The sequence below is a fragment of the Diachasmimorpha longicaudata genome, chromosome 3, assembly GCF_034640455.1.
Source record: "Diachasmimorpha longicaudata isolate KC_UGA_2023 chromosome 3, iyDiaLong2, whole genome shotgun sequence".
Classification (NCBI taxonomy): domain Eukaryota; kingdom Metazoa; phylum Arthropoda; class Insecta; order Hymenoptera; family Braconidae; genus Diachasmimorpha; species Diachasmimorpha longicaudata.
Window position 1 is genome coordinate 3984285 of NC_087227.1, and position 428148 is coordinate 4412432.

Below are 428148 nucleotides of genomic sequence, written 5' to 3' on the forward strand. Positions count from 1 at the left end.
TACTGCTGCTAACGACGAGTGACCCGAAAACAATGAGATAGGAAGGTTTTAGTGAAAGGGATTCTAATTATTAGCCACAATCCACTAAAAACACACTATGAAGTTCACAAAAACTAGTGATAACAAAATTTAGGTAAATTAATTCGCAGGTAATACACAAAATAATGTTTACTATGATAACTGTTGCACTTTGTATTTTTGTAAGAATTCAGATATTTCTATAATTTAAGATTAGAACAGAGGGTTGTATCTCGAGGGTTTCTCGTTGGAATCTTCTTTCGTACTACTGACTAAAAATATTCACTAAAATCTCTTCATGTATAAAATTGAAGAATGGGTGCACGAAAGTTGTTCCCTTGTACAAAGAGAGGGAAAGGAAAATTTTCCTGATTGGAGGAAAAATTATTGCAGGGCGTGAAAATTATTGAGGGATCTGCCGCGTTGCAGATGACTAAGGTGGGCCATCATTGTGACTCGGAGTAGCAAAAAAACGGAGTCCACATAAATTCTCGGGAAGACGACGCCCGTGGAAATTTTATTGCTGTCATCTGTGACAAGAATTTGGGCAATATTTAAGAGACAAATAATTTTTTTTCTATGAACGAGTTGCCAAGATTTTTTCGAGAAACAAATTTTATGTTTTTGACGACTTGTACGTGCCGCGACTCGACTGATAAGGGATTGAAGCTGCTCATTATTTATGACGTGGGGACAATTGCAATTATTCTGGAAAATTTTAGAGAAACTTTGGAAACCAAAAGTTTTCTTCAATAACATTTTACATATACGACCGAACACCCATATTTATCAGCAAAATAGAAATTTCCCTTCGACCTATCGAAATTGAATGGAATTTTCCAAAGAAATCGCTAGATTTTTCAATTATGGTTCTTCATGCGAGATATGAACTTATGTGGCTCTAGCATAAATACGAACAAGTGATGTCAGTTGAAGGAAAAAAATTCAGAAGTTGAATTATCTTTAGATGATCTTGCAAGAATCTGAGAAGACAAATGAGACGTCCAATTTTTATTTTCATCCTCCCAATTGGTTTAATCTTCCCAATTGGTTAGACCAGAAGAAATATACATCTCGTTGAGTAGATCACCGTAGATAAAAATAGATAAACGTTGCTATTTTTCAGAAGTCATTTTCTCTTTTTTAAGAAAATGCCTTTCATCTGGAGCATGTCTTCTGACTCATGGTAATGTCATTCTTACTGCAGTTTTTCATTCCTCCCCTGACGTGGATAATTGATGAGACCAACGGCACATTTCTCCCCACTGACGCCTGCAGTCTCATTTTCCACCGGCAAAAGAAAATGACCGACCGTATAAAAAATACGATGCAGTTTTGTTAGTTGCGGGAATGAGGAAAATTTTCCTTTTTTTCGGTCCAGTCACTGATATTTCAAGTTAACTAAATGCAACTGCCATTCCTCTCAGCTAAATATGAAGCGTAATGTAGAAAAAAATGACTTTTTTCTCTCAAATCTTGCTTCCGAGCGCGAGTTTTGTAGTCGTCCGATTTTCGTATTCTCTCATTTGGCTTGGAAATGATGTAGAATGGTCTGAAATATAAAAATACACAATTTAAGGGCCATGTGAGTATGTATATATCATTAACTTGTTCCACTCTTTTCGAAAATTGAAGGAATAAACCGCTAAAATTATTCATCAAAATTTAGCTCGAATGGTCCAGCCATTTTTCAAAAATTTCCATTTTGTTTTGAACCGGTTATTAGAAATTTCTCGAAAACTACTCAACCGATTTCCATTTTTCCCCTGACAAATATTCGTGTCGATATACTCTATCTCAAGCAATCAAAATATATATAGCCCTTCTAACTAAGTTTTCTTGATATTCCAATTTTTCTATTTTGTCAAAAAGAAGTTTCCTAGCACCAGACCGTTCCAAAAATTCATTCACCAATTTGAAATTGGGCACAAAATTTCCTCCGAGCAATAAAATGTTTGGCAGCTAGGCTGAATCAGATCATTAGTTCATGAGATGATCCACTTCATATAAAAATCGAATTCCTTAAATAACTCGAAAACTAGCCAACTGTTGTGCCTTTTGGTGACACAACAAATTTTTCTTGTCAGTGAATAATTACGAGGTTTGTTAGGGTTCGGTGTTTAATGAATGGATAACCTGATGTTTTATTTGAAACTTTTATTTTATTTGAAAACACATATTTTTTGAATGAATTTTTGCACCATATGAATTTTAATGATTTGCGCGGAAATTAGTTCAAGGTTGATCTTGACTGGTTTAAATTTGGTAGAAGACTAGCCCTTTAGTCGAATTTTTAGACGTCCAAAGTGGAAAAATTGGGAAATTGGTGGGAGATTGTGTCGGAGGGGAGGGTCCGTTTTCGGACTCGACTGCTAGAGCAGGAGGGTAAGGCTGAGTGTAGTAAGAATGTCTCACGGAGGAAATTGATTTATTTTTGGGATTAGGCTGGAAGAGATGGTCATTTTAAATGTGTCCCGCTAGGAAATGAGTTTGCACAGATGTGGAGAAAATTGTAAACTACAAGAGGAGATCACGATGAAACGATAATAAAGTTTACTGCTAAAAAAATTCAACTGCTTGCCGAAGTAAAAAAAAAACCGTAATAAAAGACTTAGCTGATGAATTTTTCCAAGTAGATTTCGATGGGAAGAATCAAGAAATTCAACAAAAATTTAAAACTTGTTTTCCCCGTTGAGCACAAAAAATGTATCGATTCGGAATACCAACCTTTTTTAATGTTTCACCTCTCAAAATTTTTGTCTCGATGTACTCCACCTCTATTCATCAAAATGTATACCTGTATACCAATTATCCTGTTCCCCTTCCTACCTCATCCAAAATCCTATCCAACGATTTCCTTTGACGTCACAAGAAATGTGGAACGCTATATAAACTTCCCGTCTTGTTGATAAAAATATGACCTATTCATGTCATATTTTTGAGATATTCCAATTGTTTTGTATTCTCCAAAAAAAGTTTGACACACCACAGTACCGTTTGGAAAAATTCATTCATCAACTTGCGTAATTGAATCCTTTAAAATTGACGGGGTAAAGTGGATAATTTCTCACAACAAAACATTACTTTAAATGAATGTTTTATATTACACTTAAATTCTTGTAATCGATGTGGTTTGGTTCAACACATCTCAATGAAGGGGATACCCAGGTGAAATTAAGAAGTTTTTCCTCGCGTCAGATGGGAGCTGGATAACTTTTGCTATGGACGGAGGTTCCCTAAAAGGTTGAAAAAATGGTCGGACAAGTGTCAAAATTTCTACGATATTTTTATCTCAGTGTATAATTACACAAAAATTGTCTTTTACGCTGGGAATAAAGAAAGTCGTGTTAAAAAATATTGAACCTTCAGATGAGTATTCTTGCAGTAAATTAAATTGAAACTACTGAATGCGAGACTTGACTAGGTCTATACAATGATTTGATTTGAAACGCAAGATGAATCCGTGAACTGTTCTCAATGGACTGACGTTTTTGATTTCCACTAGACGTTACATGGCCCAAGTAATCGAAGGTTGGAAGGAGTTTCTGAAAGGGTATTAGTGAGAAAAGCCTTTGAAATGTTTCTTGACTGCAATTGGTCGAGTAAAGGGATAAGAAAGGACATGTGAAAGAAAGGAAAGCGAACGGAAGTACGATGAGGTATCGATGCACGTTGAGGGCACGTTGAGGGCTGCCCGAAAATGAAGGAACTGGCTACATACTAAACAACCAGAAGGCTGGAGTGATTTAGCAGAGGGCATTTTACTGTTTTTTCCCTTTTTATCCCAGCAACTTCATTGTCAAAAGAGAACTTCACAGACAAGAATATACCTGAATTAAGTACATTTTAACTCCCAAAGAAACTAAAACGAAAATTGATTTCATTAAAAAAATCAGTTAAAGCCATCTTTCCATGTGTTGTTATTTTTTTTTAAATTGTGTATAAAATTGAGATGATGTTCTTTCAATTATTATTTAACCTGGTTCGGAAGCTAGTAATTGAGTGGGGTTAATAAATGATGACCCCATTTAAGACCTACGGCAATGCCCCGATATATTTTACAAACTTCTACTTACACTATTTGATAATGTTGAGTTCGCAGTAATTTAATAGTAGACTGTAGGAAATTCTATCTCGAAACTCTGCAAACTCATGAGGGAGTGGGAAAAAGCAGTGAGAAAGAGGTGGGAGGGGAGGGTGGATAGGCTTCAGAAGACATTGATGGAATGTAGATATACGGGGATGATTTAGGCTTCGTGACCTAGGGCGCTATCTAAGAGTACCCTCTTGTCAAACGATTACAAAACGCAGGATGGGACGTATATGGGACGCGCCCTCATCAGCCCCAGGTGGGAGTCAATGCCCGGCTAGTGAATCTTAGTAGAGGGCTGACAACCGGGTCTGATCCTATCCTAATATTGCACTGGAGTGTGACGTGGAGCCAAGTTCCAGCTTCAGACATAGAATCAAGCCTTGGCATCTCAGGGTGTACCAGACTTTATTTTAGAAAAATCCAGGCTTCCTCCAAACTTATATTATCATCAGGTTAAATGTTTACAAAAAATGCCATTTAAAAATGTGCTTCAATTATTATTAAATTTTCACTTGTGCATGATATTAATTATCATAAAGATTGATATTCAAAATGATAATGAAAACAAATAAACTGCACTGGTTTGAACCTGTGACGATCGGATCTAACAATTAATAATAAAAATTACCGAATTTCATGTCATTAATTATTTTGAATCTGATGGTTGCACACTAATTTACAGAGATGACTTGCTCGGTGCGTTTGCCTCGAGCAAGATCACTGGTTCACCTTTTGTTTCCTGGATAATGGATAAATACCTATACGTAGAAGATGCATTTAGACCACTGCACTGGCTCAATTACCCAATCCTTTTTATAAATTGATTTACGTTATAAGCCACTTATTCAATAGCCCGTGATATTTAAGTATGAGACTTTGTGATGATCTTATCAATTCTCCCTTCAATTTTCTTCATTTTATTTAGGTAATTTATAGGTTAGGCTACCCACGTTGGATGCAGCTGTATCCAGGCCTAGTGATATCGAGCCTTGGACACCAGTCCTTCGCCTTCACTGACCTGACTCTGGCATTCAGACACTTGGATATCAGTCTTGGAAATACGCTGGTTAAGGTACTTGTATCAAAATAGATGCAGTTATCACACAATTCTATATTGTCAAGCTTTAGCTTCACTTGATAGTAAAATCAGGGCAGAGCCTGATTGAAGAGCAGTAAACCAAGGCTTATGCAGCCAGTCTCGCACCAGGCTTGTTACAATCTTAGGATCCGGGCTTGATACCATGGAAGGATCCAAACCTGGCTGACAGTAGGACAACCAGAGTCGAGTAAACCAAGACTTACCCAAGCTTGATCCATTCGTCAGGCCTGGTAATTCCTACCTGGAGCACTAAACACTTATATCTAGCCGTTAGTCAACTTTCTTCTGTTTAAATTAAGCTTAAACATTTCTGTTTGTTTTGTTCTCTTCATTAGTTCTATGCGATACTGGAGAAACGCGTGCCAATGTCAAATTAACATTAAGAGTAATCTGTAAGAACACCATATTACTTGTGCAAACAACTGCAATTGTATGTCACGATATGTACTAGTAGTGGCTAGAGGTGAGGAGAACTAAAATGTAAATACCCGAGAGGGTATACATATGGTCAGTAAATAAAATAAAAATAGTGGACTGTATGTTTGTCGATATGGTAAACCGTAGATATAATAGTTAACCCTCGATGCTTTCCTGATTCCGTACCTGATATATACCTCTGATCACTTGATAACAACCGCCTGATATTGCCCTTGAGAATGACCGTTGATCCACTGTGATTGTAACCGAATGTATGATAGACTGTTCCTGGCTGGGATTGCAAATATACTGGCTGGAAGCCGCGCTAACCATCTCGCAAGACCCCCTAATTTGGACGATGTGTACCGATGCCTCCCAATCGCGTTTCTGACTGTATTCCGATGTTGAACTAATTGAAGCCATTGGTATTATGCTTGGAAATGAAAAAAGGAAACAAATAAAGAGGCACGCCAGGCTTATTATTAATTTATATCAGTGGAGAAGGCTGGTGGTAGTGGTATTCCATAAGTTTCGTTAGGCTCCTGTCTGTGAATCTCTGCACTGAGTGTTACAGTATACAGAAAAAATGAAAAATAGTCAACTGTAACAAAAATCTCCACAAATGTGATCAGGATCAAGGCACATGGCGTGATTGTTTTTTCCATTGTCCTTATGCGTTTGAATATCAGAGATTTTCGTTTTACGTTAGACTTGATCCTTAAAACTTAGGCTGAACGGTTTATCGACATTTCCATCTGAGCTGTGGACTTAGAAACATTCGGATATCGAATTTTGGAGATTAATTTTGAGGAAATTGTTTAAAAATCCACTAAAATTTGTGGCAAAAAATCTGGATTTTTAATTCATTTTTTATAATTTATTATACTGTACATAGCTATGTATATAAACCTCTAGACTCCGACAAGCTTAAATAATAAAAAAAGCTTGACTTATACGTCACATTTACTTCGCATTTCAGAATCGAAAACCCGAGCAGCTTCAAATAACGATAATCCATTGATCGTCGCTCAACAGTAATTGAAAAACTTGAAGCCCAAAGCCGAGTGAATGTTCGTATAAACCCAGAGGAAGTAACAACCCTCTCAGCGCACTCGACTCCTCTAATTGAGGATAAATACCTTGCGAGTATGAGGTTGTGGGTAAACATCAGTGCGTCTGGAGTGTGCACTGACCTAGATACGAAATTCTTAGATGGGATAGGATGGCTCTAATCGCCGCTTGTCGGCAACTATTGCCCTCGGGGCTTTCGCTGGTCTGAACGTTCATGAGTTCATTGAAATATGTGTAATATGGGAGAGGTGTTTCCCGATGTGAAGTACCATCTTTAGTCAGGTCAGGTTTTAATATTTGAAGAGTGCGAATTGCCATCAGGGGATAAAGCAGGACGCTTAAGAAAAATTATCAGCTGACATTGTCGAAAATCTGTAATATCATCATAGGAGAGTTGAGATAAAGTCGCACCCCAGATAGCATAGTGTACAACGAAGAGGATTGACTGAAGTAGAGACTCAGTTCTGAGCGTTTGAGTGATGCCAGCGGCATCGTAGTACCTCGCCCCAGAAGAAGCAGGGCGCCATACGCAATGCTGGGGTGTTTGCCCATTTTTAATTGCAAATAATTCTTAATCCCTATGTTACTACACAAAATTCTCATTTTCAGTTTCTTTGAAACCGCGAATCAAGAAATCATTCGATTGTTTTGTCAAAAAGTTGGAAAAAAATAGTATAACTGAACCCGGTAGGTAGGGTTTGGAATGACGCCTTCCTAATCTCCTTAATTTTATAGGAAGCATTCTCATCTCCTCTTTTCTACTCGCCCTAATGCTATCCAATTTCAATGAAAAGAAAAGCATTTCGGTGACGCAGAGGACCAAACGTCCATTTTTAAATAGTCCTTGTGACAACTGGTGTTATGTCCTATCGAGTCACTAGGAGGACGATGGCGCTATTCACGAATATTTGCGCCAAGTTTTAAAAACGTGGAATTCGTTAGCCGCTAAACCTCTAATGATGACTGTTGGATTTTGGAGTATTCTCCATTGTAAAATTCACCCTGCTATAAAGCCATTCGCACTTATAAAAATATTCATTAGTATATGTTTATGAAGCCCTCCTCCTACAATAATTTAAGGGGAATCCCATGAGGATTATCCAGTATAGTTTTCCCCATTTACGTCTGGTGACCAGTATGGGTGCAATGGGAGGGAGCTCTATTGCCCTCTGAGTCTGAACTCCGGGCCTTACGAGGGTCAGTCGGCTAGTTCAGTTCATAGTGAACATTCGTAGTATGTACTGCCTCTTGAGTATATAAAATCAATAGTAATATTCTAAAATAATAACTTGATTTAAACAAAACTCGAACAGTGTTGATTCTTTTCTACCCCATAAACCAACAGGTTATGGGCCCAGTGCTACTTTGAGTTTTTAGATTAAAAATGAAAAAATTAAAAAAAAAACTAAACAAAAATTTGAAATTTTTTTTTATCAAAATAAAATAAAAATAATAAATAAAATTTAAAATAAAAAAAAGAGGTGAAAAAGTGATAAAGTGTTAGTAATTAAATAGTGCCGAGTTCTAATAGACGAAAATGGATAAAGCCAACCGGAACATAAAACCGTTCGATGGAGAACGCTACAACACGTGGAGAACAAGGATCGAATATTTGCTAGGGGAATTGGGAATAATGAGAGTCCTTGAAATGGAACCTCCAAAGACCGGGAAGGATGAATGGCAAAAAGCTGATAATATAGCCAAAAGTGTAATAGTCGCAAATCTTGCAGACTCCTTTTTACATTTTGCTAAAAAGGAAGATACTGCTAAGGAAATGATGGAGAGACTTGACGCTGTATACGCCCGGAAGAGTCTGGCATCTGAGATGGCAATAAGGAAGAAATTGTTCTCATTTAAATTGAAAGGAGACACCAATTTGAAGAATCATTTTTCTGAACTGGATGAGCTGTTCGACGATTTCCTGGCTGCTGGTGGTACTTTAACCGAGAAGGATAAAGTAGCTCATATGCTATTAACTCTACCTCGTTCATACGATAACATAGTGACTGCTATTGAACAATTGTCACCAGACATCATGACCCTCGCGCATATGAAATCCAAACTGTTGGATTTCGAAACACAAAGATGTCAAGAGCTTCACGATATGAGTGCCAAAATGTTGAATGTGGAAGCGCATAACAGCAGATCATATAATTCTAGACTGTTCCATAATACCAAAAATAAAATAAAAAATAACTAATGTAAATAATAATCGGTTTTTAATCACCCCAGCGCCCCCCACCCCCCGAAAGGATTGTCTTGAAATATCTTTCCCCCTCTCTCTCTCACTCTCACTCACTAGCGGAATGGAACGTCCGCCCGAGGAGAAGGGGAAGCACGCACACTGCTTACCCGCGGCACACGGACGGATAGCCGCGCAATGCTCGCGCCCCATTGGCCGTTCTTTTCACCCCCATATCTCTGCAGGGGTGCGTCCGAGCGAAAAGTGGGAAAGGACTTTGCTGCTCAGAATCACCCCCAAAACATGCCTGTTCACCATCCGCCTTCATCTGTAGGGCACCTTGTATATCTCACGGATACCATCACAGCTGTGGCCCCACGTCTTTTGTATGGTTCGCTATACTTTAATTACACCCCCTGAATAAATATAACCGTTGCAGATACATGTGTGTCCAACATCTTTGTGTGCGACTTGATATCTCCATAACCTTGTGCGGTTAGCGCCCTCTCCAGAGCTCCATCTCTTCAGAATCCCCTTCTCCGCTTGGTTGTTATTGTTATAAATTTATATTGTTGGGTGTACCCCCTTCAAGTGGCCATATAAATTACCATCAGAGTTTAATTTTCAATCCGATTACTTTGCAGGGTCATATGATTATTTTAGAAAGCACGAAGAGCTTTACAGCTCTATGCAAGGCCATTATTGACGGCATAGGAATTCGTTTTTCAAAAAATAAACAGTAGACCCTAGAAAATAATGGGATTGAAAATTGTATTCTGATAGTAATCATCTGGTTACTTGACCACGTCCTTCAATTATCGATCGGAAGAAATCAATAAACCGCCTTAATGACGACAGCCTTCTGAATGAACATGGCATTGTCTCTTTCTTCGAATCTCTCGAGCCAGACTCTTGATAGGTGTATTGGAATTAAGAAACCACCTCCACTGTGAATACCTGTGTGTCGAGTTATCTTTCTCTGTATATAACATTGTTATATATCTATATTTCTTATATGATATAGTACCAAATATAAAATAATATAACAGAGTTTCATAAAAAATAATATACCAATAAGATATATTACTATATCATTATATTATTATATTTACGTATCGCCGATTTTTATCATTTTTTAAGCTTTTAAAAGCGTAACTCCCGTAAATATTAATATAAACAAAATTCTACATCAGTAATTTTTTATCCTGTGAGCATCTTATTGCTGCGACTTTATAGCTGAGATTTTGGAAATGCAAAATCAACCCGCTTGGCAAAGTTATCCGGATTTTGAACATCATAATAGTTTTAAAACCAGGCAAAACAAAATCAATTTTGATAACCCACAAAATAAAAATTATTTACAATTTATTGTATCCAACTTACCTCTAATGTACTTTGCTAACATACACTGGAACAGCCTATGTATATGGTTTCCAAGGGGAGATGAAGGGAATTCAGTTAGTTTTGCAATAATCAATATAAAAATAACTAATAGACTTCAAAGTCGAGAACTTAGAAAATGCCTCAGGCTCTTTGGTTCTGTATTTGATATAAACAATCTGATTAATAGAATATACAGCTGATTTACTCAAGTTTACATTTAAGAACACATTACTCCTCAACAGCATTCAACGGAGAAAAATATATACTAAGAAATTACCTATTTACATAATCTTTTCTAATCTTACTTTCTTATTAAATTACAATATCATTTTTTGTACATAAATTTCAAAAATATTGTCGATTTGGTCTTTTATAATACAGAACGGTTACCAACGATAATCAATCAATCATTGATTGGTTGATCGTCTATTCAGAGGATAATAAATGAAATTATCAGTAAATTTTCTCTGCCAGTGAAATACGGAAAATGTAATTTTTTTGCTGCACCTAAAATTTAACTAAAGCTGCGAGAATTATTGCAAATTTCTGAATCTTTAAATTGAGATTTTTTTGAAAATTCACTATTTTACACGGAACTAGCACACATGTTTTACTACTATTAGTGCCACTACGACCGCGTCGTTAATGTCCTTTTGCGTTGACTTTTTCTTTATAAAAATGACCAATTGTCCAAACACCAATTATCAAATTATCGACTATTAAATAATCGATTAACCAATAGCCAATGGAATAATTGATGCTTGAATGATCGATTATGGCTATGAGGTAACCGATTATCTCCATAAATCCGCCATGTGCGATGAACATCCGTATAAGATAGGAATCCGTAAATTTTCAAAGATGCATTGGCTATGATGACTTCACTGTTTATCGTGCATTGTCAGACAATCGTGTCGGACGCGGACAACTGATAGCTAGAGGAAAATTCGTGTGCGCCGTGGTGACGCAACAAATGTCATTAACAACAGAAGAAAGTTATTGTAAAAACAGAAAATCAAGTATAAAATTTTAAGTACAATTACAATGACGTCATATCTCTGTCATGGCAAGATCTCCGACTTGAATCCGTGACTGGCTTCTCATCCCTCTCATCCTTCCAACCCCAAAGGAGATGTCAGTATCGTGATGAATTAATGCCTTGATAAACTTATTTTTTCAAATGCGATACAGAAATAAATATTGAAGCAACCTTCTTCTTTTTCTTTGCTTGTATAAAAAATTATCATTCAGTAAAAATTACACATCAGGTACGTAGAGTCTTCTCTCATCATAAGTCATAACCCAGATGCCAACTTTTTCCAAAATTCGTCACGTTTATCCGCCAGAAACGTAAAATTTCCGGCCTTCCTAACAGTCTTTATTGCATTTAGTTTCCCCCTCAGTGTCATTTCGAAACGTGATTTTCACGTATTTTTCCTGTTAATTTTTCTTTAATATTTCTCTCTCTCTCCGGTAAAAAATAGTTGGTACTATGAGGAATCTCCTCGGTTGGTCAGAAAGTCTCGAAAGCAACACAATATCATACAAATAGAGACAATTTCCTCCGCGAACTTAGCGTAGCCACCGCTCAAATCCTTCTTCAATATCATAAACTGATTCATAGAATTAATGAGTCGTTCAAAGCTACCAGGCGTCCATTTTTTACCGCCTTTATCCTGGGAGTCTCTTGTACATGACCGATGTTGGTCTTCCACTTGTGGCATCTCCAGGTGCACACCGAGACGCGCCAGAATCTCCTGAGCATTAGAACCACCAGAGGATGTACTAGCACTTGGCTCATCAGTCCCCGTCGAAGTCCCAGCTACTTCCACGTTATCACGAGTCCTTTCAACATACGATGCTTCAGCTGGAGGATCACGATTCTTGAAACAATCTGGCATGAAATAGGCGACAAGTTGGCGGCTCGGCCAACAATCCAGGCGCTGCCATTGACAAGCGATGAATGGAATCCACGCGTGAAGAATATTGCTGACAGCAGGTTTACTTATCTGGAAATAAAAAGACAATTCCAAGTCAGTTGAATTGCGTCGCAACTTCCACAGAGTTATGAAGAGCTGATCCTCGACCGAGACACCCTGGGGTTTCCAGTCTTTGTATTTGAGGTAATGTGCCCCTGGACCAAGTGATGCCAAGACAATTTTAAATTGTTGGTAGTTCTCTAGGCTCGTGAAGTACGTAATTATTGTCCTGTTCTTTCGCCAGCTATGGATACTGTAAGCGAAGGAAATTTTTGTTTGAGTTGCATAATGCCGAACCCTACAATCTGTCTGGGTAGATTTGTCTATACTAGTTGGGTCAGTTTGGGTCGCTTGACTTCGTGAGCCTGAGAGAATAACTTCGGAAGCGAAAAACATTTCTGGAAGTATTTCTTCAATTTCGGGCGGTGATGCATGTTCATGGCAAACCGTACCGCCTGACACGACCTCTTCAGTTGAATGATATGTATGGTCTTGCCTTGCAGTTGAACAATCATACTCTTCTTTTTTTTGATCGATATCGGAATTTGCAGAGGTACTACCAAGGTCTTGGAGCGAAACACGAAAATAAGTTTTTTTGATTCTTTCAATGTCTTCTGCATTCGATGAGTTCGATCGGGCGCGTTTTTCCGCACTCGTGGCAACGGGTTGTGGATCTGTAAACGGAAAAGATTTTAAGGAATTGATAAAATGAAACAGGTGCAATATTGGCAGGAAATGTAGTATGTGTATTGGTGAACGAAAGAAGATACACTGAGTTCCTGAAGAAATAGCTCATAAAAAAACTACCCAACAACAAATAGGGCACAGAAAAAATAGCAAATTTCAGAAAAAATAGAGAACGGAATAAAAATGAATGTAAATGTCTCAAGTTGTATGGGTTTTTACACGTTTTAGAATTTGTAATCGTCGGATTTTTGAATTATCTAATTCTGCTTGGAAATGATATAGAATAGTCTGAAACGTGAAACTACAAAATTTGAGCACCAGGTGTGTATGGTGCTCACTCTTTTAGACAATTAAATGGAATAAACGGCTGAAGTTAAAGTGAACGGCTAAGTCTGTGCCGAAATTCAGCTCAAGTGGTCCACCCGCTTTGGACGAATTTTCATATCGTTCCGAATAAGTTTTCGCAAATATCTAGAAAACTATAGAACCGATTTCAATTTTTCATGCCTCAACACATTCGTCTCTATGCACTCTATCTCTATCAATAAAAATATGTGTATCCGTCCTCACTAAATTTTCGAGATATTTCAATTTTTCTGTTTTGTCCAAAAAAAAAGTTGTTAGCAAGATAACTTGGCGAAAAATTCATTCATCAATTTGAAATGTGGCATCACATTTTCTTTTGGAAATGAAATGTTTGGTATTGAAGAATGACAATTGATAATCCATTTTATATCAAAATCGATATCCTTGAATATCTCGAAAACTATCCAACGTTTTCCAATGTTTTACGTCTCAAACTTTTCGTCTCAATGTACTCCATCTCAATTGATAATAATATATAGACCCATTGATATTAAGTTTTCGAGATATTCTAATTTTTTTCACCTGCCATGATCGGAAGAATGTGAAAGGCCTATTGACTATTCTTGCCATCTGCTGTTTTTTCTATGAACTATCTTTTCCATGAGCTATTTTTGTTAGATCTATTATTATTCCTTAGCTACTTTTTATGAGCTATTTCTTCTGACTCGCAAAGATCTTACGACCAGGTTAGTATTGTAGTATCGGGAAAAATTATGGACAAATCCCCGGTGTAAAAATGATAATCTGTCGAATATGATAGACAGATGTTCACCGTATTTTATTAAGATAGTACTAAGGCTATAAGAGTATATTCTAGTCGTAGCGTAGATGCCACTTGTGGAGAAACCCCGCGAATAGACATGGATTGGTACAGGGATGCAAAGCTGTACGATAAAAGTACCTACAGGGTCATATTTTGTGGGTTTATGAGGCACACAGATGCGATAGGCGGAAATCGTTGCAGCCAGCGAGGTCCAAGGCTGCTAGGACCACGTGACGCCATTAGGGCCCAGTTCGGAGTTGACAAGAGAGACAGGGTCAGAGTTGGTTTTGAGCAACGATAGACGATTACGACTAAGACGTTTTGTTTTGTATGCTTAAGAGTGTCTGAAGAGTGGATTAAGTGTGTATTAACTAGTAAAGACATAGTGTACAGTGTTAATATCAATGGTACAATTTTTCCTAGAAGATAAACTGTCCTTATCTTTTTAACAAGTAACCCTGCAGTATGCGTCTGAGGGACGATTCCCCGAAAGAGGTGAAGAGGAACCATTTATTTAGGTATGACATTGAGCCGGTGGATAATTAGACGCTTATCGGGAAGACAGGATTTTAAAAAATTGTGAAGCCTTTTTATGATTTTTTGCCTACTTATGAACACTGAACAAGCACTTCTATCAATTCTGAATTGAAAAATTGACTAACGACAAGCTATCACTGTTCTGCGAAATCAAGGCATGTGACACCTAATCAGCAATTTATTTTTCAGTTTTCTATCTTGCAAAAAATGTTCACTTAATTTGCATAAAATTGGAAGCGAAAAATTCAATTTTTTTCCCCCATAAGAGGTGAGAAAGTAAGTACTTTTCTCCCTCGGCCGTCACTTTCGGCCCTTGGGACTTACTTTTCTTGCTTGAGAAGAACAGTTGTAAGATTTTACTTCTCGATTTTTTACGGATTTCTCACATGTTTGTGAAGAAAACGTACTATTTATTGTCGTTTTGGCGTTTACATCGAGGTGTTGAGTTGCCTTAGATGTAGTAGATATGGCATAATAATTACCGAACAGTTCTACAGTTAAGTTCGGCGAAACCTAAAAACTTGATGTAAACACTCACTGATGGCTAGTATGACTGCGTCACTGCATACCAGTCAGCATTTTACAACATTTATTGTTTCTACACTATTGCCTGTTTCCTCATCGAATACTGCAATTTTCATTTCATTTCAGAAATATTGTCTTGTCGATCAAAAAAAAATGATCTCATTCGCAGTGAAAGTTGATCAGTCTTTTTTTCACCAAAAAGATATGTGAAATTTTTCCTTTGTAGTAATATTTCAAAATTTTCGATTTTATCAGTTTTGTCGTTATACGCGTGAAAAATTTTCTCAAATAACTTTACCAAAAGAATTTAATCAAAAATACATTAAATTTTTGTTCTAATTACTGTCCAATTTTTTTTTCAACGGGGAGGGGGGGGATCTTTGACACGATTTCAATAATTTAGTCATGTAAATGAGGAGAAAATCGGAAAGTGTGGCTAATCGTTAGCGGAAATTTTCCTTTTCCATTTTGATTCAAGTTTTGGAAAAATTCTTTTGTTTCATATTCGACTTTTGTTCATTTTTTTCATGTCCAAATCTCCAAGTCCAAGTCTAAAGAAGGTTAGAGGAGGTAACACATGGCTAATTACAAAAATCATCGAATGATCAGCTGTAATTATCATACTGGGTGCATCTTGAAATGACTAATTGTTACGCCATTGGTTTAGTAAATTATTGATTATATTCGCGTGTTCTTTTTGTTATGTATAAAGAAAATTTTTAAAAAATGGTTGTTATAGGGGAGTCCCCGCCCATCGGGACGCCAACTTTTCGTAACAGGTGGCCGAAAAAATTTTATGTAGACCGCGGCGAAGTTGGACATTCTGGACCGTGCAATAGGAACTGCCTGAAGTGGGCTGAAGCCCCCGACCCCCTTTGACCATTGAGGGCAGCACCTATCGAACTCACCTGGAGAGTGCAACTTTCCGCTCTTGGTCCACAATATACCATTTCATTTCCAAGATCTTTGGGGTTCTATCTGATGTTTATTCATGCCGGCAAATAGCGGGTAATTGTTAGGGTAATTATACAGGGTGTCCCAGAATTGAACGTCCAGACTTTAAACTTAATTTGGGGGTGAAATTCTAGATCGAAAAGTCCTGAGCGACTTTTTGATCAGACGCACCCTCTTCAACTTATTCAGGATTGAAGTTGGACGAATCAGGGGCGTGGAATACCCGGTCGCACGACGGTGAGGAAAACGTTCGAGTGTGGTGGTATCCCCACCATACCGTACTACTCCCCTGCGGCGGCAGAAAGAGATCACTGGTGGCGGCGGGTAAGAGGAAGGGGAGGGAAATGAAAAAAATGAACACCCGCCCGCTACATAAAAATTATTTACTCCTCCCCTAATTAATGCCAAGGGATGAAACCAAGGGCATTCGATAGAAGAATAAATTCCCCATCGATTGAGGCCCATTACATCTCTTAATCTAATCGAAAAGGAGAAAAAAACAGCGTTGAAAATTACAGCGCTGGAAAAAAAACCCGGCGATTTAATTTTTTAAAGCCCCATTGGCCCTGTATGAGATTTTCATTTTTTCTTTCAGCGAAGGAGAAAAAAAATGATCAATAGCTGATGATTTTTTTTTTGGGGTGTTCATTTTTTTCATTTCCGTCCCCTTCCTCTTACCCACCCAAAGAGGATAGACCAAAGTAGAGGCTCAGTTCTGGGGGTTTGACTGACGCCAGTTTCTCCACGTTACCGACACGATTTCACCCCCGAGGAGACGGGGCGCCACGAGTCCTACTGGGGTATCTGCATATCGGCCAAGCGGGGGGGCTCCGTTCGTACTTGTTCAACTGTACAAATGATCAACTGTAGACAAAATTTTCAGACGGTGAGAGTACCACCGTGAAGGGATTCAACTGTCGAGAGAAAAAGCTAGGCTGTACATGTGGACCCAGCGCCACATGTACAGCCTAGCTTTTTAGAATTTTAGAATTTTCAAACGGTGCTCTCACCGTTTGAAAATTCTGTGTACAGTTGATCATTTGTACAGTTGAACAAGTACGAACGGAGCCCCCCCGCTTGGCCGATATGCAGATACCCCAGTAGGACTCGTGGCGCCCCGTCTCCTCGGGGGTGAAATCGTGTCGGTAACGTGGAGAAACTGGCGTCAGTCAAACCCCCAGAACTGAGCCTCTACTTTGGTCTATCCTCTTTGTACCCACCGCCGCCAGTCATCTCTTTCTGCCGCCGCAGGGGAGTAGTAGCGTATGGTGGGGACACTACCACACTCGAACGTTTTCCTCACCGTCGTGTGACCGGGTATTCCACGCCCCTGATTCGTCCAACTTCAATCCTGAATAAGTTGAAGAGGGTGCGTCTGATCAAAAAGTCGCTCAGGAGTTTTCGATCCAGAATTTCACCCCCAACTTAAGTTTAAAGTCTAAACGTTCAATTCTGGGACACCCTGTATATGTTCATATCTCCTATAGTAAAACCATTTCCTCATATTAAAAAAAATTCTCATTCAAAATGTTAAATTTTTTACTTCCAAATGGAAACTGTTGAATTTTCGGGGATTTCCTCAAATACAAAATTCACTCTTTCTCCTCTGGAAATATGTTCTAGAGCTTTATTGCGGTAGCACGCCGAATATATAAAAAGGAGGAAAAGTTTTATTACCCGCTTTGTTGAACAACATTTGGCGACCAGCAGTGGCCATGGGGTTATAAATAAAAACCTTTTTGGGGATGGAAATGTTCCGGTCTATGAAATCCGAAATACTATCTTTGAGTTTAGTCTGTCGGCAGAATCTGTAGAGGAACATACCTCCTGACATAAGTAGAATCAAGTATAACGAATAAATTATAAAGTGAATAAAATAAAACGGAAGTGTTGTTTATTTCAATCCCATAATCGAACAGAAGCATTTAATCGGTCAACTTTCAGATTCCTTAATCCCATGTCTGCATGTCCCCCCCCCCCTTCAGAAAATCAAACAATAAATTGACTAAAACATTCGAAAAAATCGCAAATTTTCGCTGAGACAGACCTTAATGAGAAGTAATTCTCAGCATAAGAGCAGCTCGATCGGTAGAATGTTTCCCGAGAAAAAGCGATTTATCTTTCAATCCTTCACTCTAATTATTGCGTGATGACATGCTCGGCAGATGTTCCGTGGCGGAATATTTTTTCACGAAAATTTGTTCTTTATTCTTATTTTTTGCCCAGTATTATACAAATACTGTAATAAAATTCACATGTAACGATGATAAACCATATTATCGCTAATTCTGAAAGTTTCAGTTTATTGGCCGTAAATGGGGGAATCCCCCAAATTTATGAAACATTTTGAATATGTTATTTGCTCAAATTCCCGCCATTTACTTGGGTCATTTATGTATTTAGGAGGGTCGCTCATGTATCGCAGACCTTACGGCCCAAATAAGGCCCGACTATCCACCCTCATTTTATTATGGCCATGCTTCTCCTACTCCATTCATCATTTTAGGTGCAAATGCACATTTTATTTTTAGTTCAATTTTAGTCTTCAACGTTGTAACAACGCGGAACGAATCGGTGTCTATTTCAGCCTTAATCGAAGCGCTGCAAATAGTCCCGTTATTGAATTCAATATTCAAATTCCTCGGATTTAATTTAACCATTATTATAAATTTATAAAAATTGTGGAAGTGTTTTTTTTATGTTTTCTAAATAAAACATCACGTAACAAAATACGACCTAGTGCTTATTTATTAACAGCGTGATCCAACCGTTTGATTCTTCATCCAAGAACAAACAGTAGATATTCTTTATATTATAATTAATAAGTGTAGGAAATATCCATCCCTTTATCTCACACACGTTTCGACGCGCCATTCCTTCCTCTCAATTTCCTATTCATTTATTGCTTGGCATTTCTCGGGCCAAAACTATACAATAATTTCTTCAAAACCAGTTATAAAACTTCAATTAAGAGAAATTCCCCGAACTTTCCGAAATACTCAAAAATTTTGTTTTCTGTCATAAAAATTGCCTTAATCCCTTCCAGATGTGTCCCTCTCAGTCCTTCAACTGACCCTAAAAAAGGCCTGGGTTTTTCCACTCCCAAAGACCAACTAAAATCTTAGAACCCTCAGTCTTAATCTCAACTTAAAGGTGTAAACAGCAAAATCCAAATGCCTCCGAACTTTGAATAAATTGTAACTTATTAAATATTAATTCCTGTGTATCAATAATTATTCACAATTTTGGTAGTGATCGATGCTTCCTCGTTTCGTTAATCTCCCCGTCCAGTATCGTTAACCCATAAGTGACACAAAGGACCCATTCGCCGTATCACATTTCCCCTAAAATAATTTTGAATCACCAAACTAGCCAAATTTACAACTTGGCTAGAATCACATTAAGATTATTATTTTGTGGCGAAACACTAACTGGCCAATTGTTTTTTCAAAAAGTGCGTTTAAATGCCTGCTATGTAAATCAATCGAAACCTATGTACCCGTTTCGGCATAGTTTCCGGGGATATTTCCGGGATTGTTTTTGCGAAGAAAAAATTGTACGCTCTCCCGCATTTTTCTGTTTTCTTTTAATTTTCACAACTTTATACTCAATAATTCGGTGAAAAATTGGGATAGCAGGTTGAAATTTAGTATGATCATCGCTTTTATGATATGAAAGCATCAGATGTCGGATGGGCACAATAAGTCGGATGGCTGATGTAAAATTTACTGCTTTGTCGAAGTTTATGTTACTAATATATCTCTTTACACCACAACCAACTCAACTGACGAATATCTGCCTTTTTATTTTGTAAATGAATTCGGTGCGGATCCATTGCGACGCCTACTACCAATCGAATTGGTAGAAATGTATGACCTATAATAATAATACGTAAAGTATCAGTCACACCACTCGTGTCAAATAATACCGCTCGCCTGCTTGTTTTTGCCTTGAAGAACTACACTGTTCATCTACAATAATTTCGCATTCAATTACCGTTTGATCAGTAATTTAACGGTATAAGCTCTGTATGATGGCACCTGAAATGAAAAAAGTCAATGAATAATATCGTCTAAAATAACAAACCTGCCACCGGGTTCGTCACATTAACAACACCGATTGTTGGAACAGCTCTATACTTCAGCCTGGTTCTGCTCAAATTCGACCCTGAATAGAAACAATAAATTAATTTTCACCTGTTGTATCGAAAACGTATTCTAATAAGCACTGCAGCACATATTTTACCTGTTTCTGCACGTTCCCTGAGAAATTGATCTGGAGTAAAATGATCTTCGCACAGACCTCTCGTCGAGAATGGTTCTACGAATTTAATTCCGGCGAAGTCCAGCCACTTCTGGCGAACTGCCGCACCTTTAGTCGCTGGGGGAAACTGGAACCTTGCTTCCTTGGGGCAACCAGGAAAAGAACAATGGAACACCATTTTTTAATATTGTTGTTTTCTCCAATCTTCTAATAAACCTAGATCCGACGACTCACAGAGGTACAGCTGCTTGATAGAGGTTATGTTGCCCCAATGCGCGGGAATACAAGCAACCGATGGTACATCTCAATGCGGCAAGTTACCACCGAATCATCAACCTCTTGAAAAAAAAGAGCCAAAACTCGGGGAATCCCAAATTTAAAATACTACAATTGGTTCTTTCAATTCATCAGATATTTTTTATTTTGACTTAGTAAATTTTCGACCTTTTTTGTCCATTTTAATTTGTTTAACGAGTCATTGACAATATATTCTCATTGTTCATATTTTTACCTAAATTCTAAAGATATGAAAAATATACCGTTTTTACGTTTTTTCATTATTTAACGACTCACCAAGTGTCATATTCGTGCGTTTATTTTCCATTTATTTCCCTTGATGTTACAAATGTTTTTCTTTGTTTTATATCGGCTCTTGGCAGCGTTTAGTTTCCTATATTTTTTTGGTAAAGTGTTGTGAATTTTGCAAAAATTTACTGCAATATAATATGCGTGGAAGGTGTGAAACTTTTTAGTAATATTTTTTAGAGAGAAATATAGCGGAAGGGGAAGGATAAAAATATGATGAAGTGACGACCGCATTGTAAATTCACATTTTATAAATTTATTATTATGCAACCTCCAAATTAATTATTCTGGCTAGGCTTTGACGGATTAATATCTGTAATATTTACATTGGATTGTGACAACTAAAATATGAGTTTATTTTGTCTACATTTATCGCGAACACCGTGAATACCGCATAGTAAAACGACTATGCTTTACTCTCATTCTTTCTTTCTCTCTCCCGCTCTTCTACTATCGAATGGCGTTAAACGTTTAACGCAACCTTGTCCGAAGCCACCTGAGGAGCTTCACTTTAAAAAATTCTTCTAAGGTGATGAAACTTCGTGGGTCAGTGGTTAAGAAGGAGCTCTTCCCTTTTAGTGAATGCAGAAATTATCAAAAACTACAAAAAATTTTTAAAAAACAGCATCACATTTGCAATTTTATTTTTTCTCTCAATTCACTTATCGGTTTTGTTCTTCAAAGAAAAGTGTGAACATCAAGTCACTGTCTTATGGGCGAACCAACATATCCATTGTGGTCATAGAATAAAATGTGACTTTTTGATCATTAAACATCGAAAAAACTGAGGAATTTTTCAACACTTCATGAAAAATAAGCCATCGTTTGGGAAACAAGTTCTATTATTTGTTTATAAAAAGGAAATGTTAACGAAAATATTAATACTTTCTGAACTCTAATTTAGATATTATTGAATATGCAATTAGTTGGAAAATTCGCCAACTGAAAATAGTCAAAACTAGTATATGCGATCGGCAAAATGTCGACAGAGTAAAATCGGTCGGTAAAATATTGACGCGGATAGAGCTCCTTTAATGTATTTTTTTCACACCAATTTTAACAATCGTTTCTCAGAAATTTGTGACAACTGGAAAAATGAGCAAATATCGACAATAGCTCCTTAAGAATTTCGAACTTTTACCGAATGAAATATCAATGACCGCATGACTAAAATCCAATAAGATGTGATATTTATGATCCTAAATTTATTTTCAAAATTAATATATGATTAGTTGAAAGTAAATTGTTTTTTAGAAGCTGAAACATTTTTTTAATTCTTTACTAATGAGTCCCGGCCAACTGCTCAAGTTTCTAAAAAAAAAAAATATGTGTATAACATTTATGCACGACAGAAGTGAAACTTCTTAGCCGTAGATTGTTAAAAAATTTTGTCTGAATTTTTTGTGATTATTTTTTTCATCCCAATTTCAACCAATCAAATGGTCGCATTTCCCGTCACGTGGTACAAGTAAGAGAGTTTTACTTCGGATATTTTTCGGATATTTCCCTGTTTGTTGCTAAGCAATGAAAATATCCGATAAACAATTTGTACGCGTTTCAAACCCTGAAACTATCATTAGAAAAAATCAAGTTCAAAGACTTTACCTCGACATGAGCAGATTTGGAGGAGAATCGTTGGACATTGTTGATCAACACCTTGAAAAAATGTTTCTAATAATACGGTGAAGAGGAAAACCGCAATTAGGAAAGAATTCTCTGCATTTTGTGCAGACAGAAAATATACGCTGGAAGCCACAACTACCAGTGAAAAACCATACCACATTACGTGAAATGCCATACATTTAATTGCTTGAAATTGGAATGAAAATAATAATCCAGCCAAGTACCCCTCGACCTTCAAAATTAATCGAAATATTTCCCTCCAGTTTCCCTGCGTAGCATCGATTGGGATATGTTTCGCAGAAAAACCCTCGTGCTCGGGATTTTTAACCTGCAAAACTTATCCCTCTCGTTGCTACGCATCGAAATTCTCGGGAAATATCCGATAATTTTGAAGATCTTGGGGTATGACTACTGATAATTTTCGGAAATTTTTATTGAGCCACACAGGAAGAATTCAGAACATTTTGTCATTGAAAATTCAAAATCTCGTGGAGAAACCAAATAGAATAGTCAATTTTTGTTCCATATTTCCCTGAAAATGAACAGAAAACAAGGAAATTGCTGTTAATGCACTTTTTTTAATTCGGGGAACAGTGACACCGAAGCCCATTTAGGACAAAAAATCAGGAAATTTACAATTTCATTAAAACATCAAGTAAATTGATCTCCAATATTCATATTAGAGTATATATTTAAATTAATTACGAAATTCTCATTTTCGTACCGCTTACAATTTGGGAATTTTACTGAAGGATAAATTAGACCGGAGATTTCATGATTTTCGAAAGTGTAAAAAGCCTTTGATGCCACTGGATTGGTAATTCCCAGTGAACTATCCCGATCTTAATAAAAAGGTTTTATTAGTATTGTCCATCATATTAACAAAATGAGCCATGTTCCTAATCCGAATCTATTGCATTTTTCTTTCTCTCTCATGTCTCCTTCAGTTCGACTGCCCCACCACGCGCGCTATCCCCTCCCTTTTCCTGTCGCTTTTTCGTTACATACGATATTCGATTTACACCCCAACGAGCGCAAAGAAGTTTCACTTCAAAAACATATCTCTGGGGTACATTGTTCTAAAAATCTGAAACAAAACCCGTACATGATTACAAATATTTGTATCATTGGATTTATTCTCGTGGCATCGTACCCTCAAGTCTCGTTCTTGTCCTAAAATTTGATTTTCTTCTCGAATCCCCACGTGGGTGAAGAGTACGAGATTCAGACGACACCTCACGGTTTCCCGGAAGCAGTGTTCAAGGTGTCCTCCAACCCATCGATAGTTAAACCAGAACTCTAGATCACCATTAGCTCATTCCGATACAACTAGTTTAGTTCGTTCGTAAATCAAAATGTGCTCCAGGCTGTCTATGCAGCTGCACAAGCGATAGTCGAGGCTCCTAATAACATCTTGTGCTCACTCACATTTTCGCAGGGAAGTCTAGCCTGGTGGTCCCTCGGCGCTGCCCCTGCATTTGCTGAAATCCTCGGAACTGGTCGCCCTCCAGGTCCGTTTATCGCAGACGTTATCTCCAGTTGTCTATGCCAATCCGGTTAGCGGACGCAGGACCTTTTATTTCTATGCTATAACAGAGATGTGGAACTCAAGCGGCAAGAAAATAACCTCTTGGCTACCACCATATGCACTTGACGAAAAAACAACAAAAAATTGTAAAAAAAAACAAGTAACGATTGTGATACATTGGCTTCGAAAGCAAAAAGTATTTCTTCAGCGGATACTGTTTCATCTCCATCGGCTATTCACCTTTTTTTTCTCTCAACCCTAAAATCGCGCGAAGAACAAGAACCTCCGAACCCGTCATTTGTGGTGGAGAACTCCCGAATTTTTACTAGCACCCATATGCTGAACACACTTCTAGAAGAATCTGGCCAGAGATTTATGACTTCAAAGTGTGAAATTTCTGCCGTTTTTCAAGTCACACCCTCTCTACCCCCACCATCAATAGACCCCACCAATGATTTCGAAGGTCCTTGGCCCACCAATCAGGGAAACAAAAAATAATTGTTGTATTGCAATTTCCCTACTCTGGCTTCGGACTTTCGCACGAGCAAAACTGGAGGAGAGTTCAGTTCGTTTTTGGGAGTTAAGTTAGAGTGAAGTCATAAGTTTTTTTGTATACATTGTACGCATCGCCGTAACCAATCAAAAATAGCAAATAGTGTTTGAAGCACTCAGTATCAGTGTCATGTGATTAGTAGTTTCCCTCAACAATTAACTTTCTTCTCCCCAGTTCTAACACCTGGAGGGTCTTCGGAGAAAACATAACATCTCGAGTGATATTGATTTGGTAGCTCGAGTGTATCAACCCTGGGTTGATACAGATACGCAATGGGGAACTTGCATGATTTTTAAAAATTTTTTTTTACATAGTTAATGGTCCTAATAATAGATTTTTCATGAAAAAACATTTAAAAAATCGTTTAACAATTAATTATCGATTGTTCAAAAAGTGAAAGTTTCAAATGCTCCAAAAGTTGTCATGACGTCATCAGGCGGATCCTATACTTCCGCATGTGGCGCCATCTACCGGATCATAGATTCCTACCGTCGGTATATCAAATTTACCTAACCCTAACTGATTAAACCTATTTAAACTGATTTAACCTTAACTGATTAAGACACTCACAAATACTCCAAAATGTCAAATGACAGTAAAAAAGTTAAAAAACAACCATACAAATATTGTTTTGTACCATCGTGTGCGAACCCAACTGTGTCAACACTGAATAAAGTGTTTATAACAGTTCCTGCGTGCAAAAATATTCGAAAATTGTGGTGTGAAGCAGCAGGTTATTCTCGCCCATTACTGGGCAGAAGTGACATTTAACAATATAACCTCTACTGTTTGTTGACACCGGCTGACATTTAGAAAAATATCAGTGCGGTCATCTAGCGGCTGCAATAAGAACCCGGAGTCACCGCCTGATGATGTCACGAGCGTTAAAACATGGTTCAAAGTGATGCAATTTTCGATTGATTGTTAAAAAAAAACTGCAATGAGTTAGAATGCATTTGTCATTGGAGAGTATTTCATAGGCGTCAGACTATTTATTGGTACATTTATTTCTCAAATCTGGGCCGCATGCAAGTTCCCCATTAGATACATAACGTTATTTTTCTAATAAATCCACTTGTCTGTTAAGTACTTTACGATCTAACGTAGCTAAAATCTTTCAGACTTATTCATTAAGAGAAGTCGCCGCAATCTCAATTACAACTGACACATTCCTATTTATTAAAGGAGAAGCACATAAATTAAGTTAGCTACGTAAGACATTGGCTAACTTCATGCGTAAGACTTTTTCCTTATTGGTCGTTCGGGTTCATAGTGGACGAGATCGCCAGCGCGCCGAATTTGAATTTATTCCGAAGTAGAACATGTAATATTTTCGATGGTGACTTAAACAATCAATTAGTAGAATTTATGGAATTGTTCATGTTGCCCGAAAATGAGGTAGTTTCGTTTCATCGTTATGATAAGTCACCATCGAAAATATTACATGTTCTACTTCGGAATAAATTCAAATTCGGCGCGCGAAGCGCGCTGGCGGTCTCGTATTACTTATACGAGACTGATCACCGTATTTGAATTTCCCGCGTCGAACATGGCCATATTCTGATTACATATTGACCAATGAGGGGAAAGTTTGACGCATGAAGTTAGCCCATGGCTTATGTGGCTAACTTAACTTATATTCTTGAGGTTTCTTGGGTATACTAAAGTCAGCATAAGTTTTAACATCGGGTATAACCCGAAGTCTACCCCCTCCCTTCTTCGCGCATGCGCAATTTCAGGATATTACCGCGTTACCCTCATGAAGGGAGAAGGGAGGGGAGACTTCGGGTTATACCCGATGTTAAAACTTATGCTGACTTTAGAATAGAATTATTATAACTATTATGCCAGCCCGGTGATTATTCAAGTTATTCTCCAGGTGACATATATCGCTACTCATGGGCCACTCAACCATTACCTTTACATCTTCGATTGCCAGCAACAGAAAAATAACTGACACAGATTGGTCAAGAACTCGTCACGCGCTAAATTAATCAATATTCCGTGTTTTTTTTGGATTTGAGGAATTGATAATCAGTACGAGTGTCATGGAGGACGTTCTGGATGAGATTGTCTCTTCGGAGGACCTTAAAGTGAGTCCCTCAGTAGCGAATAATCCATAAAATCATCAATAATTAATTAGATATTTTTCAATGGCTATAGGAGTTCGAGGTTATCTCGAGAATTTTTTGGTGATTTCGACAAATTCTTAATAGGGGAGAGTTTTTTTTGGTTAGTTCAGTTGCGTCACCTTTTACAAGTCATTTTCATTGCTTCATGGAGTAATAAAAGATGAGTCAAGGTGTTTTTGCGTTGGAGATCATTCTCAAGTTATTGGTATTGGAATTTCGAGATGGTCAGGAACATGTATTTGGAGACATTTTGCGTGTGGACAGGGTGGAGAGTTGATCATTGTCTTGACAGGTAGCTGGACAATTTTTGGACTAGGTTTTTCATACAGATGTATCCATTCTGCCATGGCTATACTAAAATAGTAGTTGGAGAAACATTTTCAAGACAAAAAAAAGTTTTGTTCCATATCGAAGTTGATAACAGGCTACAGATGGGTTGATAACAGTGGTTACCATTTTTTAATAAGTTCCTGGAATTTTTGGTAATTAATTATTGGATTATGGATAGGGACTTTCTCAATGATATAAAACCGATTTAACTATTAACTTTCATTCTTTATTATCACACGCAGAAGGTATATCCTTCTCGTATGATGTCGCCAGATCAGCTGACTTCGTGACCAAAGATTTGACACTTTAGACCCATTTGACAAAAGACCCTGGTTTATTCATTCCTTGCTTTTTCTTCTCTGATTCTCTTCATTAAAACCATTCTAAATATTTCGGTACTGTTGGCAGAAAAACTAAAAAAAATTATAACATACTGAGATGGACTGAAAACAGCTGTAGACAGATGATTCATTTTTGTTCACACATATAAAACACTCTCAATATTAATCGATCGGAAATTTCTTCTCGATAAACACAGAGAAATATTTATCAAAAATGCTCGAAATTGCATTTCATTGATCGATTACGGAATAAACCACAGAATTGCACGTGACAGGGTTCAGCGAAAAATGAGCAGTTTGGTTTGCAATCGGGTGTTCCAATCGATGTGTACAGCTTGGCAAAAAAATTTCACTCACGTATTATATTATTATATTATTGGTTTCCGGATGAATATCAAGTTCTATCTCAGCATTCTAGCGAAGTTTCGCATACATTGCAGTCTCCATCTTCAGAGTTATGAGCCCCAAGTCTGAGGGTAGTCCTTATATACCCTCAGAGGTGACGGTGAAGGGGGGGGGGTTACTTAGCCAATCGGGTTTTTTGATTCATCAATTGATTAATTGAAAAACCGTCAGGACCGTGTCCCAGATAGGGTTCACTTGATATCTTCTATTCCTGTTGAAGTTGTTAAAATTTTGATGGAGCTCGAGGCCCCTCGATATTTTCTTTCAAAATATCCTTTAGATTCGGTCAAGGTCCTCGCCTGATCATACTGAATGGTATGTCCAATCTCCATCCGGTGTTCAACAAGAGCAGACTATTCAAAGTGAGCATATTTGAGCGCCGTTGGTGTTTTTTGATCTTTCTTTTGGGTTCTTCAATGTACACTTTTCCGTATGAGCAGAGGATCTCGTCCGCCCTTGATGTCCTTAGAGGTGGTCTCGGATTCAATATTGCCCCTTCTTTACGTGGAGAAGTGTTTCTAAGATGTGGGGAATATTTATTGAATATTTTGGGGTTTATTGAATACAGATGATGGAATTCAATAACCATAACTGGCATTTTCCTAATGATTTCTCTGACTTTTTGGAACCGAAGAAATTTTTTAGTCGATAAGTAACACATTTTTAATTTTTTGGCAATCGAAAAAAAAATTGAATTACTAATTTTTTATTTATTTAATAAAATTTCTGAATGAAAGCTAGTCAGAATCTTTGGAGGAAAGCTCAATTATTAGTGAGGAATTTAATACAAATTACTGAGTACTCAGTAAATTTCTTACTGATAGCAATTTTTCATTTCATTTTCACACATCTTAGGCGGAGAATGGGAAAGTTTCTAAATTCCAATGGTATGCAATCAAGTTATTAAGTATTACCTAAAATATCATGAAAATCTGAGGTTGCCACATAATTTACACTGATCATTGAGAGTTTTCAGTTGTAAAAAATCGGTTGTCGGTTTAACACTAGTGGTTGAAATGACTTTTCAAGTGAATATGAGAAGCTCACATCAGGTGTTGAGTCGCTTCTCAAACTTTTCTTTGACATTATTTTTAAGGAAAAGAAATGTGAAACTTACCAGACTATGTCGTTTTTCAGACACAAATTTGGGAAGAACTTTCGACTAAAGATTTCGATTGTCTAATGACTTTCTATAGTTTCTGGAAGTGACAAAAATCATTGTGATTTAGAAATTCGAGAGGACCTACAGCGAGCACTTGAGGTCATCTTCAGTGACCCAAAAGGTTCAATTTGAGTATGCCTGGTGTTTAGTGAGGAGCAGATATCCAGGAGACATCAGAAAAGGAATCGTACTGCTCGAGGATTTATTCAGCAATTACGGAGACAGTGAAAAGAGGGATTGCCTGTATTATTTAGCCATTGGGAACGCCCGAATCAGAGTAAGAATCTGTCTGTTTATTAAATATAACACAGATCGAGAAATTTTTAATTTTGCTTTCTCTAAAAGTGTAACAAATCGCGTTATACATATTCTGATCAGCAGTGCTATCCCTCTGAATTTAAAGTAGCTCTACCATTTTAATAAATTCAAAGATTATCGAAAAGTACTCAAACTTTATTAGTGAACTCATAACAGTTAATAGGACTTCATTCGTTCTCGTTGATGATGCGTCATTAACTATCTCATTATTTCAGGAATACAGTAAAGCCTTGCACTATGTCAGGGCATTCCTTCAGGTAGAACCTGGGAATCAACAGGTCCAACATTTGGAGGGTTTGATTAAAAAAAAAATGGAAAAAGGTATGTGCTCTCATGTAAATATCATTCAACATTTTCTTTACTAAGTCACTGACGCGAGGAACATTTCCGTGGGGAACGGAAATCATTTACTATTATAGCCCTCCCCTCTTGCCTCTCGACCAAATCAGGCATTATCAGCTTTTCGTTTATTGCAATTATTTCAACATATAAATTGAAAAGTCCAGGTTCCACATTTTTACTTTTTACTTTTTTTCAGCATATTTTTATTATTTTTGGGCACCTCCTGCAGATAAAATAGCAAAACAGAAACTGTCTATTCATAATAGTTGATTAAAAATTAACCAATCGATTTTTAGGGAAAACACGTCCTAAACAGTTTCGTCCTCTTACAATGACTCTCCTGGATGGAATTAAAGACGAGATAAATTGAAAACGTCAATTTAATTTTATTATATAGTATATTTTCTGAGATGGAACATTCAGAGAGAGTTCAGAGACTTTGAGTTTATCCAAACTGTATCAAATCCTTTCCAGTTTTACGTTTCAATAAATTAAATTTCAATAAATTATGAGACAAAACAAAAAATCAATAAAGAAGAGAATTGAAGTAACACCGAATTAAGTTCTTGCGGTCTGCTTAAGTTATCAATTCTTAATAATACAATATAATTATAAATCTTGCCTGTTTTCTATGTTTTCAGAAGGACTAGTAGGTATGGCAGTAGCTGGTGGAGTAATTGTGGGTCTTGCAGGCCTCTTGGGCCTAGGGATTGCAATGGCCAAAAGCTCCAAATCTTAGCCAATGAATTCTTCGCAGTTCTGAATGACGATGCTTGTACCTGTACCAAAAACTACTGTAAAGAAAATTCGAATACCATCGAAGGTCCTCAAGAATCATCTCCGGAGATGTTGAAGTAATCACACAATTGAAGAAATCATTAGTGAAGTTTTAAGCTGCAGAAGATGGACTAGATTTTATCTATCTTACTTTGGTAATATCTCCAAAGCTTTCAAACGAATGCCAAAAGATTTTTTTTTAGACAATTAAGTCCCTGAAAACTATCTTGTGACATTTCTTTCTAAATCGAATCATTATCGACATAATTACGTGATTAACAAATGTGGTGTTGAGTCGATGAGTGGCAGGACCGTTTTGTTAACTAGGTAATTATTTTCCTCATAAGTGATTTAAGAACAAAATTTATGAGAACTTTTTTTGTGAACAACTGATTTGTTAGCAAAAAACTTCTGCGGTATTTCCTCTTGAAAATCTTCCCTTAGAAGCTATGCAAAAAATACTTAGGATACTCTCATCTGAAGCTCATCACTTGACTATAACATCAGAAAATTCATTGAAAAAATTGGGTTTTAAGTATTGGAGACATTCCAAACGCCACGAAAAATGAAAAAATTCTCTCGTCTTCTTATTTTTCCGTTTTGTACAGCTTTCTTAAGTTATTTGAACGATTATTTAAAAAAATCAAAAAAGAAATATAAAATGGATTAACTAACATATAATAAGAAGAGGGGGATTAACTATGTGCTTGATTGATATACCGCAGCATTGATGTACTTGAAATTTTTCTATAAACACCAAAATGAAATGCCAATTCTCTTCATGAATAATTTTTCAGTTGATTGAAATGAATGAAAAATTTAATATTCCGGTGAAAGATTGCAAAGATTTCCAGAACCATTGTACTAAACATGAATTGGTAGTTTTTTCGCGATTGGAAATGTTAATCATATGATTTTTTATTTGTTCCAATGATTTTTGTAACTTGACGAAAATAAAATGTTTCAAGTTTCAATACATTCACTATATAAGAACTTCCTATTGGTGTTATTGTTAGTAATTTTGGATTCGAAAAATGAACGATTGAAAATTCTGTTCAAATTGGAAGAATCAAGCATAGAAATAAAACTACATGTCACGGCCATGAATACTTCTAGTCAAAGGTTATTAATATCGTTGTTCCTTTGATTTTTATGATTTGGTCATCAGAACGTACTGAGGCACATCGACGGAATGTACGAAGCATAGTTGTATCACCATACACGGGAGTGTATCGGCTAAGTGACCATTTTGAACAGCGATCATTGTCTCACTTTCTTATAATTTCAACTTTACATTTTTTTGACACATCAATCTTGTTATTTTAAAGTGTCTTTACTCTGTAATGTTATACTTTTAGATTGACTCTTTAACATAATTATACATTTGTTCGATATAGTTGTAGTCTTTAGTGTTCGTGAATTTTGTTGTGGTGTAAAGAGAAGAACAGTTCTTGGTTCTCAGTTTTTTATTCAATTTTCTTCTCTGTTCATGATACTTCGGGCAGTTCCATAAAATACGATCAAAATCCTGTGATTGTGCACTGGAGAGACATTTGGGACAAATGATGCTTATTCTATACAAGGAGGCTCCAAGATTATTATTATTAATTTTTGAAGTGAAACTACTTTGCGCTCGTTGGGCTGTAAATCCAACACAAAAAAACTTTTGTGAAAAAATTTCGCCAAGTTGACGTTTTATTGGCTGATCCTATTTTCCAAAAAAAAAATGGTTACTTTTGTTTACAAAAAAAACTTGAAATAAAAAATACGCCAAGCACATCGTTCACAATGGGGAACTTGCATGATTTTTTTTTATTTTTTTTTTACATAGTTAATGGTCCTAATAATAGATTTTTCATGAAAAAACATTTAAAAAATCGTTTAACAATTAATTATCGATTGTTCAAAAAGTGAAATTTTCAAATGCTCCAAAAGTTGTCATGACGTCATCAGGCGGGTCCTATACTTCCGCATGTGACGCCATCTACCGGATCATAGATTCCTACCGTCGGTATGTCAAATTTACCTAACCCTAACTGATTAAACCTATTTAAACTGATTTAACGTTAACTGATTAAAACACTCACAAATACTCCAAAATGTCAAATGACAGTAAAAAAGTTAAAAAACAACCATACAAATATTGTTTTGTACCATCGTGTGCGAACTCAACTGTGTCAACACCGAATTAAGTGTTTATAACAATTCCTACGTGCAAAAATATTCGAAAATTGTGGTGTGAAGCCGCAGGTTATTCTCGCTCATTACTGGGCAGAAGTGACATTTAACAATATAACCTCTACTGTTTGTTGACACCGGCTGACGTTTAGAAAAATATTAGTGCTGTCATCTAGCGGCTGCAATAAGAACCCGGAGTCACCGCCTGATGACGTCACGAGCGTTAAAAAGTGGTTCAAAATTATGCAATTTTCGATTGATTGTTAAAAAAAAACTGCAATGAGTTAGAATGCATTTTTTATTGGAGAGTATTCCATAGGCGTTAAACTATTTATTAATACATTTATTTCTCAAATCTGGGCCGCATGCAAGTTCCCCATTTTGAAAAAAAATTATTAAAACTATTTACAGGAGAAAAATTATTGAAATTACCCTTCACTTCATTCATAGGATTCACTACATTCAATCGGTTAATTATGACTTACATTTTGGATAATAAAATGAATCTGTTGTTTCGGAGTAGTTTTTCGCCATGCTCCAAAATGCAAACTGTCAGCTGTTGGATACAATATGGCGACCTCCCTACTCCGCCGCCGCTGAGCTCAGTAACCTCAAAATGATTTTTTATCAATAATTCATAATTAGTATTCTGTAGGGGATTGATGATCATCTATCAATCACTTGCAAACGATTCTCGATCGTTTGAGCGGTCATTCAACATTCTAGGGCTAAATTAAAAAAAAAATGATAACTTCCGTAGAAATAATTCATTTTTTTGAAAAATTCATTTTAAAAAAACGATGATCGATCAAACAATAATTCTTATCTATCATAGACCTGCAAAGGACCTTCAAACGATTGGGCATGAGCAGGATAATTGATTAGAATAATAAGTTGATAACTTCTCGGAGCTGTCGGTCGCTGGGTGCGCGATGTGAATCGGCCTTTTTCCCGATTTAACGTCGATTGTGATTGGTCCCGTCATTTTTCCCCTAGAATGAGCCCAGCGACAGAATTTATCATCGGAACATGTACTGTGCCAACCTGGTTATCTAGTAACCTTGGGGAGGAAGAGGAAATTGCGGGATGGGTCTAAAATAGGTACAGCCCAGCCCACTGAAACTCGGATGGGTCTAAAATAGGTACAGCCGCAAAGAATGGTACAGGAAGTGGCGGCCATTTTCCCCAGAAGTTTCGGGGGTAGGGCCATCTAGAATCACTGTAGGGAACTGAGAAAGAGAATTTCTTTACCTGTTGTGAAAATTACCGATCGGAGAAAAGAATGCGAATGTCCTCTATCATAATTTTATTGTAACACATAATTTTTATGTTTTATAGATGGCGATAGTAATCCAATAATCATCTTTCAACGTTCTGTCAAGGGATGCTCAACCTAAAATACTAACGAGAATGTGCATGGAAGCTATATGCCCCGTTTTTTTCAAATAATTAATTAATTGTTTATGAATTAATTTATTGTATCGATGATGGTTATTCACTCTTTGAACTTAATCAGATATTTTTTTCGCAGTGCTCTATAATATTTCTTATTGTTACGGTTAGTTATATATAATTGGACCAACCTAAATTACCGGTGATGGAATTTAAAATTTAACAAAATAATAAATAAATAGTTGTTCATTCGATTATATATAATTAACCGTAACAATAAGAAATAGTATAGAGCCCTGCGAAAAAAATATCTGATTAAGTTCAAAGAGTGAATAACCATCATCGATACAATAAATTAATTCATTAACAATTAATTAATTATTTGAAAAAAACGGGGCATGTAGTTTCCATGCACATTCTCGTTAATATTTTAGGTTGAGCATCCCTTGACAGAACGTTGAAAGATGATTATTGGATTACTATCGCCATCTATAAAACATAAAAATTTTGTGTTACAACAAAATTATGATAGAGGACATTCGCATTCATTTCTCCGATCGGTAATTTTCACAACAGGTAAAGAAATTCTCTTTCTCAGTTCCCTACAGTGATTCTAGATGGCCCTACCCCCGAAACTTCTGGGGAAAATGGCCGCCACTTCCTGTACCATTCTTTGCGGCTGTACCTATTTTAGACCCATCCGGAAATTGCATACATTATAATTGTTGCCAACTTTGACGTACAAGTCTAACGCTGAGAAAATAAAATCGCGAAAATATTACATTATGATGGTTGCTATGGGCGGATATTTTTATTTATTATTGTTTATCAAGAAATAAAAATATCATTAGAAAGCTCATAGTCAACTTATATAATGTAACTAAGGACGGATTTCGCCAGAAATTTTCATATAACGAGAAAAAAAATGAAAACCATTCGGGGAGTAGTTGTGTCGTGTATATTATACGCGACAGCATCGGCCTATGAGGTCACACGGATCTAAAACGTCAACTTGGCGTTGGCCGATACGCTCTCGCGTATCTTGATCAAAGGAACAACCAAAGAGGATAGACCAAAGTAGAGGCTCAGTTCTGGGGGTTTGACTGACGCCAGTTTCTCCACGTTACCGACACGATTTCACCCCCGAGGAGACGGGGCGCCACGAGTCCTACTGGGGTATCTGCATATCGGCCAAGCGGGGGGGGGCTCCGTTCGTACTTGTTCAACTGTACAAATGATCAACTGTACACAGAATTTTCAGACGGTGAGAGCACCACTGTGAAGGGATTCAACTGTCGAGAGAAAAAGCTAGGCTGTACATGTGGACCCAGCGCCACATGTACAGCCTAGCTTTTTAGAATTTTAGAATTTTCAAATGGTGCTCTCACCGTTTGAAAATTCTGTGTACAGTTAATCATTTGTACAGTTGAACAAGTACGAACGGAGCCCCCCCGCTTGACCGATATGCAGATACCCCAGTAGGACTCGTGGCGCCCCGTCTCCTCGGGGGTGAAATCGTGTCGGTAACGTGGAGAAACTGGCGTCAGTCAAACCCCCAGAACTGAGCCGCTACTTTGGTCTATCCTCTTTGGGAACAACGATATTAATAACCTTTGACTAGAAGTATTCATGACCGTGACATGTAGTTTTATTTCTATGCTTGATTCTTCCAATTTGAACAGAATTTTCAATCGTTCATTATTCGAATCCAAAATTACTAACAATAACACCAATAGGAAGTTCTTATATAGTGAATGTATTGAAACTTGAAACATTTTATTTTCGTCAAGTTACAAAAATCATTAGAACAAATAAAAAATCGTATGATTAACATTTCCAATCTCGAAAAAACAACAAATTCATGTTTAGTACAATGGTTCTGGAAATCTTTGCAATGTTTCAACGGAATATTAAATTTTTCATTCATTTCAATCAACGGAAAAATTATTAATGAAGAGAATTGGGATTTCATTTTGGTGTTTATAGAAAAATTTCAAGTACATCAATGCTGCGGTATATCAATCAAGCACATAGTTAATCCCCCTCTTTTTATTATATGTTAGTTAATCCATTTTATATTTCTTTTTTGATTTTTTAAAATAATCGTTCAAATAACTTAAGAAAGCTGTACAAAACGGAAAAATAAGAAGACGAGAGAATTTTTTCATTTTTCGTGGCGTTTGGAATGTCTCCAATACTTAAAACCCCATTTTTTCAATGAATTTTCTGATGTTATAGTCAAGTGATAAGCTTCAGATGAGAGTATCCTAAGTATTTTTGGGATAGCTTCTAAGGGAAGATTTTCAAGAGGAAACACCGCAGAAGTTTTTTGCTAACAAATCAGTTGTTCACAAAAAAAGTTCTCATAAATTTTGTTCTTAAATCACTTATGAGGAAAATAATTACCTAGTTAACAAAACGGTCCTGCCACTCATCGACTCAACACCACATTTGTTAATCACGTAATTATGTCGATAATGATTCGATTTAGAAAGAAATGTCACAAGATAGTTTTCCGGGACTTAATTGTCTAAAAAAAAATCTTTTGGCATTCGTTTGAAAGCTTTGGAGATATTACCAAAGTAAGATAGATAAAATCTAGTCCCTCTTCTGCAGCTTAAAACTTCACTAATGATTTCTTCAATTGTGTGATTACTTCAACATCTCCGGAGATGATTCTTGAGGACCTTCGATGGTATTCGAATTTTCTTTATAGTAGTTTTTGGTACAGGTACAAGCATCGTCATTCAGAATTGCGAAGAATTCATTGGCTAAGATCTGGAGCTTTTGTCCACTATAATCCATAGGCCGAAGAAGCTTGCAATAACCACAATTACTAGAGCTACCGTACCTACTAGTCCTTCTGAAAACATAGAAAACAGGCAAGATTTATAATTATATTGTATTATTAAGAATTGATAACTTAAGGGGTTACATGGGTTTCCTCGGGCAAAAAACGGCCTTTTTTCAATCATTTTTTTTGCATATAAAAAATGAAATATTTAGATGAAACTTTTTATTATTTAAAAGATACATATTTAATGAACATTTTGTGAAATTTTCAAAAAAAAATATCAAGATGGCGGCCATTACGACGCCATTTCCGGCAGTCCCTCGGAAAAAAGGTGCCTCCGCGTTGTCAGCAGAACTTCTTTCAGGATTATCTGAAATGAAAGGAAAAAATTCGTGTTTTAGTAAAGACAACAAACTAGGTATTGGACGAAGGAAAAAAAAAAATGAAAATTCGATTTTTGGCAGACATTTTTATAAAAAAATGCAAATTTTGATGAAAATTTCTCGAAATTTTTTTATTTTTAAATAGTTGTAATTAAAAAAAAAAATCCTTCGTTCAAGACCTTGTAAATGATATCTCGAAGACTTGTGTAAAATTTCATTAAGATCGGTTGAGTAGTTCGCGAGAAATCTTAACAACCGACTTTGAAAATATAGTTTTGAGAAAAACGCGTTTAAAGTTTTGGAGACAATAAAAGTGGGAAAAAAAATCCTTTTTTCAACTTACATTGAATCGTCGATTCCTGGGCCATAAATTAGAGAACCTGCTGGAGCTGCAATGTCCAGGGCATCCTTTTGCTCCTGTCGATGACGAACCCTGGCTTATCTGGGCTCTAGACACTTTAAACGGCTCTAGACACTTTGAATTACCTGACCTCGGGCGTCCGTCTTTTCAGGGCTGTATCTCCGAAACTATTACTCGGATCAACTTGAAAATTTAGGACAATATTCTAGAGATGTTATAGAATTTAATAAGACAAAAAAAAATCGATTTTTTGAAACCGTGAAACCCATGTAACCCCTTAAGCAGACCGCAAGAACTTAATTCGGTGTTACTTCAATTGTCTTCTTTATTGATTTTTTGTTTTGTCTCATAATTTATTGAAATCAAACGTAAAACTGGAAGGGATTTGATACAGTTTGGATAAACTCAAAGTCTCTGAACTCTCTCTGAATGTTCCATCTCAGAAAATATACTACATAATAAAATTAAATTGACGTTTTCAATTTATCTCGTCTTTAATTCCACCCAGGAGAGTGATTGTAAGAGGACGAAACTGTTTAGGACGTGTTTTCCCTAAAAATCGATTGGTTAATTTTTAATCAACTATTATGAATAGACAGTTTTTGTTTTGCTATTTTATCTGCAGGAGGTGCCCAAAAATAATAAAAATATGCTGCAAAAAAGTAAAAAGTAAAAATGTGGAACCTGGACTTTTCAATTTATATGTTGAAATAATTGCAATAAACGAAAAGCTGATAATGCCTGATTTGGTCGAGAGGCAAGAGGGGAGGGCTATAAAAGTAAATGATTTCCGTTCCCCACGGAAATGTTCCTCGCGTCAGTGACTTAGTAAAGAAAATGTTGAATGATATTTACATGAGAGCACATACCTTTTTCCATTTTTTTTTTAATCAAATCCTCCAAATGTTGTACATGTTGATTCCCAGGTTCTACCTGAAGGAATGCCCTGACATAGTCCAAGGCTTTACTGTATTCCTGAAATAATGAGATAGTTAATAACGCATCATCAACGAGAACGAATGAAGTCCTATTAACTGTTATGAGTTCACTAATAAAGTTTGAGTACTTTTCGATAATCTTTGAATTTATTAAAATGGTAGAGCTACTTTAAATTCAGAGGGATAGCACTGCTGATCAGAATATGTATAACGCGATTTGTTTCACTTTTAGAGAAAGCAAAATTAAAATTTTGTCGATCTGTGTTATATTTAATAAACAGACAGGTTCTTACTCCGATTCGAGCGTTCCCAGTGGCTAAATAATACAGGCAATCCTTCTTTTCACTGTCTCTGTAATTGCTGAATAAATCCTCGAGCAGTACGATTCCTTTTCTGATGTCTCCTGGATATCTGCTCCTCACTAAACACCAGGCATACTCAAATTGAACCTTTTGGGTCACTGAAGATGACCTCAAGTGCTCGCTGTAGGTCCTCTCGAATTTCTAAATCACAATGATTTTTGTCACTTCAAGAAACTATAGAAATTCATTAGACAATCGAAATATTTAGTCGAAAGTTCTTCCCAAATTTGTGTCTGAAAAACGACATAGTCTGGTAAGTTTCACATTTCTTTTCCGTAAAAATAATGTCAAAGAAAAGTTTGAGAAGCGACTCAACACCTGATGTGATGCTTCTCATATTCACTTGAAAGGTCATTTCAACCACTAGTGTTAAACCGACAGCCGATTTTTTACAACTGAAAACTCTCAATGATCAGTGTAAATTATGTGGCAACCTCAGATTTTCATGATATTTTAGGTAATACTTAATAACTTGATTGCATACCATTGGAATTTAGAAACTTTCCCATTCTCCGCCTAAGATGTGTGAAAATGAAATGAAAAATTGCTATCAGTAAGAAATTTACTGAGTACTCAGTAATTTGTATTAAATTCCTCACTAATAATTGAGCTTTCCTCCAAAGATTCTGACTAGCTTTCATTCAGAAATTTTATTAAATAAATAAAAAAATAGTAATTCAATTTTTTTTTCGATTGCCAAAAAATTAAAAATGTGTTACTTATCGACTAAAAAATATCTTCGGTTCCAAAAAGTCAGAGAAATCATTAGGAAAATGCCAGTTATGGTTATTGAATTCCATCATCTGTATTCAATAAACCCCAAAATATTCAATAAATATTCCCCACATCGTAGAAACACTTCTCCACGTAAAGAAGGGGCAATATTGAATCCGAGACCACCTCTAAGGACATCAAGAGCGTACGAGATCCTCTGCTCATACGGGAAAGTGTACATTGAAGAAACCAAAACAAAGATCAAAAGACACCAACGGCGCTCAAATATGCTCACTTTGAATCGTCTGCTCTTGTTGAACACCGGATGGAGATTGGACATACCATTCAGTATGATCAGGCGAGGACCTTGACCGAATCTAAAGGATATTTTGAAAGAAAATATCGAGGGGCCTCGAGCTCCATCAAAATTTTAACAACTTCAACAGGAATAGAAGATATCAAGTGAACCCTATCTGGGACACGGTCCTGACGGTTTTTCAATTAATCAATTGATGAATCAAAAAACCCGATTGGCTAAGTAACCCCCCCCCCCCCCCCCTTCACCGTCACCTCTGAGGGTATATAAGGACTACCCTCAGACTTGGGGCTCATAACTCTGAAGATGGAAACTGCAATGTATGCGAAACTTCGCTAGAATGCTAAAATAGAACTTGATATTCATCCGGAAACCAATAATATAATAATATAATACGTGAGTGAAATTTTTTTGCCAAGCTGTACACATCGATTGGAACACCCGATTGCAAACCAAACTGCTCATTTTTCGCTGAACCCTGTCACGTGCAATTCTGTGGTTTATTCCGTAATCGATCAATGAAATGCAATTTCGAGCATTTTTGATAAATATTTCTCTGTGTTTATCGAGAAGAAATTTCCGATCGATTAATATTGAGAGTGTTTTATATGTGTGAACAAAAATGAATCATCTGTCTACAGCTGTTTTCAGTCCATCTCAGTATGTTATAATTTTTTTTAGTTTTTCTGCCAACAGTACCGAAATGTTTAGAATGGTTTTAATGAAGAGAATCAGAGAAGAAAAAGCAAGGAATGAATAAACCAGGGTCTTTTGTCAAATGGGTCTAAAGTGTCAAATCTTTGGTCACGAAGTCAGCTGATCTGGCGACATCATACGAGAAGGATATACCTTCTGCGTGTGATAATAAAGAATGAAAGTTAATAGTTAAATCGGTTTTATATCATTGAGAAAGTCCCTATCCATAATCCAATAATTAATTACCAAAAATTCCAGGAACTTATTAAAAAATGGTAACCACTGTTATCAACCCATCTGTAGCCTGTTATCAATTCGATATGGAACAAAACTTTTTTTTGTCTTGAAAATGTTTCTCCAACTACTATTTTAGTATAGCCATGGCAGAATGGATACATCTGTATGAAAAACCTAGTCCAAAAATTGTCCAGCTACCTGTCAAGACAATGATCAACTCTCCACCCTGTCCACACCCAAAATGTCTCCAAATACATGTTCCTGACCATCTCAAAATTCCAATACCAATAACTTGAGAATGATCTCCAACGCAAAAACACCTTGACTCATCTTTTATTACTCCATGAAGCAATGAAAATGACTTGTAAAAGGAGGCAAATGAACTAACCAAAAAAAACTCTCCCCTATTAAGAATTTGTCGAAATCACCAAGAAGCCAGCTATAGCCATTGAAAAATATCTAATTAATTATTGATGATTTTATGGATTATTCGCTAATGAGGGACTCACTTTGAGGTCCTCCGAAGAGACAATCTCATCCAGAACGTTCTCCATGACACTCGTACTGATTATCAATTCCTCAAATCCAAAAAAAACACGGAATATTGATTAATTCAGCGCGTGACGAGTTCCTGACCAATCTGTGTCAGTTATTTTTCTGTTGCTGGCAATCGAAGATGTAAAGGTAATGGTTGAGTGGCCCATGAGTAGCGATATATGTCACCTGGAGAATAACTTGAATAATCACCGGGCTGCAGTGATGCCAGATGCGGGACCCACACGTCTCCCACTGCCCCACTCCGCGTACCACTGCGCTCTAGCTAGGGCGCAGGTTGCTTGGCGCCACGTTTAAACACTTGAATTCTATCAAGTAATGTTTGATGGGTTATGAGGGTAAGGGGGGATGGATGAAATGTTAGGAGGGAATTTTATGGAAAAGTCAAGGAATGCGAGGATCACTTGGGTATGGGTCAAGCGTCCCGAGGGTCACAAGGGGGTGGGTCACGGGCCAAGAGCGTCAATTTTGGGAATATATAATTTTTTTTCGTCACAAACGAAAAATAGAATTAATATTACGCAATCATTTTAAAAAAAGATCAGGATATTATTAACAAAACTTTATTGAGTTTTCCACGTTTATCATTTGGGGGCCCTAAAAAGGGCCGTTTGGTTCTGAAAAAATAGATTAATTGAATGGTTTTTCATGTTGTATAGAATCCTCGAGAGAACCTGAGTTTAATGAGCAGATGATGATTATAATAGTTTGAAAGAGTTGACTTTTTAATAGGCGAAAATACTTGAAATTATCCTTTCTACTAAACTAAAAATACTTTTCTCACTTTAGGAATATTGTTTGGGATACAAATTATTTGAATTATGTAAATCGAGATGATCCTGATGTACTTGAAAAGTAGTGCAATCGACTTTGTGACACTGATTAGAGGACCGTATCTGACAAATCGACTTGAGGCAATCAGTACCAAGCTTATTGCGTTTCCTGGGTTTGACATCTGTCACAATCGAGAAATGAAAAGAGCATCGAAAAGCGGAAGAATGCAAGTACATATATATATGTGTGTATATATATCTATGTTGCCCTGGTAAGCCTCAAAAAAAGACAAATATCAAATAAAGAAAGTACTGTATTTGTTTTTGTTAAAATCAATTAATGTAGTACCTAGATTCTACATGATGTAGATTAGATTCTTATTGTATTATACTTATAGAAATTATTAGAAATAGCGAATAGAAATGATTAAATCCGCCACCTTTGATTTGAGCCTGTGGTCGCGCGCATGCCCAGTAGCAGTAGTTGCGCGAGGGAGCTGCGCATGAAAGTCCCACGCATGGGATTTGGCATACCCCGTAGCGGTAGGTGCGCGAGGGAGTTGCGCATGAAACTCCCACGCGTGGGATTTTTGCCCCCATCTGGCATCACTGCCGGGCTGGCATAATAGTTATAATAATTCTACCCAAGAAACCTCAAGAATATAAGTTAAGTTAGCCACATAAGCCATGGGCTAACTTCATGTGTCAAACTTTCCCCTCATTGGTCAATATGTAATCGGAATATGGCCATGTTCGACGCGGGAAATTCAAATACGGTGATCAGTCTCGTAAAAATAATAATGTGTCAGTTGCAATTGAGATTGCGGCGACTTCTCATAATGAATAAGTCTGAAAGATTTTAGCTACGTTAGATCGTAAAGTACTTAATAGACAAGTGGATTTATTAGACAAATAACGTTATGTATCTAATTGGAGATCGTTAGTACATGATTGTACAGCTAACGATTTCGTTTGTACACTCCCTAATTCGGAAAAGATTTTTATTTACTTGATTGGATACATTTACTTATTAAGACCCGGTTGGAGAGGATCACGTGATACTAAATCCTGAACATGAATAAACTGTTGAAATAATGGTTTTGTTATAATCAAACATAATTACCAGCCGACGGATACAATCAACGAAGTGCGGTAATTGGGTTGGGTCATTACCAAATAATTATTTTTGTTGTAATCTGTAATGGCAGTTTGAGGTTATATATCGATTAAAATAATTTCAAGTCGATGGCCAATCGACTAACCATCGAGTAGCCATCAAGTCACCCGTCAGCGTTGTCGACCGGCATCACGTTGAAAATTTACAACCAAGTCCCCGCTAATTAGTTCATGTACAAACATTATAGTTGACTGTACAATTGGATACTAACGATGTACAATCGAGTACATAGATTAACTTTTCTAATTAGGGTTCTTGTTGACTAAGTAATTTGGGTTGCTTCTCCATAAACGTTGGCAATGTTCCCATAAACTCTTATTTGGGTCAAATAACCGCCTTTTGTTGTCGTGAAATTTTTTTTTTATTTTTGGAAATTACGTATCGTTGATTGAGGTATTCAACTGTCTTTCCATGTATTTTTCAATATTTTTTCCTGATTTTTAAGCATTTGTAAAGGTCTTTCTAAACGTTTCGAGGTTATCAGTCACTTTGTGGCGATGAAAACAAAGACGACAGATTTAGTAAATATTACATTTGATTATTAATTGCCGAATTGTTGATTGCTTTTTTTAAGACTTTATGATTTTCACTACGCTTTTCTAGGAATTATGTAGTTTTCAATTCAATTAATTCTGAACAATAATAAAATATACAATTTAATACACTATTAATTAACATTATGAAAGTTCGTTGATGTTTTTCATTTTTTAACAAATTCTGAGGCAATCACGGGAATTCTTTAGTTTAAAACTGATTTTTTGGGATTTTCGTGGATTTTGGTACGATAAATTTATTGATCAAAAGAATGTAATAAATTTTGCAGTATTTAATCCGGGATGTTGGAGCCAACGGTGCAGGCGTTGACCACTAGAGTGGTTTTAGCAAGCGGATCACCGAGACGGCATGAGATAATTAAAAATTTGGTGAGTTAAACAGGTGGTATTGCATCAAAATCTCGGAAATTACAGGAAAATTAAACTATCAGTATTTGAATTGACAGAACAGAAAAATGTGATGATCGAAAAGTATTTAAACTTGATAAGGAATACACTGAACAATTAAAAAAAGTAATTATCTCTCACAACTGTTATCGCTGAGCGAAAAAAATGAGCATATTTATGGTTACAATTTTGTGTTGTAATCGGTTTGTAGAACTTGGAAAAAACTTTTCACGCTTTTTCGAGTTTCCACAATGGAAATCAAAATTCAATGAAAAGTTTCAATTTTCATCTACATTTTTTGCTTTTTATTTTTGAGAAATTTAGAAAATACTGCGACACGTCAACTGAAATTTCAATCAAACTGGTGAATTCTTCATAAAGTTATGGCACTTTTGATTGATTTTTTATCAGTTTTCCAGATAAATTCACGCTCATAAGAGTTGTTGATAGCAACATAAGGACAATGTTTGGAATTAAATTTGAATGAATAGCCTTTATCATAACAATGAGTTATTAAAAACTTCGTTTGAAAAGTGTGAATCATTGGCGGTGTTGACTTTATTCGACTGATCGTGACTGTGTAAATTCAATAAAATTGTCTTTAAAAACACCATCCGATGTAATAATGGTAATTATTCTTTAGGGAATTAACGCTGAGTGCATTCCTTCAACTTACGATGAAAATCTGGATCGAGCGAGGTATAAAACTCACGGAGAATACGTCCAGGACCTGGCTTATTACAAAGTCCAAGAGGTGTTCCAACGGCTGAAAAATGATCAGAAGTCGCCAGAGTTAATCATCGGGGCGGACACGATCGTCACAATGGGTGAGACGATCTACGGAAAACCAAAGGATAAAGCTGATGCATTTAGGATACTGAATAATTTAAAAAACAAAGAGCACGAAGTATTTTCAGGGGTTTGTTTGAAAACCAGAAATAAAGAAGTTAAATTCTTCGAGAGCACGAAAGTCACCTTCGGAGACGTCTCCGAGGAGCAGATCAGGGCCTACATAGCGACCGGTGAACCAATGTAAGTGAAAGAACAAAATATCTTTCAATTTTAATCACATATCTCTTTTTTTTCATATTTTCCAGTGGTTAGAGACGGAAACTTTTCAACCACTAATCGTCATTCCATTTTATCAAGTATGCAAGATATTGAATCCTTTTTCTTAATAATTGAGACAAGGATTGATTAATTGTATACGTTTTTATTATTAATAGAACAAGGGGTTTGGCATGTTTCGATTTTCCTTTCCCTGATTTTCCGTTAAACATAACTAAAGTCACGATAAAGCCCGCGTTTACTAACAATTAGCGCTCAACGCTGTAAATCAATCTTCTTATGGAATGAAAATATCACAGAAAAACGGAATTATAATATTATCCTTGTTAGGCGATCGTAATTGGTAATGAGGGGAAGAAGAATGCACTTGAGTTGCAATGGAGGCTTTGAATTCACATCGGTGTATTTAATTGACTTACCTGAAGCTACTAAATGTAAGAGCAGTCAAACATTTTTCAAGAGATTGCATTTTCTCATCATTTCAAATTCATTATTAGAATTTAATACTGTATTATATAAAGGACTCATCCTTTTGAAATCAGAGCAGAGTTGTTCTCTCCTTGTATGGATCGATTTCCAGTTTCTCGCTTAAATTAGGAATAGCTTTTAATAAGTTATTGGAATTGAATTCTAATTTAAGTAGAGATATGTTTTTGCGAAGATTTTCTTTCCCAAGAAAGTAGATGATTCTGGAACGAATCCTTCTTTCGTATAGGGGAAAAACGACTGTCTTCATATAAATTAGAATTCAATTCCCATAATTAATTGAGAGAGTCTTCTAAGTAAATCGAAACCGTGAAGCCTCATTTACATAATAACATAATCTCTGATTGCGAAAAGAGGAGTAGGTGATCCATTATATAATGATCACCATCATCAGCAGGTGATCATCTTGAACAAATCGGGATCTCTTACCCACTAAAATGTTAATTTTTGAAGTTTCTATTTCTCCGTTATTTCATACAATATGTTAATCTTTGATAACCAGCATGTATAATACCATAATTCCGTTTTTCGGTGATACTTTCAAACAGTATTGAGAAGAGTTTATACAATATTTTTATGTGATATTTCGTCTTATCAAGATTGACCTGCAGCGTATTTTCCAGACGAAACCGTGAGGAGTCTCGGTTTCGCGTGCAGTCCAACACTTCCCGGTTATTAAAATACTCACGAATATGTAAACGACAGTTTTTTCCTCATTTTTTCGTTACAAAAACCAACTGATTTTTTTTTCAATTTTTTAGGGACAAAGCAGGTGGCTATGGGATTCAGGGAATAGGAGGCTGTCTGATAAAGAAAATCAACGGCGATTATTACACAGTAATGGGACTGCCACTTTATTCCTTCATAAAACACCTGAATCAACTGTATTCCGATAATTGACGAAATAGACATTTTTGATTTAGAAAAAAATCGATTATCTCAAAATCGTTGATAATTACCTTGAAAGAATGGAATCATTCGCAAGCTAAAAAATTTTTCGATTCAGTTCATTGGTTACAAGTTTTTCGTTTTCTATGGATAATCTCCAAAAAGATCAATATTAAAATTTGTTATTCTGAAATAGTTTTTAGACACGTTATGTTTTCGTCGGGGCAAAGTGGGTTTATGGGCAGTGAACTCTATCCGAAATGTTTATGGCTATCCAGCAAGACTACGTTCAACTCTCGACATCGTCCGACGATCGAGTATTCACAAAAGCGTACATTCTCGATGGCGAAAAGCATCACTCAAATTTGTTGATGGGCGATCCCTTGGGGCTCTGAACACTTAAAAAAACCTCATCATTGATCTACCAACACGCTTTATTCCATTACAATCCATTCACAATCACAACAACTCGCAAAAAAGCGAAAGAAATTGATAAAAAATAACAGAATATTGAAATTTGCTACAGTAAAATCAGCGAAGTGGTAAAAGAATAATTCAGGGTGATTTTTATTTTTCGTTTTATCTATCCTATTAACCCTTCTACTGCCGGGCGAAACAGTGGTGCCTATTTCGCAAGTACAGCTGGAGCCGATATAACGGCTCCAGGCACTAAAAGGGTTAAGGAGTGGTTAAAAAAAATCAAGAAATTTATCGTTTCTTGTTATTACCTTCCTTCACCAAGAAAAAACTAATCGTAAAATACGAGATTTTTCAACACGTAAATTGCGATTTTGAAAACGTGAATTACTATTTGTACGAACGTAAATTACGAGGATGACCTCGTGGTTTACGCTGCTTCTTCCGTAATTTACGAGATCTCACAATCAACCAGCTGATCGATCAAAGATTCAGAGAGAAATTTTTGAAAAAATGTCTTGAAAAGGTGAGTCCAGATGATTCAGAATCATTTGAAACGTAACGAGTTCGTACCGCCAGAAATTTTTTTTTTCGATTACATTTACAATCTTATCAAACAAGGATGTTACGTGATTGAGATCTCGTAAATTACGGAAAAAGAACCGTAAATCACGAGATTGGACTTCGTAATTAACGTTTTTCCAAATCGTGATTTACGTATTCAAAATCGTACTTTACAAGTTTAAAATCATAATTTTCGTGTTTACTGATATGGTATTTTATGATTACTTTTGTCTGTGTGGTAAAGTTTCTAAGGACGTACGGAATCTCCGACAGCCTAGGAAAATTATAACGTAAATAATTTCTGAAATTATCATTTAGACATAAGCTTAAATGAAATGGCGATAGTTCCTGACTTTTTTGTATTGCCGATAAATCGACATTTTGGAGGAAACATTAGGATTATCAATATCCGATTCAACCTTATGCATAAGCGAGCACTTTAAAAATTACCTCAACTACTATGGTTCTCCTAGGCTTTCTGATATTTATTCCACGATTTTTTGATACACTAAACAACCTATTTTGCAAAAAATAATCAATATTTTGACTTTTTCAAAAAATGACGCCTTTGTTTTTTTTTTCATTTACAAAGTCACCCAATTTTCAATTGATTTTCGGGACTAGGGGGTTCCCAAAAACCTCAGAGATATATATTTTAACTAGAAAAAATAGGGAATATTTCCAAAGAGCCTTTTTAATAAATATTGAGGAATAAGTGAATAGAGTCAGAAATTGCAGAGGAAAAAAATTCTTTTCGACAACTATCCATTTACTTAAGAGAACTATTCATTGTTCACAAATTATATTTCTTAGAGGCAGTCATTCTCAGAGGATTAATTAGAGTTCAATGATGACAATCCTATTGCTCTTGAGTATGGCTAGGCTGCCCAGAACTATAATGAAATCCGTTAATGATTTTTCACTTCTGTAAATTTCCAATTTTGTGGAGGGAAGAATTTCGAGGAATTGTTTAATGCTCATGATTATTGAAATAGTTCACTCAAGGTTATTCCTAATATGATTATGTTCTAGAAAAATCTAATTAACCTGATTAAAACCTAATGAGTACCGCTATTGTAACGGATTCACTGAAGAAGAATGTTATTAAAAAATAAATCGTTGTCTGAAGTAAATGAATATTTATCTAAAAAAAATTTTTATTCTCAGTGTGGACATAAGAAATTACCAACCCCAACATGGGGGGAGGGAGGCAAATTTTTCAATACTCACACATAATTATTGGTAATAAAAAAAGACTTTTTAACTTTTTTCTCAATTCGGAATTCTTCAAGCCCATTTTTATAATGGAACGATGAGCACTCGTGACAGGAAACTTAGTTTAGAAATATTGTCATTTCCTGTTTAAACATACTGTTCCTTCCAGCGGTTCTTCTGAGGAACAGTTGAGAACACGGATCGCTTGAAGTAACAGCTGAACGACAATTTAATTTTCCATTAATTTTTTTTTTTTAATCAATGTTTACTGCTCCCTGCTAAAACTGGGCTTGAAAAATTCAAAAAAGATTTTCAGAATGTTTTTTAATATCCATTCTTTATGAATGACCTATGTGTGGAATATCGGAACATTTGGAATATCTCCTCTTTTCATTCATGTTAACGTTGCATGGAGTTGGAATATTTCAACCCATCCACCATTTAATTTTTTCATTTGACAAAGTTTACTTTATACTGAAAATATCGAGAAAACATTTAATGTTTTTTCTCATAAGTAAGTAAACCTAATGAAAAGTGTTAAGAGAACATAGAGTATGAGATAAGCCAATGGAAAAGAGAGAAACAAAAATAAAGGGTCTTTTGTTATGTGGATTCAGTGTGAAGACTCTACAATTTTATGTTAGTCTTGTGGAGATTTATTTGGGCTGAGGAAGGTATTATTGGGATTACTTAACATGTGTGCGCAAAAATTCACAACATGCCCATAGCTGTTTTCAGTTCATGTCAGTATTTTAAAACCATGAAATACTGAAAAACTGCAACGAGAAACTGCAAAGAACTTTTTTCAGAACACTATGAAAATGTTTAGAATAATGTAAGTAAATCGAAACAGACAAGAAACAGAGAGAAATGAAAGAACAAGGGCCTTTTGTCAAATGGGTCCAGAGTGTGAAAACTTTGGTTACTATGAGCCAGTTGATGCGGATTCTGCATACGAATAAATAAAAGTTAAAGTTCATTCTTGAATCATTTTGGTATTATTTTACAATTTCGGACCATAATCCATTAGATATACTTGTGCATACGTACATATTAAAAATGAATTTAAAGAAACATATATGTTGCTGGTTTTATTTGAGTATTTTCTCACTTAAGTCACCAAATGGCCTTCATTTGTCCTGGTAGCTACCCATTTCTAATTTCTCCCTCTATTTATTTATTTATGAATAATTATTAACAAGACTCTTTGTAAAAGCTTTCAATTTTTTCTAGGTTTTAAAAAATAGGTATTTATAATTTTTGCGAATATCGGAATGGCCAAAAATCAGTTTTGAATGACACGATTTTATACATTAAATGATCGATTGAAAGATAATCTAGATAACTTTCGAAAAGAGAGAAAAAATGTCAGAATACTTTTAGTCAGATAATTAAATTTCGGACCAAAAATGTTTCCTGACATTTTTAAAAGTAGAAGAGTGTAGAAAAAAAGAGAAAAAACATTTGTTATTTTTAGTAATGAAGATGTTTCCTGGTAATGAGTGATCCTAAGAATAAATATTTCCAACCATTGTTTTCCAAACAATATTTCGCGATTTGAAATTCAGAAAATTTTAATCTCAATAGTAATTATTAGATAATAATTAATCCAATTTTACTTTGAAATAATCGCGTTAACAATAGATTTGAGAACGAACAGCAAACGATTGACGAATGTCTAAAAAAAGAAAATCGCCGGTCACCCCGTAAATCCACTCGCTCCCAAATCTTTCCATTTTTTACCAAAGTAATTCGAAAAAAATTATAGAATTGAAAAATCGATCAAATACAAAGCTTCCATTCGGAAGCAAGAAGAAACTACTTCTTCTATTCCACTTCATTTAACGTGGAAAAAAAATCAAGGAAGAAAATTCATAATTTTTAATAATGGAGTGATCTCGCAAATGAGTGGCCCTGAAGACAAATAGTTCTCATTAATTCCTTGAAAAGAAGCAAGTTTTCACGATTTAAATGTTGATAATTTCAAAATCAGCATTTATTGAGATAAAAATAAGTAATTAATCAAAACTAGCGTTGTTAATTTGTCAAGTTTCTCTAATTTGCGAATATTTCATAAACGATTCATTTATGTCCAAAATTTATGACAAAAAACTTTTCCTATCATTCTCTCTAAAGCCACTCATCCCCAAGACAATTCCATTCTTTACCAAAATAATAAAAAATAATAATTATTTCGACCTCCTTTAACCGAACATAGAAATATTAGGACAGAAGATTCATAATGTTAACTGATAATGATGAAATTACCTCGGTAATGAATGGTTCTAAGAGAAAATATTTTTCAACATTGTCTTCCAAAGAATGGATTTTTCGAGATTTAAATTGGAATCATTTTACAAATCAATAACAATTAGATAACAAATTCATAAAAATGGTCAGAATTAACCAATAACAATTAACTTGTTCAATTTATCAATCGCTATTAAAACAAAATTTACCTTATTCATGATCGATTTGAATTAAAAACAGTAAAAGAATTGATTGTCTACCATAAAAATCCCCTGCCATTCCCCCTAGACCCACTCACCCCCCCAGATCTTAACATCTTCATAAAAAAATCATTAGAAAACAAACTATCTCATTTGTTCTACCACTTCCCCATCGAAACTATTTCCACCCAACAGCATAATAAAAAAAAATATATTACTATATTATGCAATATTAATTGACATCGAATATTATGCCGAGGAAAGCACTGTAAATCATCTCCAAAAATTACAAGAAAAACTGAGAAGAAAAATGAAGAGAATACGAATAAAACATTCGCTTAATCCCATTAAATTACCTAATAACCAATGAATAAATTAATTCAATTTCTTCTCTTGATGTTGAGTAGTCTCATCACTCTTTTTCATCGAGTTTTTGTCTTGGGAGAGCTCCTCCTTGACCAGTGAGTTCTTTCTTTTATCATTCTTGAAATTAAAAACATCTGGTAATTGACTCCTGAATCTGTCCTGCCATTTCTGGGGTACAACGAGTATTGTTGTGATGGCGTTGCCGAGGAAGAGAATGAAGAACATCACTGCGAGCACTGGCACGTGCCAGGTTGCTTCGGGATGAGACATCAGGCGGTATAACGTGTAGGCATTGTACAATTGAAAGAAATAACCTATGAAGAGGAATGGGAGGAGAAATGATAGGCCTCGCCACATCCACGAGTGAAACCCTTCGATGGTTATGTCCATGTTGTGACGCTCACCCAGGGCTTTCAAACGGTAGAGAACTCCACTTTGATAGCGGAATTGGAGATATTGAACGAAACCTGAAAGGAAGTTGATGATTAATATTCGACTTTGTTGTCAGTTGAGTGGAGCAGGACTTTTTGGCATCTAAAAATATCTCTGAATCTGAGAGAGATAAGGGAATTATCTGTATCATTAAGAACAAATAACTAAAGTAGTCATAATAAAATTTTTGAAAAAAGCACAGGAATTTCTTTAAAGTTAGACAGACAAAATAATTTTGAAGATGAAGGAATTCGAGTACTTACTGATATAAACGTTGAACCACATAAATTGCCCTCGAAATGCGTACCAGGGGTCAGTATCAGGCCACACGAGTAAAACACCAGATACAACTGTCGACAAAAAATGGTGAAAACGCCACCAGCCCTTTATTCGGGAACCGTTCACCTTCAGGATGCTCTCGCGTATCGTTAATGTACAGTAGTACCATACTAGGAGAAACATGAAGCTCAATTCAAGGGTTCTAAATGAGAAAAAAATACAAATTTAGCAATTAAAGAATTAGTTGGAGATTAAAATTTTTTTTTAATTGTTTCATATTGACAAAATATTTTATTGTCAAAATAGAACGACCAAAAATAGGACGATTACAGAACTTCTATTCGGAAGCAAAAAATAAATTTACAAAGACTTACCTGACATTGGTAAATAAATTAATGACGCTCAAGATAAACCCAATAACAGAGAGTACCAACTTAAACTTCTCGTACTCGTCTTTGTACTTGAACCTGCAAGAACAACAATTATATTCTGAATCATCAACAGTTCTCAAACACCAATGATTGCGATGTTATTGTCATTGTGATAGGTGTTTTTTTAAACGATTAATAACATGTTGGGAAATACTTACTTCTCATCTTTGTTCAATATTGATACATTGACTGAGCCGAGAATAATTGATAAATACGTGCCATTGGCCTTTGGTAATGTTTGTTCCATTTCATGCAATTGCTCCTCTCTTCTCTCCATGTCTTTTCTCAATTTGTGACGTTCTTCACTCACTTGCATTCTTCAACGAAACAAAAACAGAATCATCAGTGCGATGGAAATATTCTATTTAATTTTTTTTAATATATCACTGTAAAAATATCCACAAAGAATTATTATTAATCAATTGTCATTTTAGTTTCGATTTTCATCGTTCCATGGACTGAATTCAACCCTTTAGAATTTCAAAAGAATCATGGTAAGGGCAATGTTTTGTAATAAACACAAAAGAGAAGTATTCAATTTATTATTTACATATCTATTAACTGTGTGAGTATTTTAGTAACGACTATTTTGATGGAAAAATGTTAATCGCTATTTTTACAGAGCAATAAATTCCCCTAAAGAATGAATTTTCATATTTTCTTCTAAAATGACTCAGGAACAAGATATAAAGTGTACAATTCATAGAGAAGAACGGCTAAATGAAATAATAACTACACATTTCGGGTGCTCAATATTTACTCTAATTTTCAACAAAATATCGATAAAGATATTTCCACCAGAATTAGAATGGCAAATTGACACTTACTGCTTGAGAGACTTGGAGATGACTCCCATGCGATACCTCTGATGGGAAATTCCATTGATGCACTTCCCCTGAAGCTCGGCCAGTTCTTCCAATTTGGCCACGTATTCCCTGTTGAGAGCCTGCCAGGAAGCAATACCAAAATCATAAAAAATGGAAAGTGAACCCGATAGATTTCTACCTTTTAAAACATTTTCGTGCAAGAGAATAGACAAACAAAAAATATAAGTTAGTAGAAGAGTGGAGCGAAATGAAACCTCTTTATCAATCACACGAATAAATCGAATGATCATTTTGTCATTTCAATGGTTGAAAACAGTCTCAAAATAAAAAAAACATTAAATTTCACTCTAGCCGAGCTATTAATGATTGAAAAAGTTCCAGTTCGCTTCATTTTCTCCTACAAATTTTAAGAGGTGAATCTTTTAACTCTGAACAAAACTAGCGTACGTGGAAAACTATGTAAATGATCAATAATGTATTTTGGATTTTGCAAATTCATGCTTCTTCACTACTTCTAATCCTAAAAGTCTTTGACGTTTGTTGCACCTGTGGAACTATTTTATCCTGAAAAATACACCAACTTTACAACAATTATACGAAATATTCAGTGATCAAAAAACTTTAAAGCTTGATTTTTAATTAAGTGCATTTCATAAGATTACCATTCTCTTGTTAATAATTGATGTCAGGGCAAAGATGTCAAGTGACCAAAGGCCAAGTTCGGCAGATGTTCCCTCCCAAACCCTTTTTTCTAGTAGTTTTTTAAAAAAGCCCAAACAGCATTTTGACAATATGAAAACAAAAGTGTGGGAATTAAATGGTAAGTACTGCTATAAAAAAATACCAATATTTATGTAATTTATTTTCTCAGGGGCTGTAGGAGAGGCACATGGTGTCTCAAGGCATAAATTTGACCGAAAAAATATCTAAAAATATGAAAGAATGGCCGCCAATAATTTTAAGAAATGTAAAATCTCACCTCCAGCTCCTTGAAATCCGTTGCAAGATCATTCCAATCCTTTAAACACGATTCGACATCAGTATCCATGATTCAGTAAAAAATAATCGTGGATCAAAATTCCGAATACACTGACACGTCCTAACGCCTTGGACCCACCCTCTATCATCTATTCTACCCTCAGCACAATAATTCCAGTGGAAAAATAATAATTGAGTTATTCAGTTGTCGTTTTTATCTGATCATTGAGTATTCGACAGTAATTTAAGGGCTTTGGGGGCCACTTGCCCGGCGATTTCACCGTCTCGAAGCCTCAAACAGTAAGAGAAATTAACCTCAAAGTGCGACACTTCGCTTTGGGGAGATGACAACTGCTTCACTGATTTCAATGGATTGTCTCAAAGAACGGAGTGTGCGTTTTTTTATCAAGCGATTACAAAGTTCCTTGGGGTTTTGCCGATTTTGTCTAGGGTACAGGGGTAATTGACGTTATGTATGTGCTCGTGAGGATCAAGACTGGGCAGTTTGATGCGGTGTTGGACACTTGAACGATGGGCCGATGGGGCGCTGCCAGCTGGCGCCTGGAGAAAAGAGAGGGAACTCCTCTGAAAATTATGATTCGACATTTTCATTCGATTCTATCAGACGTCTATTTTGGAAAATAAATAGGAGTTAGATTATTCGAATTAAAGTAACGGCGATTTCTACCGGTGATAGTTCAACCTAAATGTATGAAAATATTAAAGTCAGGGTCATATATTTTTTTATTCATAATTAATTAGTTTCAAAATTTGAAGGAGAATGGATGCTTCACCATTTGAGATAACGTCGAATTACATTAGATTAAAAAGATAACAACGGAATGGGTCTTAAATTTTTCTTTTCATTCCTGACATTTCTACCATTTTTTTATCAGAGTCAACCATAATTAATGTGCAAGTAACGATAAGCATAACTGAAAGAACCAAAATGAGGGAGGGGGTAAATATTGCGATTCAGGCAAAAGTAGTTGTTTTAAACATTTTTTGAAAAGGTGTCCTACTTTCCTTCCGCCAAAATCCACATTTTTTTCTTCATTTTTCTGGCTATTTTACGATAGGATTGTAGTGAACAAATCTGTTGAGTGGTTCATGAGATATTCAAAGAAATACGTTCACGCAAAAAGTATAGTATTTCTGGAAGCGCCTGGACAATTGGATCCATCCAAAATAGCAGCCTTTTATGTTATGAGAGTTACAAGTGTTTAAAATTTCAACTCGCTCTCTATTTTTTGTTAATTTATGATCCTCACTTTTATGATGTTGAAACCTAAAATCGGCGACATCTCGAAATTTTACCCCCGAAAAATGAGGATATGGCGATCTATATAGAAAGGACCCACTCCGACGAGTATTTTGAAAAAAATTGAACCGCAATCGTTGCAGTAATTTTTGATATTGAGGAAAAACGAAATTTACGAAAAAACGAAATACTGGACTGACCTAGCAGAAGTGACGCTTCAAAGTAAAAGTTAATGATTAGCTATCATAAGTTGGAAATTTAGAAGTTTCTCTACAAACTTTATCATATTTGTTTACACTTTTCTCAAAATTAATTTTCAGAATTGCGAGTTTTCCAGTACATACACACAGACATGACATTAAAAATATCATTCTTTCGTGTTTCATAACATTCTAGATGATTTGATATTGAAATTAGATTATCGAAAAATCGGTATAATACAGGGCTCCCATTCAGAAAAATCCAGATCCATATGAATTTTCTATTGTTAATTAAAAATTTGAGGTGAGATTTGAACTAAATCAACCATCCAAAAGAAACAGTTTGTTTAGTTAAAATTAATTCTTACTCTTTATTTGTCCGTATCAATTTCACTACACTTTCTCTTCTTTCTTTTCTTCCTCAGACTATTAGACTTATTTTGGCTTTGAAAGTATTCTCTGATGCCTAATTTATTAATTAAAAATTGTCTGAAGGTTTCCAAAGCGTTTTTTCCACCGGTCCCTCCCTGCAGAATCATCGAGATTTTCATTTTTGGAGGCTCATGAGGTTTCGACAACTCTTCAAGAATTTCTGAGTCCTCCAAAGGCTCAGCGACTTCGCCGACTGCCAAAGTGGCTTCTAGAAATAATTCAGTGGAGCTCGCGGGATCCCGAAGGTCTGATGAATCCTGTCGAGCTGTTGGCAGGGGACTTCGCGATGAGGGGTCTAGACGAGCTTTCTTAGGATCTTGATCCGATCTTAACGCCAAACGGCGTTTTCTCCTCGCGTGAGACCAGGAATCCTCAGTCGCATGCAATTGACAGGTCCAGACAGCCAAATCGTCATCCTCCACCTTTAATTCGTCAATTTCAATCTGAAAACAAGAATTTTATAATTGAATAGAAATATTTTCGTTTCATAATATATTTATTAACATATTTCATATTCATATTCATATTTTTGTTTCATAACATTCCAGATAACTTGCAATTGAAGTTAGAGACTCGAAAAATCGGTCAAATACAGGGTTTCCGGTCTAAAGCAAGAACGAAATAAAAAAACTTGTTTTACCTGCAATTCCTTCATCCACTCCCTGATCCTGTCCACTACACTCGAAATTCCATCTGAATACTGCCCCACCCTTGGAACCAGTACCTCAACATCAAAGGCTTCCCCTCCGCCTTTCCTCACTTCGGTTCTCGTCCTGATGAACGGTGCGCTCTTTAAATCAATGGTCTCTCTATCAAAAAAACTCCATGCTATTCCCCATCGTTTCGTGTATCCCTGACAAAACTCAGTCCAAGTGAAATTTCCAATTTCTTTGTCCTTAAATACCCTCTTCAAGAACCCAAGACTCGATTTGTGCCCAACCATAGTTGTATAAATCCTGATTTTCTCAGTGATTTCTAAACTCTCATCAATCATTTTCAAAATAAAACTTTTCTCCCCGCCCTCGATCGCCAGCTCACCGTCACTTCCGGTCGTAGCGTTTCTCGGCACCATTTTCTTGACTCTTCTGTCGTCCATATTGTCAGCATCAAAAAATGGCGGATTACACATGGAAAAGTCATAAGAGTTCCCGCCGTCAATCGTTGCCTTGAAAATAGTGGCATCTTCAGCGGAAACAATTTGAATCAAATTATCTAAATTATTTTGTTTCACTGTGGCGACCGCTGAGGTGAGGCTGGATGGATCAATTTCCGTTCCTGTCATCCTCCAGCCAAGGATTTTGGCGCAGAGAAGAGGGTAAATGGCGACTGCCCCGGTGCCTATATCTAGACCGTGAACGTCTGACATTTTCAAATGATTTAATAGATCCTCGATCCATAGAATGTAGTTCAGGCGTAAGGGTAGGGCCGGCACTAGCTTCGAAGAGGGGATGTCTGCTACCAGCTCAAAATCGTGCTTGAGAAGGACTTTGGCAAGAACTCGAAGACTGTCTGGGTCCTTGAAGTTGAATTTAAGCTTTCCTGCAAGATCCTGAAAAGTTTCACAAGTCTCGTTACAATTCTTTCCTTCAATTACTTCTTATCCCCTCCCCCTAACTATTAGATTTATCATTATTGTCTGATATTCTAATTATTATTTTTTATTTATCAGACCTGGCTAGGCCGCTATAGGCCAATTTGCTTAATGGCATATTCATCTTTCCTCTAACGCTACTGAATGAATATGAACACAATAATGCAAATAATTTAAATGCTTCGACTTATTCACATAATTGGTACCACAACAATAACGCGCAATTCCAATTAATTAGCTCTGTATGACGGTGATCATTATATAATGTTTTTTTCTCTATATTAAAGGACTCTTTCCAGAATTATTTACTGTCTTGACCTCAGTTTAATTATGAAGGAATGAAAATCTTCCAGAAATCTATTTCTACCTAAATGAGAATTAAAGTCCAGTAAACAATTAAAAGTTACGCCTAATTTAATCGAAAAACTGGAAATCGATTGGTACAAGGAGAGGACAACAGCTCTGGTTACAAAAAGATGAGTCTTTTATACAAGTCAGAATTAAATTCTAATAGTGGATTTGAATAAACAATCCTTTAAAATAGCCTCTTAATCATTCAAAGGGAAATGTGTGACTGTCCTCACATTTAGTATTTTCAGATAAGTCAACTAAATACACTGATGTGAATTCAAAGCCTCCATTTGAGTTGAGCTTACTCAAAATCAGTGGTGCGCCATCAGGTGCAACTCAAGCGCATTCTTCTTCCCCTCATTACCAATTACGATCACATAACAAGGATAATATCACAACTCCTTTTTTCTATGATATTTGTACTCCATAACAAAATTGATTTTCAGCATTGCAGCGCTAATTGTTCGATAACGCGAGCGCTAGTGTGGCTCTACTTATGTTTGTTGGAAAAATGAAAATGAAAATCAAAACAAATACCAAACCCCTTGTTCTTTCAAAAATGATAAATATACTCTCTGACAAATACAAGTAAACAATGAAGGGATTTTCGACAACTGAAAAAATGTCTCGATTTTTACACCACGAGACTCAAATTTTTATTCATGCAGAACTCATTCATAATTCAGGATATTTCAAAAGACAATACAATATTCGTGCCTAATAGTTTTTATTTGAGTGTCATATCCAAAACTACAAAATCCTGATTGAAACTTCCAATTTACAGGCAGAGATAACTACATTTTTACTGATTTTATGAGCGAAATCACTGCTATAAATTGTTGAAACACAATTTAATAAAAAAATTCTCTTATACTAGTTTAGCAATTTATCACAGATTTACTTTCATATGCAAATTTAACAGCTAATAAATTACGGTGTCATTATCATGACGTTTTTGCAACGTAATGATTATAAAAAATTCCTTAAAAAAAGGAATAACGAATCCGACAACGAAAAGGGTCGAAAAGAGCGAACGGGCTTTAGTGATAACCGAGAAAAAGTCTAATAAAAAAAATCACTAGCGTGTGAAGTCCCTGGGCGCAGTAAAGTTAAAACTTCTTAATGGCAAATTGAAAATCAAAGAGAATATAATAGATTTTTTGCCAATCAATCCTGAAAATCACATACTTCTTGCTTAATTGAAACATCATTTTCACGGTCGGAAATATTAACAAGTGGATTGTGATAACTAAAATAACATACAAAATGTTCCAGTTCGATTTTATCAATATTTTTTACAAAAACTGCATCAATGGTAGTTCCTCTTTCGGTCGTCGGATCATTTCGGCCATTTATCATTTCCAATGAAAATTTTTCTTTGAGGAATGTCAATAACGGTTCAGATTCTGCCAATGAAAAGTTCACATTGAAATCTCCCGCAAGAATGACAGGCCATTGGCAATAATCAGCCTCTTCTTCAATGATATCTGCAAGTGCTTGTGAACCTATACCGCACAGTGGCAATAGAGATTTACCGATAAATGATGTTATATCCCTAATGACTGCATCTGGGGATATGTAAATAGCAATTAACATCAACTTTCTCGGATCATTCGCAGTAGAAATGAATCTGCATTCTACTCCACATAAATCACCAATTTCGGTTGATGTTGATATCGTTGGACCAGAGTTACTAGACTGAGGAGTTTTTATTTCTAAATGCGGAGTAGTAATATAACATCCATCATCTCGATGATGATCAACAGTTACACCTGAATTCCTGGTATCATTACGTTTAAATTTTACAATAAAATCGAACTTGGGCATCGATACAGGACATTCATCATTGCTCCCAACTGTTTCAGATAACATCAATATATTCGAATTATGAAAAACTCTATCTGTAACGCCGTTGGCATGTACATGAAGACTGTGACAATTGAATGACACTATTGACAAGTTTCTTCTCGAATTGATAAATTCATACAATTGTTCATCCAACGTAAAAAATGGATTTTCTCGCAGCTGAATCACCTCATTCCGCAAATCCACGGGTGAAGGGACCTTACTACCCTTCTCATGACGAAATTTCTCCTGTTTGTTAAGTGGAATAATAAAGAGATCTTCGAGGGAGACAATTCTCGAGGTGGCGACGTAAACTAACTGTTGATCTTGAATTTTTTCCTGATAATAAATCACTTCATCGAACGTTCCCCCTTGCGACTTAAAAATCGTTAATCCGCAGACTGGTGTTACTGAAAAAGCATTTCTGTTAGCAGAAACACTTTTATCTCCATTAAGTTGCATATTTTCCGTTGAACTGTCATTAGTGATCGCAGATAGAGCAGCCCTTATAGATTCGCGTTCAGCATTTTTCCTCGCTCGATATTCTCGTTGATATTCTGCTGCCGATTTTCTACGGATTGAATTTGTAGAACAGACAAGATTGCTCGTAGAAGATCCAGCAGTCGTTGACGGATTACTTCTGGTCAATGAATCACTAGCAGTACATTCCTCTGGAGAAGGTGATGAAGTAGTGGATATATTGTATTTCTTAGCTTTTTTACGGGCTCGGTACTCTCTCTGGTATTCTGCCGGTGATTTTCTCTTCTTCAATGTACCATCAGTAACTGCTAGTGGATCGCCCATCAAACTCATCGTCTCTATTTTCCACTCTGCTCGCTTTCGTGCTCTATAATCACGATAATATTTCGCAGATTTTCTTCGTGGGCCTTTGATAGTTGTGGAAGTATTTGGGGTGGTCCCATCGTCTCGCCCTGAAAAAAACATTTATGTGAATGATGTGGGTGAATCCAATATTGTTCAAAGAGACAGAAATTTGGCATTTGTGTCATTTCCATTTCAATGATTTTCGTTAAACGTAAATAGAGCCGCAATCAAGCTCGTGTTAGCGAACAATTAGCGCTGTAACGTTGAAAATCAATCTTGTTGTGGAGAACAAATATCATAGAAAAAAAGAAGTTGTTATATTATCCTTGTTATGTGATCGTAATTGGTAATGAGGGGAAGAAGAATGCACTTGAGTTGCACCTGATGGCGCACCACTGATTTTGAGTAAGCTCAACTCAAATGGAGGCTTTGAATTCACATCAGTGTATTTAGTTGACTTATCTGAAAATACTAAATGTGAGGACAGTCACACATTTCCCTTTGAATGATTAAGAGGCTATTTTAAAGGATTGTTTATTCAAATCTACTATTAGAATTTAATGCTGACTTGTATAAAAGACTCATCTTTTTGTAACCAGAGCTGTTGTCCTCTCCTTGTACCAATCGATTTCCAGTTTTTCGATTAAATTAGGCGGAACTTTTAATTGTTTACTGGACTTTAATTCTCATTTAGGTAGAAATAGATTTATGTGAATATTTTCATTTCTTCGTAATTAAAATGAGGCCAAGGAAGTAAATAATTCTGGAAAGACCCCTCCTTTAATATAGGGAAAGAACGAAGGTCTTCATATAAATTAGGATTAAATTCCCATAAGTAATTGAATGATTCTTCTGAGTTAATGGAAACAGTGAAACGTTATTCATGTAATAAAAACATCAATGATTAATGATCAATGATCATCATCATGATGGAATGATCAGTGAGCGTCGTGGACGAATCGGTTCTTTTTACCCACTAAAATGTTGCTCGTTGAAATTTCTATTTGCCCATCAGTCCATGCAAAATGTCAATACTTTATAACAAACCGGGATAAGATAATAATTTCGTTTTTTCGTGAGACTTCCAAACTAATAAAAATATCGTTCCTCTGATACTTTTATTCCATAACAAGATTGATTTCCAGCGCTCTAGCACTAATTAATCATAAACGCCCCTTATTGTTCCAGTTATTGTTAATGCAATTTGCAATGAAAGCACCCTCCGTACAGTTGACATTCAAAACAAACATACCTTCACATAACCTCGAATCCGTTGTGATGTTGTTCACGGAATTGTTATCACTCATTTTTTCAGTTTCTATTCACTGCCGTACAAAAATATTACGCAATGAAACATCGTGTATATGTTACGGGATTAATATAAATAAATAAAAATCCTTAATCTTGTACTTAAATTACAAATAAAGACGAAGTATTTTTGACATTTTTTTGACACTTTACGGTGCGTTAAGTGTGCAGCACGTGTAGTATAGTGTATAGCATAGCACATACATATACCGGGGTTCAGACGACCTCAAGACAGTGTTTCTCCGCACCCTAACCGGGGGCACACACCGCCGTAGATCAGGCGGTCGGGAGAGCTCAAAGTGAATGAGGACCCAAATGAATGAGCATAATTAGAATATATAATTAATTTTTCATCTGGTAAATATAAAGTGACTCGCCAAGTCAGCAGTGAGCATACATTGTTACGGGTCCTTCTTGGAATCATTAAAATTACTATTAAAACTATTCCCTCTGAACGATAACAAGAAACTTTATTATTATCCAAAGATATCTTTGGGAGTAGAGATCAGTCTGATGGATTGCGTCTGATAATTATTATCAATAAACCGCCCCAAACCTTTCATTAATTGTGTTGTGTGTCTCTCCCTGGATATAACAATATAATAGAATGTCGGATATAACAAACAACACTCCTATTGTTAATATTTTACGATACAAAAATGCGACAAGTGACGTAGCGTTGCCACATTTCATTAAAAAATGATGTTAATGATAGTTATAAATTTTTCAAAGTAATTCCGTCGATTGTCTAATTGTTACATTGATGAATTGAACGTTGATGTATCAATGTCTACGTTCCAAAGTATTAATTTAACTTTTTAAATTTATGTTGACCTTTAGGTTTGTTATTTTTAACAGGAACATTGCCATTTATATGATATCTTAGCATATTAGATCCATATTTGTCATATTTGGGGCGCTTGTAAAATTGACTGGACATCAATTACCTTCAAAACATCAACATAACCTCAAAAAGTAATCAATATTTCGATCGTCAAACTCACAGTCGCAAGATGTTTTTTAAACTCTGGATAAATTTCCGCTAGTTCCTTGAAATTGGGTTCTATTTTGTATTTATTCCGAGGATGCATGAACTTCCGCAGTGACATCATATGATTTCCCCACTGTCACTTTTGTTTTTAAATTCCAAAACCAAATACAAGTCTGACCAGGCACCGGTTTGTTGGAGGTCAATTTTACGATGTGAGGGGCCGATTGGGTGGTACCATCTGTGACGTCGGCCCTGAGATTCTCGACGCATGCGCACTCGCTCTTCAGAAAGTGGGAGCCGTTGAAATCATCTACTTGGATTCCAAAACACGCAGAAAGAGCTAAGACATCTGATATTTCGGGTTTGCTAATTGTTGTGACATTCGATGAAGAAAAAATGAACGAACATCTGCCGTTTCTGGTGGACTATGCCAAATCTGGGCGATCCAAATGCAAAGGATGTAAAAACTCAGTGGAAAAGGGCTCGTTGAGAATCGCGAAAATCGTTCAGGTAATTGCAAATAATTCACTTTCATCTGATGGTGTTATAAATTTAAATTGTTTTATCATTTGTGAAATTTAATGTATATTACTTTGCCATTTAGGTTCAATAGAATATGCATGCAATGGCGTTGTTCTTGCGCTGCTAAAGCTTTCTTCTTGGAATAACAACAAATGCAAAATTTCTGACTGAACATTGTTTGGATGACGATTATTCACACCTTCCGGCAGTGAAAAAAGTGTTAATATTATTTCTATAGAGTCTCTAATGGGTTAATAATGCTATAATAAAAGGGCAGTTACTGCGTAGTTGTGTCGCAGTCTTTTTTAGGGTTAAAAATGATACGTAAAAGTAATGCGAAAGTAGATAGACAAATTATGTGTTTGTATATTTAAACACTCCATTTATCCATCAAGCTTTATGCAAAAACATATATATTTGAACGCATAATTAATTCATCAACTTTTTCGTGGTCTTCAAGCGTTATTTACACATTTTCACCCTCAAAAATTCTGCTTGACGACTATGCGCCAACTGCCTCTCTATCAAAGTAGTTCTTCCAACTAATTCCATGAATAAACTCTAAGAAAATTTATACGTAGTATGAACTGAATTAAATTTAGTAAAATAGTGGTATTTTTTCACGCATTTACTTTTTATAAACAAGTAATAAAACTTATTTCCCAACGGTGACTTATCGTTTGCAAAGTGGTGAAAAATTCCTGGACTTTTACGCCGAATGATCGAAAATTCAGATGTTAATCCTTGATGAAAACGATGAAGAAATTTAGGGAAAAATTACGGTTCAAAATGGGAATGCATTTTCTAAAAATTTCTAAAAACAATAATTATAGTCGTGATCAGTGACCCCGAAAACATGAAGTTCAATAGTAAAACCAAAGAGGATTAACCTAATCTTCTTAAATAAAACTTAGAGATCTCAGATAGAGTACAGATCTCACAACGTGTGGAACAAATTATTTTTTTATTATATGTCATTAAAATTTGTTCGATTGACTTCCATATATAATTTTAATGCGGGTTATATCCATTATTGGTGTAATTTTTTACTTTTACGTCAACTCCTAAATATTGATTTCATGTTTGAAGGCTACACGGTATTCGGCATGCTATTTCGATCTGTTACATGAGTAATACCGCTAACACGTTAATTATCAGTTTCCAGGGTGGGGGTTAGCGATAAAAAATAATAATGACTCAGTCACCAAAATGATACCTGATATTCTTGATATATTTTCAAAAAAACTCATTTTTTAATAAGAGAATAAATATTTACGTATTTTTTTATTATTTTATACTGACAACACGAGAACAAATTTTTGTGAAAAATGCCCCAAGAATAAGTTTTGTGCAGTGGTTTTTCCTGAAAATTAAAAACAAATAAATAGAAATAAATAGAGCGATGAACAAAAGTTGTCTATGATTAAAAAAAAAAAAGGTGAAGGAAGAACAAGATTCACGTCCTCCTCTGTTTATAGTCAAAGATGTGGTTTTTATTATATGAATTAGGTTTCACTGTTTGGATTAACTTGGAAGAACCTTTTAATTGCATATGAGAATTCAATTCTAATTTATATAAAGACATTCTTTTTTTCCCTATATTATAGAAGGATTCTTCTCAAAATCATTTACTTCCCTACCGGTCTCACTTTAATTACGAAGCTATGAAAACTTTTACATAAATCTATGTCTACCTAATTTAGAATTACATTTTAATTAGCAATTAAAAGCTATTCCTAATTTAATCGGAAAAGTGGAGACCGGTTCATACAACAGTTCTGATTTCAAAAACATGACTCCTTTATACAAGTCAACATTTAATTTTAATAATAGATTTGAAATGATGAGAAGGCACAATGATAAACAATTCTTTAAAATAGGCTCTTAATCAAAAAGTGGATAAAGTCGTTAGTTATCAAACTCTATTGAAAATAACACGCGCTGAATATTTTTTTCTCTATTGCGTAAAGGCTGCTTATAGTATTTCGAAGATTTCTCTGTGTATTTTCTGATTCTATATGACAAAACTAACGTTGAAATTGAAAGATTTACATTTTCCTGGACAAATAGAAAAAACTACTATTTTTGCCCATCGGTTTCAGGATGTTCGATATTTAAAACTGAATAATCCTAAAAGTGAAAATATTATTTCAGAACCCATACCACGATGGAGTGATGTCCACTTGGTTCCACAGGGAATGTTTCTTCGCAAAAAACCGTCCAACATCAATAACTGATTTGGAGAACTTTGATAACATCCGCTGGGAGGATCAAAACTCCCTTAAATCACGAATTGAATCGCCAACTACTTCCTCGTCTTCTAAAGATTGTAAAAACAACAATTTGAAACGATCATTAAGAGCCATTCAACCGGAATTTTCGATCGAGTTGGCTGTCTCAAACCGTTCGAAATGTGTCGGCCGCGACACACCAATTCTCAAAAATTTGGCCAGAATTGGGAAGCTGGACACCGAAAGTGAACTGGGAGCCAGGTACGAAGGCATTGTCCGGTGGTATCATCCTGAGTGTTTCTTGGAGCTTCGAGAATCGTTGAATTTTTTTGCGTCGGGGGATACAATATCTGGTAATTTTCAGCAAATATTGAATACTCATTATGAAATTTTCAAGCTGAACTTCTTCGCATTTCTTATATTTCTACAATTTCATATCTATCCTCCTTATTTACAATTCCTTTCACTACGCTCATTTCCTATTATCACTTCTCTATTTAGTCTTGTTTACTCCCAAGGGTCATAATTTCGATTGTAATCCTGTACATCCATTATTATAATATTTTAATTCGACTGTCATCTGCAAGACTAAAAAAATTCTCATGCAAAATTCCATTTGTTAATTTCGCAAAGCATATTCTTGCATGTTATTGTCCAAGAGAAGTGATCTCGTTCCTCGCCTTTGTTTCCCGTTTTTACGCATCTAATTATGGACAAGAATTGTTAAATGATATAAAAATGATTCAAGTATGAACTTTCTCCTGTGGCTTCTCCAAATCAACTAAAACTCATAGTAACTAACATTTCTATGCTCTGGACCCATTGGACGAAAGGCCCGGGTTCATTCATTTCTCTCTATTTCTGCTTACTTAAATTATTATAAACATTCCGATACTGTTGTAGGAAAAACTATAATATTCTGACAGGGACTGAACACAGCTATGAACAGACGATTAATTTTTGTACCCACATACTAAGTACTCCCTATATTACGTATGCAAACCCGAGGGACTAGACTGAAACTGAAATTAATATAAAACCTGGAAAAAGTGGATATTGCATTGATATAAAAAAGTTTTTTAAGGAGGAAATTTGCAATACAAGGCGATGTCTTGCACTGACAGAAGGACTCTTTAGTCCAGGAATTTAGTGCATGTCGGAAAGGTGAGGAATTTTTGGAGAAGCACGTTTCTACTCGCAACAAGAAAATCATATCTTACTTCAAGAAAAGAAAAACTTTGATTATCAAATTATGCGCTTGTTCCAATGACAACGATAATTTATTTATAATGAAAGTATGACTCCTTAAATCAAGTTTAGCTGAGTCATTTTGTTACAATTTTTATTTTCTCAAGTCCAACCAATTTCAATGTAAAAATTACTGGAATTGGTTCGAGAGGTCGCCTTCTTATTTTGCATTAATTGTGCATCATGTTTCGGAGAACTACAGAACGACTTGACTAATTTCCAGTCCACATCCAGTCTTTTATCTCCTGTACCTGTCCGTTTCCTACCATTCTTTGATTTTCCATAAACATAATTTTCAGCTTCTAATCCACCATAACCATCTAAATTTCAAGGTTTCCAAGCTCTCCCAGAGGACACTAAACTCGCCATAATCAACCAACTTCCAGCAATTGATGCCCCCAATGAGCCCCCACCCACAAAAAAAGCAAAACCAGATCCTTTAGATGAAAAAAAAGAACAAAAAATTAAGGAGCAAAATGAGAAGCTCTTCGATCTTCACGACCAACTCGCGACTCTAAAAAAAGGTGATCTAAAAATCCTGTTACTGTACAACAATCAACACCAACCAAAGGGCGAATCAGAAATGCTCACTGCGCTCTCGGACGCTCTTCTCTTCGGAGCGTTAAAACCTTGCAAGAAGTGCTCTGGAGGCTTTCAACTTGTCTCTGGAGTCGGGTACAAGTGTCAAGGCGCCTTCAGCGAATGGACAAAGTGTGATGAAGTTACTCAACTCCCCGAGAGAATGGCATTCGAAATACCGCAGGAATTCAGAGACAAGATCCCATTCTTGGCCGACTACGAGCCAACGGTGGGGCATCGTATACTACGAACGGTAGCGTCCTCTGACGTAAGCGTCCTGCCACCTCAGGTGGAGCCCTCAGGGTCACTGGTGGACCCCCGTCCAATGCCGCTCAAAGGAATGCAGTTCTTCATCGCGGGTAAGAAACCCAGAGACAAAGATAATCTCAGGCGGGATATAATGCGTCTCGGGGGACAGGTGGTAATGAAGGTCCAGAGAAACCTGGCAGCTGTGATTACCGAGCCAGGAATCTGCATGGTATACCACAAATGCTTCGAGGAGGCTGAGAAATACGACATTCAAGTTGTGACTGAAAATTTTGTTGCTGAAGCTAAGGATTGCAAGGTCCCGCCGATCTCTCTCATATATAGAAGGAATATAGCGGATTGGGGCGGTGATATCGCCACGAGAATTGGCATTGATTCCGAGTCCTCATCTACGGGGAAGAGCTCCTCCAGAAAAATCGAATTGGAAGCTAGAGGCGGGGGGATTGTCGATCCTGACAGTGGCCTTCAAAAGGTGACGCACGTCTATGAAGAGGGCGAGAATAAATACTCGGTCACCCTCGTTAATACCGATATACAATCAGAGAAGAGTAGTTTTTACAAAATCCAGGTCCTCAGACATAATTCTCAGCGGAAATTTTATCTCTTCAGGAGTTGGCGGAAGATGGGTATGGAGACTAAGGAGAAGATGGTTGATAATATATCTCGGCAAAACTCTATATTTGTTTTCAAGAAATTGTACGAAGAGAAAACTGGAAACTCGTACGATTCTCGGGATTCTGTAAAGAAGAAACCGGGGAAAATGTATCCAATGGACATCACAGGTGGTCAGGATGGAGATGAGCATTCAGGATAACTGCCATTACCACCCGGCTAAGCTGAAGGAATTCGTGCCAAATCTCATGAAATTTATCTTCGATGTGGGCCTGAGGAAGAACGTCATGAAGGAGTACGAACTCCTTCCACTAAAGATGGAGACAAGGTACCCTGTGGGAGAAAAATAAAATGGAAATACTATCGTGAAAGAGGTGGTTCCACGATGAGTTTATTATTTATGGTGTGAATTTTGTGTATTGAATGAATGATTAAGAATAATTAGGATTAGGATGCCATTTATATTTTTACAGAAAAATTTATAGCTGATTAAAAATGATTCATTTTTGTATTATTCTGTCTCTTGCTCCATTCCATCTTCGGTGGATTTTTGTGGTCTACCTTTGTCCCTTTAGTAGCTCAACTGCTGAAATGAAACAGAAAGTTGGAGACATCACTATTTTCTTGAATATTGTAGTTCAAAAATTCTAGACACGTTGACATTAACAGTGCAAAAATAGTATATTTCGATGCAAATGGGACGGGGTGGTAACGAGTGTGAAGTTGACGGCTCGAGGTGAAGTCGAGAAGAATTTCGTTTACTAGTAAACGAAAGGTCTTTTCATTTACAAGTAAACGAACAGGCACTTTTCGACACGGGCGGAACGTAGCAGCAGTGACAAAAATAGATATATTTATAAATAAATAATTTTTCATTAAAATTTTGAGAGCAAAGAAAATGATAAATATATTTTTTTAACTGGAATAGCATAGAGAACATTTTCAAAGAGTTTTAGAGAATAAATATCGAACAATGAGTGAATCGACGGAGGAATTGCAAATGGGTAATTATCAACGTCAATCTAGGGGCGGAGATGAACTGCTAAAACTGTGAATACTCAGCACATAATACATCATGAATCAAAAGAGGTTCTTGGAAAAACCATTAAAAATTTTCGAATTTTTTAAACCCCGTTTTATGATGGAACAATAAGCACTCGTGAGAAGGAAATACTTGAAAATAATATTGTCAATTAGTTATCAAGTAATTTATAGAAGAACCGTTGGAAACAGGGTCCGCTTGGAGTTATGGTTGTTGAGCCGAATGGGAACATAATTTTCAATTAACTTTTTACCGTGAGTAACATCACTTCATCACAATATCGAGCTTAAAATTTTCGATTTTTTGTTATGTTGAAAGAGCATTTTTGTTATCATCAGCTGAGTGCTTTCTTCGCGAACGTACTGAACTAATGGAGAGGATAGCTGTGCATAATCATCTGGAAGAGGCATGACTTCCAGGCCACGCTGGCATCTTCGGTACTGAAAAGGCCGACGAGCTAGCCAAGAAAGGATGTCTGAGTGCAACACCAGCAGTGTGAAACCACGAGAAGGATTGTGGAGAGATGGCGACCTGAAAAGAGTTCCAGACACACAAGGTCCCTACTACGCAATCCTACGAAAGAGCTAGTCAGCAAACTGGTCGGGCGGAACAGGACGAAGCTCTGCTCCTTGGTGGGGCTCATCCCTGGGTCCGCTACCCCTTGCTGGTTAGCTAGCAAAAATAGCTAGCTGAGGGAAGCGACCTTCGATGCCCAACATGCGGGCTGACGGAAGAAGAGCCTCACCACCGAAGCGCAAGATGCAGCGGCCTGGAGGAGATCCGTTGGGATGTCTTCAGGACCACATGAGTCAGGTAAATCTACGTTGATAGGGATTCAACCGATGGGCTCGGTGAATTTGCGTACAGGGAGCTGATACTGACACCTATCAGCCAGGAGGCCTCCTAGAGCAGCGTGCAAAATGGCCGAGAGGTTCATTGCACATTCCGAGAAGGATCGTCTAAAACTATCTAAAAGTCTAAAGTCTACCTTTCTTCGGGTATTAGAAGAGGTGGAAAATGTCTAGAATAGCTTCCCAAGAAATTATAACACTGAAATTGCACCAATTCCATATTTAGATGAAGGATAAGATAAAAACCGGTGTCCCTGACAATACAAAGAGACGATAACATTATTGGAGTTTACATTTAAAATGTTTGTCAAAAATTAATTTTCAGATGGGATGAATATGTCTTTGTACGATGAGTATTTCTTTTATTTTGGTGTTTCCACTTGAGAGTAGAAAACATTTTTATGAGAGAAAATTCTGGGAAGTTTGGGGGTGATGTGTATGCTCTGTTTTCTTGAATGTATATGGAGGTGCATGAGTAGGACCATTGTTGATGATGAGAGACATCAGGTCCAGGGTGTTGTATCCCTTTAGTCTTGTATTTAGTTCCTTTAAGGACATGAAGCAGAGCGGTTGTGCCTATCTAGCGTATAAAATAAAAGAGTTAAAATGAAATTTACACGTCTGATCATTGAACCATTATCCCATTTCCAATAAACATGTATACAACTCAGTAGTAATAGGAATGCGGATTGAAAAACATGAAACTCGTGGGAATCTATGGAATTAGTGAAAAATTACAAAGTATTTCCTAAAATTCTTACGTGATCCCAAGGTCTCATTTAGTGTGAGGCGCTCAATCAAATTTGTGCATCCCGTGCCTGACACTTCCACCCCCAACAATATTGAGAGATCATAGAAAAACTTCAAAGGACAATTTCATTTTCATGTATCAAATGATGTTCAAGATCAGTGCTCCATCCCTTGATAGAATGACAGTGTCCTGAAACATCCCTAGACACTAGACCGTAACACAAAAAAATGAGTCTGCACATTCTCTTCACTAGGAGACATTAGATCTGCCGTCGTAGAGGGTCAACATAGTTGTCATAAAAGACTTGATATTCTTAACTTCATAAAATTGCTGCAGAAAGAGGCAGCGCCGGTGTTTACATCGATATCATCCATCTACCTTCACGAACAAAAGGCCATTGATTACCATTGGGTGAGTGCTGTCGCTTTTGTGTGAGTGAAAACCAACGATAATACCTCTTTGTGTTGTCCCTGGCCTTTAAACGTACCAACATGTGTCGTCGTTGGGGCCGATAACCGCTACGTCCCTGTCGTGCTCCCGGGTTATGCAAAGAGCGGTGTATAAATTACAACGTATCAAGGGAACTAATTGTTTCAGCAAAAAAGCGGTTGCCAATTCGTAATCAGAGATGTAAAAATCAGTGTATATTTCCGGGGGGGGGGGGAAGTACTGGAGATTTACCGAAAATGGGGCACCTCATCCTCCTCTCTATGGCGACATCGGAGGGTTATTGTTGATTTTTGGGGTTTTCCCCGAAGACAAAATTCACTTGTTCTAGAGTTTTTATACTTAGCATTAAAGAAAATGTTTTACAACTTAATTGTCGTCGGGGCTTTTCCCTTGAGACTTTTATTACTGAGCTTTTCCAAAGGGGTTTTTCCTAAAACCCATGTAGTGACCAGGCATGGTCAAGATAGAATTTCTCAGTAAAGTTTCAGGGGGTGCGGACTTTATTACCCTCTCTAAATAGAGGTGGATCAGGGCCACACTAGCAATTCGGTTTTCAGTCTTTCGTCAGATTTCATAGTGTGTACAGTGTCCTCTTAACTAGTAGAGTCCAAATAATATATTAAATTTGAGTGTTGTAATTATTAACAGTGTGTTATCAATTAGTTTGTTCCTCATATCACAACAGTTTATGGGCCGAGAATAACGTGTAATATTCCTGCGTGTAAAATTATTAATATTTTTCTGAACAATTAATTCTTGAGTGATTAATTATTAATATCGTGATTCAGTGGTTTTATTGAATAGATAATGGAGAAGTTGAATAAAAACATTGAACAGTTCAATGGGGAACGCTATAGAATTTGGAGAAGGCAAATAGAAGATTTGTTGGCCGAATTAGGAGTAATAAAAGTACTCAACACGCAGCCTCCAACAATCGTAACCGACGAGTGGCAGAAAGCAGAGAATACTGCAAAAGGTGTTATCGTGGCGAATTTAGCGGACTCGTTGTTGCATTTTGCGAAACTGGAGGAATCAGCCAAAGAAATGATGAGCAGACTTGATGCTATTTACGCACGAAAAAGTTTTGTATTGCAAATGGTTATCCGAAAAAAAATCTTCACGTCTAAATTAAAAGGTGATACTACCTTACAAGAGCATTTTTCGGAGCTAGACGAATTATTTGAAGACTTTGTGGCTGCTGGTGGCACTTTGAATGAGAAGGATAAGGTGGTCTATCTGTTACTGACTTTGCCTAACTCTTACGACAACATTGTGACCGTAATTGGACAGTTATCACCGGATCTGGTAGTTCTTGCGGATATTAAATCAAAATTACTGCATTTCGAAACAAAAATGCGTCAAGAACTTCAGGATACAAGTGCTAAAGTGTTAAATGTTGATGTGCAAAAGGAAAAAATGTATAATTCAAGACCGCAGAATTATCATCAAAATAAAATGAAAAATCTCAGAAAATTCGTGACGTGTTACAATTGTGGGAAACGAGGACACGTGATGGCAAATTGTTTCTTTAAGAAGAACAATAAGCCGAAACCAACTGGCCCGAAAGGATCAACCGCTCACACAGCAGCTTTTGGAAAATGATAGAAAGAGCACGACAGGTTAGGTATTTAAATTATTTGAAAACTCTAGAATTTGTTGGAATACAATGAGACAGTTATCAATAGCAGCTATTTAAGGCAGTTAGAGAAGCTCTATGGTTAAAATCATACTGATCTATGAGGACAATAATGCTTGCATCAGTATAGCTTGTTAGCTATACTGATTAGCTTATTAGCTATACTGATGCAATCGTTATTGTCCTGGATTATTATCCACTCCTGGATGTATTATTATCCAACCAATCATAACAGAACCAATCATATAGATATTAAATATCATTTCTCAAGTGAACGAATTTATAATAATCAAATTAAATTCGAACACATTTTTACAGGACGACAGTTAGCGGATGTTTTTACAAAGCCACTGCCCGGACCAAAATTTGAGGAATCGAGAAGTCAATTGAATATTAAGTAAATTTGTATATATGTATACATATGTATTACGAAACGGTCTGATTGTGTTTCTCTGAGTTTCCCAATCCATTGCAGCGAATGCTGGACCATGTGTATTTGCTCCCAGAGATTAGTTAAGAGGCACTTAGATTATTTGAATTTGATGTAGTTGAATTACATTTAGATTCTTTTGATAATACTTAGATTTCGGAATGATTAAATTTTGAGGGGGTGTGTTGAATTTTAGGTCTTTCTCCGAAGACAAAATTCACTCGTTCCAGAGTTTTTATATTTAGGATTAAAGAAAATGTTTTATGATTTGATTGTCGTCGGGGCCTTTCCCTTGGGACTTTTATTACTGAGCTTTTCAAAAGGGGTTTTCTTCAAAACCCATCTGGTGACCACACATGGTCAAGATAGAATTTCTATGTAAAGTTTCAGGGGGTGCGAAATTTATTGCCCTTCCTGAATGGAGGTGAACCAGCGCCTCATTAGCGATTTTGGTTTTCAGTCTCTAGTACGATTTTATAGTGTACAGTGTCCTCTTAACTAGTAGAGTCCAAATGATATATTAAAATTTAGTATTGAAATTATTCACAGTGTGTTCTCATTTATTTTGTTCCTCATATCCCAATAGACCAAGTGCTTAAGGGGTTATTCTCATGTGAACGCCTATATTTTACCACTTTTTCGGAATTTTTTTTTATGTGACAACCAACGTCAATCATGTTGATTTTTCAATATATTTTTATTTGTATTTTGAAATTTACGAAAAAAAATTTCTTTTTCGTTTTTTACATTTTTAACATATATTTTTTTTAAGTCAAAGTAGTCGCCAACAAAAAAAGGTAGTTCACTGGTCAAGGTGATAGCGGCTGTTCATGTTGTCTGAGATAAAAAAATCGAATGGATTATTATTCAGTAGATCTGTGGCTATCGTCCCTACCAAATATAATCAATTTCATTAAAAACAAAAAAAAATATCGAACTTCAAAAAAAAATCACCAAAATCTCGTTCTTTTTCGTTACAAATCGTTTAAAAAAAATATGAAGATATTGTCGAAAAGAAACAATTGTGGTAGGGATGATAACTATAAATGAGTAGAAGAACGTATGTAAATTTTAAAGCAATCGGTTGAATACTTTTTCTTGTAGAACCTTGACCGTTTCAGAAAACGATGATTCGAGAAAAACGCGTTTAAAGTTGAAAGCCTGGTAGACAATCGCTTACGACACGTCGGCGACTATGAGCTGTAACTTATCAAATACTATGAATTTCGGTCTCAATTTTTCACAGCATGCTTTCAATAAGTTTTACTGTCAAAATATAAAAAAAAAAATCGATTTTTTGAAGTGCTCACATGAGAATAACCCCTTAAGTCGATGCCTAATCCGCGAACCATCGAGTAGCTATGGAGCGATCTCCCATAGATGCCTTATCGGTTACACCGCTGTTAAGTATTTACGAATATTGCATTATATTTAAATAACTAGCATTAATTTAAATACTTGCAGCATGTGTTTGCGAAACTTCAAGACTAATTCTAAGAGGTCCCAGACGGAAGTTTCGGACGCGGCGCCGGATGCACTAGAAGTAGCCGACGCGCAACCGGTTATGATCACCACTGCGAGAACAATTCTCTTTGTCAAATTCATCGTCAAAATTCAAAATTGTGAATTTTCGTAGTATTGCGATGGTTGAAAGGCGACAGAAAAAAGATAAATTTATGTCTCGACGTTTGTTTTTTGCACAAGATGCAGTAGCTGATTCCGTGGAATGCGCGACAGTCTTATACACCCGCGCATGACTCATTCTGCGGGGAAAATGGACACATAGTGCAGTGGAAAAATTGATGGAGGACATTTGGCGATTGGAAAAATTAATGGATTTCAGTTGGCTAATATAGAATAGTAATTGTCATGACATTATTGGAATTTTTTCGTTTTTTTTTTCATCGGTAATGAAGAAGAGCAGTAGAACTGTCTCAGTTTTCAGGATCAAGTTTTTCGAATTCCGGAAAAAATATCCTCAAGATAAATTCTAATTTTTCATTTTTTAATCTATTTCAAACATATTTCAAATGAAAATTTCCAAAAAAACGGATTTATTTTTATTGAATTATTCACCACATTCACAGTTTTTTTAAAATATAAATTAATAATTATTGTTTCATTTTGGGGGGCCCAACCCCCCGACCCCGCCAGAGGCACCGCGCCCCCAGGACCCCAGTATTGGTCTGTCACAGAATCCCTCTGTGTTTGTACATAAAAAACGGGGGAGGGCGGTTTGGCAGAGCCGAAGAGAAAAGGGCACAGGGATGATATCTGTGACCTGGAGGGTATGTATTTCCGGGGTTATTTTTTCCGCCACCCGATTTTGAAACTCTTTGCGTACAGATTTCAGCCAATCGGAACGCAGTATTTGGTAAGAAATGGAAGACTAAGCGCTGTGACATTTCGGATATTTTACACTTATTATATGTATATCTTTTATTTTATTTCCATATGTACAGTATGTTTGGAGACCTTATGGTGGTCAAACTATTCAAAATGGCACCCGACCCAACAAAACAAAATTTATTACAAGAAAGCACAAGTACATAAGTTAAATTAGTCATATGATGATCGAATGACAATTGGATCCAGCCTAGATTCTCAAGGTCGAACCATGTTTGATGAGGTTTGAAAACTCACCAAGTGTTCAAGCTGGAATTTCCAGCCTCCATCAAGGATTGACCGATCCTCGATCAGTCCTTCGAATTGTCTCATAATTTCTCAATAATTAATTATCATTGATAATTCCTTGAAGTATTTTAGTGGAATATAATCGGGTTTATTGAGGTATGTTATTTATGAACCTAATAATTATATCAGCTGAATTGAATATTTATGTCTGATTTTGAATGAGTCTTGGAGTCTTGAACAATGAAAAGCTTCATTCTATCCTGGAACCTTCAGCCGTGAAGAATATGACCCTTTCAAGATTGGATTGTGGTTCGAAGAGGCATATAGGGCTCAAGTTGGGTCATTATAGGATTGAACGATGGAATCAAGATTGCTGCCACGCTGGGTGTCTCAAGCTCCATCTCCAATCCTGGATCTACCTTGTTTCCGTCGTCAGGATGGGTATTTCTCAGTTGGGCAGCTTGCTGGCAGACCTGGATATTTCCAAGACCGAAGAGACCCAGTAGGGGTTTCGTGGATTTGTCTGGAAACCATGACCCACGACGTTGTTTCATATACACATCGCCCATCAAAACAGGTTCTCAGTTAAGTAATCTTCAATGGTTCACATAAATTTAAGTCAAAACCTTCTGCCTGAGAGCATAATTTCCCATGAAATTAGTTCTAGTTTATTTTCCATGTGTACCCTTGCAGATTTTTACATTTCGTTCCCATCCCTCATTCCTATTCTCATTAAATTATTAGATGATTTATTCTATAAATCATGCATTTCATCCTCAATGTTTCAGAAATTTGGACTGAAATTTTTCCTGATCCTAATTTATTCCTGATACAAATCGACATTCTTCAGATCCATCACTGACCCCCGAGAAGTATTTGGGATTACCATATGGAACAGGAAACCATCTTCCCATCTCTTTTAGTTATTCACGTTCGTTTTACTTTTCCTTCTCCATCTCGTGGTTTCTCATTTCTTTTGGGGGCTGACAGCTCGTATTTTTTATCCGTGGACCAGTCAAGGAACACCTAAGAAAGTTCTAAAAGACTAAGAACGCAAATAAATTAACTTGTTCCCATGATAGTTCAGGCGTCATAGAATAAAATTTAGGGAATAATTCAAGAACAACACTAGAAATTTGGAGAAATGTTAAGATCATTCGAAGAAGTTGAAGAGAATTTTTGCAGCATTCGAGAGAACTCACGAAAATGGGAGCAATTTTAAGGGAATATGATTATTTAGAGGAATTCCTAGAAAACTGTTGTAAATTTCGAACCACTAGACAAGTCTATGGAAGGTTCGAGAAATTTAAAAATTTAAACAATATTTTAAAAAGTTACAAGGCGAGTTCGAAATCGCAATTTCGCTTTTAAATATGTTAAATTACGTTTTAGAACTCGTTGTTTACGTTTTCAAACTCGTAATTTCCGTTTTTTAATGCGTAATGTACATTTCCGAAATCGTAATTAACATGTTTGTAAACCTCGTAAATTACGTTCTAAATCTCGTATATTAGAATTAGTTTTTTCTGTGTGTAATGTTTCAAAATTTCGAGAGCATAAGAAAATCTTTCTAATGCAATTATTCGGTCGGTTCAATTCCTCTGAATTTAGGATCGCAAAAAATAATGGAATAAAAATTTCTTTATCTGCTCCCGAATTCGAAATATTCATTGAAAACTGGTCAATCTTCAGCGACTCAAATTGTTCTACCCCTCCACTTCGAAATTCCTTCCTTTACCTTTTCAATTAAGTTAGTAATCACAGAATTAATTTTAATCCATTCGTTCTCCATGTGTACACTATATTATAAGATAAGAGATGTGTCTGCTCTCTTCAAATGGGGAAAAACTGGCATATTTTTATTTCTTGTTGTCTCAAGCATCTAAATTTATTCATGATAGGTATCAGTGATATTCCCCAGACTGACTCCAGAAAGCCACGAGAAATTAACATATGCAGCAGAAAGCCCGACGTTAGCAATACTCCTTTCTCTCCTCTCTCTCTTCTTCTTCTTCTTTTATTATTCCACTTCCTTTTATTTTTCTCGTCTTTTCTCACCTCGTCGTTTCTAATTCCAACTGGAGGCTATCAGCTTCAGTTGCTGCTCGTCTTGAGACCGGTAAAGACCTCTGCAATCTCCCGAAAGTTGATAAAATCACTAAACTAACAGTCAACTTACAAAAAACACTCAATTTTCTCGATTAATTACCTTTCATGTGTTTTATCGATGGTAAAAATGTCCACATTCGTCAATAAATGTTTTGTGCTCGGTGGAAAAGTGCAACGAGTGTATATGTCAAAAATTTTCCGCGAGAAATTTGAATTTTCAAACAATGGACAACTACTTTCGACGAATTTGCGGACTGCTGAGAAATTAGAGATTCCAAATTGTCCGAAACCCACGTTCATAGAAAATCTGAAGGGTCTGGTGTGTTGGGACAAAGCTCAGCGACTCCACGAATTTGTCGATGAACAGCATCGGATCATGGGACCAATATTTCGAATGCACATCGGAGCGGTGACTGCAATATTTGTTAATTCACCGGAGGCCTACCAGAGAATTTTTAAATTTGAGGGACCAACACCCCAAAATTTTGTACCCGAGGCCTGGACACTCTACAACGAAATGAGAAAGTGTCCCAGGGGATTACTGTTCATGTAAGGGTGAAAGATAATTATTCAAATTCTTTTTAAAAGTGGAGCTAATGCTTTTTCTGTTGTTGATATCTTTGAAGAGATTGACGTTATTTCCTCTACAAAATGTGCATGTTTTTGTTTGATTTAATTATATACATTGTTCAACTAAAAAGTACATTATGTTACAAGTCCACGAAGTTCTATTCTTTTCGAGACAACTTTTCCGATCGAGTTTGGTTGATTAAATTATTCTCGTCAGTCACCTCAAATAGAATATCGCGTCACTTGTGTATAAAATTTCACTTTTCGGCGCGTATCCATCAAAAATTACTTCTTTGTCACCAGTACTACGTCCCTGATAAGACCTGAGGGGTGGCCAGCAGTGGGCCGACACTCGGCCGATTGTTGATCAATATTGGCCGACCCTCGGCTGACTGTCGGGGACGCCTCGCTTCAAATCAGTGGTTCAGCCCGTATCGATATAACATATTTCGATACCAGTGCGACGGGGTGGTAACGAGTGAAGTTGATGACCCGAGGCGAACCCGAGGGCTGTCAGTCAGGAGTTAAAACGACCCCACCGCACGTGTGTCCGAATTATATTTTTTGTTAGTGATTTTACACTAGCGGGTGGCGAACAGCTGCATTTTTTGTTTACTAGGAAACGAAAAAGCGCTTTTTGACACGGGCTGAACGTAGCAGCAGTGACAAAAAGTAGTTTTTCGTTTGCTTGTATAACACTATGGTCGTTATTCTATCGAAAAGAACTTTTTTTTATAAATAAAAAAACAAGAATAGAACTTTTCTGACTGTAAATGCATAAGAAACGTTTTTTTTTACCCTCGTGAAAAAATGTGTTTTCTCATTTGATAAACAAATTATTTTCTTATATTTCTTACCTGCCAGGAGTGGAGAAGAATGGCTGAATAACCGCCGAATACTCAACAAACTTTTCCTGAAACCCTGGACCGCCAAGGATTTGATGATCGATTGCTGTGAAAAAGCAGCGATGAGTTTATGCAATGAATGGAAACAGTTTGCTGACGCGGGGAATACAGTTCCGGATCTCGAGCAGAGGCTCTACTTGTGGTCAATAAAAGGTAGGGAAGCGTAGACAAGTGTGATAAACCATTGAGTATATTTCAATTAGTACCTTTCGTCATTAGATGGCAAGAAACTATTGCTTCTATTGGAGGCCAAGTTAATAAATAAATGACAACGATTTAACTAGATTTCATTAAGCTGTTTACTCACTTCAAGAGCACTCGTCGAACTGTACAAGAGACGTCAAAGTCATCAAGAATATGGCAGCAAACAAAATTACGACCGACAAAAAGCCGATAATGTAGAAATGTCTGCTACATAATTTTTGGAAAAAATTTGGACTCATATAAAAAAGCAATTTCAGGGGTTCAATTCTCCAAGTGACAAATGTCCATCGTGAAGATGGAAATAAGGTCAATCCAGGATTGGAGATCGAGCCTGGGAGACGTGGAAACAATCGATTTCATCGTTGAATCCTTGAGCCTATAGGCTCCTTCGAATCTCGATCCAATCCTGAAAGAGTCTTGCTATTCCAGGCTGGAGGATCCAGGATAGAATGAAGCTTGACTTCCTGGTCAATTACAAGACTCGTTCATTCTCAGATGTAAATGTTCCCTTCAGCCCATATAATTATTAGGTTCATAACCAACGTACCTCAATGCATTCAATTATGTTCCACCCAAATGCTTGAAGGAGTTATCAATGATAATTAATTATTAGGGAATTATCGGGCAATTCGAAGGGTTGATCGAGGATTATCGGTCAAACCTTGATCGAGGCTTGGGACTCCGTGACTTTTCGAACTTTATTCAAGTCGGATTCAACCTGGGGAATCTGGGCTCGATCAACCTTGATCAATTTTTAATCAAGTTCGATCCAATCTTCATTCCATCGTCCATTCGCCCCTGGGTCGCCATTAACAGATTATCAGAAAAGATCCAATTGTGTTAAGAAATACCGAATGATTACATTTCAATCATTTTTAAAATTTTTCCTTTAAAGAAAAACCTTAAAATATAACGCTCAGGAATAATTATAGCGAACACACATCTGTAAAAGACGTAAATACTTGAACGAATAGTAAATTCCCTTTTTAATAGGATGATTTATCAACTTTTCTCCCATCATTTTTTAATTCTATTTAAACATAATTTATCACCGACTCATTAATATTCCCCTTCATTAGTTATAGTGTCAACGTTAATGGGAACCACCTGGGACCGTCATGAAGATGAACTGACCAGTGATTTGAATATTCTAGCTGAAAATCTGCACGAGGTTTTCATTCAGAGTGCAAAGCTCTCGGTCCTACCCACTAAATTAGCTGTCAAATTTCAACTCCCGGTTTGGAGGAAATTCACCAGGGTCATGGACACATCCACAAACGTCGCCAGAAAGTTAGTTCTCCGGATAGGAAAGGTTTCCAATAATGGCCTCTTGGATTTAATGAGAGATTCGGCGATTCAAGATGAATATCTCGTCAGAATCATCACTGATTTGATTATCGCCGCTGGAGATACAGTAAATAATATTTACTTTTATTTCTCTTCTTTCATTTCGCTAAAACCACAATTTTTTACAATCGAAAATAATTTTTCATCACTCTGCGTCGCTTGGCATGACTAAAAAGTAGTTTTCCAACACATTGGCAAAAGTTTTGTTTATAACTCATGACAAAAGTGGTTTTATACTATTTACAGCCCGACTTCGTGGGAGGGAAATGCTCTTTTGCGCCTACGCTGAGCTAGAGAATTAAGTTTTAACAACAGGAAGTGAAATGAAGTCCGACGGTTCGCGTGAACATTGCACTTGCGTCTGATGATCCTTTATTTCACTTTCCTAGGCATGAATATGCCATTGCGTCCGGATTTTCACGTTTCCTCCTCCTGGGGTTCGAACTGAGCCTTCCTGGAACCCGAAAATCACTGCAAAAATATCGTTCATGACGAGTGCCCTATGGTTTTTTCGTCACGTGGCGTTGTCAAATATACCAGTTTGTCACTGCTACTGCATTCAATTCGTATCGAAAAGTGCCTTTTCGATTGTTAGTAAATGAAAAGTTGAAACTTCTAATCGAATAATCCATTTCTGTACAATTGCAGGAATTTTTTTTCGGTTCGTAGGTTTATAGGATCTTCCGATCGTGCGTAAAATGTCACTTTACACACCGTAGGGCGAAAAAAAATTTTGTCCACTAGTAAATGAAAAGTGAGACAATTCGTGCTGGAAATGGGTTACTGGAAATAATAATTCTGGAAATAATTGAAACTATTTCTCTACTTTATTACGTAACTCAAATAAATGTGCTTGGAAGACACATCCGCTCTGTACCGATTCCTTAGAGGAACCAACTAGATTTACAAAGGGAAACAACACCCTGGACCTTTTAGTCACGTGCTCCCAAAGAGTCCTCTTCATTCCACTTTGTCTACATACTTAGAATCAAACCTGAACACCATACCTCACACTTATCAGAATTCCAGTCTATAAAAATGTTTTTTCAACTTAAAGTATAAACACTCAGAAGATAATGAGATTAATTTTTGCTTTCTACTTATTTATTTCATGAAAAATCCAACAATTCTTTATTCGCTAAACGTACCATCACTAACTAAATTTTTTGTTCGGGGATACAGGATATCACTCCGACTTAATCACAACGCAGCTCCTCCTCCAGAGATCCCGTGCCCTGGTCTGCGGTTTATCTAGCCTCTGGCTGATTTGGCCCCTCGAGGGGCGAAGACCCTTGTCGGGCGCGTATTCAACCGATACCTCTTGGACACTCCTCGGTATCCCTCCGGTACTTCCCTTCCCGTCGCTGCTCATAAATTCCTGGTGACTATTCCATCTCGCAGCACTCACTCCTCATCCTCACACCTACCGTGACAGCCTTTTTTACAATTCATAATTACTCTTATTATTCTATCCTTATTATTATTCTAATTTCCACTAGTACAGGTGATGAATTTGGAGTTCATCGAAGGGTGATGGGGTGACTTCTTCGCTACCATCCTTTGTTTTTATCTCGAAATATTTTGTACATGTTTAATTTTTTTTTTATTAAAAAAGTGTCTTTTCAATTGAAGTTTTTGTATGAATTTTTTTGATCGATATTTTTCAGACGGCGTATTCGACCCAATGGGCTCTTTATCTCCTCGCAACCCATGCCGAGGTTCAAGAGAGGATATTCAATATTTCTATGTCGAATACCTCTCAGGATATAATTGACCATTCGTATATGAAGGGAGTTTTCAGAGAATCATTAAGGCTTTATCCGACAGCACCCTTTCTGATGAGAAGTTTGCCCCTGGATAGCATCATCGAGGGCTACTCCATCGCTAAAGGGGTAAATCATTAAATCTTACCTCAAGGTCTAAAGTGGTACAATCGTGAAAATTTAGCCAAGTGGTTTAGGCAGAAAAAAATGTATTTTTGCCACATGTCGATCTATTTCAGAGATATATTGATTTTTTATTTCGAATGTAAACCTTATCGTCGTGTCAATTTCAGTTTTCGATTTTTTGGGTTGTTTCAATTTATTAGGCTCCTCATAATGGGAATATGCAGGGAATCCATGAGATCGAATCTTTTTTTCTTCAAATATAGATATTGGTGAGCCCTATCCACTATCGTTAATTAATATTTCATTGATTTTTACAATTTTTTAAACATAAGTTTCGGCGATAATTAAAAACACATGTTTCGGATTCATCAAATAATGACTTAAAGAAAAAAAAATCCTCTATTGATTGTTCCAACATCAGGAATGTTTTCCATGATCAGGTGAATGAGAGGAGTTGAAATGATAAATTCAATGAAATATAATACGAAATGTGAAGGCAGGAGCGAAAATATATGATGATAAGAAATGATAGACACGAAAAAATCAGATGGAAAAAGACCATTCGAAAATCTATTGATAATCTATTGCAAAAAAACGATTCTATATATAATATAGGGGTAATTTCCAACTTTTCTAAGTATCGGAGAGGCGTGACATGTCTTAGGAACTGAGATAAAATTCTAGTGATTAATAAGAAGCCGATCGGACAGGTTGGTTGACAGGAACTGAAATGGAAAATACGTAACAATATAATTAATGTATTAAACAATTAAATTTTCTCACTTCAGGAACTGATGATTATGTCTCTGTATTCAAGTGGAAGAGATAACGACAACTTCCCCCAGGCGAATGAATTCTCTCCTCAACGGTGGACAAGGGACTCCAAAAATAAATACGAAAATGTAATAAATCCACTGGGAACTTTACCGTTCGCCGCTGGAGCGCGAAGCTGCATCGGTAGAAAATTGGCTGAGGCTCAGATGACCTTGGCGATATCTCAGGTAATTTAATGCAAACCAAAGTATTGCAGATTAAATTGGACGATTTTTTTTGGACACAATAACTTATGTCTATTTCAAGTAAAAAAAATCAGTTATAAAATTCGAAGAGAGTGGAGATGAAATAGAGTTAATGTGCAATTAACCAATCATTATTTCAGCTTATAAAGACCTTCAGGATCACCTGTGATAATGCAGAAAATATAAAAATGATACTTCATCTGATATCGGTACCATCAGAGCCAGTGAAGCTGCGATTGATGACACGAAATTAGAAAAAATACTTCACAAAATTTTAACCAAATAATTATTATAATTTGCTCAATGAATGTACATCAAATAGAAAAAAATATACACTTTGTGGTTGAATGATAGCGTCGATGATGGTTCGATAAAAAATTCAATCTAGACCAAAAGAAAATATTCACTTAATTGTCTGAATAAAATAACTGTACAGTCCAAATATTGAAGGAATTATGCCCCTAATTTTCTCTGATTTATTCCCCTAATTTATTAAGGAAATTCTCCTGATTTATTAAGGAATTATTCCCCTTATTGTTTCTCTGAAAGAGTTCTAAATATCAACTTGAATCCGAATTAATTAAGAAGTTGGAAATTTTTCATATGTCAATCACGGATCATGAAATCGTTTGGCCGCGACAGTTTTTTTGTATTTCTCTCATTTATTTTGGTCGAAATTTCATCAATAACTGGAGCAAAATGGGTTTAGCATCAGTGAATAGAATCGGTACAGTTCCTGCCTCTTCTAGAATATAAAAAAATCGTGAATATTTTTTCAAGGTCCCGAGATAACGTTATTTCATCGGGACTGAATGGAGAAATTTATAAAAAAATGTAGAATTTGAAAATCATTGATGATGTTGATTATTTTTTATCGAATTGATAGTTTATTTTCAATGTTCAATGTTATCGAATTGATAGCTTCTTCATGATGATACCACGAATATCCTCTAAAAATTCCCTAAAATATCTTCCTGACGAAAAATCTTTGAAGGAGTGCAGTCTGTCCTCTCTGGATGCTTGAGACGTTAAAAAATATTTGACACAACAAATTCTAAATTCACTGCATCCGTTAGTCTTTGCCCAAGTCCAAGCACGACTAAGATTACGATGAGATAGCTCGGAGACTGATGTCTCGGTTAGGCTCTCCGACTCATCGAACATGAGGAATTTGTCAGCGAGAAGAACAGCGTCAAGGAGTGCCTCGATTTCCAGTTTTTCTCGGGGTTTTTTCGAGGTCAGGGACAATTTCCCACTGGCTAAGGCACAGAGAACTGCGAGGCCTTCGGTTGACACGTGATGAAGGCGAACTCTTGTCTGACCTTGAAGATAAAAAAAAGGGGGGAGCGATTACTTGAGGATTAACACGTCTTAAAGGGGCTTAGATACACATATTTCTTCATTTCTAAAGAATGTGGTGTCAATTGTTCGGAGGGATAAACTCATTAGCGAAATGATGAACTGATATAAGTCAATTTTTACTATTGATCAGCATCAATGAATTATTGTCGTTATCTCATTTCTCATGTTTGTGCAAATTTCAGGGAAAACACTGATCAGATGGACGTGAAAAAATGTACCGTCGTGAATGTAATTCTCTAAACTTTTGATAGTTTTGTCAATTTTGAGAAAACTTCACGGAGAAACTACGAAAATGGTTCCATGAAACTTCGTGGGCCATTGAATAATAATAATACTTTAAAACGGTAAACTTTTCACGTCACTTTTATCAACTCTTTCATAGACATTTGGGAAAGGAAATTAAAAAATGAGAAGATATCGGCAATAACTCCTTGATGGAGTGGATAATGTAATTCTCAATCGACACATACAGAACTACAGAATTCGATGGAGTTTTCCAAAGAATTAAAGTAGGTTTTTGCGAATGGGAAACTATATTTCTTTCATAAAATTCCGTCTAGATATGCCAACAATACTGATAACAAATTTCTGTGGAAATTTCAAATTTAATATCAGCCTGAATTATCTTTTTAAATACACAAATTGTCATTGTACTGTCATTGTCATTGAATTGTCGTTGAACTGATTTACCGTTTTAAAAGTGTATGTGACGTTTTAGAGTTAGATCATCTACTGCGGTTGATGCTGGATGTTCTAACGAAGTTGTGAACAGTTCCAGATTATTGAGAAAATATGAAGAAATACTTTCGTTTTGGCGGCTTTTACTCGATACATGTTCCTTTGGAATATCGGCCCGTCGTATCAAGTCAACTGTCATGATGAGCTCACGAGGGGTTCGGTCAATCGCAGGAACGTCGGGGAAAGGATAGAAAAGGCTTATGTTTATGACCACTTGGGTATTGGTTAAAATATATAATCGTAACTTTTGGTGTTGATACACCTTGTGAGAGTCCGGGTCACTATACGCGTTGCTAATTATAGGTAATCATTGGGACTGTAACGTCGCGAATCGGCTACCCAGGGGTCGGCTCTGGTCTGCTCCCGATCGAACTCTAACTGTCTGACAGACCACGAAACTCGTCAAATTCTAATTCCTAGAGCTAAGCAGTCTCACGATTTGCATGACTAATTATTATCTTGTATCATCATTGATACGAGACTTACACAGTCAAACTGTCAATTGTCCTGGGCTGGACGTGTTGAAAATGCATAAAACTGATTAAAATCATATTTAAGAGACACCATGAGAGTGCTGACAATGGTCCAAAATTTCGTTTAATTGTCCGACTGGCATCACGGGCATCCTGACCAATGCCTAATTCGGGAGCTGCCTACCACGATGTCCGTAAGACACCATGGGACTGCTGACCAATGTCTGGATGACAGGAAAGAGATATCAGATTCATTGAACCTATCACCCACCACTATTCCCATCAATGTCCCGACATTGATCAAAACATTGTGGTTGATTCCAATACGTCACAGTGTACTAAATACCAAAGTTGCTGAAAACACCCTAAACCCTGATTCCTTGCACTTAACTGCATTATAAACGAACTGCCCGAATAATTTTGATGGACTGTTCACAACGTTCATCCTCCTACACCTGCGGTTTAAATGATTTTTTCAACACATTAGTATTCTTACCAGCTTCAAAGAATCTCCCCTCGAGCATAGCACTAAATGCCTCGCTCTTGCCACATAGCACCCTCCTGCCCACCTCGACAGTCCCCCCATCATCCAGTTCGAACACGACGAGATTCTCCTTCCCTCCATTTTTCCTCCTCTTCTTCTGGTTCCCACTCTCATTCTCTTCCACCTCCTCCAGTTCCTCCCCGATTCTCAGAGCATCATCAGAGTCATCAACAGGTCTAGTCGGCCTCATCCCAAGAGCTTCAGCAAGCTGGCATATTGAAAAAATTGCTTTCCCATTCATCTCGTGGCCTTCGTCACTCAGAAGCTGGAAAATGAGGTCTAATCCCCCGTATTCAGTAAGCAAAGTTCTCAGTTTATCCCTTGAGCTGAGAAGAAAGGGCACAGAGAGGGCCACCATGAACTTCTGGGAATCTCGGCCCCTTCTGAGAATTGAGGAAACGTCTCCAAAGGCACCGCCGGACTCCGCACTCTGGGAGAAGGCTTTTAGATATTCATCGGAGTTTCTGAGGCCCTGGACGTCGAAGACGAAGCCCTGGAGTAGCAGGGGCATGAAATACACGTGATTGCTGTGTGAAAAATAAGTTTTTATATCAGTAATTGATTGACGCAGTCAATTTTTTAATAAAGAAACCAATTTCGAATTTCATGCCAACCATAATGATGTTGAAATAATTATAATATCAACGGGAATCTCTCAATAATTATGAGCATGACCAAGAGAATTCATCGGATTTTTGAACTCTCTAGAAACTTCGAAACTTATAAAAAATTAATAATTATTAAAGGAAATCCGTTCAAGGTCATATGTAGTATTGTCACCATTAAGCATAATAAGATTGTCTTCATTAAAATCTAATGGGGTTGTCCTGGAAATTAAACAATCGGAGCACTAGAACTTGGGAAAAATAAATACTTCTCAAATAAAGAACTGTTTGGCAGTAAAAGTTCTTTGGTAAGATGTTAATGGAAAATTAAAGTTTAATCATTTCCTTTTTACTCACTCGATAATTCGATTGAGAATGGAGATAGCATCAGCATTTTTGGAGGCCTCTATGTATGCAGTCAGTGCTTGAATTATCACGGGATTAGCTAATCCTTCCACTGGATGCTCCCAAAATGTCAGTCTTGCTAGAAGCTGCAGAGTCCAGGTATGAAATACACTCATTCCTGTACTCATCACTGGACACTCCTCCTCTCTCTCCACATGTTGACTCTCGTCTTTACCAATACTTGAACACACAAAACTATTCAACGAATCCATTTCATCTCTTGTTGCTGTACTTTTCGCGTCTTCATTCTCCGGACAGTCTTCAGCCTCGGAGCACACGGGGCTGTAGTTCTCCTCGTCGTTGTCGTTGGAATCGTATGAGGGGAGAGGGGGTGAACCTGATGGTGATGATGTGGAGCTGTTGGTACTGCGGGGACTCCATCTACTCGAATAAAAGTCTAAGCTGAACCTAGATGTGGTAAATTAAGAATGAAAAGAATTAGAAATCATGAGAGCCAACCAACTCGAAAAATTATTAGAAAAATCAAATTTAAAAAATCATACTGATGATAAAGCTTTCTGAAAAGTCTTTACAATTAGTAAAATTATGAAGCTGATGAGGACCGAAGGAATGAGTCCAATGAACGGACTGGTGTAGAATCCGATAAACCATAAGCGATACCATACGATCGATCATGAGCACAATTTAGAAAAACTAAGAAAATCGTAAAAAATTATTAAAACTATAATAATCATAGTAGCTTTAGAACTTGTGATGAGTTAAGAAAATTTAAATTTTTTATGTATGAAAGCTATAATTTAAAATTATATAAAAGTTATCTAGATCTTATATAAATGCCATACTTTTTAACTATTTTTAGACATTTTTAAATGATAAGCGGACAATATTTAAGTAAATCACGAAAATTATTAAGATAATAATAGATTATAAAATCGTCAGTGGACTTGATAAATCAGGTGAATCTCTATAAGCCGCAAGAATTTGTGAAAATTTCCACTGCGGATAGCTCTACAAAAAATGATCATGATGAAAAATTATCAAATCTTATAAATCCTTAAAGTCATGGTGTGACCAAGCGTCGAGATTATTGAAAAAAGGAACATTAAAATGTCTTCTTTCTCAACAAAAAAAAATCAGAACTATTGAAATTCGTGAAAACTGGGCATAATCACGATATTTAATTCCATAAATCATGATAAATTAATTTAAAATAATGAAATCACTAAATTTTTCAAACTCATTAAATTATCAAAATCATAAACGCTAAAAAATCCTAAAAAAGTTGTGACTCAAGACAAATCATGATAAATCAATGAAAAATCCCGACTAGCCATCGAATCCCCAAAAAATACAAAAAAACTTAAAACCCATCAAAACGAAGAAGACTTCAACTCATCAAAATCTAAAAAATAGTCCAAAACACTCTGTCACCTTCCATAGCTTGTCCTATTGACTTTGTTTCCCGTACTGCCCTCCAATGACATGACATCACAGCTCCTCTTCCTCCCCTTTTCTTCCAGCCTGACATCCAGGACCATCTTATTCAACATCCTGAGGATGACCCCAACGACACCACTCTTTATCATCAGCCTGACGCTATTCTCGTCCCCCACGAACTGCGTCAGTGCACACAGCAACAAATGATGATGTTTTTCTTTCTCCTCATTCTCGAGAAGTCCTAGCATGACCTCCAGCCCTCCGCAATCCCTGATCTTGGCCCTGTTGACAGCCTCCCTCGAGAAAAGACATAGACTCGTAATGACCTCGTAAGTGACTGAGCTCAGCGATGACTGTGAGTCAACGGTCTTCAGGAAAGTTATTAAAAAATCAATGGCTCCACAAGTGCCGAGCTCAGGCCGATTCTCCGCAGTTCTCGTGAGTTTATGGAGCAGTTGAATACCACTTCGTTGATTCGATGCACACAGATCGACTATGAAATTAAAATTCTTGGCAGAGTTAATCTGCTTGGAGATCCTGAGATCCTGTGGGTCTAACAGGGCTCTGAGGGCCTTGATACAGGTCTCAGAAAGATCCTTGAATTTTGTTTCCGTTGGGTCACTGGTGTGATTGCTGCTGGAGATTATCAGGAGAGCCATGACTTCTTTTATGAGTTCCGAGTCGATGATCTCGGTTTGGGAGGACTTGTTACTATCCCAGATATTGCGCACTGCTCGGACTGCCATGGAGTGGGTCTGGGGGGTGGAGGGAGACTTTAGAACTGTGAGAAGAGCCGGGAGGACTCCGATGGCACACAGGGACTCACTGTGACGCTTCGAGAGGCACATGTTACCAATTAAACGACAAGTGCGACAGTGCAGAGTCGGCCCCGCGGGGAGGTTCTGGAGGATCCAAAGCAGGTTCTCCGGGAGCTTTTTTTCTTTTATCTGGAAAATATTATCGAGATTTTAATTGGTCTGCAGGACGTGAATGGAAAACGAGTTTTTTTCGGTGATTGGTTGATCTCGGTTTTCGTAATGATTGGCATTTTTTTGAGTTTGAGTGATTGTAATTTTCTCGAAAACAACTAGATTTCTTTTGTTAAGGATTAAAAGGCTTGTTTCCGAGGTTTTTTTCGCTCAATAATATTCGCTAACCTGACTTCCATGGTTTTAATTCAAGGTCTCAAGTTATTATGAATGATCTAATTTATGAAGTTTTGCAACTAATTTTTCTGAAGAAAAAAAAATTGATTCAACAGGGAATAAGTGCAAGAAAATAATTGTTCTGCGATGAAAATATTAGTAGTAATGGTCTCAATTTTATAAATAAAGGCTTGAAAACTGCATAAATTACGTTTAGTTGAGCTCATTTTAGTGTTGTTTTTATCCCTTGTAAATGTGTAAAAACGAAAAGTCGATTCCGAATGTTTAAATCAATCGTTTCATTTTATTCTGGAACAGAAAAAAATTTAAGTGAAATAGGGAAAGCTTTGGAAAACTTATAACTCACTGGGAAAAAAATCTAATCGCTCTAAAAATTTAATGAGAACTTGATATTATGTAATTCTCCTTAAAACAACATCGCGAAGGAAATCGTAAACATGAGATTTTTCTCATTTTGCATTGGAAATTGAATTGAACTTGGAATTGCCCTCCAATGAGTAACAGTGTCGTCAGGGGAGTCTTCTAGACAGTTTCATGACCAAATTGACTTTTCTAATGACAGACAGAATAATTTTTTATGTCGATCAAAGCCAATCCCAATTCCGACAGCCAGTGGTGTTGGCCATAAGTCGGAAATTGGTTTTCATCAAAATCGAAGAAAGATCTTAGCTGTAATGGGAGGGGGCCCATTAATGAGATTGATATGACAAAATGAAAAATGGAGCGATAAACGCCTCAAATTGGAGGACATTCAGTAATAACGAACAATTTTTTAAACGGAATTATTCCATTGAAGAACAAAAGGAGAAAAAATCGTAATCATTATTGCACGAGATAATATACGATGGGGGGTAGGTTGGTTCAGCAAAATGTTTCTATTGATTACTCAGGGGAAGCAAATCATAAACAACTAAGAATGACATTAGATGAGCAAGGACGTTTTTAAGCAATGAAATGAAAAAACTGAAAAAAACAAATTTTTCCTGCAAAATGAAAAAATATCGAAACTCCAATTTTTAAAAATGTTTTCTGAAAATACCTTGTGCAAAATATTTTTCCCTAAAATCACTCCATTCTTCTCACCCCCTCCCCTTAAGACAACGAAAAGAAGAAATAGTTAATATCTCACCTCTTCTCGCACCCAGCTTTTGAGATAAGCATTTGCTAGAATACTCAATGCATAATCCAGTATTCTGGTGTTCTGGACCCTAAGCACCTGAACAAGTACCTTGAGCCCTCCATTCTTGATGAATCCTTCGAAGACCCTCGACTCCTCTTTTATTCGTTTCAAAATCGCAAGGATTCCTGCCTTATCCCGCGAAGAAATATACCTATCGAGTTCCTTGACAATGCCCCCCTCCCCATTACCCTTGCACCTTTCGCCCGGCCCCCCCATGACTCAGTGAACGCTCTGAGGCCCCAAAAAAGCACTTCATGAACCGAAAATCTCTTCAAAAAGTTTCGAAAACTTCACGAAAAAAAAATTTTAAAAATAAATTAAGGAGACATGTGTCAATACCCTTTGTTCTCACCCCAGTGCCATCAAATTTGCTACAGTATGTGCCACTCGTTATTCCAACTGTTTTTGAGATAACAGACCCCGGGGGCCTCTCGCGCCACTGTGAACACGATTCTCTGGAGGAAGAGAGAATTCAAAAGTAAAATTTGTATACAATAACAATAAAAAAATGTGTTGATTATGTGTGGATGGTAAAATGACAAAAACCATTACGTACCAGAAATCCTGCATAAACAGACTATACTTAGCACAGCTGATCGATGGGCACCCTAGAGAATTCCCTAGGTCTTTATGCGTGGAGAAATGGCGGAAATTCCCTAGAATTTTGCTGGGGTGGGTAAAAACGATTCCGTGATTGTCAGAACGTTGTCTGAAGGTTAAATAAGGTGGGTTATCGGGCTCAGGGTGTTATTGGGGGGTGATTAAGGTCTCAGATAATGAGATTGATCGATTCGAGAGCAATAATAGTGGAGATGAGCAGTTAGGGTTGAAAGGACTTCGTAAACATGGACGGCAAGTGGAAACATTTTCGACATCTGGCGGTGTTATACACAACGAGTAATGAAGTTTGCGTTGTTATCGGCGATCCTTCGTAAGGTATGATTTAGGGAGGTATTGTCAAACTTTGAGGTCGTCGCAGAGATCATAGGGGAGACAGGAAGGGAATAAATACTCTCAATCACATAAATTGCTGTTCACAAATAATTAGAAAATCTTTAATTATTAGATTAGATTATTTATTCCCTTCACATAAACAAGAAGTTTGCCGCACTAAGGTGTATACCTGCGACTTACAACAGTAGGGAAGGATCAAACTGGAAGACTCTATTTTTTCTTTGAGTTGATTATCACGGTAACTACCCTGCACACAATTAGAGGGAGAGAAATGAATTATTGAACCGTGAGGGGTTATTGGATATTCTCGCTTGACGCCGCCGAGAACTGATATGCGTCAAGCTGTATTTTTGAAAATTAATTCCGTCCTCCTAATTCGGATTAAGAAACGAAACCACCGTCATTAATGAACAATTTAATGAGCAATCCAATGAGGTTAGTTTCATCACTTGATCTCAATTAGAGCGGGCAATATCAATTTTTTAATGGAGGGCGAATCTGCCGTAATCCGTGCTTGAAGGCAAAAGCTACCCTCAACGCCGTTCGGATATTCAGAACGCCTGCTCAGCCGTTTAATTTCCCCTACTTACTTGTATTCCCCCACCCCATGCTATCTGCGTTACCGACTTTTCCCTCTGCTCCGATTTCGCAGCCGTAACGTTCGGTACCGTACCGACAAGTCTGGCTGCAAAATTAGTTCCGGCCCTACCGCTAAGATTGATCTCCCCGGGATTGGCTCTCCTAATCTCCCGGGGGGGGGCTTCGTTTGTACTTTCTCAACTGTACTAATGATCAACTGTACAGAGGATTTTCAAACGGTGAGAGCACCACTGTTCAGGGATTCAACTGTCGAGACAAAAATGTGGCTGTACATGTGGACCCAGCGCTACATGTACAACTTGTCTTTTTGTCTCGACAGTTGAATCCCTGAACACAGTGGTGCTCTCACCGTTTGAAAATTCTCTGTACAGTTGTTCATTGGTACAGTTGAGAAAGTACAAATGGAGCCCCCCCAATCTCCCCTATGATCTCTGGTCGCCGACACGAAAACAGAGGACAAGTACCTCCGGAAGCCGTGCGCGGCGCTGTACGCTGTCTTCCCCTCATGCGCGGTTCGTCCCCACCACTCGACAATTTTTGCGGTGGAACGTTCAAATCTCGGCGAAGGCGCTTAATTTTTTTTTAGCGATTTCTCCCAAAAAATGGTTGGCATGCAAATCGGAAAATTATAAAGAAAAACATGGATAGAGAAAGAATAAATGATGATTTAAAAAAAAGTCTATTCATCACTCCATATATTCTCGCTCAAGATTTTCAATTTTCACACGAATAAAGTATTTACAGGGAGACTCTTTCCACGTCGCCCAAGAGGTAGAGTCGTCGACGCGTTTTATTTAAAGTGGGCGATCGCGAATCGTAAACAAATCTCCCTCCACTCCAACGTCCCTTCCGGAAAAAATTTTGATTTGTAGGTGAATCAATGAATTTACTTACATTATTTTGCATATTATTAGTATCCCATTATTCGTAATCAATAGAAAAATAGATTATTCTATATTTCATTATCAAATAGTTCACTAATTCGCGGGAATGAGTGGGAAAATCACGGGAAAAGGGATAGTCAATTAAACAAGAAAGAACAATGACTCTTATTATTTTTCCATTTTCCCTTTATTTTCTTCTTTGTAAAAAATTTTTTTACATTTTTCTGTACTTTTTAAAATCATTTTGGATTAAAAAAAATAATCTCAGTAGCACCGAACACTTTAGAAGAGTGGGGATGACCAGGAGTTGAGGGGAAGATGAAAATGACCGCCGCGCGCCCTCGTGACGCTTGCGAGACCTTGTGCCCTGTTTTTCACTCGACAATACCTCCCTAAACCATACCTTAATTCTTCGTGGATATCAGAGACAATATACCACTGGAAAGTTGCTGGAAATCGGCAAACCTCCCGCAGAACCGCCCTTTATCCTCAACTCTCTGGAATTTTTGTAAAAAACAGTTCCTAATTAAACTTATATTACGATGAAGGTGTGGAAAAGATTAGCAAAAAAATCCGAGACCCCTGCGATGCTTCTCGGGGTGGTTTGGGGTGCAGTGAAGTGCCTATGTCGGTTATGAGCGGATTTCCGCAAGTGGACTCGTTGATATTTGTGAGGACTAAGTGAAGTTTCAATTTTAATCATCAATTTTATCAGATGAATTATTGCAAACATTGGGGCTTCTTCTATTAGTGGACTGTCGGATGAAGCGTTGTTGATGAGAGGGGGGAATTAGTGAGTGACTCAACTACTTGAAGAGCCTATCATTATCATCACGAGAACATCGATAGACACCCAGAGATTAATATTGCAGATTGATATGTGGTTTACTCAGGGGTTGAGAGATTATTTTGAGGTAGAATGAGTGTTTTTGGAGATTTTCAGAGGGTTTGGGTGGAGAGATTTCCAGACTCTGCACTTCCTGCCGCGTGGGAAGAGGATGTGAGGGCGAATTTGATAAAACACAAGCAAAAGGTAATGATGAAGAATGATTAGAGATCATGAGTGTTTGGTTCCTCGAGAGTATGAATTATGCACTTCGTTTGCAAGGCTTCGGATTATTTGTGAATTTCCTGGCCCTCGACGGGAAATTTTTGAGAGTCAGGGGTCATTTTACAGGGCTGGAGATGAGCTTCACAGTCAGAGGTTTTGGATTTGATTTGGTGTTGACGGGATTGACGTGTTTAGTTTTCTAGTTTTTAGAGTTGATGTTAATTCTGGGGAAATAGTTATGAATCTCAATTTTAGACGAGAGTACTCTTGATCTACCCTTTGATTTTATTCAGAACAGAAAGAGCGTAGACCTGTCTCGAAACTAGAATAACGATATCCATAACTTGGAATAACTAAATTACATTTTAAAATAGTAAATTTATCAGCGATGGAGTAAAATGAGATAAGTCATTATTGACTATTGATCAGTCTTTGATAAATATCTCGAAATCTAGGAAAGATAGCAAATCTCTTCGTATGACCTTTTTGCTGGGGCCAATTGAGTCGTGCAACAAATGTTATTACGAAAATATCGCTATCTCACTTAGATTCGGCGATATTACTCAAAATCACGACGCAGAGGTAATGCAATTGGTTTGACTCTCAAATTTCGAATTATTGTAATAACCGTGAGGAAGATGAACATGAGATGAATTGAGAAATGTTGTATCTTCTAAACCAACTTCAAAAGGCTTCTGGCCATTGCCAAGCCAAAGGCCTGAGCAGGAATGTAATCTCTACGACAATCTCAACTTGATCACGATCTCGTCTTGGCCTCATCTCTAATTAATTGCTAGTCCCGGCGCCAAATGCGGAAAACTGCTATATTGATCGAGTAAATCCCATAAAATGGTTTATCGTTTCTCTCGCTAGTTGTAGTAATTACAATTGTGGTTCCAGTGTTTTTCCTGGATATCTCCGGAAATATCATTCGCAGCAAAGAAATAAATCAATGCAAAATTATTCCTTATAAAATTCTGCAAGGAAAAGGTTTTTACATTTTTTTTCATTTTGACCATAGTTTGGAAAATACAAGCCCGTAAACGCTCCCACTCAACTCTATTTTTCTACCTGTGGTTCCCTTGTTCATCTTTTTGGATGGCAGGGGAGGGAGGCGGGTTTACCCGTAATAATAATAAAAATTACAACAATAATGACAGCAGTAATACATCGAAATACCTTTTTGGTAGAAATTGCTGTGAAGGTCCTACTTTTCGAATAACGGTACATAATAATAATAATAAGTTTTGCATCTAAATTTATTTGCCGTAAGAAGTATGGTGGGACGAAAACAATTAAATGAAGCATGCTAGGTATCTAGTATAGACTTTTACAAATAATTTTTGTACCATCCCATCTGATTTCACGTCTGAACTTATTGGAATATTATTTACAGATGATTTTTGGATGGTGGAGTGCCAAACGAATGAGCAATTGGCCTATACTGGCCAACACACCAGTTGGGAAATTGGGTTTGCGGCTTCACACTAGTATTTTCGATTCGATTTTTATAATAAAAAAAATGTTCAGACATTTTTTGTTCGTCATTTTATAAGGAATAATTTTGTATTCATATTTTTTTTCTCTATTGTCCATATTTATCAAGAGATGGAATAAAAACTATAACATCGCGAATTCCAGTTGTATAAGCAATACTTCCGGGGTGAATTTGGGGGGTGGGGGGCTGTCTTTCTCTTCCTTAACATTAATATAAGCGATAGAAACAAAAATGCCTTTTATAGGAATTTTTCGGCTCAGAAAACTCCTAATATTTGGACTACACACATACTGAGAGCAATATGAGAATGGTCCTCATATGTGCCCTCAAGGGCACGACACCCTCTCATAGTCCCCCGGTGATAGCCCTGTCTCTGCCTCGTCTCCAATTTTCGAGACGAAATCAGACGAGACCAAAATCAGTCTCAATTTCGTCCGTAGCCCTAAAAGCTTGAATTCCAAGGTTTTCCTCATGAGATGGAGCAATGACATCAAATAGCATCGTAGCCATGACCAACAAAATGATTTTGACTCGGGCGCTTTATTATTTTTGAATTCAGCTCTGAAAATAGTCCTCCCCTCTTCCCCCCTCCTCCGCCAAATCGCTCATTCCTTGCTTTTGCTTTTTTTACAAATATCCTGATATCTAAATTAAAAGGCACGGACTCTATATTTTGATTTCTTGTTTACTTTATTTAAGTATAGATTCATCACTTTTGGGTATCTCTGCTTGATACAGCATTGTATCAAAGTTTCGGATACAAAATAAAAAACAAACACTAGTTATTACAAATAAATTATTCTATCCAATCGGGCTTTAACATTATAGACAAAATACTCATTCGAACGATAAGCTCAATTTGTAAATTTATAAATTCAATTTCAATTCACTTTGAATTATACTCATGTTATTTCATATAATGTGTTGAATCATAAGAAACATTGTAATTTTTGGAAAAAATTAATTAATGCTGGGAGACAGCAAACTATTAAATAGAAAGGAATCAGCTACTCCTAGTATTGAGAGAAATAAAGGGAAATGCGATTTTAAATAACTTTTATTTCTTTCAAATCAAATATATTTCAAGAAGAGATACCTGACATTCAGACCAATAATCTTTGGTTTAAATAACACCCTTTTTTCAGATGATTTTGATCCCGAATGATAATTTGAAAACTATCAGTTTGAAGGATCAGTTTGTGATATTTAGCAGAATAATTTGTCTACTCAGACCCTTTATGATAAATATTTTCCTGCAATTTCAGGTTGCAAGCTTGAGGGAAGAACTAGAGAAGGAAAAATTCTACGTGGAGTACCTGGAAAGACTCCTTGCAGATGTTGAACAGCACAAAAAGCTCGCGGAGAAGTCTGTGGGCTCTCTACTCGCTCCAAAACCCCCGGAATCACCATCCCATCAGCGACAATCAGAGAGACATCCCCTGGAGCCATCGAAACCTGAGGAATCTCCCACAGATTCGACGATCCCACCTCTACCAGTCCGTCAGGACATCAGCAAACTACAGGATAAATGTGTGTCCGAATTGAGTTCCTCGTTATACTCTTCACGACGTCCAAAATCTGAAATTCCGAAGAGCCCGGCGAAAATACTCGCTAATCCTAGGCGAAATAGTGATCCGGATATTCCTAGTAATTATGTAACTGTTATCGAGGTTACGGGCAATTCAAAACGAGAGAAACTTGAGAATGATGTTAAGGAGGAGCCGGAGAAGGATGGACATGAGAAGGTACTGACTTTAATTTGTTGTTTAAATTTTTTGCTTCCGGATGGAAGCTTTGTAATCGTACGATTTTCGAATTGTCCATTTTTTCTTGGAAATTATGTAAAATGCTTTGCAACGTAGAAATAGAAAATTTGAAAAAGGTAGAAATGTGGGGCTAAAGTTATTCTGAGAAAGGTTGAATTCACAAAATAAAATTCAACTCGATTGGTCCAGCCGTTTTTTGTAAATTTCCATTTCTTTCTGAACCGGTATTCACAAATGTCTTGAAAACTATCGAAACGATTTCAATTTTTCACCTCAAAATACTCGTCTTACTGTGCTCTATCTCAACAAATCAAAATATGTATACCCGTTCCCATCAAGTTTTTGGGAAATTCCAATTTTTCTGTTTTATCCAAATAAAGTTTGTCAACATGAACATGTTGCGAAAAATGCATTCATCAATTTAGAAATCGGCATAAAATTTCCTCTTGGCAACGAAATATTTGGTATTGAAGAACGGCTCGATCGGATCACTAGTTCATGAGATAATCCCCTTTCTATCAAAATCGATTTTCTTGAATATGTCGCAAACAATCCAATATATTCAATCTTTCGCTCCTCCAAATTTTCGTCTCGCACTCCATATTGTTTCAATTTTTAGCCCAGAGAAATAATTTCGTTCATCAGATAATGCAATTCTTGTTAATTACACGCCTTCGTCGATGACAGGACAATCCATCAGGACTATTGATCACAGGACCATTGATCACGAGAAAATAATGATGGAATAAGTTGATTATCAAGAAATCATCACATCACATTACAGAATATAAAATTATTAGTAATTCAGTGTATTTCGTGTATATTGGGTATTTCATGCTAAGTTAACCAGGTTCTGACTCCGATTCCTTCTAATCTTGGTGGCGATTTTTTGTTTGCTTAAGTGGATTGCAAAACGTTCCCTTAGATGGTTTTACATTTTTCAGTAGTGTTACTCTTAAGAAATGATTTTAAAAAATTATTTTTTTTGTTTGCGAATCATTCCGGTTCTATACATCGTATCATAACGCGTGGAAAATGCAAATTTTCATCTTTTCACGTACTTCAAGGTTCCAAAGGCTTCAAGGTTGGGTTATTGGAATATGGGGAACAATTAATTACGCCACTGATTTATTTTCATACCCTAACTGACTTAATTAATCGGAAGGGACCTTTTTACTTAACTCTTACGATTTTTTTCATTTTGATGATTTTCACTCAGACATAAATAGCGCCACAATAACGCTTGTCTTTACGAATAAGTAGTGCTGCAGTTATGAACTTAATTACTTCACTACTTTCTAACACCGCTGTTATTCTCTTATTGTCACGTGCTCAAAATAGTTTCCGATTGAAGGACTTATGGTAATTTATTGAAGTGATGAAATAGTTTGTTCTCATTTGCCCATGTAATGAAATTTGTGATCACTTGTCTCGTAATCAATTGTAACGTGATAACATTATCTCAATCATGACTCATCGTCATAATCTAAAATTTTTCCCAGTTAAAATTTGATGTTTCATTACTCAGGAGTCTCGAGAAATTATCATTGTGCAACCAAAAGCGTAGAAATTGCCCATTTTTAAACAGCATTTTTTATGAAGATTGCGACATAAGTTTGAAAATAGTGAACAGATAATGCATCACAGTAAGTTACGATCTGAAAGATACTGGCTTCTGTTACAAGAACCATTTAATCGCCACTGAATAGCTTCAATCATTGATTTGAAATTCTCTCCTTATAGGTTTGTTTGTCTACGATTATTGAAACGACTTTTTAAATATATTCCCTTTTGTATCTACGTTTTTTTTTTATTGTACAATCATATTTTTGGAGAGCTCAGATTATTTAATAAAATAAAATTCATCATCAATCACTGCGTTAAAAAATGTCATGAAATAATATTGTTTTTCTTAACTTTTCAGCAGTAGATAATTGCAGTAGTGTAAACTTCTGATGAACCTATTTTATAAAAAAATTGTGTGAAATTCATAAAAATCAGTGATTCATTGTAAAATGCACGTAATTTTCAAAAATTCCAATGTTTTATTTTTTCAAAATTTTCTAATGTTTTCCACCAGTTTAATATCGAGTCTTAAATTCATTCACATTATGTTGTAACAATAAAATCCTCGTAAAATGCAAAAAACTTCATTTGTTATTTGACCCTTATCGGACCCGGAGTTCGATGAAGGTTAAAATCAATTAACCAAATCAATTAAAAATACATTTCGCACTATCCGACGCATAAACATATGAGGTCGCAGTCTCCAGTTTAAAAAAAACAGAAGAAACTGACATCCCCTTTTTGTTTTCCCCATAAAGTCCACTGAGGAAGCTGAAGACGGTGATGGTGAAGCCTCCGAAGAAGAGCCTTATTACGACTCAGTGGCCCTCGACCAAACCGGCGAGTACGTCTACATTGACGCGCGAAGTCCTCCCCTCAACCCCGACAAACAACCCCGTCGACCCCCCTCCCTCCCCGATTCACCAGGAAACCGGTCTAACTACGTGAATATCGATTACTTCATTCAACATCGCGCTCAAATTGACTCTGAAGACGATGAAGCCTCGAACTCAGCACCAGCGATTCTCCTCCGCGCGCTGTCAACAGACAACGAGACCGGTAGTTCCGACGCCGAGCCCTTGAGTCTCTCCGAGGGATCCCTTGAATCGCCGACACCGACAACCCCGCGAAAACCATCGAAAGACCCGGACAATCGCGACACCGACCGCCAATCAATGGTGAAATGCATTGTCAACTCTGTCGTCGATTCCGAAACGATTTACGTCGAATGCCTCAACGTAATGCTTCAGTATATGAAGGCTATTCGAGCGACCTTGACGACCTCACAACCCGTCATCTCCGAGGAAGAGTTCCAAACGATGTTCTACAAAATTCCGGAACTCCACGCCCTCCACCACAAATTTCTCGACGAGCTCCGCTCCAAATTGGAGAAATGGGACTCGAAGACCTCCATTGGAGAGCAGTTCAAGGTCATGGCTTCTAACATAAACCTCTACGGGGCATTTTTGCATAACTATGCACGAGCAACGGACACGGTGCGCCGGTGCTCCACCAACAGCTCACAATTCGGCGATATCACTCGGGACATTCGGCTCAAGAGTTCTCCGAAGAGTCCGGGACTGTCCCTAGAGGATCTTCTGCACAAACCCGTCGCTCGGGTTCAAAAAAATGCCCTAGTGCTTCATGACTTGCTGAAACATACGCCCGTAAGTCACTCGGATCACGCACCGTTGAGCGAGGCTCTCGCCATGACACGTAACTTCCTGGACGAGTTCAACATCATCCAGACAAAATCCATGTTCCCTAGTCACGACCGCGCTCAGAGACGTCTAGTGAAGAACTCGTTCATCGTGGAGCTTGCAGACGGCCACCGAAAACTCCGTCATCTCTTCCTCTTCAACGACGTCATAGCTTGCGCCAAGTACAAGGCATCGGGACGGGATAAATTCACGTTTGAGCTGAAGTGGTACGTACCTGTGAGCGAAGCCCTCGTAACGGAAGATGGTATTGAGCCGCGGGAGAATTCTCCAGCGAATGTTGTCTCGTTGCGATCACAAGCGTGCACCGTTAGAGATCAGATACTCTGGGAGGAGAGAAACGATGAGAAGAAAAATCGCTCCCAGAGATTCTCGGAGAAAAACAGGAAGAAACTTGCGGAACTTGAGGCTCAGCTAGTGCTCGCCAGTCCAAATTTGGTGATGAGAGTGTCGCAGAGGCAAGCGAGAACACAGAATTGTTACACGTTCTTTTTGTCGAGTGAGTTTGAACGGGGCCAGTGGATCGAGGCGGTGGAGGCATTGCAGCAGGGGGGAATGCCCCCAGGAAGTCTTCCATTGTCCATGTATGAGCTACAAGCGTGGGTAACCGCGTGCAGAACTTATCTGCAAACGGATATGGGCTCTTACTTGATGCGATCCGGACGAGATGAGAGTCTTCTCCTCGGCGATCTTCATCTCACGCTTCTAGGACTGATACCCCCGGGTGTGGAGCGGGTGGGGGATCTGTTCGTTGTGGTGGAAGTTGATAGCTATGGGCACTACTTCAAGAGGGCTAAGAGCAAAATTGCTAGAGGACAGGCACCAACTTGGGGGGAGACTTTCGTGGTGGAGCTCGAGGGGAGCCAGAACCTCAGGGTTTTGTTGTATGAGGAGTGCGGAGGGAAGAGCGTGCTGAGGGGTAAGTGCACTCAGAGGCTGAGCAGGAGCTGGCTTCAAGGGGATGGTGTGGAGAGGGGACTCAATCTTGGCCCTGCGAGTCTCGATGTCGGATTGAAATTCGTTCCGAGTGAGGTCACCTTGAGGAGGGTACCTAGTGCAAAGCCGCAGGGGCTGTTTGGCGCGAAAATTCAACAGGTTTGCAAGTAAGTTCTTCTGTTCAATCATACGCAACCGTTACCCTCTTTGCATGTCCTTTTTCAAATTATTTATGTGCATTACCCCTCTTTTTCCTTTCCATTCACTCCCTCTTTTATTTTCTGCCTTCTTGAGGGTCATCTCCACTCTCTCCAGTCAGTTGCAGATTTTCTTTTTCGGTGGGGCCCTTAGCAAGTGGTTTGAGTAATCTTTCGGTGTTCTAGGAGGGAAAAACGAGACGTTCCTTTCATCATCACAGCTTGTGTGAGGGAAGTCGAGCGACGCGGGATGAGTGAAGTTGGCCTTTATCGGGTTTCGGGATCGGCTTCGGATGTCATGAAACTGAGGAAATCCTTTGAGAGCAATTCTTACGAGGCTGAACAACTATTGAAAGAGGTAAAAGCACATTCTCTCAACATATGTTTGGTTTTTGTCGATAGATGAATTATGAAAACTATTTCAACGGAAAAGCCAATTGGCGATCCCATTGGCTCTTAAAATCAATTCTTCTTCAATACTCGGAATCAGCTGAAAGAAGTGAATATGAATCACCAGAGTCGAAGCTTCTTCTTCTAATTTATCATCGTATGTTTCTGATGTATATTGTCTCTTCTCAATTTAAGTCCGTTTTACAAAGGAAGGAATATTGACTCAACGAACATGAGCTTGTTACAGAACTTCGACGTTCTACCAGCACAATAAATCCAATACAGGGATGATCTATGACTTCACTGAACGATTAACAAACAATTATGAAATTAATATGCGAACTCATGCCAAATTGCTAAACACTCAAGCCCCGAAAAATATCTAGATGGTCTACCGGTGCTACTAATTGTACTGTAGCATTCATATGTCAGGGGTTTTTCAAATAATTCGAAGAGAATTAGAAGTAGAATTAAAGAGTAAAAATTTTCGGTTTAACGCAGCCGGGAATCAAACCCGGTTCTTCCAGTATCGTGCCGGGAACTGTTACCGACTGAGCTACCGGATACCACAGAAATTCACTCTCAAATTCGACAGAAACACCATCTCACCTCCTTTAAGCACCAAATTACATATTCATATATTTTTTTTTAATATAAATCTTCTCAGGTCGATGTGCACTCGGTAACTGGAGTTCTCAAGCTCTACCTCCGCGAAATGCCAGAGGCCCTTTTCACAGACGCTCTCTACCCTGCGTACCTTGAGGCCTTCCAAACTGATGAGCTCAACAGAGGCCTGGCTCTTCGCAGGGTCCACGATAATCTTCCAGGGGTTAATAAAGCAGTCATCGAATTTCTACTCGCACATCTAAGGAGAGTTAACAAACACGAAGGACAGAATAAAATGTCCCTGCACAATCTTGCCACTGTCTTTGGACCCACTTTACTTAGACCTGGTACCAATAATTCAAGGTCAGATCCAAAGAGCCGTGATCCACTTGCAGCTGGAACTGTTGATGTTATGGCACAAGCCGGTATTCTCTACTGCTTTCTGCAGATGAACCGAGAGAATCATCAATCACTTTAATCTAGTCCAAATAATGATTTTTAAAGGTAGTTTTTAGGTTAGAGTGACTTGGAGCAGCAAAATCAGTTATTTTTTAAATGAATGGCATGTTTAATAATTTCTTGGGATTTCCAGGAAACCGGCTGTTGATGGGGAGTCGACGATGACTCCAGGGGCTAGCTGAGAAAATTTTCGATTCCAAACCCTGGTTGTGAGGCCATTTTGCCCCACAATTTCTTTGGATACAAACGAAATGCCTTTTTCACGTTAGAACTGGAGTTTGAAATTTTTTATGGTCATTATCGCAGAATATGAAGCTAAAACTAGATCTTGGAATCGGAAATTTTATTGCCTGGACAGTGGATTCGTTTTCGATTCCATAGCTATTCCAAATGGAGAAATACCCTAAATAAAGCGAAAAACAAAATTTTCGCACTCAACAGTTCAGGTGAAATTGAAGATTTGATAATCTTCACATTGAACCTGAAATATTTCTGTACTTCAAGGCAACAATTTTAATCATTTTATGATAATACACTGCTGAGACTGATGAGCCAGTACGATGGGACAAACCTATGGGACAAAAAAGAGAGAAAATACGAAGAGAATGGAAAATACTGAACATTTTTAATGAATTTTCTATCAATTTTTTCATCCTTCGAGGGTTTTATAAAATATATAGATGAATATATGTTTCGTATTTTTACACGAAATGAGCTGAGTGCTTTGTATTTTCAGAAATTAGAACGTAGGTGCCAAAAAAACCGAAAGCATATATAATCTTTTAATGAAATTGCATTTTTGAAGAAACTTTACTGCATTTGTATTATCACGGATTTATAATGAACCAAAATATTACGATTATTACCTGATGTGGCAGCGGAATCCCAAAATGTTGGAATGCAAATTCTGGTACAATTTTTGTGATGAATTTTCGATAAGAGAAGAAAACTTTGATAATTAGCTACTCGACCTCAAGAGAGAAGGAAATCATTCAACAAAATTCAACTCAATTTGCAGCTGTTATATCTGATGTTCCTTAGAAAGCGAATTTATAAGTGGGAAAAGTCATGTTTTGATAAATGCGAGGATGGAATGGCGTTTCATAAGATCTTAAGAAGTCTTAAGACAAACTTATCCCAGATGAGATTGGATTCGAATCTGTATTTCCTGAGGTCATCGAGATATTTTCGAAGAATCATAAACTGAACTGTTTCACGCATCTCAAAAATGTTGACAAATCAATGAAAAAATTGTTTACCCCTTGTCTACCGCAAAAAAAGCTTGGCTTGCCGTCCACAGAGCTGCGGACGTGTGTATTATATCCTATACATAATATTCTCACCATAAACCACCATTAAGCAATGAAGAAATATAAACAAACATACTTATTAAAATATACACAATTTTGTGAGGACGAGTGGTGGAAGAAAAGGAAGAAAAATTTTCTGTAAATTTTTTTATATCGAGTGCGAAAAAGATTTTATGACAATCGCGTAAGATTGATCTTTTTCATACGATTGTGCTACCATTATTATTAATAAAAAAATATTGACAGAATGTCTTTGTTATTTGTTGTGGGTTATTTTTTACGTCCCATAAAATAGAGCAAATCGTTGCTCTTAGGACAATTTGATTGTGCATAACTCGTCTATCGATGATTAGCCAATTAACGCTTGATGATAATTATTGGGAGATTGGTAATTGATCATTGGTGGATCGTTATTTAATGAATAATCGAGCTATTAAACCACCATCGATTAACACTTGACTGTGCTCAGCTCCACTCGCATATCGAGTAATCGATTAGGTCAGAATTTGAAGCGTATTTTTCAATGAGACCTTCGGGAATTCGATTGTCCAAGAAAAATAGGATTGACAAAAATATATTTTTATCACAGTGTATATTATATGATTGAGGGTATGAATAACAAGTGAAAAGATTGGTCCATTGCCATGGAACGATTTTTTGTTTATTTATACATTAAATCACAAAAGCACAAACAGGCTGCCAGCATTCTTCGTCTATCGAAAAAAATCAAGGGTCGATTATATGAGATACAATCGAAATGAGATATTAGATCTTGAATTCAAATTAAGGTCGTAAAATAGGGCCCAGTTGAGTCGTTGAGTGCACAAGAAAATAATTAATTCAGCGTCGAATCGATGAAATCGTCGAACTCTAAGGGAGACAGAGTTTATGTAATCGAACCTTCTTTGTTCCCATCAATTTGCTGCATAACAAAGTTTGTTTAGGACTTTGTTCTTTTTTTTGTTCCTTGATTGACTAACTTTGAAGGGTTCTACTGCTTAAAACTCATTGTCAAATGCAACAAAATGATTCATTAGGATGGAAGCTCTAGGATGATGGTCAGTTGCAGTCTTCCAGAAACTTGCAACGAATTTCATTAAAAAATGACCGATTCACCATTACGAACTTGCATCGAATTCCGGTAAAGATAAACAATTCATTATGAATAATTTTCTATCAGTAAATTCATACTTCAATATTTTCAAAGAACAGTCATTCATTTGATTCAAGTGTTTAAGTCAGTCGCAAGCTGATAGATTGGAAAATATTTTTCAATAACATAAATTATCGTTAAGTAATTATTACAATAGATTGACGCATACGATGATTTTCATATTGTAGTTTTCTCCTGGACCGAAAAATATTTACTTTCTATGCACTTATTGGTATATTTGAACTTCTAAACTTGTTATCATCAATGACAGTAGGATGTGGACTACCAATTGAGTGCGAGGTCGACCGCAATGGATTTATTCATATTAACATTTATGAGAACACTATCGCGTGCGTTACGATTAATTAGCGTTTCAAGTCAATCTTGTTATGGATAAAAATATCACAGAAAAATGATGGACAAATTCCCACACAGAGAAATTCTCATTTGTTCATGATGATCATATGATCATCATATAATAATGGTGATCATTATATATATATAATGGACCATGTATTCCTCTTTTCACAGTCAAAGATGATGTTTTTAGTAAATGAATTACATTTTACTGTTCTGATTAAGTTAAAAAAAACATTTTAATTGTTCACGGAAATTGAATTCTACTTTATATGTATGATGACCTTCGTTTTTCCGTATATTATAGAAGAGATCTTTTCAGAATCATTTACTTTCTTAGGGCTTTCATTTTAATGACGAAGGAATGAAAACCTTCCTAAATCTATCTCTACCTAAATGAGAATTACATTTCAATGAGCAATTAAAAGCTACTCCTAATTTAATGAAAAAAGTGGAAACTGTTTCATACAGGAAGAACAATACCTGATTTGAAAAAAATGATTCTTTCTACAAGTCAGCATTAAATTCTAATAACGGATTTAAAATTATGAGAAGGTGTGATGATCAACAATCCTTTAAAATAGTCTCTCAATCATTCAAAGAAAAATGTTTGACTGCTCTTACATTTAGGATCTTCAGGTAAGGCAATAAAATATACTGATTTGAATTTAAAGTCTTCATTTGATAGAAGGACGCTGAGTGAATTAAGTTTTTTTCAAAATCAATGGTTTGCCATCATGTGCAACTCAAGTGCATTCTTCTTCCACACACTACAAATTACGATCACATCACAAGGATAATATTCTACCTCTGTTTTACTATAATATTTTTATTCCATAACAGGATTGATTTTCAGTGCTGCAGCGCTAATTGTTGGTAACCACGAGCGTTATTCTGGCTCTATTTATGTTTAAGGGAAAACCATCAAAATAAAAATCGAAACAAATTCCAAACCCCTTGCTCTTTCAATAAAAATCAATTGTAGATTTCATCCCAACGTTCATCTTCAAAATTGGGGTTATATTCGTAGTACCTCGGTCAACTTTTCGAGCCATTGAATTTCCAAAGATTAAATAGAGCATTAATTGTTACAATAGAGAATCTTCTCGATGATTCCTATGGACCAATAAACAACATATTGAAAAATATATTTGTAGAATATTTGTTTTCCTCAGTGAAAGTCGTTTAGATGAGAAGAAAGTTGTGGACAGTCCCTAGGGGATGGTGCCAACGGCAATTTCACCTGCGTCGCTGCTATATTATCCCAAAGTCCTGGCAAACGAGAACCATCTGATCCATTGCACTGCATGCCTAAAAACAAAAATTACCCAACAGTTCTGGATGACTAACTAAATAAGAACCTCCAGAGAGTTAGGGTCATGAGATTCAGACGGGGTCCCAAAGGTCTAAAAACTCCAAAAGTGATATTGCTATTTTTCTAATGTCGGTCAGATTTTGTTTCGTTACCAAGAGGTGCTGCCTGATACAAATCATGAAGTGCAGAAACTCGAATTTTCGTCCATTCGATATTTCCATAACTTCGGGAAATGGCATCGTCAAAGTCAGTTCGTTGGTTCTCCCATTCTCTCATGTATCTGAAGTACGTGCGAAGGGCGTCATCACTTATCGCACTTTTGCAGACCTAAAATCCAAACGGAAGTATGTTCGTCATGTACAATATGCCAAAATAATTGCACCTGACTCCCAATGGAAATTTTATAAGGAATAATTACTTATTAATTTGTTTTTTCGCTGCGAACTATATTTACGGAGATATTTAGGATAAATGCTAAAACCGTAAAACGCTAAAGCTGTAATTTATATAAACAAATTTGAGGGGGAATTTCTCACATTTCTGTTAGCACTGAACCCAGCGATAAAAACAACGAAACCTTTTATAGGAATTAGCCGATCAATATTGAAGTTTTCTGCCTCTGACGTCTAGACTACAATATTGGATGTAATGAATCATTAAGTACGATTTAAAATACAGTAGCGTTGGCTGCCAATATTGGTGCAATATTTAACTCAATAAATTATGAAATTCTATAGAAAATACATTGGTACCATCTATTAATCCCCGGGTAATTTATTACCAAAAATATATTGATTTATATTGTATGGCTAATGTCAAATTATATGTCTAGTAGAATAGTTTATAAAGAAAAACGTTAAAAATAGAGTAATAATAATATTGTGTGAATATTATAAATTTGGAAGGGAAGGATTTGGATTTGGAAGGGATTATCTTGTTAATTCACCTCTAGTCGAGCGTTGGGGTAATAATGGATATAATTAACACACATCTCATCAGATATGGCGAAACCTCCCAGGGTCACATTTTCACGGTCCATGGTGTTATACGTGCAGGTGGTAATCAGAGAATCTCCCTGGAAGAAGAATAAAAAATTTAAAAACCACGAAAATTACACGGAGAAAAAATTAGCGAATCGTCGTAACGTGATTTCGATGAGAATTACTGTTCTCCTTTAAAATTTCTGTATCAGCCTCGCAAAAATTCAAAGCCCAATGGGCGACGAGGAAATGGACGCTAAATGGCTGATGCAATAGGTCCCATGACGTCGGCAATAATGGGATATATTCGGCGCTCATCGTTGCGCGATTAGAACGAGATAACGCAAAATTGCTGTACGGTACAATAAAAAATGAAGGAAAGCACAATAAAATAAACTGATCTAGATAGCAATTTTTAGAGAATTTCTATCAATTTTTCATTTAAACTCAAATAAAAACTCATAAACCTTTAAATTTTATAGTGCTGCTTCGTAAAATTCACTGAGCTACCTATCATTAATTATAAATTGCATAACAAAATTTATGGTATTGATATAAATTGTGGCGTGAATAAAGCACATTCCAGTATTCTAGCATTTCGCACCTGGATGCTAGTGCTCGGGGCAGTAATTTTTCTGCGATTTTTGGCTCCGTGTAGACAAGTTATTAAAAAAACTCTCAGTACTTCCATTGCAATGTTTCATCCCTCATAACTATCACCAATTCTTACATAATGTTTGTAATTACATTCTAGGGCAATTCACATGTTAATTACCGGCAGAACATGAACTGGTTCCGGCAGCAGTCTAATCTCCTGGAAATGTGTTGAATAATGATCGTCATAGTTGAGCGGTGATAATTCTTGGCCGTCCCTGATGTGTCGGGTTCTGACACGTGTGCCAGTCAAGTGAGTATGGAGTTGAGATCCGAATATGTGAATTCCATTTTGTGGAAGTCCAACGCCGGTACACTCTGTTACGCAGTGGCCGGACAGCTCAAATTCCTCCTATTTGCGTAATATAAAAATTTAGTATTTTTGAACTTTTCAAGATGAAAACGCTTCCTGGCTTAAGGCCGGTAGGAATTTTTTTGAAAATCGATACATAACCTCACATTGTCGTTACAGGATCCAATCAAAATAATTAGCTGGCAGCTACCAAGCCCAATTATCGCTTTTTCTTTACTGTGTCCAACGACTGGTAGTTATTGTTGGTGATAATAAAGCCATTGTTACAAGAGTTTATTCATGTTTGCGGGAATTAAGGGACTTCCGCAGTGAGTCAATGGGAATAGAAAGAAATGCACGAAAGCGTGGAAATTTTTAGTATACATCTGGATCGGGACTAAAAATATGTAGCCGAAGTCCGAAAACAATGGGCTACATATTTTGTTTTTAATTAATTATTTAAGACATGCCATTTGTACAGGCTCTTATGGCACGCAATTTTCAAAAATCAATTAAAAATAATCGACAATCGCCAAAAAATCGAAAAACCTGCCGAATGACTCCGTAAACTAATCAAGAAGAAATAAAACTGATTTTTTTCATATATTACTAAGTGGATTTCGAGTTTTGATTAAAAAATCTATCTTCGGTCAGGAAATTTCATCGAAATGACCATCAAACGTGGCAACGTTGAGAGGAGGTTGGATCGCTCCGCGGCGTGGTGGACGGGGTGGTACGGTAGCGGGACATTCAAATATTCGGGGCTTCCATCAGAATTCACTGGATAGGACAATATAAATTTCATGTTTCTTTAATTATTTTTCCTTTATATCTCAATCTTGATAAACTATCACGTTTCTCCATTATGTATCACAGTGATTTTTTTTTTAATTTAAAACTCAACAAATATAAGCTCTGCAACAAAACAATACCACTCCCGCCGCTGTGATATAGGCTATCTTGACTGACAAGCGTACCAACTCCATCGGCCGAAAATACGTTGTTGTCAAATGTATTCAGAAAATTTTAATAGATGAATAAATTCATGTAAATAATTTAGAATGTCTAAAAACGTTTTGCATTAATTTATTCATCACCAATAACTGAAAGGAAAGAAATCAGACTGATTTCTATGCATACATTTACTCTTTTATATTTGATGTATGTTTTTTCGCAAGTTGTCGCGAGCTGTCGGAACCTTTGATCTTTACCCCCACCTATACTGCGGAAGTCCCTTAAACAGAAACGATTTATCGAATCTGCCAGCTGTATGTGCCATCACTCGAATGGAGACTTGGATCATGTTCACTGGGATTGTCTACATATAAAAAAGCTACAAGTCCTATGATCCATTGTTTCCTGCCATTAGGATACAGTTCAGACGAAAGTCGAGTATTGACAGAAAATTTGAGGAAAGAGTGGATTGTAACAATAGATAACTTCTTTAAGAGATGAGAACTGAAAAAAAATTAAATCAAACAGTTCAGACCGATTGCTACTTTCCGGGAGGGCTCAAGGAAATTGGTTTGGAATTCCAAAGGTTTGGAAATTTTTTGAAACAAATCAAACGTGTTAAATTTGGAAAAAGCCAGTTTTTTCCTCATTTTTTTAGATTTTCGATGGTTCTGATATCAGGAAGTAGATGAAAAAATATTGAAAAAATATATCCCAATGGGCCATGAACTGACGAAGATTTTGGTATTTTACTTATTGAAATTGATTGAATCGTAGAGTAGTTATGGGAGATAAAGTAAGAAAACTTAAAAACATCTCATCTCTGTAATGGATCACTTAAAAAATCTGATAAAATTGTGGAGATAGATTTTCTTGTAGCTTTATTGGTAGAAAAAAACGTTGTTAATGCATACCTCGTATGCATATATATTTATTGCTTTATAAATCCACAGGTAAAAGCAAACTTTAAATGAAACAATAGGGAATTTTATACCAAATTTCAAATTGATGAATGAATTTTCCGCAACGTTACCGTGCTAACAAGCTTTTTTTGAACAAAACAGAAAAATTGGAAGATCTCGAAAACTTAGTGAGAACGGCTATGTATATTTTGATTGATTGATTGAGATAGAGTATATCGAGACGAATATTTTGGGGAGTGAAACATTGAAATCAGTTCAATAGTTTTCCAGATATTTGCAATAACCGTTTCAGAACAAAATCGAAATTTATGAAAAATAGCTGGACCAACCGAGCTGATTTTTGCCACAGACTTAGTCCTTAGAAATACCTATAATTTGACGAAGGTCAACCTTCTTCGGAATAACTTTAGCCATTTATTCCTTTAATTTTCTAAAAGAGTGGGCCAAGTTGACCATGCGCACATACACAAAGGCACGGAGAGAAAAATTTTTGAAAAAATTACGTGTCTGTTCCATAAACTGCCAGTCAAAATTACAGAACAAGTTCCCATTTTTTCACTGAACTTTCTCTACTTTTTTCCAAAAAGTCACTGAAAAAGTGCGTAACTGTTTCGTAATATTTACCGGTACATAATTTTTCAAGATTTTTTCCTTCAGTGTGTGTTCCAATTCTATATTTTTACGTTCCACACGACTCTACACAATTTCCAAGCAAAATAAGAACATCCGAAAATCGAACGCTGTAAAGCTTCCATGAAGAAGCAACAAAGAAACATTTACTATATTTTTTTTATAATGATATACAGCAAGCATTGAGGCAACCCGAATTCACGGAATTAGAAAACCAGAATCTCCGTAGCTATGGGCCCATTATAGGTCTCAATTGAATAAATCGAGTTCCTCGATCATCCATTCATGATTTTGATGGTCAGCGTGGGAATTGAAAAAAAGTGATGACTCACTTGTTGAGGCGGGATGGCCATTTTATCAGTATATTCGAGGCCAAGTTCAATGACTCCAGCATCATATTTCCTGAGTATTTCCGTCAGGTAGAACTCAATGCCAGAGGAATCAATCTTTCCCTTTTGAAACTCTGGATTATTGTAATGAACCTCCAACATGATGTGGGGATTGAATGACTCTCCTCCGATGGATAGACCGGCTTCTTCGGGATAGACAAAAGCGTCAGCGCCCATGGCCCACGCAGCCAACACTTTTTTGCAGATCTAAGTAAAAAATTCAGCTATTTTCATCCTTTTTATCAGAGTTTACATTTCAAACTATTTATCAAAAATTAATTTACAGTCGAACTGAATAGGTCTTTGTACGATTTGTATTTCTTTTATTCTCGTGATTCTACTTGAGATTGAGAAACATTTTTATGGGTGAAAATTCTACGAAGTTTGGGGTGTGATGTGTATGCTTTGTTTTCTTGGGTCTAGACAGAGGTACATGAGTGGGACCATTGTTAATGTGGACTTTTGTGGCCCTTTGGTCTTTTTAGTTAGTTCCTTTAAGGGGTTATTCTCATGTGAGCACTTCAAAAAATCGATTTTTTTTTTTTTTATATTTTGACAGTAAAACCTATTGAAAACATGCTGTGAAAAATTCAGACCGAAATTCATAGTATTTGATAAGTTACAGCTCATAGTCGCCGACGTGTCGTAAGCGATTGTCTACCAGGCTTTCAACTTTAAACGCGTTTTTCTCGAAACATCATTTTCTGAAACGGTCAAGGTCCTACAAGAAAAATTATTCAACCGATTGCTTTAAAATTTACATATGTTCTTCTACTCATTTATAGTTATCGTCCCTACCACAATTGTTTATTTTCGACAATATCTTCATATTTTTTTTAAACGATTTGTAACGAAAAAGAAGGAGATTTTCGTGATTTTTTTTTTGAAGTTCGATATTTTTTTTTGTTTTTAATGAAATTGATTTTATTTGGTAGGGACGATAGCCACAGATCTACTGAATAATAATCCATTCTATTTTTTTATGTCAGACAACATGAACAGCCGCTATCACCTTGACCAGTGAACTACCTTTTTTTGTTGGGGACTACTTTGACTTTAAAAAAATATATGTTAAAAATGTAAAAAATTAAAAAAAAAAATTTTTTCGTATATTTCAAAATACAAATAAAAATATATTGAAAAATCAACATGATTGAAGTTTGTTGTCGCATAAAAAAAAAATTCCGAAAAAGTGGTAAAATATAGGCGTTCACATGAGAATAACCCCTTAAGGAAACGAACCAGAGCGGTTGTGCCTTTCGAGCGTATAAAATAAAATAAAATAAATAACGTTCACATGTTTAGAATCATCATAACTATCCCATTTCTAATACTTATCCCTGTGGTTAATTCACCCAATGAACCCCGTAAGGGTGACACCTTTAAATATTGAGGAAAAAAATATTACGCGTCAAAATATTACAAAAAAATATTATGAGCAAAAATATCATGCGTCAAAAATATTACAAATCGAAAATATCACCCGTTAGAATATTGCACATTTGGATTTTATAGATCGGTTATTGCAAAAAATTAATATATTGATTTTTGACTGCCCGAAGACTGATTACGACCATTAGTCGAGGTGCTGAGGGCGAATCCTGACTTCCTTCCTATCTCATCCAAGATCCTAGCTACGAATTTCCTGTGACGTCACAAGACGTCGAGGGCAATTTAAATTTCGCGTCGGGTGCAAATGTGTGTCGGGTGTGCAGTTTGGACGGGTGACATTTGCTCGTCTGATATTTTCCCGTACGATATTTTGTCATGCGATATTTTGTTGTGGAATTTTCTGTCTTATGATATTTAGACATGCAAGCACCTGTAAGGTCCATTTTTTTCTCCAGTTCCTTCGATATCTTGAGATAACCGCGAAAGGTAAACGGCAAAATCCAGTTTCAACCGAAAGCCACAGTAATTTTCCATCGAAACTCGTTGTTATGAACCCATTTGCCTCCTCCAGGAAGGGAACATTGGTGAACGTTTATAATATGATTCTGTTAAAAATTACTATGCAAACAATTTCGGTGCAAGCTGCAGGTATGAGAACAATTACTGTGGCACCCAGGAAAATTTCTTTATCGGCTGCGGAAAAGTGCTATATCACTGTCCTAAAAATTCAAGTCTAATGGGCGACAAAGAGATGGACGATAAATGGCTGATGCAGGAGGTCTCATAACGGAGACCAACTTCGGCAATAATCGGATGTATTCGGCGCTCACTGCAGTCATTATAGATAAAAAAATGTCAATATAGGGGATAAAGTTTCAGAGGATGAAAATTATACCAATCTGTTGCGTCGCAACATATTTGTAGAAATGCGCATGCAATCTTTTAATCATTTCGTCGTGATCCAAACCTTTGGCTAGGTACAGATGAGATAGTCACGTTCGGGGAAATTTCGACAAAAATCTTTTTTTTTCTAAAAGCGAAATTCTTGACTGGAGAAATTCCTCATTTTTTTTACTCTTTTCTCCGAATGCATCGTTTCCACCCGAACGAGCGGTCAACACGTGTGCATCACTCGCCCTTCACGCGCACCTAGGTGATTTCGCCTTTTTTATTCATAGGCCCTTACCCTCCGTATCTTGCCTAGCAGATGCTAATTGGGGAATTCCCTTTCCCTCCTCTCCTCTCCTATTTTTCTGAGAGAAAAAGAGAAGTTGCCTTCTCCCAAAAATCTTAGGGTTCAGTTCACACCCACGAGTCGTAACATTCACATCACGAAACATTAGCAAGTCCTAGCCAAGGTGTCAAGTCAATCAAATATACATATTGAAGACTAAGGATATTTTGTAAGACTATAAAAAAAAAAGTTGCCTCTCAAGCATCACTAAATGAAGCTTTCGACTATGCAGTACCTTGCAATTGCATACCTGTATTTCTTTTGTCTCATTCATCGGCTTGCTCTTTTTGCTCTTTTAGGTTTCTCCACATAGATACTATCAATAGTTTGGCTGTGGTGGTTATTTATCCTCGTATCCTCATGTGAGAACACGAGTGGACCTACATTTTTTTAAGTGAGCTCCGAAACACTGATTTTGTAAGACTAGTGTATATTAGAATAAGTGCTTGTGTTATTAGACAGTGGTTAAAGTGGCTCAACACATTATTCATTCAAAGGAAACCCTGCATTCACCTTTATCACCAAAACCCCCAGCTTAGCCAAGTGAAAATACGGTAGCTTGGCAGTTCTGGTGTTTTTGTAGTGAGACTAATTAAAGTCATATCGGGCCTTACAAACTCGATAAGTTCCAGCATAACTGCGCTACAGAATGGGACACAATCGATAGAGTGGAGTTTCATTATGGAGATATTCTAACCTATATGTTATTTGAATATGATGGTCATAATGGAATTCCAATCCATCGATTGATATACTTGTCATCCCCTGAAACCGTACTTCCTATAGAAAACCGAAAATGACTGGAGTAGCTTATCAATAACCAATCATGATGAGTTCACGAAAAATTACTGTGCGGCACAGTAAAAAATGAAGGAAGGGACAATGCAGAAACTTATCTAGATAAGAATGTTTAAAGGATTTCTATCAATTTTCCATTTCAATTCAAATAAAAAGTGATAGACCTTCAAATTTTATGGTATTGTTTTGTAAATTTCATTAAGCTGCTTATCATGAATTACAAAATGTATTACAAATTTTATGCGATTGATAGAACTTTTTATATGGAAATAAAACACATTTCAGAATTCTAGTATTTTGCACTTTCATTCGAAGGCCCGGTACAGTAACTTTTCTGCAATTTTTCTGTCCTTGCACGGACAGAAATGTTCAATAAAACTCATGGCATTTAAGCTCGTATACCGATTACAAAAATGTCTAAGAAAATTTACGTGACGAAATCGCAATTTTTCACAGAAAATATGGATAAAAATTCCGAAAGGCTCCGAAAAAAAACCGTAAAATTTTCCTACCCCAGACGTCATATCAAAATTCGGAAAAAACATGTAATTTTTATTGATTATTTTTCCCACCCAAATTTCAGCCAATAGAATTGCACCATTTGTTGATATTTTGTATAGCCTACCTCGAATATCAGCGATTATTTTTCCCATCCAAATCTTGGCCAATAGGATTGCACCATTCGACGTTATTTTGTATAGTCAACACGGTATTTCAGCGGATATTCTTGGAAATTTCACTGGAAATTTTGCATGTTGATATATATAAAAAAAAACAAATGTTGAAGTAACCCTCAATTGTATCTGACAGATTAAATGGCAATTCGTTGAAAATTATGTCTCATGGTGCAATTCTATCGGCCAACATTTGGATGGAAAAAATAATCCCCCGAATACCACTCGAACTTCGAAATTATCTGATATTTCCCTCAAGGTTCCCTACAAACAAATCCCCAACAACAACAACCCCCAAATCCAAACTCGCGCTTCGCGCTCGTGATTTTTAAACTGGAAAACTTGACACGTTCATTTGTTTGCAACGAACCTATCGGGAAATATCCGATAATTTCGGAGCTCTTGTGGTATTATATGCGATAATTTTTTGATAATTTTGATAAACAAACGACACCTAACCAAATAAACCTCTTTTCATGTCATGGCACAAGTCTCTTGGCCGAAATTTGGATAGGAAAAATAATCCCCTGAATACCACTCGAGCTTCAAAATTATAGAATATTTCCCTCTAGGTTCCCTGCATACAAATGAAGTCGTCAAGTTTTTCAGGAAAAATCACTCGTGCTTCGCACTCGTGATTTTTTAGCCTGAAAAACTTGACTCCTTCATTTGTTTGCAACGAATCTATCGGGAAATATTCGATAATTTTGAACCACTTGTGGTATTATATGTGAATATTTCTCTCCATGCAGAGGACTTCATCGGCAAGGGAAAGGATCTCCGAGAGCCCAAAACTAGTCACTAGTCACTACCGGTCGTCTACTCATCTCATCTCATCTCATGGTCGGTTTACTCATCTCGAGATATCGAAGCAAAGGATTAATATCGAGGTATTAAATGGCAAAAAACTGTTGATATTTAGCTCTAACATAATTATTTTTCCATTTCCCAACTGATCGCCATTAAATAAAACCAGTTATAAATAATCAATGAGGAAGTGATTATCCTTGATTACTTGAGTGCCTTCAGGGCGATCCGAGGCGTCACAAGGACCGCTATAAGCCGGTACTGCAGCGTCTGCGGGCCCCGCGCAGTGAAAGACCTCCATGTGATGCACCAAATGCTCGTTTCCCTTCTGAATTGCCGGGCCAAATTGCAATATGTGGTGTCTACATTTTTAAGGAAAAAATTGCAAGTTCAATAATCCATTAAGCCTTGAATTATTTTTATATTAAAAACTACCCATAAAATTTTTTTCCAGGACCTTTTTTCTTCAAAGAGAAATGCGATAATATTTTTGAAGTGAAATTTTTTAGGTGACTTCGGCGAAGGTTGCGGTAAACATTTAATGTTTCAGGACGGGGGAGGGAGGGGGGGGGGAGTACATATCCGGCGAATGCAAATGCAACGGAACTATTCGAAAACATACTATCTGAAAAAATTAAAAAATTTAATGACGAAACAAGCGAATGCATCAATTTCGAAAAGTTTTGGCATTAACAATTTTTCTTAGAAAAGAAAACAAAAATTGAAAAAGTCCACAAAGATTAATTGTCCTGTGATCAATAGTTGTAATGGGTTACCCTATCATCGATACAGGTGTGCAATTAAAGAAAAACGCTGTGTCTGACGATCGAAATTATTTCTTTGACTGAAAAATTGAAAATAAGTTAATGGACGAATTTTTCGCAATGTTATCGTGCTAAGAACTTTTTTGGACAAAACAGAAAAATTTGAATATCTCGATAACTTGATATAAATGGGTATACATATTTTGATGAGGGGAGATGGAGCACAATGAGATGCAAATTTTGAGAGGTGACACATTGAAAAATGTTAGATAGTTTTCGAGATATGCAAGGAACTCGATTTTGATGTAACGTGGATTATTTCATGAATTAATGATCCGAGTCAGCCGTTCTTCAATACCAGACATTTCATTGCCAAGAGGAAATTTGATGACGCATTTCAAATCGATGAATAAATTTTTCGCAACGTTGCCGTGCAAAACAGACTTTTTTGGGTAAAACAGAAAAATTAGAATATCTTGAAAAGTTAGTGAGAACAGGTGTACATATTTTGATGGATGGATGATATACTTTAGGGAAATATGGATTTTTTCAGTCCTTCATTTCTGAAATCGAATAATTCCCTGACGATTTTGATTAGGTGTAAATTGCGTCAATTATATAGTTCTAGAACACGATCATGCTAATTATGACTTTGAGTGAACCCCTGCAGTAATTATGAACATAAAGTAACTCATCGAAATTCGTCCCTCAAAAAAATAAAAAATTTAGAAAAACTAAATAATTATTGATTGAGTTCATTCAGGGTCACGTAGAAACTAATTTAAACCTAACTCTGCCTTCTTTGGCAGCGATTAGACCAGATAAATAAAATTTTCAAAAAATAAATATTTCTACGAAGTCAATGAATATTTGGCAAAAATACTTTCTCTTTGTGTACATCGAGACGTATATTTTGAGATATAACAAATTGAAATGAGTTCGATACATTTCAAGATATTTGCGAAAACCGGTTCAGAACGAACTAGAAATTTATGAAAAACAGCTGGACCAATCGAGCTGAATTTTGGCACAGATTTAGTCCTTAGTAATATCCATGATTTGACGAAATTTGAGTTTTCTCAGAATAACTTTAGCCGTTTATACCTATAATTGTCTTTAACGATTGGGTCTAGTTTATCATACGCACATACACATATGGTGTTGACATTTTGTATTTTTACATTTCAGACCATTCTACATCATTTCCAAGCAAAATTAGAAAATCCAAAAATCAGATGATTACAAAGCTTCCATTCGAAAGCAAAAAATTATAGAATTTTCCCCGAATATGAAAAAATAAGACGCACTGAAAATACTTTAAAATCTTTCCAAAATATGTGAAGAATTGTCATTAAATTTGATTACTTGTGTCTCAAAGCATCTGGAAGTCGTTGTACTCTGCACCAATAGGTGGTTTCAACATCCGGAACCCTGACTTGATCTGCGAGAAGTTTAAATTTCCACGTGTCAATTGGGAAATTCACTTTTTGATGATGCCCCAGTCTGAGCAATTCAGTCCTGGACATCCCCGATGTCGTGGAGTCGGAGACAACATTTAATCCATCGAGAGAAGAAAGGGGACCCCGTCCCTTCGCCCAGACGACGTGGGTGGTGCCCCTCTGAAATACCGCAGACCGATCAAATTGCATCTTAGATAAGCTTATCAAGTAATGTTGATACTATGATGATTCAAGAGAAATGTAAACATTGGGGACACTGTAAATGTATTTTTAGACGATTATAGACGATGTCGGATTGGATTTCAAATTCATTTATCACGTTTTTTGATTCAATAATTAGTCTAGATTTAAAATGACAAGTATCAAATCATTTTAGTCATTATAAAGAGCATTCAACGATTTTTGTCACATTAGTAATTAATGCTGATAAATATTTCTTCATTTTTCCAATTTAAACAAAAATAAAATTGAAAAAATAGTCTAAAAATTATAATATAATATGGAAGTTTTCCTTCTGAAGAATTTGGTAATAAATATTATTTAATAGTATTATATACACAATATATATGTATAGATATATAATAGTTTTTACTATAAAAAATCATTAAGAATAAATGAATCAAAAACTCGAAATTATATCCACAAAGTTGATTTTTTTTTGTTGCAGAAATTAAAAAAATCATATGAAAGAAATAATTTTTCATTTCTTTTTAATGCAGGTTATTAATGAGATTGAACTTAAACCGATTAAAGATTGTTCGTCACTTTGTGGCGAGAAATAAAAACTGATGATTCGAGTATCAAAATACCTCGATAATGTAATCACCCTCGTCACAGGTGTCAAATTTGCGGCTAAAGGTGAACTTGGTGACGTTCGTTTTGTCTGGCTTCTTCCAAGCGAAGTTGGTGCAATCTTGGCTCGCATCGGTCTCGATTTTTCCATCGCCGTCTGCCCAGGCATCCTTCAACAATTCGCAAACGTAATGAAGACCGAATGATAATAACATAAAGAGGATTTATTTAAAGTGCTTGGTATGTGTGGGCAAAAATTAATTGTCTGTCCATAAATGGGTTTAGTCCATGTCAGTATTTTATAGTTTTTTTTCTCCGAAGAGTACCAAATAGTTTAGTCTTAATAAACAGAACCAGAGGAGGACCACAAAGACGTGAATAAACAAGAGTCTTTTGTCAAATGGGTCCAGAGGGTGAAAACGTTGATCATTAAGAGTCAGTGGCTCTGGAGACATCATAGGAGTAAGATATATCTTCTGCGTGCGATAAATAAAAAATTTAAGTTTATAGTCACATGGTTTTGATATTGTTTAGATAATCCCTGTCCATCAGCCAATAGGATCCATTTCATTATAACTTGAATTTGTTTATCAAATAGTCATTTATTTTTTCAAAATGGCACGTCTTCAATTTAATCATTCCCCGAAGAGGGGGGGGGGTAATTAGGTTTTCATATGATGATCACATTAATCAGGTTCATAATTATTATTCTACATTGATTCATTTTTTCTAAATTTGTTAGTTTGGAACGAAAAATTTCAATGAATTTTTGAATTTTCATAATTATTGACTCAGTTCAGTTAAAGTTACAGCTACTATTGATCATGTTTTAGTACCACATAATTGTCAGGGTTCAAACGTACCAACAATTCCGTGCCAATAGCTCGTCGAAGGTATATGGGATTTACAAAGAAATACCACTTGAAGTAAATAGATACATCGACCACATATCAGTCACGAAGTAGTAGAACGAGAGAACTTAATTTATTTCTCAGCCGAGTTTTCGTACAATATCTCCGAATCTATGAGAGATAGCGGAATTGTTGTTATAATATTTGTTGTAGTATTTAGTTCGTTCTACAAAAAAAGTTTCTATGAAAATTTTTCCATCTGCCGTAGATGACGAGATATTCATAAAAAACTGGTCAATAGTCAAAAGTGATTTATCTGGTTTCACCATTTCGTTAGTGATATGTATGACAATATTCCGAATTCAACAAATCTGATATATGTAGGAGGTTTGCAGGACTTGAAGACTAGTCGCTTAAAAATAGTTTAAGAGTGAAGTACCTGTAGTTCTTGCATATTATAATAAACTAGTTTTATCCGTCAGTAGTTTTCTCTTTTTTACTTAATATTCCAACATATATATGAACCAAAAAGATATAGAATGTCCGATTTACTATTAATAAATCCTATATATGGGTTTCCACTGCTCAATTAAACAAAAGTAAATGGATATTTAACATGAAGTTTTTTTTCTCGGTGTACAAATCAGGTATCGCCCCCGAATCTAACAGAAATGTTATAGTAATGGACATAACAGTATGAAAAATATTCTGAACACATAATATTATAGCCATAATTAATATCGGCAACAATATCATTATCAGAAATATCATTTGTTGATGAAGTCATAATATAAAATTTTTTGCCGACATCATATGAGTCACCAAAAATGATTGAGCATCGGGTGCATAACCGGAAGGACCGAATTCGAATCCTGGGCAGGACTATCCATTTTGTTGAGTAAAAATTTTCTTGTCAAATTACACCAGGAATAATCCTAGTTCCCTTCCTAGCAAATCCAAAAATCCTGTCCAAGAATTTTCTCTAACCTCCCAACATGTGGATGTTAGATAAATTTCGATTCTTTGGGGACAGTTGGCATCTGGTTGCTCTGTCTCTACCAGAAAACGGAAAATATATTTGAATTATCGGAAGAATTGGACGTAGGAAGAACTTGCATTTAATTTGCTTTAAAAATATACAGTACTTTGATATTGAAAGTAAAAAATATATTTTAATTTGCAATATTTTTATGTGATGAGAATATATATTATGCAACATTTTGTCCAGTGATATTTTGTCAAGTCCCATTTTGCGCAGTAATATATTGTCTAATAATATTTTGACCAGTAATATTTTCGCATGTTATCCACTAATATTTTCAGGTGTAATCCGAGGGATTATTCATTTGCGAAATGAATGCGCCACTTAACACTGAAATTACTAAAAATCTTGTGAAATCCTGGGATTTTATTTATTTCCGGCGATTTAGATTGCTATCACTTGCATCGATAACATCGTATGAAATCGTGTACTCGGAAAGTAACAAATCCTATTCCTATGTTATAGCATAAAGGAAGTTATTTTATTCCTCTAAGAATTGAAAAGTGTCATCTGATCCAGCGAAGTGACGTTTAAATCGCACTTTTCGGTCGTTAAAAGACTAAAATATCGTGTGCCACACGGGAATAAAGTATTTTCTAACTTATGTGATTATCACTCACATAAGTCAGAAAATACTTTTTCCCTAAATGCACAATATACTATTTTCACCTCACTTGTGGTATGTCATGGACTAATAACTCCAATAGATCTCTTAATTGATTAAAGGATGGAAAAACTTCCACTGTGGGATACCGGTTGAAATAAAACTCCAAGTCGGGTATCTTCTTCTATTTATTAAAATTGTACTGTCGATGGGTATTTTCTTGTGCTCTTTGTGTGATATAATTAAATCTATGGTTTTTTTTGTTTATGGTCGGTAAAAGATATAAACTGTCTATTTTTAGATGCTGATTAAAAATACATATATGTATATGTATTAAAATATCCTTTTTCAAATCGGGATTGTACTGGAACGACGATGTCGGTTACGGGTCTGCGGTGTTGGTAGCATTGGCCCGGTGTCTTCAGCTTCAGAATCAGTAACACGTGTAAGTTTGATGCTGGATCTTGACGGTAGCTCTAGATGTTGCAGAAGTTCTGAAGTGTGAACCTCGGAGTCGAATGTGCAACATACGAAATTCTTAATGGCTGGATGCAGCTGTCCTTGATTAACTTGTGGTTTCCAGCCAATACACTTACGAAGCCATGGGATATAGCCATAGCGGCAGCAGTTGATGATGATGATAATGATCATGATGAGTCTGATAGTCGTGATGATAATTGAGATCCAGTTGAATTGATTGGTTACATGAGGTGGGTTGGTCTTTTGGTTAAACATTTCTTCTGTTGCGTTGACTTTTTTACTGGAACACCAGAGGTCAGATGGATCTCCATCCATCTCGTGTATGATGCTGAATTGGGGTGTCCTTATTGTTATCGGTTGAAGTACTGTAATGCAACGGTCGTCCACAAGACCAGTGGAGATCGAAATGTAGGAGTCGATGTTTTTCTCTTTTTTAGTCGAGGATTCGAGAACATAGAAATTGGTGTATCCTCCGCAGTTGTCTTCCAAGATGATAATTCCAGTGTTTTGCAGCGTTATGTCTTCCATATGAGACTGCTTTTGGGGATAAATGATGGTAAGAGTCGTTGGTTATTGTACGACATAAATTCATCGATTGTCAGATATATATTTCTAGACTTCTGGTTCAATGGATGCGATTTTCATGTGACAATCAGCAGGAATCGTGGATGATGTAGGCGTTCGTAGCTGAACTTCACGGGCTGGTTTGTCTGTGCTCTCCGTGACGTGGATGTTGCAGCATAAGTACTGCTCAGTGGCATACTCTAAACAGTCTGACAATTCATCGAGGTAGGAGTAAGAGGTATCGGTTTTTAGGAGATCAGGTTTTTGAGGTGATATGTAAGTGAGGAGAGAAGAATTTTCATTTGAAATTGGGTATGATATCAATTCATATATGGTATAGATCTCTTTCTTTATCAATGGGAGTCTTAATTTAAAAATAACCTCGGTTTACTCAATGATCATTTCTCATTTAATTAATTTATAAAAATCTCGAAAATTACGATTTTCAATTGTGGTTAATTTTTAAAAATCGTCTTTAATTAGTCTTGTTATCTCAGGAGCGATGATAAGTGGAGGGACTATATTATTTTTCATGAGATTAATTGCATCGATATTTTGGATAATATGTTGTTTTATTTTATCGGTGTATGTACGAAGCATAGAAATTTGCTGGAGGACTAAATTTTCTAGGTACAGATGTGATAAATGAGTATTTATTTGTTTTAACAGTGTATTCCAATATTTACGATTTTCATTCATTGCCTTCTCTTAATTTTGAAAAGCTAAGTTGGAATTAATGAGATGTTTTGTGGTTTTACTAATTATTTGATTTTAAGTTTTCAATATGTTTTTCAGTTTGGTGATTATCATCAAGCAGTAAATTTAAATTTTGAGTATAAAATTGTGTGTCATTGGCATCTGGCGTACCAAATAACCATTTCAGCGGACAGGAGAGTAGATTCAATAATCCACGCTTTTTGCATGATAGTCATCAAACGAAAAATTGCTCCAAGATATCTTTTTGCTTCTCGATTACTTTTATTTCATTTTCGATTATTTTCAGGCCTTGCTCGCAATGAAGTTGAGCATAATCAAACGCTCCAGAATTTTAAATTAGTATCTGACAAATATTCTGTGTTTCTAGAATTTTTGATCTGAATATTTCCTTTACGTGATTCAAAGGGGTGATATTTAAATGGATTGAAAGAATGGTACCTGTGTTCGAAATTTTTTGTGGTTCCCTTTATATTGTAGAAAAATCCAGTCAAATGTATTAACGGTTGAATCGAATAAAATTCGCTGATAATCGAAGAGAGGCTCAGAAGAAGGATTAGATTTGTCAGTTTCCTATGCAAGATAGTGTTTTAAGTTATTAGAAAGGTGAATAAATTTCTTTTTACCGACTTGCAGTTCTACTGACTGGTGAGGAAATACTTAGATGATTTTATCCGGTCGTTTTGCATTTGGAGATAATTTCAAACTAAATCGTTGGTCTTGAATTCTTTAGAATTGACTCGTTGATCGTAATTTTCTTTACTCATGATTTTAGATTTTTCGATTGAATGGCTCCGCCATTGTCGATTAGCAATTTTAAGGTTTTGTGAAAACACTCGGAAGAGGGACAATGGAGGACAATGTAATCGAGATCATTGTCATCTGAATCGAAAAAGATACGTGACCGCATATAATCATTCATTCTTTCATATGTTTTTATTGTTGGGTCGTTTCGCTCTGCAGATTGATTGCAGAATTGGGATGTAGACTTGCGTTGTGAAAATTTGAGGTTTGAAAGTTGATATTGCTTGATCAATAGGAATTTTGAGTCGATTTTTGCGTTTAATTTGGGAATTTGCGTTGATTAGCGCGTTCCCGTTTAATACAGACTGAGATATCATGTCCCATTTCTTTACAATATCTGCATTGGATATTAGAAATCTGATTAGGAGGAGCGCAGTTGAAATTCAAGTGGGATTGACCCGATTGATTCGTGTTTGGATTGGAATTGTGACAGAATTGACCTCGAGGGTTGAATGATTTTCGTTGCGTAAAATTCATTTGACACGCGTTTTTCAAATTTAAATTATTTTTATTTTTGTTAAAGAAGCCATTGCTACTAGAGTGATTTGATTTTTTACAGATCGCGCACTTTTGTGTCGTGTACATTGTGTGTCCCTGAAGTGACATGCATTCTGAGGGCTTTTTCCTCACTAATAGCAGCAGTGAGAGCTTCATTTATGGTGGAGAATTTTCTATATTTTAAAAGTTGAGAAATTTGAGGGTGTGTGTGATAGACAAAACGATTGAGTGTCAGCAGATTAATCATTGCAATACGACCGGGAAGAGATTTGTCATCAGGAGAAGGGTCGGCATGAAGTGCAGCGAGAACTTTAGAGGAAACTTCTTCTAATCTTCGAACATAATCGCCAACGCTCTCATTACGAGTTTGCTCAGTAGAACTGAGTTCTTCGAGCAATTGACCCAATGATTTTTTGTCTTGGAAAAGGTTTGTAAGCATGTCTGCAATGTCAGACCACTCAATTAAGTTGGAATGAATGTCAATGTGATTTTTGACTTTGCCTGAGATATGACGTTTGAGAAATCGAGTTAAAATCCGTTTTTGATGTTCTGTAGCGAGCTCCATTGCAGCATTGACTCCTTTAATGAAATTACGGACTTCGAGTTCATTACCATCAAATTTTTTTGGTATAAGTTGAACTAAGAATTCCATTGGTAAGATTGGATTTCTAATTGGCGAGAAATTGAGATCTAATAGATTGTTGTTAGGTATTTGCGTTATATTGCTTAAGTCTAGATGATTTGTAGGGAACATTGTGGATTTTTTGTGGAGGGGAAAAATGGAATTGTCAGAACAAAAGAGTATCCAAAGGTTCAGTACTCACGGTCACTCGTAATTGATGTCTAAGTTGGTGTCGGGTTTGCTAGGTCTGGAGTATCTACCCACGAAGAGTTGCTTGATGTGGTGATGCGGTCAAATTTCGTCTCGTTCGTTCTCCAAAATTGACAAAATGAAAATTTGTCACTCACGTCACAGGATGAATTTAATTTCACGATTGCACTGCTGAATGAATGTTGGAGAATGCTATTCTCGTCGCCAAATTGTTGTTTGATACCGGTTGAAATAAACCTCCAAGTCGGGTATCTTCTTGTATTTATTAAAATTGAACTGTCGATGGATATTTTCGTGTGTTGATTCTAAGACGGTTCGAATAAATCTCAAATGTCTAGGTTTCGAAAAAGAGTCGTTCGGGTGCTAAAGGTTTGTAAATGGGGGTGGTAAGGACGTGGAGGGAGAAGGGCCCAAAGTAGGTGATTGGGTGTGCATGACCTCTGGGGGTTGGGCTTATCAGTATACAGAGGAAATTGTCTAGGAGTTGGAGTGGGAGTATTGGGGAGTCCCAAATTAGGGAGTCGAGGGAAAAAAGGGATAATGCCGGTTTAGTGCCATGAGGTTCTGAAAGTGTGCTGAGGGGTGTTTTTATTAGGGTGGGTATGTAATAAAATGATTTGAAGGAATTTCGGAAATAGTTAAGGAGAAATGGGAATGAGAATTTTGGATTAACTGGGAATATTCAAACAGATGTTGGGGAACTTATTTTATGTGTACTTAACTAAATATTGTACATATTGTAAATAGTAAATATTGTAAAACTCTATAAAATCGGCAGTCGCTGCGCTGGGAAAAAAAATTATTTTCACCAAATATCCATTTTCTTCAGAAAATTATTTGTTTTTTTCAATCCTTCATTTCTGAAATCGAGTAATTCCCTGACAATTCTAATGAGGTTTTAAATACCTCTGTTATATTATTCTACAACATAATTATGTTAATTACAACGTTGAGTGAATTCCTACAATAATTATGAGCATTAAATAATTCATCAAACTTTTCCCCTTAAGGAAATCAGAAATTTCGAAACACTAAGTAATTATTAATGTGTTCGTTCAAGGACACGTACAAAAGACTCATCCTCTAGAGTAATGTGATTATCATAATTTAAACCGGAGCCGATACTCATCAGGAGTAATTGGAACGAAGAAATACAATTTTGAAAAACTGAATACTGCTCTGAAGTAGATGGATAGTCGGTAAAAAACATTTTTTTTGTGTGTCACCAGATTTTCAAACGAATGTCCCCTTGGTGTAATCCTTTAGGGAAGTGATGAAACGAGACAAGTTATCACTCAGTCCAATTTTTGAGAAATTTCTCCAAATCTGAGAGATAGATAAATTAATAATTTCGATCACATTTTGGCCCCGCTCAACTAGAAGGAAACGTAATTTTTATTGAAAATTTCTATGTCTGTGCCCAGCACTGCTTCCGCGAGAGTTAAACAGAAAAAAATTGTTTCCACTAAGTAGAGACTGTCAATATTGATTCCCATTGTTAATTGATTGTTTAATAATTCTCATTACGTGAAAATTGACTCCTCCGTGCCAATCGATCCAAAATATGCAGTAGTCCGACGGGCTCGCTTCTCCTCGATTGGAAAATCCAACTGCAAACCAGGAAAACTTCTCGCCTGAGTAGTGAATCTCAACTGCCACTTTTTCTTCAATTGAATTCACGCTGAAAAAGTATTTCCACTTGAAGAACGAGTTTGTCCAAACAATTAAAATATGTCTTATAACTGTCGTTATTTGTTCAATTAAAAAAAAACTACTAGAAAAAAACAAAAAATATAGTTTGCATTTTTTGTAATCTACTTGTATTACAAGTAATTATTATCATATTATTTTTATGTAATGCGAGTCATTATCCAATGAAAAAATAACATCTCTGAAACGTACACATAAAAAAACAAAATCCTTTTCCACTGAAAATAACTATTTCCGTCTTTTGATTTTTCAATTAAACATATGGGATGGAAAATTAACTTTAAAAATTTTTCTTTACCGCCAATGAAAAGTAGCTTCAGACCCGAGAGGTACCGTATGCACTGTCTGACTAGAAATACCGGAGACAATACGTAAAAAAATGAAAATTGAAATCAGAAAATTCATCATTTGCCTGTAGTTAATGGCCTAAAATTCGGAAACTTATTCTTTTCAAGCACGTGAATCCGGCAATTTTTTCCTCCTGAATATTCAAAGGGTCCCGATCATATACCGGATTAATACTGACGAATTTGGCGCTTGGTGGATCAAACTCGAGGATATTCAGAGCCAGCATGGGGCGCAGACTCTAGACCTGCGGACAAGCGCCTCAGACTCTGCCTATAAATTTTCAATTTCAATTCAATTTTATTTATTTTTTAGTGAAAGTGTATTAAATTGTGCTATGTAAACGTAGATTTGATGCAGATATTTAAAAACGAGATCTTGGATTGCACATTAACTTTAATTCTAATGAAAAATGAATATGTTATTTTAATTATATGACTATTTATTGTGTTGAGGACGACTCACATTGCATGGAGAAAGCACGTGCTCACCTATAACTTTCTTTATTAATTAATCACGTTAAATAAATAATGTAAGCAAATGACTGAGCCTAGAATGACAAAAACTATACACTCAAAGAAAAATATAATTTTGCTTATTATATTTGTTTTGGCCAAACAAATGCCCGAAATTTCCATTAGAAAATCAGAAGGTTTTCCGTCATTGAGTGATTGCAATTGATATCAAATTTGTGATTGCACTTATTCCATGAAAGGGAATGAATTAATTAAGAGATCTCTTGGAATTATTATTTCATGACATACCACAAATGAGTTGAACATAGTATATTGTGCTTTTAGGGAAAAAGTATTTTCTGACTCATGTGAGTGATAATCACATAAGTTAGAAAATACTTTACTCCCATGTGGCACACAATATTTTAGTCTTTTAACGACTGAAAATTGCGATTCAAACGTCGTTTCGCTAGATTAGATCGCACATTTCAGTCCTCAGAGAAATAAAATAATTTCCTTTTTGGTATAATATTCGAATACGATTGGTTAGTTTCCCAGTATACGATTTCATGCGATGTCATCGATGCAAATGATAACACTCGAAAGCGGCCATAATCGACAAAATCCCACGATTTCACTAGATTTCTAGCGATTTCAGTCTTAACGGATGTAGTGATTTCACAAACGAATGACCCCTCGCTTTGACGGTTCTTTTCCATCGGTTGACGAGTACTCTCCAAGTGCGAATACATCTTAATAAAATATAGTTCATTTGCTCTTATACGAAAGTGTCATTTATGTATTAACCTGGCTTCCCATAAAATTATTGGAAATGGGGTTTAAGGCGGTATTCTGGTCTAGAAGCCTAAATTTTAAGCATTTTTCAAACTAAGATTTTAAAAAAATGAAAAACATTTTTCGTATCCATTTTTTTATATGTTATTTATTGGTATTTCAACAATATAAAAAAAAATTATAAATAAAAAATCCAAAATTCGCCAAATTACAGGCCAGTGAAGTGGGGGCCTCAAAAAAAACGGTGCACCCTGGTTGACATGATTCCACCCCTTTGAGTGATCTGAAACGAAGAATTTTGAGAAATTGTCAATCAGTAATGATGTCGCTACCGAGTAGACCTTAGACAAAAAACAAAAAATCACAAAATGGCGCTGACTTGAAAAAAAAAAAATTTTTACCCTCTGTGACGTATTGGTCTCTGCCAATGCGTCGTTTTTTTGAGAATTGATGCCCAGACATTAGTCAGCAGTCCCACGGCGTCTTGGAGACGCTGTGGTCAGCTGCCCCAGTGTTTGGAGGATCAATTTACTCCCTGCAACGCCATTTGGACAAAGGACTGAACAATCCAACGGATGTTTAGACCATTGTCAGCACCCAAGTGACGTCGCAGCAGGGATCGAATAAAGCAGTTTCAGGGTTTTTGGCACGTCCAGTATACTGTTTGACTGTATGAGTCTTGCGTCAATGATGACACAAGACAATATTGGTGCAAAAAGCCATGGAACTGCTTAGAACAGCGATTTGGACTTGGAGGAGATTTAGATCGTCGCAGAGAGTCAGATACCTTCCAGCAGCTGACCTAACAGGGTCTTCCACTGCTCGCAACCGCGCTCCAAGTCCAACTCAGGACCATCTAATAACGCGTTACCGACCCACTCACGCAAGGAGTGTATACTATTAAAAGTAAATATATACATATTTAACACATTCCGCGAGTGAGGTTATTTGTGTTGTTCCCAATCCGTCACCAAGACACCCCTCCTAGAAGAGTGAACCCGAAGGGCTCACCGACATCTAGCCGGACTGGGCACGACGGCCCAGCAGAAGGGGACAAGACACAGGAGTGTCCCATCACCACCAGTCCCAAGAGGGGATATATACGCCAAGGTACTAGCAACCGCTAGTAGCACCCAGAGAAATATATATATATCCCCTTGGTGAAAATTTTGGGAATATTCCCTACCTGGCGGTGGATAGCCAGAACCAAACGTCACATTGGCGCCCAACTAGTTTTGGCACTCATCAGGAGATAGTGCAGAGGAATTATGTGACACAAAAAGTGGGAACACACTGAATTACGCGTACGGGGCCGACGGTCGACGAAGGAAGGAGATTGAAAATAAAAAGACAGAACCCCAACCAACACCAGAGAAAAATCGAACCGACAACGCAGACCGATAGCTGAGACGGAAAACCACCCGACAGACGGGAAGTATAGCCTTGACAACGCTTCAACACCAACACCAGGAACAACCCAACGCCAAGCCAGGAGGAGCAGGAGAAATTTTGGACAGGACAACTCGTCAACAGCGGCACCGGAGACAACTCAGCGCCAAACCTGAAAAATAAAATCATCATTAGCAGAGACAACGAACGAGATTCGGGACCACAGGATGAATATTGGATTACTGACAATTGTCATGGGACTCGCGTAAGTACTGAACAAGCTTAAAAATTCCTCCTATCCGCACACCGCGATCTTTGGCCAGTCGGACCCAACGACGCGACCGACGGAACCGAGACTCGCGACCATACTTAACACACACAGAATTGAATACAATAGACATGGACGGCGCGTCAAACGAAACCACCACGGGAGGACCGACGGAACCGGTCAACCGCGAGACGATAACAAGTAACCCGACGACAATATCATGCGTCGTTCTGCAATTAAAAGCACAAAGTTGACTTGACACGGATCCGACGGCAGATTACGGGATCACGATCCACGGTATCAAATTAAATATGAGGGAAGCCTTTCTCGCCGGACTCAGAAGAGACATCAAGAGCATGATGTTTCCCCTGACTCCGGCATCTTTTGACGAGGCCGTCGGACTCGCGGTCACGATCGAGTCGAAAATAAAAGAAACCGAGGATTTCGAACAGCTACGGAGGCTACATGCAAGACCAAAACAGCCTCAAGGGCAGGGGAAGATTCGAAGAATCGAATCAATCGATGATGATCGTGGCGGGTTCGCGTCTTGTGCATTTTACTCGTATTTCGTCTTCCGTGACGACGGAAAAAACCCATGTGTTGGAATTTACTATTCAGGCCCAGTATGTTCGGTCCATTGATTTTACCCGTACATCGCATATCTCGGAGCTCGAAAAACGGGGATTGGAGATCATTTGTACCTCACAATCCTTGTTCCCATTGACCTCGTATAAGGGTCGTGCAGTCTTGCATATAAGGCCGATCATTCCCGTTTTACAGTGGTTGATGTCTTCACTGTCAAGCTTGAGATACGTGTTGGCTTCCTCCGAAATAGCGGTGTAGGGATAACTTGGCGTTATAAAGGACACTAGAGACGTTGAGGTATTGTTAATTTTTGTCGGCAACGTCAAGTGTCTATACACGGTATATATTGTTAGTTCAAGTATTGGTATCGTGATGACGAATACGACCTTTTCCTTATGAAAATAGGCCGTCAGGTCTGCGAGTTTGAATAGTTCAGTGATATATGGGATTTCTAGGGGGACCGGGAACTCCGCCCCCCCATTATGTCGAATTACGTCGTTAGCAGCGTCCAGGATATTTTCTGGCGACATAATTGACGGGTGCAATTGTCCTCTTTTCGCGAATAGGATGGCGTTAATCAGCATTTGGGTGTCGAGTTCATATTCGCTCAGTTCCGCGTCGAAAGCTGATATAAGGCTCGCCATTTTCCCATTAATCCCTATAGTATCGATTCGCTCGAGGATGTTTTCGATGGCGACGTAGACCGTCGCGTTCAAGGTCTTAATTTCTCTAGTCAGACCTTGAAGAGTTTGGTGAATTGATTCGAATTCGGATCGAATGATGTGTGTTTGGTTCGCCAGAAGGGCTAGGGTTTCCCTAGTTGTGTTCTGTAGGGATTCTATGTATTGGTCGTAGTAGTCCGCGTCATCTTCGTCCATTGTCCCGAAAAGAATCTTACTTATTTTCCCGATAAATCCGAGGACCGCTCGTTTCGATCTCTCCGGTGTTTCTGCTAACAATTCTCTCATGTGTCGATGAGTACCGTCTAGTATGTCGAGGCGATTAATTACCTGGTCTAATTGGTCTTCGAAATTACAATCGCCTGGTAGTTGAGTACAGATCCCTTTCATTCCCAACCAGTGTCGTGTAAGGATTTGTTTTTTTTCTAGGAATTTTGTTACATCGATATGTGTAATCATATTCCACACCGTGTGATAGATTCGCAGATTCGCATATTTAGTTGTTAGGATTCCGTTTCCTCCCTCTAATCGTGTGATTTCCACGCCTGGAGTTTCCGGGCTCCCTGCGAGCCTGAAACATCCAAGTATACACACGGCTATTTTTTGTTGTTTTACGTTTCGTCCTTCACTCCCCTTCTTATTCCTGGCTGATTGTACTCTACAGTTCATCAGTCAGAAATAAGAATATTTTTCGGGCGAAATGTAATATGAGTAATTCAGTGGTCCGGTATTTCTAAGTCGTAAAATTCCCTCGTTTTCTCTAAGGAGAGAACATTCTACTCAGAATATATCGATTATACCCCGATTGTTGTTATTTATCAACCTATTTGACTGCTCAAGTCGAAACGACTAATATCTCTCTCTTTTACCAAACGCCTACCCTCTTCTCAATTATCTTTAATTTATTGAGCTATCCTGTTATTTACGCTCAAGCCGCAAAAATTGATTAAATCTCGGTAGTTCATTAAGTTATGCTCTTATTCGTGTTTTTGTTGTTTTTTTTTGTGTGCAATTCTAGGTTAACAAGTGAAGGCACAGTCTAATAGGAAACTCTGAAAATTTGAGCAGACGGTTGAAAATGTGAAGACATTAAAATATATCCCTGACAGGGGTAGTGAACATGCGGGATCCTCTATTCAATTTCCCAAATTCCTCTGGTGGAAATTTAATAAAACGAATGATCTATTATTTCCCCAAAAGTTGGGGTTTTCGTGAAAAAAAGTTTTATGAAGCTGTGTTAACATTCAAACAAAAGGGTCTTTTCCCTCGTCACGGAAGACGAAATACGAGTAAAATGCACAAAACGCGAACCCGCCACGATCATCATTGCGGGAACCGGAACAGTCACTCTAGCGCCGGACTGCGAGATCCGATTGCGGTCCGTCACCCTCACCCCATTCTCAGAACTGACGTCGAACTTCGACCTAAAATTCGTGAACAGAGCCGTCTTCGCCATCCCGACCCTACTAAATAAGACAATACGCGGACTCGGACCGAAGAATTTAACGGAAATCTTAGGCGATATAGGCCTACTACAAACGGTACAGGTTGGACAGAACGACGAGGACAGCGTCACAAGGGACAGTCTCGGGCTGCAAGTCATTATCGATAAAGCCCGAGCGCTGTCCAAACAAGGGGACACAAACAGAAGACTGAGGAGGGTTGAACACGGGTTAGGATACGCGGGGATTTCGCTAGGAATTCTTGGGGTGATTACCGTGGCATGTTGGAAATTCTACCTATGGTCGAAGGTCGCGACGCTATGTGGGGGAGTTGGGGTTTGTTCAGGCACTCGAAGCAGGGACAACGAGCTCCACCGACCGAGAATCAGGACCTCATCGCCGCAGGCGCTGCCACGACGACCACGCGCGATAAAACCGAACCAAGAAGTACACCTCCCGATGAGGACGCTCGCTCGGGGCCTACAGCCACCATCACAGAGATTGTGGAGCTGGACGAACACTTGGAGCCCGTCGAACGAGGTCGCCCACTCGAGACAGCCGCCCCCCTCACCCCCCAGCGTGCGCTGATCCCCCAAAATCGAGTCACACACACCCAACAATATCAGGCCCTTCCGATGATCAGCGGCCCGCCGGAACGAACAGGAGCCCAGGGTTGGCAGATCGTCAGCCCATACTGGAACGGGGAGATGTCTTACTCCAGACCACCCCTCCAACACGACCTGGGAGGATGGTAACCAGCAGAACCAACCCCGAAAGCACCTATCAACGACCTCGCTAACTTGCTCTTACGCTAATCCGAAAAGAGATAAATACTGTTCTTGATAGGGACTTTAGCAATAAGAAAAACTGTAAGGGTCGATAGGGACAGCTTTAAATTCGCTCATAAAGCATAAAAGGAAATAACATGTTTACCTAATTTGCCCATAAAGCATTATACATTTAGCTCATATAGCAGGGATTTTGGCCCTTATGGCAGGGAAGTTGATAGCCCTTTTGGCATAAGCCGAGGCCCATAAGGCACAGACTATATTAAAATTCCTTTCTCTTAGTTTAGTACTATTGCCACCTGATTGTGAACCAGGGTAGCAATAGTTTTATCAGGGGAGTGTGACGTATTGGCCTCTGCCAATGCGTCGTTTTTTTTTAGAATCGATGCCCAGACATTGGTCAGCAGTCCCACGACGTCTTGGAGACGCTGTGGTCAGCTGCCCCAGTGTTTGGAAGATCAATTTACTCCCTGCAACGTCATTTGGACAAAGGACTGAACAATCCAACGGATGTTTAGACCATTGTCAGCACCCAAGTGACGTCGCAGCAGGGATCGAATAAACCAGTTTCAGGGTTTTTGGCACGTCCAGTATACTGTTTGACTGTATGAGTCTTGCGTCAATGAGAACACAAGACAATATTGGTGCAAAAAGCCGTGGAACTGCTTAGAACAGCGATTTGGACTTGGAGGAGATTTAGAGACTCGCAGACAGTCAGATACCTTCCAGCAGCAGACCTAACAGGGTCTTCCACTGCTTGCAACCGCGCTCCAAGTCCAACTCAGGACTATCTAATAACGCGTTACCGACCCACTCGCGCAAGGAGTGTATACTATTAAAAGTAAATATATACATATTTAACACATTCCGCGAGTGAGGTTATTTGTGTTGTTCCCAATCCGTCACCAAGACACTCCTCCTAGAAGAGTGAACCCGAAGGGCTCACCGACATCTATCCGGACGGGGCACGACGGCCCAGCAGAAGGGGACAAGACACAGGAGTGTCCCATCACCACCAGTCCCAAGAGGGGATATATACGCCAAGGTACTAGCAACCGCTAGTAGCACCCAGAGAAATACATATATATATCCCCTTGGTGAAAATTTTAGGAATATTCTCTACCACTTGGCTATCCAAAGGATCATCGCGGTGGATAGCCAGAACCAAACGTCACACCTCTTTTTTTTTGACCTTTTCGATTTTTTTAAAAATACTCAAAATTGAAATTTTTCAAAATTCAGGGTTCACTCGATAGAGAGGTATATAAAGAAGATTTACACCAAATTACAAACAAATCGGTCGGGTAGAACTTGAGATATCATGACAACCACTTCGAAAAAAGTAGTTTCGAGAAAAACGCGTTTGAAGTTCGAGAAACAATTCAGCCGGCTTAGATGACGCGTCACAAAATCTTCTGTATCTCCGAAAATGATTCGAATTTTGAGAAATCCTTTTAAGGGCATATTCTTAAAGGTCACGACGATTTTTTCGAATTTCTAGACCAAAATACCGCCTTAACAAACTATAAAATAGCCTCCATTTATGGGAGTCGACCCCAAGTCCCTGGAGGTCCTGAAGGGGTTGGGGATGGCCCACGTCTATTGCCTCGGCCGGGCTCGTTTCTACGAGACCCAGCGGAGAGCGGGAGGGGAAGCACCTCGGGCCCAACAAGACCCCGGGAACGCGGGCGCTGACCAAGTGGGTCAGGGGCCGCAGGGGAAAAGGGCAGGCGGAAGGGAGCGCCAACCGGACCAGACAGTCCGGAGAAGGTAGGGCGCGGGAGGGCTCCCTCTTACAGAGGGGCTCCCATGCCGTCGCACGGCCTCCGTGCCTCCGTGCCCCCTCCCGGTTCCTGTCGAGCCCTCCATGAGGGGGGCTCGACAGGAACCGGGAGGGGGTCTCAAGGAACCCTCAACTGGGCCCTGCCAGGCTCGTCCCGCCAGGGGCAGGTAGGTGGGCCCAACAGGAGACACAAGTACCATCAACTAGACGGCTGCCTCGGGCAGGGCATAAAATGGCCGAAAGGCTGGTTACGCTTCTGGACTAATGAGGACCGTCTAGCAGCAACAAAAGTCAAAAGTCACCCTCCATTCACTATACAATTTCTTTATTTTATGATTGGCACGAGGACAAAACGTCTGCACCCCACGGATGTCTCTAGGCGACTAAAGACTCGTCACAAAGACCAAAAGACACAAAACAGAAGCCATCGTAACTGCGAATCGGCCAATCATTACCACCTTGCAACTTCCCTGGAAAGAGTTGGGATAGTTGATGATTCCAGTTGGTCATGTGGAGCTGAAGTTGAAGACGTAGACCACATTCTATGGTACTGTCCAAAATACAGTCAAAATCGGCCAGACCTCTGCCAGACGCATATGTTCATAGAACCTTTTTTAAAATTTTTATTAGGCATTTGGAACTCATTGACAAAGTTTATCAGCTATAAAGTGAAAATATATAGAATTAATGTCTGGACCGTATTGCTTCTTTACATTTTGAGCTCAAAATCCTTGAGAAATTTATCAATGGTGTCGATAATAGAGGGTCTAAGATCATGTACAATGTCTAGCATTCTACAGGGTAGTGTACCATATTTGTTCATAGAGCCATTGGTTCATAGAGTAAGTTTGCTGCAAATCTAGCAAATTATGGATTGTAGGGAAAATTAATATATACAGAAAATTGATGTCATAGAATGACAGTGTAAATAACCACAATTATAGATTCCATCGCTTTAAATAAATAAATAAATAAAACGACCTAATGAAAGGACTCTCTGTTCTTGCGTCCTATGGAATTATTGTCTATATTAATGCTAATTGAGTGAACACTCTCTGGAGCTTTCGAAGCCGATTCGTTTTAGTGAGAGTTATTCTTTTTGAAAATAATTCTACGAATATAGCTAGATACTCTGATAAAAACAAATAAATATGAATATTATTAACGATGTTTCGTTCAATTCTGCCAGAGTAATTTCGTATCCAAATTTATCCATAAAAAAAATATAAATTATTAACGACAAATTTTTGAAACTCCGAAAAAATATCTTCCGCATTCACTTAGTCAATACATAATTCCACTACTAAACAATAAAAATTAATAAAAATAAATGGGTCACATCACGGATGAAAGATGCAGAATACGTGAGCGTCACCCTGGTATATCGAATTCCTCGACGGGCATTCATGACAAAAAGGGCGTTGGAAGGATCGCTTGGAATGTCCGTTCCGGACGCCAAAATGAAGACACTCAGGGGGAAAATACGAGGTCTCATTGCTCCTCCAATTCGTCCGCCGGATATAAAAGAGCAATCGAGAAATTCCTCGTGATAATGGAGACATCAGGACATTCCTCATAATTTTTTCATCGATCGGGACAATTAGAATTGAAATTAAAATAAATTGAAAGTTCAAATTTTTAGCTACAAATTTTACCGAATTTAAGTGGAATTTTCTCAGATTTAATCTTTAAAATTTTCGTTTTTCCAACACATACACACAGATGTGACCTAAAAACATTTTTTTTTTGCATTTTCTAATATTTTACATTAAGCGAAAAATGTAATTCTGCAAACCAAATATTCTTCTAACGAGAATTTTAAGTGTAATTTTGAGTGGAAATTTTGGGCAGTTACTTGTTTAAGACGAATATTATTAGCAAACTTATATTTTTTTCTGAGCGTAAAGAATCAAAAAATCCGTCAAATACAAAGCTTCCATTCGGAAGCAAAAAAGAAAATTAAAAAAAACGGATAAGAACTGGATAAATTATCAGACTAGATGAAATTCTTTTGTTAATAATCAATGAGTTTTTCCACAAATGTTCCTTAAAAATATGAAACTAACCAATGACTGTTAACTCAGATTCGATGTTGTGATGTGAACAACTCACATGTACGTACACTGCCAATGAAAGATGAAATATGTATGCAAATTGAATTATATTTACCCAAAAATACTTAAATATAAAATAAAATGAAAAAAAAACTCGACAAATTGGGGTAAAAATTATCATTAATTTCCGTAGAAAAACTTGTCAGGAATGGATTCGATAGAAATTAACGCTTGCGTTATAATTTTAAAATTTCATTTGTAATAAAAAAAGCATTGCCCAAAATATAATGACCGTACTCACAAAGCATCGTTCTATCCACATAATCATCCAAACGAGCCCCGATTAATTCCAATTGAATCTGTACTTTGTCCGTATTATTAAAGCCATCGTCCCCGTATCTCTAAAAATACTGAAAGATGAAACAAAAAAAAATTGAAGGAAAAAGCCACGAGGGAGAGATCTACTTCACAGAAAAAAGATTAAACAAACTACTTACACTCTACGATGTGAATTACTAAAATAAACTTTCACACGATAATAAACCCATTAAAATCATTTAAAATTAATGGAAACGAAAGAATTTCACATTTCTTGATGCAATATTTTCATCTCTAGTGTTTTTATTACACCAAATGACTCGAATTTTTCTATAGAAAAACCGTATAAATTCAATTAAAAATAAGTCACAAAATTAAATAACAAAAAAAAGGAAATTCCGAGAAAATATTAACTGAGTCTTTTAAACAAATGCTTGAATTAATTAATTAATGACTTTATCTTTTTCGGGAAGAACTTATGGAAAATTATTTACAGTAGATGTCCCTTGGTCCGTTTTGCCCCGTCCTCCCCTATAGATAAAATAGACGTAAGACATTTTACATCGTAATTTAGTTATCATAATTCAATTGTAAATATTATAGATAATGATAACTAATTTGGACTTTGCATAATAATAATTTTATAAAGTGGGAATTAAAAAAGAGTTGGTCACTCCACCATATTCTTATCCTTTCTCTCTTATTATTTTTCACTCATACGAAATGATACGCATTTCTTGGAATATCATGAAGAAGTTTCTCACTTGTGGAATTAGAAAACTCGCCTGCGGGGAATTTTCCAATCTTCACATTCGCCAGAAAATCTTTACCCCACTACCGCACTTTACCGAGCTAAAAACTACTTTTTTTTCACACGCATTGAGTGATTTTTTTATTAGAATATATGAAGAGAAGACGTCATACGAAAAATTACTTCTTCACACGCCATAATGAAATGGTGTTTTTCGATACAAGTGCGATAATGTGATAACGAGTGTGCAGTTGGCGATCCAAACTATAGTATTCGTTAGTGATGGTAAGTTCAGTGGATCAGTGTGTCACTGTTGATTGAAATGACGTGAAATCATTTTTTTTAATATTTTTTTATTTATGCATTCAAACCAATTGGTTAATTCTGCTACAACTGACTTTGACTTTTATTGTCGCTCGACGGACCTGATTTGTCCAGAAGTGTAATCAGCCTTTCGGCCGTTTTACACTCTGCCTCGAGTATCTGTGCCCTGCGCGCAAATTTGTAGAGTCCCTTGATACCGTCCTTGTCGACATGTATATCTATGCAAGCGGACCCGAAAACCTCATTCTGCTATAAAAAAAATGTTTTTTCAACAAAATTATACATAAATTGCCTTCTTACTTCTCCAACATTCAGTAGTCTTCAATATCCTTAAATATCTAATTTACATGAAGTGAGAAGCGACTTAATGAACAAAATAATTTTTATCTTTCAAGTGTTCAGAAAATAGCGAATTTCATCGGGTGGAAAATAGCCTTCACTTTGTAGTCCATTGATAAGTTACGTGAAATTATTGGAAATCGTATGAGATCAGTGAAATCATGCGATTTTATTGATCTCAAGTGATTTAAAATTAAACTTGAATTTAATAGATTATGATTCTTCAATTCATACAAAACTCACTTTGATGTTTTAACGAAGTATTATCAGAGATTGACTTTCTTTTGAACTTCACATCAACACTTTAGACCCGGCGACCATTTTATAAACTCATGAGTTATTTATTCATTCGTTGAAGAATGAATCTTATGCAAATTTATGCGAGATGTTCATACAATATCTAATTTCGTCATCCGCTGTAATTTTACTGAGTTGTCCTCAAGCAGTTGAACTGATTAATGAAATCGAAAAATTGAAATCATTTGAAATCAGCTAAAAGTCATATAAAATCACGTGGAATCAGGTAGAGCTCGACATCACTGGAAATCGCCTTGAAGTCGCTCTGAAATTCCCTTAAATCGGAAATAATTGTGTCATGATATTTGGCCGTGAATGACCTTTTGTGATGAAGTATTTCATTACAAGTTTCAACTTTAGATCTACTAGTAACCGAAAGGCCCTTTTAGACACGCGTTGAACGTAGCAGCAGTGACAAGAACAGTATATTTCAGGACGAGCGCCATAGGGATTTTTACTCTTGTGGCATTATCACCTGAGCGGAAGGCAAGGAGTAAAAAATCCCTAGGGCACTGATCACGACCGATATTTTTCTATAGTGATTTTTACTTTCTGGAATTAGCGGAAGAGCCATTGCCAATCCTCGGAAGAGAAAAAGTGAATATCGGTGAAGAAAATAACACACTTCAGGACAAGTGTCCTGGGGATTTTCACTCGCGTGAGATTCTATAGTGATTTTCGTTTTTTTGTGTTCGAGGAAGGGCCAATGCCAATCCCTGAACGATAAAAAATGAAGATTAGTGCTGAAAACATCATACTTCAGCACGAGTGTCATAGGGATTTTTATTCGGGCAGGTTTGTCGTCCGAGTAAAAAGTCCCTAGGGCACTAGTCGTAAACCATATTTTCCATGGTGATTTTTACTTTCTTGAGATCGAGATAGGGTCGACGTCAATCCTCGCACGGTAGCAAGGGAAGCTTATTGCGAAAATAACATCTTTCAGGACGAGTACCATAGGGATTTTTCTTCGCGTAGGATTGTCGTCCGACTGAAAAATCCCTAGGGCACTAGTCATGAACGATATTTTTCTATAGTGATTTTCGCTTTTTCAAGTTCGAAGAAAGGCCAGTGCCAAGGCCAGAACGAGGAAAAGTGAAAATCACTATGGAAAAATACTATTTCGTAGAGTAGTTTCCAAGTTATATGTATAAGAATATGTATGTTACCGGTTTCACAGTGTGTGCAGACATCTCCCGCTGATCTCTTTCTCTTTCCCCCCACCCCATCAAATTTATCAGACAGTATCTTCGTCTGTATGACCAGGGTACGATGTCCGCCGAAGCTGAGGCACGAAGTAGTTGCTAGTTGTGCGTGGAACGCCACCGAAGCCATAACTCAAAGTTAAAAGTGAATGAAAAGCGCTTTGGACTTCAGTGTCGGAGCAACTGGTCCATTGCGATTAATAAATTGTTTATCCTTTTGTTGTTCGCTTGATGCAATAATCTCTATGAGTTTAAATACGAATTTCTGGTGGCGATTCAACGAACGGGATTTTTTCATCAATTGTAAGTACCAGTTTTCGGATTATTTTAGAACATTTGTGGGAATTTTTTTGTCGGCTGCTCCGCGCTCCATATTATGTAGGTGGGATGTGGGCTTTGAGGGAAACATCCGAGTTGGGCTTTACCATTTTGTTTTGGTAATTTTTTAAAAAGTTTTTCTCGTCGGATACTTCGCAAAGTTTTCGATTTTTGAAGTGGGATTCCGGGACTACTACTCATGATTGTCACGTGGTTGAACGTCATTCGCACCTTATGTTGGAATAGAGGGGAGGATTTAACCTCCGTTCTGAAAATTTTATTCATATTTTTACAGCTTTGTCTGTCACTTTGATTTACCTTAGAAAATAAAAAGAATGGATGAAAATATTGTACTATTATCCTATAATATTAAATGATTTTTGGATTGTTTATTCGCAGCGAATTATCACGAACTACTTGTTCCTTTAAATTGGATTTTTATTCTTCTTAAAATTCAAAAGTGAAACCCTGCACTCGTTCTCTCTTTTAAATAGAACATTGACCATTTTTCATAGTCTTTAAATGAAGAAAAATCAATGAATTTATCAATAACAATAAAAAATTTTCATGGTAATAATTTAAAACATCGAGAACTTTAGAGTGAGGATTATTTGTATAATTGAATTATTTAAAACTATTCATTTCTTATTTATTAATTCATTTTCCCTTTTTCTTAAAATATTTCTAATACCTCAACATAATCTTTTGTAATAATTTGAGTTTTTCTGGTGGGAACAGAGCTAGAGATATTTTTACATTCTTTCATTACGGATTAAGATGTTGGATTCTCAATAAATAAAATTTTAACCGCATGAAGCACGTACATTTTTTAAATAATTAAAAGAACAAGCTATCCAAGTGCTGAAGAAATTTCTTAACCAAAGTAACATTAAAGTCTAAATCTGTATAAAAAAAAATTGTTATTCGTATATAACCAATCTCCACTCTGATAAATCACCATGTTCAACTATTTTCCATTTTCTTATTGCATTATATTCTTTACAACTTTTCATATTGTATATAGCTGTATAAACCTATCAGCTGAGGTAAAAATTAAAAAAATATAAATAATTCTGAACAAAGGTTAGTTCTTAAAATAAAACTGATATTTTATTTGTGAAACAGTAGTTTTTCAACAACCGATTTGTGAGGTGATTCTCTAGCTCAAATGACTATCTTGCTGAAGTGCCAAATTAATATAAACTTGGCAGTTAAAGGAATTCTCAGGGGGGGGGGATTGGGGACTTGTGTCGTTGGGTCTAGGATGTTTGTAAATTTCCGGGAAAAAGGCGGATTAGTCTTCATTGGAGGTAATTTCAATTAAGTGGCCATCTGACTTACCATCAGAGTAAAATTTTCAGTCCCATTATTTTTTAGAGCGAAATGGGTATTTTTCGAAAAAGGAATTCTCATGCTTATGTAGAGCCTCACAATTTATGGTTTTCAAAATAATCATTTCACTTTACTAAATAACCGGATTGAAATTTTTACTTTGATGGTAAGTGACATAGCCACTTAAGGAATTTACATTGAGGGTAATTGAATTGGAAGAACGTTGAGAAGAATTGGGATAATGTAAGAACGCGAATGAAAATATTATTTTATACAACAATGATTTTTCACTCCTTTTTTTAATTTTATTTCCGGAAGCACACCGTGCAAGAATGAATAATACGATAAACAAGTGGCACGAGGCAAGATGATGCATCGGCATTGATTAGCGAGATTTGATAACGATAACAATCGTCGGGACGAAAGATCTAGATCGTGTACATGATTGTTTTTTTCATCGACTTAGTCATTTGACGTCGGGGAATACCACCGCAAGTATGCGATGAAAAAACATTCCTAATTTAGTTCTACATGTTTTTGAAATTTAATGAAATTTGTTACTGATTACCCGTCTCATTTTCAGAAAAATAGTTTTGAATCGAATACTTTTGAATCAATAAACAAATTTGCTCACGGAATCATTTTTTTTTCTTAATGAGAATCAAAAGGTGAAAAAATACGGAAAGTTTTAAGAGGACATTGCACTATTTTTCATTTTAAAGTATTTTATAATGTTGAAATGTTTTTATCTTCATGAATTTCGTTCCCCCGGTTTTTTCTGCTTCTGAAAAATGTTCGATAATAACAGGAGAAACGGCAAAAAATATTTTTAGCTACCAATGATTACAGTATCCGTTGCTCAATCAATGACATTTATTTTTACATGAAAAAATGTTTGTCATTTTCAGCTGATACACGTGTTATTCTGGGGATTTCCGCTAATTTTAAGTTAAAAATGTTTTCAAAGGAGGCAGACTATCAACAAAATGGTGACAATGTCGTGAAGTGTAATTTAATCATTTTTATTTCATATTTTTGATGATACGAGAAGCTATTCAACTAAATAATATTATTTTTTTTTGTTAAACAGGTATTTTGACCCTTCACATTGAAAGCGATAGATTTATGAATTGTGAAAGAAACAATTTTTAAAATCTGACTTCCAAAATTTTGAACATTTTGAAAGTTTTATCGACAACTTATTGACTGCTTTAAATTAGTTGTGTGCTCATATCTATCAGTTTGTTACATTTTCTTATTCTTTGAAAAGTATACTGTTATTTTCTTGCTCTATTGTTCTGTTGTTTTTTGGCTTTGTAAGCAAACCCTCGTATAATGGTAGAGTATACCAAAACATCAAAATATATCAATATATATGGCACATTTTACGTGAATTTAATGTGAAGAAACCCATTTTTCAATTTTTTTCTATGATTGTATATAACATGAGATGTCTTTTCAAATTTATTTAATCATCATGTGAGCCATCATGTTTTCTTTTGGATTTTATCTTTAAATACGATGTAACTCTGCACTGTCTTTTTTATAATTTAATTGACGACTGCAAAGATGCAAAATTAGCGAATTTTTAGTGTATTCTATCCATAACTATAAAAGATACTGCAATATGTCCTATTATAAAAAGGAGACCCGTGTACAGATCGATATCGATATTTCTCGAAGAAATATCTCGAAAATGCGTAAGCGTAAGACAGAAACCGAAGCGACATCTGTCGATTATATTAGTCGCACATTGGGCTGGAACAAATGAACCGGTAAAAACCATCACATTTGGCAACGTGTTTGAGTGTTTTTATCCTATTATAAAAAGGAGATAATTTATAATCGTGAAACATCATGACATCTCCACCTATTAAATATACGACCAACAGAGCCATTGATCATTTCAATGTTGCAGCTACACTCATGTAAGTATTCCTATTATTATTTTTAAAAAATGAACATATTTCAAAAATTTATTATGCATTCAATCATCATAACCTATCATTGACACGTGTTCGGAGAGTAATTTCATTTTTTTTTTCTTAGGAAAATCATCGGCTACGTCGACTGCATTGAAGGCCTGAGAGAGTTGCCAAAGTCTCCATCTAAGTGGATTTACAAGTGCATTTTAAATAACAATGATGGCAGAAGGGTTCGCATACTTTGCTCGGGGGATGATGCTCTCAAATACAAGGATGAGATCAAGATGTATCAGGTACAGGTGATTTCCATTAAAAAAGAAAAAAAGTGAAATTGTCACATATAATACCACAAGAGTGGTAGGGTACCTAGAGGGAAATACTCGATAATGTTGAAGCTCGAGTGGTATTCAGGAGATTATTTTTCCTATCCAAATTTCGGCAAAGAGAATTGTGCCATGAAATGAAGAGAGGTTTATTTGGTTAAGTTATCGTTTGTTTTTTTTATATATAGCCTACCCGCAGAATTATGAAAAAATTATCGCATATAATACCACAAGAGCTCCGAAATTATCGAATATTTCCCGATAGGTTCGTTGCAAATAAATGAACGTAAGAACGTACGTTATTTATTTGTAGGGAACCTTGAGGGAAAAAAAATATCAACGAATAAATAACATAAATGCCCAGTTCAGTTTTCTAGGTCAGTTTTCTGTTTTGGAAACAAAATGAATATCTATATGAATATCTATGCGAATATCTGTATGAATATCTATGAGAATATATGAAAAATTTGAAATTTTACTTTTTAGATAATAAAAATCACTGGAGGGATTATTAAAGCGGCCAATCCACAGTATCGGCGATCAACGGACACTGTGAGCGACAAAGAATTTCAATTTGCACGTAGGAGCACTTTCGACATCTTTGGCACATTTAACATTACGAATGGAGCTGACAATGGAAGGTCGAAGGTCATCTCATATAAAAAATTGAGATGGAGAACGTTTGTGCTGCTCGCGGGCCAGTCCAGATCACTGGATGGCTCAAAGAGCCATTCAGAAGCATTACCACGGTAAGTGGTTCGAGTTATGGATCTGGCATGTTTTGTACAAGGGTTCATCGCATGACCATTCATGTGGTAACATACATCCCGAGAGAAGATTTGATCGAGGGAATCAAAATGACCATTAAAGGTCGAGTTGATTGTCGTGGGGATGGTTTTGTTCTGAATATTAACAGCATGGATGACATTGCAGTCCTGACTGAGGATGTAGCCCTCAATGAAGATGAGTTGGATGATGCTGTCGAAGCACCTCCTCTCATTCTCAAACGAGGGGCAGCTGAATCTGCATCTGGAGAGGCGATGGACGTCGCGAATAAGGTACTTTTTTTTATTAATGGTTATGGTTATCCAAATTTAATTACTTTTAATTTTTCACTATTCTCCCTTCAATGCAAGAGAATATTGCAATATTTTCATCTAATGTTGGCTTAGTTTCAAGCAGAATTCAGTATAATATTTTCATTAGAACATTAATAAAAAAAATTTTCTATGGAAATATAAATGAAAATGCATTGAATCATTCATTAAACAGTTATTAAGAACAGATAATCTTTTTTGTTTCAGAAACTGAAAGCTGAATAGCTTTAATGACGGGCTATTTACTCTGGAAGTTCAATTGCAAAATTGAAAATTTTTTCTATAACAAGTTCTAAACTGTTATTTTTTCACACAAAAATTGAGTTCTATAACAAGTTTAACACTGTTATTTTTTTACGCAAAAATTGAATTCTATAACAAGTTTAATACTGTTATTTTTTTACACAAAAATGAAACATTGACAAGCTTGAGCTCTTTAAGAATCTGATTTTTTACTTTTAAAGACTGCCAACTTCATAGCAGTAACGTTAATACTCATTTAGCTTTAACAACCAAAACAGATGGAATTATAATAATCTATTCATGAACATTAGTATTTATTCAGAATTTATTTCAATATATGGCCCTGTTTTTGAAGAAAAAGTATTACTAAACATTTGTATTTTTTATATATAACAGAGAAAACTGAAGACTAATTAATTTTATGATTAAAGTAGATAAAGCTCTCCGGAATCACAGATAAGTGATACAAAGGATGTATTCATGTTAATGTTTGTTCATAGTTCTTAACATATGTTGTAATGTCAATTATAATTGTTGGAACATTATTTTTGTTTTCATTTCAAAATCCGTCCCACTCCTGTAAATGTTTATTGAACGCAAGTGGCATAGGTTTGGAGTTAATGGTTTCATTAATAAAAATTTAAAACGCGATTTTTTTGCAGACATTCAGTTTGAACCTTCCCTACGGTTGTAAGTCGCAGGTATACACCTTAGTGCGGCAACAATGTCTCCTGCACTACTACTCACGAAAAAAAATTCGCAAGCAGCGATGTTCTTGGTTATGTGAAGGGAATAAATAATCTCAATCGCATAATTTGATGTTCACAAATAATTAGAAAATCTTTAATTATTAGATTAGATTATTATGAGACTAAGAACGCCCTCTTCCTGACTTGACTGATTGCTGTCGCTATTATAGCTAAATCTCGAATTTGCGGAAATGTTCTCGATTCTGTATACCGTATGCTGCCTCGCACTGTATAGTATATGCAATCTTAGAGCAATCGAAATATATTAAGATTTTCCCAATTGTCTTTTTCCATGAGTTTTAATTTTAACTTCGAAGATAGAATAAGAGCATTCATTTTCTAGAGTTTTCAATTCTTATGATTTGGAAAAGATGGCGCGTGCGTAGCACGCGCGGACGATCTCGTTTCATTAAATTGTTGGCATCTTTTTCTTTTCAGAATTATAAAAATAATGGAGTTGATAATTTCTTATAATAATTTCTATTATCTAAACGTGAAATAACATTTCTCGAATTGTTTCTTCACGTTTTAAAATTTTTATTTCACCGTTTTCCGAAAAAGAAAATATAAGAATTCATCTATTCCTGAAATAATATCCGCCATACGTCACAAGTATTGCACACGAAATGCAATCGGAGCTAAACCGAATTTTATTTGGAATAAGAACTAAAGACGATTAGACCCTCCCATCTAAGAGGAATGACGCATCAATCCGTTACACATGTCGTCCCGCCTAACTGAATCAATAATAACTCATAATGTCTAGTCCACCATGAATTATCGATAGAGAAAAACTTAAAAACTGAGTCATCGATAAATTATACTCGCAGTTACTCAACACGTATAGCGGGAAACATGACCAATTGGTCCCTGTAAATTTCATTTAAACAATTTTCAAGTATTTTTGAAAACGATAAAAGTTGAATTTTCAATGGAAATTAAATGGGTTAAAAATTCCTGGGAAGTTTATCAATGAATTTTGTACACGAATTTTTAATCGACCAAGTTCTTAATCGCTATCACAATGACTACATCCATTTTATATTGTACCTTAATTTTTTATATGAGATGGAGTAAGTTTATTCTTTTTAGGAGTTTAAAAACTTCTAAATGATAATTTTATTCACATTCTTGTCGTCATTTAATATTTCTTACCAGACCTTTAATTGAACTATTGCTCTTCATAAATTAATAGGTCCCACTCAAATTTCACCCCAGGGGATGGGGGAGGGGGTGTATATACTTCTTAGTGACTGGTACGAGGATGTAACTGGCGGGGAAGTTGTCCATTATCTAAAAATATGATAGGGATAAAACCGGTATGAATGCTTATCAGGGAGGGAGGGCAGGGAAGGGGGGGGGGGTAGGCAGCAGGACTCTGCAATACTAGTTGAAACTAAAAATAAAAATATTTAAAGATAAAAATCTTTTGGTGTTGTAGAAAACCGGGGACGAGTGCCTGCTAGTGCTAACTACCGCAGGTGCCAAGGAGACAAAAAAAAATCTGTAATCGATGGGTTGAGAACGCCGAACGTCGTTGTACCACTGATTCAATTCATGTAAAAATAATATTTTTGACCACGAGTGTTTATGCCACAGAGAAGTAAGATTTATCAATCACGTAGCTCACAGATGAGCCAAAATGCTGAAGGTAGTAGGAGCCTCCTGGCTGCAGACCCGTATCTCCACGTACATTTTGGTTGCCGTTGCCCTCATGGGAATCGGCGCCATTGTGTTTGGTGAATTCGGAAGGTAAACCATCAATATTTGTCACTTCGCGGAGACAAACAAAATGGCTTGCACCAGAATTCCGTTTAAGTTTATAAAAGACGACCTTTTGGCTCCAAATGGAAGATTTGTAATCCTCTGATTTTCGGATTTTCTAATTTTGCTTGGAAATGATGTAGAATGGTCTGAAATGTAAAAATATTCAATGTAAGGGCCATGTGTGTATGTGCGTATTGTTAACTTGGTCCACTCTTTTAGAAAATCAAAGGAATAAGTGGCTAAAGTTATTCTGAGAAAGGTTGAATGTCGTCAAATCAGAGGTATTACTAAGGACTAAATCTGTCCAAAAATTCAGCTCGATTGGTCCAGCCGTTTTTCATAAATTTCCGTTTCGTTTTGAACCGGTTATAACAAAGTTCTGGAAAACTACCGAACTGATTTCCATTTTTCACCTCCTAAGATATAGGTATGTATACCCATTCTTACTAAGGTTTCGAGATATTCCAATTTTTCTGTTTTATCCAACAAAAAGTTTGTTAGCACGGTAACACTGCCAAAAATGTATTCATCGACTTGAAATTCGGCATGAAATTTCCGCTTCGCAATGAAATGCTTTGTATTGAACAACGGCTGGATCGGGTCATTAGTTTATAAGATAATCCACTTTATATCAAAATCGATTTTCTTGAATATCTCCAAACCAAACCGATCTTTTTCAATGTTTCACCTGTCAAAAATTTTTGTTTCGATGTACGTCATCTCAATTGATTAAAATATATGTACCCATTCGAGATATCTCAGTTTTTTTCTTTTTTCCAAAAAATATTTATTAGCAGGCCACACGGGGAGAAAAATTCTTGAAAAATTACAAGCCTGCTCCGTAATCTGTCAGTCATAACAGTATTCAGTCAAAATTGCTGAACAGTGAAGCATTTTTTTACTGAACATTCCTTATTTTTTCTGGAACGTTTTGGACTTTTTCTGGAAAATTCACTGAAAAAGTGCGTAACTGTTCCGTAATTTTTACGGAATATTTTTCAGGAAGGATGGGATTTCAGGGATGAAATCCCATCCTTCTCTTCAAACTGTAATCCTCCAGTTTTACCTATGAAATCGAAATTCCCAATGCGACCGTCACCCTAGTTCTCCGGCCTTCAAAGGCCATGACATCATCCCTTACAGAATATTAAAAAAATTGAAAATTTCAGGGTTGAAAACGATGGAACATACGCTGCGGTGGTAACCTGGAACCCCAAAACGGGGTATAAGATCGATTTCTGGGGCCAAGGTAATGATCTTGAGACACTACCAAGACGAGCAGCAAGGGCGTACTACAGGACAAGGATTCAGGAGACAGGTTGGTCATTCGTCGAGATTGAAACATCACCAAATTACTCAGATACAGTCCAAGCATACGCTGCTGGCCTCCTGGAGGGCAGTCTGACCTGGCAACTCATACATCACCATTGGCATAATACCATTGAGGCACCGTGTGTTGGGAGGGAGGAGGTCTGTGATAAGATCAGGAAAGGGCTGAAGGAAAATGCTGAAGCAACCAGACTCACGGCTAATACACTGGCTGCTGAGGATCCCTTCTGGCATATGGTAAGGGTTCCCTTTACACTCTTATGTCAGACGGAAAACTTATATAACGGTCATGCGGTTCGGGTGCTAGACTAGTGTGATCATATACTGTCTCAGTGGTTTTTCCTCAAAACAACCCCCTTTGTCCACACAAAACACGTTTCTAAACAAAATACTCATTAGACCTGATAATTATAGATCAATTCATCCGCTCATATATTTATTTTCATCTACTGCTCTGCAGTATCGACCATCTCGAGCTGTCTATTAGATTATGGACAGTGATTATCTGAATAATATCAAAACGATTTGACTATGAACTATAATCCTTTATTTATCGTACGCAGAAGGTAGATTTTTCTCCTATGGTGTCTCCAGAGCAACTGACTCTTAATGATCAACGTTTTCACACTCTGGACCGATTTGATAAAAGGCCCTTGTTTATTCACTCCTTTGTGTTCCTTCTCTGGTTCTGTTTTTTGAAACTATTCTAAACATTTCGCTACTGTTCGCGAGTGGAAAAACTATGAAATGATGACATGAACTGAACACAGGAATCTCGGAAAACATATCCCCAAGATAAATCTTAATTTTTCATTCTTTAATTTATTTCAAACATATTTTGATTTCAAATGAAAAATTCCGAAAAAAAAGGATTTATTTGTACTAAATTATTCACCACATTCACAGTTTTTAAAATATAAATTGATAATTTTTGTTTTATTGGGGTCGACAACTCCCCTACCGGGGCTCCATCCTGAACCCCGCCACGAGGCGATGCGCCCCCTCGACTCCCGCTGGTGGTCTGTCACAGAACCCCTCTGCGTTAGTACATAAAAAAAGGGAGGGGGGCTTAGCAGGCCCGAAGAGAGAAGGGAAAGGGGGATGATATTCGTGACCGGGGGGGATATTTTGTCCGGGCTTTTGTTCCGGGATATTTTTTCCGCCACCCGAACAGCTATGGGCAGATGATTAATTTTCATCCCGACATACCAAGTTCCCTCAATACTGTCCATTACTGGAGTCACATTTTTCCTGAATCATGTTCAAAATCTGGTGATCATTTGATCAAAATGTCCTCCTGGGTCTACCCTAGAATGGCTCATAGGTGAAGGAAATCGAATTTCACTCTGCCTATTCGTGGTACACATAGCTAAAAATATCAGGATCATATGTGAATTTTTTCGGATTTTTAAAAACATTTTTAGAAGTTGCGCCAACTGGTTTCATTTCTTATGGACTTTTACACGTGACGGACAGACCAAATGCAATAATAATTTTTTTTAAATACAATGACTCGACCTTTCGTTATGAACTCTCGTACACTTTCCGGCAGAAAGGCTAAGAGTAAGATAAGATTTTTCTCCCAACAAAAAAACGATTTGTTATGAAAATAAAAATCGTAATTTCTGTTCAATTTAGGGATTTTCGGTGGTGTCTACGACGCTTCGGGAGTTTTCGATATTCTTCTCGATTCGGTTAGATGATCATTGAACTATCTGACTATCATTTAGAGGGAAGAAATTTTTTTTTTGTAAATGCAATGTGGTGAAAAACAGGAAAGAAAATTGTCAAATTTTCGTGTAGAGACAGGTGTCCGACTCATCCGGTGCTTTTATGACGGTCGTATACAGTGAAATGGAACCCAGGCAAAAAAATTTGGCCTGCCGGACTGACCTTTCCTGAAAAGGAACTGAACCCTTAGTACGTTAACCTGGTTATGGCATATAATTTCATTTCGAATATGAAGATCTCTCAATTATTTATATTTTTATTACAAAATAGACATTGTTAAGTAAATCAATTTACAGAAATTTCAACAAAATTTGGATCGTAAAAATAGCTTAATTCTAAGTATAATTCATTACATAATACTGACAATTCTCGAATGTCACTGAAGCCCCTTAGGTACTACCTGGACGACACCCGAAGCACCACCCGCGGTCATTCCTACTACCTGACACGGGACCGTCATTGAGGGTATTTAACTTCTACCCAATTTTTATAACCTTTAACTGCCAGTAGCTCAGACATTTTACTTGAACTTAAACCGCTTCGCGCAACCACTACAATTTGTTTAAATTTTTTTTGGAAAATTTTCTTGGGTAGTCTATTAATGGAAGAATCATTTTCCGGGATAGGCTCTTAAACATTAGGGGATCCGAAAAAATAGGCCCTCCTAGTCCACCCATCACCTTTGACCACAATGAGACGTCACAAAGAGTGTCGCGCTTGTTATGGTGGTCAGTACCCCATCGAAACTCATCTGGTTTGATCACCGGAAAAATCATCTATTGGGAATTCATTGTCCGGAACCTCAACGTATCTCATGGGGAGTTTTCACAACTAAATCAAAACATATCACGTTGAAGATACACTCCACTAATCATCATCTAATTTATCAAAATTTATCATGTTTGTAAAACATCATCTAAGTGTACAAAATAAACGGAATTAACCAACTCACTTCCTGTCCCATCCATCCATTCCACCTAATCTCTGCTCAAATTTTATACATAACATTTTTAAGAAGTTTATCATGTACCTGTCACACCAAATACACAGAAATACTTATGAATAAACTCTACAAAAAAAAGAAGTGCCAGACTGCTATGCTACCAGTACTCTACCATTGATTCATTGACCATCACGTAGTCATTGATTAACGATGAACCAGCCATTCACCAAATGCCCAAGTCGATCCCCTACCGTCTAACAAAAGTTTGTTTAAGTAAGTTTAAGAAGAGTCCAAATCATTAGGATTATAAAAATAAAAATCATTCATTTTAGTTTCTAGGCTTTCGCAGCCGGAAATATTTATATTATTTGATTTATATTATTTATATTCCTAATCTCCAAATGAATATCACCTTTTGTTTCAGCCTTCTGTCGACGGTTCGTAAACATTGTAGACTGCATCTTCAGGACTATGAGCTCGGATTTCTGTGCCTAGCCCTTATATACCCTCACCAGTGATGATGAGGGAACACCTGATTGGCTCAATACCCCCCCCCCCTTCCACTGTCACCAGTGAGGGTATATAAGGTCTACCCACAGACATGGAAGCTCATAATCCTGAAGATGTAGATTAATGTTCGCGAAATTTCGACAAAACGCCGAAAGAAAACGTGGTATGCACCCAACAATCGATAATGTAATAATCATATGTATGGAAGGGGTGATTAAACGATTCAGGAATGATAGAACTGTCCATTGACATGTTATACCTACTTTAAGGTGCGATTATTCTACACTCAATTGGCCGGTTTGGAGCAGGGCTGGAGGCAGGCGGCGAAGCGTAGCAAGAATTCCGCTGTGCTTACTCAAGAAGATTTTTTGTGGCTTACCATGGCCTCAGACATCCCCAACTTCGGCTCTGAATATCAACCAACGTCGGAGAGGAATTTAAATCTCGAGGCGGGAGGAATTCTCGTAAAGTCTGTGCTGACAGAGGAGGACGATCCGCGGAGTTTGATTGGAATCATTCATAGCACTGCTGCACCGTAAGTTCTATTAACATGTCGTGTATTCAGTTTAATCAATTTGTTTTCAGAATACCCGTGTCGGTGAATTTTACATGTATGACTGAAAAATTTTCAATTATTTTATAATTTAGTAGCAAAGTAGTAAAACATGATAAGTTATCTCTGAGTCTAATTTAGAGGAATAACACCGGATCTATGAGAGATAGCGGAATTTGTGTGATAACATTTATTTTAGTACTTAATTTGCTCCACAAAAAACTTAGTATGAATATTTTCCTATCTTCCCTAGATTTGGAGATATTTAGCGAAAAGTAACCAATAGTCAAAAGTCACTTATCTTGTTTTACCACTTCGCTATTCAATTATTTGTCTAGTTAAAAATACTTTTTAAGATTATAGAAATGATTTTTTTTTACCCCAAATCGTATTATTTTTCGTTTCTAGTTTAGCAACATAACTTCGAATGTGTAATGAATTTTTTTGCAAATGAAATTAACTATTTTTCTTAATTCATGAAAAATGTGTTTTATCATTGCAAATCGCTCGGGGAGAAAATTGAAGGGTAAATTGACTGTTAAAAATTCGGATAAATTTGTAGATGAGTGATAACAGAAATAGTTGATCTGAAAATAATTTTTTCAGCTACCAAAAAATGTTGAGACTGATAAAAAAGTATACATTCGGTTACCACATGAATTCAGCGAAAAATTCCGCTCGTGTGCCAACTCGGGCTATCATAGCATCGTCATATCCAGGAGCATTATCATCACAAGACGAATACTATCTTCTTCAGGGAGAGAAAAGCGAGGACACCATGATCATCGCAGGAACACCACTGACACCGTTTGAACCCAATAGTGAGGATACCGAGGGGGAAATCATAGTCGCCGAAAAAGAAGAATCTGTAAGTCGTTGTTTAAAATAGTTCTCAAAGTTCAGAAAGAATTCTACCTTTGTCAAGGACCAGAAGTACTTAACAAACAGTTAATTCTCCACTAACATTCTTGTTCTATTTAACAAATGGACTTGAGTGATTTAGAATTCCATAGCCATGATTTTTGCAAATCCAAAAAATTATGAACGACAATTTTTTATAGGAAAAGTAATAACTTCTGGTGCATATTTTCACCGTCAAAGTCAAAATTGGGCAATTCATTTTTAATAATACTTTAAACGTAAATAAATTTTTTACTATGTGCACAAATCACTCTGGGGATAATTTTGTTTACAAATTAATCATAGAAAATGTTGACAATTTTCAAAAAATACAACACCTCATCAATTCTCAAAAGTAAACTTTTCATTTTTTTTAGTCTGAAGAATGTTCTGTCATGATTTATCATTCAGATTGCAATTTTAACTTGGAAAGTTTAAATAATAGTGTGACCATCGAGATCTACATCATTCACTGCATTAATCGTTTTTTTATCTTAAATTTTCAGTCTTGATCTCCTCTATCATTATCACTTGAATAAAATAGGGAACAATAGTCGAAATGAATGAATAAACATTGTTTAATCAAATAATTAAATGTTTTTGTTCACTTTCCCATTTAGATCGATAGGCATTCTCAACAGATATAAGTCAATAGGAAAAATATTTTAAAAATCATTCGGAGGCTCGGTATTAATTTATTGATTTCAATAATTTATCTACTGTCGCATAACTGCTATCGCCTCTTTGTTTGCAGCATACAGTGATGTCAGCGGCCAGAATAATGTCTTCAAACTGGCTCTCCTCCTCGGCTCTCTCCTGGGGCCGCTACCTGGCACGTCGTCGTGCCCCCGAGACCCTCTCCAAACCCGTCCAGTGGATTATCATCACCCCCCAAGACACCTCCATCTGGATAATCGAGCAACATCCAGCCGAAACTCACGCGATCGATTATACGAAAATTTTCACCACCACCAAGTCATTGTTTTGCAACGGAAAATCCGTTTTTGAACATAAACAGTCCATTCCGGTTTCTTCTGCCATCACTCCAAGTCCTCCAGAGCATTCCACACCCCCAGAAGTGTCTAAACATCTCGAAAATAGCGATGGGACTGACAAAAAAGAGAAAAATTCGGTTGAAAGCAATGAAATTGGAAAAATTAAACAAAATGGCTCAATCTCTGACAAAATAAATTCCACTCTGAATTCGAAACTAATCGAAGAAACACCTGGAGCAGAATGGGTGATGGGTTATAGGGGTGACCTTGAGAAGGTGGCAGTTCCGTTTGGAAATATTGATACAAAATTGATACTCATTGGATCTGAGGGGATTGACACTTTCGAAGCCACTTCCGGTCCATTTCCCGGACGATTCGGGGAGGCTTTCGAGTGGAAGAGGGACTTCCCGGGGGTTACGCACGTCGGACAGCCTGAGAAGTTCAATTTTAAACCCGTGACGCCATCCTGGGCTTGGGCTTAGGTGTATTTTATTGATTTTGGGTGTCTTATTGATTGTGTTTTAAATGTAATTTGTGGAAGGCAGATCGTGAGGAGCTCTGAGATTTTTTAAATTGTGTCATGTCGATATTTTGTAAAAGTTTGATTTGTTTTTTTATGGGAGTGATGATGAGGTGTCAGTGAGCTACGTGTAGATTTTTTGTGCTCTCCATGGCAGTAAATAAAGAGGTCAAAAATAATTGCTGTTTTATTTTTAAGTGAGGAAAATAGTGTTTAAATACTCCGACTGATAACAAGTTATGATTAATGACTTGACGGGAGATTAAACAACTAGTCTCTGGGTGAAAATGTCTGGTGCATCTCCAGAGGTGAAAGCGATGACAGTTTCGTCTTTGATTAGAGGCTGGGAGAATTTCTCTAGGTATTCCATGCGATTATCTCTGTGTACCTCTGCAGCTTCTCAATCGGTAGCACGACAAATCATTACAGAGACGTAATATTATCTGACAAAATATGACTGGAAAATATTGTAAGTCGAAAATTTTATTTGAAAAATTATTATTCGTCATAATATTACGTGTTTTAATTTTTTGTTGACTATATTTTATTATTCAATGAATTTCCGAAGATTCAATGGAGGAAACTAGGAAAGAACGTACAGTATGATTTTAAAATCAATATTTTTTTTCCATCTGTGATATTTCTCTTAATAATATTTTGTCGTGTGATATGTTTGATTAATAATCTTTTGTCGTAAAATTTCGTCGTGTAATCTTCTCAACCAATCACCAAATGATGAAAAATCATTGACCAATTTTACCTGCTTGTTCCATTGTTTATTCCAATACTTAATCCCTTCCTGAAAAACGCTGCGAAAAATCATAAACTCACCCTTTTACCTCGAAATTCAACTACATCATGGTCATCAACGATCAGATGATTTAAGACTACCAGCTTGAACGACTTACATTTATCCACGGTAAGTGTTCATTCGGGGGTAGGTAAGTGGTCGAGGTTGAAGATCTCCAGCCCTTGGTGATCATTTCTCTTCCCAACTTAATCATTTCTAGGTCAGTGTGACGTTAATTGTTCGTAAACGCGAGAAACCTTCCTTGCTTTAGTTATGTTTGAGAAACAATCATCGAAATGAAAAATAGAAACAATAACTACTAAAGCCCTTGCGCTTTTAAGAACAATGGGCGCTGAAGACTCATCAACACATAAACAAGAGAATATCGATATGAAATATCGAATATCGTACAAAGAAATATCGATACCATGGAGGCGATGGAGTATCGCCACACGTTGTAGGCATTAACCTCACAAAAATGGCAGATGTAAACAACATATTCAGTAACAAAAAAAAATCGTTTTTTAAACATTCGCAAGAAATCGAAAGAGAATTGAAGAATGATCTCAGGAGAATTTGTAGCAATAATGGGCAAAATATTGATGAAGACATAGTTCAGGTATTTTTCATATAACAATTGAATTACATCAAAGTAGCCAAAGAGCTATTAAAAAAGAAAATTACGTGTTTTTCCATTTTTTTCTAAATTCTGTCAATTATGTTACAGGAAAAATATGAGGAATTAATGAATTGGCTTGAGACAAGCCCCCGAAGTACAGTTTTGAGGGCCAATACTTCATTTAATAGTTCTCATGAACTAATCAAAATTATCCAAAAATCCTGTGAAGACGTAAAATTTAAGCAAATGTAACAATTATCACTTGTTCATCATAATAATATTTTAATAATTTTTTATCCTGTTTTTATTCCAGAAAGATGAAGACTTAAGTTTTTCCACTTTTCCTAAAATGCCAGAATTGATAATTGTTCGTAAAAAAGATGAGCCTGGAATTGTTAAACCAACAGAGATTATTTGTCAACCCAAAGAGGCCATTGTGGACGCTATATGCGGATCTGCGGTTCTCCGGGGTGCTCATGTATTCGCACCTGGAGTAATGGGCCTTAGCTCAGGTAATGAAAAGATCAAGAACATTTTCTCCAGAATTATTGCTATCAAATCAAAGCTTTCCAATTTTTCGGTTTTAGTTTTTTCATTATTATTTAAAGTGTTGATTTCTGTAGATAAGATTTGTTTGGAATACTAAATTCTCAACTTATATTCGTTTATATGTTGACAAATAATTTCTATATACTTAAAGTCTGTTCCATTTTCAAAGTTATTGGTTATATAAAGAGGAGTGCAGCCAGATCTCCTTAATCTGGGTACCAATTTGTTTCTTTGGATTTGGAAATTTGGGTAGCACCACAGAATGTGGTCAAAATCTTGAGATGCTGCTTCATATGAGCAGCCTGGGTTATTTATAATTCCTACTCGGTGTAGTGATGCTCCTAGATAGTAGTGGTTTGTTCTAATACGATTAATACTGACAAGATTCTCTGGGTAATTTCTAATATTTGTAACTAGGGTTGTGGAGATTGTCTGAAGCATAATTCAAAGTATTTGACGTCTTTTTTTTTAAGGTTCGCGACTTGTGATAGAATCATGTTTGTTGTGCTAGATCATTCCTCTGTTTTAAAATGATTTCGGTAATCTGTGTAGGAAATCGAGAATTTCTTCAATGAATCATTTGCCGGGCTCCCTTTTTCCTGTGTGGATTCTTCAAGTGAAATATATCAATCTTTCCATTAAAAAATTCACATTTTGCGTATCAGGATTTGGCAGACCATTGGTTTTTTCATTCGATCATTCAATTTTTTTCATTGAAAAGTACATTATTTTTGATGCAACAATTTTAGAAACTTATAAAATCAATGAAAACCTAAATTAATAGTTTGTACTGAATTTTTAGAAAAATTAAAAAATGTACATCAAAGTATCTGATCTCTAGGTTCAAAAATTGGAGAGCTAGTCAGTGTCTTCGCAGACGTGTCCGGTGCCTGCAGAAAGGGCCTCTCCAAGCCGTTCTCTGAAGAGAAAAAATTCTTGGGGAATGGAATTCTGCTCCAAAACCGGGACTCAATCTTTCTAGGCGGAGGGAGCGGGACTGGAATCGCGATAAGAATGACCCAGACCATCTCTAGAGTACCGCAACTTGTCGAGGAAGACATTCCGAGGGGTTTCGGTCTTCTCCAGAACCTCCCGTCAATCATCTGTTCCAGAATTCTGGACCCGCGTCCTGGGGAAACAGTTCTGGATGTTTGCGCAGCTCCGGGAAACAAAACCACGCATTTATCCTGTCTCATGAAGAACACCGGGACTTTGATTGCACTGGAGAAGATTAAATCAAAGATCAAAAGATTGGAAAATCATTGTGCAGATTTTAATTGCAAAAATGTTCGAGTTTTCTGCTTTGACTCCACGAAATCAGTCAACAATTTGCTGGAAACGATTCAGAAAATCGAGGACGGACCACCATTTTGCCAGGGTAGTTTTGATAAGATCCTTTTGGATGGTCCCTGCAGTGTCCTTGGAAAACGACCCCAGATTTTGAATAAAATAAATCATAAAGAATTGAGATCCTTCGTGCCTCTCCAGAGGCGACTGTTTTCTGCTGTGAGTAAAAGTAACGTTATCAATTTCAATTATTCACAAATGGGAAAGGATACAACAAATATTAGCTCTGTTGGAAAGTTTGGGAAATTTCTGATTCCTCATCTTGCTCCGGAACTCGTTTTTATCCATTTTATGAGTACACAGAGTACTCCAAATTGAAAGTATCTGTCACCAGCTCATTTTATTAATTATGAGTGCTAGATTTTTGTCTGTTTTATCACCAATTGGGCATTAACTTAATCCACTTCTCTGTTAAAAAAAAAAGGAATTTAGATATTTTGTTTACTCCCAAATTTGGAGATTATGAAACAGAAAGTTTGTCGTGAAATTTTCAACTTGGGATTTTTCTCATCTGGAGAGAAAATGTTAACACGCGTACGATTTAATTGAGAGAGCGATTTTGAGAGAACCCATGCGTTTAGATTTTGTATAATTTTACCGGAAAGTTGAGAAAATATTTCAAATCAAATTTGAATGAGCATTGTTTATCAATATGAGTGGCGAGGAAAGCGAACGCTTTCTATTCTTGGGTAGAATAAACTTTTTTTCCTGCTTTTTTTTTATTGTTTACACCTAACATGGTCTCTTTTGTATTTTTTGAACTCGACCATTTTTCTAACTCTACAATGAGTGTTTTAACCCTGACAACTCCAGGTGTTTATCAAAAATTGAAGAATTTGAGAAAATTTAAAGAACGTGATTTGACTGCAACAATAGTTTAAAATGATTTCAATTGATGTTTTTTTCAGGCTGTGCAGTTGCTGACGGTTGGAGGGATCCTGGTGTATTCCACATGTACCATAACCATTTCTGAGAACGAGGGAATAGTCGCCTGGGCGTTGAAGACATTTCCCAACCTAGAATTAATGTCTGCTAGGCAGAAATATGAGTCGTTGGAGTTGGGAGAGTTTACGGTATCACCTGGGTACGTGGTCGATGGTCTCGCTCCTGATGATGCTGATAAAGTCCTGCGATTTGGGCCTGAAAGTGATTCTGTAGGATTTTTCATAGCATCTTTTCGAAAGAGATGACTTACGGAACGATGAAAACTTGAAACTATGAAGGTAAATTCAGTGGATGATTTTTTATGGTGGATTGAGAACCTGAGGAGATACACAGGTGGAGATAGGCAAATGCTCCTAGTCATTGGAGAAGTCAGCCAACCATTTGTTCAACAAGAAGTGATATTTCATCATAGAATATAACAAAATCCCGAAAATTGATTATTGGCATAATTATTTTCAATAACATAATAACAAATAATAACTTGTCACCTTAAACCCGTTGAGGCAGAGTTACCCAGTTCCCCCAATTGAAAAACCAATCTGAATCAATTCGAAGTCATTTTATTTAACGTCCAATCACAGAAAAAATGTTCAAAATTCATTAATGAAATCTTTCTAAATTATTGACTAATCATTTCTTCTTAAGTTCCCTCTTGGCATCCTCGATTCCTTCCCTGATGTTGCCTGCATATTTTCTCGCGATATCCTTCAGTTGTGTAGCTAATTCCCTGGGGTTAGTCGATAGATTATGATTCCCATGAATCGACTTCGTTCTCAGCCAGATGTAAACAACAAACTGGGCTGCTCGTCTCATTGGTTTGCTTTCAGCCAGTTTCGAGACTAGGCGTTCATTATTCGCCAGATATCTCATTAAAAATCTCAACATTTTGGATCAATTGATTATCTCTATTTTTACCAATCAATTTTAAGTGATTGATAGATGAGTCAATTTTGCTTAAATAGTTTCTTGAGATCTTCTTTCCTACTTCGTGCTGGAATTGTAGGTTTTTTATGATAAAAGTAGTCTTTCAATGATTTTGGCAGATTAAGACACCTTTGGCACTTCGAAGGTGCACATGTTACGATATTTCAGCAGAAGCTCTCGTTTTAGTCTCAATTGTTTTCGGAGGGTCTCAAGTTTCTGTAGCTGTTCTTCCTTGCTGTATTCTATGCCTGGGAGACGTTTTATCTGTAAAAAAAAATTATTTTTTTGTTATTTCAAAATGCTGAACTGATACTGAATTCATTTGAATTGTAGTCTCTGATCATTCTCTCCAGTTTTTAATTTACTTCTCTAAAATTGGTAGAAACAGAAAAAAATGTTGGAAAAAGTGAAATTTTTACTGAAAAAGTATTTTACATGAAAAATTATTTCAGGTTGTTTGTTCAATCGGGGAGGGCCATAGAGTATTTGATAATGAAAATGGGGGGTCCTTTCCTATTGGAAAGTGTTTATATTGCGGAAAGAGAAAAACATTCTTTATTAAATGTTGGTGAGTACTTACTTGAGCCCTGGCAGAATCCAATTTCTTCTGCAGTTCAAGGATTTTATGACTAGTGTCCTGTGACTCTTTGGCCTTTTGAGTGTTGTCGTACGGATCCTTCTCCACACTGAAACCCGAAAAAACTAAGTAAGTATTTATTCGCAGATAGCAAAGCCTGAAAAGACCAAAAAGGATCAAACACTCCATTACTTTTCATATTGTGGCGATTATTTGCCTAAATTTGCGATTCATAATCTGCTTAGAAGTCCCTTCTGCTCCACTTTTGCCATTAACATTTAGGAAAAGGATTTCCTCCCTTTCAAATAAATTTCCCCCCTACAAATCGCAGTTTGAAGGTTATATGGGTTCATAAGCAGGGTTAAAAGACAAAATTTCTTTCTTGACAGATGAAAAATCACATTCAATATTTAAACACAATTCGAATTTCGAGATATTGACGATAACAGGTAAATGGAAATTGCCCAAATCTATGAAATGAAACACTGCGGAACGAACCTCCGAATGATTTCGTAAATCAGAGGTAAGATTTCGATATCCATATCATCGACAGTGAACTGAGTCCTTGCTGCAGACTCCTCAGGTACTTCAACGACTTCCATTCTTCAGAATTTATGGTCAATCAGAAATTCGTAGAATTTATTCTGGTAAAAACACAACAAAAAGTACTTGAAAGACACTCGTACCTTTCTGGCACTGGATGAGAATCCAAAATGATTTTCCAACGCTCCTCGAGGGTCTCCTAACCTCCAACACCAAATAAATGCGACGGAGAGACGACGAGCATTTATTAGGGTCCCGTCAGATGTCGCGATATGTTGTTAACAATTTTTCTACGTTATCGATCGTCCGAATTTTCCCGTTCCCAGTCGGCAAATTAGAATTTGGTGTCATTGCAAAGTCTGGGATCTGTTTTTGAAGGGAATGAATATTAATACGAATTATGTATTTACTGAGCAGTGATGACTACAATGCCGAATTTCTTACAATACACAGTATTTTAACTATCAGTTATCAGCTATTGGTAAAGAAGATCAAATAACGGTTTTTCAAACGTTGACGAGAAATTGCCACACGATGAAATTCTTTAAAATCACGATCTTTATCAATTAGTGAATATTTGCTTCAAACAAATGTATTCATCATGATTAATAAACATTGGCAGTTCAACTTGAAATAAATTTTAACCGGATTTAATCGAACTTTTTTTTATCCGCTTCTGATTCCCACAACTGGGCTTAATGGTTCAGAAAATGCAGCATTTTTTGTACTTCTGTCAATTCAAATCAATTTAAATCAACGTGAATCATTTTTTAATTCTGCCGTTGAATTCTATCCAAAAATTCTCCAACAGATGTCACGGACACATAGTTAGAAGGTAATTAACGAATTTTGAGATGAATCTAATCTCAATCATTTGGGAATAGTTTAGGAAAGTTTAGGAATACATTCGCATAGTTTAGGAACTAATAGTTTATTTATAATTAATGACTCTTTTATTGGCGTATAGTTAGCAGGTGGAGCAGATGATAAGTTCGAATCTTAATCGGATTTGCATAGATCGATGTAACATAATTTAGGAAGTCTAAAAAACATTAATTCAGAGTTTAGGAATTAACTGTTATTATTTAATTAATGGTTTTCTAATTGTGACTGGGGGGCAGGCTGCGCATGCGCATACGCCCTTGTGGCCGAGGGTATACAGGGTCCAATTTAGCCTCCTGCTGGTGGTGCACCGGCATGTTTTGGGGGTAATTTTGAACCGAAAAGTCCTTTTCCACTTTTCGCTCGGACGCACCCCTATCGAGACATTGGGGTGAAAAGCACGGCCAATGGGGCGCGAGAGAGAGGGGGAAAGATATTTCTCTCTCACTCATTGGCAATTTCAAGAGAATCCTTGGGGGGGGGGTCTAATCATCACCCCCCCCCCCCCGAAACCCAGAAAACGACTATCTTATGTAAAAATCGCGAAAATGTATAAGTTTATTAATAAATTGAGGATTTTGGTTAAAATTTTAAATCCAATTATTAAATAAACTAATGGATTTACGGGATGCCACCAGAAGACATTTGTTGTAGAAAATTTGATTCTCTGCAAAAAATGTCTTGTGACAAAAGGCCGTAAATCCATTTGTTTACTTGATAATCAAGAAAACACGTTTATTGCTCCGGATTCCGCGAAAATCGCGAGCCATCCCCTGGGAATTTCGACATCTATTTCGACAATTTTAAACATTAATTATCTAATCTAATCACCTCCCCCCCCTCCAAAGGATTGTTTTAAAATTGCCAATGAGTGAGAGAGAAATATCTTTCCCCCTCTCTCTCGCGCCCCATTGGCCGTGTTTTTCACCCCAATATCTCGATAGGGGTGCGTCCGAGCGAAAAGTGGAAAAGGACTTTTCGGTTCAAAATTACCCCCAAAACATGCCGGTGCACCACCAGCAGGAGGCTAAAGGGGACCCTGTATACCCTCGGCCACAAGGGCGTATGCGCATGCGCAGCCTGCCCCCCAGTCACAATTAGAAAACCATTAATTAAATAATAACAGTTAATTCCTAAACTCTGAATTAATGTTTTTTAGACTTCCCAAATTATGTTACATCGATCTATGCAAATCCGATTAAGATTCGAACTTATCATCTGCTCCACCTGCTAACTATACGCCAATAAAAGAGTCATTAATTATAAATAAACTATTAGTTCCTAAACTATGCGAATGTATTCCTAAACTTTCCTAAACTATTCCCAAATGATTGAGATTAGATTCATCTCAAAATTCGTTAATTACCTTCTAACTATGTGTCCGTACAGATGTCCCAACCATCATCTTCGCTGTGGCAGTTCAACCGTCGGTAACTCAAACTCCTGTCGCAACTATGATACCCAAGCGTCAACGGCGGGCCTTTACATAGTTTATTACCTTTTGTACTATCAAAACATTGTTTATACAAAAAATATACAGTTCGCATATCGACTCAAAGCATTATTATTATATAGTAGAACTCTCGAAACTACTATATCACCTTCTGCAGGTACGACTCCCTACCTTATCGACCATCGATCCACCCCTATCCCTCCCCTCAACCCTTCCACGCCCCTATCAACGGGGTAAACACAACGGTAGTGCATTTGGCGGGAACAAAGCCTCAGTCCTCCGTAAATTCGAAATCAGTCGTCGCGTAGCACTCAGTCGTGATCGCATCGCACCTGCAGTCCCTGTGCGCCACCCCCAATCACCCTCCCAACTCTAACTCGCAACTAGTTCCGGCCGCCCCAATCGCCTCCAACATAATCCCAAAAATTCAAATGAAAAAAATTTTAAAAATAGCCATTTTTGAAATTTTCATTTTCCTTTTAATCCTCAAAAATTCTCATCAAAATCCTCCCTGCGAGCATTCTCAAGCCCTTCCCCTGCCCCAGGAGGACTCAATCCATTTCTTGAATGGTTCGGTCCTCCACGGGGGTCACTTGTACCCCCCGGAGTTGCATTGGAAAGAGGCAGACGTGACATACGGTTGTTTCTGCCAAATTAATGAGAGTAGCCCGTGTCTAGTGAAATGTTGCGATGAAAATCAAGTTCTAAGTGATTCAGTTGTATCTAAGTGTGTGCCGAGGGCCAATGGGACGTTAGGCCTCAGGCTGAGGCCTGAGAACCTCCACGAGGATGTGAGGCATGTCGAGAACGTCAGCGATCACTTCAGGATCTTCACCAAGGAGATATGTCCAGGGGTGAGAAGTCGTTTGGAACCGGAAAATATTCCTGAAGACAACTTCACGCTGTACGGTAATGGAAGCCTTTACGCGTTGGACCAGCTGATGTATCAGGGTGGATTCTGCGTTGACTGGGACGAAGAGAATATCCTACGAGTTCTTGTCTGTCTCACTGCTGATCCGGAGCCAGTCACTGTCGAGGAATCCATTTACAGACTCGGGATCATTGTTTCGATTCCATTTCTTGTGGCCACCTTCATGGTATATGCTGTCATTCCGGAACTGAGGAGTTTATATGGAATGACGCTGATGTGTTACGTTGGGTGTCTTATCGCTGCTTATGTGCTGCTGGTGATTAATCAGACCTTTGTTTATTATGGAAGCATTCTCTGCACCATCATCGGTAAGTTTTTAGAGGATTTGGAGAGAGAATAGTACATAGAGTATCTGAAGACGAGTGATATGGGGGTTTATGGGGGTGATGGGGGGTTATGGTCGCCCGGCGTTGTCGGTCGAGCCGGAGCCCAGGGGTAACATAACACACAAGAAAAAATCCCTAGGCGACTAGCCATGCACGATTTTTTTCCGTAGTGATTTTCACTTTTTCAAGTTCGAAAAAGACAAGGCCGAGTTCATTTTCCGAAAACCATAACCTCGCAAGATTGTTTTCATAGTAATGCATTGAGTGCCAATCTCCAAACGGGGAAAAGTACGGGAAGATAATTTTATTTATGCCGTTGCGGCCGATAAAATGCGCTTCAAACCTCGCTTCGAGTGGCTTCCTTTTACTTCAAAGGCAGACAATAATATCGTCATCGCGGTCAAAAAGTGACTCTGATTTATGAACCATTTCAGAATCCCTTTTTCCGGTCTAGGGGTGAATAATTCTATCATATAGTCTGCAAACGGATTTTGATGCTCAACTTACCTGTACGTAGAAATAACTTTACAAGCATTTAAATAAATAATAAAGAAATAATAATGAATATCAATAGATAATAATAGGTTCCTTGAATAGTGCCGAGAAGGGCGTGCAAAACGATTTCTTTCGTGTGTGAAATTCGTTGCGAAATTTACGAGTTTCATTTTCTATGTAATCTTAAGCAGAATTTCATGAGCCTTTTTGTCTTTCATTTTTGTTCATCGAAACTTCTTATATTCGATTATGGCCTGGAGCAGATGGTACTCGCGCAACGCAATGCACCCCACCGCTGAATTCCCTCTATCAGATTTCGCGAAAATTCTTGATTTTTCTAGAAAGTTCGAGGATGCTATCTGATTTTGGAAAAATTTGGACAATATAGGAGTACACATTTTGCTATTTATTGCAATTATGTCGTAATTAGGCACTGTAATTTCCATGACGTTCTATTGCAAATGGGATAATTTTAAATAATTCACATTTATAATTAATTGCTTTTAGTTATACGCTCGGTGTTGGGTCTTAAACAAAGAATCATCTCTTGAATCAACCGTTGAAAGCAGTAAATTCTTCAACCTTTATAGAATAGGTGGATTATCAAATTCCAATGTGAATGTTTTTTGTCGCGCAGAGTCATAAGGGCAGAAACAGATATTATATGTCAAAGAAGTCCTTATGTCAGAAAAGAAAAAATTGGTCACAGTCCTTCATAAATCAAAATTCAGCAATAAGCAGACCACTTTAAGCTTTTTTCATATATATATATCTTCACGACGACCTCAGGATTCCAAATCTGCTACACATATTTCGCACCCCCCTCAATAGTTTCTTTTTTTCGGACACATGTTCATCCTCACTCTTTAAGGTGAAAAATGTAAGGATCAACATCACTAGCTTTAAGCTATTCTCATTGAGACATAGAAGAGAACATCTCGAGACAGCTTCAAGTCCTGATCTCAAGTGTTTACCACATATCCATATTTTTTTGTATTACCTCGCGTGAAACTCAGGTTGTTTCCTAAAGTTTTAAAACACTTAAACTTCTTTTTCATTGTGTAACCTTGAATTAGTGTAAATTGTGTTCATTTCATCCTTTTGCCTAATTCCGTTCCATCACTATCTTCGGGTCCCTTTTCGCCGGTAGCTGTATTGGAGATAGTGTTGGAGATAGTGTGAATTTGAGAACTTCAATTTTAGGTTGACTACCATGTCAACGACCCGGTACACTCAGGAAGGCCTATCCGCTCCGATTCGTTTTCCTAGAGGAACTAACTAAAATGACAAAAAGAAATATAGCACCCTGGATCTGATGACTCACGTTAACTATTGGAAATGGGTTATAAGAAATAAGAACAATTCAATAAGTAATTTAAACTATTTTATTCTTTATGATTCAAGTCAAATAATTATGCTCGGAAGACACGTCCACTCTATACCGCTTTCTCAGACGAACTGACCAGGTCTACAAAGGGAAACAACACCCTGGACCTTCCAACCACATGTTCTCAAAGAGTCCTATTCATTCCACTTTGTCTTCATACTTAAAAACAAGCCTAAATGTCATACCTCACACTTCTCGGAATTCGAACCCATAAACATGTCTTTCAGCACTCAGAAGAGAAAGAGATTGACTTTTGTTCTTTATTTATTTGATGAAAAATCCAACATTAACTCATGCAACTGTGTTTAGACCAAAGGAAACAGAGCCTACATACCGTACCCCAAACGGTTCAGAATGTCCACCCACAAAAATATTTTTCCATCTGAAATGGAAACAGAAGAATCAAATAAATATAAACCGTAGAAAGCCGTATTCAAATTAACTGAAGATTAATTTTTGATAAACAGTTTCGAAATGTAAACACCAAAATCATACGTCTCGATTCTCCTTCGATGGCTCCCAAGTCCCTAAACATTTTATTTTTGTTCAGGCGAGGGCAAAACTTAATTCCTAATTTAGTTTATTAGTCAGATTTAGGAAAAACATTATCTTATTATTCAATTATTGTTATCATGAGTATTATGATTACGGGAATAGACGTATTATCTGGCAATTGTGACGTTCCAGATAGAGCCGATGGCAAGGATTATAATCAGATGAGTCAGATTATACTTCGATCACCCGATAACATAACTATTAGTATTATATATGGAAGTAGGTCAGATAAATCGCTATTATAAAATCGCTTCGTTCGGCTAGGTCACGGTTTCCGGGTTCGTGATACAAAGCAATCTGAATCATGCAACGAATACTAATAATTCTCGGCACTAAGTGTGAACAATATATTTTATTATAATTAGTTGGAGGATACCTCCCCTGCTCCTACTATGCATCAATTCCCATCTGACCTGCAATGATCCTTATTTTGATCCAATAAATGACATCAGTGAAATGGAGGGAAGTGAAATTCTGGCGCTGAGTGTAATCGTAACGATTAATCAACACGGAATGACTAATCGCTGATTAATTTCACTCTCGTCAGTGGACCGGAAGTGACGCCTTATCGTGAGTTCGAAGTACATCACTCTCTTCAGGGAGTTACTCAATAATTTCAATGAGATGTGATTAGGAAAAAAATCGAAGAGAATGAGAATCAGAGAGAAAAAAAATCCGCTTTTAACCCAGCGGAGATTCGAACCCGCGTCTCCAAGCGGAGAATGCGTCGGTGTTTACACATTTAATTGTTTGAAATTGGAATGAAAAAAATTATCCAGCCAAATAGCCCTCGACCTTCAAAATTAATCGGATATTTCCCTCCAGTTTCCCTGCGTAGCACCGATCGGGATAAGATTCGCAGAAAAACCCTCGCGCTTCGCGCTCCGGTTTTTTAACCTGCGAAACTTATCCCTCTCGTTGCTACGCACCGAAACTCTCGCGAAATATCCGATAGTTTTGAAGGTCTTGGAGTATTACTACTGAGACGTTCACAAATGAATGTGATTATTAAAAGATAACAATCAGCGAATATCGTCTGAAACATCTGTTGTGACTCGCTAGTATATGATATATGATATCTCCTACTGTATCCCGTGCGGGAAACAAATCCATGTGGAAATATATTTTGCATATGGCTAAATCATATGACATATAAAACGGCCAAAAATGCGATATCCGAGTAATATGTGGAGTATATGTGATAAAATATAAATCAGGCAGATATATTTGGCACGCTTGTCAGTCATAAAATTACATACTTGAGATATATATCAGATCTATGTTTTGAAATATATGTAAATCGAGCAAAAAAATTGGATCCTCCATATATGCTACATATTAGAGTTTCCATTTCGAATGTTTGTCAAAAATTAATTTTCAGATGGAAGGAACAGGTCTTTGCACGATTAGTATTTCTTTTATTCTGGTGCTTCCACTTGAGAGTAGAAAACATTTTTATGAGAGAAAATTCTGGGAAGTTTGGGGGTGATGTGGATGCTCTGTTTTCTTGAATGTATACAGAGGTGCATGAGTGGGACCATTGTTGATGGGAGACATCAGGTCCAAGGTGTTGTATCCCTTCAGTCTTTTAGTTAATTCCTTTAAGGAAATGAAGCGAATCGGATTCACACGTCTGATCATTTAACCATTATCCCATTTCCAATACTACATACATATATGTAATATATGTAACGTATTTGTCACATATTTTTTAGTCATATGGATATATATAATTGTGGCATACACCGAGCAAAAAAGAATTTTTGCCAAATATCCTTTTACTTTAAAAAAATATTTATTTCTAAAATCGAGCAACTCCCTAATAATTCTGATTAGGTTTGAATTGCATCAATTATATTGTTCTATAATATGATCGTATTATCTATAACTTTAAGTGAACTGCAATAATCATGAGCATTAAATAATTCATCGAAATTCTTTCCTCAAAAAAATCAGAAATTTAGAAAAACTAAATAATTATTAATAGAGTTCATTCAGGGTCACGTAGAAAATACTCATCTTCTGAGTAATATGATCATCGTAATTTGAACTTAACTCGGTCCCCCTCGGCAGTGACTACACCGGAGACATACAATTTTGAAACAATAAATATTTCTCTGAACTAAATGAACATTTGGTAAAAATTATTTTTTTCTTCGTGTAAATACTGTTCCTTGCAGATTGATATCATGTTAATATCTGTAATATTATAATTTCTGTTAGTGTTAGAGTAACATTTAACTCGTCGAACCATAACTGTCGGTAACTTCTTCGATTAAAAAATACATGAGATGCTGCTTTTAGAGAAATAGTCTCGAGAAATACCCTCTTTTTTCTCCATTCCTGTCTGTCGCTCCCCCATGTATTTACGCTGATATTTATTTTATTACACACGAGCTGCAAATGTCCCGGAGCACTATCAATATCGAAACGATAAGCCATATATCGCGTAAGATAAATAAATAACGATAAAACGAACGATTCATCTGAAATTGCCGATTCGATTCAGTATATTGTCGAGTGTTCCTATAAAATACGAAGAAGATCGGTATGAAACTCTTATCGGGGCTTTTAGTAACACGTGACTTTGAGCGATTCAATTAATTAAGGGCTCGGTTTGATAAATGACTGGTGATAACCTCTCTGAAAGGAGTGTTTCAGTTGGCCACGCACTTTTCTCGGAAATTCGTGCCACTAATTTATTGGTAACATTATAGTGTGGAAACACGCGACAAAACACTACGATCATTGCAATTGATATTTTTATTTATTCAATGAAAATTTAATTCGGGGAACATGAACGTGATAGCGCGAAAAATGGGGCGTTGTATAGACAAGGGAATTGTTCATTAAATTTCAAGAAAGCCGAGCAATTTTCCGCAACTCATTCAAAGAAAAAAAAGTAATTATCGAAAATGGTTTTGATACTTCGTGTCAGTGAAATGTTTAAAGATATCGTCACGAAAAATAATACGTTCTTCTAAATTGTCATTGCATTACTGTTTTGTATTAATTGATCCGAAATTAGTACGTTATGCAACAAGTGCCGTAAAGAGTTTTCGACGAGTGAGGGTTGAGTAATAATTCTAGAACTAATTTTCGCATGCGTTATTCACCTTTTACGCACGTTGTCCTGTAAAACTTTGTAAAAAAGTGCTGCGTGGAAAACTTTTTTTAGTTTAGATGTCAGAGGGGAAAAACTTGAATATTTAACGAATAATGTTTCTAACAAGTTTCACTGTTTTTATTGCTAATTTTAGTGGTAATTGATAGAAAGGTAAAAAATTCTCCATAAATTTGCTGCGGATATAGTGTTTAAATAAATGACAGTTGCGGCTTTAGCGTTTTTACTGGATATCTCCGTAAATATCATTCACACCAAAAAAATGAATTCTTACAAAATTATTCCTTATAAAATTCCACACAAAAAAGGTTTTAACATTTTTTTTCGTTCTGATGATAGTCTTGAAAATGCAAGTGCATAAAGCTCGCGTCAGCTTTATGTTTTGCTACAATGACCAACACACAAGTTGGGGAGAGCGACGTGTGTCTTCACGCGCCAGTATCTCCGATTCAATTGTTATAATAAAAAAAATGTTTAGACCTTTTTTATTCAAAATTTTATGAGGAATAATTTTGCATTTAGGTTTTTTTCCCTATTGTAAATATTTATCGCAATATGGGAAGAAAACAATAAAATCGCAGAATCAAATTATGTGAACAATATTAAGGGGGTGAATTTCAGTGGGAATTTTTTTGTCTTTCTCTTCCTTAATATTAATATAAGCTCCCTGGGCTATTTATATCATTAGGCGCGATAAACCACGATTCTAATCTCCAGCGTTCGGTGAATTGGCGGTTTTTGGCCCTAATAGCATAAAATAGCACGTCATCCGATGATAATATTATGTTTCAGGTCAAGTGTCATAGTAATTTTTCCTCACGTAGTATTGTCGTCCGAGACGAATGCGAGGGCCGACAGGTCACGCGAGTAAAAATCCCTAGGGGATTAATCATGAAGGATATTTTTCCCTAGGGATTTTCACTTTTTCGAGTTCCAGGAAGGGCCAATGCCAATTCCCCGGTGAGGAAAAGGAAAAATCATTACGTTAAAAGTATTATCTTACGAATGTGATCGGAATCTTCACCTTCGGCTCGGATTATTACGCCATATTCGTAAATTTCATGAAGTTTGAAATTGAAGAACGAAATTGATGCTCTTGAAGGATTTTGTACTGTTTCCTTATAATGTCTACAACCGCTGTTTCAAAGTAGTTTGTGGAAATTAAATGCTGAGTATTAAATTTACCGAATTTATTTGAGATTTTTTGTGCTTTGAATTTTCCCAAAGTTTAAGACGAAGTGGACTAAACTGGTCACCTGTACAAATACACGCTGTTCTCAAATTTTATATCTTAAGATATATTTAGATTTATATTTGTCTAAAGACGGTTAGACAGAGCGGTATTATTAATTATATGGGAGTAAGGATTTGCTCAAAAGCAGAGCTACTGTAAGGATGTGTCTTCACCCATGACGACGTTGCAATGAATTTTTTTTTGAATTGTATATCTGCAGATATGAAATTAAAAAAAAATGTTATAACTGCAGATATGAAATTTGAGAGCATTTGAGAACATTTAATTGTACAGAATTCATATCTCAGATCATGAATACCTGAATACATGAATTCATATCTCAGGCGATTCTACATAATTTTCTAGTAAAACTGTACAATTGAAAAACTGGACGATATCAATGTTGTCACTCAAAATCAAAAACATGAAATTATAATGGTACATGAAAAATACTTGTGCACGTAATTATTGTTTTGTTTAAACACATGCACTTTTCGAGCTATTGAAATTAACGTCACTCGAAAGAATATTAAGACTAAGTTAGGATTTTTTAAATTTTTGATTGTTCATTCTCTTACAAGGAGAAATAAGACAACATAGAAATTTCATATTCACAGTTTTTTATATTTTACGATGTGGAATCAATAGATTTTTACAAGGGTTTGATTTATTTTTAAACTCCACACATTTATGGTAATTTGAGGTTTTTTTGGTGTAAGATAACAAACAATGAAAGTGAGGATATAAAGGCAAGGTACTCAGATCACCAAACGCGGAATGGAAAAACCCGGATATGCGTGAACGGAATCGGTGTTTATATTTCGATAACGTATTTTTGACTGATCTCAAAACTCTTTCATTATTCCCTTCTCGTCTCCTGAAGGTGTGTCCCCTTTTGTGAGGATCTTAAAGGGAGTAGAAAAAGCTGATTTTTAATTGGCGAAAATTTAATTTCAGGGGAGGTACTTCTGAGGATCAATGGAGACCACTTTCCATTCGCATAACCTTTTTTTGAGAATTTAGACCGCTGAGTGACTGGCGGGAGGAGAGAGGTATTCTGAAACAGCTGCAAAGGATTAAGTTGTAAACAACTGCGATATTTGAGAGATCCGTGTGGGAATTTGACGTGAAAAATCCACGTTATGAAGAGACGTTATACAAAAAAAGAGACTCGGACCTTAAACGTTTTTTTGCATTTGGTTTTGGGAAGATTCTAGAGACAAATAGAACGGGGATTTCCCATGCCCGGGGAGAAACATTTTAGTTATAATTTTTCCGTAATCACGGCATACCCGAGACTTCCTAAGATTGATAGATAGCTCCCTTTTCGTCTCAAATTTGGAGATGAAACAATACTATTCCCGACAATCCATGCGCTGTCGATATTCTTGGAAACCCCAAATGTGATTGTAGGAAATTTTACTGAACTTTTCCAAAATTTTTCCGGCAGATTCCGTCATTTTTACCTCAATCGTCATTGAAAAATGTCGATACTGTCACCTAAAATTTCCCAGTTCATTATGTAATTGGTGGGTGAACCCAGAGTTTCCTAATTTTTATTGAACAGTTCTCTGTGTCCAATCGTCGCTGATCTTTCTTATCGTTGGTTAATTTTCTTAGCTAGACAAGGGGTCGTTATGATAACCTCATACACTATCCCTTTCTCGAAAGTGACTTCTATCAGAATTATGACTCGGCGCCCATTGACGTAGATCAGTGGAATAAATATTTCTGTGAAATGGTAGACAAACACTCGAAGTAATTGATAATGACCTCAAATCCATTGTCATCGTGATTTCACATTATCTGATCAGCGAAACAAATTTTTGAAAATGATTTCAATTGACGATGAGCGACATGAGCATTTAAAAATTCAGAAATTGGAATCTTCTCGCCTCAAAATTTCAACCTGGACACTTAATGACTTTTCGACCTTCATCGAACCTTGGTCGAACCTTGAGATTCTCGTTTCGATCTACCTTCGTCAATAATTAATTAAGCTTGATCCGATTGCACCCTTGTTTCAAAGCGTATAGGCATATGACACGAAACCTTCAGACATTCGTTGAAATCGTCGATATGATGCGCACCTGGAATTAGACGCGCTTTGATATAATAAAGGGAATGTTGCACTTGGGAGATATAAAGTTTATTGTACCAAGTTCGTATTGTGGACAATAGATTAGAAGAGACTACTTCTTCCTTCGAATGTTCGAATGTAACTAACTCAAAACTAATTTTACAAACCGCCATTGAGAGTCTCGCCTACTTCTTCTGGTAAGAAGGCCCCATATTAAGGTTTAAATTTTCTTATTATTTGGTTGTATAAACCAATCCAAATTAAAGTAGTTAATGGTGAGGTTATGGTATTACCTGACCGTTGGTTTCAAAGTGGACTTTATGGCATGACCTAAGTGAAGGACGCATGCAGCCAACATTTCTTTTACAATATGTCTCGGGAGATGAGCTTTGAAATTTTATACAATTTAATAACTATTGCTTCAAATGTCACGATACTGAATATATAAAATAATCGCGTGCACACATACAGGGTCCCAACAACCCGCAAGGAGAGAAAAATCTGTGAATTTTCATGGCGTCATTCCGATAAAAGTTATTATGCTGCCCTACAAGTTCAGTACAAGCTGTAGACCTGAGAAAAATTATTATAGCGTCTAGAAAAATTTCCTTATCTGTTTGCGAAAACTATATCGGCCTCGTCAAAATGCAACGTCTGCACGGAAAGAAATTTCAGGTTAAAATTTGACCGATAGGGGGCGATTCGAGGGATGAAGGTTAATTTTATCACATAAATTAGCCTCCCAAGTCGAATTTTTCTAACAGAACTTCACATAAAAAGTGGTTGATGGCCATTTTGTTCCACTTTTCGCCTTCTACGGGGATAATTTTTATCCAAAATGTCTTTCTGTGACGGGTGACGAGAAGATGGACGATAAATGGCTGAAGCAATGGGTCCCCGGACGGAGTCCAAAATCGGCAACAATTGGATATATTTGGCCCTCATCTTCAACCAGTCACAATGGGTTAACGAAAAATTGCGATGGGGCACAGTAAAAAATGTAGGAAGACACAAAAAAATTAACTGATCTAGATAAAAATTATTTAAAGGATTTTTATCAATTTTTGACTCAAATTCAAATAAAAAATGATAGTCCTTCAAATTTTATAGCGCTGTTTCATCAATTTTATGTATTTTATGAATTTCTATCAATTTGTCATTTAAACGCAAATAAAAAATGATAGGCCCTTACATTTTATGGTGGTGTTTCGTATATTTTACGAAGCGGCATATACTTAATTACACAATGTTTAGCAAAATTGACAGTATCGATAGAAATTTTTATGTGTGAATAAAACACATTTCAGGGTTCTAGCATTTTGCACCTCGATTCTACTGACCAGCAGAGTAATTGCGAATAACCTTTCGGCGTTACACCAAACGTTGAATATCAATCTCTAAACAACAGAAATAATAGCGAAAAATTATTCAATAATTCCTGAAGGGTATTGAGTGCATTGCGTGGTCTCCGTGATTGGCAAGCGAAATTAGCAACGCGAGGGGAGGGGTACAGCCTCCGTTCTTGAATAAAAATCTTGAACTTCAAATTAAGCAATTATTTCCCGTTTCCATACCCTTTGGGGCTTTTGCGATTTATGCACATCCCATCCTCCAACCCCCTGTACCGCATTCGCCGAAGGATGAGGGAAAACCTCATCCTGAGGGAAAAAGCTACCCAGTTACAGTCGTTTCTTTGATGAAACTATCATTCGGCAGTGAAACTGTGAGATTAGAACGCTACAAATTTTTTTTTTTAAGTTAAACTTCTTGGCCGACTTCGGAAAAGGTTGCGTTAAACGAATAACGCTGCAGTGGAGGGAGAATAGTGTTGAACGTTCAACGCTACTCGAAAGGAGAATAGCAAGAGAGAGAGAGAGAGAGAGAGAGAGAGAAGGGGAGTGCAGCGTAAGCGCCTGACTATGCGGTATTCGCAAAAAAAGGGGATAAAATAGATGTAAGACACTTTGCATATATTTTAGTTATTACACTCCAATTCTAACTATTATGGATATTAATCTGTCAAAGTGCAGCGATGATAATTAATTTGGACTTGCCATAATCTAATATATAAAATTCTCGTGTCACGGTTTTTGTTGCCATACTCCTCCGAAACGGCTTGACCGATTTTGATGAAATTTTTGGTGCTTATCCGGTATCTATGAGAATCGGCCAACATCTATTTTTCATCCCCCTAAATGTTAGGGGTAGTCCACCCCTAAATTTATTTTTTTTATTTTTTAGACAAAATTTTTATTTTCTATCTTTTTATGATACAACATACAAAAATACATACAATCCTCAATTTTCACCCTTCTACGATTAACCCTTATTTTTTAATAGCCATTTTAGTAATTTAATCATTTTTCCTCTCCGGTCGAAACCTGATCAATCGTCATTTAATTAGTTATCCCCGCCAGATGTCTACAGGTATCACTTCTGATCCAGTAAACAGCACGGAGTAGGGATGAGAACGAAATTACTAGGAAATTATTCATATGGCAAAACAACGTTTGCCATATAAATGAATCGCTTCTCTCAGTGAATATTTACAACACTTCTAATAAACAGGACCACAGAAGAAAAAGAAAGAAATGAATGAACAAGGGCCTTTTTGTTGAATGGGTTCAAAGTGTGAAAATTTTAATTACTAAGGGTTAGTCGCTTTGGAGACATCATAGGAGAAAGATATACCTTCTGCATACGATGATAAAGAATTAAAGTTTATAACCAAATCGTTTGATATTATTCAGTAAATCGCCGTCCATAATCCAATAAATAATTATAATAAAATTCGAATATTATCTTATGTAAGACTGGGGCAAGTTTTTCTTGCTTACAACAACTAAAATTATGTTTTCTTGGCGCTAAAAAAAAGTTTCATGTTCGATACATGTAAAAAAAGCACATCCATATTTGCGAGAACTAATTAACAGTCGCACGTGAAAATTGAGAACATCATTCTTTGAATTAGTTCAGGTTAGTAGATATCACAGCTGAATCATTGAGATGGTAATACAGATTGCAGATATAGAGAGGCGTCTCTATATCAGACGGGATTTTCCTCGTCGTGTCCTTGATTGCCCCCCAGAACTCCTTCCGCAAGACGTTGGAAGTTGTCCAGCGTGTTTGTCCTCCCGAGGATCGATAAAACGCATCTACACAGTGAAAACAAATTGTTAGAATGTGGACCCTCTCGTTTGCGCCAGTCCCCCACTCCTGAAGCTTCACAGTTTATTGAGGAAATTCCTTCTGAAGAACGCGCGGTGATACTAAACCCGTTCAGTGATAATCGAAAAGCATCACTGAATGCACCATTGTGTGGTATAATCTATGTTTATTGAGATTAGTTTGATTTTTATAAGTTATAACGGTGATCTGGCGATTTTGTAAGCCATCATTTGAGTTTTTGCATGAGGGACGAGCATATGGAATACCTCACCTGTTAATGGTGATATTATTTTGAAAAAATTGTAATTCCATTATTTTTATTATTAGGAAAGAAAAAGGGGTCTCATAAATTTTGATTTCTAGTCTGTTGATGATATTTGACTGGACCTGTTTTCTGTATTTTCTAAATAAAAAAATTAGCGAAGTGGTACAACGAGATTACTCACTTTTGACTGCTGATTAATTTTTGATGAATATCTTGAAATCTAAGGAAGATAGTGAAATTTTTGTCACAACATTTTTTGTGGAGAATTTTGAGTACTACAATAAATGTTATGACAATAATTCCGCTATCTCTCTTAGGTTAGGAGATATTCCTTAGAAACTGCACTCAGAAATAAGCTAACGCCTCTCGTTTTATCAATTCGCTAGGGAAATCGTTATAAGAGTTACGAGACTTTAAAAATTGAATTTTGAATTTGACTTCTTTAGAAGAGAAGTTTCGAAAAGTATGAAAATTTGCATTCCTATTATTTGAGTATTTCAAAATTGGCTAAGATTTTTCATTTGAGAAAGAAGAATAAATATATGAAAAATAATTATAATTTTTTCAAATTGCAAAGAACAACTTAACCTCGTCATGTACCCTTCTAAAACCCACACATTCATGTCAATTAAAAACATCTTAATTTCTCATAAAAAGTGGTCTTTGTGTTGGAATTAGCTATAATTAATGAAATTATGTTCGTCTGGAAGAATCGACCCACAATGACCAGCGTAAGCGCTTAACGGATTAAATTGCAGCGATGCGTTCCCCTCGGTCGTGTTCGTTAGGTCAGTAATAAAATTATGGGAATAACCCAAACGTTCACAGCGTGAGAACATGTGTTTAACTCGATTATATGATTGACTTCCACCGCGTTAATAATGCTCGGTTGTGCTCAGCATCTTCGGGACCCAGTGGTGTGACGTTCATCATACCAAAAGCATCTGCAGTGCTTCGCACAAATTCAGTGGCTATTAATGTTTTTGTGACTAACACTCGCTCCATTTTGCCATCTAAATATTTAAAATATTGTTGAAAGTTTTGTGAATTATCTAATATTATTTAGAAAGTGATATCTACGGTAATTAATTAATTTACTCATTTACAACAGTCTATCTTATTTTGTTTGTCGGTGAAAATTGAAAAAATTAGAAAGAATGAATTTGTTTTTACTAAAAAATTCTTTTTCAATTTTAACGAATTGCGGAAGCCGTATATAATTGTTATCAAAGTAATTAGCAATCAAATTATATTATGGCCTGGTTGAATGAGTTTTGATAAATATTTTATGAATATCAACGAACGATTTAACGAATATCAAAAGTAATTTACTAGAAATACATTAAAAAATGGTGTTAGTCAATACTAAAATAAATTGTTAATCTGTTAAACTGTTTTTTTGTGCCTAAAATTTTCAAAAACTTGTGGCTAATAGTTTCCTCCATTTTTCATTGAGAAAAAGTTTGTAAAGCAGTTTAGTGTTGTGTTGTGTAAATATTTCTTGTTGTTGAAATAATTTTGATATGACTCCAAAACTTTTCAGTGCATTGAAATTCCAATACGTCTGGAAAAAGTGAGAAAATCCCTTTTTCATGAAATTTATAAACTAAAAATCACTAAACGATTTTCGTTATTAATGAATCATGTTTATGTATGATTAGTGAGTATTTCCTCGTGTCGTAACATAATAACTAGGAAGGTTTCTCGATTATCCGGGATTACCACAATAATGGTTATAAAAAAAGAATCGATCAAAAGGCATTTTTTTCCTCCTGAAAGCATGGAAAATTGCGAGTTTTCCACTGGTCACGAGTTGAATGAACGCTTCAATAATCCGTGAAAATTTTTTTCTCCGGTATTCCCCATCGGGATTGAATCAACGAAGCATTCGTTATTTTTTTTTCCTACCACTCAATCAAACGGAGGAAATAACTATTCGCATTCATTCTATAAATTATTTCTCTTTTTTCTTGACGCAAGCGGAATAATTAGAATTGTAAACATGTTGCAATGTTTTTTAACGATCCTTCTTATCTCTTCAAGCATAACTTGAAGTATTAGACAAAATAGAAAATAGCATTAACACTTGGGATTTCATGTTTGTATATTTTTTCCCTAATTTTTGAAAACGAGAAGCAATTTGAAAACAAAAAAATTGAATTATTTTCTTAAATTTAAAAAAAAAAAAGGTAAATTTTGTTGTATGCAAATCATGTTTGAAAAATAAATTTCAAATTATCTGTAAATAAAATTGAAGGCAAAACTTCACATCTGAGCAAGAAGTTTTCTTCTTTCATTCTATAGTTCTTACATTTATTATGATTATTACTAAATAATATTTTACTTTTTATTATTATCGACAATTAGTGCTTGATTTGTGAGTTAAAATTTCAATTCGAAATTTTCAAGGGAAATTTTATGTTATCGATAAACAATCAGAATCAAATATGTCCTACCCCATTGAAATATGTAGCATGGAGTTTTATATTGAAACAAAAAAACTATTTTCTATAGCTTTTTGAGGAGAAAAAATTGTCTAAACATTCGAAAAATGCGTTTAACCATCTCAAAGGTCCTCTTCCACCCTTTCTCTTTGTCATTATAATAACTCTGGTCACCGAAGGGAAGACCATTTAAAGGGAATAGAATAATCTCCTTGAAACTTCAAGACAAAGGAAAAAAATAAAAAAACAAAAAAAAATAAAAAAAAAATATAGAAAGAGTTATTCTCAGTCACTGAGAGGTACCAAAGCGATAAATCCCCCGACGAGAAGTATCTCCCGGTTCACTACAATATCCCCGTTGACCTTTACCCTATTCTCCACCCCCCCCCCCTCCCCCACAGTGTCCTTCGCCGACTGCGGCAACTGACGTAAAAGACTCTAGAAAGGGTCGTGAACATAATTCTTTGATAGCCCACAGTAACACCACTTTTTTCTTGCCTGGAGATGATGGGTTCACTCACTCAGAAAATAGTCGTACACCAAAGACTTAAGTTGTTATTTCCTAACTATTAGGATATATGGGTGGCGAGGATTGGAATCTTGCCAGTACACCTGTAGGTGACTTCAAACCTATTCCCTATTTTATGGAGGAAACTCTTGGGATTTGCGGGTGAGAATCACGTGCTGGGTGGTAGAGTTGTAAAGAAATTACAAGGTCGATATAAATGTGCGAATTTCACTGGGAAAAAAATATAATTTTTCCAATGATATTTGGTTCGGACAAACAAATGCCCGAAATTTCAATTGTATAATTTACTTTAAATTCTTGTCAGAAGAATATTTAATTGGCAAAATTATATTTTACTTTTAACGTGTTCAAGCCGATAGACCGATACTTTTCAATTAGTGGAAATGGTTTTGGGTATTATTTTATTATAGTCGTTGTTGGTAATAAATCAACAATTTGCGTCTCAGTGGATGCACTTTTGCCACGGGTTTACCGTTTTCTCTTTTTTGTTAATTTTAATTTTTAAGAAATTGGTGGAATGATAAAGGGCCACCTTTCAATTTAATTGGAAATACTTTCGTCAGATTGCCGTAAAACTATTACGATTTCCAACATAAAAATCATAGTTTCTCTCAACACACTTATCTCTCTCTAAATCATCCACGTGTTGATATTGTTCGCGTTTGGATGCGGATAATCTTCGTTTAGAAAATTCACGATAAACTATTTTTAATTTTCATTTTTCCCGACCCACCATCGCTCAAGTAGTTCATTTATTTTCATTTTTTTTGCACGTACACTCTTTCGGGCGTTTACATTTTCTTCCCATTCCTTGGGGAGCTATGGGACCGACTTTTTCCCCAACTGTACCGTATTTGCATGGGGGTTCAGAGAAACGAGGGAAGCCCCCAACTGTACAGTCGACCGATCATGCAGGGCCCTAGTGTACCCGTTTATCACACTGACTAGAAGGATCCACTGCGTCCCTCACCCTCGTGCTGCCCGCTCAGCTATTTTTTGAGCGAGTGGTGTTCCATAAGTGGTTTAATCGGTTAAGCGATCACCCATCCAAGTACTAACCCAACGGAACGTTGCGCAGCTTCGATATCAGTTAGAGTAACACTTTACTCGTTCACTTCAATTTTGACACTTTCGTTTTTACTCGAAATATTTTATTGCGTGTTGAGAACATTTTGGAAGGGTCATTTTGGCGGGGGATGTGTAGGGTTACTTTTAAAAAAGATAAGGACAGTTTATTTTCTGCGAAAAAGGGTCCAATGGATGTTAACACTATACACTATGTCTTCACTATTTAATATACACTTAACCCACTCTTCAGCACACAAAACAAAACCTCTAAGTCCTAATCGTCTAACCACACGTCTATCGTCTATCGTGGCTCAAAACCAACTCTGACCCTGTCCCTCTTCTCAACCCCGGACTTGGTCCTAATGGCGTTACGTGGTCCTAGTATTCTTGGACCTCGCTGGCTGCAACGATTTCCGTCTGTCACATCTGTGGGTCTCATAAACTCACAAAATATGATCCTCTAAGTGCTTCCATCATACAGAGTGGCATCCCTGTACCAATCCATGTCTATTTGCGGGGTTTCCTCACAAATAGCACCTACGCTACGACTACAATATAATCTTACAGCCCTAGTACTATCTTAATAAAATACGGAGGATATCTGTCTATCATATTCGACAGATTATCATTTTTACACTGGGGATTTCCTCATATTTTTTTCCGATACTACAGGATGTTTAGTATTTTTTTCTTTCCACTATTTGGTGGCTAATTTGGAGAAGTCGATTTTTAGTCTGACATTGATATTACTAATTGCTTCTTTGAGTAAATTACTTTCGTTTGAGAACCAGAGTTACTTGTCTTCTTTATAGCTTTTATTTATTTCTGTGATGAGGAAGCTTTTGTTTTTTTTGCAATTTGATAATTTTTTTATTGTGGTATTCTTACCTTCCTCGCTCAACCATTACTATCAGTGATTGGCGCAATAATTAGGTGGTACTCTACCATCCGGGTGATCCGGGTTCGATTCCCGCCTCAACTGGGAAGAGTTGTCTCGAGCTTCGTTACGTCGTTGCAGGACCAAAGGTGGGATTCTGGATGCAGAGTTCCAGGTCGTGTTCGTCTTTCGAGGTTGCTCGTAGGGTAGCTGACTGCACCGGCCCGATTTGCTTGGTTCCCTTCAGGCCTCTAGGGCTTCGAATCGCCCGATAATTCCCCAATAATTGAATAGCATTGATTATTTTTCCCATCCAAATCTTGGCCAATAGGATTGCACCATTCGACGTTATTTTATATAGTCAACACGGTATTTCAGCGGAAATTCTTGGAAATTTCACTGGAAATTTTGCATGTTGATATATATAAAAAAAAACAAATGTTGAAGTAACCCTCAATTGTATCTGACAGATTAAATGGCAATTCGTTGAAAATTATGTCTCATGGTGCAATTCTATCGGCCAAGATTTGGATGCAAAAAATAATCCCCCGAATACCACTCGAACTTCGAAATTATCTGATATTTCCCTCAAGGTTCCCTGCAAACAAATAAGCTTGTTAAGTTTTCCAGAAAAATCACTCGCGCTTCGCGCTCGTGGTTTTTAAACTGGAAAACTTGACACGTTCATTTGTTTGCAACGAACCTATCGGGAAATATCCGATAATTTCGGAGCTCTTGTGGTATTATATGCGATAATTTTTTGATAATTTTGGTAAACAAACGACACCTAACCAAATAAACCTCTTTTCATGTCATGGCACAATTCTCTTGGCCGAAATTTGGATAGGAAAAATAATCCCCTGAATACCACTCGAGCTTCAAAATTATAGAATATTTCCCTCTAGGTTCCCTGCATACAAATGAATTTGTTTGCAACGAATCTATCGGGAAATATTCGATAATTTTGAACCACTTGTGGTATTATATGTGAAAATTATGGTGCCACCACGGGAAATAAGGCTGGTCAGGAAAATATTCCAGTGGTGACAGAAGAAATTTTATTAGTTTAAACGTCAAGCTTTCCGGAACATCCGTAAAAATTCGTTAAAAATCGCCAGAAATTTTACCGTAACAATATCCGATTTGTTCACATTCGAGGAATTGTCATATTTTCCAGGTCCCGTGCTGAAATTTTTATGGGAAATTTCTCTATATATATTCTATGTAACTGACGAACTACTCAAATTACGATGAAAAAAAATCTAGTCATATTTACAACTCTACTGAGCACTTCTCCTCAGTCGTTAAAAAAAAATCACAATAAACATTTCAGTAGTGAAGTAATAAAACGAGACAAGTCACTTTTGACTATTTACCAGTTTTTATTGAATTTCTCGGAATCTAGGGGAGTTGGCAAAAAATTTGTGATAACCTTTTTCGTTAAGCAAATTGAGTACTGCAACAAAGGTTATTGCAAAAATCGCGCCATCTCCCTTAAATTTGGAGATATTAGTGATTATTTTTCCCACCCAAATTTCAGCCAATAGAATTGCACCATTTGTTGATATTTTGTATAGCCTACCTCGAATATCAGCGATTATTTTTCCCATCCAAATCTTGGCCAATAGGATTGCACCATTCGACGTTATTTTGTATAGCCAACACGGTATTTCAGCGGAAATTCTTGAAAATTTCACTGGAAATTTTGCATGTTGATATATATAAAAAAAAACAAATGTTGAAGTAACCCTCAATTGTATCTGACAGATTAAATGGCAATTCGTTGAAAATTATGTCTCATGGTGCAATTCTATCGGCCAACATTTGGATGGAAAAAATAATCCCCCGAATACCACTCGAACTTCGAAATTATCTGATATTTCTCTCAAGGTTCCCTACAAACAAATAAGCTTGTCAAGTTTTCCAGAAAAATCACTCGCGCTTCGCGCTCGTGATTTTTAAACTGGAAAACTTGACACGTTCATTTGTTTGCAACGAACCTATCGGGAAATATCCGATAATTTCGGAGCTCTTGTGGTATTATATGCGATAATTTTTTGATAATTTTGATAAACAAACGACACCTAACCAAATAAACCTCTTTTCATGTCATGGCACAATTCTCTTGGCCGAAATTTGGATAGGAGAAATAATCCCGTGAATACCACTCGAGCTTCAAAATTATAGAATATTTCCCTCTAGGTTCCCTGCATACAAATGAAGTCGTCAAGTTTTTCAGGAAAAACCACTCGTGCTTCGCACTCGTGATTTTTTAGCCTGAAAAACTTGACTCCTTCATTTGTTTGCAACGAATCCATCGGGAAATATTCGATAATTTTGAAGCACTTGTGGTATTATATGTGAAAATCTCACATCAGATATGAGTCCACTTATCTCGTTTTAGCACTTGCTAGTGATTTTTACATGTAACATCATCACGTCTTTCAATAAATTCCGCGAATGGAAATTCCAAAAGTTTCTCTTTTACCTAATAGTTTATTTAATGTTTCTGGTGTTCGTCAGTAATATTATCACGTTCTCCTCATCAAATCCACCCATCAACTGTTGCCAGACATGCGATATTGAGGTGAATAATTGCATTCAGCTGCAGTTAAAGCAGGAGCAGAGTCATTTGTTGAAGAGACACTGACGATTCTGCTGAAGAATATTTGACACAAAATTTTTTGTTTCAACACTTCTGGACATTAGTGCACCCTGAGGGCAGCTGACAGTCACTCTCCCCTCCATCAAATTCCTGACGACTTTTCCCCCTTGATATCAAGTACGAATAGAAACGATTAGTCAGTTTCTCGTTGAATGTTGAAGGAGACACTTCAACATGGGGATTGGGAGGATTATTGTGGTGATTGTTTGTGTCAAGTGCTTCTGTGGAGATGCCGTAAAGTGCAACGATATTGGCATAATCTCCAAGGATGGCTCTGATTACTGGAACGTGAGGAACTTTACAGTGAAGAGATTTTTTATTATATCGGGGGGCTTTCAGTTTTTAATGGAATTGTTATTTCTGAGGAAATTGCGGAACACAAAGAAATTTCCGATGGGAAACACTGCACCCTATGATGTAAAGACGAGGTGATAAGAAATCTAGTGCGACGGATGAATTCATGGTTTTATTGTGGAATCGTGGCTTCATAACGCCAAAAAAATCCCAAAATAATCCGATTTTCCAAAAAATTTTCTGAAAATTTTTCCCGAATTTTCCTAAGATCGATGAATTAATGGTTTTAACACAGAATTGTGATTTTATAATGCAGTAATATATGGAAAAACTGTAAAAAATTCGCGTAAAATTTGCAAATTTTCGAATTTTCAAAAAAAAACTCCGAACTTTTTTCTAATTTTTGAGAAAATTTGGAAAAATCTTATCGTTTTTCACGAAACTCTCCGGTGTTTCACGAAAATCTATGAAATTTTGTAACAATCTTAATAATTTCCTGATGTTTGAACACCACTTCCACTTTTCCACAAAATTTAAAGGTTTTTGCAAATTTTTTTAGTGAATCCCGAGAGAATATTGGTTGGAATAACTGGTAAAATGAGTTTTAATAGTCATAAATGGCGAGGATTTGGAATTACCTCAATGCATGTTTTCCGCTTATCCAGTCGATTACAATTAAAGAAGAATGACGTGATGTAGCGTTTCCTTCATGATCACCAATCTATAGTTAACTCACTAGCGGAGTTGTAAATCAATACTAGTCGATGTAGCCTTTGGCTGTTTTCGAGTAATATCTGCGAATCTGAGGCAGATAACGAAATTTTTGTCATAGTCTTTCAGAGCCGATGAAAAAACTACACGAAAGGTCACGATAAGGACTTTGCTATCTCCTTTAGATATTGAGATATTCATTGAATACGGGCGAATGGCAGAAATCACGTTGAAGATTTTCCAAATTTTCGGTGCTAATTAACAGGTGAAGAGTCCCCACATGCGGAAGAAGTGCCTATCACTTCGTGTGAGAGAAAAATAGCGAGAGGGAAGGGACAAGAATATGGTGAAGTGACCAAAACTTTTTTAAATTCACTTTTATAAATTTATTATTATGCAAAGTCTGAGTTAATTATCATCGCTGGACTCTGACGGATTAATATCTATAATATTTACAATCGATTTGGGATAAGCAAGATACGATGTAAAATATCGTACGTCTATTTTATTTATGTTTCTCGCAAATACTGCAAATACCGCATGGTCAAGCGCCTATATGCTTTACTCTTTCCTTCTCGCGCACCGAGGGGTCATTCATTTGTAAAATCACTGGGTCACTTAAGCCTGAAATTACTAGAAATGTTGTGAAATCACAATGATTAATTAATTTCAGGCAGTTTAGATTGTTATCATTTGCAATCGATGACATCTTGAATATTATACCAAAAAGGAAGTTATTTTATTTCTCTAGAGACTGAAAAGTGCGATCTAAAAGACGAAAATATCGTATGACATACGGGAGTATAGTATATTTCGATACAAGTGCGACGGGGTGGTAAAGAGTATGAAGCCAATCACACAAGTTGAAAGATCCCGTTGCACGTGTATCCGAACTACAGTTTTTGTTAGTGATGTTACGTTCAGGGAGTGACGAACTCTGCCATTTTTCGTTTACTAGTCAAAGAAAAGTCTTTTCGTTTACAATACTTTTCTGACTTATGTGATTATCACTCACATGAATCAGAAAATACTTTTTTCTATTTTAACGGGGGGTTTTGCTACCCCTTCTCACTTCAAGCGAAATATACTATTTCATCAGCAAAATATACTATTTTTGTCACAGTTGCTACGTTCAGCCCGAGTCGAAAAGTGCCTTTTCGTTTACTTGTAAACAAAACATTGAAACTTGTTAACGAAAGGACTTTTCGTTGATTAGTAAAGAAAAAATGGCACAGTTTGTCACCCCCTAAACATAACATCACTAACAAAAACTATAGTTCAGATACACATGCGATGGGCTGTTTTAATTCGTGTCTTGACGTCAGCCCTCGGGTTCGCCTCCGGCCGCCGACTTCATACTCGTTACCACCGCGCCGCATTTGTATCGAAATATACTATTTCAACTCATTTATGGTGTGTCATGAAATAATCATTCCAAGATATCTCTTAATTAATCCCTCTCCTTTCATAGAATAGCTGGAAGAACAAATTTGAAATTAATTGAAATCGCAAAATCATTGAAAAGTTCCACGAAATCGTATGAAATTGACAATCACTGTTTTATCAAATTTTCAAATGAGTGGCTCCTTGTCTCACGCTCTATCTTTCTCTCTTGCTATTCTCCTTATGAGTTGCATTAAACCTTCAACCTTTCTCCCTCTCCACTGAACTGTTTAAACGCTTAACGCAACCTTGTCCGAACTCACCTGAGAATTTTCACTTCAAAAAACTTAAACTGTGATTTTAAAATCAATATTTAATTATAAATCCAGGGAGATAAATTGAAGTCTTAAGTAAAATGGTCGAACTTCCCGAAGATCCAATTGAAGAAATTACAAAAACATTTCAACTATGAGTTTAAAATCATAGGGATCAAACAGGTGTTAATTTCCAAGGAAAATTATCGGAACGGAAAATTCGGAATTTTGATGAATTTTGGCATTAGTCACCTGTGTCGCCTGTGTTTCCGATCGGAAATTCCTCCCGTACGTCGAACAATCGAGAAAAAAAGTCTATCATTTCAGCAGAGGTCATCAAGAGTTCCAAGATCACTGGGACAATCAGAAAAGTCAAAGCTCTCGATCTGCTGTCGACCCGGAACTTTCATGAACTCATCGAAGAACATCGACTGCCTGACGAACACCTCGAATCGCATTAACGATCCCATCGTACCGCAGATCTTTCGAGAGGACCTGAAACCATCAGACAAAGGACCACAGGATTTCCAGAGAATCTATCGAATCCCCTGCAAACATGGCTTTTACGAATTATCCAGTGACCCACCAATTTTCGATGTGTTTTATCTGCTGGAAAATGGACGAATCTTTCTTAACAATTCACAACATAAACTGCCAGACGCATTTCTGGAGATCGATGACTTCTGCTTGAGCAGCTGGATGGGAGAGACTGAAACGTTCACGAGGATCATCGCCTGCTACCCACCACCGAGAAGGGAAATTCCTGTGGCTTACACTATAAGTCTCGTTATGTCAATGCCATTCCTCGCTGCAACTTTTCTTGTTTACGCTCTTTTGCCAGAATTGAGGAACATTCATGGGATGACACTGATGCTGTATGTTGCATCGCTCTTCTCGGGCTACATGGGACTTATTGTTGTACAGTTTGGGGCCGCTTCACCCTGGCATCACAAAGGATTTTGCACTTTTTCAGGTAATTCATTTTTCCGGCTTTCGATTATCGCTGGGGTATTGGATACACGAAGATGAAAATTAGTGAATTTTTGTAGTGAGTACGGTAAAAATTTTGTACTGCCTTTGAGACACAAATATTTTCCAATTGAATTTCCATTGGATTCCGTTGGATTTTCCACTGGAAATTTCAGGAATTTGGTTGTTCAAAACAAATATGATAGTGTTGGATACCCGAGTACAATTAGTCCTTTTCAACTTTTACACAAATAAAAAAAAAGAACTTTATTGACTTGTTTTGGAGTACAAAGTTGTTGGGACATCCAATCGTGTCCAATTCTCATTTGTAAGTTAGTAAGTAAGTGAGGGGTAGTTTTGCATATATTTCTGAGAGATATAGAGGCATGTTCAGGTGATTGTTACTGGATCGGGATAGGGGTAGAGAGAGAACATTCGGATCGGAGGATCAGGAAGGGCCTTGAGGCCCTTACCATGATGGGGACTGTTCACAAGGTTTTATCGACGGAAAAATATTCTGTCGTTTAAAATGTTATTATTGGGTTTAACAGGAATTGGATTTGAAGAAGAGAAAATGTGTTTCTTTTTGTAGTTGGAATTTTGGGGTGTATGACAATTATCAAAATTCCTGTAGGTGTCAGAAACAATTACTAGGCCGTCTAGTAAAATTTCTTCAGCCGGGTAGGAAAAGTTCTATAAGGGGCCTCGTAAAAATGTTAAGTCTAACGAGAGACGAGAAGATGGACGCTAAAGGGCTGATGCAACGGGACCCCTGACGGAGCCCAACGTCGGCGATAATCGGATATATTCGGCGCTCATCAGTAACCAATCACAATGAGTTAACGATAACTTGCTGTGCACAGCAGTAAAATATTTCAAAATAAGCTGTTAGGGAAGAGCAACAAATAATAACACATACTCTTGTGATAAAAATAACTTGAAAACAGTTTAATTAAACACCGACTCATATTGATACATTTTGGAGCAGAAAAACTATCAAACACCCATGTGGTCCCCAAATACAACAACCTCCGAACCTACGACCATGTGACCTGACGTCACACTTGACACCTGCGCAATAGACAACTTTGCTCTATTAACTCTCTAACAGGGACAATAAAATAAACTGATCTAGACAGGAATTTTTAAAGGATATCTATGCATTTTGCATTTAAACTAAAATGAAAAATATTTTGTAAATTTTACGAAGTTATACATTATTAATTACACAATGTAATACAAAATTTATGATATTGATAGGCGTTATCATGTGGGAATAAGGTATGTTCCAGCATTCTAGTATTTTCCATCTCGATTTGAGTGCTCAGCGGAGTAATTTTTCTGCGACTTTTCTCTCCATATGGGGCAAAAACTTCTGATGTTCCGTAGGATATTCCGAAGTTTCACTTATGAAAGTAATGAAGGGCTATCAGGGAAAATTTCAGGATTATCGGTCATTTCCTCTGAGGACGATAGTGACGTCACTGGGAAAACCGTTGGGAGAAGATAATCATCCAATCAGGAAAATCCTGTTTCTATTCTGGCGAAAATATTTGCGCTATCACATTTTTAAGACGGACATGACTTGTTTATAATCTGGTAAAACCAGAATTATGGAAGATCTTTGCGACCCGTGATATGACGGTCACATGATAGCCGGACATTACGATTTTTATGATATAATTGGATAGTTTTTTCCACGGAATATTCAATATCTTTTTATTAATAAATTACGTACTTTACATAAAGATATGTGTTCAATATATCTTTACAAAAAAACTCAAAAACTGGGGTCAAATAGTACTTTTCATGAATTACAAAGATTTATTACTCCCACAATAATTACTTGACAATATATAAAAATTGTGATAATTATTATGATGGGCATTAATACTCCCCAGTCTCCACCTTTACATGTATATTATAATGTTATGATCAATTGAATCAATATTGCCTCAATATTGATAGTCAATATTAGCTCAGCGTTGACAGTTTCCCAAGATCAAAACATTTTGTTATTTCCTGTAAAATCGGTATTGAAAGCTTGATAATTTATCTGATCTGATCAATGAGATACCATATACACTGAGACAAAAATGTAGTAAAACGGACGGATGATTTTCGTTATTTAAACACTCAGTGTTTTTCAATAGTATCAACGGAATAACTCCTTGATGATACCAAATATCTGAGGCCTTTTAATAGAATTGAGTGATTATACTGTAATTCAATCGTTGATTCTGAGGGCTCCCAACAGAAGTCTCATGATTCGATCTCATGGGGTTCAAATCTATCGTATATTCACATATAATACCACAAGTGGTTCAAAATTATCGAATATTTCCCGATAGATTCGTTGCAAACAAATGAAGGAGTCAAGTTTTTCAGGCTAAAAAATCACGAGTGCGAAGCACGAGTGATTTTTCCTGAAAAACTTTACGACTTCATTTGTATGCAGGGAACCTAGAGGGAAATATTCTATAATTTTGAAGCTCGAGTGGTATTCAGGGGATTATTTTTCCTATCCAAATTTCGGCCAAGAGAATTGTGCCATGACATGAAAAGAGGTTTATTTGGTTAAGTGTCGTTTGTTTACCAAAATATTCAAAAAATTATCGCTGATATTCGAGGTAGGCTATACAAAATATCAACAAATGGTGCAATTCTATTGGCTGAAATTTGGGTGGGAAAAATAATCACATATAATACCACAAGTGCTTCAAAATTATCGAATATTTCCCGATAGATTCGTTGCAAACAAATGAAGGAGTCAAGTTTTTCAGGCTAAAAAATCACGAGTGCGAAGCGCGAGTGATTTTTCTGGAAAACTTGACGAGCTTATTTGTATGCAGGGAACCTTGAGGGAAATATCAGATAATTTCGAAGTTCGAGTGGTATTCGGGGGATTATTTTTTCCATCCAAATGTTGGCCGATAGAATTGCACCATGAGACATAATTTTCAACGAATTGCCATTTAATCTGTCAGATACAATTGAGGGTTACTTCAACATTTGTTTTTTTTAATATATATCAACATGCAAAATTTCCAGTGAAATTTCCAAGAATTTCCGCTGAAATATCGTGTTGGCTATACAAAATAACGTCGAATGGTGCAATCCTATTGGCCAAGATTTGGATGGGAAAAATAATCGCTGATATTCGAGGTAGGCTATACAAAATATCAACAAATGGTGCAATTCTATTGGCTGAAATTTGGGTGGGAAAAATAATCATTTGGATTCACTGAATATTTCATCACATTTAATTAGTTACTTGAATGTGTTGCATCCCGTCGATCTGAAAACTTGTTGTAACCATTGTTGTTGTTGCCATCAACAGAATCACATGCAATAAGATGTTTTCAATAGAATAATGACTTATTCTCCAACATTACTGTCGCTATTTACACTCCTCCAGTCAAAATTTCACCGAGTCTTTCAATTTGGTTGTAACGCCTACGGGCCAGTTTGCGACGTTGAAGCCAAGTTGGCAATTCTAAATGCTCACTTCATGAATTAATTTACTTTCAACGTGGAGATCATCACTTATTTCCATTCATTCCAGATGTTACGTTGAATGTAAGTTTTTTCAATTTAGGGTGCAGGGGCAGGGGATAGTTTCCCCTTTTCCATCCTCATCGCCACTCCCTTCAGATAGTTCTTCGTAGCTAAGTAATTAAAAGAATATGGCATTTGTCAAGTTAATGAATCATTGGTAAATTTTAATTGTTCCACTAGAATAATATGTACCTTAATTATCATTAATGGGAATTTTAATTCAATCCTAATCTATGGAACCGCATGGAATAAGATATTTTCAATGGAATATGATTCATTTTCAAGCGAATATGTCATTATTTACGCTCTATAGAGAAGCCACTGGGAGAATGAAAATTTTAAATGTTAAAATAATGGAATTCTTTTTTTATATGAAATAATTTGCGTTCAACAATAGTATATTTCGATACACGGAGAGAAAAATACTTTGAAAATTATGTGTCTGTTCCGTAATCTGCCAGTCAGCACAGTATTTCGTAAAAATTACGGAACAGTAACGCATTTTTTCACTGAACGTTTCATACATTTTCGGGTTCGTTTTGAACTTTTTCCTGGAACTTTACTGAAAAAGTGCGTGATTGTGCGGTAATTTTAACCGAATATTCTTTTGACAGACAGATTACGAAACTGGCACGTAATTTTTATGGAATTTTTCTTTCCGTGTAGCACTCGTGACAAAAATGGATTTTCTGACTTATGTGATTATTACTCAAATGAGTCAGAAAATACTGTTTTGTTTCAACGGGGTGTTTTGCTACCCCCTCCCGCTTATAGCAAAACATACTATTTCAACAGCAAAATATACTATTATAGATATTATAAATATATTCGTTTAGCCCGTATCGAAAAACGCCTTTTCGTTTACTAGTAAAGTCTTTTCGTTTCCAAGTTTTTACTTTTCGACACGGGCTGAACTTAGCAGCAGTGACAAAAAATATATTTAGTCACTGCTGCCACATTCAGCTCGTGTCAAAAAGTGTCTTTCGTTTACCAGTAAACGAAATATGGTACAGCTCGCCACTCGCTGAACGTAACACCACTAACAAAAACTATAGTTCGGATACACGTGCAATGGGGTGTTTTAACTCGCGCGATTGGTAGTCCTCGGCTTTGCCTCGGGCCGCCAGCTTCACACTGATTGCTATCCCCTCGCGCTTGTATGGAAATATATTATTTCGTAGAATCAACGATATTTTTCTCTCGTAGGTCTACAATACTGTGCCTTCATTCGGAACTAAAACATGGCATTATTTCAATGCGATAGGATAGTCGTATTGCCAATTCTAGATAAACTAGATCGATGTGATTATTTAATCCCCCTACTTCCTAGTGCTCTCCATAATGCAGTACACAACAAGAAAAGTCGCAGAAAATTACTGTGTCAGACACTAGAATTGAGGTGCAGAATGCTAGAATACAGGAAAATGTTTTATTCACACACAAAAATTTCTATCAATACCACAAATTTTATGATACATTTTGTCATTAATGATATGTGGCTTCGTAAAATATACGAAACACCACTATCAAATTTGAAGGTCTATTACTTTTTATTTGCGTATAGGAAATTAATAACTTTCACTATTTAATTAAATGTCACAATCTTTATTCCCATTTAGTCATATGCAATTTTTAGGAAAAGTCTCGTTTAAAGACTATTGCCTTGAAATCCCGTGTGCTTTCCTCGAGAGACCGTTTCAGAGTGTCCCCGCCTGCGGTTCATCCTGGGTGAGAGGTTCGATCCAAAGACAAGGTCCTTTTGTCCTTTGGTTGTCCACGTGTTGGGCCATTTCGGTCATAAACGGCCCAAGTGTTTCCGTACTTCCCAGAGACGTTTACAAGGAGCCGCTCGATTGGATTTCAATGTTAAAAATATTCCCCACATGCGTTTAAATGAAAAATTAATAGAAATCCTTTCAAAATTTCCATTTAAATCAGTTTATTTTATTAGACCTTCTTTGATTTGCTACTGTGCTGCACAACAATATTACGTCGACCCATTGCGATTAGTTAATAGTAAAAATGGGATATTTCAAATAATGAAACTGTTCATTAATTTACTTTATAAACTTTATTCGTTAATCCCTCGGAAGACACATCCGCTTGTCACGTATTTCTTGGAGGAACTGTCATGTGTTAAAGTTATCGATTTATCTCCTATGATCAATGCGGAGAAGAGGACAACGGTTAGATGGAGGTCAATAAATATTGAACACGTTATCACTATTAATTAATGTCCCCTTTATTTTTATGTGAGTAGCACTCGTAGACCGAGTGGGTCAACGCGTATGATACAAAAAACTAGAAAAACTTAGCACGACTTTTCTACGCCAGACTGACCTGAGGAAAAAGTTCTCGAAAGCCGAGAGCCAATCAGAGACGGAGAAAGAAAATAAATTAGTCCCTTTGAGAATGTTCTATGGTCATCCCTATTCCGATTGATAAACAGACCAAAGACAGATCCGCGACTAACCACTTCAATATCATAAGTAACAAACAGGTACCGGGACCTCAAATAACGTAGCTATCATAGATCTAATCCATTTGAGTCTGTTCCGGCCCAAAAAGAATACATAAATATCATAGCCCATATTTTGCAGAATTCTCAACGGTAAAAATATTAATTAATATTGAGTGTATGCAAAGAACGAAAAATATAACATTGAATTTATCCTTCGTATTATTTCAATCTGAAACTCAACACTTAACGATGAGCTCCGAATATACCCGATCATCGCCGACGTTGGAGTCCGTCGCGAGACCTGTTGCATCTGCCATTTAGCGTCCGTCCCCTCGTCACCCATTAGACGTCAATTTTTACAGGACCGATATAGAACTCTTTTTAACTCGATAAAGAAATTTTACTAGACGACATAGTAATTTATCTCAGCTCTGCATTTTATCCCAAGATAGTAAGATCCCAGGGTAATTTTTATCGCAATCCTACTGCAAAAAACCCCAGAATGTTTCTCCGTGTATGACGTTTCCTCGAAATCATCTCCTAAAACCGTCTCAACAACCAAAAATGGTAATTTCCTCTCAACAAATATTTACCTCCGCATTCCGAAAATTCCAAAAATATAATAACCTTGATGTTGTATTTTTCGTATCTATGTTGCTTGAGCTAAATGCACCTTTCACTGCATCAATTAACGCTTGACCGCTGTGCTGCTATAGTACAGCCACTTGCCATGCCGGGCGCGCTGTCAAACTCGTCTGTTACGTATTCTCTCTCAACCCACGAAAATTTAGCAATGCAAATTGTTGTCTGCGCATAGATCACTCGAGAAGGTCAAACCGATGCTGATCCGCTTACACTGACATCCCGGGAGTTCATTTAGAACATTCGCAAATTGTTTCGCACTGGGATTTTCTTATTGGAGCACAGTCGAATCGTTTTACTGTGTGAAGACTTAGCTGTCGTTATTGTTATAACGATAATTACTATTTTGAGACAGAAGAATTTCCAGAAAATGTCATGACCCAATGGGAGTTGGAGATGAGGGTCTTCGGGTAAGCACCTGACCATCTTCTCCAGGTAACCCTGTACTATAGTCGGTGGTATAAATGAGAATTAGCTTCAAAACACTCCCTGCAGAGGAGGCACTGGGGTTGACATTGCCGTGTTCCCTGACAGTGAATTCCGAAAACAATAATTTTAAATGATTTTTTATTGTTAGTTAGTCTTGTTAAATTAGCGGCACGCTTCCACATAATTATTTTTATATCATGTACTGAGAAGTTCTATATCACTTCGGATTGATGTAACATGAAAAATCAAGATCTTTAATGTGAGTGATTATAAAGCTTTTATTTGGGAACAAAAATGGAAGAAGTCAGACGAGACATTTTTTGCGAATTTATTTTAATTGGTTCTATCAGAATCCAGGTTAATAAATAATTGAGACCATGCTGACTAGAAAAATGAACACAGGTCACATCAGGTCCAGATAAGATTGGCTGATTTCAAAGTCAGGTCCTCGTGCGGTTATCTAGAACTTGGCATATCAGGACCTTATCTCGATGTAGCTTGTAATGCACTGTGAAGCCCGGTCCTCATCAGGCTGATGGACTGCCTACCTGGTAGGGCGACCTTCTAAGGTGCGATTCCAGCAAATATAGATTTGCCTTACGCAATAAATTAATAATAACTTGAATAATTTTTCAATTATTGATTTATAACGATGTGTATACCATTACCAACTCTTCACAAACGTGAATTAACAAGAAAAGAAAGTTCCCTCAGGTTTCGAATTTCGGTCTTGTCGCACTTAGGCACACATCTAGTTGCTATACGAGTTTGATGTTCTCTAGCTTCGACACTCGGAAGTATCCTGGATGTTCTGGTCTGCTACACTGCAATTATTGAGTACTCGTAATCGTCGGGGCAATATAAGCCAATGGGTGCTTATTCTCATATTTGGAAATAGGAGATTATAGCATGAGGACAATAGGTGGAGGATTATGAGGAGTGTGAAGTTTGAAGCGCGTGGCATTGCAAACTGCTAGTTTCAAAACTAGTTATATTGTCTGTGAGAGTGAGCCCAAAAATGGTCATTAAAAAGGCTCTTACATACTCTTACCAACTGAGCTACTGGATACCACAGGAATTCACTGTCAAACTCAACAGAAACGTCGCCTAACTTCCCTTTAAAAACAATATCTACCACTTTGATAAAATTGAAAAGTCTCTTTGGAATAACGGCCCATAGACATTTTCAGTCAGTACCATTAACAATTGACGCCATGAAAAATTCTGGAATTTCATCCAGACAATTCAGGTCCAATTGTTGAACATTGCGTTGAAAAAATGTATCTTACTCGAAAATCGATGTTTCCCATCATGAAATATCGACTGCTGTAAAATGCGCAGCCAATCAGCTGTCCTCTAGAGTCACTATCAATCCCCAATAATAAAAGTCAAAATAAATCTCCATGACAGTTTAATGAAAATGCCTCCGAATAGTTAATCACCTCCAACTGATGCATTAAGCCATACCCATACCCATTTGTGCATGCCCCATTTAAATCCACTTTCCCCTCGCTGTTTGTGTTTTCATTCCCACTCGGCTAAAAAAAAATCTCGAGAATTCAATTTGCTCTCACCTCGAGCGCGCTTTGTTTCCCAGGATTTATGTCCCGGAAGTTCCAGATAAGACTCCTCCTCTTTGCATTCACACATGAAATCTAGGGTCACAAGTGATCCCAGGGGATAGCCAGGATAATTTCCGTTGAAAAACTTCGACGTTGCATTTTGCTGCCTGAGTGTAGCACCAATTGGATAAATAAATTTTTACATTTTGGATCAAAATCTCCGTGAATTGTATAATTAATGATCCATTTTACAATATAAATGAAATTTCTGTTTGAAAATTCATCATAAAATGTGAAGCTGATAATAACTAACCAATGACTAGCGCAAAAAAGTTCTGTTAAAGTTCTGAAAATTTAAAAAATTGGAAAAAAAATTAATGACGACATTTCAAATCAATAATCATCACTTTCGACCACTAGCTTGGCCCTGAACCCCGGGTTCAGTCGACGCAGTTGAAACAAGAGAGGCCGGTATTTGCGCCCCTTGATCGCTTCTTTGACTGATATATTACTCTCGGCTGACGCCGAAAACTCTTCCTCTTCTTCTAATTTTTTGTTGGCACTGACTACAAGGCTTGGGGCCGTTGCGCCGAGAACCCAATGACATAGATGATTTTGTCTTGAAAGTCAAAGAGGAGAATATGAGGTTTCGTTGTAATGACGAAGCTGATTGCCACAAATGAGAAGTTACAGTAAAAATATCAGTTGTTTGGGTGATTATCAGTATTATTATTGGTAAAAGCGAAATACGTAGAATTTGAATAATAGTACATTATGGCATGAGGACGATAGATGGAGGATTGTGAGGAGTGTGAAGTTTGCAGCACGAGATGTAGACTTGTCACGCCGAGCGATGCAAACTTCACACTCCTCACAATCCTCCACCTATCGTTCTCATGTCATAATCTACTATTATTCTTTGGAAAAATACATAACAATATAAACTAAAGAAAACGAATCTTAATCGAAATACTAAAAGATTAATAATGCTTTAATATTATAAAATGTTTTTTGGTGAATCAGTTTTGCAATCGTATGATTTCTTCTTTGGATGACCACAACCATGGACAATAGAACCTAAGCAAAACGTTTTTATGGACGATTTTCTTTGTCAGGGATAGTAGATATGCTGAGATTTGAGCAGCCTGAAAAATGGAGATTTGTAGTTGATATCTTTGTATTGCTATCGCCCAACTGTCATGCCACTCCGAAGTTACGACGGTCTCCGTTAGAGGCGTTTAGCGGAGGGTAGGTAAGCACCTATACTCCTGGGAGATATAGTAGTGCGATAGTCGATCATTAGCGCATCGGATTAGTCCTTGTAAAGTCTTCGGTTCGATCCTCAGCATCGGTCAACACCGTTCGGTTTTTTAGCATTAATTATGGTAGCCATTCATTAACCGAGGTAATATATAAAATTACAAAAATGATTCATTTTTTATTTTGAATTGATTATCAATAAATAAAGGTTTTCGATTCTAGTTATCAGGTACTAATCCATTTTTCTTGATCGAAATACGATTTTTGTATGCGAAATTGATAATTTTTAGCTAAATAGTAGTACAATTTATTCGAAGAAAAATAATTTTCGTACAACTGTCATGATCATTTTGTACAATGAACAAGTCATGGGACTTTCGGGGATGATCGAGACATTTGTTTGGATTTTTCCAATATTTCTGACACCGGTTGTCTCACCAGCCCCATCATGGGCCGCACACGATTAAAATTCGTCCTTTAATTTTTTTTCGGGGTCACTTTTATTCATTTTTTTCCTCTCTGACTATTCACGAAACTGCTGTGCCCTCGAAGTTAAAAAAATCGTAAAAACTGGTTATCACATCCGGAATGACTCGGCATGTAACCGGAAGACCCGGGTTCGCATCCCGGTTGACTAATTCCCATTTTTTTCCTTAAATTTTCCATTTAAATATTTTTTCAATGACCCACTTCATTTACTCACCAACTTGTCGCTTTACAACACTAGTTATGAACTCATTTCATTTATTTTCGAACTCTCCAACAGGTAAACAAAAATCGGGGCAGAATGGGCCAGTAAATTCAAAACCTCAAATAGCCGAGACAAGCGACCAATTGGTTTATCGTCCCGGTCCCGCGTAGAAAGCCTGTTAGTACAAAAGTCCTGTTATCAGTGAAATTAATATCTCCCCGCGATAATTGAATTTCTCATGGGACCACTTCCCCTCAATCATCTGATATCCACCTCCTCTCAGCTTAATTAACCACCCGTCAACGCCCATTATCCGCACGCCATGAGCAGTCGCACAATATCCCCAAGATGTTAAAGCATTACCAAGAATAATAATAAAAAACATAATTAAGATATTCATAAAAAAATCAATAATCACGAGCTGCAAGTTGTGATAATAATTCAGTTTCATCCGGCTCTTGATGTACGTTGGATTGACCGCAGGGGGGCCTTCAGGGGGACCAGAAGCCGGTCAGCAAGAACTTTAGTCTGACGGTAACATCGAGAGGAGAAACATCGCGATGATCGAGACATTTTTTTGGACTTTCACAATATTTCTGACACCGATTGCCTCACCATCACCATCATGGGCCGCACTTCTGCCGGGTGAAAAGAACTGTCCAGAAGCGGCACTCATATACCCGGACGACCTTATCATCAACAAAATTGTTGAGATCGACGACCTTGGGCTGACAAGGGCCGAAAATTCAACCGGTGAAATTTCAATCGATGGAAGTGTGATGCCCTCAGAGGTGACCTACGAGACTGCCAGGTCTAACGGCACATGCCCTTGTCCCTCAAGGTCATGCATCGCCATGTGTTGCCCTGAAGGGCAGGTGTTGAGGGCGAACGACTGTGTGATGGTGGACAAGGTCGAAAAGGTCAGTTTCCCGCGGATATTTAATTCTTTGACCTTGAATCCTTCGGAATTGGATTTGAACAGTGAGGGGAAGGACCTCAATGGATCATTTCATATTTTCGTTTGGGACCCTTGTCATAATGCATCAAAATGGCGGCTAAATCCCAAGGTGAAAGCTGATGAGTTTAAATTGCTGGATAATGGATCGATTTACACTGTTCATGATCAAAATATCATCGGATTTGAAAACTACTGTTTGGCTTTTGTTGACGGTGACATCTTCAGTGTGGTGCAGTGCTTTGATATGGATTATGAGGCACCGGAGGAGAGTAATAGTTCGGGGCTGAAGATGGCAGCTTTCATGCCCATTGGTCTTGTTCTATCTGTGCCTTGTTTGATTGCCACATTTGTTGTGTATTCGGTACTCCCGGAGCTGGATAATATGCATGGCATGATATTAAGGGCTTACGTAGGACAGTTGGGGCTGGCGTACACGCTCTTGGCGACGCTGAAGATCGTACCAGTGGTTTCGCACAATCAGGATACCTGTGTTACTTTCGGTAATTGCATAATTTTGGGTATTTGGGGGTAGGGATTGTGAATAAGGGAATTATAACGTTGTGAGATTTTTTTTTATTATACAATGATGTCATTTTTTAGTTTGACAGGGATCATATAAAAATTTTGAGGGTATTATGGGGGTCATTAGCGTCGTGATAATTTGGGACTAATGGAAAAATAAAGGTCTTATGGGGAAGTATATTATCAATTAGCTTATCCCTCAAAATTACGTAATTCAGAATACTGTCTCAAAAGTCACAACAGAAAATAGTTGAGGTGGACAAAACTATTTTTTCAAATTATTACAGGAAAAAATATATTACGGGTTAAAATGTTTTGGGAGAAGAAAACATCACGTTGAAATATTCCAAAAGTAAATAGTATAAAATATTACAAAATATTGTGAACAAAGAAATGTAAGGAATGTTTATCCTTGAACTCTTAAAATAATGAACAATGCCTCGAAGATGCTGCACAATAGCAGAACCCATTAAATAACCATCAACTAAAACTTGAAATTTCCCATCGTAATCGCAGTAAACGAAGCACAGGACACCTCCACTGAGAGTCCAGGTGTCAGGGGTTTTTTGAGTCGAAAAATTCCTGTAAAAGGTTCTTCTCTTGAGTCACTTATTTTAATTAAGGAAGAGAAAAGACGAAAAATTGCCCCTCCAATGCACTCGGAAAGTATCGTTTAAATAATTGGAATCCGCGACTTTATCGGTTTTATTCCATAACTCGATAAATATTGACAGTATGAGAAAAAAATATGAATGCAAAATTAGTCCTTATAAAATGGCTAACAAAAAAATTCTGAACCGTTTTTTTATTATAACAATCCCATCGGAGATACTAGCCAGTGAAGGCGCGCGCCGCACTCCCCAACTTGTGTATTGACCAGTATCGGCGAGCCGCTCAATCACTTGCTACTCCACCATCCAAAAATCATCTGTAAATTACATCAAATCATTTCACACAGAAATTAGGGGAAATGATGAAAAAATTATTTGTAAAAACTATTATTTTAACTGTTATTATAAATTTAAATGCAAAAACTATTATTTTTATGTACTGTTATTGATTACAATTGTCATGGCAATACATTACTATTGTCATTATTATTATTATCAAGGTTAACAGGTTTCTCCTTCCCTCTACTGCCATCCAAAAAAGTATACAAAAGGACTGCAAGTAGAAAAACAGAGTTGATCTCTTTGCACGCTTCTATTTTCAAAACTATCATCAAAATGAAAAAAGAAATTAGGAAACATTTTTATGTAGAATTTTATAAGGAATAATTTTGTATTAATTTATTTTTCTTTGCTGCGAACGGTATTTGCGACTATTCAGAATAAACGCTAGAACCTCAACTGTAACTTGTTAGACAATATTTTCGAAGTAAATTTGAGGGGACGTTTTTCACATTTTTGTTAATTAGCATTAAAGCTAGTAATGAAAAGAGTAAAACCTTCTCTAGGAATTATTCGATGAATATTGAAGGTTTTTGCCTCTGATGCCTGGACTATAACGCTTGCTTTTTTTGCAAACCAGAAAAAAATATGTGCATGATTTTATTTTGGATGAAGTAGAAATTTTAAACACATTCTAACTTGACAAATGATAGACTGAATGAAGAATTGAATTTAACAAAATCATTAGTATGAAAAATATACCGACTTTATTACGTGCACAAAAGTAATCCACAACTCGCTTGAGTAAATCACGACAATTAACAGCAGTTGGTGATATTGCTTTAACAATTATTAAGCGCTAAAATATTTATTTGTACAAAACTTTTACTTTTATTTTTAATAATTCTGCGAAATAGTATATTTACATTATAATATTTTTAAGCGTCATATTTTTATTAAATAAAATTTAGAGGGATAACATAAGAGACACCATAACTGACGTAACTGAAAGCAATTACCATAATTGTTTCCCAATGGCACCTCAATTGTTCAATTGTTGTTAATTTATTATAAATTTTCCGGATAAAAGTGAGCAGATGTATTTTGATATGTTCCTAATCGCACTCCAATCAACCGATTGATATAATTTTTATTTCCTGAACCCCTACTTCCCATAGAAACTTGAAAATAACTGGACTATTTGAACTGTTGTAAATTTTCAATTGAGAACTTGGTGCGGTGGAGGTAGAGCAACAGTTTTCCCTGTCAGTAACTTCCGCACTTGGGGAGTTACGGAACAATTTTTTTTCTTTTTAATTTCAGAGACAATCTTCCTGTCTCGCCAGTGAGGCAAAGTTGAATCCTCCACCGCGTCAGGTTCTCAAGCGGATAGTACTAAAAGTTGATAATAAAGACAATCCATCTTTGTTTCAGCCTTCATTATTCACTTCTCGTTCCTCTCGTCCTTCTTCTGGCTGAATGTCATGTGCTTCGATATATGGTGGACCTTCGGGTAAGTTGGGATTATACGATTATTTTCCTTTACATACCTAATATTTATTTATTCTATGTATATCCTTCTCGAGTTTTAACATTGTATTTTGCGGTATCATGGGCCGGCTCCCTCTCCAAGGGTGTCGCATTTACTCCAGGATCTGTACGCCACGTACAGACTCTTCTGGTGACCATGGAAATCCATGGAAAACCTTGGCCGGCACGGTGTCCATCACCCAAGCTTCATCGGCAACTGATATTTCTTGATGATTCGCAGTGTCTCGGACAAAGAGGAGTAACTGAAGTAGAGGCTCAGTTCTAGGGGTTTCAGTAACGCCAGTGGCATCGTATTACCTCACCCCAGAAGAGGCAGGGCGCCACTTGCAATGTTGGGGTGTCGGCCCATTTTTAATTGCAAATAATTCTTAATCCCAATCTTACTACACAGCATTCTCATGTTCAGAGTTTCTTTGAAACCGCGAATTAAGAAACCATTCGATTGTTCTGTCAAAAAGTTAAAACAAAATCGTAGAATGGAACACGGTAGTAGGGTTTGGAATGACCCCTTCCCAATCTCCTTAATTTTAAATGAAGCATGCTCATATCCTCCATTCTGCTCATCCTAGTGTTACCTAATCTCAATGGGAAAAAAGCGTTCCGGTGATGGAGAGGAGTACACCTCCATTTTTAACTAGTTCCTCTGACAGTAGGACTGTTACTGAGTAACTGAGGAATTGTTGAGTCGTCTGACGGGTAGACACCCCCGCATTGCGTGTGGCGCCCTGCCTCTTCTGGGGTGAGGTACTACGAAGCCGCTGGCGTCACTCAAACTCACAGATTTGAGCCCCTACTTCAGTCAACCCTCTTGAGTCTAGGCTTCCGAAAAATTAAAATTCTAATGCCCTAAGCCGGACTCGAACCCGCACCTCACGGGTACCGTCGTCCGCGGGAGCAATTTTCCCATTCGACCAACGTCGTCGGTTCCACTGTTCAAGTATTATAAGTATGTTTATTTATCGAACTGAAATCCGAGGCTTCTAGTCGGCCTTCATCGGCTGACTGTTTGCCCCTAACGACGCCCGCTTCAACTATATATCCTTGAACCTTTTTGAAGTATCTTTAAGGGCAATTTGAGTATTGCATTGAACCGTTTGGATCGTTAAATATTAGAAATGGGATAGTTATAATGATTCTAAATGTGTGAACGTCATTTATTCTATTTTATTTTATACGCTCAGAAGGCACAACCGCTCTGGTTCGTTTCCTTAAAGGAACTAACTAAAAAGACCAAAGGGCCACAAAAGTCCACATTAACAATGGTCCCACTCATATAGAAATACAAATCGTACAGAACTTATTCAGTCCGACTGTAAATTAATTTTTGATAAATAGTTTGAAATGTAAACTCTAATATAGAATGTTTCCCACCAGAAACTCCTTCATTCTTTTTTAGATTCGAGACTTTCGCGACCATGAATTATATTCGTTTTGGCTTCTGGATGGATGCTGCCTTTCAACTCAGGGTTGTGCCGTCGTTCTGCCAACATTGCAGTTTGCATCTTCAGGGCTATGAGCTCCGGTATCAGGAAGCTACGGAGCCCTTATACACCTACTCTTGTGACCGCGGGGAAAGGGAGATGTTCAGCCAATCACATGTTTTTCATTGATCAGCTGACCAATTAAAAACATGTAATTAGCTAAATACACCCCCCTTCCCTTCTGCGCCTCTTCCCCCACCACTACGAGCGCAAGTGTATAAGGACTACCTTCAGATACTGGAGCCCAGAATCGGAGCTCATAGTCCTGAACATGTAAACTGCAATGTTGGCAGAACGTCGGCGCATCCACGAGCTAAAATGAATAACTATAGTTGCACCTATAACGTCATTGAGTCGATTATTGCCACCGAAAACTAAATTCTGTCATCGAAAAGGAAGTCTTCCAATGATCTACAGCGTTTCTGTAATGTACGATTTATGTCCCTAGGATCGATAAATTCTCGCTTCGTTCGACTTTCGTCGAAACATCCGTTCGACGGTTTCCGAAAAATTGAAAAGTCCAATGTCGGACAGGAAAATTCAACCAATTGGGATACCGTCGTTGGTTATATTTGTTTCAGTTAATGCTTCCGACTTTTTGGTATTTTTTTGAATGAGCGAGAGAGAGAGTGGATACATTTTAGTGACCTGAAAAACTCTTATATCATTAATTATCGATGAATCGTAGCAATTATTTAGCGACGAAAGTTTGATAATAAAAAATGGGAAAGTATTTTTATCGTATAACGTGTTTTTATTACTTTCTGAAGAAATAGTAACTTATGTCATAAGAGATATATTATAGATATTACTTTCTCTCACGAATACCCATCATTGGGAGAGGTGGAAAGGGGAAGATGCCGATATTGTTGAATATTCCCGTGCAGCTGCTCCCAGTATTGAGCCGTGATTTTGATTGTGATAGGAGCAATGAAGTCTATTTTTATTTACAAATACTGAATTATCAATACGAAACATATCAGTAATTATAATAGTGCTATTTTTAATTAGTGATACCGGAGAAAAAATAGAAAATAAATTGTTACTTAGTTTGTCATAATTACAAAGCTTCCTTTCGGAAGCAAAAATTATCACGGGATATAACCTAGCGATTTAACTTACTCATTCATCAACCGCAAGTTATTTCCTAAGAGCAGAACAATGGAAATGGCCTGTGGCTACGATAAACCCGTGAGTTATTCCTGGAAGTTATATCGAGTGACCTACATTGTTTTTTTTTTTTTGTGAATAAATAACGTAAAAACGATCGATGGAGATTCTCGCCATATGCAAAAACGAAGGATTAAGTTTTTATTCTATGTTTTTACTCGTCTGATAACTTCAATTAAATTGCCATCCACAGGGCAATGTAAAACCGATAAAACAGCCATTATATTTTTTTGCCAAAGAACAGATTTATCAAATATATGAAATATTATAAAGCTATTTGGCAATAGTTATTATTAATTTCCGCCATAAATTCTATTCAATTGGCATCTAGCAGAATGCACGAAAAATGATTCAATTTGTTTATATTTTCTGTAAATAAAATAATGCAGAGAAGATCTGCAATTAAGCCAAAATTTTTAATGAGAATAATGGAAAATATCTTGATATATAAAATTGAGGGATTAATTTAATTTAACATGCATTTGTCTCCTGATCTAATTCAATTCAGATTTGTAAATCAGTCCTTCAAACATTTACAAATAAATGTACCACATTTTTTTTATCAGTGGCATCTGCAAATTTTTCAGTCGTGAAAGGTCGCGAACACTCCATAGGAGATGAGCAATCGCCAATCGTGAGCCAATTGGGCAATACTCAATGGACCAGTATTGCCCAATGTTGGCCTACTCTCGGCCGACTGTTGGTATTCCTCGCTATGGATCAGGGAGTCGGGTAGGAGGCCAGGGATCGCCGACAGTCCGCCGAGAATAGGCCAGTATTAGCCGACGGTGGGCCAACGCTCGGCCGACCATTCGCCATTTCCAATCTCCTGGTGGAGCAATTCAATTGACCCATATTGCCAACGACTTCATGTCTTCTGGATTTGTTCTATTTAGTCTAACATACCTGGAAAAACGGTTTCCCGTTGCAGAAACAATCTTGGGATTGTGTTCACATACGATCACGATTGAGACAACTCCAATAATTTATTCATGTCGAATAACTTATTTATAAGCTTTCTATTCACGAACTCGCGTAGAAGAAATGCTTGTCACATGTTAACCCTCTATGAGAGCTTGCGTTTTATTAATTCATATTCAATTAATTCAAACTTAATCCGGTGGATAAGATAATGCCCACAACATACGGCTGAAAGTGATAATGACGGGCATTATGTGACACGCATTGGATGACTAATTTCTATCGTATGGTTTTTCCTTGCTTACAGTTCAAATGAATATCAAACAGTTGTTGCATCACCGATTGAAATAATTTATACAAAATGCGATGTCATTCTCCTGCAATCGAAAATTACCCCACGAAAATATAAGTCAGAAATTCATCACGCCCCCATTACTTCGTTCGTTGTAGATAAAAAAAAGGTTTTGACTCAAATTTTCATCTCTTTTGTAGTTTGGACAGTGGTGGGGCAAAATGGGTTTATGATCAGTGTTTGGAAACTGGGAGTTTTCGGTTTGAATAATGATGGTATTTTCGACTCCAGATTTTGAAGGCAAATCTGGCAAATTTAATGCTCTTGTTTTTATGTTTTTTTTTTTGAGTTTGAAAAAGTAAAAATTATTTTGTGCCGTTTAAGGAGCTTCAGTTGGAGTCCTTTGTGGTACTCGACAGAAACTAAGTTGACCTTAGTTCTCAGAAATCAATACACAACCGCTGTATGATTATTACTAGCTCTGCAGTACTCCCACTCCTCTTACTCGCGGAAACAGCTAATTCTCACTTACTTCTGTGTATTAATTGAGTTATGAAACGATTTGCGGAAATCCCAGGAGTCTGAATGTCGTTGGAAGGAGTTGAGAACTCGGAACGGGGAGTAATTATCTGATTGGAAAATGATTTTCAACTTCTCCAACTCGTGTTCTAGAAAAATCAAACTCAAGCTCACGTGAATAACACAACGAAAAATATTCTCAGATTTTCAGTCAACAGAACTCTTGCTGAAGAAAATTGTTTTTTTAAATAATCATTTTTATTGATTAGTTTTAATATTGGAATTCGTATAAATGCTTTGATGAGCTAAGAAGCATTCCACAATTTCCGAAATAATGTGAAGTTGAGAGTATAAAATATTTTTCAATTTTCATTCGTAAAATCCTCAATTTTTATCACATAAGTTTGAATGGAATCATTGAACAAATAGAAATTATTTTACACATGTTATAAAAATCTAGTTACTCTAGGAATATGTCTGTTGATACTGAACGAAAATATTTTTATTGCAAATATTATTCATTATATTGACACTGAAAAATAATTTAATGAATCCAAGTTCTGTTGTCTATTTCAATTTTTTCATTTGTTTAGAGCGATGCAATACATATGTAGCCACTGATTTCATTATCACATCTACTACGTGCATGACGAGGAAAATATAATTTTGCCAATTAAATATTCTTCTGACAAAAATTTAAAGCGAATTTTCCAATGAAAATTTCGGTCATTAGTTTGTTCAAAACAAATATAATTGACAAAATTCTATTTTTCTCTGTTTCATATTTCATTCTTCGGTTCATGTTAATCAATTTATAATTGAAACCACCGGTCTCTTAAGTATTTACACGATTTTTAAAATATTTATGATCATTCGCCCCCAGATGTTCCTATCAATTAGTTTAACTATTTCGATTCTGCTCAAAGCGACTGGTGGGAGATAATGATTCATTGTAACTTCGTTTACATCACTCGGTGCAGTAAACGACTCATTACGCACGCTGACGCGCGCACTATTCGATGTTTATGTGATGATGGAAAATTTTGAAGGAAACATACGGTTCAGATAGTCTCACTTGGTCGTCGCTTTTTTTCTAACGCTCACACTCGTTAGAACATCTTCATAGCACTTGTTGCATAATATTCTATTACAGAGACTCCATTAGTCCTCCGGGGCTCGCAGTTTTAATACGAGGTACCAACAAAGCATGCGATGAACAATAAAATGTTTTGCGCCTTTTGTTATTTCTCGTGTGTATTATTTTTTCAATAATTAAATTAACATCCAACATGAGCGTACGCACCAGCGTGCATAATTAATCGTTTACTGCACAGAGTCATGTAAACCAAGTTACAATTAATCATTATCGTCCTCCAGTCTCCTTGAACAGGATCGAAATAATTAGAACAATTCAATTAGAATAATTAATAAAAATATCAGAAGCGGATGACCATAAACTAAATGTTAATGTACTAATAGAACTAATCGATGAATTAATAAATTATTTATTTAAATGATTCTAAAGCAGATGAAACTGCAGGAAATTTTTTGGTAATTCAACTTAAAATATGAACTGAGAGATATCTGAAGTAATATACAAAAAGTTTTCTAAAATTAAAATATATTTTCAGCAGTAAAAAATCGATTTCTTGAACTCTTAAATATTCTATAACCTTTACCGAGCAATGAACTTGAATAAATTTATGCACCGCTAACAAAATGTTTGAAAAATATAATGAAAATGTGGGGATCTCGTGAACATGTTTGTTACCATTTATATATTACAACTGAAAATTTTTTAGGTTGAAAAACGTCAATTAGTCAAATGGATCATTGTAGAAACCAAGCAAAAACGTACAAATGGTTTTTTCGTTTTGTGAAATTAATTATGGCCAGCGGCGTACGGTTGGCAATGACGACAGTAATATTATATACATTCAATACCGCGTGTCCTTGTCATCGCCCGTTGGAATTCTATTCTCATGTGTGGTCTTGGTAAACGTTCCCGTCGCGCCCAAGTTGACACTGGATGGTTATTTTGTCACGTCTCTCTAGCTCTCCTTTATCCCTCGGCCCCTGATCTTGAAAGGTTTGCACGCCTTCACACAGAATACGAAGACGATAAATATTGTACAGTAAAAATGATGATTGGATAAACAAATGCATAATCACGGGTTCCAAAAGCAAGACTTGAGTAGTTCTTATATTATGCACTGATAGACCGCATTATTCATTACAACAGAATGAATTTTGATTGTAAGATAGCGTCCACTTGACTCCACTAAACGTTCATTTGTTAATAGTTTTTTTATGTTCGAGCCCTTTCTACCTTTCTTTGATTTTTTTAAAGGCATTTACTCTCGTGAATATGCAATAGAGAATATTTTTTATTTTTCACATTTCTCTAATAAACATATTGAAGTGGTTCGTCGCGGGTCTGCCGTCAATCTAGTCGCCAATCGCAGGCGAGACACTCATGGAACGCTCTAGAAGCCAATTTGATTTTCTCCTCTCCCTCTTCGGGTAGCTCTCGATTCTCGAGAGGGTTGTTCCTCGGGCTAGTCTGGTGTAGAACGCCGTGGTATAGAGTCAAGCTAAGTTTTTTCAATTTTGGCAATACCCGTTAACCCACCAAATATACGAGTCACTTTATTAATAATAAATGTCACATTAGAAGCATTAATAACGTGTTCACTGATTATTGACCTTCGTCTCACAGAGCTTTCCTTCTCCTCACTGGTCAAACTGGATCGAAAATCCACGAGATCAATTGAATACATTAACAAAACACAGCATGTGTTGCTATGGTCCCTATCTCTACCTGATATTAGTATTATTATTCAATTTTTTGTGTTGGATTACGAGAGGGTACATAGTTGCTATCATGTGTGTCGAGTGGAAAGGCTTGAAAACTACTCGTTTGCCCTTTGTGTCCTATTCTCGGCTAATTAGCTGTAACATACCCTACGCATACGACTGTGGATTCTACACTGCACCGCATTCCCACTCTCATATAACATAGACACGTTGGTATGAGAAACCACAGGAAAAATCTATACCGGCACAGGCGACTGTCCTACCGACACTCAACCGCTCATCGGAGTGTTGTATACCCCTATATTTCACTTTATATTTTACATTAATATTTCTGTTTCCCATTCACCCTTCCTAGGAGATTCCCAATTATTGCTCAGGGTTTCGCCCAACTACGTCTGGCCCAACTCTTAATCCCAACATAAACCCTGGCGCCACTACGAATTTTCCACATTTCCCATTTACTAAAGGCTAGCATCTGTGTACTCAAAAAATAGTCATGCTTCCCTCCAGCCCCTCCATTTTCTCCTTGTGTCCTCAGGTAAGGAACTGAGTACTTTGACATTATTCTTGTTAATCAGTTAGATCCCGAATTTCACCGAGAGCACTGAGTCCACGCTAAGATCCGAAATCTCTTCGAAGACATAAATCTGTTGTCACAATATTCACACGTTGAGTGAATTTCCTAATAAATATCAGTTTTTATTTAAACATAACTTCTGTGTTTTTAATTTATTACGGGAATCCAGGGGAGGCTCAGCTTCTGAAAAATTAGCATCCGCTGGGATTTGAACTCACAACCTTGCGCACACTAAGCTAGCGGTTAGACACTTCGACCACCGAGGGTGGTTCCTTGATAGTTAACGAATGCAAATACGATAAACCTTGTTTAACTTAAAATTCGCCATTCAAGTGTCATCCGGTAACTATCAACGAATATTCATTTGTTCATATTTAATTCTATCATCGGTTAATAGTTAACGAATTTCGTTTGGAATAAATCAATTGTTCTGTTTGTGGAGCGTATGATGAAGGATCTAGATGGTCCTGAAACCTTATATTGGATTATGGACAGGGATTATCTAAATAATATGAAAACTTTATTTATCATACGCCGAAGGTGTATCATTCCCCTATAATGTCTCCAGAGCAACTGACTCTTAGTGACCAAAAACCCTCGTTTATTTATTCTTTTCTGTACCTTCTCTGGTGCTGTTTATTAAAACTATTCTAAACATGTCAAATAAAAAAAAAAATAAAATACTGACATGGACTGAACACAGCTATCGACAGAGGATTAATCGTCGTCCACACATACCAAGTAGACTCGATATCTGTTGGATTTTTCATGAAATAAATAAATAGAAAGCAAAAATCAATCTCATTTTCTTCTGAGTGTTTACGGTTTGAAATGAAAAACATTTTTATGGACTGGAATTCTGAGAAGTGTGAGGTATGATGTTTAGGTTTGATTCTAAGTATGTAGACAAAGCGGAATGAATAGGAGTCTTTGAGATCATGTGACTAGACGGTCCAGGGTGTTGTTTCCCTCTGTGAATCTAGTTAGTTCCTCTAAGGAATTGGTACAAAGCGAATGTGTCTTCCAAGTACAATTATTTGAGTTACATAATTAAGTAGAGAAATAGTTTCAATTATTTCCAGAATTATTATTTCAAATAACCTATTTCCAATAATATCTTATAAAACAAATTCAATCATATTTCTCATGCAGTTACCAAGTCTGCCACACAGTTGGATTCATAGAATATTATGTGAATGACTGTAAGCTTTAAATTCTGTCAAAAGGGGTGTAGTTAAAGTCGGGCTATCATGTTAAATTTAGCGTTTTAAATTGGTTTGAAAATATCAAGTGATAATATTCCGATGGCGGAATTAAATTGATGATGTAAATTGATAATGTAATCAACAAATCAATCGAACTATCTGGTGCCCTAATTATCAAGCGTTTATCATAGCGTCCGCCCGTACTTTCAGAGAATTCCAGAAATTTGGGTGGGTTTTGAGGAAAAACTGGACTATAATGATCTTAATTTTCGTCAGTACATACAGCAATTAACAGGGAAATTATAAAACAAGTCATTTACTGCAAAATGAAAAATTAATAGCTAATACGGCGGAATTTTTTCTTTCTAATTATAATTTTCTTCGATTTTTTTATGTTATACCCAATATTTATAAGTCTTTCTCCTATCAAACTGCTCATGAAAAATATATTTTAAAACCGGAATATTGAATCTAATACGATAAACGGAATATCAACACGTGTCGACCGCAAACGACCGGGATGACGCTGATATTAATTAAAATTTCCCTTGTTGAAGGCGGAAAGGAATTGCATCTTTGTTCCCCGCGCGACAAAAATTAAATTCTCCTACAGTTCTTTAACGCCTTTTAAATTTCCCTTCTACATCACCTTCGATGTGCCCCCTAGCGGACACAGTATCTTTATTTCTATTCTTCAATAGATGTATAGAACCCAAAGGGCAAGAAAACGAAGTAGGTGTTGAGAACTTCCAATTGGAACAACTGAGCTCCTTCTGGCTGTCACAAATGCATTTTACAATATGATTGTGCTTCGTGTATTTCGTCCGTATGCCCAGAATTTCATGGCGGCCACGCATTCAATATGGCGCTTTACCCCACGAGTCTCAATCTTCGGAAAAGATCTTGAAAATATGTCGAATTTTGGGTGTTTCATTAAGGAGGATTGGGATGTCAATATAATATATTTGAAGGTCATTATGGAAACCAAACTGTTCCAAATAATAGTTCGCTGAGTCCTCAATTCTATCACATGTTCTTGCACTAATAACAACATATCTCTTGTGGATTTGGGAGTTTGACCATTGAGGGGCAGTTTCATAGCTGTGTTGCTGTGCTCAAGCTGTTCTTGATAAGAGGCTCTTTTACAGGACTTTGTCAAGAGACCTTTCTTGTTGTAAATTTAATTTAAACAATTAAACAATTAGCTGCGGAATGCCAAGGGGGATGCCCATGATTTTCGGGATTTTTCCACCAAAAAAGACGTTTTGACAATAATCTAATCACCCCCCCCCCCCCCGAAAGGATTGTCTTAAAATTGGCACGGAATGGAACGTCCGTCCGTGGAGAAGGGGAAGCACGCACACGGACGTAGAGCCGTGCAATGCTCGCGCCCCATTGGCCGTTCTTTTCACCCCCATATCTCGATAGGGGTGCGTCTGAGCGAAAAGTGGAAAAGGACTTTTCAGTTCCAAATCACCCCCAAAACATGCCGGTGCAGTCCCAGCAGGATCATATAAATGACCCTGTATAGCTTCCCTTGAGGTGCTGGTGAAAGGGGAGGAGGGTTGTTCAGCCAATCACATGTTTTTAATTGATTAGCTGGTCTTCTGGCTTCCTGGCAGGTCTAGGCTTTTCTAAGACCCAGAAGATCCTGCAACGGTTCCGCAAACTTTTCGAAAACCATAACCAAAAAGATTGTTTTTATAATCCGACAATGAATGACCTTCGACCTGTTGCACTTTATGAATAAAGTCGAGGATTCTGATTTTTCCAAATTCTCGTATCGTAGTAGTATTTTATCAGGAAATGGTTCCAGATATTTCTATGGTGATGAGGATTCGTATTTTATGTTCATTTATTGAAAAAAGCGACCTCGGGACTGCGACTAATTCTAAACGACTCGATAAATTTTAATGATCCAACCGAATAAAATTGAATGGAGCCGTAAGGGTTAAATCGTGGGGTCAATAAAAGGTCAAATAAATTTGTGAGAGCGTCGCCGGTGACCTCATCTAAAATTCATGTTTATCGCGTACACCCAACTCGTAACCCTAAATTCTCCATTTCCACTGAACTTTAACAGGGATTGGCAATGATCCCGACTTTAGCAATTTGCAGAAGATTTACCTGAGAGAAGTTGACGTTCATTAATCCTCATTGGAATTTACATATGATAGGACTGTTCTCATTTCTTTGAACGATAAATTCAATCTTCTTCTTCTGAATTAAAGAGTCGAGGAATTTGGCGAAGCCGAATCAATCTCGAAGACTCCACTCTATTTATCTGACACACGAAAGGTTCAATGTGCAATGAATTGAGAGGGGAAGTAACACGTGACTTTGTAGTAATGAATTTTCTAGGGAAATTTCATCCATTCTATCGATTTTTTCAGTAAAATTGTAATGTTATGTTGTAATGATATGTGTAAACACATAACATTCAACTAATAAATTTCCAAAGGAAATTCAGTAGTAGAATGTATACTAATAAATTTGACTAGTTAATCTACTAATGTTTTACTAAGTAATTTTACTAATGCTCTACTAATACATGCCAGATGGAATTTTCGAGGAAAATTTATTAGTAGAATGTCTGCCATTAAATTCTACTAATAACTGTACTAATGTACTAACGTTCTGCTGATAAATTTCCGAGGGAAATTCTTATTTGTTTGTTTGAGGGAAATCGATCAGCAAAATGTCATATATTTGCAAAATTCTCGCAACTAATACCACGAAAGCTCCAAATGAGATAATTCACGTAAGTTGGAATGGACGACTCAAGTTTTTCAGGTTAAGAACTGTTTCCTGAAAAATTTGACGATTTCGTTTGTATTCCATGAACTTATCGTGAATTACTTGATTAATTTTGTTTGTTTTGGATGAAGAATCAAACGGTTGGATCACGCTGTGAATAAAATAAGCACTAGGTTGTATTTTGTCACACGTGATGTTTTTATTTGGAAAACACATAACACTTTCACAATTTTTTATAACTTTACAAAAAGGATTAAAATTAAATCGGAGGAACTTGAATTATTGAACTTAATAATGGGACTATTTGCAGCGCTTCGATTAAGGCTGAAATAGACACCGATTCGTTCCGCGTTGTTACAACGTTGGAGACTAAACTTGAACTAAAAATCAAATGTGCATTTGCACCTAAAATGATGAATGGAGTGGGGGAAACATGGCCATAATAAATGAGGGTGGATAGTCGGGCCTTATTCGGGCCGTAGGGTGTGCGATCCATGAGCGACCCTACTAAACACGTAAATGACCCAAATAAACGGCGGGATTTTGGGTAACTAATATATTAAAAGTGTTTAATAAACTTGGGAAATTCCCACTAATAACAGCCAATAAACAGTAAATTTCAGAATTAGCGTTAATATGGTTTATTATCGCTACATCTGAATCTTATTCCAATATTTGTGTAATACTGGGAAAAAAATAATATTATTGAAAAAATTCTCGTGAAAAAATATCCCGCGACGGAATAACTTTTGAAGTTCGATTTGTAATCGTGGGGTTATTTTTCCCATTCAAATTACAGCCAAAAGAATTGTATCATGAGACAGAGTACACAAAAAAATACATCGAAAAATTTCCACATCTAATTATTCCACCTCAAAACTTCATATTGCATGGAATTTTTTAGATTCCACGGCGATTGATTGGTTCAGGGCAACCAATTCATTACGTATCTACTACCAGGGGAATATCCGAAAAATACCCGAAATAATACCCATCCACTTCCCTCCAATTAGATCAAATGTGTCGTCTCCATTAATCGAAATTCCAACAGGGGAAATATTCCGTGTTATTTTTTTTAGTTGTCTAAACTGCGAGAAGCGCATAGATGCATTATTTATAGTATTCTCATTTCCATATGACGTAAATACTTTTAGTTTAAAATATTCAGTATTTAAAATTTTTTTAATTACAAGCTTTTAAATATTTACATATCTCTTCGATGTACCTGTGATCAGCGACATCAGCAAATTTTCTCGTAGTCCACAGTTTCGAGCACTTGATTTTCATTAAATTAGTTATTAATTTTGAACGCTCCCGATGGTATCTTGAACCATGCCACAGCACGTCATCGAAATAATGTGACCTATTTTCGAGTGATCTGTGTAATTTTGTCACATATTATTATATATAATACATCGTATAATTTCTTCCTATATTTTGATATACATCGTACTGTTCCAAAGCCAATTGGGTTCCCAAGCCCGATGAAACTTTAACATTTCTCTGACGTATCCTTCAAATAATATTTTCAAAATAGTCCTGATTTGGTACGAAACGAAATAATTTGATTTTCCCATTTATCCTTCTGCCCCCGCCCCTCCCGTAATAATTATACCGAAATCGAAATTTAGCTTTTCCTCAATGTTTTGATCTCAAGGCCGCCGAGTCTTTCATGTCACCTCACAATTGGCCTGCAACAGCCGGGAGACCGTCCCGGGGATTCCCCGGGTAACTCGATCCTCACGCCCACAAAACTCATCTCCAATTACCCCCCAGCGGACAATTTAATTTATATCTGACCTCTCATCATTCACCAATATTGCACGAGAAATCGGGCGAATTAATACTGCAATTGTATCCAATTATTCATCGCAAGAATTTTCCAGTGAAATTCCGTAAATTTGATGGAACAACAGGGCAAACCTGCAAGTTTAAAATAACTTTTGAAATATTCGGTTGACCAAGGGCTGAGATTGCGCGAGTCTAAATTAATCCCGAGTAATAGATGAGAAACCTTACAATGCAATTAAAAAAATAACATTTTGCTCAGTAGTTTCTGATAAACCTGAAATAAAATTACGGGATAGAAGAAGAGAAATTTTTCTGCGTTTCCTCAACAACTAACGGGGCAACACGATTTGTTTTCTTTTCCAATGGAAATTTTCCACTTCATTCCATGACAACATTCCCCCCCCCCGACCCCCTCTCCCAAACTCATTATTCTATTTTTAAACTAAAATGAATATTTCGTTTGGTTTCCTCAACTTAAATCATTCTGTACTAGTATTTAGTTTCAGAATTTGCATATGACCATTCATGAAAATTTGATAACTCGCACATTCAACGGTGAAAATTATTCCAGGGAAATTTGAAAAGTCGATGGAATGCGCTTGACGCACTGGTGTTTGACGGATAAACAATGAGTTATTTATGAGTGACTGGAATGGTTTGTTTTGGTGGAATAATGGTATGAGGGAATCGACGAAATAGCACACAACTCGTCTACGTGACTTGGAAATGATTTTCTAGGTATTATTGTCCCCGGGTGATGTTGGAATTGTATTACCTGTGGTCGTACGTGTTAGTAATGAGTATTGAATTTCCATTAGTAATGTGCATCGTAAATGTGGTAATTCAAATGGTTTCTGTTGATTATTTTTTGATTTTAAGTTTTTATTTCTACATGTAGACCCTTTCGGGGCTTTACATTGCCATGACCGAATTTTTACCCAAATGCACCGCATCTGTATGGAGACTAAGAGAAATCATGGTAGACCCCGATCCAACAATCGACCAATCGTGCAGGATCCTAGTGTACCCTTTTGTTATACTGACTAGTAGGCTACACTGGGTGTCTCAAAGAAAATTGACTGCTGTAGAGGCTCAGTTCTGGGGGTCTTCCCGTTTTTAATTGCAAATAATTCTTAATCCCTATCTTACTACACAGAATTCTCATTTCCAGTTTCTTTAAAACCGCAAATCAAGAAACCTTTCGATTGTTTGTCAAAAAGTTAAAAAAAAAATGGTAGACCGGAAGCCGGTAGTGGGGTTTGGAATGATGCTATTGGAAATGGGTTATTAGAAATAATAATTCTGTAAGTAATTTAAATTATTTTCTTTTTTTATTATGTAACTTAAATAATTAGGTTCGGAAGACACATCCACTCTGTACCGATTCCTTAGAGGAACTAACTAGATCTACAACGAGAAAGGACACCCTGAACCTCCTAGTCACATGCTCTCAAAGAGTCCTATTCATTCCACTTTGTCTACATACTTAAAATCAAACCTAAACATCATACATCAGAAGAGAATAAGATTGATTTTTGTTCTCTATTTATTTCATGAAAAATCCAACAGATGCTTTCCCAATCTCCTTAATTTTAAATGAAACATCCTCATATCTTCTTTTCTGCTCGTCCTAATGTTACCTAATTTCAACGAAAAAAAAAACATTTCGAGGATGCAGAGGACTACACTTCCATTTTTAAATAGTTTCTCTGACAGTGGAACTGTTACTGAGTAACTGAGAAATTGTTGAGTCGGCTGACGGACAGACACCCCAGCATTGCGTGTGGCGCCCTGCCTCTTCTGGGGTGAGGTACTACGATACCGCTGGCGTCACTCAAACTCCCGGAACTGAGCCTCTACTTCAGTCAATCCGCTTTGCATCCAAGTGCTAACCCAACGAAACGTTGCTTAACGTGGATGTCCGCCGGAGCAAAACCTCACTCGCCCAACCATTACTGCCGCTGGTTTCTGTCTATTATTTTTAAAATTCAAATCTTTGTTCGCCTAGCTGAATTTGTGCTCGAGTGACCAACAAATAGGGTTATGAGGGTAGAAAAACCTCCCAAAAATCAGTGTATCGCTTGAGTCAGGTAGTATTTACAATGGCTTCGTTCAAGGTTACCCAACGTTGGCGGATCGTAGGGGAAGACAGACTTCCGTGTTCGGCCCTTGGCTGACGGAGCTAGGGAATGGTAACGTTGAGACCTTGGCCGGTCAAGCGGGCTGGGCCTGACTTTTTCGCCGATCGCTAGCCGGACCAATATTTATTGATTCAAAGGTTTAAGAAGACTCTAAAATAATTTTCATTCAAGAGTTTGTACCATTGCTTATCCTCTACTTACTCAAACGGGACGCGCCTCAAAATCCTTAATTTCTCAATTTTTACGGCGTTTTCAGCTAATTGGTCCTATCAATCTCTATTATGCATAGGACGGTGGATTCTACACTGAACCGCATTCATTTTGTACTGGTTAAGACGTTGATAAATGCAAACTCCCACTGGAAACAGCTGTAATGATCCTGAATGACAATCTCTGGGGACTTGGGTTGAATATTAACTCACCAAAGATACAATTTTGACATTTCAATAATAAGAAAATTGAATCTGGCCAAACAAGTATAAGGATCAATAGCTTCCTGATTGAATCGGTCGAATTTTGTGGGTTTCTAGGGTTAATATTTGACTGTAAAATGAGATCCAAATATCATATAAAATATATCGAAAGAAAGGCTCACAAATCTACGAATATAATGAAACTTTTTAGAGAAAATCTATTTGCAAAGCAAGAGACCGAATGCGCGCGTTTTTTTTAATTTCCCGCTTTGAACGCACTGACCAATGAGGAAAAAGTCTTACGCATTACCTTACGTAGCAATTACCTTACGTAGTTAAGTTAATTTATGTGTGCGTGTTTTGTTGAATAGCAATTAGTATACAGATAAAAATTAAAATAACATTTGTCAAGAGTTCAAAAAATGAAAAACTATTTCCATACCATTTACCGACTGATAAAATCAGTCTCTTGTATTGAAAAAATTACTCATCAAGAACTCATTTGATTTGAGTCCCTGACGATAAAAACCATTTTTCGTTATATTTTAATTAATCGGAAAATTGAAAAGAAAATACATAAGTTTAACATTTCATGAGACTCGAAAGAATGATGAAAAAAATTTTGTTTACAAGCCGAAAATCCGGACACGTGGTTGAGCTAAACGGGTGAGTGGGTGGGTAATTAGGTATTCAAATTAATGCATCCAAAGCTAGTCACCTGCATCCCCACCCCAACCCCTAGTGTGAAAGCTCTATCTTTAGCTCTATTATTATTTTATCACTGTCAGTTGTTTGTTATTCCCAGAGACCACTTTTCCGTGAATATAATTCCAGAACCATTTGTTACAGGGGCTTTCGTGCACTTCAGGGGAGTGTGAAGCAACGGGAGAGAAAAAAATTCATCATCTACTCGTTGTATGCCTGGGGATCTGCATCACTCATCACTGGGGTGTGTCTTATCATGGATTTTGTTCCAAGTATTCCTGATAGCTTCATTAAGCCGAGATTTGGGGAGACAAGATGTTGGTTTCCAGGTAAAAAATAAATGAATAAATAAAGGTGTGAACAAAAACGTCAAGAAAATTCAGGAAATAATTGAAATTTTTTTTTTACTATTATTTAAAGTGTTGAAATCTGTAGACAAGATTTATTGACACTGTCTATCGAGTACATGGAACGCAAATTGAAGAAAAAACTGCTATATTAGCCTTGTAGAGGTGGACCACGCTGGAATTTAATAACGACCTAAAATTGTTTCCTCTTTATTTTATTGTGTAATTTTTTCATGTGTTTTTTTTGCCATAGTAAATTTTAACTTTGTCTGTCCTTTTAAAATTTTCAAAATTTTTCAAGAATAACCCAAATAAGTTCCAGAATATTAATGAGGTTTTGAAATAGTCGATTGGCTTTTCTACTTATTACCATAGCAAAATTAGGTTCTTCATCTTGTGCAAAATACTATTTCTTTAATTTTGCATAGCTGATTTTCGAAAATCGCTTTGTTCGAAAATAAATTTGCACTTATTCAAAGATGATTTTGTTGTGTTACATGGTAGCATTGTTGAAAGTATTTGTATTTATCGATTTTTAAGTGGTTTCTGTCTCTGTTTGCACTACGAGCGAAAATGAAAAATACGATATTGAATCGTAACAACAACAATCGCATTTTCCCAAATTTAAACAGTAGCACTTTTAAAATTTACCACGTTAGATATGAAATTTTTAAATTAATGATTTACGGTTTTGTAGTGCGACGTTCCATATCAATTTTTATTGTGTAGTATTTTATGAACTACTAAAAATTTATTTCCATGTACTAAATTCTTAACTTACATTCCTTTAAATAGTGATAAATTATTTCTATATACGTAAATTCTATTCCATTTGCAAATTATAAAATCTTGGGTTTCTGCTCCACATGAGCAGCCCGAGTCATTTATAATTCCAACTCGATGTAGTGATGCTCCTGGATGGTAGTAGTTTGCTCTAATTCGATTGACACTGACAATAGACTCTCTGAGTAATTTACATTGCTTGTGATTAGGGGTCGGAAGATTATCAAAAGTATAATTCAAAGAATTTGGTGCCGTTTTTCTTATGTTTCGTTACTTGTGTTTAAATCATATTTGCTGAACTCCACACCGAGAAATTTTTTATAAAAATTCTAGTACGGGTCCTGGAAAATATTGTAATTCCTCGGGTGTGAACAAATTTAATGTTCTCAAGGTACAATTTCTGGTGGTAATTTCTGGTGATTTCTGGCTAATTTTTACAGACGTTCGGGAAACATTTACGTTTAAGATAATAAAATTTCCTGTACCAGCACTGGATTTTTTCTTTGATCAGCACTTTACGCCTCATTTCCGGTGCTAATACCTTAATTTTTCTTAGAAATTTCCTTTCGTGTAGAACGTTTCTTTGTTGTACAATAATTTCAGTCATCTATGTAGGGAATGGGAAATTTCCTTCGATTAATGGTCTGCCGGATTCGCCGAATAGAATTGAAAACTTATTCGTCATTTTTACTTAAAAATTGATAATATTCTTTCAACTCATTATTTAGCGCGTTTATATATATTTAATTTTTTATTTTATACTGTTAACGCCTTTATCTAATTAAACATTTTCTCACGGTCTACGCTGAACATGCGATTCTGCTTCCCCCCATCTCACCTCTCGGAAAAAAGTCAATGCAATAGTCAGGTGGAAGGATTCAATTCCATGAAAATCATCGGTAAATAATTGAATTGAATTTTGGCGCTAATACTGTTGTTATTATCGTTTTTTGGTACCGCTGAATACCTTTTTTATTGTTCAACACTTTTAAACAATTTTGTCTGATTTTTCTGCGTCGATTATCGAGAAACTTTATCATATGTAATAAGGAAGGAAATTTTAGAGATTTTCATCATTGAACCCATAAATAATTTCTTGATTTAATGTTTTACTGATCTGAAAATTAATAAAATACTTGAATTACCAATAGAGATTTATTCCCTTTATCATTTTGTTTCTTGACTGATATTCTTGTCCTACGACGCAGCATTCGCTTCAAAAGACTTTATTTCTTATTATATTTCGGTGTTTATATTTTCATTCAACAGACTCCCAGTTGTTGAAATAGAACTTTTATTGGCTCCGCATTTCACAGGTTTGTCGTCTACAGAAGTCATGTTTACGTCGTTGTTGCCAACGATTATTAATATATAATGAAAATTTCAAGATTTCCAACATTCAGTGTAAAAATTTACCGTAGTAGATATAGTTCTCATGATTGTTATTTAAATGCATTAGGTTCTAGCATAACTAATATTTTCCACGGCTATTAGATTTATTTGACGCATATTTTACGCTATCTAAATCCCATCAAAATCCGATTCTCGAAAAGTTAAAAAATTTCACATGTTTGATCAATTAAATGACAATTATCGTTCGAAGATACTAAAACCAGCCACCATTCAATGAATTTGGATAATTTATGAAAGTTATCGTGGGGCAATGATTTTCTGAAAAAAATATAATGAACAATAATTATTAGATCAATTAAATGTCAAGAAATGTGGATTAATGGATTTCAATATTATTTGCCTTTCAGCCAGAGAAATAATTTAATTTCATGGATTGTTCAGTCAATAGTTAATGTATCGACCAATTAGCGAGAGAATCAATCGATGAAAGACTGAAAAAAATAACAAGATAGTATAAAAAGAATAAATAAATAATAAAATACTAGAGAACGATCAATTTTTCCTCCTCCCTCTAGTTTTTTCATAATGTGGTTGTTCGAAACAAAATTTGAGCGGAAAAATTATATCGTTCATTCAATCTACGAAATCGATTAACAAATAGTGGATTATATGACTTATTATTGAGAATAGATTTAATAAACATTATTGGTAAAAAACGAATCAACATGGGGAGAGGCAAAGAGTTAATATAGACATAAACAATGACTTCGTAGGAAGAAGGCACTGAGAGTTCTTGAGACAAATAGATGACGATATTTTGTTAGTTTCAGTGACTGGTTTTTAGATTGCTTCAGCAGCACATACCGTACAAACGTCACGTCCTCCATTGCCATATTAATAATAAAAGAAAGTAAAGTTCAATTCACTGGATTTCATATAATTATTTTTTAATCCATTTCCTTTAACAAATTTAGGTGATTTTATTAGATAACAATATAGACAATATAACAGATAACAATATTCGCGGACGACTCCAGCAACATTCTGCCATTTTCGATGAGAATGACCTATCAGTTCCGCAAATTTTCCTTTAACTCAATTTCGCAACTTCATTACGAAAAAGGTATGTCATTTTTATTGAATGTTCCCCTCCGCGTTCAAAAACCATTGTCCTTCAATATATCTTATAGGTGTAATTCATGGGGCAGAATGGATCGTGAGGAGTCATTTGACTTTTAATGGTGTCAGAATCGATTTCAAATTTTCCTATAAACGTAATTCCAGGAAGAATGAATCCTTGAGATTGCTGAAGTTACTGAGTTTTATGTGTCTTTACAGATGAAATTTCAAAGGCGGTGTATTTTTACGGCCCCATGGGCGTCACCGTCGTCTGCAATATCGTGCTGTTCATCTCGACGGCGTTGAAAATTCTGCAGCATAAAAGGGACACGGAAACGCAGCTCAAGGGGATTGACAGTCGTCGGCACGATGATAACAAGCAATGGTTCGTTAAATTTATTTTTCTCTCAATTTGTCCCGAAGAAATGTCGAAGTCGGAAGAAGTTTCATTGCTTGTGAGAAGTCAAATTGCTACTGCGCTGGCGAAGTATTTGATTGACCTTAAGGTTGTGTCGTGAGAGCGTCAGTGTCAAAAGTTTTTACGTCGCGCGCTCGTCACCCACTGAACGCGTGCTTGGGTGGGACCAAAAACTTTGGGCCGAATCTGTACGAATCGCCTCGCGCATACGTTCCCGTACGTTCGCCGAACCATAATGTGCATGAGGTAACACAACATCATTTTTTTTATTAATTAGGTGACAAATTATTTAGTAAATTATTGAAATTAGCAGCTATGCACTGTTCATTAAGAAATATTGAGGGGTTCATTACAAGCAACTTTGAAATTTCCTTTACCGATATGTAAAAGATTATTTTTCCCACCCAAATTTCAGCCAATAGAATTGCACCATTTGTTGATATTTTGTATAGCCTACCTCGAATATCAGCGATTATTTTTCCCATCCAAATCTTGGCCAATAGGATTGCACCATTCGACGTTATTTTGTATAGTCAACACGGTATTTCAGCGGATATTCTTGGAAATTTCACTGGAAATTTTGCATGTTGATATATATAAAAAAAAACAAATGTTGAAGTAACCCTCAATTGTATCTGACAGATTAATGGCAATTCGTTGAAAATTATGTCTCATGGTGCAATTCTATCGGCCAAGATTTGGATGCAAAAAATAATCCCCCGAATACCACTCGAACTTCGAAATTATCTGATATTTCCCTCAAGGTTCCCTACAAACAAATAAGCTCGTCAAGTTTTCCAGAAAAATCACTCGCGCTTCGCGCTCGTGATTTTTAAACTGGAAAACTTGACACGTTCATTTGTTTGCAACGAACCTATCGGGAAATATCCGATAATTTCGGAGCTCTTGTGGTATTATATGCGATAATTTTTTGAATATTTTGGTAAACAAACGACACTTAACCAAATAAACCTCTTTTCATGTCATGGCACAATTCTCTTGGCCGAAATTTGGATAGGAAAAATAATCCCCTGAATACCACTCGAGCTTCAAAATTATAGAATATTTCCCTCTAGGTTCCCTGCATACAAATGAAGTCGTCAAGTTTTTCAGGAAAAATCACTCGTGCTTCGCACTCGTGATTTTTTAGCCTGAAAAACTTGACTCCTTCATTTGTTTGCAACGAATCTATCGGGAAATATTCGATAATTTTGAACCACTTGTGGTATTATACGTGATAATCACCAGGGATATTTATAAAAAAAATAATCATACACGCGGATGGGAAATTGTTACTATAGAGTTAAGCTTAATCGACGATAATATGACTAGTTTAACAGTCTGACCCTACGGCCATTACTGTTGTTAGCAATATTTGTATATTTCTTATATTTGTTTCTTCATTTATCGTCAGTGCCAAACCGCAATGATTAATAAATAAAAGCAAAACCTAATTACCGGCAAGACTGGAGGAATTCAACAATGAAAAATTTCATCAGATATAAATCATTAAGGGTTGCAATAAAAGAAATGTTTAAAATGCAATGGGCAGGAATTTAATGCACATTTTGGAGTTTTGCTAACAAAATAATTCCTGGAACATGACGAGGATGCCTCAATCGTTGTACATTCCCCCATTTCTCATTTATTACCATTAATAATTATTTTGAGAACCTCGTTGTTTCGTGGAGAGCTCTCGAGACACTTCCCATACGGCTAGTTTGCTTTTCTGTTATGTCTACATATACGTATTTCCCTTCCATTCCACGTTTCGTGTCATAAACACCTCCAGTTCGGTGTGTGTTCCACAGATTTTACAACCTCACATAATTTTCCTCGATTTTCGGTGCCGAGTAAAAGCAATACATAAAATATTTTTTCATTGCGAAAACGAAAAAACTAAAACATTAAAAATATGTGAAAATATCGTGTTTTTGCAACCCCTCTTATGAATTTTATTATAAAAGATCACGTTTTCCCCAATTTTTTTCGCAATGGCCCATTTTTGTCTCATCAGTGGTTTCCATAAAATATTCCCTTAGTGACTTTTGTATACATTGATTTATTATTCCTCTTGAATATTATTTTATTTTTTTAAAGTAATGATATTAATTTCAATTTCATGAGAGAAGTGGCACGAAATGGAATGTGAAAATATTCTATTTTTAAAACATCTCTTTTTTTTGTACGTGGTAATCATTAGCTGTAATGAGTTTTATTATAAAAGATACTTTTTCTCCTATTTTCATTGCAATGGCTCATTTTTGCCTCAGTATGTTCCATGAAATATCCCCTCAGTGGCTTTTGTACATTTATTTATTTATTTCTCCTGAATATTATTATATTTTTTAAAGTAATAATATTAATTTCAGTTTCATGAAAGAAGTGTCACGAAAGGGAACAATTTATTGTCTCTTAATAAAAATAAAAAAGGGAAGACTCTTGTCTTTTAATTTTCTATATTGTTCACGTGTAATGAACCGCTTTCCCTTGTTCCAATATTCTTCAAAACAATTATCTCAAAATTTTCAATTTCCAAAATCCAGACAATATGATCGACCTGACCTCATTTGTCCATTTGTTAATACTATAATATTTTCAATCGAGTCACTCAATATCTAATCAATTTATCATCATACTCATCGTAAAAAGCGATACAAAGTTGTTAAATTTTCAGATTGCACTAAGTAATTTATTGATGTTCCATCAGTTATTGTTATCGAATAAAATATTTATCATAATTCCAATTAAATTACTTCAGAAACATCCTCGACAATCAATATGAATGTCGAAGTTTCGCAGACCTTCTAAATTAGAATTTATCGGAATTTCAAAGAACAGGTGTTTGAATACTTAATTGGGAAAATTCCGACATTTGTTTTGGCTGTGTTTATTGTGTGAATTTCTGTAGTGGAAAGTTTGTTGATACTCTGGAAGAAGTGTGCGCCCACATTGTTATCAATTTTTAGTTAGTTTACACAATAATTCCTTCAATCTGTCGCTCTTTTCCTCAATATTATTGTACCTTTAAAATTTTGTCCTCTGGTGTTTTGAATACCAGATTAAGAATCAAAGTCGAATTTCAACGTTTTGAATTTTTATCTATCCTTTGGCTGTTTACAAACATTTCATTTGAATACTAATACCACATGTTCAAAGTGAAAGAACCAATAGTCATTTTCAATACATTGCATTCAGATTTTTTCGTGATTAAAGTATAAAATGAAAAAGCATTTTGAAATTCTGTAGAATTTTAAGATTTATTAGGCTTAAAAATCTTATAAGATATTGTCAAATTTCTTGGCGGACACCTCAGTAAATTGAATATTGAGGAAGAATGATTTTACTTGCATCTGATCTTAATTATTGAGATAATGATGATGCGTTTGTTCTCGCACCGTAAAATGGAATTCAATTGTTTTTTTTAAAGGACTTTACGAGTATCCGACACGAGATTCTATTCTCAAACTGAGAAAAAAATGTAGTAAAAGTAACGGATTATTTATTTGTTGATGGGCCACTTTGTGTTTTTTGATAGTAACAACGGAATAAGCCCTTGACGATGTGAAATAGTTGGGCACTTTTAATGAATTACGTCATTAAATTGTATGATCCAATCGTTGATTCTGAGGGCTCCAATCAGAAATTTCATGATTTGATCACACGAGGGTTAAAATCTTTCGTATATTTCGTACAAGTGTAGAAAGCTTTGTTATATTCCGAAGAAATATAATTGTTTTTTATAATTCGAGAAAGTGAAGACGCGGAATATTGTTCACAGAATAATTTATTCTTCAAGCAAGACACTTAATTTTTTAGAGGTGGTTAAGGATAGGAGGGTGATTTTGAATTGAGGCTAAAGGAGAGTTCCTCTACGAAACATGAGTTCAAAAAAATGGCGGAAAAGAGGAAAATTGAGGAGTGGGAGTTTAGGATGCACTAAATATCCTGAGGTGCTTATTTTTTGAGGATGGGAAATACGTTAGAGGATTAAGAATGGGGAATACGTTAGAGGATTAATAGGATTAAAAAGAAAATTTGGAAATGAGGAAATTAAGAGGGTATACAACAGCTTTGACACTGTCGCTCTTACACTAACCTTAAAAGGACTCTATAAGAGAAATAGAGGATTATAAAAACAAAAATTTTCTCACGTACGTGGATATTTATTTTTTAAAAATCCAAGACTACTTTAGAAACAGTTTTACTTAGTCTATTCACTCCAGATATCATGTTCTACTTATAATTTTCTGTTCAAAATATCACCCGTATTTTTCCAAACAAACGTTCATTTCTTGAACATTTCATGATTTCGTGATTAGGAACAAATAAAAAAATATTTCTATAGTTCTATAATTGAAACAATTTTTTTTTAAGTTTAAAGGGTTATTTACACTCTCCTTAACGTTACACTAGTGATTTAATATTTTTCCTTTAAACCCTCATTCGATTTTGATTCAATTTCAATGAAAACAAAATTATGTTAAATTCAATAACTTTTTCTAGTTTCCTCAATAAAACCTTCGAGAAGTTGGACAATTTTTCTTCAGACTCCGATCCACCTTTTGGATCTCCAATCAAATATTGATTTTAAATTTAGTCAGTTTCTTCCCTTATGGCTTAATTCGATTCAGACTCGTAAATTACACTCTTTCACACATTTACAAATTAATATGGTATATTTTTTATCAGTTCCATCTGCAAATTTTTTAGTCGTAAGAGGTCGCGAACAGTTCGATTAACTTTCATTGTCGACTGATTCCTATTTTCTACAATTTTTGGGAAGAAATAAATGTTTGCAATGATTTCAAAATAATGTCCCTAAAACCTTACCCTATAACGCCATCTGCCACTACATTTCCTTATATTTCACAGGTTCAATCTCTACCTAAAGCTCTTTATCGTAATGGGAATAAATTGGTCGATGGAGATTATCTCCTGGCTGTTGAACAAGGACACCCCGCAGTACGTGTGGTACCTCACTGATCTCGCCAACACTCTTCAGGGTGTCATAATCTTCATAATCTTTGTTTGGAAAGACAAGATAAGGCGTCTGCTAATGAAACGTTTTGGCTGTCAAAGGGGAAAATTTCAATCTGGAAATTCAACTCGGAGTGGATACCACTCCTCCGTCTCCAACAAAACCTGCACATCGATCGCACTTCAGGATAAAACTCCCGTCGAGAGAAATAGAGTCAACACAACAACCGACGAGAGCGACTGCGTCTGAACGATTTCGATCGATTGAATCGGAATTTTAACCATTTTCAACTGATCGACATGAAAATTATCTTCGATTTATCGAGAACCGAAGAAGATAAGCCAACGAGTTTAGGTTCATTGACAAACCGGGAAAACTACGATGAATTTATCTCGTTTTGATTTCATTTGTTTGCAACAGTAACGAGAAATCGATGAAGGAATGCGAGACCAGTAAAAAAGTTATGGCGAGATATTCAGAGAACTTTTGGGACAAAACGAATTTGTAATCAGTGAATTATATCGGAATTTTTTGGGGCTTTTCAATGCAAAAAAAATAAGTTGATGTCTTCTTTGCTTCCAGAGATGTCGTAGATTTTATTGGAAGAATTCATAATTTGATTTTACACTGAGAGAAAAACATAATTTTGCCAATGATATTTAATTGGAAGAATTATATAATTATACATTATATAATTATATAATTTATAATTATAAATTATATATAATTACATAATTATATATTATAAATTATATATTAGGAAAACATAATTTTGCCAATGATATTTAATTGGGAAAATTATATTTTTTTTGTCAGTGTCGATTCTGACATCTTTGTATTGATCGTATTATTATTTTTGCAGAAAGAAACCCGTAAATCCGTAAATATTTCTTATGAGCGTTCTGTAATGTAAGATGTATATTTTGTGTGTGCAGTATTTGGCTAAGTTTATGTAGAAAGTATTTATGTCGAGGGCTCATTCATTTGAAAATTTGGTGACAGCGCAATTGCCGATTTCATACGATTTCACCGAAGTTGTTCAGTAATTTCGCGATTTCAATTGATTTCAAATGCATAATTTGACCTATTCCTTGAAAGGGAAGGAATTAATTAAGAGATCTCTTGTAATTATTATTTTATGACATACCACAAATGAGTTGAAAATAGTCTATTGTGCTTCGAGGGAAAAGGTATTTTCTGACGCATGTGAGTGATAATCACATAAGTCAGAAAATACTTTAGTCCCGTGTGACACACGATATTTTAATCTTTCAGGGACTGAAATGTCAGATTCGAATGTCTCTTCACTCGATTCGGTCGCTCTATTCAGGCTTTAGAGGAATAAAATAACTTCCTTTTTGGTATAATATTCAAATAGACTTCATTAGTTTCTGATTATACGATTTTACGGGATTTATGTCATCGATTGCAAATGATAACAATCTAAATTCACTGAAATTAATGAATCGCCGTGATTTCACTCGATTTCTAGTGATTTCAGTCATGAGTGACGTAGTGGTTTTACAAATAAATGACCCCTCGATTCCTGTCCAGGGGAAAGAGAGAGAGAACAAAAGTTATTTTTAAAATACTGCAATTTTTCTACTGAAAAGAGAATGATTTGCCTTTATTTTCATACTTGATAGTTCAAGAGCTTCATAGCTAGAGTGATAATCTAGACGTCGAGTGGTGAAACGTGATCAGTTGGAATAATGTTCAACTAATGGGTCATGATGTACCGAGTTACATGAATTTATTCCAGAGATACCTCAGGTTTTTACACGAGATACGAAAAATAAAATGGGGTGTCATATATTTTTACGATCAAGTGTGTCATTTACAAATAAAAATTGGCTTAAATTCAGTTGTATTTACGGCCCGGTTGTAGAGGGTCGTGCGATCGCAAATCGCCATCATAAATAAATTGTTGAAATAATAGTTTTGTTATAATTAAACATAATTACAAACATCCGGAAACAATGAACAGAGCACGGTAATTGGGTTTGGTAACGATCAGATAATTATTTTGGCTGTAATCTGCAAAGGCAGTTTGCGCTTATGTATCGGCTTCCAAATAATTCCAACCGGGTCGTAGAAAAACGTTCGAAATTTACTTATTCTAAAACCCAGATATAATTATTTTCGACCTTTATCTGTATTGTTCTTTAGTTGATTTTTATATACAAAGCCACGTAATTTTTATAGCGTATTAGCTAATTTGTGAATCGAACTTGAAAAATTTTCCGCGAGAGGTCGATAGCATCGACGGGAACAAATCGATACGTCACTCGCTGGGAGAATGAGCAAATTCCGTATTTCAAAAAAGGAGATTAAATTACTTGTTACTAAATTAAATTAGTCGTCTTTGATGGAGGTTAAATTACCAAATTACTTGTAACCTAACCTCTCTCGATCGAAGTACGGAATGTTCCTCATTCTTCTACCGAGTGGCGCATCGATTTGTTCCAGAAAACGCGATGGACCTCTCGTGGAGAATTTTTTAAGTTCGATTGAGAAATGGGCTAATTATGCACCTAATTAATTAATTAATTGATTAGTTGGGTAATTAAGGACAGGGAAGAATGTTATTTTTTAATATGCCTACAAAGGAAAGTTTGTATTTTGCGCCTTGCAGTTGAAAACTATATTTTTCTAACCGGGAGAGGTAAAATAAAACATCATTTTACCTGCCTAGGTTTAAAAAAATCTGTTTCTTGCATCAAGCAGAATTCTTCCTTGCCGACGGTCAAAATTATCAGCCGAGACGAGGGCGAGGTTCATAAGCACGTGGATAAGGATCCTTTATTTTACATCCGGTGGTTAAACCGTGATTACGAAATGGAAATGTGATCTTACGCCTAGAGGGGGGCGGAAAATACTATTTTTCATCACACCGGCCTAATTTGTTATCATAAAAAAATAACCAATGATGAATAATAACGATTTACACCTATTGAATTCATTTGTGATCATTACATTCAATGATTTAACTATTCGTCGGGTTATTCTCACGATATAAAAAAACCAACATAAATTCAATTTTTTACTCAGAATTTTGAAAAACATTTTAAGCAAAAGTTAATATGAATAGGAAAATCTTGGTTGATCTTGCGTGTGTATTCAATCCTCCGTCTAATATTATTCATAATAATCATTTATAAAATGTTTCAATAAATAATAAAGGAAAAACTCAATTTTGCGAAATTTGAAAGGAAAATTACAATGTAGACAACATCTTGAAAAATCAGAAAAAGTAGTAAAATATTGTATTATATTGTAATGTCTCAATTTTAAAAACAACTCAAGGAACAATTTGATAGATTAAGTTCTCAGTTATGATGGTTAGCATTTGTGAAAATAATTGTGCATTACGAATATAATATTTTATGAATATGTGTCTGACAAATTTCTTTCTCACACGTTCCGGAATAAAATTTTGTTTAATAGAGTTATTGTTTTGTGAGAAGAGTATTTCTTTAGTGGGAAGAGATTTCTAGCACGAGCCGAATGCAAATAATAAAATCTCATGAATCGAAGAATAGTTTTATGCTCCTTATGAAATATGCGATTCTCCTCTATTTAAATTAACTTTCCTCATTATACTCAACGACTTAATTGGCGATTAATTGTTCGAATTTAAGGAGCAACCGAAGACTCAGTTTTGTCTATATTTTAAAATAAATTTCCTGGTCAGAGTTGTTAATATTTTTTTAGTGCGAATCGTTTCCATTATCAACATCGCCTCATCCTCGTGATTAAGGTGCTCCGATTTACAGCAAATTGATCACTTCTGACAGGAAATTTCTTTAAAAATTGGAAATATTATCAAAAGTTTTGATTTCCGCAAATCTAAAAAATGTATCTACCTGACGAAAACTCGGATTATGTTTACGTAGTCCTTTTTGATTGAATTCTAAGCGAGAAAATTAATTGATTTTGCAATAAAATTAACCCATTCAATCTCATTTTTTTCATTCACCGAATCGAATTGTCACTGTTTTGTCACATTTCACCACTCGACCATCAGATAAATTTTTTACCTCACAATCATGTATAATTGAATGTTTATCAACTGGAGTCAGATGAATGCATTCGACCAATGAATCTTCTAGTCATATGTGAACATTTAACAAGCGACAGAATCATTTTAATGCTTTGAAAAAACGCAATTCACCCAACATTGGTGATTAATCAACATTTTCTCGATAATCACCTAATTGGAAAAGTACAAAATTCCAGGAAAAATTTTACCATTTCTTTTCAATTATTGTTAAATATCTTAGATTTATGTGCACTGTATTGATAAGAAATCAGATAATCAGAAATAAAGCAGTTATCAACTGATTGCCTCAATCAATTCATTGAGTATTTTTTCCATTGACAAATTATATCGCCACCTTGACAATAGAAAAGTCAATCTTGGACGCTCACTAATGATCGTCTTAATAAAGACGCGTTGAATACGAGAGTTCTATTTGTATCGACTCACTCGTTTGCAGGCACTTCCGAAATAATAATTAAATGTACTCGAATAATTCACCAATTATTTGTAAAATTCATTTATTTTGTTTTATAGATAAAATGTGGATGTCCAATTGGCGAGATTGGTAAAAAAACAGGATGAATGTATCAACCCAGGGTTGATATACTCGAGCTACCAAATCAATATCACTCGAGATGTTATGTTTTCTCTGAAGTCTCTCTAGGAGTTAGAACTCCGTGAGAAGAAAGTTAATTGTTGAAGGAAACTAATAATCACTTGACACTGATACTGGGTGCTTCAAACACTATTTTCGGGGGGGGCTCTGTTTGTACTTGTTCAACTGTACAAATGATCAACTGTACAGAGAATTTTCAAACGTTGAGAGCACCACTGTGCAGGGATTCAACTGTCGAGACAAAAAGGTAAGCCGTACATGTAGCGTTGGGTCCACATGTACAGCCACATTTTTGTCTCGACAGCTGAATCCCTGCACAGTGGTGCTCTCACCGTTTGAAAATTTTCTGTACAGTTGATCATTTGTACAGTTGAACAAGTACAAATGGAGCCCCCCCCCCCTATTTTCTATTTTTTATTGGTTACGGCTTTGCGGACAATGTATACAAAAAAAAACTTATGACTGCACTCTAACTTCACTCCCAAAAACGAACTGAACTCTCCTCCAGTTTTATTCGTGCGAGAGCCTGAAGCCAGAGTATGGAAATTGCAATACAACAATTATTTTTTGTTTTCTCTCATTGGTGGGCCAAGAACCTTCGAACTCATTGGTGTGCTCTATTGATGGTGGGGGTAGACAGGGTGTGACTTGAAGAACGCCAGAAATTTGGCATTTTGAAGTCATAAATCTCTGGCCAGATTCTTCTAGAAGTGTGTTCAGCATATGGGTGCTAGTCAAAATTGGGGAATCCTCCACCATAAATGACGAGTTCGGAGGTTCTTGGTCTTGGCACGATTTTAGGCTTGAGAGAAAAAAAAGGTGAATCACTGGTGGAGATGGAACAATGAATGACAACTTCGATCACTAATTTACTAATTTTTTTTAAACATTCAATGCATCGAAGGGCGCCCACCCTAAACGAAACTGCTCGGGTGAACTCCAAGGTTCAAGTACAACTTCTCTGAGGAGTTTTCTAATTCCTGAAACCCGTTGGGTGTTGGATTTTATCATTTCGTTAAGAAGGTGAGAGCGTAGACTATTTTCTGATTGATGGAAATGAATTGGAAGTGATGGGATTGATTAGTGCGAATTTTCTTGACTAGAGTATTAAGGATTGTGAGGAGTCGACACGGAGTGAAAATATTTTCTGAAGTTATCGGGAAGGGACGTTGAGCTTCAGTAAAAAGGATTGAGTGGTGGTACAGTTGGAGGACATGTGAAAGATATTAAAACGTAAAGTGTTCGAGTATAGGAGGCACCGACGTTGGTGGCCGAAGCGGCTAGGCACTAGCCTAATGTGCGGAAGGTTGTGAGTTCAAAGCCCAGCGAATACAAATTTTTCATAAGCTAAGACTGTCGGTAGGGCAGCTGCCTGTGCCGTTATGGGGTTTTCCTGTGATTTTCCATGCCAACTCCTATGTTTCATAGGTGTGAATGCAGTGTAGTGTAGAATCCACAGTCGCATGCATAGGGTTCGGTAGGGTCAATTACCTTAAACGAGAGCAGAAAGGGCTGGAATATAGGAAAAATATAAGGGGGAAAAATACAAAAAATAGGAAACTGAAAATTTACTCATTTTCAACACGATATTGACACTCAATGCGGTATTATGAAAACAACCTTGCCAGGTTATGGTTTTCGGAAACCTCGCATGGCCTATTAATCTACTCTACTTACATAATAACAAATACTTGGGCCATTACCCACTGCCAAGGGGGGGGTTTGGAAAAATCCATACTGTTGGCCGGTTCAGATGGCCGAAGGAGACTTTGCAACCATTACGGCATCGAGTCACAAGTGACTGACGCAGGCATGGCTCCCGCGAGGAACCTCGGGGCGGTGGTCCTTGGTGTCAGCCTGGCACCCAGAATGTGAAAAGTGGAAAAGGGTATTTAGGATTAAAAGAAAAAAAAAAAGAAAGTTTATTTGGGATTAAAAGAAATAGAATAGAAGAGGAGGAAGAAAAGAGAAGAGGTGAAGCTAATTCCCATTCATATCTCCAACCGGGACAGGGTTACCCAGAGAAGGTTACCGGGTTCCTGCCCCACGACTTTCGTCTACGACAACGAGAGCTGGTTGGTCGCATTCATTCCTTCACTCATCGTCGCCGCCGTTTCTTATTTCCGCGTACGCTTCCACGCACTTCAGCCACATGCACTCCCTACAAAAATCCGCGAACGCGGCGAACGATTCCCTGGACGACACTAGCGCTTGTGCCGCCTGGGGCCATGGGCGATTCACGATGATATTCGCGATGCACTCCCGCTGTGGTGCATATATCGGACAGTCCATCACGAAATGCTGGACTGTGTCTTCAGCCTGCTCGCACTCGCAGTTGCGTGACTGGGCAAGGCACCGGTCGTAAAGATAGGACCGGAAGTGCCCATGCCCTGTCAGGACTTACGAGACCCAGTGGTCGCACTCGACCCATTTAGCGTCCAGGCGCGCCACAGTATCGGAGAAGAACGCATAGACGTTCCTCCCGGTTGAAGCCCGCTCGAAACTACGCCGCCAGAGATTTCGGATCTCTGTTTTTATATCCTCGACGGCCTCGATCGGGTGGCCGTTGTCATCGACGCGCGGATTCGCGGGGTCTATTTCTACGTCACCTATTTTGACCGGAATGTCTTTCTTGGCTTGGTAGCGCGCTGCTCTTTCCCTCAATAAAAGGTTCACAGGAAGAACTCCCGCCGCTGCGCAGAGTCCTTCGTGTGAGGCCGTCCTATACGCGCCAGTCACCGTCAGCAGCGCGCTCCTCTGTGCGGTGCGGAGCTTCCGCTAGTCGTACGCTGTGCACCGGTCCACCCACCCGTGGGCTGCGTATGACGCGACAGCCTGAAAAACGCCCTAAAATACGATTTTAACCGATCGGTATCGGAGTCCCCAATGCTTGTGCATTAGAGCCGATAGCCGAGTGAAAAGGACCCTAGCCTTTTCTTGTATATACTCGGTATGGGTCCGGACCCGTATGTTCCTATTAAAATGTACCCCGAGGTACCTCACGCTCTCCTTAAACCGAATCTTTTCCCCGGCGAGCCTAATTCCGGGTGGGCGGATGTCCAACCCCGGTTTCACGTGTCGGCGTTGCCTGGGGGCCATATCCCACCTATACTGCACCAGCGGCGCTCTCTTCTGCGAATTGCATGACAGGGCAATTGCCTCTGTCTTGCTCGTCGACAGTTCGAGCTTCGCTGATGCGCACCACGACGCGATGTGGTCGACGACAGCTCGGCCTATCCTCTCTAACTCCTTACGCGAGTCGGCCGATACGACTGCGATAAGGTCGTCCGCGTAGGCGACTTCGATTGCGCCAAAGTTCTGCTCGATGCTCTTGAGGAGGGCATCGAACATGAGATTCCAGCAAGCGGGGCCGAGGACTGATCCTTGCGGAGAGCCCCGGGTGGCCGGCTTGGAAACCTCTTGGTCGCTCCAGGCGATGTTGACAGTCCGATTGTCGAAGTAGCTCCGGAGCACTTCAAAGACATTCTTCGGGCAGTCTCGATCCGCCAAAGACTGGAGGACCAGGGGCCACCACACGTTGTCAAAGGCTCCTGAGATATCGAATAGGAGTCCAATGCCGTACCTCTTGTGGTTACCGCGCTCGACTAATTCACGCAACTCTACTGTCGCGTCTTCCGTGGATCGTCCAGGCAGAAAGCCATATTGACGTCCTGATATTTTGTCCTCGGTAAGGACTTTCGCCGACAGGATCCCGTGAAGGACCTTTTCGAAAAATTTCCCGACAACCGAGAAGAGGCAAATGGGATGGTAGGATTTGGGGTCGGACACGTCCTTGTGAACTCCTTTGAGGAGAGCACGCAGTGTGCCGACTTTCCAAACGGTGGGGAAAACACCGTGCTTAAGGCAGGCGTTTAAAAGTCTAGTGAAGATGTGAGGCATCCTCATGACCGCAGCTTTCAGGACCCTAACTTCTACTAAATCGCATCCTGGGGCTTTATCATTCTTAAGGGTCTTTACGAGACCCTTAAGTTGGTCGTCCTTCAAGTCTCGTGCGTCGTCTGTTTGAACCCTTAGGTTCTTCACGCGTTCGCGGATGTCGGTCTGTTCCGGTGTGTCTTGGTTGGGGTCGTCGTCGGGTACGTGTGTGTCCAACAGTACCTCAGCAGTCTCACGCATTGTAAGTACACGATATTGACATCGAAAAGGATTGACTGAAGTAGAGGCTCAGCTTCGGGGGTTTGAGTGACACCAGTGACATCGTAGTACCTTACCCCAGAAGAGGCATGGCGCCACACGCAATGCTGGAATGTCTGCCCATTTTTAAATGCAAATAATTCTTAATCCCTATCTTACTCCACAGAATTCTCATTTTCTGTTTCTTTAATACCGTGAACTAAGAAACCATTCGATTGTTCTGTCAAGAAGTTTAAAAAAATAGTACAACTGAACCCGGTAGTAGGGTTCCGAACGACGTCTTGTCAATCTCCTTAATTTTAAATGAAGCATCCTCATATCCTCCATTCTGCTCGTCCTAATGTTATCTAATTTCGATGGAAAAAAGGATTTCGGTGACGCAGAGGACTACATCTCCATTTTTAACTAGACCCTCTAGCAGCTGGACTACTACTGGGCCTACTGAGGAATCGTTGAGGTGGCTGATAGGCAGACACCCCAACATTGAGTGTGGCGCCCTGTATCTTCTGGGGTGAGGTACTACGATGCCGCTGGTGTCACTCAAACCGCCAGAACTGAACCTCTATCACTTCAATGAATTTAAGGATGTAAAGTGTCAAGGATTATCTTAAGAACAGGTTCGAGTTTGGGGAAATCTTACGGATCGTAATAACGAATTTTTAAAAATTTTGAAATGGAATGTCAACCTCGTTTATGATTGAATTTGAATTGATCGTTTCCCCCTGACACATTCTACATCTAATAAACCGTCAACGATGTGTTCAATAGGGAACACTATTGGTTGCACTACTTTAATTCAATATCTGCCTCTATCGGCACGACATTGAAAAGATTCAGACACTTTCTCAAACTTGAAAATTGAGCAATAATTTTTCATAAAAATATGTCAGTATATTTTTTTTAATATCTGGAAATATGGAGGAATACTCGAATGTGCCCTAATAATTAGGAAGGGGGGGGGGTCTGGTAGGTACAGGACCACGAAGCACTCATAAAAAAATTTCCAACATAGGAGGCAATTAGATTTTTAATACCGCGCACAATTCTCTAGCATTTACATATGTCTTTATCTCCTGGGAACACTCACTGGTACCAGTTTATTGTAGATAAGGGACTGTTGAAGGCCAGACTAGTTTTATGCACCACCAACATTATTAGTCTGTGGGAGGCTGGAATCCCGCCTGGAATCAGTCTGCCTAAACATTTTCACCTCCACTTCAGTTTATCATTGACATGTGGATTGCGAGAATTATTTTAGTGATTATTTACATTAAGTGGGTCTGTGGCTCTTCTACTAACAGGGTAAGATCATTGTTACGAAGTGATGGAACGGTATTTTTTTGTTCATGTTTAAAGCTAATTTATGAGTTTTAACAATTGAGCCAATGAATTTTTTTCCACGAGTTCGAAGTAGTTTACAATAGGACACACCGAGAGAACAGTTTGTAAAAAATTACTGTACAGAGCACTAGAATCCAGGTGCAACATTCTACAATACTGGAATGTTCTACTCGCTATTGGAAATGGGTTATTTGAAATAGTAATACTGGAAAGCAATTGTAACTTTTCTCTACTTGATTACGTAATTCAAATAATTGTGCTTGGAAGACACATCCGCTCTGCAACAATTCCTTAGAGGAACTAACTAATTTTACAAAGGGAAACAACACCCTAGACCTTTTAGTCACATGATCTCAAAGACTCCTATTCACTCCACTTTGTCTACATACTTAGAATCAAACCTAAACACCATACCTCACACTGCTCAGAATTCCAGTCCATAAAAATGCTTTTCATTTCAAAGCATAAACACTGAGAAGAGAATGAGATTGATTTTTGCTTTCTATTTATTTATTTCATGAAAAATCCAACACGCGTACATCAAAATTCCTATCAATATCCAAAATTTTGTAATTAATTCTGTAATTAATGTTATGCGGCTTCGTAAAATTTCCTAAACAGTACTATAAAATTTGAAGGTCTATCATTTTTTATTTGAAGTTAAATGAAAAATTGATAAAAATTTTGTAAAAATTGCCATCTAGGTCAGTTTATTTTACTGGACCTTCTTATTGTTCCACACAGCAACTTTTCGATAACTCACTGTAATTGGTTAATGATGAAAGCCGAATATAGCCGATTATTACTGACATTAGACTTCGTCATGACGAATGTTTCATCAGTTTTTGAAGTTTTCCTAAGCCGATAAGGAAATTTTACTGTGCGACATAGTAATTTTTCTCAGGTCTGAAGTTTGTACCGAGATCGTAAGGCAGCACAGTCATTTTTATCGGAATTACACCATAAAAATTGTCAGATTTTTCTCTCCGTGTAGTATACTAAAGTCACCATAAGTTTTAACATCGGGTATAACCCGAAGTCTCCCCCCTCCCTTCTTCGCGCATGCGTAATTTCAGGATATTACCGCGTTACCCACATGAAGGGAGAAGGGAGGGGAGACTTCGGGTTATACCCGATGTTAAAACTTATGCTGACTTTAGAATACATGTCGATATCAGTGCGACGGGGTAGTAAGGAGTATCAAGTTGGTTGCCCGAGGTAAAGTCGACTAAAAGTCTTTTCGTTTACTAGTAAACAACATATGGCACAGTGCGCCACTCGTTGAATGTAACATCACTAACAAAAACCGAAATTCGGATACATGTGCAACCGGGCTTTTTAATGGGTCGTATGATTGCCTTCGCCTCGGGCCGCTAACTTCAAACTTCTTGTCATCCCGTTACACGCAAATGGAAATATACTATTCGTGTACAAGTTTCGAGGTTTCATTTACAACTCACCTAAAAAGCACTTTTCGACGGGGTCTGAATGTAGCAGCAGTGACAAAATAATATATTATGTAACGTACCTAGGCCGGAAAAGAAGGAAATGTCTCAGATCACTTAGTTTGTCAGCCTCTGCCCAGAATTTCATATGATCTGAAGCATATTTTTTACTAGCAGACGTATGCATACGATTTTCCTACTTGACGGGCCAGAAAATTGCGAATTCTCGTGCCCGCATACGAGTGAAGCGAAAATTCGAAGAGAATTAGAATTAGACAGAACAAATTGTCACTTTAAGACAGCCGGGAATCAAACCCGGGTCTCCCAGTAATTCGACAAGAGTTAGAATTAGAGAGAAAATATTCTCGGAACTTGCCGGGGTAGAAACAGTATTTTTTACGCCTAGGCCGTAAAAAGTGATTCTAATGAGCGCGGCTATAAGGAGTCTTAAATATTCCGAGGCAAAGGCAAGGATCATAAAGCGTATGCATCACAATCACTTTTTCGGCCGAGGCCATCATGTTATTTTACCTCGCTTCGATAGTCACGAGTAGCAAATCCAAAATTTCCATTTGTAGTTAGCAAAGGTACTGATCGCAATTTAACCAAACGTAGCATCCAGTAATTATTAATCAATATATTATTAAATATCCCTTTAAAAAATCAATCAATCGATCAATTATTCAACAGACATTAATCAACAGATCATTGATGACGCCCCCAGAACCGAAGCTCTCGATATGTTGTCAATCAGGATCATTCATGACCCCTTCTCTAGACTGGAGATGCTCATCAAATAGCTCGAAGCCTATTCACGACCCGGAAATACCTCCCATTTTCACACAGGACTTGAAACCGTCGACGAAGAAACTTGACGATTTTGAGAAAATTTATGGAATTCCTTGTGTTTCGGAGCTTTACGAATTACTATGGGACGACTCTAGTGGGCCCGAAACTTACTACTTACTGGACAATGGAGAAATTTTAATCACGGAGACAACTGATAACTCCAGCGTTGCACACGTTAAGAATTACTGCTTTGCCAGTTGGATGGGAGAGAATGGAACGTACACTAAAGTCTTTGCCTGTTTCTCACAATGGATTGACCCCGTTTACATGATCTTCAACATCATCCTCATCCTGCCAATACCATTTCTTGCAGCCACGTTCATTGTTTATGCTTTATTACCGGAGTTGAGGAATACTCACGGGCTCATCTTGATGGGTTACATCTCGGCGTTGTTCTGGAGCAAACTGGGATCGTCTCTGGTTCGTTTTGAGATTGTCAATAAGGATAATTGTCAAATATTATGCACTTTAACGGGTAATTAAATTAAGAGAAATTATATCAAATTGTGGGAAACTATTGTGTGGAAAAGTTCCTCTCCGAAACGTAGTATTTTTGGCAATAGAAAATCCTTTCAAACAACTTTTTTTCACCATTTGAAACTTATTTGTTGGACAAATGAGATTATCTTGAGGCCATAAATAAATTATAAAGGCGGATTATGTTTAATTCAGTCTTTATTCTCACTTGAATAGTTTTATATATTACAATATGATTGCGTAAATAATTTTGGATTACATATCGTGGTAACCAGTATCAATAGGTAACACAGTGATAATCAAGATAAGAGTATAATCAGTAATGTGACATGAAAGTATATCGTTGAGCGATTTTATATTTGAGGATCCACCAAATTAAATTGGCGACAATATTTGAATTTAGATTTAACATTTGCAAAGTTTATCGGCGTTTAATTTAAAATATATAGAATTAATGTCGGAATTGCATTGATTTCTTACATTTTGGGGTCACAATCTTTGAAAAAGTAATTGATGGCATGATAGAGAGTCTAAGACCATTTGCAATGTCTAACATTCTACAAGATAGGGTGCACACGGCGAGAAATATTTCGTAAAAATTACGGAACTGACAGTTCGCTCCTCGATTACAGACTCGACCGGGAAATTTGTCGCGGTAGTATCGTAATTTTTTCACAGTCATTAACCGAAGTCATTAACCGAAATTTCATGAAAAATTCCGTGGCAGTTTTGTAAAATTTCCGACAACCGTATCTCGCTCCAGAATTATGGAAAAGATACGTAATTTTTCTTGAGTTTTCTCTCCGTGCAATATTTACCAATTCAGATGAGTATGAATCATCTTATGGAACTTTTCCTTGTCTTTTTGTCACTTTCAAGAAATTCCGCGATATTCCCTTGATTTTGACGATTTTTCTTCGGATTTTTTTGGTCGTGCTCCCAATTTTTCATAGTTTCCAGTTTATTTTTTTTTTTTATTTCAATTTTTCATGTTTTTTCTTCGTTATTATTCTCACTGCTCGTGAATTTTCCGTTAGCGTTCTGTAACGGCAAAGATTTAGAATAAATTGACACTTGCAGATTATTTATTGGTTTAATAGGCGTTTTGTTGGTCTTTCTTTGGAAAAATATGTGAGTGATATTCCAAATTCGGGCTATATATTTTCAAATACTTCTGCAGTATATCGGATCCAACAATTATTTACGCGGGATTTTCCCATTAAATATTTTCTATTAACAATTTCCATAAAATTGGACAAAAAACATTAAGAAGATTAATAGATATTCGATGAAATCTTTTAATAAATTTGCTAGATTCTTTGATTTAGTTTTTCCCCTGTTTCTACAAAACGACATAATTCTCATCGAGATTGGTTTAAAAATGTTTTTTATGTTCCTCTAGGATTTATTGTTTATTTCTGGATCGTCTCGTCATTCTCCTGGCTCAACGTCATGTGCTTCGATATCTGGTCGATTTTCAGGTAAATGTTCCAAATTCGTAAGTAGTATATTTCGATACAAGTCCGGCGGGATGGTAATAAGTGTAAAGTTACACGAGTTAATAGACCTCATCGCACGTGTATCCGAACTATAGTTTTTGCTAATGATGTTACGTTCAGTGAGTGGCAAACTCTGCCATTTTTCGTTCACTAGTCAACGAAAAGTGTTTTCGTTTACAAGTTTCGACTTTTCATTTACAACTAAACGAAAAGACACTTTTCGACACGGACTGAACGTAGCAGCAGTGACAAAAAATATATTTCGTACTAATGACTCAACTTTTCCGTGATTCTAACCCAAAATTCAGCCGATTATGTAATTTTTATTGAGTGTTCCGTAATTCTTACTTATTCAGGATATATCGAGGATGCAGATAATTTACAGTCAATACAATCGCCGTTAGAACTTTCTCTAACCGACTCTTTAACAACCTTCGGCTGAATTAGGGAGTGTAAGTTTCTTAGGTATTCACCTATACGAAAGTTCCGAGTCTCACTGCAGGAGGGGAATCATTCCTCCACCATCCAATTTCTCCTCCGTTTACTTTCTCCATCGAATGCCTACGATTCTCCGCTGTTGAGTGGCTCTTCCCCCCCCCCCCCCATTGTTTATTCGGTATCTCTCTCTGATTCTCGGGGCTCTCGCTCGCCCCCTAACGGAGGAGGGCACCTTTATAAGTGCTCCTTCCGTGAATTCTAATCCCCGATCGTGAAGATTTGGGGAAGTTCCGTTGAAGCTTGACCTCTGGCACCCCCCATCCCACCGCTGGCGTTAACTAACTGAGACGAGCAGTGAAGGAGGGTTTGCCCATCCATCCGTACCAAGCTTATATAGCTTCATTCAGTAGGACTATTGAGAATCCGAGAATTTGTAGATTCCCCGGCACAATAATTACGGGAAAATTTACGGACAGTTTCAGAATTATTGGTGAAAGAGCAAAAACAATATGTTGGGATATGGAAAACAAAATGAGTGAGAACTCACTGTGGATAACTATTATACTGAACGTTAATATAACACTTGGACTTTACTAGTTAAGAAGGCACTGTACACTACGAAATCTTACAAGAGACTAATAACCAATTCGCTAGTGAGGCCCCGGTTCACCTCTACTCAGAGAGGGTGATAGATTTCGCATCCCCTGAAACTGTAGAGAGAAATTTCATCTTGACCATGTCTGGTCATAAACTAGTCCTTTTCTGGAGACTCTTTCAAACACGTCATAAACTCCGTTGAGTGATTTTTGAAGATGAACACAAGAGCTGTGTTCGAATTTTCCAATAGAGTGCGTGTGGCGAAAGTGTGCATCTGTCTACGCGGCTATCGGGAAAGGTGACCTCTTCGAAGAGTGAGAGTATGAGTAGGATCAACCAACCTACGTTGTCGGGGACGGCGTCCCGCAGGGGTGTAATGGCGGGTAAAACCGCCCTTGCACACGGGGTGTGATGACCCCGCGGACCCCAAGTCGAACTGGGAACCTCCTGACACGCTTGAACGCATTTGAAATACGATTGCACTTTGTGTGCGCCTCACTGGGGACCAAAACCTCAAGGTGGCTCAACCACTACTAGCTAGACCCCACCGGCAGTTGTACAGAAGTACTTGAAATATGATAATGCCAAGTGCACGGTCCGTCTTCCTGGTAGCGCATGGTGGTCAAACCATTCAAAATGGCACTCTACCCAAGAAGCTCAAACTCCACAAATATCCTTTGTGTGTGTTTCATTGTAGAGCATTGGCACTCGAAAAAATGAACCAAAAATAAATATGGAAACTAAACCATGGAAATCGGTACATCGCTGAGTTGTAAACTCCATCAGATGTTCTTTTGACTGTAACGACATGTTTTGTGAATTTTGAAGATGGACCAATGAGGGGTAGTAATGCTTGAGGTCCTACATATCTGGGCGTATGCCAGACCCTTCGTGGTTTCGGACTTTCCGAAAACTATAACCTGTTGAGGTTGTTTTCATCAAAAGCATCGACTGTCGGGGGCGGGGGTCTTGGGGGAGAGGCCATGGTGTTGGTCATGTTCTTCAAGTAATTCCGTCCTGGTCGGTGGTATGAATGAGAATTAGTCTCAAATCATTCCCTGCAGGACGTGTCGGGAGAGTGAATGCCGGAAAAAACAACCTTAAATGATCGTTTTCATAATTATAAACTGACGAATAGTTACGTCACTGTTAGTTAATTGTTCTCTCTGCGCATTAAAAATGTATAACCTCGTCAATATCATTTTTCAACAATGTTTCTAGACGATCACCTGCACTACAATGCTGTAACAATGGTAAAGAACGGAGGAAATTCATCCTTTACTCACTCTACGCATGGGGATATCCATCACTCATGACAGGAATTTGCATTGTCATGGATTTTGAACCCAACATTTCCAACGAGATTACCAAACCGAAATTTGGAGAAAGAGGTTGCTGGTTTCAGGGTAAAATTTCTATTACAAGATCAATTACTCAAATTTGAACAACATTAGACCATCGGTTTTGCCCACTCTATTTTCTTACGTTGAAAATCGATATTAACAAAATTATTCGCTCCAATATTCCAATATTTGCATTGAAAAAAAATGAAAAGTTCACTTTATTTGTTTGATCTTTTAAATTGCAACTTTTGAATTTTGGTAGACAGTTCTTCAGAATCAGTATATTTCTACTACCCTGTTGCGGTCACAGTCATCTGGAACGTTTCTCTGTTTGTGTCAACGATAATGAAAGTACTTCAGCATAACAGAAAAACCGGAGCCCAGCTCAATGGAAGTGATAGTCGGCGACACGATGTTCAACGCCAGAGGTATTTTAAAAATTGATTTTCCCTCCTAGAAGTCATCGCGTAAATATGCCTGACAAAATGTAAGAAATATAGAAATATAGATCCACCGTAGTAGCGAGATACCGCTCACTAGTCATTTTCTTCTTCCATTAGAACTCCTGAGCTCGGCAGGTGTTCAAGGCTCGGAGAAGAATTTGCAATTGAGTTCAAGGAGACGTCCGTGTCAGGGCATGAATCCGAGAAAAATGTCGGAACAGAGGACAATTGAGGAATAGTACGCGATTTTACGGCTTTCGCGGCCATGATTATCGTAGATTATGGCATGAGGATGATAGGTGGAGGATTGTGAGAAGTGTGAAGTTTGCAGCACGAGACGTAGACTTATCACGCCGAGCGCTGCAAACTTCACACGACTCATAATCCGATCCCATAGTTCTCGTGCCATAATCTCTTTTTCGTTACGAAAGCCTATGGCGGGTGGGCGAAGGGGAGTGGGGGATCATACTCGAAATACTAAAAAATGAATAATACTTTAAATAATGAATAACGCTCAACTGTCATGTCACTCCGCGAGAGTACCTCGCGAATATAATCGGGAATCTCTCATGGCCCCAGGCGGCACAAGCGCTAGTGTCGTCGTGGGAGTCATTCGCCGTGTTCGCGGATTTGTGCAGGGAGTGTATGTGGCTGAAATGCGTGGACGCATACGCGGAAGTCAGAACGGCAACGACGATGAGTGAATGAATGAATGAGACCAACCAGCTCTCGTTGTCAGAGACGAGAGTCGTGGAGCACGAACCCGGTAACCCTGGCCCGGTTGGAGATATAAATGGCAATTAGAGTCTTCTCTTCGCTTTTCTTCCTCTCTTCCGTGCCTGCGTCAGTCACTTGTGGCTCGACGCCGTCATGGTTCCTAAGTATCCTTCGGCCATCTGAACTAGCCGACAGTATGGATTTTTCCCAACCTCCCCATGGCAGTGGGTAATGTGAGGTTTCCGAAAACCATAACCTGGCATGGTTGTTTTCATACTACCGCATTGAGTGTCATGTCACTCCGAAGTTACGACATCTTCGTTAGAGGCATAGTAGATGGCGTTTAGCGAAGAGTAGGTAAGGACCTATATTCCTTGGAGATGTAATGTATCTCGGTGGAGTCCGGCCTTATAATATTTAACCTATCGTCCTCAAACCAGTCGGGTAAGAACCGCTTTCCGCGTCTCACTAACGAAAATGATATCTCTGGCTTCCGGATGAAGGTCGGATTTGGATTCAGTATTCCATCGACATTTCGTAAACATTGCAGTTTGCATCTCCAAAGCTATGATCTCTCATTCTGAGCTGTGGTGAACCTCAGCAGAGACAGAGGATATCAAGTGAACCCCATTTAGAAAACGGCTCTCCCGATTTTTTAATTCACTAGCTGATAAATTTCAGAAATATCATTGGCAACCCCCCCCCCCCTTCCCTTTCCCCTACCGCCACAAGAGAACGCATGTAAAGACTACTCCTAGGCGTCGGAGTTCATTGCTCTGAAGATGCAGACTGTAATTTTTAAGGAACGTCGGCGAAACGCTGAATCCAAACGCGGTATCCATTGAGGAGTGGCAATTTTTGGAGGCGCCAAGTCTGGGAGTCAAATATTACAGCTCATCTGGGTAGTGACCACAGTCGAAGTCTAATTACTTCCTTACTTCACTGATGAAAGTGGGGATTTATTCGGTTAGGATAGGGACCGGATTCGAAGGGCGCGAGAATTTTGCATATATTTGGGAAATCGAAGGTATTTTGTCAATGGAAAATATACAAATAAGACAGATGTACGGAATTTCATCAAGTAGTGACAAGAAAGGAGTGAACATGAATTTTGTTTATAGTACTAAAAGACAGTGTAGACATGTATATAGGATCGTAGCATACGAGTACATAGCAAACGACTAACTGTTGATAAAATTGACTCAATTTTTCTAGAATTATTTATTTGGATACAATATATTGAGTTTCCGGAGGTATAAATTCCTGTAGACGTGGAAAGAACATGTGGTTACGTTAGATATATAAATGGGTTAATAGTCAACTGTGTAAAAATAGCATGTGAATAAGTTTGTTGACATATAGTTTGTAAGAGTACAATTTGTGGTTTAGTAGCATGTGAATTAAGGTATTGAAGTTATTCTGCGGAAAATACTACGCATGGCGAGACTTTAAGATTCTATTTGAAAGGAAAAGTCGGATGTCTCTGGGTCAGTTTCAAGTCGTCGGACAAGAAGAGTATTTTTGGCTAATGTGGAACATAGTCACCCGCTGCCATCTGTTTTAGTTGCATTGGAATAGCCTGATTGCTCTCATTCGAATCGTTTTTTTATCCTCATGTCCTCTTAAGTATGTAGAAGCATGCAACCGCCAACTATTGTTGAACTTTACTTTGAAAGTCACACTTATTGTGTTCTCATCATAGGTCGATTGGCACTAAAAAATCACCAGGATTGCGGTCGTAAAATTGAAATCTGCAATTGCAAAGAGGACATTAGTAGATCGCTGTTGCCAATAAGTCATCAATGTTATTTAGTTAATGGAATTTCGGGAAAAGGAAAAATCTCGGAAAAACTTGAGATATTTTTGTGTAGAGGAAATGTCAACGTTTTGCATGGGAGGCGCCATAGATACGTCTGTTTTGTAAAAAAACAAAATATAGGAACGATCCCACCAATACCGACGACGGTCGCCGAATTGCTTAGGTCGCTCGGCCGGACGACGAGACCCGTGTGACGGATGGCGAAATAAATATCCTCGGAAAAAATAACCCTGGAAAAATATCCCCCCGGTCGTGGATATCATCCCCGTCGCCGTTACGGGCAGACGGCCTAGCGAGGTCCAGGGCCCCAAAGAAAACAAAAATTATTAATTCATATTTTTTTAAACTGTAAATGTGGTGAATAATTTAATGAAAATAAATCGTTTTTTTTCGAAAATTTTCATTTGAAATCAAAATATGTCTGAAATAAATTGAAAAAATGAAAAATTGAGATTTATCTTGGGGATGTTTTTTTCCGGGATTCCGTGTGACCCGGGTTCGAGTCCGACTTCCGGCATTGGAATTTTAATCTTTCGGAAACCGTCGAGTGGAAGTCCACACACCGCGAACCATCAAGAAATATTATTTCCCGAGGAAGCCGTGAAGTTGATGGACGCCGTGGGAACCAAGGTTTTCCATAGTTTTCGTTGGTCACCAGGAGAGTCTACATATACGTGGCGTACAGCTCCTGAGCTAACCGCGATACCGTTGGAGAGGAAGTCGGCCCATGATACCAAAAAATACAATGTAAAAATCTGAGTAGGGTACACATAGAATAAATAAATATCACAGGAACAATTCCCCCAAAATTGAATTGCGAGCGAGATTTCCTAGAGAAGTTTAGCCAATGAAATACTCATCTCACTGCGATATATCTCTTTGATCCTCTTTTCTTTTTAGGGGAAATCTCTACATGAAACTCATCGTCGTAATGGGCATAAATTGTTCACTGGATACAATCACTTGGGCAGTGGGACATCAAAGCCAATGGGGGTGGTACCTGGAAGACATTCTCAGCACCATACAAGGCATAATGCTATTCGTCATTTTTGTGTATAAAGATAAAGTAAAGAGGCTGTTGGCACAACGTCTTCATTATCACCAGGAAAATACCAACGGAGTTGTATAACATTTTATTACTTTTTGGTTTTAATGCATGAAATATGTGTGATTAAGCAATTAGTCAATACATTACCGATAACAATATTAATTTCGTACATGGCTGTTTGAAATCCAAAATTGATTAACGAATCCATCAATCTAATTTTTTAAATGAGTGTATAATGCTGACATGAAGTGAACCCTTCTCTACTCTATCACTACTGTCGTGGAAGTCGTCCCACAACAGCTGACAATCACTAAATCCAATCTCCAGGAAACGGAGCTCCACCGATCCACAGCATAGCATTTCCTCAGTTAAATCTTTTCAATATTTGCAATCTTCTCAGTTGTTTTTGTTTCTTTTTCTCCTACTCCGATCATTTTTGCTGAAGGGTGCACCTGTCTATGCGGCCAGCGGGAATGGCATCACAGATGGGGTCCGGCAATTATAATATATTCCGACCCGTTTTGCCCTCTTCTTGCGTAATTGGCTGTAACATATTCTATGCATGCGACTGTGGATTCCACACTGCATCGGATTCATACTCTCATAGCACATACGCGTTGGCACGAGAAACCACAGGAAAAACCTATACCGGCAGAGGTAACTCTACCCTACCAACAAAAATGAAAGAAGAGTTGCCTCCTAAGCAGCATTGCAATTGCATACCAGCATTTGTTTCGTCTCATTCATCGACTGGCTCATCTTGGCTATATTACTTTTCCACGTAACTGCTATTATTGTGGCTAAAGTGTTTATTTAACCTCGCATCCCCAGCTGAGAACACGAGTGGATCTACTTTTTTTGAGTGGCTTCCGAACCACCTGCCCTACCCACCAAAACAAGAAAAAAGAGTGCTCCTAAGCATTACTGCGTGATGCCTTGCACTGTGCTGTACCTCGCCATTGCATACCAGCATTTGTTTTGGCTGATTCATCAGCTTGCTCTTTTTGCTGCTTTAGATTTCTCCCCATAGATACTATTAATAATTTGGCTGTGGTGTTTATTTATCCTCATATCCTCATGTGAGAACAGGAATGGACCTACATTTTTTGAGTGGGCTCCGAACACTAGATCTGCCCTACCGACAGTCTCCCGCTCGTTGGAGTCACAGATTGTGAAAAATTCGCATCCGCTGGGATTTGAACTCACAACCTTCCGCGCACTAGGCTAGCACCAGCCGCTTCAGCCACCGACGCCAGTCATCTTCCCACGTATCAAATACTTCAAACACATAGTCCAGGACCGCGAAGTCATGGTACAGAGAGATCATAAGCCCCTCGTCTACGCGTTCTACCAGCGATCTTAGAAGATCACCGAGACAGGCTGGTCAGCTAAACTTCATATCGCAATTCACTAGTATCGTTGACGTGAAGTGTGAAAATAACATCGTCGCTGACGCGCTATCCCGGTCTTACGCAATCGACAGCCCAATGGCCTTGATATCATCGACGAAGCTCAGCAAGATGACGAAGAGCTGGCACGACTCATCAGTAATTTCAGAACTCGCTGAAACTTCAACCTTTGATGATTGAAAGCTTCAAAATTTGTTACCACTCCGACTAAATGACGCCGACCCCTTCTAGGAGAGGCTTTTCGCGAACAGGCTTTTAATATCGTGCACAGTATACCGCATCCCTTGGGATGAGTGACAATGCGGTCATTCAACAAGGAAATAAATGTTGGATTTTTGGCCTCTAGAGGGCGAAACGTGGGACGAAATGACAATCGACGACTTCAACGACTTTAGGTCACGGTTTATTGAAAAAACTAGACTTTGGGGACTAATTTTTGTGATAAAACTAACCTTTGTCCCTTATTTGACCCCCAGGAGGTCGAATTTTTAACTACAATTTCTTTCTGTGAAGATAATAATTTTTGTCGCCTGGCATTAAACGCGACGGAAAGAACTTTAGCCTCACAAACTTTGGAACATTTCCTCCACCGTCCGCAAAGTGTGAAGCTTGCGCATGCTGTCTGCAAAAGGTGAGCTTTGCGTCCGCGGGGACGGAAAATCAATTTATGATGATGAAATTTTATGGTAGGTGAGGGAAATTTAATCCTGTTAAAAATGACAATTACTCAGCTGGTATAGTAAAAAATAACTCTCCCAACGGAGTAACATTTACCAACTTTTACAAACAATTTCACTCCTCCAAAAAAAAATTTGCTGGACTGGCAGAATAAAATGTCAAGAATTAAGAATTTCTTTAATCATCACATCTATTGAACATGGGATATATGCATAAGTAAATACTAAATGCAATAGAGACAGAAGACTACAGGCTATTTACAAAAACCGGAAGAAAATCCATCACTTAATGAAAGACCCCTCTGTTTTTTCTTCTCCAGAAAGTATTGTTGATGTTTACGTAGACTCTCGGGCGACTCTGGCGCCGTCCACATCGATTCGCTTTGGTAGCCGTCTTTTGAAGTATAAAATTGAACCCAACAATCCCAACTGGTCAATCTCAACGGGATTTCCGCATAGAAATGAGTTGTCGATAACTCACGATAGATTTTTATAGAAAAGTAATGTAATTTTCATGAAGACTTCTAGTCTCTCTATCAATCTGGATCCACAATACCCGCGAAACACCAATGTGCAGTTGAAATTGTTAATGAAAATCCTTTCGTGCTGACGACATTCCAAATCTAGACGTTAAATAGTGCAGAATAATTTCTTATGCTAATATTCTTTCAAACTGCATAATAACCTTGACCCAAAATATCAATCAATATCAACATATTTCCAAAACTTCCTGTTCACGCACAATCCAGTCTAGTTGAAGACAATTTCAATGGAAGTAATGAAAAAATCGAAAATTGTCACGGATCCAAATCATCTGTTCGCGAGTGAAAAATAGACAGAAGTTATTTCAGTCGGGTATCTAGATTTTACTGTTCTGCAACACCAAGAGCTGGTCCCGTCCACCTCTCCCCAGTCGTCAATGCCGGGAGTTAAAATTCGCTGTCACTGCGCGACACCCACTGTCACAGTCCTAGATCCGCAAAAATTCCCCATTTTTCGCGTTTAAATGGAAAGTGATGTACCCGAAGAGGAACGTTGAGAATATGATTTCACGGATTAATGTGGCGAGGGGTTTGTGGCAGTGAAACTGGTGATCAGTCTTGAAGTGCTCTGGTATTTATATCTATCCTTATCTTGTTAGAACACTCGCGGCTGGCGGTCGATACGAGAATGTCGAAGGACAAATGCAGTTTCACGCATGAACAGCATCACTTGTGGATGGGAAAGTGCGGAATCCATCTCAGAAGTGAAATGGAAAAATTCGTCTGATTTTTCGGTAGCGTAATTTAGCAGGCACGAGTTGACATGTCGTTTGACAGAATTGTTGTTGTGATTGCCTGTGTCCTCGGCCTCTTCGGGAACTTTGGAAAGTGCAGTGATACCAAGATGAGCGTCAGTGGTGATGTAAGAATTATTCTTGGGGGGAAGGGATTTACCATTTTTTTCCAGGTTTTATTAAGTGCAGGAAGAACCCCAGAGGTTCGGTTATTTACCCTATTTTCATTTCACATTTTGTTTACATTAATTTAGGTTCAAATATTAAGTCGTGTTATACATTTAGATTGCACTCTTGAAGATAATTACATATTGGTTCTACGTAGTTGACGTCTAGCCCCCGCCAATATTTTTGTGGTGTAAGAAGGCGAACAGTTCTTGACTCTCAGTTTTCTATTTTATTTTCTTCTCTGTTGATAGTATTGTGGGCAGTTCCATAAAATATAATCAAAATCTTGTGACATTCAGAATCATTACTCATTACTATTTTATACAAAGAGGCTTCACCATGATGATGATGGTTCCCTCTGATACGGTTGACGATGACAATGTTTGCTCTAGAAAGCCTCCAATCTTTATCCCATAGACTTGAAGGCTCCTTGCAGTACACGTTAAAATATTCGACGCCCTTCGACTTATTTCCTGCCCTCACCCTTCATCTAGAAATATTTGTGTTATAACGCTATCGTTGGAAACGGAAACTGTCGACACATAAATCTGTTCCATTTTTTGTCGATTTTATTTTCTTCAAACCAAACATAGAGCTTCATCTATTGATCCTGATTGACTACATTTGTTTTATGCCACTTTGAGAATATCCATACTTTTTTTTTTCAATGTTTGTTCAAGAAATTTCGTTGAAACGGATTTGACTATGCGTTGAAAAAATTTCAATGCCTTCTTAATTAAGTCAAATGATGGTGGGAATGGAATTATTACTCATCAAGTTACGCAATCGCGTGATGAGCTTTTTACTTCAACGTCTGTTAAGCTTCTGCATCAGCTGATGAAGAGGGAGTCTTCCAGTTACTTATTTTCTTTTACTCCATTAAGATTCTAACCTACTGACATTGAATTTAGTATAGTGCGTTACATATGAGTGACGTATATGAGAAATTCCAAGCCCCCAGTAGATCTCGAGAGATTTGGTTAATATTTTTCGGAAAAATTGGACATCGGAGGATGGTTTTTTAAGAAAAAATTAGAAATATCAAGAACCGTGAGAGTAATGATCTGTCGAAAATTTGATTTTTTTTTAATCATCACGAATATTCTTGTTTCATTGGCCATTGGGAACTTATTTACTCAATTCAATTCAAATATTCAAATTCAGGTATCATATTTTTCGCTAATTTTCGAATTGGAGACATTGCTATATTATATGATCGATGATGTCTTATTCATGATACCCGCATTTGTATGTGGGATCGCTTGTGATTGTCATTCGGGTTAATGATGCATTTGAGTTATAGTGGTCGACCTTAATGCGATTTACTCAGACGATTGAGAAATTCCTGAAGGAATCGCCACGGGTCTTTGTGCTAATGCAAATTTCGAGAAGTCTGAACAGCGTTGTTCAATAATGGCAGCACTCTATTCCTGTCGCGGTGAGAGACAAAGAAATCGAGGACTTCAGGGCTGCTTTAATGCACGATTCGTTGTTCCTACTCTGCCGTACAAATCATTATTTAGATGGATTAACATCTCCTAGCATACAATTTAAATTTCCTTTCGAAATTATGTGATTAGGCTTTCCACTTCCCCATAATGAGGAAGAAAGTTACTACAACGAAGTATTGATATTCTTAACGAAAAAAAGTATTTGTTTGGAAGGCAGTTCCGCAAAACAAACATTTTCAAGTAGCCCAAGTTCAGTTATAATCAAACACTCACATAACAATCACAGTTATGTTGTATGATCTAATTATGACACTGTATACTGTTGTGGAACCGATGTACACGAAAAAAAAATTTGGATAAAAATTACACGTCTAGAGGGCGAAACGTGGGATGAAATGACAATCAGCCACTTTTTAAGTGCAGTTTTGTTGAAAAAATTGGACTTGGTAGGTTAATTTTTCTAATTACACTGAGCTTCCGCCCTCATTTAGCCCTCTGGCGGTCTAATTTGTACCTAAAATTTCTTTCCATGTAAATATCCGCCTGTATATTTTTTTCTATCTATTTAAGCTTGATTATACTTATAGGTTCATAAAACTACAAATATGAACAGATTTAGTTGACTTTGAAAAACTTTGTTTTTCATTACATCTTCATAGTTAATCAGTGATATATTTATATGACATTTTTAAAGAAATTAATCGGTGCCAACTATCCATTCTTGAAGGGTTACTTTTTTTTTAAAGAAAAAAACAGTTTATTTTCTATGAAATACGTATAATTAATATTAAACACCACGTCTACACTTGGTTTTACACAACACGCAATAGAAACTTACGTTCAAACTCAAATTCAGCTGTTCTCTTATATTAAAAACTTATCCCTTGGTACCCCCATTAATCCCACCTACCTTTTTTCTCCCACCGCTGTTATTGAGCCCTGCTCACCATTTTCCGTTTCTGGAAAATTCCCCAAACGCGGGGGAGTGGGTCAGCTAATGGCCCAGGCGTCATTGGTGAGGGTGCTTGAGTTTTCACTTCTATTGGGATATGGGTACAAGTATATCAATGAATGTAGCAACACAATCAATTACTTTAACTTGAACTGTTCATTACTGCCACGAGGACGACACGACTGACCTAGAGGACCAGTGTCCAGAGACTCACTTCTTACTACATGAAAAACCTTTACTAAGGGAAAAACAATCGAACGTTTATGACTCCAGAGGACAAAGTTTCCTTTGAATACCACATGTGGTAAGGATTACAATGTTCTCAAGTTCGGAGCACAACAGATCATAAATTAATCCTTTTCTGGAGACTCTTCCAAACACATCATAAACCTTGTCGAGTGATTTTTGAGGATAAACAGAAAAGCTGTGTTCTAATTTTCCAAGAACTTCAATAAAGTGATAAAACTACATCCAAAATTTTAGCCTTACATCTTATCCTAATCTTACCTTGATGAAATACCGTGGACATCTGTCTACTATATTCGACAGATTACCATTTTTACCCGGGGGATTTCCCGATAATTTTTCCCCGATACCACATTCTGTATTCAGATCTTTCAAAAATGATTGAGTTTGATATGGTCGAGGGTGGCTGAGTGATTAAAACGTATGGATCATGAAATCTTTGGTACTATTAAGTATCACTATTAAATTTGGTTCCTACGCTTCAATGGCTCTCTATTGGAATCCTTTAATCCCAAAAAATTACAACCATTACCACTATTGTTTCAGAAAATATCACCGAGCGTCGGGACATCAGTGGCACCGTTCGAGAAACCAACGCTCTCAATCTGTTGTCCCCCAGGATCATTTATGTCGTCCGCTCGATACATGAACTGCATCTCAAAAACCTCAAAACCTGTTTATGACGTCGAAATACCACGGATTTTCCAATCGAACCAGAAATTATCTATGAAAAAGCCGGAGGATTTTCACCGCAGGTGTTGTATACTCCCCATTTGAAATATTTAGTTGATGTAAAACAAAATAAGTTCTCCAGCATATGTTGGGAAATTCTCATCTATTTGCGAGACCGTTATTCCCGTTCATCGTTTTCTCATTTACAAAATCCCAAATAATCGTTTTATGGTGACTGTGTCTCCCGAACACCCCGTCAACTCGATGGGGAATTCCCCAAACACGTCTAGCCCTAAACCGGACACTCACCATCCTCACCAATCACACTCCAACACCTTCCTTTAAAAGCTCGCACTTTCCCGAAAATCGACACACTCGCTCTCCAGTCTACATTGGACACACATCATTCCAGATCATCCAACGAGAGGACAAGCCATTCTTAAGGGCAACTCTCCACTCTTTAACGTAAAGGAGTAAATAAACATTCAACTTATACGCTGGCGTGAATTCCTTCCATCACTTGCTCACCCCCATAGTTTCATTACACCAACCCTGTTGCATGCCAATACCCGAAATTAGTATTTCCCATTTATTTATGTCTCGGCGCGTCTTGGGATACAAAAATCAAAAAGGGTCTTCTAATTTCATAGAGCTATGTAGCCATAAATTCTTCACTAACTAAAATCTTCCCATTCCCGACAGTTTTTTCTCCTTACAACAAGGGATTATTTTTTCGCCCGACCGTCAGTCTACTCTCTTAATGATTATTGACAGCAATTGCCCTAATCCTAAAATTCATTGATCTCTTCTGCTTACTCCCTCTTCTCCTTCCACCTTGCAATTTTCCACTAACAAATTTTACAGGAAATATTGAGACAGTTGAGAATGAACAGTGAGTGAAAGAACATTGTAATTAAAACCCCAAGTGTATCCGGTATTTTACTTTAATATAAAGCATTTCTTTTCAATCGTCTAACATTTCTTCCTATCCTCGTTAACTCAAGTGATACGAAGAACCGAATCGGCGTATCACGTTTCCAAATAAGTTCATTTTGCATCAGCAAACGAACCAAATTTACAACTTGGCTGGAATCAATTTTGATTATTAATTTGTGAAGAATCAAACCCTATTACAGCAATCCTAGACATTATTCCGTTCTTCCTCTCGATTCCCAAATCTAGGACTTTTTCCAATACTCCAACTCCTAGACAACCGCCGCCTTATGCTGATAAGAGCAGCCTCCAGAGGTCATACTCACTCAATCACCCACATTCGATCTTTCTCCCTGCATTCCTCCTCCCCCCCCACTTCTCACCCTCGCGTGATACCAATTCCAAATCCTAATTCTTGAAACTTACTCATTGTTATATGAACCCTGTCAGCAGTAAATAGCAGACAGGAAGATACCCAGAACCTTTAGTTTAGTCCTCATTTTGAATAAAAATTTCAGAAATAATTGAAAGTTTGTTATTTCAATCTGGAATCCAACACAGGTATAAGATTCCGTGTAATGAGCACATGTACCTACTCACAACTGAAACAGCTGAACTTGATATGTTTTACTTGGTGGAAGATGGAAGATTAGGGTTGAATAATTCCAAGTATGAAGAGGAAGATGAATTCCTGGAAATTGATGAGTATTGCTTCAGTAGTTGGATGGGAAAAAATGGCACTCACACGAGGATCCTTGCGTGCTATTCTGTATTCCAGATGGAAGATTTTCCGTTTCTGTATGCAATTAGTCTCGCATTCCCAATGCCATTTCTGATTGTCACGTTCGCCGTCTACGCGTGTTTACCAGTATTGAGAAATATCCATGGGATGATCCTGATGGCTTACGTTGCTTCGCTGTTCTTAGCCTACGGAGGAATCACTCTTATGAGGCTCAAGGTTTTCGATCCGGAAAAGTCACCAGTGGCCTGCACTTTTTTAGGTGATTTTTCAATTCTAGGGTGTGAACGAAATAGGCGAATTTCTGGTTGAAAACTTTTATTTATTTATAATGGTCTCGCTTGGGCATATCTCGAATATGAGAATATCACAAATATGTACAAAGCGCCCCAAAATCCAACGTCAAAACTCAATCGGAAAGTTATGAGGTTTATTCTGGATCAAAAAGTCTTCTGGAACTTTTGGCTCGGAAGCAGCCTTTCCAGGCTATTTAAAGTTGAAGTTGCGCCGAGTGATCCGCTAGTCAACTAAAAACATGTGATTGGCTGAGGAGGGGAGAAAAAAAATTCGAAGAGAATTAGAATTACAGACATAAAATTGCCGCTTTAACCCAGCCGCTCAGCTTTGTGATGGCGGGAGAACGGGGCCCGCCTCCTTCGTCTTGCGGTGGTGGGGGAAGGTGCGCGCGGTGTTCCCCCACTACCGCAAACGAAGGTATATAAGGACTACTCCTAGACATTGCAGCCCACAATCGGAGCTCATAGCCCCGAAGATGCAAACTGCAATGTTTCCGCAACGTCGGCACAAGCTGAATTGATACGTGTCATCCATCCGGAACCCAAAGACGTCAGGCGTGCATTCATCGCACGCACTTAATTGGTGCAACTTCAACATTGAATAATTTAAAAAACATACTTTCGATCTGAAAGTTCCAGAGAGCTTTTCGAGTCAGAATCATTCCCGTAACTTTTCTGTTTAGTTTTGACGACTAAGAAAAGTACTCTTTTTCTGCTCCGAGTCCGGAAAATTTGTTTTATTGTTATTCCAAAATCTTGAATCAATAATAATGTGGCTTGGTCCCTAATTTCTGAAAGGAGATTCGTGATAAAATTTGAGTATTTTCTATTTTGTTGCAGCATTTTTTGACTACTTATGGTTCATGTCTTCTTTCTTTTGGCTCAATGTCATGTGCTTCGACATCTGGTTGACTTTCAGGCAAGTGATACCTTAAGGATGAAAGATTAGTTCACTCTGATGGATCTGATCTCTGGGGGTTAATAAATTTCAGGAACTCCTCCCAGTCCTCCCAGTCGCGGCAGGGGAGCGTCAAGCAGTGCAAGAAAGAGGAACGACGTAAATTCATAATGTACGCAATTTATGCTTGGGGGTGTCCATTAATATTGACAATCATCTGTCTCATGATGGACTTTATGCCCGATTTCTACGATGAATATTTCAGTCCCAGTTTCGGAGAATTTAGCTGTTGGTTCCAAGGTAAAAGCTTAATGATCAATCAAAGTTCTTGAGAGTTTTTTGAAGTGTAGATTTACCTCGTGATGAGCACAATTCAATTTATTAGCAAACGATATCATGTCATGACCGCCATGAATTCACGTGTTGATTTTGATCGGTTGAAACTAATAAAAAAAATTCTTTCAGATGAACTTTCGGAATCTCTTTTTCTGTACTGTCCAATGGCAATTACGGTCATATGCAACATCTGTTTATTTATTTCGACAACAGTTAAAATCCTCCGGCAGAAGCGCGAGACGGCATCCCAGCTCCAGAGAAAGGACAGTCAGCGACACGATGCAAAACAATGGTTATGTCTTAACTTCAATTTTATGTCTCTGAAATGTAACAATCAGATATTTGGAATAATTCAGTAGAAACTCTTAACGAATTCGTCGGAAAATTCTAATGGATTTTTCTGTGAATTCTGGTAGGATTCTATACAAATGGCAGGGAATTTGCGGCAGGATTCTAGTTTTTTAAGTTAATTCGGAAAAATTTGATAAGGATGAGGCAATCATTAGATTTTTCTAGCTAATTGAACTATCGAATAATTTTCCGTTCCACTAACTGACAATATATTTCCTATTTCGGTCTCTGAATTCTGTTCTGTTGTAGATGAAAACCTTGTAATGAAAATAATTGGAAGGAAATCTTCATGTTCAAAAAATTGAAATCTAGAGACGTTTTCCGGCACAATATTCTACTGAATGAGCGCGAAACAACAATAGAAATAGAATTCTCCTGAAAATCCTTGTTCGTGTGACATTAGGTGTAAGACTTAATTTTAGTCTTTGGCCTATGACGGAATATTCGGTAATCTTGTCATCTATACGTGATTCATCGTTTAAGGGAAAAATCTAGAACTCTCGGAAAATATATTTACGATTTCAAAAAACATAAACTGCAGTTTTGAAAACATAAATTAGGATTTTGAAAAAAATTTCGGTTTAACTCAGCGGAATCTGGACTACATTTCAGGTCATTCAATATTTTGGGTGTCAGACTTCAACATTCACTCACTTATATGTATCATTTATTATTTTCACACAATCACCAATTTTTTCACGAAAAATGTGTCGAGATCAAGATAATTTGACGGTTTATAACGGCATGACAAACACACCGAAGACGTTACGTGATATATGAAAAGTTGGCTGACTCTGCAAAAAAATAGAGTGTTGGCCCGACCTTGGCACTTTTTTTCGCAAATGAATTATTTCCCATTTATTTATTGATTTTCTAAAATTGTTGTAGAGTGCTGACACCCGTCTATTAGATTATTTACACTTTCATATAATTGTTAATATTAATTAAATTACATCGTCTAATAACGAATTAATTAAATTGAATCTAGATTATAGTCTTTTAGGTATCTGCATATTTCTATTATGAATTGAAAATCTGTCGCGTTCACAAATTCGGTTGTATTGTAGGGCCTGGCAAACCATATTTTTTCACTCTCGATGTTTCCATTTATTATGAACAATGGAGTTAAAAATATTTAAATGCATGCAGAATGTGTAAAAAAAATTGACTAGTGATGCAAAAATCATTTGATTATAAAAAGTTTGAAATATGCTGTAAACATTCATTTAAAGGCGGCCAATTTGTAGTGTTGAGGTATTCGTTTTCTGCAATAATACCATAAATTCTCGTCCGCCTCACCGAGTTTCTCATTCATTTTTTTCTGTTATTTCAGGTTCAGTCTTTACTTGAAACTTTTCGTAATAATGGGGGTGACGTGGTCAATGGATATTATTGGATGGCTACTCAGCATGGAGGGACCTTGGGTGCGATATGTGACAGACGCCATCAACGGTGTCGAGGGGGTCCTGATTTTCGTAATCTTCGTATGCAAAGACAAAATAAAACGGCATTTGATAAAACGTTTCACTGGCAGAGAACCAAATGGCCCGAGAGCTGTTTGAAAGATAATTTATTTATTCAGTTTTTCCGAGCGAGCATCGAAACAATGTAAATTATTAGCATAACAACAGTATTAAACTTTCCAGAAAATATATCGAAATTATACAAAAATGTGTCAGCACACTTCTTCGGACACAGATCCATCCACTCGAAACATTAAAATCTTCATCCTGCAATCTTTTGTGAAATGCATTGGAACGACTGGGTTTCGAACCCTCACCGCGAAGAATGATTCGTATTACTCAAAGTTAAATTCAAATAACTCGGACGCTTTCCATCTTTCCAACAGTTGGTGCACATATTACAGACCTGCAGACAATACCTCGAAATCCTTATAGAGAGTCTTCTACAGTCCTTGATTAGAATGTGCAGTAAACGAGAACACAGTAGGAGGAACTATAACTTCAATGATCGCATAAACCGCTACCACCCCTCAATTGAACACGCATGCGCTTCTGCCAAATCTCATTAGTATTCGTCCCATTGATATGCAAATCATGCTGTCTTATACCTCAGGAATTCCCTTCACGAAGATTCGCTGGATAGTTCAATAATGCACGATAATTTCTTTCCAATTTCTCCCCCAATTTCCCGCATTTCCATTATCTCATCATATATTGAAGAATCATTACATTGATCGAGGAGCCCACGTTATTTACGGCACATTATTCTTCCGACGCATTTTAGCATCAGAGCCATTCTGGCGACAACATTACATGAATTACTTGAACAATGTCGGCGTTACCAAGGGACTCACTAGCACCACATTTACAGTTCAAGTACTATCTCGGTGGTGATATTCTTATTTTGCAATGTTCAGGGTTGTATTCAATGGGTAGTATTTTTAAAAATGTCGAACCTGCTTTTTATTTTTGGGAAAAGATTCCGTTTATCTGTGCCATTGGTACATTGGTGTGTGGAATATCGTGCGATATTCGCAAGATAGCGGCTAATATAGTGAAATATTCTCTGAATGCCATTGAAATTATTGCGATTGTTATGTGTGCAACGTTGGGAACATTCAAGGTTAGTCAATTGATACGAATAGATATAGGCAGCGAAATTTTTATGAAAAAATATGAAATGAGGCGTACAGTGCTAGTCAGAAATAATTTCCAGTGCTGACACAGGAAATTTTGTTATTTTAAACGTGAATTTTTACCAAATTTCTATAAAAATTCCCCAGAAATCTCCGAAAATTTTACCTTAACAATATTAGATTTGTTCACACTCGAGAGATTGTAGTATTTTGCAGTACTCGTACTAGAATTTTTAGAGGAAATTTCTTTGTGTGTATATAATTTCTTAATCTAGCGGATAAATATATAAACAGGAATTTTGACTTTGGAAATGTTTAGGGCTATCGAATATGCAGTTATCGACGTGAATTTCACCATTTTATAAAGGCTCTCTACCTCGATTGGGACAAGGAGCTATCCCAAAATACGATAACAGAGAAAATGCTGGAAGATGCCAATTCTATGCGCTTGTTCAGGACTTGGTACGGCACAGTAATTGCAGCAATTTTTGGGTCATATGTAATACGCCCATGTCTGTAAGTTGATGGTCACTAAAAACAAAATTGGAATCTTTGAGTACGGGTATTCAATGATAACTCAATGTTGTATTAAGATGAATATTTGCGGGCAAGATGTGTTTACCTTGAAGGAATGTATTAGACTCGTCTGATGTCTTGTAGCGTGCCAGTTTAAATATTATCGGAAAAAAAACATATATTATTTTTGTTGGAATATGAGGAACAAAAATGATGGAAAACACACACTTAATATTTCAACACTAAACATTATTCTGACTCTACTTGTCAAGAGGACACTGTACACTCTATGAAATCTTAGGAAAGACTGAGAACCAAATTTCTAGTCAGGCCCCGATTCACCTCTACTTAGAGAGAGTAATAAATTTCACACCCCCTGAAACTTCACTGAGAAATTCCATCTTGACTATGTCTGGTCACCACATGGTTTTGGGGAAACCCCTTTGGAAAAGTTCACTAATAAAAAGTCCCAAGGAAAAGGCTCCGACGACAATTAACTTATAAAACATTTCCTCTAATCTTAAATATAAAAACTCTGGAACGAGTGAATTTTGTATCCTGGGCAAACCCCAAAATTCAACAATTAATTAAGGAAGGTGGATAGAATTTCTTTTGTTCTGGCGAATTCTCTAAAGAATACTTTGTCGTACGTTTTAGCATTGGTTGACGTCAGCCATATATTTTTTTTTTTTCAAAATGAAGGCAGTGGAAGAGAAACTTGTATCGTCTATGCTATGTGTCCTATGTTTGATTGTGAGATGAGTCGCAACGTGGCCGCTATGCTACCGCGTGTCGCGACGAAACAAGTCATAAAGGACTTACGTGATGCGGTGTAATAAGGCGTTTTCTTTTCAAGGGCATATTATCGGTTCAAATTATCTGGAACCAATGACACCTTCGATTTTACACAGACTGTCTATCCAGCTATGTATCCATTTACGTTGACTACACCTCTATCGTTTTTCTGCTGCGTTACCATAGAGACGATGGGAGTCATCTACCTCACTCTTTACTGGACAGCAGCTGACGGACTTTTTGCTCAGCTCACAACGCAATTGGCGATTCAGTTTCAAGTGACGTTTTTGAATTTTCTCTCAGCTTTTCATTGACTAGTATGAAATCATTCAGTGAGAAATATTCATTTTCATCACGCTGCTTCGGAAAAGTGCTTTCCGGTCACGTAACGCGAAGTGGAATAGGCCTGAAAAGTGACTTTTTAACTTGTTAATGTATCCAATTGATCTCGTGGATTTTCGATCCAGTTTGACCAGTGAGGAGAAGGAAAACTCTGTGAGACGAAGGTCAATAATCAGTGAACACGTTATTAATGCTTCTAATGTCACTTTATTATTAATAGAGTGCTACTCGTATATTTGGTGGGTTAACGGATATTGCAAAAATCGAAAAAACTTAGCTTGACTCTATACCACGGCGTTCGACGCCAGACTAGCCCGAGGAGCAACGCTCTCGAGAATCGAGAATTGAGGTTTAGGGTTCTCCAGTATTCACAATCACTCCGCATTCATGTTAGACACGTTGTCAAAAAAGTAGCTCAATATGTCAATTCCCTTGATAATAATAAATTGAGTTATTGATATATTTTCAGATACTTGCGAATCGGCTGCGTTATATGCCTATTCAGGAAATTACGGGGCCAAACCATACGAGGATAGTTGTACAACAATTGAAGAAAACTGTCCAGGATTATCTGAAATTATTCAAGTGAGAGCCACCATTTTTGAAATTATGTTAAGTGATTGCTGGTCAGGTATTTTTATTCATTGTTGAAGCATCAGTCATATGGTTGGAGTAACCAGAACTCATTCCTCTGTGAGATGAAACGTTATAATTATGAAAATTGTTGCATTCATAAATTCGTTAATTTCTGAATCGAACTTGAAAAATTCTCCGCGAGAGGTCCATAGTGTCGACTGGGACAAATCGAGGCGCCACTCGGTGGGAGAATGCAGTGCATTCCGTATTTCAAAAGAAGAAGGTTAAATTACCAGTATCACAACACCTCACATGAGAATATTAATAATGTTAATAATATTCACATGAATATTCTCAATTATGCCTGATAAATTCTCATCTTCTGATTAAGTCAATTTTGAACCCGTTGGCGTTAATATTGTGACAAACTAGCCAACGTGCCAAATCCGCCACTAAATTTTAACCAACATTTGCATGAGATAATCTTGTCCCTGGGGTATTATGTTCGGTTGAAACAAATTTTTACATTTTTGAAGCAAATACCATTTTTGTCACTGCTACTACATTCAGCCAGTATTGAAAAGCCATTTTTGGTTTACTTGTAAACAAAAAGAGTTTTCTTTTGCTAGTAAATGGAAAATGACACAGTACGCCACTCGCTGAACGTAACATCACTAATAAAAACTATAGTCCAGATACACGTGCGATGGGGTGTTTTAAGCCGTGTAATTGGCAGGCAACTTCACACGCCTTGTCACCTCGTCGCATTTGCCTCGAAATATTATTCTTATTAAATTTTTTTATGGTCATTACTACTGTTGTCCTGCGGGCGTCATTTATATCGAAATAGACTATTACGATGCATCAGCCATATTTATTTCTCATGTAGATGTGGTTATTTCACCTACCACCTGAGCGCTGCTGTTTGTCCCGGGCTGCACTAGCGCCCCTATTGGGTCTGGCGTTTATTCAGAAATTGGCTAGATTAATTACATCGATAACCCGTACAGTCAGGCAGTCTGTCAACACGCTGACTGCCTTGCCGATTTTGTTTTTGTTAAGTGTAATCAGTTCGTCCGTGCGAAGAATCTTTCCACATCGGGACGTTTAGCCCTTACAAATATTGACCCTCGTAATATTTTATTTTTGTCATCTTCATCGTATGACCCAATGCCCTTTACTATGATTAAACTTCATAAGGATAACCCCTCATATAATTCAGTTACAATGTTCAACTACTACTGTATCAATCCAGGGTTGATACACTCGAGCTACCAAATTAATATCACTCGAGATATTAAGTTTATTTTTAAAATCTCTCCAGGTATTAGAATTGGGAAGACGAAATTTAATTGTTAAAGGAGATTAATAATTGTTACACGCGGACACTAGGTGTATGGAACACTATTTGCTGTTTTTTATTTATTTAATTTTGTGTACAATGTTAATAACGAGACTTATCACTTCACACCGCTTTAAGTCTTAGAAACGAACTGAACTCCTCCGTTATTCCTCGTGTCCGAGATTTTGCCAGCGTAGGGCAAAAGGCCTACCCTAAGTACTTTTGGTTGGCTCTGAGTGGTGGAGTCTATTGATGGTGGGAGTGGAGAGGGTGTCAGGTAAAGAACGGCAGAAATATGCCATTTTATAAATCTGTGGCCAAACTCTTCTCGAAGGGTGTTCAGCATCTGGATACTATTAAAATTGGGGAGTTCCTCACCATAAAACGGGGAGCTCCCCACCATAACACAGAGTTCGGAGTTTCTGGGTCTTCGCGCGATTTTATGGTTCTGAGACAAAAAACGATGAGCAATTGATGGAGACGAAACAACTACTATTTATCATAAAAAACTTTAATTTTTCAGTAAACGGGTCGATAATAATTTGCTCATATTGTAGATATCTCAACAAATTGGTAGCAATATACAATCCTATACTATTTGCCACTGTATTGGCCAACGGTTTGAATCTTTGCACCTGTCTTTATAGTCTACAACACGTATGTTCGGTTCTGTACAATAATCATACACAATGTGTCATGTGTCAGTCAGGTATTTTCATTTAATCTGAATTATAATTTTTCATTGTAGAGAATTACAAAGCATGAATGGATATTGGTTGGAAAAAACGCCATACTTACTATCGGTGTCACCGCACAAACTATGATGTTTTGCATGTGCGCTCAACGGTTGAATGACGAGGTAATGAACATGTTCCAACTTTGATATATTAGCGAAACTGGAAATAGGACAGCCATACTCTTATCAGTTTACACCGGAGTCAACCGCTTTACAACTTTACCAACTGGTTATTACTACCAAAATCGTATCTGACCATAAAAAAAGTGTAGCGCTACCATTTAATGGATGCACTCTGGAAATTGTCATTCAATACCTAAGAACTACGACTTTTTCATTCTAAACATGTTTCGTATTAAAAACATGACTAAATTATGGAGTAATTGGACCTGACACACAGAATAAGTCCCTGCGATTCTACGGTAAAGCTACACGGAGAGAAAAATCTGTAAAAAATGACTGTGCCGGGCACCATAATCGAGGTGCATCATGCTAAAATACTGGAATGTGTTTTACTCACACATAAAATATCCTGCCAATACAGCCAATTTTGTAATAAATTTTGTAATCAATGACATACGGTTTAAAATTGACTCAACGGGACTATAAAATCTCAAGGTCTATCATTTTTTATTTGAGATTAAATAAAAAAATTGATAGAAATCGTTTAAAAGTTCCCATCTAGGTCAGGTTATTATTCGGTAACCCATTGTAATTGGTTAACGATGGGCGCCGAATGTAGCCGATTATCGCTGGCGTTAAACTTTATGATGGGAAATGCTGCATCCGACTTTGAGTTTTTACGAGGTCGCTATCGAAGTTCTCGTGGACGAACCAGTGCACAGCGTACGACTGGAGGAAGCTCCGTACCGCGCAGAGGAGGGCGCTGCTGACAGTTACTGGCGTGTATAGGACGGCTTCACACGAAGGACTCTCGGCGGCGGCGGGGGTTCTTCCTGTGGATCTTTTATTGCAGGAAAGAGCAGCGCGCTACCAAGTCAAGAAAGGCATTCCAGTTAGAATAGGTACCGTAGAAATAGACTCCGCGAATCCGGTCCTATCTTCAAGATCAGTGCCTTGCCTAATCAAGCAACTGCGAATGCGACCAGGCTGAAGACCGAGTCGAGCATCTCGTAATGGACTGTTTGATATATGCACCACAGCGAGAGTACGTCACCGATATAATTGGGAATCTCTCATGGCCCCAGGCGGCACAAACTCTTGTGTCGTTGAGGGAGTCATTCGCCGTGTTCGCGGATTTTTGCAGAGAGTATATGTAACGTAAATGCATGATGCTTACGCAGAAATCGGAAACGACGACGACAATGAGTGAATGAATAAATGAGACCAACCAACTCTCGTTGTCGTAGATGGACGTCTGGGGCAGGGACCCGTCAATCTTCTCCGGGCCCGGTTGGAGATATGAATGAGAGTTTGAGTCATTCTATACATCCACTCTTCTCGTCTTCTTCTTCTCCAATTCTTTTAATCCCAAATACCCTTATCTATCTTTTATAATAACGCATTGAACTATTCGGTTGGTAAAGTTGTAATTAGAGGCTGCTCCCATTCCCAGGGTTTTCCAACCCTGAAATGTTAATGAGATTCAGATATTTAATTATATTTGAACAGATCGCTGGAGTTCGCCAAGCGGCCTACAATTGTTCATGGCCAGAATTCAATTCAACAATAAAAAATCTCCTTTTCTCAATAATGATCCAGACTGAGCGAGACTACATATATGCAGCATATGGTTTTGTTTACCTGAATAGGCCACAAATGACAGTGGTGCGTATATCCTTGAAGATTGTGCTCTCCGTGACGATAAATGTCAGGTCTTACAAGATGCGGATTTATTAAAGACGACAATTTTACAATAAACGCCATACAGGCTTGATTTAACTCACCATTATCACAATCATGAGAAATAATTCAGTAGAATTACACGCGTCACATTATTCCTACATCGTGTTGCTTTGTAGAATTTCCTGTACGATATCCAACCTGTAGAACCAGAGAAATGATCTTTCTCATTTTTATCTGAATTGAATGCATTTCAATTTTTAAAGCAAATTGTCGGGCTCAAACCCCGGTTTGGGCTATCCGTTTCTCCAGCAATTTTTCGTGTAAAAATTATATCGATTATTTTTCCCATCCAAATCTTGGCCAATAGGATTGCACCATTCGACGTTATTTTGTATAGCCAACACGGTATTTCAGCGGAAATTCTTGGAAATTTCACTGGAAATTTTGCATGTTGCCTATATAAAAAAAAACAAATGATGAAGTAACCCTCAATTGTATCTGATAGATTAAATGGCAATTCGTTGAAAATTATGTCTCATGGTGCAATTCTATCGGCCAAGATTTGGATGGAAAAAATAATCCCCCGAATACCACTCGAACTTCGAAATTATCTGATATTTCCCTCAAGATTCCCTACAAACAAATAAGCTCGTCAAGTTTTCCAGAAAAATCACTCGCGCTTCGCGCCTGTGATTTTTAAACTGGAAAACTTGACACGTTCATTTGTTTGCAACGAACCTATCGGGAAATATCCGATAATTTCAGAGCTCTTGTGGTATTATATGCGAGAATTATCCTGTTACCCTTCGTACCAAATCAAAATCCTATCCAACGAATCCTTTGACGTCATAGCATGTGGAACGCTATATAAATTTCCCGTCTCACATGTGTTTCTCAGCCATTACTGACTAGATGAAGAAATTGAAAATTTCTGAAGTCATTTTTCCGAAACATATAAACAGCACACGTGAAGAAATATTCAGTAAGAATGACCAATTTTCTTCTCAATTCCGAAGAGAAGTGTGGCGGTAGGAAATCTTATGGAACTATCAAGGAATCGTTTCTGAAAGTCACGTATTTTTAACCTGAACGGTCTCTGAAAAATTACGATACCGTCAGGTACAATTTCACACTTGTTTCCGTGACCCGTCATTGAAAGGGGAGTTCTGTAATTTTTACTGAATATTTCTCTCCGTGTACAGATCATCCATAAAAAATATCGTTTTGGTCATCAGAGACATGATATCAGAACGAAACGCACAGCGGTCAATAAATCCAGAATATATCCTGCCTTATACAATTTATCAAATTCACTTCAATTATTTTTTCTTCAATTTCAAGATTTTCACGGCGGCTATGAGATTTTTCACACTGCTGAGGAACGTGACCTGAAATATGGCCTAGAAATTCAAGCACAAACTTTTTGTTCTTCGTGGTTATGTACATAAACGCAAAGGCTGGAATAAAGCTATTTTGATTGTTGTCAATTCTGAGAATTGCTTTTTTACCGAGATATCCAGTGTCAAATACTATGAGCGAAGGTGAAGTCTATTTTCCACCTTATGAAGTTCGCTATTTTCTGAAACCTTTAAAGACGAAGATTATTTTGTTAATTGACTGGTTCCTCACCTCGTGAAAATTGGACCTTCAATAATACTGAAGACTACTAAATGTTGAAGAAGGAAGAAGGTAATTCATGTGAATTTTTATTTTTTTTTAAATTGAATAAAAAAATCTTCTTTTGTAGCAGAATAAATCAATGGATTTGAATGCTTAAATAAAAAAAGAAGGAAAAAAACGGGTCACATTTACCGCAGGAGTTGGATGCCACGTACACACAATCCCGGTGACTAAGGAAAACCATGAAAAACCGTAAGCAGTTCGGCGTTCATCAAGCAAGAGTCATCAGAAAATAATATTTCTTGGGGATTCGCGGTGTCGAGACGTTCTTTCGAAGGTTTCCGAATGGCGAAGTATTCCGATGCCCTAAAGCAGAATGGAACCAGCGCCTCACTGGTCCCATCGTCGGCCTGAACGATTCAACCAATTCGACCACCATCGTAGGCTTTTTGAAATCCTTGTAACTAGTTTTCTTCATTCACTTGAGCAGAACCTCGCAAGATATAACAGCACGCCCGTACATCATGACACAGGAGTATGCACTATAACTTCGATCTGCTATCACCACTCACCGAACCCTCATGCGCATCTGCGAAGTGTACTATGTATGGTTCCCATCGATATGCAAATTATACCGCGTAGAGCTTCGGTATTCACATCACGAATGTTCCTTGAATGCTTCAATAATTTCTGATAACTCATTTTCGTTTCGACTGTTAATTTCGCGCAGTTCCATTATCTCATCAGATATTGAAGAATCATTACATCGATCGACAAGCTCACGTTATTATGCCCCATTATACATCGTACAGAATTTCGCAAGAGAGTAATTCCGACAGACTACATTGTAAGGAGCATTTGAACAATGTCGCAGTTATCGAAGGGTTCAATAGCACCACATTTGCAGTTTCAATACTACTTTGGTGGTGACGTTCTCATTTTGCAATGTTTAGGATTGTATTCAATGGGTAGTCTTTTCAAAAATACCGAACCAAGTTTCAAGTTGTGGGAATTGCCACCGTTCGTCTGTGGTCTAGGTATATTGTTGTACGGATTAGTTGGTGACTTTTGCAATGTTATCGTAGAAGCCCGGCAATATTCCCTGTTTGCTATTGAAGTTCTTGCAATTGTTCTCTGTTGTTCTTTGGGAACATACAAAGTAACTCTCATTTGATACTAATGCACGGAAAGAAATTTACAGTAAAAACTGCTATATTAGCATTGCAGTGACGGACCATATTTGGATTTACAGACATCTTAAAATTGTCTTCTTTTTATTGTATTGTGTAATTGTTTCTAATTTTCTTTTGACCGCAGTAAATTCTAATTTTGTCATTTTTATGAAACATTTTTCAAAGTTATCTGTAAATACCCCAAATAAGACATTTTTGGTAGTTTATAAAATGCTATCACAGTAGAAATTGCTATGGAACATTGTACTCCAAGACCATATGTCATTTATTTGGAAATTTCATAAATAACACAGTGAAATTCCAATGTGATTTGATTCTCCGAGCTGTCGACAATTCAGTATTACTGGGATCAACATATTACGATGTCAACTCTTCATAAATTACTCCGCTTTTTCCGTTAAAATTGTTCCGTTTCAAAAGAAAAATTACTTTGTTTTCAATTTGGAAACATCAAAGAGCGACCCATCTGTTATTATTGTTCAAAATCAAGAACCAAACGAAGTTGCTTATTATGCTCCATTAATTATTGGTATATATTCCTTTATTTTTTAGTACACTTTGCGCAATATTTGTAAATAATCGGACCTAATATGAGGCATTCCAATATAGAAAATGATAGAACCACCCAACCATTCATTCGTTATAACGTAAATCGGTAATTGTGACACTTCACTTTATTCAGCTAGTAAAAAAAATGAATAACTCTGGTGCGAATACGAATATTTGGACAACCAATAACTTACATAGTAGTTGTCATGTGTGATGATAAGCAATTAAATTAAAGGAAATCCGGTAGAAAGACTACTAAATTTAATTTCTTACCTGATCATTATGACAGAGATTGTCCAAGACGCTGTGACACTGAGGACGATCTTTCACACGAAATGAAATAAAAACCGATCTGTTGAATTTTGATTTCCCCCGAAGACAAAATTCCCTTGTTCCAGAGTTTTTGTATTTTCGGATTAAGGAAAAGGTTTTAGAAGTAACTTGTAAATGGAAATCCTTTCATTTACAAGTTTCTACTTTAACACATTTTACAATCTAATTTTGCTAAGGTAATAAGTAGAAAAACGAATCGAGTTTTTTAAAACTGTATTGATGTTCTGGAATTTATTTGGGTTCTTCATAGAACAAATTAAAATTTATTTTATAGAAGTACAAAATTAAAATTTACGGTCTTTTAGGCGACAGTTTTAGGATGTCTTCAAATTCGAGTATGGTCCGCAAGGGCAATGCTAACATAACAATTTTTACTTTCAATTTTTTTTCGTGTACCAGAGCATCAATGAAGTTGTGAAAGAGTCGATTCGCTTATCTCCTCTTAACCATATCTAATGCAAATTCTTCATCTTCGACGAAGTTCTATTTCCTTAATTTTCCATAGCTGATTTTAGAAAATCACCCTGCTTTAATATAAATTCGCACTTATTCAATAGTGATTTTGCTATGCCACGTAGTAGTATTGTTGAACGTATTCGTCTTCATCGGCTTTGAACCCATCGCTGTCTGTGTTTATACTGCGAACTAAAATGAAAAGTACGATGTTGGATCGTAATAAGAACGCATTTTCCCAAATTAAAATTGAACTGCCTGTGAATGTTATTAAGTTACATGTGACATTTTTCATGAAATGACCTTATAGTGCGATGTTCCATAAAAAGTTGTACTGCGATAGCATTTTAAGTTCTGAGGTTCTCGCGGCCATGGATTATATTCTTTTTGGCTTCCGTATGGATGCACGTTTTGCTGCAACATTGCGCCGACCTTTTGGACGTATTGCGAAGCCAATGAGCATTGCGATTCTCATAGAATCAGAGCTCATTGCCCTAAAGATGCATACTGCGTCAACATTTTATAAACTACTAAAAAATTTTTTCCGTGTATGCATTAAATTGTTCACCATTCAGTAAGAAAAATATAGACAGCAATTGTGGTTTTGAAAATATCTAGGGTTATCGATTATGGATTTATCGCCGTGAATTTTACAACTTCATCAAGGCCATTCAGCTCCGTTGGGATGAGGGAGTCGCTGAAAATACGATAACAGAGAAAATGGTGGAGGATGCCAAATCCATACGTTCGTTTAGGATCTGGTATGGCACAATAATTGCGGCGTTTTTCGGATCATATATAATACGTCCATATGTGTAAGTTAGATGAACACACTGAAAAAATATATAGTTTTGCCAATCTTATTTGTTCGGAACAAACAAATGCCAGAAATTGTAATTGCACTGCACAAACGTGAGGGGCTGACATGATACAGCGTAATGAGCCGGTTTTATTTTCAAGGGCATATTCCCAGTTTAAATTATCAGGAGTAAATGACACCTTCGATTATACAAAAACTGTCTATCCGGCTGTACATCCATTTCCGTTGACTACACCTCTGTCGTTTTTCTGCTACGTTACCATAGAGTCGATTGGGATCATGTTCTGCACTCTTTACTGGACAGCAGCTGACGGACTGTTCGCACAGCTCACAACACATTTGGCGATTCAGTTTCAAGTAACGATCATCTCTTTGATTAGATGGTAGTGATGTTTGCCTCAAGATGTCTTAGATATATGGGTGTTCTTCAGAGTTCACAATGACTTCGGATTCATTATCGAAAGATTGTTAATCAGATGTAGCCTGATGTATAAACCCTTATGCGAATATTAAGTGTACTCATTAATATATTTCCAGATTCTTGCAAATCGGCTTCGTTATATGCCAACTCCAGAAATGATCGGATCACACCATACGGCGATGGTAGTGCAACGATTGAAGACAACCGTCCAGGATTATTTGAAACTGTTCGAGTAAGAACCGCAATATTTAGAATGATGTTGAATGGTTCGGATTCATATATTTCTATTTGTTATTGAAGGAAAACACTCATGGTTTTGCTACCCAGAACTCTGTCTTCAATCAGACGAAACGTCCTGATTGAATAATTCTTCGCATTCACTAGTTCAATTACTTTTACAAATAAGAAAGGGTCCGATTTTTCTCGAGTCGGCAGTAACCCGTCTAAACGCGGAGTACCTTCCTCACGGAGTTTTTGTCCAATTTCCTCGGTTCGACTGGTCGCGTCAGTCAGTTTTTTGATAAAAAAATTACACTGAATAAAATATTTGATTATTATTATTTTTCCTCATCCGCGTTCCGTCGAATACTGTTTAGTTCCACCGTTTGGCGCGTCGTCCCGAGATACATCGATATCGTGGAACCTGAGGATAGAGTCACCATCTTCTCTTTCATTCACCGGCTCTATGATGCCATTCCATATCAGATTGCTTTCTCCATTGACTAAAGTACAGGCCCAGTTCTGGGAGTTTTAGTGACGCCAGCGGCATCGTAGTACCTCGCTCCAGACGAAGCAGAGCGCCACACGCAACGCTGGGTGTTTGCCCTTTCTAAATGCAAATAACTTATAATCACTATCTTAGTACACAGAATTCTCATATTTCGAGTGCCTTTGAAACCGCGAATCAAGAAACTTTCCGATTGTTCTGTCAGAAAGTTTAAAAAAATATTAGCACTGAACCCGGGTGTAGGGTTTGGAAAGACGCCTTCCTAATCTCCTTAATGTTCAATGAAGCATCCTCAGATCCGCCTTTCTGCTCATCCTAGTGATACCTAGTTTCAGTGGAAAAAACATTTCGGTGACGCAGAGGAGTAGACCTCCATTTTCAACTAATTCCTCCGACAGCGGGATTGCTACTCAGGAATTTTTGAGTCGGCTTACGGGCAGGCACTCCGACATTGCGTATGGCACCCTGCATCTTCTGGGGTGAGATACTACGATGCCGCTGGCGTCACTCAATCCCCACAACGGAGCCTCTACTTTTAATCAATCCTCTTTAACCAGTTCCGTCAAGGCGACTAGCTCTCAGGAAACCCTTCATTTCATTTTGTAGAGGTAGTAGCATTCGCCCTTCTGTTCTCTGCTTTGTTCTAGCTGAGATGGTTGAATGAGCTCTTATAATAACCATCTTCTCTTGTTGTCATCTTCTGCTAACCAGTCCATTCAGTTTTTTCAACATTTAACAGAGTTTTAAAATATTAGTGAGCACTTCAAAAACAACATCCTAACCGTCTGTGAGACCTCTCATGGAAATTCTTTCACGTTGGGTTGAGACATTGGCTCATTGACTAATTGGGAGATATCGGTATTGCGATGCTTGCCATATTCATCTTATGAGCTTTGTCATATTTAAGCTTTTTGTTCAGTTGAACGCTCATAAAATCCATTTCGATGTGAAACTGCTATTGTTTGAAGAGATGCCTGGTTTGTGAGGGTGAGTGATTGAGGAGATCTGGTGAGAGTGGCGAGAAAGGGTGAGGATGGAAGGAGGGGGGCCGGTAAAATACGTAGCACAAATTCACACACGAGTTGAACGGTGCGATGTCTATTTATTATAAACAATATAATCTAATTTAATTACAATTAAGATGAGCGGTCACTGAATCGGGGTTGAGAAATACTTGATGAGTTAATCTTGAGATCGAATGAGTTACACCTGAGTTATAATGTCTAGAGTTTTCCATAACGGAGAGTAATCACACGCGATCTTCACTTATCGATGTCCAAACGACGAGAGGGCAATTTTGGGAGAGGTCACGGCCGAGGAAATTCCCAATTGTTGGCGCGTGACGATTGCCATTGGTCAGAGGAGGTGTTTGCGGGGTTAATGTCTCCGGAAAGTGGCGCCCCAATTAGGCAAATATGACAAAAGTTCCCCTGGCAACAGCGGGTTGTTTTGGGCCAGCGGTCGAGCGGTCATAGGTTGGAGAGCGCGGGGGAAGGGAAGGCTGGAATTTAGCCGGATTCCCAACAGCTATATAGTGTAGAAAACTCCCATTATTCAATTAACGACCGAACTCTGATTACAATAATCTGTGTATATTGTAGATATATCAACGAATTGGAAACAATCTACAATCCTATACTATTTAGCACTGTAGTGGTCAACGGTTTGAACATTTGCACCTGTCTGTATAGCCTACAATATGTATGTTATATTCTATGAAGTAATGATGAACCATATTTTTCTTAGCTATGTTTATATAATCTGAATTAATATTTTCCATTTTAGAGACTTTCGAAGCATGAGTGGGAAATGGCCGGAAAAAATGCCATACTTACGACTGGTATAACGGCACAAACGATGATGTTTTGCATGTGCGCGCAACATTTGAATGATCAGGTGATGAACATTTTCCAACTTTAAAATATTCTCAACTGAACCAACTTGATTACAACTTTACCAATTAGTTATCACTACTCCAATTGTGTCTGTCTAAAACGCTGTAGAAATTTATAAGGCTTATAAAAATCTGGCGAATATCTGATTCTCTTCATTGGTACCTGCGAATGGCGCCGACCTCTCCAATTCATTTTTTTCATAACTATAGAAAAATATCAATATTGAGAAGACCAATAAGAGAAGAGGAGACAAGAGAAGAACATTTGAAATGGATGGTTCTGACAGCGCCGCAAGGTGTCGCAGCGCGTCCACTAGCAGAAAGCTCGCACAAGGGTATTATATTCGGCGATGATGGGCTGATATTGCTATGGACAACTAAGTAGGGCTGACCGTGATCACTACAGGGTGTCTCAGAAGTACATACCGATACTGTAGCGGCATATTCTGGGGATGAGTCTGACCAGAAAAGTCTTTTCCCATTCTTCTCTCAGTCGCACCCCTGCTGTGATATGAGGCTAATTTACGCGATTTTATCATCAGACATTTAATGTTTAAAATTGAATTCCCCACAAAAAAAGCTTCTTGACAAAATGTTGCAAACCCATTGGTTCACTTAATAATCAAGAAATAGTTAGCGTTTATTGCTACCGATTTCCCGAAAATCGCGACCCATCCCCTGTGAATTACGGAATCAATTGTTTATTGTTAATTATCTTTGTAACACGCCGTTTTACAGTCTTTTATCAAGAGACCTTTCTGGTTGTAAATTAAGGGAAAGTGAACAATAAAAATGATTTGTTTAGAAGATAAAAAAAATTGACGCGGTCTCTAAGCAAAAAATTCGATTCGTATAGTTTACGCTCAACGCCCAATAGAGGGATGAAAAGCATCACGCGCTAAGATGTGTCCAATCAAGGACTTTCTGACCAGTAAACCGTACGCTCGTAGCCAAAGCACACGTGCGACTTAGTATTCTTAAGTTTTGAAGTGGATTCTCTCAACTCTCAATTAGCGTAACAATTTCAAGTCCCTTTTTTTCGAATACATCAGCAGTGTCACACTGAACCGAACTCAGGAAATCACCATAAGAATATTGTAACGCAGCTCAAAGACGCGAGGTCACGCCTCAACAGTTTTAATGAAAAACCCAGTGCATCCCCCATTAGACTCTCGTGTCTCGTGTTTTTAAAAAATTTCTACGCCTATCCCAAATCGGCACCGCAACCTCGTCTCTATCTCAAACAAGAGCTTTTGACAAAATACTGTAGGCCTATCGCATCATGAGATAACTAACATTTAAACAATTATTTCCGGACTGTCGAGGGGGATGCCCGTGATTTTTGGAATTTTTTTTTACTAAAAAACGCTTTTTGACAAATATTTCGTAAACAAATGGGTTGACAACATTTTGTCACGATGCTTTTGTGTGGGGAATTCCATTTGAAATATTAAATGTCTGATGAGAAAAACGCGTAAAATAATTAGTTTATTTAATAATCGAGGATTATTGTTTGAATTTTTGATCTGATCAAATTATTCCAATGAATAATCCTAATTTTCCAAATCAATTCTTGTATTCTAATAAATAATCCTAATGTTTATAATAATAGGTTTTTATGCACCCCCCTACACCCTTCCAAAGGATTGTCGTGCAATTGCCAATGATCGAGAGAGAAATGCCTTTCCCTCTCTCTCTCACTCACTAGCGGAATGGAACGTCCGCCCGTGGAGAAGGGGAAACACGCACACCGCTTACCCGCGGCACACGAACGTAGAGCCGCTCAACGCTCGTGCCCCATAGGCCGTCCTTTGTACCCCCATATCTCAGCAGGCGTGCGCCTGAGCGAAAAGTGAAAAAGGACTTTTCTGGTCAGACTCGCCCCCAGAATATGCCGGTTTAGTATGGGCATGTACTTCTCAGACATCCTGTAGAAGGATGGGACAGATGGGACAGAAGGTGTGCGGACAGATTTGTGGAAAAGGTTTCGATTTTTCGAAGAAAAGTGGGACTGTGGAATTTGGTAGATTGGTGAAAGGAACAATCAGGTAAATAATCTATTGAGAGCGAAAGATGAGCGGGAATGGAACCAAAAAATAATAAAATAGTTAATGTTTGTTGTGTTGGATTCCAATACAAATGAAGTAACTTCTTCTATGGAATCTTCATTTTCGGACTTAAATACAAGTTCTATGGATATCTTTCTGACAGATAGTTACTTAGTCCATGCCGAATGCAAGTCTACTACTCAGGAAAAATGTGGAGGTCCTCTATTTACGAGTTTGTCTTGTTGGTTCGTTGGGCGGGATATTTTCTGTTGAAGCAATAGGAACTCTGTCTTTGGAGGGATGCATGACAAAAGGGAGTATATCGATAATTGGAAAAGAATCCGGAAGATTATCTTGGAAAGCCCCAGAAGTTTTATTGGGGAAGGACCCAGAGAATTTTCGGAATAGATTTCAAATATTTTATTGGGGACCGCTATTGATTCTTAATATGTAGATGTGTAGGTATGGACCAGTTGGCTCCGGCTGCTTTGGGATTCTCGAACCATTGTGAACGACAATTTACTTCTGTCTTAGCGGCGTCCCGCGACATTTATAAGCAACAGTGAAGGGGTCGTTAGAGTCAATAAAAGGCCACAGTTCAATTGCTGTTGTGGTCAAGTCACGGGGCGAGGGCGCGTATTATTGCAAAGGAGAAAGATTACTCTGTGGAGTGGGGTTATTAAATTCTCGACACATGGCGGCCGAAAAAAGGAACCGTATTTCCAACGGTGAGGTATGGAGCGATACCATTTGTGAGCTGTATACGGATTATAGGAACCACTTAAAAATTATAGTTCAAACTGGACATATTAAATTCACAAAAATGGTCTTCAGGATTTAAATGGATTATCAAGAGATTTCAAGTGATAGTTATTCGATATGGATGGGGTTTTGCTGTACGCAGGAATTTATAATTTCAATGGTAACGTTTGTGTTGATAAAACTGATAATACAAACGATAATTTCGATGATGTGGGATGAAGATGTGCACCCAGTCAACTACTAGCCGATCTCTGTCCACTGGATCGTCTGAGACTAGATTAGCAATCGACTGCCTATTGACCAGTACTGGATCATCGGTTGATTGACCCTCATCTAATGAATAAGTAATAATCAACCACTTATTGAGCATGAGCTCTCCGACAGGGTAGGCCGTCCCTGAAGGATGCGTTTAGATAAGAAAATTATTGAGAGCTTTCCAAATATGATAATTCACCAGAGAATGAACAAATCTGGCGTGGTTATTGGAAATTGCATTGCTCCATTTTTTCGAAAAAGGTTAATTTTAAATGAAGGAAAAACCGATGCGGAACCGTAATGTTATAACCGAACGAGCTTATGGCACCCGTGAGGATGATGTTGATAGTGTTACCTGGTTGGTAAAGTTATAATTCGTACCCTTCTCTCATTGCCATCATCTTCCAACTTTGAAATGTTCCTGATAGTCAGATGTTTCATTATGCTTAACTAGATCGCTGGAGTCCGTCAGGCGGCCTATAACTGTTCATGGACAGAGTTCAATTCAACAATAAAAAATTTACTTTTATTAATAATGATCCAGACTGAACCAGAATTCATATACGCAGCTTATGGCTTTGTTTACTTGAATAAGCCTCAAATGACAGTGGTTCGTATACACTTCAACATTGCATCCAACATGACCTGAAATATTAGATGTAGCAAAGCACGTATTGAGTATAAATAATGGTTTTACACTGAACATATTACTGGCTTAGCGCAATTTTTTATCAACAAAATAATCACAGAACAATTCAGTGGAACAATTACAGGCGCACATTAATCCCACAACGCGCGACATTATGGAATTTCGTTTAGGCCATTCAAACTGGCCTAATAGGAGAAAACTTACACTAAGAGGAGCAAGCCCGAATGCTAGCGATATGTGGAAAGTCTTTCACGCTGATTCCTTAGTGGTCCAGTCCTCTGAGGCGGCTAATTTGAATTCAGAACTCACTTTATTTTGAAGTTTTCAATCATAAATTTTATAATTACCGCGCGTTCGGTCTGGTTTATAATGTCGAAATACTATGAGAATAGTCTTAACTGTCTTAACTGCAATTGGAAAGAGTGGGAGGCAGGACCATTCTCATACGGTTGTTAATTGAACCATTAAGGTGTCAGATCCAATGAGTTTTCAATTCAAAATATTTCAGCCATTGTTAACCGGGTAGAAAATCATTGATACTTTTTGAAATGTAATAGATCGTCATATTAATATATCAAAAGATCCATAATCAGTACATATCCTGCATAAGAAATATCGCGTTGTTCACGGGAGAAGCTATAACAGAACGTAGTGCACAGTGTTCACTAAATCCAGAACACACTTTACCGAATACAATTGATCAAAGTTAATTCACTGATTTTTCTCATTTTCAAGATATTCACGGGAGCTATGCGATTTTTCACCCTCCTGAGGAACATGACTTGAAAAATAGTACGGAAATTCGAGCACAAATCTTGCAATCTTGTTTTAATTATGATGCTCTGCATGAGCAAAAATGGCTGAATAAACGTCTTTCGATTGTAGTCAATTGCGAAAATTACCTTTCTACCTAGACATCCACAAGATTCCCGCAGCTTGACGACTTTCACGAACTGATGGTCTGAAACTGCGCTGTCTTCTTGTCATTATCCATGGTTAGATTATTATGTACGATTATCAATTAATTTATTTTGTTAATTTATTGACTATATGTATACTTTCTCGGGTTTTTACATTTTGTTCCCCTTTTCTCTAACACCTATTAATACATATATCGTGAAATAAAATTACAACTATTGGCACAAGTCATATCGCATTCCTACCGACTACGCTTAATGTTAATTTGGCATTGGCATGTGTTTCTTCAATATCATCAACAACAACCAACAACAAAGCAACGCAGAACAAATACATGAACGAATGAACAAGGTAAAATGAAGAGCAGCAATTCATTTATTAATTCATCATTTCATGACGACGTGGTGACCGGCCTCGTGGTGCCCTCCGTACATGAAAACGACGTCGGGCTTCAGAATTTCAAAAAAAATCCACGAAACAAATACGAGTCTCTTCAGTCTTGGAAAAATCCGTATCTGCCAACAAACCCGAAGAACGTTTCACTAAGATGGTATCACTTTTTCAAAGTGCCCACTGCACATCGGTACCCTAAGGGAGGTAGTCCATGACATACACCCAGATATGTAGGACCTCACAACAGTGTAAACTGGCCCTCACTGGTTTATTTCCCAAATTTCCAAAAAGTATGTTATTGTTTGGTCCCCCTGAACCCCCGCTGTTGGTCTGTCACAAAACCCTTCTTCGTTCATACACAAAAAAGAGGGACGGCGTGAGTGCGTTCAAAACCACCGGAACCGAAGTGGTTGATTGCAACCGTTTTTGAGAAGGAATTTTTTCATTATTTTTCCTGAACTTGCGAGACAAAATCCTTCGGAAACGATCGTCATATCGTGGTGTCAAAGAAAGCGGAATCATACCTTACCCGGGCATGAGAAATGAGCGAGCGATGCCCCATCCCTGGCCAAGTTTTAGACAAAGACTGGGTTGTAAAAAGTTAGCCTCCGATTCTTCAAAATTAATTATTTTCACCATAAGAATCAATTGATAGGTGAACGTTAGATAATGATTGACTATAAAAATAATTTGATGGACGGAATTATTCATAATGATTTTTCAAAAAATTGTCATCTAGGGTAGTACCTCTTTTTTTTTATTAATTGATAGAAACTTCTCCTTGGGCTCATTTTATGTAGAGTGATTCGATGGATATCAATAGACTCTGAATCAAAATCTATCAATTCCATAAATTGGCGGAAAATAAGAAAAACTAAGTACCATCGTAGATGGCATAGGAAGGGGATCGAACTGGAAAGGGTTGATTTCTCGTTGATAGCCTCTTCTAACCGCTCAGCTAATTGTGAGATCTGAAGGGTCATAAGTAAATTTAAATGGCTGCACACATAATGAAATTTTTTTTTTCAACATAAAAGTAAGTAAGGAATATACAAACGAAGATTTAGAGAGTATCACGTGTGACGTAAAACCTGCCACCTGTTTTCGTCGAGTAGAGTTCCTTTCCTCAATGTCGAAATCTCTTGGTTGTTTTCGTTTCGTTAAAGCTATAATGAAATGAGAACAATAATGCTTTACTCGTCAATAATATGGGATATATGGAAGTGTTTCCATCCGTTTCTTCAGGTGTACATATGTAATCATCCCCTGGGCTGGAGTTCTCAAATATCATTTCTTAGCAGTGGTTCCATAGGGGGTTCTTGCAGCCTTTCCCTCGGAGGTTCTTTAATCCCACAAAATACACAAAGTTTAGTCTTCCAAATAACTGTTCATTAGAAACTTTGTCGTCGTAGAAAACCCCGACCTCAAAAAACCTCCGTGAGACATTTTAATCGCACTCTGCCTTACCCTCCTACTCTGACACTCGAGCCCCAAAACGAACCCTCCCCTTATACACTCAATGCGGTGTTATGAAAACAACCTTACCAGGTTATGGTGTTCGGACACCACGTATAGCCTATTGATCTACTCTACTTACATGATATCAAACACTTAGGCCATTACCCACTGCCATAGGGGGTTCGGAAAAATCCATACTGTCGGCTAGTTCAGGTCGCCGCAAGATACTTAGCAACCATGACGGCCTCGAGCCACGAGTGACTGACACAGACATGGCTCCCGCGGGGAACCTTGGGGTGGTGGTCCTTGAGGTCAGCTGACACCGAGCATGTGAAAGGTGGATAAGGGTATTTGGGATTGAAAGAAATACAGGAGAAGAAGAAGAGAAGATGTATAATGTGATTTCACAGGAGGACCATCGGTAGTGATGTCAATTTATGGGCGACACACTGCTTAGACCGGAATCGGGAGAGCGCGAGCTAATCCACCACCTATGATTAACGCCAATGAGGAGAGGTGCATCTATGCGTCCCCCACCATCGTCAAAATGGACGACAATATTCGCTGAGGAAATTTCCAGATCCGGCCCAAAGGGAAAAGACGGAAGCTTCGTCATCAAGTGGCGCGCTTTTCTCATTATAAAAGGAACTTGATCCGCACAAAAATTGGTTCAACAATTATCACCGCAAGGATCAGTCTTGATTGAACAGCGGCTACCGACGACACCCCATCGTTACATTTCTCTGCCCGTAACTGACTCAATAATTACAATTCAACCCACATAATTCTAATTGCCTCGGCAATTAACACTCTCAGTCTGGGTGATTCTCCCTTTTTTCGCGTTTCAAACTCATCAAAACTGTCGAGGAACCGCCAAAATCTTTAGAATCTTCAAGTGATCTTCGGAATCCCCATTATCCTCAACCAGGATGATCGAAAAATTGCACCAAGTCCCTGCAAACACCCGCCTAGTAGTACGAACCATACACCGATCAGGCAACCCCGAGAGACGCCAACAGGGGCATTAGATTCGCACTTGGAGCATTCCGCTGGATTTCCTCAGACGAATCAATAACTGTAAGTTTTTAATCACATCAATCCCTATACATCTGTATCTCTTGTCTTTCTGTCTTTCCTCCGACGGTATTTCGCTTAAGTCTACACAAAATCGAGTCATTTTTATTACGAATAAATGGTTATATTCCGCCTAATTTTGGTCTATTTTTTTCCATGAAGTTCATTATCGACGTATTTAACTACTTTATCCTGAACATCGCCATCCCTCACAATAGAAACGTAACAAAACGTCTGAAATAGGCGTTTCATCGTTACATGGTGGCACCCGGTCGCGGTAAGTGACAGTTAGCTCCGGGTTTGCAGTTAGATATCTCATCTCTCTCGCTCTCTCATTAGACACGGCGATTCACAACAATGATATCGGTTCTGAACTTTAGGATAACTCTATGATACCTGAAAATCTTTGAAGATATTTTTCTCTAATCACTTGAGCAGAGCGTTGTAAGACGTAACAGGAGCCCCGTACATCATGATACACTGGTATGCACTATAACTTCGATCTGCTCCCACCACTCGCCAAGCCCCCATGCGCATCTGCGAAGTGTACTATGTATGGTTCCCATTGATATGCAAATTGTACCGCGTAGAGCTTCGGTATTCACATCACGAATGTTCCTTGAATGCTTCAATAATTTCTGATAACTCATTTTCGTTTCGACTGTTAATTTCGCGCAGTTCCATTATCTCATCAGGTATTGAAGAATCATTACATCGATCGACAAGCTCACGTTATTATGCCCCATTATACATCGTACAGAGTTTCACATGAGAGCAATTCCGACAGACTGTATTCTAAGAAGCATTTGAACAATGTCGAAGCCGTCATCGAAGGGTTCAATAGCACCACATTTGCAGTTTAAATATTATTTTGGCGGTGACGTTCTCATTTTGCAATGTATAGGATTGTATTCAATGGGGAGCATTTTCAAAAATACGGAACCAAGTTTCAATTTGTGGGAATTGCCACCGTTCGTCTGTGCTCTAGGTATATTATTGTGCGGATTAGTTGGTGACTTTTCCAATGTTATCGTAGAAGCCCGGCAATATTCCTTGTTTGCTATTGAAGTTCTTGCAATTGTTCTCTGTGGTTCATTGGGAACATACAAAGTAACTTTCATTTGATACTAATGCACGGAAAGAAATTTAAAGTAAAAACTGCTATATTAGTATTGCAGTGACGGACTATATTTGGGTTTACCGACATCCTAAAATTGTCTTCTTTCTATTGTATTGTGTAATTGTTTCAAATTTTCTTTTTACCGCAGTAAATTCTAATTGTGTCCCTTCTATGAAATATTTTTCAAAGTTATCTGTACGTACCCCAAATAAGAAATTTTTAGTAGTTTATAAACTGCTATCACAGTAGAAATTGCTATGGAATATTAATTGCTATGGAACAGAGCATCAATAAAGTTTTGAAAGAGTCGATTCGCTTTTCTACTCTAGACCATATTTAATGTAAATTCTTCACTTTCGACGAATTTCTATTTCCTTAATTTTCCATAGCTGATTTTAGAAAATCACCCTGCTTTAATATAAATTCGCACTTATTCAATAGTGATTTTGCTATGCCACGTAGTAGTATTGTTGAACGTATTCGTCTTCATCGGCTTTGAACCCATCGCTGTCTGTGTTTATACTGCGAACTAAAATGAAAAGTACGATGTTGGATGGTAACAAGAACGCATTTTCCCAAATTAAAATTGAACTGCCTGTGAATGTTATTAAGTTACATGTGACATTTTCAATGAAATGACCTTGTAGTGAAATGTTCCATAAAAAGTTGTACTGCGATGGCATTTTAAGTTCTGACATTCTCGCGGCAATAAATTATATTCTTTTTGGCTTCCGTGTGGATGCACGTTTTGCTTCAACATTGCGCCGACCTTTTGGACGTATTGCGAAGCCAATGAGCATTGCGATTCTCATAGAATCAGAGCTCATTGCCCTAAAGATGCGTACTGCGTCAACATTTTATAAACTACTAAAAAAATTTTTCCGTGTATGCATTAAATTGTTCACCATTCAGTAAGAAAAATATACACTGGCATTTTAATTTAGCGTTGCGCCGAGGTTTAGCAAGCATTTCGAAACCGATGAGCATTACCACCCCATAGAATCGGAGCTTATAGCCCTGAAGATGCAAACTGTCGTAGAATTTTATGAAGTAGTGAAAATTACTTTCCGTGTATACATGAAATTTGTTAATTTGGTAAAAAAATAAAGACAGGCATTATGGTTTTGAAAATATTTAGGGTTATCGATTATGGATTTATCGCCGTGAATTTTACAACTTCATCAAGGCCATTCAGCTCCGTTGGGATGAGGGACTCGCCCAAAATACCATAACGGAGAGTATGGTGGAGGCTGCCAAATCCATACGTTTGTTTAGGGTTTGGTATGGCACAGTAATTGCAGTATTTTTCGGATCATATATAGTACGTCCATATGTGTAAGTTGAATAAAAACACTGAAAAATTGTATAGTTTTGCCAATCTTATTTGTTCGGAACAAACAAATGCCAGAAATTTCAATTCGAAAATCCACTTTAAATTCTTGTCAGAACAATATTTAATTGGCAAAATTATATTCGTTTCTCACTGCAGAATCGTGAGGGGCTGACATGATATAACGTAATGAGCTGGTTTTATTTTCAAGGGCATATTCTCTGTTTAAATTATCAGGAGTGAATAAGACCTTCGATTATACAAAAACTGTCTATCCGGCTGTACATCCATTTCCGTTGACTACACCTCTGTCGTTTTTCTGCTGCGTTACCGTAGAGTCGATTGGAGTCATCTTCTGCACTCTTTACTGGACAGCAGCTGACGGACTGTTCGCGCAGCTCACAACACATTTGGCGATTCAGTTTCAAGTAACGATCATCTCTTTGATTAGATGGAAGTGATGTTTTCCTCAAGAGGTCTTAGATATATGGGTGTTCTTCAGAATTCACAATGACTTCGGATTCATTATCGAAAGATTGTTAATCAGATGTAGCCTGATGTATAAACCGTTATGCGAATATTAAGTGTACTCATTAATATATTTCCAGATTCTTGCAAATCGGCTTCGTTATATGCCAACTCCAGAAATGATAGGATCGCACCATACGGCGATGGTAGTGCAACGATTGAAGACAACCGTACAGGATTATTTGAAACTATTCGAGTAAGCATCGCAATATTTAGAATGATGTTGAATGGTTCGGATTCATGTATTTCTATTTGTTATTGAAGGAAAACACTCATAGTTTTGGTACCCAGAACTCTGTCTTCAATCAGATGAAACGTCCTGATTGAATAATTCCTCGCATTCACCAGTTCAATTACTTTTACAAATAAGAAAGGGTCCGATTTTTCTCGAGTCGGCAGTAACCCGTCTAAACGCGGAGTGCCTTCCTCACGGAGTTTTTGTCCAATTTCCTCGGTTCGACTGGTCGCGTCAGTCAGTTTTTTGATGAAAAAATTACACTGAATAAAATATTCGATTATTATTATTTTTCTTCATCCGCGTTCCGTCGAATACTGTTTAGTTCCACCGTTTGGCGCGTTGTCCCGAGATACATGGATATCGTGGAACCTGAGGATAGAGTCACCATCTTCTCTTTCATTCACCAGCTCTATGATGCCATTCTATATCAGATTGCTTTCTCCATTGACTGAAGTACAGGCTCAGTTCTGGGAGTTTTAGTGACGCCAGCGGCATCGTAGTACCTCACTCCAGAAGAAGCAGGGCGCCACATGCTACGCTGGGTGTTTGCCTTTTTTTAATGCAAATAACTCATAATCACTATCTTAGTACACAGAATTCTCATATTTCGAGTGCCTTTGAAACCGCAAATCAAGAAACTTTCCGATTGTTCCGTCAGAAAGTTTGAAAAATGTTAGCCCTGAACCCAGGTGTAGGGTTTGGAAAGACGCATTGCTCATCTCCTTAATTTTCAATGAAGCATCCTCAGATCCGCCTTTCCGCTCATCCTAGTGATACCTAATTTCAGTGAAAAAAAACATGGCGGTGACGCAGAGGACTAGACCTCCATTGTTAACTAATCCCTCCGACAGCGGGATTGCTACTCAGGAATTTTCTGTTCTCTATTTCGTTCCAACTGAAACAATTTAATGAGCTGTTAGAATTACCATTTCCCGTTTTCACAGTCTTATCCAGCTTGTCCATTCGATTTTTCTGCCTTGACGAGGTTTATGAATATCAGTAATCACTTCGTCAAAAGTGACATCTTAAGTGTCTGTCACACCTATCAATAGATCAGGTCTTCCTGCAGTACGCGACCGTACTTTCGCAGCTCCATATGTTTCCAAAAAGGTTCTTATCTGTTGGTTATGTACCAGTTATTAATATTTGCTGCCCAAGCAAGATTCCACATGTACGTAAGGAATGACAAAGTGCATCCCAACAAGACTCCAAATTAACAGTAAGAAACATCATTTCTCTCATTCCACTTAACCCTGGAACGATGTGTTAGATGCCTTACCTCAAAATTTGTCTTAATCAGAGACGGAGAACTTATTAGGAACAATTGAGAATGTTCATAATTCATGTTAATATTATTGACATTATTAATATTCTCATGTAGAGTGTTCTGATAATGGTAATGTAACTTTCTTCTTTTGAAATATGGAATGCACCCCATTCTCCTACCAAGTGGCGTTTCAATTTGTCGCAGCCGTCGCTATGGAACTCTTGTGGAGAATTTTTCAAGTGCCCTGAGAAATTGGCTAATTAGGAGATATCGTCATTGCGATGTTTGCCATCTTCATTTTATGGCCTTTGTTATAATTTTGTTTCGTTCAGTTGAGCGCTCGTAAAATCGATTTCCATGTAAACCTGCCATGTAGTGTAGAAAACTACCATTATTGAATAAACGATCCGACTCTGATTACAATAATCTGTGTATATTGTAGATATATCAACGAATTGGAAACAATCTACAATCCTATTCTATTTAGCACTGTAGTGGTCAACGGTTTGAATATTTGCACCTGTCTGTATAGCCTACAATATGTATGTTATGCTCTATGAAGTAATGATGAACCATATTCTCCTTAGGTATGTTTATATAATCTGAGTTAACATTTCTCGTTTTAGAGACTTTCAAAGCATGAGTGGGAAATGGCCGGAAAAAATGCCCTACTTACTACTGGTATAACGGCACAAACGATGATGTTTTGCATGTGCGCCCAACATTTGAATGAGCAGGTGACGAACATTTTCCAACTTTAAAATATTCTCAACTGAACCAACTTGATTACAACTTTACCAATTAGTTATCACTACTCAAATGGTGTCTGTCTAAAACGCTGTAGAAATTTATAAGTGTAGGATCAATATCAAATGAAAGGATTATGATTAGTTTATTTTACGAAGGTTACAGAATATTATAAAAGTAAAACACTCAAAATTATATTAGGAGGATGAGAAAAGTATCTTCACTGGTTAACGGTCAAGTTACAACTAAAACTAACCACTAAACTCATACCGCAGCTCACACCCGAAAATGCACTGCCTTTTTCTCCCTTTGTTTATCATTAGTTTTCTTCCCTGAGTCCTTCGACAATGCAAGGTCTGTCCTATGAGTGATCCCACATGGCCGGACAACACTCACCATTATTCTAGAAAAAATCCTCAGAACTTGAAACATGTCCACCCATCTCCTTTTCCTCGCATTCCTTATATTAAACAAACACATAAATTACATTAAAATCCTAACGTCTAGACAAACCTTAACGTCCACTATAGTTAAAACAACAAAGAGCTCATTCATTCATTCGTCATCCATTTGACACATTCTACATAAGGCTTATGAGAATCTGGCGAATATCCGATTATCTTCATTGGTACCTGCGAATGGCGCCGACCTCTCCGATTGATTTTTTTCATAACTATAGAAAAATATCAATATTGAGAAGACCAATAAGAGACGAGGAGAGAAGAGAATATTTGAAATGGGTGGTTCTGACAGTGCCCCAAGGTATCGCAGCGCGTCACTAGCAGAGGGGGGGCTCCGTTTTTGTACTTTCTCAACTGTACAGAAAATTTTCAAACGGTGAGAGCACCACTGTGGCTGTACATGTGGACCCAGCGCCACATGTACAGCTTACCTTTTTGTCTCGACAGTTGAATCCCTGCACACCGGTGTTCTCAACGTTTGAAAATTCTCTGTACAGTTAATCATTTGTACAGTTGAGAAAGTACAAACGGAGCCCCCCCCCCTAGCAGAAAGCTCGCACAAGGGTATTATATTCCTGACTCGGGTGCACTTGCAGTCGTTCATCCCTTCTTCCGCGATCGCTCCGGCCTCAAGGCAAATTTTAGTAACACATGAATGATTATACCTAACTCATTAGTTAGTTAATTAATCTGCCGTGCTCTCAGCGGCCCGCGCACGGCAATGATGGGCTCATACAACTATGGATAACTGTGTAGCGCTGTCCGTAATCACTAGAAGGATGGGTAACCGCGCGTGCACACTTCCGGAAAAGATTTCGAGTTTTCCAAGAGAAGTGGGGCTGGGGAATTATGCAGATTGGTGAACGGACCAACAAGGGAAATAATCCATTGAAAACGAGAGGCCAGCGGGGATGGAACCAAGAAATAATAAAATAGTTAATGTTTGTTGTGTTGGATTCCAATACAAAAGAAGTAACTTCTTCTATGGAATCTTCATTTTCGGACTCAAATACAAGTTCTATGGATATCTTTCTGACAGATAGTTACTTAGTCCATGCCGAATGGAAGTCTACTACTGAGGAAAAATGCGGCGGTCCTCTATTTACGAGTTTGTCTTGTTGGTTCGTTGTGACGGGATATTTTCTGTTGAAGCAATAGGAACTCTGTCTTTGGAGGGATGCATGACAAAAGGGAGTATATCGATAATTTGGAAAGAGTCTGGAAGATTATCTTGGAAAGGACCAGGAGTTTTATTGGGGAAGGATTCAAAGGTTCATCGGAGTTTATTCGAGCTCCGCTATTAATTCTTAATATGTAGATTCATAGGTATACAACAGTTGGCTTCGGCTGCTTTCGAATTCTCGGACCATTGTGAGCGACAATTTACTTCTGTCCTAGTGGCGTCCCGCGATATTTATAAGCATTAGTTAAGGGGTCGTTAGGGTCAATAAAAAGCCATAGTTCAATTGCTGTTGCGGTCAAGTCACGGGGCGAGGGCGCGTATTATTGCAAAGGAGAAAGATTACTCTGTGGAGTGGGGTGATTAAATTCTCGACACATGGCGGCCGAAAAAGGGAACCGTATTTCCACCGGTGAGGTGTAATAAATTTATTTAGTTTATGCGATTTAACGAATAATTTAGAAAAATATTAACGGTCAGTACAAAAATAACAACTCATCCATTCAAGTTAAATATTAGCCCACTGGCTTCAGATTTATTTAATCTCTTATTCCTTTTAATTAAAAATAATGGTTACTCACTTGAATATAGCTCATAGAGCACATAGTTTTTTCTCTCATACTCACATACACATCTATTAATATATGACAATCATACCTATCTCCATACGTCAAAATATTTTTCCGTGGAAGGGAAACTTCGTCAATAAAAATTAAACACACAAATCAATAGCTCCGCGTATACAAAAATATAGTCACTGATCAGTGCTCGCAACTAGGGCGTCGCCTAAATATATAAAATAACGCAGAAGGCTCTCGCTTTCCCAACCCTACCAATATTCGAATATAATGGTGAGCGGATTTGGGAGAATGACCAGACTGGTCGGTAGTCGAGCGGCGAGAGAGCGATCTTCCTACGTCCGATTGTCACCAACCCATCAGGTATCCAGCGCCGTTATCGGTGATGTCTGGAAATGATGATGAATCTCCTCCCTTAGGAGGCGGCATTCTCGTAATAATTTAAAATCATTACATGATCCCCCTTTATCTCCCATGATATCGACATATACATGTGGACACGCTTCAAATTTAAATTTTTGTTTGAGTGGACCTCTCGCTCCCTCAAATTCTTCCCTAATCTCATCTACAAAATCCACAAAATTACCAGAAGGTGAAGGCTTCGTTTTTTCGGTATTATTAATATTAACTGAACTCTCATTAGGGTCACAATTGGATGTGAATAATCCCGGTTCATTAACGTAATTAATATTTTGTAAGAATCCCGTGGACTGTCTCCTCACATAACCCTCACTTTGTGCGCGATTTACCGGTGGTAGATTTGGTGGGGGAAAGCGCGTGTCCGGGAGGATCATCGCTGAGGCACCCGCTTCGGGATTGTTATTCCAACGATTTTGCTTGTATCCCCCATGCCCTTGATACGGTTGTTTTGGTCTAGAGTTTCCTCGAGAATTATTCCACTCATTTCGTGGGGTATTGCTATTTCTAAAACCTGGTTGATTTTGTGCCTGAACTCGGCCTTGTGGTATCCACTCAGGACCCTGAAAATGATTTGTATGTTCTACTCGATTGGTTGCCATTGTCTGCAGGCTTAAATTGTTAAAACTCAACTGTGTTATATCTAGTTGGGATAGTGCTTGTGTTACTGCCTGCGTATCTAAATAATTGACTGTTGCTAATGCAATTTTTACATCATCTGGCATTTGTTGAATGATAGAAAAATTAACTTCGTATTCAGAGAGAGGGGGATCAAAAAATTTAGCCTTATTTTTTTGCGAATAAAAATACTCCTGAAACGTTCCATCATTATTATTATATCGACGAACCAGCCACTGACTTTTCCATGCAACTTTCATAGGCACCGAATAGAATTGCTCTAAAAATTTCACCTCGAAATCCGCAAATGATTGTATGTCCGATTTATATGATTGGAACCAGTTCTTTACTCGTCCCGTTAAAAAATTTTCAAGATAAATTAATTGGAACTCCGGCTGAATGCCTTTTAAACGTAAATAATTCTTCACTTCCTGAATAAATTCCTTTGGATTTACTCTCGCGCTGAATTGGGGAATATTCGGATTCATTTGTAAATATGGTAACTGACTGGCCAAACCTCTAACAATGTCATCATTAAGGGAACCTGATGGCCGTTGTTGTTCTATCTGCTGTGGAGCGGGAGAATTTTGTATAGCCTGCTGTGCCGTCCTCTGAGCCCCCTGCAACAATTCCTCAGCGTACGCCTTCTGAGCTTGTAATGTTTGATTTTCTTTAGCCATGTCCTCGATCTGCTTTTTTCGTTTATCCATTTCCCCGACAGCTCTCTTTACTTTGGCTTGCTCCTCGGCTAGCATTTTTTTCAACTCCTCCATTGTTGGTTCCATTTTTATTTCCTTGTGACACCGTGCAGAATTACTATTAATATATGACAATAATGATTTCTTTAGCAGCAGTGAATTTGCTCCCTTTCTTATTTTTCTATCAGTTACCAACCCGGGATTTAGAACCGTTTCTTTATTTGACCGAGTAACTCGACTTGATGTCAGCGTTGTTGACATGAACGACTTCTAATTATTCACAATTCTCTAGCAAGGTCAAGAGTATTGTGCCCCACGTTGGGCGCCATTTGTAATAAATTTAGGGTCTTCCATTCCACAACTATCAGTGAGTGAATTTAGCGCTTTGTTGGAATCATGCCTTGACGATCTCGGCGAGCTCTGACGCCTCGGTCTCTCTGTTTCATGTTCGTGAAGCACAACTGTTCGACGTTCCGGAGCGTCGTGTGTACTGCATTCTCTTATTGTCAGTTCCTCACGATCAAAAATTGGTTTGGATCCCTCTCCTGCTCTTCGTTTGATGATGATTTCATCAGGATTGGTAATATTCCTCAACAATCCAGACGACCCTTCAGCGTTTGGCAGGTTTCGGTGAACATTAACTGTAATTTTTTTTAATTCACTAACAGCAATTTTATTACCCTCACTGCCCTTAAACAGTGGAGTATTATTCGACGAGGTATCGCACTTCTCAAACATAACAGGAATGCTGCTGCTGGAATGAGTTCTTCGTTTTTCTGCAGATTTCCTTCTACCACGTCGTCCGCTGCCTCCGGGTGACGCTGATCTTGATCGTGATTTGGATCGTCTCCGTTGTTTCTTCACTTTTAATTCCCGAGCTCGTCTTGCTTCCCACTCTTGGATCATTTTCGTTTTACGTTTTTCGTGTTCCCGGCGTCGTTCCTGCTCCATTTTCCATGTCCCTGGCCTGTATGCACTTCGCATTTTACATCCCGACATTGGCCTTTTTCATACTTTTTTAGTGTTGTTTATTCATTCGTGATTCGTATTTTAACTTGCATGTAATATATATTATCAAAACATTGATCCTTCTGCTGCTGTGACTCATTTTTAATTTTTAAAGTAAAATGCGAAGAAACGACGACAGACCGAAAGAGCATCAGGACCCGAGGGATTTACTCTCCAAGGATAGACTGAAAGAATTGGAGAGAAAAAGAAGGGAATGGAGAATGGAGCAGGAACGACGCCGGGAACACGAAAAACGTAAAACGAAAATGATCCAAGAGTGGGAAGCAAGACGAGCTCGGGAATTAAAAGTGAAGAAACAACGGAGACGATCCAAATCACGATCAAGATCAGCGTCACCCGGAGGCAGCGGACGACGTGGTAGAAGGAAATCTGCAGAAAAACGAAGAACTCATTCCAGCAGCAGCATTCCTGTTATGTTTGAGAAGTGCGATACCTCGTCGAATAATACTCCACTGTTTAAGGGCAGTGAGGGTAATAAAATTGCTGTTAGTGAATTAAAAAAAATTACAGTTAATGTTCACCGAAACCTGCCAAACGCTGAAGGGTCGTCTGGATTGTTGAGGAATATTACCAATCCTGATGAAATCATCATCAAACGAAGAGCAGGAGAGGGATCCAAACCAATTTTTGATCGTGAGGAACTGACAATAAGAGAATGCAGTACACACGATGCTCCGGAACGTCGAACAGTTGTGCTTCACGAACATGAAACAGAGAGACCGAGGCGTCAGAGCTCGCCGAGATCGTCAAGGCATGATTCCAACAAAGCGCTAAATTCACTCACTGATAGTTGTGGAATGGAAGACCCTAAATTTATTACAGAGGTATGGAGCGATACCATTTGTGAGCTGTATACGGATTATAGGAACCACTTAAAAATTATAGTTCAAACTGGACATATTAAATTCACAAAAATGGTCTTCAGGATTTAAATGGATTATCAAGAGATTTTAATTAATAGTTATTTGACGTGGATGGGGTTTTGCTGTACGCAGGAATTTGTAATTTCAATAGTAACGTTTGTGTTAATAAAACTGATAATACAAACTATAATTTCGATGATGTGGGATGAAGATGTGCACCCAGTCAACTACTAGTCGATCCGTATCTCATGGATCGTCTGATACTACATTAGCGATCGACTGCCTATTGACCAGCACTCGATCATCGGTTGATTGATCCTCACCTAATGAACAAGTAATGATCAACCAGTTATTCAGCATGAGCTCTCCGGCCGGGTAGGCCGTCCCTGAAGTATTCGTTTAAATAAAAAATTAATTATTGAGAGCTTTCCAAGTATGATAATTCACCAGAGAATGAACAAATCTGGCGTGATTATTGGAGATTGCTTTGCTCCATTTTTTCGAAAAGGGTTAATTTTAAATGAAGGAAAAACCCATGCCGAAGCGTAATGTTATAACCGAACGAGCTTATGGTACCCGTGAGGATGATGTTGATAGTGTTACTTGGTTGGTAAAGTTGTAATTCGTACCCTCCTCTCATTGCCATAATCTTCCAACTTTGAAATGTTCCTGATAGTCAGATGTTTCATTATGCTTAACTAGATCGCTGGAGTCCGTCAGGCGGCCTATAACTGTTCATGGACAGAGTTCAATTCAACAATAAAAAATTTACTTTTATTAATAATGATCCAGACTGAACCAGAATTCATATACGCAGCTTATGGTTTTGTTTACTTGAATAAGCCTCAAATGACAGTGGTTCGTATACACTTGAACATTGCATCCTACATGACCTCAAATATTAGATGTAACAAAGCACGTATTGAGTAAAAAAAAAATTGTTGCCTGTAAAGTCGGTTTTACGGGCGAAGATTTTACGTGACAACGTCTTTTTCTCGGTAGAATATTTATTGATATGAATATAATTAAATTGCACAATAGGAACAAGGAATTGAATGAAAATAAGAATTGCACAAATTTTAACTATAGAAATATATTTTGTTTACTAAAACATTGTACATGTAAACTTAAACTTAACTAACTCCTATTTGAGTGATTTTGTTGAGGATAGGACGATGATACGAGAAATATGAAATGAAAGGAAGTGTTTCTGCTGTAATGTGTCTTGCGAAAGTCAAGTCGATAGTTGTTCCTTTTAACGTAGTTGACTTAGAAACGCCAAAAAACAAAAAACAAAAACACTCCCACCACCGACCAACAGCCACTAGAAGCCAGCAAAGCAAATCGTTTCTGGCACACAAGTAAACACACACATCCGCACACACAGAATTATTTTCGTCACTATCAACATTTATCAATAGTATGACATAACCTATAAACTCAGTTTCTCAACTTTTGTGTCAATCTAACAATTAATCAATCAATCATAGTTTACGATAATGAAATATCAGTGTACAATTATTTACCTTTATTGTTGTAGTTGTTGTAAATGACGAATCTAAGCACTCCACATTTTCAATACAGACACAGCAGACGATACTTTAACCACACGTGTGAACTTGTATTATGACGCTTTCTTGTTTTTCCAACGCCAAGAACGTTCGAGAAAGACAAAGACAGAGACAAGCATGCGCCGATTCAATGCGCGGCAGACCGATCATAGTTGAGTGGGAGAGAGACGCAAGGCATTCGGCGGGCCTCTCTCTCGTTCGGTGACTCATCGTAACGTTACCGGGCGTTACACTTTTTCATAAGTGACTCCCAGCCGCAACCTAATTTAAGACGTTGTCACGTCAAAATAATAATTTTACACTGAACATATTACTGGCTTAGCGCAATTTTTTATCAACACAATAATCACAGAACAATTCAGTGGAACAATTACAGGCGCACATTAATCCCACAACGCGCGACATTATGGAATTTCGTTTAGGTCATTCAAACTGGCCTAATAGGAGAAAACTTACACTAAGAAGAGCCGGCCTGAATGCTAGCGATATGTGAAAAATCTGTCACGCTGATTCCTTAGTGGTCCAGTCCTCTGAGGCGGCTAATTTGAATTCAGAACTCACTTTATTTTGAAGTTTTCAATCATAAATTTTATAATTACCGCGCGTTCGGTCTGGTTTATAATGTCGAAATACTATGAGAATAGTCTTAACTGTCTTAACTGCAATTGGAAAGAGTGGGAGGCAGGACCATTCTCATACGGTTGTTAATTGAACCATTAAGGTGTCAGATCCAATGAGTTTTCAATTCAAAATATTTCAGCCATTGTTAACCGGGTAGAAAATCATTGATACTTTTTGAAATGTAATAGATCGTCATATTAATATATCAAAAGATCCATAATCAGTACATATCCTGCATAAGAAATATCGCGTTGTTCACGGGAGAAGCTATAACAGAACGTAGTGCACAGTGTTCACTAAATCCAGAACACACTTTACCGAATACAATTGATCAAAGTTAATTCACTGATTTTTCTCATTTTCAAGATATTCACGGGAGCTATGCGATTTTTCACCCTCCTGAGGAACATGACTTGAAAAATAGTACGGAAATTCGAGCACAAATCTTGCAATCTTGTTTTAATTATGATGCTCTGCATGAGCAAAAATGGCTGAATAAACGTCTTTCGATTGTAGTCAATTGCGAAAATTACCTTTCTACCTAGACATCCACAAGATTCCCGCAGCTTGACGACTTTCACGAACTGATGGTCTGAAACTGCGCTGTCTTCTTGTCATTATCCATGGTTAGATTATTATGTACGATTATCAATTAATTTATTTTGTTAATTTATTGACTATATGTATACTTTCTCGGGTTTTTACATTTTGTTCCCCTTTTCTCTAACACCTATTAATACATATATCGTGAAATAAAATTACAATTGTTGGCACAAGTCATATCGCATTCTTACCGACTACTCTTAATATTAATTTGGCATTGGCCTGGGTTTCTTCAATATCATCAACAACAACCAACAACAAAGCAACGCAGAACAAATACATGAACGAATGAACAAAGGTAAAATGAAGAGCAGCAATTCATTTATTAATCCATCATTTCATGACGACGTGGTGGCCGGCCTCGTGGTGCCCTCCGTACATGAAAACGACGTCGGGCTTCAGAATTTCAAAAAAAATCCACGAAACAAATACGAGTCTCTTCAGTCTTGGAAAAATCCGTATCTGCCAACAAACCCGAAGAACGTTTCACTAAGATGGTATCACTTTTTCAAAGTGCCCACTGCACATCGGTACCCTAAGGGAGGTAGTCCATGACATACACCCAGATATGTAGGACCTCACAACAGTGTAAACTGGCCCTCACTGGTTTATTTCCCAAATTTCCAAAAAGTATGTTATTGTTTGGTCCCCCTGAACCCCTGCTGTTGGTCTGTCACAAAACCCTTCTTCGTTCATACACAAAAAACAGGGACAGCGTGAGTGCGTTCAAAACCACCGGAACCGAAACGGTTGATTGCAACCGTTTTTGAAAGGGAATTTTTTTATTATTTTCCCTGAACTCGTGAGACAAAATACTTCCGAAACGACCGCCATATCGCGGTGTCAAAGAATAGTAGATTACGGCATGAGGACGTTAGCTGGGGGATTGCGAGGATTGTGAGATTGCGCGCGGCATGACAAGTCTACGTCTCGGCGCACCTCCGGCGAATCTCGACTTCAACTTGCCACGTCTCGTGCAGCAAACTTCACACGCAGAGGGTGAAAGAGGGGATAAAACCACCCTTGCAGACGGGGAGGGACGACGCCGCGGACCCCGAGTCTAACCGGGAACCTCCTGACACGCTCCAACGCATTTGAAATACGATTGTACTTCGTGTGCGCTTCATTGGGCACCAAATCCTCGAGATTATTCTATTTCTACTAGTCGGACTCCATCTGAGGTTGTACAGGGGTACTTGAAATAAGGCTAATGCCAAGTGTGCGGTCTGTGTTCCTGGTAGCGCATGGTGGCCAAACGATTCAAAATGACACTCTTCCCAACAGGTCAAACTCCGCAAATATCCTTTGCGTGTGTGTCTCGTTATATAGAGCATTGAGACTCGATAATATGACCAAAAATAAATATGGAAACTAAACCATGGAAATCGGTACCTCGCTGAGTTCTAAATTTCATCAGATGTTCTTTTGATTGTAACGGCATCTTTTATGAATTTAAAAGATGGACCATTGAGGGGCAGTAATGCTTAAAGTCCTACATATCTGAGCATATGCCAAGGACTACCTCTCCGAGGTTCCCCGTGGGTGCAATGTCGGTACTTTGCAAAAAGTGGTGGCATTGTAGCGAAAGTCCTCCAGCTTGCTGGCAGATCTGGAGTTATCCAAGACCGAGGAGACTCTGCAGCGGTTTCGTACTATCCGGAAACCATAACCTGCTAAGGTTGTTTCTTTACACGGCATTTAATTGGCATGTCACTCCGAAGTTACGACAGTCTCCGTTAGAGGCATAGTAGATCGCATTTAGCGGAGGGTAGGTAAGCACTTATACTTCTAGGAGCTGTGATGGGTCTCGGTGGAGTCCGGTCTTATAATATTTAACCTATCGTCCTCAAATCAGTCGGGTAGGAAGCGCTTTCCGTGCCTCAGTAACGAAAGTCGGAATTATACCTTACCCGGACATGAGAAATGAGCGGGCGGTGCCCCATACCTGGTCAAGTTTTGGGCAAAAGCTGAGTTGTAGAAAGGTAACCCCTGATTCTTAAAAATTAATCATTTTCACCATGAGAATCCATTGATAGGTGAACGTTAGATAATGATTGACTATAAAACATCTCCTTGGGCTCCTTTTACGCAGAATGATTTGATAGACATCAATAAATAGACCCTGAATCAAAATCTATTTATTCCATAAATTGGCGGAAAATAAGAGAAACTAAGTACCATCATAGATGGCATAGGAGGCAGATCGAACTGCAATGGGTTCATTCTCGTTGATAGCCCTTTCCAACTGCTCAGCCGATTGTGAGGTCTGGAGGGTCATAGGCAAATTAAACTGGCTGGATACATAGTAAAATATATTTTTTTCTTAACCTAAAAATAAGTAAGGAATATACAAATGAAGATTTATGGAGCGTAAGTGCGACCTTGTGAGTTTCATCTTGGCCAAGTGACAGAATCACGCATTTTAGTTTGAAAACTGTGGAAAATTGAACTTTGTAAATTTCAGCTCTAAAATAAATCTATCATACATATATCCCAATCTTCTGATCAGAGCCTAGAAAAATCATGTCAGCAAATCGTTCATAGCGTAAAAACTGAGACCTGTTTTCTTAAAGTAGAGCTCCTTTTCTCATTGTCGAAATCTCTTGATTGTTCTCGTTTCGTTGAATCCATAATGAAATGAGAACAATAAAGCTTTATTCGTCAATAATATGGGATATATGGAATTGTGGTAGAACTCGTCGTTAATGCGCGTTGGATTTCTCATGTTATTTCCATTTAGGAGTACACAGAGCTTCCGTAGATCACCATTCCCGTCATTCCGATGGCTGATATCGGGCTGAGACTGAAAATAGTAGAGGGTAACATTAAACGTTAATTTGTCGTACCACGTCTTTCCTTGAATTGGAGCTAAATAATTCTTGTTCGAGTCGGTGTTTTTTCACAGAATCCGTTTCTTCAGGTGTACATATGGAATCAACCCCTGGGCTTGAGTTTTCAAATATCATTTCTTCTGGCAGTGGTTCCGTAGGAGGTTTTTGCAGCCTTTCCGTCCGAGATTTTTTTAGTGGTGGACCTAGTTACTGTCCTTTGGTAATAAGACATTCTTCGAGTTTGTAATTCAATATTGTAGCACCGGCTTTGTCATCATTGACCATCATTATTCCGAATCGAAACATTTTTTATGTTCAATGGAGAAACAAGTTCAAATTTTGTGACGAGCCCACATAACCCTATTTATTTCTTTCCCCCCGCGCCCCTTCATCTCCCTTACTATCGTCTGTACTGCTCACCGTTGGAGAGCCTGTTCCCCCGTGAGTCCTCCCCCATTCCCCTACTCGGCACGCTCGTCAGTCACTGCCGAGAACCACTGTTACAACGCCCACCGCTGGTGGATAGTTTCCACGTGGGTCCTCCCCGCGCCCGCAGTCCCGTGCTCACCGCACAGAGTCCCGACGATGACGCGTATACGCACAATGCGTACTACGCTTCCCTCTAGCCCTCCGACCCCGAGGATGCCTACTAGTATCGACCGGTGGATCACCGGTTACACTTGGATTATATCACCCGGAAGTCGATGAATATTGACCGAGGACCCCCGAATACATCGCGGAGATCCTCAACTGCCCCAATAACCGATACTCGAATCAGAGCTGCCTTGGAGGTTAGAGTTAATTAGTGAAGGAATTATTGAAGTAGAGTGATCGGAAATACCAGTAAGAAAAGTGACCCAGAGAAGCACGCCAGAAGGAGAGGCTCCACTGGGCGTGAAACCCGCTATAATTGCTCACCCTTTGGAAGGGTTGAGACCTCCGGAAAATCTCAGCAAGCGACGACCCCCGAACATTGTGGAGAACATCGGTCAAGACCAGCACCGAATGAGTACGCTTCCTTTCCTTCTTGCCCCAGCAGATCTATTTCCCCCCAATGCTACCAGAAACCTCCCTTCCAACGGTGACCCCCACATAACCTCTGTTTCATTTATGTTAATTGTAATTATTAGATCCTCTAGATTCTACCCCTTTTTATTTGAAGATTAGAGCCTTTCCCCTTTTCTTTTTATATAAAGTGGTCCGACAAGTGACCTGCCTTACCCCAACCCTGGATCTTATCAAAAGGCGTAGTTAATTAAGTATGTAAATCTGATAATTGCTCAAATCGAGTAATAATCATAGTAATAAATTAGTTCTGTATAAATCGCCTTTGTCTCTTTTTTATTTACTGGTATGCCCTCTAACTATTGGTTAATATTGGAAGAAAGATCACAATTTATTAAATATTATTATCGAATATCTACTCGGAAAAATCCATCAGTTGAGCCTTTATTACGGTTTTATTTCGGTAAGAACTTTAATATTTCTGCGCCTTATAACTTTATTATCGTCTTATAGTCCACTTCTATTGTCATCTACAAATGTCTCCACATCTGTGCAAACTCAGTTACCAACAGGACATATTAAAATTACCATCTCTTCCAGCCTAATCACTGTCCCTTTTCTCATTCATCAGTTTTTCTCAATCCCAGAAGATACACAAATCCAAATAAGTCAGTCTTCCAAATAAGTGTTTATTACAATCATCGTCGTCATGGAAAACCCCGACCTCAATAAACCAATTTCCTCCGTGAGACATTTTAATCGCACTCTGCCTTACCCTCCTACTCTGACACTCGAGCCCCAAAACGAACCCTCCCCTTATACATTCAATGCGGTGTTATGAAAACAACCTTACCAGGTTATGGTGTTCGGACACCACGTATAGCCTATTGATCTACTCTACTTACATGATATCAAACACTTAGGCCATTACCCACTGCCATAGGGGGTTCGGAAAAATCCATACTGTCGGCTAGTTCAGGTCGCCGCAAGATACTTAGCAACCATGACGGCCTCGAGCCACGAGTGACTGACACAGACATGGCTCCCGCGGGGAACCTTGGGGTGGTGGTCCTTGAGGTCAGCTGACACCGAGCATGTGAAAGGTGGATAAGGGTATTTGGGATTGAAAGAAATACAGGAGAAGAAGAAGAGAAGATGTATAATGTGATTTCACAGGAGGACCATCGGTAGTGATGTCAATTTATGGGCGACACACTGCTTAGACCGGAATCGGGAGAGCGCGAGCTAATCCACCACCTATGATTAACGCCAATGAGGAGAGGTGCATCTATGCGTCCCCCACCATCGTCAAAATGGACGACAATATTCGCTAATAAGGAAATTTCCTGATCGTGGTCCGCAGAAAAGTTACTTCGAGCATTATCACCGTAAGGATCAGTCTTGATTGAACAGCGGCTACCTAAGACACGCCATCGTTACATTCCTCTGCCCGTAATTGACTCAATAATTACAACCCACGTAATCCTAATTGCCTCGGCAATTAACCCTCTCAGTCTGGGTGATCCTTCCTTTTTTCGCGTTTGAAACTCATCAAAACCGTCAAAATCTTTAGAATCTTCAAGTGATCTTCGGAATCCTCCGTATCCTCAACCAGGATGATCGGAAAATTGCACCGAGTCCCTGCAAACACCCGCCTAGTAGTACGAACCATACACCGATCAGGCAACCCCGAGAGACGCCAACGGGAGCATTAGATTCACACTTGGAGCATTCCGCTGGATTTCCTCAGACGAATCAATAGCTGTAAGTTTTTAATCACATCAATCCCTATACATCTGTATCTCTTGTCTTCCTGTCTTTCCTCCGACGGTTTTTCCCCTAGGTCTACACAAAATCGAGTCATTTTTATTACGAATAAATGGTTATATTCCGCCTAATTTTGGTCTAGTTGTTTCCATACACTTCATTATCGGCGTATTTAAATACTTTATCCTGAACATCGCGATCCCTCACTATAGAAACGTAACAAAACGTCTGAAATAGGCTTTTCATCGTTACATGGTGGCACCCGGTCGCGGTGAGTGACAGTTAGCTCGGGGTTTGCAGTTAGATATCTCATCTCTCTCGCTCTCTTATTAGACACGGCGATTCACAACAATGATATCGGTTCTGAACTTTAGGATAGTTAACCTGAAAATCTTTGAAGATATTTTTCTTTAATCACTTGACCAGAGCGTTGTAAGATGTAACAGGAGCCCCGTACATCATGATACACTGGTATGCACTACAACTTCGATCTGCTCCCACCACTCGCCGAGCCCCCATGCGCATCTGCGAAGTGTATTATGTATGGTTCCCATCGATATGCAAATTATACCACGTTGAGCTTCGGTATTCACATCACGAATGTTCCTTGAATGCTTAAATAATTTCTGATAACTCATTTTCGTTTCGACTGTTAATTTCGCGCAGTTGCATTATCTCATCAGATATTGAAGAATCATTACATCGATCGACAAGCTCACGTTATTATGCCCTATTATACATCGTACAGAGTTTCGCAGGAGAGTAATTCCGACAGACTACATTGTAAGAAGCATTTGAACAATGTCGAAGCAGTTATCGAAGGGTTCAATAGCACCACCTTTGCAGTTTGAATATTACTTTGGTGGTGACGTTCTCATTTTGCAATCTTTAGGATTGTATTCAATGGGTAGTCTTTTCAAAAATACCGAACCAAGTTTCAAGTTGTGGGAATTGCCACCGTTCATCTGTGGTATAGGTATATTACTGTGCGGATTAACCGGCGACTTTTATAATGTTATTTTAGAAACCCGGCAATATTCCTTGTATGCTATTGAAGTTCTTGCAATTGTTTTCTGTGGTTCATTGGGAACATTCAAAGTAACTCTCATTTGATACTAATGCACGGAAAGAAATTTAAAGTAAAAACTGCTATGTTAGCATTGCAGTGGCAGACCATATTCGAATTTGGGAAAATCCTAAAGTTGCCTCCTCCATTTTAGTACGTGATGTTTTTACGACACCAAATTTCGATTTTGTTCCTTCTATAAAATCTTTTTCGAAACGTTCCTTGACTAACTCAAATAAGCAGCAGAACATCAATAAAATTTTGAAAAACTCGATTCGTTTTTCTACTTATTACCATAATAAAATTAAACTCTTTACCTTGTACAAAATACGATTTCTGTAATTTTACATAGTTGCTGTTAAAAAATTCCTCTGTTTGAAAATAAAATCGTATATATTCAATAGTGATTTTGCTCTGCCGCATAGTAGTATTGGAGAACTTGTTTGTCTTCATCGATTTCGAACTGGCCTCTGTCTGTGTTTATGCATCACACTAAAATGAAAAATACTGTAATGACTCAAAACAAAACGATGGCATTTTCCCAAATTTAAAGTGGAGCACTTTTGACTTTAACCGCATTATATATGAAATTTCCAATTAAATTACATATGGTCTTGTAGTGCGATGTTCCATAGCAATTTTACTGTGGTAAAATTTTTCATTTTGAGGGTTTCGCTGACATGAATTATGTTGTTTTTGGCTTCGGGGCGCATGCTGCATTTTGATTTAGCGTTGCGCCGACGTTTGGCAAGCATTTCGAAACCGATGAATATTGCCACCCCATACAATCGGAGCTTATAGCCCTGAAGATGTAAACTGTCGTAGAATTTTATGAAGTAGTGAAAATTACTTTCCGTGTATACATGAAATTTGTTAATTTGGTAAAAAAAAAACAGGAATTATGGATTTGAAAATATCTAGGGTTATCGGTTATGGATTTATCGCCGTGAATTTTACAACTTCATCAAGGCCATTCAGCTCCGTTGGGATGAGGAAGTAGCTGAAAATACGATTACAGAGAGAATGGTGGAGGATGCCAAATCTATGCGTTTGTTCAGGACTTGGTATGGCACAGTAGTCGCGGCCATTTTCGGGTCATATATAATACGTCCATGTCTGTGAGTTTAATGAACATACTGATAGAAAAATATAATTTTGCCAATCATATTGGTTTTGGACAAACAAATGCCCGAAATTTCCATTTAAAAATCTGCGTTAAATTATTATCGGAAGAACATTTCATTGGCAAAACTATATTTTTCTCTCAACACAGAATGTTGAGGGTCTGATATGAGGCACCGTAATGAGCCGGTTTTATTTTCAAGGGCATATTGTCAGTTTAAATTATCAGGAGGGAATGACACCTTCGATTTTACACAAACTGTTTATCCGGCAGTGCATCCGTTTCCCTTGACTACACCTCAGTCATTTTTTTGTTGCGTTGTAGTAGAGTCGGTTGGAGTCATCTTCTGCACTCTTTACTGGACAGCAGCTGATGGACTATTTGCGCAGCTCACAACACAGTTGGCGATTCAGTTTGAAGTAACGATCATCTCTTAATCGAACTTGAATATTGATTAGATGGAAGTAATGTTTGCCTCAAGATGTCTTAGATATATGGGTGTTCTTCAGAGTTCACAATAACTTCGGATTCATTATCGATAGATTGTTAATCAGATGAAGCCTGATGTGTAAACCCTTTCGCCAATATCAAATCAACTTATTGATATATTTTCAGATACTTGCGAATCGGCTTCGTTATATGCCAACTCCAGAAATGATCGGTTCACACCATACGGCGATGGTAGTGCAACGATTGAAGAAAACCGTACAGGATTATTTGAAACTATTCGAGTAAGCATCGCAATATTTAGAATGATGTTGAATGGTTCGGATTCATGTATTTGTATTAGTTATTGAAGGAACACACCCATGGTTTTGACTTCTCAGTCTATGTTTTCGACTAAAACTTGAGCTGAAAACTGGTTGAATGGCATTTGTTCCCACTTTCCACCCTCTGGAGATCTAATTTCACTATCAATTTAATCATACGCCGATCAGCAGCCCAATTACACTTTTTTTATGAAAAAAAAAAAAACAAAAGTACCTATAAAAACATATGACTGCTTTCTTCTGCAGTCAACTCTCAACTGACCATCTGATATGGCGTGACGTAGGCCCCACAGCAAACGGACGAACGCCCATCGGCCTATCCCTTATCGACCATAGATATCACACGTCAAATCAATGTATTAAAAATTTCTTTCTGTGTCGATTATTTTCCCTCATCCGTGCTCCTTCAAATACTGTTTAGTTCTACCGGTTAGTCCGTTTTACCAGGATACATGGATATCCTGGAACCTAAGGAGAGAGTCACCATCTGCCACTCCGTTCATCGGCTCTATGATGCCATTCTATATCAGATTACTCTCTCCAAGAAGGATCTCGCTCTCACATGCCAGATGCCACCTTCCGTACTTAGCTCCCTCAAGGCGAATAGGGCTCCAGAAATGCTTCACTTCCCTTTGTGGAGGTAGTGGCGTTCACCCTTCTGTTCTTTACTTCATTCCAACTGAAACAATTTGATGAGCTGTTAGAATTACCATCTCCTGTTTTCATAGTCTTATCCAGCTGGTCTATTCGATTTTTTCTGCCCGGACAAAGTTTATCAATATCCGTGATCACTTCGTCAAAAGTGACATCATAAGTGTCTTCCACACACAACCGTACTTTCGCAGCCTCGTATGTCTCTAAATAGGTTCTTATCTGTCGGTTATGAACCAGTTATTAATATTTGCTGCACAAGCAGGTTTCCACATGTACGTAAGGAATGGCAATGTGCGCTCCAACAAAACTCCACATCAACAGTAAGAAACGTCATTGCTCACATGCCATTTAACCCTGGGACGATGTGTTACGAAAATGATTCCGTGGATTCCTTACGGTGTTCTGAGTCATGGTATTATCGCTTCCCGGCTTTGTCGTGAAAGCCATCTTATTACGCAAGAATCAAACATTACAAGGATCAAGACTCTTGAAGATCTGAGAAAAGGTTACTTAAGATAATTCCTTACATCAAACGACGACGAATAGCAAATAAAAAATATCTGCAAGCTTTAACGAGATGTATGGTCGACACGACCTATGACCTGTGTAATAATGGAACCTTCACTTATTAGCCAATTTCTGAATAACGCTAGAGAGCCCGATAGAGGTGCTAGTGATGGCTGGTAAGGTATGATTTAGGGAGGTATTGTCAAACTTTGATGTCGCCGACACGAAAACAGGGGAGAAGTATCTCCGGAAGACACGTGGCGCTGTACACAGTCTTCCCCTCATGCGCGTTTCATCCCCACCACTCAGCAAATTCTGCGGTGGAGCGTTCAAATCTCGGCGAAGATGCTCAATTTTTTTTGCGATTTCTTCCAAAAAATGGTTGGCATGCACATCGGAAAATTATAACGAAAAACCTGGATAGAGAAAGGATAAATGATGATTTTTTAAAGAATCTATTCATCACTCCATACATTCTCGCTCACGATTTTCCATTTTCGCACGAATAAAGTATTTACAGAGCGACTCTTTCCACGTCACCCAAGAGGTACAGTCATCGACGCGTTTTATTCAAAGTGGTTGATCACGAATCCCCCCCTCCCAACCCGCCCTCGTGAAAAAACGTTTTGATTTGTAGGTGAATCAATGAATTTACTTACATTATTTTGAATATGACTAGTATCCCATTTGTCGTAATCAATAGAAGAATAGATTATTCCATATGTCATTATCAAATAATTCACTAATTCGCGGGAATGAGTGCGAAAATCTTGGGGAAAGAGATAGTAAATTAAACAAAAAATAACAATGATTCTTATTGTTTTTGTGTTTTTCCTTTACTTTCTTCTTTGTAACAAAATTTTTGACTTTTTTCCGTTCTTTCTAAAATCATTTTTCATTTTAAAAAATAATCTCAGCAGCGCCGGAGCTTAGAAGAGTGGAGATGACAATACCTCCCTAAATCATACCTTAATGGCCGGGACAAACAGCAGCCCTTAGGTGGTAGGTGAAGTAACCACCTGTTATGCCCCAAAATGCCATAACATTTCAGTTTCGTAATCCGGAGAATACGCGGACACGAAAGTGGCACGTATTATTCAGAATGCAAAACATATGAAGAAAGGAAAATAAAAGGTAATGAATATATGTATGTGGATAAATCCGCGTATATTCAACCTATATTCAACCTATGTAGATAACTGGGGCGCAGCGTCAGCGCTTTACGCCTCGAACTGGCCTCCAGCGCGTCACCGTGCGATGTAATACGAATCCACGAGACAATAAATACTCGAGGACTCGTATTCTCTGGGCCAGTGATCCAACTTCTTTTCATTAAGAGTTACCTCTTTTGTATCTACACTCGCCTGATACCTTCTGTCTCAGAGCGAGACTTTATTGTTAATTATCTTGGGAAATAAAGAATAAAAATAGTGGATCAATTGAAGATATCTGTTCCTATCCTCTATCCGCGTGTGTTAATCCCGAAACTCGAACCCAACCGCTCGGGTCGATTACACACCGTTACATGGCAAATACGGCTGATACATGGTAAATAGTGTTTGTGTTTGCGCTGGGATCTGGTTCCAGCGGTATTTTTTGGGGATGGGCGAGATAAGATGTTGATACGGGAGGATGCGTGAGAGGGTCAAGAAATCACTACACTTGTTTTTTTTTAACAATCAGTTTTTATAACACTAACTTTGGAAAACGATCACAATAATCCAGTAAACTAAGAGTTTTTAAATTGCGTTGAGTCGATAATTGATTAAACGCGTTAGAATTTAACTTTACGCGATGGTCAAAAGAATTATGCACGAGCCGAGCCAAACAATAATCGATGATCGAGAGCTGTCACTTGCGAGCGAACCTTATGATGACCAGAAGACGACTGAGAGCGAGTCCTGTGCCCGGACGTGGCAATTGGCTTAATTTTGAAGTCACATGGCCCGAATAAGAACAATCCCCAAGGATTGACAAGCCGCCCATCAAGTACCGACGTAGGTGTCGAGGTCAGGAACCCCGGTCATCTGAGATCGGTCACCAGTCATCCAACACCGATAACCCTGAGCGAGCAGGACCAATAAGTGGGTGTGTGCATGTGAGAATAAAAATTCGGTAGAAAACCGAACGATTTCTCTCAAAAATGTAAGAATTGGGTTGAACGAGAAATGATACACCAAGGACAAGATTACATCATACAAATGGTAGTTAAAATTGGGTGTTGGTTTCGAGACGTTCGTTAGTTTGTCGGAAAATTAACGCCAATGGGTTAAAATTCGTCGTCATCAGAGAGGGAGCATTTATCAGGAACAATTAAAAATGTTCATAGTTCATGTTAGTATTACAAACATGAAGATTCTCATGTGGAGTGTTGTGATAATGATAATGAAACCTTCTTCTTTTGAAATACGGAATGCGCGTCATTCTCCTACCAACTGGCGTTTCGATTTTTCCCAGCGGACAGTATAGACCTCTCGAGGAGAATTTTTCAAGTTCCCTTGGGAAATTGGTTAATTACGAGACATCGCCATTGCGATGTTTGCCATCTTCATTTGATGGCCTTTGTTATAGTTAAGTTTCGTTCAGTTGAGCGCTCGTAAAATCGATTTCCATATGAACCTACCATGTTGTGTAGAAACCTCCCATTATTCAATTAACGATCCAACTCTGATTACAATAATCTATGTATATTGTAGATATATCAACGAATTGGAAACAATCTACAATCCTATACTATTTAGCACTGTATTGGTCAACGGTTTGAATATTTGCACCTGTCTGTATAGCCTACAATATGTATGTTATGTTCTATGAAGTAATAATGAACCATAGTTCCTTTAGGTCTGTTCATATAATCGGAATTAACATTTTCCATTTTAGAGACTTTCAAAGCATGAGTGGGGAATGGCTGGAAAAAATGCCATACTTACTACTGGTATAACGGCACAAACGATGATGTTTTGCATGTGCGCCCAACGTTTAAATGATGAGGTAATAAACATTTACCAACTTTGAAATATTAGTGAGGCCGGCAACGGGACAACCATATCACTAGAAATTTTCAATTGAACCAACTTCATTACAACTTTACCAAGTGGTTACCACCACCAAAATCGTCCAAAACTAACTAAGAATGTATAAAGTTTCTGAAATTATCTAAATTATTACCTCAGAATAGCGCAGACGTTGATTTTTATGAAAATTTAACAATATCGAGAACGCCACGTTAATGCTCTCAGATGTCAATGGAATATTTGAAATGGGCGGTTCTGACAGCGCCACTAGGCGTCGCAGCGCGTCTACTAGCTGAAAGCTTGCACAAGGGTATTTCATTCGTATCCCTGGCGCCCTTGTAGTCGTTCATCTATGGTTACCCGACCGCTCTGACATCAAAATAAATTTTAGTAACCCATTGAGTGTTATGCCTGATTCATTAGTTGATTAGGCAATGATGGGAAAGTGAAGTAGCACTGAGCGCGGTCAGTAAAAGAATGGGTGACCGCGCGGGAAGTCTTATGGAATAGATTTGTGACTGGAAAAACAAGAGAGATAATCCGTTGACGGCGAAACCTTAGGGGTCATGAGACAAAAAAATAGAAAAATAGTCAATATTTGTTGGCTCCGATTTCTTTGTAGAGTCCCGCGATATTTGTAAGCAACGGTTAGTCAGTCGTGTTCGAGTCAATAAAGAACCATAGCTCAATTACTGTTATGGTCGAGTCACGTTGAGGGGGGGGGGGCAAAGAAGAAAGGCAACATATGTGTTAAACCTCTTGTTGACTCAACTTTTATTTCCGCTAGACGGTCTTCATTAGTCCAGAAATCTGATCTGCCTTTCGGCCATTTTACACTCTGCCTTGGGCAGCCGTCTAGTCGATGATCTCGAGTATCTGTATCCTAGTGACTGTGTCATAGTGACTTTATTGGTTTGCATGGCGATATGCTCCTTTCAGCTGAGCTTCCTGTCAAGCCAGATACCTAGATATTTGACATCTCCCGAGCAGCTTAGTTCTGTATTGCAGATGGAGGGAGGTCTGACGACACTCCTCCTTTTGCTTCTGAAGTGCACCATCTCCGTCTTGCCTAGGTTTACCCTCAGACCCTTTGATGTGCAACGCTTTTTGCATCTTGCGATGTAGCATGCTTGCGTCCCTGCTAGTTACCAACAGTACCACGTCGTCCGCATATGCCACTGCCCTTCCCCCCCAATCCCTCGAGTCCAGTGGGGACGCCGTCAACAACGAGGAGCCACAGCAGTGGGGAGATAACTCATAATACAAACTATAATTCTGACAATGGGCTCAAGGTTACGTGAATGTCCTGATCAATACTCTTTAACAGGATGAAGTTGTGCACCTAGTGAAGTCCTAGTCGATCTTTGATCAATTGATCGTCTGAAAATCGAATAGCGATCGACCAACCATCGACTGGCAATCGCGTAGCAATCGAGAACTAGTCGAGCACCACCGAACAGCTCTCGACCAATGATTGAGTGATGATGACCTAGCCAACGATTAATGATCAACAAATCATTGATCAAGTCCGCAAGCCAACACTCAATCGATTAACCACCGAGTGATCCGCCGGGATAGGCGATCCCTAAAGTATTCGTCTATATAAAAACTTAATTAATGAGAGCTTTTCAAATCTGATAATTCGCCAGAGAATGAGCAGAATATTATCGTGTTCCCGTTTCCGAAAAGAGACTAATTTTAATACAAAAAAAGGCATAACCAACGTCTATGCTATAATCGGACAAGATTATGGCACCCGTCGAAATAATTTTCGTAGTGTTACCCAGTTGGTGAAGTTGTAATTTGTACGATTCTCTCGTTGTCGAAATTTTCGAACTTGAAAATGTTGGTGGGACTCCGATGTTTCATTGTATTCAACTAGGTCGCTGGAGTTCGCCAGGCGGCCTATAACTGTTCATGGACAGAATTCGATTCAACAATAAAAAATCTACTTTTATTAATAATGATCCAGACTGAACCAGAATTCATATACGCAGCTTATGGTTTTGTTTACTTGAATAAGCCTCAAATGACAGTGGTTCGTATACACTTGAACATTCCATCCTGCATGACCTCAAATATTAGATATTACAAAACAGATATTTAGTGAAAATGATCATTCTACACTGAACACATTTCACACGTCACATTCATCCCGCGATGGGTTCCATTATGAAATTTCCTTTTTAATATTGAAACTGAAAAATCGGAGAAATCCTACACTAAACGGAGCAAAACTCGGTGCTATCGATTTCTCGAAAAGCTGTTACGCTGATTCCTTATTGCTCCAGTACATTGAGACGACTAATTTGAATTGAAAACTCATTTAATTCAAAAATTTTCAATCATAATTTGTATAATCACAGCGTGCGTTCTGACAATAGTTTCAACTTTCAGGCGTGGGTGGACTCGGCTCATACCTAAATTGGAGATAGTGGCGGTATCGAGCCCGGACCATTTTCGTATTGTTGTTAACATGTGTCTTTGAACCAGTTGCTTATCAAATCCAATGAGTTTTCAATTCAAAATATTTCAGCCATTGTTAACCGGGTAGAAAATCATTGATATTTTTTGAAATATAATAGATCATCATATTAATATATCAAAAGATATATAATCAATACATACCCTGCATAAGAAATATCGCGTTGTTCACGGGAGAAGTTCTAACAGAACGTAGTGCACAGGGTGCACTAAATGCAGAACACACTTTACCGAACACAATTGATCAAAGTTAATTCACTGATTTTTCTCATTTTCAAGATCTTCACAGCGGCTATGCGATTTTTCACGCTCCTGAGGAACATGACTTGAAAAATAGTACGGAAATTCGAGCAGCAACCTTGCAATCTTGTTTTAATTATGATGCTCAGCATGAGCAAAAATGGCTGAATAAACGTCTTTCGATTGTAGTCAATTGCGAAGATTACCTTTCTACCTAGACATCCACAAGATTCCCGCACCTTGACGACTTTCACGAACTGATGGCCTGAAACTGCGCTGTCTTCTTGTCATTATCCATTCATATATTATTATTTACGATCATGAATTCATTTATTTTCATTCATTGCCTATATATATACTCTCTCCGGTTTTTAGCTTTTCTTCGGTGAGTACGGTGTGGCTCACATACTCTTTCTTGGCACGTGGAGTGCGATATGCAATTATCGATAAATTTTTTGGGGAAAAAAGTTCAAGGAGGAGAAATAATTTCTCTCAGACTGATTATCTCGTTGAGTTATTGATAATCAAGAGCACCGCAACATTTCCAAGATCTGGTTGAATATTTTATGATAAACTTAATATGAAAATAGAACGAACGTCATATAATTAGAATTATTATTGGATAAATCACAGGTAAAAGCAGGTAATACGCAATCAAAACTGGCTCGTCGCAGGAGTGAATGTTTTTGCCTTTTCTCTAGGCCATAAAATCAAAGCAGAACATTGTTCATATTTGGTACCTGATATTTCAGGCAAGTAATCATCAGAAAACAGTATTGCAAGATCCAGGATTTCCTGAGGTATATCACTGTCATCGTCGTTGTAAATGTTTTTTAGGTAATCACTGATATTTAGCAATTTTGAATCCTTGTGTAAATAACGGGACAACGAAGTGCTTAGTTCGTATATATGTCACATGTTGGTCATCAAAAAAATGAATATATTTTGTTTCTTTCGTAGATTATAAAAATTGAGGATGACAAAATACCGCTGAATCCATGTCTCCATTTTAAGTTTAAGTTGAATGAACAAACTTTATAAAAAAAGGAAGCTGTTGCTCCAGCGAACATTGGGGCTAAGCAACGTTTCGTTGGGTTAGTGTCACGTCTAGATTTGAAAAAAAGAAAAAAAAAAAATATATATATATATATATATATTGTATGTATATATAATCGAATATCAATCGGTCAAGACGCGTCGTCACATTCAGGGGATTCCAACGGGGAATTAACGGCAAGAATCGGAATAACCAACGGGATTAGAATCGGGGGGTTATCTATCGGGAATCACAGTCCACTTATACAAAAGGAGTTTTAATCACTGGAGTGCATAATTGTGTATATAAGTTTTTAAATATACCCGGCTCCATCAACCAACATCAGTTGCACAATTATTAACCTCCCCGGAACTTCCTCACTCGCCATCCCATCCGGCCCAATTCATCCCCCGGAACCTCATAAAATAAACAATATGTATTGATGAATTTTGGGTTTTCCCGGAAGACAAAATTCACTCGTTCCAGAATTTCCATATTTTCAGATTAAAGAAAATGTTTTACAACAAAATTGTCGTGGGGGCCTGTCCTTCGGGACTTTTTATTACTGAGCCTTTCAAAAGGGGTTTTCCCCAAAACACATCTGGTGACCAGACATTGCCATGACAAAATTTCTCTGTAAAGTTTCAGGAGGTGCGAAATTTATTACCCTCTCTGAGTAGAGGTGAACCGGGGCGTCGAGAGCGGTTTGGTTATTAGTCTCTTGTAAGATTTTATGGTGTACAGTACTTTCTTAACTAGTAGAGTCCAAGTGTTATATTACAGTTCAGTATCATAATTATCCACAGTGTGTTCTCATTTCTTTTGTTTCCCATATCCCAACTCAGAATTTTTCAATTTTTCTCAGAAGTCATGCGACTATTTTTACAGTGGACAGTTCAGCGTCGTCACGGACACGATTTTTTATTTGAACTTATTTTTTCTCATGTGATGCCTATCCACATCGCAACACCGGGTAAAGCGTTAAATATCAGACCGAAGTACAATTCCTATAACACATTATCCTAGACATGACCATCCGATCACGCCCCGAGCAACTGCCCAATTTTAGGACCATATAACGGAGTGCCCTCGACCAGCAGCTTCAATTCCAATTAAGCTTCTACTTAAAACATCTGTAGCCCCCTCATATTCTAGGCCATAGAAGCCTGGGATTAATAAACTATCACTTTAAATAATTCTATAGAAATAAAATTAGTTGCGATGAGAATATGTAAGACAATAAGAAAAGGAATCATCAAGAACATAGTCCATCGATTGTCAAGAGTGAATGTTATCATAGCATCCGGACAATCGACATACGTAAGAGATTGAAGAGACTCTACACATACATATATATATATATACAAGATTTGTTAACGAAGAATCCGTAAACGCAAACAACGAATAAATTGGCAAATATTTAATCCATCGATAATTTTATTCCAAACAACCTGAAACTCTTCCTATTCCCCTATAATTGAAATCATCCGAAGACATCGACGCATTTAAAGGACATTAGACCTAGGTCTCGGTCCCTGGAGTAAAGAGCATATTTTTGCTTTGATCCGAAACAGAGACCACTAGTGAGTACTATGTTAGACGTAACATTAGTACTTGGATGGATGACCACTGAAAAACATCGATTCCTTAAAAAATCGTTTAGCGAATGGCACGGGGCGGGACACCTATTGTATCCCTCTGGGACCCCACTAGGACCCTGCACGATCGGTCGACTCTACGGTTGGGAGTTTTTCATGGTTTCATTCAGCCCCTCCTGCAAATGCGGAAAAGTTGAGGGAAAAGTCGAACCCGCGGCATCGCAGGAGATGGGAACAACATGTAAACACCCAAGAGGATATAAGCGTGGAAATGAAAAATAAAAATTGTAACTTATAAATGTAGTATTACTTACTTGACATGCCTTCCTGATATTAACCATGATTATAATGGACACGGTCATCACCTCTCATATTAATCTTCATCTAGATAGAAAGGAGCGATGATGTATGTACTTCAAGGAATTATCGGCAACAGGTAATTCGGTAATTCGGAGTGTCCTTGTGTTGAATACGTGTCGCCATTTTATATGTTTCGATAAGGAATGTATTGAAGAGCTGAATAGAAAAAAAATATGTTTTTAAATAATTTGTCGGGAACCTGCGTGTTAATTATTTTTGTGTTATTTAGGTATGTCACCGTTCCTGAAATTTAGAAAACCTCTATGATATCTCAAAATCCTTGTAGATGTTTTTCTCTAATCACTTGAGCAGAGCGTTGTAAGACGTCACAGGAGCCCCGTACATCATGACACACCGGTATGCACTATAACTTCGATCTGCTATGACCACTCGCCGAGCCCCCATGCGCATCTGCGAAGTGTACTATGTATGGTTCCCATCGATATGCAAATTATACCGCGTAGAGCTTCGGTATTCACATCACGAATGTTCCGTGAATGCTTCAATAATTTCTGATAACTCATTTTCGTTTCGACTGTTAATTTCGCGCAGTTCCATTACCTCATCAGATATTGAAGAATCATTACATCGATCGGCAAGCTCACCTTGTTATGCTACATTATACATCGTACAGAGCTTCACATGAGAGCAATTCCGACAGACTATATTCTAAGAAGCATTTGCGCAATGTCGAAGCAGTTATCGAAGGGTTCAATAGCACCACATTTGCAGTTTGAATATTACTTTGGTGGTGACGTTCTCATTTTGCAATGTCTAGGATTGTATTCAATGGGTAGCCTTTTCAAAACTACCGAGCCGAGTTTCAATTTGTGGGAATTACCTCCGTTCGTCTGCGGCCTAACTATATTATTCTACGGAGTAAGCGCAGACTTTTTCAATGTTATCGTAGAAGCCCGACAATATTCCTGGTTTGCTATTGAGATTCTGGCAATTGTTCTCTGTGCTTCGTTGGGAACATACAAAGTAACTCTAAGTTGATACTACTGTACACATCAATTACTAAGTCAGTAGAAAAGATATAGATAGAAATTATGGTTTTGAAAATATCTAGGGTTATCGGTTATGGGTTTATCGCCGTGAATTTTATAACTTCATCGAGGCCGTTCATGTCCGTTGGGATGAGGAAGTCGCCGAAAATACGATCACAGAGAGAATGGTGGAGGCTGCCAAATCCATACGTTTGTTCAGAACTTGGTATGGCACAGTAGTGGCGGCCATTTTTGGATCATATATAATACGTCCATATGTGTAAGTTCAATGACCACACTGAGAGAAAAATATAATTTTGCCAATTACGTTAACTTTGGATAAACAAATGCCCGAAATTGCCATTGTCAGAAGAATATATGTGATATATGGGTAAAAGGAAGTTTGTTGTAAAGACGCAAACGTTACACAGACATATATTTATAAATAATAATATACACTACTACACGCTACATTTAAGGTATTATTACAGCTACACTACTTGACTCTGATTGAAGTAATGCTTAGGATGGCACTCTTTCCACACCTCGTCTATACTCTAAACCTTCGGTCTAACCTCTCACTCTCTTCTGCTCCCTGGAGTAGACCCGAGCGGCGTCACGTGGTCCTAGCGTCCCTGGACCTAGCTGGCTGGAAACGATTTTCCCCTGTCACATCTGTGAACCTCTCATAGACCCTGTTATGTCCTCCGTAGGTAACTAGGCGAACGGTGGCGCCAGGTAAATAATTTTAGCGCCAATCTTTGAATGTGGGTTCGTTAGCCGCAAAACCTCTAATGAGGACTCCATTGAAGATAGTAGATGACGGGTTGAAGGTTATATAAGTAATAAATTAATTACACACAAGTGCTTAAGAGAGCACATTACCACTTTTATTCGTATTTGGTTTAGTTCAGCACTTAATTACACTTTATACTTGTTATAAACCTAATTTATCTACTCGAAGAGAGAAGCTGCAAGCAGAGGGCTTGTGGAAGATGAACTGACTGACTTAACTTTATTTCGTAGGGTTGGGCCCATAAACCCCCACTCATTAAAGTTGCGCACGCAAAACTAGGCCTTCCGGAAAGGGACAACTGTATCCCACAAGAGAAAAGGGGAACAAAAAGGGAGGGGAGGAACATGCGACGTGTCATGTATCGTCTATGTTAGGACTCTAAGTCAGCCTGGCGAATACAATGAACAATGTGTCTCCACACGTGCTATACACATGCAGTGAGGAACCTTTAAGATAATCAGAAAGTAATATTTTACGACCTGAGACCGACTCTAAAATAAACTCGACTCTCTAAATTTTTCTATCATAAATGTGTTTATTTGACGTGAATTTCAACTTGACATTTCAAATTGAATCATTTTCTTCACACTCGAGATACGTTTTTTTTGTTCACTTTGTCCATTGTGTGGTAGAATAATCTTTTCCAATATATCAAATTTAATTAGGCAATTTGAATCTCGCGGTGATTCAAGCAACACACGCGCCCCCCTGACCGCTCGAGATGTCCGGACATCACAACCCCCAAAATATGACCGTCCAGGTACTTCTATTCAAGAGGCTCGCATTCCTGTACCATCCATGTCTATTTGCGCGGTTTCCCCACGTACATCACCAATCGCTACGCCCACAATATAATCTGATAGCCACACTTGGAAGAACTCTATCCCGCGATTCTTAATCCTACTCTAAATGAAACCATTAAGTTCTAAGAATTTATTTCCCCAAAAATGATAGCTACATAAAAATTCCTGATACTACAAATATGTAATTGGCAAAATTATATTTTTCTCTCAGTGCAGAATCGTGAAAGGCTGACATGAGGCACCGTAATGAGCCGATTTTATTTTCAAGGGCATATTCTCTCTTCAAATTATCGGGAGGGAATGACACCTTCGATTTTACACAAACTGTCTATCCGTCTGTGCATCCATTTTTGTTGACTACACCTCAGTCATTTTTTTGTTACGTTGTGATGGAGACGATTGGAGTCATCTTCTGCACTCTTTACTGGACAGCAGTTGATGGACTATTTGCGCAGCTCACAACTCAATTGGCGATTCAGTTTCAAGTGAGGTTTTTTTATGACATGTTCATTAACTGGCATAACATAATAATAATTGCAAAACAGTCATCTCTTCATCGAAATTACATGTTTCCTAAAAAAAATTCAATATAACTTCTTGACTCACCCAAAAATTTGTGCTTCATCTTGGGAAAAAACATTTGAAACCAGAGTATTCGGTATAATAAAATTTCTGTAAAAGTCCAGGTGCACTTCTTTGATATGATTTTGCGAGGTCGTGTTCCCTGACACAATTTTTAGTGGTATCAGATTTCGTAGCCTTTATTTGTCATGCCGTTGAGCTTTAGGAAATTGATCAAGTTGACCATTTAGAATGGAGACTATTTTTGCGACGAAAGCAGGAAAACTCCCGGTTCGCGGGATCATGCTGAGAAAATATTATAGAGATTATAGAGATTAGCTGGAGCTAATTAGTAAGGAATTAGGATCGGGCACCGCCTAGGCACTGGGACGCAGAGGTAAAAGACGACAACAGTTATACCATCTGGCACCATCCAATTTAATTTAATTAGTGTAGAGATGAGTAGATTGCTGATGAAAGGCACCAGAATCTCATTGAAATAATTTATTCTGAGTTTTCCGATCTACATCTTATGCAAGCATTACGATTCAAGTCGAAGTCAGACTTGAACTCTGTAAGTTAACCACAATTGAGTCCCCGAATACACCGGACGAAATGGACTTTTCGGGTGTGTTATGAGTACGGGTTGGGGGACGGGTCTTGGGTCTTTCTAGGAGCGGAGGGGGGGGGGGGTGCTCAAAATACGTCAGCTATGAGAGTGTTCTTCAGGGTTCACCATCACTTCGGATTCATTATCGAAAGATTGTTAAAAGAAACGTAGTCTGATGTGTAAAGCCTTTCGCTAGTATTAAATCAATTTATTGATATATTTTCAGATACTTGCGAATCGACTTCGTTATATACCAACTCCCGAAATGATAGGGTCGCACCATACGGCGATGGTTGTGCAACGATTGAAGAAAACCGTACAGGATTATTTGAAACTATTTGAGTAAGAACCACAATACTTAGAATGATGTTAAATGGTTCAGTTTCATGTATTTCTATTTGTTATTGAAGGAACACACGCATGGTTTTGGGAGCCAGAACTCAGAACTATCTTCAATCAGATGAAACATCTTGATTGTAAAATTCGTCGAATTCCCTAGTTCAATTACTTTAACAAATAGGAAAGGGTCCGATTCTTCTTGAGTTTGCAGTGGGCCGTCTAAACGTCGGTTGCCTGCTGCACGAAGTTTTTGTTTAATTTCATCGGTTCGACTGGTTCCGTCAGTCAGCTTTCTGATAAACAAATTAAAAAAAAAATTGAAACAGACCACCAGAGCGAGGCACATGGAACAAAAAGATTAGTTTTGTAGCAAAAATTAAACTTTTGAGTCTATTATTTCTAACAAAACTTGACCTGAAAAGTGGTTGAATGGCATTTGTTCCCATGTTCCACCGTGTGGAGGTCTAACTTTTTCTATAAATTATTAATACAGATTATTCTATGAGAAAGTAAATCATACACCAATCAGCAACCCAATTAACGATTTATTATAAAAACACAAACAAATTACCTTTAAAAGAATATGATTGCTTTCCTCTGCAGTCAATTTGCAACTGACCACCTCATACGGCATCACTTATGCCTCACAGGTTGAAGACAAACACCCATCCGTCTCTCCCTTGCCGACCATAGATAACACGAGGCAAACCAACTCGACAAACATTTCTTTCCGTGTAGATTATCTTCCTTTATTCGTACTCTTTCAGGTACTGTTCATTTCGACCGTATAGAGTACCGGGACACATGGATATCCTGTAAGGATAGACTTATGGGCTTTCCCTTCGTCTATCGACCCTATGATGTCATCCTATATGAAGTTGCTCTCTGCAACAATGATTTTTCTCTCTCTCTCTCTCTCTCTCTCTCTGGCTTGCTGTGAACAACTGCGAGTTGAAAAAAGCCAGATGACACATACCCAGGAGAGAAATGACCACCGAAACAAGACTGGGTCGACTCCGTGTGCGTACAGAGCAACTCTGGGACTGTACTGGATATCGATATTGTTTCAGTACCAAATTCTTACTGGAGTGATAACAATGTTACAGTACCGAGTCTCAGGTTTGTCCCAGTACAGTTCACCGATACCGATTCCGTATGGTTTATTTCCACTCTACCAGTACTGATGCTTAGTACTGAAACACGGTCATGAATCGGCGTAGATCCATCACTGTGTCGCATAATAAACAATTGTTTCCAGTAACATTCCTCGAAGCTGGAGTGACTGAACAAGCATCACATCATTTCCGTTCAAGTGTTGTAGGTCAAAATTTGGAATGACACGGCAGTTGCAAATTTCCCACTTTTTTTGTAATTTTGCGGAATCTGATGCTTCTAGGGCTTGTAATTTATTGACCAGCTGAGCTAAAGGTCTGGCCCTGCCTTTCACCAAATATATTCACTGTGACACGATTTAGTAAGCTATTGGTTATTCCCAAGTAAATATACTGACCAATTTCTTTTGATTTTGCAACCATTGGTCGTGATTTGATAGAATGTTGAAATCCAAGTAACTGATAAACAGTTGTGGGAAGCTCTTCATAATTTTCAGTTCTCAACAGCTTCAACAGCTCAGTCACTGCACGTAGAAAAATGCTGGAAATATTATCCAGGGCCCATTGGCGAAGCTTTTCTGTCATTGTAACATTTGGAGGCTCAGTTTTTTCCTCATTCTTTTCTATCGCAGACACATCCTGAGTGTATCGTCTAACTCTGTAGAAAACGACACAGTTGAGCTATTAATTAAATTAACTCAAACAATCAACGACTTGGGTGAATCACTTGTTTATTTTTCGAATTATTATTACAGTTAAACACAAATCGATTTCGGTATTAATGGAAACCACGAAGGGTCGCAATGTCTTTTCTCTTAACGTGAGCTCACTCGAAGTTCAAAAACTACTACTCTGTCCTTCGTTCCCCCCAGGTCAAAAAGCCTATTCCCGAGTTCTTCCCTCAGGCTAAGTGGGGGTATCAGGATTTTTCTGGTTGACCAAGAGAAATTCTTGAGACTATGGTTGGTCAGTTGGCGGTTTATGACTTGGATGTCAACCAAGTCCGCGTGGAGTGGATAAATCTAGGTATTTCTAGAAATGTCACGTTTCAGGAAAGGCCCACCGTAGTACTTAAGTGCAAGCCCAAAAAAAAAGGGCCAGAGTCATAAACCTTTTAAACTGACTGTTGGGTTGCAAGCAAAGTTAAAGAAATTACGTGGGTCCTCTATGTGCTGGAAAAGTGGATAGAAAGGTGTGGCTGGATGAATCCCATGAATTTTCTCAAGGGCAGGAGCAATGGATGTACATTAAATATTTCGCGCCCGAGACACCCGACCCCCCGCAGTTTCAAGCATATGTTTCTAATACGGAACACTGAGAATTATGGGAGTTCTCACACTGAGTTGAGAACGGAGCCCCGAAGACGGTTTTTTTGCCAGGAATCCAATTCTAAATATTAATTATCTCAGGTAAAAATCGCGAAATCGTCTTCGTTTATTAATTAATCGTGAATTTTTGTTTAAATTTCAAATCCAATTATTAAATAAACAAATGGATTTACGGGACCCGCCATAAGACATTTGTTGTAGACAATTTGATTCTCTGCAGCAAATGTCTTGTGACAAAAGGCCGTAAATCCATTTGTTTAGTTAATAATCAAGAAAACGCGTTTATTATTATTTCAACGATGTTAAATATTAATTATGTAATCTAATCACCCCCCCCCCCCAAAGGATTGTCTTGAAATTGGCAATGAATGAGAGAGAAATATCTTTCCCCCTCTCTCTTTCTCTCACTAGCGGAATGGAACGTCCGTCCGTGGAGAAGGGGAACCACGCACACCGCTTACCCGCGGCACACGGACGTAGAGCCGCGCAATGCTCGCGCCCCATTGGCCGTTCTTTTCACCCCCATATCTCGATAGGGGTGCGTCCGAGCGAAAAGTGGAAAAGGACTTTTCGGTTCCAAATCATCCCCCAAACATGCCGGTGCACCCCCAACAAAGTCATATAAATGACCCTGTATAGGTCTGTAATGTAATCATATTGTTTTTGCTCTTTCCAATAATAGCAAATAAAAAATATCTGCTAGGTTTAGCGGAATGTATGATTGGCACAACGTATGACCTGTGTAATATTGGAACCTTCGTTCATTAGCGAATTTCTGAATAAACTCTAGAGAGCCCGATACGGGCACTAATGGCGGCCATGACAATAGCAGCGCTTAGGTGGTAGGTGGCAGATGCATATGCAATAGTATTTGCTTCAAAAATGTAAAAATTCGTTTTAACGGAAGATGAAATCGCGGGGGCAAGATGACTTCATGCAAATGTTAGTCAAAATTTAGGGGCGGATTTGCTACGTTGGTTGGTTGGTCAGAATATTAACGTCAATGAGTCAAGTCTTGTTTTTATCAGGAGGTGAAAACTTATCAGGAACAATTGGCAATGTTGATAATTTGTTGATATTATTAACATTATTAATATTCTCACGTGGAGTGTTGCGATACTTGTAAATTAATTTCCTTCTTTTGAAATACGGAATGTTCCTCGTTCTCCCATCGAGTGGCGCATCGATTTGTCCCAGTCGACGCTCTAGACCTCTCGTGGAGCATTTTTCAAATTCGATTGCGAAATTGGTCAATTGCGAGGAGCCGCCTTTGGGATATTAGCCATCTCGATCTTATGACAGTTGTGATATCTAAACTTTGTGCAGTTGAACCTTCGTAAAATTTAATTATCATGTTCAGCTATCATGTAGCATAGAAAACATCTATTATTCAATTAACGATCCAACTCTGATTACAATAATCTGTGTATATTGTAGATATATCAACAAATTGGAAACAATCTACAATCCTATACTATTGACTACTGTATTGATCAACGGTTTGAATATTTGCACCTGTCTTTATAGCCTGCAATATGTATGTTATGTTCTATGAAGTAATGACGAACAATATGGTCCTCGAATATTTTTATTCAATCTGAATTCACCCTTCCCATTTTAGAGACTCTCAAAGCAAGAGTGGGCAATGGCTGGAAAAATTGTCATACTCACTACCGGTATAACGGCACAAACTATGATGTTTTGCATGTGCGCCCAACGTTTGAATGATGAGGTAATAAACATTTTCTAACTTTGAAATATTAGTGAGACTAGCAACGAGACAACCATATCACTAGAAATTTTCACTTGAACCAACTTGATTACAACTTTACCAAGTGGTTATCACTACTAAAATTGTGTTTGTCCAAAACAAAATAGAAATGAATAAGGCCTATGAGAATCTCATGAAAAACTATTATGTTCATTATTAACTCGGAATGACGATGACGCTCAGTTATATAAAAATTGAATAATATCGATAAGGCCAGGGCAATGGTCTGGACTCTTAGTGAAATATTTGAGATGGGAGGTTCTGACAGCGCCGCTAGGCGTCGCATCACGTCCACTAGCTAAAGGCTCCGCCCAAGGGTATTTCATTCCTGGCTCGGGTGCGCTTGAAGTTGTTGACCCTGGTTAGTAGACTGTTTGGGAATGGAGGAAAATTTTTTAATGACTACTGATCAAGCCGTCATTAACAGGTGTACAAGTCGATACCCAATCGCTTGACCATCGAGCTCTCTGAAAGGGTAGGCCGTCTCCGAAGTATTTGTTTATATAAAAACTTAATTATTGAGAGCTTTTAAAATCTGATAATTCGCCAGAGAATCAGCTAATCTCGCGTGATTATGTGGGATTATCTTGATGGAGTTTCCGGAAATACATTAATTTTAAAACAAGATAAAACGTTTAAAGAACGTTAATGTTATAATGGAATGAGCTTATAGAACCCATGGAGACGATTTTCATAGTGTTACCCAGTTGGTATAGTTGTAATTCGCACGCTTCTTTCGTTGCCAAAATCTTCGAACTTTAAAATGTTGATGAGACTAAGATGTTTCATTATATTGAACTAGGTCGCTGGAGTTCGCCAGGCGGCCTATAACTGTTCATGGACAGAATTCGATTCAACAATAAAAAATCTACTTTTATTAATAATGATCCAGACTGAACCAGAATTCATATACGCAGCTTATGGTTTTGTTTACTTGAATAAGCCGCAGATGACAGTGGTTCGTATACACTTGAACATTGCATCCTGCATGACCTTAAACATTAGATGTTACAAAACACATATTTAGTGAAAATGATGATTTTGCAATGAACACATTTCACGCGTCACATTAATCCCGCAATGCGCTGGATTATGAAATTTCCTTTTCGATATTCCAACTGAAAAATGCGAGAAATCCTGCACTGAAAAGAGCAAAGCTTGGTGCTATCGATATCTCGAAAAGCTGTTACGCTGATGCCTCATTAGTCCAGTACTTTGAGATGACTAATTTGAATTAAAAACTCATTTAATTCGAAAATTTCCACTGTTAATTTATATAATTACAGTGTGCGTTCGGAGAATAATCTCAACTTTCAGGAATGGAAGAACTCGACTCATACCCAAATTGAAGAGAGTGGAGGTATCGAGCCAGGACCATTTTCGTGTTGTTGTTAACATGTGTCGTTGAACCGGTTATTTATCAGATCCAATGAGTTTTCAATTCAAAATATTTCAGCCATTGTTAACCGGGTAGAAAATCATTGATACTTTTTGAAATGCAATATATATCGTCATATTAATATATCAAAACATATCTAATCAGTACATATCCTGCATCAGAAATATCGCGTTGTTCACGGGAGAAGTTATAACAGAACGTAGTGCACAGTGTGCACTAAATCCAGAACACACTTTACCGAATACAATTGATCAAAGTTAATTCATTGATTTTTCTCATTTTCAAGATCTTCACAGCGGCTATGCGATTTTTCACGCTCCTGAGGAACATGACTTGAAAAATAGTATGGAAATCCGAGCACAAATCTTGCAATCTTGTTTTACTTATGATGCTAAGCATGAGTAAAAATGCCTGATTAAAAGTCTTTTGATTGTGGTCAATTTCGAAGATTACATTTCTACCTAGGCATCCACAATGTTCCCGCAGCTTGACTTCTTTTGTGAACTGATGGCCTCAGACTACGCTGTCTTCTTGTCATTATCCATTCACATTATATTATTTACGATCACCAATTCATTTATTTTGTTCATTCATTGCCCATATATATACTCTCTCCGGTTTTTAGATTTTCTTCGGTGAGTACGGTGTGGCTCACATACTCTTTCTTGGCACGTGGAGTGCGATATGCAATTATCGATAAATTTTTTGGGGAAAAAAGTTCAAGGAGGAGAAATAATTTCTCTCAGACTGATTATCTCGTTGAGTTATTGATAATCAAGAGCACCGCAACATTTCCAAGATCTGGTTGAATATTTTATGATAAACTTAATATGCAAATATAACGAAGGTCTTATAATTAGAATTATTATTGGATAAATCAGAGGTAAAAGCAGGTAATACGCAATCAAAACTGGCTCGGCGAAGGAGTGAATGTTTTTGTCTTTTCTCCAGGCCATGAAATCCGCAAAACATTGCTCATATTTGATATATAGCCATTTCGTATCCTTGCGCAAATAACGGGACAACAAAGTGCTTAGCTCGTATATATGTCACATATTGATCATCAAAAACATGAATATATTTTGTTTTTTTTTTGCTGATTATAAAAATTGAGGATGACAAAATACCGCTGAATGCATGTCTCCATCTTAAGTTCAAGTTGAAGAAAGGTTCTAAGTTGCCAAGTCTTTTATGCGAAAAAAATATGTATTACTTAGTTCATGAATGAACAAACTTTATAAAAAATGGAAGCTGTTGCTCCGGCGAACATCGAGGCTTAGCAACGTTTCATTGGGTTAGTGTCACCTCTAGAAGGACAAATAAAACAAACGAAAGATGGCCCGGTGAAGGGATTTTGGCCAGGTATAACCTGGAGAACATCCGTTATTAATTGGCGGGTGAATCATGGCAAGGGGAAAATCTTGATCATCACTGGATATTAGCCACCCGGAAGTGGCTGTACAAATGATGAACTGTCGAGAGAATTTTCAAACGTTGAGAGCACCGGTGTGCAGGGATCCAACTGTCGAGACAAAAAGGTAAGCTGTACATGTGGCGCTGGGTTCACATGTACAGCCACATTTTTGTCTCGACAGTTGGATCCCTGCACACCGGTGCTCTCAACATTTGAAAATTCTCTCTACTGTTCGTCATTTGTACATTTGGAAAAGTACAAACGGAGCCCCCCCCATGCGGAACAGTTGAGGGAAAAGTCGAACCCGCGGCATCGCAGGAGATGGGAACAACATGTAAACACCCAAGAGGATATAAACGTGGAAATGAAAAATAAAAATTGTAACTTATAAATGTAGTATTACTTACTTGATATGCCTTCCTGATATTAACCGTAATTATAATGGGTACGATCATCACCTCTCATATCTCGAGGGAGCGTGGTGTATGTACTTCAAGAAATAATCGGTAACAGGTAATTCAGAGTGTCCTTGTGTTGAACACATGTGGCCATTTTATATGTGTCGATAAAGAATGTGTTGGAGAGCTGAATAAAGAAAAATATGTTTTTAAATAATTTCTCGGGAATCTGCGTGTTAATTATTTTTGTGTTATTTAGGTATGTCACCGTTCCTGAAATTTAGAAAACCTCTATGATATCTCAAAATCCTTGTAGATGTTTTTCTCTAATCACTTCAGCAGAGAGTTGTAAGACGTCACAGGAGCCCCGTACATCATGACACACCGGTATGCACTATAACTTCGATCTGCTATGACCACTCGCCGAGCCCCCATGCGCATCTGCGAAGTGTACTATGTATGGTTCCCATCGATATGCAAATTATACCGCGTAGAGCTTCGGTATTCACATCACGAATGTTCCTTGAATTCTTCAATAATTTCTGATAACTCATTTTCGTCTCGACGCTTAATTTCGCGCAGTTCCATTACCTCATCAGATATTGAAGAATCATTACATCGATCGACAAGCTCACCTTGTTATGCCACATTATACATCGTACAGAATTTCGCAAGAGAGTAATTCCGACAGACTACATTGTAAGGAGCATTTGAACAATGTCGCAGTTATCAAAGGGTTCAATTGCACCAAATTTGCAGTTTCAATACTACTTTGGTGGTGACGTTCTCATTTTGCAATGCATAGGATTGTACTCAATGGGTAGCCTTTTCAAAAATACTCAACCAAGTTTCAATTTGTGGGAATTCCCTCCATTCATCTGTGGTGTAGGCATAGTATTCTACGGAGTAACCGCTGACTTTTGCAATGTTATCGTACAAGCCCGGCAACGTTCCTGGTTTGCTATTGAGGTTCTTGCAATTGTTCTCTGTGCTTCGTTGGGAACATACAAAGTAACTCTAAGTTGATACTACTGTACACATCAATTACTAAGTCAGTAGAAAAGATATAGACAGAAATTATGGTTTTGAAAATATCTAGGGTTATCGGTTATGGGTTTATCGCCGTGAATTTTATAACTTCATTGAGGCCGTTCATGTCCGTTGGGATGAGGAAGTCGCCGAAAATACGATCACCGAGAGAATGGTGGAGGCTGCCAAATCCATACGTTTGTTCAGAACTTGGTATGGCACAGTAGTGGCGGCCATTTTTGGATCATATATAATACGTCCATATGTGTAAGTTCAATGACCACACTGAGAGAAAAATATAATTTTGCCAATTACGTTAACTTTGGATAAACAAATGCCCGAAATTGCCATTGTCAGAAGAATATATGTGATATATGGGTAAAAGGAAGTTTGTTGTAAAGACGCAAACGTTGCACAGACATATATTTATAAATAATAATATACCCTACTAGACACTACATTTAAGGTATTATTACAGCTACACTACTTGACTCTGATTGAAGTAATGCTTAGGATGGCACTTTTTCCACACCTCGTCTATACTCTAAACCTTCGGTCTAACCTCTCACTCTCTTCTGCTCCCTGGAGTAGACCTGAGCGGCGTCACGTGCTCCTAGCGTCCCTGGACCTCGCTGGCTGGAAACGATTTTCCCCTGTCACATCTGTGAGCCTCTCATAAACCCCCAAAATATGACCGTCTAGGTACTTCTATTGTACAAGCTCGCATTCCTGTACCATCCATGTCTATTTGCGGGGTTTCCCCACGTACAGCACCGATCGCTACGCCCACAATATAATCTTATAGCCACACTTGGGAGAACTTTATCCCGCGATTCTGAATCCTACTCTAAATGAAACCATTAAGTTCTAAGAATTTATTTCCCCAAAAATGATAGCTACATAAAAATTCCCGATACTGCAAATATGTAATTGGCAACATTATATTTTTCTCTCAGTGCAGAATCGTGAAAGGCTGACATGAGGCACCGTAATGAGCCGATTTTATTTTCAAGGGCATATTGTCGTTTCAAATTATCGGAAGGGAATGGCACCTTCGATTTTACACAAACTGTCTATCCGTCTGTGCATCCATTTCCGTTGACTACACCTCAGTCATTTTTTTGTTACGTTGTGATGGAGACGATTGGAGTCATCTTCTGCACTCTTTACTGGACAGCAGTTGATGGACTATTTGCGCAGCTCACAACTCAATTGGCGATTCAGTTTCAAGTGAGCTTTTTTTCTGACATGTTCATTAACTGGCATAACATAATAATAATCGCAAAACATTCATCTCTCCATCGAAGTTATATGTTTTCTAGAAAAAATTCAATATAACTTCTTGACTTACTCAGAAATTTGTGCTTCATCTTGGGAAAAAAAATTTGAAACCAGAGTATTCGGTATAATAAAATTTCTGTACAAGTCCAGGTGCACTTCTTTAATATGATTTTGAGAGGTCGTGTTCCCTGACACAATTTTTAGTGGTATCGGATTTCGTAGCTTTTATTTGTCATGCCGTTGAGCTTTAGGAAATTGATCAAGTTGACCATTTGGAATGGAGACTATTTTTGTAACAAAAGCAGGAAAACTCCCGGTTCGCGGGATCATGCTGAGAAAATATTATAGAGACTATAGAGATTAGCTGGAGCTAATTAATAAGGAATTAGGATTGGGCACCGCCTAGGCACTGGGACGCAGAGGTAAAAGACGACAACAGTTATACCATCTGGCACCATTCAATTCAATTTAATTAGTGTAGAGATGAGCAGGTTGCTGATGAAAGGCACCAGAATGTCATTGAAAGAATTTATTCTGAGTTTTCCGATCTACATCTTATGCAAGCATTACGATTCAAGTCGAAGTCAAACTTGAACTCTGTAAGTTAACCACAATTGAGTCCCCGAATACACCGGGCGAAATGGACTTTTCGAGTGTGTTATGAGTGCCCAAAGTCCTTCAGGAGAGTGTACGGTGAGATCACGTCACTGACCGGACGAACAGGAGGGCCGGACACACGTAAGACGGGACATTTATGTAGTGCTCCATATCCCGTGACGTCACAGGAAATCCTGGGATAAGATTTTGGATTGCGTAGGAAGGGAACCGTGATTATTCTCGATAGAATTTTACATGAAAATTTGACTGGAAAAAATTAACATAACGTACAGTTACGGGTTGACGGACCGGTCTTGGGCCTTTCTAGGGGGGGGGGGGTGTGCTCAAAATACGTCAGCTATGAGAGTGTTCTTCAGGGTTCACCATCACTTCGGATTCATTATCGAAAGATTGTTAAAAGAAACGTAGTCTGATGTGTAAAGCCTTTCGCTAGTATTAAATGAATTTATTGATATATTTTCAGATACTTGCGAATCGGCTTCGTTATATACCAACTCCCGAAATGATAGGGTCGCACCATACGGCGATGGTTGTGCAACGATTGAAGAAAACCGTACAGGATTATTTGAAACTATTTGAGTAAGAACCACAATATTTAGAATGATGTTAAATGGTTCAGTTTCATGTATTTCTATTTGTTATTGAAGGAACACACGCATGGTTTTGGGAGCCAGAACTCTATCTTCAATCAGATGAAACATCTTGATTGTAAAATTCGTCGAATTCCCTAGTTCAATTACTTTAACAAATAGCACAGGGTCCAATTCTTCTTGAGTCTGCAGTGGGCCGTCTAAACGTCGGTTGCCTGCTGCACGAAGTATTTGTTTAATTTCATCAGTTCGACTGGTCGCGGCAGTCAGTTTTCTGATAAAAATTTTTTTTTTTTAATTGAAAAAGTTACACTGAAGGAAATATTCTATACGAATTAGACCCCCGAGCGAGGCACATGGAACAAAGATTAGTTTTGTAGCAAAAACTAAACTTTTGAGTCTATTATTTCTAACAAAACTTGACCTGAAAAGTGGTTGAATGGCATTTGTTCCCACGTTCCACTGTGTGGAGGTCTAATTTTTTCTATAAATTATTAATACAGATTATTCTATGAGAAAGTAAATCATACACCAATCAGCAACCCAATTAACGATTTATTATAAAAACACAAACAAATTACCTTTAAATGAATATGATTGCTTTCCTCTGCAGTCAATTTACAACTGACCACCTCATATGGCGTCACTTACGCCTCACAGGTTGAAGACAAACACCTAGCGGTCTCTCCCATACCGACCATAGATAACACGCGACAAACCAACTCGACAAAAATTTCTTTCCGTGTAGATTATCTTCCTTCATTGGTGCTCGTTCAGGTACTGTTCAGTTCGACCGTATAGAGTACCGGGACACATGGATATCCTGTACGGATAGAGTTATCGGCTTTCACTTCGTCTATCGGCCCTATGATGTCATCCTCTATCAAGTTGCTCTCTGCAACAATGATCTCTCTCTCTGGCTTGCTGTGAACAACTGCGAGTTGAAGAAAGCCAGATGACACATACTCCATCCGCATTCATGATGCTAGTTCCGTCAAGGAGACTGGGTCTCAAGAAGCCCTTCATTTCATTCTGTAGAGATAGTAGCGTTCGCCCTTCTACTCTACTTCATTCCGGCTGAGACGGTTTAATGAGCTCTTACAATCACCATCTTGTCGGTTCGCAATCTTTTTCTATCCGGTCCATTCACACTTTTCGGCCTTTAATGGTTCATGTAGCAACGTCGGTGGCCGAAGTGACTAGGCGCAAGCCTAGTGTGCCTAAGGTTGAAAGTTCAAATCCCAGCGGGTGCGAATTTTTCACAACCTGAGGCTCCGACAAGCGGTAAACTATCGGTAAGACTGTCTCTTCTGCTAGTATGGGTTTTTCCTGTGGTTTCCGACGCCAACTCTTATGTTCTTTAAGGGTGTGAATGCGGTACAGTGTAGAATCCACAGCCACATGCATAGGGTTTGGTAGGGCTCATTAACGAAGAAGAGGGCAAAAAGAACCAGTAGAACGCATTAAATAAAGAATAGGGTCATTAATATTAACTGTTCACACAAAATTCTATGTGTACATGAGGTATGAAAAAGTCCACCTCGACGAAGCCTTAAGGAAACAGTAAGGATCATCATTTCTCACATCCGACTTAGCCCTGGCACGATGGGTAGATACCCCACTCTGGGAAAATGATTCCGGGGATTCCTCACCTCGTCTTGAGTGATAGCATTGTCACTTCCCTGCCTTCTTATGAAAGCCATCTAATTTGACAAGAATCAAACATCATAGAGGTTAGGACTTTTGTTGATCTTACAAAAGAACACTTAAGACAATTCCAAACATCAAACGATGACGAATAGCTATTAGATTTTAATAATTAGAAGCCAGGTTAATGAAAAGAATAGACGATATAAGTAAGAGCAGTTTTATTTCTGATGATTATGTGTTCACACTTCGAGAGCAGTCGACGAACTGAACAAACGATCTTAAAATCTCAAAAACCAAAGCATTGTCATCATGGTTCCTTTCTTTCAATGAACAAAGATTTCTTTATATTATTTAATAAACAGAAACTGGATTTTTTGTCGTAAGACCACGCAGACGGTCTCTCCAGGAAACAATGACCTCATAGTATTGATATAGACTTATATAGGTCTGTAATGTAATCATATTGTTTTTGCTCTTTCCAATAATAGCAAATAAAAAATATCTGCAACCTTTAGCGGAATGTATGATTGGCCCAACGTATGACCTGTGTAATATTGGAGCCTTCGTTCATTAGCGAATTTCTGAATAAACTCTAGAGAGTCCGATACGGGCACTAATGGCGGCCAGGACAAGAGCAGCGCTTAGGTGGTAGGTATTTGTCCCAATCGACGCTCTGGACCTCTCGTAGAGCATTTTTCAAGTTCGATTGCGAAATTGGCCAATTGCGAGGTGCCGTCATTGCGATGTTAGCCATCTCGATCTTATGACAGTTGTGATATCTAAACTTTGTGCAGTGGAACCTTCGTAAAATTTAATTATCATGTTTAGCTACCATGTAGCATAGAAAACATCTATTATTCAATTAACGATCCAACTCTGATTACAATAATCTGTGTATATTGTAGATATATCAACAAATTGGAAACAATCTACAATCCTATACTATTGACCACTGTCTTGGTCAACGGTTTGAATATTTGCACGTGTCTTTATAGCCTGCAATATGTATGTTATGTTTCATGAAGTAATGACGAACAATATGTTCCTCAGATATTTTCATTTAATTTGAATTCACCCTTCCCATTTTAGAGACTCTCAAAGCAAGAGTGGGCAATGGCTGGAAAAATTGTCATACTCACTACCGGTATAACGGCACAAACTATGATGTTTTGCATGTGCGCCCAACGTTTGAATGATGCGGTAATAAACATTTTCTAACTTTGAAATATTAGTGAAACTGGCAACGGGACAACCATATCACTAGAAGTTTTCAATTGAACCAACTTGATTACAACTTTACCAAGTGGTTATCACTACTAAAATTGTGTTTGTCCAAAACAAAATAGAAATGTATAAGGCCTATGAGAATCTCATGAATAATTATTATGTTCATTATTCACTGGGAATGACGATGACGTTCATTTATATAAAAATTGAATAATATTGATAAGGCCAGGGCAATGGTCTGGACTCTTAGTGAAATATTTGAGATGGGAGGTTCTGACAGCGCCGCTAGGCGTCGCATCACGTCCACTAGCTAAAGGCTCCGCCCAAGGGTATTTCATTCCTGGCTCGGGTGCGCTTGAAGTTGTTGACCCTGGTTAGAAGACTGTTTGGGAATGGAGGAAAATTTTTTAATGACTACTGATCAAGCCGTCATTAACAAGTGTACAAGTCGATACCCAATCGCTTGACCATCGAGCTCTCTGAAAGGGTAGGGCGTCTCCGAAGTATTTGTTTATATAAAAACTTAATTATTGAGAGCTTTTAAAATCTGATAATTCGCCAGAGAATCAGCTAATCTCGCGTGATTATGCGGGATTATCTTGATGGAGTTGCCAGAAATATATTAATTTTAAAACAAGATAAAACGTTTAACGAACGTTAATGTTATAATGGAACGAGCTTATGGAACCCATGGAGACGATTTTCATAGTGTTATCCAGTTGGTATAGTTGTAATTCGCACGCTTCTTTCGTTGCCAAAATCTTCGAACTTTAAAATGTTGATGAAACTCAGATGTTTCATTATATTGAACTAGGTCGCTGGAGTTCGCCAGGCGGCCTATAACTGTTCATGGACAGAATTCGATTCAACAATAAAAAATCTACTTTTATTAATAATGATCCAGACTGAACCAGAATTCATATACGCAGCTTATGGTTTTGTTTACTTGAATAAGCCGCAGATGACAGTGGTTTGTATACACTTGAACATTGCATCCTGCATGACCTCAAATAGTACATGTTAAAAAACACAAATTTAGTGAAAATGACGATTTTGCAATGCACACATTTCACGCGTGACATTAATCCCGCAATGCGCTGGATTATGAAATTTCCTTTTCGATATTCAAACTCAAAAATCGGAAAAGTCCTCCACTAAAAAGAGGAAAACTTGGTGCTATCGATATCTCGAAAAGCTGTTATGCTGATTCGTTACTGACTTAATCGTCGGAGGCGACTAATTTGACTTTAGAACTGATTTAATTTTGAAATTTTCAATCACAAATTTGACAATTACACCCCGCGTCTGGTCTCGTTTTATAAAGTCGAAACACTATGAGAATAATCTTAACCTTCAGGAGTAGAAGACCTCGGCTTATAAGTCTATTGAAGAGAGTGGGGGTATCGAGCCAGGACCATTCTCACGTGCCATTAATATATCCGATCCAATGAACTTTTAATTCAAAATATTTCAGCCATTGTTAACCAGGTAGAAAATCATTGATACTTTTTGAAATGTAATATATCGTCATATTAATATATCAAAACATATAATATAATCAGTACATATCCTGCATGAGAAATATCACATTGTTCACGGGAGAAATTATAACAGAACGTAGTGCACAGTGTTCACTAAATCCAGAACACACTTTACCGAATACAATTAATCAAAGTTAATTCATTGATTTTTCTCATTTTCAAGATCTTCACAGCGGCTATGCGATTTTTCACGCTCCTGAGGAACATGACCTGAAAAATAATACGGAAATTCGAGCACAAATCTTGCAATCCTGTTTTAAATATGATGCTCAGCATGAGCAAACATGCCTGAATAAACGTCTTTCAATTGTGGGCAACTGGTGTATACCCCATTATTTTAATTATATTTAATTATTCTTTTCCCATGTAATCCGCTAGGATTTTCCCCAAATAATCCCATGGGCTGCATCCAAACCATTTAATTGTTATCTCCGACAGCTGTTCGAGACTTGGGACAATCTACACGATCATAAATGAACCTTTGGGTCCTTCGGTACTTCAAAATATCGAGATCCTTTTTTTCTCTCCCATCACTTCCTTCAAATTTGGTCTGTAGAGCTAATTTCCGCGACTGACAGAAATTGCTCGGTCTGCCAGAACCGTAATAAACCCTCGGAAAATCCCCAGAAATATCCCCATGACATCACAACACAACCTTCGTGCTTCCTTCAACCCCTCCACTTTTCCTTGCACCCTCCGGTACATAAAACTGAGGACATGCGAAAATTAGTTAGTTAAAAATAGACAGTAGTCAGCAGAACATCTACTTTAGAAAATCTCTAAGTGTCACGCTACCTATAAGTTTCAACACGATTTCTATAATAACTATCAGTTTATTCCTTTGTCCATAAATTTCAGTTTATTTCTTTCTTAACATTCAAAAATATATAGATACGATTAAAAATACTTGTAGAGGGGCCTTCATTTATATATTTTATAATATTAAAGAAGCCATAAAGTTAGTCGGGACAGTAATTCATAGCTCATCAGTGCGTTAAACAATATATATTTATTGAAGAACGAGATAATATAAACTATTTGTTGGCTTTACACGTCGCAGAATTGACACTCCGTCGTTGATGCCTCATTACGTGCCAATAAATCACTACAATTTTCCATCTATTTCTGCTCCGTCGTCGATAGGATCTTTTTATTCGTCTTACAATTATTCTCAATCTTGGGAAACATAAAATCGGTAATATTGAAAAAAAGCCCAGCCTCTTAATTTCTAGAAAACATCTGTTTGTCCACTAGATGATTTATTGCCTGCATTTTTTTTAAATTCCCTAGATATTCGGGTCTTATTAGTAACGGTGAAACCCTACCTTAATGCCATACTGTCGGGGCGATTAATTTTAAGGTTCCATTTTCTTTAGGGTCTTGGATAATCGCCAACCACTTAAGATTTTTTAATTTTATCCCTTCTGATTGTCCAGGTAAAGAGTCTAACCCCAACACCCCCTCTTCATGCAGATCAAAAACGCGACTTTCGTCATGGTCCGCACTTTCTGCCCAGAGGGCATGGATTTTATCATTTGTTTGTGTTTTGTTGTTACTCTAACCTAGCGGTATTATAGATAGACTTCCCCGTCGATAATAATAATTTCGTGTTTGATATCCATACATTATAAAATAATTTCTCAGACATTCTTGATTTTTAGTCGAAATAAAGTGAAAAAAGTGTAAAGAGACATTAAAACGTTGTTTTTCTAATTGACGACTCCCATTATCAATTCTTCCCACAATCACCTCCTGAATATCCCGGCATTGTGCGAGTGAACAATTTCCTTCGTTTATCGGATTTTTTCAGATGGAAGTGAGGAGAACCGATAATTATTCCTCGATGAATTTCATAATTCACCATTGGACAGGATGTTTGGTTTCCATGATTCTATTGATCCCTCAAGACCCCACAACGAAACACACTAAATCCTTATATTTTCACGATTTTTCGTGGGAGTTGCGACTCTTGGATGATAGGACGCCATTTTGAATAATTGGGCCATCGTATGGTCCGGAAAAGTACGTAGGGTCCCTAAGACCCCCACGTTTGTTACTACATGATACTTTCTAGATTGAATCATTTTATCATCTATTTTTAATGCATCTAAATATTTATTTCGTCGACGCAGTAGAAATGTTCCTACGGTTTTACAAATGAGAAATGTAAAGTCTTAAAAAGCAGGTTTGAGGACTTTGGAAACAGGAAACGAGCGATAAATCTCAAAGTCTTTCAACATAGTTCTGGCCATCCAAAACGAAAGTTCTTCGTAGAGATTTGTCCTGTAGAGTTTACAAGTGCAATCTGAGCTTTGCATTAAACCGTTTGGATCGTAAAATGTTTCCCAGCAAAGCCTCGATACCAATTCCGTTGAAGCAATCACATGTTTTTAATTGATCACCTAATCAATTAAAATCATGTGATTGAAAGATATTTAAGAACTAGCCACAGATACCGGAGCTCATAGCTCTCAGGAAGCAAAATGCATCGTTTGCGAAACGTCGGCAGAACGCTGAATCGAAGGGCGGCATCCGGAGGTCAGAAAGAATAGTATCCTTCATCCTCTTGCCCTTTGGGTTCTACACCGTCATTATATCATAGAAATAAAGGTGCTCTGGCCACTAAACGCTATCATCTTTGTAGTGGGAATTCGCCGAACGACATTGGCGACGCTACCCGCGGGTAGGAAAGTACCAGCCTTGCCCCATACCTGGTCAAGTGTTGACAAAATGTTGTAAACCCATTTGTTTACAAGATAATTGTCAAAACGTCTTTTTTGGTGGAAAAATCAAGACGGTTTTTTTGCCAGGAATCCAATTATAAATATTAATTATCTCAGGTAAAAATCGCGAAATCATCTTCGTTTATTAATTAATCGCGGATTTTTGTTTAAATTTCAAATCCAATTATTAAATAAACAAATGGATTTACGGGACCCGCCATAAGACATTTGTTGTAGACAAAATTTGATTCTCTGCAACAAATGGCTTGTGACAAAAGACCGTAAATCCATTTGTTTAGTTAATAATCAAGAAAGCGCGTTTATTATTATTTCGACGATTTTAAATATTAATTATGTAATCTTATCACCCCCCCCCCCCCAAAGGATTGTCTTGAAATTGGCAATGAGTGAGAGAGAAATATCTTTCCCCCTCTCTCTTCCTCTCACTAGCGGAATGGAACGTCCGTCCGTGGAGAAGGAGAAACACGCACACCGCTTACCCGCGGCACACGGACGTAGAGCCGCGCAATGCTCGCGCCCCATTGGCCGTTCTTTTCACCCCCATATCTCGATAGGGGTGCGTCCGAGCGAAAAGTGGAACAGGACTTTTCGGTTCCAGATCACCCCCCAAACATGCCGGTGCACCGCCAACAAAGTCATATAAATGACCCTGTATGTAATTCGTCTGAAAGTTTACATGAAATCTTTTCATTTCTGAATGTTCACCAATGGCTAACTGTCCTGTCCCAGGAAAATAAAAATTCAACAACAGCAGCTACTGAATTATTCCAAAATTAATTCCTTACCAAACTATCCAAAACAAACACAACTTCATGAAAATGTCATTTATTCAATGCTAACTCAATTACACATGAAATACATTACGATACTCATCAATACTCACTAAAATCAGAAGATTCTGTACAAAAATCAAAATTTCCTCATAACCTCCCTCCAAAAATGTATCATATTTACACCCGTTCAAAACGTCAACTCATCAAAAATTTATGCGAATGTGTCTTCTCGATCTGCTCCAACACCACTGCCCCCATCCTCGAGATCAGCAAACAGCAGGAAGTGCGCAGGTCGGTGGACCTCATGATAAAACTCTTTAGGATTAGCCAGTTGCAATTCATACTTCATGCTGGGTTCATGCCTCACCCCCATAAAGTTATAGTTCCAACTGCCCTGACTCGGTACCATGAAGAATCCAAGGAACCTGTCACTCAACAGCATCTGAACCTTCTCGTAATGACTGGGCAGATAACCCTTGGGATTATTTCCACAGTCTGTGTTCTGCTTTCCCCATTCAAATCCACTGGGTGTCAATTTGTACGCAGTCAGTGAACATGACCCTGGGGTGAAACTGCAGGTGATGACGATTGTCTTCTCTCCATCCCACACCGTATTCTCAGCCATAATCTTAGCATGAGTAGAAATATCTTGGGGAGATAGTTGAGGAAGTTCGTTGGGTTGTGTGTGAATCCACCCCAATGGCTCCATCTCCTTCAGATACTGATGATTTGGGAGGGAGTTTGGAAGATGGACGACTTGATGGGTACCCCACTGTGGTGGCATCACGATACAACGGATTTCCTTCACCTGTGGATTGTCCGGTGGTGAAATTCCATACAAATATCCCGAAATCTGTGCCCTGAGATCAGAAATAGTGACGAACTTCTTGAGGACATTCTTCGGCAAGATATAAGTGTAGCCAGTCTCCTTAATGTCATCGCTCGACACATAAATATGATTAGTCCTAAGATGAAGATTAGTAGCTGAGATGGCCCTGACCCTCCACTCAGTCTTGCTGGAGAACGCCTGAGTCTCATAATTGGAGGTAGTAGCAGTGATGATTTCATCTCCATGCTTGTTAACAGTTCTCGTTGTAGTGGCTGTTAGTTGTGACTGCTCCTTCGTCTGTTTCTCAATCTCCGCAATCTGTTGTCTCTGTGCAGACGGCGCCGATATTTCCATTCCCAGGATGATGTCCCTGATCTCAGACTGTGTCAAGGACGCAACATTGACGTTATTCTTCTTTCCATAGTCAGCAAGAATGAGATCCTTCAGCTGAACTTCAACCTTTATCCACTCATCATCCGTCAAAGACGGCCAGATGTGATGGGGCTCAGTTATGGTGGTCTTGTCCGGCTTGAGAACTACCTTAGTCCTTTCAGTATTCACGTGAAGTGCCCTCAGAATGAGAATCAATCTGCTGAACGCTGTGTATGACGAGATAGTCTTCAACCAATCATCATAAAGATTGAACAGAACCATCTGAGGTTCAGTTGCTTTGAGAATAAGATCACCAAATTTCTCGACTTTGAGACACGCCTGGAAGGGAAGTTGCAGCTCTGACCCCTTGATCACAATGTTTGGGAAATCGAGTAGATGAACCTCGAGAGGATCCAACATACCCTTTCTCGTGACAATAATCTGCTTCGGTTGTTCCTCAACGGGAAGGGAACGAATCAGTGCAGCAACTTCCTCAGCAGTCTTCCACTTGGCAAGCTGTCCCAGACGTTTCTGCCCTGCCCAAACAGACGTGTGAATAATCTTCAGGAATAGCTGACCTGTGCGAGGATTGAAAATGAAGATGGCGCCGTTAATGGGTTTAGTTGTCAAGTTTCCTTCGAACGTCTTATGAATGGTAACCCGGTAGACGTTTGTATCATCAACGAACCAAATGATTTGGTTGCTGAACAACTCTCCATAATTCTGAGACGACAAATAAGGCTCGGTCGGTTCTGACGAGTAAAGTTGAAGGGCCTTCCTGATTCGTTCCCTCAAAACATAAAGCGCTGGATTAGCCTTCATAATCTTGGCCATAGCCTGTTGAATAAGTGGTTTGCATCCTGGGAACCAGTTACCGTACGCTGAGTGCAAATTATAAGCCAGATCAATAGCGATAAGCAGTCCCGTAGGGGAAGGATAAATCGACATATTGTCGGACGTATAATCCATGAATTTGGCTCTTGCGTAACGTTCCACGTCGTGAGAATCGTAGTCACCCCACCTCAGCTGTACATCGATCCAGTACTTCTGCGTTGTCACATTATCCATGACATCTTTAGAATCGGCGAGGAGAGAGGGACGACTAACGTTCCATTTGTAAGCTGAGAAAAGCAAGATGTCAGCACAAGAGGAGTTCATCTTGTAGGATTTTCTGGGATGAATTGTCTCCTTCTGCACTGTCTCAATCTCGAGAGCATCGAGCTCCTGATCGAATACCTGACAAAGATCCATGACGATGGATTCGTGGACCTTCTGCCACAAATGGGCCCTGAAAATTTGGATCAACGAGATCTTTAGAGTTGGAATCTTGCCGTGCATGAAAATACCAGTGAGATCAAGTTGCACTTGGAATCCTACGTATACGTTAGCACGATTAATGGTAGGGGACCACCAAAGGGTGAATCTTCTGTTAGGTATCTGGTTGAGACCAGATCTCTGGGCATTAGTGAGTTTTTTGTACTTCATGGACTCCTCGAAGCCGGAGGCTTTCTCCCAGAAGAGACCCTCCCAGGTCGGGAAATAGGTTCCTTTGAAGAGAGTGTGCTCGAGAATACCCTCGACACCACCCAGTGCCTGAATCATGTCTGTTCTATAGTTGTTGAGGTTCCATAGTTTACCATCGTGACGCTGATGAGTCCACCAGAATGGATTTTGTTTTAAAACTTGATACTGCTTAAATTCTGTACGAATACGCCAGCCTTTGTCGTATGCCAAGGTATGACGATCTTTCTGGAAGAGAGTGTTGATTCTGGGGATTCCTCGATCCCAGGAGTCTTCCAAGTCTTCCAAAGTCAGACGACGATTCTGAGCATTGGCTTCCTGACGCTTTAGTGCATACTCAGCCCAGACTCTCTGAGAATCAATAAACTCAGACTCCCAAGGCTGAATGTATCGATAGAGATTGGGAATAAGTTGATCCTCGTCATGGGACATTCCAGATCTGAAGTGAGTGATGCCAACGTCTGTCTGTTTAGACCATCTGAGATCACTCTGGGGAATCAAAACGTGCCCCATGGACAACATTCCCAATCCTCCTAACTCCTTGGGAGTGTAGAAAACCACTGGGGGAAACCGCGAAGGCATTTTCGAGTTCAATCCAATCTTAATCCTGGTCTGTATCTTATTCTCACATTTCACCAACAAATCCAACAGCTCTTGAGTGTTGACCACCGCCTCCCTGAAGTACGTCATTAGCCCAATAAGTGCAGTATTCCATTTGTTAACGATCTTTGTGAATGTCGTTGATCCAGACGCCATGAGTATCTGCCTGACCCTGTTATGGAATCTTTGTAAACTCTCGTCGTCAACCCTCAGGAAGCACTGAGCAGTCCTTTCTTTAGTCACTTCATTCTGAAGATTCCATACACCGTCTTTATGATTAAACTCCTCATGAGTTGTCCTGCATTTGGGCAAGATCCGGCACTCAAATCCACTCATGTTGAACAACAAGTTGGGATTGTCCTTGGAGTAAACCGAAACGAAGCTGTTCTCCCACTGAATCGTGGTGGTAGATCTGGGCAAGCGATTCTTTATATCCCAGAAAACGGCTCTTCCCAAATTGACATCATGTTTCATGAGTCTCATCCTTGCGTCCCTCGGCCAGCATTTTTTGTTATTGTAGCCCACAATATTTTCGTTGTTAGGATCAGGATGCTCCGTGAGATACCTCTGAATCAAGTCTCTGGCCTCATCCGATGTAAATCTCAAGAAGAGATGAATTCTATCGACGTATCTGCAGTATAGTCTGATGGGATGAGCAGTTTCAGAGTCAGTGTCTTGGAACGTGAGGAAATCGTTGGGCATCTGAGGAGGTCCTGCCATCTCGCTTCCTCTCTGCAATCCCAGTACGAGAAGATCAAGAACAAGTCCGTAGTATTGGGCGATAAACGAGGCGAATTGCAATCCCCTGATGATGCCATAGGAATTGGTGTGATTCATGTCCTTGTAGTTTATGACAACATTGTTCTTGGCTGTCATGTAATCAGCGATGTTGTGATCGACGATCAAACGTAGAAGTCGATTGAGAAGTGTCAAGTCAATCTTCTCGTACAACTTTTCAAACTTCGATTCCAGAAGAACATTGCATTCTCCTTCTGAGACGTCCCAGACATCTTGAAGATTGTTAATCCCCTGACACCACTTGTAAACTAAAAGTGGTGGAGGTTCAGTATCTGAGGGCTTGACCCAGGGTGGAAACAATCTCCTCTTGTCAGCCTCGTACCAGAGATACTGATCCAAGTAGGCGTCTGTGATCTTCTCGAGTGGTTCAACATCGTAGACTGGTATGAGATGACTGTAGAGATCCATGAATTCAATGCCCACTTCTTTAAAGGCTCGTTGAGTCAACAGATGACGCTTGATTCTGGACAGAGCCTCATGAGGATTGTCATACGCCTGTTCGATGAGACCGAGCTCCTCTCTTTGACTCTGATTGAGTCGTGATTTAACTGAGTAAGCTTCCTTCAGTCGTTCCAGGGCAAGAATGAGGAGCTTTGTGTCGTGTTTGTAGGAGAGCGGTGGAAATGGAATAGGCGCAAATCTCCTTGACTCTAGCCAATGGACAGTCGTTGTATAGATGGCGACAGCTTCTTCAGGACTGATGTAAGGTCCATCTTTTAGGTAATTGTGTTGTCGTTCCTGTTCAGCCTTCAAGTATAGTCGAGTGAGTCTTCCCAGATTCTTCTTGCAGACAGTTTTATCAACAGTCGCTCCTCTCCTGATTCTCTCCCGATTGTAATGAGCTGTATTTGTCCACCAATCAGCCTTCATCTTGACGTACCTGAGGATCATATTCTCGATGGGAATTGGCAGACCTGGTACTTTCCATGGAATATTTGCTTTCCAGCATCTCCAGGCCTCCGACAGATGCTGAAGAATCGTTCGGGCCTTATTCTGTTTAATACCCTCTGGCATCATGTCGACAATATCGTGCATAACTGATGCTCGCAATTCCAGATCAAAGTGGGACTCAACTCGTTGTTTAGTTACTGTCTTGGCAACTCCCTTCGAGTGTCGTCCCTCGAACTGACGAGACAGTAGATTTCCTAGCCACCGCTCCAACAAGGGAGTGATACCTCTCATGAAGAACAACCAGACCCTCCATCCTGGTGCCCAAAATCCACATCCTGGTCCCTTACCCACAGGACCGGTATTGAATCGATAGTAGATGAGATGTTTCAAGTCTTTGCACATTCTGATTTGTCTCATGAGCTTGTACTTGTATCGATACATACCTGTCAGCTGACCAACGTGAGCGAATATGTATTGAAGACCGTCAGCTAATTGAAAAGCGTCGACATTGTTCAGTCGATACTGCACATGCGAGTCGATTATGAGTTTGGTCAGTCGAAGTATCTCTCGACACAGATGGAAAGCGTTACCAAATCGTGATTTTTTACGCTCTTTCGTGGTAAGTGTCTTCACCGGTTTCAAATTGAAGTTGTAATCAAGATGAAGATAGTTCAAGTTCTTTCGGTGAATCAGAAGATTCAACATGTTGTAACCTTGACGACATACCTGAAGGCCTGCCTCGACCCAGTCGATCGTCGTTGTTTGAAAGAATTTGGTGGATTTGAAAGAGCGGAAGAGGTAGCGTTTCTTCTGGGGCTTGGGATGACGGTGTTTCAAGGCATTGAGAACAAAGTACTTGAGGAGCTTTTGGTAGCTTACCCTCACTTTAACTGGCTGACCTGGGGGACAATGCTCTCTGTACCAAGACTTGACCAGGGGAATGTCAATGGCACGACGAGTGCGACCTGAGCGAGTGTTGAAAGGACGCGGCGCCCACAGGAGGGCAATACCATTGGCGGTATTGTCCGTGTAGAGGGGAGTCTCTTGAAGGAATGGTTGGACTTCATCGTCCAGGGTAAAATCCTCCTCGTCGTCGAGCACAGGCTCGATTGTTTTAAGGGAGTTACGATGGGAAATGGGATTTATCAGAGGGTCGAAGTAAAATGCGGGGAGATCGGGATCTTCCGTTTTTATGTAGACGACATTGGGGGCGTGGTACCTGCAAAACAAATGTTGGTGTCGTACAGTTTTCATGAAAATCGCGAATTGTTTTGCATTGACTTTTTCGATATAGGAAGCGACACGGATTCCCAATCGCACATAGCGGATTCATAGAGATAATCAATTATTTCCCAGGCATAATCGATCATGTGATGATCCATCATTTGATAATCGATTATTTGAAAATCGATCATTGAGTGGGCATAAAAAATTTTTTTTCTTTAATGAAAGTATTGTATGAAATATTTCAAGTTATTATTCAACTTTGTTGGCAGTATCAGCAGTTTTCCTCTTAATTCCACGAAGAATACGAATAACAACTACCATTAATCTTCCACACTGCTAGTGATAGCCTCAAAATCTCAATAAAGACCATCAAAACATTGTGTGGATTAAAAAAAAAAGAAGAATTTCCAGAAAAATTGATCTTTAAACAGAAACTTCAGTAGTGAAATGATTGAAATATAAAATAACTTTCTATAATTTCAATTCAGGTGTCACAACAAAAAAAATGAATGGAGGATACCAGAGAGGAATATTTGCTATTCATCATTTCGAATTATCTACATATGGCAGGCAATGTCAAAAGCAAGAAATTAATCTATCTATTAATTCCAATCAACATCAATGGATAGATAGCAACAATCCTTGCATTTAAAAAAAACATCAATTCCATCGATTCGTTAGTGAGCAATTACAGAAAATTAATCACAATAATGCCTAATTACGATTCATAATTGCGGAATAATTAAAAATTTTTTTGGATCACACGAAGTGGACGTAACGAAAAAAATTCAACATTTGAGTTTGAAATTTACAAAACTCCATTCAGGGGGTAAAGTATAAAGTACCATAATATTCTCAAGTAGATGTCCTTTGACAATAAATTAGCTATTGACACATTAGCTAATTGGGAATTTCGGTATATTGAAAAGTCATCGAAATTCCCGAAAAACCCTGATTTGCCTCATCCTATTCAACCTCTTCACTACTGAATTTTCCTGTAGAAAAATTGAGGGAATTCTTCTGAATATTGTCGTTAACTCACCAAGACAAATGCACAAAGTGCGGCATGTTGTTGTACAAATACGGAAAGGCAATCCTGTACTCAGTCCTGATGGGCTGCCTGATAATGATCTTATTGATATCATTGAACTCGTTCCAGTCTTCATCAGCAGCATTGGAGTCCTTGACTAGAGGTTCGAATTTGGGACCTCCAGGAATAGCCATGTTCAGGGCTTTCGCTGTGAAGAATGACTTGGGGTCGAACAAGTAGAAGAAGTTCTGGTCAACGAGATCAGTCAGGAGGGAATTCGCTAGACGATAGAGAGTCGCCATCTGGGGAAGGCTGAGGTTCCATCGACGATAGGTTGATCCATTCACATGTCTAGAAATCAAAAAAGCCAGTGTCAAAGTGTATCGAGTTTTTGAGCTGCTCTTAACGAGCTTTCGTCTGCCAGATTCGATATTGTTTTTGAAAATCCTGGAATCGAATCGAAAATATCGAAATTCTGTCTCACGTATTGTGAGTCAATGAGAGGCATAAAAGCATTGACTAAATACTAAATAATTCAATACTGAAATATTTACTATTCTGCCTCTCTCTAAATAATAAATACTTCATTATTGAGTAAGCAGTTTACTATCGTAAATACTAATAATAATAAACTCTGGAATATTATTCCCCGAGTTAATTACATCGAAGGAGTTATAATCTTTCAATATTTAGCCCAAAAAAAATGTTTTCATTAATCCGGTTACTCTGTTTTATAAAATAGCAAGATATTATTGATGTACCTACAAATTTCACTTTAGGATTATTTAAATATCAGAGAATCGCCTATTGGAACATTAAGAATTTTTTTTTGAAGACTAATCTACTTGTTTTTTCTATAAAATAGTGATTGTAAATACTGAAAATTATATATGAGATGCGTAAGTATTCACTACTTACTGGGAGAGCTAAATGCGAAACAGTTGACAAGTTTATATTATGGAGAACAAAAACTAGCAAATATCGAAGTATTGAACATTCTTCAAAGTTTCCAAGTACTAAATAAAGTGATATTTAGTATTTCTATTGATACAAACTATAACGCGATGGAGTCTTTACTATTTAAATTGGCATTTAATTCTGCCCATTCCAAACGATAACAAATACGTGTGTTTCATATTGCATATACTTTTTGAAAAAAGTGTTTAGTTTCTGATCAGATTAGCGTTTGATCCAACCGCAGGACATTGCCAGCCTCGTTCAGGACGAGCCGCAAGACCCTGTGGCAGCCAGCCCACATGTACAACTGGTTTCAGGACCCCTACGCTCTTCATCATCTCAAGAATATTTGTTTTTAACCCTCCAATTAAATTATCATCCAGAGCTAAATTTATTGGACATCGAATTTTTTATAGCAAATTTTTTTTTAGATATTCCAGAACACTGAAATCTAATATCACCCGACAGCTGGGAAAATGTCCAGCTCCAAAGTCTACTTTGAAAAATTTCCACCGTCTCCAATCTCCAAACTATAAATTTTTCGTCTTCGTATGTAAATACTTCTTCTAATAATATTCCCCGGAATTTTTCATTAAAAGAAAGGCTATAGCCAAGATTTTGGATCAGAAATGGTGATGCTCAACTGCTAATATTCCCTATCACTCGATATCGCCAGTCTTTGAAGACAATTGAAAGGAAACAGTTAAACTTACTTCGTTCCAACCAATGGCTTGTGTTCGTAAAACCAATTTGCAACACTGGCATCTTCTTCAGAATCCAACTCGATCTGAATGGCCTCCAGGGGTTCAACATCTAGAACATTGTCAGCATAATCTAGCGGTGGTTCCTCATCGTCGAACGGTGGAAACCTCATGCGCTTGAAGTGTCTTCTGTCCCTCTTTTCACGCCTCATCATAATCCACATGGTGCCCCATTGCGCAATATAGACTGGCTCAATCACCCAGGGGATCTCATTCACAAAGGTGATAGCACCAGTGATGTGATAGAGAACCTTAAAATAATGAAAAAAAACTTTTAATTTTATAAATTCGTGTCAGAACGTCAGGACAAGACGACTTGAAAATCAAACTCAACTTTATTTTGTCAATACCTCAGTAACCATTGGGTATAACAAAAAAAGTAATAGAGCATTAACCGTGGGAAATTCAATTCTGCACAACAAATGTCATTACACATTTTGCCATACACCCACTTCCTACAAATATATCTTCAATAATACAGCATGAAAAACGTGAGAAAGTTACTTTGACATCTCTGATCTGCTCCCAGGGCATGGGCATGTTCTCCAAGAGCTTCATGACAGCGTGGGGCATGTACTTTAGTGCCCCCAGGTACACTCTTTTATCATGCCGATACTTCCTACTGCTCATGTCTCCATGATCCCTGATGATCTTCCTGATGTGCTCAGGAGGCATGTCCTCTTTTTGAGCATCAACGAATCCAAATTTACGTTTCTCTGCAAAACGTTTTGACTGAAGCTGTTGCCACTTCTGGGCCTTCTCCTGGAGTTTGTCCTCGGAGAGGACCTCTGGCTGCTTTGGCAGTTGGGGAAGTGGTGGACCTGTGGCCATCGCCTGCATGTGAGCGTGGTGAGCTGCCTGGGCATGTGCTGCTGCGTGAGCATGTGCCTGGGCTGCTGCCAACTGGGCGTGTGCTTGTTGCTGGGCCATCATCGTTGCCCAGGGGTTCGGGCCCAGCAGATGATAAGGTGGAATCGACATTATGATTCCTTATTATTCTATAAATAATAAGAAATATTTATGAAATTTTTAAGACACATAAACGAGATATTAGTATTTTTCCTATAGGCAAATGCCCTTTTATTTTTGTGATCGAACTTTATGAGCTTCCTAATCTTTTCCCATTAATTTTATTATTTAAACTTTTCAAACATAAAATGCGGAAATTTACTATTCCAAAAAGAGTTGAAGAAAAAATTTTATTCGAAAACGCAACGAAAAACTCCAAAACTTATTCAAATGAATTTTCTCTGGGATTTACTATCAGAAAACTGGAAAATTAGTGAAAAATGTTCTCTTATTAATTGTGAATACGTATGTTTCCTCTAAAAACCCGGATCTCTCCAAAAAATCATTCTTCTGTTTAACCACATGAATGACTCCACTTCTGTAAATATTAGCTCAAGAAATTCATAGACAAATTCTAATACTTTTTTTCATTTCAATGTTATTCTAACCTATGAGTTTATAAAGCTATTCTCCATTCTAATGTTTCAATTGTTGCATAAAAGTGGAATCTTGGAAGAATTTTCTACTTGTGCTCTTAAAAATCCTCCAAAAGTCCTCCACGAATTCCCTAGCGAGTCACAATCCCATATAATTTGGCAAGTCTCTCTCTCCCCTACATCATCACAATATTTAAAATTGGAGAACCAAAAAACAACTTCAAAAATTACTCCAAAAAACGTTTGGAAAATTGGAAAAAACATGAGTTTCCATATGCCCCCACCCCACAAAGCACAAAATTGGAGGGATAACCAATAAAAAAAAAATCAAATCTAGTCTAAATATTCAACACTCAGCTATCGAAACTCCCAAAAACTCCCAAAATTCATTCAATTCAATTTCTGGTGACCTTTCCTGTTAGAAAACTATAAACAACTCCATAAGAAGTATATTCTCTGCAGCGATCGCCAAACACCGACGAGCTTCCATTTCCCTCTAGTAAAAACCCGCCCCTCAGAAACCCAAATTTTCCCGAAAAAAAAAAAAACTCACCTCGCTCCTCGAATAAATCCTCTTAGAATCGCATAATATCAATTAACCTGAGCCAAATAAACAAATTGAGTGGAAAAAACTCATGCCACTAACGAATCTCCAACGTTAAGACCCGCCATATTGGATTTTCGGCGTGGTGCCTTAAGTAAAATGGCGGCCGCCGGAGTACCCTTTTCATGAAGAAAAATCGCTCAAGCGAGAACTCGAATTTTTTTCGCTCGAATTGCTTCGTGAAAACTGAACTTTCTGTTGTTTATATACTCCAAAGGCGGGTTCGACCCTGAAGACTCAGCAGAATTCGCCGATAAAGGCAGATAAAGGATAATTGCCCCGTTTGAATGTATTTCTTGAATGTCACCGTGTGATTCCGTAGAAATCGTTATTTACCGTTTGTTTCGACACTGTCACGGGATCTTTTTTCAAACTCAAAATGTTGCTTTATACACTATTGGGGGGTTACGTCTTAAGCTCGTTTATCTTGTTTAAATACCCCATGTTAATTCATAAGAAGAAAAAAATTAGATTTCGCTGTAGACACATCAGTCATCGAGGGGGTAAGTTGTTTTCAAATTTTGGGGTGAAGAGGAATTACAGTCTTTCCACCCCCATTAATAATTATTTATTAACTTGTAGACACTTGAAGAAATCATTCATTGGAGTTATTTACTTCCCATCCATTTGTTTACATATCTAAAAATAAAATGATTAAGAATTTTTCCCCTCAAATCTTTTCTCTATCCTCGCCTTGACTCTATTCTTCTTAAAATACTCTCCAAATTGACAAAACACTAATTTCAAACATAATTAGTCAGGGAAATAAAAGGGGAAATCATCGATTCAATACTTTATCTGTCCAAAATTTTCACATATCAATTCCATAGGAATAATTACTACATAATTTTTTGAGAGCGTTTTTGATCGAGTGTTATTGAGAATTTTTTTGAAGAGAGTTATTCATCATTTTTTGATAAAGAAGAAGTTGAAGTCTAATCAATCCCGAACAATCATTTCTAACATATTTGCTTGAATCTTTCCTGGTGTACTCATTTAGCACATTATTTGATTTAACAGTATATTTACATTTATCAATTTCTGAAAATTAATTGATTGCCCATTACATTCACTCATTTGTTCAGTTATGAATCTCCAAGAAATTTTTATATAAAAAATTTCAGTCTACAGACATTCTTATTTATAAACATCTCCCCAATTAACCAAAAATGAATTTTAGCTTATTGCAAGCCATTGCGTGCCTTGAAACAATCAAATTTTTTTCTATTGAAAATTTAACCGTTTAATAAAGAATAGAGTAGAATATAAAATAAGAAAAAATACCGTGTTAAATTCCCTGAATTTCATAAAAATTCTCTACAAATTCTATTAATTTTTCCTAAAAATGTGACTAAATTTCAATTTGTCAATAAACAAAAATTTCGACGTTATAAAATACAACAAAATACCCTAGAATCATTACAAAAGGTTCCAAATCCAACGTTTAAAATTCAAAATGTTTGGATGTTCAGTAATTCTATAAATCTTAGAACTCCATAAATTCAAAGAAATGTCCCACGATATTTTTTGTAGGTCGTTCAATACAGTTCTATGCAAAAAAATTCCAAGAAACTCAATGAACGCAATCAAAATCTGAATACATACGTGCATGTATGTTACACTACAAATATGGCCTACATGTGGTAATAAAGATAAACAAATGTATGTATTTTTATGCGGTTGTTCTGTTGTAGGAGCTGGGGAGAGTTATGAAAATACAATGAGTGCATTTCGAAGGTAATGATGGAATTTTCGTGCGTGAACTGGAATGTTCATTTATGAAATCAATGGAAGATAAGTGATACCTCAATAACTGCCTAAGTTCCTTCCATTGCTTACTCTTTACACGCAAACCTGTTTAATTTATTTAATTCGTGCTTTTCTTTCCCTTGACGAAATAAAGGAATGAATGAACGTTTTATTTTATTGTCTTTTGATCTGATTTTAATCGCAGTTTCAACCAAAGTCATTTAAATACGCCATAATAAATTATTAATTGAATAAATCCCCCTCTCAACTTAATTTATCGCTTATTTTTAATTACAATATAATTCTTACGTTGTAGAGTCATTATGTCAATTCCTTTCGGAATTACCTCTTTTGTCGTGAATTTGTCTTGTTCAATAATTTTTGAAGAAATCAAAAGTTTTTATCCCAGATGCTTATACTACTCACTCATAATTATTCAAGTACAATAAATAATTCTGGGATTGAATAAAATTAATAGTTTAGAGAGTGATTTTGTTAATTCTCAAATCAATTCAACAGAAATAAAATCAGCGCCGATACTCAATATATTTTTTACAAGCAATAACAATAATTCTTTAATGAATTAATTCAAATTACTTGATTCACGTGGAATGCAGAGCTGTAAAGATTGGCACGGAGATGTTGGAATTGGATTGTCACCTCACAAAAGATGAAGAAGTCGTTGTTTCACACGATCAGAATCTCTTCAGAAGCACTGGACTCAATAAAAATATCAACGAAGTCAATTATACAGATTTACCACTCTTAAAATCTTGTCTGCCCATCGATTTTGATCCAGGTGGGGTTATCAGCCCTTTAAAACCCTTCAGAAATGACAACCTTAATTGGTGCATCGAAAAAATACATATTGCACTTCTTCTAATTCGAAAATTTCTCATTTGGTTTATCCAGTCACATAAATTCTGCCACTGATTCCATTGATTCTCCTATTTTTATTTCATAATTCAGTTACTAATTGAAATAAAATCATCAAAATTATCTATTTTCAGCACAATATACAACAAATAATTGTTATTAAAACTCCGATGGTAGTGCTGTGAACGCCGGGTCGTCCAATTTACGGTTTTTTACTTAACACTAGCAAAACCTCAACCAAAATTTTAAAAAATTTCACATTTAATTTTAAAGTGTCTAGACGTTCTGTGAATGCAAATGTCCGTTAAAATTATCATCACTACTTTGATTTTCATATTTCAATTTTGAAACTCCGTAGATACCGTAGATTAGACGATATTTCAAAAAAAGGGAAATGAGAGAATAGAAACACTACAAATGTGTTGACTTTGTTTCAGATTTTTCTTAAATCTTCTAAATTTCCCAAGTTTATGGTACAATAAACGTAATTTTTCATAAGCAAAAATAATCTTTCATTTCTACAATATTCGTAACTTTTCTCGATCTGTTAGAATCTAAAATTTAGAACCATATTAATTGCTGTATGTGTTAATTATTTTGAATTCATTTCCATTTATTTTTAAGCCATAAATTTTTGATTGAAAAATTTTAAATCCACTGAAATCATTCAAGTCATTAAATTCTCTGCACAAAAGGTAATTTGTTATTTCATTAATTGTGTAATCACCGAATCGAGAAATAATTATTTCGATGTTCTTTTTATAGAAGTAACATACGTGGGATCAGCAAAGGAGTCAGACAGAAAATTTCCACTCCTAAAAGAAGTATTCGATGCATTCCCGGAAATTCCAATTAATATCGACATCAAAGTCAACGATGACAGGTTAATTTCGAAGGTCTCAGACTTGATTAAACAGTACAATCGTGAGGAATACACAGTGTGGGGTAATTTCAGCAATGAAATAACTCGGAAATGCTACGAAACAGTCAGTAAACCAACCTCCACACTTCATAAAATTCCCGCAATAAACTTTAACATTTTTTTAATTGATATCTTTCACAGAATCCAAAGGTTAATTTATTTTTCTCGATGAAGCGAGTGATGACCCTCATACTTCTCATGTATTCTGGACTCTTGCCATTCGTTTCTCTTAAGGAGACTCACCTAGAAATATTTTTACCCTCAATCTACCTCAGGTAATTTAAAAATCAAGTCTATCATCTATTTTATTTCATAAAAAATGCATATGGCAGCTTTCATTAAGTTTCTCCTTAATAACTCGATGAAAAGCCATAGGAGAGGACTCCAAATAAAAGTTTTTATGACTCACTTCCATCCTGAGTATTTCCCTAGAAAAAAATTGATGGATTAACGTTCCACCACTTCAGTATTTAATTACTGATGGATAACTACAATAAAATAATTCGTTCCATTATTAATTATTCCCCAGAAGAAAAGGCGGTCTCTCAGCAACATTCCTACCTCTTCACAAAGTCGTCTGCCACATGACGAATTTATTGTTAATAAGACCGTGTTTGTTCAACCATTTACAAGCACGGGGTATTCACGTAAGTACAGCACTTCTCATATTTTATTCATATCGAAACGTACGACTAAAAAATTATGAATAACCCTGAATATCAGTGAAACACGCGACGAATAATGTAAGTCAACTGATAATGTTGACTACCCAAAGAGTTATTGACAGTTTGTTAGTCATTTTAGCGGCGTTAAACTGAAAATTTACGAAATTCATTGTTTTCAGGTTTATTTTTGGGTTTTAAACAGAGAAGAAGAGTATGAACGTGCCTTCAGATTAGGGGCAACCGGGGTAATGACGGATTATCCTACAAAATTGAAGACATTTTTGAATAATAATTACGAGGTGAATGTCGATAAAACTTAATTGATATTTTTGAAATAGTTTGATAAGGTTTTGAACTTTCACTCTACAGTACATTTGATTATCAGCACAATTCTAGTCTCTAAGGCCACTGCTGTGTACATAATTTATTTATGAATTTAATTGTTCGTATTTTTCGCTTGTGATACAGTTTAGTCTGAGAAAACTAAAATTAGCGTTAATTTGCCCATATTTTCGAAGATAATTAATAATTTCTTTTAAAAAATGTTTACGTTTGAGTCTCAAAAAGTGAGAATTTGTTAACAAAAAAGAGAAATAGTTTTTGGAATATAAAATAAATATTCCACATGGAGTTCGAAATTTTAATGAGCTCGGAATAGCGAGTTGTTATAAATTATTTAAATAACTGTTTTTAGAGACTTTCATTAATAAGTAACTCTCGAAGTATTTTAGCGATTTACCCACCGCACAAATGCAAAATGATGCAAAAAATGTTATTCTACTAGGGTTAAATGACTCAAGTCTCAAAGCCTCTGGAATGATATTCTTATTTATTTATTTAATATAAAATTACGAAATTACAAGACTTCTTTTTATGACATTTGTTCAATTATTCACTCTTTCTCGAATAAATATATCATAATTTCCCTGGAACTTGATCCTTAAGAGTATCTTTCATGTAAATAAAATTCAAGTTCTCTTATTATGGTATGAAATCGATTGAAAATTAAAAATTTCGTTTTTTTAATGAAAGAACTAATATTTCATTTCTGATATTTCGAAGGATAATTCATAACTGTGAAAATATCTTCTCGTTTGCCTTGAAGGGGGTGATCTAATAACAAAAAGAAATTTACATTTTGAAAAATAAAATAAATATTGCAAATTTTGAATTTTGCTCTTCAGCTCTAGTCCGACCCTTTCTTCACGGCACGAATGGAGAAAATAATGTAAAGCTCTTATTAATCTACATTTGATCACAAAATTTTGAAATCTTAGGAATGATTTTTATTGGATGGATTATCTGGAATGATATTTGTTTCCATTTGTTTAATGCAAAATTAAAAATGTGTGAAACTACTGTGTAACTTGTTTGTTTGAATATCCACTCCCTCTCTTGAACGTATATATATATGCAATGACTTTAATCAAATAAAAATCAATAGTGAGACTTGCAGCCCTTAATGAGAGAAGTTCGTATAAAAAAATCAAAATTAATACAATTTCAACCACAATAAATATTCCAGGGATACATAAAGTAGAAAACACTTACACTTACTTAGGAGTAATGAAATTATAAGTCTCAATACAATAGAATATCTTGCTATATCGTAGAGAGCGTGGAGAGAGAGAGTTAATTCGAGACTTGGGAAATCAGGTTTAGAATGAAGACAGTTTGAACGATTGAAGAAACCACTTGAGCAGTTTTAAAACCGGGATGACAGAAAAGAAAAATAAAGTTTCTCATTCCCATCATCCACTGTCATTCCCATCAATATCCAGACATTGACCAAATTAAATCAATTAATCGATTTAATTAATTTATGTATTGGTCCTAATGCATTACAACTTATTAGTTATTCATAAAATATTCGTGCCTAATTATCAAAAATTATATATTTTTTTGATTAACTAAAAAATCGTCAAACTTGTTCATAAACTTGCGAGACCGAAATTTGAAAAAAACCAACAAAGAATATTTAGGGTCATTCAAATTTTGCGCATAATCATGATTTTTCTTAAATTCGCTGATAAATAACTGAAATTGTTTACCCTTTAAGAAATTTTGAAATCTCAGTTTTTGGGCATGAAATCAATTTCTAGTAAATCGTGTGGATAAATTTGTTCATAATTCTATAAAAATCATTTTTACGGTGGACCATTGACTGCTCATAAATTATCTATCAAAAATTGACTAACAATATATTATTATTATGAGAATAAAAAATCCAATAATTTCCGAGAATACAATAAATTAAGTCATGTACAATTGTTTTCCACAACTTCACAGGGAATAATTTTTTGGTAGCTTTCTCTTGGCAAATACCTTAAAAGTAAGGCAATATAGATTTTGTCAATCTCTCCAGGTTCTTGACACGATGTCAAAAAACCGTTTTCTCTTAAAAAATCTAATAAAATAGTTTTATAATCTTTCCTCGTTCAACGATCATAAATTTCTTAACTATTGGAATTCTCGTCTCGGGGCTTGGCCTTATTCGGGCAGTCGTGGAAGTTGTGCTCCTCCATCGTAGGACACCCATCGACGTCGTACTTGGTTTCGACGTAACTGAAGACCTTTCCGTTGCAGGAGTGACAGGTAACGATTGATTTGTGAGTGGGTTTGAAGTGCTTTTTAATTTCAAGAAAAGTCCCGGCAATATGGCACTTGCAGATTTCGCAGAACACCTGCGGTGGCTTCATTCGTTGATGAATGGAATCTGTGACGATCTTCTCGCGGCCTTGGAATGATTTTTGTTCCGGAGAAGCCGAAGTTCTGTCTGATGACATTGTTGGACTCTGAAAACACATTTGGAAAATTTAGAAAACTAACTCGTTGGAGGTTGAAATTGGCGTTCAGTGATCAATGCGAAGCCTAGAGTATTCGTAAACAATTTAAAATCTTTCAAAGAATTGTTGCGAGAATTCTTCAAAATCTTTTGAAGAATTGTTGTGTGAGTTCCTTTGAAATCTCTCAACAATTGGAATGTTTTAGTTTCTGAGGGAAAGCATCGCAGTCGTTTATATTTTTTGATCCTCCTATTTCGCGTGGAAACGATGGGAAACAATCTAAAACGTATAAATACGAAGTTTGACCACTGAGTGTAGCGATGTCCACCTGGTAATTACCTTTTAGCAAACTAAAGCTTACAAAATAAAAATTATCCGAGGAAATTGGTCTAGTAAGACACGAATTCACATTAATCCAATTCAAACCTAAAGATAAAAGTGAGATAATCTTGATCCTGAGAAAATAATCTCTCAAACCTTTTTTTTTATTGTTCAAAGTTCTCAACCCCACATGATTTATTTACACTACGATTTAACTCATTCCAGTTGTTTAATGGTAATGAAGTTGAGATACTACATATTTTGTCCTATCTTTATAATGAATTCGTGGATAGTTCTGAGTATGTTTAAATTTATTGGTTTTCCCAGGGGGGAAATTAAGTTGTTAGTCGGTATTTTGATTCGCTGTAGTTCTCTCAAGATTAAATCTTCATTTTATAACTGATATTTCAGTATCACCTCTACTTATTATCGGTTTGTGATATTACTTCTCATTTTATCCCAAAAAATTATTCCATGGACAATTTATCACAGCTTAACTCATGACGTTGACAATATATTACAACATAAGTCATTCCATGAAAGATTCCTCACGACATATCCCACCACATAGACAATTATTGAAGTATAATATGGTGATAGTGTGTTCAAAATCCGACCTGGAACATCCATTTTTTCAGTAAATTTTTCTGGTAAAATTATATAAAAAGTTATATGGTTCCCTTCCTACCTAACTTCTATCCTAAAATCCTATCCAACACTTTCCTATGACATCCCAATACGTGGAAAGCTGTATCAATTTTCTGTCTTTCAAGTTCTGTGAACATGAACTTGAACTTGTGACGAGTTGCGTTGTGATTCTAATATTTTATCATGGAATAAACGTGTGATGAGATGGACTGTGATAAATTGGCATTGTGTTATGATGAGCTGTGTTGAAATGTCCTGTCATTAATTGGGATGAACTCCGCCATAATAAGTAATGGTGCCATCGACATTTTACTGTCAGAAGTGGACGCACACCTGGCAACATCAGAAGGTTTCATGTCATCAATGGTATTCTTTGAGATTTCCCAGGATAGCTTGGATGGACCGTGTGATAAACGTTGCCAAAGACAATGTCAACAGAAATGATTCTTCACCCCAAAAGTCCTCATGCAACCTGTATCCTTCATAATCCAAGTTTTATAAATCTAAATGATTGTAATGAACATGGATTCATTGTAAGGGGTCGAATTATGTAAAATTTCGAGATATTGACGAGAACAGAATTCATTGCTGATTACTTATGCCAAAAAGGCAAGAAGCGTTAGAGTGTTTCAAAGAAGAATAAAGGTCTTTTAGGACTGGAACGTTTTAGCTTAGATCAACCACTACTTTAATCCTGGATCATCTAATAAAAATGTGAATAGTCCTGATGTATTCATCCCTCGAACCCAAGATTCATTCGAATAAAGAAACCAGGGAATAACAAGAATTACTGATGTTCCAAAACGTCAAAAATGGAATCTCGACCTCGGCCCTGACCCGAATTCCCCTGGATTTCTAAATAAAGAAATCGAATGCTGATTTTTAATTTGTCAAAACCCTCATGAACTTGTTATCATTGCGTGAAATAAAAAGCTGTTTATTTCAGTCTTTGAAACCGTCCGAAACCCAAATAAAAATAGAGAACTGTCACTCACGCTATTGCTTCTTGCCGCCATTTTTGACCAACCCTAACCTAACTTCTGTGAATTTTTCGCAATTCTTGAAGAGCGCTGGAAACGCAGGTGACCAGAAAAATGTACCTCACAATGATTGAGGTTTCCAATTTTTCGTCATAATTATTGTTCACATCTCCAGTATTGTTGTTCTTTTTTATATTTGTTGCAGTGCAGTATTAAATTTATTCTGGGTTGCTCTCCAGTAATAACTTTAATATAAATTATGACAGTGTAATATGGCAATATGTCAATGAGGAGATAAAACAATGAAGACGAAATAGTAAAAGTATTTTTTTAAACGGCTGATTAGTAATAGAAAACGTATAAACATTTAAATTTACATTATTTATCTCATTATTCATATTTTTTCTTTTGATTCTTCAAGCCAATTTATAGGGTCATGTATCCTACAGATTTAATACAAAAAAAATTAATTTCGAAGTCTTAACAGTTCACAAAAGTTATTTTCCATTACTTTGCAAAAGATGTAGTTTTTTTCGTAGTAAGAATTTCCCAGATAGAAGTTTGCTCTAAGGAAATATATATTGAATTAAATCACTAAAGGAGAATCTCCCCAGCATTAGGCAATGTCCTCTGTACAATGACTCTAGACAAATTATGTATCACAAACTCATTAAGAAGAGAATGTTTCCGCCATACCAAAGGTAGAAGTTTCTAATCAGACTAAATGAAGCCCTTTTGTTAATAATCAATGAATTGTTCCGTAAATGTTCCTTAAAAATATGAAACTGGACAATGACTGTTAACTCAGATTCAATGTTATGATGGGTCAACGACTCACATAAATGTACACTAGCTAGGAAAGATGGAATATGTGTGCAAATTGAGTTGTATCTGCCCAGAAATGCTTGAATGAATGAATAAAAACTCTGCAACATTCCAAACTTGAGGAAAAAATTTTCAAGTTCTTTGAAATGAATATTTTTTATTAAAATTATTAAAATTGTTCTTTATTAAAAAATTTAAATCGTAGTAAAGTTGCATTTATTAAAATTGTTTTCAGATTGAGAGAAAATGTGTTCGAAATTAACAGAATATCTCATTCATCGTTGAAGATCTTATAAAATAAATTTAATGTCGTCTCTCATAATTCCTCCAGAACTGTAATTGAACACAGAAATGAAAATGGATCGATTCGATTGAATTGCTAATGAATGAGTGTCTCTCAGCTATTCGAGATCTTGCAAAAAAAAGGTAAATGCTTACCACACCAGTCTTGTATGCCTCCATACTAAAAAAAAATTCAAGCCGCAGAGAAATTCCAACTCAAAATCATTTATTATCCTCGACATCCTTCATGAATAAAAAAAGTACAAGTCTGAAATGATAGGTCAATACACCACGCAAACCGAAGAACATGGAATAATCGTAAGAGAAAGAGACTGAAAATCAGGGGTTGTTTACATTGAGAAATAAAAACCAATTCTATCTATATGGGTTTAATCTTGAAATGCAGTCCAATTAACGAAAATACTAGACACTTGAGATCCTGCACGAGGTAATAGAAGCATCTCAAGCCCTCTGGGTCCCTGGACTGATTGACATCCAGCAGGGATCCTGTCTTGGATGTGGTGAAGGAGATGTGCTCGTCCCCGATAACAATCTCCAGCTCCTGCCTGCCAACTCTATCTGGCTGTGGCCACAGGGCGTCATCCTCCTGCATTATCTCCGAGTCCTGGATGATTCTCTTCAGCTCCTCCATTACACACTGATGAACATACGCCTCCTTCCTGATCATCGTGTCGTTCTTGTAATTGGAGTTGTTGGCATACCGAAGCTTGCCGTCTGGACGAAACTCAAATTCGAGGAACTCGTGGCCAAATTTACCTTTGTGTCCAACGTAGTACCTGATGTAGAAGTCCGTCGACATTTCTCAAGGATGTCTGACACTCTCTGGTGGAAAAATGATTTCTCGACAGAGGATTTGTTAACCACGTCGAGTTTGAAAGGTGTGAGAGGTTAACTTCGGTTGAACTTTTGTTGATGCGCCTTGCGACCACGGGTGACGGAGGTTACTGTCATCTAGTGACAACATATATATCCCTAAAATCTTTTGTGTTGTTACGTTTCCCAATCTGCTTCTCGGATGGGTTTTTCCAGATGGCGGGTCCGTTCCCTGTGGAGTGCTAAACTACTCTGCTTCACGAGTGCGGGAAATTTCAGTCCATATCAATCAACACAAACACCAATTTGATATCGATACAGTTTTGGGATTTATAATATAATGTGATCTTAGGACATTATTTACAATAACAACTGAAGAGTTTAGAAGTCCTTTAAAAGTGTTTCCGAGCTAGTCGTCTTCATGTATAGAATGGATCTGAATTTGTCTATCCTAAAAATTCGTCCAAGTGTCGAAGATGATAGGAGTCATGCCACATGAGTGAGTAGGGAACCACTTGTGGCCTTGAACTTGGTGATGGGATTAGTTTTACACCCCCGTGGTAACACCACTGAAATATATATATACTGGAAAAGGCACTGCCAAAGAGGATAGACCAAAGTAGAGGCTCAGTTCTGGGGGTTTGACTGACGCCAGTTTCTCCACGTTACCGACACGATTTCACCCCCGAGGAGACGGGGCGCCACGAGTCCTACTGGGGTATCTGCATATCGGCCAAGCGGGGGGGCTCCGTTCGTACTTGTTCAACTGTACAAATGATCGACTGTACACAACATTTTCAAACAGTGAGAGCACCACTGTGAAGGGATTCAACTGTCGAGAGAAAAAGCTAGGCTGTACATGTGGACCCAGCGCCACATGTACAGCCTAGCTTTTTAGAATTTTAGAATTTTCAAACAGTGCTCTCATCGTTTGAAAATTCTGTGTACAGTTGATCATTTGTACAGTTGAACAAGTACGAACGGAGCCCCCCCGCTTGGCCGATATGCAGATACCCCAGTAGGACTCGTGGCGCCCCGTCTCCTCGGGGGTGAAATCGTGTCGGTAACGTGGAGAAACTGGCGTCAGTCAAACCCCCAGAACTGAGCCTCTACTTTGGTCTATCCTCTTTGGGCACTGCCATGCCGGCTCGTGTACGGCAAAGGAGCCAGTGCGAGTGAGAATAAGAGGGCCACCTCTCTCACTCTATTCACATTGCGCATGTGCAGTACATGTGAAAACAAAGAGATCAGTAAATAAAGGCGATAAGTGAACATTGTTAAGCCCACAAAGAGTTTAGAAAAAAAGAGAATTGGGGAAATTTCGAACGTGGATAATACTTTTGTAATAGTGAAATAACATTGGAATAAAAATGGTGAAAAATTGCTGCGTGAAAAACTGCTCTAACAGTTGGTTTCCTAACACTAACCTCACATATCATAAGTAAGTTTTTCTTATTTTCTTGAAAATCCAAACAATATCAGAACAACCAAAATTATATTTTTCGTGGCATTCAGTCTTGGTAAGAAACGACTAGAGCAATGGAGCCAAATTGTACCCAGCAAAAATGGACTGACTGCATCATCAACGATTTGCAGTGCTCACTTCGATGCATCTGATTTCGTTACTTCTGGTGTCAGACGAACATTGAAATCCACGGCTGTACCACACCACTTTGGAGATGATGCAAAAAAAAGGGTAAATATATAATTTTCAATATATTATCGGCATAGACATACTTGACCAATCAATCACCCTTATTATTGGTATTTTCGTATCAGAGACTTTCTAACGTGTTACGAACCGATGGGAATCAAGTACTAGAACTGCATAATACCGAACTGACGTCTCCAATACTTGAAGCGACGCCAGTTCACAGTAACGTATCACATATAATTGATGCTGATTGTCCTCGTACACCACTAGAAGATATCACGACATCGTCAATGTCGTCATCAACAAATCAATTACCAAATTCATCCAGTATGACGAATGATTCATCTGCCAAAAAATCTTGTTCAGAATCGACCCCCAATCTTCATATGACCAACAAACCATGGGTAAAATATATATTTCTACAACTTCTTTACACTCCTTGTTACGTGCAGACGTAAACTAATTTTCGTTTCTTGTTACTAGGATACTGAAAGAATAATCAAATTTCACAAGGAAAAACAAGAAGCACTTCGCAGAAAAATAAAAATACTTCAATCAAAACTCCGCCGTAGAGAGAAGAAACTGACAAATTTGACTTCAATCATAAAAGTCCTTAAAAAACAAGGTAATTATTCTGAATTCTTAGAAAGAGAACTCTTGAGAAAATTTTCTGATGATGTAGCAGAACTTTTCAAAAATCAAGTTGACAATTGTGGAAAAGCTAAACTCGAATTCGGTACACGGATAAAATGAAGGAATTTGCTAATACTATTTATTTTTATTCTCCTAAGGCTTATAGATTCTTGCGAAAAACTTTATTTGTACCTTAGTAGGTTTTTTTTTTTTAATGACAGTATTGGAAAAATCAAGAAGAACGCATCATAAATTGGAGGCATATTTTCGAATCTGGAGAATCAATTTCTGTATTCAAAAGTTAAAACTGTAAATAAAAGTTTATAACATTCTAACATCAACTTTCTGTTTCAGGAATTATGTTGGACATATCTAAATTTGAAATTTCCTGTCCGGAAGGCTCTATTGACTCAGACGATTTAAGCTCCACGTCTGAGTAATCAAGTGGAGGATCTATTGAATTACATATACTCTTTGTATCTTTCCATAGTAAAACCTCGTGACTGAATTGTAAATAACTCACAGGGAACGAATAAAATTTTACTCTATTTCAGTTATAAGTTGGAATTTGTAAGACATATATTTATACATCGAATGAAAAGAGGATTTAATGCCAATATTATATCGAAACTTTATAACTCGCACAACCGAAACTATGAAAGAAAACTTTTGGAGCGGACGGTAAGACAAAGACAGGTGGCCTCCTTAATCGACCCTCCCTCTCGGCTCGCGTCGAGCGCCTCAGTGTCTTTTCCAGTATATATATATATATAATCTCAATCAAGAAAATAGAAAATGTAACACAATGTTAATGAACGTATCTCCTAGAATATAAATCAGAAAAAAGAAATTCGGACGGAAAGGGGTAGATTATACGCGATTTATATGTTGAAAGTAAGGTCAGGTTCTCCCGTAATCTTGTGTATTTGCATTTTATTGCACTACTATTATTCGGGAGTAGTGGAGGGGGTGGTTGTGTCGTGTATATATACGCGGTAGCTCGGCCCGATTTTCGAACATTCGAAAAGTCTCGAAAATTGCCTTGGCCGATACGCTACCGCGTATCTCGATTTCAATGGGTAGCACAAACTGACCCAACCCCCACTGGGTTGGGTCAGTTTGTGCTACCCACTGAAATGGTACGTGACTCGAACAAATGGGCCTCGCATGTGGCTTTTAGAAGGAGATGGAAAATACTGGAGTTTCTCTATTTACATTTGTTACATTACATCTAATTATCTTCATGTATTTTATGTGATCCGTTGGGTTAATAAACAAATCTGTTCACAAAAAAAAATAGTTGCCTTCCAAGCAGTTGATCCGAGTTCGATTCTCGACCATCGCAAATTTTTTTAGAAGTCAATATAAAAACCAAATGACTCGACAGTTCAATACCATAAATGTCTAATCGACCATTCTTTCATCATTATTGTATATTGGAAATGGAATAATTGTTAAATGATTATACCTGTGAATCCCGTTTAATTCTTTTATTTTATACGCTGTAAAGGCACAACAGCTCTGCTTCGTTCCCGTAAAGGAACTAACTAAAAGACTAAAGGGATACAACACCCTGGACCTGATGTCTCTCATCGACAATGGTCCCACTCATGCACCTCTGTATACATTCAAGAAAACAGAGCATACACATCACCCCCAAACTTCCTAGAATTTCCTCTCATAAAAATGTTTTCCAATCTCAAGTGGAAACATCAGAATAAAATTAATACTAATCGTACAAAGACCTATTCATTCCATCTGAAAATTCATTCTTGATAAACATTCGAAATGTAAACTCCAATATTGTAGATAAATAAGGATATATAACAAGCACCACTCAACAATATATGAAGAGAAATATTCCTATTTTTTGTTTAACATGATTCTTGGTAATTCCACCTTGTGATATTCCAAATATAAAAACTAGTCCTAAAAATATGTTTAACATAATAGAATTTTAGTATCTATGGTCATAAAAGATACTCCAGTACAATTTTTAATTAATAAGGTCCCTTTTTCTTTATTGTATACCCACAATATTGTAAAAAAATAAATTCTTTATTTTTTGTCAAAACTAAAAACCCATGAACCCTTATCATCAATAGTCTGACACAATATTCTATTATTCCTGCAGCTCAGCTAATAGATAAAAACAGTTTACGTAGTACATGTTTTAATCTTTATAAAAACATTTGTAATTACTAAATCATCAAATCGTAAATATACGTTCCCAGTAAATGGCCTCAATAAAGTCCCTAAACCTTTGGAAGTCTATCGCTCCAATCTGCCGACTCTTCAGTATTTCAAGGACCTGTCCTTGAGATACCTCTCAATGACTTAATCCCTTAATTACTTAATCAATTCAGTTCTAAAACTCACATTAGGCGAGTAACACCTGAAAAAAATGAAGAAATTCAGTCAAGAATGTTATTTACAAAATATCCGAAAAACCAATAAAATTTTCTGAGAAATTTATGAAATTTCTCTATTAAATGTTTTTATGCATAAAGTTCTACGAGTTATTTTCCTTGATCCGTTTCCTTCACATATTTAGAACCATTTTTTTCCTTCCGACTTGAATTTTCCCGTCCATAAATATTCACCCCCTGCCAAACGCGGAAATAAGCCGAGAATTTCCGATCATTTCCGATGAAAAGTGAGGTTAGAAAAACAAAAACATGCCTGTCGCGTGTTCCTCAAAGTGTGGAAAAAATGCGATTCTCAAGGTAAATTTTATCAATAAATACATAATAAATAAATTCAATTTACCTAATTAATAATACACTACTGAAAAGCTTTACTTTGCTAACAGAGACCGAAAACTGGCGATGCCCTCTGCAAAGAGTGCTTCTTCTATGCCTTCGAGACCGAGATTCATCACACAATTGTCAAAGGAAAATTATTTAAACCCGAGAGTAAAGTGGCCATTGGAGCATCTGGAGGAAAAGATTCGACGGTTCTGGCTTATGTCCTCAAATTATTGAACGACAGGTACAATTATGGCTTGGATTTATTCTTGTTGTCTATCGACGAAGGAATCACTGGTGAGTCATTCGTGTTCTTTATTTTCTTTTTCGGAAAATTTTGATAACCGAACCGATCTTGAATTTATTCGTAAAACAAATAGAACACTAAAAATCGCTGTAAATTTTCGAAAATTTCGATTCGATTTGGTTGAAATTTCATCTGATGAATCATCCCCACATCGTCTACTACAACTCCTGATTGTTAGGATAGTATTGTTAATAATCAAATAAACTTTTTTTAAACTAAAATAAACTAAAATCGAACACAATTGTGTTCTCGGAATCCAACTCTTGAGGAGAGAGGTGAAGTTTTTTTTCAATGTTTAATTTATTGATAACTAATTTGTCAATTTTACAATAGAGAAATAAAAAAATTTACTGTCACTAGCTAGTTCTAGTGTAAAATATTCCGAGGCTAATTTTGTACGCGATAATTCCCTGTCCACAATTATTTAATGAAATTCTTCCTTAAAATGATCCATTATCATTATTGTAGCATTATAGTTCCTTCATTCTATCACCTTGCCAGGAGTTTCATATAAATATCATATTTTTAAATAATTTTTCATTGCATTCTTCAGGCTATAGAGACGACAGTTTGAAGACAGTCGAGCAAAACAGAGATGACTATCAAATGCCCTTGAAAATTCTATCATACAAGGATTTATACGGGTGGACAATGGATGAAATAGTTGCCCAGGTACTTGGAAAATTTATCATAACTAGCTGAAAAAGTTATTAACAATTTTATCTCTGTCAGGGCCCAGATATTTCCATATACCAGCCTTATCCGTACGGCTTTTCATTTGATTTTTTTATCTACAGAACTACATAATTTCATACTGCTTTGTTATCACTCTGAGATACTCAAAAATTATTGACGTATATTTTATGATAACTGGAAAAAACACGGAATATTTTCAAAAAGACTTTCTAATGAATATGGAAAAATGAGTGAGGAGAGACAACGATGAAAGATGTGCAATTCCCATCATCAACATCGATCGGGAGGGCGGGGGCAATGCCGAATATTGCAATAAATTATTTTTAAAAACCCTCTTTAAAAAAGTTCGCAATAACTTCTGGATTTCTCAATTCTATTTCCATGATGGAATAATCTCCAGTCGCGACAAAAAACTTGAAAAATTATATTGTCAATCAGTTATCACTTGAAATGGTTCCTCCGAGGAACTGTCAAGAACAAGGACAGTTTGAAGTGACAGCTAAATGACAATAGAATTTTTAATCAAGTTTTTGTCGTCTGTGTTCAATATTCCATAATAAAAGTGGACACAGAAATTGAGAAATTGAAAAACAAAATTTTAAGCGTCTTTCTTTGATTAAAGACGTTCAAAGTATTGAAAGAGTTAGCATTCCATTCTTCTCCCCCCCCCCCCCTTAACACTGGATGGCCATCATTTATCATGATAGTTAGTCATTTGTAATTTCGGTAATTATTTAGTACATTCACATTTGAACGAACCAAATAATTACTCCTATTTCCTCCCTCTATCCAATTATTCCTCAATATTAATTAAAAACGCTTTTTGAAGACATTCCCAATTTTTTCTAGTATTTAAAAATATATTTAGATTTTTTAGGAAACTTACAGTGAGAAAAAAATTGAGTTTAAAATGACATGACTTTGTTAGCAACAAAATCAAACGAAAAACGATGTAGAGAACGTTCGGAAAGGAGTTTAGGTGGCCCATACTTTGTAATCATTTTACAACTGTGATTGAACATAATTTCAATCTACTGAATACGTTTAATTTCTTCTAATATTTTCAGATTGGTAGAAAAAATAACTGCACCTTTTGCGGGGTATTTAGGAGGCAGGCACTGGACAGGGGGGCCCAGCTCCTCAACGTGGACTGCATCGCGACTGGTCATAATGCCGATGACATTGCCGAGACAGTCCTGATGAATATACTCAGGGGAGACATTGCAAGGCTCTCCAGGTGTACTTCGATAATAACTGTAATTATGAATTCACTTTGTTCTTCCGGGAAAACAATATTTGACATCTGCCGATTCACTCCTCGAATTTCCTACAATATCCAGCAGAATTTCGTACATCTTTTTTCAAGTCTTTCATTAGAAGAAAAACAAATCGTTGAAAAATTATGAATCCAAAAGCGTTAGATGACAGTGAGTTGCTGTACGTAATTTATACATTAGGCGACTATTTAATTAATTTTTCAGAAGAAAAATCAATTAAACAGAAGAGTATACGAAATGATATAATTGAGAAAATGCTCTAGCATTTAGTCTTTGCTCAAAAAATTTACGTGAATATTTTATTTATGTTATTTATTCAGTTTATCTAATTTATTTTTGTTACTTACTGAGTAATTGGTTCATTTTAAACACTTCTCTATAAAAGAATGTCTGGTATATCTCAATAAATATCGAATAAATTCCAACATAGTGAACTGAGAAACTTGATTCAATTAAAAATATTTGACGTGATGCATTTCTAATAAAATGTACCAACAAATCTTTTATTGGGAATTTTGTTTAAGAAATTTCGTTGTTGTGATGCCTTTCCTCAGGTGAATAAAGCTCCTGTTATTATTCTAATGTATGTTGAACCGATGAGTAACAGCCACGTCCAATTATTCTCCTTTTCAGTGCGGTGCAGATACGATAATGCGTTGCAAGCCCTTGAAATACACTTATGAAAAGGAAATAGTGATGTACGCGTATTTTAAAAAACTCGTGTACTTCTCAACGGAGTGTGTCTTCGCCCCAAATGCATACAGAGGACATGCTAGGACATTCCTGAAGGATCTGGAGAAAATTCGACCGTCTTCGATCATCGATATCATTCACTCCGGGGAGAGGATGGTTGTCGACACCGAAGGTGTCACGATGCCCGTGAGGAGAAACTGCAGTCGTTGTGGATTCGTCTCTAGTCAGGAGGTCTGCAAAGCTTGCATTTTATTAGAGGGACTCAACAGGGGACTTCCCAAGCTGGGAATTGGAAAGTCGCAGAAGGCTTTGCAAATAGTCACCTCTAAGATCTCGTCGGATCTAATTTAATCTTCAATTGTTAGGATATATCTAGGACAAATTGTAAAAGATATTATTTTTATAGACGGACAAAACAGCGGATAAATAAACCGATTGATTGGTTTTTTAAATTTCCGTGAGGTGGAATTAATTTGATCTATTGTTGCTTATTTGCTTGTTTACTCCATCTGAACCGAGATCATGTAGATTCGAGACAGTTCATCCCTGGCCATTATTGGCTAAATAAAAATTTGCATAGTGTTGATATTTTTTAAAACATTTGCTTCTTATAATCGACTAATAGAACTTGCTTTCCAAATGGGGAATTATCTTTTACGAAGTGCCAAAAAAATCTTTGATTTTTTCACCTCCAATGATCAAAAAATCAGATATTAATTTTTGACTACAATGAAGTGTTAATTTTTGTATCAGACAGAGCATTAACTTCTGATTTCTCAACTTTTATTTTTGAATAACAAACTTAAATGGAGGAAAAAATTGCAATTCCAAATGTCGTCGGACAATTGTCTAAAAATTTTGTGTAGTTTTCGATGATCGTTGAATTTACGAAACGAGTAGAGCTACTTTGCCTACAATGACACTATCAATGTCTAAAGTGACACGATACAAATGCTTCCTAACTACTGACCCTGCAATTTTCCTTAGCAGTACAGCGTGACCCCTAAGGATCCAAAAGTTTCTCAAAATTCTCGTTGAGCTCAGTCACCATCGGACTAAATTAAATACCTGGGTTTCAAACCCAAGTGGAAGGGCTGAAATTTTTAAAAAATCATAACGTAGAAAAATCTGATATCTGGTGTATAACGAAACGACTGACACAATTTTCAATATTTTTTATATTTCTGTCATGAATTGTTCCAATGTTTTCATCTCTCTGACAACATTTGAAGAGATGGGGAAGAAAATGCACTCACTTTCCATTCACGGAGCTTTTCTTTCCTAAATAAATTTTGGCTAATCTTCCCCACTTCGTGAAGAGAATTAATACGTCAAGGAAACCAGAAAAAAATACTCCTGAAAAATCAAAGGTCTCCCTTATCTCCTAGATTGAAGGCCCCTGTCATACCTTTCGATAACAAAAAATGAATTGCAGGCCCTAGTTTTGAATAACAAAATCGTCTCAACTCTCCGTTCACCTGAGGCAGTGACAACCTTCGATAGAATTCTCATACAAGCCTTATTATCATTAAAATTAATCAACGAAAACTGATCAACAGAAATCAGTAAAATTTTATCAAATGATGTAGGCAGCATTTTTTTGCTCTATAGGTGCCCTGCAGACTGGGCAATCGTTTTCAATGCCATCAGAGCAGTCCTCACAGAGGCAAACATGCCCACAAGGAAGTAAAATAATTTCTCTGGGGTTTGTCCTGCAAACAACGCAGAGTTGATCGTCCCTGAGGTCCTTTTCTCTCATCCTCTGTCTACGCTCTTTCCTAGACTCAGCTAGACTTCTTCTGAGCTGCTCTGAGAGTCTCTGCTCCTCCCGATCCTTCCAGTACCGCCTGATGACAATTCCACCGATGACTAGACCAATTGCTCCGAACATGAGGCACAAGTAGCGATAAATACGCCGACGTTCGTCGAGCTTACGAAGAAGAGAACTCACGGACATTGTTGTGAGGTAAAAGGGAGTGTTGAGGGGAGGTTGGAGTATGAGTTTGTCTGGGGATTCGGGGGAGGTCGAGAGCTCACCTAGAGCTGTAATGGTGACACCCTCGCGGAGCATCTCTTCGGTTGACTGGACACCCCTTTGACGGACACCTTGAACAATTGATAATGGAGATGGTTTCATTCTGCCCCACCTTCATAATTTTTAACTAAAACTTTTCGAAAAACCGTTTCTTTGGAGATATTTACCAGTAAAAAATTCCCAGATGTGATCAGCTATCGTAGGTGCGCTGGGCTTGAACTCGTCAGAGATAACGTCCATGTCGAGAATTTGAGCAGAAAGGGGTTCCAGAATCTCTACACTGTTTTTCCCTTGTCTCAGGGCAAACGGAACGGTATTATAGAGCTCCTGCATCGTCCTCTCCTGATCAGACCTTTAAAATCAAATTCATTCAACTAATTAAATTGATTAATTACAGTAGAATCTCGATTATCCGAGGCGCCGGCCTGGCTCGGATAATACGGAAAACCCGGATAAAACGGATGGAGCCGTCGAATAAACTTGTTGCAACATGTTTTGAGCGCAAATACAACAGTTCTCCTTCGACAATCAATGGAAGGACATCGTTATGTCACAAAAAAGGAAAAAAATCCTAGTGAGTGTTGAAAAGAAATTAGAAGCAATAAGGAGATTGGATGCAGGGGAAATTATTAGAAATGTCGCGTCCGATTATGATGTTGGAAAAACGACCGTACGGGATTGGCGACGAAATCGATCTAATCTGGTACAATTTGCGAGAAAATCGGACGATGCGGGGTCGAATCGTAAATCGATGAAGTCCGCAGAATATGATAAAATTGACAAAGCCTTATTCCTATGGGTCATTCAACTTATGGTGCATTCATATTTCCTTCAGCCGCATTAGTGACAGGTGACATTTCATTTAGCCATGCTTTCTATACCAAATATTAAGCTGTCAATACACTTTAACTTTTCTATCCTTTTATCACTAAATTTCACTTCGCCATTGAAAAATTAATAAAAAATAATTGATAATTTAGAATTTTTAATTTTATCCGTGTTATACGAGTTTTCAGGTATTCGAGGTATCCTTTCCCAACATTACCTTGGATAATCGAGATTATACTGTAATGTCATTCGAGTCAGCACGAAACAAATTGTTCAGAGAATTCTATTGAAGTAATATTTACTCTCTTATTAATCCTTATTCTTTATCCTCTTGTTTACATTTATTTTATAAATATTTATTCTCTTACTTAGTCAGCTAATGCATTACTAATTTTCCTTCCACCCCTCTCCCATTTCGAGCTACCACGATATGTATAATGTACAGAGATGTAGAAGGATTTACCAAAAGCCAGCTGTCGTTCTGGCGACCACATGCTCCTTAACCGAAAGTTTTTGAACAACTCCTGAGATGGATTTATCATGTATTCCATACAGAGGCTTTCCAATGGCTGAGACTGGTCCTCTGAGGGCTACGTATCCTATTTTATTATCTGGTCTCTCCTTCACGACAAGTTTCAGGTTCTCACTGAGGTCGTAGACTTCTGCATTCTAGAAACATTCAAAAGGATTGAAGAGAGCAAAAGCATTTTGATCATAATTTTAACAACAATTACGTTTGTTCGAGTGTTCGTTCACTTTTAGTTATGAATACTCTGTCAAATTTGTGAAAAAAAATTAAATTATTGACATTTTCGGCCAAATTATCAATGTTATATACATATGTATACATATATAACATTATATACATATACATCCGTGAATATATGTTATATATTCATATGTTAATAGCGCAAAAACCGTGGATTCGACCCCCTCTGGAGTCATTTTTTTAGTGTAATCGCGCATACATATTATATATTATATATTATATATTTTATACTATATACATACACAGTAAACCAGCCCTTTCCGGGGGATATACGTACATAGGTATGTAGAAGAGAAATAGATCAGTCATAAAAATATCATCTTTTTTTTAATGGAAGGATTGAATTTACCAAACCAAGTCATTTTTTGTACAGTCCTTTATGTTTAGGTGTATTCGTGTTAGGCTTATGGGTCTGCCTCTTTCAATTTTTACTAAATGGTTTACTAAATGATAAAGACACCTGGGGGCATTTGTGTAACAAAAAGTCAGTCGTCAGTACTGTCAGAGACTGAGTAATGAGAATCCTTGAAATCTTGTTTTTCTTTCATCAAAATGTATTTTCAATTGAATAACACTAATTACTGCTAAGAATTACAGATCGTAAATCAAATCGTAAAATTACTCCTTCTCGAAAAGGTAGAGAATATGTCTCGCAAGAAAAATTGTCGAGTTATTAAGATTTATTAATCAAAACTTTGGGTGCAAAGTACGAAGATTTTTGAAAAATTAAATGCGTCCCTGTCCATCGACCCAGATTTTAATAAATTTTGAAAATTCTGAAAATAATTGAAGATATAAAAATAAGGAAGCGCCTGTTAAGCTGTAAAAAACTGATTTATATACCTTGACAGCTTTCATAGAATTTCGACAATGAAAATATTGCTTCAAGCATATTCCGAAGATCAAACTATCGAACCCAAGTGCCAGGGCCTCCCCGAGGTACTCCATGATCCTTAAAAATCCTTGGAAATGTCTCGATTCCCAGTGAAATCGTCTAACCTCAAAAGTTGACAATTGCCACCGAAACCTTAGAGAAAAAATATTATTTCCTCCTTCAAATGACAAGATTTTCCCAAGAATTATATTTATTCACTTCCACTAACCTGAAGGTACAGTCTACCCCTAAAAATCCTCGAAACTCCAAAGGAACAGTCCTCAACGTTTGCTGTCAATTTATTTTTCTCCTCGAGATTGAAAATTGTAGAATTACTGAAAAATCAATGGTTCATTTTCTAAATAATATTTTTGAATTATTTACTGAAATTTTGAAGGAATCCCAGTCATCCCTGGGATCCACTCAATCCCGAAAAGTATTGCCGGAAAAAGAAAAACAATTTTGACAATTTCTGTTAAGATCTCGTCGATAAAATAGACATTTTATTTGTTAGCGGAAGATCTCCAGACCTAACATTATTCGAAAAATTTTCATTCACTATTTCATTCCTCGAAAAGCGGAATATATAACCATTTTGCCCAACGAAGTGAACTCAACTCATTACTTATGTATTTTATGAGACTTCATAGAGATTTATGTAACAGTGGCTGGGAGTAAGTCTAGTATTTGCAGCAGACAAAAATTGTTGCAATACTTTTTATTCTTAGAACCTCCACTTTACCCCTCTTTTCTAATAAAATTCAATTGTCCACACTTGGTTCAAATTGTATTCGATAAAAAAGGTATTCACTTCGTCGACCAATGGAAATTTTCCTCTCCTCTCCATCACCGGAAGTCTCCAACACTCGTTCGTCCTCCCCTAACCTCTCGGTGAGTACCGTACCCGAAAAACTGATAAAAACTGCCGATAGAAAATCTACAATTGATCAATTAACTGTTTCACTTTCTCTAGATTAATCGAGTGTGTTGTAGTGATTGATCTAATGGCGTCGTTAACCACTGTCAGACTGTTGTCGAGGAGCACCGGGTGCATCAGGGGAATCAATGCAACGGGAATTAGAGCACGGAGCCAGGCACTCCTGGCCTCTGCTAATGGATCCAGACTCATTCACAGCAATTTCAGAGAGTCCAAGACGCTCCTTACATCCACCAATGTTCAGGTAATTTTCACACTTATTTTACCTCCTCCAGGGTTTCATCGACAAGGGTAGTGGTTGTAGTTATTACGTAATAACAGTGGCGTCAAAACATTTTTAAGATTTTTTTTTTAATTTCATGGTATTTTGATTTTTTTCAAAGAGTTGAGGGTGAATTGTAATACTGTGGACTGCAGGAGCATGACAATTATAATTTTACCACGAGGACTTTTCGTAAATTTTAACATTTTTTGCTCTGAAACAAAGTTTTTTTCTCGTCGAGGGCTGGAGGAGCTTTAAATACAGTAGTGAGAGGTAAAAATTGGGGAACTCACTTGTAAAAAAAATATTTTGAAAGACTCTCAATCAAACGATTTTGTAGAAAAAATGTGAGTTTATAAGATACAGCGCAGTCAAAAATTGTGAATTTTACAGCAATGAAATGAACAAAGATCCACAAATGGCTTTTCCTCTTAGGGTATTTCCGTAGAAATGAACCGATTCCATGATTGTTTACACTTTTAATAGATAATATTCCTGATATTCTCTAGCTCTTGAAAAAAATCGACCTATGGAAACTTCTCCATTGTTTAACCTCTTGAAAATACAGTTTTACGATATTTTTAAGAAATCACCCCATCGTAGATAACATGTTCCGAATCAGTTTCTACGATAGACAACTATAGACAAAAGAAAATTTTGCGAAATAATTTGGTGTTTAATTTGAATAATTAATTGAAAAATACTTTGATTTTTGATCCAGACAGTTAACATCCCTTTCATCAGCAGTATACACTGAAACAAAAAGAAAGGAAATTCATGGCTAAGAAATTCCTTATCACTCAATATTTCACTAAGAAAAATAATCCTCTATTCAGAAAAAACCGTTTTAACGTTATACATTATACATTACATTACTTTGTAATATCAAAAATTCAATTGGAATTGAATTAATTATCGAATTTAATAAAATAGAATTTAATAGAATTTAATTGAAAAGTCAATTGGGATTAAATCAATTATCCAATTAAATTTTTTTCCATCTTTGAAAATATGTATAGCTACATATATAATATATAATAATATAATATATACATATTCTATAATATGTTCATTTTATACGTTTTATAGATAATACATACACATATTTGCGGGCGGGGGAACACTACTTTCCGCCCTCGAGCCTCAATATACGATATCTCACCGTAGTTTCTCTGAAACGTACCCCAAATCGCGAATCGAATAAAAAATATCGAAGTTCTGTCATTTAAATTTAATTAAAATGAAATTTAATTCGCGTAATTGTCTATTAAGATGTAGAAGAATCAATACACATGGGCAGGCAGTAAATTAAGTCATCAAAAGCCGGTATTTTTTTCATATATATCTTGAAGTGCCAATCATCTCTCCCTCTTTTACCACTCAACAACTTTAGTATTTCAATTTCTCTCCTGAATTCAGGCAATAACAGTAAGAAACGAAGAAACTTGGCCGCCCAAGAAGAAATTAACTACCAATGAAATCGAGGAGAGGGTTTTGAAAATAGTGGCAGCATACGACAAGATATCTACCGATAAGGTGATTATTTACTATAAATAAACAGCGCAAATTGTATTTTTTATGTGCAGGGGCCACGAGTCGAGCAGACACGTTTCTACTGTGGTAAACAACCATTGACACTCGATTTAATTCGGGAAAGGGTTCTCTTGGTCCTCAAACTCTATGACAAAGTTGATGTGAATAAGGTATCATTGACTCGTGGCTCTTATCTCAATTATCATAAATTATTCGTTAATTTTTCAACCCTTCATTTACATTTCATATCGACACTACCAACTCTCGATTGAAGAATCAATAATAAAATTTGGGGTGGAGGAGGGGGTCCAAAACAATTCCACTGTCTAGCCACCCAAAATGCCGACTTCGAACCCTGACATTGAACCCATTTTGCCCCGTTGGTGTAAGAAAAGCGAGAATTATTGATTTTTAAAATTATTATTTTATTATTATAGCTTCTGAACCCTTTCAATTGTTGATTTGAGCTTGAAAAAATGTTCTTCTCCCAGAGGGGATGATTGACGGGGCAAAATGGGATTGTGACCGCGGGCTGAAACGGGAAATTTACGTAGTTTTACCCAGTGGGATTGATCTTTTGGCTACCTCTTCTACGTCCCGAGATGAAGATGATTTTGTGAGAAAATAATTTTTGCTCAGCTATCACTGGACTCGCATTTCATGAATGATCTGGGTCTTGACTCCCTGGATCATGTGGAGGTCATCATGGCCATAGAGGATGACTTTGGATTCGAGATACCCGACATGGATGCTGAGAAACTCATGAAACCAGGGGATATTGTACGCTACATTGCTGATAAGGAAGACATCTATGAGTAGAAATTAATTTTCAATAAATTTTCTTTTTTTCATAAATAACCAAATATAAAAAGAATGCTTTGATCTTAGTGCGGTATCATCTCAACTGGATTCCTTTTTCTTCTGTACATAGAATAAATAAAGCGTACGTGTCGTTAGAATTATATTTATGGATTTTTATTCATTTTTTACTTCATTTGTCTCCATTCAGTCATATAATTATTTTAACTATTATCTGTTCATTTTGATTGTTTTATGTAATTGGTGATAACTTTGGATTAAATTAATGGATTTTGAGGAGTCTAATCTCATCTCGAAGGAGGTGAATCTCATTTTAAAACTAGACATCACAGCATTAATTAGGTGTAATTATTGCTGGGTAATACCTCACAATAAACTCGCTAATGATTTTCAGTTTAAGGTTGGTAAAGAAGAATTGTTGGAATGTTACCGACGAAATCTGCCGATGAAAATGATTCCTAAGATCGAGGTATGGGGACTGTAATCAATAAGGCAGATTTAGTTATAAATCATTTTCTGACTCCTTAATTTTGCTCCACTTGCCCTTACATCTTGTTTCATCAATTGTGCACCCTTATACTCTCTACTAAAGGTCTATAGTGCGTCACGTCCCTCAGAAGCAGAGGCTTACACAAGTTTCAGAACCGAGTGCTATCAGTCGATGAATTACCTGGGAGGAGGGTAACTGATAATAAAGTCAAGTCGATAAGTGATTTTGAAATCTTCTTCATCAGCCCTTTCAACAAGTGACACCACACTAGGCATTCGAAATAAAAAATTTTGAGTGAATGTAATTTCGGTTTGATTACAATTGTAAAGAACACCTGCTACAGTTTTGTGGAAAGTGCAGTGAATTATCCGTTTTTATTCTGAGATAATTTCAGAATAAAACATTCTATAATTTAGATTTGTGAGTCGTAATACGCATTAAAGCATTGAGTTTGCCGGTATCCTGATTGAATCGCCAATTCGAACTCGGGAAATATGGTCTCAGGCCTCAAAATACTCTTATATCAAATACTCAAAATATTCTTATGAATCCCATGGCCATTTGTAATTGAAAAGGGAATAGAAATAATTTTATTCCGTGTCCACAGGTGACACAATCGGCGACGCCAATTCGCGAATTCCCTTGGAATGTTGGAATTCCCCAAAACATTTGAACCGATCTTCCATTGGATGCAGCTGAACCTGAAGATCAAGTAATTGATATGATTACTTCCTTCAACTAGACCTTCAGACCTTTTTCATAGGTTTTTCCTGAGGACTCTGTCAATGCTGTGTTTTTTCTTAAAACATCCCAAGTTCGTGAGCATTTCCCTGACATCCCGAAGAGTACACTTCAACCAAAACTGCATTTCCCATGTGATCTCTGCTTCAGATATCGAATTTCTCTGATGATCATTCTGAATGTGTTGATTTTCCCATGGAAACAAAGAAAAGCTATTTTTTACTGAGGGGAAAAAATTGGTTGGATTATAGCGTTTATCGATCCCAGGGTGAACAGGTGCGATGGGGTCACTGCAGTGAGACTACAGTGGTAGTTTTGGTTATTAATTTATCTACCTGATCAGGTGAATTTCTTTGGCGACTGGACGACTTCCGTGGAATGCTAAAGACTAATTTGAACTATGGACAATTACACGATCACTGGTCGGATTGGAGAAGGTGCTCATGGGTTGGTGCTGAAGGCAACTGACAATTCTACGGGAAAGGAAGTTGCCTTGAAGAAAGTATTGTTGAAGCGGATTGACGACGGATTGCCTGTTTCGATAATTCGGGAGGTTAAGACACTCCAGGAACTCGATCATCCTTATGTAAATATTTAATATTCATTCATTTTTCATTTCTGTTATTCGATTTTTTTGCCATTCCAATAGTTCCCTTGGGGAGCGAAACTGCTATATTTTTTCACGTAAATTTTATCAAACGTTTCTTAGATAAAAAATATGAAGATGAGAAGATATCGGCAATAATTCTTCATTTTGAACGAGTCACAAAACGTCAAACGTACAATTGATCCCTTTCCAAATTCCACCTAAATCAGTGGTTTCAGCAATACTTTGGAATGATATCTGTCAGGACAAAACTCATCTCACAGTAACATTCAAGGACTGAATGTCATTATTTGTTATTCAGATCATCAAATTGTTGGATGCTTTCCCATCGGGTTTTGACTTCGTTATGGTCTTCAATTATATGCCATCTGGTCTCTGGGAACTCCTGAAGGACAGTGATAGGCCTCTCACCTCACCAATGAAGAAATGTTACATGAAAATGTTGCTAGAAGGAGTTGCATACATGCACGAGAGAAATATAATTCACAGGGTGAGGAAAATTATTTTTCCAATCGATATTCAAAGTCCAAAAAGGTCATAAAGTCCAACGAACATTTCTTTTCCCTCAGAAAAAATAGTTTTTCATTGTTTGCATTGGAAAACCAACACATTGACAATGGGAACTACAGAGATTTTATATCTGAAAATAAGTTCGTATGAGATCAGAAGTTTTGGTTGAACAATAAACAAATTCAACTTGCGTAGAATTAATTGTTATAGAATTAATTAATAATTAATATCAGGATGCAAGGACTATTTATCACTGTTCACTTGGATATATTTCTCTTTATCCACGTGAACATTTTCAGAGAAGTGAACGTTAAACATTTATATTGATTTTTGATGCGTTCAGGATTTGAAACCAGCTAATTTATTGATCGACGACAATGGGGTCCTGAAAATAGCTGATTTTGGATTGGCAAGATTGATGTGGGAGGAATACACAAGGCCATACTCTCATCAAGTAGCAACAAGATGGTATCGAGCTCCGGAATTATTATATGGATCGAAATTATATTCATCATCCATTGACATGTGGTCGATAGGTTGCATTATTGCTGAGATGATTAATAATTCTCCGCTGTTCCCGGTGAGTAAATTGTCCAAAGTAATAGGAGCTGCTCATCATGCTGAATGGAAATAATTTAATGTTTGTTGTTCTTCACGAGTATTTGGAGTGATCTAGACGGTTTCGCTTGCATCTTCTAAGTTGTTTCCAGGCTCGTATGAACCCGGTTTGTTTGGGTTCATTATGACACGGAACGCCTCCAGCCGGTCCAAATATCCAATCGGAAATATGGAGTTAAAATATCCAGTCCGTAACATCCAATTTAAAATAATCCATTTGCGAAAAAAATCAAAATAAAATGTCCACGAACATGAAAGGTCAGTTCCAGGACGCCCAAAGACATTCTTTCATTCAATTTTGGTATTGTTTAGTCTCCTATTTGTTGTTTATCAATCTTCGTATTTTTTGACATTGTCGATATTCATCTTTTTATCATTCTGTCTTAATTTAACTGGCATTTGACTTGGATGTGTTAATATTCGTGTTGTTGATATCGATTATTTTTGTTCTATTTTTTTTATTTCTCCATTTTTGTAGAGCATCCAAAGGCATTCCTTCCATCAATATTGGTAGTGTTCAATTTTCTATTTTATTTAATCGCACTTCATCGATTTATCAGTCGGTTTGTCAACATTTTCGATACTCCTCTCTTCGTCATTTGCTGCATTGATTTAATTATCATTTGATATGTGTATTCATTGTGATAAATAATAAAGAATAAAAATTATATTATTATTCTTGATATTCATCTTTTTTTGTTCTATTTGTTGGGGTATTTTTAATTTGATATTTAGTCCTGCAAACCTTCGACCAGAGAATTTTCAATTTAGAGTAAATTGTTTTTCACTTCGAAGTTCTATGGAATATTCAGTTTGAAGATTAAATTCGATTTTCATCTGAGTATTATATGTGAAAAATTGTGTGTATTTTGATCCGGTCGATCCTCAGACCTGAGAGTTATGAATTCCTTACCATCACCAACTGAACCAGGCAACCAATTTAAATCCCATCATTTTTTCAATGAAAGATTGGATAATTTATTCTTTTTGTTTTTAAAGGGCGAATCAGATATTGAGCAGCTGGCAATGGTCTTACGACAACTTGGTACGCCAACAGTGGAAACGTGGCCTGATCATCACTCTCTTCCTGATTACAATAAAATAACGTTTCCGTATCAGAAAGGGCAGCTGTGGGAGCAGGTGATACCAGATGCCACTCCAGAAGTTCTGGATCTTATTCGGAATATTTTGCTGTACAACTCATCCAAGCGATTGACAGCAGTTGAAGTAAAATAACGAATTACCAACGAAATTTCATAAACGAATTTGTAAATTTTAATGAAATTTTTGTTATTGTTTCAGGCATTGAAACACAAGTACTTCCACACGAGACCATACGCCTGCTCCATTCTAAGTTTACCGAACCCTCCATATGATCATCGAAATTTACTGCGTCCGAAAGAAATCGATCCTTTAGTCAGACCCACGATTATGTTTGAAGAATTATTAAACATATCTTAATTTGGAAGTGTCTTCATCATCATAAATATGAACTCTGATTAGGAGTAGGTTAGCTGGGTATTATTTGTCTATTCATGAATAATATTCAGTTGTCACTACGAGTCGATTAAATAACCTTGTGACAGGAGCTTAATCATTTCTCTTCAGCATCAGCGATGGAGCATTTGGAATGCAGAAATCAAATTGCAGATGCAAATGAAATACGAGAATTCACGACAGGATTCGAAGCTAAGTTGCGCGCGGAAGAGGACATTTTTAAGAAGATTGAAGAGAAGCTGCCCCGAGTCGTCCTGTGTTCGCCTAAAATCCAGGTAGTGGAACTACCTGGACACTTGATCATCGTCATTGTAAATACAGCGGAGTTGTTATCTGTGTCTTAATTTTCTTCGCAGTACAATTTCGATTGTCCGAGGTAAAGTGGGAAAGGGATACCTCGGATAACCGTAACCTCGTATAAGACGGATAAAACGAAAAATTATAAATTTTCAATTATTTTTTATTAGTTTTCAATGGCGAAGTGAAATTTAGTGATAAAAGGATAGAAAAGTTAAAGTGTATTGACAGCTTAATATTTGGTATAGAAAGCATGGCTAAATGAAATGTCACCTGTCACTAATGAGGCTTAAGGAAATCTGAATGCACCATAAGTTGAATGAACCATAGGAATAAGGCTTTGTCAATTTTATCATATTCTGCGGACTTCATCGATTTACGATTTGATCCCGCATCGTCCGATTTTCTCGCAAATTGTACCAAATTAGATCGATTTCGTCGTCAATCCCGTACGGTCGGTTCTCCAACACCATAATCGGACGCGACATTTCTAATAATTTCCCCTGCATCCAATCTCCTTATTGCTTCTAATTTCTTTTCAACACTCACTAGGATTTTTTTTCCTTTTTTGTGACATGACGATGTCCTTCCATTGATTGTCGAAGGAAAACTGTTGTATTCGCGCTTAAAACAAAAGATTAGCGCACAAAGCATGTTGTAACAAGTTTATTCGGCGGCTCCATCCGTTTTATCCGAGTTTTCCGTGTTATCCGAGCCAGGCCGGCGCCTCGGATAATCGAGATTGTACTGTACTTCTCCATCTCTCTACACTTGTCTCTGCAATTTCCATTCCCTGAGCATTGAGCTAGTCATTTATTAATTTGTTCATAAAATTAGCTGGCACCCAAAACAAGAGGTAACAATAAATTTAATTGAATGTTTGTGAATCCTGGGAGCCCTCGACTCAGGCCGCGTCAGGTGTCGGCAATTATTACTTATCATTGACTAAATAAAATATATCCAACGTAAAGTGCCGGTTTCAATATTTTTGTTTCACTAACTTCTTATTCACCTTTAAAACACTGGGCGCATCTATCCAACTACCATCAATCAAGGATATTGCTAATAAATGGTCTTTGAAGGAAGCATAAGTTACCAGTTTTATATTTTAAATGTTCATCATTTTTCCTAATTAAATGTACACAAATTTCTTGATCTAGTGTCTAGTCATGACGGAACGAAGAGTGAGAGTCGACTATTTGATTTAAATTACGGCAAATCAGATTAGAATTAGATTTTATCCGATCAAACGTTCTCCTTTATCCGTGACACTGTATCGGTATAGTTGCACAGTTATTGTTATTGTTAACATCACAAATGTTAATTGGAACACAAAATTTTCGCGTGTCTTTTACACAGTTTATGAATTGTTCCAAAGGTGGTTTCCGGTTTATTCCATTAACTAGTCTATCGCGAGTCGGCTCTGCGTGCCGAGCCCTTAAGGTACGCGATTTCGTCGGGTGAATTTGCTAACCGATTTCGAAGGGGCAGGTACGTGGAGAGCTTAAGGAGTTCGCTCTTTTGATGTCAACTCGCAGGTTGCGAGTCGCGAATGTCGAAATTGTCAAATTGACAATTAGACTCAGCCACTGAATTTGCTATTGAGTGATTCAGGGACATTCGTAGCTCTCGGCTGGCAGATGCAATGGTCAACGCATTCCAGGAGCGACCTCCACCAAAGCCAAGAAATGAACAGGTAATTACCTGTTCATTTAGTTTTAATATTTTTAGAATAAAGAATTTCAGTTGTAACAGTAATGGCGCTTGTCATATCAGGAAACGAAAGTCTCGAAAAAATGAAAGGTTGTGGTGATAGTTTGATGCTTTCCAAGAACTGGAGATATCTGTTCGTTCATAATGTAATATATTTTATTATAAGGGGTAATAATTTTACCTATTCAATGACACGTTACTCCCAATCCATGGTTCCCAGTGAATGTACATGTAATACTTGCCGGGATTCATCAGTAACCAATGACATTTTCAAGCACAGTCACGATTTTTTAGAACATTCTATACATACATAACAAGTAACTCAATATTTCTTTCTATCTTCAACATAAACGTGTGTTTCAAAATTGCACTTTGCATGATCATCTCCCAGGATAAATCCATAGCAAATTCAAAATAGACAAGTGTTCGAAAAAAAATATACACAAATATTTGAATAGTAAGATTTGGGGCTGATGTGCCACAGAAAAAAAATTTATATACAATTCTAATCTTGGATCATATCAGTTGTGATTGCTTCTTTTCTGATGATATACAAACAAGCTTATCGTTACGTAGAAAACGTTCAATAAAATCCTTTACAATTATGGAATGTTACAATCATATGTTCAATAATCATTGCAGAAAGAGATAGTAGTGATCTATTGAAACACTTGTCTATTTTTCAATGAAATCAGGACAATTGCTAATACATCTTCTTCATTTCTCAGTTACAATTCACGTGAATCCAATGCCAGAAGACACTAGACATGTGAAAAGAATTCGCTTCAAAATCACAAGGCAATTTTGACATCAGAGCTTTCGTTGCAAAAGCTCAGTAGTGACTTGGGTCTTTTTATAAAATTTCAGACTTTCAGTTTTGGTTCTTATCGTATTGTGAAAGTATTCAAGATAATTTCAAACCCTAACTACGAGACGATTGATGATTCCAAAATTTTATACTGAAAATTTGGGGGCAGCTGAAAATTAGTATGCACTCTGCCGTTGGTTTTCGATAAATTTTTCCTAAGCAGCATCCTCAGTACTTGATCGCATTTGATACCTCGATCTCGGCATATCTTTTGAAGCACCCTCCCTCCTTCATGTTGGCTATCTTCTTGTATCCAGTTGATTCCTGTGCAGAAATAAAATAAAAAATCGTTTTAAAAAATTCATTGGACTATTTCGCGGTTCTTGGTGGGATGTGAAAGCCAGATAGAACTATCAGTGATGGAGCAAAAATTGGAGAATCGAAAAATCAGGCAAATGCAAGGCTTCCATTTGGAAGGAAAAATTTAATTTGCAGAAGAATAAGACAAAGGAAAAATAATGAGATATCAAAAATCATTACGAACACGTAAATTGTTGGCAAGTGGGCAGCAAATCAATACAGTTTAAGGCCCGTTTGGGATTATTTGAAAATTGATACATAACCTCAAAATGTCGTCACAGATTGGAACTAAAATAACTGCCTTTGGCTTGAATTATAAGGCTGTATTCGTCAAATGATACTTGTATTGCCGTATGACAGACCACTTTATGTTTCGAGGCCTCAAAACCGCGAATTATCAGAGTAAAGTGAGGTTAGAATGGCGGTGTACCTCGCTTTACTCCTATAACGTAAGGTTTTGTGGAGCTAATAGCATAATAATGCATAGCACATCTCCTTAAAGATTACTGTTATGAATTAAAGTTGATGATGAAGTAAGAATGACATAAATAATTGAAAGATTCTCTTACTATTGGCAATAAATGTTATTTGGCTACTGCATTCCCATTGTCCATCTGTTTGCATGACAAAAAGAAAAGAAAACATTGAATTATGTTCAGAATGAAGAAATCTTACTACATAGAAAGGGCTTTTTCAGTAATAATTACCGCACCAATTGATAATCGTATGGCACTTTGCCAGTTAGGGAATAAATTAGTTATCCCCTGATTTAAGGTTTACACTTTCAATTAAAATTAGGCAGAAGTCTAGATGATTTTTCATGGAAAAATACAAGTTTTAGGACGTCATTACTAAGACTTATGCCTAGATCTGATAACTATTGCTGAGAGGACAATCAATTTGACTGAGTGGTACTATAATTTCGCTGAATACGAATACCAGGTTTTAGGTCATTTTTGCCGAACATTTTTCTTGGTGCAATACATAAAAAATTATTGAGGAATATGAATAGAAATCAATATTCATGGGATTTTATTTTTGGATACTCTAAACATGGACTGAGATAAAAATGTGCTAAAACGGACGGAATATTTTATGAAAGATTTTGGAAAGATTTCATAATATCAACAAAAGTTTTTTTTCGATTTCATTTACGATATCATCGATGAGCCGACGTAAATAACGGCAGAAGTGAAAATTACGAGGTTGGACATCGTAATTGACGTTCTTCGAAACGTAAGTTAAAACGTGAGATGTTAAAAGAGCTCGTAAATTACGTTTCAAAGCTCATATTTTACAAATAGTGTCTTTTTTACGTTTCTCATGATGTTTCTTTCTAATGAAAAAGGCCGCATAACATTTAGAGGAGTAATACATAAATGATAATCGTATTTTGGTCCTGTCTATTATCTATTCTCCTAATAATGGAAATACTTTTTTCTTTGATTTGGAAATAACAAAATATTCTGGTAACTTACCGCGTGAGAATTATTTTCCTGAGAGGGAAATGCACTTTGAGCTGGTGTCAAAAAATTTAAAGGTGCGTCGGGATCGTTAACTGAAACAAAATCCCAATATTAATAAACAGCAGAATAGAATAGAATATTTATTAATTTGATGCTCCTTTCCATTTTTAGCTCCCTCTTTACATCTTTTTTTAAATAAGTCATAGAATAATTTAATAAATTTCGAGTTGGTGATTTTTATATTATGTAAAAGTTTCTGACACTTGGTGATTGTTAATGATTGGAAACAAAAATCACCAAACGACATTCAGAAGAGCATAGACACATGAATTTTTCAATAAAAGCCTGAAACATCTTTTTTTTTTATTAAAATCTGTCATAAGGCGATGAAAACCGGTGATAGGTAATTCAAGGCTCAAATTAAGGGTATTTTAATTTATAAACATATAAATTAGAACTATTCACCAGAATTGTAGGGAAAACTTTGAAATTTTTATATTTAAGGAGAAAAAATGAGAAATTTTTAAAGCATGACATGCTAAAATCCACGCATTATCACTTATAACATTGATCTTAATTGACAGAAAGAATAATATAGGGTGTCAATTCGAAGATCCTGATGAGATCTTGAAAATGACATATGACACCTGGCCACTGGTCGAATCTAAAATCTCAATAAGTGGAAAAACTATAATTTTTACGTATGACATAACGTAAAAAAAATAAATACCCTACAATAATTGGTCAGAAATGCAATGAAATTAGCTTTACCATACACTATTATGAAGAGCTATTAACACATGTCAAAATGGTCTCTAGATATCTCTGAAGAGTTTACGTGAGACTTTGGAAAATCATACCGAAGTGATTGTCTCAAGCAGAACCTTAAAATTAATTTTCGGCTTAAAAATCTCATAAATCAATGAAAAATTAACAAAATAGGGCACCCGAGGCGTCATTTTGCAGCTTAATCAAGGAGCTAATCAACCAATGTACCTCATTTATATGTTTCATAGCGTAGAGAGATGGATTTGACCCTCGCAACCAAAGAAAAAACCTTGGATACAGACACGGATCATCATGTACTGGATCTTTATGTTTCTAACATATGGTCAATGCACAATATTTCACACAGAACGAAAATTCAATTGAAGTTCTTACCGGGAGCAGGGATGAACATTTGAGGTGATGATGCGGCCATTGGCACAAGTGGCGAGGTAGCTGGTGTAGGAATTGATGAAATATTTCCTTTGGATGCATTAGGATTCATAACATCGATATAATTGGCTCTCATTCCTCTGCCCTTCTGTAGCTTAAACATGTTATTTCGAGTCATAATTTTCGAACTATTTGGAGTTGTAGCGTCTTCACTGCTGAGCTGATTGGGAGCTGATTGAGGTGGAAAAGGTTTAGGGGATTCTACTCGCGGTTGTTGACTCATATCTGTAGCTTTTGGTGGTGGAGCGAGGCTTGAGGTGCCAGCCTCGTTATTCTCGTCTTTATTCGTCCACTTTTTAGCCACTGGGTCCCATACAATCTTAAATAAATAAATTAATTAAATGGTGTGTGATTATATTGAATGAGGTGTCGGTGTTCAATAATTAGATTTTCCATATTTTTTTATATTATGGGAACATACAGCTTTCAGTTAATAAATTTCTCTTATTTCAATTTTCAAAAACATGAAAATAATCAAATAATTGATAACTTCAATTTCCTCTTAAGATCCAAAGGAGTTATCCTTTGAATATAAATCTGTTTTAAAAAAATTTTGATAGGATAAATTTTCCACATAATAATGATTTTCTACAATAAGTTCATTAGACAAGAAATTACAAATTAATAATTCAAATTGAACTGCCAATTTTCTTTAGCAACATTTCCCCTTCGTGTAATTGCTTTAATTATACAATCAAAATTTGAAATATATATTTTGCATTTTGAAGGTGAAAAATAGAAAAAATGAAACTCAAAGCATCCACTGGAGGTTTAACTACTGACTGAATAATTACTCATCTCATAAAACGATTTTTCAATGGAATAAATCATCGTGAATTTCCTGATGTGATTACTAGTAGATAAATTCATTCGTAATTTGAACATTCTATTCACGATCAAATTGATAATTGAAAAGATATCACTTTCATGTGTTCGAATTAACGATGTGATAATCACACTAAATTTTAAAACGATTATTGTACCGATCTCGATCTTTACCATTCTATTTTGTTAATGTACCGTATAACATAATATAAATATACATTAAGAGTATCATTAAATTTACGTAAATTGAATTCAATCTATATGTATAAAATGTATATTATCCATTAAACTTATCATTCGAGTTTATAATTGAATTTTCATTAATTATGATCAATTTTATTAAATGCGGAATTTATTTAATCATTTATTAATTTTTTTCTTCTTTGTTAACTCCATAGAAAATATGAATCGAAGGCTCCAAATAACTAAAATATCACTTCAGCTCAATTTATGGGAAAATTGTAATAACTGTATTGCTAGTTGTTAATCGCTATTTCCATTTCTTTCCACAGACTTGTATACAATTGTTATTATGAAATTGGGTTTTGACGATATAACAATTGCACGATATTTGTAAAATTACTAGAAAAATTAAAAATTATATTTTCATGGAACACAAAACCTTCAATCATTTGTCGAAAAATAATTTCATAATTCTTTTTGTTTCACCGAATACTATTAAATGGGGACAATTGACCTGGTGAATAAAAATCGTGAGGAGTACTTACTGTTGGATTATTATCATCCGGCAATATCATCTGATTCTTCGGTTTTGGAGTGAGTTTACTGAAGAGACCACCCAACCACGAGCCGCTGCTGCCCGAAGAACTCTTCTTATCACTCGGTTTCTCAATTTTTTTACCCTCCACCGGTTTTTTGACGCTCATTGGCTCGATCGCATCTAATTCCTCAAGAGGATCGTATTGTTTTCCCGATGATGGCCCCATCGATATGTGTGGCTGTGGCTGAAATAAAAAATACGAGTAATTATCGCAGATTGATCTTGGCAAAGTCTGTCGATGTCTACTGTTAGGGAAATTTCGATTGCGAATATTCATGACATGCTGACATTAACAATAATTCATTTCACGATTCGATACCCTAACAGCAAGCAACGACAAACCTTGCAAATTTATCATTGAGTAACAATATGACTAGATTATTTAAATCAATAACAACTATTTTATGATTCAATGGACAATCATTCATCGATAAATTTTTTATTGATTTCAATGTCTTCATTCAATACTAACATCATTTGTGATTACATTATAATTTTTTGTCAAGTGATAACGTTTTATCTCTCGTATTATCATTGTGGAAAGGACTATCCTCATCAGTAGTAAAAGAAACTTGACTAGAGAACTAATTTTTAACAAATCTTTTAACATGGACTTATCATGATGATGACGAATCATGTGAATGGAGAACATGATTATGATTACGAGAGTAATAAGTAGTAAAATACGTTTGATAGTCGCAAAATCACAAGTATTATTGCAATATCAAACGTAAATTTATGACGTGGAACAGACATTTCATAAAATTCAAAAAAGGAAGGAGTAATTCCAACCAGAAAAATAACTTGATCAATTATAATATTTAACTAGATAAATCGTATTTTAGTAGCCAAGTGAGCAAACGAGATAAATAACTCATCTTTGAGTTGAGTTTTTGAGTGATATCTCGGAATTTAAAGGAGATAACGGATTTTTTGGTATTACATTGGTTCTAGTACTCAATTTGCTCTATAAAAAAAGTTATGACAACAATTTTGCCATCTCCCCTGGATTCCGAGATATTCATTAAAAACCAGTTAACATTCAAAAGTAACTTATCTCGTTTTACCACTTTGCTACTGATTGAATCCTTTAAACTGCTGGTGCATCCCCGAAGATGATAGCACCCAGTCCTGGAAATATATATTTTATAACAACAAATAAAGAAGCAATTATTGTCTTGATGACCGTAAGGTGGCCACGAAGAGGAGTTAAAAATAAAAAATATTGTACTTTAATTTGCACTGAGAGAAAAAAAGTTGTAAATCGGACGGATAATTTTTTATTTAAACACTCAGTGCTTTTCAACAGTATCAACGGAATAAGTCCGTGACGATACGAAATATCTGAGCACTTTTTATAGAATTGGGTGATTAAACTGTATATTCAATCGTTAATTCTGAGGGCTCCAAATAGAAGCTTCATGATTGAATCACATGGGGGTTCAAATCTATAATAAATTGATCACATTTAAATAGTTATTTGACTGGATCCCATTCCGTCGGTCTGAAAACTTATTGTAAGCGACATCAACGGGATCGCATGCAGTAAGATATATTCAATGGAATAATGACTCGGTTTCAAACGAATATGTCATTATCTACGCTGTATAGGGGACGCCCTGGTAAAATGAAGATTTCAAATATTGAAACAATGGAAATCTATTTTCATGTGAAGGAAGGAACATGCATCCAATCAAATCTATTCCGTTCAATCTACACTGGGCAAAAAAATCAATGAATCAAAAAAATATTTGTTTGGATAGTCCCAAAGAAATATTCTTAAAAAAAAATTATCCGTCATCTTGACGGTATTTCAGCTATTCTAACGCAATAAATTTTTTCAAATCAATAACAATAAATTAGAGTTAATGAAATTGTGGTGACTCAAGAAAATATTTAGGTGCTATTAAAGCAAATATTTCTTTGATTCTCACTCGTTATTTTTCTCAGTGTACGATATTTTTCTCTCAGTGTCGGTTTTACAAACCATAAATCTTCTACAGAGACTGTCACATGACAACAACCTTAACTTTAAAACGGCGAATCGATATTAAATGTCTTTGATATTCGTTTCGGAGCAAGAAAACGTCCTCTGTCATTAGTTCCGTAATTGTTAGCACTTTGGCATGGGGTATCTATATCGTATGTGCCCCCAAAAATAATGGGTCTGTAGTGCAAACCACTCAAACCCGATCCCTGTGCATTAGACCACGCGTCCACAGTATCACAAATAATGTCTTTTCTCCTTCCTTGAGGAGGTCCGTTCATTAAACTCTTTGTTTCAATGTCACCGTACTTTCCCGGATATTTTTTTTCCCTGCGTTTTTCCGTGGGAAGATAATTCAATCCAACGTCGAGGGATTTGGAATCCAGAATCCCTCCCAATGAATCGATTCCCAATTGACTAAACTGAATATCCAAATCAGTTGTGGCTTCACTGATTTTCATGCCAATGCCAGCCATTTCTGGCGCATTTTCCGTATCATCCTCTCCTTTCAGGTCGTTATCAGTCTCCAATATCTCGTCATCTCCATCTCCATCAATTTCGCCTGAGTCAAGAGGATCAGCATCGTCGTGATCATCATTATCGTCCTGACTTTTGATCTTCGGTTTACACTTCAAAAATTCTGGTGGACGAGCTGGCGGTGGTGCCAAGTATTTGGAACAAGTTTTCTTGTATTTACTAACTAGACCCTTCTTCTTATTGATTATGTTGGGATACGAAGCAACGATCTTCGGATATTTGACAGATTTTTTGGAATTCTCTGGCACTGCATTTGGTAATTTAGTGATAACATCGATTGTGTACAAATGGGGAGATTTCATTTCTGTGTCATTTCGTGTGTCTGACGAAATGTTATTAATTGGACTGTTCTTAGAGTATATTCTACGACGTCTTAATAGATTGACACAATCGGGACTGGAGAAGTTCCATTCATCAGGGAAATTATTATCCGATTGAAGAGTGTGATTACTTACATCGGGCATTGGTGATCTGTCCTTTTTTTCCGACTAATGGTGCGTGAGAGCATAAATAAAGAATTATATAAATTAAATCAGGAAGAGCGAGAAAGAGATAGAAAGAGTAATCGTGTAATACGAACATTAAAAAAGTAATTTACGAGACTTGAAAACGCAAATTACAATTCTGAAAACGTAAATTACGAGATCGGACCTCATAAATTACATTCAATTTTAATATTAACAAAAACAATAATCAAATAACATTAACAAAAAATTAATGATATGGTCATCTCTGATAACTATACAGTGGGCATCGAAAATTCATTCGAGTAAAAACTATGAAAAATGTTAGCATATCCTTAAGAGATATGATACCTCATGAATTTTTAAATTTATCCTAACGACTACTTAAAATATAAATAACTGAACCACTCACCTCATAATTCCATGCATTATTCATCTGAGTAGAATCCCCTTCAGTCTGCTCAGCCTGGTAATTCTGTCCTGAATCAGTTTGCTGATGCTGCCAGTCATTGTACTCATGTTGATTATAAGTCGGCTGTTGTCCCCAATAATCCTGCTGACTTTGCGGAATATTCGATTGTTGCTGATTGAACTGATAACTATGTAAATCTGTACTGTTATCAGGATATTGAACACCTTGTTGATTCAACGGTAATGGTTGCCACTGTTCCTGAGTGGTGTCCACTGATGGTACCTCCATCAACGACAGTCCACCATCCCCATACTCTTGATGATTAGAATGAACCCATTGATTCATTTGAATTTGTTGTTGCATATCCACACGTTCTTGACTCTGCTGGATTTCCTGTGGATCAGCCAGAGCTTCACGCGAGTGAAATCCATCATGAGTTATCTCCCCAGTCTCATATCTACCGATAACTCCTGCTAAGTTATCGAGCCAAGTGAGGGAAATGTCATTTTCAACCGAGTCCTTAAAAACCGGATCATGAAATTTCATTTTTTCACTCAATTTGTAGACATTCGCAACGAACGTGGGTTCGAATTTCGATGGCGAATTCACAATATTCACTGAAATTTGTTCCAGATAAAGTATTCCCTTCTCCACCAATCCATAATCTATCATCTTCAGGGCATTTTCAAATTTAAACGTCTGTAGAGCCGTCAACATGAAGGTAGACTCACTAAGACTCCTGGCGTATTCGTAAATTTCCGTCAACATAACCGCCTCGAGTGTCACAAAATCCTCATAATGCTTATTATGATTAGCTCCAATGAGCACTATTTTTTCATCCGATTTACCGTAATTACCAAAATCAATTTCCGCAAGAATATAGCAAAAATGAGCAGCGTAAATATCCCCACGTGTTGCCATTGTATCTCCCATAGTAGTAATGGACTTGCGATTTATCTCTGGATTTACTGAAGTGTTTGATATTATCATCGCAAGATGAGGACGCCAGTCATCCCATTTTGAATCAGCAAGACACGTTACACTGGCAGGCACTCGGCCCGAATGGAGTTGATAAAGTGTTTGGAGGGGATCTTGAACTGATAAACTATTGGCAAAACGAGTCATCACTAAGGCATGAGTACGTTTGTCCAATTTGCTAGCCAGGAACAAAGCGTGACCCCACAATCCTTCAGTCATAGCGTATTCAAGAGCCTCTTGGACGAGACCATAAAGCAGAGTATTTCTAAACTCATTTGTTATCTGCTCTACTGTTTTCCTCGGTTGTTGATCCAAACTGATCTCCCCAGATTCTGGAACAACTGGAGACTCCTCTGATGATTCATTTCCAGCGACACTGGACCGCTGGGAAATACCTGAACTCTGACGATGGAAGTCTCGGTCTTTGGAGACTTCGTTGCCGTCGTAGGGATACGATTCCTTGTTGCGGAGGAGAAGAGCTGCGATATCAACTCCAACAACGTTTCCGTTTTGTTGGATCAACATGATCATCAGTTCGTAGAGGAGAACGTAGGAGGATCGGTTCATGGGTCTGTCGTTGGCAGTTGTTGCCTTTATTTTCGCTTCACAGTATTCGATTATTGTTTTCTTGTGGGTCACACCCTTGATGAGGGGTCCAGGGTAACTCCGAAGCTCACGAACAATGGGATCGTGGAGCAGGAGGCTGTCGATGTTGAGGATGTCCACTTTGGCTCTCTCACCGTCCGCTGGATAACTGGCGTGAACGTGTATCAGGGATCCAATGGAGAAAAGTCCTGTGGAGTTCATTTTCAGTTATTATTGGATATTAAATTCGTTTGATATTTCTGCATTGAGAGAATATTGTTGTAAAACGAACGGAGTATTTTTTTATTAAAAAAACCAGGATTTTTCAATAATTCCAACGGAATAAGTCCTTCACGATATCAAATATCTGGGGACTTTTAATGGAATGGCGTGACTAAATTGTATGATTCAATCGTTTATTCTGAGGGCTCCCAAGAGAAACCTCATGATTCGATCCCATGGGGGTTCAGATCTACGAAAGATTTTTGAATTTCCTGAATGTTTTATCACATTTAAATTGTTATTTTAATGTATCGCATTTCGTCGATCTGAAAACTTATCGTAGGTGACGTCAATGGAATCGCATGCAATAAGATATTTTCAATAGAAGAATGTCCCTGTGTACCCACTGGTAAAATGATGATTTAAAATGTTGAAACAAGTGAATTCTATTTACACATGAAAGAACATGTATTCAACACCATGTATTCAATGCATTATATGATATTCTTTCTCAGTATTGTCTTATGTCGCAGGTTATATCGTTACGAATCTCTGAAGACAAAACAAATTCAATTGTCAATTATTAAGTCAAATCGTCTCATGGTATGACGAGCAGTCAAAGTTGTCCAAGTCTAGTACTGAGAAAGGGAAATCAATCAATCAATCTACAAAATTGGGAATATATTCTTGGAGCAGTTCTTTCTAAACTGATCCTCTGACTTTCCTCACATGTTAATCCTTTGAAAAAAGGACATACACCTCAAATCTCGAATCGAATCGAACATATCGAAATTCCGTAACACTTATTAGTGATTGGTAGATACATTCACAGCGACAAAATTTGAATTTCACAAGTATACAAGTATCAAGTAAATCAAGTCAAAGGATGAGTTAATTAGTAGAAAATAAAAACGTAGTTAGAAAATGGAAATGAAACAAGTTACTCATCAAATGTAAATATCTATATCTTATCGAAACTCCTGTATTTTCCAAGTCGTCTTACAGCTTCAAGACATTTAAAATTTTGCATGTTGCCGACAAGTGGGAAATAGATCAGCTGTGAATATATCAGCAATTTTTAAAAATCCATGTTTACGAAATGATGACGTGTTCAACGTCATACGCGATTACTTCAGGATCATTTTGATATAATTATTTTGAATTTAAATATTACATTGACTTTTTATATCCCTATAATTCAACTGCTCTACTCATACAGTAGTTAAAATAAGGTGCGCTCACCGCAAATGTGACTTAAATAAAAAATATCACAACAATTAAGATTAACCAAATCGCGCGCGGTGGCGCGCGACTATGTCTCGTCAATAAAAAGCTTCAATGGGCGAGAATTCCTCGATTTTTATCCCCATCATGTGATTCAGTATTCAAACATTCCTGTTGTTAGCTAATAATGTTTTATTATATTATTATTTACTCCTAAAATTCACCTTGAACATGAGATGTGGAGAACTTAGTTGGAGTCATCCGAGAAGTCATCGTCTGGTCCTCACTTAGCGATATATCACCTGTTAGAAATTTTCCGCTTCCGGTTCTACGAAGAAAGAATACAGATAATCAAACATGAAATTAAAACATTAATCACGATGAGGTTGATGATAGAGCAGAAAATCGTGAGTCCAGTGCCAATGAATTGTATGTGACTGGATAAATAAAAATACAGGAACAGAATTTAAGGATATGAAATACTTGAGGCTCGATTCTGCAGACAAGGTTTCCTCCACCTCACCTTAATATTCTTCGATAAAAATTTCTTGAGTCATTCCTTTTTGAACTGAGGGAAGGAGTGCTGGTCCATCGGACCCCAAAAGAGGATGAGAAGGGTAATTTGATTGAAGAACCAAAACATGGACTGGGCGTCAGGCATAATCTACTTTAAATGAGGACAAATGTGGAGGAATAGAGGAAATAAATATTAGCAAACTAGATAAAAAACTATTAAATAATACGTAAAAAATATTTGCAATGCGAGTCGGTCAAGTGCATAAACCAATAATCAATTGTAGAATATTATCTACAATTTTTTAATACATATTTGTCAAATTTCTTAACGTTCACCTCATAACTACAGTGAGAGAAAAATTTAGTAAAAGTGAACGATTATTTTTTGGCTGAATCATTCGGTCTTGTTCAATCGTGTCAAGGGAATAATAAATTAATGTCACGAAACATGTCGGCACTTTTAGAAGAGTAAGTGGTTAAACTAGATGTTTTAATCGTTGATTTTGAGGGCTCCAAACATGAACCTCATGCTTCGATCAAGTGAGGGTTCGAAACTATCGTATGTTGGTTCGTATTCCCTGAATTTTTAATTGAATTCTAATAGTTATTTTAATGTGTCGCTTTTTGTTGATCTGAAAACTTATTGCAGGCGATATCAATGGAATCGCAGGTAATAAGATATTTATAATGGAATAGAGACCCATTTTCGACGGAATATTTCATTACCTGGACTTTATTGGGAACTCACTGGGGAAATGAAGGATTAAAATGAATCCTTCCGAACGATTTAATAGAATTCTAGTTTGATACAAAAGAATATACGTCCAATAAGATCTATTTCGTATAACCTACGATATTTTTCTCTCAGTGTACGACTAGTATTTTCAGAAATTTTATGAAACTAGAAAAGACGGGAAAATAAAGAATTTTCCGAGTTCACTGATCGCTTCTTGATTATTTTAATGTCCTAATCACAAATCAAAAAAATTGAAACCAAAAAACCTGTACTAAAGCGATAAAAACATTCAGAATTGTTTAGACAATTCTCTTGGTCAATTTTCCAATGTTATATCTATCAATTTAAAAAACTCATTTTTATTTATTAGAACTGTTTGACTAATGAGAATTGCTCCTAATCAGACTTGAATGAACAACTCAAACATCGAAAGAATTCTTTAATTTCAACTTCATTTCTCTCTCTCTAAAAATGCCGGACAACTTCTTCCTTAAAGTCCCACAGAGCCATTAGCCAATTTTTCATGAATATCTCAAAATCTAGGGAAGATAGCAAGATTGGCATCTGAATCTTTTTTGTCGAACGACTCAAGCACTACAACAAATGTCATAACAAAAAAGTCGCTATCTCCCGCAGATCCAGAGATATTCCGCAAAAATTAGACCCCGAGGCAAGTCGACTTATCCCTTTTCACCACTTCGCTACTGAAATTTCATTCTAACATTCAGATATACGTTTTACCCACCGAAAAAAATGGAAGACTAACGAATTAAAAACTACATAAATAAATAAACAACGTACCTATCATCACACGAGCTTTGTCCAGAATGCACACTCGCCCTATCCTCCGGATAATTAACCACAGACTGTGATAGTTTCGATTGCTGTTGCTGATGATGTGGATGATTAGCATAATATCGATTATACCAATCCATATATGCCGATGGATTAGTCCTTCTCAAATTCTCCAGATAAGCGTAATAATTAGCATTGTAATTAGGCCCATATTCATACCCAGAATATCCATTATTATATCCATAATACATATCCCTCCTCATATAATAATCTCGATCTCGATCGTTGTAAGACGATCTACTGGAGGGCCTCGAGCTTCTGGAGTACGGATCATCGTAGTACTCCCTCCTATGATCACGTTCATAATCCTCAAATCGTCGCCTCCTACGATCAGAATCAGTAAAATCACGAGATCGTGGATCTCTCGAGTCTCTCCCATCTCTCATATAATAATCTCTCCCATCTCTATCTCTGCGTTTTGCCTCATCAGATCTCTCTGTTCGACTTCTCCGTTCATCACGTTTTCCCATACCTCTGCCATCTCTCTCGTCATCACCCCTGGCCCTCCCACGACGTCCGGAATCATCATTGTCATCAACTCTGTGCCCACCATCGCCACTTCTGTACGAAGTGTCCCGACGATCCAGATCCTCTCGCGAGCTGTAGGGACGATCATAATCTCCTCGTCGACGATCATAATAATAATCATCATCGCATGGTCTATCCCCCATGTGCTCGTAGTAATTTTTATCGTAACGTCGTCGATTTTCCAGTGGTAGAGGACTCGAATCTCGTGGATCTCTACGTTCTCGTCTCTCTCTGCTCTCGTCCCTGGAATTTCCAGACTCCTCATCATCACCGTCTTCATAAGAGTCACGACGTTTAGGAGATCCTGGGGGAATAATTGGAGCCTCTCTCGTTGATGCACCAACAGCTTCTTCTCGAGTCTCCTGAATGTTCATGCTCGATGACATTGATGAGTATTCCTGAGACCCAGTGACAACACGACTTTTCCTATCGTCAGACTTCATGGATGCCGTCAGTGTCACTTCAATTGGCGATATTCCCCCAGGTATTTGTCTCATTCCACTGTCAATATTCCCCAGATCAGGATGAACAGCAGTGCCAGCTATTCCACTACCTGTCACCTGACGCACTTCATTCGCTTCAAAATGAACATGAGAACTTTGTTGGAGAGGCGTTATCCTCTCCTCACCCGAGGGATCGTTCCTGGATTGACTTGGCGGGACTGATCTCTCCCTACCCGATGGATCATTCCTACGTTCAAGAGGATCCAACTCTACTCGACCAGTATCGCGAATCAATTCTCCACTGTCACCACGCTCTTCCCCAGGTGGCATATTCCTGTGTTCACTTCCAGGAGAAATTGTGTATTGCTCCTGTCCAGTGGGATCGTTCCTCGAGAGCTCGGTATTGCTGGACTGCCCAGGTACCTCTCGAAGGAAAGGAATATCACTAGGAACATCATCGTTATCTTCGTCCTGACTGGGAGCTACAGATTCCTGATCATGATGAGAGTCTGTTAATTCACCAGTCTCGAGAAAAGTGTTTCTATCGTTCGATGCAAATTCAAAGTTTTCAACAGCCGGTGACTCCTGTTCCAAGTGAGGCTGTTGGTAGTGAGGAACATGAAATGCAGACGGAGGATCGATTTCCGGTGCTCGGAGGTCAGATCGTGGATCTTCCTGAGGTGATGTCAGGGTGAATTCAGCAGGTGGTTGAATGCTCTCGCTAATGTCAACTGGAGGGTCTAGGGGAGTAGATGTTGCTGGTGGTGTCCAGTGCTTTCGTAATGGCAGCTGCATTTCATTGACATTTGGATAACGATTAGGCTGGGGTACTGAAGCAACCTGAGGTGTCTGAGCTGTACCATCATTGTACCATTGATCATAGTGCATGTACTGTGAACTATTGCTACGTGACATATTTTCATTTTGATGATTTACTTTTTGCAGTTGTAATAAATCATGTTCCTGGAGAGGGCGTACGATACTCGTTGGTGGCGCTGGTTTGTTGGCTCTGTAATTGGATTCTGGATGATTAATTGATGGCACCTGTGGTGATGAGTAGTCACTGAACATCGGTAATTGCTCTTGCGGCTGGGGTGGTGTAACGCCAGGGGATTGAGTCTGATTACTAGCACTCGGTGGACTATCGAACACCTGCTCCTGAGGAGGTGCCTGCGGAGTTTTATCGACATCATGGAATAGCTGTTGTTGAGCTGAAGGATAAGGTAGCTGAGGAGATCGATGATTGGGAAGTTGAATTTCCTGTAGATAGTGCGGTTGTACCTCTTTCTGCTGATTTACCGTCTGTTGTTTATGAGCTTCTTCGAGATTCATTTGCTTCATGTTGAATGATAAATCACTCATTTTATCAATATTACTGGTCTTCACGTGTTCAATTATTGGATGATTGATAAACGAACTCTCAACTGATCCTGCACTTGGTGCGAATGATGTTGAATGTACATCGTTAAATTTAGAAACTGGAGGAAACACCTGAGTATCACACACTAAACTAGATTTGAGTGGTTGTGAGTAATGAATTGAACAATTGTCGTGATGTTGAAGTGGATTATCGTTCAATTGATTTGGAATATTGTCCTTAATAGTTGGCCACGCTTGATTCTTCTGTGGAGGCTGCGGTACTTCCTCGGGGAAGACATTACAAGTGGCCAGATGTTGGTTATTCGGAGATGGCTTTCGTTGATTTTCATTCTGCAACTGTGGAGCAAGAGGTGAAGAGTGGTGAGAGCCTCGTCTCGTGACATTTTCGATATTTTGAGCTGGTGAATTACTCGGAATGTTGAATTGAGGCTCGTCGTGCTGCTGAGACATTTGCATCCTCTGATTGTTGATTTTATCAAAGGAATCATTATCTGGGCCAGAGTTAAGCCAATAGTTCGATGCAGGTGGAGCCATCGTGGACTGTACCTGATTCTTCCAGGTTTCTTGGGGTAAATTGGACTGCTGGGGATGCTGCTGCTGCCCAAGGTGGTGATGATATCCCATATTTTTATTTTCATTGTCTTGAGGGGTAGATGAAGGGGCCAGGTGGGGGCTTGGTGGCTGTCCCCACTGAGGTTGATTATTACTTGCATGAGGTGCACCAGGTACATTTAGTCCTGAATCGCTGGGTAATTGTGCTTCGATAGTAGACGGAGGTGACTGAAATACCTGCTGCTGCTTTCCACTGTAATTTGAGTAATGGGAGTATGACTCCGGTAACAAATTTGGTGTGGACTCTCGACTTGCTGCTCGGGGTTGATTACCAATAGCTTGGGGTGGCGCTGATTGAGGTGGGAGATGTGATCGGTTATTTCCATTTGCATTGGTGTAATAGTTATCCTGGGCAGAGGACTGACGTGTCTGTCCTGATTGTAAGTACGACGCAGGTCCTTGCGGTTGAGTCTGCGACTCATGCGTCTGGTCTACACTCCAATTCCAAGCATTGTTTCCATTCTCAGAGCTATTGTCATTTCCCCAGTCCCAGGAGTCACCAGTCGCCTTTGGTGGGGTTGAAATTGATGTCGGTTGTTGAGGTTGAAAAACATTTGGGGGCATTGCTGGCGGTATTTCTCCATGCTGCAGGCCACCTGTGGCTTGTGGCCAGGAAGATTTATTTTGTGAACCATAAGACTGCGGTGGAATTGGTGCTGCGGAGGGTTCTCCACGTAATCGACCTGGCCGGGCTCGATATGGATTCTATGGAGAAAAGAGGTGACATCAGTTATGTGAGTGCAGATGAGCTATTGAATTGGTTGGGGATATTTTCTTTGTTATCAATAAGTTGATGGCAAGCTTCCGAATGGTTTTGAAAATGTTTTTTCGTGTTAATTTATATTTACTAAAAATGTATATAAATCTTAGTATGAAAATGAATAGAAATATCTAGTTATTTGATTGAAGTGTCTGCATTTGGTTCTTTCTATCATTTTTCCCTTGTTTATTTTCAATTATAATTTACATTCATTATGTTCTTTATTGATCTATTTTTTATTCATTTACTTTCTTGAAAGATATTTAATTTTCACTAAATATCGAATAACTCCGAAACTAATCGTTCGATTGAGCTCTTGCAATACTATCCATTATAGTAATGGAATATCTCATCGGAATTTTAAATTAATTAAGTTTCGGAAAGTATTAATATTTTTTAAAACATTTGCTCTTCGTAAACGCATAATAGAACCTCTTTCCCAAACGATGGTTTATCTCTTACGACGTGTCCAAAAATTCCTTGATTTTGTTTACGTCTAATCATCATAATCTTTGACCAAAACAGTAATTCTAATTTTCCCATAAGACACTCTGTTAACTTCTGGTTTATCAACTTTTTTAGTTAAATAGAAACCATAATTAAATTGAAGAACAACTTACGATCCCAATTATGAGCGAGTTTTGTACAAATTTTGATGTTTATCATCTTTGCATTTACTAAAAGGGTAAAGCTACTTTAATGTCACAGACATCATCAATAATGTCTAAATTACTTACATTCATGATAGCTGCCCTGGATGTTTTCTCTAAATTTTGGAATTTTCAAGACACCTGGGAAGGACAAAATGGCAAAATATCATTAGTACTAATTAGTATCATAAGGAAAAGTAATGCGACAAGAGGCAGGAAATATATCCATCGATTGCAACATTCCTCTAGGTGAATTCTCTGGAAAATACTTTTTCCTTCCTAAATGGCCATAAAACCATTTGTGGACGGGATTTGACAAAAAAATATTGTAAAAACTACTTCCCCTAGTCACCCAATTGACATTTGGTTTTACACCATTGTTTAGTTTTCGTCTTATGTAACAAAAAGTAGTAAAAAGCATAAAACTGAGTTGAATATGCAATAATATGCATTTTGTCAGAGTTCATTAAGAAATTCATCGGGTCAAGAAAACGAGTCGCAGTTCCCAAGAGGGGAGACCTCATTAGTTGCACGAATTATTGAATTTTGAGGATGAAAAGTAGATGACTAATGAACTTTCTAATGATATATCAACACTCACCCACAAATTGTCTCCGGCATTAGCATTCCTACACTCTCCAGAGCACTATTTGTCAATAAATTATAGGATTGGAGGATGATAACACAGAACAATGGAACACGTTTGCTAGGATTGCAGATCGATAAAAATATTATCGATGTTCTGGTTTTGTTTCCAAAGCTAGCATTGAATAAATAGGAACAAATATGTTAGGAAAATGTAGTTGAACAGACAGCAGACATGTTCTTTTCAGGGGGGAGGGGTACACGAAGAGTCGAATCATAAGCACGTCACTAGTCACACTATAGCACTTTTTTTCACATGAGCACTTGAGAAGCGAATTCCACTGCAGCAACTGAATGGAGTAAACGGACACATAGTTAGAAGGTAATTAACGAATTTTGAGATGAATCTAATCTCAATCATTTGGGAATAGTTTAGGAAAGTTTAGGAATACATTCGCATAGTTTAGGAACTAATAGTTTATTTATAATTAATGACTCTTTTATTGGCGTATAGTTAGCAGGTGGAGCAGATGATAAGTTCGAATCTTAATCGGATTTGCATAGATCGATGTAACATAATTTAGGAAGTCTAAAAAACATTAATTCAGAGTTTAGGAATTAACTGTTATTATTTAATTAATGGTTTTCTAATTGTGACTGGGGGGCAGGCTGCGCATGCGCATACGCCCTTGTGGCCGAGGGTATACAGGGTCCAATTTAGCCTCCTGCTGGTGGTGCACCGGCATGTTTTGGGGGTAATTTTGAACCGAAAAGTCCTTTTCCACTTTTCGCTCGGACGCACCCCTATCGAGACATTGGGGTGAAAAGCACGGCCAATGGGGCGCGAGAGAGAGGGGGAAAGATATTTCTCTCTCACTCATTGGCAATTTCAAGAGAATCCTTGGGGGGGGGGGGGGTCTAATCATCACCCCCCCCCCGAAACCCAGAAAACGACTATCTTATGTAAAAATCGCGAAAATGTATAAGTTTATTAATAAATTGAGGATTTTGGTTAAAATTTTAAATCCAATTATTAAATAAACTAATGGATTTACGGGATGCCACCAGAAGACATTTGTTGTAGAAAATTTGATTCTCTGCAAAAAATGTCTTGTGACAAAAGGCCGTAAATCCATTTGTTTACTTGATAATCAAGAAAACACGTTTATTGCTCCGGATTCCGTGAAAATCGCGAGCCATCCCCTGGGAATTTCGACATCTATTTCGACAATTTTAAACATTAATTATCTAATCTAATCACCTCCCCCCCCTCCAAAGGATTGTTTTAAAATTGCCAATGAGTGAGAGAGAAATATCTTTCCCCCTCTCTCTCGCGCCCCATTGGCCGTGCTTTTCACCCCAATATCTCGATAGGGGTGCGTCCGAGCGAAAAGTGGAAAAGGACTTTTCGGTTCAAAATTACCCCCAAAACATGCCGGTGCACCACCAGCAGGAGGCTAAAGGGGACCCTGTATACCCTCGGCCACAAGGGCGTATGCGCATGCGCAGCCTGCCCCCCAGTCACAATTAGAAAACCATTAATTAAATAATAACAGTTAATTCCTAAACTCTGAATTAATGTTTTTTAGACTTCCCAAATTATGTTACATCGATCTATGCAAATCCGATTAAGATTCGAACTTATCATCTGCTCCACCTGCTAACTATACGCCAATAAAAGAGTCATTAATTATAAATAAACTATTAGTTCCTAAACTATGCGAATGTATTCCTAAACTTTCCTAAACTATTCCCAAATGATTGAGATTAGATTCATCTCAAAATTCGTTAATTACCTTCTAACTATGTGTCCGTATGGAGTAATATATGAAAGTTTTAACAACGTGAGGACTTAGACGAGGGGAAAAAATAGGTTGGGACACGTGAGTGGTACTGTAGAAAGGCAAAATTGGAAAGGCATTTGGGGGTAACGAAGCTGATGTTCTACCTCCAGGCAATTATTCCGTCTACGTATACATTGCCTCTGATTTCTTGAAAGGTCATTACTTACCGATTCAGTGGTACTGGCTCAGCAGCGCCACTAGGTCGCGTGGTAAAGGAGATTCTGTTGTTATCGGTCGGTGACACGAAATTTTCTCTTATCAACTATTGATTGCGGAACTGTTTCTGGATGAGACTGAGCCGCTTGATGGTGCCACATGGAAATAACGACCGGTGAGGTGACGTCATAGAAATTTGATTTGTGAATGGAAGCGTTGTAATTTTCCAATGTTGACGGTGAAATATCTGATGTGATTTGTAAATGATGTGGAGATGGTCGAAAATGGACACATACAACATTTTTTGGAAATCCCTTTGTGTGGTTCCCCCGACGAGAAGTGATTTATTGGTTTTGTGGGCAGGTAACTTACCATACGCATACGCAATACTTCAATACGTGGTACAATTGGTTAAATCATTCGGCCGGGCGACGAAGCCCGTGAGACGCGGGTTCGAGCCCGGCTTGAGGCAGTGGAATTTTTAATCTTTCGGAAACCGTCGAACGGAAGTCGACCGAAACGAGTTTTATCGCCGCTAGTGACATAAATCGGGCATTACAGGCCACTATAGATAATGGAAAGACTTCCTTTTCGATAACATAATTCACTTTTCGGTGACACCAACTGACGTGTCAATGATGTTATAGGGTTAAGTGCAGCTCATGGACGTGGGCGCCATTACAGGCAGACAATCACAATATGGAAACCTCGTGTTTGAGTTCGACAGATAAACATATACTTATAATACTTTTTTGTCACTGCTGCTACATTCAGTGTTGAATTTTGATGTTTTTCCCCGAAGACAAAATTCACTCGTTCCAGAGTTTTTATATTTAAGATTAGAGAAGATGTTTTACAAGTTAATTGTCGTTGGAGCCTTTCCCTTGAGACTTTTATTACTGAACTTTTCCAAAGGGATTTCTTCAAAACCATGTGGTGACCAGACATGGTCAAGGTGGAATTTCTCAGTGAAGTTTCAGGGGGTGTGGAATTTGTTGCCCTCTCTAAGGAGAGGTGAATCGGGGCCTGACTAGCAATTTGGTTTTTAGTCTTTCCTAAGATTTCATAGTGTGTACAGTGTCCTCTTGACTAGCAGTCTGAATAATATATTAAAGTTTAGTGTTGTGATTATTAACAGTGTGTTCTTAATTATTTTGTTCCTCATATACCAACAGTCAGTCTGTGTCGAATAGTGCCTTTTCGTTTACTTGTAACCAAAAAGTCAAAACTTATAAACAAGAAGACTTTTCGTTTACTAGTAAACGAAAAATAGCGCAGTTCACCACTCCCTGAACGTAACATCACTAACAACAACTGTAGTTCGGCGACACGTGCGACGGGGTGTTATAACTCGTGTGATTGGCAGGCAATTTCACACTTATTAACACCCTCTCGCACTTGTATCGAAATACACTAAACACCCTGCGACCAACGATGGTGGCGGAATTGGTTAAACGCTCGGTCGCACCTACGGACCCGTGAGACGCGGGTTCGAGTCCGACTTGAGACATTGGAATTTTTAATCTTTCGGAAGCCGCCGTCGAACAGACGTCTCGACACCGCGAATCATCAAGTTTAGTTAACGGGTGCGTGAAAGCCAAGGTTTTCCATGCTTCTCCTTGCCCACCAGGACAGTCTGAACGTACCGTACAGCTCCTGGGATGAATTCGCCACCAATGGAGAGGACGGTCATCCCACGATACCGGAACCCCAACATAAAATCCGACTAGCATCCACCCTTAATAAATAAACACTTAATAAATACAACAAAAATAACTCGGAAAACAACTAAAGCCACAAAAACAACGAAAAATCATCTGCAGAATGAGACATTTCATTAAATTTCATTGAAGCGTTCCTCCTTCCTCATCGGCTCCCAATGCTCACAGCTTTTCCAATGACATTCATATCAATCCCCAGACTTTCAGAATTGTATCATTCATCGAATCCCTGAAATATGAACACATAAATACAGATAACCACCGAGTGATCTTCCACAGATGCACCATCTTTTGTACCAACAACCATCCGAAGATATAAACGTACCTCCCTCACCCCCTGAATGGGCTGGTGCTGGTACGTGGCGGTGCCGAGGGTTAAAGAGTGAGTGAAGATACGGGTGCGGGAGAGGGCGGGTGGGGGGGGGGGGGGCGGAAGAGAGAGGGGTGAGAGCTTTCTCTAGACCGATGAACGCGTTACGAGGCTGATGCTACGGACTGCATTCAGAGCATCAAGTCCCCGATGAAAAGGCGTTCTGCTTTCTGAATATATTCCAATTAAAAAGCCGGAGCTTCGTTACACTCAGTCCTTTACTATCACATGTACATATACAGTATACGAAGTTTTTTTATTTTCCCTTCGTCCTTTCACCCCCCCCCCCCCTGCGGCCCCAACGGGCACGCAACACTGTGGAACTCATCATCGGACGTGCGCGCGCCACATCCCCATTCCCATCGTAAGTTCGTTTCTTTTCCATTTTCCGTAGAATTTATTATCTCCTGTTGGCAGACTACTTTTTCCAATTTTTTATGATTTGTAAAAAAAGAAATTATAATGGTTTTTTAGTTGGAAAATGGAAATAGTTTTGAGAGGAAGGAGATATTTGATTTTTGGTCATGTGGGAAAAAATCATGGGAAAATATATGAGATTAAAAATGATTTTGAAAACGTATATTACGAGGTTTGATTTTGTAAATTACGTTTTTTGGCACGTGAAATGCGTTTCTGTTTTCGTGACTTATGAGATATCGATCACGTAAAATCGTTGATTGATAAGATTGTAAATGCAATAGAAATTTTTTTGTGACGACATAAAAACTGTGTTTCAGGTGAGTCAGAATCATCTGGCCCAACTTCCAGAGACATTTTTTTTTTATTTTCAAGGTAATTTTGAAAATGTTGTGTCAGAAAGGTCAGTAGAACGATTGTAAAACAAATAAAAAACCTGGAAATGTCAGGTTATTCTGAAACTCTGCAGTTGCCGAACTCTATCAGAAAATTCAAAAACCATAAAATAAAAACATAAAAAAAAGAAATTGAAAAAAAAACACAAAACTGGGAAACATAAAAACTTGCAACAATAACCGAAACTATTATATTCAGTGAAAATTACGTGGAAGTTCTGCAAATCACAAGGAAAAATAAAGAACCCTAAACCCTCGGGAAATCTCCAGAAATTTCCCCATGAAATCAAAACACAACATTCATGCTTCCTTCAGCCCCTCCACTTTTCTTTGCACCCTCCGGTACATAAAACTGAGGACATGCAAAATTTAGTCAGTTAAAAATAGATAGAAGTCAGTAGAACATTTTCTTTCGCAAATCACCAAGTGTCACTGTATTTATAAGTTTCAATACGATTTTTAATAATAAATATCAGTTTTTTGCGATATAAAATTGTGTATAAATTTGTTATTCGGAATCCAACAGAGGGGGAGTGGCGGAAAAACAATGATGGGACGACTAACCTCAAAGAGGATTGATTAGTCAACCATCTTTGGCTGAGTTGGTCTGGTAAAGATGGGAGAATGTGCTGAATGAAACGAAACGTATTTACTCCTTTGGAAATTAAAGATATTTTATTCCTTTCTATATTAATAATAAAAAAATGAATTTATCGAAATAAATGAAGAATTGATTATTTGAAAATATTAACAGAATTACTGAACTTTGGTTTAATTTTTATTGAACTATTTATCCCTATGTAATCGAGGAATAAAGTGCTGCTGATAAATACTAGAATTCCCACAGATGCCTGAGTCACAATGTCTCATCAGTTAAATCGTTGAGGCAGTAGAAGAAGTAGAGCGCGTGCCCAAGTGTCTCCAAAGTATAATCCTAACGCGTGCGACTTGCATTCAATGTCTTTACGTTTTTATTTTTTCAATTCTCTATTTTGTTTCCCCGACAATACAACGCACGTGGCAAGTCAAGTATATAATATGCGAAACCACTTCCACAATTGAGCTGGCACCGTGGGGTGCCATCCAACCCCTCTACAATTCTAATGATCATCTTCGCGGCTGTTTTTTTTATGAGATTATTCATGTTTTTGGGCATAAAAGGTGATCGCATTGTTGGAAAAGTACTTTTCACTTTACGAGTGATTATATAAAACAAAGTCAATTATGCCAATCAGTTTTGATTGGCTTCTAATGGTGGGAGAAATTGATACAAAACGTGCACGTGCCGATTCGTAAAGTAATGCAATTATTTCTGATTTAATTACTCCGGAGGCAATTGGCGGACGAGTAGTAATTCTACTCCGGTAACAATTTGGCCCAATTATCTGATACAAAATATCCCACCGTAAAATTCGGAGAGAAATTCACTGCTGTATATCCACCATTTTCCTAGAATTGTTTTCCCAAAACCTTATCTTTTTCCAAGAATCTGCCAAATAATTCTATTCCCAAAATCTTTCCAAAAACTTTATTACTTTGATTATTTAATCCTCCAAACTCCAGAAACCCAACGAATCCTTTTATTATCCTTTTACTCCACAACCCTCTAAATCCTTTGATGACTCCTCGGTACTTTCTCGTACCTCGGGTCACTAATCCGGTACTTTTCCAAATCCTCAATACCTTGAATTCTTCAAGACGTCATACCTCTCCCTCTCCCTTACTTCCGTAAGTCCAACCCTCAAGGCTCAACCCTCACCTGAACTAGCCAATCACCCATCTTGGGCCTTACTCCCTCCAGTACTCCTACCCCTTCTATCTACCCTCAGAGGACTCTAACCCCGAACCCTCTGCTCTCTAGTTTAATCAGAATAATTCGAACACTCTAAGAAGTAACATCTGTAACCAAGAAGATATCCAAAGAGTATTTTTAAAGTATTATATTTAGCTTTCATAATAAAGATTTCGGGTTAAGTTGACGTTTGACTTTTATCTTCAATCCGGAATCCAACATCACGTATCATCAATCATTTGGGGAAAGAGACCGCTACGAGAAGAGAAACATTGGCTCACGATATCAATAGAAATAGGAAATTAACGAGTGTTTTCTATTGGATGAATCCGTTTAATTTTATATTTCAAATGACGGTTACAAAAACAAATCGGCGTGGACGATGTCAGGGTCACCCAAGAGTCTACGTAAATATAAACACTGCATTGGGTGGCGCCACACGGAAAAAAAATTATTTTTGCCAAAGATTCATTTACTTCAGAGAAATATTTATTTTTTGTAGTAAATACTACGAAAGTCTGTGGGATTATTAAAATAACTTCATTGTGTAGGGAATATTTTGACATTAGCTCGAACAAGCGAACCATTGTAAACGTCACCGAGAGATACCGCAAACACTTCGGCCGTCTATGACCTAAACAACCCAACAGACAGAAGGGCCTTGTCTTTGGGTCAGACCTGTCACCCCGGACTTACCGAGGGCTAGGAACAAACAGTCTCTCGAGTAAACCACATCGGATTATCAACCCAGCTAGACTTATATGGAGTCTTTCACTAAAACGCATATGTTAAAAACTGAATAAAGATCGTGTCGTATAATTAAATAGTGGGAGATATTTACGTCCTACAATTAAAAATTAATTAATCCGTTCCATTAAGAATGATTCATATATATTTTGTAGATTTGGGTAACAGATGCTAGTAGAGATGAACGCAAATAGATTTATATTGATTTTAATAAATAATCGGTGGAAGACGCTAGTAGTGCACCACTTCCCAATGATGATCTCCACCGCCAGACCTAGACATTTGTTTAGACTACAATTCGGTCTACGTCGCCAGGGCGTCGAATAGCTCTTCCCAATGTTTATAACGCTAACCGGTGGCTCCAGACAAGGACCCCACGATCCCGGTTGTACCGCAAACTCCTCTAATAACGTCTCGGAAAATTTCTCCCTCACATTTTTCAATCCTTTATTTCTGAAATCCAGGAATTTCCTGACAATTCCGATTAGGTTTAGGTTTTAAATTGTGTCGATTATATTTTTTCCAGAGACGGCGTGGTAAACCGAAGGCGATCGTCATCTTTGGCTTAACATACCTCATGCAGCAAACTTTACACTCCTCATGAACCGCCGGTTATCGCCCACATGACATGATGTACTATTATCACCGAGACTTGAACCTGCGCTTCTGGGACGTTTTGGTCATAGGGGCAGTCGTCAAGTTTTCGTAATGCACTTATCAACATTTTGAAGCCCTTGTGGCATATAAATTATAATTTTTTGAGAATTTCAGTGGTAATTCGCCATGTTCATGTATCGAAAAAACAGTAGGTCACCCTACGTAACCCCATCGAATTTGATAAATGAAATACGATTGTGTTAATTGAAAAATTTTCATTAAGAATCAGCATATTCGGAGGGTTTTCTCTGCAAGTAATTGACGAAAAAGTGAAGGGAAATGTACCGATCAACATAATGAAGTTGGAAAAGTCAGTCGCGAATCAATTCTCTAGAATTTTTTATAGCAACGCTCAAAAAATGAATTGAGTTTCAATTTTCTCATTTAGAACTGTGAGTTTAAATTTTTAATTTTGCCTCTTACTATTGTTTTATTGCCCGAAATTTCGACGAAATAATAACCCAACGACCCACTCGAGCTCCAAACTTATCTGGCACTTCCCTCAAGATATCCTGCAACAAAGAAACTCGTGAAGTATTCCAGAAAAATCAGTGATTTTTCAACCCACGGAGAGACTCGAAATAATGAAAAAAAATTACAGAGCTTTTACGTCATTCCAGAGCGATCGTGCTTTTCCTGAAAAATTACTGAAAGTTCCGTAAGAATAGTCCAATGACCAGAAATTTTCGGGAAACATTTACAACAATTTTTACGATACCTTCAGTACATTTCCCGGAAAATCAGTCTCCAGACGATTACGTAAAAATTTCCAAATTTTTCTCTCCATTAAAACACAATTGTAAAACAATAAATGAATTAACTGTTCATTTGTAGAACAAATAAATGAGATAACTGTAAAACAATAAATAAATTAAGTGTTAATTTATAGAACAGATAAATGAGATAATTTTTAGTCTGATTCACCTTATTTATTGATCCTCTGCATTCCATTGATTTATATAGCGATAAATTTGGAAGATCAGACTGGCATATCTACAATGACTCTAAATTTCTCACGTCTCATTGTAAACCTACATATCCGGAGCTATCTGAATTTGTTAAGTAACTAACGATAGAGAAAATAGTGAAAAGAAGAGGAGAATCGTTCAAATTTTTGACGATTCTATTGCACAGTCAATTACGAGGCATTGAAAGCCCCTACAGTATATTCGTCTAATTAATAATAATTACATATTTACATAGATTTAGGGAATATTTTGTTTTAGAGATTCAGTTGAATATGGCAGTCACATAATACAACCGTATTGACTTGGTTAAAGTGGACAGCCGTGTACATAAGTAACATTACGGAAGAGTGCGGCGGCAGTTGACAGAAATGCCGCGGTGGATGCGCTCGAGGGTGGAGGTGGTGGTGGTGGTGGTGGTGGCTGATGCGACGGACGTGATGCACCCTGGGGTTGCGTATATGGTGGACAGTAGGCATCGATACTGCTGTGATGAAGTCCCACTCCCCTGACCAGAAGTTCCTTTTCCACTGTCGCTTGATGTCTGAGTTGTTCCAGTCTCAGTTGATTCTGACGTTTCCACTTCGTTCTGCAATGGGATCAGGGTGGGTAACTTCTCGTCAGTTGTTGTAAACTTCATCATTTTAATAATTTTGTCAATCCTATTTTACTACGTCATTCGCAAACTATTTTATTACTATTTGCGACATCTGTTCGACACTTGGAATAATCAACCCTATCATAAATTCCTTGAGCCTTGTCCCAACTGTAAACCTCAGAGAATGCCAAGTCCTCTCCTTGATTTCCCAACCCAAACCTTTTTGACACTTTCTTCGCCCCCTCCACTTTTGATTGCACCCTCATATATATAAACTGAGGGCATCCAAAGAGGGACATTACTATTCAGTCCATAGTATCCACCAGGACATGAAATTATTAGGGGATCTCCAACCGATTTACGACAAACCAATTGTCAGGATGAGTGCAACCCTATTTCTTGAATAAATAACAGTTTATTTAGAGATATAACTGTGTGTTTTTAATTTATTAAGCAGGAATCCAATGGTAACGCCGTGAAAAATGATATTACCCGAAGAGACTTTTTTTATGAAGATTATTAAAATCGGAGGTCATAGCCCTGAACATGCAGAGTGCAATATTGGTGGAATGTCAGCAGAATGCTGCAATAAACGGCGGAATCCATCAGGAAACCAATAATATAAATATTCCCGGCTGTGAAAGCCTAAGAACTAAAATTATTTATATGTTTAATCGACGATAATGACTGGCTGTGTTAAGGATGTCTATTCCTTGTTGTGAAAACAACTTTGAAAGGTTATGGTTTTCGAAAACTCGCATGGCCTATTATTCTGCTCTACTTGCATGTTCTCAAACACTGAGGTCAGTACCCAGTGGGTGGGGAATCCATAGTGTCGACTAGCTCAGATCGCATAATTTTTATTGGATATTCCTCTCCGGGAAACATTTATTCTTCTGACACAATTTATTTATTAGATGTGAGACCAGTGTACTTTTGTGGTTTGACCAAAGAAAAAAAAATAATAAAGTGGATGTTGGATACCCACTATATTTTAAGAGATTTATTCGTTATTTTTTTGTAAAAACTAGAAAATCCTCAAACACTTATTATCGATAACCTTCAAAATATTCTCTTATTTTCACAGCTAAACAAATAGATAAATACATTTACCAGAAAAAAAAGAGTTGCCTCCTAATCATCACTAAGTGAAGCTTTCGACTATGCTGTACCTCGCGATTGCATACCAACATTTGTTTTGTCTCATTCATCGGCTTGCTCTTTTGCTGTTTTAGGTTTCTCCACATAGATACTATCAATAGTTTGGCTGTGGTGTTGATTTATCCTCGTATCCTCATATGAGAACACGAGTGGACCTCCATTTTCTAAGTGGGCTCCGAACCACTGGATACATTTACCGTAGTACGTAAGTTTAATCCTTATAAAACATTTGTAATCCATAAAAACCTCACAAATATGTATTCCACGTAAAATCCCCAATTCTGGCGCCCAACGTCCCCTGAACCTTTGGGCCTCCATCCCTCCAACAGTCCCACTCCTCACTTTTCCAAAAAAACCTCTCCTTGAGACATCCCTTCATTACCTAGCGGGTTCAGTTCCAAAACACTCATTACACGAGTAACGTCTACCCACCCATTAGCTAACTATTCGAGTGCTTTACACGAATACAGAATTTATAAAACTTATTCGCCCCCCGAATCGTTAATATACAACATGTCAAGTAGAGGACAGTACAGGTTTTTGTGGAATGAGTGTGTCACACCTTAAGACAATTGAAGGAGGTAAGTATTAGTGTAATATTTTTTGGTCATGAGCTGTGAAAGAAAAAGTGTTTGGGCAGTGGGACAGTCGTGAAATGTGGACATTTAGGTTTGAGTTGTACCAGTGGTATGAATACACGAATTAGTGGACCATTGGTGTACAAGTGTGCAGTTTTCGGGCATGATTGTAGTGCAAGAGTGTGTGTGTGAGAGAGTAGTGTGAAAATGTAATGTAGTTAGTGTCTTATGAAGAGAACCAGAGTGTGGATGTCCTCGGCACCCCTGTCGAGACTAGCGATATCCCTCTTATTGTTATTCTTTGCTTTTGTTTTTAAAATTGTATGTGTTGGTGCTCCTACGTATATTAACCTAACAATTGAGGAAATGTTAATTCCACCACTTTGTCAATGAATTCGAGAGTGAAAAAATCATTTTACCTTCTGTTCTGGTACCAAGTTTTGACTTGTGTTTCGGACAGCGATAGAGCATCAGCGACATCACTGCGATCAGCAACACTGAGATACTTTTGACACCTGAATTTACGCTCTAGATACGCCAATTGTGCGTGAGTGAATGCTGTACGTCTCCGTCGAGGTTTGCGGCCGCTAGTGACATTACCAGAAGGTCCACAATTTTGTGCTGAACCAGGTGATGGTGATAGCACAGGTGGGGGACTCTCCAGTCGAGTGCAGGGACTGTGACCAGGATCTATCGTATCCTCAGAATCAGAATGAAGTGCAGAATCGTCTTCCGAGTCATCTAGGATTCAACACAATCACTTTATTGGATTTTCATAACAAAAAACGTTGTTATTCTCGTTCTCACTAATGAGCCTGTTAACACTGCTTGAACCATCTGCGGAATTGAGGAGAAATTTTCGTTGGTAATAGAAAGAATTGAGCCCCCCGTTGTCAGACAGTTGTTGAGATTGAACCACAGGGAACAGTCCCGCTTAACGAGATATATTGCCCCCCTGGTATGAGACACGCGACTGATCCTCATGATTTTTATTTCATGTTTTATTGGATATTCCACACAAATTGACTTCCATTGACTGTTTCAATCCCTCATTGATCGCTGATTTATTAATATTCAATAGGCGGAACATTGTAAATAAAATGAGGTGAGATTTTCGGAATATTTGGTTGTTCTGGACAAATATCTTTAAATCGGAGGATTCATTTGTTGGATATTTGAACACAGCTTTTATTCTCATAGAGAAATCACTCGACACCGATTTATTTTAGGGGAATCGTTCTTGGAAGGGACTAATTTGCGATCGATTGCATTCTATAGTCGAGAGCGGAGTTGATATAAAACGTATGTTGGATTTTCTATGAAAGGCTGTGTTCTTTTGTCACCTTAAAAGTGTTTTTGTTTTTTGTTCCTTGAGAAAGTCTTCTTTTGTGTCATAGTGGTCAGTCTCTGGAATACGGTCCTTTAGTTAAGATGGACCTTCATCGGGTTAATCAAGTCGATCTTAAGGGATTTTGGTGCGTCATATATAGACTGTTGGATTTGGGGGTTTCCCGATGTTAAAAATTCACTTCTTATCAATATTTATTTCTTTATTACTGTGGGTCCTTTCCCATTATGTTATAAAAAAAGGGGAAAAGTCCCGGATAGACTTTCTCAATGCAGATTTTTTCCAAAATGCATCTGGTATCCGGGGAGAGTCAAGAAAGGAAAAACTAAGGGTTAATGGTGGCAGAAGAAATTATTTTGCCCTCTGAAGAGGAGTTTAACCTGGACATCACAAATAATGTTAAGTTAGTTTGTTGTAAATCTTTGTTCAGAATAGAATCTCTTGATTGCCTAGAGCTAAATCACTTTAAATAATAATCAGTGTTTAAGATACTCAAAAGTGTTTGATTATTTCTATTTCTATAATTTAATAGACTTATTTTATTTATTCACGTAGACGAGTATTCCAATATGATTTGTGTTTAGACACCTTTAGGAAGTGCTATTTTCCTCGTTGAAAATGAGACCACGTTATATTTATATTAAGGTTGTGGTCATGCGACAGTCTCTGTCAAAAGTTTATGCACTGCGTGGACAGAAATATTTAATAAAAATGACGTATGTTTCGTGTAATTCGGGAGCGAAATACAGCTTTAGGAAAGTTGACCGAATTTGTGCTGAATATTTCAGTCCATGTTTATAACACGGAATAACTTGGTTGATTACATCGTGGATGGATCGGTAAAATATAACTACACACACACACACACACACACACACAGAAAAAACTAATCGTAAAATATGAGATTTAAAACATAATTCTGGATTTTTAAACACGTAAATTACAATTTTGAAAACGTAAATTACGAGGACCATTTTGCAAGTAGTTTTTGTAATTATTCACCGTAAAAGTTTAAACAAATACTGTCGAGGACATATATACACGACAACAATCTTATGAATTTTCGTCGATCCACAAGAACAGAAATATTCAGTAAAAATTACGTGGAAATTCCGGAATTAGTAAACGGGGTCGAAGACCCAATAAAAATTGCGGAAGGTCCAGTAAAAATTACGGAGCACTCCGTAAATAGTACGCAGTTATTACGTAATTGGTACGGGGCGTTCAGTACTTTATTGTAGTGGACCCTTCGTACTTTTCATCTGACCGTTGGTCTCACCCCGGAATCCAGAAACTTTCGTCATTTTTATTGAACTATTTATCCTCTCTCTGTGCATTTGGCGAACCGATATTCCGCGGCAAAAGAATAGGTTCAGTAGTGAAGTGATAAACGGAGGTAAGTCCGGTTCGAATATTGACTAGTTTTTTATGAAAATTGAATTTCCGGGTTTCTCCGGGTTCAAAGTTCACTAGTTTTTCATGAGTATTGGATTTCTGGGTTTCCCCGGATTTAAAATTCACTAGTTTTTGATGAGTATGAGATTTCGGGGCTTCCCCGAGTTCAAAATTCACTAGTATTTTATGAATATTAGATTTTGGGGATTCCCCGGGTTCAAAATTCACTCGTCCAGAATTTTTATTTTCCCGGATTTAGGAAATATTTATTTCTTTATTCCTGTGGGACTTTTCCCTTTACGTTATAATAAAAAGGGCCAACCCCCAGAGAGACTTTCTCATTGTGGGATTTTCCCAAAATACATCTGACGACTAGAGATGGCCAATAAAGAAAAGTCCAAGAATTAAGGATGGAAGAAGACATTATAGTGCCCTCTGAGAAGGAGTTTAGCGTGGGCCTTACTAGTAACGCTCAGTTACTTCGTTGTAAGTTTTCGTTTAGTAGAGTACCTCCTGACTGTCTAAAGTCTTATGATTTTTAATAATAATTCTCAGTGTTAAAATTACTCCAAGTCTTTATTCATTTTGACCTCCATAATCGAATAATGAATATCTCAGAATCTAAAAAAAATACAAAAAATTTTATCATAACCTTTTGTGTGAAGCCGATCAAGTAACGCAACGATTGTCATTACAAAAATTTCGATATCTCAACCTCAACTCACAAATTAATCTCCACATAGACCAACAAATATGGCAAGATTTTTCGCCGATTCACATAAAAAAATAATGAATAATAATTAAAAAGAATAATTACCTAAAAAAATTTCATGTACCTCAAATATGTCATTTTATAATCAAAAAATATCCAGGAAAATATTTTTCTGACTATATTTTATCGCATATATTTCGTACATCGCTTGCCTTGTATATCCTGTGATTCAAATATATTCAAAATATATCCGGTATTTTATTTCTGAGTGAACCACTTACCCCACTCTACCCCCTCGCTATCAATTTCCTAATTCTCTCACCGAAATCATTATAAACTCACCTTGAACGCGTTCAGCCAAGACATCTCCAAGGAGATCCCTTATCAAGAAGGACTTATGCTCCTGCATGATAACCCGATGGACTCAAATCAAGAGTTGATGCGGAGAATCGATCGACTTGAATAAATCATTGATCACTCCCCCGCAATTCATCAATATTGTCACGACTCCCCTTTCGAACCATTAAAACCACCTCTCGTTTAACGGACCGTCACGAACGGGCCCAAAAGAGCGGTCTTCCAGGAGAAAAGTCCGGTGTCTCCAATGATCAACAGATATCTTCGGAAGGACAGATCTGTCCGCTGTCTCCCCTCTAATTAATATTATTAATAAACCGCCCCGATCTCCTTCTTAATTGTCTTATTAGCGTTTCCCCGAACGCAACAATATATTTCAACTTCTCGATGCTCCAATAAATTTATCAAACGATTTATAACATTTATGATTTATCTTAACAATCACCCGATGATGATCTCAGGTCATCCAGGGGCTCAACTTCTATTGGAACGACTGGACACTTCCACACAATGACACAACACCGAATAATCCAATTAATTAATGACAATCAAACCACCGAATGTCATTTTGTCTTGGGGTTGCGCTCACAGATATCCCCGGCTTTCACCCCCAGTTGAAAAATATTTTATTGAAAGCTCAAAATCAATGGATCGCACACAATGTTCGCGTTCGCTTACTGAGGTGATGTTTTCTCCTCAAATTAATCCAGCCGTTTATTTTGAAACGGCGCTCCTAATGCCCGCGTGATTTCTTTGCCAGCCATTTTGGGGGTGGAGGCGATAACCACATCATGGCCGAGAACCCCAGCAACTCATTGGCGGATTTGTTGGCGATTGAAGGGGTGAATTGGGATGAGGTGTACTTGGGATTGGTGGAGAGTTTGGTAGAGGGATGCGCATTGGTTAGCCGGTGATATCTGGTAGGGGTGGAAACCCGGAGAGGGAAAATACGTCAGGCGAGGGAGGAGGGGGGAGGGGGAGGGGGGGATGAAATATGAGGTAACGCGCAACACCAAATTATCTCTGTAATTGATCAGAGGTCAAAGGATTTTCACTGGGGTTTTTGTCTTTCTAATTTCACTTTCCATTAACAATTTATTTAGTCTCATTTCATTTTATTGAGTCTCATTTCGGTTTTTTTATCAGAAATGAGAGAAAAGTTACGGGATAATGTACGTGACTAGTTACGTAATGGTGGGATGAAGAAATATTTCAGTCATTTTTGTTTAAAATAAGGGTAAAATCGAGAGACAATAAATTTTGTTATTTACCCAAATAAATTTTGATATTTTTCTAAAATTCGTAAAATGTAGTGAGTTTTAGGTAAAACGTACGTTATAGAACGTCACAATTACTCAATTTCTGGGTAATTTACGTGATGAGAATCGGAGTGTAGGGCCAATTAGCCAAAAAAGGGCTCAAAGGGTCGGAATAGAAAAGAGGGGGGTACTGTTTACGGTTCGATAGACAGTGTTGGTTTCGAGGTTTTCCTCGAGTTTAAAATTCACCCCTTCAATGTTTATATGTTTCCGGATTTAGGAAATATTTATTTCTTTATTACTGTTGGTCCTTTTCATTACGTTATAAAAAAGGGAAAGTCCCGGAGGGACTTTCTCGGTGCAGATTTTTTTCCAAAATGCATCTGGTGACCGGAAATAGTCAAGAAAGGAAAGACCTAGGGTTAAGGGTAGCAGGAGAAATTATTTTGCCCTTTGAAGAGGAGTTTAACCTGGACATCACAATAATGTTAAGTTAGTTTGTTATAAATCTTCGTTTGGAACAGAATCTCTTGATTGTCTAGAGTTAAATCATTTTAAATAATAATCCCTTAGATTTTAATTAGAAGCCAGGTTAATAAATGAATCGAGGTTTAAGTAAGAGGAATTGAATGATATTTTACTAAGATGTGTTCACACCTCGCGAGCAGTCGCCGAACTAACAAACGATCTCAAAGTCTCAAAAACCAAAGCATCGCCATCATGGTTTCTTTCTTTCCATAAACAGAGATTTGTTTATATTAGTGTAAGAGTAATCGCCACGAAAACATGACGAACAGGGATAATCCTCAGGGACGATCCTGAACGATATTTAGATGGACAGTCAGTCGGTCACACGCTCTGACAGTAACAGGTCCAGCCAATTTATATGAAATAAATTGTGTGAATAAACTCCAAAGTAAAATAAATTTGAAATCTGTTCTTATTATCTTTGGAACCTCTTAAAACATATTTAGGATTTAGCTTACATTATTTAATAAACATTCATTAGACCACACAGACGACCTCTCTAAGAAAATAATGACCTCATAAGATGTTTAAGATACTCAAAAGTGTTTAATTATTTCGATCTATTGGAATATGGGTGTAAATGAACAAATTATTTAAGAGACACAGTGAAAATACTTTATAGGATATTCTTTATTAGCACGAGAAAGGCACGTCTTAGCTAGAGGACCGTTGTCCAGAGACTGAAAACTATATCAAAGGGAAAACGCTCTCAGGGAAAAGGAACACAGTTTTATGTCTCGAAGGAACAGAATCCGCTGTTGAAATTTCAGCATATGTTTAGGATTAAACCGTCTCGAAAGCGGAGTACAACCGATCGTAAATTAGTCCCTTAGTAGAGCTGTTTTCCAGAAAGTAAAAGAGATGTCGAGTGATTTTTGTAGGACAATGAAAGAACTGTACTCAAATATTCCAACACGATCCCTATAATCTAATAGACACAATAACAAAGCTCCAGTGTATGAACATGATCTTTGCCTGGCATATCAAAGTTCATGAGTTCAAATCTCGCTTGCATAAAAAAATCGCAAACTCATCTCGTAGACAGAGTTACCCCTGATCTCTCAATATTTGCGATTTTTTTGCATTTGTTTAAATAACATGTCTCCGTAAATTCACTGTTAAAGTGAAATATCAGACTAGAGGTGCGGTCGAGGAGAATTCCTGGGAATAATCATCGGGGGCTTCGACCCAAAAATAATTGTGAAATTATTTTTATCCTCTTTGGTCAATGGAAGACTAACTTGTAATCGTAAATTATCATGTACCACATTTTTCCGGCGCATCTCGTTAGGTTTGTGAACTGTATATAGTCTGATGCTTTCATGTGCCATCATCGTTGCGGGATCCATCCTCCAGTCTCTCTATAGAGCGGAATCCGAGTGCATATTCAATCCATTTCATGATGTATACAGATAATATTCTTTGATAAAAAGCATCGGTGAATGCGAATATTTTTATCTGAAAGAGCATTAAAAAAGCACTCCTTATATTTCATGTTTTTCTCTCCCACTTGGATATCCCGTCAACAAATGTTTTCATGGATCTCATGTTTTTCGCTTCTCAGACACCACTATACGTTCTGAGACTGACCTGATTGTTTGCAACATCAGTTACGACGTTATGCAAAGGATTCATTCATTCATTCACTCTGCTGTTTGTAGTTGCGATCATCCGAGCGAAGACCTTGATCATGTTCTCTATCTACGTATAACCTTCTATCGATCCATCTGACACTCCATCTGACCAAAGTCAATCATTTTTAAAAGACTTGAATAGAGAATATATCGTAACCATCGATAAATTTCTATACAAATGTGTGTAGGGTTACTTTAGAAAGATAAAACAGTTTATTTTTAGTAAAAAGGTGTGCAATTGATTTTACACTGTATTCACTATTCTTAATACACTTAATCACACTTTTGAACACACTCTTCACTATGAACGTTCACTATAAACTGAACTAAGTCTCGTGAGGCCCAGAGCTCACACTCAACTTCAGAGGGCCATAGAGCTCCCTTCCCTTGCACCCATCCTGGTCTTCTCTGCTCACCAGATGTAATTTGGGAAAACTGCAGCGGATAATCCTCATGGGGACTCCCCTTTAATTATTTTATGGAGGAGGACCTCATGAAAATAAACTAATAAATATTTTCAACATTTGAAATTATTTGATAGCAGGGTGAATTTTATAATTGGGAAAGTCCCAAAATCCAACATTTTTCCTGAAGGTTTACTGAAAAAGTGTGTAACTGCTCCGTAATTTTTATCGAATATTGTTTTGACTGGTGGTGGATTTGATGACGGAACAGGCACGTAATTAAAAAAAAAACAATTTCTCTTCGTGTTTGTTTGATTTAGCATTGCCCTCCAGACTTTCACCATTACTTCTCCTTTTCGCTTATCTCCTAATAACACAGCAAATATTGTTGACATTAACAACAACGTTCATAACGCGTTCCTTGTTCGACCCGTTATGAACGTATCAGGGAATAACAAAAACACTAGAGCTATTTTTGACCTAAACAACCCAACACGTGGACCAACCCAATAGACAAAAGGTCCTTGTCTTTCGGACAGACCTCTCACCCCAGATGAACGGAGGGCTAGACTCACATTGAATTAACAACCTAACCAGTATTATATCGAACCCTTAACGAGAATAAAATTTTAAAAACTAAATAAACAACGAGACCTGTTCATGCGCCCTCCCATCGACTGTTTAACAAATAGCGAAGGGCAGGAGGAAGGAGGGGAGGGGGGAGGCTGTAGTTTTGATGTTCAGTGGTTTTGTCTCCCTTCCTATGGGGATTACTCACACGTCGAATTTTCTCAGAACAGGAATAATTTATAAAGGAAGAGAACAAAATCGTGTTATTGCATAAAATTTTGAAAGCAAGTTCGTGCGTAAGTGGTTAACATCTCATAAACCTAAATGTGATATATAACATCGTCGTTATAGCGTGGGTTGAACTGTGAATTTTATACGAATACATAAAAAAAATTGCTGTAAGGGTGTGAAGGCAGAGTTGTTGGTGCTGTACGCCTTACTGAATTAATTAAGAATTAACGTATGCAAAGAATTAATTCAAGTGGTGGCAAAGCGGCGCAGTCGTCTTGTTCCAGATTTAAAGAGAAACAATTTTTTCACGGTGGCTTACTCGAGGGGTATGAATTTTAATATCGTAAGCTTTGTGATATTCCCTCGCTCCCTTTTACCACTGTCATCGATGTCTTTTCCAGCTCATGAATGTTGCATGAGAAATTTCAGTTTTTTCACTTGTTCAATTAATTTTGGTCATTGAATTCAACGCGGCGTAAAGTTTCTCATTTATATTCAGTATATAAACATATATGATGGCCGGTAAAATTCGTGCAATTTATGGATTGGGTAGGAATATGACCAAAGTGCCTGGTCATGTTTGGAGAGGATGAGAGAGAAAGAAAGAAATTTTAGCAGAAATGACCGAATTGTTTATTTAAAAAATACTGTAACTTTCAATATGAAGAATTTGACTACATTAATATAATATATCATATGTAATATATAATATACATTCTCTTCAATTATTATATATATTTCATGTTGAGTATAATTTATACTAAACACGTAAATAATTTATGTCAAATGGAACAATTACTTACGTTTTATTATTATATATTGTTACGTGTCCCCCTTCGAATACTCATTCATTTGTCTATGATCTGAACTTGGTCAGAAGAACGACTGTGTTTTGGATAACATTAGTCTTGGTGTCTCTCTTCGGAACTCTTACATGACACATCGTAATACTTCTTGTAATTAATAAACCGCCCCAAACATTTACCAACCTGTGTCGTCTTTATTCTTCGCTGGATATAACAATATCCCGGTCTGGACTATCCATTTTTTCAGTAATTTTTCTTGCAAAAAT

At 37.4% G+C, this 428148-nt stretch overlaps 35 protein-coding genes and 7 long non-coding RNA genes across 90 annotated transcripts; 24 read left to right on the forward strand and 18 right to left on the reverse strand.

Annotated features, from left to right (window-relative positions):
- Window positions 1–10367: 10367 nt before the first annotated feature.
- On the reverse strand, window positions 10368–20610 carry LOC135159936 (uncharacterized). Of its 2 annotated transcripts, XR_010298480.1 has the most exons (4): window positions 20320–20610; window positions 20161–20241; window positions 11301–12916; window positions 10368–11198 (listed from the first exon to the last, which is right to left on the reverse strand). XR_010298480.1 is itself a non-coding variant. In XM_064115998.1 (3 exons), exons 1-3 carry the CDS (start codon window positions 20513–20515, stop codon window positions 11754–11756), a joined length of 1440 nt encoding a protein of 479 aa, XP_063972068.1. In that variant the 5' UTR covers window positions 20516–20610; the 3' UTR covers window positions 10368–11753. The 2 variants fall into 2 exon arrangements, 1 of the variants encoding a protein (XP_063972068.1); XM_064115998.1 differs by having other exon boundaries at window positions 10368–12916.
- Window positions 20611–26462: 5852 nt separating this feature from the next.
- On the forward strand, window positions 26463–31411 carry LOC135161045 (mitochondrial fission 1 protein). The gene is made up of 4 exons (XM_064118305.1): window positions 26463–26719; window positions 29064–29273; window positions 29530–29635; window positions 30298–31411. The coding sequence occupies exons 1-4, from the start codon at window positions 26675–26677 to the stop codon at window positions 30393–30395; spliced, it is 459 nt and encodes a 152-aa protein (XP_063974375.1). The 5' UTR covers window positions 26463–26674; the 3' UTR covers window positions 30396–31411.
- LOC135161046 (uncharacterized) lies at window positions 30595–33474 on the reverse strand. Its single transcript, XR_010298682.1, has 2 exons — window positions 33044–33474; window positions 30595–32141 (listed from the first exon to the last, which is right to left on the reverse strand). It is a non-coding gene; the product is annotated as an uncharacterized LOC135161046 (long non-coding RNA).
- Window positions 33475–35760: 2286 nt separating this feature from the next.
- LOC135160567 (transmembrane protein 120 homolog) lies at window positions 35761–55183 on the reverse strand. 5 transcript variants are annotated; one of them, XM_064117241.1, is made up of 9 exons: window positions 54653–55183; window positions 54336–54424; window positions 54121–54237; window positions 53674–53792; window positions 53005–53163; window positions 52790–52882; window positions 52400–52617; window positions 41314–52171; window positions 35761–36866 (listed from the first exon to the last, which is right to left on the reverse strand). In XM_064117241.1, exons 4-8 carry the CDS (start codon window positions 53700–53702, stop codon window positions 51714–51716), a joined length of 957 nt encoding a protein of 318 aa, XP_063973311.1. In that variant the 5' UTR covers window positions 53703–53792; window positions 54121–54237; window positions 54336–54424; window positions 54653–55183; the 3' UTR covers window positions 35761–36866; window positions 41314–51713. The 5 variants fall into 5 exon arrangements, with proteins under 5 accessions (XP_063973311.1, XP_063973312.1, XP_063973309.1 ...); XM_064117242.1 differs by having other exon boundaries at window positions 54121–54253; XM_064117239.1 differs by lacking the exons at window positions 54121–54237; window positions 54336–54424 and having other exon boundaries at window positions 41314–41667; window positions 42573–52171.
- Window positions 40279–48810, forward strand: LOC135160568 (probable bifunctional dTTP/UTP pyrophosphatase/methyltransferase protein). 5 transcript variants are annotated; one of them, XM_064117247.1, is made up of 5 exons: window positions 40279–40531; window positions 44133–44232; window positions 44894–45282; window positions 46566–46641; window positions 46889–48810. In XM_064117247.1, the coding sequence occupies exons 2-5, from the start codon at window positions 44146–44148 to the stop codon at window positions 47093–47095; spliced, it is 759 nt and encodes a 252-aa protein (XP_063973317.1). In that variant the 5' UTR covers window positions 40279–40531; window positions 44133–44145; the 3' UTR covers window positions 47096–48810. The 5 variants fall into 5 exon arrangements, with proteins under 5 accessions (XP_063973317.1, XP_063973316.1, XP_063973313.1 ...); XM_064117246.1 differs by lacking the exon at window positions 40279–40531 and adding an exon at window positions 43186–43284; XM_064117243.1 differs by lacking the exon at window positions 40279–40531 and adding an exon at window positions 43563–43702.
- A 196-nt stretch (window positions 55184–55379) lies between the features above and the next one.
- Window positions 55380–75809, reverse strand: LOC135160564 (U6 small nuclear RNA (adenine-(43)-N(6))-methyltransferase). 5 transcript variants are annotated; one of them, XM_064117230.1, is made up of 3 exons: window positions 75533–75809; window positions 57185–58093; window positions 55380–56987 (listed from the first exon to the last, which is right to left on the reverse strand). In XM_064117230.1, the coding sequence occupies exons 1-3, from the start codon at window positions 75677–75679 to the stop codon at window positions 56484–56486; spliced, it is 1560 nt and encodes a 519-aa protein (XP_063973300.1). In that variant the 5' UTR covers window positions 75680–75809; the 3' UTR covers window positions 55380–56483. The 5 variants fall into 5 exon arrangements, with proteins under 5 accessions (XP_063973300.1, XP_063973303.1, XP_063973301.1 ...); XM_064117233.1 differs by lacking the exon at window positions 75533–75809 and adding an exon at window positions 63412–63461 and having other exon boundaries at window positions 55382–56987; XM_064117231.1 differs by lacking the exon at window positions 75533–75809 and adding an exon at window positions 63469–63609 and having other exon boundaries at window positions 55386–56987.
- Window positions 63817–69428, forward strand: LOC135160563 (poly [ADP-ribose] polymerase-like). 2 transcript variants are annotated; one of them, XM_064117228.1, is made up of 4 exons: window positions 63817–63965; window positions 64060–64196; window positions 66132–66561; window positions 67789–69428. In XM_064117228.1, the coding sequence occupies exons 3-4, from the start codon at window positions 66153–66155 to the stop codon at window positions 69114–69116; spliced, it is 1737 nt and encodes a 578-aa protein (XP_063973298.1). In that variant the 5' UTR covers window positions 63817–63965; window positions 64060–64196; window positions 66132–66152; the 3' UTR covers window positions 69117–69428. The 2 variants fall into 2 exon arrangements, with proteins under 2 accessions (XP_063973298.1, XP_063973297.1); XM_064117227.1 differs by lacking the exon at window positions 64060–64196 and having other exon boundaries at window positions 63834–63965.
- On the reverse strand, window positions 69305–75525 carry LOC135160569 (uncharacterized). 3 transcript variants are annotated; one of them, XR_010298587.1, is made up of 4 exons: window positions 75385–75525; window positions 75167–75274; window positions 71569–74911; window positions 69305–69500 (listed from the first exon to the last, which is right to left on the reverse strand). It is a non-coding gene; the product is annotated as an uncharacterized LOC135160569 (long non-coding RNA). The 3 variants fall into 3 exon arrangements; XR_010298588.1 differs by having other exon boundaries at window positions 69305–69497; window positions 75167–75525; XR_010298586.1 differs by having other exon boundaries at window positions 75167–75525.
- Window positions 75810–76459: 650 nt separating the features above from the next.
- On the forward strand, window positions 76460–85099 carry LOC135160566 (cytochrome P450 315a1, mitochondrial). 3 transcript variants are annotated; one of them, XM_064117236.1, is made up of 7 exons: window positions 76460–77292; window positions 77497–79366; window positions 80252–80445; window positions 81576–81910; window positions 83511–83735; window positions 84521–84733; window positions 84892–85099. In XM_064117236.1, exons 2-7 carry the CDS (start codon window positions 78936–78938, stop codon window positions 85003–85005), a joined length of 1512 nt encoding a protein of 503 aa, XP_063973306.1. In that variant the 5' UTR covers window positions 76460–77292; window positions 77497–78935; the 3' UTR covers window positions 85006–85099. The 3 variants fall into 3 exon arrangements, with proteins under 3 accessions (XP_063973306.1, XP_063973307.1, XP_063973304.1); XM_064117237.1 differs by having other exon boundaries at window positions 76460–76864; window positions 76982–79366; XM_064117234.1 differs by having other exon boundaries at window positions 76460–79366.
- LOC135160562 (armadillo repeat-containing protein 5) lies at window positions 85021–93253 on the reverse strand. Its single transcript, XM_064117226.1, has 6 exons — window positions 93179–93253; window positions 92572–93077; window positions 90271–91223; window positions 88831–89286; window positions 87821–88395; window positions 85021–86073 (listed from the first exon to the last, which is right to left on the reverse strand). Exons 2-6 carry the CDS (start codon window positions 92836–92838, stop codon window positions 85658–85660), a joined length of 2667 nt encoding a protein of 888 aa, XP_063973296.1. The 5' UTR covers window positions 92839–93077; window positions 93179–93253; the 3' UTR covers window positions 85021–85657.
- Window positions 93254–95424: 2171 nt separating this feature from the next.
- Window positions 95425–106805, forward strand: LOC135160975 (active breakpoint cluster region-related protein). 2 transcript variants are annotated; one of them, XM_064118189.1, is made up of 6 exons: window positions 95425–96093; window positions 98875–99354; window positions 101700–103762; window positions 103979–104150; window positions 104850–105292; window positions 105381–106805. In XM_064118189.1, exons 1-5 carry the CDS (start codon window positions 95980–95982, stop codon window positions 105264–105266), a joined length of 3246 nt encoding a protein of 1081 aa, XP_063974259.1. In that variant the 5' UTR covers window positions 95425–95979; the 3' UTR covers window positions 105267–105292; window positions 105381–106805. The 2 variants fall into 2 exon arrangements, with proteins under 2 accessions (XP_063974259.1, XP_063974258.1); XM_064118188.1 differs by having other exon boundaries at window positions 104850–106805.
- Window positions 106806–107196: 391 nt separating this feature from the next.
- LOC135160976 (tyramine beta-hydroxylase) lies at window positions 107197–131424 on the reverse strand. The gene is made up of 11 exons (XM_064118190.1): window positions 131334–131424; window positions 130523–130842; window positions 130042–130195; window positions 122143–122295; window positions 121239–121492; window positions 119318–119471; window positions 114148–114411; window positions 111138–111368; window positions 110329–110457; window positions 109535–109709; window positions 107197–109378 (listed from the first exon to the last, which is right to left on the reverse strand). The coding sequence occupies exons 2-11, from the start codon at window positions 130630–130632 to the stop codon at window positions 109239–109241; spliced, it is 1764 nt and encodes a 587-aa protein (XP_063974260.1). The 5' UTR covers window positions 130633–130842; window positions 131334–131424; the 3' UTR covers window positions 107197–109238.
- A 626-nt stretch (window positions 131425–132050) lies between these two features.
- LOC135160387 (uncharacterized) lies at window positions 132051–143039 on the reverse strand. Of its 2 annotated transcripts, none has more exons than XR_010298555.1 (3): window positions 142784–143039; window positions 142303–142447; window positions 132051–132102 (listed from the first exon to the last, which is right to left on the reverse strand). It is a non-coding gene; the product is annotated as an uncharacterized LOC135160387 (long non-coding RNA). The 2 variants fall into 2 exon arrangements; XR_010298554.1 differs by lacking the exon at window positions 132051–132102 and adding an exon at window positions 141054–141218.
- Window positions 143040–144116: 1077 nt separating this feature from the next.
- LOC135160984 (putative phospholipase B-like lamina ancestor) lies at window positions 144117–159453 on the forward strand. Its single transcript, XM_064118202.1, has 6 exons — window positions 144117–144342; window positions 151468–151778; window positions 152963–153359; window positions 156576–156841; window positions 157466–157727; window positions 158514–159453. The coding sequence occupies exons 2-6, from the start codon at window positions 151669–151671 to the stop codon at window positions 159234–159236; spliced, it is 1758 nt and encodes a 585-aa protein (XP_063974272.1). The 5' UTR covers window positions 144117–144342; window positions 151468–151668; the 3' UTR covers window positions 159237–159453.
- Window positions 158731–160312, reverse strand: LOC135160988 (uncharacterized). 2 transcript variants are annotated; one of them, XR_010298668.1, is made up of 2 exons: window positions 160183–160312; window positions 158731–160073 (listed from the first exon to the last, which is right to left on the reverse strand). It is a non-coding gene; the product is annotated as an uncharacterized LOC135160988 (long non-coding RNA). The 2 variants fall into 2 exon arrangements; XR_010298667.1 differs by having other exon boundaries at window positions 158731–160083; window positions 160183–160306.
- Window positions 160313–160399: 87 nt separating this feature from the next.
- LOC135160985 (tRNA (cytosine(72)-C(5))-methyltransferase NSUN6) lies at window positions 160400–164127 on the forward strand. 2 transcript variants are annotated; one of them, XM_064118203.1, is made up of 5 exons: window positions 160400–160683; window positions 160792–160914; window positions 160997–161195; window positions 162074–162738; window positions 163488–164126. In XM_064118203.1, the coding sequence occupies exons 1-5, from the start codon at window positions 160543–160545 to the stop codon at window positions 163767–163769; spliced, it is 1410 nt and encodes a 469-aa protein (XP_063974273.1). In that variant the 5' UTR covers window positions 160400–160542; the 3' UTR covers window positions 163770–164126. The 2 variants fall into 2 exon arrangements, with proteins under 2 accessions (XP_063974273.1, XP_063974274.1); XM_064118204.1 differs by lacking the exon at window positions 160792–160914 and having other exon boundaries at window positions 163488–164127.
- A 286-nt stretch (window positions 164128–164413) lies between these two features.
- Window positions 164414–165763, reverse strand: Med9 (Mediator complex subunit 9). The gene is made up of 4 exons (XM_064118205.1): window positions 165712–165763; window positions 165524–165628; window positions 165029–165134; window positions 164414–164712 (listed from the first exon to the last, which is right to left on the reverse strand). Exons 2-4 carry the CDS (start codon window positions 165625–165627, stop codon window positions 164569–164571), a joined length of 354 nt encoding a protein of 117 aa, XP_063974275.1. The 5' UTR covers window position 165628; window positions 165712–165763; the 3' UTR covers window positions 164414–164568.
- A 2062-nt stretch (window positions 165764–167825) lies between these two features.
- LOC135160237 (G-protein coupled receptor Mth2-like) lies at window positions 167826–169174 on the forward strand. The gene is made up of 2 exons (XM_064116566.1): window positions 167826–167880; window positions 168432–169174. The coding sequence occupies exons 1-2, from the start codon at window positions 167826–167828 to the stop codon at window positions 169172–169174; spliced, it is 798 nt and encodes a 265-aa protein (XP_063972636.1).
- Window positions 169175–180161: 10987 nt separating this feature from the next.
- Window positions 180162–189013, reverse strand: LOC135160481 (uncharacterized). The gene is made up of 3 exons (XR_010298575.1): window positions 188875–189013; window positions 186398–186643; window positions 180162–181190 (listed from the first exon to the last, which is right to left on the reverse strand). It is a non-coding gene; the product is annotated as an uncharacterized LOC135160481 (long non-coding RNA).
- On the forward strand, window positions 181288–237393 carry LOC135160469 (G-protein coupled receptor Mth2-like). 9 transcript variants are annotated; one of them, XM_064117031.1, is made up of 6 exons: window positions 181288–181421; window positions 203809–204783; window positions 207130–207208; window positions 224180–224364; window positions 227857–228022; window positions 232931–237393. In XM_064117031.1, exons 2-6 carry the CDS (start codon window positions 203886–203888, stop codon window positions 233283–233285), a joined length of 1683 nt encoding a protein of 560 aa, XP_063973101.1. In that variant the 5' UTR covers window positions 181288–181421; window positions 203809–203885; the 3' UTR covers window positions 233286–237393. The 9 variants fall into 9 exon arrangements, with proteins under 9 accessions (XP_063973101.1, XP_063973102.1, XP_063973103.1 ...); XM_064117032.1 differs by having other exon boundaries at window positions 181317–181421; window positions 203771–204783; XM_064117033.1 differs by lacking the exon at window positions 181288–181421 and adding an exon at window positions 181490–181505.
- Window positions 237394–242767: 5374 nt separating this feature from the next.
- LOC135160479 (G-protein coupled receptor Mth2-like) lies at window positions 242768–253856 on the forward strand. 3 transcript variants are annotated; one of them, XM_064117052.1, is made up of 6 exons: window positions 242771–243151; window positions 245326–245959; window positions 247364–247442; window positions 249717–249901; window positions 250105–250266; window positions 253718–253856. In XM_064117052.1, exons 1-5 carry the CDS (start codon window positions 243083–243085, stop codon window positions 250182–250184), a joined length of 1047 nt encoding a protein of 348 aa, XP_063973122.1. In that variant the 5' UTR covers window positions 242771–243082; the 3' UTR covers window positions 250185–250266; window positions 253718–253856. The 3 variants fall into 3 exon arrangements, with proteins under 3 accessions (XP_063973124.1, XP_063973123.1, XP_063973122.1); XM_064117054.1 differs by lacking the exon at window positions 253718–253856 and having other exon boundaries at window positions 242768–243151; window positions 245326–245904; window positions 250105–250243; XM_064117053.1 differs by lacking the exon at window positions 253718–253856 and having other exon boundaries at window positions 242770–243151; window positions 245326–245904; window positions 250101–250239.
- Window positions 253857–255721: 1865 nt separating this feature from the next.
- LOC135160471 (G-protein coupled receptor Mth2-like) lies at window positions 255722–265940 on the forward strand. Of its 2 annotated transcripts, none has more exons than XM_064117042.1 (7): window positions 255722–255905; window positions 260591–260799; window positions 262211–262650; window positions 263525–263603; window positions 263677–263882; window positions 264048–264210; window positions 265603–265940. In XM_064117042.1, the coding sequence occupies exons 2-7, from the start codon at window positions 260672–260674 to the stop codon at window positions 265829–265831; spliced, it is 1245 nt and encodes a 414-aa protein (XP_063973112.1). In that variant the 5' UTR covers window positions 255722–255905; window positions 260591–260671; the 3' UTR covers window positions 265832–265940. The 2 variants fall into 2 exon arrangements, with proteins under 2 accessions (XP_063973112.1, XP_063973111.1); XM_064117041.1 differs by lacking the exon at window positions 255722–255905 and adding an exon at window positions 256262–257355.
- Window positions 265941–266069: 129 nt separating this feature from the next.
- Window positions 266070–274482, forward strand: LOC135160476 (uncharacterized). The gene is made up of 8 exons (XM_064117048.1): window positions 266070–266855; window positions 267188–267384; window positions 268241–268457; window positions 268991–269106; window positions 270997–271096; window positions 271188–271298; window positions 272808–272963; window positions 274323–274482. Exons 1-8 carry the CDS (start codon window positions 266562–266564, stop codon window positions 274371–274373), a joined length of 1242 nt encoding a protein of 413 aa, XP_063973118.1. The 5' UTR covers window positions 266070–266561; the 3' UTR covers window positions 274374–274482.
- Window positions 274483–275244: 762 nt separating this feature from the next.
- Window positions 275245–285779, forward strand: LOC135160477 (uncharacterized). Its single transcript, XM_064117049.1, has 8 exons — window positions 275245–275760; window positions 277748–277944; window positions 278090–278306; window positions 278487–278602; window positions 280699–280798; window positions 280883–280993; window positions 284511–284666; window positions 285441–285779. Exons 1-8 carry the CDS (start codon window positions 275467–275469, stop codon window positions 285489–285491), a joined length of 1242 nt encoding a protein of 413 aa, XP_063973119.1. The 5' UTR covers window positions 275245–275466; the 3' UTR covers window positions 285492–285779.
- A 3402-nt stretch (window positions 285780–289181) lies between these two features.
- Window positions 289182–302315, forward strand: LOC135160472 (uncharacterized). Of its 2 annotated transcripts, XM_064117044.1 has the most exons (8): window positions 289182–289658; window positions 290807–291003; window positions 291210–291426; window positions 291607–291722; window positions 293474–293573; window positions 293658–293768; window positions 300325–300480; window positions 302181–302315. In XM_064117044.1, exons 1-8 carry the CDS (start codon window positions 289362–289364, stop codon window positions 302229–302231), a joined length of 1245 nt encoding a protein of 414 aa, XP_063973114.1. In that variant the 5' UTR covers window positions 289182–289361; the 3' UTR covers window positions 302232–302315. The 2 variants fall into 2 exon arrangements, with proteins under 2 accessions (XP_063973114.1, XP_063973113.1); XM_064117043.1 differs by lacking the exon at window positions 302181–302315 and having other exon boundaries at window positions 300325–300552.
- Window positions 294758–298729, reverse strand: LOC135160480 (uncharacterized). Its single transcript, XM_064117055.1, has 2 exons — window positions 297550–298729; window positions 294758–296977 (listed from the first exon to the last, which is right to left on the reverse strand). The coding sequence occupies exon 1, from the start codon at window positions 298727–298729 to the stop codon at window positions 298028–298030; it is 702 nt and encodes a 233-aa protein (XP_063973125.1). The 3' UTR covers window positions 294758–296977; window positions 297550–298027.
- On the forward strand, window positions 298841–300244 carry LOC135160995 (uncharacterized). The gene is made up of 2 exons (XM_064118216.1): window positions 298841–299583; window positions 300149–300244. Exons 1-2 carry the CDS (start codon window positions 298858–298860, stop codon window positions 300242–300244), a joined length of 822 nt encoding a protein of 273 aa, XP_063974286.1. The 5' UTR covers window positions 298841–298857.
- A 6422-nt stretch (window positions 302316–308737) lies between the features above and the next one.
- On the forward strand, window positions 308738–318978 carry LOC135160474 (odorant receptor 13a-like). 2 transcript variants are annotated; one of them, XR_010298573.1, is made up of 9 exons: window positions 308738–309118; window positions 310008–310204; window positions 310412–310628; window positions 310825–310940; window positions 314837–314936; window positions 315021–315131; window positions 317037–317192; window positions 317918–318715; window positions 318839–318978. XR_010298573.1 is itself a non-coding variant. In XM_064117047.1 (8 exons), the coding sequence occupies exons 1-8, from the start codon at window positions 308822–308824 to the stop codon at window positions 317966–317968; spliced, it is 1245 nt and encodes a 414-aa protein (XP_063973117.1). In that variant the 5' UTR covers window positions 308738–308821; the 3' UTR covers window positions 317969–318978. The 2 variants fall into 2 exon arrangements, 1 of the variants encoding a protein (XP_063973117.1); XM_064117047.1 differs by having other exon boundaries at window positions 317918–318978.
- A 2562-nt stretch (window positions 318979–321540) lies between these two features.
- Window positions 321541–332080, forward strand: LOC135160473 (odorant receptor 13a-like). Of its 2 annotated transcripts, XM_064117045.1 has the most exons (8): window positions 321541–321856; window positions 321945–322141; window positions 323729–323945; window positions 324858–324973; window positions 328848–328947; window positions 329032–329142; window positions 329984–330139; window positions 330867–332021. In XM_064117045.1, the coding sequence occupies exons 1-8, from the start codon at window positions 321560–321562 to the stop codon at window positions 330915–330917; spliced, it is 1245 nt and encodes a 414-aa protein (XP_063973115.1). In that variant the 5' UTR covers window positions 321541–321559; the 3' UTR covers window positions 330918–332021. The 2 variants fall into 2 exon arrangements, with proteins under 2 accessions (XP_063973115.1, XP_063973116.1); XM_064117046.1 differs by lacking the exons at window positions 324858–324973; window positions 328848–328947 and having other exon boundaries at window positions 330867–332080.
- A 922-nt stretch (window positions 332081–333002) lies between these two features.
- Window positions 333003–340631, forward strand: LOC135160478 (odorant receptor 13a-like). 2 transcript variants are annotated; one of them, XR_010298574.1, is made up of 9 exons: window positions 333003–333403; window positions 333492–333688; window positions 334435–334651; window positions 335784–335899; window positions 338466–338565; window positions 338650–338760; window positions 339602–339757; window positions 340145–340275; window positions 340492–340626. XR_010298574.1 is itself a non-coding variant. In XM_064117050.1 (8 exons), exons 1-8 carry the CDS (start codon window positions 333110–333112, stop codon window positions 340540–340542), a joined length of 1242 nt encoding a protein of 413 aa, XP_063973120.1. In that variant the 5' UTR covers window positions 333003–333109; the 3' UTR covers window positions 340543–340631. The 2 variants fall into 2 exon arrangements, 1 of the variants encoding a protein (XP_063973120.1); XM_064117050.1 differs by lacking the exon at window positions 340145–340275 and having other exon boundaries at window positions 340492–340631.
- A 3250-nt stretch (window positions 340632–343881) lies between these two features.
- LOC135160864 (pre-mRNA-processing-splicing factor 8) lies at window positions 343882–354979 on the reverse strand. Its single transcript, XM_064117947.1, has 5 exons — window positions 354830–354979; window positions 353336–353829; window positions 352784–353082; window positions 351126–351464; window positions 343882–350075 (listed from the first exon to the last, which is right to left on the reverse strand). Exons 2-5 carry the CDS (start codon window positions 353810–353812, stop codon window positions 344057–344059), a joined length of 7134 nt encoding a protein of 2377 aa, XP_063974017.1. The 5' UTR covers window positions 353813–353829; window positions 354830–354979; the 3' UTR covers window positions 343882–344056.
- A 112-nt stretch (window positions 354980–355091) lies between these two features.
- LOC135160865 (lysophospholipase D GDPD1-like) lies at window positions 355092–360451 on the forward strand. Of its 2 annotated transcripts, none has more exons than XM_064117949.1 (7): window positions 355092–355383; window positions 356575–356617; window positions 357247–357428; window positions 358271–358491; window positions 358569–358702; window positions 358960–359074; window positions 359272–360451. In XM_064117949.1, the coding sequence occupies exons 1-7, from the start codon at window positions 355260–355262 to the stop codon at window positions 359410–359412; spliced, it is 960 nt and encodes a 319-aa protein (XP_063974019.1). In that variant the 5' UTR covers window positions 355092–355259; the 3' UTR covers window positions 359413–360451. The 2 variants fall into 2 exon arrangements, with proteins under 2 accessions (XP_063974019.1, XP_063974018.1); XM_064117948.1 differs by having other exon boundaries at window positions 355093–355383; window positions 358957–359074.
- LOC135160867 (uncharacterized) lies at window positions 359905–363881 on the reverse strand. The gene is made up of 2 exons (XR_010298642.1): window positions 363843–363881; window positions 359905–361887 (listed from the first exon to the last, which is right to left on the reverse strand). It is a non-coding gene; the product is annotated as an uncharacterized LOC135160867 (long non-coding RNA).
- A 1262-nt stretch (window positions 363882–365143) lies between these two features.
- Window positions 365144–365923, reverse strand: LOC135160866 (protein mago nashi homolog). The gene has a single exon (XM_064117950.1). The coding sequence runs from the start codon at window positions 365752–365754 to the stop codon at window positions 365314–365316; it is 441 nt and encodes a 146-aa protein (XP_063974020.1). The 5' UTR covers window positions 365755–365923; the 3' UTR covers window positions 365144–365313.
- Window positions 365924–366897: 974 nt separating this feature from the next.
- Window positions 366898–368615, forward strand: LOC135160621 (uncharacterized). Its single transcript, XM_064117348.1, has 5 exons — window positions 366898–367209; window positions 367284–367464; window positions 367548–367826; window positions 367906–368047; window positions 368410–368615. The coding sequence occupies exons 1-5, from the start codon at window positions 367139–367141 to the stop codon at window positions 368493–368495; spliced, it is 759 nt and encodes a 252-aa protein (XP_063973418.1). The 5' UTR covers window positions 366898–367138; the 3' UTR covers window positions 368496–368615.
- Window positions 368616–370620: 2005 nt separating this feature from the next.
- On the forward strand, window positions 370621–376163 carry LOC135160624 (cytoplasmic tRNA 2-thiolation protein 1). Its single transcript, XM_064117354.1, has 5 exons — window positions 370621–370781; window positions 370868–371099; window positions 371663–371781; window positions 372873–373061; window positions 373716–376163. The coding sequence occupies exons 1-5, from the start codon at window positions 370734–370736 to the stop codon at window positions 374124–374126; spliced, it is 999 nt and encodes a 332-aa protein (XP_063973424.1). The 5' UTR covers window positions 370621–370733; the 3' UTR covers window positions 374127–376163.
- Window positions 374936–379228, reverse strand: LOC135160623 (mitochondrial E3 ubiquitin protein ligase 1). The gene is made up of 6 exons (XM_064117353.1): window positions 379093–379228; window positions 378511–378616; window positions 378251–378434; window positions 377102–377307; window positions 375978–376162; window positions 374936–375881 (listed from the first exon to the last, which is right to left on the reverse strand). The coding sequence occupies exons 3-6, from the start codon at window positions 378353–378355 to the stop codon at window positions 375352–375354; spliced, it is 1026 nt and encodes a 341-aa protein (XP_063973423.1). The 5' UTR covers window positions 378356–378434; window positions 378511–378616; window positions 379093–379228; the 3' UTR covers window positions 374936–375351.
- Window positions 379229–379285: 57 nt separating this feature from the next.
- LOC135160627 (acyl carrier protein, mitochondrial) lies at window positions 379286–381977 on the forward strand. 2 transcript variants are annotated; one of them, XM_064117367.1, is made up of 3 exons: window positions 379286–379462; window positions 380900–381016; window positions 381653–381977. In XM_064117367.1, exons 1-3 carry the CDS (start codon window positions 379286–379288, stop codon window positions 381830–381832), a joined length of 474 nt encoding a protein of 157 aa, XP_063973437.1. In that variant the 3' UTR covers window positions 381833–381977. The 2 variants fall into 2 exon arrangements, with proteins under 2 accessions (XP_063973437.1, XP_063973436.1); XM_064117366.1 differs by lacking the exon at window positions 380900–381016 and adding an exon at window positions 381067–381183.
- A 575-nt stretch (window positions 381978–382552) lies between these two features.
- On the forward strand, window positions 382553–387927 carry LOC135160625 (cyclin-dependent kinase 20-like). 7 transcript variants are annotated; one of them, XM_064117362.1, is made up of 7 exons: window positions 382553–383136; window positions 383214–383649; window positions 383972–384160; window positions 384524–384760; window positions 385798–386025; window positions 386101–386307; window positions 386385–387927. In XM_064117362.1, the coding sequence occupies exons 2-6, from the start codon at window positions 383464–383466 to the stop codon at window positions 386257–386259; spliced, it is 999 nt and encodes a 332-aa protein (XP_063973432.1). In that variant the 5' UTR covers window positions 382553–383136; window positions 383214–383463; the 3' UTR covers window positions 386260–386307; window positions 386385–387927. The 7 variants fall into 7 exon arrangements, with proteins under 7 accessions (XP_063973432.1, XP_063973433.1, XP_063973430.1 ...); XM_064117363.1 differs by having other exon boundaries at window positions 386407–387927; XM_064117356.1 differs by having other exon boundaries at window positions 382556–383136; window positions 383214–383339; window positions 383407–383649; window positions 386101–387927.
- A 512-nt stretch (window positions 387928–388439) lies between these two features.
- On the reverse strand, window positions 388440–407615 carry LOC135160622 (uncharacterized). 3 transcript variants are annotated; one of them, XM_064117349.1, is made up of 12 exons: window positions 407254–407615; window positions 406740–406793; window positions 402226–405947; window positions 400696–400836; window positions 400397–400500; window positions 397164–398935; window positions 396743–396775; window positions 393711–393947; window positions 392101–392476; window positions 390952–391031; window positions 390043–390087; window positions 388440–389437 (listed from the first exon to the last, which is right to left on the reverse strand). In XM_064117349.1, exons 2-11 carry the CDS (start codon window positions 406743–406745, stop codon window positions 390058–390060), a joined length of 6501 nt encoding a protein of 2166 aa, XP_063973419.1. In that variant the 5' UTR covers window positions 406746–406793; window positions 407254–407615; the 3' UTR covers window positions 388440–389437; window positions 390043–390057. The 3 variants fall into 3 exon arrangements, with proteins under 3 accessions (XP_063973419.1, XP_063973421.1, XP_063973420.1); XM_064117351.1 differs by lacking the exon at window positions 400696–400836; XM_064117350.1 differs by lacking the exon at window positions 396743–396775.
- A 1443-nt stretch (window positions 407616–409058) lies between these two features.
- On the forward strand, window positions 409059–416715 carry LOC135160628 (uncharacterized). 2 transcript variants are annotated; one of them, XR_010298596.1, is made up of 3 exons: window positions 409059–413301; window positions 415206–415384; window positions 416563–416715. It is a non-coding gene; the product is annotated as an uncharacterized LOC135160628 (long non-coding RNA). The 2 variants fall into 2 exon arrangements; XR_010298595.1 differs by lacking the exon at window positions 416563–416715 and having other exon boundaries at window positions 409059–409600; window positions 409885–413301; window positions 415206–415341.
- On the reverse strand, window positions 416611–423176 carry LOC135160626 (barH-like 1 homeobox protein). The gene is made up of 3 exons (XM_064117365.1): window positions 422436–423176; window positions 419058–419379; window positions 416611–416890 (listed from the first exon to the last, which is right to left on the reverse strand). The coding sequence occupies exons 1-3, from the start codon at window positions 422500–422502 to the stop codon at window positions 416611–416613; spliced, it is 669 nt and encodes a 222-aa protein (XP_063973435.1). The 5' UTR covers window positions 422503–423176.
- Between the last annotated feature and the right edge of the window lie 4972 nt (window positions 423177–428148).

Excerpts from the sequence above, each read along its gene's own strand:
- LOC135159936 (XM_064115998.1), bottom strand. The coding sequence starts at position 20,515 with ATGGTGTTCCATTGTTCTTTTCCTGGTTGCCCCAAGGAAGCAAGGTTC. Across the intron at positions 20,242-20,319 it reads CAGGGAACGTGCAGAAACAG|GGTCGAATTTGAGCAGAACC; the intron begins GTAAAATATGTG and ends GTTTCTATTCAG. Across the intron at positions 12,917-20,160 it reads TGTGACGAACCCGGTGGCAG|ATCCACAACCCGTTGCCACG; the intron begins GTTTGTTATTTT and ends TTCCGTTTACAG.
- LOC135161045 (XM_064118305.1), top strand. The coding sequence starts at position 26,675 with ATGGAGGACGTTCTGGATGAGATTGTCTCTTCGGAGGACCTTAAA. Across the intron at positions 26,720-29,063 it reads TCTCTTCGGAGGACCTTAAA|AAATTCGAGAGGACCTACAG; the intron begins GTGAGTCCCTCA and ends ATTGTGATTTAG. Across the intron at positions 29,636-30,297 it reads TAAAAAAAAAATGGAAAAAG|AAGGACTAGTAGGTATGGCA; the intron begins GTATGTGCTCTC and ends CTATGTTTTCAG.
- LOC135160568 (XM_064117247.1), top strand. The coding sequence starts at position 44,146 with ATGTTGGAGCCAACGGTGCAGGCGTTGACCACTAGAGTGGTTTTAGCA. Across the intron at positions 44,233-44,893 it reads ATGAGATAATTAAAAATTTG|GGAATTAACGCTGAGTGCAT; the intron begins GTGAGTTAAACA and ends ATTATTCTTTAG. Across the intron at positions 45,283-46,565 it reads ATAGCGACCGGTGAACCAAT|GGACAAAGCAGGTGGCTATG; the intron begins GTAAGTGAAAGA and ends TCAATTTTTTAG.
- LOC135160567 (XM_064117239.1), bottom strand. The coding sequence starts at position 54,721 with ATGGATACTGATGTCGAATCGTGTTTAAAGGATTGGAATGATCTTGCA. Across the intron at positions 53,164-53,673 it reads ATCTCCAAGTCTCTCAAGCA|AATGCAAGTGAGTGAAGAAC; the intron begins GTAAGTGTCAAT and ends GTTTCGTTGAAG. Across the intron at positions 52,883-53,004 it reads ATATTGAACAAAGATGAGAA|GTTCAAGTACAAAGACGAGT; the intron begins GTAAGTATTTCC and ends TTGTTCTTGCAG.
- LOC135160564 (XM_064117229.1), bottom strand. The coding sequence starts at position 62,463 with ATGAGTGATAACAATTCCGTGAACAACATCACAACGGATTCGAGGTTA. Across the intron at positions 61,264-62,408 it reads GGATTCGAGGTTATGTGAAG|GGCGAGACGATGGGACCACC; the intron begins GTATGTTTGTTT and ends TGTTTTTTTCAG.
- LOC135160563 (XM_064117227.1), top strand. The coding sequence starts at position 63,852 with ATGAACGAACATCTGCCGTTTCTGGTGGACTATGCCAAATCTGGGCGA. Across the intron at positions 63,966-66,131 it reads GAATCGCGAAAATCGTTCAG|AACCCATACCACGATGGAGT; the intron begins GTAATTGCAAAT and ends ATATTATTTCAG. Across the intron at positions 66,562-67,788 it reads GTCGGGGGATACAATATCTG|GTTTCCAAGCTCTCCCAGAG; the intron begins GTAATTTTCAGC and ends CTAAATTTCAAG.
- LOC135160566 (XM_064117234.1), top strand. The coding sequence starts at position 78,936 with ATGGTAAAAATGTCCACATTCGTCAATAAATGTTTTGTGCTCGGTGGA. Across the intron at positions 81,911-83,510 it reads TTATCGCCGCTGGAGATACA|ACGGCGTATTCGACCCAATG; the intron begins GTAAATAATATT and ends GATATTTTTCAG. Across the intron at positions 83,736-84,520 it reads GCTACTCCATCGCTAAAGGG|GAACTGATGATTATGTCTCT; the intron begins GTAAATCATTAA and ends TTCTCACTTCAG.
- LOC135160562 (XM_064117226.1), bottom strand. The coding sequence starts at position 92,838 with ATGGGGGGGCCGGGCGAAAGGTGCAAGGGTAATGGGGAGGGGGGCATT. Across the intron at positions 91,224-92,571 it reads AAAGCTGGGTGCGAGAAGAG|ATAAAAGAAAAAAAGCTCCC; the intron begins GTGAGATATTAA and ends AATATTTTCCAG. Across the intron at positions 89,287-90,270 it reads AATAGGACAAGCTATGGAAG|GTTCAGCTTAGACTTTTATT; the intron begins GTGACAGAGTGT and ends TACCACATCTAG.
- LOC135160975 (XM_064118188.1), top strand. The coding sequence starts at position 95,980 with ATGAGTGTTTTTGGAGATTTTCAGAGGGTTTGGGTGGAGAGATTTCCA. Across the intron at positions 96,094-98,874 it reads TGATAAAACACAAGCAAAAG|GTTGCAAGCTTGAGGGAAGA; the intron begins GTAATGATGAAG and ends CTGCAATTTCAG. Across the intron at positions 103,763-103,978 it reads AAAATTCAACAGGTTTGCAA|GAGGGAAAAACGAGACGTTC; the intron begins GTAAGTTCTTCT and ends TCGGTGTTCTAG.
- LOC135160976 (XM_064118190.1), bottom strand. The coding sequence starts at position 130,632 with ATGATGAATTTTCTGATTTCAATTTTCATTTTTTTACGTATTGTCTCC. Across the intron at positions 119,472-121,238 it reads CCAGATGCTTTGAGACACAA|ACACCACATATTGCAATTTG; the intron begins GTAATCAAATTT and ends TTAAAAATGTAG. Across the intron at positions 114,412-119,317 it reads ATCGCCCTGAAGGCACTCAA|ATCTGCAAAAAAGTGTTGGC; the intron begins GTAATCAAGGAT and ends TTTTTTACTTAG.
- LOC135160984 (XM_064118202.1), top strand. The coding sequence starts at position 151,669 with ATGCTGAAGGTAGTAGGAGCCTCCTGGCTGCAGACCCGTATCTCCACG. Across the intron at positions 151,779-152,962 it reads GTGTTTGGTGAATTCGGAAG|GGTTGAAAACGATGGAACAT; the intron begins GTAAACCATCAA and ends TGAAAATTTCAG. Across the intron at positions 156,842-157,465 it reads ATTCATAGCACTGCTGCACC|CTACCAAAAAATGTTGAGAC; the intron begins GTAAGTTCTATT and ends TAATTTTTTCAG.
- LOC135160985 (XM_064118203.1), top strand. The coding sequence starts at position 160,543 with ATGGCAGATGTAAACAACATATTCAGTAACAAAAAAAAATCGTTTTTT. Across the intron at positions 160,684-160,791 it reads TTGATGAAGACATAGTTCAG|GAAAAATATGAGGAATTAAT; the intron begins GTATTTTTCATA and ends ATTATGTTACAG. Across the intron at positions 161,196-162,073 it reads AGTAATGGGCCTTAGCTCAG|GTTCAAAAATTGGAGAGCTA; the intron begins GTAATGAAAAGA and ends TCTGATCTCTAG.
- Med9 (XM_064118205.1), bottom strand. The coding sequence starts at position 165,627 with ATGGAAGTCGTTGAAGTACCTGAGGAGTCTGCAGCAAGGACTCAGTTC. Across the intron at positions 165,135-165,523 it reads ATTTACGAAATCATTCGGAG|TGTGGAGAAGGATCCGTACG; the intron begins GTTCGTTCCGCA and ends TTCGGGTTTCAG. Across the intron at positions 164,713-165,028 it reads TGGATTCTGCCAGGGCTCAA|ATAAAACGTCTCCCAGGCAT; the intron begins GTAAGTACTCAC and ends TTTTTTTTACAG.
- LOC135160237 (XM_064116566.1), top strand. The coding sequence starts at position 167,826 with ATGTGTCCGTACAGATGTCCCAACCATCATCTTCGCTGTGGCAGTTCA. Across the intron at positions 167,881-168,431 it reads CTGTGGCAGTTCAACCGTCG|CCCTTCCCCTGCCCCAGGAG; the intron begins GTAACTCAAACT and ends AGCATTCTCAAG.
- LOC135160469 (XM_064117031.1), top strand. The coding sequence starts at position 203,886 with ATGATCGAGACATTTTTTTGGACTTTCACAATATTTCTGACACCGATT. Across the intron at positions 204,784-207,129 it reads GGATACCTGTGTTACTTTCG|CCTTCATTATTCACTTCTCG; the intron begins GTAATTGCATAA and ends TCTTTGTTTCAG. Across the intron at positions 224,365-227,856 it reads GACAAGATGTTGGTTTCCAG|ATGAAATTTCAAAGGCGGTG; the intron begins GTAAAAAATAAA and ends GTGTCTTTACAG.
- LOC135160479 (XM_064117052.1), top strand. The coding sequence starts at position 243,083 with ATGTGGATTGCGAGAATTATTTTAGTGATTATTTACATTAAGTGGGTC. Across the intron at positions 245,960-247,363 it reads AATATTATGCACTTTAACGG|GATTTATTGTTTATTTCTGG; the intron begins GTAATTAAATTA and ends ATGTTCCTCTAG. Across the intron at positions 249,902-250,104 it reads AAGAGGTTGCTGGTTTCAGG|TTCTTCAGAATCAGTATATT; the intron begins GTAAAATTTCTA and ends TTTGGTAGACAG.
- LOC135160471 (XM_064117041.1), top strand. The coding sequence starts at position 257,257 with ATGTCGTTTGACAGAATTGTTGTTGTGATTGCCTGTGTCCTCGGCCTC. Across the intron at positions 260,800-262,210 it reads CCGGAGGATTTTCACCGCAG|GTATAAGATTCCGTGTAATG; the intron begins GTGTTGTATACT and ends AATCCAACACAG. Across the intron at positions 263,883-264,047 it reads ATTTAGCTGTTGGTTCCAAG|ATGAACTTTCGGAATCTCTT; the intron begins GTAAAAGCTTAA and ends AAATTCTTTCAG.
- LOC135160476 (XM_064117048.1), top strand. The coding sequence starts at position 266,562 with ATGTCGGCGTTACCAAGGGACTCACTAGCACCACATTTACAGTTCAAG. Across the intron at positions 268,458-268,990 it reads AATTGGCGATTCAGTTTCAA|ATACTTGCGAATCGGCTGCG; the intron begins GTGACGTTTTTG and ends ATATATTTTCAG. Across the intron at positions 271,299-272,807 it reads CTCAACGGTTGAATGACGAG|ATCGCTGGAGTTCGCCAAGC; the intron begins GTAATGAACATG and ends ATATTTGAACAG.
- LOC135160477 (XM_064117049.1), top strand. The coding sequence starts at position 275,467 with ATGTCGCAGTTATCGAAGGGTTCAATAGCACCACATTTGCAGTTTCAA. Across the intron at positions 280,994-284,510 it reads CGCAACATTTGAATGATCAG|ATCGCTGGAGTCCGTCAGGC; the intron begins GTGATGAACATT and ends ATGCTTAACTAG. Across the intron at positions 284,667-285,440 it reads ATAAGCCTCAAATGACAGTG|ATATTCACGGGAGCTATGCG; the intron begins GTTCGTATACAC and ends CTCATTTTCAAG.
- LOC135160472 (XM_064117043.1), top strand. The coding sequence starts at position 289,362 with ATGTCGAAGCCGTCATCGAAGGGTTCAATAGCACCACATTTGCAGTTT. Across the intron at positions 289,659-290,806 it reads GTTCATTGGGAACATACAAA|GGTTATCGATTATGGATTTA; the intron begins GTAACTTTCATT and ends GAAAATATTTAG. Across the intron at positions 291,004-291,209 it reads TATATAGTACGTCCATATGT|GGCATATTCTCTGTTTAAAT; the intron begins GTAAGTTGAATA and ends TTTATTTTCAAG.
- LOC135160480 (XM_064117055.1), bottom strand. The coding sequence starts at position 298,729 with ATGTCGGGATGTAAAATGCGAAGTGCATACAGGCCAGGGACATGGAAA.
- LOC135160995 (XM_064118216.1), top strand. The coding sequence starts at position 298,858 with ATGCGAAGAAACGACGACAGACCGAAAGAGCATCAGGACCCGAGGGAT. Across the intron at positions 299,584-300,148 it reads ACCCTAAATTTATTACAGAG|GAAAAACCCATGCCGAAGCG; the intron begins GTATGGAGCGAT and ends TTTTAAATGAAG.
- LOC135160474 (XM_064117047.1), top strand. The coding sequence starts at position 308,822 with ATGTCGAAGCAGTTATCGAAGGGTTCAATAGCACCACCTTTGCAGTTT. Across the intron at positions 310,205-310,411 it reads TATATAATACGTCCATGTCT|GGCATATTGTCAGTTTAAAT; the intron begins GTGAGTTTAATG and ends TTTATTTTCAAG. Across the intron at positions 310,629-310,824 it reads AGTTGGCGATTCAGTTTGAA|ATACTTGCGAATCGGCTTCG; the intron begins GTAACGATCATC and ends ATATATTTTCAG.
- LOC135160473 (XM_064117045.1), top strand. The coding sequence starts at position 321,560 with ATGTCGAAGCAGTTATCGAAGGGTTCAATAGCACCACATTTGCAGTTT. Across the intron at positions 323,946-324,857 it reads AATTGGCGATTCAGTTTCAA|ATACTTGCGAATCGACTTCG; the intron begins GTGAGGTTTTTT and ends ATATATTTTCAG. Across the intron at positions 328,948-329,031 it reads GTCTTTATAGCCTGCAATAT|AGACTCTCAAAGCAAGAGTG; the intron begins GTATGTTATGTT and ends TTCCCATTTTAG.
- LOC135160478 (XM_064117050.1), top strand. The coding sequence starts at position 333,110 with ATGTCGCAGTTATCAAAGGGTTCAATTGCACCAAATTTGCAGTTTCAA. Across the intron at positions 334,652-335,783 it reads AATTGGCGATTCAGTTTCAA|ATACTTGCGAATCGGCTTCG; the intron begins GTGAGCTTTTTT and ends ATATATTTTCAG. Across the intron at positions 335,900-338,465 it reads GATTATTTGAAACTATTTGA|ATATATCAACAAATTGGAAA; the intron begins GTAAGAACCACA and ends TGTATATTGTAG.
- LOC135160864 (XM_064117947.1), bottom strand. The coding sequence starts at position 353,812 with ATGTCGATTCCACCTTATCATCTGCTGGGCCCGAACCCCTGGGCAACG. Across the intron at positions 353,083-353,335 it reads AGCAGATCAGAGATGTCAAA|GTTCTCTATCACATCACTGG; the intron begins GTAACTTTCTCA and ends CATTATTTTAAG. Across the intron at positions 350,076-351,125 it reads CACTTTGTGCATTTGTCTTG|GTACCACGCCCCCAATGTCG; the intron begins GTGAGTTAACGA and ends TTTGTTTTGCAG.
- LOC135160865 (XM_064117948.1), top strand. The coding sequence starts at position 355,260 with ATGTTGCTTTATACACTATTGGGGGGTTACGTCTTAAGCTCGTTTATC. Across the intron at positions 357,429-358,270 it reads GCCCATCGATTTTGATCCAG|AAGTAACATACGTGGGATCA; the intron begins GTGGGGTTATCA and ends TTCTTTTTATAG. Across the intron at positions 359,075-359,271 it reads TACAAGCACGGGGTATTCAC|GTTTATTTTTGGGTTTTAAA; the intron begins GTAAGTACAGCA and ends CATTGTTTTCAG.
- LOC135160866 (XM_064117950.1), bottom strand. The coding sequence starts at position 365,754 with ATGTCGACGGACTTCTACATCAGGTACTACGTTGGACACAAAGGTAAA.
- LOC135160621 (XM_064117348.1), top strand. The coding sequence starts at position 367,139 with ATGGTGAAAAATTGCTGCGTGAAAAACTGCTCTAACAGTTGGTTTCCT. Across the intron at positions 367,210-367,283 it reads ACTAACCTCACATATCATAA|TCTTGGTAAGAAACGACTAG; the intron begins GTAAGTTTTTCT and ends CGTGGCATTCAG. Across the intron at positions 367,465-367,547 it reads GAGATGATGCAAAAAAAAGG|AGACTTTCTAACGTGTTACG; the intron begins GTAAATATATAA and ends TTTTCGTATCAG.
- LOC135160624 (XM_064117354.1), top strand. The coding sequence starts at position 370,734 with ATGCCTGTCGCGTGTTCCTCAAAGTGTGGAAAAAATGCGATTCTCAAG. Across the intron at positions 370,782-370,867 it reads GAAAAAATGCGATTCTCAAG|AGACCGAAAACTGGCGATGC; the intron begins GTAAATTTTATC and ends CTTTGCTAACAG. Across the intron at positions 373,062-373,715 it reads GGTGTACTTCGATAATAACT|TGCGGTGCAGATACGATAAT; the intron begins GTAATTATGAAT and ends TCTCCTTTTCAG.
- LOC135160623 (XM_064117353.1), bottom strand. The coding sequence starts at position 378,355 with ATGGAGTACCTCGGGGAGGCCCTGGCACTTGGGTTCGATAGTTTGATC. Across the intron at positions 377,308-378,250 it reads ATTCTATGAAAGCTGTCAAG|AATGCAGAAGTCTACGACCT; the intron begins GTATATAAATCA and ends GAATGTTTCTAG. Across the intron at positions 376,163-377,101 it reads AGAACGACAGCTGGCTTTTG|GTCTGATCAGGAGAGGACGA; the intron begins GTAAATCCTTCT and ends TTGATTTTAAAG.
- LOC135160627 (XM_064117367.1), top strand. The coding sequence starts at position 379,286 with ATGGCGTCGTTAACCACTGTCAGACTGTTGTCGAGGAGCACCGGGTGC. Across the intron at positions 379,463-380,899 it reads TTACATCCACCAATGTTCAG|GCAATAACAGTAAGAAACGA; the intron begins GTAATTTTCACA and ends TCCTGAATTCAG. Across the intron at positions 381,017-381,652 it reads ACAAGATATCTACCGATAAG|CTATCACTGGACTCGCATTT; the intron begins GTGATTATTTAC and ends ATTTTTGCTCAG.
- LOC135160625 (XM_064117362.1), top strand. The coding sequence starts at position 383,464 with ATGGACAATTACACGATCACTGGTCGGATTGGAGAAGGTGCTCATGGG. Across the intron at positions 383,650-383,971 it reads AGGAACTCGATCATCCTTAT|ATCATCAAATTGTTGGATGC; the intron begins GTAAATATTTAA and ends TTTGTTATTCAG. Across the intron at positions 384,161-384,523 it reads AGAGAAATATAATTCACAGG|GATTTGAAACCAGCTAATTT; the intron begins GTGAGGAAAATT and ends TGATGCGTTCAG.
- LOC135160622 (XM_064117349.1), bottom strand. Across the intron at positions 398,936-400,396 it reads CTCCACATCTCATGTTCAAG|GACTTTTCTCCATTGGATCC; the intron begins GTGAATTTTAGG and ends TGAACTCCACAG. Across the intron at positions 391,032-392,100 it reads AATGTTCATCCCTGCTCCCG|TTAACGATCCCGACGCACCT; the intron begins GTAAGAACTTCA and ends ATTTTGTTTCAG.
- LOC135160626 (XM_064117365.1), bottom strand. The coding sequence starts at position 422,502 with ATGCAGGAGCATAAGTCCTTCTTGATAAGGGATCTCCTTGGAGATGTC. Across the intron at positions 419,380-422,435 it reads CTTGGCTGAACGCGTTCAAG|ATGACTCGGAAGACGATTCT; the intron begins GTGAGTTTATAA and ends GTTGAATCCTAG. Across the intron at positions 416,891-419,057 it reads ACTTGGTACCAGAACAGAAG|AACGAAGTGGAAACGTCAGA; the intron begins GTAAAATGATTT and ends ATCCCATTGCAG.